General features: G+C 36.3%; 3 protein-coding genes across 6 annotated transcripts; 2 read left to right on the forward strand and 1 right to left on the reverse strand.

Annotated features, from left to right (window-relative positions):
- Positions 1-14,812: 14,812 nt before the first annotated feature.
- GABRB2 (gamma-aminobutyric acid type A receptor subunit beta2) lies at positions 14,813-259,416 on the reverse strand. Of its 4 annotated transcripts, XM_058545415.1 has the most exons (11): positions 259,178-259,416; positions 257,888-258,116; positions 257,637-257,728; positions 256,568-256,635; positions 168,991-169,211; positions 133,855-133,937; positions 62,154-62,291; positions 60,246-60,398; positions 56,176-56,420; positions 51,307-51,420; positions 14,813-20,849 (listed from the first exon to the last, which is right to left on the reverse strand). In XM_058545415.1, exons 2-11 carry the CDS (start codon positions 257,962-257,964, stop codon positions 20,502-20,504), a joined length of 1,539 nt encoding a protein of 512 aa, XP_058401398.1. In that variant the 5' UTR covers positions 257,965-258,116; positions 259,178-259,416; the 3' UTR covers positions 14,813-20,501. The 4 variants fall into 4 exon arrangements, with proteins under 4 accessions (XP_058401398.1, XP_058401381.1, XP_058401390.1 ...); XM_058545398.1 differs by lacking the exon at positions 51,307-51,420 and having other exon boundaries at positions 259,178-259,411; XM_058545407.1 differs by lacking the exons at positions 51,307-51,420; positions 259,178-259,416 and adding an exon at positions 258,795-258,906.
- Positions 259,417-364,656: 105,240 nt separating this feature from the next.
- GABRA6 (gamma-aminobutyric acid type A receptor subunit alpha6) lies at positions 364,657-379,744 on the forward strand. The gene is made up of 9 exons (XM_058545354.1): positions 364,657-364,997; positions 365,197-365,315; positions 365,891-365,958; positions 367,880-368,100; positions 368,184-368,266; positions 368,566-368,709; positions 369,119-369,271; positions 370,777-371,036; positions 379,261-379,744. Exons 1-9 carry the CDS (start codon positions 364,960-364,962, stop codon positions 379,534-379,536), a joined length of 1,362 nt encoding a protein of 453 aa, XP_058401337.1. The 5' UTR covers positions 364,657-364,959; the 3' UTR covers positions 379,537-379,744.
- A 127,987-nt stretch (positions 379,745-507,731) lies between these two features.
- On the forward strand, positions 507,732-563,561 carry GABRA1 (gamma-aminobutyric acid type A receptor subunit alpha1). The gene is made up of 10 exons (XM_058545477.1): positions 507,732-507,980; positions 510,270-510,358; positions 513,711-513,823; positions 527,177-527,244; positions 534,507-534,727; positions 537,025-537,107; positions 543,402-543,545; positions 552,892-553,044; positions 557,672-557,874; positions 562,813-563,561. Exons 2-10 carry the CDS (start codon positions 510,285-510,287, stop codon positions 563,122-563,124), a joined length of 1,371 nt encoding a protein of 456 aa, XP_058401460.1. The 5' UTR covers positions 507,732-507,980; positions 510,270-510,284; the 3' UTR covers positions 563,125-563,561.
- Positions 563,562-576,716: the final 13,155 nt, after the last annotated feature.

Below are 576,716 nucleotides of genomic sequence, written 5' to 3' on the forward strand. Positions count from 1 at the left end.
TCCACAAAGTTTTTGAATAATATTAATTAGCTTTAATAATATTTTAAGATATGTCTTTTTTCACTCGAGGATCTTCCAGCTACTATGTTCTAAGATCTCACGTACCTTAAATCTTCTTCAGTCTTGCAAGGACGGCATTTTACTATCCATATAATAGATGAGGAAACTGAGGCCAACATAGAGGAAATGACTTGGCCCAAACAAGAAGCTATTTAAGGTGTTTACTCATTGAGTGTTATTTCAAGAAAGTGGAGACTTCTTTTTGGTTCATCTGTGTATCTCTAATATCTAATACAGTGCCTGATATATAATAGATACTCCACAAATAATGAAGGAAGGAAAAAAGAGAGGGAAGAAAGAAAATCGAGATTGAAACCCAGGTTTGTCTCTAATTTCAAAGTTACTCTCTCTATTGTTATTCTGTTTTGCAATTCAAATCTCCCTGAAGACTACTGGCTAAATCCCAGTGACCTAGGAGGTCACTTCTGATTGGAAGATGTTCAAGAGTGGAGGGGGTGAAGGCAGTAGGAAAGAAACAAACTGGAAGCCATACACTTGGCCTGGCAGCCAAGGAGGTTGCACAGCCTGTTCGATGGAGGAGGACCAACTACAGAGGGAATCATCATTTGAGTTTGGAATAAGATAAATTCCATTCAAACTGTATATGAGCTTTATAGCAAATCCCCGACTCCATTCCATTGGATGGATGGGTTGAAGCTTCTCTCTTGAGGATCTCATCCTAAAGGCAGTGGGGATACGTGTAAAGGCTATGTCTTCTGGACCCCCTTGATCCCAAACTGTTGCTTGTAAACCTATTTCTCCATATTCTTTTCTGGTAGATTTTCACTGCTGCTGAGGCCAGCTGCTCACACAATATGCTTGTAGCAGCGTTCCTGGCAGGCTCTTTCTCAGAAAGCCAGTCTTGTTTATGGCCTTTCCAGCTGACTGCATGCCCTAAAGTTCACTCAGGCTTCAGAATCAGCAGAATACATACGCCTGCAGGTATGCATCTTCCAGGGTCAGGTCAAAATTAGTGGGATAAAAAGCAGAGTTATGACATTCATAGTTTCATATCTACACAAGAACGACAATAATAGCAGCAACAATAACAACATTTTAAAACATTTATTTAAAATGCTTAAAAACAGCAAACGATTGCCAAAGACCACTGAGTTAGCTGGCAGAATTAAGGAGCGTGGGAGGACACAGTTGGTTCCAGTTTTTTTTTAGCCCAAACTCTCAGACCAATGAAGTTAGACTCTTAATGGATCAAGTCAAATCAACTCAATCACAAGAAAGGGATTTGTTGACTTGTATAACTGAGAAGTCCTGGGCTTTTGTAATAGTTATATATAGACACTAAAAAATCTTATTAGGAATCTTTCTCTCTTTTCTCTGCTTGAGAAAGAAAAGGTCTCTCTTCAAATTGCACATTAATCTCCCCAAAAGGACTCCACATGGCCTATGGGTGACATGCTAACCCCACGACAAATCATTGAATTTAGGAGGATTGGCCGATTGCTTCCCCATGCCCACTCTGGAAGTGGGGCATGTGGGGTACCCTGATTGGTAGTCCCACCTGGACCCATGGAATAGGGTTCCTGATGGGCCCTGTAAGTTGCTTATTCAAAGGCAGAAAGCCAAGGAGTTGAGTTGGTTTCACAGCTTCGTGTGACCAGGATGTGCACTGCAGGGCTTCCATCCAGAACCAGGGCTCAATCTTAGAGTATTTTCTTCTACTTCTGTTATGCAAAGCAAGGTATTTCTCTGTCCTTCTCCCTTGTGCTTTTTACATCAGAGGTACAAGCTTACTTCTTATTGGTTTATCTACTCCTAGGGCCCACTCATTAGGAATAGTGGCTTTATCTTTCCCAGTGAAAGGAAGTTTTAGTAACACAAAAAATCAAAACAATTTGAGGCTAAGAGCTTGCTTCTTCTGTTTCTTATCATGTTATCTGAGATGAGGAAAAAGAATTGAGATCTATTCTTGTTTTTTCACCTCTCAGGGCGTTAAAAGCGTAAGCAGACTGTTAAACTTATCCTATATTAAGTAAGTAAAAGCTACCAGTTCCAAGATCCCACAACTCCATGTTATGCCACATTTTTTGGCACTGGTCATAGTTAACATTTTTGATTAATCATTTCCTTTGGGCCTTATTGAGTGTCTGCTGAATGCTAGGAACTTTAAAGATATTTACAAATTTATAAAGAAGAAGAAGTATTAACCTCATTTTACAGATAGTGAAACTGAGGATTAGAACACTTAAATTGTTCAAGCAAGGCCACAGAGTTAATAAGGAGAGGAGCTGGGATTCATACCCAGACCTCTCTGGCTCCAAGTCCATCCACCCATCTCTGAGGACACCATGTTGTTTATGCACGAGACACCATGTTCTTTATCATTTGTTCAAAGATGTCTTTCAGTTGACTAGCGCTTATTGAAACAGCTAAGTGGAGGCCCTCTTAAATAAGGAATGCTCTGTTTTTTTTGGTGAGAGTGGGGAATACTGTTCATCCAAACCTTCTGGGTCATAAATACTTAATTTGTTTCTGTAACTTGAGTCTTTCACATCATTTTTTCTTTTCTTTTACTCTCTTCAGATTAATGAGTGAATTAAAGTGAGCACTGCATAAATACCATAACAAAATCTAAGAGAAGCTGAAATCAAATTTGAGTCCACCCTAATGACAATCCCCAAAAGAAAGAAAGGCAATAATTAATTATATTAGAAAACAGTATGCAACAGAATAACCTCTGGGTGCTTGTTAAAAAGTAGATCTTCTTTAGTTTCCAATTCCAGAGACCATAGTTTGGTAGATTTGCAGTGGGACCAGCCCAGGTGATTTAAATACAAGTGATTCGCCAGCAGGCAACATTTTGGAAAACCTTGGTCTAGCAATTCAAGAATTAACTCAGCTCTTGCTAGATGTGGTCCTACCCCCATTCCTCATTGCTAGACTGAAGTTTGATAATTATAATCTATAATTGCTAGATTATATTAGAAACAACACAATGTAATGATAGCAGACTGGATTAAGTGCTGGGAGACCTGGGTTCTAATCCTCTCTTGGTCTTAGTTTTCTTCAACTGTGAAAATTCTGTGAGAACATTTTGAAAATTTAAAACACTATACAAATTCAGAGATTTTCTTGAGGGATCTGAGACCGTGGCTTCTAGAACTGTATAACTTACAAAGGGGCTCTGAACATAACTTTTATTCTGCATTGAGACAACATTTGTGAACCTTGCAATTTATATTCCTCAAGGATTGATAATGTGGCTAGCCTTATATGAATTTCTTCTGAAAGAATTTTGACAGTAACCTAAGTCTATTTCCCTAGCTTCTTCCATTATTCAGAAACCCAATGTGAGGATTTCAGTGTCTTCAAATATATACCTATAATATGTACATAATAATGATTGGGAAAAGAACAGTAATGGATGTTCACTGACAAAGATAGGCCTGTTGTATTCTTGGTTGTTCATTAGAAGGAGAAGAAAAGAAAGAATGATTAAGAAACCATGCTGTTAGAAGAACACATTAACTTGTCATAAAGGTTGTGCTAATGAAGAGAATAAAAGAGAAAAGGATTGTGATCTGAACTGTGATGTGAAAGTAAATAACAACAACACTAATAACAATAGCTAGCATTTATTTAGTGCCGACTTTGTGTGCTTAAATCATGTAATCCTCACAAGGAAAGTCATGAGGTGGGTAATGTTATTTATCCTTCCTTGTTTACAGATGTGGAAAAGACAGCAAGGAGTGATTAGGAAATTTGCCCAGAGAGCCGCATAACAGGCACTAGAGCTAGACTTCAATTCTAGGGACTGTGACTTGCTTTTAACCATGACACTTTATTTCTGTTGAAAATATTTTATATCCCTTGCTTGCCTTTGCCATTGAAGCTGTGGCAATTCCATAGGCTTACCCCATTCCATTTGAATAGCCAAGCTTTTTAAACCTTTTCAAATTTTTTTCCATTTATCTTCTAAAATGGACATCTTGGATATTTTCATGTATTCTCTGCCTTAAAAGCAAAAGCATTCTCATTCTTTCATTCACATCTTCCTCTGTTGAATGCTGACTGAGTTCCTGCCTTGTACAAGGCGCAGTGCTAGGCACCCAGGGCACAAAGAACCAAGACCTTTTTCATTGTTGCCATGGTTACTTTTGCCAAAGTTCTTACATTTTGGGAGAAACGCATTTCCATTAAAAACAAAAAATAATGAAGTTTATGGGAAACTATCTCATGAAGCTCATCTTGGCGTACAGCTTAAGGAAAAATTCTTCCCATCCTAGTGTCTAGAAGTGAGAGATAATGAACTATTTAAGTATCTACAATAGGATGTTGAATCACCAGGTAAGGAGAAAAAGTCGTCTGTTAGATAAAGCTGCTTCTTCTGGAAAGGTCAGAGAAAACTGAAAGTAGGTGACTGGGGTGGGAAAAGAAGCTAAAAATTAAGGGAAAATACTAGGCCAATGTAATAGTTTGGGGTTTTTTTTCTTTTTTTTTTTTTAATGCAATAAGACAATACAGCACACAACTCCCAAATCTCAGTGGCAACCCTTTGTTCGTGGCTCACGGGTCTTTGCTCATATGCTGAGCAAACTACCGCAGGCAGTGTGTTGATTTTAGACCCACTCCTTTTGTCGTTTTTTGGAGATCAGTGACTTCCAAGGGCATCTCCTTCTCATGATGGACGGCAGGGCCACGCTCTCTCTGAAGCTTTAAGGAGAAGGTCCTTCCTTTCTTCCTGTCTTCTAGTGGTTGCCAGCAATCCTTGGCATTCTGAAGCTTGTAGCTTTATAACTCCAATCTCTGCCTCCATCTTAATATGACCAATTTCTTCTTCTTGTAAGGACACCAGTCATTGGATTAGGGCTCATCCTAACCCAGTGTCACCTCATCTTAACTTGATTACATTTCCAAACATAATCGGTCTTCTTCCATCTCTCAGACTTCATAGTCACTCAGGATATTCCTCTTGCTTGAAATATACTTCCTTTTCTCTGCTAGTCATCTGCTTCTTCAAGGCCTAACTCATACATTTGCCTCCTCCATTACATTCTAAATCTATTGTGGACAGGTTTGAAGACTTGCTCACTTCTACATTTTTCTATACTACTTGGCATTTGGTGGGTAGTTTGTTGAATTTATTCTAATTGAGAAAAAAAAATTGTTCAGTGATTTCTCCAGGGTAGGATCAGCCATACCGAATTCCAGTCATAAGATTTTCACCCTTTGCCATAATGTGTGGGAAACCATGCCCTTCCCGAGGAAAACAGCATTGAAATAAAGAGCTCCTATTTAGAATTCTAATAAATGATTCTATTAGGTGTGATTTTCTGAAGATATCCCTAATTGGAGTCATGCCTTATTCAGAAGTGATTAAAGGTGTCATTTAGGCAAAAAATTGAAGTTCTCTTTTCAATTACATCTGTAATTATAATGCGTTAACAGAACGACTGTAAATACAGAAGCCTTATGTGCTTTTGACATCAAAATGTAGTTGTAAAAGCAATAAAAATGACTGAGATGCTCTGGCAGTCAAAGTCATGTTAATTACCATTAAAGGGTTTCCATATCATCAATCCACTGTCATATTGTGTTATACAAATAGTGTTTTATATGGTTAATTTATGTTTTGGCAGGTGATTCAAAGTCCTTCTACTTTCAAATCTGGACGAGTTTCCAAAATTTCCATCATATACCAAGGTATGTCTGAGCTATGCTTATAAACTTTTGGAATTAGGAGAGTTTGAATTATCCAGCAATCAACTCTTCTAACTTTCCCTCTCTCACTTTGTAGGTGGTAAACTGAGGCTCAGAAGCGAGTTGACACTAAAACCCAGGGTTCTTTCACTAATGGGGCCACACTACACACTACTTCTGACATGAACTAACCCTTCACTTGTGTGCCTCCCAGCGTAAATAAAACCCCTTTTAACAAACACTGTTGTCTTAGTGATCTTCAGGACGTAAGTAGCAAAAACCCAAATCAAGCTAGCATGGGACTTTCTGATTCTAGAAACTGCAGGCACAAGTGTTTTTGCCTGATCCAATGACACCATCTGGACATGGTCTCAGTCTTTCCATTTCTTGTCTGTTCTTTCATCTATGTTGGCCTAATATCTAGGCAGACTCTCTCCTTGTGCTGGCGAGGTGGCTGCCAGAACTGCCACACTTATGTCCTGCCCTATCCTCAACCCCAGCTGAAATAAAGAGCTATCCCATCCACCATGCACAAGAGTCCCAGGGTTGTATACCAATGATTGGAATGACTTGGTCATGTATTAATCTTCCAACAAATCACTGCGGCCAGGTGGGATAGAATAGAATAATTGGTCAGGCCGGAGTCATGTGTCCACTCTGGGATCTGCAGGGCAGAGACCCCTAGTAAACCACAGGGATTATGAGTGGAAGAGTATGGCTCCCAAGGTGGAGACAGGGCAATGGAAGGAGTCTGACCTAGTGGGGGTTATTATTTTATCTCTGACATTTTTAGCATTGTAGGCTTATGGAGATAATAAAAATAGACCACCTATCAGTCAATTTTATTATGGTTTTTAAATTCTTTTCAGACAATGCATCCCATTATTGCCTACACCCAGGGAGAACTGCTCTCATGTCTAATCCTCTCCATTTTTGTTAAGCTACCAACTCTAAGAAAATATAGACAGGAAAATATAATAAATGTCCATTATAAATGTAGATCCAGAAAATGAAGATGACTATTAATAATATTAACAGTATCTTAGTACCTATAGTACTTGACAATTTACAGAATGCTTTCATGTACATACCAAAAGATTATTCCTTCTGTTTTGTAGATGAGCTTCAGAGAGTTGAAAAGGAGTTTCTGAGGTTACATAGCAAGTTAAGGGCTCTATCCAGTTTTTCTAAGTTTTGGGCTTTTCTATTTATACCCTAGATCAAACATCACCATCTCATTTCATTGTCAGCCCCTTTCTTCTAATAGATGTCAGGGTCAGGAGAAGAGAAAATCATGGGTAAATATGATACATGGAAAGATGAGGCATGGGGTCAATAAATATCAGGATGAAAGTCCCCATAATGGAAGAATTTCCATTTTCAGAGAGAAATTAGGAGGATCTCTATTCTAGTAAGTGCACACATATTTTTCCCGTTGAACTCTCCACATTCTCAAGTATAACTTTTATTCTTATTGTTTAAGAGGAGAACGGGTCAAGAACTTTTTTTTCCTCCACACAGGACACTCTTTGAATCAGCTGATGATACATAGATAAAATAAAATTTTTAGCCACAGCCCTAATGTGTCAACTTAGAAAGTTTTAGGGACAATGACACTACTGTCAGGCCAAATCATGACCTGGAGAGTTTTTCAGCAGTGTTCAAAAACTTTGACAGTCTTGACAACACCTAGGTCACTTATGATAAATACAGGTCATTGGGTTCCACCCCCAGACTTACTAAATTGGAATCTTTGGCTGTGGTCAAGGCAATATTCTTTTAACAAGCTCTCCAATACTAGGCTCCATGCCTTCGAAAGGTATTTGGAAGTGAATGTTGTTCATTCATTCAGTTAATGAATATTTAAAAAACGCCTACAATGTATACTTTTCTACGTTGAGATATATCAATGAGAAAGAGACAGGACCCGTACCCTTAAGGATATACATTCCAGCAGGAGAGACAGGTGACAAACAAAGAGCATAATAAATAAGTCAACCATATAATATCATAGGTGGAGAAAACAAGCAGAGCAGGGGATGGGGTCAGGGGTACCTGAGTGGGTGTGGCTAGGGAGTAGAGGGCAGGTAACAATACTAAGGTGGTAAGGCTAGGACTCGTTGAAAGACTTGAAGGGTGTGAGGGAATTAATCAAGTATATTCTGGGGAGGATGGAGGCAGAGGGAGCAGAGTGAAAGCCCTGGGCAGGAGCACGTCTGGCTTATTTGAGGTAGGGCAAGGATGTCAGCGTGGCTGGAGCTCAGAGAGCCAGGGGGAGAGTAATAAGATTCAGCATCAGCTTGGCAAGTGCAGGGAGCCAGGCTGTGTGTGGACTTTCAGACCATTTTAAGAAAGTTGGCTTTTACTCTGATTGAAATGAGGAGCCATCACAGTGTTTTGAACAGAGCAGTTCCATGATCTGACTGCTTTTTAAAGGGGTCACTCTGGCTGTTGTGTTGAGAACAGACTGTAGGGTGGCAAGCGTAGCAGCAGGAAGACCAGCTAGGTCTGGAAATAATCCAGATCAAAGACTGCGGTGGCTCAGACAAGGGCAGTAACAAAGAAGAGGCAGAGAAGTGGTCACACTCTGGATATATTTTGAAGTTATAGCCACCACGATTTTCTGATGAATTAGATGTAAGGTGAGAGGAAAAGATAACTACAGGTGTTTTGGCCAGAGTAACTGAAGTTGCCATCAACTTTGGGAGAAAGGTCAGTTTTGAACATTTTGAGTTTGAGATGTTCATTAGACATCCAAAATACGATGTCAAGAAATTGCCTGGAGTTTAAGAGAGAAATGTGGAATGAAGATATAAATTTGAAGCACTCCAACATGAAGAGACTGGGGAGAAGATGAGAAACCAGCAAAGGACTCTGAGAAGGGGCAATCAGTGAAGTAAGAACAAAACCCAGGGAATGCTAAGAAGGTTGGTTCCTTGAGAAGTGTCCATTATCAAACAGTTTATGCTGTCACCTAATGCTCTGCTTACTCATACTCAAGGTTCCTCTTGGTGCTACAGAACATGCGGATTTTATTCAGTTATTTAACAAATAGTTCCTAAGCATATGCTGTGTGCTAGGCAGCATGCTGGATGCTAGGAGTTAATCATCAATGTTTGGAGTCAGGAAAGTCCCCCAGATGAAGTGATGTCTAAGTTTTCATCTGGAAAAAATGAATAGAAATTAATGAGAGAGAGTTTTGGGGACAAGGGAAAATGTTTCAGGAAGAAGAAACAGTAAGTTCAAAGGCCTAGAGGCAAGGGAGCAAACAGTGTCTCTGTGGAAGCGAAAGTAATTCAGCTTAGTGGAAGCTTGTGATTCAAGGATCAAGAAGGGAGAAGCAAGGTCTAGAAATGAGCAACAAACAGATCACAAAGGACCTTGAGTACCATGATAAATTTAGGCTTTTCCTAAGGATAGAGTACAACCTTTGGAAGTTTTTAAGAAGGGAAGTGACATGATTCGATTTTCATTTTGAAAACATTACCTTGATGCATTAGAGGGCATGGGTTGGTGTGGTGGTTAATTTTATGTGTCAACTTGGCTGGGTGACAATGCCCAGATACGTAGTCAAACATCATTCTAGGTGTTTCTGTGAGAGTGTTTTTGGATGAGATTAACATTTCAATTGGTAGATTTTGAGTAAAGCAGATTGCTCTCCAAATTGTGGATGGGCCTCATCTAATCAGTTGAAGGCCTGCATAGGAAAAAAGATTGACTTCCCTTGAGCAAGAAGAAATTCTGCCAGCAGAAGGCCTTTGGACTTGAGCCACATCAGATCTTTCCTGGTCTCCAGCCTGCTGACGCACTTTGCAAATTTTGGAAGTGCCAGCCTCCATAATTGCATGAGCAAATACCGTAAAATAAATTTCTCTCTATACGTCCACACATCCTATTGGCTCTGTTTCTCTGGAAAACCCTGATTATTATAGCTGGGAAGGGGAGACTGAAAGCAGGAGGGCCCACCAGGCTCTGCACATGCTGTGTGGGTTTGGGAAGCTCCCTGAGCATTTGGTTTTCTCTGCTCGCTCCAAACCAGGGACCCCAAAGTCCTGAGTGCTCCAGGGCTGCTCCCTGGAATAAGAACCAGAGCCAGGAGCCAGCGCCCTTATTAGCCGCTAGAGCTGGAACAAGAAAAGCTCCCTTCAAACTGGCAAGATCCCCCTTGTAATTGAATTTTAGATGAATTTTCTTAAACATTTAAAGGCTTTATTTATTAATCATCTTGTACTTTGTATGCATCAATAGTTTTGTCTTATACAGAGAGATTCTTTAAATGTTCAAATGAATTCCTGGCAAGTAGAATGAGAAATAGGAATGAATAAATAAAGATTTGGCAAACTACTTCTGAAAGACTGCCAACCTCAAATGGATCTTTGATCCCTCCAAGGGTGTTTTTAAGCATGTAAAGAAAATTAGGTAAAGAAAGAATCCTTCCGCTTTTTCAGTCAGGCTTGCTCCATTCAGAGAAGGAGAAATGTGAACTCTACCCTGTGCCGCTCCTATATTGCTGCTCCAAGAACCCCGATTTCCCTACTATGCATCTTATACAACTTCAGGAGCATTTATTAGCCTGTACATTCCAGAAACTCTCTTGATCTCTTGGGAAACTTCAGACTACTCATCAGGTTTCCTCGTGTCTAGAGGACCAGATGACAAGAGAGCCATGCTCTCTCTCTCCCTGTATTGTCTTAGCTCCAGGGAAAGGTTTAATCTTCATTTTGGGGACTTAAAAAAATAACAACAACAACAACAACATAATCTTCCACACTGAACAGTAATGCTTTCATAATTCAAAATTGTTTTCAATGAAGACGGAGAAAAGAACCATATTTAAAGAGAAAGGGAAAACAAAAAGTAGATTTCAAAAGCCTTTGGAAGATGTGTTTGAGTTACTCATTTGCTTTATTTAAACAACTCTCTGCTCTTGCTCAAATAAATTAAGGATAACATCAAAATGTCTGGAATTTGGCAATTCTCAGCTTTTAAGAACAACATAAAAAAATCTAAAACTAAAAACATGAAATGGAAGTTTAGGAGTAAACACTTCTCCCTTTTTTATCCACTAAAGATTTTGACCTTGTTTCAGACTTCACTCTCAAAGATGCTGTATCTCCAAAAGCTACACTGAAACTATGTAACATTTTGGGAAGCACTAAAGCGAAGGGGATAAGTGCATAGGATTTGAAGTTAGCCAGCTCTGGGATGTAATATCCATTGTTGCCATTGTATATTCTCTGCAGCATAGACAAGACAATAGTTCACACCGCACACTGTTGTTTCAAGAATTAAATTCACGCCGAATACTGGGGACAGGGGCAGGGGCAGGTGCTGAAAGTGTTTCTAAATTTCTTCTTTCCTTCCTCCCTTTATTTTTTTCCTGTCCTCTTCCCTGTCTTCCACCTTCCCTCCTTCCCCAGGGACACCAAGGGTGGGACCAGGTTCCTCAGCTCACTACTATGGACTAGAGATTGTCAAACTGTTTTGTTTATCAGCTGTATACATTTATTATTGTAATTAGAACAAATACCTCCTTTTCATTTACAGTTCCCCTCTCCTACCACTGCTGCTTCACCTCAGAAATTTCTGGATGATATTTTCTTAGTTCTTCACTTCAGGTTCATTCATTACTCCAGCCTCCAAAGGGTCTGTGGCGAGGTGGAAATTTGTGAGTGGCTTCTATTGCTCATTTAATTTGTGCCCCACTGCTTCATCTCCAGAGTTGTTGATGTAGGCAAGAGCCTTAGAGTCCCTGACACCGTTAAGTGCGGGAGTCCTCTAGAGCCTCCCTCTTCGCCCTCCCCTTTTCTCTGTCCTCACTCTCCCAACAGCTCCTTACCTCTTCATAACTCTTACGCTCCTCACCAAAATCTCTCCTCAAGTGGCTTTGCCTATTATTCTCCCTCAAGTCCACTTTGCTGGATGGGTGCCCGATGTGTTGGGGAGGGTAAGGGGCTTCTGATTCAGACGGTAGGGGAGAGAGACAAAGACCTTCAAAGGGAGCAATCTGAAAGTCAATCAGACTGTTCACATTGTGAAAGCGTCTGCTTGCAGTTTTCGGTACCTGTTTATACTAAAATAAAGTTTCTATATCTTTCTTAAAAGATTGCAAAAAGTCTCATTTTACTTTCTTACACTGATAAGATTTCAGCCTCGGGAAAGGGAAGAAACTGGTCTTGCCACAGTTATAATGTCATAGAAGCTTGTTCAGTCTACACACACTGTCGTGGAGCATGTAGTACGCTCCTTCCTCAGCCCCAGCTTGAGGATTACAGCTGGAGAGCATCACCGTGGGTTTTTTGCACAGGAAAGATGAAGGTTTCAGTGTCTCTCTGATCATACTGTGCTTGTCTGGAAAGAAAAAGATTCAGTGATTTGGGGAGTTTCTTGCATTCTCAGATTAGGCTGGCAACACTGGGCTTGCAATTCCTCAAGACAACAATTGGTTGGGGCTAATAGTGGCTGCCTCTTTAGATAGAACTTGTCCTCCCCAGTTACCCACAGTCTCCACCACTCCCTATTATATTACACCAGGCCTATATTACTTTTTTACAATTGCTATTAGCCCTGTGTATGCATTTGAGTTTCCAAGACATAGGATAATGAGATATATTAATTCTCTAACCAAATTTTGTATCTCTTGTTAGCCTTCTAACTTTCAGAACTGGATCCAATTACCCCCACCTCCTTTAGACGTCTATTCCTAGAAATAGCATATTACTGACCCAGTGTCAAATTCATCCTGTCATTTCTCATAGCACTTCCTGGGGTAGAGGGACCAAGGACCCAGCAGGTCTCAGATGGGAGCATAGTAATGAATTTCTTAAATGAAGCTATATAGGGAAAACCACATTTCTTTACTACTGAGATGTTACAGCCTGTTTGATTCTTTCGCTGTGGTCACAAGACTGTCACTTTGGAGGCATGCCCGAGGCAGTGCCAGGGACTGGCCTCCAAAGCTTCATTGTGCCACCTGCTCTGAGGTCTGCGATTTCCCCCAGTCACTACCACTAAATAATGTGCAAGTTTCTCTTCCCATAGAACCTGCCACCCTTCTTCTCCTTCCTAGTCTCAGAAAAATCATTCCCTCTCTCTCTCCTTGCCCTTAAAGACACTCATTTTCCTCAGTGCTTGTGGGACCCTAAGCATCGTCTCTGAGTATGTCCCAGAGGCTTCTTCTTTCTTTTCAATAAAAATCTCTGAAGTGAAAAACAAATATATAAATAAATACTAATGACCTAGCTACCCAGGTGAAACAAAAGACAAGAACATGCACAAATCAATACATAGATTAGAAGACCCAGCAAAGAAGCCTAATCATTCTGGGGCTTACCTGGAACTTGTCATCCCATGATTATTCCTTGGTGGGTAGGTTGGGAGAGGGCGGCACATTTCACTAATGCTCTGTTACAGAGATTTTAGAGGACAAGAATATGCTTACATTATTTTGCTGCAGTCTGCTTTAGCAAATCAAGGATTAGGGACTGATTGTGCCTATTGTCATCCCTGAGATGTTTTATTATTCTGGGAGGTGGATTTCATGGCTTAGAGAAATATCCTGCATAAAAAACGTCATATGATATTTCAGAATTAGAACATGTTTCAGAAGAAAGCAAGGATATCTAAAAGGTCCTCAGAAGAAATTATGGTAGTTGGAATATGAGTGAGGGAATTTTCTTGTTATGAATTGATCAGTACTTTTGAGGGGAAATATTTGGGGATTTTCCCTTCCCAGGGTAAGTCATAGACCACGAACCCCACCTATGCTAGCATTTTCTGTCGGCCCTCTCACCATCCCCCCACCTACATGGATTCACAGGTGCATGCACAAGCACACACGGACCGCTGATTATTTGAACATGTTCAGGTAGCTAAGCAAATGTGTTCTCTCTGCTGGAGAGAAATGCTGAAACTTAGCATGAGGGCTGTCAAATGCAAATGTAAGTATTCTGCATTCTGGATTACATAACTTGCAATTTACAATGTTAACTGAGAAACACTGGGTCTTCATTCATCCCATAGTTGGGTCTTTTCAGTACTGTTTACTCCTTGGTAGTATAGCTGCTTTTCATCGTGACTTTATTGGAGTTGTGTCCTGACAGGCTGCCTCCCTCACAGTCAGCGTCTATGAGGTGCTGTTGGGACTGTCTAAAGTCACTAAGGGTGAAAGACACTAGGCTTGTCACCAAATGATTCACTGGCCTCAGGAGAGTTCCCATGAGTTTGAGAGCTGCCATATAATCCAAGAGGGCAGGGGCCTTGTACGCTCAGCCTGTATTTTTCCAGTACTAGCACAAGGTCTGGCAGATGGCAGGCTCTCAGCAAATGCTTCTTGAGAAATGACCAAAATAAATGAGAACTGAACCAGCTTGGTCATCCATTTTTAATGATGAGGTGGAAAGAGCTTGCAAGGATTTAGGGGGAGTCCAGCCTAGGTAGGAATCCAAGTTCTACTCTCACGGGCAAGGTACAGATTCTTTCTGATCTTGAGTTTCTTCTACTTTTAAGACTATGGCAAGGATTAAATGAGTATTAAATTTGTAAAGTGCTTAGCATGACGTCTTCAGCAGATACATGTTGAATGTTAAATGAATGAGCACATTATGTTTATCATATGTTTTCATGATTGAAGTCAAGTTCTCAATTAATTATCCTTAATATAAAATATCTAACCTAAGAGAACATTTAATAATTAAAGTTTTAGATACAGTAATAGAATTTGTGATATATATGCTGAATATTCTAGTAATGATGATAATTAAAACAGCAACAATGCAACAGTATCTATTTTTTACACACCACTTACCAAGTATCTTGTACTGTGCTAAGGACTTCTCATAGGTTACTTCATTTCATCTTTATAACAGCCCTATGAGGGAGGTGCAATTATATCTTTGCTTTACAGATAAGAAAACTGAGAGTTAGATGGATTAAGCAGTTGCACAATCATACACCTAACATGTGACAAGTTAGAGCTCAAACTCAAGTCTGCCCAACAGCAGGTCTCATGTTTCCAAGCTTTTCATTGCTTTTCACAAAAGCCATAATTCTACAACCTAACCCATACTAATAGATAAAAAAATAATTCTGCACCCAAGGAATCCACGTATACACACACATCCTTTTAAGTTTTATTTATATTTCTTAGTTCAAGAATTACACACTAGCCAACATTATTATATATTTACATGCTGAAACTGACTGTAATAAGTTTAAATTCAAGAAAATAATTCTTATGTGCTACTCATTTACATTCCTCATTTGTTACTATCTCATGTATCCCAGAGATTTTAGTAGTCCTGTTTTTAGAAAGACATGAAAATAGATGCAATGATATCCACTTGTGTTTTGTATTTTCTAGCCATTGGAAAATGTGCATTATGTGCATATTAAGAAAGGCTACAAGGTCATTAGTAAGGCTGATTATCACTACATTGTGAAGAAACTAGAATATCACTTTTTATAAAAGGACGATTCAGAACTGTGCAGGGACAATATTCATAACAGAACTATTTAAACACCCATGCAAATAAAAATACAAAATGTTATGGAATTTAAATTATTTGCAACTTTGTGTGAATTAATTATGTTTAAAATGACCATTGTTGAGCTCAAATTATTGAACTGTAAAGGGAAAGATACAAGCTGATGGAACTGTCAACTTGCTTCCTATGGCACAAGGACACACATGTGGACATCAGATTAGTGGACACGGGACAGGAGAGAGACATTTGCTTTTGAAAGTTAAAAACACAAAGTTTTGTTTTTCATCATTTTGGAGCATATTTATCTTTATCACAAAAGAACTTCTCAAAGCAAATTAAAATCTGATGTCAGAATTTTGCATATATCTACAGAAATGTCTTCCTTTAATTTCCAAATAACTGATATTTAAGAGTGCTGCTTTTTTTTATTAAATAGTTTCTTTAGAGTAGTATCTTAATTAGCATTCTGTTGGCTCCTTACTATTTTTTACAATGTTCCTAGTGTATTTGGAAAATATTTTTTAAACCTTTGGTGTGAAGCAGTGTCTTTTTTTTTTTCCATTTTCCCTTTTTTCTTTTTTTTGTTTTTTAACAATTCTGGAGTCTTTGGTTGAAAGGAACAATACTATCTAAGGACAAAATGCTATTATTAAAAAAAAGTCTTCTAGCATGTATTGTGTGTAACAAATTTCTGGAGCAAGTATGAATAATAAGCACTTCTATTTTCTGTAGTGTCATCAATATAAACTTTTACTCTTTGAAAATTGAGATGTAAGTTACAACCTTTGGTTTCTTGAACTCTGACATATAAAAAACACTATCAAGTTATCAATGATTGTTTCTGCTTTTCCCAGTTGCCATTTCTAAGGCTGTCTCTTGGTTGTTACATTGACTGCGCTAACACTACAGCATTCCCCGCGGAGAGGGCGAGAGAGTGAGTGAGTGGGCAAGTGAAAGAGTACGTGTGTATGTGTGTGCGTGTGTATGTATATATGTGTGTGAGTGTGTGTGTGATAGCAAATTGAAATTGAAACCCTTCTGTCTGGGATCCCAAACCATTTATGCAAAAGGGTGTTTAAATTACTCTGCTGGGGCACTGCAGTAACTGTACGTAGTAAAAAATCAATAAAAATTAAGAAAAAGAAACTAAACAATTATTTGTATCTATTGACTATTCATTTACAGCATGTTTAATTATTTACATAATATTATAACACATTAACTTAAGCCATTAACAGAATTAGCACGTTGCCTTACCATAAAATACAAATTAGAAGTTAAAAATATTTAAGAAATCTGTTTTAATATTTACACATGGTCAGTGAAAGTTATGGTTGCTCACATTACATGTATTCTGTACACTTAGCAAAATGGCATGATTGCTACAGTTGAGAATATTTGCCCTAACCAACATGGTGGGGTTTAGTTTTTTTTTTCTTCCTCCTCCTAGGAGGAATATTTTTTTTTTTTTATCATTTTCTGTTTTCTTAAGACATTTTTGTTTGTAAATCACCAATGGAAAATGTTATTTGTTTTCTTGAAAAAGAAAGCAAGTAGACAAGCAATGTGAGAACTAGTTAATTTCTGATATTCTGAGGTACAGTACTATTGTAGTGTCAAACTGTGCAATGGTTCCTAAGAACTGTAGGCATTGATTTGCCAAGAGAGAAATGCTCAGTACCCTGTATTACTTGTTTCAATATGTTGATTTGTTGGTTGTAAAATTAAAAATACTCATACTCTGGTTTAATGAAGGAAATAAAACATATTAGCTTATTCCTTTTGTTTTCCAACATATGAATGCATATCTATGTATGTATGTTTATATGGATCTATATATACACATATATACATGTAGATATGTTGTAAGACCTGTTGTTTGTTGATTGTTTTGCTGTTTTTGTTGTTGAGTATGAAGTTAGTCATAAGACTGCAACACAGTTACCTATAGAAAATGGAAGTTGTCTTAGTTGCCAATTTAACGCAGGTCTTGCTTAAAATAAACTATTCATTTCCCCATTACGCATTCCACTGAACTTTCTCTATGTTTTGTGCTTTTGTAAGCTGACAAATTTTTTTGTGTTTCTAATGCTAGAATGTAAAGTCTTTTGGTTCATAAACCATTTTTGTTATTATTTTTTTACTTAGCACTGCTTTTGAAGAAATGAGAAGAGAAAACATCTAGATGGCATTGCTTGAGTCTTTTCTCCTGTTGTTAAATTGCAGTAGAAAGAATTGTAACATTCCTTATGCAAACACATGATTATGTTGCATGAGTTTTCGATTCTGAAAATGCATTTCATACCTACTAGAGTCATGTACAATACATATATACAGATTGAGATCAAAGATTTCATTTAGACTGTGCATTTTAGAGTCAGAATTTGCCTATGAATTTCACAAAGATGAAAAAACACCTTAATTGCTGGCTATCTGGCTGTTTTATAATCAAAAGAAAAACTATACATATGTATAAACTGATAATAATACCATATCAGAATTGCCAAAACACACTTTTCTGGTCCTTAAATTTAACCACTGGCTATCAAGCTGACTGATCTTTGTAGCCTTGTGAGATCTAGCACCCCTCCCCGACCCTCCCCAATTTGGTGACTACAATCCAATTCAACTACAGTAAAAATATAGTTTAAGAATAAATTCTATGTCTACTGTTATCTCTGGGGAGGATGAGTCAGTTGTTTCTACCTACGTGGTTACTGAATGCCAATATATGGATTTTGCCCTAGGGCATCTGTTCCAAGGTCCCATCTTTCTCCTTTTCTAGCTTCTTCTTATCACCAAGAGCAGAAATGAATCCCTGGTCATGTGCTTTAGAGGATCTTGATGTAAAGTTGCTCCTTTCCACTTTCATCTAGATTACTCTGTTGACTTCCCTGGACATCAAAATTTTGTTGTAACCATAAATGACAATATCAAGGATTTTTATGGCTTTTACAATAATTGCAAATAAGAGCCCACTTCTAGAGTTGGGCTCTGAGTTGTCTCTAGAAAAACCTTTCCAGAATGGCATTTTGGAGTTGTGCACCTGAGTTATCGATATGCTCCTTCTTAATATATGCTACTCAAACTTTAACCCCTGGCCACAAGGGGCAGGCACTTTTATTAGTGTGATGCCCCCATATGGTTGCCTGGGAGAAAGTGTGTCCCTGGAGAAACTTAAGGAATTGCTACTCTGAGCCCATGGGCAGGAACTTGGTTGGATTCTGCCCAAAGATCATACTCAGAGGTATTCAAGTGTACAATCAAAAAATAAGGGCCAGAGTTTCCTATGCTGGTGAAAAAAAATACCATCCCATCTTGGGGCAAATTCAGAAAGCTGAATGCTAAATCTTTTGTGTTGTTATTCTTGGATGGTTGGAAGAGAAGGGCAGCAGGACCCCAACATATTCCAAGCTGCTGAATCATCAAGGGAAGAAAACATACATTTATTCACAGGCAGATACTGGCCTTGGCTACTATGCACAATTAGGAATGTTACTCCAAAAAGAAGTGTTTTTTTTTGTTTTTTAAACAGAAATAGCAAAGTCATCCTCCAAGAAAAAGTTCAATCAAATCGAACCTTAAGGAAAATGTAGCAATTCACTATTTTCTCCAAGAAAAGCAAAATATGAACCTCACATTGATAGAAATAAAAAATATATTATCTTATTCTCTTTCCTGTCCAACATATGAATGCATATGTCCAATTAGTATAGAAAGAAGCACAATAACATAATTTAAAAATAGAATAAAAACAATACATCGTGCCTGCCTGATTACAGTTATATGTTTTTCCGCAATATCAATTGAGGCTCATAACATTCATCATGTTAATGTGGCTTTGTTCTTGTCCTATTTTCCACTAGTTTTCATATTTTCTTTGATAGGCAGATTGCAACATACGAAATGAAAGCATCCTTAAAAAAATCAAACCCAACAAACCCACAAACTAACTCTACCTGTGCACATAATCTTTGAAGTATTGTTTGCTATGAAAATACAAAGGTGAACTTCATTGCACAGAAGGAAATACAGTTCACACAATCTCTCCAAAGCCTTACTTTGTCTATCTCCTTAGGATATAATCAGAATTTCAGAAGCAGGAAAACCTGTAAAGAACCATTAATCCCTTAAAGAAATGAACAAATCCTTCTTTTGAAATATGCTATTAAATTCAGAAATAAACTTATAGGGAAATGTTGCAGGGACAGCTGACATTGCCTGAGAAAAGCAACCTGTTTGCTAGCTTTGTCTGTGCTCTCTGCTAGTATATTTGAATGACTCCCAATCGAATCCACATCTAAGATACTTCTAATTCTGCTAACTTTTCTATTTTGTGGTTAGCTTTTGATTAGATAAACTATAAAAACCTCTGTAGGTATGCTGTCAAAAGCTTGTGAGGTTGGAAAAAAAATCTCTCTTGCTCTACCTTTTGCCACTGAACACAGTATGTATAGACCAGATGCTGTGTGGGGCTGATAAGTGTCATGCCGCTCGCTTGCTTTAATTTTGCTACAACAGTTGTTTCAGAATTTTCCACTCTGCTCTGGGTTGTTAACTCTTATTTTAATCACCTAAGAAATAGCATTTCAGAAAAATTTCTTTAGCCACCATGCACGATAATATTCAGAAGTCTCCCGGTCTCTAAATTTCAAAACAGAAGACGTCATAGTTGATTCCCTGTGCTCATGCAGAGACTGGCCAAATTGGTCTCCTGAGTCTCTGTTTTGACTCCCCCTAGCCCATCTGAACTACATGAGAACCTTCTAGAATCCAGTGGGAATTATCTTCCCATGGCACCAGTATCACCTTATTAAGCCAGGCATAGACCATCTTCAGTAAGCATGTTTGCATGGCATTGCAGATAATGTTTCATAAGCACGGTGCCATCTCAACGGCATGCCAACCCTAGGAGTAAAGAGGGGGAAGTATCTGGATATGATCACTTCTCAACGAAATGACTGACAATGTTATTGAGCCTTCTAAGAATGTCTTCTAAATAATTCCCCTTTGTAGAGGCTGCGTACTAAGCAGATAAAGTGGAACATTCAGATTTAATCTTGCCAGCATGTGTACAAATCACTTTCATTTTAACTGGAAAACCACAAGGACCTTAGTGTATTCATTACTTAGCAGAAGCAACCCAAATGGTATGAAATGGACCACAGGATAGGCCAGCAACTAAGGTATTTTAGCATCACTTTTGTCCTGGATTGATGTGTTTTCCAAGTCCTACGTCAGGTTGTACAACTGGTTTGAGGAGGAATCTAGTCCTTGCTTCCCATGGAAGGCCATGTTTTAGTTCACGTAATAAAGCCAATAGACGATGTTGAAGAAGGAAAAAACCACTGGGAAGAAAATGCGGGACCACCGATCTATGGCATTCACATCAGTCAAGTCGGGGATGGTGATTTTCAGCTGGGAGGCGCGTCTCCGCAGGCGGCTCTTCTTTTGTGCCACGTGTCGTTCCAGGGCATTTCGGCCGAAACTATGCCTGGGCAACCCAGCTTTCCGATACTGGATGCTGGAGGCATCATATGCCAGCATTGTGCTCCTGGGGTCTCCAAGTCCCATCACAGCCTCAGATGTGGCCATTTCGTTTTTTATTTCAAGAGTGCTCAGTAAGATGTTCTCATGGGGGTCCATCTGCAAGGGAGAAGAATCGAATGAGACAATCAAAACAATAAGCCTTTATTTGTGCTTATTTTGCAAGGCTCTAGGATATGGAGTTTAGGTAGCATTTATCACAGTGGTTAAGAGAACAGGCTTTGTGGTGACACTATGTAAGTTGGAATTGTAGCTCTGCCACTACAAGCTATATGAGTTTCAGTGTCACCATCTATTAAATGCTATTGCTATAATGTTTGCTGTAATGATGGAATGATATAATAGACTGTTGCCGGTACCATTTTCATTATTTCTACTTAGGGCATGCCGAGAAATAGAAGGCATGACACCCTTTAAGGAATCTGCAGTCTTGATACAAAAACATAGAAAATAAAACTGTATTAGGTATGAAATAGTATTAGGGGATTACTTACTGAATTGTGCTCACAATAGTAGCCTAATTACAGATGAATTCGTGATAAAACTACAACTAAAAACAGTAGGTAACATTTATTAACCACTTGCTGTATATGCCAGAAGTATTTTTGTATAACTTCGTTTATTTGATGCTTCTTAACACCCACAGTTACAGGATGTCACCTTAAATATGCAACATCAGTATAAATAGGGTAAAGGAAGAGTTTTGAACAGTAGAAACGGAGGCAACATGTGGCTAGCCAAAATGCAAGGAATGACAAGGAACTCAAAAATAACAGCTGGACAGACTGTGGGTGGTGGAGGGGTGAGTGGGGTGGGGGACTGGCTTCAGAGGGAAGGGAAGGAGGCAGGGTTTAAGAAGAGAGTCAGCCCAGAGTTGTCTGTACTGAGTTGAATTCTGGGCCCAGGGAGTGGAATTAAGGTGGCTGTGCAGATAGGGTGACCCTTTTTCTCTTGGTTGATTTCTTCTAGGCAAAGCCAAAAGTACACCATGAATACTCACATCATGATTCCCAAATATTAAATGATTATGTAATGGTTTTTCTTTTGTTAAGAAGGGAAGATTTGTGTCTTATTTTTAAGAGGCCTCAATTGCTACTGATAATGAAACCTAGCCGCAATACATTATTATTAACACTAGTATATTTATTTTGGTAAAAACTCCAGATATACCAATTGCCAATAAAATTTTTGAAATTATAAAATAAGGGAAAAATGGCCAACTATAGGTGCTGATGATATATGGAAGCAAGAGATATAACCAAATATTTAATTGGAAGATACAATGCTCTAAGCTTCATCAATTATGCAGAAGGCAAAGAGAATTTTGCTAAGATTATATACTAACAATTAGCTTTCAAATGTGGTTTAATGACCCTGTATTATAAATTCAAATCTAAAATATTTTGAAAAAGAAAAGCTATAAAATATGCTAGGGCATAATAATTGACCAATTAATCTCTGTCCACTGGTCAGACATTCTGTATGTTTGGTTTATGGTAGTATTTTGCTTAGTGGAAATATTAAACAAACATATTCTTTAGATTAATTTTAAAAATTTATATATTTGGAAACTAAATCCAATTAATGTTGAAACACTTCTGTCAAGGAAAAGACAGGTAATGGCTTTAATGATGAGTTCACTGGCCCTAGATGGGGAAACAAATACTTAAATGTGAATGCAATGTGCCAGTACAGAAAGTGTCTCACTGAATGCTCACAATCTTCTTTTGAAAAGGAATTCTTTTCCTAGGTTACAGGTGAGGGCATTCACCAAATTTCCCAAAGTCACATAGTTAGCAAACGGTGGAGCTGGAGTTCAATTCTTGATCGTTAGAGCCGCAAGCTTGGGGGAACAGGGGTGTGGTTTTCCAACACTCAAGGAAAGCAAAGCTCATGGAAATGGGAAACCTAGCACCCTTTGTTGTTATTTCAGATAGGATGCTTATATTCTGTTCTTTTCTGGGCTATTAACTCTTATTTTAACTACCTAGGAAATAGCTTTTTAGCAAAATTTTTATGCATGATGATGTTCAGGAGTCTCCCCTCTCTAAGCACCAGGATATTTGCTTTTCTATTGAACAACTGTAGTAAGAACAATTATGAATATACACCAGACTTGACCGAGTTAAAAATATAAACCAATAAGAAGAACCATAATAAAAATAATGAAAGCAGTGGACTATTATTAAGGGAAACTTGTTTTAAGTTTAGAACAAATGATCCTTAGATAATTCATTTAATGTTAGTGGGTTTCTGTTTCGTTATCCAGAAAATTCAAGATGTGTTAGATTAGAAAATTCCTCAAGTCCTATTATTTATTTTTTCATTCACAAATTAAAAAAATATATTTCTTGAACACCATTGTGTGTCTGGCACTGTGCCAAGTATCATAGCTACAGTGGTGAGGAAGATAGTATTGGTACTTGTCCCCACAGCAGTAACAGTCTCTAGAAAGAATATTGGATTCAGAGTCAAAAGATTGGAGTTCTGGCTCTTCCATTTATTATTTTTAACTTTGGGAAAATTATTTAATCCCTCTGATTCTAGGTTTCTTCAACCGTACTGGGGCCTAAGAATGGGGTTTTGGGAGATGAGCTGAAATAGAATATGTGGGAAGAACTTGGGAAACTATAGTACAATGCAAAGTTGATTGTTATGACCTGCTATGAGTGCAATAGGACAAATGCAGGCTACACTAAGGTGGGGAAACACAATAAATAGCTACGCCTAAAAGAAAAGTAAGTATGTTGCCCTTGCAGTGTATGTGAATACACATGGGTCATGAGCTTTCTGTGGATGAACAGTGCTGGAGATCCTCACGGGCTGACGTGGGAGAGCGGCGGTGGTGGGTGAGGTGTATTGAACACCTGTATCAACTTATGAAGTGCTACTCCTTGGTGTCCGTCATATTACATTAGAATACGTTGACCTCAAAATAGGACTGCTTGTATAGTCAATAAATAAATTAACTTGAATAAATAAAAAAAATTCTTACCCATAATTATGGAGCTGTGAGGTGGAGAGGGCTAAAGTATAACCTTCTTCATTTCTAATTTATCTCCCAATTAACAGAAACATAGAGAAGGTCAAGCAGGCTGTAGTTTATTAGGCTGCACATCAGAGTTAAGTTCTGAGATCCTGCTCCAATAACCCCATCTCGTCCTTTCAAGAACTAGTTTTCTCCACCATTTTCTCATATCCTCAATAAAGCCTTCCACATATGCCAAATTTCTTCCTCGCCTCCTCAGAGATTAGCTGAATCCCTCCACTGACACCACACCACAGCACCCGTTGACTCCACTCTCTTGGCATCACCAGTTTTGAGGGTTTTTTTGAAGTCTGCAAGAGTAGCTTCATTAACACCTGGAACTGTATCTGTTTACTTTTAGAAGCGGGGATGGATAGAGTGCAGTGTTTCCAAGTCCTGATTCTGGGCTCAGACAATCCAGGCTTTGATGCTAGGTTGAGCCATTCCCTAGGTTTGAGACCTTGGGCAAATCATCCAACTTCGCTGAGTCTTCTTATATGTAAAGCGGGAGAAAATACTCATACCAGTCTCTTAGGGCTGGTTGAGAGGATTAAATAAGACAGCACAGGCAAAGCACTTAGCCCAGCTTTGCACACAGTAAGCACTCAAAAAATCATGATGGATCCTACTATAAAAAGCAATAAATATTCATTAAATGAATACATTTGATCTTCTACTGCCATTTTTTAAATGACATGGACTGCATAAGCAAACCAGAATTTTGAATTCAACGTATCATTTAATTTTGCTTTGATTAGTGGCTTCTTTAAAGTACTGAGAAAAATGCTTAGTACATAGTAAACACTCTATTTGTTATAATACATAAATAAATTTATTAAGTATAATAAATAAGTCTAGATTGAGTTACTTTTGAATGCTGAGGTGAGACGAATAGAAGCTGCTTTTCATCTCACGCCTGGAGAGGGAACACCAGGGTCGTGGGTTCACAGAACCCATCAGCATCCTCCTGATCACCACGGACAACAGCCCCAAGGCCAAGGTCAAAGAGGGAGACATCTCAGTGCCGGTGTGGCAGAGGGGGAAGGGCCTGACTGGTCTTTCCTCATGACACTTTGACATTCCACTATCATGCCCATCATTGTGATCTTTGTTTAATATTTGTCTGCCCTAGCAGACTATACTTCTTGGTAAGGGTAGAAACAAGGTCTGTCTCATTCACTGCTGTATCCCCAAGCACTTTGTGTGATGCCTGGCACATAGTAGGTGCTCAATAAATAACTGCTGATGGGATGGAATTAATTTTCTGACTCTTAGTAACTCAACCTCTTGGATTTAATTTGCAATGGCAGTCTAAAGACTGGAACTGCATCGGACTACCTCTTAAGTTCCTTTCCTGCTCTAAGGCTTCTGCCTGTACTTATACAGGGTTCTTGCTAGAGCAGTATGCTCAAGTGCCTGAGATCTGGAAACAGCATTTCCCATGGTGCCCTGGACCACTTACATGACAGATGCCCCATTCTTACCCCAGAGAAGGGTTAGAGGCATTTCAGTGAGTAGCAACTAGAAGCCAGGACTAAGCATTTTACTTACTGACCTCTTCCAGTTATCCCAGGAGCCCTTTGGGGCAGGTACTGATCTCATGCTCAGAAAATAAGGCGCAGGGAGGTTAAGAAACTTAATACAAGTTTACCCAGTGAATAGGTGGCAGAGGAGGAATTAGAATCAGGTGTCTTTCACTGTGCGATGCTGAGAAATAGCAGCAGCCCCAAACCCTGGCAGCTCAGAAAAGAAGACCTTTTCAGTGTACGGTAGAGGGAGTCATCTGGAGGCTTGCAAAATTTTCCTCAATGAGGGGTGGATAAAAGCGTCTGGATTTAAATATGTCACTAAAGATGAGAGCTAACGTAAAGTTCTGTTAACTGCAACACTTTTAAGTAAGTAGAGTAGACATGTGTGGTTTAACTGTTCATCAGCCACACTATGGACAATTTCTGTCTAGGGAACCGTCACTTTCCCACTCTCAGTTTCTGTGCTTCCAGTGTGGCTGTAAGCCAGTCAGAGTAATCCTGACACAGTGATTGGTGCAGCGATGGGCATGAGAGCTTTTCAGAGCCGACAGCATGTCACGAGCCTTCAGGTGGGCATAGCAGAGCGAAGGCTAAATCTTTTCCACTGCGTCTGTCCCTAGAAGTATGTGGCCCCGAATCCACTGAGGTGCTTCAACTTCAAGAGGAGAGCTTAACTTGGCGCCAAGTTAGGGAGAAAGAGAATGGGTGACCTGGTGACACTGTGTCTGTGTCTGGACATGCCTGACCTGCTGATGCTAAGCGAGAGGATACATCCCTTTCCACCCTCCCTTCGCCTCTCTCCTCTCTTTTTCTCTCTCTTTCTTTCTTTTGCTTAAGCCAGCGTGAGTTGGGTTTTCTGTTACTTGAGACCCAAAAAATTATGAGATATAACCTATCTCATTTAAAGGCCTCAATAATCTTGTAACATAGGTAGGGCAGGAAAGGAATTAGAGGCATTTCACCTGTAACAAAAATTTATCATAACTTAAATTAGAACTAAGGAAATCCGCTAGAGTAACACAATCTTCACTATGCAGACCAGTGTTGGGTTTCAGCCCTCTTGACTGGGACCTAAAGCATCCTGCAGCTGCTAGGTTTGAGTGGCTGACTGTTCAACTGGCTGCACTTTCCTTTTTTTCCCCTTGTCTTGTTTATTATTATTCTTTTCCCTTCAAAGGAGGTGAACCGTGTTGGGAGCAACAGAGGAGACTAATAGGTTCTTTTACATGTGTTTCAAATGGTAAAAGGGAAAAGCATTTTTAATTTGTTATGTTTAGCTTGTAATAGTAAACTTCCCTTAGAGTTTATTTATTTTTAATACCTTTTATTGTTTAAATAAAAGGAAAATGACTTTTTATTATAAACATGAAATTGAATAGCAATTATCCTTCCTTTTTTTCTCTTTGAAATATTTGTTTTTATAAGGTGATTTTTCATATCAGGTTTTTGAGGGGATGTAACTATTGCACCACAACAGAACAGGCTGGAAACTGAAGCTTAGAAAAATGAAGTTAGTTAATTAAAATCCTACTACTACTAAGTAATAGAACAGGATAAAAATTCTGGGCTGTTAATGATGATCTCAATGCAATAATCTTCCTTGTTGCCTCTAGCATGTCTTAAAATCAACCAAGGAAGTCTGACTCAGCTAGTGGTCTGGTGGGTGGTATAGTCTATTTCAGTGGTTCCCAGCCTTGAGTGTGCATCAGAATCCCCTGGAGGCCTTGTTAACACACAGATCTCTGGGCCCCACTCCCAGAGTTCCTGAATCAGTGAGTCTGGAATGAGGCTCAATAATCTGCATTTCTACCAGATCCCAGGCGATGCTGGTCTGGGGTTCACACCTGGAAAACTATGGGTCTATTGGGCAGTAGCAGAAGAGCATGACTTTAAATAAAGAAGCAGCAGAGGCCTCGAAAAACAACAAAAAAGCTGAAGGTTCTGACCACAATCCACACCACCAAGCTGAAAAGCAGCTTTCAGAGAGAGAAAAGATATGCAACTTCCATTTTTTATTTACTAGAGACAGGCATTGTACTAAGGGCTTCACACAACTGTAATATTTAATCTTGACAATGATTTAATGAGGGAGTTATTATTAAGAGTCTCACTTTTTAAATCAGGAGATTGAGAGTTGGGGATAGTTAGTGAATGACCAGAGTTGCACAGTGGTAAGTACTGCAGCTGGCACTTGGTCTGTTCCAAGGTTCCTACTTCTAATCACCAAACTATACAATTGCACATCTCAAGACTTTCTTCAACCTTGAGTTCTGTCGTGGAATGCCCTCTCTGTATCAGGCTGTGCTTAAGTGATGAAATTTCATAAAATGGAAGGAATGGCAATTGTCACACGAATTTAGCTGATCTTTGAAACTGAGTCTTCACACCAACCTTTCCCGACTTGCCAAGTGGATTTCCTAATCGTCTTTCTCTTCACTTGAGCAGTGGAGACACAGGAGAAACCACTAACTGTCCTTTTATTTTTTTTTCCTATTTTATTATATTTATTTATTTATTTTGTTTATTGCGGTAACATTGGTTTATAACATTGTATAAATTTCAGGTGTATGTCATTGTACTTCTATTACTGCATGGATTACATCATGTTCTCATGTTCACCACCCAAATGCTAACTACAATCCATCACCACACACATGTGCCTAGTTATCCCTTTTGCCCTCCTCCCTCCCCCCTTCCCCTCTGGTAACCACCAATCCAATCTCTGTTTCTAGGTGTTTGTTTGTTGTTGTTATTATCTACTACTTGATGAGTGAGATCATACAGTATTTCACCTTCTCCCTCTGACTTATTTCACCTTGCATAATACCCTCAACGTCCATCCATGTTGTCCTTTTTGATTAGGACATTAACAAGAGAATTTCCCTTTAACTAATCAGAGAGACCATGTAGCAATCTCTATTGCCCTAGAAAACATATCAAAATACTTTTCGAATTTTTCTGTCTTGATGTTTTCACCTATTCAAACAGCCATGAGAATTTTGTTGATAGTAGTTAAAACAAGAGAGAGAAGGAAGCAAAAGTAAATGAAGAGGAATAGAGGGAAACGATAGACTAGGGAGTAAACTGTCATTCTCTGTAGATAAACTGCCTTTACAAGGAGCTACGCAGCCGGGCTTGCTTTAGTCCAAGGGTCTACACTACTGGCTTTCTAGTCTCAAACTTTAATTCACAAGTGTCCATTCCTAACAGCAAAGGTTTTTGGAGAGGCCCTATGAAGCAGGCCAATACCAATAAAGAAAGTTGCCTGCTTCCCAGTCAACAATTCACTCTTGAAATTATGCTTTACTTGGACTTATTGTGCTCATCAATCAAGAATGAAACGCTGAAATTTCGGAAAACAGATTTACCCTTTACCAAGGATAAATTTTTTTATTTATTTGATAAATCTGTTTATCAAACAGACAGATTGATCCTTTACGAACGAGGGCAGTTTGCACAACAATCGCATCAGCCACTTTATTAGGTAGAGGGATGGACTTCTCCACTGACTTGTGTTATTTTCCAGACTGATCCATGCGCTGATATTTCTAATCTGGCAAATTCACGTTAAACATTTAGATCAAGAGGTTTTCTTTTCCTTCTTCCCATTCCCCATCCCAACATTTTTCCCAACGAGAAAAGAAACATGCTTGGTTAACAGAATTCCATTTTCCCTAAAAGCTAGTGCATTAAAAGAAGAGTGGATCTTATTTTTATATAATAATTCGTTAATTCCAGGTCTGGTTTCATGTTTGCTGCCTCTTTTCCTGCACCTTTCTCAGCGATAGGTGTATGCTGTGGAGGGATGTCCTTGTCCTATAGTCATATATGTGTATAGAAAAACAAATCACATCCCTCAGTGACCCAGCAGCATCACATCTTACCTTGGTAAGGGAGAAGAGGGCTATCTTAAATCCCAGTTCATCACTCATATCATCAAGAGTGAAAAATTGCAAAAGTCCAAGAAATCCTAACTCTGCAATTTCCAATTACTGTGACTAGTGTGTGGAGTAGGAGATCTTGTTTTATCTTTCATGAAATGCCATTGTGACCTGAGTAACTTGAAATGCTATGGCAATGAACTGTTAACCACTTAGGAATATCCAAAGAGCTCTTTTCAAGGGAAGAACACTCCGAAACTACCTAGCATGCACTCAGTATTCTAAGAGGTGAAAGAAAGTTCACCCAACTAGAATATGAAATGGAAATACTAGGAGAGCAAGAAAAGGCTCTTTGACTTTTTGAATCCCTCCACCAAAGTAAATGGAGAAATAGTAACCAAATATCGAAGTTTAGAACTGGAACATAAATATAGGAGAATGATGCTGAAATACCCAGGTAGCTGCAGGAGGGTGGTCATTTTTAATTAAAGCTAGTAGGAAAAAAAGGACTGACGTTATTTCTACTCTGTCTTTTTTGCTTCTATTATGCTATTGTAAAGTGCTTGCAATCTCACAACCATATTATGATGATGGAGTCAGTACTATCAGCATTTTGTAAACAACCCTTCCCATCAAAATCCAGAACTCCATTGGGAGCTGGAAGATAGTTAAGTGGTAAAACAATCATTTAAATTTATGTTTGCAGGTTCAAACCTTCAACTCTATCTACTAAATATTTTCCCTATGGGGTAAAATACTAATGAAGTGGACACAGGTGGCTCTAAGATATCGGCTACCCGGTTGTTTTGATTTTTGATTTTTAAATTCTCCTTGGTAGATCACATGAGGGCATATCTCAAGATTTCCTTAGTAGACGGATTCCTTGTTAAGGAACTACATTAATGAATTTGTTCTTTATGGATCCGTGACCTGTGTGACCCTGCTGTATAGTCATCAGAGGTGAAAAGATCCTGCTTCACACACACAAAATCATCCATTTGGCCAGGTGGGTGAATCAAGTGAGCTTGGTGAGGTTTTAAGTTATTGTTTCAAGTGATAGTGAAGTTTTTAGAGGAAGTAAGAGGTAGGACTCAGGAGCTGAAAGAGAAGAGTAATATTTTTCTCTCCAAAGAATCCCAGAAGATAAGCTTTTATAGAAGTTATGATTAATACAGGAGCAGTAGTGAGAAGACATTCAACAAGCATGAGCTGGCCAGTGAGCTGAGGCTCCTGCTCTTTTTGGTCCTTCTCATCTGGGCCCCTGCCCTTTTCAACACCCACAAGCAGAGTGGAAAGAACACTGACTTCAGAGATGACAGCTGGTTCTAATTCCGGCTTACTCTGGGCCTCAGTGTTCTTCATCCAGAAAATCTGGGTGGACTTGGGGAAGCTTTTGCTGACTCCCTCCACCAGGCTCAATCTTCTTGCTATGATGTCACTGAACTCTCATTTCCCTCACGATGGCTAACACATGGACGGGGACTGCATCCTGCTCCTTACGTATCCCTAATGCTGACCACTGCAGTCGGTATGAAGCAAGCTTTCAAAATGAAATTTGCTAAATTGAATTACTAGAGAGTTAAACTAGGTCCAGGATCCCACATTCACATCTGGCTAGGGAAATCGTATGGGAGTGTGAAGCAGGTGTAACGGAGAATAGGAAGAACTTGGCTCTGTAGTGACCTCGACTAAAAAACACAGGCCTGCCTGAGGATATTCAAATTCAAATTTTTAAATATCACTATGGTGGTCTAAATCACATCGAAGTATTCAGCCTACAAGCTGCTGCATCAAATTTCCTTTAGATTTAATTTATAAAAAGCTTGCTTTTCAGTTCCATTTCATCTACAATTACCAATCGCTTTTTTTTTTTTTTTACTGTATGGCATAACAAAGGAAGGATGGATAAGGAAAATTCACCTAGCCAAAATCCTGTAGTCTTGGATCTCTCTTGCAAACTGATCCTGATCCAGTAGCAGTATGTGTTTTCCCAATGATGTGGAACCTTGCTGTGAAAATTCTGCAGTGTCTCTTTGTGCTTGAACTTCATAAGCAGCCTTCCTAAATTTTTGTGGCTCCATCTCTTCCATTCCTTTTCCTCTCACAGAATCAAATTCATTTCTTTTGGAAAATGATCCTTTCTCTATATATGTTAACTTATGTGGAATTCATTAAGAATAATACATGAACTACAGATCACTGATATTTTAAAATAATATTTGGATGGATGTTGAAGGATAAATGCTAAATTTGGGGGACAGGAGAGTACATTCAAATTGATACATTTAGTAATAATAAAGTACAATAAAATATATAATGAATTGAGTAATTTCTTTTAGAAGGTTGGTAGAATTCTTTCTGGCTTCCTCTTATTTTAATAAAGTACAAGCTACTAGTTTCAATTAAAGTTGAGGATCAGGAGTCATTTTAAATATACGGAAAAAAACATGAGATTAGGATCACAATGAAATCTCCTGACGGAGGAAAAAGTGAAAGAAACTATATTTACAATCTATTAATTTTACGGACATTTCTTTCATTCAAAGGAGAGACTCTCCTTAAATTACTACAGATCCTCAGGATGCGTGGAATGGAGCTAGATTTTACAATGAGCTTACCTAAGCCTGAAGTTCTATTTTGACAAATTTCAGAGAGGTAGATGTGAGAATCTGCCTACCCAATCCTGATAACTCAAAGAAGTTTTAACACCCGGGAGCTTACATCCTGAGGGGTGAAGGTTTGTTCTAGTTCAATTTTCATCTGAATTATTGACTCAAGTCCCAAGCTGCAGAGAGATGTTTGATCTAATCTTTTCATTAGCTGGTTCATACAACTTAAAGCATTATGGGTGATGACTTGCTAAAGAATTTTATACACCATGTAACTTGTAATTCACAATTTCCCAATCCATTTTTAAATACTCCCACAGAGGACATTTGTTTTGATTTCTTTCATAAGGCTGGAAACATTCCAGTCAAATGTTTCCAAGGCGCAGGGATAGAGGGAGGGGAAGAAAGAATAACCTTTAGCAGAAGAGAAGCTCCATTTTCCCGCTGGGGCTTACACAGATTGTCAAGGGTGATGACAGTACACATTGCTGAGGGAAATGGGGGGCTTTTCCAGCCACACACCCCTCCTCTTCACAAACTTCCAAAGCCCGGAAAAGCGAATAAGTGTGGCAGCTGATCAGGTCAAATTTCAAGAATTACTGGCAGGTCACGATTGACTTAAAAGTTGTGATCCAAATCATCCCAGGTCATTGGGAGACTCACAGTTTCCTCTTGGGCCTGGGTTTTGAAACTGACTCCGACTTTGTTCCATAAGCTAATGAGGATGGGTTTGGACATATAGAACCACTCATTGCCTCAGTTCTGGTCAGAGAGAAATTACAATTTGCTTCTAGCTAAAAGCTAGAAGCCAAGAAGCCAAGGTTTCGTCTCTGTCCTCCTTAAGTAAGGTGCTAAAGTTTTAATTTATCTAAAAATATGACAATTCCTTCCCTCTGGAAGATATTGACTCAAAAAGAGAATTTCTCAGTCCACAGACTTCCCCATCTAGACCATAATCAGATCTACTCACGTGTATCAGAGATACTTACTCCTTCCACAGAACCTTCCTTACCCACTGTCTCCTATTGTTTTTCATTTAATTTGGCTAAGAAGCCAGCAAGCTGACCTAATGCAGACCATATGGGCAGGACTCCTGTGAACATGTAACAAAAGGGTAACAGAAAGAAGCAGCACATTCAACTCCATAGAGATGCAGGGAACATAGCCAATGACCTTTGCTTCTATGGATTCAGAGTTTAGTTTGGTTCTTGAATAGCAGTGGGCATGAGAGTGGTGCTGAAATGGATCTCTTGAAGAGAAGTGAGCTGGATGGGGAGGGTACATGGATTCACATTAATTACTGAGTCCTGTGAGTGGAAGTTTAGGCACATGTTTAGTGCTAACTAGCACTGCGTCTAGTAGTTGTGCTTAAAAAAACAGAATAAAAATGGAATAGCAGTAATTTAAAAATACGATATAGTCAAAATAACAAAGTGTATACTTGTAAGCATGTACCCACTGTATACAACAAAGGCAAAATAAGTGATGCTAAGGGCAATGTGATTATAACAAATATAAATGGCAAATAACTAATTACAACAATAAAAGGATGTATAAGCTCCAGACAACTTCTTAATAGAACATTACTGATACTGAATAATATGCCCCTGTTTGAATAGGACCAAGGAATTTCTAACATTTGCTTCATCAACTAATTGTAAGTAGGAGGATCTCTAGTCATCCTTCCTTACTCTTATCCATCTTGCATCTTTCAGATGTCCGTTCAAATATTCCTTCTATCAGGGAGTGTTCATGATCCTACCTCACTATATCAGGTTCCCTGATACACGATCTCATAGCAATGTAGACACTTCCCTCACTGCCCTTATTTTCACTTATAATTATATACTATTTCTATAGGTATTTGTTTAAGGCGTATCTTCCCTTCGGGATGCGGTCTCTGTGAGGGCAAGGAGCATGTTTAGTAGGGACTCAAAAAGTATCTGTTGAATTAGCAGATAATACCATGAGTCAATATTTAGTCAATATCAGTCAATATTTAGTGGGCATACATACTATATTCGAGGCACAGTTATAAGCACTCTGCATGGATTATTGCATCTATTCCTCACCACAATCCTGGGCAGTAAGTGCTCTGAGTAACTCGCACTTCATAGATGAGGAAGCAGAGGCTCTGAAAAATTAAGTCACATGCTGAAAGTAACACAATGAGTAAATAAGGGACCTGAGATTTGAACCCAGACAGTGTTATTTCAGAATCATCACACTGAAGATTGACTACACTAGGACCTATTATATATCCCCTTATAAGAGTGAAATTCCCTATTGTTTTGAGGGGAAGACATTTAGGAAATATGATTACATACCACGCAACTAAAGAAACAGTGATAAGGACAGAGGGCAGGAGCAGTGGGCAGGTCAAGATCATGGCCTGAGCACAGAGTGGGGGAGGATAAAGGTGGCCCTGGGCCTTCATGAGGGTAGAGTCAGAGGGAATGCACACCTATCAGGCCTGGGGAAAGGAAGAGGGAAAGTATACGGGAACCCCCTATGTCTACACAGCATTCTGCTCGGTAAGTGCCAAGGTAGACAACTTGAGAGATCTCATCTTTTCTCTCCGGACCTTTCCTGCTAACTTTGGTTTGACTGCATTTTAGAAAGCCACTTTGTGAAATGAGAGGTTAGATTTTAAAATAGCCTACCACAAATATCTAAACTCTACCTCTAGACTGTAGGAACTCTCAGGGTAAACCTGTAAGCATTCACCTTCTTTTGGGCTGAGGCAATAGTCGGCTCTGAAGTCAGGCTGCTCAGGTTAAAAGTAGACTGGGTTAAAGGCAAGGTGAAAAAGCTTTGTGATCTTGGGCAAGATATATAACCTTTCTGAGCCCCAGTTTCTCAACTGTAAAATAGGTATAACAGTATCTGCCTTATTGGGTTGTTGTGAGGATTAAATGAGATAATCCATATAAAGCACCTAAAATAGTACCCTATATGTTAAACTCAAGGAACAGTAACTTTTATTATTATAGAAATAAGCAGGTGAAGAAACTGAACTTGTGCTATATCATGATTATCATGATCAGGAGAGGTTTGGGATAATAAACCAGTCCCCAACTTAAACAGCTGTGGAAGTAGTGACAGAGGGTGACACAGCAGTTGCTCAAACACTCTTTGGGAAACAAATGCATCAATATAGCCATGCTTTTTTTTTTTTTGCTGAGGAAGATTCACCCTGAACTAACATTTGTTGCTAATCTTCCTCTTTTTGCTTGAGAAAGATTCGCTCTGAGCCAACATCTGTTCCCAGTCTTCCTCTATTTTGTATGTAGGTTGCCACCACAGCATGGCCACTGACGAGTGGTGTAGGTCAGTGCCTGGGATCAGAACCTGGGCTGCTGAAACAGAGTGTGATGAACTTAACCACTATGCCACCAGGGCTGGCCCCCAGACGTGCTTCTCTTTGCTACGGCCATTTCGCAGGGAGCTTCCTATAGGTTTTGGGCTGTGTGAATCTTCTAGTTTCAGTCTCCCAGGAAAATAGCTAAAGTTGAGACCTTATTATTCACAGGCCTAAGAAAAGAGACTGTGAATAATGTTTCTTCCTGAGGCTTAATTTAGGGACCTCATTTGGTTCTTTATCTTTATAGTAGGCAGAGGCAAGAGGTAACTCAAAGTGTTCCATTTTGTTATTTGTCAACAGGATCAGTAAAAGTTTGAGAAGGGAGAGTCTGCACCCATCAGCAAAACTAGGTTTTCAGATTTATTTCGAGCCTCACTTATTTATGAGAAATATGCCTGTCTTTCTCCAGATTAAATGCATCTATAAAGTCAGTTTCATTATGATGATAATGATTATATGAAATTACACTTTGTAGACCATCTTTGTATATCAGCATTTTAAATTCCAGTTAGATAAGAACATCTATATAGTCAATTAAGTCTTGAAGACATGAATTTTGGAATCAGCCTTGAATTCTAGCTTCTCTACTGATTAGCTCTGTGACCTTGAGCAAGTTCCTTAGCTTGGCTAAGCCTCAGTTTCCTCATCTTTAAAATGAAGTTGTATCACCTCATCTTTAAAATGAAGCTACATTATATGAAGGTTTGTTTTAAGATTGAGGTAAGTTATTTAAGGAGCCTACCGTCATGTTTGGCATACAATTAGGTATGTAATAAAAGGCAATCATTGCTATGATATTCACTGATTTATATAAGCAGGTAAGGCTAATTCGTGATATTTTCCAGTTAGTCCCTTGCAGTAGATGTTGTAATTGAATCTATCCCATCCATTGTAACAACAGTAGAGACTGACCCCCTATTCCAGGTGTGGACCAGATCGCTTTACGCTAGTCTTGGTATTTCCCCTCCACTTGCCAGGGATTGGTTCAGGGATGGGAAAGCCGAAGTCAACTGAGCCAATGAAAAGAAAAGAAAGGTTTGTTGGAGGCTTTTGGATTAAAAAAAAATCCCCATCTCTCCTCCGGGATATGAATGAGGAAGCATGGAGCCTTGTTTCTACCGGCAGCCATCTCTTCTCAGAACAAGATTTCATTGACAAGACTTTGGCTGGCTTGCTGGAGATCTCTCTCTCTCTCTCTCCCTCTCTCCTCACATGCCTCTATGCATGATTTGCACAGGCCAGATATATTATAGGTGGGTAGAAAATTAGAAGGACCACATTAACAAAATTAAAAATAGGAATTTTCAATCATTTCAGATAAAATTCAACAAAGGGCAATGGTAAGGTCATGTATAATTTATAATTATTATTATAAAAAATATTTTTCTTTTCCAAAATCAAAAATCTTATTAGAAAAGTTTAATGTTATCCTGCAGCAATTAAAAAAAAAAGTCCTCCATTTATTTGTCACTGAGGTTTGTCAAATGGCTTTCATATCTTTTATCCCATTGCTTTCCACAACATCAGAATGAATTTGAAAGGCTAGGCATGGATTTCCTCATCTCAGGAATAAGAAAACTAAGGTCCAGACACATTCTTTTCCCAAAGTTGCAGAACTTTTCAGAGGCTGACTTGGCCTGAGTGTCTGGCTTCTTGAATCCAAATTGGACTCTGTGGCTGGGTCTGCCAGTTATAGAACTGAGGAAAGATATTTTAAAAACAGCTTCACGTGCAATCTGTGATTAAAATGTGCAACTCAGAGAGAGAATTCTAGTTTTATCTTCCAGCTCTAGATAGTCCCAGCTCTATCACTAACTAGCTTATATGACCCTGAGCAAATCACTGATGTTTCTGGGTTTCAGTTTCTGCATATAAAAAGGAGACATCACAAGAAAAAAAAATTTATAACTATGTATGGTGACAGATGGTAACTGGACTTATTGTGGTGATCATTTTGCAATATATACAAGCATCAATCATTATGTTGTACACCTGAAACTAATGTAATGTTGTGTATCAATTATACTTCAAAAAAAAAAAACCCCAAAAGAAACACTAAGGAACTAAAAAATCTTGTAAAAATGCAACTATAAGTAAAAGGAACTGTTAATTAAAAACAAAACAAAAAAAAGAATCTTTTGAGGTGACGTTTCCTATTCTTAAGCCTCTGATAGGCACTGCTAATTGACCAGCTGGTCCCAGAGTCAACTACAGAACCCTCAGTATAGTTGTCAAGGCAACGACGACTAGTCTTTCAGGGTTGGTACTCAAGGTGTAACTCATTTGCATTCCCTGGGTGAGGACCTTGCTATTCAGTGTGGTCCACAGATCAGCAGCTTTGGCATCACTGGGAGGTTTGTTAGAAATGCAGAATCTCAAGCGTCACCCCAGACCTACAGAATAAGAATCTGCACTTTAACAAGATACCTAGGTAGCTTTTATGCACATTCAAGATTGAGAGGCACTGGGTTAGATGATCCCTTAGATCCTTTAAAGTTCTAAAAGTCAACGACCGTGGGATTTCCGCTCCCTCCAAATTAGAATTTTCCAAGAACATGGGGTAGCTCTCCAAGTGTGCTAAACAAGGTCTTCACCCTCTATACAGTGAAGAGGTGGAGGAGTTCATTGGTAAAGTTTTTTGTGCTCTCCTTTCAGAATGATGAATTAACCGCAACCAAGGTACCTGCTAAACCCTCAGGGGAGGCTGAGCCGGAGAGGGAACGATGAAATCCACCTTGGCCCGGGATCCCTTGCACAGCTGCGGTCTGATGGCTTCTGTGCAGTTAGCCAATTACACGGTGAACTACTCCAGTGAGAATCTGCCAAATGCACCATCCACTCTCACAACCTAACTCTCGTTAGGAGAACTGCTGTTGATCTGACACAGCCTCATCAAACATCTCTCCGCTCTGTTTTGACACCAAATGACCCTTGACTCTGAGATTTGCAGACGATGGCAGACAGTGAAAGTGACTAAACTTTACAAAACATAGGCTGCAGGCTGAGTTAGGAAATGAAGAAAATTATGAATTTAGGAGACAAGAAAGAAATCAAACCCAGCTGCAAAAACGATGCTTTGCTAAAGAATAAAATATCTGCTAGACTCTGTGTCAAATATTGAAAACTCTCAAATAAAAAAAGACCTGGGTTCAAATCCCAGCTTTGCCACTTACTAGCTGTGTGACCGAATATATTACTTCTCCCTGGGCCTCAGCTTTTGTCATCAGTAAAATTTCAGATGGTTATAAGAGTACCTAGTAAATCAGCAAGCTTCAAACTTTGATGAGCATCTGAATCTTTGGGGAATTTGCTAAAATTTAAATTCTTCGGCCATCAGAAATTCTGCTTCAGTAAATCGAGGGATGGGCTGGGGATCTGCATTTCTTAAAGTATTGGTGATTCTGATGTTGTGGTCTCAGGATGACCCCCTATAAATGCTGCTATGGGCCAGTGGATGGTAAGAGACAATCCAAGTAGAGCACTTGTAAACTCTTGGTAAATGTTAGCTTTTAAAAGATATTAGTGGTAGTTCAGATAGAGGGAGTGACTTGCTCAATGTTGCACAGTGGGTAGGAGCTGGAATGAAATCTTTTCCACCGCACCAGAATGGTTTCTTGTTTATTGCCATTTCTCAGAGTGCTTTGTTGGAACAATGCAAGGAACTGAGGAAGGATCTAGGTCAAATTATCATGTATTGCCAAGTCAAAGAATGAAAGGCAGTGCTGCACAACTGGCAGGTTATGCCTGATAACTGGGGTCTTTGCTATTTAATTGCTGTGTGTCCTTGACCTAGTCATTCCCCCTCTCTGGGTATCAGTGAGGATCCTTGAATGTTCTTTCACGGATTAAAATACTGTTGTTCTATCATAACCATATACATCCTATCTGAGTGAAACAGCTCTTCGCTCCCTTTTTTGAGATGGAATGTACCTTTTACTCTGTGAAGCTGTTCTTGAACATGTGTCTGAAGGTATCATCTCCCTCCTCTGAAATTCATAGCATGCATCAGCTGTACCATGTACTATTCATTCTGATTATCTCGTACTACTTAAAAGAATATGACAGGGGCAGTGGACTATTCCAACAGGCTGAGAGAGACAGTGCTTCTGAATTTAGAAACAAATCTTAAGAAATAGGAGAAGAATAGTCAGAGTTCTGCCCTTGTGATCCCTCGCATGATAGACATCAACCTCGTGATTACCACTTATCCAATGCTTACTACCTGCCAAGTACTTTCCATGTACTTTGTCCTGCAATCCTTAAAAGCACCGTTTCAGGGTGGAACTGTAAGCCCCATTTCACAATGAGGAAACTGAGACTCAGAGAGCTTTTCCATGCTCACATAGCTAAAAAGTGACAGTCATGGGGCTTGCACTCAGCGCTGTCTCAAATCCCAAGTCGAGTAGGAATGATTAAGCTAGGTCTGCCTATGCTCTGAACCACTGTGCTATTCTCCAGGAGAAAGAATTTGATATACTTGCTGAATGATCAACATATTTGTGATATTCCTTCCAAATCTGTGTCTCTTGTGAGAAAAGTTTAATATTATCCTGCAGCTGGCTGCGATGAGGGGGGCAAAGTGTGGCTGTAAGACTCTCATAGGAATGCAGCCCATGTCTTTGGCTGCAGGGGACCAACATTCTCAACTGCTGAACTAAACAACTCCTGATCCTGGGGGAGGAAATGTGAGATGCTCCACAAAGCAGTATTCAGGGGCGAGGCCTCGTCATGGTAGCGCACTCTCAGGTGGCACCTGGGGTTAGCAGCTTGCCCTCTGCAACTCAGAGATGCTCCCCCCCTGAGGGAGGCAGGGCAGGTGTCCTGTGACTCAGTGGAAGAAGCCGGCTCTGGTGTCCTTGAAGCTGGTCCAGCTTCCAGAAATTTTCTGCAGCAGACGCTAGCAGTAGAGTTGAAAGGCAAAGAGACAGCTTGTTTATTGCTGAGGGAGATTTCAAAATTATGTCAGGGTCCATTTTTGTTATGTTTCCCTAGGTGCCCTTTGCCAAAATTAAACAAGCATCAAGCAACCCCGCAAACCTCTTCTCAGTAGAGGCCATAAAAAATTCCTAATTTCTTTAGGAACACAAGGCTTGCTGGAGGTACTGTGCTTGTTTTTTTTACAAAATAATTCAGTATTAACAGAAAGATGGTTAATACAAATTTAATGTCAGTCCTTAATTCCCAAAGCTGCCCATGGAACACACAGTTTTCTTTCTTTCTTTATGTTTTTCAACAGTTCATAATCCTTCCAGAGTTTTCTCAGTAATAATTGTATTTATGATACTAGGACTGTTACTACATTTCCTAAAATCTGAGATTCTATCAACTGCAAAATACACCATCAATTTACTGACAGGTATTTATGAGGGAGAAAATGAAAGAAATTAAACGTTTATAGCATACGTAAGTATCATACTAAACTTCAGGAGCTTTAAAAGGGGAATCTTTGTCTTAAAATTGAAAACTAGTACATGTTTTTCCTGAAAGACTATGTTGATAATCCACTACAAAGTGGGTTTGACTGCCAGTACTGATTTAACAACATGGTAGCCTATGTTAGTGGTGCTGTATTCCAAATTCTGGAATGGAATTGAGCACCCAAAGAGACAAAGTATTATTATGTGCTTTGAAAAACCACCAAGTGTTACATATATACTTTTTCTGCTGTTTTAAGTTTTATTTAGTGGTGACCTGGGTATTCTGACAGAATAAATATGTTTTTAAAATTTAACTCCTTGGTTGTGATTTTCATTCTAGGAAAAAAACCTAATTGGAAAGAAATGAGTCCTAGAAAGTTTTTGCCTCTTTGCAGGACAGGAGATGACCAGATTCAGTGAATGAGAAGGGACTCAGAAAACTGGCCATGCAGTGGAAAAGCACATGGCAGGAAGATCAAGGGGCTCTGGTCCCAGGAATGTGTTTCACTGATGACTTCCTAGGTGTCTGTTCCATTTTCTCATCTGTAAAATGGGGATTATATCTACCCATCATGTATCTGGTGATTTTTGAGATAATAAATGACATATCACAGGAAACACATTGAAAAAGTATAAATACTACACCAGGGCACAAATTATTATAATCTAAAGGACCTGCATGCTTAGTTATTCACTACTTACTTTACAGCTTACTAACTATTTAATTTCTCTTCTGATTTATCCAATGTAAGAAGTATATCTTTTCAGATGAATCATTTTTAGAACAGGAGTTGAGTCCAAAGTACTTGTAGTCATTCTTAACCCAGAAAATTATTTTATAATATTTCTCTCTACAGACTCTTTTCACATTTTTCCAAAAGGAAATTTGTTAAAGAAAATGGTTTTTAACCACAGAGTATGGTATATATTCTGTGTCAGTGTTTCTAAATTTTAAATTAATGAGCAATTGCTTGTAGCAGAAATAAATGACAGTAGGTTGAATTGAAAGGAGGCTATGGGACTAATGAATCTCAGGCAGAAAGGCTCAGAACTGTATGATTCTAGAACTAGAACTATAGATTCTAGAACTACAAGATTTTTAAGGTGGATGAGATCTTGGAGATCACATCCTTATTTTACAAGACAGGTTGATTTCTCTGATGTTACAACTATGGCTTAAGTGTCCGAGTTGAAACTTAAATCCTGAGTTTCCCGAGTTTCAGTCTACTGCACTGAGTTACAAAATTAATTTTATTTTTGTAGAGAACTATATCTGCAGGGAGCCATGAACAGTGTTGCTACTGGTATGTCCAAGCTTGGAAAAAATACTAGAGATCTCTTGGTCTAACTGTGTCATCGGAATCTTGAATCTCTGGTGACAACATCAACAAGAAACTGGATGGCATGAGCATGGGCTTGACTGCTCCCAGGGTGGAGCAGGCACTGTTCAGTCCAGACCAATCTCTCTTTTTCTCTTTCTCTTCTTCTCTCCTTTCTTCCTATCCTCCCTTCCTTCCTTTTTTCTTTCTGACAGCAGTAATTATTGGAATATAATATAAGTAATAATTAGAAATGAGCATGTACTATTTGTATATGTACAAATACACGTACATTATCTTGGGTTATTCTGGTTAAGTGATATATGAAGCATAGGAAAAAGTAGGAGTTGTCTTTGTGTGTGGTTTTTATGTGCATGGGTGTGGTAGGTATGGTGAGAGTGTGTATGTGCAAGAAAGAGAATGTAATAAAAGGATCCTAGGATCCTACTGGAAAAGCAGGTGGGAATATGTATACATACACACACATATTTTCTTATATTTTGAAAGTAATACACACTCATTGTAAGAGTTCGAACACTACAGACAGATATAAAGTGAAAAACAGAAGTGTTCCTACCATCCTATCCCACTCTCCAAATGTAACCACTGGGAAAACAAATTTAAAAACATAATAATGCAGTAATGCCTGTGCTATTGGTTTAGCCCTGGAAAAATACACAGTTGACTATTTTCTTGCACTAACAATAATGCATTATCCAAGATGGATTAAATGTAAAACAGGAAAAAATAAATTAAGTATAAAAAGAACTTTCAGAAAAATTTAGAAGACTATATGCCTAACAAAGTTTCAAGAGAAATTTTAATCTATTCCTGGAAACCCAGAAACTACAAAAGTAGAAATGATTAGACAATATAAAAATTAAAAAGTTGTTATGGCATGAATGAGAGCTTGGGAAAAATATCTGCAATGCACGTAACTAATAAGCAGTTAATATATTTATGATACTTAGAACTCTTAAAACTGAAAACAAAGAAAAACGGAAAAGAATAACCATAGGCAATTCAAAGGGAAGCCAATTAAAACAGCACATAAATATATGAAAAGTTACTCAATCATTTAAGAAATGTGAAAAGTACAAGTTAAAGTAAGATTACGTCCATTATAAATTGCAAAGAGCAATCAATAATCAACATTTATGAAGGGAAAGTGAGAAAGAGGATCTATGCATATAGAAGCATAAAGAGATGTAATAGATGTATGAAAAAAATGATTACAAAATATTCTTTATGTTTTTTTCTCAGGAAAAAAAGCAGGATTCAGATAGTTTTTACTTTCTTCTACTTTTAACTATTACATAAATGAAAGTAACTCTGTGCTTTAAAAAATGTAATTAGAAAGAAGACAAAAAAAATTATGTTCACTGTGGAAAGAAAAGGTTTACCTGATAAGAATGGCAAGAGAGAAAAAAATACAGAAATTAAACATTTTTTACAAGGTCAAACATTATTCTTTTCTCGATTCTGTATTTTCTGACTTGTTTTACCTAATCCATGTTTATTAAAATATTTATAAAGATTTTCCGCTTTTATGTATTTTTTCCTCTTTTTTTAAAAAAAATTTAAATCTTTGATTTATCTAGAATTTAATCCGGAGGAAGAGGTAGGTTAGATACATGGTACTACATTTATATATTCCTAATGGTCATCCAGTTGCTCACTGCTGTTTATTAAATAATTCACATGTTCCCAATGATATGAAATAATACTTTCATTAAGAACTTAATTTTATTATGTTTCTAAGTCAATTTCTATTATCTTTATTTAGAGAGCAGTAATTCAGTGTCATACTGCATTAACCACTCTGGTTTTATAATTCATTTCAACTTCTGGTAGAGCTATTCTTTTCTTATTATTTTTCATTTTCCTGATTCTACATATATATTTTTTCTTTCAAATAAACTTTAGAATTACTGTGTCAAATTTCTTAAAAAAACCACTAAAGAAACAAACCCAAAATGAAGCCCATTAGTCGTCCTACGTGATTACACTAAATTCATAGAATAATTTAGAAAGAACTGATTCCTTTAAAATGTTGTCTTTAAAGAAAAATAAGGATTTTTTTAAAAAAGCAGTTTTCTTTCATTAAAAACTTATTATTGATAAAAGGGCTCCTTCCTTCCCTTTCTTTACAGTGTATTTTTTATTATTGTTTATATACTCTTTGCATAGAAAAGCTGTGGAAACTTTCCTAACTTGTCATACGGTTTCTAAAAGTTTCTCTCAGTTAATTCTCTCGGATTTTGCTTGAATAAAGTATTATTTTTTTTGCTAAGAGTAAAATTATTTTTCTTCTTTTCTAACATTCCTTATTTTATCTGATGTAATTTCACTGGCTGATTATTTTGAAAAAGTTAAATAACAGTGGTGATGATGAGCATCTATTTCTTGTTCCTGCCTTTATTGTTCCACCCTAAGACAAGAGGTAAGAGATAGAACTTTTGGTTAGATAGAAAAAGAAATAGAGAAACCCATAGCAAGGAAATACCCATCATCACTTCCCAATCTCCTAAAGGATGTTAAATTTGTAACCAAGAATGAATACTGAATTCAGTAGATATCTTTGAATACCTTTTGGCATCTATTGGAAGGATGAAAAACTTTTCACTTTTTCCACTTATTAAGATGGTAAATAATATTATATGTTTACTTTGAAATGACACCATGTGGTTATGTTGTAGTTTGCTGTTAGTGTTCTCTGGATTCAACTTGACAAACTTATTTAAGGATTTTTTCCACCCATTGGTATTCATTAGTGAAGTGGATCCATGTTTCCTTCCTGTACTTTTGTTGTTTTTTAGACATGGTTGTGGCACCTTATTTATATTATGCTACTTCCTAAATCATTTGGAAGCTTTTTCTTCTTTCTGTTATGATCTGCAAGAGTTTAAATACCACTGGAAGTAGCTGCTTTTTAACGTTTGACAGGATTTCTTGTTGAAACCTTCTAGGCCAGATGCCCTTTTGGAGTGGAAATTACATTTTTCTGTCAATTTTCTTAGTTTTATCTCTGGTAATTGGTCTGTTTTTGTTTTCTCTTTCTACTAAGGTCAGTTTTGCTAATTTATGTTTTCTAAGGATGTCATATATTTGATCCACATTTTCTAAGATCTTTGCATAATTTTCTTTTAATTTCACCTTTCTATATAATTATTACGCTTTAAAAAAATTTCTCCTTTGCTGTATCCATATTGGCTCCCTCTTTGCTTCTTTACTAAGCTTTTCCTTGATCAATTATTTCCCTGTTTTACTTAACTTTTTTGTTAAAGGACTGACTTATTTGTACATTATCTTGTTTTGATTTTCTAATTTGTTAACTTATAACTGATCTTGATTAATTAATTTCTTCTGCTTCTTTGAGGTATTTTGTTGCTTTCTCTTTTTTTCTTTTTTTTTTTGGTGAGGAAGATCAACCCTGAGCTAACATCCATTGCCAATCTTCCTCTTTTCGCTGCAGAAGATTAGCCCTGAGCTAACATCTGTGCCCATCTTCCTCTATTGTGTATATGGGACACCGCCACAGCATGGCTTGATGAGCGGTGCATAGGTCTGCGCCCAGGACCTGAACCTGCGAACCCGGGCCGCCGAAGCCGAGCACAAGAACTTAACCACTACGCCACCGGGCGGGCCCTGTTGCTCTTTTTTTAACTTGAATTGTACATTTAATTTACTTTTTAAAATGACTTGCTGGAAACGTGTTTGAAGCTATAACTTTCCCACTATTAACCATTTTAACCACATCATTTAGGATTAATTATGCAGTATTTTAAATTGCTATTATTTTCTAAATGTTCTTTAAATTAATTTCTATTGTATCTTTGACATGAGTTGTATAAAAATTCATTTACACAACTAATAAACTTTATTAAATATATTTCTTAGGTAATATTTCTTTCATTTTCTCTTTTTATTTCCTATCACTTTAATTTACTTGGATGCTATTTCAATTTGAATGTTATGAATTATATATGAATTTTTAATCAATGACTATATCTTTATTTTAGATGCAATTATTAAAAATATCTCTCAGTCAATATATTTTACCTTCAATTCATCCTTATACAGTAATAATATTCAATCCTCAATTTTCTTCAGATTTATATTTGCCTCATTTGCTTTTGCCTGTGACTTTACTTAGAATATTTTCCAATATCTTTACTTTAAAAGTATCCTTAATAAATAGCACTTTCTTGGGTTTAATTGCTTGATTTAATCTGTGAGTCTTATCCTTTTGATAGGTTAATTAATATATGCTCTAGTTATAACAGTTAAGATAAGCTTCATCTTAATTTTATCATCTTAATTTCTGCTCTAAATGTGCTTTTAAGTTGTCCTTATCCTGATTTCTGATTCTAGCTTTAGCTACATTATTTACATCTTTCTTTACTTTATTTCCTTCTTCTTATCAAAAGTTTTTATAAGATTAATTGTCAGTTTTTGATTCTTCTACCATAACGATCCTAGATTTTCATGGTTTATGTACACCTCAAAGATCTGAGAGAGAAAAATGTAGGCTCCTCAGTGTTCCCACTAAAGATTTTGACTTATAACGTCTCAGGTAGAGTTTACTTTTTAAGCAAGCATCCCAGATGACCCTAATGCAGGCAGTCTATGGTAGACCCTTTGAGAAACACTGTCATAGTAGTTATCTATGCTAATTTTAAACATATCCTTAATCTTCAACTTCTTGATTCATAAACTCTAAAAATTAGAGTAAATATTGAGTCCTTGCTATGAATTAGAAAACAAACACTGTCCCTCCACAACAATATGCATCCTGATTTATTCTTTTTATATACCTTTAGTATCCAGCTTTTAAAAATATTTCAATTATCTTTTTTTTGTGTGTGTGTGAAGAAGATCAGCCCTGAGCTAACATCCATGCCAATCCTCCTCTTTTTGCTGAGGAAGACTGGCCATGGGCTAACATCTGTGCCCATTTTCCTCTATTTTATATGCGATGCCACCACAGCATGGCCTGACAAGCGGTGCATCAGTATGCGCCAGGGATCCGAACTCGTGCCGCCAGCAGTGGAGCGCGTGCATTTAACCGCTACACCACCGGGCCGGCCCCCAAAAATATTTCAATTATCTTTTATTCTGTAACTTTAATTTCTGAAGTCATATAGTTTTAGTTCCACATGCTGTCTTAAGTTCTAAATGCTAGCATACTGGCTTTTCCTATTCAAAAGTTCCTCACTTTGATGACCTTTTGTTGGGGGCTAAATTTTTTTATAAAGCTATTATTTAAAAAAAAAAAATAAGGACTCATGCATGCTATGTTCCCTAAGACCTTGCATATTGAGAATAGATTGTCTTTCTTCTGTTTTTATATATCAATAATAATATTCTTGGGTTATATGTTCTTCCGCTCAGAACCCTGTACCATTTTTCCATTGTCTTATAAAGTTTTATATTACTATGGAGTAGTTTGAGACCTATCTTTTTCTTTTCTTTTTTTCTTCCTTGAAAATCCTTCACTTTTTCTGACTGGAAGTTTAATAATAAGGATATATTAAGGATATAATAAGATGGTAATGAGATTGTATAATTTTTAGCTTGGAACCTAGTATATCTCTTGGCCTACTGATTCATTTCATCACAGGTATGTATAAACATATACAGCATAGTAGTTAAGGGTGTGACCTCTAGTCCTATATTCTGTTCAACCATTTCTTAGTTGTCCAACTTAAGCAAGTTAATTATGCTCTCTGTGTCTCAGTTCATCATCTGTAAAATTGTAATTACTGCAACATAGGGTAATAATAAGGATTTACATGATGCCATAATATATGTAAAGTGTACGCACATAGAAGGCATTCAAGAGTATTTATTATTATCATTATTATAATTAGTTATTGACATCAGTCAAGTATTTTTTTCTTTTTCATTTGTTTCATTCTGTACCTCACTAACATCATGGTTCTGCATATTTACTCTACTGTACCTGTCCTGTGTACTTATTATGTTTTCTCTAAGTGGTTTTTATCTCGACATCTCCTTTCCTCTGCATTTGGCATGACTTTCTACAGCCTGAACTATGTGTTACTGCCTTGATTATTGCCACACTTATTCTCCTTCTTACTGTTTTAGGTTCAGTTATCAGTTTCTATAAAGATTGCTTCACCTTCATTTTTGCCTTTTTAATCATCTCTTGGCCTCTTGTTTATCATCTCTTCTTTGATCTTTTGTTTCATATCCTCTTTAATTTTCGGTGAGAAAAAGACTTTTGTTACGAAAAATTTTAATTTATCCTAAAGTATTCATTTTTTCCCCCCAATAAAAGAGTCATTATCTGTCTTCTGCATCCCGAGTTCCTCTCTCCACCAAATGAGAGAGAAAGAGACAGAGTCATATGGTAGTTTTCCTGCACAGTTGCTGTGCTGTTTCTTTGTTAAGATGCTTCATCTTGATGTAAACGTTTCTATAGGGTTTTCCCATTTGCTCATACACAGCTTGGGTAGATTTCTCTGGACCCCGCTTACACTAATATTGGCCCTGCTTATGCATCTCTGCCTCTCTGCAGAGCTTCAGTTTGAGTTGGGTGTTGATTGCTTTTGTTTTGTTTTTCTATTGCTGTTTTACTCTCTATGGCTTTGGATGGAGGGGAGGAAAATTGCCCATGGGTTTTTGGGATTCTTCTATCTCTACTTCTCTAACACTTTTCACAGTTGGACACAGTTAGGCATCAGTTTTCTATTTCTTTGTCATTTCAAGGACTGGGTGATATTTGTGTGTGTGTGTGTGTGTGTGTGTGTGTGTGTGTGTGTGTGTGTACTGCCATGCCTTCATACAGTGTAGTAGGTATGTAAACCATAGCAGAACTTTTGCAGGGAACAACTTGGCAATATCTATCATCATTTTAAAGGCACATACTTTCTGACCCAGAAATACCGTTTTAATATATATATCAAGAATCAATGGTGTGCAAACATGTCAGCAATGCAGTGCTTATTTTAGAATTGTTTATAATGGAAAACCACTTAGAAACAATGCAAATATCTAATAATAAGTGCTCGTTACATAAATTATGGTACCTACATTCAATAAAATATCTTGTAGCTATTAGAAATGATACATACTTAAAGATACAAAAACGTAAATGGAGAATAGTAGTATCAACAAGAGTAGAGTATAATTATTTATATAAAAGTATATCACTAAGTGTGAACAAAAGGCAATGTCAACAGTGACTGTATCTGGGTGTGGGGGTGCAGGTGGTTTTCATTCACCTTTTTTTTTAAAAGAATGATCATGTATCAGTTTTATAATCAGAAAAATAGTAACAGAGCTAAAGAAAGAAAAACTGAGAAAGATACACACTCCCTGCTACCATCTCCAGAATAATAGTAACTATTTATTGAGTGCTCTTTGTCTGGTACTGTATAAGGCCCTTAATAATTGTCTCATTTAATCCTCTCAGCAGTAATAGGAGGCAGAAATTAGTGTTTCAGCTTTCAGCTGAGGAACTTGAAGGATGAAAAGGTTAAACATATCCAGCGTCACACAGCTCATAAAAGACCATGCCTGAATGTGAACCCAGTTCAGTCTCATTCTAAAAGCCACCATCTTCCCAGAGCACCCCACTGCCCCTGAGAATTGTCACATCCATCTTGGTACTTTTACAGGTTACAGGTTTAACAGCTCATTTTTCGAACTTTTGAATACCAGTCCTTATTTCATACTCTACATATGAACTTAAGAGAGAAGTCAAAGGACAGAATAAAGACATACTCAACAAAGAAAAGTATAAAAGCAGAAGACATTAAGACTCATATTTCAATGTAAATCATTGAACATTCTCTTTAACATAAAGTGTTATGAAATAGAGAAAGAGTTTTGACAAATAAGGGTCTAAATTATGGCATCAAAGAATATCATTATCTCTATCAAGCCATCAACTAAAAAATTTAATGCACCAAAGAAGCAAATTTTCTTTAAAATATCCTCATAATCTGAGGATTCTCCTGAATTTTCATGTAACTTTACCCATTCATTAGACCAATCAGTATATTTTGATTTTAGTTTTGAAAAATACAACATTCTTCAACTGTTTTCATCATAAACCCAGACTCCAATTGTCAAACGTGTTTGCTTCTAAATGATTAGCATTCTACCCAGAATACTGCCCAATCAAATCATTCTATTCAATTTGAACAAGAGCAGCTAGAGTTGAAAACTCGAACAGCAGCAACACCACCAACGAAATAGTCTGAGAGAACAGACATAGTAGAGGCTGGATGTTTAGGGGATAAGGACTAAAATAGTGATTAATAAAGTTTCAAACATCTCTTCTCCTGAAATCTACCTAATACCATTTAACAGACTCTTACAATATATGACAGGACAAGTAATGAAGTTAAAAAGTAACTTAAAATACCAAAACAAAGTAGCAATTTAACATGTTAACCATACTTCTCCCTTACCCCAAAGGCAATAAAAATGAGGTACCAAGGAATTTGGGGTCAGAGCAATAAAATTAAGGAAGAGCATAATACTTAGAAGATATAATAATGACAGCTCATCTGGCATCAAGTCCTCACAGGAAAGATTCACAAGCACTCAATATCACCAAGAAATAGAAAACAAACAAACAAAGAAACAAAAAACAACTTGAGCTGGACAAGTAATGATGATAAGGTGGAATGATGACAATTCTCATCTCCTCCTCCCTGTCTTCCAATTTGGAGGGCAATGTGAATGACAATTTGCCAATTAAGAATTGAAAACACATGAGGATTCAGAAACTAAACCTTAAGTATCAGCCAAAAAAAGGCTTTCTTTGGAGTTCATTTAAATCAAGAGTTTTGATAAGGAACAATCTCAATTATTGCCTCTTATCTATCATTATAATAGTGCTGGGCCTACCGAGGTAATACTTATTTGTAAAATAAACAACAATAAAGCAACAAGGACTTGATGCAAACATGACATTCTTAGACACAAAATTAATAATCTAGAACAGAAAATATAGGTTCCTGAATTCTGAGCCAACCGGTAGAAGAAATGTATAATTCTCCACCTATTTCACTAACCAAAAGAAACACAACAACAAAACTAAGAAATGTCGTACTATGTAATGACACTCTATATTCTCAATACAAATGAAAAGGAATCTCAAAATATGGTCCACTCGGTTTCTTTTACCTAGCACAAAAATAATGAGTGAATGGAACACTGAAGCTTAGTTTCATCACAGCTATATTAAAAAAACACACTCGGGAGAACCTCATTAGAGTCTCACAAAAACATGCAACTTATCCCCACGTCTCTGAGGATACAAGTCCATAGGTTATCTGCAAAGACCCCATACATTATTTTAAAGGGAACAGCTAAACAAATTGGTTCCAACAGAAATACAAATAAATGGATTAAAAACTGGCTATCTAACCGTATACAGAGAGAAATCGTAATTGGTAGTCCGTCTAGTTGGGGAGAGGTTTCCAGTTGGGTCCCACAAGGATCGATATTGGGTCCCATTTTGTTTAATATCTTTATAAAAAATCTGGAAGACAAAGTAGAGAATGTGCTAATTAAGTCGACTGATGCCACTAGATGAGGATTGGTGGTTAAAGTAAATTGGATATAGATAAACGCTACTGGTCTTTAAAAAAGGCTGATGTTAACAGAGAATAGGACTTCTAATTAGTTGTATCTTTTGAAAAAATCTAATTCCAAGCACTAGAAATAAATAGATTTAAAAGATCTTAGTGGTTTTGCGTAACAAAAACGTAGGCACAATGGATCAAGACAACACAGAGACTCACAACACCCTTTTGAAAGCAGAATAAAGAATGTCCCCAAATGGAGATCTTTTTGGTGCAGCTTTATTTGGAAAACTGGTGGTTGTGGGTCTCTCAATACAAGAAGGATACTGGAAGAGTTTCAGATATGCAAGAAGCAAGGTGGTGAAAATGTAGGAGTAACTAAATTCACAAACATGTTATCACTTAGTTATTGGCAGAAAAATAAACAAGGAAGCAACATAAAGCTTAAAAGAAAAAAAGAAGAGCTGAAAAACTAAAGGCACGAGCAAGAAAAGTGGGGGAAATTAATCAAAAGCAAATTCTATAAGGAAACACACACACAAATAGAAGAATGCAAGGGATAACAGGAAGGGCTCTCCTAACACTAAGATAGAGATTATATTGTTTTGAACTACTCCAAAAGACACTTGGGAAAAAAAAATATTCAGTACACCTCTTGTCGGCTTGAGGTTTATTTTAAAAATGTTAGTATTTTACAAGTTAATTTGTCGCATTAAGACAACGTGAAAATGATACTGCTTGTCAGCCATGGACTCTCATGTGTAGACAGGTGGGTTTTTTTCAAGTGCAGTCAACTGAACTGAATATATGACTAATGTGGAATCAGCTTTTTAATTTTATATTATTTTTTCACTTGCCAGCACAGCAGAATGTACACTGGATAAGGGCTAGAAAACCTAGATCTTCTCAGAAATTTTGTTAACTTTGCTCTGCAACCTTGGATATTTCACTTTACTAAGAGCCTTAGTTTTTACATCAGTTAAAATGACAGGATAAGAACTGATTTAAAAGCTGCAGATACTCTTGTTAAAATAAAAACTTACAGGAAACTAACACAGAGAAGAGATTGGAAAGTTGTGGAAGTATGCCATTGAAGTTTAACAGTGGGCTCCCACCTGGCTAGGCTTCCCATTTTCCTCCCTCCCTGACCTCAGGACAGAGCACAAAAAATAAAGTGGAAAGAGTGCTTTAGATGATCTGACATGCTGGTTCTGTCTCTAAGAAATCATCAACAGAAGCTGAAAAAGTCAATCCCTCTCCTAGTGACTGATTTTTCCAGAGCAGCCAACAATACTTAGTTGATTATATGTGCCCCATCTTTGAAAAAAAAATAATTTTAGAATTACAGCTGAAAAGAAAGGACATTCTTGATAAGAAATAGAGTGGCATTATTCATGATGCTGACACAAAAGAAAGCACCGTGCAATCAGAGCCCAGTGTGGTTCTCCTCTAACCTTTCACTCTACGTTAAAAAGAAACCGTGGGCGTTGGGACTGTGAGATGATTACCTTTTCGTTTTAATCTAATCAAGATGACTCAAAGTGTTCTGGCCTAAGAAATAATTGATAAAGTTCGTAATTGGTTTGCTATAGATTTTATAGCTAATACCTGTCGAAAAATTATTTCCTTGCTTTGACTTTAAAATTTCTGACATGAAACATTCCACTGTAGATAACACTCTCTTTTAGGGATGGGATTGCATCTTGCATGCTAGAGCGTGTAAAACACACAAGCATGCATAGCCAATAGGTCTGGAGACTGTAAATTTTATTTTAAAAAGTAATAATGCCCATTAATATTTTATTAATATTCACCACTTACTGAGTGCTTAACATGTACGGGGGACTATGTTAGCCTCTCTACACATTATCACAAATAATCTTCACAATAACCTATGAGGGAAGAATTAACCCCATTTTATAGATGAGGAAACTGAAGGGTCAGAGAAGCTGATTTTTTTTTTTTTTTGCTATTGTCACACAACTATTAAATGGAGGGTGAAAACTGAACCTGACTGACTCCAAAATATTTGTTCAGAACCATTGTGCTAAATCATCACTCCTGATGTCTTGATGTTATGCACACTGATCAAAGTAAGTGGAGAAACCACTTGTGTCAAAGAGTTTTAAGAATAGGACAAGTATTTTTTTTTTTGTGAAGATCAGCCCTGAGCTAACATCTGCCAATCCTCTTTTTTTTTTTTTTTGCTGAGGAAGACTGGCCCTGGGCTAACATCCATGCCCATCTTCCTCCACTTTATATGGGACACCTGCCACAGCATGGCCCGACAAGCGGTGCATCGGTGCGCACGCAGGATCTGAACCAGCGAACCCCAGGCCGCCGCAGCGGAGCGCGCCCACTTAACGGCTTGCGCCACCTGGCCAGCCCCAATAGGACAAGCATTTTATATTTTTCTGGGCCTTAGTTTCTCATGTTTGAAGCCAGAGGATTGGACCAGAGTACGATTTTTAGCCTCAGCACTATCAACATTTTGAGCTAGATAATTCTTTGTTATGGGGAGGCTGTCTGATGCACTGTAGGGTGTTTAGCAGCATCCCTGGCCTCTACCCACTAGATCCCAGTAGTAATCCTCTCTTCCCAGTTTTGACAACCCAAAATATCTACAGACATTGCCAAAGATCCTCCTGGGGGCAAAATCACCTGTGTTTTGAGAGCCACTGTTCTAGAAGAACTCTGGTATCTTTTTTGTTCTCTTATATTCTATGCTCTGAATTGTGGGTCCAACTTCAGCCAAGAGGATGGGCTTCTCACCACTATGTGCTACCTGCCCAGTGAACCATTCTCTACCTCCATCTCAGTACATTGAATTTAAAACTATCTGAAGCACTCCAGGTTCAGTTTGCTATAAAACTGCCATTCTCTGGGTCTCAAATTTATCATTTAAATGCAAATTGGTATGAAAAAACAGGGTAGATGAAAGCAAAAAGAGATCGGATGTTATCTTATTAAGACAGCTTTGCATTAGGCAATTGATTTAGACTCATTTCAAACTGCAGTCCTGTGAGATAGTTTTATTTATTTATTCATTTTCTTTTCTTTATTAAGGCTACTATATCAGGAAAATCATAAAATGGGTTTGAAAAGCATTCTCTCACTTCACAGCCCAAGAGAACCATAATGCTAATTTGGAATCTATTGATAGATTCTAATAAGTGAAACCTCAAGCATTGGAAAGAAATTGACAATTTCCTAGACCCGTGGTTCATTGGCTTTCAAGGGCTATACTTAAAATTTGCATCATTACAAATATCATCTCCTGGGAAGAGTGCCTTCGATTAGAGAATAGTCCAAAATCAAATATCAGACCTATGGATATGTGGAAAACATTAGTGAGTCAGAAGCTTTCATTGAGTTTGCTTCAAATAAACCCAATGGTAGAGATTATTTATGGTGTGCTATCCTTGGAATTAAAGTTAGAAATATTAAAATGTCAATTAAATAATTATTGGTATGGTTAATAATTTCAGATGGTTTAAAAGTATTACTGTTTTCCTATTTCCATCACTATGAACTATTTATCAAATACAACGTTATGTACTACTTCATAAACACTACTTATGGGAGATACTAAAGTAAGACCTTGTTTTCTTTGTCTATTCTCAAGGGTTCAAATTGGACTATGGGAAAATACATACATAAAAATTCTGTTTAGTGCAGAAAGTTCTATAACAGGAAGCCAAGTGAGGTCACTTTTGGGAGTAAAGAGGGGTAGATCCATTGGAACTGCTGTCAAAAGCCTCAAAATGGAGATTCTAAATCTTGGCTGCAAAATAGAATAACATTTGGAGAATTTTTAAAAATTATGATGTGCAGGCATACCCTAGGACCATCAAATCAGAATTTCTGGGGAAAGAACCTAGGCTTCTGTATTTTTTAATGCTCTCCTAGTCATTCAATTGGGTACCCAAGGTTGAGAACTATTGCCTTGAAGAATAAACCGGGTTTACAACTGTGTGGGAATTGTTCTTTGACTATGTCTGACTTAGGCAAGATTTAGCCTCCAGCAGTCAAATGCTTCAGTGATTTTAAGTGGTACATGTGCAAGGCATTAAGTAATTCTCTGTCACTTAAGGAGAAAATTATTCTTTTTTTCCCCTCCACTTCTCTTTCTATTATTTGATGATTTCAAGGAGAAAGTCTCAGTTTGTTGCAGGTGGATCTTTAATACATCTCTGTCCTTACTTATCTCTCTTTCAAATCAAAGAGAATGCAGCACTCAGGCCCAGAACCTTCATCTAGTATAGTATAACCTAGAATTTAATGACAGTTTCATTTTTATTTATTTATTTGTTTTTATTTATTTATTAAGATTAGCTTTCGGCAAGTAATATTTATTTAAATATGAAATTTTCTTTTAAAATAAATTTAAATAAAGTGAGTAAATTTAAATTAATATAACATAAATAATAGTAGACATTATACTCATATATGGATAAAGTCACAAAGGTGGTTCTCAGATGTCTATGGTTTGGGCAAGCCTAGCATTTAGGTAAAGGGCATCCAAACGTCATGTCATGAGTTTTGGCTCTAAATATGCCTCCATCACTAATTATCTTTGTGATTTGGGGGAAATTACCCATTCTCTTCCCTGGGCCTTGGTTTCCTCATTTGTTAAACAAGGCCATTAACCTATGCTGCTGGCATTCTTCTATGAGTTTAGGAAGCAAGGAGGGCTTGCCCTCTGAATTTACCTTGTTGACATCCAGGCGCATCTTCTCATTGTTGGCACTAGCAGCCTTCTCAGCTGCTTTCTTTTGGCGCTGGGGTCCCCTCCCAAAGAAGATGTAGTTGACCAAAGCATATTCCAGAAGGGCCATGAAAACAAAGACAAAGCACCCCATCAGGTACATGTCAATGGCCTTCACATAGGGGATTTTAGGGAGAGTCTCCCGGAGGTGGGTATTGATCGTGGTCATTGTAAGGACAGTTGTAATTCCTGAAAAAAATGAGAGAGTTAGAGTAATAATGTTCCTATGTCCTTGCTGCTTTCGCCATAGCTAGAAAGGTTAATTGTACTCTTTTACTCATTCATATATGCCACAAAATATTTACTGAGCACTCACTATATACTAGCCCTGTGATAGGCCCTGGAGATATGCATAAATCATTAATTTACAGTAAACGTTAATCATTTTGGAACATTTCCTTTAATTATATTTTTATATTTATAGTTACATATCTAGCTGGGGGTCAGAGGGTGAATTAAATGCTATGGTAGACATGTGTGTAGGGTAAGAATGGAGAATATGGAGAAGACCCTAGTTCAGCCTTGTGATGTGGCAGGGAAGAGATCAGGAATTGGTGACTTCAGAGTTGAGTCCTGAAGAACGAGTAGGAGTTACCCAGGCAACCAAAGACTGGAGGTCAAAAGTGATGGTAGACCTGAGGGCGTTGGTGGTGGAGAGAGCGTTTATAAGGGAGTGATTTGAGGGGGTGAAAATACACAGCCCATCAAAAGAATTTCAAGAAAGTCAATGTGGGGGCCGGCCCGGTGGCGTAGTCGTTAAGTTCACGTGCTCTGCTTCAGTGGCCCAGGGTTTGCAGGTTCAGTTCCTGGGTGCAGACCTATGCACCGCTCATCAAGCCATGCTGTGCAGGCGTCCCACATATAAAAAAGGGCACAGATGTTAGCAGGGCCAATCTTCCTCAGCAAAAAGAGGAAGATTGACAACAGATGTTAGCTCAGGGCTAATCTTCCTCACCAAAAAATAAAAAAAAATAAGAAAGTCAATGTGGATACATTATACGATATGATGGGAAGAATGGTGAGGAAAGGGAAGATTAAGTAAGGGCAGCCTAATGGAGAGCCATATACGTAGAGCCTAATGGGGAGTTTGAACTTAAAATTGAAGGTGACGTGGGGCCACTGATCAGCTTTGAGCAGAGAAGCATAGGGACAAATTGTGTTTAGGATAATCACTCTGATAGCAGTGTGAAGGATGGGGGTGGGGGGTATACAAGACAGGAGTAGAGAATACCAGTTAAGAGTTTTCCAGAATAATCCAAGTAAGTGGTGAAGAGGAAATAAAATAATCACAAAAGTACTGAAATCAATGAACGCATTATACAGATGATATGGACAAATGATTATACAGATTTGAAAACTGGGGGGGAGGGTATCAGAGAAGCAGGTGTCTAGCAGTCAGGTTTCTGGATTGGGCAACTAGACATGCAATACACAGATAAATAATACAGAAGTATTACGAGATTCTTTATGGGAAATGCCACACTGGGTCAGGTTATAATTGCTTGCCTAGCTGAGTGGGCATCTCCAACAGGGAAAGTGGTTTCCCTCAAGGCTATAATTGGAGGAATAGACAGAGATATGCTGGTAAAAGCACTGGGAGTCCAGAGTCCTGAGTATGATCCGGTCCAGCTTTGTGGCAAAAAAGTGATGTGAAAATAGAGCTGAGAGTCAAGATCACACAGATGGGAAGTTGGAGAGTCAACATCTAAACGGGGATCTCAACATGGAAACCTGCATTCTTAAACTCTACCTAATAACACATCCCAAAAGTTAAGTTTCATTTCTATGAGTTTTGGGAAACATCAGTTTTCTGATTGAATTTTCTCTCTCTAAGATCATAATTTTTGTCTTGTTTTTCTACACACTCATAAAACAACTACAGAAAAAATAAATTTGAGCATCTGATTCTGAGCACGGCTAGCAAATCCCTGTTCTTGCTTTAGATCTAGGTGTCTTACCATTTTCATATCTTTTCTATAATATTAGTCATTTTGAAACATTTTCCAATTTCATTTTTCTTTTCATTATTTCAATGGCAGATTACCCTGTACAACATGTATATTATAAAACTGACAATGCTGATTTTACTATTTATCTAAATCTCATTTTAAAGTATTTCTGGTAGAGTAATAAATTGCTCACATAAAAAGATATTTTAAAAATTTCTTTAAAAAAGTAAAAAAGCTATTCATTATTCCTGTAATAGTGTAAAATTGGTAACAGATTTTCACTTTGGAATAATAATTACAAATTCCATTTATTACTTTATTCAGCAAATATTTACTGAACACCATATCACTACAGATATAATGAAAGCAAAATTAGATGTGGACCTTTTTCCAATATATCTTTTAATACCATGAGGCAAAAGGACATTACAAACCAAATAAATATAAATTATAACTGTGGTTGGTTTACAGTGGAGAGTTCTACAGTATTTTAAGAGAATATATCACAGGAGACTTGACTCAGTCCAGGAGGTCATTACTTCTGCCTTTCATCCTTGAACCAGCCGGATCTAAGCTCAATACAGCAGCAAAAGTGATCCCTTTAAATCTGAAATCAAATCATGTCACTTCTTTGCTCAATGACTCTCTAATTTCACTCAGAATAAAAGCAAAGCCTTTAGTATGGCCCCCGAACTGCTTCATAAGCTTTTAGTTTCCTCACTCCAACATTATTTTTACCCCTGGACTCTGCATTTGCCTCACTGGCCATCTCGCTGACACGCTTGGCATGTTCCTACCTCCAGGCCTTTGCAGCAAGCTGGAATATTCTCATCTAGATATCTACGTGGCTCTTCATCTTTTCAAGTCTTTGTTCCATTGACAATTTCTGAATGAAGTCTACCCTGATTATTCTAAACTGTACCCCCTGACATACCCAACCCCCCTTAATTTATTTCCCTCTATAGACTTACCACATTATATAATTTGCATGTTATGTGAAAAAGAAATTTATTGTCTATCTTTTACTGCTAGACCATAACTTAAAGATAAAGCACTGCTGGGCCGGCCCCGTGGCTTGGTGGTTAAGGGCGCGCGCTCCGATGCTGGTGGCCTGGGTTCGGATCCCGGGCGCGCACCGAGGCACCACTTCTCCGTCCATCCTGGGGCCGAGTCCCACATGCAGCAACTAGAAGGATGTGCAGCTATGACATGCAACTATCTACTGGGGCTTTGGGGGGAAAAAATAAATAAAATAAAATCTTTAAAAAAAAAAAAAGATAAAGCACTGCTTTATCTCCAGTGCTTTGTATGTTTAGCACATAGTAGGTGTTCAACAAATATTTGTTAAATGAATGACTTCTCTAAGGAAGTAATGGCTGCATTGAGATCTCATGGTGGAGGAGTTAACAATTCAACATTTCAAAGGGATTAGTCAGAACTCAAAACACTAAAATTGTGTAAAAGGTCATAATTTACTCAATCTGGAGTTAGTAACATAAAAATGTTCATGAAATATAATTTATTTTCTTCCTCTGGTTTTATAACAGAAAAAAATCAAGCATAAGATAAGCGATGCCATACTTACTCTGTTGTCTCCTGCCTTCTACCATGCCACTCCAAAATAGTAATACGGCTATAGAATTATTCCTGCTTAGCTATTAGTTACATACTACATTTCCTTGTTTCTTGCTCAGGAAAAAAAAAAAAAAAAGAGATGGAAGGGAGCTCTTCCCAGGTAAGGAATCCCACATACAAACTGAACAATTATCAAGCAATATCACATGAACTATACTTCAATAAAAATACCAAACTGGTGGGACTAATTTCATTACCAACAGCTATACAGTTAACTAATTTTGACATGAAAGAGCTTTAATTTGTGTTTAACGGATTTAATGCTGAATCAGATCACCCAAGTCTTACAGCCAAACTCTCGTAATGTGGGCAGTCCAGTCTCATCACGCATCACAAACTCCAGGGTAAGGAAAATGCATGCACGTGCACACACACACACACACACACACACACAGAATCAAAATCCACAAGTAGTTAGAAAATGGCCTACCTAATGCCACTCTTGCAGCTGAAGCGTCATAGTTAATCCAGAAGGAGACCCAGGAGAGGATAGTGATCAGGATGGAAGGCATGTATGTTTGCAGGATAAAGTACCCAATGTTTCTCTTAAGCTTAAAGCTGAGGGATAACCTGGGATAGGAACCTAGAAAGGCAATTTTAGAACATCAGCATTATCAGTCAATATCTATAAGATACTTTCCTTTAAATACTCATTGAACAGTTCGTATATCTTCCCTAAATTCAATTTTAGCTCCCGGTGGAGGGCACTATCTTCTGCAAAAGAAGTCTGAGAATACTGGGTTTTTAATTAGCAAGAGTTACTCAGTGTTGAATGCATCCCTTACTCATCAGTAATTCTAAGAATTCCAGCTCCTCCCTGCTCAGCCTCCTACACTGGATCAGACATACTCATTCTCTATAATTGTGATGACAAGACAATTTGGGACAGTCTTTCTCCCCCCTCAACTGTTTCTCAGCAAGTCCATCCTATAAGACTTTTTTGGATATAAAAATAAGGCTGCACATCCTGATCATATTTTAGACATCTCTTCACAAGCCCCAGGACGCATTTTAAGTCTGGAATCAATGGCGAGGCGTTGGGTAGTGCAGCAGCTCCCTGAAATTTTGTGAAGGTTTTCAAGTGTATGCATTATTTTTTTCTTCTAATTTCAAGGCTTCTAAATTTCCTCAAAGTTCTAAAGGGATCCCCGACCCACCAAAAGGTAGAGAATCACTGTTCCTGAGCAATATTTGTGGGAAATATAACTAAAGGATCAGATTCCTGATCCTGGATCCTTTCATTGTGATGACCTGGGGAATTACTCTTTAAACAAGGTATGTAACTGAGCACAGTCTTAGAACATAAATGAGACACAGTACTAAATAGTGTGTGTGGGCGGTGGGGGGAGATATTCTTTCTAATGGAAAGAAAGCCTTGTTTAGCCTTCTTGGGCTAGACCAAATGTCTTAATATTAAAGTAAGAATACTTTAAGTAGGAACACATTTCTATAGTCTCAGGGATTCAGAGGACCTCAAACTTAGGAAGTTTCTGTTCTTTTTTTAAAGCTAGAGGCGACTTTGTATTCTTACTAAGTGATACAATTCTTGCTTGAAGTAGTTTGCAAGGACAGGAAGTGCCTAAATTTTAGCAGGAGGCCAATTCAAAATCTACAGTTACAGTACTAGCTATTTCTGTGCCTGGGAATTCATTTCAATAACAAAAACATAAAGACATACTCCTGTCGGCTTATTATTTTTTCACTTACTGAGTATGTAGCAAATTATTACTTTCCTGGGTTTTTTTGTTAAAAATTTATGCTGATTAAACCAAGTTTGATAACCTAAAATCTCAGTGCTGGAAGAGTAAGGATGGAGAAGTCATCAGGATAATATCAACATCTGGAAGGGTTTTTAGCTCCAAAACGGGAGGTAAGGCTATGTAAAGACATTCCTACCCTTTGAGGGAAATGTGAAATTCTCCCACTCTACTGTCTTTAGAGAATTTCATGGTGGTCAGACTTGAGAGAACTGTTACTTGACTAGCCTCAATATGTTTCAAAAGTTTATAATCAATTCTGTGAGATGCACAAAGTTGGGGGAACAACTCTGAGTTAGGTCTTCATTTCTCTTTCTGTATTACATCTCTAACAATTAGTCCCTTCTCTGGCAAATGAGAGGCATAGAGCTAACCCTCTCAGTTTTGCTGGGGGTACCTTCTGGAAAATAACTGGTTGGGTTCCAAATGGGCAATGGGCTTGATGGGGAACAGGGTTTTCAGCAGATCTAAGTCTTCTAATGTCATCATCCTTCCCTGGGACCCAATCCTGATCTAAGAGAACCCTTTTGACAAAATATAACAAAGTCCCTTTTCCCTTAACCCTCTTCCCTGATACAAACCTGTGGAAAAAACAACCTTCTTGGTTATAAGTTTGTAATCTACAATAGAGAACTGTGGAAGTTCAATCTTTGTTACTCCTGTTACTGCGTTGTCATCCCCACGCCAGTAAAACTCAATGTCGTCAGTTGTATATCCATCTGTAAAAGGAAACATACACACACACATATACAGATACATACACAAAACAAACAAAACACACAAAACAAAAAGAAAGAATACCTGTTTAGAAGATGAACTATGTAAATAATAACAGCTACAGCTAAAGGTTATATGTGTTAGGTACCATGCTGAGCACCTGAAGTATATTACCACATTTAATCCTCACAATAAGCCCACGAGGGATGTATAATCAGGCCCATTTGAGGCAATAAAGGCTTACAGAAATTAACTGCCTGCATTAAGTCTTCCAGCTAGGAAATGGTATAGTTGGGACTTGAACCTAGGGTTACCTGATTATAAATCACATTCTCTCAAACATTATCACATTGTCACATAACCCTGGCTGGTACTCTAGAAGAAGACAAAAGAAGAGAAAAATCACTTAAGTTATCAGTGCAGCAGTGAATGCTATCAAACTCTCAACCCAATATAAAATCTTTGCATTACAATTTATTTGGGTTTCAAATCAGAGAGAAGTGATTATGAAGAAGTGAGTCATCAATTTTTTAATATTCATAGACACGATCTCCAGCTTTGATTTTGTAGCATATCTAAATTCCAAAAAACTCCTCCCAAAGCAAAACTCTAAACAACATTAATTCCAATAGTTTTAAGGAGTAAGTACAAATGTACAGTGTACACTATAAACACTGTGCATTTAGGAGGCCCGCTTCCATTCATTCAACAATTATTCATTAAGCACCTACCGTGCTCATCAGTGCACAGGTGCTGGGGATAGGACTCTGTATAAGAAAAACACGTCCTCTGTTATAATGATACTTTCAATCCAGGGGCAGAGAAGAATAAGCACATATGTCCTAATTAGTAAGTACTGCAATGAATAAGCACATAGTAGATTGTAAACAGCGCTGTACAGGGAAGCAGGCAACGAAATCCAGTAAATATTAATATTTTACAAACTCCCCCACCTCCAAGAAATACCCCCCAAAAGTATACATTATATTTGTATATTACATTTACCTCTTCAAAGAACTTTTGCATATGGATAATTGAAGTTTTACAAGTCTAGGAGGTAGGCAGGACATATATTGCTCCCCCAATTTCAAAAGCAACAAAACAAATTAAAGACTGTTTAAGTTCTTTGCCTTTTGACACGTGACTAATTAGTGTAACACTGAGGACAAGAATGCCAATCCTTTGACTCTTAGCTCTTACGATTTTCAATAAACCACATTTCCCTCAAAGGGAGAGAGTCAAATCTCCCAAAAAGCAGCAACAAATTATTTTTCAAAGAGCTATGATGCCCTTGATTTGAGAATGCACATCAACCATAGCACAGTTCAGGCAATATCTTAACTTTTCTAGAAATCTGCAGTCTTTATTCATAAGAGCAGCCATCTTTGTCTGATGCAGAAATACAGTTTTTTGGAGGAGTTATTGAGAACTTGAACTTCTGGTTCCACAACTATAGAATATTGGATAATAGCTAAGGATTTTTAAAAGGCTTCTTTTCTTGTAAACATCATAAATTAAATTGTAATCAAAATTGTGGAATTTTAATAAATTAAACACCACCAACATTTTTATTAGCATGATCTAATTTAGAGCCCTTTGTTTTGTTAGAGAATGTCTTTTTTCATATAAAACTTTGATTTAAAAGTAATTCCAGGCTTATGATTTTAAAGGAAAGTCCAGGTATTAAGTAAATGGCACAGTAAGCAAATTTTCAGAAAAGAGCTTCTTACTTACCATTAATATTCTCTATCTAATCCTAAGAACTGAGGTGTCTGTCTCAAAGGATAATTGCTTTTTCTATGACTTCAACTTTCTTATATGGCCATGGGAACCCTCACAGTCTAGGACTTAATCTCAAATATAATCCCGTTTCTCTCTGGTTATTTGCACAGATGTCTCAGTTATGAAATTGTTTAGAGTCAATGACAATTCCACCTTTGATAAAACAGTTTAAAATAACAAAAGGGCACTTTGTTCCTAGAATCAAGCTGGATAGTTAGAAATGCATTATGAAATTGAATTTGTAGTATAAAACATGAAAAAAATGTATTTACGAAACAAGAAGGCAATAGTTTTCTAGGAAAGCATTTGTCAAATGCAGCAATCTTCGAAAGAAGAGAATGAGAAAAAGTCCACTCTCACTATTTCCAATAGAGGACTAAGCCTAAACTAGTGAAGAGTATGTTTCTAGTCCTACAGCTTCTTTCCGCAGTATTTACCTTCTTCTGTCCATCACTACAAATCGTACAACAAATGCTCTCAGTAGGCAGAGGCATGGGGAGTTCTATGGCAATCGAATACAGTTGTATAGAAGATGCCAAATAGTTAATAGGTAGAAACATTATTACCAAATACAGATGTTTGTCAAAATGCCAGCTATTTGACACAGTACTTGCTAGGCAACACCTGGTAGAGAATAGGCACTTGAGATATATTGTTGAAATGATAAAATAATTATTTAATTCACACATGGATTTGGGTGATGGTTGTTTATCTGGATGCTTGCCATTGCAAAGGTATTTGTCATGATCATACCTCTGTCTCTTGCTCCTAGCACAGTACCCGGCACGTAGTTGGCATTAAATAAGTATCTTCGGAGTGAATAAAAAAAGTCACCCAATGATAACATAGCCCTTAAGAATAATCCAAAGATTCTTCATTATATATTTCTCCTTATGTAATAATTGGGAAGTCACCTAATCCTCTTTGCCCTCTATTTTCCCTTCTGTAAATCACCATAATAAAAAATAGCCACTTCACAGAGTTGTTATACAGGAAAAATGAGTTATTACTTGTAAAATGCTTAGAACAGCACCTGGCAGATAATGCTCAAAAAGCTTAGCTAATGGTTTCTTTTTAAATAAGAATATTTAAATAAATGAAAAACATATTTAGTTACATATTACTTTGCTGATATTTCATGAACACATATAAGCATTTGCACAATGAGAAACTTAGCTGTTAATGACACTTTGGAACTCTCCAAAGTGTTTGGAAATTGATGATAAAACATTTGAGAGTTATTTTGATGTCTAATATTTTGAAATCTGACACAACGGAGCAGTGTATTGCATATACTTCTTGGCTACTACGGGTCTTAAAAACCCAATCTTCTTGACTTCATTTTGGGTTAACCAAGTTTAGAACATTGCAAATGAAATGCAAATATATGCTCTTGCATCACTGACTTCTGAAGATGAAAGACCAACAATCCATGACAGTGCCAGGGTGGCCAAGTTCAAAAGCCAGCTCAATAAACTGTGCAGGATTAGCTAAGAGCAGACCTAGTTTTCTTCTTTTCTTTGAATCTTCTCTGAAGGAATATTTAGCAGTCTCTCAAAGTGATTAAAAAATAAAAGAAAACATATGCAAATATACATGACCTGACTTTTACAGCTTTCATAATAATAATGTGTGAAAAATAATTAGATATCTTTTAAAAGACATCAGAAGGAGGAGACGCACTGAAGCTCCTCATTAATGTCTTGCAAATTAAATTCATCTTTTCTATTTTATTCAAGGGATTCCAGAAACTAAGCCATTAAATTATATTGTATTATTATTATTAAAAACATAACCTACATAAATTCAAATGGCCTATGAATAAATCAAAATACAAATTTATTGGAATTTACCTGGAGGAATTAAAACTGGATAAAATCTTATAAGCCTCTGATCAGGAAGGCTAAACACATAAATTTACAAATCTATACAAGACATAAATGATAGATATGCTCTCCTTCAAATATTGGCAAAAAACATATTGGTACCATATGAGATCTAAGGAGTAAAAATCTCATTTTAAAAACATTTACATAATAACTGAACACGTTCTTACAAGTGTGACTATCATATTACATGACAGCATTTTAAAAAGTTTTCTTTCTCTCTGTACTGTCAGTCCACATGGCTATTTTGTTACCTACTAAGTAAATATTTCATTTCAGAAGGATTTTATCGTGCAAAAATATGAACTTGTACCAAGACATGAGACAATGAAGGCCAGTGAGAACATTTAGAAGAAAGGAATAAGCAAAGCCACACTTTTTTTTTTTAGTGGGAAATTAAAGTGACTTATTGCTATCTCGTTACGTGTTTAAACTTTGTTCCTCAATTGGACTGTTAACTGTTCTAGAGTAGTTATTTATTTTCTGTCTCCCATTGTACCAACATAGCAACAGAAACATCATAGTGACTTTAACTCGCAGGCATCACAAGCAATTGGTGATGACTGAGAATTATGGGCTAGTGTTACTGAACAATTCACACTAGTCATGGATGATTTCAATTTTTAACAACTATCTTACCTAAAATTTTCTGCCCTTTATATGTCTATCACAGCACTTTAAGAACTTTTTTGAACTGAACGCCTCACTGTAAAAAAATTTACCATATTACCATCCTATTAGTATTTAAAATTTTATGTGGTTACTATTATCAGTTTGTAAGTAACTATTAGTAGAAATTTGTGTTCTGAGGAACATTAATCCTGTGATGTGCTTCATGGAAAGGTGTTGTAAGTCAATATATTTGGGGGTCACCGCACATTTTGGTCCCCTCTTTTAGTCACATTTAACACTGTAAAGTTTAAGAAGTCCAGTGACAAAAAATCCATTTAATTTTACTTACTCCTGGAATTTCCCAAACCTATTTGACCAGATACATTTTTTTTTTAGGATATAAAAAATACCCACCCAGGTATAGTGATTCCATAAAATTCTGGAGTTATCCACACATTTTAGGGTGCTTTAGTTATGTTCCCTGAAAAGCCAGGTAAGCACTTGAGAAGGCTCGTAGTGCCTCAGAACTATGCTTGCTTCTTTAGTGGATTAAACAATTTTTTCCTCCAAAAAAGTTTCCAGGAGAGAAGAAAAACATTTGCAATAACAACAGGGATCAAACTGCCTTTTAATGGAGCAAGGCAGACAAACATTTCAGGGAAGCAACACAACTGAATGTGCAGCAAGCGAGCAAGCCTTCTTCTCATGACTAAGTCAGTGAGCACAATTAGAAGTCTATCTGTCCACAATCAGGATGGACTCCACCGCATGCAGCGGCCGGTATGCTGTGCAAAGGTGTAAGACTGAGTAGATTCAATGCCAATTAAAGTCACAGAGATTTTTCCAGAGGGAGAGAGAGACACTTGTCAGCCACAACTCTTTAAATTCAGCAACACAAGTGTTCCAAAGACACTCTGAGTGATTGCTCTGACTCCTTAATTGCATCTTATTCTTCACTCTGCTCTTTAGACGGACTGCTAGACACAAATTTTCTGCCGTCAAATCATTTCTGCACTTTGAGCAGCTCAAAATAATCAGCCTAGGGTAGGTCAGACTTGATTATCTAGAGGCAGCTTCATAAGGACACTCTCAAGTCAAGACCCAACATTCTTCCCACATCAAAGATAACCTATTTTTTGTATTATTACCATTTTCAAATTCAAATCCTATGATGTAAGAGAATAGGAAATTGATCATAATCAAGTAAAATGTCAGATTTTGTGCTTTAGAGATCATTTCTCTATTCGAATTTCAATGCAAAACTCAGTATTTGTTGTCTCTGTATGGGAGCAGGGTGATCTGGTGGCTCTTTCTGCAAGTTTAGCTCCATGATGTGTTTCTTAAGCTTTCTTATGTTTGGAGAGCTGAAGCAATTAAGCTAATGGTCCAGGTCAGAGAAACTAATTAAAAATAATAATAGGCACAACAACAATAATAATAGTGGCTACCATTACAGAGCCCTTACATGTCAGACACTGTCTTCAACTCTTTATATGGTTCTGTCTTGACAAGAGAACTATACTGGGCTATGCTTACCACAACCCTCCCCTCTACCCAACCCTGCTTTTTCCATATGCGTGAGCCCTAAGTCCTGAAGTAATATCGAAGAGACAGAGAACTTTTGGCTAAAAGGATAGGCCAGTGCTTCCCAAATTTAACGTGCATAGAAATCACCTGGACATCTTGTTAAAATGCAAACTCTGATTAAGTAGGTGGAGCCTGCGATTCTGCAGTTCTGATAAACTTCCAGGGGGCGTGAATGCTATTTGCCATGGAGTGTTCTTACGACAGCAAGGGAGTAGGAGATTTTTACAGACTGAAAGTCATTTACCTTGTCATGGGAGTCAGGCAAGGAATGTCTGGTATCTAGCCTGATCCAGAGAAGATCAATGTTTCTTCTGAACAAAGGTTATATAAGCTCTAAAATTAAAATATCTTCTCCCAGTTCTGCCTTTCTTTTAAGGGACAAAAGGACATGTTTCTGATGCTGTCTATATCCAGGGATCTGGTTTCCTTTAATAATACAAGTAGGCAATAATAGCAAAGAATAGAGAGATGGGGCTAGGTCTAAAGGTTTTCTGCAAATTTGTATTCATGCCAATTTTATGCAAATATTTAGTCTCGTTAGGACTAAGAATAGTCCACTCTAGCATTAGATCTCTGCATCTTTTATTTTTATTCCTCAATAGACTAGCCAACAACCTTTTAGGTTTTCCCTCCTCTTCTAATCTATGCTACACATGCTGCTGTTACTTTGTTTAAAAACAGGTTGATGATACCATTTCTATGCCTTAAAAAATAAAAAACAAAAATATGGAAAATTTCTTGGTGCCCTTCTCAGTACGCCCACAATTAAATGCAAATTCTTCAGTCAGGCACTCAAAACTCCATCAGGGGCTTCTATCTACCTTGCAGCTTCATCTCCTGTTACCCTTCTTCTGCTTCCAAAGCTCCCATCTTCTGCCCACGCTCTTCAGTAGTCCTTTGACCTCCAGGACTTGGTTCAAGTTATTTCAGTTACTTGAAATATTTCTCCCTCTCCAATCAAATTTCTGCACACTTTAAGGGCCCATCTCAACTTCCACCTTTCCCAAGACACTGTCTCATTTTCCCTCAATTGAGATCCTTCTCTCTGTCTTTCTCTGATGTTTCCATAGCACTCTGTTTGAATCTCTACTCCTATAGAGTAGAGTTCTCACAGCCAGTTTTACATTAGGGGATTTGTGGATGTGTTGGTCTCAGCTACTAGACTATCCTGAAGGATGAAGAAGGATGAAGAAGGATGAAGAGTCTGATACTTCTCTGTAGCCCTCCTCCTCCTTAATACAGGTCTTAACTAAGGGTGACAGTTGCACACGTCTGCTGAATTGAACTGTCAACATGCTAACCCTTTACTTGTGGCTCACCAGATCCCCCTCTTGAGAGTGTAATGATGAACAGACACTATTTGCTGAATTGCCAGGTGGTAGGATTGCAAACCTGAGCATCATCTGTGTCTTGGGATGTGGAATCCCCATATACCAGTCTCAGAGTCATTAAAGGAAAGACAGTGACTGTGGTACCAGCCCATAAAAAGGAGCTACCAAGTTGAAGCAAAAGTCCCTGCATCAAAAGAAACTTCCTGATGTTGCTGACTTTTAATATATACTGTCATTCTTACATGAAGCAAAAGTATTCTTGGAGTGGCCATGGCGCTCTGGCAATGACTTTCTCTGGGCTGATAGATTTTGGAAACCAATCTGCCACAATAGCCTCCAGAGGCAGCTGATAGCTACGGCTCAACTGGAATAATGCTCCCTGGTGACAAGGGGATGTGGTCACACGGAAGAGTTTGCTAACTCAAGAGTGATGATGGAAGATGGTTAAGTTAACAAGGCCAATTGAATGGCCTAGGAGATATGCACAGCTGTGTAATAAAATGCCATCAACTGTTACACCAACCCATCTGCTTTCTAATAAGGGGTGGCAGAGGAAGCGAAGGCCAGGCTTACTGATGTTGGAAGTGGTCTGGGTCGCTCCATCTTAACCCATTCTTTCATGCATCTTCACTGTGATGGGGGTCAGCTGAGGACTCGCATATTTAAGAACGTTAGGCAGGATGATCTTACAGAGAAACTTTGTGGTCAGAAAGAGTGGTTGGCCTGTGATATGAACTGTTGGCATGTGTCTTTAGTAAGAAAAATTTTTATACTCCCCATAAACTCCAGATATAAGCCCCCCTCCTCTGCACTTGCATAATATCCTCAATTAGCACTCAATAAACTTAAATTATCTGGTAAGGAATCTATCTACTATACCCAATTGTGAGTTCTTATTTAAATGGAGAGCATACATCCTTCAAATTTGTAACCATGGCTTGGAGTGGAAAGGCGGCAAATAGATATTTAATAGATTTGCTGAGATGGACTGGAATTGTGTTTGGTGAGAGGGTTTATGTGGACAGCAAAAGAGAGGCTGATGGCACAGCTGCTCATGTAGACATATACACATAGTTAAACATGGCATTGCTATTTTGTTTGGGGGAGTCAGGAAGAATCTACTAAGCTGATCTAATGCAAAGGATTTTTTAAATCACCACTAGTTAACGTTTTTAAAGCATTTCCTGTGTGAAGCCAAGTGCTTCACAAGCATTATCTCATTTAATCCTTTTGAGGGAAAACCATTTTACAGATGAAGAAACTACGATTTAAAAAGGTTAAGTGACTTGCCCAACTGTCAGAAATGGGAATTAACCCAAATCCTCTTTAACATTAAAGTGCAATTCCTCAGTCACTATATTTACCACCTCACACTATTATCCAAAGCCATATTTTTAATTATTCTGTAATGTTACAGAATATGTCTTTAATGATCCCCCTCACTGCATCCATGCCCCTCTGCACTGTGACTTTGCAGCTCCACCCAAGAAGAGGCAGAGTATTTCCCCACACCTCAAATCTGAGCTCCCCTTGCCACTTGTTTTAATCAAAGAAGTAACACTGAGCCAGTTCTGAGCTTGGGCTCCTGGAGGCTTGGCAGCTTCCTCTGACTCTTTTGGAATTCTGCTGCCGCCATGTGAACAGGCCTTGGACAGCCTGTGGAGGATGAGGGACATGTGAACCAGTCACTTCCATCACAGCAGTTGGCCAGCTGTCAGCCTACACACGTGAGGACCACACATGCATGCATGAGCCTGGCTCAGAGGAGAGAACCTCCCAGCTGACCTGGAGCCCCAAAGCAATAGTAAATGGTTTTTGTTTTAATCCACTAAGTTTTGGGGTAGATTGTCAAGTAGCAAAAGCTAATGGAGAACACTAAGTTCTGTAGAAAACAGAAAAACAAACATTTTTGTTCCTAGAATGATATATGCACCTTTATTTCCAGGACAACATTCATACTTACAGCTGGGCATTGCTATAAAGAATTTCCATTTGGTTTTATGAATATTATAGCCTGAGCCATAGGCAGGAGACCTACCTGGGTTGCTGTCCCAAGCCTGCTACATATGAGCTGTAGAATTTGGAGCAAATCATATACTCTATTTAGAGCTTAGTTTCTACATCTGAAAAATAAAGTTGTCTTAAAACAGCAAGCTTCAAGTTTTTGGTCTCAGAATCCATTTATACTCTAAAAAATTATTGAGGACTCCCTAAAGCTTTTGTTTATATGGATTATACTTAATGATATTTACCACGCTAGAAATTAAAACAGACATTTAAAAATATTCATTTAAAATAATAATAATGATCTTATGACATGTTAATATAAACATTTTTACGAATAAAAACTATATTTTCTGAAAAAAATTATTGAGAAGAATTGGCTTTGTTTTATATTTTTGTAAATCTCTTTAACGTCTGGCTTAACAGAAGATGGCTGGATTCTCACAATTGCTTCTGCATTCAACGGTTGTGATAACTCGTTTCATGTAGCCTCTTGAAAACAGGACTGTATATTGTGAAAGAATGAAAGCGAAAAAGGCACACAAAGTCTTAGTATTTTTATGAAAGGAGTTTGACCTCCAGGACACCCTGAAAGGGTATCAGGAAACCCCCAGAGGTCTGTAGACCACACTTTGAGAATCACTGTTCTAGAGGATCTCTAATGTGAAATTCTGCTATTTAAAGAAAACTCTAAACAATTCATTTTAATTTAAACTATTAAGAATTATCAAAAAATACCAATCTTGGGGCCGGCCCGGTGGCGCAAGCGGTTAGGTGCGCGCGCTCCGCTGCGGTGGCCCGGGGTTCACTGGTTCGGATCCCGGGCGCGCACCGACGCACTGCTTGGTAAGCCATGCTGTGGCGGCGTCCCATATAAAGTGGAGGAAGATGGGCACCGATGTTAGCCCAGGGCCGTCTTCCTCAGCAAAAAAAAGAGGAGGATTGGCGGATGTTAGCTCAGGGCTGATCTCCTCACAAAAAAAAAAAAAAAAAAAAATACCAATCTTGTTTCCTCTAGGGTAGAAATAAAAATAATTCATTTTTGAATAGCTAGGGATCTTTAAGGGTCATTTTTATTCCCTTGACTAAGTCAAAATATATACATATAGTTGAAATTCTTAATATTGAATGTAAATCACTTGGTTCTTTTGTGAAGTGGAACTTGTGTATTTAAAACTAAAGGAAAAAAATTAAAGGAAACTAACACATTGTATACATTGAAGCTATTGTCCATCCATATCAGACTATCAACCTGATGGAAGGCGTACATATGTGAATAAAGTGAACTGCCAGCTCTCTTGGTATGGCCCCCAAATACCTATGCAAATTAATCCATATAAACAAGACCCTGAAAGTGACTTCATTAGTGCAAGTCAAGGACTTAACATTTGGGGCTTCTAACATGGAATAAAACATTTCCATCTTAAAAAAAAAAAAGTATGTTGAAAACAGCTCAAGCAATGCCTAAAGTCTTGACCAATGTTTACGCAAATCTGCTTTTCTCTAAACTATTGGTTATATTCCTGGCCTGAGAAAAAATCACTCCTTAAATAGATTTTTTTTTAATGGTGACAACAAATATGAAATACAGGACATGTGGAAGATACTGAAAACTAAATACTTATCAAGATGAGATCCAAATTCAGCCAGGCTAAGTGCAGCATCCTAGGTCTGTATAGTTCTTTATTTCAAGTTGAATAGAGTATTAGCATATGGTGGTGATTTTAAAGATAGGTCCACAAATTCTCTGATATTCCTACCCACAAATGGTGGAGCTTAATTCCCCTCTCCTGGAGTGTGGGCTGGATTTAGTGATGTACTTTTAGCAAAGAGAATACAGGAGAAGTGTTGGGATGTCACTTCAAAGATTAGGTTATAAAAAGACTGAGGCTTCTGTCTTGGATGTACTCTCTCTCTCTAGCTCTCTCTTTCCTTCAGATTCCTTGCCCTGCCAGTTTGCGAGCTGCCCTAAAGAGAGACCCAAATGATGAGGAACTGAGGGAGGCCTCCAGCCAGCACTCAGAGGGACTGAGGCTCTCAGTCCAACAGGAACTCCATGAGGAACTGAGACCTGCCACAAGTCTGTGAGTGAGCTTGAAGGTGCATCCTTGCCCAGGTGAGCCTTCAGATGAGACCATAGCCCTGATCAGTAGCTTGACCACAACCTCATGAGGAACCCTGAGCCAGAATCACCTAGCTACACCACTCCTGATTTCTGACCCTCAGAAAATATGAAATAATAAATGTCTGCTGTTTTAAGCTGCTAAGCTTTAGCGTAATTTGTTACCCAGCAATAAATAACTAATAAACCCACATCTTGGAATTGCATATGGTCTAGTAGACCAAACACAGATGAGTTTTCATTTAAATACTGCCTACTTTCTATTATGTATCCAAAGCCCAACTGCTCTAAAAAAGCGAAAAGTGTCACCGATATTTTCCATGTTGTTTTAAGAACTAGAAAAACTGCTTGCAAATAAATTAGCACACTGGCTTAATGATTACTGGCCATCATTATTCTAATTACCGATATCTATAGTTAAAACAAAGTTTTTATTTTTATTTATTTATTTTTTTGTGTGAGGAAGATCGGCCCTGTGCTAACATCTGCCAGTCCTCCTCTTTTTTTGCTGAGGAAGACTGGCCCTGGGCTAACATCCGTGTGCATCTTCCTCCACTGTACATGGGACACCACCACAGCATGGCTTGCCAAGCAGTGCGTGGGTGCGCGCCCGGGATCCAAACCGGCGAACCCCGGGCCACTGCAGCGGAGCGCGCACACTTAACCGCTTGCGCCACCGGGCCAGCCCCTATTTTTATTTTTTAATTTTACATAGTTTAAAAATCAAGCTTCCAAACGCATGTGTTAGGATCAGTGCAAGTTAGAAAACAGTTGTTCATTTACTATGCAAAAGCTACTAAGTACTCACTTTGAGGAATGCAGAATTGGGTAAGTCATTTAATACCTATTTTCAGTAAATAATAAGCACATTTTTAGTACACGACAGAGTAATATTCCTTCTCTTGAAAGGTCTGAACAGAGCAGCAAAGGAAAGAAAATTAATTTAATGGTTATTTGTCTCATACTACCAGCACCTGGGTTAAAGCACTTGGTAGTCAAAAAGGGCTAAGATTCTCAGGCTTCAGGAGCCAAATTGTATAATGTATAAATCCTGAGGACAGCGGTGAATTGGAGAGCATGCCACCATCTGAAATAATTCAAATTCAAGTACTAACACCAGAAACAATGATATTGTGCTGGCCCCCCAAAATTGTATATTATGGGTAAATCCGTCCCTTGAATCCATGAGTTTCTATCCTAAAAATGACAGAAGCACATTTCCACACTTGTAGAGTGAGCTGATGGTCACCTCAGTCACTACTTGGCTTTCCAAATTGGGTAAAACCAATCTGGGCAGAAATGTGGAAGCCCCTTCCTTCCACTATTGGTTATTAACAGACACAGGAGCTTTGCTCTTATCCTGACCTAAAAGTAATTAGCCAGTGATTAGGTCAGAAATGAATAAATACCAAAAGCAAACTCATAATTTTCAAGATAGTGAGGTGACCAGGTGATTTGTGCAAGCTGTTGCTGGCCTCCTGAATGGCACCTCTAGCATTTGCACTTTGAATATTTGCAAGTCAGCTTGTCTAAGACAAATTGCCTGAAAGGCTAAAAATAACTAAGGCACTACCTTTGATTTGGCAGCAGATGAGTCCAATGTACGTGGTGTCTTGTGCTGACCCTACCATTCCAAATCAACTCTTAATGGTATTTCTCTACAGAACTTGGATATTCCTCAGTATCCAACGTTAAAGTAAACTATCCAGAAAGATTTAATAAAGCAAAACAAAAAAATCCAAACTTATTTCCTTAGTCCCTAAGGATTATGCAATTGCAGGTAATAGTGCAATTTTCTCACTGGAGCTAAAACGTAATTGATTTTCAAATTCAAGGGGCAGTTTTCTCCAAACCATATTATCTTTATAGAACCATGGTTTTAGAGTACAAATGGTTTTTACAATGAGGGGGAAAAATAAAGGGCTAATATTACCAACATAGCAAATTGGTATTTAAAATAATAGCTCTAAGACTTAAAGAGTGATTCACCTCAGCAGTGTCCTCAAATTTTAGTGAGCCAATAAATCCCCTTCAGGACGTGTTAAATATGCCTACTCCTGGGCCCTACCTACAGTGAGTCTAACTGTGTAGGTAGATTCATAAATGTACCAGCTGATTCTGATGCATGGACCACACTTCCATGCATTGAGAGAAACTCTGCTCTAGAATTTGGAAAGTTCCTTTAAAAATTCAAGAGTGTCCTAGGACATACATATATTTATATTTTCTCAGATATGGGATATCCTGGGAACTATGGAAGTCTATAATCTCAGGGTCTATATCTGAGATAATAGACCTCTCCTCTAGCTTAAGGCAAACATATCTGCAAATTTGTCACTTCTGTATGTCCAAAATAAAACTCGAGCATGTTCTGTGGGCTCTACCTTCATTTAATTCTCTCCATCTCCCACTACTAATATCATAGACAACGACTACATCATCTCATGCCTAAAAAACTGCTAAAGCTGCCTAATTGGTTTCCCAACTTCCCCTTTCGTTCCCCTAATATCTACAGTAGGCAGAGAGGTTTAAAAGAATAATTCTGACCATGCCACTCTGCTCAAAATCTTCTAGTGGCTTCTCATTTTACTTTATAAACAAAACAAACCTCCTTACATGGTCTGACTGTGGTCTTGCCTACTCTTTGAAGTCATATTCTACTACTTTCCCCTTGCTCTTTTAGACAAACTATACTGGCCTTCTCTTTGCTCTTTAAACACAAGAAGCTCATTCCTGTCTCCAGGTCTTAGCACTTACCCCACACTCCCTTTGTGCAGATCTTCACACGGATGTCTCTTATCCCTCATTCAGGTTTCAGCTTCAATGACCTCCTCATGAAGCCTGGCCACCCTATCTTATGCTTAGCTGTCACCCTGATCCCCCATAATAGTTGCTCTCTACAATTTTACCTTGTTTAGTTTTCTTTATAGTTGATCACACAGGAATGATCTTCTCTATTTGTTTATACCATTGTCTTTGTCCCTGCACTATAATGTACATTCCTATAGGGCAGGAATGTGGCTATTTTGTTCACTGTGGTATATAAAACATCTAGGATATTGCTTGGTACATAGCAGGTATTAAATAAAAGTTTTTGAATGAATAAGTAAACTTTGTTGATTAATATCTGTGAAATAGATCTCATCATCTGCACGTGTTCCAAAAAAGCAAAAACATCTTCAGTAGGTATGTAATTTAAAATCTATCAGATTAATAATTAACCTTAAAAGAAAACGTATTGCACTCAAACCACATCAAACATATATCAACACACAGATAGGAAGATATCCTGATGGTTCTTTATTTAGATGGGAGTGCTGCCATTTTGTAATATGTATGAGAGTGTTTGGAGGCTTATTTAGCATTCATACTACAAAGGAATAGGTCCTCTCAGTTCACGATTTATGCAACGATGATATTTTCATAAAGTGTCTTATTTATATCACAAAAATGTCTTACTCGAAAATAGACTTCTGTTACTAATTTGTTGACATAGTAGTTTAGTGCTCCTTCCTTATTCTGTTGTCAACCTCAAGTTTCTCCAACATACAAGGCACAGTGGTGGATAGACGGTTTTGACAAAAAAAAAAAAGGAGTAGGGATGAGTAAATGAAATTTAAAACCAGGGTTTAGAGCCAGCCACGTACACACAAATAGGATCAGGTGAAGGCAAAGGAAGACTGATGTTTTGCTACACCTTTTCAGATTTGCAGACCTATCTAAATTTAAGCACATAGATGCCTGAATAGGCTAACTGGACACCATATCTTAAGATAAGTTGTAATAAAGAACCACCAGAATAATTCAGTGTCTTTTTAAAGTAGTAACATGATCTATAAGACCCTATGTGATCTGAATCTGGCCCCTTTCTATCTTCACAATTTATACTAGAGGTACGGAATACTAAAGAGGATGACTAGAGTGGACAAATTTAGGGTTTTCTGCCCACCAAAAGCCAGCCTCAGTGGGAAACGGTCCTCTCTACAACCCTTGCTGAACCTGGACTGTACTCCCATCCTAGCCACGGCTGATTATACTTGGGTGGATATCTGCTCTAGGCTGGATTAATTATACTCCTTTCTAAGAATATGGAATTAAAATATTGAGAGACTGAGTCAGTGGATTTACCAGTGGAATATGAAAAGTTCACGATTTGGAAAGGGAGGGGAGAATAGAAACAAAAAGACCATAACTGGCTATAAGAAAGTGAATGAAGTCAATATGCAGAGATAGAACAATGAAGCACAGATACTCTGGGAAAAGAGACATGGCATACCTGAGAAAATCAGACAGGCAGAGAGAGAAATGGACAGAGAGGTACTCTGGTTTCTAAAGCCTAGTTTAGGTCTCACTTCTCAAAGATTCCTGGATATCTTTGGAATCCTGGATATTCCCAAATAATCTTGAACATCCCTTTCTAGATGTCTCTGAGATTGCTTGTTGTGTTCTCATTCAACGCATATTTACTGAATGTCTGCTATGTGCAGGAACAGTTCTCAGCACTTATGGCACATTGGTTAAAAAAACCAGTGAAACACACCTGCCCTCACTGAGAATACAGTCTGGCAGGGAGAGACAAACAATAGATAATAGGCATAACAAACAGAGGAATTATATGTTAGAAAGTGATATGATTGATATGTGCTATGGACAAATAAAAAACTGGAGCAAGATGAGAAGTATCTGGAGTCTTGGGAGGGCATGTAAGTTGCAATTTAAAATAAGATGGTCAGTGCAGACCTCACTGGAAAGCTGACATATGGGCAAAGACTTAAAACGAATGAAGGACTTAACCATGAGCCTATCTGTGGGAGAGCATTTCAAATAGAGAGAACACATGGTGCAAAGGCCCAAAGCTGGGATGATGTCTGTTGTATTGGAAGGATAATGAGAAACCCAGTGTGGCTGGAACAGAATGAACAAGGAGAATGAGTGGGAGATGAGGTCTGAGAGGCACTGGGGGAGGGGGTATATAATATGTAGGCTATTATTTGGAATTTGGTTTCTATTCCGAGTGACGGCTTTAAGCAAAGAAATGACAAGATCTGGCATGTGTATTAAGCGGATTATTCTAGCATCTACATTGAGAATGTTCTATATGGGGGCTGGTCAAGTTTGAAGAAGGGAAACCAATAAGAAGACTCTTGCAGTAATCCAAGTAAGAGATAATATTCCCTTAGAGCATGGTGGAAGCAAAAGAGGTGGTGAGCAGTGGTGGAATTTTAGAAATATTCTGAAGTCCCAGTTAATCGGATTTGATGTAGGACATGAAAGAAAGAGAGGGGACAATTATACACCAAGCTTTCTGTCCTGAGCAAATGGAAAAATGCAGTTGGCATTAAATGAAATGGGAAAGGCTGCAAGCATTACAGAGAGATATGGAGAGACGATAATGAGTTCAGTTTTGGACATACGATTGGATATATAATGTCTCGTGTTTGGGAGAGAAGACTGGATTGGAGGTAAATATTTGGGGGCAGTCAGCACATTGATGATATTTAAAGCCATGAAACTTTATGAGATACCCTAAAGAAATGAATGCAGATTAGGAAGAAATTCAAGAACTGAGTCCTGGTGTGCTCTTGTATTAAGAATTCAGGTTGAAGAGAAAGAAACTGCAAAGGAGACTGAGAAAAAATTAGAAGTAAGAGAAGAAGAAACCTACAGAGAGAGTACAGGCAGGAAAACAAAGCAGAAAAATGTATTAAAGAGAAAGAAGTAATCAATAGTGTTATATGATCCTTTTGTAACAGGTCACACAGATGAGAACTGAAGAGTACTCATTCGAGTCAGCAATAAGAAGTCGTTGGCAACAATGACAAACACAGTTTTGGTGCCATGGTAGAAGAGAAAGTCATACTGGAATTGGTTTTATGAAGAAGGGAGAGAATAGGTGACTAAAGAAATTTTGCTATAAAAGGGAAGAAAGAAGTGGCATGGTAGATAGTATGGTTCATTGGGTAGAAGAAAGGTTTTTCTTTTTGTTTGTTTGTTTTAAGTTGGAAGGAATAACCACAGCATGCTTATAATATTGACAGGAGTGATCAGCACAAAACTAAAAATTGATGACATAGAAAGAGAGGGTGAATTGCTGGAGTCATTCCCTTGAGTGGGCAAGATGAAGGGTTATATTTAGACGGAAGCATGATAACAGCAGGAGGAAGGCAGTGTGTGGGTGTGGATGCTGGTAGGTGGGTAGGTGTAGTGGTGGGAGTATTCCAAGTTCTCTATGATGATTCAGCTTTTTTAGCCAAGTGAGAAGCTGAGAGTGAGAACGGGGGACGAGGTGTTGAGAAAGTAAGGAGAGAGGAGAGATGATATGAAACAATTGATTAGGAGAGAGGGAGAATGAATGGACCAGGCAGGTATAGTATTATTTTCCAGCAACATTAAAAGCTTACTTGAAGTTATGGTCATGAATTTAAAGGTAGACCAGCCAATGTCCTTTATTTGAGCTAGTTTAAGTGGGTTTTTCTTCGTATCTAAAAAGCCTTGACCAGAATATAGAATTACATGGAAATGGTGTTGCCTCCTGGGAAATCTGTGGGTGGCAACTTTTTATTTTGATGTTTTGTTAATGAAAATCTAGGGCACCATTATGTGTTACTGTCCTTTTTTGCATTGGATAGGGAAAAAGCTCTTAACTCATTTTAGCACACGTAGGCATGCTTAGTCTAAACTGTTAAAGATTCATGGGTTAGCTGTACTAGAAAAAAAATATATGTATTCAAAATCATAAAAGATAACTTTTGAAATATTTGCTATTTTGTCTGGCCTATGTCATTTTCTAGTCACTCACTATTATGCAGAGCTGACAATATAATGCATAGTCTTAGGAAATCTGCATAACAACATTGATAAACTTCCATAAATCTCAAATTTGTTTTATTGTTTTAAATAGCATTGTAGATAAGTTTGAAATGAAATATGCTTCAAGAGTACAAGGTTGCATCCTGCTATAGGCTGAATGTTTGTGCTCCCCCCCAAATTCATATGTTGAAACTTAATCCCCAGTGTGATGGTGTCTGGAGGTAGGGCCTTTGGAAGGTGGTTAGGTCCTGAAGGTGGAGCCCTCGTGAATGGAATTAGTGCCCTTATAAGAGACCTCAAAGAGCTCCCTCGCTCCTTCCACCATGTGAGGACACAGCAAGAGGATGGCCATCTATAAAGCAGGAAGTGGCCCTCATCAGACACTGAATCTGCCAGTGTATTGATCTTGGATTTCCAGCCTCCGGAAGCTTGAGAAATAAATTCTGTTGTTTATAAGCCATCCAGTTTATGGTATTCCGGTATTCTGTTATAGCAGCCTGAAGGGACTAAGACACGTCCTACACACACACACACACACACACACACACACGCAGTTTCTAAGGACACATGATTTCTCTCAGGGTATAAGGGTGGCATGGGGATAGATACTTCTACTAGAGTATTGATGATGATGATGACAAATGATTACAAGAGTCTATTTATTGAAACTTTGCCAAATGCAAACACTATGAAATACTTTAAATTACCTCTTGATACTCACAATAATCCTATAAGTGGGTTATTTTTATCCCCATTTTGATTTATAAACTGTAAGAAATGTAGAGAATTGAGATTTTCATTATGGTAGAAGAGAGCTATAGAAGAAAGAATAATGGGGTAAGTAAGTCTGTCAGAAATCATGCTGAGCAACTATACAACAACAAACTGGACAATCTAAAAGAAATGAAAAAATTCTTAGAAACATACATACTACCAACATTGAATCAGGAAGAAATAGAAAATCTGAATTGAATAAATACTAGTAAGGAGATTGAATCAGTAACCAAATCCTCCCGATGAAGAAAAGCCCAGGACCAAATGGCTCCCTGGTGAATTTTACCAAACATTTAAAGAAGAATTAACACCAAATTTACTCAAACTCTTCCAAAAAATTGAAGAGGAGGGAACACTCCCAAACTTATTTTACAAGGCCGCCGTTATCCTGATACCAAAGCCAGATAAAGACACTACTAGAAAAGAAGACTATAGGCCAATATCCCTGATGAATGTAGATGCAAAAATTCTCAACAAAATACTAGCAAACCAAATTCAGCAGCACATTAAAAGAATCATTCACCGTGATCAAGTGAGATTCATCCCTAGGATGCAAGCCTGGTTCAACACATGCAAATCAATCAATGTGATAAATCACATTAATAGAATGAAAGAAAAGAATCATATGATCACCTCAATAGATGCAGAAAAAGCATCTGACAAAATTCAACATCCATTCATGATAAAAACACTTCACAAACTAGGGATAGAAGGGACATATCTCAACATAATAAAGGCCATATATGACAAGCCCACAGCTAACATCATAGTCAATGGTGAAAGATTGAAAGCTTTTTCTCTAAGATCAGGAACAAGACAAGTGTGCTCAATCTTACCACTCCTATTCAACATAGTACTGGAAGTCCTAGCTAGAGCAATCAGGCAAGAAAAAGAAATAAAAAACATCAGAATTAGAAAAGAAGAAGTAAAATAGTCTCTATTTGCCGATGACATGATTTTATATATAGAAAATCCTAAAGGCTTAACCAAAAAACTGTTAGAACTAATTAATGAATTAGGAAAGCTGCAGGATACAAAGTTAACATACAAAAATTAGTAATGTTTCTATATACTACAATAAATTTTAGGAAAAAAAAGAAATTGATCCCATTCACAATAGCATCAAAAACAATAAAATACTTAGGAATAAATTTAACCAAGGAGGTAAAAGATCTGTACTCTGAAAACTATAAGACATTGATAAAAGAAATCAAAGACACAAATAAATGGAAACGTATCCCATGTTCATTAATTAAAAGAATTATTATTGTTAAAATGTCAATATTACTACAATCCATCTATAGATTGAGTGCAATCCCCAAGATTCCAATGGCATTTTTTACAGAAATAGAAAAAACACCCCTAAAATTTATATGGAATCACATAGGATCCTGAATAGCAAAGAAATCCCAAGAAAGAAGAACAAAGCAGGAGGCATCACACTTCCTGATTTCAAGTTGTACTTTAAAGCTATAGTAATTAAAACAGTATGATACTGGCATAAAAACATAGACCAATAGAACAGAATCGAGAGCCCAGAAATAAACCCAAGTATATACAGTCAACTAGTATTTGACAAGGGAGCAAAAAATACTCAGTGGAGAAAAGACAGTCTCTTCAATAAATGATGCTGGGATAATTGGATATTCAGATGTTAAAGAATTAAACTTGATCCCTATCTTACACCGCTCACAAAAATTAACTCAAAATGGATTAAAGACTTAAATGTAAGACCTGAAACCATGAAACTCCTAGAAGAAAACATAGGAAAGAAGCTCATTGACATGGGTCTTGGTAATGATTTTTTGGAAATCACACTTAAAGCACAAGAAACAAAATAAAAAATAAAAAATGGGACTACATCAAACTGAAAAGCCTCTGCACAGCAAAAGAAACTATCAACAAAGTGAAAAGACAATTTACAGAATGGGAAAAAATATTTGCAAACCATATATCTGATAAGGGGTTAATATCCAAAATATATAAAGAATTCATGCAACTCAATAGCCAAACCCAAATAATCCAATTAAAAATGGGCAAAGGACCTGAACAGACATTTTTCCAAAGAAGAAATACGAAAAGCCAACAGGTACATGAAAAGGTACTCAACATCACTAGTCATTAGGGAAATGCACATTAAAACCATGAGATATCACCTCACACCTGTTAGAATGGCCATCTTCAAAAAGATGAGAGATAAATACTGGCATGGATGTGGAGAAAAGGAAACCCCTGTACACTGTTGGTGGGATTATAAATTGGTACAGCCACTATGGAAAACAGTATGGAGGTTCCTCAAAAAAATAAAGGTAGAAGTACCATATGATCCAGCAATTTTACTTCTGGGAATATATCCAAAGGAAATGAAAACACTAACTCCAAAAGATATCTGCACCCATGTTCATAGCAGCATTATTTACAACAGCCAAGACACGGACACGATGTAAACGTCCATCAACGGATAAATGGATACGGAAGTTTTGGTATATATATATATATATATATATAACGAAATATTTGGTATATATATATATATAAACGAATATAACGAAATATTTCGTTTATATATATATATATATATATATATAACGAAATATTAGCCATAAGAAAACGAGGAAATCCCACCATTTGTGACAACATGGATGGCCATACAACTGTATGGCTCTCATTTGGATCTAGATTTGAACAAACTGTTAAAAAAAAAAGATAATCAAATATATTTGAACACTGGATTATTGATGATAGTAAGAAATTATCATAAATTGTTGGGTATAATAATGGTTTTTATTTATGTTTTAAAAACAGTCATTATTCTTTGGTGTTACAATTGAAACATTTATGGATACAATTGTACCATGTCTGTGATTTGATCCAGGGTGGGTGTACAATAAGTATATAAATTAATCTGTTGAAGATGGGTAGTGGATACATGGGAATTCATTATACTACATTCTGCATTTCTGTGGATGATTGAAACTTTCCATTTAAAAATTAGAGGAAAAAAAGACAAACAGAATTTGACTTTCTTATCCATGGGCATTAGCACTAGGAGGGAACAGTCTTGGGATTTTAAGCCCAGGTCTATGGCTTGTTTGTTACTTGTTCATTTTTGTATATATACACAATTTGTAAATATATATATACATATATACTTTATCTCTCTGTATATATATAAATTTTTTAGCTACATCTTGCTGTTTCTGCAGCATATGAAGCATTTGAGTTACAAAGTAATTCTTCTTTCTTTATATAGAAAGCCACAAACTATATTTACAAATAAGACAGGATGGAATATTAGGAAAGGTTAAGTCCTTAGAAATGTGGACAGCTGCTGTGTTTTCTGAATAACCAGGGAGACTAGTACTGCTATAGTCATAATGTAATTTTAATCAAATAAGACTCTAAAACAGATGGAATTTAAATATTAGTGTTTTGTTTCTAATTTTAACAAGTTGAAGGTGAAAAAAAGTTATACTGTCTCAATAAAACTGATTTTTCTCTGCTTCACATTTTACTCAGGTTGCTCGTGATAAAAATCACGTTTAAAAATATATATATAATGCATTAAACATTCATTCTGTAAATGTGTAATCCTGGCATAATATTTATCCAGTTATACTATTTATTCTATAGTCCGCACTACTTCGGTTTTCATGTATGTATACTGAGTGGGAAATACACAAAAATACAATCCTTTTATGATTATGTGCAATATATAAATCTACATAGGAAAATATATGTGAATATAGTATTGTATTATTTGGTAATTATTTTATTCTTAATTCTCTGTAAAGTTTTCCTCAAGGCTTACGTGTTAAGTAAAATAATCTGGACATTATGATAACTAAATAGGGAGACTATATGACATAGTTTTTGGTTTATTTCCCTCTGTTTTGTTCACTGTATAATCCCAATCGCCTGGAACAATGGGTGGCACAGAACGAATGGTACTGAATTCTTTATGCTGAATTTCAAAATGGTGACATTCCAAAATACTCACATATAGAATAATCACTTAAATATAAAATTTTGGATATAAAGGGATCTTAAAATTTACCTACTCCATCTACTCGTTTCATATTTGGTTATACCTCTCTATGTACATATAGATACTTTCACAGAATACCTTAAGGTGAGAAATAGGAAAAATAATTTATGACAGAGCTCTGCCTCAAATATTTAAATTATATCCTGCAGGCTGCCTAATAATAAGGCATTTATCTTCTTATCCTAAAGTAAGAAAACTCTAACAACTTATTTTTTAAGAATTTCTTCCTTTAATACAATTCTCAAGTTTGATAGTAAATGTGTAGTAAATCTACAAGAAGTACCATTATAGTCACTATAACTATAACACACAATAAGCCAGATTTCTCACAAATTCATTTAAAATTATTAAGTAATTTTTACATTATTGAAAAGAATCTCTACTTACAGGATAAAGTGACTTGTGCAGAAGAACCATTCCATAAGTACTTTTTAAAAATGCTTTGATCAAGAAAGCCCTTCTGGGTTTTATTAGAAGATGCTTTCACAACCTAATGTTACTCCCATGAATCTCCTCAGGTCTTTGGTCATCATCACAAATGTATGCTTTCTCAGATGAAGAAGGATTTAGACATGTTAAAACAAATTACTGACAGCAAGAGAGGCTCAGAGCAATAGATGAAGGGAAACTGTTTGTTAAGGCGAGTTAGTAGGAAGTGCAAACCAATGATCTCAACCATAGATTTAGGATTAGATGGCCTAGGTTCACATCCTAGTTTCACCTGCTTCTAAAATGTATCCCACTTGTATGGAAAAAAAAAAAGTGTCAGAGTCAAGTGTCTTTTCTCATATATGTATTAAATTTTTGAGGCCCAGATTAAATGACTTCTTACAGGAAGATTTGATATCTGTAGCTCATACTAAATTCCCCCTTTCCTGAATAACTTTACAACAAAATTAAAAAAAAACTTGTCATTTTTATAAAGTAGTTGAACTTGTTTGATAAGTACTTCATGCCTATTTGCCTTATTTTCTGTAATGCTTTTTAATACAGTAGAGTGTTATGTCTGAATCACTCATAAGACACATAATATAACATCATCTAATAGATATACTTCACTAGTGCTGCTACCACCATCACCATGTTTTAATAACCAAGAGTGTGCCAGGCACTTTTTATGCACATTAAATAACCCTATTGGAAATATATTATTATTATCACAGTTTTATCTATGAAGAATTAGTTATATAGAGAGGTTAACATGTGTGCTTCAATCAACTAGTAAATAGCAGAGCCAGGATTCTCTCCTTTGCCTGTCTATCTCCAAAGTGTATTCTTATTCACTATGCTTCAGAGCTTCTCTTATCAACTTCCTTGTTCAAGTAAGATGCATATAAACCTCTTAGACAGCAGTGTAATGAAGATGTTGAGAATTCAGGATGTTATTTTATTTTTATTCTTGTTGCAAAGTGGGATTTGTGAATGACCCTGTTTCTGTCTCTGGAATCTGACCACCTTACACAACTTGGGACAATCCTTAGGCCTGGGGTTATGCTTAGGTGGGCCTTTTGCCTGCGTCTGGCACATATTAGGTACTTCAAGTGTCCAATGAGCTAGCATTAAAAATTCTCAATTCATCTAGAATGAGTTCTGTAAAGCCAGCTAAGTTGGCACTTTTATGTCTGGGAGCATTTTGTTCTCCCCAATTCCCCAGAGACTCAATGTTATAAAAAGTAACCTAGATTCTAAAGAATACAATAAACCATTTTGAAAGGAAATGACAGTCATAGAAAGGGAATCTCTTTCAAAACTGCTTCTAAAATGAAAAGTATGGCTGGCACAGCTAGCTCCAAGGCAGAATGCTGCTGATGAAGCAACGACCAAAGAATATCTATTATCTCTCCATCATCCAAGGGTTTCTATGTTTTCATTGCTCTTAGCTATGAAATGGGCAAGTGATTGTTCTCTACATTTGGATATTTGAATCTCATTCAAGTAAATGTGCACAAAGGACTATAAATTTAGAACCAATCATTTGACATTATCTGAACAAAATCAGCAGAGATCTAATATAACCAAGGGGAAATTTGTATCCAAATGCCAGTCTTCTGGGTACCTTGAGAGCAAGAATAACATTCACTATTGTCCTACTTAAGGGCACATGGGAAGTGCCCAATTATTCTTAAATGAAAGAATGTATGCATTCTTTCCATGCATACACGAATGAATGAATGGTACTCCAATTTTAATAGAAATATCAGGGCATGGTTACTAGGACAAATTGGTCATTATCCACTCTGTTGTTGATAAAGATCACCAAAATACTGTTTAAAGAGAAATGTACCCTTTTGGAAATTCAGATATGGCTCTAAGATATATTCCACTGATAAGGAAAAAGAATCTGTGAGTGACAATAAACACATTTTCTAATTTATTAATCTTTCAAGTTCCTTATTAGGAGTCTCTTGATATCAATAGTTTATCTTAAGTTCTCCATTCTTTGAATTTCTTTACTTCACAATTTAGCATTTTTATAAACTATTTCAAATTGTAAACATGAGAGAAATTTTCTGTATATGATTTTAAAAACACATTAAAATGCTATAACTAAATTCAAACACATGGGTTGTTGTGAAGATATAATGAGATAATCTATATGAAAATGCTCAGCACGAGGCCTGGCACATATTAAGAGCTCAATCAATGTTAGATATTATTTTTGTTGCTGTTGACAATTCAAATAAAATGTTACAAATAACCAGTCACATATTTTGAGTTTGCTAAACTATTATGAGTTGGCAATTTTTTTTCTCTCCAAAGGCAGTGACTGGGAATTATCAGCTTCTTTCAGTCTTCTCTAATTTGTATGTTGGAATTTCTGGTTTGTTTGTTGTATTTAATTCAATTTCCCCCCGACATTTCCTACTAACAGCACAATTCATATGCACATATGCATTTATTATAGGTTGTGTCTTCCTCAGTTGCATTAGTTAAAGACTAATTTTTTCTAATCTTCAAAACACCCCAAGAAATGTCACTTTGAGTGTCAGAAAATGTTACAACGTGTTTCAAAGTTCAGTGGGAATCACATATACATCCAAAGACCAAGTTTAGCTTCAAAACATTTACACCAGGAAATAGTCAACAGAATTTCACAGCATTAAATGTCTCCTCCAAAGATAAAGAGGCATTTTAATGAAAAATTTTCAAGATTCATCTGGACTGAAACTTCATAGTCTATCTGTAGTCAGGCAACTCAACAGAGATTCACTTCACTTGCACACAGCATACCCAATGCAGAAATCCCAAATCAATTGTCCATTATGCATGAGAAAGTTTAAGCTCCCCCCAAAATTGTGCTTTAACTTTGTGACCTCATTTCAAAAATATCCTGTTTAATTTATGATCCCATTCTTAAATGCACACTCCCCCCCACACACATTTCCATCTCTTAAAATATTTAAAAGACAAAATACAGAGGAAAAAAAATATTTGGAAAGGGAGAAAAATTAGAGTTCTCTCAACTAAAGACAAACATTTCCACAAAGTACTGATACTTTTCTGGAATAAACTGCTGAAAAGTCAATTCAAATGACAGTAAATAGCCAATTATAGGCCAGTAATTTGATAAGAGACCTCTGCGTCACTGTGTTAGGTATTAGAGGTCAGGAGATGGGATGACAAATGCAGCTAATGTCTATGGAGTTCATAGTATCTGCCCTCACAGAACTGGTGAAGTAAAACTTTTACGAGATTAGGATTTGGGAAACAAGTATATCAGTTCAGTTTCAGCTACTAATCAAACACGTGGCTTTAGACAAGCCACAATCTCTCTTAGATATCCCATCCTCATAAATAAAATGAGGATCATAATACTTGTCCTAACTCACAGACATGAGATGAGAAGATGCATGTGAAATGTCTTTGAAACAGAAAAGCATTAATACCACAATGCCTTGCACACAGTAAGTGAAATGAGTTGTCTTTTAAATGAATAAATTGCCAGACTGCAGAGAAAGCAGTCAGCCCCATAATTTCTCACACTCTTTTCCACTATGGAGACTTCTGCTAACTGAACTGTTTTTATTTCTCAAAGTTCACTGACACTCTTCTAACTATACTGATTTTCTACTCATCCTGAACTTTCCAATCTATTAGTTCAATTTTTTCTTGCCTAAACTAGGATATGCATTGACTGTACCTATAAAGTTAATCCTCAATCCTATATCATACCCAGTGTTTGAAAGCCATCCCACACAGGTAAGTAAACTACCTAAATGCAAAAATAACCAAGACACCCTTCTACTTGAAAGCCTTCAATGAGTTCTTGATCACTTGTTGGACAAATGCCAAATAATCTTTTAAATCAAAATTGGACACAGGTTTTGAGTACTGGAACAGCAACCCTGGTTTGATATTGTAAGTCATGGAAATTATCTTAAGTTCTTGAGCAGCAAGATAGGATAAAAGTTATGCTTTTAGAAAGATTTATGTAGTAATGTTGTAGAGATTATAATGGAAGATAGAAAAACCTAAAAGCAGGGAGCTGTAGGGTCAGAAGCTGCCAACCATGGTTGCCAACAATGGCCAACCATTGGCCTACAAACATTACTTATTGCTAACAGTTAAAAATTGGGATATTTATCATTTCTATTGGGAAAAAAAAAATCTAGATTTGATGGCAATAATCTCCTGGAATTGAGTACAGGCTGCCTGCTGTAGATGTTGCATATTCTTCCCACCTGGTCTGCTTGGTTTATTTATACAACCCACCTGGTTTGGGGGCCTTTCATTTTTCAGTGACTGTCTAAGAGGCTATAGTGATCCAAATAAGACATGGTAAAGGCTTAGACTAGAGAAGTATTTGTAGGGTTGGACAAGGGCAAAAGCTAAGAGATGTTTTCATGGAGGACTTATAGAACCTGTTTGAAATTAGGTAGAAAGAGTGAGGTATAAGTTTAGTTAATGCTATCTTCCAAGTTTCCAAATTGATAGACTGCCATTTACCCCATCTCTGCTAGAGGTAAAGTTTTCACATTTAGAAATGTGTTTGAAAGTATAATGGAGGGTCCCGTATAGTAACTTTAATTTTTATGTCAAATCACTGCCTTCAGATCTTATTTTTTAAAAGAGAAGTCAGAAATGGACCCAATTAAAATGTTGACAACTAAGTAATGCCTATGGGTCCCACTGGACCTGGAGGTTTACATTTGGCAACTTCTAACCCTGGGGATGCCTACATTCAGATTTCTTTAGGTTTTATTGTGAGAACAACTTGCCTTAGAAATTCCAACAAAGTTCCCAATTTCTCTTGTGTGGCTGTGAACAGATTAGCATGCTCAAATCTATGCTGTGAAATAGATTTCCTGCAGGGAAACTGGCAGCTCCTGCTGAGAGACCACTGAATTGTTCTCCATCAAGGAGTTTTAAAAACAATATTTTTTTTCTAAAAATAATATCTTACATAGCATTAAATATGTGCATATAGTACAGATTTCTCACACACTAGTGAATACCTCCTCTTCCTTTTATAAAGATAAAATTTATATGAGACAGAATTGAACTTTTCCTTTAAACTGGAAAGAAGAAATGATTTAGTCTGATCATTTAAATGACATGTAATAAAAACCTAATTTATGATGGGGGAAAATGAGACTTCTTTCTGCCTCTTTCTCTCTCTGAGAGAGAGAAAGAGTGAAGAAGGGAGGAGGAGAAAATTGAAATTGCAGTCCTTGACATGGGGCAATTAAATTCATCAAGATGCCATTAGAAATTATACAGCTAAAAAAACAAACAAGTGGAACTACATCAAACTAAAAAAGGAAGCCATCAATACAATGAAAAGGCAACATACAGAGTGGGAGAAAATATTTGCACGTCATATCATAATATCCAAAATATATTACAGAACTCATACAACTCAATAGCAAAAAATTAGACAATTCGATTAAAAATGGGCAGAGGAACTGAACAGACATTTTTCCAAAGAAGACATACAAATAGCCAACAGATACATGAGAAGGTGCTCAGCATCACTCATCATCAGGGAAATGCAAATCAAAAACACAATGAGATATCACCTCACACCTGTTAGAATGTCTGTCATGAAAAAGACAAGAGATAACAAGCTTGGTGGGGATGCAGAGAAAAGGAAACTCTTGGGTAATGTTAATGGGAACGTAAATTGGTGCAGCCACTATGGAAAACAATATGGAAGTTCTTAAAAAAATGAAAAATAGAACTACCATATGATCCAGCAATTCCACTTCTGGATGTATATCCAAAGGAAATGAAATCACTGTCTTGAAGAGGTATCTGCACCCCCATGTTCACTGCAGCATTATTTATAACAGCCAAGACATGGAAACAACTAAGTGTCCCTCAAGGGATGAATGGATAAAAAAGTTGTGGCATATATATAAAATGGAAAATTATTCAGCCATAAAAAAGAAGGGATCCTGTCATTTGCAGCAACATGGATGGACCTTAAGAACATTCTGCTAAGTGAAATAAGTCAGATAAAGGAGGACAGATATTGCATGATCTCACCTATATGCGGGATCTAAAAAATCTGAACTCATAGAAATGAGAACAGACTGGTGGTTACCACAGGTGAGTGGTGGGGTGTGGGGAAAATGGGTGAAGGGGGCCAAAAGGTACAAACTTTCAGTTATAAGATGAATAAGTTCTGGAGACATAACACACAGTATAGTGACTACAGGTAGCAATACTGTATTGTGTATTTGAAAGTTGCTAAGAGAGTAGATCTGAAAAGTTCTCATCACAAGAAGAAAAATTGTAACTATGTGAAGTTATATATATTAACTAAACTTATTATGGGAATCATTTTGCAATACATACATATATCAAATCATTCTGTTGTACAACTTAAGCTAATACAATGTTATATGTCAATTATATCGCAATAAAACTGGAAAAAGAAAAGAAATTAGAGAGTTGATATACTTGGGGGAAAAACGTTTCTTTTTGCCCTTGGGAATGAATTTTCCAAGCTACATAGAATTTTCATTACAAGTTTGCTCTGTTCTCCAATACCTAGAATTCAACCATGTTAATATTGATCTGAAACATTTGAAACAACATTCTTCAGTATGTTTGCTTGTCTTCTTATTTGTCTTTTTTCGGAGTTTAATATTAGTTGGTGACATTCTTGTAGTGCACCTCACCCGAGAAGGTAATTAGTGATGTCAAAGAAGTTTCTCTGACTGAGTCCTTCAGATCTTTTCTCTCGTAATAAATTGAGCTGTTTCTGCTCGTCAGTCTCCTCCTTCCAACCTGTTGAAGGCCAACTTATATTTAGAATCTTCCAGTAAGATTTTATCTGCATCTCAGTGTTAGCTAAAGCTCAGTATCATGAAGTCCTAAGCAGAGATAAAAATCTTTAAGTTTAATTATTAAGGAGAAAAAACAAAGGTGAGACTTAGTTCAGTAGTGCATGGCATTGGAATATATTTTTTCCATGAAAATATTTCCTTTTCAAAAATGAAGAGGAAAAAAATACCCGACTGCATACAGGATTGTATGCAATTTTATGGCTGTATATATGAATGATTTACTATAAAGGAGAAATATAGTGAGTATGGGCAAGTGTCATTTGGTCTCTTGTCCTTTTGTTAAGCAGTAGGTAGGCTTAGCTCAATCTATCAATCACAGTGCTGATAAATCTGAACTTAGCTCCAGTTTTGAGAGACCTGGCTTGTGTGGAAGCAGAGTTGAAAATAATTTTAGGAGAATATGTGACTTGGGATGGCCTATCTAGAAAGAAGAATGTGAACAGATCTACCATCTCCATTTGTCAAAATGTGCCAGGAACTTTGCAGGCAAACTCTATAAATCTGTCATTTTGCCTAGAGGAAACTGTGTTCTATAACTTCCCATCGGCTGTGGATCATCCAAAAAAATCCGCTTTCCTTTCTTCCCCTTTAGCATTCAATTTGGCGTTTTGGCAAGACCAGGTACTCAGCGTCTTCCAGCCAGGGAATTAAATCTTCTACTTGTAAATAAAGTTAACGATTTAGTAGTCCACACACTTGAAGAATCCTCCTGCCAGGGAGGTGGCAATGAAACTGGTCAGTAGGCAGCAGCCATCTTTACTACTCACTAGAAAATCTAACTTGGAAGAGGAGCCTGGAGGTCATGAAAGATGTCCCCTCGATGACCAGGTTGGTGGAAGAGCCATTGATGTGAGCAAGAAACACCATACCTCAGCTTTCGGGAAAGTCAGCATCTACTTTGCTATGGATTTCCTAGAGTGCAGGAAATCATGTTCCTAGCCTGTTTTCAGAAAAATCATGTTGCAGTATGCTGTTATTATTTAAGAGTTCTGAGGTCAGCATTCCTACACTTTTCCTCACCTCTTCCTCCTTTTACCTCTGACAGCTGGTCAGACTGGGCACCAACGGTGTGTTAAGCCATATGCTTGTCTTCACTTCTCCCTCTAACAAGAATCAGTTTCCAGAAAATGAAGGGTGGATAGCGATATGATTAAACAATTCTTTGTTTCCTAGCCATGAACTGGTCAAAAATTTCCTTGGCAGCAGCCTTTTAGAATGACCTCAAAATTAAAGGACAAGGTACAAATAATGACTGTTCATTTAAATATATGAATTGTCTTGTAATAACAACATCTATCTCTCTATATCTATCTATCTGTCTATCTATTTCAGGCCATTTCTAAATTTCTAAAATATGTATCTAAAGAGAACACAAGGCACAATCTAATCTCTTTTAATAGCCTTTAATGCATCCAGTGGACTAGAAATTTAAAACGCCCATTGGTTTGAATTTCTATGAAAAGAGAGCATTGATGGAATGAAGTGAAATACAACACAATCAGCCTACGCAGCAGAGCCTTATTCCAGAGCTGGTTGTCAGTGACAAGGCTAAAATCAGGTAACAGTTTTTTAATGCAGTGCTGAAGGATAGGAACTTTATGTATCAATGCTAAGAGTCTAAGGATGGGAAAGGGTCCCAAAAGTCCTGTGTTTGACCCAAAGGAGAGCCAAATACATGATTCAAAAAAATGTTTTATAATGAGATGGATTTAGTGATTAGCTAATTGATTAAATTCTTTCTTGTCTGTTGAATTTGTTATTGTCATTTTACCCAGAGGTGACAAACAGATTAAATCAGACCTGCAGATGTATTGGTTTGGACCACCTTCAGTGTTTAAAAAAAAATTTTTTTAATTACTTGCCAAATATGTCGTGTCTTAATTTCACATAACTGAATTTGCAAGTTCTCTTTGAAAAAGTAGAGAATGTGGCCCCACTGAGACTGCATTCCTGCATAGGATGGTCCTGCATGGCCACAACCACCTGCAGCGGATACTGCCTGCCCTCTTTTGGGAGCAGGGAGCGTACTCTTCTAATTTTCCATAGTCTCCATCACCCTCTTTTGCTGTATGCCTGGTCAGTTTTACTTATTTTTGTTTACCTCCCTAAACTCCAGAGGTATTTGAGAGATCGTGCCCCATATTTTGGATCATTTCTAAAATACGTCCTTAAGTCTGGGAAACATACTCATTTACCTGTGCCCTAAGAGTCAAAATAACTTAACATCCACTAAGGTATAATCATCTTCATAGCTGTCTCTTTTCATGTACTTATCTTAATTGTAAGGAAGGCATTTGTACACCTGCCTTCCCTCCATTAGCATCATTTAGATAATATTCATAATAATAAAAGCACTCAATATTTATTGAATGCTTACTCTCTTCCAGACACTGTCCTAAGCTTTTTGTATGATTCATTCATTCATTTAAAATACACATCAATTCTTGTTGGGTATTGTAATCTCCTTGTTACAGATGAGACCATTAAAGGACCAGTTATGAAAGCAGTGGTGGAGTTGAGATCTGTTCCTAGGCAGTGAAGCTTCAGAGCCTGAGCTCCACTCTGCTGTGCTGCAGGCACTAAGCCCTACCACATTAAAACCATCGGAACAGGCTTCCTCCACTCAGGGAATGAGCAGCTCCTGGCATGTTTAGGAAGAAAGCACTAACACAGAACACTTATTTATGGGGAAAGTTAAAACCATGAAGTGCCGGGGGCTTCAATATTCCAAACTAACACACTTAACTGTTCTTTACGTGGATGCCTATACTCTTTTTCCTTCTTGGAAATACCAATGCAAACTAGAATTCCATATGCAAATATGTGTTACATAAAGGCATCCCTTGGGCATCCAAGTGCAATAACTAAGGGTTAATTGTCATTAAAAAAAGACCCAAGTAACGATCCCTTCTCATCTCATATACAAGAGAGATATCAGTCACAGACACACAAGTTCTGCCTATCTGGGCTAAATGTCCCCACAGATTCCCACCGATTTTGTGACTTACAGAAGCATTTCAAATAGACAATGCATTTCAAGGTAATCAACCTCAGCACACTCATGAAATTAAGAAAAAAATAGAAGAACAAATAATACACCTGCCAGCACTGGTACCTCTATTAATTCTGGAACTGTGCTCTTTTGGGGCTCGCCTCCAAAGAGAATCTCATTTGAAAAACTCACCCCTCAACCATTGTTCCATTGATAGAACACATTTTATCAACTATCATGTACTAACCCTTTCTACTTTCACGCTGTGGCATTTCTCTGTCTCTCTCTCTCGATAATAGACCATCTTCGGAATCTATTCCTATGCATAAGAAATATTCAGGGCTGCCCTATGCAAAGAAGATGTGAGACTCAAATCTTATGATTCTTTCTCAGTAATTTATTCTCACCTTTAGTTAGAGCTTTGCTGCCTCAAACTGTGTTTATTCTACAGCTTCTCCTCCTCTATGGTCCATCTCTTCACCAAATGGTTTCCAGACCACAACAATGCCTTCACTCTGAACACTCGCAGTACTTTAGGTCTGTGCCACTCACTTGAGTTCCTTCTTTTATCCCCCTTTTCATGCTGCAATCTCTAGCTCAGTCTTCTCTTCTGAGTTCTAATCTCTTAAATACCAGTGCCTCCTTGACATTTCATCTAGACTTGAATGTCTAGAGGCACCTCAACCCTAACACCTTCAAAATGGAAATCTTGATTTCTACAACAAACCTGTTCCTTACATAGAGCTTCTCATCTCAGTAAATGAAACCTCCGTTCTTCCAATTGCTAAGTCATCCTTGACTCCTCATCTCTCTGAAGCTACTCATTGAACCCATCTTCCTTCTAAATACACCTAAGGTCCAATCATTTCTCACAAACTCCACCCTGTTCAAGCTATCAAATCTTTGTTCTGAGCTATCAGCAAGAGCCTTCTAACTGGCTTCCCCAAGGCCAGTTACTTACTGCACTTACTTTACTTTCTTCCTGGGGATGATCTTTGTTCAATATACACATGGCTCAATCTGTAACTTCTTTCACGTCTCTATTCAAATCTCACCTTATTGGAATGGCTTTCCATGATAACCATATATAAACTAGCAACCTTTTCCTCATTACTATTTCCCTACCTTGTGTTATGATCTTCGTGGCAGATATTACTACCTCCCATTATATATTTATTGGTTTATTGTGTTTCCTACAGTAGAATTTATCTCCAGTGCTGCAATAGTGCTTGGCACATAGTGAACACTTAAAGATTTCTTGAATAGATAAATGAATGAATACTCCTAGTAGACAAAAAGCCATATTTTATGTTTTACTACTCTTTATGGTATCTAGTTCAGTCTGAAACACAAAGAGAAGATTTAGAAACTGATTATTTGCTTCTCACATCCTTCATTATTCAGGAAGCTACTTGAGTGCAGGAGCTGAACTAGTTCTCAGACACCAGCATAAATCATAGCCCACAATAAGCATTCAATAACTATTTATCACACAAATGACTTCAAAACACCAACCAGGAAGAGATAAAGTTTAAATCTTTAGGAGAGAGGTTACAAATTGTTAGCCAGGGGTCTAAATATTATAATATAAATACATAAACATATAAATATAAATATATATACATGTATAATATGTATACATTATGGATATGTACATATTGGCAAGAGATTTTCACATATTGAGGTATATGGGGTAACTATTCGGGTTCAAAACGGATTCGTCTTGAACTAAAAAGCCTGACTTATGGCTATCAAACACACATTGTACATCTGCTTAATCAGTAAAGTAAAGAATGCACTCTCTTAAGATAAGAATGCATATTTCCCCTCCTACACCCTATTGGTAATGCCCTATTGGTAAGGCCCGGATTAGTCCCTTTCCTGACATCATGGTCATGTTGACCTGCTAATATGTAATTGAATACTTCTTTGAAATTTTGATAAAAATGTATCCTAGGTGTTTTTAATGTATGTTCTTTGTTCTAAAAAGATAAAAGACTGTACAGAAAACCATGCTTCTCCAGAACACTTTCTAACGTCTTCCCAGATTATAATCCCCACTCTGGCTCAAGTACACTCACCTTATTTCTCTTATCTATGGAATGGTTATTGGTTATCTTGCGTCGACAATATAACATGTATATATATATGGGTATATACATATATAATATATAAATATAAATACATCAATATAAAAATTAATAAATAATATAAATATAATATAAAGACAAGTGTTGCTTAAAAATAATTTCATATAAAAATTAAAGTATCTAGTTTCCCTTGAAAAATCAGAAGATCTAGCAACAGTGGCTTGGTGTCCCCTCCTGGAAGACGTCAGCTGGAGTTGAAGAGTGACTCCTTGCTTTAGAAAGGTTATGTCATACACTCCCTGCTTCACTCGTGGATGACCACCATAGCAATCTGCCTTTGTGCAAATAACAACCCCCATCATTCTGTAACTAAAAATGGCTTCTGGGAAAACAATATTATAGCAAGGATAAAAATGAGAGTTTTTGAGGCAAAATAGACTTGGTTTCCAGTATTAGCCCCATCGCTTCTAGCTGTGGGGCTAGGAAATTTTTACTTAAATTCTCTAAATCTCAGTTTTCTCACATGTAAAAGAGGGGTAACACAAGCACATTGTAAGGTTTAGTAAGATAATGTCTTTAAATCTCCTTGCATTTTAAAATACTCAATGAGTGTTAGTTATATATCAATAATAATGATTAGGATGATAACTCTTACCAGAAACCAGAAAAAAAAAAATCCTACTATTTTTGGTTTATCATTAGAAAATACAATTATCGTTTTAGGTTCTATCATTGACGATATCACTGGGTACCTTAATCTTCTGTTGCTGCTGCTACTTAATATATAGTCAAGATGAAATATCTCCTTGAATAAAAGTGTGCGTCTTGATTTTTTTTAAATTTTCTCCATCAAATTCACAGGATTAAGCCAGTTAGACAGGCTTGCATTCATCATTAAAAATTCAGTACATTTTAAAAATCTGAAATCATTTATTGGGTATTACAAAGACATAGCCTCAAACATCTTTACAGCAGAAATAGAAAACAAAAGTGAGGGAGAAGCCTCTTTGGTATACAAGTGATGAATTGATGGACAGAGCATTAATTAACCTTAGTTTATGCTAATAGCAGAGATGATGGTAATGGAGCCAACTTCCCACATATACAAATGATTGAACTAGAGTTAGACCTGGTGTCAAGAGAATTCTAGGATATAGATGAACTTAAACTTCATAAGTACCTGGCTAATAAGGCCCAACAGAGGTAAATGTGGGAATTTTCACATGTGAAAAGATGAGAAAGAATGCCTCTTTCCTAAGTTGAAAGTAGTTTAGAACCAGAATAAAAGAAGAAATTCAAGAGTTATTTGGGGGAAGAGGCTGCAGAAATTCTTAAACTTTTGGTCTCATTTGCTGTTTATGTAAAGATATTTATAGTACTGTCAGATTTTACAGGGAATTAACCAATGGGTTAACTGAATATAATTTTGTAACTAAATGTAAATTATCTTGGTAAAACATAATACTTCCTGCCCTAACATTAACCAATATCAAAGATAATATTACTATCTTGAATGTTGATAGAAAACAATATAACCTGTTATACACTCCACTTCCTGCAATGCAGGAAGTGCATTTAACTACCGCTGTAATCATGGTCTATTCCATTGCAGGTACAAGGCAAACAAGTCAGGCAATAGAAGTGGGGTGGGAGGAAACATTTTGGGAAATAAATATTTATTGCACATTTCAAAATGTTTGAAAAAGTAGCCTTGGTATATACAGTAAGAAGAGCAAATGAGGAAGGAGGTAAAGAAGAAAAAAACAGAGAAAGAGGAATAAAATTCGGGGCAAAACCTAGGGCAGCTAAGGAAGTTATTTAAAGATACTTGTCCCAGTAACAATATTTAAAGCTTTATCTAAATTAAGGGAAATTTTATTTAAACTATTTCTGCTCCATATCTGAAATAAAGCTGTTTTTCAATGTAAGTCACAATTGTCAAGCTTTGAAGTTTTGGTAAATAACCTTTAAAAAATGTATACGGGTATAAACATCACTTAGTGAGTTTTGTGTCCAAAGGGTCAGTGTGTATGTGGGTTGACACAAATGTAGAATAAGCCTTGGTAGCCCACTAGCATTACCTAAAATCCCAACAGAGGAACAGGGAATCTATATCTTGAATTTGCTTCTCTACGGGTAATAATCATGGCTCATTTTCAAGAATTAGTCATAAATCTCCAAACTAAGTTTTTCATTTTTATAGAGAATGTTTACTGAGGGAGAAATATGACATATGATACCATTACTGAGAGATTAAACGCACATCACTGAGGAAAGCATATTCTCAGCAATAAATGCAGTTGAAATCATTCTACCTGACAAGATTTTTAACGCTATTTAGCTATTTGAAGTCTTTATTAAAAAAATAAATACATAAAAAAATTAAAAAACAAAGTTGCCAATGCCTCCTAAAGACAAACGAATAAGAATTGTTCTAGACTGTTCTTTGATGGCAGGGGCCACTTTAAGCTGGAAAGCAATTTACACAATGTTCCAAGATAAATGCTCAATGTGTTATTAAATAACCTATTTTGGCTAAGTTATGCGTGGTCTAGGAGCCGAGAGAGTTCAACTCTTATTTTTATCATTTCAGAAAGCCCTTATTAAATGCATAAACCAGTTATTTAGTATGTAAAACTTACTTTCCTACATAAAATATAAAAGGTGGCTACGTTTGCAGACCAGCTCACAAAATCTTTTTTAACTCATAAACTGTCTAAAAATAGTATTAAACTTACTGCTAAGTATTTAACCACCATGAATAAGGGTATTTAGATTGGGAATCCAGTTAGAACGTCCCTCTGAGGATTTCAGTTTCAACTTTACTATTCTCTCTTTCCTTGAGATTGAGAACTTTGGGAACTGTGATGGTAAATATCTAAGAGAATGGGTCTATTAGCTTTCTACCTTTGAAAAATTTATTTAACCTTTTGGAAGCTGTGTTTCATCATCTGTAAATTGGAAGAATAATCAAAACTTATAAGAGGTTGTTGTGTGGCTTAAATAAGCTAAATTATGCAACTGGTTAGCAGATAGTAAATATTTAATAAAAGTTGTTAGTACTAATAATGAAAGTAAAAATATTCAGTCTTAAGTACTATCCTGAAATATGAACTTCCTGAGGGAAGAAGCCATTGTTTCCACTTCAATCTTAATTTCCTACAATACCTGTAACTAAATGTATTCCCAATGAACTCACTCTAAGTCTTTAAAACCAGCTAATGACAAGACATATTTGGATTAAGGTCACATGATTTTTTTTGCGGTTCTGGGGGCAAACACCTATGTTCAACAACTGGTACCATTTCTGGCTTTGAGCTAATAGCAATCATGGCGATGTCATTACTTGGATGCACAAGTGAAAAAGCTGTTATGAGAATTTCTGAGATTGAATAAAAGGCATTTCCCTAATTAGTCCTATTTTACTAAAAATAAAACTTGATATAAGTAGATTACCATCACTCTGGTTTGAAAGGTACCGCCATTAGAAGTAAAATGCCCCAAACCAGTTAAGTCTCAATAACACAATACGTAGTATGTTTGAAAAGCACATATTTAAATTTTGGAGCAAAATTGGGAGATATAAAATGGAATCAGTTATAGTTTAATTCAAGCCGGAGTGCCTGATGGAATTTTGAATATAAGGTGCAGAGAGGTCCACTCACACAGATCACAGTAGAGCTAGTCAAAATGGATGAGTGCTAGTCATCCATTTTAAAGATAAGGCAATCTAGAAAAGTGGCTTTCTAAAGTCACTCAACTAGGCTAGAAATTTGATCTCCTCATTCTCATAACTCTTCACTAAACCACCCTCTCTTTTTTCTAGCTCAAAGTACCTTAGAAATGATATTAGTTATCACTTTAAATGAAACACATAAAACACACTTTGGGTCTTTCACAGAACATGTACCTGACCTTCTCTGTTCACCCACCCTAAGTTAGGTTCTGGGCATACAAAGAATGACAAAACAGAAAGGCGAGGTCTCCACAGTCTGGTGCTAAGTGAAATAGGGAGTTATCTATATATAAACCCATTATAGTTGTCTAAACAATATAAGCCACGTGTTGAAACTAAACACCAACAAAAACAAAAGCAAAAACAAAATGGCTGACAACGCAGGCCTTGATACTCATTTCCATGCTGCGAAACTTATAATGAGCTTCAAACACACCTCCTCAAAATTCCGAGGATAATCACTACTTCGGAGTTTGTGTTTTTTAATTTCCTGAGTTTTAAGGATTTTGCCTTTTTTTCTGAGATGTGTACTTGTATTTGTAAACATTTCAAATATTTGAGCAAAAAAAACCTCACACAGCAATTACAGAGCAATAGGCCTACAAGATGATCTTTATTAAGGTATTTCAAATAATACATTCTCAAATTTCATTCCATTCTTATTACATCGGTTCTCCTCTTCCAGGTGCTAAAGTATTCTGGATGATGAGTCTGTGGCCATGGAGCAGATTTTCATGCATTATTTCTAGTATCCGTTAAAATAAGACTTCACTGCCCACCACTTCCAATTATCTCCTCTCCCTGACTCAACTTAAATTGCACCATTAACACTTCCTTTGGTTGAAATGAAGTTTAAGGTTTAACACATGTTAAACTGAAATGCTGCTCCTGGAAGGGATAACACTTGAAACCATTGTCAGTTGTTTGTGCCACAGTGTGAACGTGCTGAATGCATTCTTTCTAGAGAGCAAATGTGATAAAATACGGGAAAAAGCCTGAGGAGGAAAGGGCAAGGGGCAAAAACAGAGGCAAAAGTAACAACTATAGTAATAGATAAGAAATAATGATAAGAAATACTTGCCAACTTTATAGAGTTTATCTTATTTAATTACCTTTTAAATGACTTCTCTATCTGTCCTTAAATTTTTTTGTTTGGGGCCCTGCCTCTATAGAATCTGATTCATTAGGCTTGAGTCCAGGAGTCCACATTTTAAGCAAATATCCTAGGTCAGTTTGATGCAAATGGTTCGAGAACCACATATTATCAAACATGCCCTCAGAAACAGAGTCTGTTATTATTGGAATCAGGTCTACCTTACTCCATAATTGTATAATGAAAAAATTTCCTTCCACAAAATTTTACCTCTTTGGGAACTTAATTACCTCTGAGAGTATGAACTTGGGCAATGGAAAGCAATTATATTATTTTACCAAAAACCAGATCATCTTCACTGTAGCTTATCAAAATTCTGGACTTTACACATTCCTTTCTCTTTCTTTTTCTTACTGACGTGCTCAAGTGTTCTATATACCTCTATTTACAACCCAGTTGTACCAGTTTTGTATGCAATTGCATTTACAAGTAACAACTTCTGACTTGGAGAGTTAAGAATTGAGCTGCATTGTGACTGTTGGGGGGAATTAGCTTTCTGTGCAAAGTTTCAGGAGCAATGTTGAGTCATTAACCTTTCTGTTCACGACTTGCAATGCCCTTGTGAAAAACGAATCTGACTTTTGAAAATTAGAAAACAGAGTTTCTGGAGCTGAGTTCAATCAAGCTTTAAGTAATGCAGAAACTTTTGACAACACAATGCTGCAAATGCGAGGGTGAACATACACTTGTCACATGGGATCAGAATGAGAGACTGTATAATGAGGTGGAAATAAAATGGTTGTGTATTGGTACAACACATTGTGACAAGAGATCAATTGTTCCCAAGATTTTACAAGGGGAAAAAGAAATGGGCTTTACCATACATGAGGGTGAAGAGAGGGGGTCAAAAGAAATATACACAAATGTCAAGGGCTCTAAAATAGATCTTTACCTGACTTCACAGCCTCTACCACAAAGCTTCAAAACAAGAGAAGATACTGAATATCATGTTTGTACCCAGATGGAAGATTTAGGGGGACCCTCAACCTTCTCTGTACGTATGCTTATTTCTCTTTTAATCTTTTTCAGTAGAAGAAACATGAGCTTTGGAACCAGGCAATCTTGGGTTCAAACCCCAGTATTTGCATTTATCAAGTTGAGTTGCCTTGGGCAAATCACTTAAACTTTCAGAGCCTCAGTTTCTACAAGTCTAAAATGAACATCACAATATCTACTATTGGGACCACTGTCAATGCGTCAAGCATTGAGTATAGCTCCTTTGACATACGAAGTATTCAATAAATGGAAGCCATTACCACCAGAAGTACCACCAGAATAGCATTATGGGCATGAAGATTTAGGATGAAGAAAAGGATATGAAGTGACCTTGTCCCCTCCTCCACAGATAAGGCAAGAGAGGTACCCAGGGTAGAGGACTAGGGGTGAAAGGGAGAGTCTGCAGGTGACTTGGATGAATAATCCATTTATTATGTGCAGAGATGTATTCTGACATGGTTGACTGGTTGAGGTCTTAGGATGTGGCCACGTCCTTATGGGAGGGGATGGGCTTTATTCTGAATGGGGTGAGTGGATATTCAGTGTGTTCTTTACAGAAGGAAAAATGTCCTCTGCCACTTGGAGGCAGGTCAGGAGCCAGGTAGGGTGATAGTCCCTAGAAGTCTCCAAGCTGAAGATGAAATAAGAAAGCATACTGAAGTGGTTGACAGCGTGAGCTTTGGAGTAGTCAAACTCAGATTCAAGCCCAGTCTCTGCTATTTTTTAGCTTGGCAATTTAGGCCAAAAGATGAACCTCTCTAAGCTCAGTTTTTTCTTTTATTAAATGACCGTTATATCTATTTCATAAATCTGGTGTGTGGATCAACTAAGATCATATTTATAAACACACAGTACAGTATTAGATATACACTGTATTTTCAATACGTATTAATCCATCACTATCATTAATAAGATATATTATCTGGCTGCATCTTAGGCTTCCTGTTCATTTCCTTTTTGGTATTGTCACACCTTTAGGGAAGTGCTATTCAAATAGTCAATCTAATCTCAGTCTTGCTGTGCAGATTAAAAAAATTTCCTTTGTCTATACTTGATCCAAGACATTGAAGAGAAAGAAAGGGACAGAGAAGGGAGAAGGAAGAGGAAGACGGAAAAGAACCTGCAAGTGGCAGATGAAGACTAATGTCAGGGCTATGTGGCTCAGCTCCCCTTCCTTCCAGGAAGAGTTCTGCCCTCTAGAGCCAACCTGAAAAACCTGGGCAGTGTGTTGTTATGGCATAAGGAAGTATTTCATCACAGACTTTTCTAAAGTTATTTAGATATTCATCAGGTTGAGGGGATACAACACTGAAGTTCCCTATCTCCTAGAGCAGCACAAATCCATTTATCCTCCATTGCTTCTACTGATCATAGTTTGAACTTTCACAACCCTCTATTTGGGTCTTAGTCTTCAATTTCGTAAGTGAATGATTTTATATCAATAATGCTTCTGCTTATTCTAAGCCATTCTCTTTTCTCACTGGGTAAATGAACATTTACTATCACTCTATTTAATATCACTGTGTGTCCTCCTTCACCTTTAACTCAGGTCTTGCTCCTTCCCAGCCATGCTCATTGTCATTTGACTTGTCTCCCAAAGATGTAAATTCTACTCATTGGTTTAGAATCTTCTGGCTTATATGACAAGTTATGTTTTTGTCTCTTATATATAATAGGATTGGTAGCCCCATGGCTCAGTTCTAAATCACAGTTCCATACTCACCCTGCAATCTGGTCATATAGGTCTATTCTTCACTTTGATAAACTAAGCTTCCATTCTCCTCTCAAGCAACTCTGTGGATACCCAGAGCCTTCCAGTCCTGCCATGCACCCCCTTGCACCAGTCTCTTGGCAACCTCTTCTGAGGAAAGGCTGCCAAGAATTCAACAAACCTCTGCTCATTTTTCAAAATTAGCTCTGGATGGACATCAAAATGATGAGGTTTTAAAGACTTAATTTTTTCTTCTCCCTTTGTCTATTCAAGTGGGTTTTTTTCCCCATTTTTTCTTAGATTTTAGAGAATTTTATTATTTTTAAATTTTTTATTGTAGTAAAACCATTTGATATGAGGTCTACTGTTTTAACAAAGTTTTAAGTGTACCATATAGTATTGTTAACTATAAGCACAATGTCGTACAGCAGATCTCTAGAACTTATTCATCTTGTATAACTGAAACTTTTCACCTATTGAATAGCAACTCCCCATTTTCTCCAACCTCCAACCCCTGGCAACCACCATTCTACTTTCTCCTTCTATGAGTTTGACTATTTCAGAGTCCTCAAATAAGTGGAATCATACAGTATTTGTCCTGCTGTGACTGGCTTTTTATGGACTATTCCAAACATATAATAAAAACAAAACAATTTAAATAACAGTCATGTTCTCATCGCCCAGCTTTAAGTATCATCATTTCATGGCCAACTGTTTATATGTTCCTGTCCTGTCTAGTACAATAAGACTTGCCACTTGTCAATTAATTAAGGTTAAATAACATAAAAAAGTTCAAACCCTCAGGTGCACCAGCCACATTTCAAGGGCATAACAGCTATATGTGGCAGGTGACTACTGTATTGGACAGTGCAGCTCTACAAAAGAGTTGAACAGTTCCCTTATCACAGAACTTTTTATTGGACAGTGCTAACCCATATCCGACCCTCTTCCCCCACCACAGAATATTTTGAAGTGAATATCATGTTTTCTAAACTTAACATTAATAAATTAGCAATATGTTATAATATTATAATATATAATATATAGTAATAATATATAACAATAATAATAATATATGATGACGTCAAATATGCAGTCAGTGTTAAAATTTCTCCATTTTAATAAAGTTTCTTAACCTAGAGCACATGGGGAGCCTTCAAGGGCTCACCAAAGCTCTTAGGTTGTATGCAAAAATTTGTTAAAGGATATACATACATTTTTCAGGGGAGATAATTTATGGTATTTCTAAAATTCTGATAAAGGTCAGTTTCTCCAAATTCAAGAATCACTCCCTTAGAAAAGTGTGTGGTGAACTGTATAACCAAAGAGATAAAAGCAGTTTAATTACAAACACAACTGTAAAACTAACCTTATAAATGTAGAATAAAAAATTTATTCTTAGAGGTATCTTTTTTCTACACATCTTATTATCTTTAACTTTTTAAAATACAGATGGGTGTCTGGAGTTTTCAACTGTTATATGGTGGTGTATAACTCGTGGAGGGTATGGAGTGGAGTGGAACATGCTTCTCAGTTTGTCTTTGGTATAATTACGTTAAGACTTCTTAGAAAAGTGGAGAATTTGCCCTAGGCTTCTCTTATGGTAACCACACGTGTTCACCTTCATTCATTTATCCAGCCATTCATCCATTCATTCATCCAACACTATTTACTAATAGCACGCGCCATGTGCCAGGACTATAAGTTCCCTCGATATGGATAAGAGACGGTCTCAGCTCTTAATGAACCCTTACCTGGAATACAACTACGGCTCTTGGGACAGTTAGCATTACTGAGGATAACTGTGCCAAAGCCCAGGGACAAGGTGAGAGAAGAGAGTCTTAATTCAACAACAAAAATTTATCCAATAATTACTATAAGGCAGGCCCGGTACTAGGTGAGCCAGACAGATGCAGTCTTTTCTTCACGGAGATTGTATTCTCCATTTGCACCCCACCCACCATTCCCATTCTGAGAGTTGTGAGGAGGATTGTCTCTTGATGTATAGTGTTTGGGGTGGTAAGAAAGAGAAGGTGGGATTATATAGTTTTGCATTTGCTGTGACTCCTCTTCTTTCATCCTCTGAGTTGTGCTCCTGATTTTTTACTCTCAAGATGGTAATGAACCTGTTGCCCCTTTACATACTCTTCCCCAGGACCACAGGCTAGGCGCCCATGAAGTCAGTTATAGTATGAGAAATCCCCACCTGCAGCTGGAGTCTCCTTGTTGAGCATCCCTGACCTTTTCCAGAAAGTTCTAGGTCTCTGATTTCCTCTGGTCTTTCTTAGGCTAAGAGCACCCATCACAAAAGCTGGGATGAGTATTCTCTTCCACTCCAGCAGCAAATATCTGCCAAGTATATCCATATCTCTACACACTCTGCACATACTCCCAACTGAATTCTAACACATCAATCATTTTTGAAGTCTTTCCTGCAAAATCTTTCTGAAAGCACTTTTCTGGCTAACTTTTCTCTCTCTATTTCTTTCACGGTAGTGGTGACGTGCAGAGGCTCACTCATTTGGAAAGTTCTTTATGAAACAAACAAAAACAGTCTTAGTTACTGATACTTGAAGTAGTCACTTTACATTTCCTTAGTATTTTAAGGCTATTTTTCTTTTTAGATGGAGAGAAAATGTTATGGCTGGCAAAATGGGAGACAGGGAAATTGATCTTAGCTTGTTAGCATTCAGTAGTTTAAGAATTCCCTATACTCACAAACTCTGAAGGCAAAATCCTTTTATTAAGTCAACAAATCTTAACTGATTGTTTACTCTGTGCCACGCTCTGTGCTAACCACTAGATACTGAATACTTGGTGACATAAACATGGTCCCTGCTCTAGTGGAGAATATACTTTAATGGGGAAACAGACAATAACAAATGAATGCTAGAGTAAATATGTAATTACACATTGAAAGAAGAGCTAGGGAGTAGGAAAAAATATCTGGTACTAAAAGCCCTAATAATAAGGGGGCTTAGCTAATTCAATTGGTGAGGGAAAGCTTCTTCCAAAAAAGGTGACATTTAGGCTGCGTGGGTAGGAATTCGCCAGGTGAAGATAGAGAGTCAGCTATGGAAGTATACACCCCAGGAAGAGGAAAAAACATTCGTGAAAACAATAAGGAGGAAAGGAGTTGGCCAGTTTGGAGAGCAGCACAGACAGAATGGGAGACTATGTGGCAATTAGAGGACTCCTATTTTTCAATTTGAAATGTCCTTTCTACCAAATATGGGATAAGCCTGGAGCACACTGCCATTTTACGTACAATTTTTCCCAAAGAAAATGAATTTTGTCTCTTGTGTTACTTAGTCCTTCAATATTATCTTCCAATAAAACAGGGGTATTACTAAGATAGCAGATGAGTCTAAAGACACTGTGTGGAAAACTTATTTTAAATTATAAGTCCACTGCTGCATTGATACTTCTGTAGGTACGTTTTTAAAGTGTTGATACGTTTTAAACCTGCTATTCCACTGTGGTTTTTGCTGTTGTTACTGGGAGGGAGAGTGGAATTTTCACTCTAGAAAGATCCATATATCTGTGTTCTGTTCTGGGGTCTGGCACTAACTTTTTGTGAGGCCTTTGGTAACTTACTTAAAAATTCTGTGCCTCAGTTCCCCTATCTATAACACCAGGATGAAAAAGTTAGCCTTGGGGAATTTAGCAGGTGGCTGGGATAATTAAATGTGTTAAGATTGTGAAATTATCTTGAAAAATATGAAGCACTACACAAATGCTCCCTATGTCATTTTTTCAGAGCGGAGTTGTTAGAGGTACATGGCAGCATGTGCAGTGGCTATGCACTTGGGCTCTGGAATCAAAACGCCAGTGTCCAAATGGCCTCTCTTACTTCTACCTGTGCCAGTTTAGGTGAGCAATTTACCTTGTCTACACTTCCGTTTCCTTACCTAGAAAAAAGGAAAAATAACAATCTCTAGTTGATACACTTATTATGAGGATCAAGTGAGATAAGTCAAGTAAAGCATATAGAACAGTGCTTGTCACATAATTAGCTTATAATAACTGTTACCTATCGTGTGTGTGTGTGTGTGGTGGGATATGATATGTGGAAATATCTATTCTGAAGCTGAGTGGATCTCTGGATTCCACTGGATATTTCTTGAGCACTTCCAACTCAAACTAGTTTTTTTCCTTCTGTTCCCTCTTCATGTCCAAATTATTCTGCTAAAATGACCAATAGGCAACTTCCACAAGTCTGTGGTTTGATGCAATGGATATACCCAATCATCATTTTCAGCCATCCGAGGTTTGCACTTAACCTAACTGGCTCTCATAGATTTATTTAAGCTTGAGATCTCTACCAACATTTTAAATAGAAACATGATCTCCCCTGTAAAACTTCCCAGAATAAAGGACCTTATTGTGATTTAATGCCACAGGAACAGCTTAAATAATTTTTAATATTATTCAACTATCTCTACAGTAAAGACGGTCCAGAAACTGAAATATGAAATTAGTTTGGCACCCCAAAACACTACACTTTTGCTAAATTTGGACTGCCAGCTCCTTCCATTCCTTTGATTGAGAATATACAGACCTATGCCTCATCCACCCTGGGAGGCTGATTGGCATTTAGAATTCTGCCACAGAATTTAAGGAGCTCAACTTGCTATGGAAATATTGGGTTATACTAATATATTGGAAGAATACATAAATTATATAAGAAAATATTTTCATTATCTTGACATAGCAAAATACCATGAGAAAACACAACACCTAAAGGTAAGAAAGCAAAAGACCAGCTGATTAGACCATATAAAAATGCAACTTCTCTCTGATAAAGAATTCACCATAAACCAAATGAAAAGACAAATGATGAACTGAGAAAAAGTCTTTGTAAATATGGGACAATGGATTACCCTTCCCCAAATACAAAGTATAAAACATTTTAAAAAGAAGAAAAATTAGCATAATGTTGGCCAAAAATTGATAGAAGAAAAATATCAATGTCTTTATAAAATATTTGAAGAGATGCTCAAATTCACTAGTGGTCAGAGAAAACTGCAGGCTAATTAGAGAAAATAGTCTCTACTAATCAGATTAGCAAAAAATATTTAAATATTGGTGAAATACTCTGTTCGAGAGTTTGCAATTTACACAGTTCTCTAGAGAGCAATGTGGTGTATCTATAAATATTTTAAATGGAGATATATATTTCAACCAATAATTCCAGTTCTGTTAATCTAATATCCTACAGAATACAAGAGTGCAAAGACAAGTGGACAGTGTTTTTCATTGCCTCCACTGTATATGCCTTCCTTTTGATCCCAAATTGTGAAAAATATTTCAAAAAGATTTAGTAGAAAAGATTTCAAAGCATCATTAATCAAAGATGTAAATAGAAAAAGACTTTAAAAATAAATCTGTTAATATATTAAAAATTACCATTTAAAGATGCATTATTCCACAAAAATCTTGGAGAAGACCTACAGGTTCATCAACGGGATAATGATTAAACAATTCATTGCACATCCATATAATGCAATACTACGTAAGTGCTGAAAAAAGTGAGTGATATCTATTAGTATTGACAATGGATGATGCCCAGGATATATAAAGTACTGAGGGGGAATAGTATGCATAGAAAAAGTTCTAAAGGGTACATAACCTATTAACATTGGTTATCCCTGAAGAGTAGAAGGGAGGGATGATAAAAAAATTTTATACTTTGTATATTTATATTTATATAGCATGATCAAATACAAACGTGATATTGTGCGATTAAATAAATGAAATGTCCATTTTCTAATCCTGTGGCAGGCACTAACTGGGCCTGCCAAGCTCCCTCTGTCCTTAGCCTCGTGAATTACAGACTGCACGTTTGCAGACTCATCCTCCTAGGAATGTACGTTAATCACGGTGGAGTTGTTGGTATGACAGGTTTGTTCATCCCCACTTGGGGCTTCGTGTGTCCTGACAGTCTCTCACCAAGACAGGTGAAGTGCTAATACCACCAAATCTCCCTTGGGGAACCACCGAGAGGCTGTATTCTCTCAAGCATTCCCCAGCCTAGTTCATCCTGTTGAGAATGTGTCCTCTGAGCTTATCAGAGTAATCTGAAACTTTTCTAAGATTTATGTGTTGAAATATTAATTTTCTGTGAAACCCAGTCCTCTGAAATATATCATAGAATCAAAGAGCATGTGTATTAAAATCATTGGTACCAAGTGGCTGTATGGAAAGTATAGAATATTTATACTACACAGAATCCATCTACTACCGAATGCCAAGAACTGCTCATATTTTTCTGTTTTCATGCTGAAATAGGCAATAAACCCCATGCAATAGATGTGAGGAACCCCATCTTCCACGTCAACCATTTTTCTTTAGGAAAGAACTATATAGCTAAAACATAATACTTAGACCTAGGAAGTCAAATGTAAAACTGTATAAGAAAGTGTTAGTTTAAACAGTTAAACTACTAAAGACTAACACATCTAGAGATTTTTAAATGTTACGCTTTTTAAAAATGAACCAGACATAATTAAATCTGGAGCTATATTAATATACAAATCCTACCAGCTTTAAGGATTTAATTTCAATGAAACCTTATAAAACTGGCACAGAAAGCCAACAGCAGGTTTTGAAAGACAAAGGCCAAAATGTAGGTTGGTCAGAACACAGACAATAGAACCATGATTTGGGATCACGAACTAAGTACATACATCTTACAATTTAAAGTTGCTGTTAGTCCACTAAGGGCAAACTTGCTGGCCATAAATCTAAGAATTCATGAGAGGATTTGAAATACTGGGAAATCTGTTTCAATACATATTCCTCTAAAGTGATTTTATTAGGGGCTCAAAGTGTCTATAGATGTCATAGATAAGCTGCCTTCCCTTTGATCCCAAATTGTGAAAAATATTTCAAAAATATTTAGTAGAAAAGATTTCAAAGCATCATTAATCAAAGGTGTAAATAGAAGAAGACTTTAAAAATAAATCTTTTAATATATTAAAAATTACCATTTAAGGATGCATTAATCCACAAATTTATTATTTATAGCCTATCCACATTTTTCTAACTGAGAAGTATAATGTGCTTGTGATGCTGGATTTTTGTTATACAAACCACGCTTTTGTTGGCACAATGTTGTCTTACAGAAATAAGTAATATTTGTGATTAATTTTAACTCAGAAGATAAATAACATGAAATATATTGGCCATTATGCATTTAATCATTCTTATGCCATGCAACATCCTTTATAAAATCAGACTATACTTTAGATTTTTAAAAATATTTTTACTGCTGATTAAACAGAATAAAGTTAATGTATCGCCATATCTTTAGCCATCCTTAAATTCCAATTTGTCTTCAATGGCAACACTTTGATTAATTACTCTAATCAAAAATATATAATTTTGCTTTAATTTTGGTAAAAATGAAAATAAAATCACATATAATACCCACATGGTAGACCACAGGCCCTGGATAATTCCTCCCTTATAATCACATGTTCCAAATAAATATAATTAGCTCTATTTTCATCAATCTCTAACTCATTTTTTTTTCAGAATCACAGAATGTCAAGGAGAAAGGGACTTATAACCCAGATGTTCTAGCCCTGATTCTGTCATTAACCAGATTAATGACCTTGAAAATATTGATTACTTATCTATAAAATTGAATTGTTGAACTAGACAATATGTAACTCTCAATTCAGTGCACTTTGTTATAAAAACAGACAATGGGAACAATACCGGAATCTGATGCATCCAAATTAATGCTTAAACCATTATAAATTGTAGTTTGAATAGTCTGTAATCATCCAGATCATCCAATTAAGTACGATGCACCATGTCAAAACTGTAGATAATTAAACTTCTAAAATATATTCCTAAAATTCTTTCTTTCCACTGACTCAATGTTAAAAGTGTGAAAAAACCCTGAATTTTAATATCATTTTGCTACTGAAGCATAAGAAATTTTACCAGTTAATGAGATTTGTTTTGAAGGCATAATTCTTCACCAATTTCATATTCAGTATTACATTTGCAGATAGATAGATAGATAGATAGATAGATAGATAGATAGATAGGTAGGTAGATAGATAGATAGATAGATAGATAGATAGATAGATAGATAGGTAGATAGATAGATAGACTGATAGATAATAGATTATAGGTAGATGGATATATGCACACACATATATCTGTAATGTGTGTGCGTGTGTGTGTTGTGTGTAGAGAAAGAAAGGGAGATGGGAGAGAGAGACAGAGAAGACAGGAGAGATTAAGGAATTGTTTTAGAGTATGTTTTTACCAATAACAATGAAAGGAATCTTTTCATAGAAATTTTCATCAATTTAATATTAGTCTCTGGGATAACTCAATTAAACTTCTGGAATACATCCTTATGATAATATTTTACATAAGCTTCTCTCAGGGAAGGAGGAACAAACTACAGAAGACCTAAATTTTATTGCTTAATGAATAAATAGTATGGATTTTGGAGTCAGACATAAGTTTAAGGATGCATTCCATAGATATTACGAGTTGTGCTACCTTGAACTTCACTAAAACTTTTCCTGAACTTAAATTTCCTCAATTGCAAGATAAGGATAAAGATGATGATGATGATGATAAGAATAATAGTAATAATACTAGTAACACCTAAATCATAGGGTTGTTTTGACAATAAAATTAGGCAATGTACACAAAGCACGGTGCTTGGCACATTTTACTTGGTATTATTTTCCTTTGCTAAATAAATTTCCATATGATAAATTTACAACCAATGTTTAAACTAACAGATAATTAGTCTAGTTTATTTATATTGGCCTTTACAGGGTCAAATGCAAATATCTCAGTGGAGCCCTGCTCTCCCCCACCTTCAGGTCAGCTCTGCTGGATTTTGTGTACTTTTTTAAGGAAGTAAAGTAAATATTTGGGTGGACCAGTCTAATCATGAGCAGTAACAGACAAACTCAAGTTGAGGGACACTCTAAAAATACTTGACCAGTACTCTTCCAAAGTGCCAAGGTTAGCAAACAAAAAGGAAGATTGAGAAACTGTCACGTTAAAGGAGACTAACAAGGCATGATGACTAAATACCACGTCCTGGATTGGATTCTCAAATAGAAAAAGGTCATTAGTGGAAAAACTGGTGAAACCTTAATAAAGACTAGTTTAGTCAACAGGGTTTTACCAATGTTAATTTCTTAAGTTTGATAAATGCATCATAGTTATGTAAAACGTTAACATTAGGGGAAGCTGGGTGAAAACCCCGAGGGAACTCACTGTACTATCTTTGCAACTTTTCTGTAAACCTAAAGTTATTTAAAAATAAAAAAAGCTAAAAACTTTTGGGGTGGAATCTGAGGGTTAATACCTTTCATTGATGATCAGGCCTTTCTATTAGTCTCTATTTCCTTTCTCCCATCACAGAAGGCTCTCAGCGCTGTCCTGAAGTCATCTATGTTCTTGCATCCTCACCAGCACTCCAAGGAAAATGGTTAAGAATAGTACACCCACAACTAACCATGTGCATCTTCTCAGGTTTTAAATAAGTGTCAAAAATACAAAATTTATGGTTCAGGGGCCATCAGTGTTGTTGCACAGAATTCATTCCAGCTCAGTTCTAAGAGCACAACATCTTTTTATTACTCTAATAAATTAACCAGCAATGACAGTTTTGTGGCAATTAGGTTATATAAACTTCTCACCATAAAGACACATCATTAGGTTATATTTTTAAACTTCCATATGTCACCCAAAGTTAGTCAGAAAGAAACAAGCAATGCAATCTTTATGACAGATTTTCTTAAATTCGCCAGTTTTCCCACTTCTCCTGACATTCTGTTGAAATTTTAATACTTACACTTTGGCATTTGACAGGTTTGATTCAACTAACTTTGTCAAGCAGGACCATATGTTATAAAATGGCAAACCATGCCCTCTTTTTTTTTTTTTTTTTTTGTGAGAACAGTGGGTCAATTTAACAAGTTAGATTTTTAAAAATCTGTGATACCAAAGAAGCATTAGTAGGCTATACTCTTTGCAAAACAACTTTCATTTACTTTCTTTATTCACTGAGATAGTCTCCTGAGGTGGAGTGGTGGGAGTAAGAGTAAGTCAAATGTGAAATAGTTTCACAGGGTAGAATAAAGCCTTGTTCTTTTAAAATATAAATTCTGAATTCTCATATGGCCTGGAAAACTTCACATCATAGTCAACAAAGAATATATAGTATTAGTGTTGGGAATCATGCCCAGAGAGAAAACCTGGACAACATATTAAGAAATGACGCATTCTTTGTGTATGCAAGATCTAAGTAAATATGTTCCATTACTTCTCCAAGAAGAAAGACAACAGGTACCGACCCACAGAACTTGGCTGTGACATCAACAAGATGTAATGGAAAATTCTGCTCTTCCAGAGTCTAGAAGGCAAGAAACAATACAGAACAGACCATCAAACCAAGAGACTCAGCGTACACTCATGGTTCATTAGTTGTCTCTAAGAAGGGACTGAATCACAGATCATGTTCTGTATTAGGAAGCATCTCTTCGCCCTAATTCCCAGGCCAAGCCTTCTGCTATCAGTGCAGCAGCTCAACACTACTGCAGAGGGATTGAGAGCAGGACTGGTGATACAATTTGTGGGGTGCAAAGTTAAAATGAGAGGTCCCTTGTTCACAAATTATTAAGAATTACAGGACAGTAAGAGCAGAGTATTATGCCAAACCCGAGCCCCTCTAATCATGGGCCCTGTTTGCCTGTCCTGGTCTCATGCCCATGAAGCCGACTCTGACCGAGAGTTAAACTCTGGGTGCAGACAGAGCTCTGTTCAAACTCAAGTTCTGTCACGTACTCAGACACAAAAATACTCATCTAGGACCTTGACAAAAGTCCATGTGGTAGTATTTATGATTCTTCTGGCCTCCTCTTCATGTAGAAATGATCGGCATCTATGTAAATAAGAACAATCAGAATATTTTGAACTAAAAGGACACCTAGTGACTGTCTGGTCTAAGTCCTCCACTCTCTGAACAACTTAATTGATGTCTGGCACTACTCAATGGCTCTAACTTGGGTCTCCTGACCCCAAATACAATGCTTTTCAGTAACATCATGGTGCAAGAGTGGTTGTTAATGATGATCCTGATGGCTTTGGAACCAAACAGCCTGGTCCCAAATTCTGACTCCGCTACTCCGTGAAACCTTGGGCAAGTTGCTTAACTTCTCTGTGCCTCAGTTTACTTATCTGAAAATGGGCATACTAATAGTACTTCAAAGGATTAAATCAAATATTTCATTTAAATAATTCAAAACGTTGATTGTCAGAAAGTGTTTAATAAATATTAGGCACTAATATTTCATGCTTCATCTCTAAAAACACCTTTTTTGGAAACTCTATTGATAATCACATTGATTGAAAGCTAAATTAGAGAGTTAAGTGGATCTATAGCTACAGTTGAATAACTTTATAAAACAAATTTGTATTAATGAGTTGATGTGTATGTGGCAGGGCTACTCTTGCATATTATTCATACTTTTTACTAACAGTTTAGATAAAAATGTATGTGATATGATTATAAAATTTGTTAATGGAACAATTCTGGCAGGGAATTTTTTTTTTTTTTTGAGAATTAAGATGCAGACATGACTGACAAAAGGAAGGACTAAAGTAAACAAGACAAAATTTCACGGGAAACTTGAGTTTTTTTATGAAAAAGATGTGAAAGATATATGACTGTAAAGCTGACTGAAAGCTCTATGTGACATCACAAGATATTGTGATTTCCCAGAAAGTAAATACAATTTTAGGCTGTATTAACAGGGTAGTGAAGGACAGGGTGAAAAGAAGTCAAATTTTAGTGTCAATTAAAAGGGGCCGAAAGTAACAGGCCAGGTCTAAGGTTTCTCAATATACTCCTTTTCAAAACTCTTTAAAAATGTAAATACCATTTTTAGCAGTATGCCTTCACAAAAGGCCACAGGCTGGATTGGGCCTGTGGGTCATAGTTTGCCAATCTCTGGTCTAAACATTTTCATCCAATAAAAAAGCAGAGATTGTCAGAGCATAGAAAAAGTAAGACCCTACAATGTGAGACATACAAGAGACCTACTTTAAATATAAAGGTACAGATACACTGAAAATGAATGGACAGAAAAATATTAATCATGCAAAAAGCAAGCATGATAATGCCACATGGCTCCTTTAATATCAAATAAAACACACTTTGAGACAAAGAATATTACCAGAGATAAAAAGTGACAATTCATAATAATAAAAGGGCATATTCATCAGGAAGACATAACAGTGATCAATGTTTATGCCACAAATAATAGTCTTAAGTTGCATGAAGCAGGGGCTGGCCCAGTGGCGTAGTGGTTAGGCTCGTGTGCTCCACTTCGGGGGTCCAGGGTTCACAGGTTCCAATCCTGGACACGGACCTGGACCTAAGCACTGCTCATCAAGCCAAGCTGTGGTGGCATCCCACATACAAAATAGAGGAAGATGGGGACAGATGTTAGCTCAGAGCCAATCTTCCTCAGCCAAAAAATGAAAAGAAAAAGATGCATGAAGTAAACATTTACAGAATTAAAGAAACAAACAAAAATTACACAAATATAGTAGGAATTTTTTACACCCGTCTCCCAGGATTTGATAGAGCTAGAAAATAAATTAGTAAAGACATAGAACATACAAACAATACTATTAACCGTCTTGATCTAATTGTCATGTGCAGAACAGTATAGCCTTCAGATACAGAACACTCATTCTTTTTAAGTGCACACGGCTTATTTACCCAAGATAGACAAGACTCCACATGGTTTCCCAACCCCAGTAAGGTGTCAGTAGGTATGTGTTTAATTGAATACGAGTTATAGTTTGAAGTTTTGTTCTTAAATCTGTATTGTTTTTACTTACTAAACGAATGAGCACCACAGGTGTAGTTAAATTACCAGACTCTGTAATTAGACTTTTGGGATTAAATAAATGCCAATCTCACCACTTCCAAATGTGTGTTTCAAACTATTTAACCTTCAGTTACCCCATGTGTAAAATAGGAATGACGTTGTACCTACCCAAGGGGCTGTTGTGAAGATTAAATAAGATTATCAATGTAAAGGGCTTCGCTAAAATGCTCAGCACAAAACTGGCATTCCAGGTGGTAGCTACTGTTAGTATTACATTGAATATACGCCTTCAAATTTTAAAAGGATCTTTTTGTTATACTTTAAAGAACATTCTGCTAATGTATCTTCACAACCAGAAAACTGCAGCCAGTTAGCATGACCTTTACTGACTTAAAGCACTATGGGGAGAAGGTGGAATTGGAAAGATATATTCAAGTAACATTTTTGCACATACAAGTAATTTGTACTCTCTGTCTTCTGCTTATATATAAAGTGAGTCTGATACCATTATAATTCAGAACAGCCAAAATTATTCAACTCAAGGCCACCTCATCCTTAACGTATTTTTTCCATTTCTGTCTGCCAACCGTTACACTGGGCAGTAAATTTGATCAAGTTTAGACTCAAGGAACACTTTTATGTCAGAGGTTTAAGTACAAGCAAAATGCTTCAGAATATATATCCATAATAAATATTTATTTCTAAAGGTGGTAAAAAAGGGCATTTGAAATCAATTAATCTAACAATAAGAGTGGCTTTCTTTTGGTGAAAGATAATTTTTTTAAATTTCCTATTTATCAGAAAAAATGTTTAGAGAAACAATGAGTCACAATTAGTGACTAGCAATGGTTTAAAAGATTCTTGACACATTTATGGATATTATGATATTAAGATACACATAGCAATACAATATAAACACTTCCTTAATTACAGGGACTGAAAGAGACTAGAGCATCCTCCTACCTTTAAACAGCTTAAAAACTTAACGCCTAGTTCCATCATTAGTGTTCATTTGACTTCAGCATCATCTTTCTTGGTATACTTTTAAAGAAGATATAGCTGGGTGGTGTGCTTATTGAGAGCAAGGTCCCCGAGGGTGACTGTCTGGGATTCAATCCTGACTCCATGCCTCAGTGTGTACTTAATCTCTTATTCTCGTAGGGTTGACATAATAAAATGAGACAATGAATGTAAGGCACTTAGCACTTAGTAAGTGCTCAATAAATTTTTTCTATCTATCTATCTATCTATCTATCTATCTATCTATCTATCTATCTAATGTGGCCACAGGACAATTCAGATAAAGTCTCTAACACTTTTATTTAAGTAGCCTGAAATCACTTGCCAAATAGTTTGAGGGCAGGGAGGGTGATAAATCCCAACAGAGGGGCATACACTTAAGAGAATTCCTAATACCACTCTTTCGTTTTGGGAGGACCCGGATCTAGAGTGAACTTTTGCGAAATAAATGAATTAAATTGGTGAAGAATTTCCTGACTACCTGTCATTTGCAAAGCAATATAGGAGATAAAAGATAATATAAGACATAACCCTTCCTTCAAGAGGCACAACAGTCAAGGTTCTTAGGAGCAAACACATGAAGTGACTGAGGTTAAATTAAATAGAAGAAGCATTTACTAAACTGACATTGAACAGCTTATAGAAGGCCAGAGATCCAGATGTGGAACCTATGAACTCAGGAACAATGTCCACAATCACACAGCAGAACTGGTCTAGCGAAGTTATCGATGCCACCTCCACCGGGCAGAGGTACTGCCGTTCTCACTGTGGACACCATCGACACATGCCCCTGGACACTTCCACCCACCCACTGCCACAGCTCCTACCTCTCTTAGGCTGGACTTCTCCACAGGCACTGGTTCTTATGGCACAGATTTCCAGTTCAAAGTTACATGATTGGTAGTGCCTTGGTCTTGCACCCACCTTCTAGTTGCAAGGGAGGCTGAGAGAATGGGTGTCTGGCTTTTTTATCTTCTGTTATGGGAGATGGGCTCTGTGTCATAAAGTAGGGATTCTTCAACTGTAGTGTTCAGATATGAGGAAGGCAAAGAAAATAACAAATGTCCATGAAAGCATATAATTCAACAGGTAGGATTTAATAAGTATAGAATTATTAGAAATAAATTATTTATAATACAAAGAGGAATATATTGGTTTTTTGTTGGGATGTAAACAAGGGAACAGTATATATAATGGTTTGAGACACGGGCTCTAAAATCAGACTGATCTGGGTTCACATCTCAGCTTGGCCACTCGGCTCAATACTGGGCACTGACTTACTCCATTCCCCAGGCTTACTTTTGTCTATGGTTCTAAATGTGATCCAGGCTCTGCCAATCAGATGCACTTGTTGGAGACTTGAATTCAGACCTGAACTGAGTGGCAAGAGACGTACAGTACAAAACATCTATTTTATTAGTACAGACTACCTGAGAAGCAGTGTGGTTGGGGTCTAGCAGCTAGAGCAGTGGCCCCTTTATTCAGCAGGTGATCACAATATCTCAGCAGGAGCAGCGACTGCTTTGCCAATACAGAGCTAGGCTGTGATTTGGGGAATCATATCTAAAAGCTCAGACTAGAGTCTGTTTCTTCAGTCCTCCCAAGATTTCTGTAAGCCAAATAAGTCTCCTGCTTAAACTAGCTACCCTGGATTCTCTTTTCTTCAACTAGACATTCACTTGCTAATCTGTGTGGCCTTTTGTGAGTTACAGAACTGCTCTAAGGCACCATGTCCTCATTTGTAAAGAGGAAATAATATTAGTAGCTGCCATATGGGAGATTTAGGTGAGATCATGTCTATGTATGCACAGCACAATGTCTGGCACAAAGTAAGCATTTAATAAATGGTAATTACTACTGATGATAGTGATGATCATGATGACAATAAATATAATAATCATGGCACTGGCTGCAGTGGAGGTGGGAGCAGGGATAGATGGTTGACTTTGGATGATATCATGAAGAACGAGATATTTAATTTGCAAAAACAAATCAGCAGCATTGAAAGTCTACTGAAAGGAACATATCTTCAAGTGGTAACATAGGGAGCCAGGTTCAGGATCTGAGAAAAGTCAGTCTGAGTTGCAATTCATTGGGCTGCAACTATCAAACAAAAACAACAGGAGTCTTCTGGAAATGCTTCAGGGAAGGTTGGTGGGTGTATTTACGCCTCTGGCTTATGATGTTCACATCAGGTTTCACAAAGTGCTCTTGAGCCATCACTAAAAATGTTAACAAAGCCACAAATGTGGCATTTGCACTTAATTAGGATCAAGTATAAAATAAAGTCCAGCCAAGGAAAGACAGTTTTTGCAGGAGGACGGCATTGTTGGCACCTTCCCCGAGCCTAAAGGAAAACCAAGTAAACAAGTTTGTACCCCCCACAACTCTCCCGCCATGAGATTTGCCAGAGAAAAATTTATAATATACAGTGAGCACCTAAACTGCATTTTTAGCTCTAATGGCAGGAAAAGAATGAGCATTAGAAACATAAAAGAAGGTGGCCATCACCCTCAGAAAGGTAATATACACAATGTGGGTTTTTGAGCAGAGCCTCATCCAACGCTCAGTGTTCTGAGGGACTTGGGAACTCATTCAGTCTTTAAGAAAATGCTTAGCCTTTAAGAACCCATAATGGGAATCAGTTTCCTTGTAAGTGCTCCTTGCTGCTCTTTGAGTTGCATGCTAAGCCTGTGCCAACAGTCCTAAGCTTCACAGCTGTGCTTACCACATGGTCAGAGGGGTGAGCAGCTCTTGGGCTCTGGGCTCATTTAATTAGCAAGTCAGCTTAACACAGGTGAGGGATGGAAGCCAGTGTGTTCAATGTACCCAGGTTTTGCATAGCATTCATACCGATGTCCTTTCAATGTTACAGAGCAAAACTCTAATAAGGGATTGTGTGTACTGCTACAAGACTTCTCCCCAAGTTTTCTGTATCTAAGACTCTAAATTCCAAAGGTACCTGTTGATTCATGTGGAAGTCTGCCACTGCCAGGATAATATAGTCTACCCACACTCTATCCTTTGGGCCAGCAGTTACTACGGGCCACGTATACACTTCATAAACTGCTTTACTTTGCATACCTTGGCAGAAACAGCCTAATGGTGCATTCAGGAGAACAAACCAAGCAGGCAGATTTTCACCTGAGAGGTTAGGAGATACAAATTTGATAACACTATGAATTTTGCTTGTTTTTGGTTTGCCCACTTAAGAATAATACATTTATTTTTTTGCAATTAAGAAAATAACTATATTTCTTCAATTCTAATGCACTTTAGGTTCCTTTTACAATTTAGTATTTTTGAAATCACGTTATATTTACCAAGAGATGAGTACATTCAATGTAGGATTTTATTATTCTTATTAATGTAATGGTGAATCTTACAATCGATGGTATCTAAGAGAAGAAAAATAGTTATTTGCCAGATATTGACATCTTATAAAACAGATATCCTGCGTTGCTATCATATTGGCTCAAACGCTGACCTATAGTGTATATAATAATTCTCATGCTCCTTAAGTATTCTTTTTTTATTTTAATCCATTCATTTTACATTTGAAAAATGTTCTCCATGTAACCTATAAGTTGCACAGGATGTCACCATGAATGAAAACCAAGTGTGAAGAAAATTCTCATCCTGGAAGTTTAAATGGGCACATTTCCTATAAAACCATATCAAAAGACTTTAAATTTTATATTTTCTATATTGTAGCTATTCAACTTCTATGAATTTATCTTATATATTAGTGTTATTCAGGCTTTTCTGAGACGATAGAAATGTTCTGTATATTTGCATTCTCCAACATGGCAGAGACTAGTCACATGTGGCTACTGAGCACATGAAATACTCCTAGTGTGACTGATGAACTGAATTTTTAGTTTGATTTAATTTTAATTAATTTAAATTTAACTGTATATATTACATTGGACAGAAGAGCCATATATACATATACACACACACATATATAAAATCATGATTGCATTTAATGATATAGCTTTAATCACACACAAATTGTACCATTATTAAAAATAGCAACACAGTAGAATTAATTTATGTTATACAACAGGGACTGGTTAAGTAAATTATGATTCAGCCGCATGTGGAATACTAGACAGACACTACAAATTATATTATGAGAGTATTTCAAAAAGTAAGATATTTGTGATATGCTCTTAAATTTTAAAAATGAGATTGCACATTGTATATGCAGTTAAAAATTACATATGTGTATGAAAAAGGAGAGTTCCAGTTTAAGATGGCATATTTACCTTTCCTTCCTTACTTGAATCTCATAGAAATAACTGTAAAAAGAAGAAACAGTAAAAATCCATAATAGCACTATAAAATAGGAAAGTATGCCATCAATGGGCCAGTTAATTTTGAAAAATGTACAGAAGTTAGAATGTAGATAAGATAATGCAGATAAAGAAAACCAAATGAAGAAACAAGTTTTGCATGGGGAAGTGCAAGGGAGAGGGCCCATCTTCCCACTGAAGTCCTAGAGTAGTGTTGTCCTTGCACCTACAGCATTAACAGGACCAGGGAACTTGTGAGAAATGCAAATTCTCAGGCCTCACTCCAGACCCAGTAAGTTAGAAACCCCAGGGACGGGACCTAGCAATCTGTGTTTTAGCCGGGTCTCCAGCAGATTCTTGTGCCCACTCAAGCACGAGAACCATGCCCTGGAGTACTCTTTTCCAGCTTTGGCTGTTCATTTTCATCGCCTGCAGAGCTTTCAAAATTACAGATTCAATAGGTCTGTGGTGTGGCCCATTCATGTGGATTTTTAAAAACTGCCCAGGTGCTCTAACGTGCAGCAAGTTTGAGAACCTATGCACTAGAGAATTTGCACACTGAGTGAGGAAGTTCACAGAGTAGGAGCCACCATGGAACCACCACACCAGTCCTCTTGCTTTTCCTACATCTAGCTGTGGTAACTGCACCCAAGATAACGCTGGAAGAAAGCTCCTTAAACGAAGTGGGGCTGCCTGGGTTCCTAGTATAGATATTGGGCTGAAGAGAGTATCAGAACAGAGCCCCAGATAGCCTTGGGCACCTCTACAAATGGAGAAAATAAAAGATAAGTTGTAGTTCCCTCAGTTCTTTCTGGGAATGAAGGAGTGAAATAATTTAAGGTGCTTAAGCCTCAGATGAGTCTTGCTACCTATGAAAGGTCCTGGCCCACTCTCCTGAAGAGGGAGGCTGTCTGGTCTGCATGCCCAGTTCTCCTCCTGCCCCCGCCCTATTCAGGGAAGAGGCTGACTATGGAAACAATCATAGAAAAGTGCTGAGGAAACCTGCATCAGTTCAGAAAACCTAACTCAGTAACTTGTTCTGGTCAAAGTAGGCTTTTATTTACAAATATGAATTGACTACTAAGATCAGCAGACATAAGGAAAACCATCAGCATAAAAAAGAAAGACCACAATAAACAAATGTACGTCATCACAGGGGCCAGCCCTGTGGTGTAGCGGTTAAGCATGCGCACTCCGCTGCTGGCAGCCCGGGTTCGGATCCCGGGCGCACACAGACCACCACTTGTCAGGCCATGCTGTAGCGGCGTCCCACATAAAGTGGAAGAAGATCGGCATGGATGTTAGCTCAGGGCCAGTCTTCCTCAGCAAAAAGAGGAGGATTGGCATGGATGTTAGCTCAGGGCTGATCTTCCTCACACACACGAAAAAAAACAGTTTTGTGCCGGCCTGGTTACACAAGCGGTTAAGTGTGCACACTCCACTGTCACGGCCCAGGGTTGGCCGGTTCGGATCCCGGGCGCGCACCAATGCACCACTTGGCAAGCCATGCTGTGGTGGGTCACATATAAAGTGGAGGAAGATGGGCACAGATGTTAGCCCAGGGCCAGTCTTCCTCAGCAAAAAGGGGAGGATTGGCAGATGTTAGCTCAGGGATGATCTTTCTCACGAAAAAAAAAAAAAAAAAACCAACAACAAATGTACATCGTCACAAAAGGAAATAGATGAAGGGAGGACAAAAAAATCTGTAAAATACCTTAAATTGATATCCTTAAAATCAAAAGGACACCCCATAAGAGAACAAGTGACTATGGCAAATGAGTAATCAAAGAATAAGGAAGAGTTCTTAGAAACTGAAAACAGGATTGCCAAAATAGAATTCTTACTAATGATAATTTCTTTAGAATAAAATAAATATTAGTAATCTGAAAGATAAAAATCCACAAATTTTATTTCAGAGCCATGACAGGTGGTTGTGGGAGACCCAAGATCTATCTAGTGGGGATCCCAGAAAGAGAAAATAGAGACTACAGAAAGAGAAAATGAAAAATATGAATAAAAAAATAAAATTTCTCTTTATTTGGGGGATAAAAAGCTTTAGATGGAAAGAGTTCACTATTTTCATTTTTCATACTCAATATCAAGGTGCACTGTTTATATCCAAGTCACTACTTCACTTTTCCATGATGGAAGAATTGAAAGGATAGAAGTCGTAAAGTCCAGATATACATGAAGGTCACAGATAATATCCGCATGAGGTGCCAGAGGTTCTAAATACACATCCTGGCACTTGTCCAGGGTCACAAGGGACTAATAATTGTTAAACCAAGATCACATTCCAACAAAGTATCTCCACACAGCAAGGACCGAAGACAAATCCCCCATTTCCACCACACTAGATACAATTGAAGAATTTTCAAATAGGACAGTGATGCAAATTAAATTGGTATGCAGTGACACCATGGAGCATTTGCAATGCTCTTTGCTTTTCCCTAGATAAATAATTATGACTAAGCCCCACTGGACTGTCACAGGAATATTTTTCTAATTTGAAATAATTCCAGGATCACTGAAAATACTTAGTAGCTTCATTACCTAACAACCCCCACACAGAGACACATGCACACATACTTCTGTTGTAATGATTCTTTAAAGCCTTAAGGAGATCAAAAGCCTCGTGGGGGGTTCTAGATTATTTAGAAAGGCAAGAAGATGCGGGAGTCTTAGCCTCATTCCTCACACGCACAACTGTAAGATGTATTCCTGTGAGGAAAATCTGAGAAAAGAAAGATTGTTAGCTAAATAACAACAGACCGTTAGCAAAACACATAAGCCAATCTACTTAAAATTCCAGCAGGGATGTGATTTTTGTCTTTTCCTAAATAGCACTGCTCCCAGAGGTATATGCATATGGGATCTGCACCCTCCCATAAACCAGTGCTTGCCTAGCTGTCCTTTAGCTAAAGTCCTACATATTCTTGCTGCTGCCAAGTAATCATCAACCCAGAGCTCTTTAGAAATCATACAATCCCATCACTTGCCCAATGCAAGAATTCCCTCTTTCCCAGAAAATGGTTTTACAGCATACGGCAACCTACTGGATTTTCACCAGCTGTAATTGTTATGAATTTTTCTTTTTTAATACTTCTGTCCAAAACTGCTTTTTGGCATCTTTTACCATTAGTCTAGTTTTGCCCTTAAGGGAGACATAGTCTGCTCTCTTAAGAGGAAATTCTGCAGTTATTCGAAAATAGCTATCCCATTCAAATACTGCTACTCTCCCTCCTTAAGTTTCTCTTTCTCAAGGTCATTGCACCCCTCCTCCCACTCGTTTGTTCTACTGGTTCCTCATACTCCATGGTTTATGTAGCATTTACATTTTGATTATTCTGATTGCTAAATATCCTTCTTAAAATGTTGTGACTCTAATTGAGCACAATATTCCAGGTGTAATTTGGTAAAGATAATAATGATGCTATAATGCTAACAGTTGTTCCTTGTGGAAATATCAGTATCAAGCATTGCACAAAGATCTCTGTCTTGATTCTCTCATTACCTATAAGGTATCACAACATTGTAGAGACGAGAAACCATAGCTTGAAGAAGCTAAGTGACCTGTTTAGTTAGTCAGAGGAACCCATACCAGACAGCATCTGGTTTCAATGAATGTCCTCTCATCCACTATACCATACTAGCTCAGAACCCTATTGGTCACTACTTTCTCTGTGATAGGTATTTTGACTCTACTGACATATTCTCAGGTGCCATCAATTTTCACTTTAGGAGTGGAGGAACACAATGCACTTTTTTTTGTGCGTGTGTGAGGGAGATCAGCCCTGAACATCATCCATCCGTGCTAATCCTCCTCTTTTTTTGCTGAGGAAGACCGGCTCTGAGCTAACATCTATTGCCAATCCTCCTCCTTTTTTTCGCCAAAGCCCCCCAGTAGATAGTTGTACGTCATAGTTGCACATCCTTCTAGTTGCTGTATGTGGGATGCCGCCTCAGCATGGCCGGAGAAGCTGTGCGTCGGTGCACGCCCGGGATCCAAACCCGGGCCGCCAGGAGCGGAGCGCGTGCACTTAACCACTAAGCCACCGGGCCGCCCCACAATGCACTTTTTTCTCTAAGTTCTTAAAAATACCTTATGTATATCTACTGAAATATTGACCAATACATAGCATAACCTGGACCCAAAATATATTAGCCCTGTGCCATGGTAAATTTGGATTCAATACCTCAAGCTGCTTAAATGTATCAATGTATATTGACTTCTTTAATAAGGATTATTTAGAATGAAATTGTTAAAAAAAAAATAGAGCCTTTATTCCAACAATATCTTAACAGCAAGATGTTTTCATATGATAATCAAATTGGAATTCATTAAGACGACAACAAGCATATGTATAATTTCTGCTTTCCTAAAGCATGGTGAATATCTCTAGGGAGAAGAGATGCCTTGTCTGACACACTCTCACACGTGCACAGAGACCTTTTGCTACACTGACCATAGAGGCTTTAGATGGTCAGCAGGGGATGACTGTCTTCTTTGGCCAGTTTAAATGTTAACAAAACCGTGAATAGATTATATTTAAAAATGGATTGTCCTTGCACTTCATCCAAGTACAGATGTCAAAGAGCTTTTAAATATCCCTCTTTGGATTTTGAAGCTAGCTATTAATTCTTTTCTCTTTGGCTGAAGTAAAATAAATTAATTTACATTTTATACTGTAGGCACAGCTGGCTGAGACATTCTATGAGGAAGTAGATAGCCCTACAGATAATGAGACTTACTTGGGATGTAAAAGCAAGGGCCGGAATAAGATCTACAAAGGTTGAGACGGGCAGTACTGTGCTTTGGGTCTCTCCTTGGCTGGATTTACTAGATCTCATAATTAGGGCAAATCTGTGGCAGAATGGGACTTTTTAAATATAATAATCAAAATTATTGTTATTATAGTAATTATTATTATTAATTACTTAAGTTACTCTTTATCAGATGTTTACCATGTTCCAAGCAAAGTACTAGATTCTCTATCTATATTAGTTCATATTAGTCTATATTAGTTCATTTAAACCTCATAATAACTTCACGTGATAGATATTATTATCCCCATTTGAGGAAACTGAGGTTTAGCTTAGTAGGGTGACTTTCCCAACAGTGACTGTGACAGGCCACTAAGAACTGGTTTCTGATGCTGCCACAAAGACAGTGGTAGGATTTTTTTTTCTTTTAGATCCTAAAAGGATTTTTTTTTCGATCCTAAAAGGAGGTGCCTGACCAGCTGTCTCAGCATATACTTGGCACAGCCCTGTGAAGTTGCCTATGAAAGAGCTGCTGAGAAAGTTCTATACCCTCTAATTCATTGTAGATCCTACTGAGGCTGAGATTCACTGAAAAACCAACAATGTTGAGAATGAGAGCACTAATCTTGTTCTCTGAGACACTGAGTCTATCCAGTCTAACTCGCTCAGAGATAGACTGAGATAAAAGCACACAAATGAGAAAAAAAGGAACATTTGGGTTTTTAGTAATGTGAGCAGGCTGCCAATGGATCTAGCTGAGAGAATTCCATACTCCCTTTCACACAAGCAGTTCACATATCCCAAGAGGAGAACCTGGAACTCAGGTTGAGGGCTGTATAAGACAGCCTTAACCCTTGTGAGGAGGGGCACCCTTCTTACCCCTCATAATTAGCAGCTGATATTGGTATTGGGTAGCTGATCTGGATCAGAATATAATAGAGTAGCCCCTAACTATTCCCATTTCAAAGATATATAATACTCCCCCAACCTCTTTCACTATTTTTCATTTATGAATGGAACATACTAAGTGGCCTTGCAGTATAGTAGAACGTTCTGTCCTCATGACATGATTTGAACTTCATATATTTTTAAAAAGAGATAAATCTTTGACTTGTCCTAATATTCTCAAATTATATTTGGTAGCATCAGATTTTTCAAAGCATTGGCATACCCAGGACAATTCATTATTTCTTTCCTTTTTTTTTTTCGAGGAAGATCAGCCCTGAGCTAACATCCATGCTAATCCTCCTCTTTTTGGAGGAAGCCTGGCTCTGAGCTAACATCTATTGCCAATCCTCCTCCTTTTTTTTCCCCAAAGCCCCAGGAGATAGTTGTATGTCATAGTTGCACATCCTTCTAGTTGCTGTATGTGGGACGCGGCCTCAGCAAGGCCGGAGAAGCGGTGCGTTGGTGCGTGCCCGGGATCCGAACCCGGGCTGCCAGTAGCGGAGCGCGCGCACTTAACCGCTAAGCCACGGGGCCAGCTCTCATTATTTCTTTATTAGAATTTATCTTATTCCTAAATAGCAAGAACATTCAAAAGAACTTTGTTTATATAGGCTAGCACATGACTTTGTTGTCATTTGGTGCTTTTAGGGTGACATTCCCCTAGAAATATAGGTGCATGTTCCAGTATCCCTTTTCCAGTCTGACTGAAAGATTCAGAGAAAGATATAGGCAAGATATACACATGGATGTGTATACATACATGCTATGTAGACAAAGTATGATGAGTTGCCTCTGACCACACAGATAACAAGAGCACATAGGTAAAAAATGATGAGAACTGGCTTTAAGTGAAAGGATTGGAAACCCCTGGGGATGGATTTCTCCTTTTTATTTTGGCAAGGAATTTTCATTGCCTGCATAGTGATAAATATTATCAGGGCCCATTTAGTTCAGCAAATCCCATTAATTCCACAGAACTTCTCCATCCCTCTAAATTTAGGAAAAGTTATGAAGTAAGCACAGTCCATACTGACATTCAAGAACATTCAGCACATTATTTCAAGGTTTGTTCCAGTCTGTCTTTAGGACCTTACAGAACTAAATACTGTATCTTAGTAGCACTTTTCACTAATAGAATTTTACCTTCCTATACGTATTTATTTAAATAATACCTATCTCCCTCATCATAATAAAGGAAGGCAGAAAGATTATCTACTTTTGTTCACCATTATACCTCTAGAGCTTATTACAATGCCTTGTAAATAATTAGTGCTCAATAAATATTTAATGAATGAGCAAATTCTTGAATGAATGCATGAATGAATGAAAATAAGCTCAATCCTAACATTCCTCTCTCCAAGCTGCCCAGAATAAAGCTATATTTTCCTCTCTGAAATAGAACCAAAATACTAATCATTGATATGGAGACAAGGTGATAATGATTTAGCAATGTCACTATTAGACACTATTATGTCTTTTGCATTTGAGAGAGAGGGGGGAAGCAAACTAAGGAGAAAAGAGGAGGAGTGGAAGGGGAAGGGGAGAGAGTAGGGGAGATGGAGAGAAAGAGGGAGAACAATGAATGTCTAGAGTTTGTTTAACAGAAAGGAATTAATGAGTAAGGTGGAATGTCAGGCATCAACTTCAGAGCTAGTTGTTTAAGGGACAGGATTTTAAACGCATTTTAATAAGCTTAGTTAGTTAACTACCTAGTTATAATAACAGAGCCTGGATACAATATATATTATTAATATAACATCATATTTCATTCTCTTGAACAATGATTTGTTGTCTGGCTAAATATGAATAAGCCCCAATTTTTTGTAAGGATAGGCTTTTTTCCTGATTTTTAGAATAGACATCTTCCTGTTAATCTAGTCTTTCCAAAATCAGTAGCTTTACTAAGATAAATCAGCTATCAATTATCACATCAGCAAGAACCATTGTGCCACTCAGTGGCTGCATGATTGTGGGCAAATCACTTTACCTCTTTGAGTCTGCTTCCCTAGTTGTAAAGACAGGTAAATTAATATCTACCCTGTAGACTTTAAGCTAAAATTGCTCATAGGAGACAAATAAGATCATTATATAATGATAAAGGGGTCAAATCATCAAGAAGATACAACAAAGTAAATATTTATATACCCAACATTGGAGCACCTAAGTATATAAAGCAAATACTAACAGAACTAAAAGGAGAAATAAACAGGAATACAATAATAGTTGGGGTCTTTAATACTCCACTCTCAACAATGGATAGATCATCCAGACAGAGAATCAACAAAGAAATAGCAGATCTGAACAACACTATAGACCAAATGGACCTAACAGACACATATGGAACACTCCATCCAATAGCAAAAGAATACACCTTCTTCTCAAGGGCACACAGAACTCTTTCTAGGGTAGATCATGTGTTAGGCCACAAAACAAGTCTCAAAAAATTTAAGAAGATAGAACTTTTATCAAGTATCTTTTCTGACTACCATGGTATGAAACTAGAAACAAGTAACAGGAGGAAAGCTGGAAAATTCATGAATACATGGAATAAAACAACAGAATCCTGAACAGCCAGTGGATCAAAGAAACCAAAATAGAAATAAAAAAATATCTTGAGACAAATAGAAACACAACGCATCAAAACTTATGAGATGCAGTAAAAGCAGTTCTAAGAGGAAGGTTTATAGCTATAAACACACGTATCAAGAAAAAAGAAAGCTCTCAAATAAACAATCTAATATTATACCTCAAAGAACTAGGAAAAGAGGAACAAACTAAGCTCACAGTTAGCAGAAGGAAGGAAATTATAAATATTAGAGCAGAAAGGAATGAAATAGGGAACAGGAAAATAACGAAAAGAAAAAGATTATAAAAGAAAAGATTAACAAAATTAAGAGCTGGTTCTTTGAAAAGATAAGCAAAATTGACAAAACTTTAGCTAGACTAACCAACAAAAAAAGAGAGAGGACTCAAATAAATAAAATCATAAATGAAAGAGAAGACATTACAACTAACACCACAGAAACACAAAGGATCATAAAAGACTACTAGGAACAATTATTTGCCAATAATTGGACAACCTAGAAGAAATGGATAAATTCCTAGAAACATAAAATCTACTAAGAATGAATTATAAAGAAATAGAAAATCTGAACAGACCAATAATGAGTAAGGAGATTGAACTGGTACTCAAAAACTTCCCAACAAAGAAAAGCCCAGGGTAAATAGTTTCACTGGTGAATTTTATCAAACATTTAAAGAAGAATTAATGCCAATCCTCTCAAACTTTCCCAAAAAGTTTATGAAAAAGGAACTTTCTCAAACTCATTTTACAAGGTCAGCATTACCCTGACAACAAAGCCAGATAAGAACTACAGACTAATATCTCTGATACATTTAGATGCAAAAAATCTCAAAAAAATACTAGCAAACTGAGTTCAGCAGCACATTAAAAGGATTATACACCATGATCAAGTGGGATTCATCCCTTGGATACAAGGATGGTTCAACATACTCAAATCAATAAAATTAATAGAACAATAAATTAATTAATAGAATAATAATTAACAGAACAATAAAATTAATAGAACATTAATAGAACAAAAGATAAAACTCATATTATTATCTCAATATATGCAGAAAAAAACTGACAAAATTCTATATCCTTTCATGATAAAAATTCTCAATAAATTGAGTATAGAAGGAATGTACTTCAACAAAATAAAGGCCATTTATGACAAGCCCACAGCTAACATCATACTCAATGGTAAAAGGTTTAAAGGTTTTCCTATAAGATCAAAAACAAGACAAGGGGGGCTCACTCTCAACACTCCTATTCAATATAGTACTGGAAGTCCTAGCCAGAGCAATCGGGCAAGAGAAAGAAATAAAAGACATGCAAATTGCACAGGGAAAAGTAAAATTGTCTCTGTTTGCAGATGACATAATCTTATATATAGAAAACCCTAGAGATTCTGCCAAAAAAACTATTAGAACTAATAACTAAATTTAAAGTTATAGGATATAAAATCAACATACAAAAATCATTCGCATTTCTATACACTAACAACAAACTCTCTGATAAAGAAATAAAGAAAACTATGGCCTAGAAAAGCAACAACATTGCAAACAGGTCAGCATAGGAAAGAGAATAAACACACACGTATACACCAATCCTGCTCATCATACGGCCTCCAGCAAGAACAGAGAATAAATTTGAGACACTGAAAATAGTCCCACAAAACTAAAAACATCTCCCCAATCCACACTCTATGAATGTTTTATTTAATCCAGAAGGCCACATTTATTTTGCAATTGCAAAGAGATAATATTTGAGAGGCAAAGACAATTAGGACATCTTGTGTCACCCTGCTATCTCCACCAATTTTCCCAAACCTGTTGTAGCTGTTTGCACCAATTCCACACTTTAAATGCCTGGACCAGCCCTTGGTCTCCTTCCAGGCTCTTAGCATCTTCCTTTTATCATTAGATTACTTCTTCCCCAAACCTCTCTCACAGGAATTTAGGGATGAGACTAACAGGGTGACAGTATCATTGAGGGAAGATACTGTTGAGTGCCTCACTCCATCAAATTTAGTGGGCTAGCAGAAACCTTTGCAGGACCTGTGGTCTGGACATGAACCAGGGTAGGAGGCCTCCGCCTAAGGAGAACCTTAAAGCAGAGTTCAGTCTAGCTGGATTCTCAGAAAAACTTACAGCTTTCAATTTCCAAGGTGCAGTTCTGTTCATCCAGTGGGTACCGCCTTAGGTCCATCATGCAGGCAGCTGTGGTGGTGATTCTAGAAGAGAAATAGCAATGATATATGCTGTTAGCTGGTCCACGGTTGGAGTTGGAAAAATTAAATCCAAGTATCAAAGAGGACAGAACTGGGCTTTTAGGAGACTGATTTAGTTAAAGCTATAGTAAAAAAAAGTGTGCTGCAACTTTGGATAACCATTTTCCTTTATAAGCCTCAGGATGATTTGTAAGATAAAGAGATTGGACTGAATCAGTATTGTCCCAAAGTGTGGTCCATTACCTACTTATACCAAAACCATCCAGGAGTGTTTGTTAAATAGGCAGTTCTCATGTTCAAGAATGTTTGGGGGTGGAGTGGGGCAGTCCCAGGACTCTATTTCACAATTGATTGGGAATAGTGACATAGATATTCCTCTTCCACTCACATTTGTTTTCTCCTCCCTTTCTCAAGACCCTAAAATCTAATCTTCAATCAATCTTGGCTTTGATCCATCATTTATGTCCTTTCTATGCATAGTATAGTACTTTGTAAGTGTTTTAACACAACACACAATAGGCCTTTCGTCTATCACCTGATTTGCTCTGACCTGAGTATCTGATATTCTCATGACCCATTAGAGAGCTTCCCTCTACGAGGTGGCAGTTATTTACTCAGAATACTTGGTACCTTTATTATTTTATCAGAGAGAAATGAAAATGCCCCTTTAATGTCTTCACATTTCTCTGTCATCATTTTTCACTAATCTCTCTATTGAAGACCTACTAGAAGGAAACAAAAAACATACAACCCTAAATGATTTATCAATATGTGTTTTCTGACCAACAAGGCAGCATAATGTCATGAAAATAACACAAGTTTTAGAATACAACAGACATAGGTATGAATTCTAACTCTGCCTCACTAACTGATTCACTTCAAGATGGTTAATATCTCCTAACCAACCTTAGTTTCTTTGTCTATAAAAAGGGGATATTAACAACAATAATGATAATTTCCTAACAGCGTTTCTGTAAGAATTAATATAATAATTTATGTAAGGAATATAAAAGAGTACCTGACACATAGAGGCCCTTTACATCTGCTGAAGAAAAGTAAGAGTAGAATTGATGTTAAATTTGACCAACTGTTGCTTACTCTACTCTAAGGGGCACTACACTATGTGTTGGGAACAGAGAAATAAGAAGCAGCCCTAGCTGGGAGAAACAGTCTACAGCTAGAGCTTTTCCATCAAAAAGGTCTTGGGCAGAGCTTAGACAAGTAATCTAGGTGGACTGAGTCTATGGAATGCCTCAGTTAGGTGTGAGAGTCCCATTCCTTAGTAGGAGGATGGAAATAAGTGATTCAATTAACGTAAGTAGTTCATGCCTCTTCAGTTTGATTACTCCTTCATTAAGGTTTGTGCTCTGTTAATTTTTGCTTTCCTTTTTAGTTTTAAGTGAGGATCCTAGGGGCAATGTTCATCCTTGATTCCTTCCTTTCCTTCACCAAGACGTGTTGGTTACTCTGCTTCAACTCCTTTCCATCTCCACTGTTTCCCTCAGAGTCTATGGCCCCATTGCCTCTCTGCCATGTTACCACAGTAGCTTGGTCTCCCAGCCTCTGCATTTGCCTCCCTACTATCCATTATCCAAACAACAGTCAGAGATCTTTTAAAAACATAGGTCAGATTTTATCACTCCTCTGCTTAGAAATTTTAGTGACTCTCCCAGTAAAATCCAAAGTCTTGGCTTTGGCCTACTTTGCCCTGAATAATCTGATTCTTCCTTCTCAATATTATCTCATGTTATGTCACCACTCACCATCTTCCAGCCTTCACATTTGTTCTCTCTGCCTAGTCTGTGTGTCTCCTGATCTTCACAGAGCCCTCTCTTCTGATCCTTCAGCTTAAAAATCACCTCCTCTGAGAGGCCTTCTCAAGCAGCCCACCCAATGTGGCTGCTTAATTAATGCTCCATCTTATGTATTTCCTTCAAGTAATTATCACAATCTAAAATTATCTTGCTTATTTATTTTTTTAAGAACTATTTTCGCAATAAAATTAAAGCTGTTTAAGGGCTCAGACTTTGTTCTATTTACTGTAAGAAATCAATAAATATCTGTTGAATGAATAAATACATGAATTATAAAGAGGCAAGCAGTTGGTTTTGCTCATTGTAAATATTTTTATTTGGAGGATTATTTTATTGTATTATTTTTCTTCTGTTTTTAGCTTAAAATTATAATATTTTATTTTGATATATATTTTTTATTGAGGTATAATTGATATATAACATTATTTTAGTTTCAGATGTATCATATAGTGATTCAATATTTGTATATATTGCAAAATGATTACCACAATAAGTCTAGTTAACGTCTGTCACCATACATAGCTACAAAATGTTTTTTTCTTGTGATGAGAACTTTTAAGATCTATTCTCTTCTCTTTATATTTTTAAAAGTAAGTAAATTTTAATCCATTTAATTAACATTACATAAATAGTACCAAAGTTTATTTTATTATCAAACTGATTCTATTTTCAATGAAATTTATCAAATTTTTAAATTCTACAAAAATTAACATTCACATTTTATTCTTTACTCAGGTTTAAAACAATGACAATTTATTTTGGCTATGTGATACTTGCTGATTTTCTCACTGGTCCACCAACTGTTTTTGTTTTTTATTTTTTTTGGCATGTAGATACAACCTGAATTGCCACTAACACACAGGAACCTGTAAATGCAGAATAAAAAATTTCAAAGGAAATGAAATTAGGTACATTGTGGGCATACCGAACACCCATGCTATTTATGTAAAATAGCAGAAATAATCCTCATCTTGAGAAACTAGAGAAAATCAACTTCATCTGATAGAATGAACACAAAGGTCATGAAAGATACAAGGGCACGCATATGATAAAAAGAGAGAGAGTCATGAACAGATGCCTGACTGTGTAAGCGAGGTGAAGTCTGCAATCACTACTATAGGTTGTGGTCACACTTTCTGCTGACACATATTCATGGCAACTAGCCATTCGCTAACATCTGTGAACAAGTGCTATGAACACTAGTGCTGTGAACAAGAAAAATAAATCGACTAGTGCTACTGCAGACACAATGAGTTTTACTCATGTTTTAAAAATAAAGTAGAAGAATGTGTTTTTCTCACGTCAATAACATTCATATTTATACCAGTGTATTACTTTTTTAAATGCTATAATATATATCACAACTAAAAAAAATTATGTGTTTTCAAGTCGATGTTTACAAGGCATTTGTGTCTCCTATTGGATTAAAGCAGAAACTCTGTAGCCAAAATAATTCATTTGGAATCTTGATCATACAAACCGGGAAGAGTGACCTGGGACAAGTCACTTATATTCTCCAACACTTGGTTGCCCCTGAAAACTTGAATTAAAAACTTGCCATCCTAATTTAATGTGAGACGATAAAAGTAGGCAGAGATCTGTAACTCATAAAATGTTCTGCAACTTTTGTTATTAGTACTTGTTAATGAGTAGATAAGTGATACCTCATTTGACCGGTGGGTTTTGGTAGTAAGGATATGTATATGTTTGTATACATGAAGAAATGTAGAATACTCACACACACATATCATAAGCAAAGCAGAGCTATAAAACATGTAAATAGCTTCCCAACATATAAATATGCAAAAAAATAATTATGCCATATGTGTATATGGAACTCTATTTAATAGATTTTAAGACAAAGTACAGACATGTAACAAATCTGCATCTTTTCCAGGTGCTTTGTGAGATCAGGAACCACATCTGTTTTTGTCTTATTTGTATCTCAAGTACTTTGCCAGGTGCCTGGCACATGTCACAAACCCAAGATTAAAATAACAATAAAAATAATAACAATAATAATAATGATGATAAAACAAAGAAAAGAAACTCATGGTCATAAGCACTCTCAATCGAGAATTCTAAAGCAATTTTCTGTATTAAGTGCCTGATTTAATTCATGTAAAAAATTCTCAAACAAATTTGAAAGTTAAAATCATGCTTACAGAAGAAGCTACCCAGGAATGAATCTTAATCAGAAAAGCTCAGTGATAAGCATCAAAATCTATTCTTTGGGACTTTCTGATTTATAACAGGGCTAAGTTTCTCTAGGAATAAGTCAATACAACAAATATACTTAATGGGCTTTTCACGAACATGCCTTTCTGAATCCTGATAAATATCCCTAATGGGCCTTAAATTATTCAATACCGCTACTAGGAGTCTTTAAGTGACTCTAGTAACTCATTATGCAGGTATCCTGATTAAGTTTTAAGATCATTGTGAAATTGAAGACAGCTCTGCCTTCAATCAAAGGAAGCATCAATGATGCCTCCAGAATGTACCTCATTTACCTGTGGCAAATCCTCTATAGTTAAAAGTGGAAATGTGTTGTCTTTGGGGCTGAATACTATTGCATGATGAAAGGCACATTTGGAGAATGCCCATATTCTGACTGAGCTAAGGGATCTTTGGACAAACTTTTTATTCATTAGCCATTGGGTACTGTCATTCAAAAAATGACTTGTGTCATAAAATACTGACACAGAAAAAAAAACTAAATATGTAACATAGCCTAAAAGAATCACTAAAAGCATCTATAAAATCAAAAAGTACTACAGGTATGCCAGCATTTTGTACCAAAGCCATAACAGATATTTTATAGTGTCATTACCTGAGGTTTAATGATGCTACCATAGCATCCCAAATTTGAATATGACGAAAGACAGTTATTAAGTAATAGTAGATGCCTTTGCCCTTCAGCCAATAAGGAATAACTCAGAATCATAATCAATGTGACACGTTTCAGGCCTTTCACCAGATTCTTCAAGAAGGGCTTCAGGAGCTAGAATACATGGATGATTGTGTGCTTAACATGTGAGAAACCTGTTAGGATTTCAACCTAAGATTATAAGAAAGCAACTTTGGACTTCTACTTTGATTTCTTTATCTAGACAACCATCCGTATTCCACAAAAAAATTGTTTTTTCAACATCTTTGTATGTTTTTTAAGAAAATCAGATGCCTTACCCCCAACTATATTCGAAATATATTCTTCTAATTCACAGCATGCTTTTACTTTGTTCAAAATGTATATTTACTTAAAAGCACAACTTATTCTAATTGTGAAGGATAAAGGAATCCTATAGTATTAGTAGGCATCATTATTAGAGAACAATTAAGAGGTTAAAAAAGGTCAATTATCAAAAAAAATATTGATATATACTTTTGCTAGCTGTAAAACAAAGTAATTAAAAACTTCAGCTAGGGAGGAAAAAGGTCCAAATACTGAATTTAAGCATTCAAATATGAGCTAAAATTTTGAAAGTTCTAAAGAGCACATCTGAGTCACTTCCCCCAAAGGTACTTAAAAAAATTTTGCTTTTATATCTCCAAGAAGACTTGATGTTATTGTGTGTCTCACACCCATTTTAACTGGGAAACTAATTTGTCACGTATACCCCTCCTGTGATATGATCTTGCTTTTTGTAGAGTAGGGAAAACATTGCTGTAGGAGCTAGGTGACTTCAGCTCTGGCATTCTCACCAGTAATAAACATACTGCATATTAATTGATCACTTACTAAGTTCCAAACACTATCTAGTGTCACTGAAATGTATCATCTCATTTAATATGAGGAATATCTTATTACTATTCCCATTTTAAGTCCCATTATTATTTCCATTTTATAGATGAGAAAATTAAGGCACAGAAAGGTAGAGTGATTTTCTCTAAGAGTCAGAGTGAATGGTGGAGTTGGGATTAAAACCTCGAATGCTTGACTCCAGAGTCCACATACTTAACTAGTATGCTATAACTAACTAGCTAGTTGACCTTGATAAAGTCATTTAGCCTCTCTAGAGGACCGGCTGATTTCTTATAACCCAAATGTGCTTGGAAATTCTCTAATCTTATGGAAATACATTACATGTTCTGTGACCCTGTATACTTTGTAATTTTGTTTTACCCACACATTCAAATGCTGTATTTCACAGCTGTTCATTCTGTTTTAGTCAATTATGTAGATTAGCGCATCCCAGACAAGCAAATACAGGCCTCTCCCCAAGGAGTCCCACTTAATATTCTCCTCTGATTGAAGGTCTCCCTCAACATTTTTCTTGCAGCCTATGCTCTTGATTTACCTCAACAGAGCCCTTCTGCTGAAATTAAAATCTCCAACACTCATGCGTAATTGTTTTTAAAAGCTCTTTACAAGTCTTCATACGGAGTCACATGCTTTACTATGCTCAACTTTGTAATCACCAAAAAAAGTAAGATTGCTAGCAATCATGTTCCCATTTGATAAATCATGCGTTTCAGATTAGAGCTATTTGTGCTCTTCTGCAGCTGTTTGGCCTTCTGTGACTCTTTGCTTTTTCTGGAATCTTATCCTCAGGAAAGATACTGTGATCGTTAAAGGGCTACACAGGTTTCTGCTACAAATTCAGGTACGACTACGAAAGACATTTCCTTAAATAACATGCCTGTGGAGTCCAAACAGCAGTATCTAACAAAATCTCATATTGTGAACATATGAGTCCTGCTCAGTCAAAAATATGAATCCATACAGACATACCAATCTAAGCCTTTATTCTTCTTCTGTAGTCAGCCCCCTGTTTGCCAAGATTTCCCATATTACATTCCTGATGGTCTCATCTACAAACCCTGGGCTTACCTCAGAAATGAGAATGTCCTCTCTTCTCTGTAAGGTCTTAAAGGAAAGTCTGAGTTCTTGAGAAAAAGTAACCATTCCATTTTTTGACTCATAACCTAACAACCGAAATCTATTAGATTTCAACTTAGATCACTATAAGAGATTCAAATGAGCTGGAGCCATTTACCAACTAGAAAGACAGAGCTGGGACTCTCCGATTATTTCAACAGTGTTTCTTTTGTTTTCACAATTTAAAACAATGTTTAGATATGCCAAATACTCTTTGTGGCATTCATTAAAATATATTTAAAATATTTTATTTTGATTTGTGACACATCATAGTCATACTATTTCAGAATAAGTTCATCAGTTTTATTCCAGCCTTTTCATTTTTTGTTAAACAAAATAAAGTGGCTCACAGACACTTATTTATAGCTAGCCAGCGACAGACTGAGGTTACAACCTCAGCTGGGTCTGTTGTCACTTCTTCAAAATCCCATCCAGTATTATTTTAAAATATAAACTACACATGCTCGATGTCTTCCTTTGCCTCTCCAGCTCCACTCTCCACCCCTAACCACCACACTCTGCGGCCCAGTAACTAGACAGTTTGGACTTCAAAAACAGCCTCTCTGGTTCTCTGGCTTCAGGCTGGATTTGACCAATGGGGAGTAGACCAGGAGACTGGGGGAGGGCGGGGAGTGAGACCAGGGGAACTGTCCAGGCTCCATTCCTGCGGAACTGTGTCCAGGTTCCCCTGACCATTCCTCCTCTCCCCCTTCAAGTCCAGGATACTAGGGAGCTGATGGTAACCTACTGATCCTATCTCTGGGAGGGAGGGGCTGCTGTTTGTCCCTTTGTAAATTGCCCTCTTCTTACATTCTCCTCACATGATCCCATTTTCAGTATGCCATCTGTTTCCTGTTGGGCCCCTGACTGATAGAATATATTATAAAAATGTACTTAAAATCTGAGGTTTTTCTAGTTAGGCTGTCAGAAAATTAGAACCAATCCATTTCTGAGTCCTTTGATTGGGATTTTAGGAATGACAGGATGAAGGTTCTGTCTACCTTAAATGAACTGCCTCCTTCCTTTGATTCCAGTCTCTATTCATCAGAGCCCACCAAAGAAGCATTCTCCCTCCACCTTAGCTAAAGTAGCCCTACCTCCCCCACCACTGGTCACTGTCTCATCTCATTTATTTCATTTCCTTCATACTTGTCACTCTCTGAAATTATCCTGTGTTTGCATTTGCTTATTCATTATTTTCTGTCTCCCTAGTAGACTCAAGTCTATCTTAAGTTGAGTTTTCCAGAAGCAGACCCTGAAGGATGCTCATTAGGGATCATAACCCATGAAAGAAAGGGAGAAGCAGCAGGATGGACAAAGGAAGATGTCAATGCAGGTCCAATGACATGGAAGTTCTGATGGGAGTACTGCCATCACAGTAACCCATGTGGGACTGAAATGGTTTTTAAACCACCTCCCTCCTCCACCGTCACTACACACACACACACACCCCTTCCTTGAGCAGCCACATCTGATATATGAGGAAAAGACACACCCTATAAAAAGTTCAGCGAGAAACTTTTTCTTTGGTTGATCCAACCTCTAACATGACCTCACACAAATTTTCCCGGCAGTACGTGGTTCAACTATGATAACCTTAACCAGTAAAGTCAAATAGGTTTTACTGTTGTTGTCACTGCTGCTGTTATTTTTTAAACATGAAAAATAAATTACTCAAAGCTGCCTCTTGTCACATACTGGCAACTCAGCTTGTACTTCTGACTCCAGCAAAATCCACAGACGCTGCAATCTCAGGCCTTTCTGCCACTTGGATCTCTAATGGCAAAAGATTTCCATCTAAATGACATTTTTATGATTTAAGAGTTAAGTCTTTTACATAAAATAGGCACCAGATATGTGGGAAAATGCTTAACACCATTAGAAACCACAAATTTGTATAAGACATACAAATTAAGCCATGATGATTATTGCTTATCTAATCAGCAAAAATTTAAAGAAATTATAATATTCAGTACTACAGCTTCTGCAGGGAAACAGACCCTCTCGCACACGCTGCTGGTAGAATCGCAAATTGGCACAAACTTTCTGGGTGGTAATTTGACAACATTAATCAAAACCCACCAAATGTGCAAATCTTTGTTCCTGAAATTCCACTTTAACAAATGAATGTGAAAACAAAATAATACAAAACTATACAAAAGGATGCTAAGTACAACTTTAAAAAGGGCAAAACTGGAAACATTCTATATACCTAACATATAAAGATATTTAAACGTATTTGGATTTAGTTATATGATACAACAAAAAAAAAAACACTTTGAGAAGAGTGTGGACATAGGAAAGTGATCTTGATTGTTTTTTTCTGAAAAAAAGCATATTAGAAAGCAGTGCAGTAGAATTTCACATTTATTTAAAAAGGTATATTGAGTACACAGTTAAATGACAAAAAGTATACTAAAAAAAAAGCAGTGGAAATATAGTTTCTTTTCTTATATTTTCTGCAGTTTCACCGTTTCTATGATGAATGTGTATTGCCTGTCTCTCTGAAAAATGTTAAGATAATTTTCCTGCCTGCTTTAGTCTCCACCAAGACTGTTCATTGCTACTTGCTTATTCTATTTGCAGAAGCATTTGTTCTGTATCTGAGAACACATGATAATGCACAGGACACTTTACTTTCCATGGGCTGGAAATGTTGGTCAGCATGCTAACTGTGTCAAATGTAGGCACTTCAATAAGTTTCCTGTGCCATTGAAATGTTGGTGGAAATACCATCATTTGATTACAGATTCTCAAGGTAGAAAAGATGATTAAATTATATATACATATATATTTATAAATATAAAAAATATGTATATATACACACATACAAATATCTTTCTGAAGATGGAATTCCTTCCATAAGATCTCTACAATTATCCTTCTAACTTGAATTGCAAATTGTTTATCCAAGTACTTTGCAGCTTTTTGTCTAGGGAGTGTTTCTCGTTGACTTAGTGATTCACTAGACTTTGTGATGTTATTTGGTTGTCATCAAAGCCATCAATCATTTACATTTTTGTTTCTTAAATTGCTTTATGTCTAGACAATCCTTCTCCATCCCAAGATGAGATAAAGATTTCACTATATTCTGTTTCATGGTTTTAAATTTTATAGTAATTCTTAAATCCATCTGCAATTGATATTGACATACTGTGTACGATGAGGACATACCCAGCATTTTTCATGGAAACAATGGGCTACCAATTTTTGCCTAGCAAATTGTCAATTTTTTCCAAATGTAATCAGTGGTGAGAATAAAGATAAACTGGGATTCTCATTGCTGGTAAGAATATAAATTGGTTCAACCCTTACAAAAGGTAATTTGGATATCAGAACCTTTCACATATTGGCCAGTAGTTTTACTTTTAGGGGTTTATCTGGGGAAACAATCAGAGAAAAGACAAAGAAGCCTGTACAAGGATGTTCATCCCTGGATGACAGGTAATAGTGACGAGTGGCAAGCATGGTGTTTGGTCAACTAATTCAAGACTCTCGTATACACGGGCACAGAGATGAGGAACAGAAGCCTTGGAGACCAGTGGTCCCGGGCTGAGGTCTTGATTTTGTCTTTTGCTGTGTGACCTTGAGCCTATATATAAAGAAGAGCTGCTATAACACAAAAGGATTTTTTGAATTCTGGACAATTATTTATTCAGAATTCTATGGAAGCATGACCCCAAGAATCTCATCAAAAAGCAATAGACTACCTTTATTTTGACTTGTGGAAATCATTTCATTTTTTCAGAAGGTTTTAGCTACTTAGGATGGAGTTTTGAAGTTGGTGGGGGAGGCACTCATGCAGGTCAGAGAAACTAAAAACTGAAATTCAGAGAGCCTCTTACAACTGAAGGCTGGTTAAAACAAAACAAATTGAGGGCCAGCCGCGTGGTATAGCAGTTAAGTGCGCGCGCTCCGCTGCTGGCGGCCCGGGTTCAGATCCCAGGCGTGCACTGATGCACCGCTTGTCAGGCCGTGCTGTGGCGGCATCCCACACAAAGTGGAGGAAAAGGGGCACAGATGTTAGCCCAGGGCCAGTCCTCCTCAGCAAAAAAAAAAGAGGAGGATTGGCATGGATGTTAGCTCAGGCCTGATCTTCCTCACAAAAAAAAAAAAAAATTGAAGCTAAGTTGAAAAAAAATGTGTTGGAAAAGTTTCCCCCAAAACACATCTGTAATGTAGGGTTGTTTGAAAACACAGGAGGAAAAGAAAAAAAATATTGCCTTATACCCAAATGATGACAGCTTAGTTGACTAAATAAAGAATTAAGGCAGAATAAAGTGAATCACAAAAATAACACAACAACAATAAAAAACTAGGGTTCATTTTAAAGAAAGGTTTCAAAGAAACAGAAAAGGCTCAAAAAAAAAAAAAGCATAAACACACCAAAAATGACAGATAATTTACAATAAAGGTCACTAACATATTATTACAGCACATTGCAAAAGAGTAAGCATGAAAACAAGCAAGCCCAATTCCTGGATGAAAAATGAAAATTGATAAGAGAAGATGTCAGAAGGGAAAAGGTAACGCTGTTTTATACGGACAATTTGATTTCCTCCAAGCTGGGAGATGGGAACAGGGTTGGAAGAATGAGAACATGGACAACCAAGTTCAAGAATGGTTTGCATTGTGAATATCTTCCCCAGCTCACCATCCTGGTCTCTCTCTGGAAAAAAAAAAAAAAAAATATGGCAAAATGGCTTCATAATTCAGTAAAATGTTACTGAGTATTAAAGCCTGAAAATTAATTGTTTAACAAACGGCTGGATGAGCTCTGCTGTTCTAGCTGCAGAAGAGAGTACCTGATAGACATAATAACAGCCTCTATTTATATAGAGAGCTCAGGGGAGTGATGATCTGCTGCTCACATTTCCTGCTATGGACCAAACAGGAAGCTATGGTCATAAATTCTAACATGAAGGACATGGAGGATTTAGGTTAAATAGAAAGATGAATTGACTGATAGTGAAGGCTATAAAATAATGAAATGGTTCCCCAGGGTACATGGTAGACTTCCCTTTCTGGAGATGATGTGTAAATAATAGGCTCACCTGTCAGAGTGATGTCGGGAGGGCCTAATCATGGCACATGGATGGTCTCAGTGATGGCTGGTCTGTACTTTCTGGTTCATTAAAGCAGCCTCTACCTTTAATTCCCAGCAACTGAAGCAAATGCCTAAATCCTTTGCAGCCTCAGCACACCTTTGCTAATTTGGCTTGTAATGAATTTTAGCTTAATAAAACAGACAATAACTTGAGGAGTTGCTAAATGCAATTAAATAACTAAAGAGTTATAATACAGCCTACAAACATTAAAGTATTTCAGCGCATGCTTAATGACAACAGGGTTAGGTAAAGATATATTTCTGTCAGGTAATTACTAACAAAATAGTTTAGGACTATTCTCAGAGCACTTGGATGCAACATTAAACGTTGGTTATCGTTTTCATGCTCAGTGTTCACATTAGTTAAGGCATTTGTGGTGGTGTAATACTATAATGTTGCTAACAAGTAGTTATTTCTAGAGCAATTATTTTTTAAGTGATTAAGATGCATTGCATCACTGTGACACAACTGACTACATATTCGCTTTCTCAATAGCTTCCTTGTCTCCCCCCTCCTAAAAAAAAGCATATTAAGAGCATCTTTTCCTAACGGGAAAAGAATAGACTAATAATTACCAAATGCATGCCATCCCTGAGAGAAATACAATGCAACAAGCTAATGTCTGCTAATTCTTAAGCTACCATTAGGGAGTTAAAGAGATTATAAGGATTTTGAGTTGGATAATGCATAAATTAAAAAAACCTCTAAAATTTGCTAGTTTATCATCACTTGGTCAATGAGTTTGAGAAAGGTATTAAGCCCTTGAATTGTAATATACCTAAATGACAATAAAGGAGTTGACTAATATTAATCTATCCATAGAGAGACTACATTCCGCAAGGTACTTAGTAAGCCCTGTAGAAGACATTTAATAAAAATATTAAGATGTAGTCTTTGGCCTAAAAACCTGAAAATCAAAGCCTGGATACAAGATACACTGACCTAGGAAGTTATTATTTTTCTAACCTTGGATACGTTATTTAATCTCTTTGAGCCTCAATAATAATAATGGCATGACAACAACAAGAGCAATGCCTCTTAGTATGGATGTAAGGACTTAAACAATGCATAGAAATTGTTTAGCATGGAATAAGAATTCCTACAAACTTTAGCTATAAATATAAAAATAATTATATTTATTATTTATATTTATTATTATTAGGCATATGTGTTAAGCATGAATAAATTGTGTTATAAGATCTCCAATAAGGAAGATGATTGGAAGCTGAAGCAGTCACTGCAGAGACAATGAGCTATCAGCTAGGCGATGAAGGATGGACAAGATTTTGCTAGATAGAGTCTAGCTGGGAGGGTTTTCCAGTCAGCATGGAGCGGTATGAGCACATGCCCAGAGCCAGCACATATGGGTAGAATGATAGAGCACCTTGAGTGGTAAGCAAATTTGTTGAGATTTATACCTGGTGAAAGGCTGGCTGCATGAAGGCAAACAGCAGTTGACCTTAAGTTCCAGGCAAACTAGTTTATATCTTATCTATAGAAAATTGCAGAGCATGGTATGACATAATATGAAACAAAGTGCTAATACTAGAAGATACTTAAACCTGATTGACGAGTCACAAACTCAGACGCCTAGAGTGTCAAGCTTATGGCCTCTATAGTATGAAGAGTAGGCTCAACATATGACAACAGAGAATGGTGGTCTATGTTGGTCAAATAAAATACTTCTATGAATTGCATCTGTCCTGAGGGCTGCTGCTAGGCAGCCCCAGATATAATCTGTAACTTTATAAATGAGGAAAGCAAGTCTCGGAGACATTAAGTGATTCACCCTAACTGACACAGGGAGTCAGTTAGAGGCAGCGCTGGGATCTGAACCAATAGTAACTTTATCCAAAGTTAAATTAAAACTCACTAGACATTACGGCTCTATTCCAGTCAGTATAGAACAGTGTGAGCACATGCCCAGAGCCAGGACATCTGGGAGGTTTCAGTGCAACCTTCATTTTGCTAATACACGTCCTCAAATTTTAGATTATTTTTCATTACAGCCTCAAAGTAAACAATGTAGCAGATGAACACAGGTCAAAATAAAATTTAAAAAAGCAAGCGTGAGTGTTAGTTTTCTTTTCATGGTTTTACGTGCAGTAGAGAGGAAAGAACACGTCCTGGGGAGTCATTCAGACTTGGGTACAAACAACAGTGTTCACCAGTCTCTAGTCATGTCACTTGAGTAGGTCAGTTTGCTTGTCTTTCAAATGGAAATAATGATGCCTAACACACAGAGTTGCTGGAGGAGAACATGGAACTGGATAACTTAATGACATGCTATCACAACCACTTGAGTGATAATGGCAGGAAACTTGGTTTTAAAGCATTGATTTAAGAAAGACAGGAAAAGAAAGAATGATTTAATGATTAGAAATGGATGTTCTGATATGAGCATTCATGGTCAACTTCCCTGGGAAGTGTAACTTAAAATGCAGCAACAATAACAGCCAATTAAATTACTAATAAACTACTCTACCATTCACATAATACAGGTTGGTGAAAAAGACCATGTTAAAGGAGAAATAAATAAGGATAGTATTGTTATTAAGATTAATTGCTTTTATAATGCATTACAGGATAGAATTGTGAGTTAAAGTCAATTTTTACAGTTAGAGGAAATGAGCTGAGTTTCAAGAAAACTGTTGAGTTGGAGAAATAAGCAAGATTTGTAGTAGAACATGAGAATTCTCCTGGATTTACAATTGTGACTCCAAAAGACAAAAAATTAGCACTTTTTGAAAAGAGGTGGGATAATATTTGGAACCAATCTTGGATTTAAATCTGGACCTGGCATTTCCAGCCCTGTGACACTGGGCGTATTACTAATTCCTCTAACTCTCAGTTTCCTTTTCTGGAAATGTCTATTTTATAATAGTGCTGGTAAGAAATAAAACAAAACAATGTCTATGAGGCACCTAGAGCAATCACTTGCAAATCCTGAGTGAACTGCTCTTATCATCACTATAATAATCTATTTTAGACTCTGAAAGAGGTCAAGAGGAAAATGGTAGAATATTTTTTAAAGAGAAAAGAAAGAAGGGATCAATTAAAATTACTATTGCAAAAAATACTGCAATTAATGCTTTGGACACATGGATAATATGATGACTTTTTATATTAAAAATAATATGATTTATTTCAGGTCTAGAACAGCAAATTCATATTTATACTTTCCTTTTACATAATTGGCAGGAATGCTCCATCAAACAGTAGCCTCCATGACAACAGGGAACACATTAAGTATACCTTTTGTGTTTGTCATAACAATTAGTAAAGCATCCTACAAAATTGTGAAGGCAAACCACTTAACACTAAAAAGTAGTTTCTAGATTTCCTCTGCACAATCTTTATACTTCTTTCTCTAATAATGGGGTTTTTAAAGGAAGAGACACAAAGCAATGAAAAATATACCACTTTCATCCTCAGATTCATTTGAAAATAAATATCTAAGATTAATAATTTCCTAAGGTGAATGTGCAACCAATCTTCTCAATTCTGGAAAACACTATTTTATATTTAAAGCATAATCAGTGCAACATTTGATTGAAGTGGGTATTGAACTGGTACCATTTATGAGACTGGTACCATTTATAAGACTGGTGTTCATTAATTATGAAATGTTCAATAAAAATTTTGAGAGTGCTTTATCTGTCTGAAGAACTGGGCCATGTGCTCTGATAAAGGAACAAGTTATACATAGAATAATACTCTGTGGGGGCCAAACTATTGGACCACAGGCTGAATTTGACCAACTTATTTCAATTGGTCAGCACATGGCTTTAACAATGTGAGTTTGAATGCCTTTAAAGAGGACATGTGTTCTCCAGTTTCTCTAAGTGCCCATCCTTCCCTATGACACCTTTCCGGATTCTCTCACTCAGTAATCCACCCAGCGCCAGTGGATGTCAGAGTTTGTGACTCTGGCTCACAGATACTTGATCTGCCCCATAGCAGACAGCAGTAGTCCAAGAGCAGAATCCTAATAAGCTTTCAAATATATTGGTCTGATCATTGCTAAACATAAGAGTATGCTGGAATTAGATGAACACAATTTATACTGAAGAGCTTATTCGATCTTTAAGTGAAGTAACTCTTTTGCAGGTCAAATGGATAGATTTATGAGTTAGTGGTACAATGAACAATCAAATAAGGTAAAAAGCAGTGCTTTCAAGAGATCTCACAGAGATAGTGTACAGGCACTCTACTATTCGGAGTCAGACACATGCTCTCTAAAGGCCGATTTGGCCATATGTCAGCAAATCTATAAAAGAGTGCAACCTTTTTAATTCTTTATTGAAATATAACCTTTCAAAAATATTTTATTGAAACATATGTCCAGAAAAGTGCTCAATTTATAAGTGTAAAGCTTGATGAATTTTGAGGGGACCACATCTGAGTAACAGCACTCAGATGAAGACATAGACTATTTCCAGCACCTCAGAAGCCCTCCTGATGGCCCTTTACTACCCCTCCTCAAGGTAACCACTCTCCCTACTTATCTCAACTTAGATTTGTTTTGCCTGTTTCTGAACTTCATATAAAAGGAATATTATGGTGTGTTGCATTTTGTGTCTGGCTGTTTTTGTCTAACACTACTTTTGAGACTCATGCTTATATTTTATGGGGATAGGGAAGACAATCAGCTGACATTATGTGCCAAGGGCTCTAAAAAGATGTGCTCACAGGGACTCACTCTATGCTCTTCTATATACGGGGGGCAATTTGGAGGGAAGACGCACAGTGGAAGCTGGAAAATAAGAAAATACGTACGTATAAGCTATGACAGATTATGTATGAAGAAATTCTTCAGGGAAAAAAATATCAAATGTTTCTCCATCCGTGGATATATATATTAAGAAAAGAGAGTTATAACACCCAAGGTGTTAAAGTAAAAATCACTTTTACTAATGTCTATGGAGTTTCCAGTAATTCTTTGACAGATGTCACCTTTGCCCACAAAGAAACAGTCAGAATTATGCTCATTATTATTTTTTCCTAATTGCCCTCTTCCCTTCAATTCCTGATTAGACTCATGCGCTGCCTAACAATGTTTCAGTCAAGGATGGGTGACCGCATATACAACAGTGGTCCCATAAGATTATTACCAAATAGCCTAGGTATGTAGTAGGCTATACCATCTGGATTTGTGTTAAGTATACTCTATGATATTTGCACAACAACAAAATCACCTAACGACACATTTCTAAGAACGTATCTCTGTCGTTAATTGATGCATGGCTGTATTTATCAATTAAACATTTCTTGACTTTATTCAATTGTTCCTAAAAATACTTTATTGGTATATTTATAGATTATTTCCTATCATAGGAACCTTGCAGGATGTTTCTCTGCCAATATTCAAATACTGAAAAAAGTATTTATAAGCAATAATTTATCTATCTTCTTATATGCTTAAATAAAAGTATCATTCATCTATTTGTCAGTCCTTCATGAAAAAAGGAATACATTTCCTAGAAAGGTTACAGATTTCCTTAAAACATATGCAGGTCTCTGTCCAAACGCTTGATATTAATTTATTATGAGGACAATATTACTGAACTGTCTCAACCATCTTTTTCTGTATATTTAAATTATGATATAATATTTTACAATAAAGACCCCCAGTGTAAGAATTTACTAAATATTAGGAAAATGTATTGTGGAGTTAGGCAGGAAATGCACCCAGATTTTCCTTTGAACTGGGAAAAATTTAATATTATACTGTATAGTGCTTAAATATTTTATCAACTGATACTTTGTAGCCAACATTTCAGAAGATTTCAGCGCAATAATAAACGCTATTTGTAGTCAAGTCCTAAGAACTCAAAGATTTTAAATTGTTTTCTGAGTCATAAAAAGGATGAGTAAATGCAAATTCGATCATGCACTCCCGTTTATAATTCTCAATGGCTTCCCTTGCCCTAAAGATAAAGTCCAAATTCTCAAATATTACTAAGAAAAGACCCTTCTTCCCTCTCCAACTTATCTCACATCTCATAGCTCCCTACCTCACAGTCCCTGCTCCAGCCATTCTGAAATTCTTTTACTTACCTTTCTTCCTTTACTTAATTCCTCACACATGCTGTTCCCTCTACCTGGAATCCCCTTCCCTCTGTTCTTCCCCTCACTCTGTTTCATCTTTAAATCTTCCCTCAGATCTTAGTTTACATGTTACTGTCCCCCCCACCAACACGCACACTCACTAAGCTGATTACTTGGAAAACTTTTTTTTACACTTCTTCATCTGATGGGAACCAAGTGTCCTAGGTAGCTATGCATCCTGCAGGCAGATAAAATATTACAACCACTTTACAAAGGAGGCAACAGTGGTCCACTAAAATCATATGACTTTGCAGAAGGGAACTAGAAGTGAAGTCATCAGTCACTAAATTCGGAGCAGTGCGGAGTTCTCTCCATATTGCCTCTCTGGTTTGATCAATAAGCATCTCCCATTCCCTAAGTGGATTAGAGGTCAGTTTACTATTACTACCACAGTGCACAGTTATAGAGATGCTGTGCATCCGAGAGCCTTAAAATGTTCATACACTTTAACCCAGTAATACAAAATCTAGTTATTATTATAGAGTATTTCTGTCATCTTAAAAATGGTACAGTAGTTGCTTATGAAAATTACACAAAATTATTTTGAAAAATCTAGGAAATACAGAAAACGATGGTTAAAAAATGGAAAATCATCACAAAAGATGTTAACAAAGCATTAAAATAGTAAAAAGTTGAAACCCACCTAAATATTCCAAAGTAGAGGATTGGCAAAATACATCATTACCCACAAATATGATAGATTATGTAGCCTTAAAAATCGTCCTGCAGAAAAATGAAGGAATATTCATCACATAATACTATGTGAATAAAGGAAATTATAAAATGGACATACAACAATAAATTTTACATGAAAAAGAAATCAAAGAATACAGAAGGAAACTCTACCTAACCTGCTAATGATGGGTATCTCTGAAAGTATTTTTTCTTCTAATACTTGATATTTTTTAAATACTTTACTTTCCAAATTTTCTATGACTAACATGTATTATGTAGGTACCCAGAAAACAAACTCTTATTCCTATTAAAAGAAAGGAAGAAGACGAGGGAAGAGAGAAAGAGAAGTGACATCTCTTGAATAAACCTGTATAAGATGTTGGGCAGAGGATCCAACAATTTTTCAAACCTTCAGTGCTTCATTATTTTACAGACACATGACTTTACAAGGCCAACAATTATGCTCAAACTCTATCAGCCTATAGAGCCTATAGACATGGCAGATACGAAACAGAGATGTTCTAACTGAATAGTCTATGAGCAAAACCCCTTATCTACAAAATATATGGCTGGAATTTAAATTTATGGGATTATTTTTCTATAACATAGGAGCTATAGCTAGAAAGCAAATGAGTCACATGCTATATATCTTCAAATATGAAGACTAATTTTTTTGTCAATTATAATAAATCATGTATTAGAAACGTAAATGGGGCAATACAGAGTAAGAGTAACTGTTATAATTTCAGGAATCAAGTAGACGTGGATCCAACATTCAGCTCTGCCATTACCAGCTGTGTGACTTTAGAAACATTATTTAAACTTTCTGAGGTTCACTTTCCTCTTGTGTAAAAATGCTTACTTCTTGGAGTTAAAGCATGTAAAGCATTTAGTATAGGATGCCTGGCACAAAACAACTACTCGATAAATGTGAATTAAAATGAATGACTGAGTGGCAGATGCATGAATGGAAAAAATAAAGAATTATGTAAATAAATAAAATATCATGAGCAAAAGCGTACGCTTGGTGTCAACCTGGGGGATGTATTTACAATGATACATCCAGTCTTACGTAGAATCTTCTACCACCAGAACACTGAGGCAGCCATTTTGCTGGCCAGCAGCTACGTGGAAAGTTTAAAGGAAACTAAACGTTGCTTTTGCCACGGGGAATTTTAACTAACAGTACCAGAGATCTCCTCCTGTCAGCACAGACAGAGAAATGGAGGGGTATGCCCATGCCCAGGGCTGAGCAATCTGCCTGTGGCACATGCAGGACGTCACTGTTCTGGGGACCTTTGGATTCCACAGGTGGTAGCCACTCAGTGACCACTACCTGGGCAGATCACAAAGAATTCCCAGCACTGACACTCATCTGCTCTACCCTGCCATCGCATCCCCTTTTCATTCTGTCTTCTCTTTTTGATCTCGCAGTCCCCCTCAGCCCTGTGACATGTTTCCCCATCTGTTCATGCAGATGGTGCTATCCAGAGAAGTCAAAAAGTCTGGTGTCCCCAAATCCCTCTTGATCAAGTCAAGATCAAGTCAATTGTCCCCAAATCCCTCTTTACCACTGCACAGTGGGGAAAATAAGTGAGGAATTGGAAGCCACAGTTTAAAGCACAGAAAGGTCATAGGGCCCATAAGGAATACATTCATGTTCAGCGGCTGGTTAGGAGTGAATGCCGTATACACAGGTAAGCCCTTACCCTGACAAAACTGTGTCTTCTGAACAAAACTTTGTCTCCAGTAGTTGATAGTACCTGGAATATAGAATTAAACCCTGCCCTGCCCTCTCTCCCAGCCCCACCAGATCTTAGCAGTCAGTAACAATCTATTGTAAATTGGCTCCATGTATATTTTATACTATTTTCTATCTGTGCCGAAGGAAACTAAAAACTTGTAAGGTCAAAATACCTTTTTGAAATGATAGAAAGTTGTCACTGAATGACAGTAACTTGATTTTACACAATTTTAAAATACTACAAAAGATGAGATTGAGTCAAGAATCTTACTTAGGATGGAAAAAACAGAAGCCTGAGCATCAATCAAAAGAAGCAAAAACACAAAGAAAGGAAAAGTAACCCAGGAATATAGCCTCTTCCTTGTATAAGATGGGGGCCGGCCCCGTGGCTTAGCGGTTAAGTGCGCACGCTCCACTGCTGGTGACCCGGGTTCGGATCCCAGGCACGCACAGACACACCACTTGTCCGGCCATGCTGAGGCGGCATCCCACATACAGCAACTAGCAGGATGTGCAACTATGACATACAACTATCTACTGGGGCTTTGGGGAGAAAAAGGGGAAAAAAGGGAGGAGGATTGGCAATAGATGTTAGCTCAGGGTCGGTCTTCCTCAGCAAAAAGAGGAGGATTGGCATGGATGTTAGCTCAGGGCTGATCTTCCTCACACACACAAAAAAGGCCTGGGCCTTGTATAAGATGTTTGAGATCTTCATAATAAAATAAAATAAACACTAAAACTAAAACCTATCCAGTAACCAGACTACATTCAGCCTCTTAGGTGATTTCAGAATCTTAATTTTCCCCAAATTGGAATGTCTGATAATCCATATTATTTGGAGCATAGCCCTTCAGAGAAAAACACTGTTTTTCTTATGCCTAGAATTTAGGAAAAGTGCTTTTTCACTTCTGTGCAGATTTTCAACCCCGTTCTTTCAATGTATATCCCCACCCAGCCCCTGGTCACCCACACAGTGGACACAGATTTGTCCGCATGGAGAGTAACTCCACCTACCATCAAATAAGGACCAGACTTGTGGTTTGCCTCAGCTCCTTATCAGGGGATGATGAGTGACACGAAGAGACTGAGTAACTTAACCAGGCTCCGCAAATTAACCCTGAGTGAATAATATTAGGGTAGCAGTGAAATATGCAATTTGTTCACATACTAAATTAGCTAAGAGAGAGCCAGTTGGGGTGGGGGTAGTCCTTCTCATTATCACACTATGAGCCTCTTTTACATAGGCATAAGACTGACCATTGTGTTCGTTATATCTAACTTCCCCAAAGAAAAATCAACCCAAGATTCCAGCCAAATGGGCTAAAATACTTATGATTTGGGAATAATACTGTTTTTAGCAAATGTAATTGCTTCTTTTCCTCACACAATGTAGTCTCCCTTCACTTCTTCCACTGCCTGTCTTGCCTGCTATCGCACAGAAAACACATGTGGGTACCCACGTACATGTGCTTGTGCGTGCACGCGCACACACACACACACACACACACTCATTCTGAAGTACAGACAAGATAGTCCAAATAACAGAGACTTTCTCTAAGCTAAGCAAAGAATATGATATCTCTGCTCTGAAATCATTGAGAAGCTATACAAATTTTTAGTCATAAAATATTTGATTATCATGAATAAAAGAGAATATTCGCCTTGAACTCAACTGTAATGAATTTGCTGAGGCATGTGTCTGAAAAGCGCTGGCTGTCATTAGAAAGTGTTTTCTCGTTGACTCATTCTGTGGTAGAAGGCTAATATGGGTCACCTAAATTCCACCTTGATACAATTCTCTCCACCTTCACATCTCTGTTACCTTTTAAAATACTGCACTGATTGCAAATGGTAAGGTAACATTAGAAAATACCATGCTGATGGAAATTTCTACCCAGTCAACTCATATTTGCGTTTGTCACAATTTGGGAAGCTGAATTCACGACAATTGCTGATCCTTTCTTTATTTTAAAAAATGTCTTCTTATCGTGTCTTGAAATTGATGTCACCTCAAGCACGGTCTCATTGCTAATATAGCTCTCCCCACTAATAAAGAAAAATGCACACGGTATCTACTAGGTAGGATAATCAGATTTTTTCACTTCATTAAAATATAATAATCTTTGATAATTGGTTCTAAATGATATCTATTTGATTTTATGCTTCTCTTTCTACTCCTCTTAATTTACTTCAGTATGCAAATCCACTGTTTAAAACATGAGATGTGATTTTGCATGAGTTTCCTGCATTGAGACAGAATGATAAATCAATTTGAGATAAACCCTGCAGAGGTCACAGATCCCATTCAACTGATACACAGAGTCAGGTAATTGGATTGACAAAATAGGAAGTGCTGTGGAGAAATTGCAATTACTCATTCATTCATACGTACATTCATTCAACAAATATTTTTTCATTGACTCTTCTGGTCAAGATGCTGGGATATGGCGGGGAATAAAACAGAGGTTCCTGCTCTCATGGAGCTTATATTCTAGTGGCGAGAGGCCAATAAGAATAGTAAACAAATGGACAATGCATTTAGTTATAAAGAACATAAAATGCAGCAATGTGAAAGAGAGGAAATAGAAAGTTCTCGGTAAAGAAGTGTTACTTAACTTTCCTCCTGTGAGCACATGAGTTTGTCTGCCCTTAAGATCACTGCGCTTCTATTCTTTCTAACTGGAACACTCATTCCTCAGATCTCTGCTCTCGGTCTTCATAAATAACATCTCGGTTTAGATGTCACCTCCTAAAGTAAGACTCCACCTCTCTCTTCTAGTCACTCTTTATCAAATCATTCTGCTTAATTTTCTTCATAGAATTCATCAAAATTTGCAGGCCTCATACTTATCACTAAATATCCTTTTTGCTAGTGGTTTATATGTTTCCTTCACTAATTACAAGCTTCTGGAGGGAGAGACTATGTCTGGTTTATTCTCTTCTGTACCCCCATCTCCCACCTAGAGCAAGAAGAGGTGCTTACTCAGTAGTTGATTGGAGGGACTGATGCATAAATGAATTAAAGGTTCAGCAGTTCACTTGACTACAATGTGCCTGTTTCATTAAACATAAATTAGAGCTACTAGTATTTTTTCAAGCTTCATTTTGGAACACTACAAAGATATTCCTAATATTAGGTAGTCAAAATGAATAACTGCATTCAGCTGTTAGTCTTATGAAAATTCTAAGAACGTCTGCGTCTGCCCTGCCATCTCCCAGTCCATACACTGGGTCATTTCTCTGCATTAAACCTGTTAAAACATGAAGCACATGGACTTTGGAATCAAACTGACTTGGGTTCTATTCCCAGCTTTGACATTTATAGTTGTGGTGCTTTGAAAAAGGTACTGATTTTGTCTAAGCCTCAGTTTCCTTTTCTTTAAAACGAAATGATATTAGCATCTTCCAGATGGCATTATTTGGAGATTAGAAGATACAATGTTTGCACAGTAGATGATACACAGCAGTACTCAATGGATTTGGCTATTATGATCATCTTCGTAACTACACTAAAAACTATAACCACAACAATATTTATTATGTACCTACTGTGTGCCAGCTACTCTACATAGGTTATATTATTTAATTTTGACCACATTCCTATAAGTTAAATTATATTATTATTTTCAATTTAGAGTTGTTAGGTCACTTTTTCAAAAGCCAAAAAAATCTATAAAAAATAAACTGCAGAACTTAGCTCTTTCCCACTATCCTATTCTACCTCTCTCATCTCACTATTACATATATTTTTCCCCACCTAACCTTCCAGTTTTGAGTCTCCATTTTTGGATGTCTCATTTGTCTTTGTGTATCCCCAGCACCTGGTACAGTGTTGGTCCATAATAAGGATTTACCACCACCATTCCCTCTTGCCAAACATCATCCCATGCTAATTAAGGTGGGAAACAGCAAAACAGGTCAAATTTAGACACAGGTAGCAATCTTAATAACAGTAATTAATCTTTACAAACAATATGTGCCCAGCACTTTACTAAACAGTTTACAAGTATTCATTCACTTAATTTCCCCAGTAATTCTACAAGGTAGGTACTGTAAAGCCTTATATTACTGATGAGGGAGCTGAAGCTCAGAAGGATGAAGAGCTGGTTAGTGATAGAGGAAGACCTTGAAACAAGACAGTCAGATCCCAAATCCACGCTCCTAACACTCTGCACTACTGTTACTCTGATGGTTTTGTATTCTGTGGCCTCACTATGCGATGATGGAAAATGCACGGAAGCCTCCTGGTATTTTGATGCCAGAAGCAGCTTTGGTTTTATCCTGCTCTTTTCAGTAATTTCCCTTAGTTGTCAGCCTGTTACAGCTGCTAAAATACAAAGTCCTAATTATTTTCTCTATTATGGCTAGTGGGAACAATCCAACACGGAATTAGTATCTTACTCCAAAGATTTATGGCCATTTAGCATTTTGTTGCCTTTTATTCTGTTCAGAAGAGTACAGATAATGAGCTACTTCTGAGAAGTAAAACAGCCTGAGCATTTCATAATATGGTGACTGTGATTTGAGTCATTAACCTATTACACTGGTTTGGTTTTCAAAGGGAAGGCTTTCTTTATTTGTGACCTCCAGGAAAAAGAGGTAGGGATAGGCTAGAAATCCTCCTTTACCACTCATTTAGCAAATAAAGTAATTAAAACTTTTACCAAAAGTCTTTCAACAAAAAATTTGGGGAGTGATTTCCAGAGGTTGGGTAATTTTTTATCTCCTTTTTTTTTTTTCTCCCCATGGAGAATAACACTGAAATAAATCACAGGGAAATAAATCTTTCTTACTACTTCCAGAAAACGAATATAGATTTTCTTCAGTGTCCTCTGGGATCTTCCCCAATAATCTGGTAGGCAAAGGTACTTTTCCAGTTGTCTGAAAGTTAGAGGTATGGCTAATGGCTCAGGACTCTCTCTGCTTTCCTTTCCAGGATGAGAGCACTGATGCTAGAGTTATGGTCCAGAATCTCAATGACAGAATGATGTCTGTAAATCCTTGACATGAAAGTATGCAGGTTACTTGGGTAATTACTTCCTGGATTATGAAGCAAGAATTGAGCTTCTCCAATCCAGCAGCAAAGCCTGTGGACAGAGTAACTCTCAGGGGGTCTTCAGAGTCTCTGGGAGCCACAGAAGCCATGTGGCCTCTTCACTTTCACCAACGTTTTGTATCTTTGTCTAGTTCAATTTAGACAATCTTTTCTTACAGTGGTGGCTCTTCCCTAGTCTGCAACCCTCTTGAAACTCCAGAATATGGCTGAATAATTCTTAAACAGAAGAGAATTTCAAAATCCCTATCCCCCAAAATACAAACTATAGCATATTGCTTTTCCTTGAACTTGGGTGTTGAGAAAAGTGAAACAAAAATGACTTTCTGAGTCTAAACAGTTGCATAGGAGAAAATCCTTCAAGAATAAAAGGTGAAAGGAGTAGTGATAATATAAAGTTACACCTGAGGAATATTCTATATGTGTTATAGGTATGGGAATAGCTATGGGCTGGCCAAAAACAGTGTATAGGTCCCTATTGTAGAGTCCTGTTTAAGACTGAGAGAGTCATATTCATCTACTTATGAATGATGCCAATGACAATCTCTCTAGAGGGGAGATGAATGACTATTAGAAGTTCCTTTCAGGAGCCTTGGAAATTTAGGCTCTCCATTCTTATCCTTCCATCAACATTTTCAGTACCTGCTTTCTCAAAGAGTCTTTTGCATCCATCTCTCTGGACAGAGACTGCATTCTCTCAGACTCCGTGCAGGAGACTGAGGTCTTGGGCTTTGAGGTCAGTTCCAAGAGCAGAAAATCACTAACAAGTTACTTACTTTCCCAAAGCCTCAGTTTCCTCAAGTATAAAATGGGAATAATAGTAGCCTGCTTCACAGGATTATTTACTATAAATAATTCAGGGCTTGACAAATAGAAAGTACTCAATAAATGTTACTGCTACACCTATCTCAATTATACAAGTGTCCATTTGTATTTGCTTTGAACAGGTCTTTGTGTAATTAAAACTCTACCATGAGTGAACTCATTACAAAGACTACCTAGTTTAACTCTGTATTTTGCCTATTTGCCAAGCAAGTGCCAACAAAAGCTGTTAACAAAATTCACTGATTTCATGAAATCAGGCTGGTGCAAAAGTTATACCAAATGTGATTACAGAAAACTTTAAACTAACGCTGAGGACAACTGGCATTGTTTCAAGGTTGATTTTCAAAAGTCCCTTCTGTTTTCTTCAGTTTTAACATAAGACAAACAGAAGGAAAAAATATTGCTGATTATATATATATATATATATATACACACATATATACACATATATATATGAGATCTCTCTCTATATATAAATATATGTATATTATACATACATACATCATTCATATACACATGCAAATACATAACTATAATGGATATGTATGTGTATTTATACCTATAAATGGAGATATATACAAACACACACATAAGCATAACTACAACAGCAACAATTTTAATCATCCACTAGGAAATACTTTGCTTAAAATAAAATAAGATAAAACAAAATAAAATGAAGATCTGGCTTCTTTCCATGCTGACAGTATTCTTGTGACCCAGAGGGTTCACTCCTAATGAAACTGAGAATAGGCATGTACCACACCTCTGAAGGTGCTATGTGCAGCAATGCTGTATATAGATACATTCATGAGCCTACGAATAATGTGACCTCAATGGTTTTCAGTGCTTCTCCCCTTTGAGGACAAGGCCCACTTCAATGGCAATGCTGTACTCATTCTTTGGGCGTGCAATACAAGATCCATATCTTTGTTGGGAGTACAGTTGGCTTCTTCCTTGCTTTTAAACTCCTGCAGTCTCTGATCATTCATCCTTTCCACAGCAGTCCTTTCACATCTTGGGTTTCAGTGCTGCCATATCCAGCTATCATTTGATCGAAATCAACGGACATGACAGCAACTAGAAACCTATCTAGCTGGCAGTAAAGGAGACCCACTGATTATTGGAACATCATGAGTCAGCAATATTTAAGAAAAAAATTAGGCAGACTGTCTTTTCCTCTTTAAATGTTTTTATCTAATAATCCAGCAAAATGTTGCAACAAAAAAAGCCCTGGATTATTTCCTAGGGCCACTATATACATACAGCCTCCATTTCTAAGGTCTAAAGGATGGTGTAACTCTGATTCTTCTGTTTTCAATTTGGATTGAATTTATTTGCCGATGCCAGTCAATGATGACTCTAAGTAACCAAATGATTCCAGCAGCAGCATCAGTAGCAACCACAACAAACCCTGGATTAGGAGTTGGGAGTTTGGGATTCTACTCTGCGCTTTCTCATTAATTTTCTGTGTGATGTGAGGCACAATCACGTCCCTCTCTGAGCCTCCCTCTTCTCTTTCATAAAAAGAAGGAGGTGAATTTAAAGATGTCAGAAATTACTTTTAAATACATTTATTTTTAATCCAAATAATTTTATCTTATGGGGAAAAATGATGGACAAAAAGTTTCTTTTAAAAATTACTTACAGCTCTTTAGAAGGGATGTAGTCTACAAAACTATATTGTATGCATCTTTTACCACAGAGGTGGAGGTAGATGAAGGTGATTTTTCCTGCTTTGAAGATTGGGAAAATCTAGAGAATAGGGTCTAACACTCTGGCCAGGAGGACTGACAGTCTTAATAAAATCTGTATTGTTCTGCTTGACAAAATATATTCATTCACTATCTCCATGAAAATGAATTTAACTAATTAGAAAATCCAAATTAAAAATTGATATATTAATGTTTGATAGATTACATTTCAGTGTGGGATGGCTACTCAGTTATTCACTTGCCTAATATCCTGTGGTAAAACTTTAAGAGTAGAGGAAGAAGATAAAATTAATAAAACCCTGCCTGTCTAAATTCCTTATAGGCTAACATTATCATTTGCCATTTTCCCAAAGACAGAACATACATAGCAGGAGGTGGTTGAATTGCCTTCTGCTTCCTGCTGAAGCTTTCTTTAAGAATGTGAACCTTTAATAGAAGTGACATGTTTCTGATCTAATGTTACATATGGGAGGTGTATAGACATGTGAAGTCAAGGCCTTCCCCCTCACACCAAAGACAAACAGCTATTTTTAGATGGGTCAGCTACTACTGAAAGAGTGAAAAGACATTCCTTCCATAAGAACTGTCCTAATAAATCAGCATCGGTACATCTCCTGAACCATCATTTACTCCACGAGACTACAAGTTACAAAAGCACAACTATAACATTATAAACTGTGCCACAAATAGCTTTGCCTGTTTGTCACTAAAACATTAAGTAAATTTTAAATAGTAGTCCTGCATTTTATAGCAACAACCACATATTTCACTTTATATCAAAATCATAAACCACATGCTATACCAGACAAAGAAACATATCTCAAATAGGTCCTATAATGGTTAAACAATGATGGTGAGAAGGGTTTTATTGACATTGCAAACATGTTTATAATACATTTATTGTTAAAGAAAAAAGTAAGATCACAAGATACCATGTATAACGTGAATCTGTTTTTACAAAAAACTACCTAAATGCCTTTTTACTAGAAAAATATCTGGAAGAGTATAAAGCAAGGCACAGGTAGTGGTTAATTCTGAGTGGTAGGATTAAGGGTGATTTTATTTTCATAATTTAACTGTATTTTCTAAATTTTTAATATTAAATACGTATCACCTCCTAATAGAAAAAGTGTTGTGTTTTAATTACGTTTGTTGAAGAGTTTTTAATAATGTGATAAAATGTTTATGATATAATGTTAATGACTTAGCATAAATGATATGCAGTCCAATTTGGATTCAAAGTTTTAATAAAAATATACACTGTTATGTTCACAAAAGATGCTGTCAGTTGATAATTCAGGCTTTCTTGTATACCTGAATGTAATGATTTTGGTTTTGCATTCTTAATTAACCAGATTCTCTTCAAGGAGATAAACGCAATTGCTAAAGCACCAAAATATTATGTTAAGTATTGCTGTATGCATAATGAGGTGGAAGTCATAAAAATATATACTGTATGCCATACATTAGCAAAATCACAGGAATATGGGATTTGGGGAGCTTGAATAAAATTTAGAGCTCATTTAAATGAGTAACTATAAGAACCACTCATTGTGACTAGAATGCAAGTCTTCTGATTCTCTGTCCAGTGTATTCATTAGCATTTTGAAATCTAATAAATATCTCCTTCTTTAAGTCAATAATGGTCTGAATGACATCTACGTAATATTCTTTAGGATGTTATGTCAATACCAGATTAAATCTGATTTTTATCTACTAGTACTTTAGCTGGGTTCATTGAAAAATATCCTACATTATCTATAACATTTTTCCTTGAAGTGTTCTGAAAATGATTCAATTGGGCCAATTTTATTTTGGAATAAAATACAGTTAATGTTTGAAATATTTGCTTTATAATTTGCTAGGAATTCTTCTGCCTTGTCAACTGAAAAGTCCTTTGTCACCAATTCTATTCTACAGCTGAGTTACTCCCAAGAAAATATTCTTCCCCACCTCCAGCTATATTTCCTGACAGAACTCTCTAAATAGCATTGTAAAAGACAGGAAGTATTTGATTTTATGATCATATTGGTATAATTGAGCTATCAACCAGCCAAGAGTGGAGGTGAGAATCTATATTAAGGATTTCATTCTTTTTTAGACACAAACTATAAATTTAAGCTTGAAAAAAAGCATTATTCATAATTTTCCTTAATTGTTTCTGTATCCTGTAGATCTTTAAATAAGTTGAGAAAATAGGCTAGTGAGAAGACATGACGAGAATAAAAGGAAAGATTTGGTTTAAGAGATTAAATGAAAATTACTGCGTGTATGCTACAGGTGAGGTGCTGGGCTTGGGGCTACAGGGCAGCTTTTCTAAGCTGCCATGGCCACTGGGGTCTCAAGCCAGGCATCTGATTTCCTTACTCCTGACCTCATGCTGCCAAATGCAATGGCTGGAGATCATTGGCTCCACTATAAGTTTGTGTCCTTAACTCTGACAATCCTTTAAGTTTTCTTTAGTAGTCCCCTTTTTCACTCTAGACATGCCTGGTCTAGACCTTTCCCATTCTCTTCAATCCACTTGATTACTCCTACTCTTCTCATTCTAGACAACAAATCTAGGGTCTTAGTTCAGAATCATGAAAAGATAACTGCGGTAAAACTCTATAATATAAAACTACTGCTTTGATATTTAAAGCTTCTCTGTCCTAGCCTTCTATTTATTTATCAAATATCCCCAGCAACTATTTATTATTAAATAGTAAGTAACATGGAATACTTACTATCCACCAATTACTATATTACTCCAAATATATAATTTCATTTTCTAGTCTGATGTTAGATTATAAATTCTTTTACGTTCATTGATCATTGATTCACGGGGTAACTGGGTTGTAAAAAAAAATGATATTACATAATTCATCCCCTCTTTTTTTCTATATGAGGAAAATAAAACGTGGAGAAGATTTTCAATGTTCAACAAGAAGTCAGTGACAAAGTCCAAGTAAGACGCAAGTTTCATTATCATACTTTGTTAGGGAAGTTGGTCGCATTGCCCGGTTGTGTCCATTTGTCTCTCAGCACAGCATTAGAACTCTGTTCCTTGTGCCTCTAAAATGATTATCAACCTGAAGAGCAGTGGAATAACTGAGAGGAAGCTGCTAACCTGTGTTTTTTTTGGTGATGGAGAAATAAAAATCCAATCAGAATGAAAACTTAAAACCTAGCTTATAACAATAATGTCATAAGCTAAAATATTTTCCATATTTCTAAATCTCAGTCTCCATTTTCTGTACTCCCAAGGTGCTATCCTTAAAACTGTTGCTATCCAAACAATATATCAGCATGAGTAGACTCAGAGCTCCTGCTGCATACAGTCAGAGGCAATGGGCACACCGTTGCAGGAGGATGATTTCACAGAGGGATTAGGAAGGTTGTAACTGAAGAGCAGTGACCAGCCCTCCCTGGGTTATGGCTTAGCCTGGCTGTCTGTGGTCATGGACCCCACCCACTGAGCCACACATCCTCTGAGACAGATGACCTCGTTTTCAGACATGGCTATTGAAAGCAGATGTCACGTACAGGTGATTCTCTACCTCCAAGAGATCAGAAATATCATTCCTTGGCTGCAGACTTTTAAATCTTGAGTGATATTACCTAGATAATAGAATGAGAGATTCCTAGGCCTCTGAAACATAACATTTTTTCCTTTTCCAAATTTTCTCATGAAAATTTTCAAACATACAGACAAATTGAAAGAATAACACAATGAACACTTATATACCCATGAAATTCAACAAGCTTACTGCTTTCTCTATCTTTATGATGTTTTAATACCTGAAAATTTCACTGAAGAAAATACTACAAAAGAAGCTTACTTATATCCTCTGAAGGACCGCCCATCCCACCCCCTCATCCCTGCCAATGTTTGTGGATCTCTAGAGGGCAGTTTAAGCCCTTTGCTTTTGCCTTGAGCTAGCATGACCTTGAGCTCAGGGACCTTGTTCTTTCCAATTTCTTGGTCACTGCCTTGATATTTAAAGCTTTCCCTGTCCTAGCCTTCTATGTCTAGTCTTCACAGTTGCCCTTCAATTTGCCTTATTCAGACGGATGAGCTTTGCCATTATCAAGTTCTTTGCAATGATTTTGCTTGTGCCCCAGGATTCGACACAGCAAAAATCACCCCTTAGTAAGATGGAACTGGTGTGAACCTCAGACCTAAAGATGCACCATGCATAGAAGACCCAGGCCTATTGCTCTTTAGGGCCTTATCTTATCAATCAAGAACAAAGTCTGTATCTAACGAAAGCCGTTTCCACCTATGCTCTCAAGTAATTCCTACTATTCTTTATGCCCATCTTCTCAGTGCCTCAGGAGCAGGACAGAATGGAAATGAAGAGCAACATCTTTGCTTTCAAACTACCAAGCTTTCCTGAGCAGTAGCTGTGTAAATTTGTACACAAGTTCCTTAGTTTCTTCATGTAAGCTGGAAACAACAATAGTGCCTACTTTGTAGGGCTACAGTCTTTATTAAATGAGATAATACAAGCAAAATTCTGGCACAGTGACAAGTAAATGCTAAGTCCTTTAATGAGTTCTAGCTACTGACATTAATACTATCACTATATTGAGTGCTGTCTCACTGCAGCCACTATTGAACAGACACAGGTAGATTTCTTACTAGACTGTCAGCAATACAGAAAGATGGGGTGGCGGATGGGTAAGTAGGAGGAGGGGCTAAGTAGAGCTGAATCAACCCTAGCAATGGTAATTTTAATTGAATTCCTTTTACTTATTTATTGCAAATGAACCTCCTGGAGTTGAGAACGGAATATGTGATCTGCATTAAATTTCCAGCGATGAAAATAATGTTTTACTATTTATCAGTAAAAGCTGGAATGGGACATTTATAAATTTCCTGAAAAACCTCATTATCAATTTCAAATGCAGAATTAACAAGACAAATGATAGAACAATCACAATTCATGAACCTTTTCTGTCCAGAAGTGTTAACTTTATGCATGTCAGATGTGTTCAGGAACCTGCATATTTTGTCAACTGCCCTTGTTGGAAGTGGAGATGGGAGAGTGATGATTTCCTACTACCATGAGTTTGAGTCAGAGCAATGGTGTCCAGTTGGTCTTAATGATAAGAATGAATAGTTACTAGCTTTTGTGTCTGATTATTGGCTTTATGATATAAAGAAGGCATATTTATCATCTATATTGGTCTTCTCTTTTCCCTCTCAATTCCAAAGACATTCTGATTGTTTATTTTTCCATCCATTCAATTTTGTATATGTGCATTCAGAATTCATTGACAATCTTTACTGAGTTTATTTACAGCGTAGGTGTTTTGTCAGTGCTGGGTATACAAAAGAGAATACAATTTGATCTCTGCTCTAAAGGTGGATGTCCCAAGGAAAGAGGAAGAGCTCAGGGTAATCGCTGCACAATTGCTGTGAAGATTAAATGATTTGCTGGGCAAAATGCATCCAGCACGGGGTCTGGTGCTTAGCCAGAACTTGCCACCTGCGAGTCCTCTCCCCCATCATTCGCTGCTGAGTGGGTGACATTATTTCTATGCCTCTTTCTGCCTTATTCAGGATTCTGATCTCACCCTGTGCTTAACTCTTAAAGTGAACTACAGCCTCTTTTCATCCCTCATCTCCCCCACTGCCCATGTGTCACCCTCTCATCAAGGTCTTTGTGATACCATATGCTTTGTAGTTGATTCCAAATAATAAGTTTAGCACAACATATCTGCTAACACAATTCTTTCCATTAGTGCTTTCAAAGTTCACCACTTTGGTGGAATCTTTGCAGACATTGCCAGTCAACTTATTTTATCTATCTGCTGTTTCTCTACTTCCTAAGGCATGTATGTGAGCAGTGCCTGTATCCAATTCATCTCTTTATTTCCAGTGGCTGACAAAGAATACAAACGCGCTGTCTCTCTGCCTCCCCCTGCACCTCTCTCCCTTGATAAACAAATGCCATTTTCTCTACAAATATGATTAACAAACAAAGAAGCTGTCTAAGACAATGTACCAGTCAGACACACTGAATATCATGAAAAGGAGATATAACAGATAAGAAAAATGTGGGAGTGAGAAGCATCCCAGTGTAGCGGTTAAGAGCTGTGGCTCTGAACTTGGATCTGAGTTCAGATCCCATCTTCACAGCTTACATTCTTTGTGATCTTAGCCAGGTTGCATCAGTCTCAGTTTCTTCATTTGAAACTAATGATCATAACAGTTTTTAACTTACGAAGTTTTGCAAGGATTACAACTATAATAATGCATGGCAAGCACTTAGCTCAGTGTCTGACCCCTAACAAGTGTTCAATAAATAAATAATACTATTGTTATCATTATGATTACTATGATAAGGTAACGACATATTTATATAAAACAGAATAGATCCGACACAATTGCACATTTCAGAATTTAGAGTTTCTCCCCAATAAATGCAGAGGAGTCTGCATTTATTGTATATTGTAATGTTATATTGTAATGTTTTCACAGTAAGATAGATAACTTTTTTTATTCATTTTTTTTCCAGGAAAGCATCTATTGCTTTTAATACAAAATAAACTTTAAAAGAAGAAATTGTCTTACTTTACAATTCATCCTCACCCAAAGAGCAGAGCATCACAATTCTTTTCTTACATAAAAGTACATTTAATAGTGTAAATTCATTATCAATAAACATGAGATAATGACTTTATTTATTCGCAAATCTGATTGCTCCTTGGAGGGTGAGAGGGCACCAAAAGCCTTCCTGTCATCAGAGGACCAGACCTAGTTCACACACCTTAGGAGCAATTTATGAAACAGAGCATCTGCCACATTCAAACAAGTATTCGGCATTCGTAATTTTTTTTTCCATTTTAAGGAAATCTTATATATTAGCTATTTTGATATTGTTTATCCCTACTCCTTAAAGAAAGCAGCTTTAGGATCAGCAGCTGATATTAGAAGATAATTCAGAAAAACTTAGTCTTAGCTGGGGTAAGTCTCTTTGTAAACACACTCCCCTCAGCTCTCAGATGTCTATGGATAGGAGGTTTAACTGCTTATCACAGAATTGAAGGAGGAGTAAGGAAAACAGCACAATGTTCCCCTCCAATAAAAAGCAATAACTGTTTTGTTCAGGAAAAGTTCGATTTTGAAAAGGGCGCTACAGACCTGAGGCCATAAAGGACCGTCCCATCTGGATGCAGGCGGATCATGCGGTTCTTCACGGTCACTCCGTGCACAAATGACTTCTTATCGTTCAGGAAGTAGGTATCGGGCACCCAGAGCTGGTCTGCCACTCTATTGTCCAGAGTCAAGTTTAAAGGTATTACGTTATAGGACAGCCTCTTATCTCTCCAGGCTTGCTGAAAGTACATTGTCAAGGTATAATCCTGTGAATGTAGAAGAAAATGGTTATTTTGTACCCAAACAGACTTGGGAGATAGGCAAACACTTAAGTATTCATAAAAAGAAAAAAATATATACAGTCACACACTGTAAACATACACTATTCACACATAGGCAAATATTAATTCACTAAACCCGTTCTTACCGAGTACCTACTATGCGTCAGGCACAATGGTAGGCACTGTTAATACAGAAGTGAAGAGAGCAAATCCTCGTGAAATTTAATATATATTACCCAGGAAGAAAGATGGTAAGGAATAATTACTTAATGATTAATTCGTCTTTCCCAAAGTGGGGCACACAGGATTGTTTTTAGGTAGGACATAAATCAATTGTAAAAAGTGGTTAAATTATTGGGGTAGTAATTGTAAGAATTTGTCAATGAGAATCCTAACTGGTCTAATCAAGGTGAGTTTCCCAGGAGAGGTGACACTTACACTGAGATTTATGTAGCTTCCCAGCTATCTAAACAGTATTAGCTCAATCAGTACTTCAAAACAATTTTAATCCCAGGATTACAAATGGGCAGGCTAGGCTCTTAGCTTTTGAGAAAGACTGGGTTGTTATAAAGTGAGCACCGGCCTTGGAGCCCCAGCCCCAGCATTTTCAACTGTCTCTAGGATTAAATTTATACAACTTCCTTTTGCTTCAGTTCCATTAACTGTAAACGGGGCTTTTAATACATGCCTGACCTAACCAGAAGATTATTATGACAATTAAATGTATAACTCAAATGCAATTTATAAACTACAAAAAGCTATATATTATAAATAAAGCATTTACATATATATTGTAACATGTTTTATCCGTTGGAGGCCTACGGGTACAATGTAATTGCTCTCACACCCTCATTTGCATGACTAAATGAAGGACCAAATATTCATTTGAAAAGTATAAGTACCATTCTGTTTTAAAATCAGTTCACAATGCCCTACTTGAGGGTTTTTAAAAAAACTGGAATCATGTATTAATCATCTCTGCAACCTGAGAGCTAGCACAGTCCTAGGGCACAAATAGTGAATGAATGAATAAATAAATTTCCAATAAGGTATTCCTATTGGATTTCTGCACGTATCTGCATACTTTTGTGGTTAAGATACACACTTCAACCTTTGCGAAGTCCTTGAGTTTTTCTGACCCTTGTTGAGATTTATACATCATAATTTTGTTATGTAATTTAAAAATACAACTTGTAAGATATTATCTGCTAAAAACATTGAACCATTTTCAAAGTAAAAGTATAGTCCCTCCGCAAAAAATTTAAATATTTTCCCTGGTTTCACAAACATACAAATTTTGATCTCATTCAGAAGTCAGCCTACACTGAAGTATAGAATCAAATTTTTAACAAAAAATGTATTAACATCCTCCAGGTATATCAAATAATTGTAGGTGAAATTTACTTTAGTGGATCACTTTAGTCAATGCTCTGGACTGTTCTGCAACACTGTTTCAGTAAAGAATTAGTCTGAGGATCTCTAGAACAGCATCTTGATTTATAATAAAAGCAACCTTGAAGACTTCTGAATTATGTAACTAGAAAACAGAAAAAGGATCAGATACATTTTTTGAATGTGTCTATGTTACAAATAGCCTGAAAAGTAGGACATACATAAAATAGGCAATTTATATTGTGCTTGAGAGAACCCATTTTGTGATTTCCAGTTCTTGGAGATGAATGGAAAATTCGATTATTATCTCTATCAGAAGATAAAGCTCCTTAATCTTCTTGGATAAGAAGCCCTCTTAAGATTTAGGGGATATAATACTGTTTGGAAAGTGCTGGAGTTTATCAGTCAGCTGAGAAGTGTTTGGACATAGGAAACTGTATTCTCTTTTGAGTTAAATAAATGGTAATATTATGAGATCCTGTGTCATATGCTGACTCCTTTTATTTGTCAGCAAGGCAATGTCTGCTAAGAAATGCTCCTAAATAGACCCTGGTGATTCTGCTAAATGTCACATCAATTTTCATTTCATTTCTTTTTAAATGACACATCGTGACACTGTCAAGAATGGAAGAAACTCTTGAATCTAAGTAAATGTTATTGGACTTAAAAGAAAGAGTGGTTCTGTGTTCCACTCTCTCTCCGAGGCCTCCATCCACCCAAGATAAATTCTTTGAACTTTCATACAGAAAGCACATTCTTCACATTAAACAATCCCACCTTCAAGAAGCTGTCTCGCAGCTGGTTTATTCAAACTGAAAAAAAAACACACTTCTGGGTGCTCCACAATCCATGGCATCACCACGCCAGAAGGACTTAGATAATCACAGCTAAAACCAATTGGCTTTCAGTGCTGCATAAAACGTAGTAAGCCCACTATGGGCTCTCTGTCCCACTGATTACAGCTAAACATCTTGGAAAGAATTAAAAAAACACAACTACCTAAAGACTGTGCAAAGTAAAAAATAGGCAGATTGGGAAGAGAATCAAAATATGAAGAAAGACCATTCCATTGGTAAGTTTGTTGTACCTTTTTTCTCCTTATTTTATCTCCTTAACACACACGCGCGCACACACACACACACACAAGCATACACACAGCCAAAGGCATAAATAAATAGAGAGCTAGACCATGTTCCTGGCTTTGAAAAGTGAGGATTATTAAGATGTCAATCCTCCCCAAATTGATCTACAGATAAAATTCAATCCCAATCAATATCCAAGCAGGAATTTTTATAGATGTGCACAAGCTGATTCTAAAATTTATATGAAAAGCAAAGAAACGAGAATAGACAACATAATCTTGAAAGAGAAGAGCAAACTTGGAGGATTCACACTACCTGATTTCAAGACTTACTATTAAGCTAAACTAAGTGTGGTAGTATGATATTGATGGAAACATAGATCAATAGAATAGAAGAATCTAAAAAGAAATCCACACAAATATGCACAAAGATTTCTGACAATAGTACAAAGGCAATAGATTGGAGAGAGCATAATCTTTTAAACAAATCATCTGGATCACCTGGAACATCTATATGTAAATAAATAAATAAAATAAATACCTCATCTAGACTTAAATGTAAAACTATAAAACTTTGAGAAGAAAACTTAGGAGAAATTCTCTGTGACCTTGGGTTAGGCAAAGACTTCTTAGATACAAACACGAAAGCACAAGCAATAAAACACAATATTGATAAATTGGACCTCAACAAAATTTAAAACTTTTGCTCCATGAAAGACACTATTAGCATAGCGAAAAGCCAAATCATAGACTGGGAGAAAATACTTGTAAATCATCTATCTGACAAAGGACAGGTATAGAGAATATATAAATGAATAAAGAATTCTCCAAAGTCAACAAACAACCCCATAAAAAATAGGCAAAAGATGTGAACAGACACTTAACACATGACGATATTCAAATGGCAAATAAGCACATAAAATGATGCACAACATCATTAGTCATTATGGAAAATCAAATTAAAAACTAAAATGACACCCTACTATACACTCATTAGAAAAGCTAAAATAAAAATGTTAAAAAAACAACTGACAATTCCAAGTGCTGATGAGGATACAGAACAACTGAAACTCTTATACATTGCAGGCGTGAATACAAATTATCAGCCACCTGGAAAACAGTTTGACTGTTTCTTATGAAGTTAACATACATTTGACACATGACCTAGGAATCCTATTCCTGTGTGCAAATGTTTACAGCAGCTGTACACTAATTGCCAAAACTAGAAGCCATCTGGATGAATGCTCTTCAGCAGATGAAGAGATAAACAAACTGTGGTACATCCATGAAACAGAATGCTGCTCAGAGTATTGGTACACGAAACATCATCAATGGTTTTCAAATACAGAAAGTTAAGTAAAAGAAGCCAGATTCAAAAGGACATATTTCACATGATTCCATTTAAATGACATTCTGTAAAAGGTAAAACTATAGGGACAAAGAATAGATTAATGTTTCCCTGGGATCTGAGAGAGGGGAGAGGTTGACTACAAACAATCAGCATGAGGGAATGATTTTGGGTAACAGAATTACCCTGCATCTTAATTGCAGTGGGGTTACACGACTTGAGGCATCTGTGAAACTCATAGAACTCTATACCAAAATAAGTGCACCTTTCTTTATGTAAATTAAAAAAATAAAATTTAAAACTCCTTTTTAAAAAAAACATGGTATCTAGGGTCAGATACACCCAGGTTCATATCCTAGTACTTCCTTGTCCCTCTGTTGTGATCTTGGGTGAATTCTCTCAAATCTCTGCTTCTGTTTCCAATTCAAAGAACAACTAAAGCTAATTAACTTAGGAATTGTGGTAAACAAGAACTGCTTTGACATCTGGGGAAAAAAAGTAGATCTCTTCTATGCATACAGGGGGAGATATGGCCCCATCAGGATGGGCTGACAAGACTATCACTAAATGGTTACAGGCTCGCAATTCCCTATTTGTACAATGAGGCAATTGGACTAGATAGTTTCCAAGGCCACTTCCAGGAATAAAATAATTCTATTCTAAGAAATGCTTTGCTGACTTTATGTTCAAATGCATCTTGTCATTTTAAAATCATCTAAATGTCTAAAATACTTTTTTATATTTGTGTTTTCCTGTGTTTGTAATTTGTTTTTATACCAAGATTCAAACTTTTCCTGTTTCTTTGGCTTAGCGTTCTAGAATATAGTGTGAAATAATTTATATGTGTGTTTCTGACCTTTTTTATCTTTATTATTTTAGGAATTGCCTATTCATGCTCTTTGAACATTTTTCTACTTAGGTGTGTACCTCCTGCTATTGGAAATTTGGATATATACATAGAGAGAGATAGATACACCTCTCTCTCTATTCGCATAGAGAGACATATATCTATCTATATATATATAAAACATTTTATTTTTGGGCCATTTTCTTTTAAATTTCCTTTTATATTTATTTTAACTCTATAGTTTGAAACAAAAAAATAGTACAGGGAGTTTTCATATACTTTTCACACAGCTTCCTCTAAGATTAACATTTTGCATAACCGTAGAACAGTATCAAACCAAGATATCAACATTAATATAATACTGTTAACTAAACTACAGACTTTATTAGAATATCACCCATTTATTCACTAATGCCCTTTTACTGTTCCAGAATTCAATCCAAGATCCCCATCTCATAGTCCTTAGCCTCCTTCAATCTGTGATAGTTCCTCAATTTTTCCTTGTTTTTGATGGTGTTAATGCTTTCAAAGAGTACTGGTTGGTTATTTTGTTGACTGTCTCTCAGTTTGAGTTGGTCTAATGTGAGCTCACGATTAGATAGAGCTTATACAGTTTTGGCCAGAATATCACCAAAGAAACATTGTATAAGGGGTACATGATGTCAATATGTTTTATTACTGGTGATATTAATTTTGAACAGTTGGCGAACGTTATATCTGCCTGGCTTCTCCACTGTGAAATTATTATTTTCCTTTGTAATCAATAAATAACTTGGGGTAGATACTTTAGGACAATGGAAAGCAATAACGTTATTAGGCTGATTTCTATAATTACTATGCTTTTGTTTTTTGCATACTTTCAAAGTTTCTAGTTCTCTCCATTCACCTCAATTTGAATCAATGTATTTAGTCAGTTGACAATGCTTAACAATGAATAAGACAAACCAAAAGAAGTAAATACCAATATATGCCATTTAAGGTGTTCTGTCATTAAATAATGAGAAATATCTTCTTGAGGATGATGCTGTCTACCTACTCCTTTCACAGACTAGTGGCATTGTTCTGGCCACAGGTGGTTCCTGTTTCCAGCTATAGACTTTCACTCTGGATGTACGATGCAACATCTTACTCTGGTCTCGAGCCTGCAGGTTGAGCTGGAGTGGCCTATATTCGTACCCAGACTTGAATCACTACTCAGCTACAAAGCTTCAGCACTCTCCCTACCTTCATTTATCTCTATGGTTTTCCATATGCTTTTTTCTTCTCTGGAGATCTCACTATTTCTAATCTATAGAGCTTTCCCTTTCATCTTTTAAAGTATGGCTATGTATGTGGAAAAAATTACAAAAGTAATTATGTCATTTTCCCTATCTTTATGTCTTTTTCCCTATTTCTCTGTTTGGGGAGAGGACGACGGGGTAGGGGGTTGGTTTCACATGTGTTTGGTCTGTCATCGAGGACATAAAGACACCTAACAGTTTCTTTTTTAATGATCAGGGTTTAAGGTTTATTTTCACTGGTGATAGTGTGTGATTTGTTTAACTTGCTTTACCTATTGGAACTATGTTCTCTAAGCTTTGAAAATTACTGCTACGGTGCTGGAGTCTTGAGCTTTGGTGATTAATCTTGTTTCTTGAGGTATTCTAGATAACAGTTTTGTCTCCAAAATTAGATATTTTCAGAGAACTATCTCTCTCTGTTCAGGCTTTTATAATTTGGAAAAAAAATAAAATTTTTAGCTTCACCTTAATTACCCCTTGTTGAAATAACAACTGTGTCTAATATACTATCATTTATTATTTTCCTTTAAGTTATGCTAGATCCAAATTGAGGTTCTGAGCTGAGAATCTGAGCTTCTGGCTTTTGTAAGACAGGGCTAACGTTTTTAAGGCAGTAAAATCTGTGATTTAGGAACTGTGAGTGTAAGTTCAACTTAATTTAAATATAACACAAGTTTCATGTGAATAAAATTCCATGATCGTTTGTTCAATATAGCATATTTATAGCTTTTACTATCATTCTGGGCATAGTCTTTCAATGTGGGGCATGTTTAGAAAAGCCCTGCATTGTTTCTGTTTACCATTTCCACTTTTAAAAAAATGTGACACAGGAGACATGAATTCCAAAGATTAGGATGCCAAGTTATTTCTCATTAAAAATTTCTATTTTTACCTCCTCAGGGGAGAAAAGACATAACATCTGATGTATAAATTACCACCTAAATAAATACCATAGTAACACATAGTAAGTACATACTAGGTACATTCTCAACATCACAAGCTGTCACCTCCTTTAGAGCAAAGATTTTTCCTTATTCCTGTATGTGTAGCCGATATTGTACATACTTTCTGGTAAATGGTGGAAACTACTATTGCCTGTTGAATGGTACAAATTTCCTGGTGAACATTTGGGAATATGCACAGAGGTCTCTAAACTGTGCATACCCTTCGCTCTGATATTTACAATCCTAGGGATATTTGTAGAAAATAATTAAGCAGTATGTTTTGAAAGCTTTATCTCCAGATATCACCACAAGCCTCTTACTTCTCTGTCTCCAATACTGACAATCTAGTTTAAGACATCAATATCTGTGAGTGATTGTAATGCCACTGTTACTATCTCTTTGCTTCTAACCCTTGTCCTCACATGGCAGTAGAAATGTAAAGCAGATCACGTCTCCCTTGGTTAATATCATCCAAAGGCTTTTCATTGCACTTAGAATAAAACACAAACATTACTTGGACCTTTAAGATCCTACATGATCTGGACTCTGCACACTCTTTGATCTCAGCACCTATTACCTCTTGTCTTCCCTCACCTCAACTCACTAAGCCCATCCACACTAGCCTTTATTCTGTTTGACAAATACTCCTAGTTCCTTCAGCCTTATAAACTTTGTCTTAACGATTAACTAACTGGAAAAGCTATGTCTCCAAGTGTGGTTGGCTCTTCCCTGAGGCTCAGAGCTCAACTCAAAGGGCAAACCCTTCTCTGACCATCTTACTCCCAACCCCAGGGGGCCCTATCACATCTCCCATTCTATTATGTTTATAGTCCTGATCTTTTTTCTTAGACTAGTCATATTTATTTACTAGTTTACTTTTTTATTTTTCATCTCTCCCAACTATAAGGTAAGTTCCATGAAAATATAAAGCTTTCTCGAACTTGTTCATCACCGTATCCTCAATCCTAAAAGAAAGTGTAGCACATAGTAGCAAGAAAAACTAGCGAAAGATGTGAAAGAATGAATGAAAGACAATGCACAGACATTTATCTCTCCAAAATATTATTGCCGTATTAGCAATAAAATAAAAAATTAGTAAAGACCAACAGCGTGAATTTGAGTAAATAAAGCACAGTACAAATATTTAATGGAATATATGCAAGAATTAATATAACATTGTAAAAAATATTTATTGACATGAATAGATATTCTCAATATGCTATTAATATATTATATTATTATATATTATCTTTTTTTAAAGTATACCAAAAAATAATATGTACAACAGGATCTCATTTTGGACATATATAGATATATATTTGGAAAATGTGTCTAAAAGAAAATATAAATATTAACAGTGATATCTCTTTGTGGCAAGATGACAAGTGATTTTCAAATCTTTGTTAATTTATATATTTTATGTTTTATGAATTATTTCTGCAACAAAAACTATATAAATAAATAATTCCTTGCTGAATTAAATTATAAAAATAGAATCTAACATTACAAATATGACTTTACTCTGCTTATTTTAGAGCTCAGCATGAAGGAAAAGGAAATATACTCAGAGTCACAAAAAAAGGAAAAATCCTCAGCTTTTCAGCTTGTTATTAACAAAGCACATATCTCTCTTGCATTATTTTTTTTTTATTTCTCTCTTTTATTGATCAAGGGGTTTTATCTAGAATCACACAAGAAGTAACAGCTTTAAGTGGTCAACCATTTTTTCTTTTCCAGGGAAGTTCACATTTAAGCCGTCACTGAGAAGTGAAAATCATCCCTATTTTTCTTCCTAAACACCAAAAAAGGAGATCCCAGAATCTTCCTCTGGCACTAACTTCAGTCTTCTTCACCTTCACTGGTAGGAAATTTCATTTTATTTCCAACATAAAGCCTTAATGTCTTTTTCTTGTTTAATACTCAGAGGAGATGAACACACACACACACACCTGTTCACTCTAGTTTTAGCTCTAACAGCACCCTCTATATTGCAATGGAAGTTCAAGTCAAGGGATTCTTCTACAAAAGCTTTCAAAGAGACTCCATTGTTTGTGAAGTCCAAACTCCTTACAAGGATCTTCAGTCTGTTCTAGTCACTTCACGTCCCTGCATCTGTTTCCTCATCCAAAGTGAATGAACTGAGATAAAGTGGATGATCTCTATGTAAGAGTCTTAGATGTTCTAGGATTCTATGTGACTCCATTTATCTTCAACTAATCACCTTCCTGAACTTTTTGTTTGAACTAAACTTTTCCACCTCTCCAACACATTTTTACTTTCCATTTTACTTATTCTTTTTTCCATGCCCCTCCTTCTCTCCCTATCCAAATCCTGCCCATCCTCCAAGCATTCATAAAGACCTCTCCCACTTCTCTCTCTGCCACAGTCCATGCTCATCCTCTGAGTCCTTTGATGCAGTGGTCTGTAGCATCCTGAGCATGGCTGAATTGAACTGTTTCCACTTGTAATGTTATTTAGAGGAAGTGGGTAATCTCCACAACTAAACTATACTGTGCTCTCTGAAGTCAGAAACCATGCCATCATTTCTTTACAAAGTGATCCACACATCTTGTCTTTAACATCCTTTTTGAATATTTATTCATGGACACACTAAAGCTTGTTCTCACTTCTTCACTTTTCTTGCACGGGTTTCAAATTTTGATTATTTAAACCCCTTTACTAATCATTATTCCCGAGTACTCGTGTGGAATTTGTTCTCTCACCCACTGGCATTTGAGAGTGAATCTTCATTCTATCCCTTTCCCACGTGTTTCAAACACCCTCAGAGCTACTGGTATTCTTTCAGTTATTCATAGCTTCTCTAATTCTACCAGCAAAGTCTCCAGGGCTGGAATGAGGATTTCTGAAGGACACAATTTGTCTATTCAAAGCAAAAAGAACTGAGAGAGAAGTGCAAATATTCCCACAAAGCTCTTTCCACATTCCTAGCTCTTTAAAATGCTCTCTGTCTTCCACATCTGAGCCCACAAACTGCTAATCCAATTATAGGTCATGGTAATATTTCCACATTCTCACCCTCCTAAACTGGAATGTAATGGAGTAAAACTCAGCTCCCCCTTACAGAAGCCATCACAACAGATGTTAAATTGCAGTATCTGGGAAGAAGCACATGGTAGCAGCCCTGACTAATTGCTAGAGACACATTTGGGACATGAGAGCTGCACCTAAGATCATCCATAAGGGAAATCCAAATTCAGAAGTGACTGATGATTTTCTTGTATACGAAACTAAAATGCACATGGTCCAGGCAATGAACTTTTCCACTGTTTTGCTTAGTTTATTTTGCATTTTATTACACACTTACCTTCTCAGTGATAATAAGACTAATTCTAAGGATAGTTAAAAAAATCAAGCCAGTATAACTGGTTATCTCTGTCTCTTAACACATAATATCCTCAGCAGGGGACTCAGTTCACCCTGAGATAATCAACATTAAAAATACACTTTGTATGTATGATTTGTTCCCTACCATTCTGTGCTTTTTTATTACTCTATAAGTTTACCTCAAATTGCTTTAGAGTACGTTTTCATCTAATTAGGCTGTCCCTTATTTTAATGCCTAACATTGGCCCTAGGCTAACACTTTTTACATGCATTACCTCATTAATCCTCACAACAGCCCTAGAAGTTATGTACTGGATTTGCCATTTTCTATCTGCTGTGAGATCTTGGGCCTGCTACCTAACTTCCCTGAGATGTCATGCTCTGTAAAACAGAGGAAATAACAGTTATTTGGTAAATAAGTTCACTCAAGGAAAGTGATTAGTAGAATGCCTGGCTCACTCAGATTAAGTGTTCTACAAACGTTTGCTGTTACTATTATCATTATTCTCATTATTTCCATTTTCCAGGTAACATACCTGAAACACAGAGAGGTGAGTGACTTTTCTGATGTCACTCAGTCAATAATTTTCTAAGTCCTGATTTGGCCAGGGGGCTCTCTGACCATGGAGCCCATGTTCTTAGCATTATATTGAGCTGCCTCTGGAATACTCACATCACTGCCAGTTCTGATTTTGACTTATCATTTCCCAATATTGCTTCTATTCTCCTCCACCCTCCTCCAAAAAGCAAAAAGTGAGGGGGAAAATATATCTATAATATCTATCTATCTATCTATCTATCTATCTATCTATCTATCTATCTACACAGCAATATACAGCAACAAAAAACTAAAAGAATTTTGGGCATACATAAAATAAATTATTTCTTGGGGGGAAAAAGTAAATGTTGATCCCTGAGAATTCTCTGGGATTTGAATACTGAAGTTGTGCATACACGCACATATTCCTGAATACACACACACACAGAGATCCAATTTTACACAAAAGGTGATTGCATCAACTCACTTTGATCCTGCAGAATGATTAAAATATCTCTGGTTTTGGCAGAGTGTAGACTTTACCACTGAGAAGCCCAAAGTAACCAGGGGGACTGCAGAGTACTATCTGTGTAATGCACTTATTCAGAAGTAATTCAATTGGAAAAATATTTCCAGCAAGCTAAAACATGCTCAGCTTAGATTCATACCATTTCAGGAAGTTTTTTCAGTAGAATGGTGGCAATAATTACCTAACTCTTAGATCTAACCACAAAAAATTGACATTTTTTTGTGAGTTAAAAAATGTTCAAATTTTGGCAGTTTTATATGGTTCAACCTAGATATATGGTAGCTAATATAATAGTAAGGTTATTAAGCTTATCTGACTGTAATTAATAATCTTAGGTTCAAATAATTAGTTAACATATACCCACAAACAGTAATTTTGAAAAATAAAAAGCTTATTATTTTTATAATTGCATTTTTTAAATGGCTCTAAAATTTGTGTTCAGAGTAAGAGGGAAAATCAGGTTATGTTCTAATATTTAGGGATTTGCAAAATTCTCTGTTAAACTTTTTGCCTTGATAAAGCCACAACATCAAAGCTATGTAGATCGTGTTCCCTTTCGATGCAACCATCCTAAAGAGAAACTCAGTAGATTTTTCTAAATAGTATTATGATGGCCATTTATATAAGCAATTTATTACAACATATCAGAAGTTAGACACTATGCCATAATTCAAGCTGAGGAAAAGTATAGATAAAGGGAGACAAGTTTCATGAATATAAAAAATATTAAAAATAATAAACAGAACAAACTTCTGTCCTCCCAAGAGCCCAGGAACAAAAGTTAAAGATTTCATTTGTTTCATGTGTAAAACATCAAGTTGTGAATAATTCTGATTGAAGGGAACAGGCACATTTGAATAGGAGCTTGATCTCACTTAAAATCAAACTTAATTTAGCTGCTTAATTTGTTCAATTCTTAGCAAAAATAGCATCATCTGCCTCTCTCCTGCTGTCCTTACCCATAGAGTATTAATACATTTTTTTCATTCATAGAAAAATAATATTTGAATATCATCAGTCACTGTTAGACCCTATAGGTACTCCAGCCATGTTGGAATTGCCAAGTGACACCTATATTTGTTGACTTCATGAGACATAGAGCCAAGTGAAATTTACTGTGTGTCAATTACGGGCTGGGATATGTGCTAAGGCTGGGTAGATCATGGTCCAGGATTGAGTCCCTGCTTTCACCAACATCAGTCTGGTAGGAAAGAAAGACTATAAACAAGTAAACAAATGTCACTTTCTGAGGTGTGCCAATACACGAAAAAATCGAAGAATGTTGTGAAAAAGACCAAGGAATGGAGAAAGGCAGTCACTGTGTTAGGAAGGGTAGAGAAGGAAGGCATCTCTGAGGAGGTGATATTTGAGCAGAGAGCTGAATAAGTAGAAAAAAACCCAGCCATGCAAAGGTATGAAGAAAGAGAGTCCCAACCCCAGGAAACAGCCAGTGCCATGGCCCTGGGCAGGAATGGCTTAGAGAAGAGATTAGTTTCAAGCAGGTTAATGCATTTGTGGAGCACCTGTTCCACCTTCTCAGAGCTTGGAGAAGATCTAAAGACTTGCATATAGCTTTTGTGAGGCAGTCCTTCCAAGGGTCATTAGGAGTTTTTTCAATCTCCCCTCTTATTTGGAGATAAAGCCAATTTAGCCAGGACTCTCATTTGGTGAGGACACTTTGCTCAGCTTCCTTCAGGATTTTACTAATTAAGAAACCCTAGGGGCCGGCCCAGTGGCGCAAGTGGTTAAGTGCCCGCGCTCCGCTGCGGCGGCCTGGGGTTCCCGGTTCGGATCCCGGGTGCGCACCCACGCACTGCTTGGCAAGCCATGCTGTGGCAGCGTCCCATATAAAGTGGAGGAAGATGGGCACCGATGTTAGCCCAGGGCCAGTCTTCCTCAGCAGAAAAAGAGGAGGATTGGCAGATGTTAGCACAGGGGTGATCACCTCACACACAAAAAAAAAGAAACCCTAGGGGCGGGCCTGGTGGCGCAAGCGGTTAAGTGCGCGCGCTCCGCTGCGGCGGCCCCAGGTTTGCTGGTTCAGATCCCAGGTGCGCACCGACACACCACTTGTCAAGCCATGCTGTGGTGGCGTCCCATATAAAGTAGAGGAAGATGGCCATGGATGTTAGCCCAGGGCCAGTCTTCCTCAGCAAAAAGGAGGAGGATTGGCAGATGTTAGCTCAGAGCCAATCTTCCTCACACACAAAAAAAGAAACCCTAAATGAGTTTTCTTCCTTGCCCACATTTCCCATTCTTTCTGTGTTCCTGGTTTTACAGTGCAGGACTATTATTATGAACGAGAGAATCTTATTTTGCTACTTTGTAATATAAGAAAATATCATATTTTAGCTTTTGAAATGCTTCAGAATCGTTATTTTTAGAACAACACAACTGTCTGCGTGCAAGAGGCGGCACTGAAACATTCATTTTTTTTTATCAGTCTGAAAGAAACATATTCTCAGAAGAATAGGTGTCTGCATGTTCTGCTATTCCTCTTTTGCTTTTTTTGCCCTATCTTAGAAGCATTTAGTGATTCCAGGACAAGTTTCATTTTCAGGAAAACTTATTACCAAAAGAAAATTATGTTACTGTACAGCAGACACTACACTAGAGTCCTTAATACATTTTTTGTCTATTTCCCTACCTATACTCCAAATTAACTGTTTTCAAATCTGTTAATAACTACATCATATCATCAATTATACATCCAAAAATCTTTTGTTATAGGAGTTAATTTTATATCCCTAGGCCCACTATTATAAAAGCAATCTCCTTGGGATGCTTCTAATTTTAATATCTCTGAGATCTGGGGGCTGCTGACTAAAAGTTGGGTAGTGAAACTCTTGTTGATTTCTGTTATGCATTCAGAGAAGGCAAAGTGTCACAGTGCCAGCTGGAGAGGGCCAGAGGGTGCAATGTAAAGAACACTGAACTGGAAAGCAGGAGACGTGACTAAGGGCTGCCTCCATTGCTTACTACCTCATAGTCTCAGAGAAGTAGCTTAACCTCTCTAAGTTTCAGTTTTTGCTTCTGTGAAATGGGATCAGCAATACGTGAGAAGTGTGTACCTTGTAACTCTGCCCCAAGATACACATCAAACATGACATGTGAAAGCCCTCTTTAATGACTATACATGAGAAGGCAGTGTAGCCTAGTGTTTATGCACGTGCTCTCCGGATTCCAAGAGCTGGCTTGAAATTCCAGCTCCACCACTTACTACTTGTGTAATCTGGGCACATTATTTAATATCCGAAAGCTTGGGTTTCCTCAGTTGTAGAATAATAATAACTACATCACCGGCTGCTGGCACGAATAAATGGAATTATATAAATTCAAACTCTGGTAATCATAGCATTCAATAAGTAAGCTGTGTATACCATTAAAGCATTAATTTAAGAGTGTTGATTTTTGTTAATTGTCCATGAAAACGTTAAAGAAAAATCCAAGAGTAAAAATGATCACCTTTGCTAATTTTACTTACAAAGACAAAAATTTAATGTCATTCCCCAGTTCACAACTGAATGAAAACTGTCATATATAAACAGAATGATACACAATTATATTGGAGATCTCCCAGCAAGCAAAATCCCAGGACCCAGTGGCTTCACTGGTGAATTCTACCAAACACTTAAAGAAGAATTAACACCAGTCCTCCTCAAACTCTTCCAAAAAATTAGAGAGTAAGGAACTCATTCCATGAGGCTAGCATTACCCTAATATCAAAGTCACACAAAGACATTACTTGAAAAGAAATCTATAGACCGATATCCCTGATGAACACTGATGCAAAATCTTCAACAAAATACTGGCAAACAGAATTCAACAACATATTAAAAGAATTATACACCATGACCAAGTAAGCTTTATTCTTGAAGTGCAAGAATGATTCAACATATAAAAATCAATGTAATACAACACATCAACAAAATAAGGGGAAAAAAAAACCCATTTGATTATTTCAATTGATGCAGAAAAAACATTCTATAAAATTCGGCACTCTTTCATGATAAACACACTCAACAAACTGGGAATAGAAGGAAACTACCTCAACATAATAAAAGCCGTATATGAAAAGCCCACAGCTAACATTATATTCAATGGTGAAAGACTGAAAGCTTTTCCTGTAAGATCAGAGACAAGACAAGAATGTCCACTCTAATCATTCTTATTTAACATAGTCCTAGAAGTCCTAGCCAGAACATTTAGGCAAGGAAAAGAAATAAAAGGCATTCAAATTAGAAAGGAACAAGTAAAATTATCTCTGTTCACAGACAACATAATGTTATATGTAGACAATCCTAAAGATTCCACACACAAGAAAACTTAGAATAAATGAATTCAGCAAAGTTGACGGACACAAAATCAACATTCAAAAATTATTTGCATTTCTATACACTAACAATGGACAACCCAAAAATGAAATTAAGAAAACAACTCCATTTATAATAGCATCAAAAAGAATAAAATACTTAGGAGTAAACACAACCAAGGAGACGAGAGACCTGTATTCTGAAAATTACTGCTGAAAGAAATTAAAGAAGCCACAAATAATTGGGAAGACATCTTACGTTCATGGTTGGGAAGGCTTAATATTATTAAGTGACGTAGAGTGTTAATGCAATCCCTATCAAAACCCCAACAGTGCTTTTTGCAGAAATAGAAAAGGCCATCCTAAAATTTATAAGGAATCTTAACAGATACTGAATAGCCAAAACAATCTTGAAAAAGTAGTACAAAGTAGATGGTTTCTCATCTCCTAATTTCAAAATTTATTACAAAGCTACAATAATGCAAACAGTGTGGTATTGTCATATAGACAGACATACTGACCAATGGAATAGAATGGAAAGTCCAGAAATAAACCCTTATGTATATGGAAAATTTTCTTCAACACGAGTGCCAAGATGTCTCAATGGAAAAGAGATAGCAGTCTCTTCAACAGATGATGCTGGAAAAAGTGGATACCCACATGCAAAAGAATGAAATTGGACCCTTACCTTACATCATGTATAAAAATTAACTCAAAATGGATTAAAGATCTAATGGTAGGATTTAAAACTGTAAAACCACTAGAAAAAAATATTGTGGAAAAGCTTCACAACATGGATTTGCAAATGATTTCTTAGATATGATACCAAAAGTACTGGCAACAAAAGAAAAGATATACAAATGGGACTACAACAAATTTAAAATCTTCTATGCATCAAAGCACACAATCAATAGGGTGAAAAGGCAACCTAAGGAATGGGAGAAAATATTTGCAAATCATATCTGACAAGGGGTTAATATCCAGAATATATAAAGAACGCATACAACCCAACAATAAAAAAAAAAAAATCCTGACTAAAAAATGGGCAAAGGACTTGAACAGACATTTCTCCAAAGATGACATATGAACGGCCAATAAGCATATAAAAAGATGCTAAACATCACTAATCATTAGAAAATGATCAAAACCACAACGAGATATCACCTCACATCCATTAGGATGGCTACTATAAAAAAAAAAGAAAAGAACAAGTGTTGATGAGGATGTAGAGAAATTAGACTCCTGTGCACTGTTAGACTCAAAACTCTTGTGCACTGTTGGTGGGAATGTAAAATGATGCAGCTCCTATGGAAAACAGTATGGTAGTTCTTCAAAACATTAAAAATAGAATTACTATGTGATCCAACAATCCCACTTCTGGGTGTATGTCCAAAAGAATTGAAAGCAGGATCTGGAAGAGACAATTGCACACCCATGTTCATAGCAGCACTATTCACAATAGCCAAGAGGTGAAAGCGATCCAAATGTCCATTAACAGATGAATTGTTAAACAATTGGTTAAACATCAGATGAACGGCCTATATAATGGATTATATTTCAGGCTTAAAGAGGAAGGAAATTCTGGCACATGGTACAACATGGATGATCCTTGAGGACATTATGCTAAATGAAATAAGCCAGTCATAAAGAGACCTGTACTGTATGATTCTTCTCATGTGAGATATCTAAAGTAGTCAAATTCATAGAGACAGAAAGTACAATGACATTTTCTAGGGACTAGGAGGAGAAGGAAGGGGAAGTTGTTTAATAGGTATAGAGTTTCAGTTTTGGAAGATGAAAAGGGTTCTAGAGATTGGTAGCACAATAATATGAATATACTTAATACTACTGAATTGTACACTTAAAAAAAGTATATTAGGCACACTTATTAGCTAAGGTACCGTGTGTGAAAAATGATGAATCATTTTGCAAAGCAACTTTCACTTGCTCTATAATTTTGGATTTCTACATAGTTATTTAGTAAACCTTCCCATTTTTTTACATGAGATGTAAAAATAAAAGAAAAGCTGGAACTATTCTTTCTCTCTCCTTTTGCACAAATGTACTGAGTAAAAAACCTTAATATCACGAAGTCTCTGTTGCTAGAGGGTACAGAGAGATTGGTTTGATCAAGTTGATCAGGAAAAAATTAACTTGGGATACATGTATATATATATATATATATATATACAATAGCCAAGGAAAATTGCATTTACGGCTCACTCTCATGACACCATTATTTTTAAAAAGTCACCTTGAATAACAGAAGTTACATACACATCACCATTCTCTTTTCAAACCAAACAATTGATTGAGTGATCATTGACGTAAATTGCTACTTTCACCAGATGTGGTACATCTGATGGTGGTCTCGAAAGTGATCCTTGAAACTTGTGCCATTAAGCTTTAAGAATTCATTTTCTCCCAGCGCACTGGCCAGCAGTGCACATTATTAAGTACATCAAAATGAAATTATTTATAAGATGCTTCTTGTGTGTTTTGATCCCCCGTGGAGTTTCCTACAATGGTTCGTTAATCTGCTGCCTACAAAAGAATAACTTTGCAAGAGATATTGGGGAGAAAGGAATAGACAAACAAATACCCCATGTAGATTTCCATGAGCATTTGTCATGGTTGACTACAATGCACACTACGTCATATCATGTGGCCTTCTTTCAAATAAATTTGTCTTACCTTATTTATACATACTTGCAATAGGTAGAACCTATCCTATCCTATCTATTTTATTTTTTCCTTCAATTCTAGGCAGTGATTTTATAGGAAAAGTGAAAAGAAGGAGGAAACTGACAGAGAAAGACACGAAGTGCTATGTAGACCCTTTTCAATACTTTAGATGCTTATTTTTGTTCTGCTCAGCATGAGATAGGCTCATTCTCTCTGAAGCAGCAGCTCTGAAGAGATCTGACAGTATTAAAAGAAAGGACATTTTAAAATAAGTACATATCACTGCTTTCATACTTTTGACAAGCTTGTAGAAGCTGAGAGCAACCCAGGCAGGAGCAAAGAGAATATGCTTAGTCAATGCTTCCAAGAGAATACCTGATGTGCTAAGATGAAATAGAATGCATATGATCACTTTTGGAGGCAACGCCAATTTTTTAAAAAAATTTGAGAGGAAAGTGGCATTGGGCACAGAGCTTTACCACTGCCTCTAGCAGATATTCTTAATAACCATTGAATGCACCAATAGGCCAGGATTTCTGGAATTGAAGTGGCATCCTCTTCCTTTGTGAGTATGACCAGCCACCACATAGCTGCCGTCTGCAAGTGGAGAGTCAGCACTTGACACTCCTTAAACCGTGAGCCCTAACACCCTACTTTAATCCTAGCCCTGCATGATGTATAGGCGTGCCTCTCAGTAGCCTTTAAAAATTGTGGTTATTGGTTTTTATTATCATAAAACTGGTTATAGAAAATGTGTACACTATGTAAAGATATGATAAAGAAAATTTAAATAGCTCAAAATACCACTATCCAGTGAACACACTGGACCTTTCTTTCCTTCAGGTAATTTTGTTAATGGAGTGTTCTCAATATTACAAATTTAGGACCTTATCCTATGTGAGCACACACATGCATACACACACGCACACACGTGTACACACACACACAACTTCATAATCCTTGCATTTTATAAAGGCAAGGCTGGGACTGCTTTTCCCAATTCTCCCCACACCCTTTCTCCTCATTATCTTTTTGAAGTCATCAAATGCAAGCTAGTACCATGTGTCTCTTTCAGACCACAGTGGCCCTCTCTCTTCCCTTCCATGACCCTGGGGAATGACAGAGCCCCAAAATGGAAAGAATCCGAGTCCCTGAGTCACAGCATAAAGGAAAGCTGCCTGCTAAAAAAGGAACAACTTCATCTGTTCACTGAGTGAGGAACATACTTCTATTGCGTTAAGTCACTGAAATTTTGGGGCTGATTATGGAAGCTCGTGTTAGCCTAATGCTGCAAAGAGTAATAAATTCACCAGATGTTCATCTATTAAATTCATGGATCATGATAGAACTGGAGTTTCAATGACTAGGTTACTAACTTCCTGTGCAGCATCCAACTAGAGGAGTCCTGCAGTCTCCTTTGCAAATTGGAGAGAATGATGCCCATCTTGCAAGATTCTTGTAAGAATTAAAGAGCATATATAAGTGTTTTTGTGTCTGGTACCAAGTAAGTGTTCAGTATTGGTGGTTATTATTTAAGCAAGCAAATAAAACAAGTAATAAGTATTATTAATAAGAAAGCTATTGTTTTTCTTGTACTAAAGGAAAAAATACATTTTCATATCTTTATTACTTTGTATATTGTATGGCACCTGCTTCTCAAGAGGATTTGAGTTGACTGATTTAAAAAAACATGTTTACTAGGAACCAGTGTTGAAGAAAATTAGATACACAAGAAGTGTAAACTTAGTCAACTTAGGGCCATTAGTACACTTCATAAAATTTAAAAAGTGCTACTTTTCTCTATTAAGAAATGCATAAAAGTTGACAGTTTGATGGCAAATGTAATAATGCCTCTCATTTTAGCATACTTAAAATGATGAGAAAACATTCTCACTGTCAACTAAGCTAAAAAGCTATCAATTTGGGTTTAAATCAATAGTAAATTTATACTTCCATTCTTGCCTAACAGGAGATATATGACAGAGGAAAAACAAATATGAAACAGTATATACATATTTAATAACATAAATACACATCTATTTAAACAACAAATGTGTTTAACAAAATACTTTGTTACCTATCATGTATTAAGTGATATGCCAAGTGTCATATACAGGCCCAGTTTTCAAGTACAGTGTTTTATGTACTAAATCTAGTTTTCCCTGAAAACAGAGATTAAAGGCAACTAGGTGAATGGAATCACATATTAAATATGGCCAAACAAGTGAAGAAGCCTACTGGCAGAGTCATGTGAGGATTAGAGTTAATATATATAAAGGCTTTGGCACAGAATAGGAACTCAATGTTTGATCCTTACTGTCATTTTTAGCACCTTCTCTTCAATAGGTCCCCTTCTAATAACCACACATTTATTTTTGAAGAGAAAAGAAATTCCCATAGATGGACCAGGGCCCTATGGTAAACTGAATTTTTCTACATCAAAATAAATTTCTGACTTTCCCAAAGTAAAAATACAAATGGCAATTTAAAAATATGTTATGCACTTCTATACATGGCACAAATATCACTTAGAATAGGCCTGTTTTCTGATTCCTTTTTCTGCAAAGAGGAATTACTATTCCTTACTCCATCAAAAACAGAAGCATGCTAATAATGTACAATTCATTCCATCCCAAAACCTCATATTAACCATGGTTAGCTTTAATCCATGCTTCTAATACAATAATAAAAATATAATAAGAATCTTATAAAAAGTTCATGTATATTCTGACTCCATGTGTTTTGAGGGCACAGTTGTCAATGTACTTTCAATACTCAATACTGAACTGAAAATTCATAATCTGAAACTAGAATGACTCAGCCATTCATCTTTCTGAGGCTCCAGGGCAAAAGATCCAGAAGGCAACCAATGGTCCTGAATCCCTGAATCATCACAGAGAGTCCAATTCTTAGAGCCACTTACAAGCTGGGTGGAGAGAGATCCCAGGGTCTTGGACCATGCTACCTTCTACTCTCTCTCCATTTTCAGCTTCATCATGAATAGTAAGCTTTGCCACTTTCAAACTTTCTCATTCAACATTAAAATACCTTCCGGGAATGTGGGTGTGAAGGTGGCAAGGGAAACATGTACTTCACAATGTATGCATTTGTGCCTTGGTTTCAGAGATTTAGAAAATGAAACTATACACTTTCTACAAAAGCAGACCTGTGAAAACTATTCTGCTAAGTCTGTCCAGCTAGTGTTCCCATCTTCTTGTGTTTCCATGTAGTAGGGTTGGTTCCCAGCTGAAAGACAGAATTTAGATGACTTTGTAGTAAGATAGTTACTGTGATAGATTTCAAAGTCCAACATCATTACTTCTCATTTTATTTCTTCTTACTCAAGAGTGTCTCACAGGCTGTCTCATGGCAGAAAGGAGAATCTTTAATATATGTTAATACTGAAGCTGGCTTCTCTATTCAAGTTAATTTCATCTTTGAATTACTCTCAAATCTATCTAGAGCACAGTAATTTCTCCTATGTAGCGTTAAACCCACAATCCTGGTCTTAAAAAGGTGGTGCCCCAGAGGTATGGGCACGATCATATCACTTCTTTTAAAACACATACATATAGATCTGCATCTGATAAATATTCAAAGATACCACCTCTGACACACAAGTCCATTGAGGAAATCTGTCCTACTTAACACAGAAGTTTGAAAAAATTATTTTGAGTTGGATATTTTGTTCCATGTTTAATTGCCACTTATGAAGGCTTTTGAAAAGTAGACAGAAACTGTTCTGTTTGACTTCAGTCTCTAGGCTTTCATAGAATGCTTCCTACTTGACTGGGCCAAAAATTTCCACATATATCATCACCCTAGCCAAAATGTGTTCCACGCAACAATAATTCCGCTGTTTCTCAAGCAAAGTGTGCCGTGGTCAAATGTGTTAGAAAAACACTACCCACATTCTATGTTTTTTCTTAGAGATTTACTAATGCACCTTAGTTTATTAATAGCTCTGAGAAGTTCTAAAGTAAGGAAACTTACTAACCTTGTTTAATCCAGAATTTCTCAAACTGACTGACCATGTAATAAATAGGAACTAGTAGAATTAGAGTTCTGCACACTCATTGAGAAATGATCACACATTATAGCAAACACCATTCCAAATCTTTCCCCCATTTACATGTGATGATTTTGTGTTATTCAGGAAGGAACTCTTGATTTTTATTTCTTTCTTGCCTGCAAGCTATACCAAGAGAAGGCTCCTCTATGTCATGCCTACTGCCGTATTCCCAAAGCTGAATGGAGGACCTAACACATGATTATGTCTCAAAAATAATTCTAACTGAATGGATGGAGGGATTGCATTATTAAAAAATTAAGATTCCAGCAAGAAAACAAAATAGTAGGTTAAATATTCTATAACACTATTGTCCTCATCTCTTTATTGAATCAGTATTATTTTAAAAATGGATTGAAGTGGATTAAAATAGATTTAAGATGAAAAACTCTCAGAAGCATATTGTAATCCTGGATTCAGAATTCTGCTTCAGAAAAGCCTACTGTTAAGGAAAACTTGGGAAAAATTTTAATATGGCATGTTATAGGAGCAAACATATTGAAATAGAAAAGTAGAAATTGTTGCTAGTTTAAAATGTAGCATAAAACAGCATCAAATACATATATTTATAATTTAGAGTAAAAAAAATCTGGATGAAAATACAGTAAGGTGTTAAAAGTGGTGGAATTATTATGATTTTATTTTCTTATTCCAACCTTCCTCTTTAATGAAAGGATTCTTTCTCCCAAATCCCTGACAGATGGTAACCCAAATTCTGCTTGGATACATCCAGTAACAAAAATCTCTACCTGGCAAGGCTGGTATTGCACTGTTGGATGATGACAATTATAAGAAATATGCTTCCCTCTGACTTTCACCCATAGGTATACTAAAACCGATTCTATCTTAAAAATGCAATTGATATACGGCTTGAGAAATTTTTCATAAACTACAGCTCGAAGACAAAGGGAATGATTTAAAAAAAAAAAGCATAGCTTTATTTCATTTAAGCATGCTCCATACCCACTTGGTTATCAGTATGCTCATCTTATTTGATTCAACCCTCAATTTTTTGCATGGCTGGTTTCTTTACAACTATTCCTGGATTTAAAACATCAGTCCAAAATATGTCTAGAGAGATGTATTTATTTCCTGAAGACATCCATGTGTATTTATTCTCAAGTTAAAAAGAAGTCATCAACTTGTGTTCATTTCCTCTCTTTCAGGAACTCTCTTACGAAATCTCTTTTCTCTGGCATGCCCTAGATCTCCCACCACATGGCTAACTGTAACTGGACACTTCTCCACTGAGAAATGGCCCACCTTTCAAAGTCCAACACAGAAGCAGAGATGAGTCAGTCACAGAGGAGAAAAGAGTCTGTCTGGAGAGAAGGGCCTCAAAAGGAATCAGCTCCTAGGCCATGAATTCCTTCTCCCACCCCATTTCTACCCAAGGAAACCAAAAATGATGTTCATTGTTTTCATTGTTTATTTTATAGAAATACTAAGCTATGTATAAAACTAAATATCTAAAAGAACATCCAAATTGCATAGCAAGGAGTTTACTTTATGGAAACGCAGCGTACACAACATATTCACTTATCTCCATCCCACAACTCCCAACTGTCTTTAGGCCAGCATTGTGTCTCACCAGGATTATTAAAACTAGTCTTTCCGCATCCAATCTTTTGTTTTTGTTTTTGTTTTTATTTTGTGAGGAAGACCAGCCCTGAGCTAACATCCGATGCCAATCCTCTTCTTTTTTGCTGAGGAAGACTGGCCCTGGGCTAACATCCGTGCCCATCTTCCTCTACTTTATATGGGACGCTGCCACAGCACGGCTTGACAAGCAGTGCATTGGTGCACACCTGGGATCCGAACCGGCGAACCCCGGGCCGCTGCAGTGGAGCACACGCACTTAACAGCTTGCACCACTGGGCCAGCCCCTTTCGGCATCCAATCTTGTTCCCTCTGAGTTATGCTCCACATTTTGCCAGAGACAGCTTCTCAAAATGCAATTCTGATCATGCCATTACCCTGTTTATAATCCTTTCAATAATGATCTACAGTCCTCAATAGAGAATTCAAACTTCTTAGTGTGGCACAGAAGGACCTGCATATTTTTCCAGACTCATCTCCAGAAACGCTCAAGCTCAGAGTTTATCCTTCAGAACATTGAACTTATTTAATCTCCTTGATCTGCTAGCCTACCCTGTAATCATAGTTGGAGTGAGGAATAACTACTACTACAACTACCACCACCACCACCACCACCACCTGGTATTAAGGGCCTAAATATGTGCAAAACACACAGTTTTATATAAAATACTTATAATCTTCACAATAACTTCAAAGTGTAATGCTATCCTCACTTGTTCAATATTAGGAAATTGATAATTTAGTTACTTATTCAAGGAACACAGTTAAATGATAGAGCAGGATTCAAACTCAGGATTGTTTCCAAGGCCACCATAACTACATGCTAAGGTCCAGAGGAGCTGGAAAAAGAAGCTATTTTCCTTTGTGCCCTGGGACTTTGGAGGTCACCATTTGGAAAGCACTTGCCTGGGAATAAAGGCAATAAAAAGGAAAGCACAGCCGAGAGATGGAGAAAGGCCAATTCCTGATGATATTGATTGAGCACCTAGATCCAGCCACGCCTAAAACCAGACCAAGCCCTGGCCATTGTAATTACTAAGATAACACCCTCTCTCTTTGCTTAAGAGAGGGTCTGTTGAAGGTTTGTGTTTTGTCTCTGTCATTGGCCATTTAAGTGAACCATGCTTAATATATGGGACACCTACTGATGGTTAGGGTAATCACAAACAAATGGGTCCACACTGAACTTTGAAAAATAGGTAGGATTTGTAAAGAAAAGAGAAGGTGAAAGGTCTTCCTCTTTGGCTACACAAATATTTATTAAATGCCCACCCTGTACCAGATCACTTACTTGGAAATAGGCATCATAAAATTAATAAGCCACCATCCTCACCCTCAGGGTTCTCAGAGTTTGGTCTATACATTTCATCCACCACAACTGATAGTCTCCAGAACTAAATTTATTGCCCATTGAATCAAAATTCCTGGAAAATGTACACATGAAGGCACTTTGTCATTGAAGGAACAATGATGCATTACATTTTAATCTCCTACACATATCACTGAAAGAGATTTTGATCCATCTATGATATGCTCCAGCCTGGCTCATGCAGGCACACCACAATATCTCAGCCTGAGCACACAACAGGTTAGGCTGGAAGGACGGTTTTAAGTGCATTCGTTTGTGACATGTTAAGTCAGCTGTGTAATGCATAAATTTATGTATTAACTCAGTGGCTTTCTTTATGGCACCCTGAAAAAAGCTGATATGCTTTTTCCTCCCATGCAGTCCTATCTTTCTAAGTCTCCTCCTCTGCAGCTAGAGACAATAAATATTCATTTCAGAGAGGCATCCACTCAATCTACTGTCTACAGGCATCAACACTGGTAATCTACCGTCTTCCAAATGCTAGAGAGGTCACTGTGACGAACTACCTCATACCAATAATTCTGGACATCATTGAACACAGCGTATGTGTCACTAGGTTTTCTATATGCTTTAGATTCCAGTGGAGAAGGAATCTTTACCAAATTTACCAAGAAGAAAGAAGAAATTAGGTCTTCAATTCAGCAATAAGTTTGGATAGTCCCTAAGCAAAATTCAAGAAGATTACAAGTACCTCATTCTCTAGCTTGTCCTCCTGCTGTCTAAAAGCCAGAGAATTGATATTTTTTTCTAGGTCAGCCTTCCTCAGTAGCACCACAGATTCTGAAAACATTCCTCCCCCAATTTTCCTGGTGAAAACTATTCATCCTTTACCCCATGCTCTTCTTCTGAGTAACAAGCTAATCTGAAAAATTAATTTAAGGTTTGGTGTTCTTAACTCATTAGAAAAAAAAATGTTGCTTTCCTAGATAAATTATCACAGAGATCTCCAACATTTTTTTCCTCAAAGTGGTAGAATATGATAAAAATTAGACTTAGGCAGGTAATAAGGGAGATGTGGGAGGAGAATCACAGTAAAAAAATATGATGCATGTTAAATTGTAAATACCTTACTATTTGGGTTGAAAACTGTTGAACTTGAATTATTGAAAGGGAAAATTCAAATAAATTTTTGGCTTATGGAGTCAAAGAGAAAGGTTTTAAAAAAGATCTTAAGTGTAAGGAAAATGCTTGCTATCCATTGACTATAGACCACTGTTCTAAGCTCCATAGCAAGAGGTACAGCACATTCATGAGTTCGGAACTCAGGCCTGGCTCTGCTCCTTTTCAGTTATGTGACTTTGGCTGGTCATTTATCCTTCCTGTCAGTTTCCGTATCTGTAAATCAGTAACATTAACGTCCAATTTACAGAGCAGCCATGAAAATTAAACAAAATAACATGTAAAAAACACTTATCCTAGTGCCTGACATCTAGTGAACACTGGATAAATGGCAGCTAGAGTGATAGTGATTACAAATGGGTACAAGAGAATTCCCCCACTGCTATACTCCTAAATTCCTATGATCTGATATTTTTACTACCCAAGATTTGAAAGGAGAGTTTGATCAGGCCTAAGACAGTAAAACTATTGGCTGAAACCAGATGATCCAGTAGCATAGGATTAAAAATCCTTAAGGTTTAGAAGACGACAGAGTATACTCACCCCATTAAAACGCATATGAACATTTTCCATATACCTTCATGCACAAGAATAACTGACCAGATGAGTAACATAAACAAATTAATCTTTATTCCCCCTCCATGGCTTTTTCTATTAATATAAATAATATTTCAAGGTCAAAACAGTTTGGATGAAAAGTGGAGAGCCCTAGAGAGAGTGGAACAGAAGAACCTGGCTTGGCACAAGTCGTTTGGATTTTTCTCTCAGTTTTGGTTTCTCACTTTCTTCTAAGAAACTTAAGACCTTAAGACTTCAATAGATTCAAGAAACCCTTCCAGTCACATGCTGATGTGGACATTGAGGTTCAGTCCTAGGACAAGATTCCAGGCCCAAGGGAACCCTGTTCTTGAGCCTCTCTTGAGGAGGATGTACTATTTCTCTCATTGTGGTCTTTATTCTTCTTCACCTATGGCTCATTATCTCACTTTAACTATGCAGTTTTGGTGAGAAATGACTGTATAAAATATGGTTTTATGGCTGGAGAGATACTTATGAAACCCTTAGGGTGGGAAAAAAGTTATTGCCTCTTACTATTTTATGATTATTGGCTTTTGATTACAGAATGTTTTAAGGAAATCTCTCAGTTGTTAAAATGGCTTATTTTTTTCACATTACAGTTATCTTTCTATTATCCCCAAGTGACGAAATTAATTTCTCTTCTAAATTCTTGTCTAATCCATTCACTATGCATAGTACCAAAGAAGCTCTTTTCCAGCCTAAAGCAAAACATGTTTATCTGTTGCTTTGTTACTAATTTTGTGTGGTATCTTTTAGAACAAAATATTTACAAAAAGTATAGATGGATGTGATGGCTGTACAGTAAGCAATAGATACTATTCCCAGCTAGGAAAAAGCAATTAGCAAATTCACGAATCAGAAATTTGTTCATGGTTGTGTTACAAAGGATAACTATTTTTTACATTATGTTAAGTGCCTATGCTTTGATTACGTGTCAAGAGGTTAACACATTACTAGAGACCAGAAACGCCTTCTAAAGAAATGAAAGCCATATGGAAATTCAAGCTGATCATCATTTGATGGTTGGAACTGGGGACTAATGAAACAGCTACCATTCTTCAAATGAACAGATGATTAGTGTTGAACATGGACGGCTGCTGAGTAACTAAGCTATAAGTAATAGGCTTTCTAATCAGTTTCTTCCCTGCAGAGATGATCAGCCTAGTTTTGTAGTAAAGTATATATCTAGTAATAATATTAATACAATAGAAGATAGAATGATCCTCAAAATTATGCATAAAGATTTTTTTAGAGACTCATGAAAAAGATAACATAAATGAGGCAGATAATAATAGGTAACGTTTATGGAGCACATATTCCAGGCCAGGCAATTTCCATAGTTATCTCAGTTAATTAAATCTTCATAACAACCCTATAAGGTAAATATTATCACTATACTTCTTTCTTACCTATGAGGAAACCAAAGGACAGACAGGGCAAATAAATGTGTCAAGGTCACACTGGTAGGAAATGAGGGAACTTGCACTCAAATCCAGGCAGCCTGATTAAGAGCTGAAGTTTTCACTGGGACAGCATCTAAGTGAAATTACTGACACAGGCTACACTGAGAAAAATGTAGCAGGCTATATGCTTGGGTAATATTGAAGTTACCATACAAGTTTTTTTTCTCCATACCAAGTTAAACAAACTACATTGAAGGATTTATGTAGTCAAGGAGCTGTCTTTTGAGAAGCAAAAAAAAAAAATGCTACCCCAAAATGTTTAACCTTAGGCATATCATAAGCTCTCCATTTGATAACTATAAGAATACAACTTCTTTCCTCTTTATGAGATTGAACTGTTTTATAGACTTAAGTTCTAAGTTCAATCAAACGTTTCCCTAAAGCATACCGTGAGTCTCAAATTATGGATTTTATGGGGCAGCGGATAGGAAAATACTTTTTGTAGTAAATCAGAAAATCCAATGTTTGTGCTTTAAGCATGGAAGGTGATTGCTAGACTTCAGAAAAAAAGAAATTTGCCCCACAAATGAATGCTTTCAGTGGTTTGGGGGGAAAATAGGATTATCTTAGCTGCAAATGTCTTCAGTTGCATAACCATTTCAGTCACTTAGTTATACCTACTCTCTCTGGCTAAGAGTCTTTATCAATTTCACAAATAAATTATCTGAGATTGTCTTAGATTCTACATGCCATGTCTAAACGCAATTTTTAAACATATAAACTGTATGTATGTCCAGCACCAGGCTAAGCACTTTGGGAGATATAATAAACACAGATCTTCAAAACAAAAAGTCTGATGAAATCATCTATGGAAACATTACAGAGTTTATTATTGGTTATTGATTGAGAGTTCAGGTTTAGAGCCAGACAAAAATGGTTCACAAAGTTTTACAGTTTATCAACAATGTGAACTTGGGTAAGTTACATAGGCACCTCCTACACTCCTTCGATGGATTATAAAATGGGAACGATCAATTCTACCTGGCAGAACCATTGTGAGGCTTAATTGACATACTATTCACTAAGCGTTCAAGATAGTACCTAGTGCAGTCTGAGTGCTCAATAAGCATCCAGAACTATTACTGTCTGTTCAACCCCTAAACTTTAGACTGTTAAAAATTACCTCAATTTTACAGAAGAGTCAACATGAATCTAAAATTAATGAGTAGCCTGATGGAGATCCCATGACCTTATACTGAGTTTGTCACATAGTAAGTTCACAATAAATTTTGATGAAGAGCTAATAGAACCTAAAACACACATCTGCCTCATGGTGAATTACTTTTTCTTTAAAAATTCTAAGACCATACCTCTAGAGGCAAGAAATATCATCCTTTCTCACATGCTTATTTTTCCTAAATTATTTCTTCTGGGTCTATCTCCAAATAGCAGTCAGAATAACACCTATTTAGAACTTTCTTTCCTCAAGCTAGAATTTCATTGCAGTCCTGAGAGAGCTCTTAATGGTTTCACAAGACGTCAGTCCCTCCCCCATTTGTAAATCTTTCTTCATAAAAGGAAAATGCTTTTTTGGGGTAGATAAAGCCAGCATTGCAAAATGAAAATAATCCTTACCAAATTTATCCATGACAACTAAACCAATTTTAAAAAAGATATGTTGGCCTTGTAATTCACAGGAAAATAACAATGATAATAATAAAGAGAAGAGGGAGGAGGAAGAGGAGGGGGAGGAGGAAGGGGAGGAAGAGAGGAAGAGGGAGGGGAAGGGGATGAGGAGGAGAAAGAGGAGAAAAAAAGTTTCCTAAGTATGATATGAGTGTTCCAGCAAATTATTTATAAGTAGAAAATGGTTACTATATGCATAATAAAAATGAAAATAAAAATGAAAACTGAATGAACAGTTGGAAGACTAAAGTTCTTTCTTATGAGATTTAAGTCAATGACTCATGACTTGTCATTAGTTAGTGTTCCTTAAGAAAGAAACACTTTACTTTACAATTCATGTTCTCAATGCAAAACTTCTTAGGTGCAAATGCAATTCACAGGAACTATGTGAACGAAACTATTAACGTAATTAAATAAAAGCAATTACATAGTCCCATCATCTTCTAATAAGAACAGTGCTGGTTCCAGACCAGAAGAAAGGCTTCTGAAGTTGTCATTGGGAATTTTTCTAAGGGGCCCACAATACTGCAGTGATCCTATTCGGGGAAGATACTTGCCTGAGGATGTAGTGGGCAGCATCCTTTTCAGAACCTTCAAAACCAAGAAAGGTGATTAGTCTTCCAAGAGTTCTTCATTGTAAAGGTAAGAGAGGTTTGCCTAGAAAATTCTCAACTTGAGAAATCTATTCCATATATTACTGGAGATTGTGTCTTAGAGAAAATTAAGTAAGATGACATTCTGATTGCATACACACTGAATTCTGTCTATAAAACAGGATCTGTTTTACCTTGTAGCATGCAATCAGCATCATTAACAGAATCAGAATGAGTATCAAGAGGCAGTGACATATCAAAGTCTTGATCAGGTAATAGTATCGTGTTAGTGGTCAATAAAGAAAGTGGTGTGCTAGGAAGGGTCTCCCTATAACTCAGATGCAAAAATAGATTAATAACTAAGTTAATGATCTCAATAGGGAAAAAGTGTAGTATGTTTATGAATTCTATTTGATTACATGCCCATATTTCAATCTTGTGTATTAAGTAACAAACTATGCATTCACTACAAGATCTCAGAAGATGAGTCACCAGTATTTTAGAACTTCAAAAAAAATAAACTTATTTACTCTTAATTTTAACACTAGGTACCTAGACTCATCAAATACCTTTCATGATACCTACAATCTAGGCAGAAGGTCTTAATTTATTAATAAAAACATTAGCCCCAAGGTGTTACCATTAGATGTTATTGTTAGCACTTCTCTGTCTCTTTCTCTCTATATCCAATCATGTTGATCCTACCTTCTAAATATCTACAGAACCTAGTCCCTTCTCATTCTAGTCCGTAGTCAAATGATCATCCACCCCTTATGGTTAATGCAGAGAGCTCCTAAAAGGTCTTCCTGATACTCATCCCACTTCCCTGCAATCCACGCATGTTCCACATGCCTACCAGGGTCTACAACTTTGCATTTCTTTCTTTTCCTTTTTTTTTTTTTTTCCTTTTTTGGAGTTTGTTCATGTGTTTTGTTTTAAAAAGTAGCCAATACTTGTCATAAATTCAAATAAAGTGCATAATGGAAAAAGAAAATATTCTTTCTTCATCAATTTTACACAGAAATCCCAAAGGTAGCCACTGTAAACGCTTGATGTGGGTCTAATGGGCTCATCCTAGACACATTGATCTTCAACAGGCATTTTCACTTCATGATTAGAGACATCTTTCAAATGAATCCATGTAAATTTACTTTATTCTTTTTATTTCTACCTATTTTTTATTGTATTGGTTCACAAAAATTTATACATTCATTCTCTCATTGAGGTACTTTTATATTGCTTTCAATGTCTTTTCTATTCCAAATAATGCTGAAACAAATACTATTGCAAACATCTATTTTTGCACTAATGCTAGTATTTCTGAATTATAAACTCCTAAATGGAAGATAGCTACATCAAGTAGTATATATGTATCCAGTAAAAGATAGCTGCATCAAGATGCATTTTTAATTTTGATAGTTACTGTCAAATAGCCACAACAGTGTTTTGAATTATTTAGAATACTAATGATATTGTAATGTCTTCCAAAAATAAGGTGGTATCTCTTTATTACTTTAATTTATTATTCCTTTAATTACTATCAAGCCTGAGGAACATTTCACATATTAATTTGCAATTAATGTCTCTTCTTCTCATTTTTCTATTTTTTACTTATTGATACAAATGAGATGCTTATATATTACAAATAATAACACTTTGTTCTAAGTGGTTTTCCCTCTCTTAATTCTAGAAAAGCAGTAGAAGAAAAAATCTTCTATTTTATTAATTTCATATTTTATCATATAGCTATTAATAATTTTAGGTATTTCATCCTTTACCCATTGATTTGAAATGTCACCTTTTCATATACTAAGTTTCATTAATCTACTTAATGCAAAAATTTACTCTTTGAGATGAAAGATTCACTCTCTCTTTAAAAAAAAGATCCCATTTAAATTTTGATGAAAATTCTATTGTATTTACAGATTGACTTGGGAGAACTGAGGTCTTTATAACATTAGTTCCAACAGTGCAAGAATATGTGTGTTTATAAATTTACTCAGATTCGATTTTGTTCTTCTTTTCATAAATAACTATGCATATTTCAAGGTATATTTCCATCACATTTTAATGGATGATTGCTGACACAGAGGAAAACTACCAACTTTTGTATATTTATGTGGTATCTGACCATCTTAATGGACTATCATTTCAGCATCTATGGAGATGATAATATATTTTTTTGCTTTTAATCTATTAGTACAGTGAATTGCACTAATGTATTTGCTAATGTTGAAGGATTCTTGGCTTATAAAACCTTACTTGATATGATACATACTTCTCTAAACACCTTGCTAAATACATATCTATAGTCACAACAAGCAGTGATCTCTAATAAGATTTTAAACTCAAATGCCTATAGGAGCCAAGCAGGTGATATAAACTAATAAAGAGTTAGACTTGGGGAGTAGTAAAGGCTGTTATGAACTAAAAAATAGATGTTTGGTGCTTAAAAACACATGTTCATTATATGTCTTTCAAATAAAAGAAACCAAGAATAAATGAATAAATAAAGTGATAGCAATATCTCTTGGTATGTGTTCTTTTGTGCAAAAGACGTCTGTTCTCTGTTTTTCATTTATCCAGTGATCACATACTGAGCACTGGTTTTTCAGGTCTATAAAACATCATTTTAGGTACTGTGGTGGTGACAGAATTGAATAAAACACTATTTCTTTTGTCAAGGAACTTGTAATCTAATCAAAAATACATAACAAAAAATTATATCAATTACCAGATTGTTACATGCTATTCTAAGACTGTCTACAGTTGATGACAGAAAAAAAAAAAAAAGAAGAATTAGGGAATTGCATACTGGATTATGTAATAGATGAGGAGAGATTGTCAGAGTTGACTTAATTTCTCCTCTATTGCCCTAGTTCTAATATGGAAGTTAAATCATGGATGTTGTGCCATATATTACCTAAATGAGTTGACCCATGGTTAGATATACAAATTCACCTCAACAATTCAAAAGCAGTGGGAATATATTTACCGCTATGTATGTTCGTGTGTGTGTTGTATATGCGTTTACAGGATGATTAAGGATTGACTCATTTTCCAGTATCTCCTGAAGCGTAAAGAGCAAATTTACTTTTCTATGTGGAGAAGCCTTAAATGTGAAGCCAAATTTTGCACCATATAATCTACTTGATATTTCTCCAAGCAGTATATAATGTTTAGAGTTACTGAAATACTGTACATTTTCAAACCTGAAATGCCACTTGGTATCTTCATTTCTTCTAAAATACTATTTAAAGAAACATTCAAATCAGTAAACAAACATCCCATAACCATTTGTCATAAGGCCTCCTCAAAGAGAGAGAGTATATTCCATTACTAAGCAACTGTATATGGATACGAGTAGTAAAAACTTAGAAAGCTATTCTATACAAAGTTTTTTTTCTTTGGTTCTAGCTTCCTAATTCTATCTTTCTCAGTAGTTTGACTTTTTAAATTTTAATTGACTTGCAAAATATTCCATGTTTAAAGTGGTTGCTGTTGTTGTTATTGCTGTTGTTTTTTAGTTAAGCCAAAAATCATATGATGTAAAGTCACATATTAATATCCAGCCTCACCTAAAGTTATAATCTGCATTTTTTGAATATTTTAAAATTTAATTCACAAGTATTACTCTGTTTTTGTGTGATTAAATGTTAGATGAATTGAACATTGTTATTACAGGGAAACTTTTCCTGAATAAGTTCTACCTTATATGCTCATGAGAATTATCTGTTATTTATGGAATTCATAGCTGTTTGAATCCTACAAGTTTGATTGAGAATAAAAAGAATAGGACGAAGTCAAGATGGCGGCGTAGGCAGACTCTGAACTCACCTCCTCCCGCGGACACAGCCAATTTACAACTACTCATGGAAAAATTACCCCTGAGACAGAACTGAAAACTGGATAAGAGGAACTCCTGCAACAAAGGACAATCCTAATTGAGGTGGAAAAGGCAGAAACTCCCTTCTGGAAAGGAAAAACGCCGCCTTCACAAGCCGCAGCGCCTCACGGCCGCCCGGGAGCAGCCCACAGGTCCGCAGCCTCCCTGGAGGAGCGGGGCCCTGAGCCGGGAGCGCCCTCACTGTGGGTATTTTGTGGACCCAGCACAATCGAGACGAGTGGCATAATATCTGACTTTGCCTGCTACTAAAACATTGGGGAGCACCCCCAGAAAACCCGGTTCACAAAGAAATTAAAACCGGCTCTTAAAGGGCCCTAAGCACAAACTCACCCGTTTCACAAAGCATCTTAAAATCACCAGAAAGAAAGGTGCACAGTGCTTTGGTGAAAAGAGACTCACCTAATAGGCCCTGTGTGCATCTCGGTGAGGGGTGAGACTTCTCCAGGGACTGGGACATTGGTGGCGGCCATTGTTGTGGCCCGGTGTGGGAGACTGACACAGATGCCATTGGAGTTATCCCTAACTCCCATCTAGCAGTTAGATGCCTGCTAACCCAGGGTCTGCCCCACCCACTAGAGCACTGATTTAATCCCGGTCAGCCAGGGCAGGCAGCCCACTGTAGGGACTGGCCCCAGCCAACAACAAGCCCTCAGGCAACTTGAGGGCCTGCGTAGATTGGTGACTGGATACTCTTCAGCCTGGCAACTGAGCCCACTTCAGTGGGGCAGGGCGTGCACAAGGAGCGAGTGAAGTGTGTGGGGAAGTGGTGGACTATGTGGGTCTCCCGCTGTGGAGAGATTGGGTCCACGTCAGGAGGTCGAGGCCCACACACGGGGCAGGACTGTGTTGACTGTGTGTGTGGACCTGTGGGCAGCAGGGCTTGTCAGCTGCAGAAGACTTGTGCTTCTCAAAGACCCACATAGGGGGTTTGCCCCACCTTCCAAAGCCTAAACAATTGGGTACCCCTGTGCCTGAGGCCAGCCCCACCCAGCTGCAATCCTCAGAGAGCTGACAAGGGACCTGAAGGCTTGAGGCTTATAGCAATTGTAAGGCCCTGAGCCTAACAACCTGCCACGCTGGGGGCCTACTCACTTAAAAGAAATACTGCAACACAAATGTGGTATTAGAACTTGCAGCCAACTGTGCTGGGGCTCCCCACACCTGATAAAGAGACTGAAGGGCCCACAACAACTACAAGCAGCTGAGCATTACAACAGCTGGCCAGGAGCATAACTTGGCCTCCCTGGACACCTACAGGGAGAGCAAACAGGCCACGACAGAAGGACACACGTAGCCCACATAGGGGTCACCCTTGGAACATTGAGAACTGAGGGAAGCATACTACAGGCCTCCTAAGCCATCACTTACATAAGGTCACCTATCCAAGAGCAGGAGACGTAGCTGACCTACCTAATACGGAGACACAAGTACAGGGAAAGAGGCAAAATGAGGAGGCAAAGGAATACATTCCAAGTAAGGGAATAGGACAAAACCCCAGAAAAGGAACTAAGTGAAACAGAAATGAGCAACCTACCCGACAGAGAGTTCAAACAAAGAGTGTTAAAGATGCTCACTGATCTGGGGAGAAGAATAGATGAACTCAGTGAGAATGTCAACAAAGAAATGGAAGATATAAAAAAAAATCAATCAGAAATGAAGAATACAATACTGGAAATGAAAAATTCACTAGAGGGACTCAAAAGCAGAGTAGAGGATACAGAAGAACGGATCTGCGAGCTGGACAAAAGACTAGAAGAAATTACCCAAGCTGAACAGGTAAAAGAGAAAAGAATTAAAAAGAGTGAGGACAGTCTAAGGGACCTCTGGGACATCAAGTGCACTAATATCTGTGTCATAGGTGTCCCGGAAGGAGAAGAGCAAGACAAAGGGGCAGAGAATCTATATCAAGAAATAATAGATGAAAATTTCCCTAACCTAAGGAAGAAGACAGACATCCAGGTACAGGAAGCACAGAGAGCCCCAAACAAGATAAACTCAAAGAGGCCCACACCAAGACACATCATAATCAAAATGTCCAGAATTAAAGATAAAGAGAGAATCCTAAAAGCCACAAGAGAAAGACAAGTTACATGCAAAGGAAACCCCGTAAGGCTATCAGCTGACTTCTCAGCAGAAACCTTACAGGCTAGAAGAGAGTGGCATGATATATTTAAAGTGTTAAAAGGCAAAAAATTACAGCCAAGAATACTCTACCCAGCAAGGTTATCATTCAAAATGGAAGGAGAGATCAAAAATTTCTCAGACAAGCAAAAATTAAAGGAGTTTGTCACCAAGAAACCAGTGCTACAAGAAATGTTAAAGAGACTGATTTAAGGGGAAAAAAGAAGGACAAAAATAGGAAAAAATTTTCTATTTCCATGATAAGAAGGTAATGGATACAAATGCACAAAAAAGAGGTTAGATATGATATCAAAAACATAAAATGAGGGAGGAGGGGAGATAAAGAGTAGAGCTTTCAGATAGACGTCAAACTAAAGAGACCATCAATCCTGTATAGAAGGAGAAAGGAACAGAGAAGGACTACTAAAACACTGAGGAAAAAAAAGTTAAAAAATGGAAGTAAGTACATACTTATCAATAGCTACTTTAAACGTCAATGGACTAAATGCTGCAATTAAAAGGCATGGGGTGGCTGATTGGATAAAAAAACAAGACCCATATATATGCTGCATACAAGAGACACACTTCAGACCTAAAGACACTCACAAACTGAAAGTGAAGGGATAGAAAAAGATACTCCACGCAAATGGCAATGAAAAGAAAGCTGGGGCAGCAAGACTCATATCAGACAAAATAGACTTTAAAACAAAAACTGTAAAAAGAGACAAAGAAGGGCATTACATAATGATCAAGGACACAATCCAACAAGAGGATATAACACTTGTAAATATCTAAGCAGCCAATGTAGGTACACCTAAATATATAAAGCAATTATTAACAGACATAAAAAGAGAAATAGACAGTAACACAATAATAGCAGAGGACTTTAACACTCCACTTACACCAATGGATAGATCATCCAAACAGAAGATCAATAAGGAAACATTGGCCTTAAATGATACACTAGAACAGATGGACCTAGTAGATATATACAGAGCATTCCATCCAAAAACCGAGGAATACACATTCTTTACAAATACACACGGAACATTCTCCAGGATTGATCACATATTAGGCCACAAAACGAGTCTCCATAAATTTAAAAGACTGAAATAATACCAAGCATCTTTTCTGACCACAACAGTATGAAACTAGAAATCAAGTATGGGAAGAAAATCAGAAAAGCCACAAATACATGGAGATTAAACAAAATGCTATGGAACAACGATTGGGTCAACATAGAAATCAAAGGAGAAATCAAAAAATACCTGGAGACAAATGAAAATGAAAATACGACATGCCAGAATTTATGGGATACAGCAAAAGCGGTTCTAAGAGGGAAGTTTATAGCAAAACAGGCCTATCTCAACAAACAAGAAAAATCTCAAATAAACAATCTAACAATGCACCTAAAGGAACTGGAAAAAGAAGAACAAACAAAGCCCAAAATCAGGAGAAGAAGGGAAATAATAAAAATCAGAGCAGAAATAAATGAAATAGAGACTAAAAAAAAAAGAAAAAATTAATAAAACCAAGAGCTGGTTTTTTGAAAAGATCAACAAAATTGTCAAACCTTTAGCTAGACTCACCAAGAAAAAAAGAGAGAAGGCACAAATAAGTAAAATCAGAAACGAAAGAGGAGAGGTTACAACAGACACCTCAGAAATACAAAAGATTATAAGAGAATACTATGAAAAGCTATATGCCAACCAATTCGACAATCTGGAAGAAAGGGATAAATTCTTAGAATCATACAACCTTCCAAAACTGGATCAAGAAGAAATAGAGAATTTGAATAGCCCAATCACCAGTAAGGAGATTGAAACAATAATCAAAAACCTCCCCAAAAATAAAAGTCCAGGACCAGACGGCTTCCCTGGTGAATTCTACCAAACATTCAAAGAAGACTTAATACTTACCCTTCTCAAACTCTTCCAAAAAATTGAGGAGGAGGAGAAGCTCCCTAACTCATTCTACGAAGCCGACATTACCCTGATGCCAAAACCAGATAAGGACAACACAAAAAAAGAAAATTACAGGCCAATATCACTGATGAACATCGATGCAAAAATCCTCAACAAAATACTAGCAAATCGCATACAACAATACGTTAAAAAGATTATACCCCATGATCAAGTGGAATTTATTCCAGGTATGCAGGGATGGTTCAACATTCGCAAATCAATCAACGTAATACACCAGATTAATAAAATGAAGAATAAAAATCACATTATCATCTCAATAGATGCAGAGAAAGCATTTGACAAGGTACAGCATCCATTTATGATAAAAACTCTGAATAAAATGAGTACAGAAGGAAAGTACCTCAACATAATAAAGGCCATATATGAGAAACCCACAGCTAATATCATCCTCAATGGTGAAAAACTGAAAGCTATCCCTCTAAGAACAGGAACCAGACAACGATGCCCACTCTCACCACTCCTATTTAACATAGTACTGGAAGTCCTAGCAAGAGCAATCAGGCAAGAAAAAGAAATAAAAGGGATCCAAATTGGAAAGGAAGAAGTGAAACTGTCACTATTTGCAGATGACATGATTTTATATATAGAAAACCCTAAAGAATCCACCAGAAAACTTTTAGAAGTAATACACGAATATGGTAAAGTTGCAGGATACAAAATCAACATACAAAAATCAGTTGCATTTCTATATACTAACAACGAAGTAGCTGAAAGAGAAATTAAGAATACCATCCCATTTCCAATTGCAACAAAAAGAATAAAATACCTGGGAATAAACTTAACCAAAGAGGTCAAAGATCTGTACACCGAAAAATATAAAACATTGCTGAAAGAAATTGAAGAAGACACAAAGAAATGGAAAGATATTCCGTGCTCTTGGATTGGAAGAATTAACATAGTTAAGATGTCCATACTTACTAAAGCAATCTATAGATTCAACGCAATCCCTATCAAAGTTCCAACAACATTTTTCACAGAAATAGAACAAAGAATCCTAAAATTTATATGGAACAACAAAAGCCCCCAAATAGCTAAAGGAATCCTGAGAAAAAAGAACAAAGCTGGAGGTATCACACTCCCTGATTTCAAAATATACTACAAAGCTATAGTAACCAAAACAGCACGGTACTGGCACAAAAACAGACACACAGATCAATGGAATGGAATAGAAAGGTCAGAAATAAACCCACACATCTATGGACAGCTAATCTTAACAAAGGAGCCAGGAACATACAATGGAGAAAAGAAAGTCTCTTCAACAAATGGTGTTAGGAAAACTGGATAGCCACATGCAAAAAAATGAAAGTAGACCCTTACCTTACACCATACACAAAAATTAACTCAAAATGGATTAAAGACTTGAATGTAAGACCTGAAACTATGAAACTTCCAGAAGAAAACATAGGCAGTACGCTCTTCGACATCGGTGTTAGCAACATATTTTCAAGCACCATGTCTGACCTGGCAAGAGAAGCAATAGAAAAAAATAAACAAATGGGACTACATCAAACTAAAAAGCTTCTGCACAGCAAAGGAAACCATCAACAAAACGAAAAGACAAACTAACAATTGGGAGAAGATATTTGCAAACCATACATCTGATAAGGGGTTAATCTCAAAAATATATAAAGAACTCATGCATCTCAACAACAAAAAAACTGCCAACCCAATTAAAAAATGGGCAAATGACCTGAACAGACATTTCTCCAAAGAAGATATACAGATGGCCAACAGACACATGAAAAGATGTTCAAAATCATTAACTATCAGGGAAATGCAAATCAAAACTACAACGAGATATCACCTCACGCCCGTCAGAATGGCTATAATTAACAAGACAGGAAACAACATGTGTTGGAGAGGATGTGGAGAGAAGGGAACTCTCATACACTGCTGGTGGGAGTGCAAACTGGTGCAGCCACTATGGAAAACAGTATGGAGATTCCTCAACAAATCAAGGATAGAACTACCATATGATCCAGCTATTCCACTGCTGGGTATTTATCCAAAGAACTTGAAAACACCAATTTGCAACGGTACATGCACCCCTGTGTTCATTGCAGCGTTATTCACAATAGCCAAGACTTGGAAGCAACCTAAGTGCCCATCAAGGGATGAATGGATAAAGAAGATGTGGTATATATACACAATGGGATACTACTCAGCCATAAGAAACAATGTAATCCAGCCATTTGTTGACAACATGGATGGACATTGAGGGTATTATGCAAAGTGAAATAAGTCAGAGGGAGAAGGCCAAATACCATATGATTCCCTCATTAAGTAGTAGATAATAATAACAACAAACAAACACATAGAGACAGAGATTGGATTGGTGGTTACCAGATGGGAAAGGGGGAGGGAGGAGGGCGAAAGGGATAATTCGGCACATGTGTGTGGTGATGGGCTGTAATTAGTATTTGGGTGGTGAACATGATGTAATCTATGCAGAAATGAATTATAATGATGTACACCTGAAATTTATACAATGTTATAAACCAATGTTACTGCAATAAAAAAAAAAAGAGAAAAATAAAAAGAATATTGAAATAAATATATATTATTATTCTGTAATAAAAAATACTATAGAAGAAATGACAGATTTAAATAGTAGAATAATTTGAAAACAAATGAATAGTTTAATGCTATTAGACCTTTTTTTAAAAAAAAAGTTTCTGTTTCACTCATTTTAAAGGATTTTTCACAGTTTATTCTCGTGTAGAAAAATTTGAAGATGGTTTTCCTGAATCACCCTGAATTTCTGCTATATCAAGGCACCCTTGAGAAATTAAATGTCAACATCTCAAAACAGTGGACTCCATACTCCAGAGGCTGAATGCTATTCAAGGCTTAATCATTAAAATGTGGCCAAAAATGGAAGATTTCTCTGCTAGTATTAGTGGGTTTTCAACCATGCTATTAGCTGAATCAGAAATAAAGTCAGGGACACACTCCACAAGGAACTATGCCATTCTAAAACAGAGGACCAAACTGAGACTTCCTCATGAGTTGGCAGCACACAAGAAAGGGATTTCATAGTTCTATGCCCTTATGTCTTCTATAACGTGTTGGAAAAATTAAAATAAATTGAAGCAGATAAGTTGCATATCTTTCCTTTGATCCACTGTAAACCTTCACATTACACTCTCCATAATCAAGTAGGACTTCGTATTTCCATCCCTAATTGGACATTGTTAATGACGCTACAACCCACACTGGAAAGCAGAGGTGATGTGGAGGGCTATTAGCTGCAGTCACAAGCACCTAACATTCTCCCCTTTCCAAGGCAGATAGGCCACTAACAAAAGGCCACCAAACTGTCTTCAAGGAGGCAATGTGGGTACTGCAGAAAGATTCAGAGAAACCTGATAATGATCCCTGATTGTATTCCTTACTAGCGATGTGATTTGACTTTGGACAAATTACGTAAGCTCTCTGATTCTTTTTTCCTACCAGTAAAATAGTGACCCTTATACCTCCCTTAGAGAATTTATGGTAGGATTGAATAAATTAATCATTCAAAATTCCCAAGCAAGTATAAGGTACATAGTAGCTGCTCATTACATATTAATTTTTCAATTGATTTTGTATCCAGATAAGATTATTATTCTCAAAATGGAAAGAGGTTTGTTTTTCTTATAAAAAATAATCCATACTAATTGTAGAAAAACTAGAAAATACAATAAATAAAGGAGAAAGTACATCTTCTACATCATCATTTTTAACGTCTATAGAGAATTGTGCTCAATTTTAGATAACATCAATACTCTCTTATTGATTAATGTTTTTTTCTGTACAGTTTTTTTTTCCTACTAATATTGATAACTTTGCAAGGAGCATTCTTAAATATTACATTTTTATACACTTGGCAAAATATTTCCTTAGGGAATAGTTTATATCTATTATTATTATTTGAATTAACTATTATATAACAATAGCTGTATTCTCCACAAAACTCACGCCCCCTCAACTGCACTTTTTTAGGCACTTTTTCCATTTAAAAAGTGAATAATCCAATGATATCCAGCTTTTGAAGGAAGACACCTTCTAAGATGGAAGTTTTGCATCTTATATATAAAATGCTTAGAAACTTGAGTTCAAAGTTATTGAACCTCCCAAGATGAGTTCTAAGTGAGCCCCTATATTATGCTTTACATTAAAAAAAAATTGCTTCAAGCTCAAAAATGATTTTCAATATGATTATATATCCTTTCTTTAAATATATAAGGCAGCAGGGAATCTTAGCAATAGTTCACTTAGCATCTGGCAAACCTCTCCCAAGCCCTGATCTCTGAGGCTTGCTAGAGGACTAAACCTGAAGGACATAGCCCCAGGTGAGGTGATGGTCATTAGCACTGCCCAGGTAGAAAGCACCACCACTGAGTCCCAGGGCATTAAGATTGCTGAAGTGTTCTATCTAATAGGCAGACTCTAATCTGAACTCTGCAGAGCATAATCATGGGATCCCATAGGAACACAAGTTTAAATGTACTGCTTTTTCTTTTTTAAACAATGACTAGAATTTTCCAGTGAGCCTGGGCAGAAGGCAGCCAGTCTGTGATGCTGGTGAAGACCTTTGAAGCCTGGAATATGAGATAGCATAATCAAGACAATAATACCAACACAGCATTCTCTTCACAAAATCCCTTTGTCCCCAACAGCTCAACTCCTAACATCACACAAGCTGTTTTGTTACAGCCTTTCGAGCTAATTGATAGAGGGGACAGAGGGCTCATGGAGGTCACTTATTTCATTCCCTCTCCAACTGGGCTGCTCGCCTGTCTTCAAATTAGTCCTGATTCAGGAAGCCTCCAGTGATTCTGCCTCTGTTCCTGGAGTGCAGCTATCCCTTGACTATATCACTTTGGGTGAAAATTTCCTTTACTTGGATCTCTTGGTCAAATTCAAGATTATTTAAGGATTTCTTGACTGTCTTCAATATGAGATATTGAGATGTTTCTTAGAGAAACATTTGGAAATAATAATAAACTTTTGAAAATAAAGAGGTAAACAATACTTCACCCCTAATTTTCTTTGAAAAGCTACTACCAAGTAGTACCATCGTGAAAATACTATTTTATTGCATATGGGAAATATTAATTTGCCCAGGAAATTTAGAAGGCTCTGCATGGATCTTTGAGCATGTTTTTGTCATGTATCAGACACAAAGGATACGAATATAGAAAGAGAAGGGTGACTGAAATGGATGCCTTAAAATACATCATAATTGATCCACTTAAGTATTCAAATAGCAAAGAGTGTGTGTCTTATAAATGTATTAAGTTAACTCTCCTTGGTATTTTTGAGGAATCATTGCTCTTCCTTTAATAAAGAGTTAAGACAGATTAAAATTATTTAGTTTTATTTCATTTCTTCTAGTCATACTTAAAATAGCACCAATGTCATTGCATTTTTTTAAAATAAATTAAAAACCAAAAACATATTTCTGTTTCTCTTTTGGCTCTGATTTTCTGGAGCTGCAATAACCTTAAATTTTGATTGAAAAATTATTAAATTCTTCTCACCAAATCAAGGACAGTCCATTAGATTATTCTTGCAGGCACCCCCTTTCAAAGCCTATGCATTAATCCCTTTCTCCAATACTAGCTTATCAATCACTATATTTAAAAAATTAATTCAAAATAGCAAATCATTCTCATTGGGGCTCATTTCTTCATTTGTAAAATAAGAGGAATAAACTAGACAACTTAATCTTCTATGGGCCCTTGTAAATTGAGAACCCTTGAAAGTTCATGGCCTTCCTCCTTAATATTCAAGAGTTCAAGATTTCAATGGGTAGTTGAAATTTGTCAAATATATGGAATGTAACTATCTCTAAATAATGGAATTATCAGTCCCTCTCCAGATATTCCCAATACCATACCTTTTAATGACTGTGTAGTATTTTGAAAACAATTAACTAAACAAATATTAATATATAACAAAAATAATTTTTCTACTAATATGAGAACCATCTGGGGAATATTTTGAAGCCATTTATCACAATGACCACTGGATAGATTGGATAAAAGATACCATGAGAAGGCCAAGTATTTTGTCTTCATTCTGGGGTAGGGGAAAGGGAAGACAAACCACAGTGAACATGAAAGCTCACTAATTGCTTTGCTTATCTCTATTAATATTTTTTTTTTAAGAAAGTACTACATCCTATAGCTCTTTACACTCTATGATGAGGAAAACAGATTTCACGATTCAAATCCTAAACCTACAGGTGAAAAAAGTCATTCAAAAACAATAAAACAAGGCAAGTGGTGCAGTCTTCAGGGTGGAAGGCTTGTGGATCTTGTGGGTGCAACATTGCAGATTTTTAGAATTTAAATATGTAGATTCTCTCGGAGTTCATTTTCTAAGATAAGTTTTATCACTCTGAGGGTAACATTGCTGATTCTGCTACAGAGGAAAGCACTGGGGACGTTTGGGACTGAATATCCAGCCTACTACTTACTTGCCGTGTGTCCTTAATTAAGTAAACTAAGTACCTCTATCTTTCTGGGACTCAGTTTCTGTTTTTTGTGTGTGTTTGGTGGGTTGTCCTTGGTTTTTTTTCTCATATATAAAACAAAGGAGCTGGAATGAATGACCTTGTCAATGTGGAATAATGGAAAGAACATGGGCTTAGGGATCTGGTAAACGGGGCTCCATTTGTAAAATGGATCTCATAGAATTGTTGTGGAATTAATTGGTGAATGTACATAAAGTGACTATTATTTAGGGTAATCCTTAATGGGAGTTGGTGAATGGACTTCTTGGTTTGCTTGGTTTTTGTTGCTGTTGCTGTTCTTGTTGATTTGTTTTCATTTCCCTTCTCTTTATAACTCCTTTCCAAAAGATATCAAACTACTAGCATGGGTCTCCCTTAAACCTTCAATAATTATAGACCCATATGTACAATATTCTTTTTATTGTGAAAGTAAAAATCCACTTAATTCAAGGGAGATTATTCATCACTGATTTCTACTTCAGTTTTACGTCATTAGAAGATATTTGCAAACATATCAAGCAAAGTTATATAATTTCCTAAAGTCTTTTAATCTTAAATTATTGTTTTTACTTGAGTTTCTCCTGATATATTTATTTTAAAGTGGGCATGTATCATCTAATACATGGAATGTTTCAAATAACAAATAAATTTTCAGTGCTTAGTGAAACCCCTTAAAAGTTCTTGAATAAGTGGTCCTATAAAGAAAATATACACTAAAAACTCATGGGCTAAATCATCAAAGTATCTTAGTCAAGAGCAAAACACAAAAACATATGTTCATGTATGAGATTTATCTTTCAAAACAAGTTCAGACTTCTTTTTAAAAATCCTCTTTGTGCCAAATCTTTGTGGCAAAAAAAAAAGAAGTGCTGTGGGTGTTATTCAAAGGATGAGCAAATAATTTGCCTTTAGCAAAGTGGAATTAATTACCTTTCAACCACAGATCTTTAAACAGACAGTTGCGCTTTTCCATTATCCATTTTAAATTGCAACAGCCTTTTGAGTGCTTTATTTTCGAAAATGTTATATGCTACTTTCCCTGTTGACAATTTAAAAGATAGACCTAATTTTGCTTTTATTTTTCAATGTTAGTGGAACAATTTTAGAGACCTACCAGCTTAAGTGTTTAGTCTTAAGTTACTGCTACACTTATTCAATATTATACAGATATCTACTGTATTTTCCAAGAATAATCTAGTAAAACTTATTTGACCTTGAACCTGATTTTCTTTTAGGTGTTTTGTGCATGTATTTTTATTTAAATCTAGACATTTGTCTGTTTTTTCTTTTCCACAACTGAAAGAAAGCTGTAGTGATATGTTAAATAATTAAAAAATATAAATTATCTTAATAAAATATCATTTCATTGTTAAATCACTTTATATACACATATAAAGTACATATATACTATACAACAAATTATTTTATATATTTAAATAATTATAATTATTTTATAAATTTATTTTATATTTATATTTTATATTATTTTATTCCTTATATATTAATTAAAGATAGTTTATATAATCTATAAAAATTATTTATGTTTCCATTATGTTACAGAAACTTAAGTGTAACTTCATTATATTGTTGAAGAAAACATGATCTAAATGAGAAGATAAAATGAGATAAAAAAATAAAGTTGTCTTTTTGGTACAATGAACTTCACTACACTATTGACTTACGTATATTTCAGTGCAAATAATGATAAACATATAGCATATAGATTGTTTAAAATATCAGTACTTTCATTATTAACATAGTCACCATAATAGCGGCAGGTTTTCTATTAGAACAGATATGAAACCCATACACGTGTGTGCAAATGAATGAACTGAATGATCTACAAATCAAAAGTTATCTTGGATAAGCAACATGAGATTAAAACATTTCTAACTTCCAGTTCTGGCTATAATGGGTATAGATCTGCATTGCTATACCTCAAGTCCCTCCTCTCTTTACTGCCTGTTATAAACAACTATAAACCTGGATGAAACATATGAAGCAACTCTATTCAACTTCTGGACACCAGACAGCCCAGGGCTCTGATCCTTGGAATCAAGGAAACACAGGAAGTGAGGTTCACAAGCACCACAACCTCCTGCAGGGAAGCACTGTCCACAGCACAGCAAAGGGAAGCATATCTTAAATAGTGGGCAATAGTCTGGTAAGTAGGAAAAATGGAGAGCAAGATTTGGGGCAGGTGAGGCAGCTAGAATTCGTGGGGCGAGGTACTGGGTAGAGTACTGGAGAGGAGAGAATTGCTCAGAAAACAAACTCCTGCAATCTCCATAGGAGTTTTCCATTGAAACTTGGCCAAATGCTAAGCAGTGCAAGAATAGGGCAAAACTCTGTAAGGCCTTGAAGAAAACAATTTCTGGGGATCTGTGAGCTGAATGGGCATTCCACAGGTGATACAATGATTGCAGACATTGGACTTCCAACAAGCCGGAGAACGAAGACTTCAGAGGAACACTCTGGTCATCCAGTTGAGACTCAAAGAGGCCATTCCTTAGGAGTCAGGCTACTCTAGCCTCAAAAAAAAAAAAAAAAAAAAAAAAAGACTAAAATTAAGCCCCAAGAAGATCAAACTAATCCACTAGTAAAGTAACTACCTATCAGAACACTCAATAAATTCTAAACGAAGAAAACAAGATCCAAATGACTGACAATGTAGCATAAAAAAACAGTTCAGCAAACATTAAAAAATTACCAGATTAGAAGAAACAGAAAAATGTGACTGATAAACAAGAGAGAAAATAATCGATGTAAGAAGACCGAGAGTTCCTTTTTTTGGGGGAGGACAGGGGTGGTGGTCAGTATTTTGGTATTCTTAGATAATGAGTTTAAAATAGCTTTTATAAATATTTTCATGGAAAAGATGTGTATAATAAGAAAATAGATGGGAAATCTCAGCAGAGATAGAAACTTGAAAAAAAAATCAAATGGAAATCTTAGAATTGAAAAAGAGAAGGAAAAAATGTAACTAAAAAAAATCTTCAATAAATTTAATATGTGGCAGGAAATAATGAAAAAAGGAACAAAAAAGGAAATGGAACAAAAATAGCAATATGGTTGATTTAAGCTCCCAAATATTTCAATAATTATATTAAATGTAGACGTAAAATACAAAATATAGATGTAAATGGTCTAGACACCCCATTTATAAGACAGAGATTGTCAAACTGGATAAGAAAGGAAGACTCAACTATATGCTGTCCACAAGAGACAAAGTTTGAATATAACGATACAGAGAAGTGTAAAAGAATGATAAATGTGTGTGTGTGTATAAAATACTAAAACTAATCATAAGAAAACTAGAGTGGAAACATTAAAAACTGACAAATTAGACTTCTAGTCAAGGAACTTGACTAAACGTAAAGAGGGGATGTCACCATGATAAAAGCATCAATTCATCAAAAATTCAGAACATGAAATGTGTATGCATCTAATTCCAGAGCTTTGAGAAATATGAAGCAAAAACTGACAGATCTAAAGGGAAAAACAGACTTAATCCACAACTGTAGTTGATGGAGAACTTAGACCAAAAAATCAAGGACATTGAAGATGTGAATGACCCTATAAGCCAAATAACCTAATTAATATTTATAGAACACTACACTCAGACAGAAGAACGCACATACTTTTCTAGTGCACATGGAGTATTCACTAAGATAAACCATATGCCAAGACATTCAATGAGTCTCAAAAATTTATAAAGACTGATGTTATATGTATGTTCTCTGACAACAGCAGAATCAGTTTAGATTTCAACAACAAAGAAAATTTTGGAAAAACATAATATTTAGAAATTAAATGAAATATTTTTAAATAAATCATGGATTACATAAGCAATCACAAGGGGTATTAAAATACTTTGAATTGAATAACAAAAACAGAACATTTCAAAATTTGTGGTATGTAGCCAAAACAGTGTTTATAGAGAAATTTATAGCTTTTTATATGCCTATATATGAAAGAAAAATGATTTAAATTTAATAATCTGAAGTTTACCTTATGGAATTATAAAAAACAAATGCAAAACAAACACAAAGTGGAAAGAAGGAATAAAAATATGAGAAAAAAAACAAAAAATGGAAAACAATTAAAAAATTAATTAGACCAAAAGCAGATTCTTTGAAAATATCAATGAAATTGATAAACTCTTAGCCACAATGATGAGGAGAGGGAGAGAGATAAAGAGAGAGACAGAGAGAATACAATCTACCAATATTTGGATTGCAAAAGGAAATATCATTGCAAAGCCTCAAGGCATTAAAAGGAAAATATGGAAATATTATGAACAACTTTATGTGCATACATTTTCCAAATTAGATGAAGGGGGACAAATTCATTTACAGAGACAACTCACAAAAATGACACAGAAAGAAAGAGTAAATATAAATTGTCCAATAACTATAAAATAAAAACAATTCATAATGAAAACATTTGCACATAAAGAAGCCCTTTAACTCGAATGGCTTCACTAATGAGTTCTATAAAATTTAAAGAAAAAATGTTATTAGTTTTTTATAAACAACTTCAAAGAATGGATAAAGAGTCAACACTCCCAAGCCTTGTCTTGAAGCCAACATAACTCCGACACCAAAACCAGAAAAGGATCTTACAAGAAGAGAAAATTATACACCTATTTTCCACATGAACAAAGACAAAAAAATCCTTAACAAAATATTAGCAAATAAAATCTAGTAATACGTTAAAAAGGTAATACAGCATGCTCAAATGGAGTTTATCCTAGGCATGTCACCATGCTTTAATATTTTAAAATCAATTCATGTATTTCTCCCATTCATTAACAGAATAGAAAAGGAAAATAATATCATATCAATAGGTTCAGAAAAAGCATGTGGCAAAATTTAATACCCATTCAAGATTTTTATCAAACCCACAGCAATTAGAAGTAGAAGAGAAAACAGGGCCAGCCCAGTGGCATAGTGGTTAAATTCTCATGCTCTGCTTCGGCAGCCTGGGGTTCGCAGGTTCAGATCCCGGGCACAGACCCACACACCACTCATCAAGCCATGCTGTGGTGGTGTCCCATATATAAAATAGAGGAAGATTTTATGTTTATTATATGGATGTCAGCTCAGCGACAATCTTCCTCAAGCAAAAAGAGGAACATTGGCAACAGATACTAGCTCAGGCCCAATCTTCCTCACCAAAAAAAAAAAAAAAGAAGAAGAAGAAATAGAGGAGAACTTTATTATCCCAATAAAAGACATCTCTGAAAAGCTTGCAGATAATATCATACACAACATTCAGAAACTTAACTTATTTCCTCCTAAGATCAGAAATAAAACTAGAGTTCCTGCTATCATCACTAGTACTTCTATTCAATATTGTATTAGAAATAGAAGCCACTGTAATAAATAAGTAAAAAAAACCATAAAGATTATAAAGTAAGAAGTAAAATTGTCTTTACTCACAGATAACATGATTATGTACCTAGAAATTCCTAAAGAACCTACAAACAAAATACTAGGATTAATAAAGGAATTTAGGAAGCTCACAGAATGCCAAGTTAACAATGGTACAACTGGAAAATAAATTGTCACACCATTTATAAAAACAAAAAATACTTAGAGAACATTTTAACAAATCATATGCAATACCTCTATACAAACATTCATAAGATAAATTAGAGAAGACCTAAATAAATGAAGAAGTATATCATGTTCACGGATTGGATGACAAAATATTGTTAAGGTGTCGATTTTCCCCAAATTGACTGATAAATTCAATGCAGTCAAAATAAATCTTTCAGTAGGCATTCTTTTTCAGGAATTGATAAGCTTATCCTACAATTTATGTGAACCTGCAAGGGACCTAGAATAACCAAAACAATTAAGAAAAAGAAGAACCAAGTTGGAGGACTTACATTACCTGATTTCAAGTCTTACTCCATAGCAGGGATCAGCAAACTATTGCCTACAGATTGGCTGCTTGTTTTAGTAAATAAAGTTTTAGTGGAACATAGCCACAGCCATTCACTTACATATTGTCTAAGGCTGCTGTCATTCTACAACGGAGCTGAGTAATTTTAAGAGAGACCTTATGGCCTGTAAGCCTAAAATACTTAGCATTTGCCCCTTTAAGAAAACGTATCAATCCCCCATCTAAAGCTACGGTAATCAAGATAGTGATATCGGCATAAGAGACAAATAGAGCAATGGAAGAGACTAGAATCCAGCAACAGACCCACACTCACATATTTTAATTTTTGACAAAGGTAACAAAGCAATACAATGGTAAAGAGTCAATTTTTTAAACAAATAATGTTGGGAAACTAGTTATCCAAAGAAAAAAAATTGATTTCCTACCTCAATCCATAGAGAAAAATTAACTCAAGTTGGGTTATAGACCTAAACATAAAAGCAACAACTACGAAGCTCCTTGAAAAAAACACAGGAGGATATCTCTGTAACCTTTGGATAGATAGAAGATTTTTTTGAACTGGACACAAAAAGCATGAATTGAGGGAGAAAATATTGATAAATTGAACTCCATCAAAAATTTAAAACTTCTGCTCATCAAAAAGTTGTTAAGCCCAAACTGGGACATATTCTAAAAAATAAATGATCCGACTATTTAAAATTTTCGAGGTCATAAAAGACAAGGAAAGCCCAGGAAACTGATTGTAGGAGTCTGAGAAGACATGAAAAGAACACGTCATGTGGTTTCTTAGATTGGATTCCGGACCAGAAAAAGGACATTAGTGGAAAAACTGGGGAGATCTGAATAAAGTCTGTAGCTTATTCAATAGTCTTGTACCAATGTCAATTCCTGTTTTGAAAAATGTTACATAAGATGATAACATTAGAGGAAGCTAGGTGAAGGGTATTTGGGAACTCTCTGAACTATCTTTGTAACTCCTCTGTAAATCTAAAATTATTTTGAAATAAAACTACTGAGGGAAAAAAAAGGTTGTTATGAAAATGAATAGCAAGCCACAGACCAGGTGAAAAACAATATAGATAATTACATATACATATATATGTATATATATCTTATAAGGGACTGTACCCAGAATGTGCACGTAACTGCTACAACTCAATAATAAATGGCAAACAACCCAGTTAAAAATGAATAAAAGACTAAAACAGACACTTTACAAAAGAAGACATGCAAACTGGTCCATAAGCATATGAAAATTGCTCAACAGCATTAGTCATCAGAGAAAATGCAAATTAAAACCACAATGAGATCCCACTACACCCCCACTAGAATGGCTAAATTTATAAAGAACACCACCAACGGTTGGCAAGAATGTAGAGCAAACCAAGTTTTCATACACTGCTGGTGGGAGTGTAAAATGGAATGACCACTTTGGAGAATAGTTTGGCAGTTTCTTATAAAGTTAAACACATATCTATACCAAGACCCACTAATCCCACTTAGTACTGGGTATTTATCCAAGAGAAATGGAAAAACAAGTACACAAATAGGCTTAAACAATATTCAAATACTGTTTTAAGATAAAAACTATTTTAATACTAGCTATTAAATCAAACGCCATTCCTGGTGGTCTACTGGTTAAGATTCAGTGCTCTCACTGCTATGGCCTAAGTTCATTTCCCGGTCAGGGAACCAAACCACCTGTCTATCGATTGTCCTACTGTGGAGGCCGTGTGTTGCTGTGATGCTATAAGCTATGCCACAGGTATTTCAAATACCAGCAGGATCACCCATGGAGGACAGGTTTCAGTGGAGCTTCCAGACTAGAAGAAGGAGCTGGCCACCCACTTCTGAAAAAATTAGCCATGAAAACCCTATGAAGAACAGCAGAGCATTTTCCGATACAGCGCCTGAAGGTGAGAGGATGGTGCAAAAAGACCAGGCAGGGTTCTGCTCTGCACACAGGGTCACTAGGAGTCAGAATGGACCAGATAGCACTAACAACAAAAATTAAATAAAAACAAATTTTTTTTCTATTACAAAATGCCTATCCTGTTACAGGCACTATGCTAAGAGCTTTATAGATAAAAACTTATTTACCCTCACAAAAACCCTATGTAGCTACTATGTTGCCTATTAACTCATTTATTCCACAAATATTTAAGAACCTATAGCATGTCAGGCAATGCTCTAGGCACCGGAGACATAACAAACTACATGACAAGTTCCATGTTCTTATAAAGCTTCCACTCTAGATGGGGAGACAGGTGATAAATAAACAAAGACAACATCAACATGGGTAACAATGTTATCTCCATTTTATAGACGAGGCTTGAGAGATGCAGGCTGAGATTTGAATCCAATTTCTCTGACTCAAAATGCTGAACCCACGACCACTGAACTATTGTGCCGAAAAGAATACCATACTCCTTGTCTCTCAAGACGACATCCCTCCTTTCAAGTTGTTGTCACTTTAGCAAGTAGACAGACATTAAAACAAAGTTAAACAAGTAATTTTAATTATATTTAGAATAAGGAAAATAAACTGTCCAGGTTTCTAAGGAGAAAATAAGACTGGGTCCGTGGTTTCCATGGGGAAGCAGCAATTAGGCAGAGACTTGAAGGAGGCAGTTAGTAGATAAAAGGATAAGTACCTAGCCCTGACACCAATTCGGAAGAGTCTAGGCCAAATTATTCTCCCTCTCTATTCTTAATTGGTTTCACACATCATATCGATAGTCATCTTTGTACATGACCCCAGAATCATCAAGTTTTCTGCTACTATTGTAAAAATAAGGCATGCAAATCTATAAACCACCATTGTGTAAGTAAGGTAGAATTAATTTGCCAGAACAACCTAATTTCCTCCAAGCTATTCTCTCTTTGGAGAGGCTTTGTGGCTCCTTTTCATTTTGTTTATTTTTATTTTATTTTATTTATTTTTGTGTGTGTGAGGAAGATTAGCCCTGAGCTAATATCTGTCACCAATCCTCCTCTTTTTGCTGAGGAAGACTGGCCCTGGGCTCATATCCGTGCCCATCTTCTTCCACTTTATATGGGACGCCGCCACAGCATGGCTTGACAAACCGTGTGTCGGTGCACACGTGGGATCGAACCCCAGGCCGCTGCAGCAGGCCACGAGCACTTAACTGCTACACCACTGGGCCGGCCTTTTTAAACCGGCAATACTTCACTCCATTACAGATAGCTATATAAAGAAATGAGGCAACACTACATAAATGGAGTACTAGATCTCTCTTATTGCATTCCCTCTGCATTAGTCTCAAAATAATAGACATAAAACATGGTATGGACAATTCACTCTTTGATTCAAGTACCTCAACAACCAATATAATATCAGATACAAAGCATATATTAAATATGATTAGCTGAGTGAACTTCAACGATTTTCATCTACTCCAGTCTTACAAGATAAAATAGCTTTCCAGTAATATCTCTACCAAGCCTTCTCATTTTGTACATTACAGTCTAGCAATATCAATTGATGTGTACATCCCTTAATATCAAACTCAGTTTTATTACTTTGCAAGTTGGGCATATGCTGTTTCTTTTGCCTGAAAAGCCTTTATCATTTTTTGCATGAGAAAAACCAGCTCAGACATCGCATTCTCTGAAAAGTCTCCTCTGACATCCTCAGAGAGTTAATCACTCTTTCCTTAGAATCAGCTCTATCTTACACATACCTATGTCGATTACTGCACTCAGCGCACTGTATTGCATCATTTGTTTACACATCTGTCCTTTGACTTTGCCTCCTAAATATTTCTCAATGTTTTCTTCACATCACCTCCTTCCATGAGTCATACTCAAGATATTATACCCAGCACAGTAAGCAAACTGACCAATCAGAACCAACACTGGCCTTACACAACCAATACAGCTCTCCTGGATGAATATGAACCCTTCCTCCATACCCTACTGCCACTGTCCTAACGAAGCCACCATCATCTCTGCTTAGCCTCTTGCATCACTTCCTAAAGGCCTCCCTGCCTCTAGTTTCACCCCTTTAATCCCGTCTTCCTATTGTGACCAGCATGATCTTTCCATAAAAGTAATTAGTGAATTCTTGTCTAAGATTCGGCTTGACTTTCACTCTCTCAGAAAATATTTTTTTTTAAACATAAATCAAATGAATAAAGTTCTTCCACTAAACTCTTTAAAAACTTTTGTTTTATTACATAGTGTTTATGAATTTTAATTATTTAAGCTTGGCTTTCCACTACAGCCTCTGGGACAATTTGTTGAGTTTTTTTATTTGCATATCTATCAGCGTATCCAAATAACCTAACATTATGTCTGGCACTTAGACTTCATTAAAACAACAACAACAAAAAAATCATTATGGAAAGAAGGCAAGGAGGAAGAAAAATGCATTTTTTATGATGATTTGAATATCCCCAAGTTTTTGCATCTTCCAATGTACTTTGGTCTTTTAAGAGTATGTCTATAATTGTTAGAGGCTCAGAACCACAACCTTTCTACACCACAATAGTCAAGAAAATGACAGTCAGGTTATGGTAACAATAATGATGGATCAGCATTTGACTGTGTGTACTCACACAGATATTTCCCCACACTATAGTTAGTTTCATAGTAAAACAAAAGGGCTTATCTACAATGATTGAGAAAGTAGCAACTTCACATATGTACTAAATACATCTTTAAAGGGGTATTCCTCATGCATAGATTTAGTCTGATTGCAGAGGTCATTGTACTATTCTACATCAAAACTGAAGAGATAGGGAGGTTTAAAAGACCAATCAACACACCTAGAAAATCATGCTCTTTTCTTATATAAGTTGTATGAGAATAGTTTATTTTATATTCAAAAGCACATCCTTTTCAGACTGTAGAATACACAGTCTTTGGAAAAAACTTTAAAAATATGGAGAAGTATACAAAGTTTAAACATTCATAATTCCCACCATCCAGTTATATGTTACATAAGCTATTCTTACTAAGCTACTCATTAAAACAAAACAAAACAAAACTTGCTCATTACTTAAATTGAAAAGAAAAGCAATAAGTAGATTCAAAGAGAGGCAACAAATGCAAAATAATAAAACTCTAGAATGAGAAATATACCCAAACACTATTTTTAGCATAAGTTTATTACATATTTCTTATTTTGAAAAACTGATGATTAATATCACCAAACAAATTAAATTTCAAACAGGATTTTACAGCAACTTGCTAGGGTTTAGGTGAATCTCTACTACTCTCATCTGTAACACATACCCATAGATCTCGACTAAAACTGACAATAGAAAAAAATCGCAACAAAAAAATCACACACACTGGAAATGCTAACTACAAGGAAGCTGAAGATGACCCATCACATTACTAAAATTTCGTTTCCTCATCACTTGATTGCTTTTTCAAAGACAGATTCATTTCAAAGTCAGGCATTTTGGGCTACATTTCATTTGAAGCAAGAAAGCAAATGTTTTTCAAATAGTTATACTCTTTCAATGCCAAAAATATCAGCCAAACGTGATTTCATTCCAGAACTTCATGAGCGCGGCTCAAGAGAGCACAGTGATGTGCTCATCACCTGACACTTTTGCTTAAACAGTTGCGAAATGTGTTTGCTGATTATCTGACTAGAGTTTTGGATACTCTTCCCTCAACTCTTCCCAACGGTGGCCTCCTCTCATCCTTCATCACGAGCTTAAATGCAATCTCTTTGAAAGGCCGACTCCTTGTTCTAAAACAGTCCTGCCACCCTCAAGTTATTCTTTCATCATCCACTTGTTTATTCCCTGCACAAAATAATGTATAACATTCTTATTTGCATGTTGACTTGATTATTGTCTCCTGTACGAGAAGAAGCATCATAAAATAAAAGATATGGTCTTGTTCATCTTTTTTGTTCATCTTTTTATCTCCCAAATATAAAATACATAGAAGAGTATCTGCCCTAGAGCAAATGCTTAATGAGTATTTGTTGAATAGACAAATAAAAACAAGAATGAGAAAGTAAATTCTCTTGCCTTCTCGCTCTCATTAAAGTCTATGGTTTTTTGTTTGTTTGTTTTTTGTGGTGAGGAAGATTAGCCCTGAGCAAACATCTGTTGCCAATCCTCCTCTTTTTGCTGAGGAAGATTGGCCGTGGGCTAGCATCTGTGCCCATCTTCCTCCACTTTATATGTGGGACGCCTGCCACAGCACAGCTTGATAAGCAGTGCCTAAGTCCGCGCCTGGGATCCAAACTTGTGAACACTGGGCCGCCGAAGCGGAGCATGTGAACTTAACCACTACGCCACCGGACCAGCCCCAAAGTCTATGTATTTTTGCTGGAGTCATTCTTACAAGTTGGACTGCCCGAAAATGGTCCCCAGTGTGCATACAAAATGATGTGCACTAATTATGAACCTTACATACAATGGATCCACAGTCACAGTAGAATTATGGCTTATTAGACAACTCTATAGTGCTCTGAGGTCTCTCAGATTCCTCAGCCAGGATAAACATCCATACAGCACTCTGCACTTCAGTCATCTCAAACCTTAGCTTGAATTTTGAGTCAAATTGGTCTCTTTCATTTATGAGGTGTGTGAGTTTAGGAGATTGCTTGTTCTTTCTAATCTCTAGCCTCTTCACATTAAATATACCTTACTCTCAGAATTGTTAATGACTTTTAAATAAGAAAATGTATGTTAACCCAAGGCCCTATCAGAGCAAATGCTACTTAAGGAGTAGCTTTAATACTTGTATTAATTAGGGTCAAGTTGACACATAAAATTAACCATCACAATATCATTGATCCATATTTGTTGATGCTGTCATATGCAATAATACTCTACTCATTTAGATCAGTTAATTTCAACTGCCACTGAGTTCACTTGAAATATGGCTTAGATAGATAAGAAAAAGGACCAAGTTAGGCAAAATAAACTCAGTCTCTAAAGTCAACCTCTTCGAGTGACATCATTTTTTTAATTAAAATTATCCTTCTAATCATTTCCACATTAAAATCTTCAAGATTTCTCTGAAACAGTATTTAACATTTTGACTAAATGTGATTGGAAAGGAAATTAAAATGCAAAAGAAAAATCAAAGGTGAGAGAAACTTTTATTTTCAGCAATATGAGTCTATTATTGGAAAATATGTTCCTTTCTACCCAGGAGACAATTTACAAAACAGATCTTTTTAATTTGGCAAATGAATGAGTATATTATTGCACACAAGTGTAGCTGTGAGGAACTCAATTTTACTAGAGATTTTCCTGTTTTTATTTTTCCTAAGCAATTTAATTAGCTAAACAAAATATTTAAGTTCTGGTATGCTTCACATATCCCACTAATTCCATACTGGATTTAAATTCTTTTAAACGTCACTGATTTTTAATTACCATGCAAATGTATTAACTAAGCTTCTTAGAGCTAAAGGTTAGAAGCACATGCAGAAGAGCTGATAAAGGAATTTGCCTTTTTCCTATTAACAACAAAAATAATTTATGAATTCCTACTCTGTGTCTGGAACTCTTTAAGATTATTTCCAACATACTAAAAATGCAATTCTCAAATAGCTTCACAAGAAGCCCATTAACATATTTGTTTTATAGGTAAGAAAATATGCTCAGTTTCAGTTTATGAAATAACCAACAGGTATAAAAACAAGGCACTGTAATTTAGGTAGAACAAAAGAACAAGTAGTGCACCACACTAGAAAGCTGTGTGAGAAAGTTAGTGGCATGACTAGCTTGGCATACAAAGGTTGGCTGGATTCCTTGGGGGCTTCTGTGCCTGCTACTTCATGGAAGTTTGTCAAGAGTAGCTGCTTTAGAAAACGAGCATGGACTTGGGAGTATCACTTGCAAGACTTTGAGTCTTCAACCTAGCAGTTACCAGTGGAGTGGTCATGCTTATTGTACATTCTCTCTCTCACTTTCCTCTAAGGCAAAATAGAACTTACTAGCATAACCTGCATACATATAATAGGACTTAAATAAGTTAAAGATTTTTTATTGTTGTTGACGAATCTTAACTGCTTTGCAATATATATTGCTCAATACTTAAGCTAATATTTATTGAGCGTAAAGTACTAAGGGCTTTATATAGATTCTTTCATTTAATCTTGACAACAACCGCATGAGGTAGACATTATTATTATCCCTGCTTTGCAGATGAGGAAACCATGTGAATCAGCCTTGGTTTCACAGTTGGTCAGTGACTGTCTCACTTCCAAACGCCTCTTCTTAACCACTATGGATACCGTGGTTTCTGCAAAAGACACATATGATTTCATCACAGCAGCCAGGGGTAATCACTTCTGTGTCCAAATTATGGAAGAGGAAAGTGAAGATAAGAAAGGCAATGAAACCTCTCCAAACATATGTGATTAATAAGGGACCAAACTTGAACTCAGCTATTTTATGACTTCAAGAGCAATGCTGTTTCTTGTACACCACACTCTTCTGATATATGTGCTTCAGGGTTTTCAAAGAAGCAGAAGAGCTGATTCTTGTCTTTGAGGAAGATTTCAACACAACAGATTTTATGCCATTGTCCAGCACATTTCACCAAATATTCTTATTGAGAAATTGCAAATTTACTTTGTCCAAAAATTGTTTTGCTTGATCCGTGTGTTCCAAAAAAAAAAAAAAAAAAGGCACAATGGACTGCTATCAATAGCCCAGGTGACAGAGACAAAGACAGAAATGAAACTCTGACCCAAGGAACGAAAAAAACACTGTCACTCACATCTACTAGTTCCCAGTCCTTGAGATGTCTCTACTTTTGTTTCTAGCAACAATTTATACTTCAGAGAACATCTCACATAGTAAACATCTCACTTTTTTCATGTCTATAAAGCAGAATCACTTTTTAAGGTACTTTGGTAGGCCCTATTCTGCTCTGTGACTGAATTTTGATGGGTCAGGCAGTTCCTATGGTTTGAACACATGAATTAACAGGACAGAAATTGGCATGATGAGGGATATTATATGAAACATTAATTAGATGTTCGTGCCCAAACTTTTCACAAAGACAGCTGTGATGGAGACAGAATTGGGACAAGATGCATAATATCAGAATATGTGGTTATTATCATGAATATTACCAGATATATATGGTCCTTGAGAGGAACAAAAACTTCCCTCTTACATCTCTCCAGGGGTTAGATTAGTGACCCTGATAAAAGATCTCACATCATACTGGTAGAAGTAATATGGTCCTATCTGCTAAAGGCAACATGAAAGACTCTAGATCTGATAGGATATATAACACCGGATCCTTAGGGCTGGGATTAACTCAGAGTTGAGTTTCTCTCTGACAATAACTTTGTGCAGCAGACAAAGGGTGAGGTCATGACAAAAAAAAAAAAAAAAATGTGAGTTAGATTTAAAAGGACTAACTTCCGTCTTGACTTATAAGTATGGTGGATAACTACCGTCTTTCTCAGTGACTTTGGTTGAAGTCAGTCGGGGTAATATATGGTTGCACATACACATTTTTATGTCTGTGCTATTTATCTTCATTGTGGCCTGAAAGAAAATGCGGAGGGGGAATTGATGTAAACTCCCTCTCCAGATACTCAGTGCAATTTGGTTGGGCCTTGTAGCAATTGTAGTGACCCGCTGACTGCATCACTCTCCATACTCAAGCTGCACAAAATAGATCATAGTGAGTCACAAAATTGGGCCTTAACGCCACAAGGTCTGTTTGAAGGGCCGAGTCAAATGAACACATCCTATCTAAATTTTGGTGAGAAGGAAGGAAGTGTGACTGAAATAACTCATAGATGACAAAATAAAAATGAAAATTTCTGATTTGTTTGTGAGACAACATTGAGGTATATTTGAAGAAAAGAACTTTAGCCAATCTTCCTGCACCACATGGGAAAAGCTTATTCTTTTCTAAATATATATAAAATAAAAATATGAACAAAAAGAATCCCTTTGAAAATAGGAGTTCCTGATCTAGAAAAATTCCAATGATATAAACAATGAATTATAAGGAAAACAAAGACCAAATTTTAATCCATGTCTAAAAAGCGGGCCTCATTCAGACATCTGTAGTCATGGACATTACCGTACCCTGTTGCCATAACTTAACTGAAAAAGAGATAGTCAGGATTGAGTTTGAATGTTTTTAATGATCAAAGTCCTCTGGGTTTTCCTCACTTTCATAGTACTTTTTGGTAAAAAGTACATTTGGTTGTGAAAACTGGAAACATATCTACTACTATCTACGACCCCAACATAAAGCTGTCTGTTATAGGTGATGCTACTTGACTGTAAAATTATTCTTGATTATTGAGAGCACAACATTCATAAACATTGTATCCTGCAGAAGCTAAAGATTTCTAAAACTTGCTCTAAATATACCCACATAACAGAGAGATGTTCTGATTCATGGAGGGTAATAAAAAAGAGACACTCATAAAGTCACTGGGTATTTTGAGAAGACACATGCAAGCATGCACACTATTTTCAAATGTAAAAAAAGACATATTACAAACTACAATTTATAAACTAAATCAGAATTCTTTGTGTTATACCTATAACAAAAGCTATTGACCTAAACTTCAATATCAAATTTACTTCAAAGTGGAATTTATTAACTCTTGAAACAAATCGCTGTGGAAAGCGGTAGTAGCAGTTTCTTAGGCACCAACCTAACAACAACTACCTTTGAGCTTTATAAGGTTAACAAAGAACAGTATGTAGCTTCAGGGCAGAATTTATGAAGTGGTAATGAACATGTTTGGAGGGCCATGTCAGAGTGTATAAAGAAAGGTTAGGTTGGGATGTCACTATTTTGAAAATGGCTATGCCCTTTAGCACATACTAGAAAAGAGATGAATAGGCAGGTCAGAGGTTTCCTTCTGGAGACCATGAGCCACAGATGAACTGACAACACTTTAAAAAGAGACTAGAAATTGATCCATGCACACATATAGACTCACAGAGTACACTTACCATACATTCATGTCAATTATCTTGCAATTCAAAGCAGTTTTGTTCGGAAGTACAGTGATTATATTTGGCCAACACTAACTCATCACCCAGGAACATATCTTCCAGAAACACAGCTACGAATTTATGCAGGAAGCTTTTCAATCTCTCTTCTACGCATCTACCCTTCTGAGAATCATTCTACCACTGAAGGGGGCCACCAATATCTACTGATCAAGGGAAAATCAATAAAGCCTCACATTGAAACCTTTATGATTCAACAAAGGTAGTTATAATAAAAATGTTTTCATATTAGAGAAGTTCACTATTTTTAAAGAATCTTGTTACATGTCTTATCGAAGATTGAGGTGTTAATTAAGTAAAGCATAAAGACTATCGGTAAATGGTTCATAATTACTAAAGGAAATGCAGTTTAAAGGCTTGGACTAAATTCAGAAAAATCCCAGTGATCTGTATGGGAAACTAAAATAAAAAATAATATCTCAATTTAAAATAACAAAAAAATGATTTAAACTGAACAAAGGTGAGGAAAGATGAAATTCTGCAAGTCATTCCACATTTTGTTTGTTTTTTAAATCTACAAATCTTGTGATATAGAGTTAAGTCTAAGAAATCTTTCCAACAAGCAAAGCAAGGTCAAAGTGGAATAGAAAATATGTTTGATTTTTTCAAATGGCATCTAACACCATGATCATATTTTCTTTTTATAGTTCTCTTTTCCAATGTTGGTTTTCCCTCTTTAGCCAGAGTTGATATTAGATTTTTCACCAAAATGAAGCATAAAATGGGCCTTAGTGACTTGCTCTTAGGATAATTTACCACCACGTGAAATATAAGGACATTAAAGGTAAGGGGAAGAGTTCCTAGCAACTTAAAAAAAAAATAGCCAAGCCTCCCACCTGGCCAGGAGACTATGTGAGTTGTATAATTAGGAAGTATTTTGCAGCTGCCTCTAATAGTATGTAAGGAGGGGTGGCTTGTAAAAGTTGGATATCAGAGTGCTTGTCTTATGTCATCTATAACCTTGAACACTTACCTAACTGATACTCAGCTCTTTCAACATAAAATATAGAGATTCGGACTTGGTGAACTATAAGATGCCCTTTGCTTTACTAATTTTTATTTGTATGCTTTAATTTATCAAAGATAAATTAAATCTTCATGAAACTATGTGGTTACACAATGAAAGAATTCTTTTACTTATTTCAGTCTGTTCAAATTCTTAATATTCAGTTACCAGCTGCTCACTATTTCATCGCTTTTTTCCATAGCTTCTTTGGGAATAGTATCTCTGACAATGTGATAGCCAACATTTATATGTATTAACGCTGATTTTTAATGAATGCTTTCTTTGCACAGGAAGTATCCTAAAAAATTGAAGAAATTATCATTTTTAATCTTCAATAACTGCAGGAAGAGATTTACTTCATTGTACAGATGAGGAAATTGAGGCTCAGGTATCAGTAAGCTGCCTAAGTTCACAGGTGCTTGAGATGTTAATGCAGTCTGTTCATGTCCAGACCGTGTACTATGAAACTGGTTTGCAAGAATGCGTACATCCTATGACAGTTGGTACCCTGGCTAATCCCAGGGGAGCAGCTCTGTTGTTTTGGTCTGGGCTCTAGAACCATGGATAAAGCATATTTGCCTTTGTGAAATAAACAAAAAAGGAACATGGCTAAACTCCTCATCGCATCTTGTCACCTTAGACCTCAATGATCAATAAAGCTTGCCGAACAATCAATGTCTGCTGCAATACACTGCCTCAGAAAACAGCTATAACAAATCAGATTTACTGATTTTGGGGGGTTGTCTGCAGGAGGTCTACTTTTTGGCTGTGAGTAAGAACAGCCATGATTTACGATGCTTAAGTGTACCAATCCTTCAAACCCAGACGAATCTTGTGGGGACAGAAAAGCTGGAGGACCATTGGTTTTAGAAGTTTCCTGAGATTACCCAAGGTATTAAAATGAAATGATGCTTAGCGAATCCAAGTTTCTCCTTTGGATTAACTATTAGGCTTATCAGCTCTTTAAAGGAATGTATTTTGTGCATGTTCCAAGTACCTTATCTATGATCACCAAAACCTCCATCACTCTTAATGTCTTAAAAAATCTTTTCCGGGGCTGGCCCGGTGGCGCAAGCGGTTAAGTGCGGGCGCTCCGCTGCGGCGGCCCGGGGTTCGCTGGTTCGGATCCCGGGCACGCACCGACGCACTGCTTGGTAAGCCATGCTGTGGTGGCGTCCCATATAAAGTGGAGGAAGATAGGCACCGATGTTAGCCCAGGGCCCTCTTCCTCAGCAAAAAAAGAGGATTGGCGGATGTTAGCTCAGGGCTGATCTCCTCACAAAAAAAAAAAAAAAAAAAAAATCTTTTCCTTCATTATACTTCCACTAAAGTGCTTCTTGAAGTAGCAAGTAAAGCACTGGATTTGAGTCTGTAAAATCAGGACTCTAGTTCAAATTCTACTGTTTAACCACAGGACTAAGTCACTTAATGTCTCTGGATTTTATTTTTGAAAAAGGCATAGAAAGAAAGAGAGGGAGGAAGGGAGGGAAGAAGGGAAGAAACACAAACACTAGTTACATTCACTTCCCAGAAATGATGGGAGATCAAATGAAGTAGATTATATTTTTATAAAAGTTATAAAGCCACGTTGTAGGGTATATGCATGCCTTGAGGTGAAATCTCATGCTATTTCCAATAACAAGGGTGTCATTTTCTGTATATGAACATTGGATCTTTGTCTTTTGAACATAAAGTCTTGTCAGACTCACATACATTTAATAGCTCCCTAGGTGTTACCACATGTTTAAGATCAGACACATTTTATGCAGAAAGAAAACTACCTCTGGAAAGAGCTGAGAGTAGAGTTGGTGCCTTGTCCTGCATTTTAGCTTTTCAATAAAATTCTTCTCAGAAATATGAACAGATATTAGCATGCAGAAATATTAGCATCTAACAATTTCATAGCCTTCTCCTGCAGACAGAACACCTTGGGAGGATTATACCCCTAAAGCTCTACAGAATTAGGAAAGCGCTTATTCTGCAAAACAATTGCAAAATATTCAGTTGGAAAGAAGCACATTTTCTGATAAACAACACAACTACTATTTGTCACCTCTTTTTCTGGCTTAATAAGCAATGCTGTCTTTTTTTTTCTTAGTTCTTTCCAACTTTGATTGCAAATTTAACAATTTAGAAATAAAAATATCTACTTAAAAAATTTTTTTAGACTCAAAGATTTTCAGGATTTCAGACTAGAAGAGTATATTAACCCAATCCATCCCCCCCTCCCAACAGAAATGTAACTATGGCTCAGAGAGGAAAAAAATTACTTAATTGAGATCACACACTAGTGGGGAGGTAGAATATAGGTCTCCTGAATCCTATCCTAGTGCCCTAGGATTCCTTTCTACCATACAGCACTAAGCAATCATGTGCTCTTCAGGATACCATTACCTTGGCTTTAGTGTCTACTGTGTATAAACTAAAGTCATGAATGTGTCAGGGGTCTTGTGGCATCATATCAAATTAAATTTATGGGTATGTTGTGTGTGTACTAATATTATTCATAGATATTATTTATTGAGATTTATTATGTGCAAAGAACTTTACCAAATCTTCTATGTATATTAAATCATTTAATTCTTAGAATAATCTTTTGAGGCTGATACTATTATTATTCTCATTCTATAGATGAGAAAAGTGATAATTTAAAGAATTAAATAATTTGGACCATGTTACACAGCTAGTAAGCGGAAGAGTCAAGATTCCATGGCCTAGATCTTCAACTACCATAAAATGCTACCTGTGTTTATGAAAATACAAAAAAAAAAATACACCCTACACATTTCCACAAGTAAATCTGCCTTAGTTAGGTTTAAGAAAGAAAACTACAACTCCACCAGTTGGAGAAGTAACAACCAAATGCATTTAGCTGTAATCAAGCAATAAGAAACAGATTGTGTTTCATTCTGTTCTTTAAATACATTTCAACCAATTTCAAAGACATTCGATATTAATAAAGACGTTCAAGGATTGAAGTTAAAACTTGGCTTTCTTTATCTGATAGGCTAAATTAATTCATTGCCAATTTCCCTGCTCTTCTTACTTCTGAAACATTATGGCATATTTATTAAGTCACAATTGTTGTGACTTTATGTACAGTCTGGTAGTCCTGCTTAACTCTGTTCTCTGGTTTAGTTTTTAATCCTAGCCATAATTCCAGAGTACAGACTTCAGAAGTGAATGCTATCTGTCTGAAGATATCAAGTTGGGAAGCGTTCTTTGAAGAGTTCTGCATATCCTACTGTCATCTCTATTGATAGGCAGAACCTTACATAACTGTATGACTACTGTGATAATGTTGTACCACGACTTCCAGAGCAAATTCTGAAAACTAACCAAAACACTCTTGAATAAAAACTGCAGGCTGAACGTAAGCAAAGGATAAAAACTTCTGAACAAAACTGTAATTTTGTTGTGCCACACTTCTTAAGAGCCAAAAGCATTAATAAAAAGGATTATAGGTTATTTTAGCATTAGTTTAATTCATTTCTTAATGTAACTTCCAAGAGTCACACCCTTTCTGAGCTGGACCTGGCTGCTGTGGAGGAGTCAAGAAAACAGACACTTTCCTGACCTCATGAAAGCAGTCTGTTGGGCTATGGGATTATTTCTCAGTAGAGTAAAACTTTCAAGGACCAAGAGAAGAAAAGATTTTCTTGATTCTAATTCATATATTAACAATATATTAATCTTCTCAAAAGCATCCATACATTATTAGGTTATACAACTTCATAATTTACTACAAATCTGAACATAAGTTACTGTCACTCTCTTTTTTTTTGGTGAGGAAGATCAGCCCTGAGTTAACATCTGTTGCGAATCCTCCTCTTTTTGCTAAGGAAGATTGGCCCTGGGCTAACATCCATGCCCATCTTCCTCTACTTTATATGTGGGACGCCTGCCACAGCATGGCTTGATGAGCGGTGCGTAGGTTCACACCTGGAATCTGAACCCGTGAACCCCCAGCTGCTGAAGCGGAGCACGCGAACTTGACCACTATGCCACCAGGCCAGTCCCTGTCACTCTCTTTTTTAAAACTAGCTATGATAGATGAACAGCAAATCTAAGAATAATTAATATGAGACAAAGAGTCTTACATTATTTTCTATAATTATTCCAATTTTAATACTAAAGATGTTTTCCTTTTTATGCTTTTCATAAGCTTAATTAACTGATAAAAATGTATTTCTCCATGAAATCACTCCTTCAACAAATTCTTATTTAATTTGAACCATCTCTCATTCAAGTAAAGTCCGAACAGATAGATAAGCAAGAAAACCAAGTAATGATATGCAATTTCATATGCTACATCTTCCATCAGTTTATATCCAGAGTACTTTATATTTCATGATATATTTATTGTTCTAAAACAAAAGTTAGAAAACTTTTTTTCGGTAATGATCCCACAGTAAATATTTTGGACTTTGAAGGTCATATGGTCTCTGTTACCATTCAACTCTGCCTTTATAGTGAAAAAGCAGATATGGATAATATGTAACCAAATGGGCATGGGTATGTTCCAATAAATGTTTATCTATTTAAACAAGCACCCAGCCATATTTGGTTTACTCCTGCTCTAGAATATCAATAATCTTTTTTTTTCTTTTTTTTTGGTGAGGAAGATCAGCCCTGAGCTAACATCTGCCAATCCTCCTCTTTTTGCTGAGGAAGACTGGCACTGGGCTAACATCCATGCCCATCGTCCTCCAGTTTATCTGGGATGCCGCCACAGCATGGCTTGACAAGCTGTGCGTAGGTGCGTGCCCAGGATCCAAACTGGCGAACCCCGGGCCACCACAGTGGAGTGCGCACACTTAACCGCTTGCACCACCGGGCCGGGCCCCTAGAATATCGATAATCTTTTGGCCAACACTAGCTGAAAAGAGATGAGCACAATCATCAAAAGCATGTCTCATTAAAATCTACTTTAAAAAATAAAATAGGGGCCGGCCTGGTGGCACAAGCGGTTAAGTGTGCACGCTCCGCTGCGGCTGCCCGGTGTTCGCCGGTTTGGACGGATACTGGGCGCGCACCAACACACCGCTTGTCAAGCCATGCTGTGGCGGCGTCCCATATAAACTAGAGGAAGATGGGCATGGATGTTAGCTCAGGGCCAGTCTTCCTCAGCAAAAAAAAAAAGAGGAGGATTGGCAGATGTTAGCTCAGGGCCGATCTTCCTCACTAAATAAATAAATAAATAAATAAATAAATAAATAAATAAAATATTCTAAAATATATCTTTGAAGATAAAATTTCATAATTATCTTTTAAAAGGGGAAGTAAATCTATAGTCCATTAAGAATCAAATTCCCTTTCAATTGTGCTATAGTAAGTATTCTATCTATGATAGTATTATATCTATTTTTTATAAAAATATACAGAACCAAGACACAGTTGTCAAAAGACCAAGCCTCTCTTGATACATCAATCAGAAGTCTGAATTCATTGAATTGTAGCATATCAATACTTAAATACAAAAACATTCATCTAGTATAGACATTTCATTTTACATGCAAAATGTATATTCAGTAAACTCATACAAAATAGCATAGAATTCCACTTTGTTTTAGTTTGCTTATATTGAGTTCCAGGCAGCACATTTTCCTGTCCAAGAATGTACAGTCTTTTTAAACTGATGTATGTGGCATTGTTATTTCACATCATATCCCAGTCTATTAATGCATCTAACTTAAGTTTACCAGTATTAAATAATTCAACCTGAGGGTGATAAGGTCTTACTTAAACAGGAAAAATATAACCATTTCATACTCAGTTTTATATTACATACGTACGTGTGTACGTGTGTGTGTGTGTCCATGTGTGTGTGACAGCCAAATATTGTATGCTATTGACAATGTTGGGCTAGTTTATAGAAATCCTTTTCTCCTATAACTTCTGAGCTTTTGCTTTTTCTCAACGTCACATCTGACTTAACCAACACAAAAGTTACTATTCCACTAAGGAGTCACTAAATCCTCTAAAATGTATATGGTATATTTTCTCTGAACTTTTGTAACATTTATTGAGAAATTTTCTAGAAATCTCAGACTTCATGCACAACTAAACCATTCTTAGCTGAAGTGTTCTACACGATACTTAAAACTGTTCAGTAAAGCAGACTGACAAGTCAATGTATTTAAAATGGTCAAACCAATTATGAATTTAGACTACCATAATGGGACAGCTTTTATGGTTCTGAGTCTCTGGTGATTAAGTCTGTAGATAAAAGTCATGATCAGATTTAGTAATAAATTCAGCCAAATCTTCACTCTGAAACAGGTATTTGTGGCAATATTCACACACATTGTGTCAGTTACACTGTTTTATTTCTCTGGTTGTAATTGTTCTCAACGTGAAATAGCTGCTCTTCAATTATTTGTAATTAAATCACCCCTACTTAAAGTAATGGACACCAGAGTTTAGACGTTGCACATGATGATGATTTGGCTTACTATATCCAAAATGTTTTCTTATTTTCATAAGGTTTATAATGTGCAAGATAAAAATGGGATATGTTAAGCAGAGACTATTGCTTTAAATCTAAACTTTAATCAATCAGGTTAAAGGAATAGAAGGAATCTTTAAAACTGTGCCCTCAGTGGTAATTCATGTTGGTTCTATGAGGCCAAGTAAATGAATCTTATGTAGGAGAAGATTGAAATTGCAAGAAATCAATCATTTTTTAAATGTTTGCATTGATTAGGAATATGACAAACTGCAAAAAAGTGCACAATGTTTCTACATATACATTTCAAATATGTTACTGACACCCAAGACACCTCATGCATGAACTGAAATGGAATGAGTTGTAAAATTAAAAGATACCCCTTCTCGGATGGTTATATGGTATTGGTTCTTTTGGACAAGAATCAAAATAATCATTGGATATAAAAATCCCTTTCACAATAACCATAAAAACTGTAAAGTACTGAAGAATAAATTTCACAAGAATTATGTAAGGCCTATGGTAATAAATTTAACAAGAAATCTGCAAGACTTACATGGAGAAAGCAGTAAAACTTCACAGAAGGACATAAAAGAATATGTAAAAATGGCAAGACACAGTATGTTCTTCAATAGGAAGAACAAATACTGTTAAGAAGTAAATTTCCTTCCAAATTCCTCAATAAATTTCAGCGCAATTACAATCAAAATACTAGTAGCATTTTTAAATTACCAAAATTTTAAGATTGTGTTAAAGCATAACTATTTTATAATTGTTGAGTATAATTAAGTATATACATAATGAGGGGAGATTCCTCTCTTTTTTTGAGTTACAATTGACATATAACGTTATATTAGTATCAGGTGTACAACATGATGATTTGATATCTGTATATATTGTGAAATGATCACCACAATAAGTCTAGTTAACACCCATAACAACACATAGAAAATTTGTTTTTCTTGTAGTGAGAACTTCTAAGATTTACTCTCTTAGCAACTTCCAAATATGCAATACAGTATTATTAACTATAGTCATCATGCTGTACTTTACATATATAGATGTACTTTATATATATATGCACATTTTCTGTATCCTTTCATCCACTGATGGACACTGAGGTTGTTTCCATATCTTGGCTATTGTAAATATGCTGAAATGAACATGTGAGTGCGTTTTTTTTTGAGTTAATGTTTTACTTTCTTTGTGTAAATACCTGAAAGTGGAATTGCTGGATCATATGGTAGTTCTATTTTTAATTTTTTGAGGAACCCTCATACTGTTTTCTATTGTGGCGGCACCAATTTAAATTCCTACCAACAGTGTACAGGGTTTCCTTTTTTCCACGTCGTTGCCACTTGTTATCACTTGTCTTTTTGATAATAGTCATTCTAACAGGTAAGAGGCGATATCTCAGTAGGAATGATTTGTCTCGATATTTAAAGCTAGAATAATTAAAACCACATGTTGCTGGCATAAAAATATAGAAAAACATTAATGATGCAAATTACAGAGTAAAAGCAAAGATCTAAGTACATATGAGATTTCCTATATGATAAAGATAACATTTCAAATCATTAGGAAAGGACAGATTATTTCATTTAATATTATTGTGGCATCTATCTATCTATCGATCTATATATCTGTCTATCCTATCTATTTATATTTGTGCTTCAGAACTTACTCTAAAACACATTTCAAATGGATTCAATATTTATGTGAAAAATTACCTAAAATACTGAAAGATCACTTGAACATTTTGTTTTTAATCTCAGGTGGACAAGACTTTTCAGTCTGAAAACGAAGATCAAAAACCATAACATATTTTAGTACATACAAATATAAATATTATGGAGACCAAAAGATATTATTCACAAGGTTATTACACAAGGAACTATGTTTGCAATATATGACAAAGGGTTAATAGCCTTAATATACAAGAAGCTCCAAGAAATCAGTAAGAAAAAAATGAATCCTCCAATAGAAAAAAAAAAACAATAAATGTCATGAAAAGGCAATTCAGAAAGAAAAATACAAATGGCCTATAAACACAAAAAGGTATTTGAGATAGTTACCTGGAAATAAAAATTTTGATTAATCAAGGAAATTACCAATTTCACCTAATAGATTAGCAAAAGTGGAATGAACATACTACAGGAGATATCCAGGACTGATCTGTGTGTGCAAATGGAACTCTCACACACTGGTGGTGTGAATATAAATTAGCACTTCTTTAAAAAGAAGCATAGCTTTGTAATATGTATCAATATCTAAAATATACATGCTCTGGGTTCCAATAATCTCACTTCTAAGAATTTACCAGAGGAAATAATTTTACAATTGCATCAAATATGAATACACCGAACTGTTTAACATAGTTTAATTCATAATAGTAAAAATCTCCAAAATTATCATAATGTCCATCAACAGAGGATTGATTTCATAAATATAGTGCAGCCATACAATGAAATTCTATGCAACCACTGGATATTATGTTGTAGAAGAATTTTACATGGCATCAAAAGATGTGCACAAAATTTTAAGTGCAGAAATCATATTATAAAATATAATTTATAATATTATCTGATTCTATTTCATGTGCCTGCATGTGAATTCCCAAAAAGTCTTGAGGTTTAACAATCGTTAACTAACAATATTTACTTCTGGGTGATGGCATTAATAGAGACCTTCACTTTTCATTATAGTTTACTATATTACTGATTTTTCTACAATGGACAGAAATAAGTAATAAAAACAATTCAGATTAAAAAATTGCAAACTCATAAGAAAATTATAAGACAGATAAATTTACCTGCTTTACAAAGCAAACATAACAAACAGCTGCAAGTTACCTTAAATCTTTCATTTATTTTCCTTCATTTTCAAATATAGAAGCTCTGGACCAGAATTTCAGAAATTTGTACAAGGTTTTTTTTGTGTTTGTGTGTGAGGAAGATCAGCCCTGAGCTAACACCCATGCCAATCTTCCTCTTTTTGCTGAGGAAGACCGGCACTGGGCTAACATCTGTGCCCATCTTCCTCCACTTTATATGGGACACCGCCACAGCAAGGCCTGACAAGCCATGCATCAGTGCGCACCCGGGGATCCGAACCCGGGCCGCCAGCAGCGGAGTGGGTGCACTTGACCACTACACCACAGGGCTGGCCCCTGTACAAGGTTTTATCATCACTGACAAATCCAGAACTTCCCAGCCCCTGCTTTTGATATAAATACCGACATTTTCACAATAACTATAGAAATAATCTCTAAAAAAATGCAATAGCATATTTTAGTCCAAGGATTGCTTGCTTTCAAAGACATACAGAACTTAGTAATCATTTTAAAATTATATATAATCATATATTCATATTCATATACATTGTTTTTAGATACATATGACATACTTGACCTAATTTTATTCTTAATTTTTATCAACTCAGTGGTATATTTGATAAAGTAGAAAAAAAAGAAAAGAGATTAGAAACATTTTGTTTAAGCCACATATTTTTCCCAACATTGAGGAAAGCAAATTTATTCACTGAAGTCTTTTGGATTGACCTTGAAATACATCACAGTTATTATTTCACACAAATGTTAATCATCATTTTACTGAGTAGTCTGAGATATGTAGCACCTCATTAAAATAACAAGTAAGATATGAAGGGCTGATATGTTCCTGGTTCTAAAAGTCTCTCATCAAATTGAATCAAAATCTAATTTTGTTCTTAATTCTCAGGATTATATACTTTTTTTCAGGGCAGACTTTTGTTTTGAGATCCAGCTATTCCACTGCTGGGTATTTATCCAAAGAACATGAAAACACCAACGTATAAAGATGCATGCACCCCTGTGTTCACTGCAGCGTTATTCACAATAGTGAAGAATTGGAAGCAACCTAAGTGCCCACCAAGGGACGAATGGATAAAGAAGATTTGGTATATATACACAATGGAATACTACTCAGCCATAAGAAACGATGAAATCCAGCCATTTGTGACACCATGGATGGACCTTGAGGGTATTATGCTAAGCAAAATAAGTCAGAGGGAGAAGGTCAAATACGGTATGATCTCACTCATAAGTAGAAGATAAAAACAACAACAAATAAATGCACAGAGACAAAGATTGGATTGGTGGTTACCAGAGGATAAGGGGGGAGGGAGCAGGGCGAAAGGGATGATTAGGCACATGTGTGTGGCGATGGACTGTAATTAGTATTTGGGTGGTGAACATAATGTAATTGATGCAGAAATAGAAGTATAATGATGTACACCTGAAATTAAAAAAAAAATAAAACAAAGTAAAGTGCATTATATATGCTTTCAAAAAAAAAAAATAAGAATTGAACTCATTCCCCAGTGATGAAAGATGATTTATAACAACCAAGAAAAAAGTAAATCATAATCTTCAATTTATCCACAAACTCTAATCGTGCCAAAACAGTGATAATTACTATTTTAATGAATCTCTAAACGGCTTAGACTATTTTTGTATATTACAGATTTTATTCTTTATGTTCTATTTGTTTGCTTTTTGTAAATTTCCCAAAAGTCACTGGGAGGCTGGAATGTGGACTATTAACAATCATTCTGGGAGATAATGAGGGAGGTGGGGCCATTCAATCTTTTCAACTCCCCCTTCCTTTGAGAAAAACACAAAATAAATTGAATAGAGGACAATACAGGCTCAAATTCCAGTTGCAGCACTTTCTAGCTGTGAAATAAAGGAGGGCTGTATTGTCTTGGTCCTAATAGGTTCTAACTCATAGAAATCTTCTCTCAGTTAATCCATCTGTAAAATGTGATAATACTTCTTATTTCATAGAGTTTTTGAGAATTTAATGTGAAATCATCAAAAAATTACAATTCATTTCATAGAAGTTTCTCAATAAATGGTAGTAATTTTAGTAGTGTTATTAGTCAGAATAAAATAGACCCCCGTTATATGTCAAAGGCATAACGCAATTTTTCAAATCCTGTTTTTCAATGACCCTTTTTAATTAAAATATTTGTTTATAAACTATCAAATGCTGAAAAGAACAAAGAGAATCCACATGTACTTTGATATTTTTGATTCCATACCATGTAAATTCAAAAGGACAGTCCCCGATTATATACACATTCTTACGTAGCAAATCCTTGTTGCATATTTTATATAATATTCATTTATACTAAACAAAACCCAGCTACTATGTAAAAAAGGCCTTCTGCTATTTCTCAACTGTTGAAGACACATTACAAACTCCTCAAGGACAGGATGACATATGTCTATCCCTCTCATCTCCCTCTCTGGCTCTATCTTTGTCTCTCTCTCTCTCTCTTTAAAGCCCAACAGCATAAGTAGCATTTGATTTAATCAGGTTTCGTTCTGGCCATGATTGCACTATGCATTAAAACAACAACAACAAAATGAGAAATACAGAGTTCCAGGATTGTGGCTATCTTTTTAAATAAGAGTGTAAACAATTAAGAGGTATTTTGTCCAAATCTGGGAAATTTTATAACCAGGCACATTTACAACATTTGCCACGTTGACTAAAGCATTCCAAATAAAGAAAGTTCCATTACAACAAATTTCCACTTAAGTGGTCTACCTGGTGATGATGATCACAGTCAGTTTGGTAAAATAAAAAGATAAAGCCATTTTATAAGGTGGTTCTCAAAGCTGGCTCATTAAATAGATAGGAAAAGTTCTATGGTCTCTTAGAAAATGTGCAATTAAGATATTAAAATAATAGTTAATCTTCCCGAATAACCAGAGAATAATATATTCACCAGAAAATATTACTTTGTGATGTTAAAAAAGCAACTGGCAAATGATTTTATTCAGATTTCTTATAGAACAGAACTTGGCCTCCAAAACCCAAAGTCTAAAGTAAAGCATCCAAAAAATCTGAAGGAAATAAGGAAACTCTTTGCTTTTCACGTGGTCTATAATTTTCTACAGATGTTTCATCCGTAAAGTTGGCAAGTACTTAAGATATTATGATTTTTAAAATAACAAAGATATCATTCTCTAACGAATTCTGTTTAAAAAATGGTTAGCCACACAGGCATATTAATGTTATTGAAGTGAACTCTTATGAACATTCTTCCAACACATAAGCCAGAGGCAAATTTACACAGCCTAGCAGATCAGCCCCACCAGTGTTGAAAGAGAGTGCTGGCTTAACAGTGCTTGAAAGAGGAGTGATTTACAGAACTGATTGATCAGAGACCACTTTAAGAGGTCTTGTCTACTAACTCAAATGCTCATTTGGCAAAAGAAACAGAAATATGTATTCACAAAATAAGTCTGGAAGTTTCTTTGTAGGTCAAGAAAAATAAAGAGAAAGTCTTAAATTTCATTTTTTGGAGCATTGTGGCTTAAGTACATACAATGTTGCTTATATTTTACAACCTAATAATTGGCATATACTCACTTATATTTAAAACTCTTTCACATCTCTGCTTCTTATTTTAGGATATTCTTTAGAATGGCTTATAAATCATTTCATTTAAGGTTAATGTTAAAAACTGTTTCTTGAAAAATCTACAGTCGATGAAACATCAACACTCTCACAAAAACTGACAATTTTTAAAGATGATCTTTGTATATTTGTTTAAAAGCCAGCTGTCTGATTAGAAAGTCCTGTGTCAATCCAGTTAACTTGTAGTCCTAAGAAGTAGGAAGATTCAATAACTATTTCAAAACAAACGCTCCCTCCTGGAAGGGAGGAACAGCACCCTCTCTAAAACATTACTTTTTCTATGTTGATGCTTTAGAAGTTGCAAGGTAGGAGTAAACGGGACTGTTTCCAGAGAAAACAGCAGTCACCTTGAATTATCTATATTATAAGCCCTACCATCCAATATTTCCTATTAGCAGAATAACACGCAGAATAAAACAGACTAATTTTCCATTATTATTTCTGCATTCTTATTTTCACAGGAAATGCAAAACTCTAAACTAGTGTCAAGGTGAGTATGAGATAAAAATATTATAACTTGTTTATGTACATTTTTATCAAATCCTCGTTTAATTTCTATTTTGGATATGTTTGATAATGTACATTACAGGTTAGTGCATAGATAAATATGCATTATTGAGCAAGTCAAGTAGACTGAAATTCAATTTTCATGATGCAACTGTCATTTCCATCTAAAATAAAATAGCAGAGTAAAAAGTGACTTTTAGAGACCACCTATTTAATTAAAAGAGTCATGTAAAAGTCAGGAAGTAAACATTTTTTAAAATTTTGATTCAATCATCTTGCACTAATTAGGCACTAAATTACTGATCTTTAGTGGAGCAATCTCAAGATCCTTAATCACTGAGACCTTAAGTTTAAGCACATACTTCAAGAATTATAATTAGGCAGCCATAAATAATTTGTAAGAAGGTATTTCAGTGGCGTTTTCCTTCCATGTAAATGTGTAACACTACCACTAACCACCAACCAAATAGCTATCTTTCTAAACAAGGAAGGAACACCCTAATCATACTATCCTAAAATATATATTAAAGTATGAGGCCGGCCCGGTGGCATAGTGGTTAAGTTCACGGGCTCCACATGAGCAGCCCAGGGTTCACAGGTTAGGATCCTAAGCGCAGACCTACGCACCGCTTATCAAGCCATGCTGTGGCAGGTGTCCCACATATAAAGTAGAGGAAGATGGGCATGGATGTTAGCCCAGGGCCAATCTTCTTCAGCAAAAAGAGGAGGACTGGCAACAGATGTTAGCTCAGGGCTAATTTTCCTCACCCAAAAAAAGAGTATTTTCAGATATCTTAAAACTACATAACTGATGCAACTATTATTTATTTATTCATAATATCAAACACTGTGTTAAGTGCTCATCCATCTCCCAAGTTCACAAACTTTGTCCAACCTTTCTAAATATAGAATTATGATTATTTTCATCATTTGTGTCAATCAAATTAGTGTGGAGTTTCCAAAGGGTATTTTATAAAAATAAAAATCAGAGCTGGAAAATGGTTTTCAACTTGCTCATACTTACCCTTAGTAAGGGTCCCCAGCTTTCCACTTTATTCTTTGTGAAGATGCTTAAGACTCTCTTATCATGTCATAGCATCTACCCAAGAAATTTCAATGTCTCCTCTGCACAGCTGCCAAGGTCCTATACAATTAAGCTTCACCCTACATATTCATACCCTACATATGCACCCTACCATTCCTATCCATTTATATTGGCTGTGCAACCTTAGAAATTACATAATCCCTTTAGTCCTTAGTTTCTACCTTTGTAAAAGAGGATGATAACACTTTATTACCTAGCTCATAGGATTTTTGTGAGCATTAAGTGAGATCGTCATATGCACTCTAAATTTTTATTTTTGCAATATTATTATTGCTAACATGCAATGGCTTTCTTCATCCTGTCTACCCCATCACACTCTCTCACAAGACTGTTCTTCTTATTTTCAGTGTATTCACATTGCAGTGATCCTTTTTGCTCAGTTCAACTCTCCCTCTTCCATGAAGTCTTATTCTATAAATCCCACCCACTCTGAACACTTAGATCTTTATCATCACAAAAACCCATATTATAACTAGAGACCAGTGAGTTGTCAAATTCCTTTATTAGTGATTGCATTAGCTTACAACTTCACTATAAAATTAGTGTTCCTCAAACAGTGCCCCTCAGAGAGTACCTGCATCAATCATGTAGAGTTTTCAAACATGGAGATTCCTGAATCCCATCCCAGACCTACTGAATCAGACTCTGGATACGAGCTCTAAGAATACTAATATTAACACTAGACTCAGATGATTCTATTGCACAGCAAAGTCTGAGAATCACTGTCAAAACTTGGTTCTCAACCTTTTATTTTGGTTCCTCGACCTGGGGGATACACCACTCTCCTCTCCCACCATCTGAAACACTCTTTTCTCCACCAACCCTCACCTCAGTCTTCAGGTAATAAGAATGAGCCTTCTCAACTCTAGAGAGAGCCTTGGCACCCCTGTGTAAGAACCATTTCACATCCTTCCACAATCCAGCCTAACTGGCGTAGTGCTGGTTAAGTTAGCACTTGATAAATAAATACTTCCTGGTCACCCGATATACTGCAGTCCTTCAACCACCTCTTCAGCAAGTCCGTTCAATCCATATTTGTTGAGCATCTACTAACCGTCAGCCATTGTGCTAGGCACCGAGGATAGACACAGACACTGTCCGTGCATTTGCACACCACGAAATCTCTGATCTTCCTTTATAGCTTACTTATCTATCACTTTTCTAAGATGCGTGTAGATTCACCTTAAAAGCTTCATTAATGTAATTGTTGCTATTGTGTTAGGACAGAAGTTATTTTATCCTCAATTGCCCAGACAATTACTTCTAAGTTAAGACCTCTTGGCAGGTAAGAGGGCAGTAGGTGCCAAATTATAGAACAAGGAAAATAAGACTTGGCAATAAAATGCCAATAGAATGTTAACAAAATGAGCACCAGGAAGAGCCAGTGACCTAAGACATCCCCATGTTTTTCCATCTAAACAGGGACAGAATAATACAAACCTACTTCTCTCCTTGTTTAATAAAATGCATATTTTGCAAATAAAATCCACAACTAGAAGCAACTTACAAATCTTGTGCTTGTATCTTTTAAAAACTCATAATCATCTTCTTATTCCTCTTTTAACCATTTGTTTTCAAGTATTTTTATGTCACCCAAAATGTAAATTGATTTTGGAAAAACTGAGTAATATCAGGATAGAAACAGAGTGAAGAGTAACTGTGTAAACATGAGGCAAGTTGATATATAAAACTTTAAAAAATTTTTCCACTTATATGCTATTTAAATCCAGTTCTCTGTTTTGTATATGATTTTTATATTATTGTTAATAGTGCATAAGTAAAAGTAAATAATATGTTTATTTTCAAATAATCTACAGCTAGCATTGTGACTAATAATCTATAAAATGTATTTTAAAATCCTTTTTTCAAAAAAACACAGAATGAATAAAAAAGAAAATGTCAATATACCCATACGTTTGTAAGATCACAGGAAAGGGATGGAAAAATACACACCAGTTTAGAAGTGTGTATTTTTTTAATGAAAGCATAAAACCATAAAAATATTCATGGTCTCTCAAGTAAAAATGTAGACTATAAAATTCTCTCTGCAAAATAACCAAGTGCAATGTGTAAAATATGAATAATCAAATAGACAAGAACTAGAAGGTAATATAGGCAAATTAAAACACAGTCTTAATGAAGTGATGGGGATGTGGATAATTTTTGCCTTTGATGTTTGTTGGTATTTTAAAATTTGTTTTGTCACAATGTACCACAAACATAAACGAAAATGGCAATTAAGCACGAAATCCATTACTCAATCAGAAAATCTCCTTTTCTCTAGTTGCTTGGAGACAAAAGCACAACACCATTCGTTACACCAGTGGTTCTCACCTGGGGACAATTTCACCCTCGAGGACACATTTGGCAATTTTCAGAGACATTTTTGGTTTTCAGAACTGCATGGGTACCTCTGGCAGCCAGTAGGTAGAGGCCAGGGATGCTCTTAAACATCTTAAAATACACATGACAGCCTCCTCACAACACAGAACTATCTGCCCCAAGATGCCAATAGTGCTGAGGTTAGGAAACATTGCTACAGAGTGCTTACAAAACATTGTCAGTGCCCTCTCCTAAGATTAAACCCCTACCCCTAAAGTGAAGAAAAGCAGTTACTCTGATTTACATTCTTATAGGAATTCCATGACCATTTTTTCGGGGGTGGTGGAGGGCACTGAAGCACACGTGACGCACTTCTAAAATACGAAACTTGAGATACTTCCCTCGGCCGCCCTCTCTTGCAGAGTAAGCCCATAGTCAGATCTTTGTTTCATACCACAGTCAAGCAAGTGCACTGTTCAGGGTACCCACAAAGCAATAGCAAAGGATTTGCCCTAAGAGTCAATCAAGAGAAATACATCTATAAACTGTCAATATCAAGTGGCATAGGTGTTTTAAAATAGATGAGTAAGTCTTCTAGAGACATAATCTTTATAATAAGTCTCATTTATATTATGTAGGATGGAGGAAGGAAAGATAGGGAAAGAGAAGAAATAAACTCAACCACCTTTAAGAGAATTATTTGCAGGAGCAATTTATCAGAAATCACAAAAATGTGTTCTTGATGGAAAGAAGTTCAGTGGAAACTGAGGTCTTGGTAATAAAAGAAAAAAAGCGAAAGGGGGTGGTCTTTTCGCACAGTGCCTGTGCACAGCCTAAAACCACTGAGACAGTCTGCAGTTCTTGAACATAAACCAGACAAGATTTCCTGACAATGATTGGCCTTAATGGTTCTCTGACAGATTCTGCTGGAGCAATAGGAAAATTATTAGACAAGCTAAACAGCACCCATTCATAATGAAATAAATTATGACACAAGCAATAACCTCAACTCTTCAAGAGCTTATCTAAATCTTCCTTCATTGCTTGGTTTAAATTGTGCTCAATAAATGTAATATGAATAAATGTAATATATGTACAATAAATGTAATATAAATTTCTCAAGGATGGGGACCACATCTTACATTTAATATGCACTGAATAAAGTATCTACTTGAAAAAATCATTTTAATGAAATTAAGATTTTTTTTCACTGTGGAGAGGGTGAGGAGTAACAGTAACATCTTATGAAGGATTAGTTTATCTGATCCACCCACTGTTTCCAAAAAAACAAGAATAAAAACAAACAACAACTACACCAAAACAGGGTCCTCAAGGAATGGAAATGAATTTTTTAAATGAGCCCTTCTACATTTAAAATGCAGTATAACTGATGGCTAAGATTGAAGGATGTGAACTTAGTCATTGCTAGCTATGTGACGTTGATCAAGTCACTTAACCTCCCTGGCCTCAGGTTCTACTTTTCTAAATAGGTTGATAGTGGTCATCTCACTGTTTTTATAGAAGGATTGGATGAGATGCACATCAACACAACACCCACACAAGTTAAGGACTCAATAAGCAGTAGCTATAATTATTTCATAATATTAGTGTTATGATGAAGATGGAAAATGTTGAGCACTATACAAGAGGAGGAGGACAGAGAAAACAGAAGGAAAAGAAGGAAAGAACATAACAGCTTGCTAAAATCGAGAAGGAGAGCTTCTAAGGATAATTTGTTTAGAATTAAGCCTGCCTGTGGTCACACTCCCTTCACCATGCTTCATGCTTCCTGGATATCCTTTTATGTGTCCTGAGTAACCTCACTTACCCATTCTCCACAGCAGCCAATTTAACCTCCTCTAATCTCAACAGAAATTGTCTCCCACATCACAGAGAATGTAAAGGCCTTTAATTAAGCAGGTCTGTAGTTTCCTGTCCTGCCACCCTACCTCCCACTACGTATCTGCAACCTAACTCCCTTCTAAAGGATACTTCTCCAAATTATATATGGCTCCTTTTAGCAATTGCCCTCTCCCCACTTCACTTCAGATCCAAATTTTTCAAAAGTATAGTCTTCAACCATTAAAACTCCTCTTGCTACATTTTACCAATGAGCTACTGTTACTCTACTGGGAGACAAGTCTCAGACTTATTGCAATTGACCCTGGTGGCAGCTGACCCTTTCCTTCTTTTTTAAACTCTCTTGTGCCTCAGCTTTGAGAACATTATTATCTGCAGGTTCTCCTACTATCTCTCTGCTGCTTAGCTACTTATTCATCTTTGTGGACTCCTTTCCAGTGTTCCACCACTTAAATTATGTGCTCACCAGATTGCCATTTTTAGCTGTCTTCTCACTTTCCCTTTTTAATCTTATCCATTCATACAGTTATAAGTACCACTGATATGCTGACGATGTCCAAGTTCATCTCTCCAGTCATGACTTCTTACTCAGCTCTAGACCTATATTTTCTACTCGCCTACTGCTTATCTCCATTTGGAGATGCCATGTGTATAGAAAAGTCAACATGTCCCAAATGGAACTCATTGTCTGCCCACATGCCTCATCCCACCCCCTGACCTCAACAGCAACAAAGGACAATAAATGACACCATCAGAAACTTAGGATTCTCCAAGTACTGTCACTTCTACCTTGTAAATGTCCTGATTTTATATCTTCTCCTTTACATTCCTGTCTTAATTCATCAGTCCTCCCTGGATTTTTGCAGTGGGTTTTCATCTCATCTCCCAACCTTAGGTCTCACTCCACCCTCCACACTTCAGAAGCATCTTCCTGAAGTGTGAATCTATTCATGTGATTCTCCTATTGACATCCCTTCATGGGTCCCTGCAGCCTTCAGAACAAAATTTAAACTCTTCAGCAAGCCACAAAAATGCTCTTCCTAACTGACCACCACCTACGACCTCAATACCAACTCTTATCACCACCTCGCTCCCAATCCTATTCCCACTCCCAGCTATTTTAAGCTATTTGCAAATCTCTAACCCCACTTATTTTTCCTGTGCCTTATTCTCCTATACGCCATTCTTTCTGCTTGGAACACCTATCCACATACCTCTGACTACTATCTTCACCTATTAATTTCCATGTAATACCTCAGTATTCCGTACTCTCAATGCGCCCTGTGTATTTCCTCTTCCAAAGCACTTAGGATCCTACATAGTGATTCTTTCTGCACTGGCTGATTTAAACAGTGAATGCCTTGAATTTGAGGCCTATGATTCTATGCTCTACTTCTCCACATATATGGTACAGTATCTAGCGAGTAATAACAGATTACTGCTATGAAAACAAACAGTTCACTCAAAATTTGTGGCATTCGCCAGGAGTCAAATACCTAACTACCATCATATATAGAGAAAAACCACATGGGGAAAGATATCATAACCTTGTCTATATGATTTTATAAACATGAATTAGGAAGACAGAATAAATATGTAACACATAAGGCAATTTGAAATACCAAATAACAAACGAGTGGTGAAATCAACAAGTGACAAAGGAAGCCATGGGAGATACAGACCACTGGGTACTCAACTGGCTGCTCAGAAAAAGTTTTAGGGAAAAGATAAGACTTATGCTAAGCATAAGTACAGCAGGAGTCTGCAGTATAATGAAGAACAGTGAATACCTAGATACTAAATTACATGAGGTCAGGGGACAAGGCGGTCTTGTTCAGTACTCTGTCCCCAAGGCCTAACACATGGCCGAATCATAGTAGCCGCTAAATACGCATTTGTGTTGAATTGAATTTTCAAGTGTGCAGCTGGTGATGCAAGAAAACATCTGTTTAAAAAAAAAAGGCAGCACTTTTCTCCATTCGCCATTCCATAAAAAGGTAATTTGTGTTATGTGTTTACTAGAACTCTTTCCTCAAAAGTGAAATATTGCTTCACTCTTTGGTTGGCAAATGTTTTGTTTCAAGAGGGAGGAGAATCTGCTTTAAATGAAGAGAAAGCTATTTCGGTTCATAATCCTCACAGCCAATTTTGGATCTTAAAATGTACTTTTCATCAAAGAATCTTAACAAAAAGATTCTTGCCAATTTAACCAAGACATCTAAAAATATTTCATTCTAAAGCCAAGCTTTCTGCTCAGGAGCATTCTAATTGAGATCACGTTCTTCCAAAGATCTTCCATTGGGTCAACAGCCACCTGAACCACATAGCCCAGATACCATCATCACCTTCCTAAGAACTCACAACAGCACGCTATTTAGGAGTTCTGCATTTTCCTTACGGGTATACTGGATTTCCAAGTTTTCCTGGAATTTCTTTGTACCCAATGGAGCTATTACAACAAACCAAACAAGACACACATGTAACTTTGAGTTGGAAATCAACTTAACATGTCCTCTTGCATTTCAAACATAAGGAAACTGAGACCTAGTGATGTAAATTACTGATCCAAGTACACTTAGGGCAGCAGCTGGAGTGGACACTGGGTCTCTTGAGTGCTAGCCTGATACTCAGTCTTCTACACTAAGATATGTTCATAAAACATCAATACTTTCACATATATCATTTTATTAATTCTGGTAGTCACGTGACATCGGTAAAATGGGACTATTCTCCTCCTTTAACCAGTGAGGAAATTGAGCCCAGTTTGGCTGTGAATTCCCTCAGGATGACCAAGCAGCAGAAGCAGAACTAGCATTCAAGACTCCTGACTCAGTTCAGAGTCTTTCTCTCATTGTCATTTACCAGGAACACCACATTGACATAGGCCTTCTTCCTTTCAGTACTAAGGAGTCAGTGACAGTTTAAATGGTCTGATGCCTATCATTCTTCAAAAGATTTGCTACAACAAAAAGAAAGTTACAACTACCAGAAGTTGCACGTCACAAAGGATAATGAAACAGAAACACATGTATTAATCAATTTTGAGATTTCACTTAAATAATCAACCATTCTTTCAGAACTGAATCTGATCAAAAAATTCTAACTCTTTTAGACCTGTATAAGGAGCAGTATGCCACAAACATTTTCTTATTTTATTTAGACACCAATGATGGAATTTCTCATCTGTTGCTTCAAATCAAATAACCATATTTAAAACAAAATAACAATATACATCACAAAATTTTTTTGAAAGATTAAAGTCACTGTGATTGCTAGCTGAAATAAGTGTTAATTTTTCAACAAGTAAAAATGTGTCTGGACAAGTCCACATGTGTTAGCAGTAGGCTAAGAAAGGAAACCGGCATGGAATTTTTAGGTTCTAATCATTAATGCTGCAATACTGTCCTATTTACAACCTGACATTTGTTTTTGCACTTTCAACATCCCATGACTTTTCAGCAACAGTAAATAGCCTTAAGAGATGACACCTCGCCTTAGCTGGGTCTGTATTTTGACTAGCCGGTCTTGGCACTGTGTCCAGCTCAGCTACCTCTCCAAAATGCAGCACGCAGGTAAAAAATGAACAAAATTTAAGGAGGCAAAAAAAAAAAAAAAAAAAAAACTCTACTACTCGAAACAATTTTAGGATATAGTACATCCAAGTTCTTAACTAACCTATTGCAGCAACTTATCATCGCATCATCTCTTTGGATTCTAAATATTTCTTAATTTTTCCTCAAAGAAAAAAGTTTGTGATCCTCTACAGAGGGAAATGGTAAAATAAAACTTGGGAGGAAAAAAGAGCATAAATAAATCAAAATGCAAAAGAGAGGAGTTTAATTCAACCCCATGTAGGACACACAGAACCACACTTGACTTCTCTATTCCTTTGTTTTTAGCAACGCAATTTAGATTCAAGTACTTGGGACATAGGAGGTACCCACATTAGGACATTTTTTATTTTTATGGTAAAACTCAAAATATAAACTGATGAAAGACCTCTAAAATCCCATAAAAGTGAATATTTGCATATCTGAGAAATTCAATATTTTCCCAAAAAATAAATATTCTCTACCCACACATGGAACTTTCATAATGTATGGGAAATCTGTGCTTCTAAATCATTCAGTATTGTCTTTTGTCTGTTTATATCCTATATGATAAAAACTTTCCCAATAATTAGAATATAAGAAAATACATGTCATTAAAAGATACTGAAAGAGTTCAATATTCCCTGGAGTAGTCATAAGATGTTTCATAATCTTGCTATATCTCAGGATTATCACCTACCTTTGGACAGTGTATAGGGACTAGGCTGCTTATTTGAGCTTCCTTTTTACCTAAATTTGTGTCCTGATGGCTGGCTTAGAAGAGTTTTGCATAAAACCTTACACACTACACCCTCTTCTTTAATAGTGGGTTACATTTCTAGGCAGAACCACGCCATAACACAATCTTGAAATGTGCTGTGTGCTATCTGGATTGAAAGTAACACTGGCATCTTACATTCAGATGTGCCTTTCTAGAGGGCCTTTTCCAAAGGGAAAAACTTCAAAAACACAGGGTTAGAAAAGTCACTGGAGAAATGGCCCAAGTAAGTGGGGGTATCTGAGACACTTGTCATTGTCTTGTGTCTGTAGTGCCCCAGCATGGGCAGCAGGGGGCGCTCCTGCATGAAGCAAACCCCCCACAAGTGTTTCCCCAGTCGGAAAACAGAGGCTTTTTCTCTTAGCACTTGCCCCCAGTCCAAAGAGGTAGCCACTAAGGAGTGCTGCTGCCCATAAGCTGTACATGCTTGGGACACATGGCGAATAACGTTGCAGAAGTGACTGGAGACACACGGGTCTGAGTCTGCCTTTTGAAAACAGGGTGGCTAATTTTTATTTTATTTATTTTAGTGGGCAGGAGGGGTTAAAAGAGGCTGCGAACAATTGGCGGGATGGGGGATGGGGGATGGGGGTTCTTGCCATCAGCTGTAAAGAGGCCATCTCTGGAAGCAACAAGTGGATGTCAGTATCCCAGGGACATTTATTCAGTCTCTTGGCTACAGTTTAGTTTGCAGGTTATATTCTCTGTGAAATGTCAAATCAAAACCACCCCTTTTCCTCTGACCCCACCCCAAACCCAGAAAATCACTTGATGAACCCAGTTTCCCATTGAACCTTAGGAAATGTGGCTTCTGCAAGGGGTCTCATGCTTGTGGCTGCGTTTTGCATGTGAATATGTGACACGTTTTACAAGATCTATGCCAAGTCCCAAGTATCAGAACCAGGTTGGAAAAATCTTTGCAGACCAGATAAGAGCCAGCTCTGAAACCTCAAAACACAGTGGGTTCCAAAGCAAAATCCCCTGCCCTCATCTCCACTTCATACACTACTCACACACACTCCACCTCCACCGCCTGGCTCCTTCCTCCTCCCTGTGCCCCAGTGAAGGTCTGTGGAGACACAACCACAAACCTCAATACTCACCATATTGACTTCGGAAACCATATCAATGCTGGCAATGTCAATATTCATTCCCACGGCCACTGGGGGACCTGCAAACCAAGATGGTCAGCCACGTGATTTCTCAGAACTTCATTCATTCTTAGCAAGAGTTGTCCCCGGTAATGGGACACTGCCCCAAATCCCTCCCCACTGCTCACCCTCAAATTCTCCAATTCCCTGCTCCTTTTTATAAAGGTGGCAGGCCCTCCTCTGGGAAATGCTCTATTGAATATGCACACACGTGTCCGGATGAGTGAGGGATTCCAGCTCTGTCTACATATGCAGATGTCTCAGCAGGAGAATACATACAACTCACAAAAGCACAGGAATCCTTCTACCCCAAGGGAATTTTGTATACTGCACTGAAACCCCCTCCTCCTCATTCTTTCCCACCACCCCCTTCTGTGTGCAGATTTTAACTCTTTGAGCTTTCTTAGAGTCTGAGGCAAAATTAAATGGATGTATCAGCATATCTAAGGCTGCATCGAGAAGTCCCTGGCTCTTCTCCCCCCTAACCTCCCTATCCTGCAAGCCCCCCAGGCTCCCTCCCTTCACTGGCCCGTGCAGGGAGGCTTCCACGACTGGATAATATCCTGATACCAGCCACTTTAAACCATGGCCGGAACTCTTCCAAAGTAGGCGGGCACAAAGGGTTAATGCCACTTTTCAAACAATTGTCTACACAGCTTGTCCTCAAAAATGTTCATGATGGCCTTCAGTAAGCCAGGTTCTCTGGACACACCATTAACTAAACTTAAGAGGTTTGTATCTCAAGGAATCAAAGACAGTGAAGCAAAGGATTTAAACAGCGAAGCTGAAGGACAGCGGTCACCAATACACGCTAAGAGGGTCTCACTGAAAAATGATCAAGTGCTGGATAGTAACAAAGCAGCTTAAGTTTGGATCAGTTTCTCGGTCGGGTAACACAGAGACACACTCAGTACACCACAAGCACCCACAATGAGGAAAAGGGAAGACAGCGCGCACAAAGCTCAAAAGACAGCTTAGGCTATAGCTGGACTGTTTCTTATTTCCAAGGCAACTCCATTACCTCCAAAATCTGGTCTCAAACGAATGTCATAGCCTTTCAGGAGTCTATCCACCGTCTCTTTAACCAGCGACATATTACTAGGGTCATTGACACTAAAGAAAAAAAAAGACAATAAACAGGCATCAGTAAGGCAGCAGGCACAGCGTCTTCAGGCTCTATCTGATCCTCACTACAGATCCCTGCTCACAGAGGTATGCAGACAGAGCCCTTCAAAGTGAGAAACGGAAAAGAGAAACGCTGGGCACACTTACCTCTGCGCACAGACAGCGGCGATTATTAAGGGGAACGACCAAATCCCAAAGTAGCCCTTTTTCCGAACTCTCCACATCCCTTTAGTTTTTGATGGGATTGAGGGTTTCACTGAAGAGAGGAGATCCAACTTAGTCTGCCCAGTGCAGTAATTCTAATGTGAGGCGCATGCGCACGGCGTACCAAAACATCAAAGGGGCAGCGGCGGCTGCTTGGGACCGAGCAGATTTTCTTGTTCAGGGAAAAAAAAAAAAAAAATTAAAGGGGAAAAAGGAAGGACATATATATGTATAACATATACATATTTGAATAATATAGAAAAGTCACCCTACAGGAGCACCCAGGGTAAAATTTTTGTTGTCCTTTCGTTAAGCTAGAGCGTCTGGTAAGTTTCGGCAGTTGCAGGAGGCAGTTTTGCACCTCGCAGGTTGTAGGTTGTGTGTGTGTGTGTGTGTGTGTGTGTGTGTGCGTGCTCTTAAATATGCAAAACCAGATTAGGAATTTAGGGGACAGCAAGTGTGGAGTGCGAGTGGAAGATGGGTGTCTGGGAGCCCACTTCTGGTCTCAGCAAGCAGACGGGGGAGAGTAGTTTGAACTTTATTTCCTTGGCAAATAGCATCCCCTGTCTGGGGCGAGATAGGTGCTGGAGGTGGGGGTTGAGCGGTGGAGGAGGGGAGCGGATGGTGGGAGTAGGAGTCCAAGGGGGAGGGAGGGAAGAAACCAATGGGAGGAGTGCTGAGCAATCCGTTGGATTTGGGGCGGGGTGGGGGGGTGGAGAATAAGAAAGACACCCAAAAATAAAAAAGGAAGAAAGAAAAAGAAAAGAATAAAATAATGCCTGGTCTTTTCTAGGAGTCGAGGAGCAAGCTTTTCTTCACTACTCACGAGCGATTTCTTTCTTCTCCTCACCATTTGCCCCCTACTCCCAGAGAAGAAAACCTCGGGGTCCCGGTTTCTCGCGGTGTGACGTGCCCGACCCGCTAGTCCGGATTATTTATAGCAGGGGCGGGGGGCGGGCGAGGGAGCAGAAAGGCAATGCTATCTCCGGGTTTCGGTCTGATTCTGCATTGGGAAATTATTAGTAGGGAGGGTGGGGTTTGGACGAGGGAGTGATGGGACATGGGGGCGTAGGGGATGCGGGGGTGAGAAAGCTTGGGCGGCGACAAGGTGCAGGAAGGGCAGGTGGCCGGTGGGACGCGCCTGGCGGGCCCCCCACGCCCCCTCAGAGCACGCGCACACGAGCGCACACGTGCAGGCTCACTCCCCCCGCCCCCCCTCCCGGCCCTCCTTACCTCGCCGGCCTGCGCTCTCCTGCCACTCGGGCCGCGCGGAACGGGCACCCCCGGGCCCTCTGCCCTAGCCGGGGAGGGCGGGTGGTGGGTAGGGACACCTGGCTATTCAGGGGCTGTGATTCGGGATGCGAAAAGCCAAAGCGGTCCCGAAAAGGCAGGCAAAATGAGGAAGGGAGCCAGCGGCCGCCCGGGGACACTGCGTTCTCTCTCTCTTCGCGCCACCTCGTCCCCTCTATGTTTCCCGCGGCCGGGAAGGACTCGCACACCCCGAGGCTGCCTCCTTCCCTCCTGCCCGAGGCTCGGCCGGGCTTGCCACGGCCGCGGGGACAGGAGGAGGTAGCGAGCTCTTTGGGGGGTTGGAGAGGGAGGGAGATACTCAATTCACGGAAGAAATCTTCCCTCAGCTCGAGGGGAAGAGACGTGCCGCGGGCGCAGGGAGGTGCTGAGGGGCTGGGGGCTCGCGGCCGTCTGAAGCAGCCCGAGACCGGGGCGGATGACTCGGGGTACTCCCCAGCTTATCTTGAAACCCGGAGGAGGGAGGTAGCGTGGGTGCCCCGCTCCCCTTCCCCCATTCCTCTGTGAATAACTGGAGAAGTCAGAGCTCAAACCGACATTCTGGACCCGAGAGCTTAACTTCTAATTCCTCCTCCTCCTAATCATTGTTAGCATTAACTGAGCGCCTACTACGTGCCAGGAGTCCTGCACTAATTAATTCTCACAGCAATCCTAGGTTTAGCTATGACCTCAGTTTTCCCGTATGATGGATTTAGAAACTGGCGCACTGAAGCTGAGGAGCTTGCTCAAGGTCACCCAGGTGGCTAGAGGTGGAAGCAGGATTGGACTCCAAAGCCAGCATCTCTAACCACTAGACTAGACAGCCTGGACTCCCACATCCCCGACCTTGCCGGCTGCAGGCTCCTGGCGGCGGCGGAGCTCCCTGCGCCCGCGGGCCCAGGCTGCTGCGGAAGGAGCGGGCGCGCGCGCAGTGTCGGGCTCGCCTGGGCGCGGGTCTGAGGAGAGGAGGGGCGCGCGCCGCCACGGTAGGCGGCAGTGGGCTCGCGGTCCGAGCTGCACTCTTGAGCCATTTACTTCTGACAACTTCCCTCGTCCCCTGACTAGGTCCGAGCGTCTGTCTGGGGCAGTTTGGGGGAATGACTCCAAGGGAAGTGAGGAGGTGGGAGGGCCGCGAAGCAGGAATCCAACAGCTCCCCTGGGATGGAAGCGAGCAGGAAGGGAGAGCTGCGTGCCTTCACCGAGTAGGTTTCTGGATTAGACAGGGGAAACAGCCCCGTCAACAGTGCTCGTCTACGGCGGGGCGTCTGCAGGCTCCCAGGCTCATAGGAGTCTGTCCAAAGATAAACACACACACACACACACACAACACACACACACACACACACACACACACACACACACACGAAGAGAGAGAGACAGAATGGAAATCTCTAACTCTCCCATCCATAATTACTTGGGTTGAGAGTTACAGGAATCTAAATATAGACCTATGGCCTAGGAAAATTGCTGATTTTCCTCTCGTTCTCTTTACTGTCACGCACAATGGGAATCTTTTACACAAGCTAACTATATTGAAGGGGAAATGATTTTAGATCATTGACATTATACCAGAGGATTCCCAAAGAAGTTTGAACTTCAGCTAACCAATTTGGTGAAGCCCTAGAAAGCTTCCCTTCTTCCTCTTGAAAACACCTCAAAACAGGGTTTTTTCTTCCGACCATTAGCTATTCACTTTCTGGGCTGCCAGCCCCTCCTGCTTAGGCTCACTTCAATTTGGGTTGAAAGAACAAAATTGAATAAGCAGAACAAAAGCACAAATACTGTCATCCACCAATAATAATAGTAATGGTCCAGTGAATGATTAAACAAGTATTTATTGAAGTCCTACTATATAGAGAAAATTACAGGAGAGGAGGGCAAAGAGCTAAAATAAAAGTACCTTGCATCTCAGCAAGTAAAACAATAGCACAGCACAAACTGCGAGTTTCAAAGGAACTGGAGGGAGAGCTTTGGGTTCAAATCCCAATTCAAACACTTAGTATTTTTGTGACTTGAGCAAGTCACTTAACCTCTCTAAGCCTCAGTTTCCTTTTCTGTAAAAATGAGAATAATAATAATAATACTTTCTCCTTTGATTGTTGTAGGCTGATGTAAATATATGTGTAGCATTTGCCATGTAATTAATAATTATTAGCGCTTTTTAATGAATAAGGCACAATGAATGAACAGGAAAGAAATCAAGGTTTAATAGCATTAATCTATAAAGACTGAGTGGACACAAATTTGGTGCAATTATCATAGATTGGCCTGAGAAGAGAGGAGCAGACATTTCAAGGGAATTAAGATAAGGTTAAGAAGGAAATGTATTAAAGACCCAAGTAGCAATCAAAAGGAGAAAAAACAAAAGAGTATTTCTTCTCCTTAGGTGGTAACATTTCAGGGATATATTTTACTAATAGCTGTAACTAATATAATTAAAGAGATATTCCTACTAGTTGCAAAATCTGAGATCAACTTACGCCTAAAGTGAGTCTGTATTGTACAGCAGAATCAACACTAAGACATCTCTCTGGAAGACTTTGCTGCCTAGGAATGTGAAAATTGGAAGAATAATGTGCAAGGGAGAGCACTGTTGGAATTTGGAGATGTGTCAGTTACTGGAGAGCATCCTCCATGATCCCAGATGTACAGTGAGAAAACAAAATGTAAGTACTCTTAAGAATCATGGTTCAAACACATCTCTCAGTATGAAGCATATAAATGGCAAGTAAAAACATTCACTATCATCTGCTATTAGTCTTTACCATAATATTCATTCATTTATTCAGTAAATAAGTATTGGGCACCTACTCTATGTCAAACATTATTTTACGAGCAATGAGGATGATGTGTTGCAAAGGCCGACATGGTACTTATCCTCCTAGAGCTTACACTCCAGTGTGGGGAAGAGCCAGTAATAACAGTCGTAGCAGTTATTGTGAAGTGGGAAAGATTGATTATTGTGGAATCCATAATGGGTGCAAATAACTCAATTTGAGGCTTTAGGTAAAACTTGCCCGATAAAGTGATGTTTCAATTGAGATTTGAAAGATAGGTTAGCCTAATGAAGAGTTGGAAGAATATTCCAAGGAAGAAGAAATAGTATGTGCAAATATCCTGGGCCAAGTGAGGATGGCATAAAGGAAGAACAGTAAGACTAGACAATGGGGATAAGAGAGGCTCCAGAGTTACGTGGTTGGATTGCTGGGCAGGAGCAATTTGGGACCATTGATTGGTTGAGGAATGACAAGATGAGTTTTAATCACACTGGAAGAAAGCAGTAATGGCTGTAGGGGATCTGTTACTGCAGGAATCCAGGTGAGATGTGGTGTTGGTCTGCATTAGGATAGTGACAGTGAAGATGGAAATAAGTAGCTAGAGTTATATGGGAGAACTGGCTAAACTTTGCAACAGATAGGGTATGGGGAATGGAGGAGAAGAAGGATTCAAGGATGACTCACACATTTCTGGTTTGAGTGGTAGAATGGAAGAAATTTGATGGGGATGATTGATTCGGTTTGGGTCATAATAAGTTTAAGGAACCTGCTATCCATTGAAGGTACACTGGACATGTTGATATATGCACCTGAAGCTCAGAACTGAGGGTGAGCAGGGGCCAATACACAATTTCCACGTTTCATCTTGACACTTTATGTCCCTTTTCTGCTTTATTTTTTCTCTTTAGAACATATTAATATCTAACATTTTATCTTAACCATTGTAATTCCATCTTCCTCCATGAAATGAAAGTTCAAAAACACATAGATTTTTGTCTGCTTTGCTAACTGCTGTATTGCAGTAGCTATTGTCCATAGTAGAAACCTAATGCATATGTTTGCATGAACGAATGTATATTTGATGATCCTGAGGATGTAAATAACTTCAATCATGAGAGTATATGAGACATATCCAGGGAGGATGAACAGAATAAGAAGACTAGATGATGTAGGAGAGAATCTTCTGGTAAAGGACAATTACAGCCATCAGAAGAGTCAAATTAAGACTGGCCCAAAAGATGGGAGGAAAACTACTATGATGTGACCAAAGCTAAGGAAAGAGAATATTCTGATAAGGAAAGACTAGGCAACTGTATGAAATCCTTAAAAAGTTTTTATATTTTTGAATAGATATTACATGCTCATGGTATAAAATTCAAAAGGTAAGTCACTTTGTTCCACTGCCACCCTCATTCCCTCCTAGAAACTAACACAATTCAGTTGGGGGGGGGTCATTCACGTGGTGTTCTATATCATAGCCTTTAGCCTGTTGAAGACCAAGTATGGCATAAACCCACAGGTGCCAGGTCATCTTCCCTGTCCTCCTGCTACTGAGGAAGCATCAGGGATGATTTTGGAGGAGGTTCCCTTGGAACGTGAGTTACCTGTTTTGCTGAATCATTCAAACGTTTTGTATTTATTATTTTTTTAAATGAATAATGGCTCCTTTAGCTTTGAATATTGATTGGGGTCTTTTTAAATAGTGTGCAGAAATTTCAGTAATATTGAAGAGTAGGGAGGAAGTCAGAAATAATATGTAGAAAGAAAATATGTTTATTACTCTCAGTACATACAATAGCACAAACTTACCAATTACTAATAAAGTGTTGTCAGCTCTATGGCTTCCTGGACCTGCTGCAATATACAAATAAGAACCATTTTTAAATAACTTCTCCATATATCTTATATAGGGATGCAGCTTTATTTATTTTTATATGTGAAAGGATATTCCTAGAGCAGTTTAATCTTATCAAATATTTTTTCCCTTTTACTAGTCAAAAATACGCTTTATTTATTTGTCTGGCAAACTTGCTTTCACAGATACTGGAAAGTGAAATTTCTCCTAAATTATCATAAATTCTAAATCATGGGCTTACGGCTTAATGAGATTTTACTCTGCAGAATTAGAAACGTGAATTCTCTACCCACTGAGTCCTGGCTGTTTCTCCTTCAGCAGGTAGAATATTAAATTGAGTTTCCATAAAATTCTTGACCACAGTAAGCCTGATGACATCAATAAATTTAAATTATTTAACTAAAAATATAACATGTAGTAATAATAATAAAATAATAATATCAGTGTGTCAGATGCTTTTCCAAATGCTTCATATATAGTGATGTATTTAATCCTCACAATATGTCTGTGAAATGTTAATTATTATTATCCCCATTTTATATATGAGATAACAGAAGCAGAAATTAAGTAGCTATAAGGTTACACATTTTATAAGAAAATATTGAAGAACTCAGGCCCTTTCTGATAACTATGTGAATTTATAAATAAAACTCCTATAGATTTGTCTACTCTACAGTTCTCAGCTTGTCTCACCCACTGAGTTAATATAACACAAATAAAATCTTAGCCCAGACAAAGGATCTCTGCACCTAACAGAGATTTGATTTTAACAATCAAATGACCAATAGGAAATTTTAGGAGCGGTAGTTACCGGACACCTTTTGAAGGAGTATGCCTTTTAGCATCACCTCAAATTAATCGATCTTCAAGAGTACAGAAAAGTGTGCCTCAAAGTACAAAATGAAATTACCGGTGCTCCAAATGGAGGTAAAATTGTTACATGAGGAAATTACCTAAGCTCTGACACCATGGGGATACTAATTATATTCATGCACAGTCTCAGCAGTAATGAGACACCACATCCCTTATGCCAGAAAAGTATGGAATGGGAGAGAAGTCCTTTTTACCAACTACTTGAGAACTGAAGGGCAAGAGAGGTGTGCCTTATCAATATAAGTAAATGAGCAAAACTGATATATAAGCAGTGACATTGAAGGCCCTAAGGAATAATTTCTCAAAATCTCTCTCAGGTTGATTTCTGAGGGATGGCCGTTGAGAGATGGCCAAAGATAGGTAATCCAATGTGTAAAAAAAATCCAATGTGCAGTTTTCCAGAATGTGGGTCACAGTACTCTGAGGCCTTTCCTGATGCTCCTCTACCAAGACTATTTATCCGCTAGATGCCTGAGTTAGAAAACCTAGGGGTTCCAAGCCTTTTGAGGACCTATAAAAAGTGTTATAATTCTGAAAAATGTACATATTGGCTCCAAATTTAAAAAGCAAATTGCAATGTTGAAATTAATCAACGTTTAAATGTCTATAAAATATACTATGTCTTTAATAATACAAATTTAAATTTAATATGGGAAAGTTACATTTTAATATGCTTTATATTATGTGTCAAGGGGCCTCCAAAAGTTAGAGGACTTGGCATATGAAGGTCTTAAAAAATTCCAGCTGTCTCCAGCCTCAGGCAGAATTAGTCTCTCCCTACTTCTATGTATCTAAAGCCAATTGTAGTGTCTTGGTTTTTTATTTTTGTTTTCTTCAAATCCCTTTTGGAAGCGTCTTCATTTGCTAATTCTACAAGGGACTTTTACTCTCGTATTTATTATTCCCCAAGCTCAGTGCCTTTGCCTAACTTGTATGAGGCACTCAGTAATTGATAAATTATAATTGCAATTATTATTCATAGCTAATCTTTATTGAGTGCTTGCTTATTAGCTTGCTCCCTCCGTGATGAACACCAACAATTGCTCATTTAATTCTTTGGAGTGTATTATTCAGTGCTCTTGGGGTTGAAAGTGACAGAAACCAAACTCAAACTAGCTAAAGTAAGTGAATATTAGGTCAGGTAACTGACAAAGTCAAGAGTGTCCGGCTTTGAGTACAGGTGGATTCAGAGGCTTAAACTGTGTCATCTCCCAATTCTGTTTTATGCAAGTTGGCTTCATTCTCAAGCTCTCTTCCAAAGATGACCATCAGCTGCTTCAGTTTAGTAACCCTGGGAGGATTAGCACTTCAGCAACCCCACCAAAACTACATGATAGGACACTCTGTGGGGGCTTCAATCATAGTTTTATCTTCAACCTAGCACTTGCTCTGATTGGTGGGCTTATGCTCACCCCTGGTCCTGAAGCTAGGGTAAACCATATCCAAACCATGTGAATGGTTGAAGAATGATTACGCAAAAAAAGATTATTAACGTGCTGTTACCAGAAAGGAGGAATGGATGCTGAACAGATAACAGCCTCAGATGTCTCCTATAGGTAGAATGGGTGTTGTTACTAACTGTATCTTTTTGATAAAGAATTTGTGACATAGAGACTTGGATATGACTAGAAGAGGGCCCCAAAGTCACCATATCTGTCTTACATGAGTGTCCTTGGAACTGACCAATAAGGATGGACGAATGAATACAACAGTCTAGGACATCTAGTCAGATTCATGTCAAGTGTGGATGATTGCTACTAACATTTTAACAACACACATAGTCGTGTGTGAAACAATCACTGTAAAAACTGTTTAAAAATAGTCATGGTATAACTGAATAAACATAAGTAACTACATGCAAGAATCGATAGAAAAATTTAATAAAATTATAAACAAGAATGACTAGGAATAGATGATCCTTAATGATTAAATATTTGGGTAGCTGAGACCTACAGTAAAAATATTGCAATGTTAATGTCAAATACTTGCATTAGCTCCACTTATATATAGTAAGACCTTATCAATATTTGTTGAATGAATGAATTCCACAACAACCTTTTTTGCTAAGCATTTAAATAAAATACTTCCTATATTAATAATCATAGGATACTTTCTTAATTAGTGTTAACATATGATTTTCCTTAATAATAAAACTATACATTTGTTTGGTATTTAGCTATGATGCATAAGTCATTGTTGACACTAAATGACCTTTCCTGATACTTATATTCTAATCTCTCCGCACCTTATTAATTTTCACAAAATGCTACGAGGTAAGTTCTAATATTAACCCCATTTCACAATATTCTGAAAATGTTAAAGGTTTTGTGATTAAGAAAAGCTTCTCTTCAAAAAAGGAGGAATGGAGAATTAGTCAAATTCTGTCAAAGATTTTCTTTAATTGGAAACATAAAGAGCATATATTAATGAACACCATTTCCTTCCATTTCTTCTAACGTAATTCTCCCATAATAGAAACTACATGAAGACGTGTTTTGTTCCTCGTTCCTGAGAAGATGAATTTGGTTTTAGAGCTGTGAGTAGAAGTGTTCCTAGTGGGGGATATGGTGGCGTGGAGCACAGACATTGCTCTATAAGATGAAGACAGTCCTTTTCAGTCCAGAAAGCTCCAAAACCAATACCTACCAATGTTTATTGTTTTAAATGTAATTTATCTTTTTAAAATTTTTTTCCAGTTTTATTGAGATATAATTGACATATAGCACCGTATAAGTTTGAGGTGTACAGCGTAATGATTTTACTTACATAACTTGTGAAATGATTACCACAATAAGTTTAGTTAACATCCATCATCTCATATAGATACAAAAAGAAAAAGAAAAAAATGTTATTTTCCTTGTGCTGAGAACACCTAGGATTTGCTCTCTTAACAAATATACCATACGACATTGTTAACTATAGTCTTCCTGTTGTATGTTACATCCCTGGTATTTATTTATCTTATAACTGGAAGTTTGTACCTTTTGACCACCTTCCTCCAATTCCCCCTCCCTCACTCCCACCACCTCTGGCAACCACAAATCTGATCTCTTTATCTACGAGTTTGTTGTTGTTTAGATTCCACGTATAAGTGAGATCATACAGTATTTGTCTTTCTCTATCTGACTTATTTTACTTAGAATAATGCCCTCAAAGTCCATCCATGTTGTCACAAACGGCAGGATTTCCTTCATTTTTATGGCTGAATTATATATATGTATACATATATATTGTGTATATGTATACATATATATTGTATATACAATTATATGTATGTATGTATCTATATAGTATACATATATATACCACAACTTTATCCATTCATTGTCAATGGACACTTAGGTTGTTTCCATATCTTGGCTATTGTACATAATGCTGCTATGAACATGAGGATGCAGATATCTCTTTCACATATTGTTTTCATTTTCTTTGGATATATTCCCAGATGTGGAATTGCTGGATCATATCTAGGTAGTTCTATTTTTAATTTTTTGAGGAAACTCCATACTGTTTTCCATAGTGTCTATACCAGTTTAAAACCCTACCAACAGTTCACAAGTGTTCCTTTTTCTCTATGTCCTCAACAGCATTTGTTACCTCTTGTCTTTTTGTTGATAGCCATTCTAACAGGTGTGAGGTGATGAGGTGATATCTCATTGTGGTTTTGATATGTATTTCCCTGGTAATTATTCATGTTGAGCACCTTTTCATATACCTGTTAGCCATTCATATATCTTCTTTGGAAAAATGTCTGTCCAGGACCTTTGCCAATTTTTAATTGGATTATTTGTTTTTTTGCTAAATATAATTTATTTTAATGGGAGTTTAGAATTAAGTGATTTAGCTGGTGGAGCCAATGGTGTATCAACAAGAAGCAACAAGTACTTTGGGAATTTAGTATGCTCCAAACACGCACTTTATCCAGAAGTTGGCATGTAGACCCTTGATGGTTCAAGAGATGATTTTTTTTTTTTTATAATTTTATTTATTTACTTTTTCCCCCAAAGCCCCAGTATATAGTTGTATCTCATAGCTGCACATCCTTCTAGTTGCTGTATGTGGGATGCGGCCTCAGCGTGGCCGGAGAAGCGGTGCGTCGGTGCATGCCCAGGATCCGAACCCTGGCCGCCAGCAGCGGAGTGCGTGCACTTAACCGCTAAGCCACGGGGCCAGCCCCCAAGAGATGATTTTGGATATTACACGGACAGAGGTTTAATTGGGTAGTATCACAACTTGTCTCAACTTTTATTCCATCCTGATTAAGTCACCAAGAAAGTCTCAGTTTGATTCCAAGATGCCATCAGCATTCCTTTACATGTTCCTTGACCATTTTAACTGAGAGGTATAAGTCTTCAGATGCAAATCATTGGTCTTTATTATGATGGATATATTCCATTTATGGTCAATAATAGTAGAATTCCACAAAAGGTAGTGATATCACTTTTCTTTTAAATATATTTAAGTTAAAAGTGTGTAAATTTAAGGAAATATTGATAAAATAGCACAGCAGGTGATATGTGGATTTGACAAAAACAATGTAGGCAGTATGCAAACATTTGGGAATCTTTAATTAAACAATTTGGGCGGGAACAATCTGCCAAAGTTCTACAAGAGAACTTCTTGTAGTTTAGACTGAAGTGAGGGCCTTCTAACTCTTAAGTATAATTATCAGAAGTCGCTGCTGTGAGTGATCAGCAGCCAGTAGATGTGAGGTGAGCCTGAACATCATGAGACAACAGTGTCATCTTTATGACAGAGTGTCAAAATCTAATTCAGCAATTCAATGACTATACTGAGCATCTATGTATGTGGAAATGTGCTTGGTTCTTTGGGGAACAAAAAGATGAACTAGACAATGTTTCTCCCTTCAAGAAGCTAAATTGTAGCAGGGTGAGGAAGAGAGTGTAAATGATTACTTTAAGCAGCAGAATATTAATGTGATGAGAAAGGCATCAATTAAGAAGAGCATAATCCAAGGAGATTGCAGGGAAAAGAGATCACAACTGGTTGGAATTAAATGGGAAAGCCTTTACTGAAAGATGCTATTTGAAATGGACCTTGAAGGATGGGTAAAATATTATTGCAGTTACTAGTAGGTGTTGGGAAAGTTTGAGGTAAGTTTCTTCACATGCAAATCAGCGTCTGGCTAAAGTGGAGAGAGAAATCGCTGGCGAAGTCAGCCAAGATGTGGAAAAAGTTGATATCAGGATGAGGATTTCAAATTATGTAGATAGATGTAAGGTAGCCTGGAATCCAGTCACCCTTTCCTCATTTATCGGCTATGTTATAGATGCCACATCATTTTGATCAAAGATCAGCAAACTTTTTTTGACAGCAATTATTTTAGGTTTTGCAGACTACTCAACTCTGTAGTAGTAGCATGAAAGCAGCCATAGACAAACCTAAATGATAAAAGTGAGTCATGGATTAAGGAGCAGTAGAGAAGGGATGGAAAAAAACATTACTGGGAAAATATAATAAGATCTTTACCACGGAAGAAAACAAACAAGCAAACAAACACACTTCTTACATCATGTAAATGGCACTAGTGATTTGAGAGTGTCTTTTATGTCATCTCGATATTCAAAGGGTTTGGAAAGAATGGCATAGCCTCATAGATCATTTTAATCTGAGTATAAGGTTAAACTGACTTGGGGAAGACACCTTATATCTCATATTCTTTTAAAAAAATTAGACTGGAAAAGCACTTAAGAATTTACTGTAAGAAACTTGAATAATAAAATGGATGCTTATCTCATTGTTTTGTTTTTTCTCTTGGGAGCTGGGGGTATGTGATATACAGGGAGCTAGCTGCCCCCTTTCATCCTTCTATATGGAGAGGGAAATGTAAATAGGAGGTGAGAAATGAAAACCATTAAGATGTTATTTCGACTAAAAACTGACATTCTACCAGGAAAGAAAGAAAAGTGGGAGAGTGGGGCAGCTTTAGGCCACTGGGAAATACCTGAAGAGTTTGCAGCCTCCCCGGGTACCCATTAACCAATGATTATCTTGTAGAGAATAGAATAGTTCTTAAGCAACTTACACTCCAGGGTTCCCTTGTGGAATCAGGCTCAAACTTATCCTCTGAAAGGGTTTTGCTTGAAATCTCACCCTCGTTAGGTTTATCCCCCCTCCCCTGTCTTATTTCCCCTACTTGCTTATCATTTTCCCATGAATCCTTCTCTGTTGGTCTGCTTCTGGGAAATAAACTTAAGACCAGCGGAAAGTTTGAGATGCATAATAGGGGAAACCTTTACTTCTGAAAAATAAGACATCATTATTGGAATTCTGAAGATGAGAATGATATCATGAGTTATGTAAGAGCAATAACTAGTTTTGGGTTTTTTTTTTTTTTTTTAACACTACCTGTGTGATTTCTTGGTAGGGGCAGTGGACAAGTTATAGCTTCTTCCTGTCTCTTAGTTGTCACGTATTAAAATGAGGGTGTCAAACTAGGTGGTCTCTAAAGTGCCTTCTGGATCTAAAATTCTATGACCTAAATTGGGGGTTGGAAAACTATGGATCACTGGCCAAATATAGCCTCACCCCCTTTTTTATAAATAAATTTTTATTGGAACACAGCCATACTGATTAGTTTAGATACTGTCTATGCTCGCTTTCATGCAACAACTGCAGAACTGAGTAGCCTATGAAGTAGGTCTATTATCATCCTCAATATTTTTTAAGTCAGATGAGGAAATTGAGACAAAGTAAGGTTAAGTAACTTGCCCAAGTTTACAGGGCGAGTAATGGCAGAGCTGAGATTCCCATGCAGCCAATCAGCCTTCAGAGTTGGCACTTTTAACCACAGTGTTGAACTGCCCTAATTTGGCAAGGCCGTAATGAAAATGAACGTTAAATCCTTCTGAGTCATAGTAACTACATTGTGTCTATTTTGTGTTTAGTAGCACAGTTAGCATTAACAGGAACACATGTGGAAATATGAATGGAGGAGATGGAGGCAGGACGTCTGAAGGTTCAACAAAGTTTTTAGGAAATAACACCAAGAATAAAATATAGCCTGCTTATTTTTTCACCATCACATGAGTCCTAAAATGTGGTTTCATATTCGCTTCATTTTTCCTCATGGTGCAAATCACAGACACATTCACGAACAAATTCACAACTACGATGCTTGACTTGGTCCTCAGCACACCAGCATCCTGCGTCGGTGGAACGGAACTAATCATTTTATGTTACTTCTCACTTCTCATCCCCTTCCCACTTCCTCTGAGATTGCAGTTCTGCTTAGGCAACGTGATGAATGACAATGCCAATGTAGACAATTTTACTTTTGACAATCCACAGTGTTATAGTGCATCAGCACAGGCTGTTTTGTTTTTTCTGGTGTTTTTCTTTGGTTTTAGAGCCCATTGACATAAATTCCCTCAAAATAGATTTGTGTATCCTTTTCCACTGAGGTGAAGACTGATTTGAAAGGAACAAGTTTATATACTGATGTGTAAGTTAAGGAAGAAGGAAACATCCTGAAGAGGAGAGGATGGAGAGGCATTTTTCAATTTATCTTCCTTAAATGATAGGTAGGATTTAGATCATGGAGGAGCAGGGGTAGCTAATATAAATTCCTGGGTTTGGAGGGGTTTTTTCTATTTTTTTTCTTTTTTGGTGAATATTTTGTCACTCACAATGTTTTGACAATCACATCATGTGAACTCAGCTCAAATAACCTGGCTTTGCCCATTGTAACTGCAATTTAATTCCTTTCCTCATGTAGATATAGTGAGTGATACATTCCTTACTCTGCCCAGGTCAGAATTTCCTAACATTTCTAGCAGTGTTTGGATCTGCAATAAGATTAAATCAGTTTCTCTCTCTGTCTGTCTCTCTGTCTCTTTCTGTGTGTGTGTTTTACATTGCCATTATTAACTGATTGCCTGAGTATGTAATTATGCTAGCCACTGTGCTAAGTGCTTAATATGCTTTACGTCCTCTAATCTTCACGTTAATCTCTGAGGTTGGGTTTGCCATCTACAATTTTCAAATGAGGAAACTAAGATTGTAAAAAGCTAAGGTACTTGCTCAAAGTCACACAACCAGTTAATAACATACTCAAGATTCCAACTCAGGTCCGTCTGGCTCTAGGTGGTAATCTTAAAGACTGTACCAGAACCCAAACAGTTGAGGAATGGAAATTCTCAACTATTAATGTGAGTCAAGAAAGATATAGATTACCAAGTGGGGACCAGAGAGTAGTGATGAATCTAGATTGGCAGGGTGAAGGTAAAGAAATTTTATTACCAAGGTCAAGAACAGATTGGAATATCAGTCAGCAAAGTAATTAAAGAAATGAACATTTATCCTGGTCAGAAACTTGATAGAGATCAGGAATTTTGGGGACAAGTGACCAATGTCCAAAACAGCACATGGGCTAAGAAACAGGGTAGAAGAACCCATTAATTCCAGCATCTTTCATTAGCATATAAGATGTAAGGGAACCTGACTCTGAAGCAGAAATTTTCTGAACTAAGGAAGGAGAATCAACATATATTGAGCACCTATTCTGTGTTGAGCATTGTGCATTGTGCACAGACTAGTACATGTTATCTTCACAAACACACAGGAAACAGACCACAGAAGTCAATTATCTTGTCTACAACTACACAGGTAGCAAGGCAGAATATGGATGTCAGTAGCATTGGGAAGTATGTTGGCACTTCACTATGAACTAAAAAAAAATGTGCATTAAAGGGTGGTGCTACTATAAGCTTATAAAAGAAAAAGGTGTGATAATTTAGGGAAATTCCAAAGTTTTGTTTCTTCTTGCAAATTGATTTAAAGAAAGCAAGGGTATAGAGTATTATGATTTTGAAAACATCCATTTATTATTTAAATAATATTTACTTGCTTTGAAAGAAGTATATATCATTCTTCACCCACGTTTTAATGCTATGCGTGTGGGATCCAGATACAAAAACCACTGAGTCTGCCTCTGAGACTGGAAAAGTATAGGGAAAATAAGTAAGAGAAAAAACTATAAGGTCTCTTGAGGAGTAATATAAAAAGTTCAAAGCAAACAGGCTGTTTAAAAATATAAATTCTGCCTCCCTAATTAGTACTTTATTTTTAGTAGGGTTCTCCATGAAGAATATAATGCATTTACAATTTAAGAACTTGATTTGTCAAAAGATTCTCACTAAGATTTGACCAATAAGGAAGCTGAATTCAAAGTGAAGTGACAAGCCCTGGAACACAGTAGAATTGGTGATGAACTTCTGTTGACAGTGCACAGGTACCTCTTAAGAAAAACTAGTAACTATGGCATTAAATTTCCCTTGCTTAAATCTAAACTGCTATTTTAAAGAACTTACACAAATGATGACTTTGTATTTCAGCCAGGCTCATTTTCCCTTGCCTTATTGCTTAGGCCCCAGTTTGTTTCTTCTGTGGTAGCTTACTTGCACTGTTTTTCTGCACAACTTCAAGAACTATAGCAAGTCCATCTAATCAAAGCCTTTTGCCCCATGGCCTTCCAAGCACTCTGTGTTAGAGCCCCAAATTACTTCTGGAACCTCACCACAATCACTCCCCCCTCCTTCACTACACTCCAATCATATTGGCCATCCACAGCCAGCAGGCTCCTGCCTCTGAGCTCTGCCTGGAATACTATTCCTCTCAATCTTCCCATGGCTACCTGCATGTCCAGGTCTCATCTCGCATATGACCTGCTCCAAGCGGGAGTCCCTGTGCTTTTCCAACTCCAGTCAAGTCTCTGTCTTATTACAGGCTTTCACAGTATTTTCTTCTGAAGTGTATTATTTAACTTGCTTATTATCTGTCTTCTTCCATTAAAATGTAGACTTTAAGAAATCGTGTCTGTCATCTTCAACACAGTATCCAAAAGATCTGATACATCATAGGTCAAAAGTAAAATTTATTTTGAGTGAATGAGCAAATTTCAAATCTCTCCTTCTCCATGAATCTTTCTTCCTTGACTTAATATTGCTGTTTTCTTCCACTAAACAACTATAAGAGTTGCACATTTTTGAAAATTATTATGTGAGACACTTTGCATATATTATATATTTTAATCCTTATAACAGCTCAGCAAGGTAACTACTAATATGCCCAGGGAAACTGACAAAGCTAGTAAATATCAGAACCAGAATTCACACAAAGGTCAGATGATTTCAAAGCTGATAATCTTGTCATTAAGCTATGTAACTATTTGCTACCTGATGTGGATGCCTTTTATTTCTTTTTCTTGCCTGATTGTTCTGGCTAGGACTTCCAGTACTATGCTGCATAGCAGTGGTGACAGTGGGCATTCTTGTTTTGTTCCTGATCTTAGAGGAAAAGCTTTCAGCCTTTAACTGTTGAATATGGTATTAGCTGTGGGCTTATCATATATGGCAATTTTAAAGTGAGGTCCTTGGTTGTGCTCAGTATCTCACTTTATTACATGTTGTCTTTTGTGCTTTCCCATTCCAACCTACCCCCTACCCCAAATCATGGGTTTTATCTTATAACCTTGATAGGGTTAGGAGTTCTTTGAATGCCTTGTTATAGGTCTCTTTTGCATTCCAACAGCAAGGAGCATGTTGTAGACATGTTACCAATGCTTGATGAAGTGAATTGACTAAATGGATAGACAGATGATAAAAATAAGGAAAATCTGGAAAGTTCTTGGGAATACACACTGGTTCTGCACTGAATGGGATCTACTGTCCAAACAAACATGGAGTTGGAGTCATCGCTGTTTATCCCTTAAGGTGAAATACTGGAAGAGAGTAGTATACTTATATGTGAAAATTAACGATTCTTTTCAACATTTATTGAGAAATTCCAGAAACTTGACTTGAGGCAAAATATTTTCCCCCTAGATTAACAGGTCATATTACAAAACTCCTGTCTCAAAATAGGCTCATCCTCTGGTTACTTTCTGCCTCTGGAGATTTTTCTTGAATTTACATTGATTCTCAGTGACTTCCCTTCAGTAAACGGCTTTCCAAAAAAACTGGTAGCTACTGAATGGAAACATTACGTGTAGAGTTGGTTATTTATTTTTAAGTATCTGTTGAGAACACTAAAGTGAAAAAAACCAACATATAGTTTAGATCACTTAGTAAGACTGGAAATTTAAAAAAAATGCTATTTTTAGGAATTAAACCAGTTTATGCTTAAAAACACTTAACATTCAATGCTTTTACTGAGCACCTACTGTATGCCAGGTACTTTCTAGGTGCTAGAAATACAGTGGTAAACAAGACATTACTCCTTTACTTAAGGAAGGCACATTTCAGTGGAGAATTAGTTATTGAATAAATAAAACTACAAGTAGATGCATAACAACAAATTGTGATAAAGTGTTTTAAGTAAAGAAGGGGGAATAGTGAGGGGAAATTATGGGAGGAGGGAGTGTTGAGAAGTCAGTATGTGCTATATGAAGAAATTACAATTAAATTGGAATCAGAAGTAATTACCCAGGCACTTAGTGGTAGTGATGGTGTTGGGATGGAAAGAGGGGAGGGAGATAGGAGGAGATGAGTCTAGCGGAGAAAAGAACAAGGGTGAAGTCTCTTCCATTCTGAGATAGGAAGAAGACTGACTAGATTGAGGGACTCCCCTGTGGCTGGAGTAAAGTGAGCCTGTGAGACCCCAAATACAGAGAATAGTCCATATTTGGTAGGTAAACCAAATAAGGGGGAGCTACTGATGATGGCTGTTAAAAACACATTGTAGTGTAGTTTTCGGTGATAGGATTGATTTAATCATATGCCTCTGTATTCTTTTACAAGGTCCCCATGAATTCACTTATTTCATCATTTGAAAAGCCGTTATTGAATGCCTGCAATATGCAAGGCACCACATTGTGCACTGATGGCATTTAGAAATGATCCACCATGCTAAAACAAATTTGAGCTTTTACAAACTGAATCACAGAATACATTATTTTCATAATACTAAAAAAATACTTTGTATTCAATAGCCTTGGGTTAGGGACGAATGATGAATGAATTTACAAATATTTCTTAGAATTTGTGATTTGGACCAAGGATCAGGATCTAAGTCTTACTCCCTTAGGTTGAATCCTGGCTTGACTGCTTCCTGAGTGTAGGAAGTACATTCTTTTCTTTGAGCCTCAGTTTACTGTTTTGTAAACCTGGGATTGTGGTAAAAATCTTACTTGACACACAAGTTATCTAGGGGGAGCCTAAACAGATAATACATGTGAAACACAGATCTCAGTGTATGTCACATATTATGGACTTAGTAAATGGTAACCCTTATGTTTTACTCCAGATACTGAACCAGAATATTTTCTCTCCCATTGTAATTTTCAGTTTGAGGGCATTTGCTTGACTCTAGCCATACCTGGCTGATTGTTAGAACTACCAGAAATAATCATTAGATTAGTCCGGGGATATGGCTGGGCAGCGGTGGTGTTTAAAGCTCCCCAAGTGATTCTAATGTGCAGTGATGGTTGCAAACCACTGACCTAGAGGCTGTTTCAGGAGAACGACAACATCTAGCTCCACCCTGCATGCTGACCTACCTCAGGTAAGAATTCAAATAAGTGGTCAAATTGCCAAAGGGCAGGTGAAAGAAGGTACACAGTGCAGTGTTGAGGAACCTGAAAGATTCACATACTGTGTTCCCAGGGCCCTGTTTGCCCTACATTTTCTGTCTGTTTGGTGTTAGTTTCTAACTGGCTGTGAACATTCAGTCTCTCCTCCCTGGGATCCTGGCTCCCACTGCCTCTCTACAGAACCCAGCGACACCAAGAGCTAAAATTACTCTTTCAAGTCATTAATAGGAACATCTTTGCATCATAAAATGTTAGTACATTTAATAGCCTCCCAGCAGCTTGAAAAAGCCTATGTGTTTCTGAAAGTGTCTGATGGACTTGAAGGAGTATCTTACAGAGAAGATTTGAGACTACAGATCACCACGTTCTTTCACAAATGGTCCCCTTTCTTCCAGTGTTGCTAGAAAAATCTTCCGAAGCCATCCCTTTGATTACCCAGTGAAAAAACTTCCAATGGCTCCCCATGACTACAGGAAAACTTCTAATTCCTTGAATGACTTTCAAGTCTCTTAACTGTCTGGACCAGCCATCATTTCTAGACATGTCAAAATTCTTCTCTTGCACAAGCCCTGTGTTTTAGCCAAATGATCTATTTACCATAGGCTGAACATACTTTGTGCTTTTTGCCCTCTATACCAGTGGTTCTCAAACTTTAATATGCATGCAAGTCACCTGGAAATCTTATCACAGTACATATTTATTAGTATTTATTGGTGAATACATTTGTTAGTGTTCATTAGCCACCGGTGGGAGCACAGTAAAGGTCTACATTTCTGACAAACTCCCATGTAATAGTTGTTGCTGGTGCTAGCACCATGCTTGAGTAGCAGGGCTCTACTTATAGGCTCATAAAATCTCAGGTGGACTAGAATCTGGTCCTTTTTGTCTCATTCCTACTTGTCTTCAGTGTTCATGTGACAGAGTGATTCACTGAGATATTAATTTGCTTTCTTTCCCTCATGGTCCTTCCCCATTCTCCATCCAGTTCACAAAGATAGCATGACCTCATGTGCCTCTTGTCTCAGGAGAGATTTCTGTTTCTGGGCCATAAGAAAGGTGGCTTGCAAGCCACATCCTAGTCTGGTTTTTGTTTTCCTGAATCCTAAGCCATTGAGACGACTTGTGCTGGGTTTCTTGGGGAGGAGGAGATAGTCTGGCTCTTTGAGAAGCAGCAGCAGTGAGGAGAATCTTCTGTCTGGGAAGGAGATAGAGGTCTGAGAAGGCCATGTGCCTGAGGGGATTGTTGTGTGCTGTATCTAGGGCACTGGAACCCTAGCAACAGAGCTCCCAAATTTGCCAGCAATGCAAGAACCCCAAGTGTGGCACACAAACTAGAGAATCTTGGGCACTGAAGGAGGGAAGCTGCTTCTTTCTCATTTTCAGACAAACTCAGAACCTCTGTACAAATGGTCGGAGGTAGAATAAAAATAACTGATGTGATGTTCCACATGCTGGGGACCTGAAAAAGGTTTTAGGTTGATTTACGGAAAATAAATGGATACTTCCTTTAGGGCTGAATATTTGAATCAAGTTTCATACATGCTAAACTTATTTCCAATCTTGTCCCCTCCCAGAAGCCTGATTTGGTTGGCTTAAGGGTATCATGGCTGAGACAAGAAGTCCTGACTTTGGAATTCTGATTGAATTCCTAATTTGGGATGTTTGTGAGCCTCACAGTTCTCATTTGTAAAAGTGTTACTCATAGTGCTTACTTCATAGGATTGTTAAGAGGGCTAGAAATAATAAACGTAAAGCGTGTGGCATGTAGTGTCTGATTAGTAAGTGTTTGCTATTCTTATACCTACTAACTCTACTACTACTATTATGACTACCATAAACACTTTTACTATAATCGAGGTAGCATTTTATTCTCACAGTTTGACATCCTCAAAATTCCTAAACCAATGTTGTGCACATCATCTGTTTGAGTATTATTCAGAATCCTCCTGCACAGCAACCAGGCACTAGGTAATAAACTTTTGATCATGACCATGCCTGTGAATTTATTACCTGCTCTCGATAGTTATTTTTTCGTATATCTCAGTGCCATACCTATCATACCTGTAGCATAAACTCTGAAGACAGAAAGTATGCTTTGTACTTCTTTGTAATCCATTAGTGATTAGGGTCTTGAAAATAGTAGATTCTCGGCAAATATTTGGCAACTAGTTCTTGCAAAACAATGACTTTTGATAATTTGGGGGAGAGTAGGAGACAGAAATTTTACATATAATTTTGGCAATCTGGGCTTAGAGAAAGTACTGCATTTTACTCTATATTACCTCCATATTGCTTCAAGCTTTATTGTATCCGAAACAGCTTATGTTTTGTTGCTTACCAAGTAGCCTAAATGTTAGGGTACACACAACTTGGAAACCAAAGCAGGGACAAGCAGACCAGTCAAGAGAATCACCTTTTCTTCATCTGTTATGTAAATATTTTTGTGAAACATTTGAATCTAGGGTATCAAGAAATAATTATGCTATTAATCCAATTAAATAGCTCATATTCTTAAAAGTACTGTGTGTGTCAGCAAAATATACAGTGAAATCCTTAGAATTCAGTTAGTTAGGGGTTAAGTTCTACCCTAGCAACAGAAACTTTACAGCTGCTGTCAGAAATACAGTAATTACTTTGGTCAACATTCTCCAAGAAACTCCAGCTGTCTTATCAAGCTTGCTTTGTCAGAAGACTGCTTTCCTGTTAGGGGGCATCAGTTGTAGAATAACCACAATGGTGCCAGTGAAAGAGTTGGAAAAAACATATTTCAGAAGCCATATTGTGGCTTTTTCTTTTTTTTTTTTTTGCTTGCGTGTGAGATTCTGGTAGTGTCTGTGTTTTTAGACAAGCTTCCCCTGAATTTTAGGGACTTCAAAAAGTGAGAATCTGTAGGGGTTTTTTTTGAAATTAAGTCCATATGAAATCAATAGTAACAATGGCCATCAATGCAAATCTCCACCCACTCAACATAAACAAAAGTGAAGATAGCAGTAACATGTATGCTGTATGCTCTAAGAGTTTATCACCTCAGTGTAAGGGTCCTCTGAATAGAAGCCTAGCCCTAGACCTAGTCAGAGGTCAAGAATGGTTCATTTTATCAGTGTAAGTATTCAGGGAAATTCTCATCATTCATGGAGTTAGGGTCATTTAGAGATTACTTTTAACTGATATAATTACTTATCATGTCATTTCCCCTTTTCTCCTGTGGGGGAAGATTTAGCCAGTAGGAACAAGGGACCGATTAACTTATAGTCAGGTGACAAGGAAGGGATATGTGAGGAAAGATGAGGGAAGGGCTGATGTCAATGGAACTGATTGGAGTCCAATCCCTGTATTATAGCATTTAGCAGTGGAACGTTCCAGGAGAAGACTAGCACTGATTGTCATTATCCCCATTTTACCTAGAATAAAATCCAACTTCTCTACCCTGACTTACCCTCCATCATCAGGTGCCTGAATACTTTTTCAACCTCATCTCATACCACTCTCTACTTTGCAAATCATGCATTAGACACTTAGACCTTTTTGATTCTCAGACTTGCCAAGCTTGTTCTTAACTTAGAGATTTTGCACTCGCTGTTCCCTCTGCCTGTGTTGCTACCCCGTGATCTTTGCATTGCTGACTCCTGCTTGTCATTACAATTTCAGCTTAAATGCCTCATCCTCCCAGAGGAATCCTTTGATCATCATACATAAGATAGTCACTCAGTAGCTTTCTATCTATTTTAATTATCTGTGTGATGCTTAACATTTCCTCCTCTTTTTCTTATGCATTTTATTATCGTCTTCCTCTACTTGAAGATAAACTCCACAGAAGCAAGATTCTGGTTGGTTTTATTCACTCCAATATTCTCAGGAATTACAATGATGACAGGTATACTGTAGACACTCAATAAATATTTGTGAAGGAGTGAATGAATTTAAGAACAAAAAGTTACCTTTGAGATTTTTAGTCAAGGGATTGTTAAATTGAAATCCATAGATTATATAAATATTTTTGCATGAATAATGCTTTTTTTTTTTTTTTTCTGAGGAGAAGCCATAGTTTTTAGCAAACTCTCAAGGGGGTCTCTGACACACTGTCTCAAAACTCAAGTTACGTTTCCTGGAAGTGGCTCTGAGATGAGGTTTCATGTGAAAGTGATCTATTAGGAAATATTTCTAAGAGCAACATGTTGTCAAATGACAAAGGGAGACTGGGAATGGCAGGAAGCCAAGCAAGGGTGAGATATCAAACCAAGTCCTGCTGAGGGGACCCTTGAGTCTGATTTGCAGGGGAGCTCTGGAGACTGAGTAAGCCTCATGCAAATTTGTGGGTATCAGCCTAAGAAGCTGGGACATTTATAGGCTATATCCTTAGTCACTGGCTCATGGCTTCCCAGGGGTGGGGGTGGGGATGAGGGGTTTTAATTCTGACTCTCTGCAGGTAAAGCTTTCTCAGGAAGCCTGAGGACAATCTTCCAATGAAGGGAGACAGGTTCTAGCTGTTGGAAATAAAAGCACACTGGGATCTGATGTTCATGAAGTGGTAAAGAGATCCCAGGGGATATGGGTGTAGCACTGACAGTGTCTGCTACACCTCCTTCAAAAGAAAAAAAAAAGTGTAAGAATTTTAAGAATTACCAATGTAATCTAATTCCTTCATTTTAAAATAAGGCCTACTGAGGTGAGGTAGTTTTCAAATAGTTACAAGATTAATGGGTGAAATTTGTTTGGATCAGATCCAATGTTTTCCAATTACTATCCCATCCACTATCTATCTACTCATTTTTTAAAAATTCAAATATAAGATACTTTCTTAGAAGATATGGAGAATACAAAAGATGAATAAATTACGGCCCCTGTTCTCAGTGATTTTGTAGCACAGTAGGAGACAAAAGATTCGTGTAAACAAGGAGGATTATAAATAATTGCATAAGAAGGAATATATTTATAGGGAGACTTAGAGCAAAGAGTAATCACCTTCCAGTTTAGGGACTCAAGGAAGATTTTGTTGAAGTTGAGGCATTTCACCTTGGTATATCTCTTGGTATATCTTTCTTGTTAAAAGAAAAGATATTCATTCATTCAGAGATATTTAAATGAGCATCTACTATATTTTAGACATGGTAAGCACTGAGAATAAAATAGTGAATGAAAAAGGCAAAGTCCCTACTCTCATCTAATTTACATTCTATTTGGGAGAAGACCAATAATAACTAGGAAAAATAACAAACAAGATCATGTCAAATAGTGACAAGTACTATGAAGGCTATGAAGGATAAATGAAGAGAAGTGAAGAAAGGAAAATTGAGGCTATTTTAGATGTAGTGATTAGGGAAGGCCACTCTGACATTAGAAATTTGAATCGAGACCTGAAGGATGAAAGGCGCCAGAACCAAAGAGGGAAACACTTAGGAGAAGAGAAATCCAGACAAAAAGAAGGGCAAGTGCAAAAACTCTGAGGCATGAAAAAGCTTGGAATAAGTCAAGAAATAAAAAAGACAGTGAGTTTGATTTTTAGGAATCAAAGGGTAACCTGCTTTGAGATAGCATAGAGAGATTGACAGGGTCTTGTAGGCCAGGGTAAGGAATTTGCATTTTAAGTGCTATGGTTAAACATGATATCGGTTATTTCAAAATTTACTATGTGTACCAGCTATAAAAAATTAGAATTTGAAATTTAAAAAAATAATACTATTTACATTAGTCCCCTAAAAGTAAGTAGTTAGGTATAAATCTAAGAAAATATGCAGAAGATCTGTAGGAGAAAAACTAAAAAAACACTGATAAAAGAAGATCTAAATAAGTGGAAATATATTGTGTGATCATAGATTGGAAGATTCAATGTCGTGAAGATGTCAGTTCTTTCCAACTTGATCTATAGATTCAACCTTATCCCAATCAAAATTTTACCAAGCTTTTTTATAGATATCAACAAACCAATTCTAAAATTTATATGCAGATGCAAAGGACATAGAATAGCCAACATAATCCTGAAGAAACGAAATATAATTGGGTGACTAAACTACTCTACTTCAAGACTTACTATAAAGCTATAGTAATTACAACACCTCGTTTTTGGTGAAAGAATAGACACACAGATCAATGTGACAATATAAAGAGCCCAGAAACAGACACGAATTTAGTCAACTTATTTTTAACAAAGGCACAGGCAATTCAATGGAGAAGGGATAGCTTTTCAACCAGCGGTGCTGGGAAGGATAGTCTTTTCAACTAATGGTGCTGGAAAAAAACAATTGGAAGTCCATATAAAAATATGAACCTAGGGGCCGGCCCAGTGGCGCAAGTGGTTAAGTGCGCGCTCCGATGCGGCGGCCTGGGGTTCGCCGGTTTGGATCCCCAGCACGCACTGACCCACTGCTTGGAAAGCCATGCTGTGGTGGCGTCCCATATAAAGTGGAGGAAGATGGGCAAGGACGTTAGCCCATGCCCAGTCTTCCCCAGCAAAAAAAAGAGGAGGATTGGCAGATGTTAGCACAGGGCTGATCTTCCTCATAAAAAAAAAAAAAAAAGTGAACCTAATCACAGATATTGTATCTTACACAAAAATTAATTTAAAATGGATTATATACCCAAAAGTAAAATGAAAAACTATAAAAATTCTAGAAGAAAACATAGGAGAAAAATCTATGTGACCTTGGGTTTGGTGATGACCCTTTAGAAACAACACGAGAAACACAATCAATGAAAGAAAAAAAAGATGGTAAATTGGACTTTATTAACATTAAAATCTTTCATTCTGTGAAGACACCGATGAGCTTATAGAAGCTCTTGGTTTCTAATACTATTCTCCAAATAAAAGGAGCCAAGGCTTTTGAAGAAAAGCCTGATTCTAGGGTTGGGGCCGGTATATACTAGATGAGCTTGAAGCACATTGTAGTGCCAGAAAGGAAGGAAGAACTGAAAACACAACAAGACAGAACAGAACAAAACAAAATGCCTAACACAACTATGGGATTATGCCAAAGGGCACAGAAGCCAACTGAAAGAGCTCCAAAGGCCAAAGCTGAAACAAGTTGAGGGGCAAAATAAATAACATAGTGTTGTACTAAAATATAAAGCATAAAATAAATATCCATGAGCCCATAGTTATATAAATAAGTCATTTAATAAATAAATAAATAGAGAATAGTCAAGTTTCCTCTGCAGGAGAATTCTAAATTTATGTAGATACTCCCCCCTCAAGGTGGGAGGAGTGTGCATAACTTGCTATCCCTTAAGTGTGAGCGGTACATAGTGACTTCCTTCCAAAGAGTACGTTATGGAAAGGAGGAAAAAGAGAAAGCTTACAGTGGAGAAACCTGACAAACAGACAGGTGACAAATAGACACCTGTCTCAGACAGGTGATCACGGTTTACATCCACAGTGACGTCGTGTTGGTATCATGAACTCTTGCTATGACGTGTTGAGAATGAAAGACCACCTTATGTATGTGGCCTTTTTCCCAAAAACCCGTGATTCGAGTTTAATAGTAAGAAAAAAGAAACTCCAATTCAAAGATATTTTACAAAATGCTTCTCCACTGCTCCTCGAAACTCTCAAAGTCATCAAAAACAGGGAAAGTCTGAGAAACTGTCAGTCTCGAGAAGCCCAAGGAAACATGTCAACTGAATGTAATATGATATCCTGGGTGGAATTCTGAGAAACAACATTAGGTAAAATCTAAGGAAATCTGAATACAGTATGAACCTTAGGTCATAATAATGTGTCAACATTGGTTTATTAGTTGTGACAAATATACAACACTAATATCAGATATTAGTAATAAGGTAAACTGGATGTGGGGTATATGGGAACTCTTTATACTGTCTTCACAACTTTTCTGTAAATCTGAAACTATTCTAAAATAAGACTTTTACTAAAAAAATTACTATGGCATAATAATCAAAAATAGGAAATAACCCAAGTCCATCAACAGTAAAACAGATAAAAAAATTTAGGTCTATGCTTATGATGGAATACGACACTGCACTAAAAATAACAAACTTCTTACACATGCAACAACATGGATGCATTTCAAAAATATTTTGTTGAGGAAAGAAGCCAGAGTCAAAAGAGTACATACTGTATGATTTCATTTACATAAGTATCCATGTGAAATAAATCAAAATAGTGGTTGCCTCTGAGGTATGGAGATTGGAAGAGGGCATGAAAGAAATTTCTGGAGTTCTGAAAATGTTCTATATCCCAATTTTGGTAAAAGTATATATTTATCAGAACTCATTAAATTGCATTTTTACAAACTCGTGCCTTTTGTGGCATGTAAATTTTACTTCAAAAACACCTACATTAAAATTTTAAAAATAGTTGGCTACTGTGGGGAGAATGAATTTTAGGAAGTAAGAGTAGTTTCATGGAAACTATTTAGAAGGCTACTGTGGAAGACTGGAGGAAAAATAAGTGATATAACAGAGAATGAGAGAAATGGATTTGGGATCTATTTTGAATCTGAAGGCAACCAGGACATGCTTTTTTGTTAGATGTGGACAATTAGAAATTCTTATGGAGACAACTTAATCAGCAGACCCAGAGAACTTAGTCAGCAGACCCAGAAATCTGCTACTTTTCAATTGTGTGAATACACACAAATAGCTTCATCATTTTGGGTCTTTAATATCTCATCTTTTAAGTGTACTAATTAGGCTTGTCTTACCTAGCTCACAGGTTCCGGAAAGAATTGAATGAGGTAATGTATGTAGAAACAGTTTATAAGTTGTAGTGTATAACAGATATTAAAATTATTGTTAAATACATGATGTAAGGAGTATGACAGTGCTGGAAAATATATTGTAGATACTTTTAGTCTACCATACTTTTAGTCTGTTTACCATAAGCAGGTAAAACATCCTAGCTTAATAAACAGCTCTACTTCTCTGGAGGGATATTATAATTAAGAATCTCAAATTTGGACCTTAAATTAAGAATTCTAGACTACAGGTTAGAAAACAAATTTTGAATACCTGTTAAGAGATAAAGGTTGCAGTACTGAGAAAATAGTGCTATATAGTGTCTGCCACAAGGGTCTTCAAAATTCCATGCACAGATCATCCTGAAACATGATGACATGATGACACCTCAAACTCAGTATAGTTTGCATCTGCTTGCAAATAAGCACAGAGAGGCATTGTTATATCTTCGGAACAACTTATCTGGGGCTATGCCACTCTAACTCTATGCTCAGAACTCTCATGGATAGGTCCAAGATGATAGCCAATCAAATGTTACTCTACTAAGGTTTCCTAGGCAACTGACACACAGCTAAAGAAACGAATTGCACACAGTTGAGAAGAAAAATACCGCAGCAATTTCACCCGACTGACATTTTTCCTTCCTAAGAAGAAATATACATAATTAAAATATACATATTTCTTCTTAGGAAGGAAAGAACCAGCATAGTAATGAGAGGACCAGAACACCCTTGTTGTTCAAATCTGTGAATACCATTGTCTTCTGAAATGTATTTGCAGGTGATAATAAGGAAAACAGTGATGTGATTTGAAAAATGTGTTTAGCTTCCTAGAAAAGATCTTTGGGATAGCATTCTTGTTCTAACCTCATTCTAAGCTGAGATTTGTTTTTTGGATTATTTTTGTATAAAGATCTGATTGAGTGAGTCTTGAAAAAACATATATTTGCTTCTTAATTTGCAGAATGTAGAACATACCCAAGACATAGTAGGCTCTCAATAAAAATGATTGCATCAATAAAGAAATAGCATTGAACTTTCTGATTCTGTAATGTCCCTGTTCTATCCTCAACTCAAGGCATACTCATGACTAGTTCAGTGGATGATAACCGAGCACGAGATTTAGAAGGCAAAGGAACAGAAGTCTTTGGCCATTTTCCCTTTTCTAGTTTGCCTCCAATCTCTGCATATCTAGGATGCAATCAGCATGTTCTGGCTAAAGTTTAGGTAAATGCAATGGACCCCTGCCTCTCATCTCTATATTCCAGTGTGTGGGTTTAGCACTTGGAGAAAAGATGAACCTGAATAATTAATTCATTTAACAAACATATATCCAGTCTCTACAACGTTCCAGGTGCTGGCAATGCTGACCGATATCCTAACTGATTTTGAACAAATACTTAACATCCAAAAATTCATTATATACTAGACCTACCCAAAAATGGCAGACTTTTAGAGCTGCAAAGAACTGTGTTCATATGTGAGTATGTGTGGTATGTGGTAGAGATTCAAGATCTCTAAATCCTTGAATGCTGTCTCATCAGCAACCACCACGATAGATTAGAAACTCGGTTACACAGAAAACAAGACAAACAAATGCATTTTTTTTATCACTAGCTAGGCTTCAACTCTAAATCGTACCTTTTTGATCTCTTGCCCTGGTATTTCACATATAAGCCTCCAGAATTCTAAAATCTGGCTCAGTTACATTCAAATTCAGACTAGAGGAAGATTTAAGTATCCAGAAAATAAAATTTGTTGGATGGGGAGTCATATCTGCTTGTTTACCTCTATATCCTGAGTGCCTGGCGCAGAAGCTGAGCTTAGTATAGTTCTGTTGGGTGAAAGAATGAAGGTGGGCTCATCTGTGCCTCTTTGCCCTGGGACTCATCTTAGTAGACCAGGGGGATAGGTATCTAAAAGGAAGCCTTGACCTCCCTGGAGAGATTAGATGAAGTCGCTAAGACTCAGAAGTCATTTATTCTAGTTTCCTCATTGAATGGATACAAATAATGAACTCTAGGGACGGGTAATGTTTGCCGAAGGTCATATGTCTAGTTAGTGGGAGAATTTCTGAGCTTGCTCCATGTTCCTACTGCACCACAGTGTGATTAGAAGGAATTAATGGACTGACTGTTGGATAATGAAACTCAGTGCAGTCCCTTTCAAAGGCAATATACTTGATTCGTTAGAGGGCAGAATCTGGACAACTAAGAGTAAATATTTGCATAGTAATGATAATTTAAAAAGATAATACTATTAAAAGAACACATTCATTCTCATGATTTTTAAATCATACTATATTTCTAAATGATCTGTAGATCCCATTTTTGAAATTTTTCTATATATGTATATGTAGAGGTAAATATCTAGATTAATCTGCAATGAAATGCTATCAGAAATCTCTGGGTGGTAGAATTTTATGTCATCTCAAAGTTGTTGAACAAAATTGATGCTATAACCATTTTAGCCAACACATTCATCATTAGTTTTAAGATAAATATATGAATGTACAGCATCATACATAAAGACATCTGAGTTTGTGTATAATTATAATATAGTGCTTGGCATATGGTAGGTGTTCAATACATTTTTTAATGCTTTATGTCTAACTTATGCGTATATACAAACATACCTACAATAGAACCCTTTAGACTATTTAATAAATTATTGCAGACCTTAGATAATTTAAAATGACTAAGTTTGGATTTTGTCTATATGGTGAAACATTAATCATAAAATTTTCCTTCCTGATTGAGCTACATATTTTATAATGAAATGGATAATGCTATCTAGAATTCACCTTGCTGCCTCCAGAGTTTGGGTTTTATGAAAATCTCAAATCTTTTATATGGCTTTATGCATACATCTAAAGATATCCCAAGCTGGATTATTCGAAAAAGAAAACAAGGCTGCAGAGAAAGACAGGCCTGCTTTCTCTTCAAGAGATATGGCTCACCGAAGCAAAAATCACTGAAGTCATTAGTACAGCCTTGATTATTGTTTTAAAACTATCAAAAGATTCCTTTCCAAATACTTTCTATTTTCTCCTGTTTGTGATAGCCAAAGATAGAGGAAAAAAGAAAGAAATACTGCCCAATACAGCTATTCTTAGATGATTCTCTCAGGTGGTTAATCACCGGGATTAATTAGCAAGCAGCTACTGTGAGAACTTGATCTTTTTCCTTGATTCTTAGTCCTTCATCACCAGGTATTTTCTAAAAGCAGGCTGAGCACGTCCATAAATTAAGCACTGAAGCTTGTCCCTGAGGGAAGAATACTCGCAGGTATCCATCCCGGCAGTAGGAGTCGTGCTCTGAGTGCAGAGTGAGGCAGTGACTCGAAAAATACATTTGTTCCCACCCACACCTTCTCCCACTGACAAATGCTGCATCTCTCCGGGCCAGAATTCTACTCCAGCAAATAGATTTACAAAAATAAAAAGAAAAGAAAAGAAAGAAAGAAAGGGGGAGAAAAGAGAAAAGAAAAGTCTATCAGAGATATAACACATGCATAAAATTGAATATCTAATTGTGCCCACGCCCCCAAAATAGTACTTTCCAAAGCAACTGAGAGTTGCTTTCTCAAAACCAGTGCACGTGTCTAAAAGGGCCCATAGTTAAGCACATCTGGTCGTGAGGCTGGTAGGCTAGGAAATATGAAGACACTTGCTGAACTGAATATAACAACCGTTCTTTTATAACTCCAAATTCTGAGCTGGTTAAGAATACTACTTACTTCCTGCCACCCCAACCTGGAGCACCACATTCAAGAAGCTTGTCTAGAATGTCATACATAACAACCCAGATATCTGAGTTGACATTAAACATCATCCACTTTTTAATGAACATTTTTGAGCCTGTGCTGGAGCTGTGGGGATGAAGGGTGGGAGCCACCACTACCAGATAAGTATGACCCATTTCTTCTGTTATGGACCTTATGGTTCCATAAATTCATTATTTTTACATAATATTACTAATTTATATATTCCTGATTTTGTACAGGATACCTTTACATTGGACATAAAAATACAGAGCTTAGATATTTATTCTTACATAGTTGAAAAAAGCCTGAATAATTGGCATCATGTTTTAGAAATATGGCCAACTGTAGGACTAAATGAGAGGATATGCAAGCCATCTAACTAAGAAGAAATTGTCAGTGAGTGTACCGTGTACCGAGGAACCATGCTAGTGACTCTGTGAGCGCCTTTGTTTTTCCATTTTTTCTCCCTCTCACTTGCTTATCTGTAATTGTCATCTGGAGTAGAGGCTAGGATATTTTTGGGATCACAGAGAGTCAACCTAAATCACAGTCTCTATGCAGAATGGAAGAACAGTCAGAGGGCTTCCAGGGAAAGAAGCGCACTCATTTAAAAAGCAATATCATTTGCAAGTTTTATCTCTTCTTTGAAGCATCAGGAATTATAGCTCTGGGGTATCTCTCAATAAAAAAATAGATTCAATGTGTGTCACACAGGTACTTCTTAGAAGCTCGAACTGCTTTGCAATGTCACATAATATTTTCATATAGTCATAATATTTCTCTTTACCATTATTTTTTAAGGGAGAAAAAAGTATTTTTAAAAAAGTAGAAAGTATTTTAAGGGAGAAAAAAAGTATTTTAAGGGAGAGAAATTATTATCCCTTATTACGGAATAAACTAAACACTCAAGTTTCTGTTAGATTCTCCAGGTTTCTGCTTCATCAGTCAAGGCATTGTAAGTTAAGGTTATGGAAATTTCAAAATTATTTCTGTGTGTAAACACAAGTTAACTGAGGTAATAAGTACACCTTAATAAAACATTATTGAAACCTTCATATATGTGCCAGGCACTGTGATAAGCATTTCATGTTTATGTAATTTCACAACAATTTGTTTGTGACAATAATTAGGGCTATCGCTCAAATATTTCCAATTTTCCTCCAAAGCCTATAATAGGATTATACTTTTCTGGCCCCTTGAAGTTTTGTGAGGCCCTATGACTTTCTTTGGCTGGTGACATACAATCAGTTAAAGCCATGTCAGTACACAATTACCTGCTCTCACTTTTCCTCTGCCCTAGTGATCAACAAAATTTTATGTGGTAGCTACTCTATCAGGAAAGTTTCCAGAGTGAGAGGAAAAGGAGTAGAGCCCTCAACTGACCCATAAAGGACATATAGCATGAGTGAAAGGGAAAACAAAAAAACCTTTGTTGTATATGCAGCTAAAATTTTGGAATTGTTTGTTATCACAGCATAACCTGTCCTAGCCTGTCCTAATTAATAGGTTATCAAGTAGATATTATCTGTGTTTTATCAGTAAGTTGATAAATTCTCTAATTTGTTCCAAGTCAAAGAGTCAATAATAGACAGAACTGTGACTTGAACAATTCTTTCTGACTGTAGAGCCCCAATCTTTACCACCACACTTATTTCATAGACTTGAATTAGTGCTTGCAGTACATTACTTTTATGTGAACTTCCTTAGACTTAGTGGTCCTAGAAAAGACATGTTTGTGATACTGTTTCTTTGGAATATCTTCTTAAAGCTAAATCAAGAAAATAAAAATACATTCTATAGCACTTTATAATTTACAAAGCATTTTCACAAATAGTAACTCCTTATATTTTCACAATAAACCTGTGACTTAGGCAAGATAAGTATTATCCCGTTATTACAGGTGAAGAAAATCAAGGTACGGAAAAATTAATAGTTAGTTGACGTGCTCAAGGTCAAATAGGCAATGACAAATTCTGGGACAAGAATCCCAGAGTCAAGAATTATTCTCCAATGACAGCAGCAGGAGGGAGGTCTGTAGAGGTAGTGATCATTCCTAGCACAGGAGAGAAAGCCTGTTATTAAACTCAGCTCTCCAAACAATTTGCAATTTTATTTTGCAATCAAGATCATTGATAACATTTTCAAATTGCTCTTTATTACAATCAGTTCCAAAAATAGAACTGATTAATGTTGCCATAAAAATAGTAGAACGGTTTTGGCTTAGACTGAAAGATGATCACAATGAAGAAAGTTACTCAAACCAAGTCCTCGACCCAAAAGAAAATATAAGTAGAATTTCTTTTTGATCCTTACGTATCACTTTGAAATTTCCGAAAGAGAGAGATTATCAAAAAGAAACAAATAAAAATTGTCAAGAAAAATTGTTGGACCTATCTATAAAAGCAAGCACATTGTATATTTGAGAAATTGTATTTTTGACAGTATACAGTTGCTACCTTGTGAGCAAGTTTAGATTTCTTTCAACTTCAAAACAGCAATTTGCTCCTCATTGTTGATCATAATTTTAAAGTTCTATTTTAAGGAAGAGTTATTGATCACTAATTGAGAATATGCTTGATTTAATATTTCTTTTTATTATTACACATTATTTAAAAGAATTTATGTGATTAAAAGTATTTTTTTAGCCTTCAGTTATTAAATGTGGTACAATAAAAACAAATTCCCAAACTGCCACGTCGTTATAAGTATATTTCATCATGATAGTGCCTATTCTTTTTGTAGACTGTTCACAAATTCATTTTAGAAATGTTATCTAGAAAAGAAATGAGACATTCGTCCCACCCCCAATTTTAACCAGGAGGGAATGAGCAAGAGATATTGCCTCACTTCGGTACATTTGCACAGCAGGTAGCTGAGCCAGGGCTAGAACTCAGAACTCCAAAATATCACTTTCCCTGTCATTGGGTCTCACTGTCTTAAAATGGTCAACAATCTCTTATATTAGTATACCATGCCTTACCAGACCATCAAGACCATTGTCAAGGTCTGACATATCAGAGGAAGAAGGCTTGAATAACCCATTCCTTTTGCAACACCAGTGGAATTTCGAACATCATCTGAAGTCACAATCGGATTAGCTCAAGAGATAGCAAAAACTCAGCTCTGAGGCGCACATTTTGTAATTCTCTTGAATAAGGAAGTTTGTATCCAAATTTCAAGTGTCAGACATGATGCTAATTCTGATTTTAGCACATCTCTGACGGAGGGAGTATAATTATTCTGGTAAGTGCTTTGAACTCATATGTTTCATGATTTTCCTAATCATCTTTAGCTTTGCAAAAGTCTTAGTATTCAGGGCTTTTGACCTTGTTTTTGACCTATTTTTAAATGACATTTTGATTCTTTGTTTTTTCTTAAATGTATATGCATGTGTATCCATATCCATATATGTATAGATATACCTAATCTATATCCAAATCTGCATCTATATCTATAGATCTGTGTATACATCATATATGTATATATATATACATCCATATGTATACTATCTATATCTATAGATCTATATGAATACATACTTGTACATACATATATGTATATTTATAGATATACAGATATCTATATATAGATATAGACACCTATAGATATAACTATAGATAATATAGATATAAATATATACACGTATATACATATATACTTATAGAGATAAATAAGGACATAATATGTCAATGTGAAATACTGGAAGCAAATATTTTGAATTAAATAACTTCTATCCCTCAAGGCCTACCTCAAATACTAAATCCCTCCAAAAAGTCTCTCCTCCAAATGAAAACTTTTGCTGCCTCCTTTGAATTCCTCAACAGTACACTCTTCCCATGAAACTTTTCTCAATCAACCTTGGAATAATAATAAGGAGAGCCCTTGCAGGTTGATGTGCCAAACACTACCTAATTAACTGAAGCTTGAGAAGTAGCTATTATTCTCTTCATTTTAAGGAGGAGAAAACCTAGGACAGAGACATTAAGTGACTTTTCCAAGATCAAATAATAAAAAAAAAAGTGCAGAGGAGGAATTTGGACTAGGGTCTGCCTGACTCCAATGCGTCATGTGTGGTTTATGTCATTTATTTATTAATTTCAGAATATTTATTGAGCTTTACTACGTGCTGTACTGGCTTCCAGGCATTATGGAAGGCTGATGCTTTGGGGATGTATGAGATAGCCTTACGGCAGGCATTCTAACTGGAAGCCAACAGCAGGGCCATCCGATCTCGTCTGTAGCACGAGCTAAAACTTGGACAAAAACTCACACAGTTGTTGATTAAAGAATTATTAAATCTGATTTGGGGTGACTTTAGCTGTCAAAAAGTGAAATGAAAAACCTCAGAAGGAAGAGTTACAGAGGGTGTGTCCTCAAATCTGCATGTAAACTCCAACTGTCTGGCTAACTATGAAGTATGCATGTGCAGGACAGACTCCAAGCTTACTATCTAGGCTAAAATAACTGAATAGAGATTTCCTAGACAGAGGACAGTGTGTGGAGTTTGAGTTCAGCAAATTAACCACCTGCTAAAACAAAACAAATTAAAAACTCTTGAGAAGAGCAAAGTAGAATTCGGAGTCTCTACAATAAATCATTGACAATATTTGGGACATAATCCAACATGCAATATATAAAGAAACTGAATAACACGTCCCACACTCAAGAGAAAAGACAATCAATGGAGACCAACCCAATACGAATTTGGAAGTAGCAAACGTTTTAAAGTAGCTATTATAACTATAGATGTAAAGGAAAATAAGATCATAAAGAATAAAAAGATAGAAAAATCTCAGCAGAAAGATAGAAACTATAAAAAGAATCTAATGGAAATTTGAGAACTGGAAAATACAATGTCTGAAGTAAAAAATTCACTGGATACGTTTAATAGCAGATTTAGGCTGACAGAAGAAAGAACCAGTGAAGATAGATCAATAGACATCATTCAAGTTGAAAAACAGAAGGGGAAAAAAATATTAAAAACTGACGGCCAGGGATTCAGAGATTTGTGGAGCAATAGCAAAAGGTCAACATATGTGTAATTGGAGCCTGAGAGAGACAGAGAGAGAGAAGGAAAGAGAGAATGGAGCAGAAAAAATATTTCCCAAATTTGAAGAATGGCACAAATTAAGTGCTTCAAAAAACTCAGCAAACTCCAAGAAGGATAAATACAAAGAAAACTATATTTGATACATCATTGTCAAATTACTGAAAGACAAAAATGAAGAGAAAATCTTTAAAATACAAAGAAAAATAACACATTATATACAAGAGAACAATGATAAAAATTATTGCTGAAGTCTCATCAGAAACAATGGTGTTAAAAAGACAGAAGAACAGTGTATTTAAAGTGCTGAGAGAAGGGAAAACTTGTCACCCAGAAATAGACAACCAAGAAAAATATCACTCCAGAATGAAGATGAAATAACAGCATTTGAGAAATAAAAAATATATTTGTTAGCTGCAGACCTGCATGAGGAGAAATGCTAAAGGAAATTGTGGCTGAAGAAAAATAATTTTAGATGAAACTTGAATGTTAGGAAAAGAATGAACCTTCTAAATGGTAAATATGTTAAGTATAAAATACTATATTTTATATTTCTAATAGCTCAAAATTCAGATAAATTTTATTTAAATTGAAAGTATAATATTGTATCATGTGGTGTATAGCATATGTAGACATAATCTGTAGAAGAACAATATCATAAAAATGGAGAAAAATTAGTTATATGCATGGATCTTTCATTTTACATAAGTTAGTACAATATTAACTCTAACTAGATTGTGAAATGTTAAAGATGTATATTGTAATCTCTAGAGGAAACACTAAAATATAATAATGAAAAAAAGAATGGCTAAAAAGCCAATAGAGGGCCAGGCCTGGTGGCCTAGCGGTTAAGTTCAATGCGCTCAGCTTTGGCGGCCCGGGTTTGGTTCCTGGGCACAGACCTACACCACTTATCTGTCAGTGGCCATACTGTGGTGGTGGCTCACATACTAAAAGGGGAAGATTGACAACAGACATTAACTCAGGGTGAATCTTGTTCAGCAAAAAAAAAAAAAAAAAAAGCCAATAGAGAAGTTGAGATAGAATTTTAGAAAGTATTCAAACCACAAGAAGGAAAGAAAGGAGGGATGGAAGGGAAAAATTAAGGATGGGACAAGCAGAAAACAAATAGCAAAATACTTGCCCTAAATCCAACCATATCAATAATTACATTAAATGTAGCTAAACGTGCCCATTAATGACATAGATCATCAGGCTGAATAACAAAGCAAGACAGTACTTTATGCTTTCTACAGGAATCACATATTAAATGTGAAGACACAAGTCAGCTGAAAGTAAAAGAATGAAAAAAGATATATCCTGCAAACACTAATCATAAGAAGGGTAGACTAGCTGTATTAATATCAAATAAAGTAGACTTCATTATAGTGTATTATCATTGATGAAGCAAGACATTTTTAAATGATAAAAGGATCAACTCATTGGCAAGACATAACAATCCTAATATGTATGCACGTAATAACAGAGCATCAAAATATGTGAAGCAAAATTTGACAGAATTAAAGAGAGAAATAGACAAATACATTCGGAGATTTAACACTCCCTCTCAGTAACTGAAAAATAAAATGAGTCAAAAAAATCAGTAAAGGCAAGAAGATTAGAACAACACTGTGGAACACCTTGACTTAACATGTATAGAACACTACACCCAAGAAATTCAGAGTACACATTCTTTTCAAGTGCACGTGGCACATTCACTGAAATCCTAATGACTGTATTATCAAACAACCCATGGAATTAAATTAGAAATCAGTAACAATAAGATATCTAGGAAATCCCCAAATATTTGAAAATTCAGCAACACCAGATGTTGTTAAGAAGATACAAAAGCAAGCCACTGACTGGAAGAAAATAATGGCAAAACGTGTAGATAACAAAACAATTATATCTGGAATATAGAAAGAATCCCTAAAACTCAGCAATAAAAAAATAACTGAATTAAAAGTAGGCAAACGGTATGAACATAGGATTTACCAATAAGCGCAAAAGACATGCTCAACATTATTAGTTATCAGGGAAAATTAACCACTGAGCTACTACTACACACCCACCAAAGTGGGTAAAGATAAAAATGATGGACAACTCCAAATGTTGGTGAGAATTTGGAGCAACTAGAACTCGCATACATTATTAGTGTGAGAGTAAAATGTTACCACCACTTTGGAAAAATGTGTGTAGTTTCGTATAAAACTAAACAAACACGTACTACATTCATTAATTCTGCTTTTAGATATTTACCCGAGATAAATGCTAATGTATTTCACAAAAAGACTTGTACAGGAATATTCATGGCATCTTTATTCACAACAGCCAAAAACTAAAAACAATCTAGGTAGCCATTAACAGGAGAATGAGTTAAACACACACACACTTGTATAAAATTGGCACATGTATATAATAGTATACTCTTCAGCCTTAAAGAGAAAGAAACTGATACATGCAAAAACATGGATGAATCTCAAAAACAAAATGCTGAGTAAAAGAAGCCTTGCTCAAGAGTACATACTGCTTGATAACATTTATCTGAAATTCTAAAGCAGGAAAAATTAATCATGGTGAAAACTGATCAGAACAAAGGGTGCCTCTGAGAGCAGCAGGGATGGGATTGACTAGTAAGGAGCATGAGGAACTTTTCTGAAGTGATGGAACTGCTGTATATTTTGTTAGGATTTAGACTCCATGTGTTTATTCATTTGCTGAAACTTGTTGAATGGTCCACTTAAGATAGTATGTTTCAGGAGGGTGCCTCCTCCATTGTTAACAGAATTGAAGGGGAGAATCAGGCTGTTTCCCTTTCATGCTATAATGTTCTGGGGTTGGGTTTCATTCACCTTTGATTCTTCATCATTGCCGGTGGAGTGCTCTCAGATATTTTCTGCTTAGTAAATGTTAGTTAAAGTAATATGTTTCTGTGATCCTTTCTTCCTGTTTTATTCTTTGTTAAACATTTTTATGAACTATAGTTAACAATGAATTTATTGACACCATTGTCAAGAATTTTAATAGGCACGTGTTAGTTTTAATTCTCAGGATATTTATGTGGTTCATGTGGCACAGAGCCACAGATACATAGCTTAAAGAAGGTAAGGCCAATTTCTGACACTCTCGACCTGTTCAAGTTAAGAATTGTGATGCTAAATCACGTGGTCCGAGTAAGTGTCTGAGAGCTTCGTTGATTTGAGTTCTACCTGTTAATGAAAACCATTTCAGTGTGGTCTTCTGCAAATCACCACTTTTGGTAGCTATAAAAGCCCAAGTAGTTTTGTGAAGAAATTTGAACCTGTTTATTTCTTGAAGCAATTTTCTTAGTCAGTGAATTGGAGGTAGAAATATCTATTAGAAATCCTAATCTTTTTAACAGAAGCTTACAGAAGAAGGAAAATTCAGCTGACCTAGCTCTTTGCTTTAAGTTCCTGCGACTGATGTTTTCTTCCTTGGGAAGTTGTCCAAGAAAGATGATAAGTCATTCCAGGTCCTCGTCAAGAAAGGTCTCTTTGGGTTGCATAACAATTTTTCTTGCATTAATCAAACTCCCTTTTAAAAAATAAAACTAAATGTATAAAAAACAAGAAGCCACAGACCTTCACTCCAAATATTAACTTGTTCTTACATTCAAAATGACAATAACTTCAGCTCTAGAATCTAATTTGTTGCTATACTATAACTCATATATCTTCTTCCCATGTTCTTCATCTATTTTGTGTAAAACCTTTTTTGTGTGTGTGTCTGACCTTTCTGGCTGGGACCACCTACATTTTACACATTTAGCTTTGTTTCCATTGTTCTCGGAAATCATTTCTGACTCATTTAAGTTTCAATTTTACTTAGAAATAGGGAGATAAGGCATTCTTCATACCTCAGACTTAGCACTTTCAAATTGCAAATTAAAATCAAATCTGGGCTAGAATATTTCTACAGGTGAAACCAATTCAGACAGTGTTAGCTGAGCCAGTAAGTTCTAATTTTAAGGTTTCTAAAACTGTGTGTATGTGTGTGTGTGTGTTTTGTTGTAATCAGGATGACTCAGCTGTAACCTTCATAATAATTCACTTGTCATTGAATCCATTTAACTTTTTTCTTTTTTAAAATTTTGTCAAAACTATGTTAACAGACCTAGATTCCTAAACTAGTTTTAATAAATCTCTTATTCTTTAGCATTATTCCATTAAATATAATGGTCCTCAAATTTATGTCTTGAAGATGAGGGCATTGTTGATGCCAGGGTCTTATAGGTTGAATTCTTTCCACCCCCACAAATTGATATGTTTAAGTCCTAACTTCCAGTACCTCAGAATGTGACCAGATTTGGAAATAGGGTTGTTGCAGATATAATTAGTTAAGAAGAAGTCATTCTGGAGTAGGGTGGGCCCCTAATCCGCTATGAATGATGTATTTATAAAAGGGGCAGTTTGGACGCAGACACATATACACAGGGACAAAACCATGTGAATGTGAAGGCAGATATCAGCCAGGGAAGGTCATGTATTGCCAGAAAACCACCAGAAGCTAGGAGGGAGGCAAGGAACAGATTTTACCTCGTAGTCCTCACATGGAATCAACCCTGCCAACCCTTGATTTTGGACTTCTAGCCTCCTTAAGTGTGAGACAATACATTTCTATTGTTTTAAGCCACCCAATTTGTGGTACCTTGTGATGCCAACTCTAGGAAACTGATACGCAGAGCAATAATGGGCTCACTTACAAAGTGACCAGGAAGTGGGAGAAGAGAAGAAATTATACCTAATAAGAGGAGTGAGTTATTTTTGCTGAATCTGTCCTGAATCTTGCTAACAAGTCACTTCCCCAATGAGAAATGCCACATGGATGTTTCTGTGTGTGTGGTCTCTACTTTTGAGACTCCTAGGTCTCTCTGTCAGCTGGGACTCTATATGTCACCACCAATCTTAATTGTTAAACATAAAAAATGGTGGCTATAAAGGGCCCCAAGGCTATGAAGGGATTGGAGAGCAATGAAACCCTGCGTAATGTTAGATTACGGTTGTTAGTGACTTAAGACCCTGAAGAAAGGAATTTAGGGCTTTTTTCACCTGATGAAAGCTATTCTATTTTATTCCTCTCTCTCCCTTACTCCTTTCTTAGTGTTGAACTTTGATTTTTTTTTTTTTGCTTGGAAAAAAATTAGCTCTTAATATAAGAATTAATTAAGATTTATGACTTCTGTTTCTCTTGTCTTTTTTCTTGACCTGCATGACACTGAGATATTCTGAGTAAATTAATTGTGTTATTTGGAATTTGGGTGTTTTTTCTTTTTTGCTTTTAAAAGTGGTAGAAAATCCAACTTGAACTTAAAGTAAAATGAATTTTATGGTTGAAGGTGATCAAAAGGTAAAAACTTCCAGTTATAAGATAAATAAGTTCTGGGAAGTAATGTACAGCTTGGTGACTATAGTTAACAATACTATATTGTATATTTGAAAGTTGCTAAGAGAGTAGATCTTAAAAGTTCTCATCACAAGAAAAAAATTGTAACTCTGAGAGATGATCAATGTTAACTAAACTTATTGTGGTAATCATTTTGTAATACATACATATACCAAATCATTGTGTTGTACACCTTGCACTAGTAGAATGTTGCATGTTAATTATATCTCAGTAAAACTGGAAAAAATAAATTAAATGAACCTTTATTTGAAAATTAAGAAAGTCCAGGATTATTGTGATGGATTCAGAAATTACTGAATTCAAGAACTTAAGTGACATTAAGAGAACTGTTTCTTCTATTTCTCAATTCTGCTTTCTTCTTCCTTGATTAGGAGACATAAAGCTATTGACAGCCATATTGGAAAACCCCTCCTCCTCCTGGTAGCTCCTTAGAAAGTCCTGGCATTTGCTCTGATTGGAATGAATTGGGTCATGTGCCCACCTATGAGTCAATCACTGTGCAAATTCTTCAGATTGGCTTGGACCTGGGTTATATACACATGTCTCAAGTTTTGGTGCAGCAGGGGTTAAAGTCAGGGACAGATGTTGTACCAAAGAAATTCAGGGGTTGTAACTAGAATAATGGGGAAATGATCCTGTTCTATTTAATACAAAGTCATTCTACTTAATAACTCATTCAAAAAAGTTTAATCCAAAAAAGTACTTCGTCCAAAAAAGTACTTCTGTGGGAAGTACTATGCTAGGGACTACTAAGTATTCAGAGTTAAATAAGACCTGTTCCTACTTCTGAGAGGTTTATAGTCTACTGGAGAGACTAGTGTATAAGACAATAAATATTCTAGAGGGTTATGTGTTGTATAAGGGAAGCACGAGTGAAGTGCTATATGAAAAGAGAGGAGGTAAAATTATTATTTTTTTTTCTGTCTGGGACATGGCAGGTCTAGGGATAGGTAGAGATATTTGGGAAGGCTCCAAAAAGGAAGTTGTTTGAACATGTCTTGAAAGATAAATAGAGGTGAAAGAGACAGACAAAGGGAGAGGCATTCAGGCAGAGGAACAAAATATTTCTACCAGTTATAGACAAGAGATACAGGTTTTGTGAGGCAAGCATGCCAACCACTAAACTACAAAAACGATCAGACTTTAAACTTTATTCTCTGGCTATTTATGTGCCTGTCCAATCCTTAGGTTTATGGTTCTGTTTTCTCTCTTTTTTTAATTGTAGATAAGTAGTCAACAGTGGAGTCTGACAGACCTAATGTGTTTAAGTGATAGGGAATTATCTCATTTAATCTTTACAACAAAGCTGTCTCATGAACATGTAAACAATAATTAATGTTACCCCAGTGCTGTTTTGTAGTTCCATATTATTTCTGCATCTTTTCTGTGGGAACATCTCTTTGTAAATACTCACATTCACTGAAACCTTGAAATTTTAAATGCACATGCCTAATAGTGTTTTTGTAATGGGGTAGTTAAGGGGAATGCCTTTAAAACAGATGAGCTTGTGTTTGAATTCTGGATCCCTGACACCAGCTGTGTGATCCTGGGAAACTGAATTCTCTGGGCCTCAGTTCTATCATAATAGTATAACCCCTTAGGATTTTTATGATGATTAAAGGAGACAATCTATGCAAAGTGTTTAGTAGAATCTTTGGCACAAAATAAATGTTTAATAACTGTGACTGTTAGAATGACAGTAAAAGTGATTTGATGTTTTATAATAGCCAAATTCCCATTGAGAAAGATTAGGATAGACCCATTTTGTCCAGAAAATTGATCTCCAATATTTAACTTAAAGATGGTTAAATCATATAACCCCATCTTTTAAAACCAATTTTTATTGATAGAGCATTGGTCTCAGGATTGGTTGAAATGGGATCCTAATCTTAGTTCTGCCACAGTTAGCTTGAGGTTGGGCAGGTATCTCAAGCTTACTCTCAAGACTTCAGTTTCCTTATCCATAAAATGACATTAATGACCTCTATTGCCTTCCAACTAAAAAATTCTATAATTTGGATAACATAGGGAGCCCTCTACAATAACCCTTCTTGCTCACCAGTCTAAGGTTACATCAAAAAGTGTTTTGTTATAAACAGTATATTCAGGAATTAAATCAGAATATGAAAATGATGATTCAGCAGATGTGTTATAGTTCCATTTTATGGTGGTGCATTTTATGGAGATATGTGCATTAAACATCAAGTACCGCATGAACATGAACATGCCCATTTAGGTGTAAATATATGTATATGTGACATTTATAATCCTATAAATAAGCCTGTGGGTGTACAAAGAAAACAATATATGTTTAAATATTTATTTTCTAAGACCAGCTATAAAAGATTTCACTTGTAAACTCTGTGAGCCTACCAGAAAAATGGTGGCCTAAACAAAAAACTTGGAAAGGTGTCTTAGGAGACAGTAGACTCCTCTTTAGGAGGAATCAATGTCAGTGGGTCAATGTCAGTGTAGTTGTCCTTTCAGACTTCTTGAACTCAAAGTGAGGTCCATTTCCAGGTGATTCTGATGGCATTACCTAAGCTGAAAAGAGATACACTTCCTGTAATACAAGATCAATCCAAATGCTTTTGATAATCTTCAGAAAAGAAGAGCCAAGCTCAGCAAACTGAGTGAAGAGCTGGGGATTCAGAAAGGTCTTCTAGCTTAAATTCATTAAAAGATTATTTGAGGGCAATTTTAATGCTCAGTGGTCTTTTGGATGCTCCAACTGAAGCAAGTACTCTACTATCCAGATGTGTTTATTTGGTTTTGATGCTGACATGTATCATCTGTTATGCACCAGTGGGCAAAAGGATTGGACATCTCTAATGTATGCTATGATCAAAAAATAAATACAATAAAACAAAAATAAGAAACAAAAGAAAAACCTATTTTCCTAGAAGGTTATCTGAATATAGTATATTTTAGAGGGGAGAATGCAGAAGCTTAATTCCCTGGAAGAACTATCTACTGTACAGCATGGTGGGTGGAGCTGTGTCTGCCTTATTTGGTAAAGGACTGTGAAGATAGCCATGGGTGTGTACAAGGAAAATTCTTATTACTCAAGGTACCCAGAGGAATAGGAGTAGAATGTAAGCCAGTGGGGCATTTAGAAAAGAGCACTTAATAATGAACCAGTAGACCCAAGCTGAAGCCCTGAATCCTCTACTAATTAAGTCAAAGACATTGGCCAAATTACTTAACCTCTCTCAGCTTTATCTGTAAAATGGAATCTGCTGCATTGCCTAGCTTACCCACATTATTGTTACACTCAAAGGATATAATATGTTAAAGTGCTCTGTAATTTATTGGTTAATTCAAAATTTAAATCTTGCACAGCCATGAGTACCTAAAACGCTACAAGGAATACCTAGATAGAAGACAGATATCTTTCTTCAAATTCTTCCAGTGTAGTTTGGAGACAAGTCACATACATGCATCAAGTAGAGAATGAGAGACAATGAATGATGGTGTCTTTTAAACTGTATAGACACAGAAGCTAAAGACATTGAGTATGTCTGTTGAATTTTACTTCCTCCTCTTCCAACCATTTCCTCCCTGGACTTTTGTTTGGCTCTGCTTCCAACAGCTTCTTATATAAATGTTCTCCAAAGCTGTCTCCCAACCCTCTTTGTTGTATCTTCTCTCACTGGATGGATTCAATTATTCTCCATCCACGCAGGGTGGATCTTCCAGTGGTCTTAACTGACACTGGCTACTTACAGCCAACAGCTGTCCTGATTGCCCAATACTAATGCCTCATTGCTCGTGGTCTATGCCATACTAGTTATTAACTGTTACCTTTGCCTTGGATAAAACTCTGGTCCCACATTTCCAGCTTTTCAAAAATTGCACCTGGGAGTCTCACCAAACCTGTCAAACATCATCACTAAACCTGAACTCATTTTCTGCTCAGCAAAATTGGCTTTCTTCCCTCTAGTGCATCATATGGCATGATGATTTTCTTTTCACTCAGGCTTGAAAACTAGAGTTTACCTTCTTAGTTTCTCTCTCCCTCCACTACTCCATCTTGTCATTTCCACTTTGTAATACCTCTTGTACAAGTCTTTTGTTCAGCTCTTTCTTCCAGTACCTAAGTTGAGGGCTGTTTGCCTGAATCATTGCACTTATTTCTCTGCTTCCGGTTCATCTTCCCTCCATTTCCCCTTCACAGTGTTGCCAGATCAACCTTGATTATGTCATTTTTGATTAAAAAAAAAATTCAATACTATTTAACTATTTAATAAGGTCACCAATCAAAGGGCTTCATGTTCTGGGGTGAGTATTCCTTCTCTTCCATATTTCCATCCACGCACTCTATGCTCTGCTCAAATGCACAGGGGTTATATTCAGTTATGGAGAATCAGAAGAGACATCATGAAGGAGTAGTATTTGTTAAGAGTCAGTTTCGGGCCGGCCCCGTGGCTTGGTGGTTAAGTGCGCGCGCTGCGATGCTGGCGGCCCGGGTTCGTAGCCCGGGCGCGCACCGAGGCACCACTTCTCCGTCCATCCTGAGGCCGAGTCCCACATACAGCAACTGGAAGGATGTGCAGCTATGACATACAACTATCTACTGGGGCTTTGGGGGGAAAAAATAAATAAATAAAATCTTAAAAAAAAAAAAAAAAAGAATCAGTTTCCCTGCAATATCCTTATGTAAAACCCTGCATTGATCCCTCATAATACAGATTTTAACCCTAGATTAAGAGCCCAAATCCACTCACCTCTGTGATACCTTCCCTGATTTTCACACAGTGGAATGTGATTTCTCCCTATATGGAAATGTCATAGCGCTTTGTCTTGTTTAAAATTGGCTTACCACTTTCTGCCTGTCGTTATAGTGATTTTTTTGTACTTGTCATTCTCCCTTTTTAGATTTCAGGATCCTTGAGAGTAGGGATTTTATTTTTGATTCTCTGCAATATATTTGTTCAATATTCATTGAATTGGAAAATTCCAACAGGTAAACTAATGCTTGTTTTGATTCTCATTTCCAAGGCTATAACTGAAATAAAATATTATATATATATAAAATGATATATATTATAAATATGTTCTAAACACCATCAATTCAGTGATGTAAATAAATTTTTCCTCATAAATAAATTTAGAAGAAACAATTGCTACTAATTGTGCTTTCTTGTCTAACATATTTGAATATAATACTTTATTCCATTGGAAAATAAAATCAGTGCTTCCAGGTAAATTAAAATTGGCTAACCTATTTCGTTTTTTTGGTTCACTCTCTAGCTGGAAGAGATTAAAAGGGCTGTCAGTTCACAAACTTCTCTTTCTGAAAATAACATGGCAGTTTTCCCAGGTGATGGTGTTTCTATAGCTGTTTAAACTTCGTTAAAATTTCACATACAATAATGGAGTCTATTAATCTTTTTAAAAAACAATTACTTTAAACAACATGGCAGTTAAATGAGATTAAGAGTGATGGTACCCCACCAGGATATAGAGTGAAGTTAGAAGTCTTTGGAATATATCTCTTATCTACTGAGGTCACCATCACGAAGATAAACTACCTTCTCTTCCCACAAGATGGCCCTTGGTGACATTATCTAAACCAGGATATGATAATGGATAGACCTTTAGATATAAATTATTATGAATGTACATACAATTTTAATGTCCATTTTTTCTTTCAATAAAATTTTGTAAGTGGTCACAGCATTCTGAGGATTGTGTGAGCTAAAATTCTAGAGAAGAATTTTTCTAAATTTATTCTATCAGATATTCATTGTAATAGATGGCCTTTGGAAAAATTTAAAAAAATAAGATCCTTTGGTCAAATAATGTTGAGAAATGTCTCTATCCCCTTTTTAGAAATATACATGCATATTAGCATATTAAAGCTTTAAATAAGTCAAACACTAAAGAAACATGCTTGCCTTTGTTTAATCCAGCTTCTCCCACATTTTCTTGATTGGGAAAAACTTTATGTCCTCTCTTATCCAGTTGTACCAGTTACCAATAGATAACCCTCTGGAAAATAGACCTGTCAGACTTAGCGTTGTCTCAGTATAGCTTACAAAATCTTGTCACATACTGACATACACACATAGAAAGAGATACTATGTCTTAGAGGAGAATAGTGCCCTGTTTGGGGGACAATCAAGATTTCAATTTTCATCCTTACTCACAATTTGTTTAACTTGGAGAAAGTCACTTCACCTCTCTGTATCAAATTATTTTCATTGCACAAAAGTGAAATAATAGTGGATTTGTATTCTAATGGTGAGGAGTAGACTTTATGATTTCTTGATATTATCATTGTTTACTTTGAGAATGAAGATGTATGCTTTTGATACTATTAGGATGAAATATAAACCATAGTGCACCTAGGAAGTTATGAACATAGGACAAGGAAAGAGCATGTTGGGTATGGTTAACATCCAGTTGGTGCAATGAGTTGAAGGAGCTATGGCCCTTCCAAAGAGACGTGTGGAGAATTTTAGTGATTATTCCCCAATTTTCTTCAATATAGCGCTAATAGTTTATTACTGTTCAGTCATATGTTATTGAATTTGGTTATGCATGTTTCTGAAATAACTGGCAAAAATATATATATAATTGACATGGGCAATTGAAATAATATGAAATTTCATAATAAAGAAAAGCAATTATAGATTTTTAAGGATCCAGTGTACCAAGGGAAAATTGAATGATATGATGATATTTAATATAGATTCGACCCAAGAAAGCTATTTTGTGGAATCCCAATGAATTAATCAACACTATTTCAGAGGTTAAATGGACACAAGAGCAAGGGATTTCTACCACTTTAAGAAGAAGTACGCTTTGTTATACTTACTCTCTCTCTTTTCAATGTAAGAATGATTTTTTTTATTATTAGAAAGAGAGGTATATTTGTTACTTGGGTCCTATGTCTGCAACTAAAGAGCTGTGTGACATTAGATGAAGCTACTTTACTTCTGTGGCCCTCATGTTTTTTTACATATGCAATAAAAGCCTTAAACCATACATATTTTGGGTCTAAAAGTCTCTTCTTCTATGAAACAATGTAGAGTTGTCAGAACTATGATCCACATGCAGGTAAGTCAATCCAAAACACCATATTTTCTACTTGGCAGCAGTTGAGAATGTGCCTTTAGTATGAAGTTATTTGAGAATACCAATTCATGGGCAAACTCAGTTAATAGCCATTTTGGGTCAATATGCTTTGGGGAAATGCACAATTCAAATGACTTTAAATGTATATTTGAGAGATTTTAACTGTCTGATAAGTCATTGGATATAAGCAAGTCACAAAAGAGACATCATGGTTTAAGTGGTACAAAATTGAGTTGCATGGCACTTTATCAGAGCCAGAGGAAATATCTCATGGAAAATCTTATAGAAAAAGTGTATGTTTGAGCTGTGGAAATAATAATCTGGATAAATCTTTAATCACTTTCTAGTATTCAGTTGAAGGGACTAGTTTAAAGATGTAGTGTATAATAGTCATTAAAATCAAAGCCAGATTGCCTAGCTTTAAAATCCAGTGCTGCCTCATACTAATTGCGTGCTTTGTGGAAGTTACCCTCATTCTCTATGTTATGGTTTTCTCATCTGAAAAATTGGAATGATAATGGTAATTACCTTACGAGGTCTTTCTGATAATTAAATTTAAAAATGCATGAAAAATATAGTACCTGGCTTTTATAAAAAGTGCTCAACTAATGTTAGCAATTTTTAAAATTAATACTCAAAAGTTCTGGTTTCAATAAAGTTAGAGTAGCTTGATTCATGCTAATCATCCTGCTAGTGACGATTATAAACTTTGGACAAACATAAAAACAAATGTTATAAAACAATTGTTTTAAAATTCTGGAAAGGAACCAAAAGCAGGTAGAAACTAAAAGAGAAATAATCATTAAAAGAAGGGAAGCAAACTCTGTGAGTTTTGCAATTAAATAGCTTTTCCCCAAGGGGACTCCCTAGTGTTCAGTAGCAAAGAAGGAAAAGAATTTGAAGCAGAAATGATCAGTTCTACTGGGGTGAAGAGACAGAGGTTGGAGTTTGGAGCTGCAAGAATGGCTGGAAATTGAGAGGAAACATTCCTCAAGGAGGATGCCACAGAGGGGAATCACCAAAATTGCGTACAAATTCTCTTCAAATATTGGCTGATGCCTAACCTGTGCATATGCAAGGTCATACAAAAGGAACCCCGAAAAACAGCTGCAGCTGGGAGAATAAAACTGGAGCAAGAAATTTCAGCTACCTACTGTTAGAAAGACATTTGGAGTTCAAGTCCCAACAAGTTAGAAGGGCTCCGTAAACATCTTGGGATTTCCGTTGAAATCCCAGAAGTACCATGCCTGAAGAGGAAAGATCCAAGGCGACATCCCAGTTCCAAGAGGAAACCAAGGTTCTTAAGGGGCCCAGTTAAAACAAAGCTTAAATCTGATCCAGTCAGTCTGCCAGTTTTCTGATTCCCTACTGAAACAAAATACAACACTCTTTCAAAGAAGATAGCATAATCCAGATATTCTACAACATAATGTCCAATATGCTGTTCAAATTTACAAGATATGAGAAGAGAAAAATTGGATCCAAAAATAAAAGTAAAATCAACAGCTATAGACCCACAGATGACTCAGATATTGGAATTAGCAATAAAATTCTTTAAACCAGGTTTAATAAGCATATTAAAACATGTATTATAGATATATTGGAGGACTCAGGAAAATATGGTGAAAATAGGTGAACAGATGGAAAATCACAGCAGAGAAATGGAAAAACCATAAAAAGAACCAAATGGAATTATGAGAGAAAAATACATCTAAAATATAAAAAATCTTTGGATGAGCTACACACAGCAGAAAAAATAATTAATAAATACAAAGCCAGATCAATAGAAATTATTCAAACTGAAACCAAGAATAAAAATATAAACCAGAACAGAGCATTTGAGACCTATTACATAACACCAAATGGTAATATGTAATTATGGTCCCCTAAGCAGAGGAGAGAGAGAATAGGGAAGAAAACAAATTGTTAAAGAGATAATAGTCAAAATATTTCTAAAATTGATGGAAGACATCACAACACAGAATCAACAATCTCAGGAAACCCCAAGAAAGAAAAATACAAAGAAAAACACATCTGTTGTCACTATAGTCAAACTGTTGTTGAAAACCAAAGATAAAGAAAAACAAGACAAAAGCAGCTAAAAGAAAAAGATACGTTGTATTGTGTTGAACAACAATACAAATGAAGACACACACACAAAAAATCAAAACCAGAAGATAATAGAAAGATATCTCCTCAGTGCTGGTGGGGGTGAGGGTGGTAAGAAAAATGTGAATCTAGAATTCTATATCCCATCCTCAAATATCTTTCATAAGTGGAGGAGAAATTGACTTTTTTTTTGCAGAGGGGGGAGATAAAAACTGAAATAATTTGTCCTTATAAAGCTAATGAGGGGCTGGCCCAGTGGTGCAGTGGTTAAGTGCGCGCACTCGCTTGGGCGGCTGAGGGTTCGCAGATTCCGATCCCACGCACGCCCCGACGCACCGCTTGTGAAGCCATGCTGTGGCATCCCATATAAAGTGGAGGAAGATGAGCACGGATGTTAGCCCAAGGCCAATCTTTCTCGGCAAAAAGAGGAGAATTGGCATCAGGTGTTAGCTCAGGGCTGATCTTCCTCACAAAAAAAAAAAAAAAAAAGCTAATGAAATTTTTTCAGGCTGAAGAAAAATAATCCACCGGGGAAACCCAGATGCAAGAAAAGATGAAGACATGTGGAAATGGTAAACATAAGGGTATATAAGAAGGATTGTAATTTTCTTAATTTCTTTAAACGTCTATTGACTGTTTAAAGCAATAAATGATATTCATAGAATTAAAATATATGATAATGGTAGCAGAGTGAGTAAATTAAATTATACATGTTAAAGTATAATATTAATTTAAATTGGACAATGAAAAGTTAGTGATTCAAAGCAACTGCTGAGAAATTAAACAGAAATGAAGCTAGTAGCTTAAAAGGGGAGATAAAACGAAATAATATAAAGTTCTCAGTGCAAAAGGAGCAATAAAGGAACAAAATACCAGACAGGACCATGAAACCAAAGAGCCAGAAGATAGACTTAAATCCAATATATGAACAATGACATTCTTTGTATATGGACTAAACATTCTAATTAAAAGAGATTGTCAGACTGGTTTTAGTGATGAGTCACACTAAAATTATATATAAACTCATAGGCAGGTTCAAAATGAGAGGATGGGAAAAAATAGACAAAGCAAACACTAATCACAAGAAAGCCATATTAATAGCAGACAAAGCAAGCTTCAAGAAAATGAGTATTACTAGAGATACAAAGGGGTAACATTTTATAATGACAGATTATTTTCCTCAAAAATTAATAGAGCATAGAGACAAAATCATGTAAGGTTATAGAAAAAATGGGCGACACTAGTAACCAGTGCTACCAAATTGTCATTGCTGAATACGACCTGAAACAACTCCAGAATACATACTCTTTTCAGATGCATAGAAAACATTTACCAAAATAGACCATATGCTGGACTATAAATCAAGCATCTATTGATTCAAGATTGAAAATAAGCAGCATATAGTCTCATATCATGATGAAATGAAATTGGAAATAAATAACAAGAAAACTAGAAAATGTCCAAATGTTTGAAAGTAAGTGACACATTTCTAAATAGTCCATGTACCAGAGAAGAAATCATAAGGGAAATTAGAAAACATTTTGACTCAATGGCAATAAATAAAAAAATTTAAAAATATGTTGAAAGGGAAATTTATAGCTTTAAATTCATATATTAGAAAAGATTAAAGGTTTGAAATAAGCTAATAACTCAAGGACATTTTTTAAAAAGGCTGAGCAATTAAACTCAAACAGAAGAAAGTAAAGCAAATAAAAATAAGAACAGAAGTGATTTAAATAGAGAACAAAAATAGAGAAAATTAACACAGCCCAAAGTTGGTTTCTTTGGAAAAAAAATAAAATTAATAATATTGATACAATCAACAGCAAAACTTATGAAGAAAAAAGAAGAACCACAAATTAACAGTATCAGAAAGCAAATAGGGAGCATCACTCCATAGCTTACAGGCATTAAAAGTATAATAAGGGGATATTATGAAAAACTTTAGCTTAATAAATTCAACAACTTAGATGAAGTGGATAGTCTCCTTGAAAACCACAATTCACTAAAACTAACAAACACAAAATAAATAAAAAATTTAGTACCTTATAACTATTAAAGCAGTGAACTAATTCCTAAAAAGCTTCCCACAAAGAAAACTCCAGGGCCAGATGGTTTCACTGGTGAATCCTACCAAACATTTAAGGATCAAATAATATCAATTTATAATAATTCTTTCAAAAATAGGAGAGGAGGGAATATGTACAAACTTGTTCTATGAAGCCATCATAATAACTCTGATACTAAAACTGATAATAAACAGTACAAGAGAATAAAATTTTCGACAGTGTCCCTTATTAACATAGATGCAAACGCTTCAATGAAATATTAACAAAATCCGACAATCCATAAAAAGTGATAATACACTAGGACTAAATTTTTGAGTTTATCCGAGAAGCACAAATTTGATATCTTTTAAAAGCAATCAATGTAATTCATAAGAAAAATAAAGAAGAAAAATCATATGATTATCTTAGTAAACGCAAAAAAAAACACCTTTGATAAAATTCAATAACCGTTTATAATGAAAACTTGCCCCAAATTAGAAATTAAAGAGATATTATTCCATCTAAAATTAGTCATCTATACTTACATCTACATAGCATACCTACAGTTAACATCGTACTTATGGCAAAATATTTAACGCTTTTCTTCTACGATCAGGAACAAGGTAAGGATGTCACCTTCATCACTTCTCTTCATCATTGTTTTGGGTTGTAGTGATGGCAATAAGGCAAGAAAAAAACGTAAAAATGAGAGAACAGAAAGTAAAATGGTCATTTTTTTTTGCAAATTCCATAATTATATAAGCATAAAATGAAAAATAATCTACAAATAGATAAATGGAATTAATAATTGGATTTTGCAAGGTAACAGGATACAAAGTCAATATAAAACAATCAATTGAAATGTACCACAAGAAAAAAGAACAGACTATTGATGCACACAACGCGGATCATTCTCAAAAATATTATACTACATGATTCCATTTATATGAAGTTCAAAAGAGGCAAAGGTGATCAATAGTGCTGGAAAGCACATCAGCCATTGTCTCCGAAATTTATTGACTGGAAAAGTTCACCAGGGATCATTTAGGGTTGGTGGGAATATTCTATATTTATATTTGTGTGATGGTTACATTGGTGCACACATTTGTCAAAACTTGTAGAATTGTACACTTAAGATTCATTCTTTTTATTGTATATAAAATGTATCTCAATTAAAAATAAAAAGAGAGAGATGATAGCTTGTTGCACCTCAATGAGTTAATTAATGCCAACACATGAATTAGGATGTACCTCTCCTCATTTCTTTGCCAGAACATTTAGGATTCCAAGAATTTTAATGTAAGCTAAAAAATTCCTAATAATAATGATATCAATCATTTTTGACTGGTGTGAGACACTGAACTTGGCTTAATATATTCTCATCTATCCCAGGAGAGTCTTTTTGATGTTGTGAAATTTACAGCACATTGTTAAAAGAGTAATGGAACTGGTTATCATTGGGAAGGACTTAAGATGTGTTATTTTACCTATCGAAGAAGCTAAGAAAAATACAATCGGAGAGGGTGAAGTTATCAAGTTTTATAGGTCAAGCAAGACTGAGGAGATAAAAGTTTCAAAGAATTTCTACTAAAAAACAATCCATGTTATAGAAATTCTTCTGTAAGAGGAGAGACTAAAAGATTGCTGTCTTTTATTCTATCAAGGCAATAGTTAGCAAGGGTGTGACTAAAAAGCTTTAATGAATGGGAGATATAACAATTCACTTAGAAAAAATCTTTGGTAAACTCTTCTAATCACTAATTTATTGAGAAGTTGGTTATATCTCAGGAGTGGCAACAATATTTCAGCTAAAAGGCTAATCTATTAGCTGTGGCTCCCTGAAATCCTATGTGGAGACATATTCTGAGGTCTGTCTGGGCTCAGAGCACCGTAACTGATTAGTGCTGTGTGCTCTGGTCATAGCATGAAGAATAGAGGGCACATTTTCCAGGAGTGTTCTCCAGTAGTCTTGACAAAGGATCAAGAAGCATACCACTGAATAGCTATAGTTTCAAGGCAGCTAGTGCCAATATTGGACACCTCCATTGTGAGCCAAATTGCCTTCTCTTTGGTTCTGCTGTCTGTTGAGTTAGATAAAGAGTGAATCTTTCTTCAACATGTTATCATTTCAGATATTTGGGAAAATCTATCATATTCTTATTATTTTCTTAAGTCAAATATCTGTTTCATTCAGTTGTTCCTTATAATCCCAGTTGCTGGTCCTGTTTAAAAATGCCAAGGGGCCCCTTACTGCTAGAGGGTCAGAACAATATCCCATTTATCTTTGTATCTCCAGCACCTAGAATATGCTAGATATAGTAATGAAAACTTGTTGCATGAATGAGACACCTTACTTTGTGCAATTGTGTACTTAAATTTTGTTGCCAAAGATTCTTGATTTCTTTTTAAATACTCTCTCCACGCTGTAGAAATATCTGGTATATACCTAGTAATGAATTTACAAAATATTCAAAATAATATTTTAGATGTCAGAAAAAAATATTTAGCTACGTCCAAAATGAAATCAAAGCAGAGCATACTTGCTGTGTATGGTCCTGACATCGAATGTCTGTGAGTTTGAGTTACAAAAGTAGATGTTTGTGTCATAGCACAGTTGCAACCATTATTTTATTTTCCCTTTGTCTACACTATGCTAAGCCCAGTTAGGTAATTTCACGTCTTTGATCTCATTTAGTTTAAGAAGGAATTTATAGAATATTATAGTTTTGGCTATTGCCCATCAGTTATTTTTCTTGCCTTGTATCTTTCCATTAACATGCTATATAAGCATGAATAAACTTTTTTCCCTTTCTAATTATTAGTTTCCCCATTTCTAAATTATGGGCAGGGACAGTGTCTCTTTCACCATTACCTCTCTACTATATATCATGCAATATCTGGCACATGGTAGGTGATAGATTAAACTTTACTGATTAAACTGATGATAGAATGAATTCAAACACCCGCCTCTACCTTGAAGTCTTTGCTACTAGTTCAACACTGGTCACTTCTTGTTCTAATCACCAATGGAAAATTTGTAGGTTTTGAACAGCTTCTTTGTTCCAAGAATTCCACTAGACAATTTACATATATTATTATTCATCATCTCAACCTTATAGGGTCAAAATTTCTTTCATTATATGCATGACTCTCTATCCTCTACTCCTTCCAAAAATGTAGACATTCGAAAATAATCTTTTTAAAACATCTTGAAATGTGTGGTTCATAAGATAGATGCTGTGTTGCTTATAAATGACAATTTTGCTCAGCCAGTTAAACAAAAGAACTTCACAAATAGAAAATGCTATATTAATGCAGATAATATCTATGTTTCTGGTAACATTTCTGAAAAATTACAAATTGATTTTATTCTACTGCCAGTTGTGATTTTTTAGCACCATTAAATTCAATGTAGTTTCCATTATAATACAAATGTAATTATTTAGGGAGAATAGAGCTAAAATAAATTATTAATGCTGATTTATATTACAATTTATTCCCAGGACAAATAATTTCATCCACAAGTCTGTGTCAAAAGTACAATGCTTTCAGTATTCATTATACAAATCATTTTTCACCTCTTTTCGTAATTTAATTATCTTTACTCACCTAAGTGACTGTAAAATACATGGGAAATAATTAGAGAAAATTGATTTTTCATTTTAATAGTTCATAAATATATTTTTGAAGTTGCTATGTGCTGCATATATTATATTATTCCATAATAAAATAAGCTTATGTAACATCAAAATTATTTTTTATTGAGGTAATTTTCCCGAGATAGATGGAATTCTTTAATAATAGTGCAATTATCAAATTCTTTCAAGATTACTAGCAGATCTAGACTAAGAACATATCTTTTAATTCATGAACCAAGATTATTGTTTATTTTTTTATTTTTAATTGGCTCCTAGGTTGTCTCTTCTATAGAAGTTATTGTTCTTTCCTCTAATAAACTTCCTCTTCAATAGAAAAAGTCGATTTCCTGCACATCGCCTCCAACAGGATTTTAAGCAATTTTGATCCCATAAGCAATAATTATTGTGCCATTTATAAACAGAGAGTCATGAAATAATAGAGTATATGGTGGTACAATACCATCCCACTTCCCACTATAGTTTCTTAGAATAAAGATGTTTAAGATAAGTTAATTTCTTCTAATTAATCAGAGTTTATGGTCCTCCCAAGAACTGAGTATGAGTCACTTTTTACATTATCACCGATCTTAGAAGGGAAGGAACTGCACATGATAATATGTAACAGAGACTTCTAAAAGGTGAGATATTGTGATTCATATATAATAGAAGATGCACCAGAGGCCTAGAAGAATTAAGGTACATGCTAGAATTAGCAAAACATAGTCAAGAAATGGTATTCCAAGTTGCTGGTTGCTGGTCAATGTTTTCTTATTGTTCTACGTAAATTTGTTAGGAGATATGCTCATTCCCTTCCATTTGTGTTTCTAGAGGGAGGTGGAGACCTCCAATTCTTAGGGAAGGATATTTGAGTGGACGTTTCTTCCCTTCAGGTCCTCATTTCCTCCTTTCCATGCAGAAATCAGTCAATCTAAGGAGGTAACTTTAGCAATAGGTTTCTCAAATACGTCATAGAATTCCCTATGTTTCTCTCTGCCACATTCGCCAATTCTGCTTTACAGTTTTGTTGAGAACTCTGCTTCATTTGGCTAATTAAGTCTATTTATTAATTTGTTAGAAATCTTAGGAGAGGAGGGGTGGATGATCAAGTGGAACCACATCTTTAAAAGTTGGAACCATTTCACCTACAAATTTATCGCCCCCACCCAAATTCAGATTCTAGAGTGCTTCCCAGTCTTCTTCACATCATGGCACATATATACAGTTGTATTCTTTGGCACACTAGGCTAAACAGAGGGGGCTGCATGGCAATAGCCAGAAGAGGGATCAGGCTGCCCTAGACTCAGACTACTCCCTCTCGGGTGCAAAGACAATCTCTTATGGAGTCCTTATTAAACATGATGCAAAGTGGCTTTTTTTTTCTTCTCTTCTTTATTTCTTTAACACAGCTGCTAAAGAGTGGGAATCTTAAGGGAAATGTATTCCCATTGCATGAACCCCAAAGACAGTCATGGGGATTTAGAATCCAGCCAATTGTAACAGTAATACCAGTAGAGGCCAGTCTTACTTAATAGGTATTTTGGTATGCCAATGAAAGCTGTTCTTATCTATTCCTTAAGACAGACTTCTACTAGGCAACTTGAGAGGGTAGAATGTTGCGATTATTTTTCTACTTCCAATAAATAGCACATATTTTAAAACATCCGTTCCTCTGAGTCCTAATTAGGTTAAAATCATAACAGAAAACAGGGCTATGTTCTGGTTATTTGTTCATTTGAGAAGCCTTTTGTCAGTTACTCAGAGGGAACTGTTTCATTTACTCAGAAGGAACTGTTTGCTTTTGTTTTGATTCCATCCTCCTCCTCCAATTAGATTATCAAGTACCAATTGATTTGGCTGGAAATGTATTAGCATTGTCGTCTGTTGTATAACTTGGTCCAGAAGAATGTGAAAAGTGAAGTTTTGGAATTACAGAAACTTAAGGCAGAAAGTCCTAAGTGAGCATTAAACTAAAGATTGGCAACTTTTTCTGTAAAGTATGAGATAGTAAATATTTTTGGCTTTGTGGGCTGGAGAAGTCACCAAAAGGACTGCTCAACTCTGCTGCTGTAGGGCAGCAAAGGCAGCTGTAGACAAAATCTAAATGAATGGATGTGGCCAGATTTGGCCCAGGGGCTATAGTTTGCTGCCCTCTGATCTAAATTTATCTCCATTTGTAGATGAGAGAGTGGTATCCAGACAGGGTATCACTTGTCTCTGGTTTCAGATCAATGGCGAGAATTCAGGTCTCCTACTTCCCAATTGTTCACTCTTTGCATGCTCTTACATTACTTCTATTTGTGGCAAAAAAAATAGGGAAACAAATGGCACAAAAATGACCAAGGGTGTTTTATTTCTGATATGTAAACATAAAAATATTAAACAAATACTACTAGCTAATATTTATTTATTCAGGAGTATGTATTACACGATACAAAGTTTTTACATACATTTTATTTAATCCTCACCCACCCCTGTGAGGTAGGTACTTTTGTTATCTCTCATTTACATATAAGAAACTGAGGCTCAGAGAGATTAGGTAAATTGCCCAGGACACAAAGTCTGTAATTGATGCAGCTAAGATTCCAACCCAGTTACCAAAGCTGATATGTCTACTTATCCATCACACCATATTGTCTCCATTTATAAATATGGTGAAGTGTGGTGGACATTTATTGTTTAGGGTCATCCAGCTCCAAATTCATATTGTTTGGTAACTGTAATATAATAATAGCTACCCAAAGATATCAAGTCCTAGTCCCTAGAACTTGTGAGTTCTATTATATTTGGAAAAAGGATCTTTGCAGATGTAGTTAATGATTTTGAGATAAGGAGATTACCCTAGATTATCTAGACGGGACCTAAATAAACTTGCTAGTATCCTTATAAGAAAAGGGCAAGGGGAGTTTAGAAAGAAACAGAGAAGAGGAAGAAAAGTGACCACAGAGGCAGACATTGGAGTGATGTAGCCATAAGCCAAGGAAAGCTTGGAGCTACCAGGAGCTGGGTGAAGGCTGGAACAGAGTCTTCCCTAGATGCCCAGCAGGGAGAGAGGCCCTACCTGATTTTGAGCTTCTTGACTTTAGACAGTGAAAGGATAATTTTTTTGTTTTTGTTTTAAGCCACCAAGTTTATGGCAATTAGTTACAACAGTCTCAGGAAAATAATACAGTAGCCATACCCTGATTTTCCTCTGGATCGCTACCCCTTCCATATTCTTTACTCATATGTTTCTGACTGAAAATGACTACACCCTTGTCTCTAAGAGTGGTGCATTGGACCAGTCCTAAGTCAAGCACAACATTACATTCCTCTGGCCCTCATGATTGGCTCAGAAATGGATACATAACCTAGACATCTAATTAAAGCGAGCATATGAAGTTCATAGCTATTGGAAATACTTTATCTTTCCTGCTGGATTGGGGAAAAAGAGCATGCAGTTTCAGGATTACCTGGCAGATATCCTGCAACCATGAGGGAAGAGGTTGCTTAATAATGGAATCAACCCAGAAGAAGCCAAACTAGAAATAGGTAAAACTGTGTTCTAGTGGTGTATTAGTCAGGATTCTCCAGAGAAACAGAACCAATGGGATATACATATAGATATATAGAAAGAGATTTATTATTAAGGAGCAGTTCGCAAGATTATGGAGTCTGAGAAGTCTCAGAATCTGCCACCTGCAGGCAGGAAACAGAGGAACGTGAGTCGTGTAGTTGCAGTCCAACTGCAAAGGCCTAATAGGAACCAGGGGAGCCAATGGTGTAAGTCCCAGTCTGAGCAAAGGCCTGAGAACCAGGAGCACAGATGTCCTGACCTAGGGCAGGAGAAATTGGATGTCTCAGCTTAAGCAGACAGCAAATTGCCCTTCCTTCACCTTTTTTGTTCGGTTCGGGCCCTCAATGGATTGCATGATGCCCATCCACATTGGTGAGGACCATTTTCTTTGCTCAGTTAACTGATTCAATGCTAATTTCTTCCAGAAACACTCTCACAGTCACACCCAGATATAATGTTTTACCAGCTCCCTGGGCGTCTCTTTGCCCAGTCAAGTTAACACATAAAATTAACCATCACAAGTGGTTTCTTTTGAGCCCATGCATAAAGCATCAAGTAGGGTCAGCCCTATATTTAGACTTCCTGATTACATAAGCCCAAAATTCCCTTTTACAACTGAAGCCAACTAGAAGTGAGTTTTCTGTCATGCCATCATAAATACTCCCAATGTAAAATGGGTGAAACATTTTAAAAGTTTCTATAAAGGAAAAAAATCAATACTTATTTCATGACTTTTTTATCTCGTTGAAAATGCAGAATCCGTAAGAAAAATACTTGGCACATAAAAATGTTTTGTGCAGGGGCCGGCCCCGTGGCTTAGCGGTTGAGTGCACGCACTCCGCTGCTGGCAGCCCGGGTTCGGATCCTGGGCATGCAGCGATGCACCGCTTCTCCGGCCATGCTGAGGCTGTGTCCCACATACAGCGACTGGAAGGATGTGCAACTGTGACGTGCGACTGTCTGCTGGGGCTTTGGGGAGAAAAAAAAAAAGGGAGGAGGATTGGCAGTGGGTGTTGGCTCGGGGCCGGTCTTCCTCAGAAAAAAGAGGAGGATTGGCATGGATGTTGACTCAGGGCTGATCTCCCTCACAAAAAAAATAAATAAATAAAATATTTTGTACAAAATCTAGTTTATAGTGTATCATAGTGCTTTTCTGGGGGAAAAATGCAACCTATAGATCCTTTTCTTTCTCCCTTCTTTAGCTAACTGCTAAAATGGTGGATCTTACCACTTTAAAATCATTTTACCACTTCCTTTCTATTTACTCTCTAAGCCCACTTCTTTGCTTTCAGCATTTATAAAATTCTTATGATTTTGTCACTTTTTCTCCATTTCTTTGTTAATCTTTTCCACATTTTTTCATTCATAAGTCATAGATTTAAGCATTAATTTTATTTCCTTTGGAAACAGTAACGAGAGGGAGAGAATTTTCTAGTTTCTTTTGGAAAGATGCCTTTGTATTTTACCTCAAAACAAAAGATTTCACCATAGTACATAATCTGCCTCCAAAATGATAATGTCTCTTCATAGTTGGTATATAACCAAAAACTCAAAACTAACTGAAAATCCAAATATTCACTCTGGAAGTTTGAATTTTTTTAGACAAAATCAGCATCTGTTATATGGGATAACATATTCAAGAGGGCTGTTTCTGATTTAATAAATATCAATGATAGGATATAACTAAAACATCATGACTTAATTACCCAAAATTTAAATGTTCCCAAGTTTGTTTCAAAATGATCTTCTTTTGTCAACTCCTAAATAGAAAAGGTGGCTGAACATGAGACAATTTTAAAAAACATGAAATTCTGTGTCAATTATTTCTCAATAAAACTGGAAAAAAAATAAAATGAAACAATGCATCCATTGAATATGCAAATACGACAATCATTACAGCATAATGCCTTCTTTAGTTTGATGGGTGTTTGAGTTGTTTCCTAAGAAAATTACTGAATATCAGAAATTTCTGAAAAAGCAGAAAAATAATGAATAAGTCAAAAATTCTTTGCAATAATTGGCATATCCATATTGTCATGTAAAATAAAATTGCTTTTATAATATAGCTTGCATGCTCTCCCTTACATCTAAGAAATGTTGTCATCACAGCTATTGCTAATGCACAGAAGAAATTGAAAACATAGGCTACTCTGACCGTATGAAATATAAGAAGTTGAAAACTTTGGACAGATTGACCATATGAAATATGGCTCCCTGATGAACTTAGCTAGGTTGTGCATGTGGTGACTGAGCTAATTGTTTGGGTAACAGTTCTCTTTATACATAGCTGACTGAATTGATTCTGTGATTAATCTGGCTTGGTTGTTTCTATGACTCAAATCACTGTAGCCAGAATTGTTCTGAATGTTAGATTTTGTTTTACCTTATAAACATGTTCAAATATAACTGGGAATAGAGTCTGCATATCATAGACACGATGTTCTTTTATGCACATGTGGGCAATGCTCTGGACACGCAACAGGGAAGACTTCTTTCTGTTTGGCCTGTTACTTTGGGAATAGACGTCAGTGGAATTAATCTCTCTGCATGTGTCATCCTTCCTATCACTGGTACTATGATCCTCTTTCCAGAAGATGTGTCCTTTTTTCTTCATTCTCTTATGTTGACTATGCAAGTATGACAATCATTAGAGCATAATGCCTTGTCTAATTTGATTTGTGTTTGAGTTGTATGCTAAGAAAATTACGGGATATAGAAAGTTTCTGATAGAGACAGCAGAAAAATAATAAATAATTGAAAAACTCTTTGCAATATTTGTCAAATACTGAAATTCCCCAAATCCTCCTATCACATAAGAGAAATGTGAAGACAAAAATATTCTAAATCAAAAGGCTTTAGATTAGTCTCTGGTGGTTATATTCAAGAAATGCAGAAATATAGGGTGATAGAGAGACGACTAAAACATAAGCTTGGAGCAGATTATCCAGAACAGTTGTGATACCAGTTTAATCAGAAAGTCCTAAGATAGTCCTTCTTTCCTACGGAAGTCATTCTCAGCACCTACTAGTCGGAATAAGACAGATATGTCAAAGGGAAAAGAGCCACTATTCATTTAGTGCCTACTTTGTTACAGAGACTTGGCTGAGCACTTTTCATGCTATACTGCATGTGATACTCCTGACCTTATCACAATTAAGTAGATTAAGTTCTTAATAGAAAATAAAAGAAGACTTACAAGTCAACAGGGGAAAAGATGGATTATTCACTATATTATTTTGGTAATAAGAAAACCAATTTAGGAAAAACTAAATTATGCACCTAAATAGACTTCAAATGAAATAACAAGTTAGATGTAATAAATAAAACATGAAAAAAATGCAACTTAATAGGACAATCCTAATTAAATGAACCAATAGTTTTTATTGAGTACGTACTGTGTACAGGATATTGTGCTAGGCTTTATAGTTAATATAAAAGTTATATGCTTTTTGATATTTCTGAATATCATGGAGTTACTTGGAAATAATTTGTTCTCAAACTAGTTTCCCTAGAGAATGTGAAAGTAGAGTGTAATGAACACGTTCTGCACACCACTTCAAAGTCTTTTGGACTCACCTGTCATTCCAGTACTGCTGCTGTGACTAATTCAGAACAGGTTTTGATTGACCCGTTTCACCAAACAGAACCTCCTAGTGCTTGCTTCCAACTCCAGGACTTTTTAATAGGTACTCCAAAATATGAAACCCAAAAATATGCTTGCATTAATGGCCTTGGGGTCACTCCTGGTCAGTGGGGGAAAGGAGACTGTGGATAAATAATTCCCACATTCATCTCCATTTGGGCAGTTTTAAGGACATATTTTATAAGGCTTCTTAGACTATCCCTCAGGATGGAGAATCAGTAGCACAAACTGGATAACACGTTTACATTGACATCCTCTCCTTTCTTGTTTCACTCCTCCTGTCCTGCAGTCTGACTTTCTGGGATTGGGCTCAGGAATTAGCAAGACTGAGGTCTGAATCCAGGCTTCATGCATTCAAGCAGAGTGATCTCAGGCTAGCTAACTAACATGTCTAAGCCTCAGTTTCCTTATCTCCAAAAAAAAAATCATCATAGAATTTTTGTGAATTTAATGAGATAATGTTTGGCAAACAGTAAGTGTAAAATAAAAAGACAATTTTTTAATGAAGAAGGCAGTCAAGAATTGGAAGGTAAGGGAAGAATTTTTATGCCGTGTACATTTACATATTCAGTAGGATATATTAAGATCATACACAAAATCCTGTTATTAGGGGCTTCACAGACAGAAAGAAGCTGTTAAAGACTATACATGTGCATTATCATTCTTGACTGTTGGATTTGTTTGCCATAGAGATAAAATTGATCTGATTCAGGTGCAGACAAAATTACCAGTGATTCATTTCCATTTCTTATCGGCTGTGTGTTATAACATCTTATCAGAGAGTAAAGTAAAATCAGTGGACAGAAATGTTGTGTTTTTTCTACATTAGGAATTTTTTGGCAAATTTGTTTTCTAAAATTCCTTTCCCTGTCAACATCCCTAACATCCCTAAGGGGAAGTTCAATACTTAAGGATGGAAAGACTGGCAATGTTTTGGCAGGTGGTAGAAAAATAAATATATGATTGAAACCCACTGAAATATTTGTTCTGTACTCTTTCAATTTTACTTTTTTAGAAAAGCCATAGCATAATACTTTCCAAAAACTGATGTTTGTTTACTTGTTGAGTGACCTTTGTATAAAAATTAAATCAAAGTTCCATTTTTTACGTAGGAAGTATTTTTTAACGACAGCTGAAATAAAATAGTGCTTCCAGCTCTTTGTTGTATTTGACATACATCTATTCCTATTTGCAATAACATTTGTTTCCCCTGTTCCCAAGGCATGATATGATGACAGACAGTGCTAAAGCACATAAAACTCAGAAAATACGTAAAAGCAGATCTGTAGATTTGGTTTCTCAAGTTATCCCACTACATCCGTTTGCTTGTCTTAGCGGTTTCAGTTGAAAAAATGTTCAATTTCTAACTAGTCTCTATATGTAAATTGGATTTTTTGTTGATGTGTATTAAGTTCCACATTCATCATTTTCTGCTATGTTTTAATTTTTTGATTATATAGATATGTTAAAAATGACTATAGCACTCTTTGGGTGGAGCAGACTAATAAAAGGATTGTTGAATTTACTTTATTTCATAGTTCACCTGTGTGGAAACTGTAACTATAATAACTTGAGGTCTGAGATCAAGTACAGAACAATAATTTTGTGCTAGCCTTATGCCAGTCTGTTGAATTCTCTCTGCATTTTTGCTTTGACACCTAAACATTTTCATTACCATGGTGGTAAAGAGTAGGATTTATAATGTTTCACTTTCATTGTTGTTCATAAAGTTTTTGATCAGTTATCTAGATAAACTGAACAATGCAGACTTACAATCCAAGCCTTGAAGTAAAGTTTGTGTACATATTATTGAAAAAATTGATTAAACTTTCTCTTACCTTTTTTGATAAATACACCAACACATATTTGGATGCTGTAATTTTCAAGCCATTATTCGAAATATTTCCAATATAAAGAAAAAGTAACATGCATTTTAACTAAATTTATCAGTTTCATATAGGTTTTTATATTGGCTCAATGAGGTCATCAATGTATCGTAAACAGTATCTTGGCTGAGCACTATTATCATGATTCCCATGTAGAATCAATATTTCAACACACCAACAGTTCATTTTGTTTTTCCAGCTTATCTGCAGCAACAATTTTACTTGAGAAATCCCACACTTGTGAAGTTTACTTTTCTCTTTATTTCAGTGATAATCAACTGAGACTAAAGGCCATTATGGTCAAAGACACAAAGGAAAAATAAAGTCATTGACTCCTGAACATTTCAGCTCCTATCTTCAAAGGCACAAAAAGCGCAATGGAAGTCAGTATAAAGCAATTAATTCAGTGTGATGTTTTACAAGAGATTATGTAGAAATTAATAATATGAACACAATAGGTGTAGAATTGGGCTGTGAATGCTACATCTTAAGAAATTGCTTAGCCATAAATTCCTCCTTTGTCTTGCCTTCCAAAGGACTTATATAAAAGCAATATTCTTTTTTGGAATCACAATTTGCCATTTCGCTGTCAAACAATAGTCATTGACAAGCTAGAGTTGGGATCTGAGGTGTGAAGATGGAATGGTAGCTGTGAAGAAAAGTACTCCTAAAACTTTATGTAGGTGTTAACTCCCTAGTGTTACTAGCCTCCCTTTACACTTTGGTGATGCATCCTTAGAACATATGTCCAGCATCAAAGATTATTCCCTGAAACATCCTTGGATCAAACTGAAGTTGGCTGACACGTTTCAAGCTGAACACATCTGTTAAGATGACGTTTTCAGGAACAGGGAGAGCACTGAGATTTGAGGATCTGAGATGTGACTCTCTGTTCTCATGTTCTCGATACTGAAAGGACACAGAAGGTGCTGAAATATCAAGTGTCATCACTTTCTGGTGAGTCTGGCAAGTATTTGAGCGACTTCAGAGACACTACTAAGACACTTCTCTTGATGGAATTATATTGGTGAAATTAACCAAGGATCTAGTTTTTCTCATGTGAAAAATCTTATTTGTCTTTTTAAAATCCGTGTCTCTTCTGAAGTGCAAAAGAAGGAGCTTTTCTAGCCAAAACACATTCAAAAGTGGATTGAAGATAAATCAAGTAAAAGATTGCAGAGATGCCTGCTTTCCATCCTTTTACACTCTCTCCCTTTCACACAACTTTCCTTTCCGAGAGCTCTCTTCTGAGGCAAGCAGCCTTGAGATATTGGCAAGGATCTTCCCCAAAAGTACTGTGAACTTGAAAGGAAAAAAGAATTTGTAGATATTTCAAAAGCAGCACTCACCTCTCTGCCAGACCAAAAGTGTCTCTTTTCTTCCAATTTGATTTTCATCCAAATAGAATGAAAAACAATATACCAGAATACTTCAGGCTGATATACCTGAGTTACTTCATTGTAACCAATCCCTAAAAGCCTTTCCAATGTTACAGGTACAAACTGTTTAATTGCTACCAAGAAAGGATGCTGTACTTGGTGTTATGATCAATAAGAGTACTGAATAATCCTGAAAAAATATTACGGGAGTTTGAGAAATAGATGTGTTTGAATGCAATTTACAGTACATGGGTGCTAGCAATATTTATCACAAAACTTTGAAAGAACACCATGTTATAATACATTTTGCCAATAAAACAGAGAAAAAAATTTATTCCACCTGCAGGAAGGAAATGACTCGGCATTGAGTTCTCACAACTGAAGCACTGAATTTGTAAGGGAGTACATACCTCTAGTAGGTACAGAAATAGGAGATAATCTTCTTTTTTCCTCTGTTTTCTAGAACATATAACATGTAGCCTACAGGCAAGTGGAAGAACTATTCACAGGCTGCCTTTTCTACCTTTTCTCCCCCATCCAAATATCAGTGATGCAGCTGGAATTAAGTTCTAGAAAGTTTGAATCTCTGCTTTCAGAATTTGAAATCATCAACTTAAAACACTCAGATTTAATTTATTTTTCTTGTTAGCTTTGGCCTGGGAATTCATTAATCATTATTTTATCACACAGAGAGCTAATGCTTGTTTACCTTATGGAGTATAATTTAATCGAGCAAAATCCTATGATAATTAAACAAGCAGTATAGAGTACAAAATAATGAATTTAGGAATCACCAGTAGTTTTTATCAGGCTTTCAAAGACTAAAGAGCCATAGGTTGTAAAAATGTAGTAGCGAAAAAAGAAGAAAAAGAAAAAAAATGATCACTCTGCAACTGACAATCTGTTGTGCTGGATAATCTCTCGGAACACTACTGTCAACACCAACATGTCAGGGCACTGGAAACATAATTGGGAGAAAAGGAGGTTGAGGGGAAGGTGATCCAAGGAGGTGTAGGAGACTCCTCTAGTAAAAAAAGAGAGCAAAAAGATTTCTAGTATAGTGAAAGAAGATATGTTAATTTAAAAAAATAACCATCTGAATAGATAAAGACTCAGCTACAGTTGGGTATGGAACCAGATCTATAATTCAGAGATCAGGTAAACTGCTCCCTTTCTAAATGTGCAACAGTAATTTTCATCTGGCCTAGATTAAATTATCTTTCCAACACCACGTGGAACACAAATTCACACCCAAAACAGAAATGTATGTCTGTCCTATTTTACTGCTGAACTATAGATGTTAGAAACAATAAAGTTTAAACTTTCGTTGTGCAAAATATTTACATTAAAGAACTGAATCTTACTTCTAGCAGCCTGAGCACTTTCCAAGGAATATAGGACAGCTAAATGGTTTGAGGAAGTTGCTGAATTTTTTTTTCACATCTACATGTCATATCTGCAAAATGATTATCTGATGATAAGCTGGAAGAATTCACATTTAATTTTTCTAATTAAAAGAGATTCTGACAATAAATTTTTCAAAAGCATTTTTATCACAATTTCCCCTTTGTCATCCTTTCTCTACTCTCTTGAATAGAGAGCAAAATAAACTTATAGAAAAAGATGAAATTAATAGCTAAAATCCAATCACTTAATCATCAAACAGTGAACAGTTTTGTTGTTTTAAACAATTTTGTAAGTAGTTTTAATTATATTCAAATGTATGTATATCATGTAGCAAAACTTTATAATTATTTTTTCATTTGTTTTTCTTTCATCAATTTTTATGCTAATAATATTTTAATTACTTTTCATTAACTTATATAAACATAATTAATATTTACTCATCTTTATTTTACATCAATGCAAAAGAACAATCTTGGTTTAGAAGCTTGATTAAAAATGTAACCATTGTTTAACATTTTCCTTTGTTGAGGTTCTCTTAAAAGCTTATTTTAATAGGTCAGATAAGTTTACTTATTTAATGTTTCACTCTCAAAACTGTTACTATAAATGAACATATCTTTTTGTTGCTATGGAAAAAATTTAATTATGAGTGTAATCTCCCTTGCTAAAATGAATCCTTAATTTTACAAATAGAGCTAAGATTAATTCGTATTTTGTTAACATTATTTTCTATTTTCATAAAGTTGCAATCTTGCAAAATTAGAATGTTACCCACTAAAATCTCTCATTTTGAAGACATAATAAAAAGCCAAATGATAAAAATTTCTCTCAAGAATGATTGCATATAATACAAGAAAGAAAGAGTTTGGTTATTTGCCCAGGTAATTTTTATTCACTTAAACCATGACACTCCTATCTGTTGTATTACAGTGCATTGCAATAATTACGTTGCATTGCAACTGGTGTTAAATTATTTCAATGGAAGAAAGCATTTATGGACTATAAAGTATTAAACGCACAAAAACAAATTTATTTTTCCAGTGCTTTCAATAATAAAGCTACTTTTACCCTAGTGTGTATTGTTATGGTAAGAAAAAATAACCAATTGGTTGATTGGAACTGACTAAAAGAAAAGTTTCATTATTTGCACTTCAAGCCACACAGTTCTGAGTTTCTTGGTCTCCTCACCCTATGGTTTTGCTTGCATGGTTCCTAACCCTGAACAGTATATTTAAAATAAACAATAGGAATAAGCTATGCAATGTTAAAAATATAGCCCTATACTCAATAAAACTTTCCTATATTTTAAGGTGTCAGATGATAACCTGAGCACTGTTGCCAATTAACTATAGGAACTTAGGCAAGTCTATTTTTTAATTTTGAGTCTCAGTTGACTCATCTGCAAAGAAAGGAATGGAGTCCATATCATTCAGGGAAGGACAAACAATATTGCACAGTTGTAAGAGTAAGAGCTCAAACTTTCAGGCAGGCAAATTTGAGAGTGAAACCTAACTTTTTGGGAAAATTACTTCACCCCTATAAACTGTAGCTATATTTGTAAAATGGAGATAATTGTACTTGCCATACACGGTAAAGAGCTAATGCAATATCATATAACATCTAGTACCTACTATGTGTACAAAGTAATTACTATTAAAATAATCTTCTAAGATGCCTCCTGGTTCTCTAATTCTAAAATTCCCTTTACTATGAGCCTTTCATGTGAGTGAGGAAATATATGAATGAGGAAATAACAATACAAAATACATCAGTAGATGTAATATATCTGTGACAACATTAAGAATTATTAATCAAAACATGAATCTATTATATTTGGAGATGAAAATGTATTTATTTAGTAGAAAGAACGTGTTGAGTTCATGAATTCAAGATAAGAAAAGATAATGTCAGGGGAGACTTTGGGAAGAAATGTAAAGATAAGAAAAAGGAGGCTGCATAATGTTTACATTCTTGCAGACATCAGATTGCAAACATTCTACATTCTTGCAGACATCATGATTGTTCTTTGGACAAAGAGTAAGTTTCACGGGGATGCCATTTGTGGTCTTGGGAGGGAGCAGGTGAGTTGAGAACTTCTGCAGGTCTGTTGCCTGCACTCTCAATGACCTGATTTTAGTCAGTATGTAGGAACATGTGTTCCTGCTTCTGTTGGCTCATCTGATCAACAAGGTGGCCATTTCTGATGAAAGAAACCTGTAGCATTTGGCTTTTGTAGATGTATGCTTCCTAAGTAGTAGTTCTTTAAATGGGCTTTGGTTATTAGCAATTTCGGCAGCTTGCTTTTTCGTTTACCCCATCTGCCTCTTCCTGCCAACATTTTAATCTGTTTTACATTGACTCTTTACTCTTTGGGCTCTCTCTCTCCAACAAATTCTCCATGCAAAATCCCAACCCCGGTTAAACTGATCTCTCTATATATTGAACTCCTGCTTCTGAAGAGGTAAACATGGCAGGAGACTGTCTACAATTGGTAGACAAACTACCAATTGTGCTGATGTCTCACTTTAAATTTATGACCACAAATCACAAGGGGGCACTCAGCATTGCCTGACAATTCCATTGAAATTCCTAGTAAACTTGTCCCCTTAATGCAATGACTATTTCACATTCCTACCCAGTCATTCAATTTCCCCTTCCTCTGTCTCACTCCCAGCTGCTTGGCTCATTTTGTACTTTCTTCACTGAGAAAGAAGAAACAGTCAGACAAGTTCTGCTTTGTCTTCCCACCACCTAATTTATGAGCCCACTGTAGCAGTAACAAAATATGCTGCTTCCATTCTTGTAGTTGTGATCAAACTACTCCTGCTTCTTCTAAGGCCCAGCTCAACATACGGACACAAAATCCAACACCATTTCACCTGCTCAAGGATTTCGCTTCTGCAATCATCTCCTCATCTTCCACTGCATTATCAATTCTACTCTGTCTACTGAATCACTTTATCAACATAAAATCCCACAATTTGAATATATAACCCTTTCCCCAAATCTGTATTCAGCTCTCTTTCCGTATCATTGCACCTTTTTTGGGAAAACTCTTTACAGTTGCTTTTTCTACTTCTACACATTTTATTTTTCTACCAATCAGATTTTTGTTTCTACTACCACAAGAAACTACGTTTGTCAGGATCAGCAGTGGCTCTCAATCTTACTAAATTTAATTTCTGAACCTGTCTTATTTCCTCAGTATTTAACCCAGTCGAATTATTCTTTCCTAGAGAATAGGCATCTCAAATGAATGTAGTCAACACTGACCTCTTAATTTCTTACCAAGCACCCTTCCCCCCAGCTGTGCCTCCTCAGATTTCCTCTCTCAGTTAATTATGTATAATTCCCTCAATTATCCAGGTCAAAGACCTAAGAGTTATGGTCCCTCTTTTTTCTCCTCCTTGATACTCAATTAATCAGCAAGTTCCCTTAACTTTTCCTTCAAAATATATCCTGAATCTAACCGCATCTCACCAACTCTTCTACTTCTGCTTTGGTCTAAGTTAGCATCTCCCTCATGTATAACTCAATAATCCTCTAAGCAGGCATCTTGCTTTGTTTCTTGCTGCACACCTTCCCTGGTATATTCCTAACATAATAGATTTATTATTTAAAGCTGTAAAAATAAAATCATGTGACTTACCTGAATAAAACTGCAATGGCTTCACATTGCACTGAGAATCAAATCTAAACTTCTTTCTGTGACCTGCGAAACCATGTCTAAAAGATATGGCCTCTCTCTTCCTTCCTCTCTGATCTTATAGCCTACTACTTCCCTCTCCCATCACTCTCCAGACATGCAGAGTTTCTGTCTGGTCATAGAATATTCTGGTCTTTTCCCTGTTCTGTAGACTTTGGGACTCTACATCCGATCTTCCTCTGTTGAGAGTATGACAGTCTGGAAGATGTTAATAGCTGTAGTAGAAATTATTTATTATATTATTCAGGCTCCATCCCTTTCTTATTTTATGCAGTTTTGGTATAGCTGTAAATCAAGATAATGTTTTTTATTCTGGCCAAATTACTATTCATTAGCTTTTACAATTCCTGGAGATAACTTTATTTGCATTCTTTCTGAGACTTGTTCAGTTAACATATTTGTTAGGGCTGCCATAACAAAGTACCATAGATTGGGAGGCTTAAACAATAGAAATTTGTTTTCCCATAGTTCTGGAGGATAGAAGTCCAAGATCAAGGTGTCAGCAGAGTTGGTTTCTTCAGAGGCTTCTCTCATTGGCTTGTAGATGGCCCTCTTTTCCCTCTGTCTTCACATGATCTTTCCTTTGTGCAATCTGTGTCCTAATCTCCTCTTCTTTTTTTTTTATAATTTTTTTTTTAATTTATTTTTCCCCAAAGCCCCAGTAGGTAGTTGTACATCATAGTTGCACATCCTTCTAGTTGCCGTATGTGGGACGCGGCCTCAGCATGGCCAGAGAAGCGGTGCATCGGTGCGTGCCCGGGATCCGAACCCGGGCCGCCAGCAGCGGAGTGCGCGCACTTTAACCGCTAAGCCACGGGGCCGGCCCTCTCCTCTTCTTTTAAAGACATCGATCATATTGGATTAGGGCCCACCCATAAGACCTCACTTTACTTTAATTACCTCTTTAAACGTATCTCCAAATACAGTTCAAATTCTGAGCTTCTGGGGGGGTTGGGACTTTAATATATGTATTTTGGAGGGACACAGTTCACTTCAGAACAAATAATCTTTTTAATTTTGAGACTTACCTGTAATCTTCCAATACACATACATATTTTGTTTTCCTGAGTCTGAACCAGTCTCCGTTGCTTTCAGTCAAAGAACTCAAATGACTATAATGGACCACAGTTTCTTTCAGTATATATATATTTCAGGCATGGGACTCATTGAACCATTATTCCATTTTATGTCCTGTTTACACAGACTATAAAAATACACAGCCATTCAGTTGTGTGAAAGGAAATTTATAAGGCATGACTGAGTATGGACACTTTTGCTACCTTTATTTAGGGCCAAACAATTTCTTTGAACTTTCGTATTCATAGCTTTTTTTTTTTTTCTGGCAACTGAGGGAGTTTTTCACTTGTTCAAGGGAAAGAGAAAGTCATTTGAGGAAGAGAGGAGAAATAGCAGCCACCTTTTATTAAGCTTATACCAACCTAAAATCAGATTCTTAAGTTTGTACATGTTTTACATATCAGACCTCATTTTGTTACTGAAAATCTTAGTTTCTTAATGAAATGAAGAGCGATTTTAGTCATTATTTCAATCGTTATTAAGGCCTAATTATTTATTTATTTAGTTAAGCTCAAAGAATAACAAAATACCATAGCACACTTGCCCTTTGAAGCAGTGACTTATACGCTGAGACATCTGGTCTACTCTACACAAGGATTCTGGTAGCAGATTTTTAAAAAACATTATACTTATATAAAACTTAAAATAGTATATAACATCAAAATATATCATATAAACACAAAGTTCTTCATTTCTTAACCTTTGTCCAATAGTCTCTCAACATGTATTTCTTTTTAGGCAACCCTAATTTATTATCCCGATGCCACGTGAAAGTCAAATTGTTCAGAACTGGATATGTTATCCTATTCTTGCCATAAACTTACTCTTGTTTCTGTTTTTACGTTTATCTCTTTTCACTGTTTTTACTTATACGCATTATCCAAGCTAAGGAACTTGAAATCACACTTGATTTTTTAAAAAATGTGGGCCTTATTCAGTCAATCACCGAGGTCCATTTCCCTTGAGTTACCACTTCACTGTCAGTCCATGAGGATCGGGAGGAGAGGACTGTATCATTCAGTTCTGGGGCCTCCCACTGTACTTTATAGAAGTGGTAAATGATGACCCCAGCTGGTCTAATAAGACTCAATCTTGGAATTTGTGTGTGTGTGTGTCATTAGAAAGGGGTAGCCATATTTTTTAGAGATGCTGCTGAGCTGGAAGAACGTAACCTGAAGCTGCCGTTAGCCACCTTCCATCATGAGGTGGAAGTCTGTCTGAGGATATAGCCACCCAGAGTAAATCACTGACTGACTGGAGAGATACAGATATTCAATGACATTTTTGAACTCCTAGTTCTATCTATTTCTGAAGTTAGCAGATATCTCTGAGCTTTTTAGTTCCCTGAGCAAATAAATTCTCCTTTGCTGTTTCAGTTTGAGTTGGGTTCTGTCAATTACAGGAAAAAGAATCTAGAATATTACAACAATGAATAAATGAAGAGATATTATTTTAATAATTTGGAAGCCATTTTCCAAATATACTGACACTTATGGGATTCCCTGATTTCATCATCTCCACTTAATTCTCTTATGGCATATTTAGATTAATGTTACAACTTATATTCTTTTAACCCTAGGGCCCAGTTTACAGAAAAATACCCACATTTAGACATTGGCTATTCTTTCATGGTGTAAAATAAGGAACATCTGTGTGTGTGTGTGTGTGTGTGTGTGTGTGTGTGTAAGGAGTAGGGGTTATGCTCCATTTCCTTGAAGGTGGAGTATCCACATAAATTTTATTTGGAATTCTTCTGCATGGGAAATTTGTCCCTTCTTCCACATTTATTTATTTAATCATGTGTGTGTTTATACTAGCATGGATTCGTCAATATTTATTTTATTCTTAGGCTTATATTCCAATATTAGATTATTTATTTTGTTGCTCAAATTGTTCCAGCTTTGGCCATTGGACACTCTTTCAGTTGGTTCCAGTGTCCCTTTGAGATACTCCCATTGTTGTGTTTGTTTGTTGCTTTGAGTACTTCCTTACTTTCTGAAATTACAAGATGCTCCAGGCTCATCCTGTGTATTTCCTGCCTGTCCTAGAATCAGCCATTCTCCAAGGAGTCCTGGTCCTTTTAGTGGAGAATGATAGTAGCAAACAAGATGTGGGCACTAAATGTGCTCATTGGCACTAGAGTGTCATTGCTTCTAGGACCTCGCAGCTGACAGAGCAGAAAAACGTGTTTATACTACACTGTGTATACACATATATCTATAAATACTTTATATTTATCTATCTGTATCTATATTAAGCTAAACATGAGATAATATTGATGTCTCCGACTCTAAACCATTATCACATGGATCATCTTAGTCTTCTTTCCGGGCTGGTCTGAAACCTCCCATTCCAGCAGTGAGAAACCTGACTTCCACAATTCACCCTCTATTGACTTAATTGTTCAATTCCAGTATACATGTATAGTGGTTTCCAAATTGTTAATCACACCCTTGTGGGGGGAAAAGCATTTACAAACTAGAGTACAGTGCTTATGTTTACTTCCTTTTCCTTTAGTCTTACAGACTCCACTCATTTCCAAGGTTCGCAGGTCAGCAACATTTTTGCCAGCCCCTTCAGTGAGGTTGTTTCATATACTTATAATAGAGTCCAATTTTTTTTATAGTCTTGATTCCATTCTGAGAGCCACCAAATTCTTAAATAATTTAATTTAATTTATATATATATATATATATATGTATATCAAGGTTCATTCTTTTTTGAGCTAAATTTCTATGGGTTTGACAAATGTGTAATGTCATGTATCCATCACTACAGTATCATACAGAATAGTTTCACCATCATAAAAAAAATCTCTTTTGCTTCACCTATCAATCCATAGCCTGTTTTCATGCAAGGATTGCTTTTTCTTAAAAAAATAAACTTTTAAATTTAGAATAGATTTGGATTTACAGAAAACTTGTGCAAGTGGTAAAGAGAGTTCTCATATACCCCAAACCAAGTTTCTCCTTTGTGGAAATTCTGTTTTTTTATGACCTTGATAGTTTTGAGGAGTAGTGATCAGGTATTCTGTAGAATACCCGTCAATTAGAATTTATCTGTTGTTTTTCTCATGATTAGACTGTGACTATGTGTTTTGGGGAGGAAAATCGCAGAGTTAAAGTGTCATTTTTGTCTCATTGTATTAAGGTTTCCAAGAAACCCTGACAACCACTGATTTGTTTACCATTTCCATAGTTTTGCCTTTTTCAGAATATTAAAAGAATGAGATCATATAGTCTGTAGCCTTTTATGACTTCCTTCTTTCACTTGGCATTATGCATTTAAGATTCATTCATCAACATCTTTGAGTGGCTTAATAGTTTATTCCTTTTAATCACTAAATAGTATTCTCTTATATGCCAGTTCCCATGCTATATGCTAATACTGTACATATTATATGCCAATTCTATTGTATGCTAAACAGTATTAATTGCTAAATAGTATTCTACCACAGCTTGTTTATATTTTCACTTATTCTAGCACATCTCGGTTGTTTCCATTTTGGGGCAATTGTGAAACATTATTTGGCTGCTTTAGACACTTACATGCAGGCTTTTGTGTGAATATAACTTTCAGATCAGTTGGATTGTATGTTTTGGTTTATAAGAAACTATCAACTGTCTTGCATTTTTACTAGCAATGAATGAGAATTCCTATTGCTCCACATCCTCACCAGAAATTGATATTGTCAGTGTTTTGGACTTTGGACATTCTAATATGTGTGTAGTAGTGTCTCATTGTTATTTTAATTTTCACTTCTCTAAATGACAAATTATGCTAAACATTTTCTTCATATGATTATTTGTCATTCATATATATTCTTTGGTGTTCAGATCTTTTGTTGATTTTTAAATTAGGTTGTTTTCTTATAGTTTGGTTTTAAGATATCTTTGTATATTTTGGATATACGTCCTTTATCAAATATGTTTTGCAAATATTTTTTCCAGTCTGTATATTGTTTTTTCATTCTTTTAATGGTGTCTTTCTCAGAGCAGAGATTTTCAATTTTAATAAAGACAAACATCAATCTTTTCTTTCATGGATCATGATTTTGGTGTTGTATCTGAAAATTCACCACCAAAACCAAAGTCATGTAGGTTTGTTCCTATGTTTTCTTCTAAAAATTTTATAGTTTTTAAATTTTACCATTAGCTATAGGATTCTTTGTGTGTTATTGTTTGAGAAAGGTGAAAGATCCGTTACTAGGTTCATTTTTTTAAAAAATATTTGGATGTCCAATTGCACAAGTTCCATTTGTTGAGAAGATTATCGTTTCTCCATTCGATTGTCTTTGCAACTTTGTCGAAGATTAGTTGACTATATATTTGTGTAGATCTATTTCTGGGCTCTTAAATTGTGGGTTCCTGGATCCAATTCCAATGTGTATGTGTGGGTGGTTCCCCACACTAACAAGCAATTCTCAGGACACTAGCTGGGTGTCCTATAATTCAACTCAATTCTGACACTATCTGCCTGGGCATAGTATCAGATCCCACAGGTTAAGGGTTCGGTCTACAAGAGGGCTGCACCCTACCCCAACACTTGAGATGCCAGTTGCCGCCCAGGTTGTACCTGTGCTTCTGACCAACTGGCTATAAATCAGATGTTCCCACAACCCCCTGACTCCCTCCCTAGGTTCCATTAATTGGCTAGAGTGGCTCACAGAACTCAGGAAATCCATTTAGTCACTAGACTACCAATTTATTATAAAAAGGAGCAGCCAGATGAAGGAGATGCATAGGGCAAAGTGTGTAGGAAGGGGCATGGAGCTTCCATGCCCTCTCCAGGTGGACCATTCTCCCTATATCTCCACATAACCCAGAAACTCTCTGAACCCTGTCCTTTTGGGTTTTTATGGGGGCTCCATTACATAGGCATGATTGATTAAATCATTGCCATTGGCAATTAATTTCATCTCCAGCCCCTCTCCCCTCCCTGGAGATCAGAGACTGAAAGTTTATAATCACAGGATTGGCTCCATTGGCAACCAGCCCCCATTCTTAGTGCTTTCCAAATCACTTCATTAACATGACAACAGACAGCTTTATTACCCTCAACAGTAAGAAATTTCAAAGGTTTTGGGAGCTGTGAGCCAGAAACTGTGGTCAAAGATCAAATATATGTGAGAAATATATTTTGGCCATCTGAATGACCAAATATACATTTTTTATAAATCACAATATCATAGCTCTCTATTCTGTTCCACTGATCTGTCCTTCACCAATTCACCAATACCATGCTATCTTGATTATTGTAGGTTTATGGCCAGTATTGAAATTGATTGGCATGGGTCCTTCCACTTTTTCTTGTTTTTAGTATTGTGCTGCTTATTATAGGCTTGGCGTTTTCATATAAACTTTAGAAACAGTTTGTTGATATCTACAAAATTGTTTGCTGGGATATTATTGGAGTTCATTGTATTTGTAGATCAAGTTTGGAAGAATTGACGCTTTAATAATATTGAGTCTTCAAATCCATGTACACAAACTATCTCTCCATTTATTTAGATCCGCTTTGATTTCCTTCATCAGCATTGTGTAGTTTTCTACCTACAGATCCTGTACATATTTTCTTGGATTTATACCCAAATATTTCATTTATTTTGGTGTTATTGTAAATTTATTGTCTTTTAAATTTCAATGTCTAATATTTATCACTGATATATAGGAAAGCAATTAACTTTTGTTTATTGACCTTGTATCCTGTGACCTTGCAATACAGTCGTGTGTTGCATAAGGAAGGGGATACCTTCTGAGAAATGCATTGTTAGGTGATTTTGTTGTTGTGTGAACATCATAGAGTATACTTACACAAAGCTAGATGGTAGAGTCTACTACATACCTAGGCTATATGGTACTAATCTTATGGGACCACTGTCGTAGACCAAAATGTTGTTATGTGGCACCTCCCTGTACTTACTATTAGTTCCAGGAGATAGTTTTTGATTATTTTGGGCTTTCTACATAGACAATCATGTTATCTATGAATAAAGACACTTATTCTTTTCCAATCTGTATATCTGATATTTTTTTCTTATCTTATTGCACAAGGTAGAGCTTCTAGCGCTATGTTGAACAGGAGTGGTGAAAGGGGAAATCCATGTCTTTTATGTGATCTTATAGGGAAGTCTTTAGTCTCTCATCACTAAATTTGATGTTACTTGAATTTTTTTTGGTAGCTATTCTCTATCAAGTTGAAGAAATTCCCCTCTGTTCCTAGTTTGCTAAGAGTTGTTATCATGAATTACTATTGGTTTTTGTCAAATGCTTTTTCAGTGTCGATTAATATGATCATATGATTTTGCTTCTTTATCTTGTCCATGTGGTAGATTACACCAATCGATTTGCAAATTTTTAAACAGTCTTGCACACTTGGATAACTGACACTTCATGGTGGCATATAATTCTTCTTATACATTTTTGGATTTAAGTTTTTAATATTTGGTTGAGAATTTTTACATCTATGTTGATGAGAGATATTGGTCTGCAATTTACTTTTCTTATAATGTGTTTGGTTTTGGTAGTAGGGTAATGCTGGACTCATAGAATGAGAAAGTATTAGGCATTGCTTTCAAAAGAACATGTAGTTGGTATGACATGATGACAAATTCACTTTTTTCATTTACATAGAAACTTTGTTTTTTAGAGCAGTTTGACAGCAAAATTCAGCAGAAAGTACAGAGAGTTCCCATATGCCCCTTGCCCCCACATATGCACAGCCTCCCCAACTATCAACATCCTGCATCAGAGTGGTACATTTGTTGCAGTTCAAATTCATTTTAATAACTATTTTATTTATCCATTTTCTACCATGAAACATATAGAGATATATAGGAGGCAGTACCACTTTATTTGTGATCCATGTTTTATTTCAAGGAGGTAGAGTAGTGATTACAATAAAATTTATTGAAATTACAGAGTAGAATCTCTTTATGACCTTCCTTCAATAATTTTATAAAATCCTTGTGAGCAGGAACCATGATCATATTTCTTTATATCTCTCTGTTTCTTATACAACATTGCAGAGTGCTAAGCACAATGTAGATAATAAATATTAATTGTCTGGAAGTGAGTTTATATTTTTTAACTATAGTATTAAGATATGAAGCAGCAAAAAAAGCACTTAGTTTAAAATTATATATTTTTCCCAATTAAACTGTAAGCCAATTAAAGACAAAAACCCGTATTTTTTACTTCTACTTTCTCATAACCTTAACCTAGCATTCACTCATAGGATGAACCTAATAATTAACATGTGGTAACTTGAGGTGAAATGAGTTCTGTCAGTATATTTTTGAGCTAGTAGGCATTGTCTCTGACTCTTAGAAGCTTACAAGCCAAAACACCAAGAACTATTAATTCAATATTGTGAGAAAAATATACTTCCACTCTACTTAAAATATTTACTCATTACATTCCAGTCTATAATTTGGCTGGACTGAGGAAGTACAAGAACTCTCCAGGAATAATTTACAGGGTAGTAATTTATTTACAGGTCATGGATGGTTGGAATGATGATCAGTGTCTGATCTCATTTGCTTGCTGCTCCTGCAATCTAACTTGCCTTCATCAGGAAATAGGCTCAGTTAGCTTATGTTATCTTTAAGAAACTTTATTGATTTACCTTTTCATTTAGATATGTAATCCATCTGGAATTGATTGAGGTGCATACCAAGGTTCTCTTTTAAAAAATGAATTTTCAATTTATTTAGCAACAATTGTCGGGTTTATTCCTGGGTATTTGATTTTGATCCTTTCATAAATACATCGCTTTGAAAAATTTTGCTATTTTCAGTTCACTGAAGTGTTAAGATATAGACATAGTTCATTTGTATATTTAACTTGTATTCAGCAACATCCTTTAAATAATTAATTATTATAATTTATTGGCAGATCCTTTTAAATTTTTCAATATACACATTCATGTTGTATGTGAATAATGAAATTTTATTTCTTACTTTCCAGTCCTTACATCTTTACTTTTTGGAGGTGGAGTGGGGCTTATCTACTAGCTTTGATTTTTCAATACACCATTGAATAGAGTTGGTGCTAGTGAACACCATTGTCTTATTTTTGATCTCAGGAGAAAATTTTCAATATTTACAACTAAATAAAATATCATATTTGCAAAAATTTTATAGATTAAGAAAGTTTCCTTTCATTCCTAGTTACCTGAGAGTTTTCTTTTTAAATTATAAATGGGTAATGATCATTATCAGATGCTTTTCTATATATAACAAATGATAATTGTGATTTTCCTACTTTATTTTGTTAATGTGGTAATTGACATCAATTTATTTTTTTATGTTTGGACCACCTTGCGTTACTAGAATAAATTCCAACTTGTTATGATGTATTACCCTTTTTACCAATTGCTGTAATTTATTTGCTAATATTTTGTTTAGGATTTTTGCACTTAGATTCATGAGAATTTTGTCTTATGATCTTACTAACTTATAATATCTTTGTCAGATTATGATATCAAAGCTTGTCTCATAAGTCAAGTTGAGAATTTCAGAAAAATGGTGATGATGGCTTTCCAAATCCACAAATAAAACCAGATATAACAACTAGATAGCAAAATCAAAAACTCGTAGTTAATATTTACAACAAAACTAGGTGTCAAACTCTTTCTGTGTACCCTAAAATATAAGTGGGTACAGACAAACCATCAAAAGTCCAAAGACCTGAATGGTATTGGCATCAGTGCTGGAGAAATAAGAAGAAAGGCATAGAGGCGTCATCTGAGGACCTAAGAAAAGGGCAATCCTCTAATAGCCGATTGATATTCACTGTAAAGTAAGGGGATTGGTTTGAAGACAGCAGCTGAAATGGATGGGGTTTGTTCCTCTTACTACTGAGTGAGTACGAGGGGCTTCAGTAAGGACTAAAAGAGCTGCTCTTGAAGGAGTCTTGCTTTCATGATTTCTTAAAATGACCACCAATTTTCCCTTCCAGAATAGGGCCCAGGACGAGAAACTTAAGGGTGGAATCAAAATTGAGCAGGATAGACACAAGAAAGAGAAAAGAAAGAGAATGTACAGACCAAAGTTTGTAAGAGAGTAGCCAGAAAATTCCAGAAAGCAAGCTTCCTTGTTTGTGAACTTGACACAAAAATAACAGAAAGCTCTGTGAAGTTAAAAACACTTTCCTAAACCCCACTTCATTCTAAAAGTTTTGTAATGCTAATTTCACATAAAGAAGAGTGATAGAAAGGTATCAATAAGATCTAGTACAAAGCTATTATAAGGACAAAAATCATAAGGAACAGAATAACCTCCTCGCAGGGGCTATGTGCATGAAACCAGATCACAGCTGTAGCCCCCTATTTTTAACTGAGCTAAGGGATACTTGGAAATGAAAGACGTGAAGGAATAATACAAATCACAATTAGAAAAACTCAGAAATGTGATGAGAGAACTCAGGGAAGTTTTGATGATTTTTCTCTTATCTTTGGCTTTTAGCAATTTTACCATTATGTGCCAGAATATATTTTGTTTTATTTTATTTCTGTATTTAATCTGTTTGAGGTTCATAAGTTTTCATGAATCTGTAGACTGATGTGTTCCTTCTATTTTGGAAGAATCATAGCTGTTATTTCTTCCAATATTGCTTCTGTTCTGTTCTCCTTCTCCTCTTTCTAGGCCTCCAAATATACATATGTTAGAATTTTTCACTGTATACACACGCATATACATACACACATATACATCATATATACACACACACAGCCCTATGTATTTTATGTTCTTTTCCGCATTTTAAAAATTCTTTATTTTTATATATGGGTATTTTTCTACTAATATCTTTTCCAATGCACTTATTCTTTCTTCTGCCGTGTCAAATCCTCTGTTAAATCTGTATGTTCAATTCTGAATTTCACTTGTTGCGATTTTCAGTTCTTGGCAATGACTCCTTTTTTAAAAAGCTCTGTGCTGAAAATTTCCAACATTGTCTATATTTTATTGAAAATATTAATCATAGTTATTTTTCTTTCTGATAACTACAATATCTGAACAACTATGGGTCTATTTCTATTATTTATTTTTTTTTTGGATTTCATTTGCTCCTTTTTTTGGCATATCTGGTAATTTATGAATGAATGCTATTTATTAAATATGAAAAAAGTGAACTGGCTCTGGCTGATGTTATCTTCTTTCAAAGTTAATTTAATATTTTTCTGGCAAGCAGCTAGTGTTCAGCCATGATTGAGTTTTAAGGTTTTGTTAGGAATGTTGTTTCTCTGATTTGCTCTTACTCATAGGGGATATCCCATGCATCTATAATGTAGCAAATTAGACCTCAACTGAAAGCCTAAGGATTTTGCCAGATCTTCTCTACCTTTGCACAACCTGAATTCCAACTTCAGTCTCCCCAGCAGTGCGACTGAATATATCTTTATTCAACGTTTAGATTTCTATCTTACTTTACTTAGATTATAGGTAAGGGTGATCTGATCCAGACATCCTGAAAGAGATGGTGCTTATGTTGAGTCTTTTTAACTTAATTAATATAATTTGGTAAGGAATTAAAAAGTACAAAACAGTTATAAGAAGCTAGGTCTTGCTCCTCTGAAGCAGAAGCCACTGGAGAAGACTGAGGATCTGAGGGGTGAGTTTTCTTCAAAGGTAGGGAGGACATGGACTGAGATGTGAAAACTAACAGCGCAGTATCTGAAATTCTTGCTGAGACCAAGCAATGAATGAATTCCTCACCAAAAATGTCAATTTAACAGATCAGTGTTTCCTTTGTAATGAATTCCAGCTACCTTCTCCCAGCTGCACCTGTCCCAGGGTAGATGAATTTGAGACATTTGTGTATGTTTGTGAAAAGGATCCACAAATTTACATCACCCACAAACATTCCTGGGAACCTTTCACACAGGTTCTATATTTGTGTATGCCTGGTATCTATATAAGGGATTTGTTCATGGTTGTTCTTGTCACCTGCAAAATTTGTGTCTGCCTTTACTCTGTGTTATCTTTTTATTGCCAATTCAAGATTACCAGTTTCACTTAGCGTCATACTCTCTCCTGGAACGAGATCCATCAGCCTGGCTAAGAAAATCTCATCTATAACCCACTACCTTGATCAATGGTTTTCTTCCCAACCTTCTAATCATTCTCTTCATGGCCTTCATTTTTTCCTCCAGTTGGCACTTTTTTATTCAACTAATTTCTTCTACATTAAGTAGGACTCAGAGACCATGTCTAGTAAGACATCCACTGCTAATCACAGAAAATGGCTTTCTTCCTCCAACTACTAGTTCCACCCATGAAGGCACAAAGTTAGATATTAATTGGAAGGCAAGAAGTAATACTATGTCTATTCAAAGATGCCACGAATTTGTATATAGAGAATCCCGTGCCATGAAAAGGCTTTTGAAACTAATAAACAAGTTCAGTAAGGTATTAAGATACAAAATAAATACACAAAAATCTATTGTATTTCTATACACTAGCAATAAAATGAATATATATAATTGTAGTTGAGAAAATAATTTCATGTACATTAGCATCAAAAGAATAATATACTTTGAAATAAATTTAACAAAAGATTGAAAAACATGTATACTGAAAACTACAAAATATTATTTTAAGGAACAAAAGAAAACTGAAATAAATAGAAAGACATTTCATGTTCATGGATAGGAAGACTTAGTGTTGTAAAGATGTTAATAGTCTCTAAATTTACCTTCAGATCCTATGAAATCTCTGTCAAAATTCCTGCTTGCTATTTTGCATAAATTGACAAGATAATCATAAAATTTATGTGGAAATGTAAGGGGAATAGAATACCTAAAACAATGTTCAAGAAGAAAATTGTAAGGCTCACCCTTCCCAATTTCATGTCTTACTACAAAGGTATGGTAATCAAGACAGTGTGGTACTAGTATAAGGCGAGGCGTATAGATTGATGGAATAGAATTCAAAATCCAGAAATAAGACCTTACATTTAAGGTCAATTGATTTTGAAAAGGGTTCCAAGACCATTTACATTTAATGGGGAAAGAATTGTCTTCTCAACAAATGGTCCTGGGACCATTTGCAAAGGGATAAAGTTCATACAATTTACAAAAATTGACTCAGAATGGATCATACAACTGATTATGAGAATGAAATCTATGAAAGTCTTAGGAGAAACCATCAGAATAAATGTTCATGTCCTTTGATTAGGCAATTTTTTAAAAATATGACACCAAAAGCATAAGTGACATAAAAAAATAGTTAAATTGGATTTCATCAAAATTAAAAATTTTTCTGCTTCAAAAGACACCATCAAGAAAGTGAAACGGCAATCCACAGAATGGGAGAACTGTTTCAAAATCATGTTCTGATAGTGGACTCTTATCCAGAAGACATAAGGAACTCTTACCCTCAATAATAAAAAGACAAACAACCCAAGCAAAAATTCGTGAGAATATTTGAATAAACATTTTCCAAAGAAGATATATAAATGGCCAATAAGCATATGACAAGATGCTCAAAATCATTAATCATTACAGAAATGAGGATCAAAACCAACGTGAATTGAGACTCCATACCCACTAGGATGTCTAAAATAAAAAAGATGACAAATAACAAGTGTTGACAAGGATGTGGAGAAACTGGAATCCACATATTCCTGGGGGCAGGGGTTGTAAAGTGGTACAGCCACTTAGGAAAAGACTTTGGCACTTCATGAATATGTTAAACATTGATTTGCCATATGACCCAGCAATTCCACTCCTAGCATGTACCCAAGGGAATTGAAAACTTGCATCCACACGAACGCCTCTATACAAATATTCATAGCATATTACTCAAAATAGCCAAAACCCCAGAAATAATCCAAATCTACATTTACTGATGAAAGTGTAAACAAAATGTAGTATATCCATACAATGGGATATTATTCACAAATAAAATGAATGAAGTTCTGGTATAAACAAATGTTTGAATAAATAAATAAATGGAGAAAAAAACGCAATTCTCCCATGCAGAAGAATTACATATAATTTATATAGATACTCTGCCTTCAAGCACATGGATCATAACTCCTCATACCTTAAGTAAGGCCCACACATAGTGACCATCTTCCAAAGAGTACAGCGTGGAAAGGCAGAAAAAACAGTAATTCACAGGGAAGGAATCTGACAAGTACTATTTCAGCCAGATTTTCAAAGTCAACATCAACAATAGTGAATCCTGTTGATAGTGAGTACCTTTGATGTGAGACGAAAATGGCACTTTATCATTTCCTCCCCCAAACCCATAACCCTAATCTAATCAAGAGGAAAACATCAGACATATCTCAGTGGAGGGCCATTCTGTAAAATATTTGAAAAGTACTCCTCAAAATGGCCAAAATTGAAAACAAGGCAATTCTGAGAAAAAGTCAGAGCCAAGAGGAGCCTAAAAAGTCATGATGACTAAATGTAATGTGATGTCCTGGTTGGCACTCTGAAGCAGAAAAATTTTATTGGTAAAAACTAGGAAAAAATAAATAAAGTATAGACTTTAGTTCATAATAGTATATCAATATTGGTTCATTAATTGTAACAAAAGTACGATGTTAATGTAAGTTGCTAATAATAGGGGAAACTGGGTATAGAGTATATGGGAACACTCTCTACTATTTTTCTTCACAATTTTTCTGTAAATCTAAAACTATTCTAAATATAAGGGAGAAAGAACGAAATACTTATACATGCTACAACATGGGTAAACCTTGAAAACGGTATGTTAAGTGAAAGATGCCAATCTCAAATAGGCCACATATTGTATGGTTCCATTTCTATTAAATGTTCAGAAGAGACAAATTCATAGAAATAGAGCATAGATTAGTATTTACCAAGGGCTGGGGAGAGGGGAACATGAGGATTGAATGACAATGAGTACAGAATTTCTTCTTAGTGTAAAAAAAGTCTTCTGGGGGGCCGGCCCGGTGGCGCAAGCGGTTAAGTGCGCGCGCTCCGCTGCGGCGGCCCGGGGTTCGCTGGTTCGGATCCCGGGCGCGCACAGACGCACTGCTTGGTAAGCCATGCTGTGGCGGCGTCCCATATAAAGTGGAGGAAGATGGGCACAGATGTTAGCCCAGGGCCGTCTTCCTCAGCAAAAAAAGAGGAGGATTGGCGGATGTTAGCTCAGGGCTGATCTCCTCACAAAAAAAAAAAAAAACAAAAAAAAAAAAAAAAAAAAAAAAAGTCTTCTGGAATTAAATAGTAGTGATGGTTACCCAACCTTGTGAATATTCTAAAAACTATTGAATTGCATAACTTTAAGGATGAATTTTATGGCTTGTGAATTGAATTATATATCAATAAGCCTGTTATTGGAAAAAAAACATACGGAGATATAACATTGAAATAAAATTGAAAATGAACTGATCAGAAAAATTTAAATCTATTACCATTGACCAATCTTTAATGAATCTCTTTGATATGGATGGCTTTCAATGGATGAACATCTAAACAATCACTTTCTTTTATTCCTTTGCAGCCAATTGGGTTAGAATATCTCTATTAAACAAACAAATTTCATTTCTTGGATACTTTTACAGTCTTCTGTGAACATGGGTTAAGGTGGGAAAGATCTAGAAAGTCTATATTGCCAAATTTCTCCATCTGATATAATAACCATAAAAATTTGGGTTTTTGTTTTTTTTCCCCCCAAAGCCCCAGTAGATAGTTGTGTGTCATAGCTGCACATCCTTCTAGTTGCGGTATGTGGGACGCGGCCTCAGCATGGCCGGAGAAGCGGTGCGTCGGTGCGCGCCCGGGATCCGAACCCGGGCCACCAGCAGCGGAGCGCGCGCACTTAACCGCTAAGCCACCGGGCCGGCCCTAAATTTGGATTTTTGAGGTGTAGCATGAGGTGCTAAGGAATCTATTCATGAGTTATTTAAAACACTAAAGAATGGGAAAAGATTTCTCAGTGCAAAGAATTAAAGATGCAACGTTTCTCAATATTTTTCTTTACACTCTCCTTCCCTTTTGCATGTGGGTGTTTCTGGTGTAAAGTTCTGTATTGCCCAACAGGTAAACTAAACATCTGTTAGATTCCAGCAAAACAGGAGCACCAAAGTAGTAAAAATAACTGAAATAATTTCATATATGACATTTTTTAAAAATCATAAGAGCTGTCATGAATAAAAAAATAATAAGATGTTTACTGGACTTCTTTACTCTTAGTTTATTTGGGGGTTATGAAATTTGAAATACATATGCAGAAACGTGATCTTAGTCCAATAACACTTTAAGGATGTCCATTAGAATGCTTTATTAGAAGGGAAGTACAAGAATTGGCAAATGACTTTAATATGGAAATTTCTACAATCTCTTGAACATCTGTTTTTTCAGTCCTGGAGGCTATCATGTGTTCAATAAAATCTCCTGAATCTTTACTGATCAAATACTTCCTGTAGAATCATACGAATACAGAAAGAATATGGTCCTTCTTAGCTGGCTCATAGATAAAGGCTTAGAATAGGCATTAGAGAACATGGGGGCTCAAGCTGACCAAGAATAACTCAAATGAGTGATGAATGCACAAAGAATCATGGTAATTTTGGACACTGGATTTAGAGTGTTTATAATCATGAAGGTTTAAAATTTTTCTCCAACAGTAAGCAGCAATTTGAGAAGATGTTTGATGTTCAGAGCAGAGTTCTTTTCCTGGCAAATACATTAGTAAGATAAATGTGCTAGCAAATGGGGGCTACTAGTGAGAAAATAGTTTCCACAATCAGGCTCGTGGTTCCATTAGGGTGGGGAAGAGATACCAAGAAGAGGCGTATAGACGGAGAGAATCAAACAGATCAAAAGATTGGAAATCTCTATGAGATCAAAGTTAAGTAGCAATGAGAATGAGATGATGAGAACCTTGGACTGATAGGGCTGGTGCTCAGAGAGCAAATATTGTTATATATTTCTGACGTAGGGCTTTTCTAGGTCCTGAAAGTTCCAGGATGTGTCCCTGGAAATAAGTGGTTGAAGTGGACTCAATGAGAACATTGTTGAAGGAAAATAGATCCAGCATAAGCCAGTTACGTGAACAGTAAAATTCATATCTCATAGTTATGAAGTTTTGATGGAGGTGAAAGCTATGCATCACGTTTCTAAGTGAATAAGGCCAATTGACTCAAGCTGACTGTAGATTTCCTGTCATTTCTCCATGCAGCTGATAGTTGACCTTCTCCACACAATCCCCTCTCTGTGGCAGTCATTCATGCTATTTGTCTAATATTTCTGACTCTCTTCCCTGCAGGCAGAAAATAGGATTGTATATCCTGGCCCTCTTGAAAACCAAGATAACAGATTTTAGATGCACCCAAACTTTTATTATTTCTATTAATTTTAATAATAGTAATAGAACATACTATTTGTTGCGTGCTTGTTCGTAAGACCTGCATTGTGCCAAGCAATTTAAATGTATTATTTTGTTTAACCCTTACAACAATGCTAGCTGTTATTATCTCTGACACAGAGGAGAAAGTGCAAGCACAGATTGTTTATAACTTGAAAGTAGTGGAGCAATTTTTGAACCCGGGCATTCTGACGACAAAGGATATTAGGAATAAAAAGGAGTGTGACAGTTTATTTTATGTGTCAACTTGACTGGGCCACGGGGTGCTCAGTTACTTGGTTCAACATTATTTCTGTGTGTGTCTATGAAGGTGTTTCTGTATGAGATTAGCGTTTGTCTCAGTAGACTGGGCAAAACAGATTGCCCTCTCCAATGTGAGTGGGCATCATTTGATCCATTAAGAGCCCGAATAGAACAAAAAGGCGGAGTAAGGCAGAATTCACTCTCTCTGCCCGACTGTCTGTGAGCTGGGACATTATTTTTCTCTCGCACTTGAACTGAAACTTACTCCATTGGCTCTCTTGGTTTTCAGTTCCCCTGGGTCTCCATCTTGCAGGCTGCAGATTGTGGGACTTCTCAGCCTCCATAGTCATGTTAGCCAACTCCTTATAATAAATCTCTTTATATCCTATTGGTTCTATTTCTATAGAGAACTCTGACTAACACAAGGGGGTAACAAAATTTGGGTAGAACTCTTTCCCCAATATATATCTCTATCATTTCCTATTCTCCTACCCCTTTCTTTTCTACCTTCATGCAAATTCTAAAAACATCATCATTTCTTCTGCTGAGTTTCTGATATATCTATCAGTGGATACTCAGTGGACCCTAACCAAGTAAGACTGTAATTTAATAGGAATGCTTGAGATTTGATTCTTTTCCAGATTTAATGTAACTTTGCCTGGAGGCTTCTGGGAAGTTTCTCAGAGTACACAGGGGGCTCATATGACTGATTCATCTACATACTTACCTAAAACCAAGAATCCACACTAAATAAAATAAGCACACTTCTGGCAATGCAATATTGTAACACCCGTTGAAATGTCCTTATAAATAACCCCAAGTGAAGAACACTAGAAATAGGTATGCATTTACATCCACCTTTCTATTATTAAAAAAAAAAAATGAAATACTGATAAAATATCTAGTTTCCTTAATAATATCCATAAATACTTATCTTCTAACACTTGAACATTGGCACTAACATTATTTGCAACCAAGTAAACATTTTTATATCCTATTAAATATATATATATATATTTTTTTTTTTTTGGTGAGGAAGATTGGCCCTGAGCTAACATCTGTGCCAGTCTTCCTCTATTTTGTATGTGGGACGCAGCCACAGCGTGGCTTGATAAGCGGTGTGTTGGTCCGTGCCTGGGATCCAGGCCCGCAAACCTGGACTGCCAAACCGGAGTGCAGGAACCTAACCACTACGCCACCAACCACTACCCTATTAAATATATTTTTAACTAAATACTCAAATTAAGCACTATTGTTATTCTATTTCACTGATGTAAGCAATAAATAAAAGTAAAATTTAAGCAAAAAATAAAGCGTAAAAACAAGATGAGTGCCTTTTAAAAGTTGTTTCCTAGTCTTGTGCATCAGAAATAGAAATAAAACAGAAATGACAAAAGTTGGCTGAATGTTCATTTTACATTTACTAGGATAACATACTTGGTATGCGTTTATGAAATTTCTGATCCAGGTCACATTATATGGAAATGAACTGCCTATTACTGGGTTTAACCTCTAAAATTATACATATATATATATATATATATAATTTTATAATATATAGTATATATTTACAGCTAAAATGAAGGCACTGCTCTTGAGCAATAGGTTACCATGGGCTAAAGTGAGATCATCTTTCATCTTTCACAAATCTTAAGGGATTTGTGTTTCCAAGACCTTCATATGTAACTGATTGATGTGATGTGACAAATTACAAGTAGTTTTTAATGAGTTGGTTTGGACACTTTGGGAATTGCATTTTTCTTTTGCCATATTCATTTTCCTTCTTGACAATGCTTTCTGACATTGAGTTTCTGCTACCCAGCACACTATGGATGTTGGAGGCACATAGTTAAATTTTTCTCAATGATTTTATTTTGCATAAAAAGCTAATATGGAGCCCCATAGATCTCCCTCAGATGTGCAAATACATGAAGAGCACTCCAGGAGAGAAGTACAACTGAACAGCAACCTTGAATTGCTCATCACACCATGCTTCTTATCTGGTCACATAGATCTCCCTGAATATGCATTGTTGGAATATTATGCAAGCTTGATCCAACAGCAGAGGCCTAGGAAAGAAATGCAAAAAATCCTTCATTCGACTTGCAGTTTTTCATTCTACTTTACTCTCATATGAAATGTTACTACCTGAGTTTTTTTTCTATCAATGGTAAAATGACAGCTATTAAAATGTCATCTTTTCATGCAATGTATATCTGTATATACAGATGCACACAAACGTGTGTGTATATATATATATGTGGGAAAAATGGAAACAATAAACTGAAGTTTATTCACATGCTCACTCAAGTACTATTTATTAAATACTTATCATGTGTCGTATATGTACTAGGTGCTATGGAGGTAATTCTTTAAACATCAGCTTACATTCTAAGTGTGAGAAGGGAGAGTCTTAAAGAATTATATAAAAAACATTGAACTACTATTATAATAAGTGCATAATAGAAGTACTATGTGCTGTGAGAATATATAATTAAAGAATCAAGACTAGCTATTTGGGGGACAAAATTGGGAATAGGTAGATTAAGCTGTGAAATTGACGTTTAAGTTGCCATTTGGAGTATGAGTTGCAAGGTAAAGAGGATTAACAAGTGATATCCATGCAATACATCCATTCCTTGGATTATAAATTCAAAAATCTCTGAGGGATATGCCTTGGTGGAAAAGACTGGATAATGAATTAGCAATACCTCCTTCCACCATTAAAAATGAAATATCATTTTGCAGCTACAGACTGAGGCCAAAAAATATTTTTGAGAAGAAAACTAGTTTATTACTTCTATTTCTCTGTTCCAGCTACTATTTTCTCCATAAATCCTTTTCTCATTTTGACCCCCAACAGAGTCCTGAAAAACGATTATGAAATAGTGAAAGGAGCAATATTCAAACAAAAGGCAAATATAAACAGGAGACCGGAATATTATACATTTGTTGCAGACATAAATCTCTGTTGACAAATTCTGGCATGCAAAAAAAACCCAAAACTCCTTCCTTCCTGATGCTATAGAAATAGGGTCTTATTTAGCGCCGAGACATGGATTGAGAACAGGGCATCTGTTCTCAAGCATCAGTTCACAGAGTTGACAGTGAAACTGCCTGCATGGCCCTGTGAGATCTAGTGGTTCTCCATGGCTTCTGAGCTATTCCTGGGGGGACAGACATCTGCTTGTAGTTCCCTTTGCCTGATCTTCCATCATTTCCATCCTGGTGCCTTGCCTCCCAGGTGGTGTAGCTGGGAAGCAGGGCACAGGTCCCTTGTTCTTTCTAGACATACGTATATTTCCATGTTTCTCTACTCCCCTAGCCTGGGGGATCTACTTGTAGTCTGAGTGAAATAAAAGGGAAAGAAATAAAACATAAATTAAGATGTCAAAATATTTTCCAAGCAAATATGGAATAAGAGTGGTCTAGAATAGATGATTAAAAATGAAACAAAAACAGATAATCCATTGATAACTGGAATAAAATTGAGCCTTAAAATTGAGTCTCCATACTCTAAATTCCCACTGTCTTCTGCACTTCTGCATCTCCCTGTTAATAGCCTGTTTGCGAGATGGTCACTGCATAGTTATCATGTTCTCCCTTGGGACAGATGCAGTGTCTGGATTTTCCTGTTGTTTCCCTCTTAAAAATCACTTCAGTGTTTGGCATATAACTCCCCACGGATTATTTGCTAAACAACTTACTGAATATGAAAAAGGAATATTTAAACCACAACATTTTAAATGCATGAAGATCAAAGAAATATTGGCATAGTGGTTAAAAGAAAAGCTAAAAGGCAGGTAATGAGCTTCATGATGACAGTACCAAGCCGTTTTCTTTGAATCGCTGGAATCACATGAAAGGTCTAGTACATACTAGATCTAAATGCTTGTTGAAATTTTGAAAAAATGCATAGTATATATGTTTTCATAATAGAGTCTTTTTAAACACTCTTTAGTGATGTATTTGAAATTATATGTGTCCTAATTTCCTATTGTGCCATACCTACAAATCTTGACAAGAACAGGTAGGTTACCACTTAGAAATATAAGATATAAAAATCCATATGTATTAAAAGTTTATGCAAGAGTCCACAGACTAGCAGGTTGCCAATGAAATCTGCATTGAGTCATAGACTGCACTCTGTGGACCGCAGATTCTGAAGGAGGTTAGCATGTAGGCAGTTTATTAGAGAGTGCTCTCGGGATTACCACCTGTGGAAAAGGATGGGTTGGAATAGAGAATTTTCAATCTCCACAACATCCCCAGGCAACCCTATGGGAGCTCTGAAGCTGAAATGGGCCTATACATTTGTCTCAAGTTCTAGGGAGGGGGCTAGGTAATTATATGCGTGTTATTGAATGTCGCCTGCCCCAGTAAAGAGTCATGCTTAGTAACAAGACTCTTCAGCAGAGGGAATTTGGAAAAGCGCTCACAGCACTCCCAGCAGATAGGGAAATAAATCCTTCACCCTTAAAAGGAGATTTGTGGCAAGAGAAACACCAAAACGTCCATTACACATAGTATTTAAGGAAAAAAATGAAAAACAATGCTGTGCATATTATAAGCAAATAAGTCAATGCAACAGAATTGAGAGCCCAAACATATCTCCCAGCAAAAACGGAAAATTGTTATATTATAGAAGAGGTATTACAAATCAATGAGGAAAATATAGACTATTCCATACTTGGTATTAGAATAATTACATTATAATCAGGTCAAGAAAATAGATCCTTAATACTCCTCATTCACAAAAATATATTCCAGATAATTAAGGATTTCAATGGAAAAAATACTTCAAAACTACCAGAAGAAAATATATTAGATATTTTTATTCGGACTTCATTCACATAAATTAGGAGGAAATGATTTCTTCGATAAAACCCTAGATCATATGTTATTAAGGAAAAAAAATAAAGTTGACAACATTGAAATAAAAAAATGTGTATGACGAAATATACTGTAAAGTAACAGAATGGGAGAAGGCACTGGTTGAACATGTAAGAGCAAATTATTATATATATAATATCGAAAAGTTCATGTTTGTAGTTTTCATGGTAGGTAACAGAACGCATGTTACCAGAACTGTTCTCTATATATTTCTGTGTTTGAAAAAGTTCTTCAAAATAAAATAACTATTGTCGAGATGTCAGTTATTTTTAACTTGACCTATAGATTCAGCGCAATCCCAATAAAAATCCCACCAAGTTATTTTATGGATATTGACAAACTGATTCTAACATTTATATGGAGAGGCAAAAGATCCAGAATAGCAAATAAAATATTGAAGGAGAAGAACAAAGTTGGAGAACTGATGTTACCCAACTTCAAGACTTACTGTAAAGCTACAGTAATCAAGACAGTGTGGTATTTGTGAACAAATAGACAAATAGAGCAATGGAACCGAATAGAAGGCCCAGAATAGACCCTCATAAATATAATCAACTGATATTTGACAAAGGAACAAAGGCAATACAATGGAGCAAAGATAGCCTCTTCAATAAGTGGTACTGGAACAATTATACATCCACGTGAAAAAAAATTAATCTAGACACAGAACTTACACGATTCACAAAAATTAACTCAAAATGGATTGTAGACCTAAATGTAAAACACAAGACTATAAAACTCCTAGAAGATAACAAGAGAAAACCCGGACCTTGGGTATGGTGATACCTTTTTAGACACAGCACTATAGGCATAATCCATGAAAGAAAAACATAATTGATAAACTAGACTTCATTAAAGTTAAAAACTGCTCTGTAAAAGACCATGTCAAGAGAATGAGAAGACAAGCCACAGACTGGAAGAAAATACTTGCAAGAGACACATCTGATAAAAGACTGTTTAAATATAGAAAGACCTTTGTATCCAAAATATACAAAGACCTTTTAAAACTCAAAAATAAGAAAGCAAACAACCCAATTAAAAAGTGGGCCAAAAACGTTAACAGACACCTCACCAAAGAAGACATACCGATGGAAAATAAGCATAAGAAAAGGTGCTCCATATCATATGTCGTCAGGGAAATCAAATTAAAACAACGTGATACCACTACACAGCTGTTAGAATGGCCAAAATCCAGAACACGTCTACACCAAATGCTGTTGGGGATGTGGAGCAACAGAAACCCACATTCATTGCCGATGGGAATTCAAAATGGTACAGCCACTTTGGAAAACAGTTTGGTGGTTTCTTACAAAACAATACCTACTCTTACCATATTATCCAGCAATTGTGCTCCTTGATATTTACCCAAAGGAGTTGAAAACTTACGTTGACACAAAAACCTGCACATGGGTGTTTATAGCAGCTGTATTCATAATTGCCAAAACGTGAAAGCAACCAAGATGTCCTTCAGTAGTGGACACATAAATACACTGTTGTACATCCAAACAATGGAGTATTATTTAATGTTAAAAAGAAACGATCTATCAAGCCATGAAAACACGTGGAGGAAACTTAACATGCATATTGCTAAGTGAAGGAAGCCAATCTGAAAGGCTATATACTACATAATTCCAACTATAGGACATTCTGGATAATGCAAAACTATGTAGACAGTAAAAAGATCAGTGGTTTTTAGGGGTTGAACCAGGGGAGGGTTGAACAGGTGGAGCACAGAGGATTTTTAGGGCAGTAAAAATTTTCCATATGATACTATAATGCTGGATACGTGTCATTCTACATTTGTCCAAACCCATAGAATGTACAACACCGAGAGTGAACTCTCGGTCTACACTATGGACTTTGGGTGATAATGATGTGTCAGTGTAGGTTCATTCATTGTAACCAATATACCACTCTGGTGGGGGATGTTGATAATGGGGGAGACTATGCATGTGTGGCAATAGGGGATATGTGAGAAAGCTGTATACTTTCCTCTTAATTTTGCTGTGAATCTAAAACTTCTCTTAAAAAAAGTAAAGAAAAAAATGGGTAATTTTTTACCACACAAAAAAGATATTTCCTTCTTACCTTAAAAATGAGGAGATACATGACATTTTGCTAATGTAGTTTCAAAGTATAAATTGGCTGGAGCTTCACAGTAACTGCCTCTTTACTGTAAAACTTATTATCTCCAGTTCAGTGTCTGATTTTGCTAGAATCTTCTGGTTCCAATTCTCCTCTCGTGATTAATGTCTTCTCCATTTGTATTCTTCCATTTTATCCTGGGTTTTAGTTCAAACACTACTCCAGGTAAAGTAATCAATAGATAATATAAATATAATTGATCCAAATGACTGAGTTGTCCTAGAAAATCACCAATAACTGTTTCATTTACTGATATTTACTTATATTCTATCTTTCTCTTCAAAAGTTTTGAGCCTCCCAGAAAAAGACAAACGAAAAGTGTAGATTAGAAATAGAAAAACAGATATAGGAATAAGAGAAGACTAACACAAACAAAAATCAGCTGTAATTCAGTTTTGACTTTGAGCTTCCAGGCAGCAAGGTCAAAAAGAGAAACATGTTCGGTTACATAGTTTGTGGAAAGAAGAATATGTCAATTTCCCATCAAGACAAAGATTTTTCTATCACTTAATTTTACAAGAAATTTCCCAGATGTGACTTAATATAATGGATACTAATTGATGTAATCAATATAATTTATTTTGATTCTCTCCTATAGGAAACTTAAAAAAAAAATCTCAGTTTTTAACTTAGAAATGCAACCCAGGAAGGGTAATTCTGGAAGGAGCTAAACTAACGTGGTTCAGGGATTTAGGATTTTGGTGGCCTGAGTGCTTTATTGAATGTTAGGTCTCTCTATCAACCCTTTGATAGCAGTTGATTACCCATATTAGATGACAATGGAATTAAGGAGAATATCTTAAAAATATTGAGAAAGGATTTCTCAAAATTCTCATAAGTCTGTCACCAGGCCTCTGCATTTATATGTGCAGATTGTGCCTGGCCCAAGAGCTGACTGTGCCAATGGCAACAGAAATGTAGCCTGCACGCTACTCAGTAAGCCTTCAGCCCAGAGTAAAGAGTATCTTGTAATTAATCTACCTGGAGAGAGTTCTCTGCCTTTGATAGACCTCTTAGATGGCCATCTTAGCATTCATTCCTAAACCTCATCTTCCTTGGCCACGTACATTGTAAAGAATGACAAAACTAAAAAAGAATATCCCTTGCTAGTGAAATCAGTTCAATTTCCATGATTTCTATAGTAAGTATCAAAAGATTTTTGTGGGATTCATCTGAACATTTATCTGTATAGATATATTCATTTCCTAACTCAGAAAGCAAGGGATATCTTACAACCTTACAAACTCAGCTTCCTCTGTAGCTAGAGATGGTCATGTGACACAGTTCTTTACTTCTTCTGTTGAATACAGGCGTGATGAATGAAACTGAGGCAGCCGTATTGCAACCATGAAGGAAGGCAACATGAAATGTGGCCATGTCAGCTCTGGCATTACTCAGTTGCCAAAGCTAGGAGCTGGTTACCTCCATCCTTTTTTCTACTGTGAGAAAAATAAGCCATTTGGTTTACGCCACTGCAAGTTGGGTTATCTGTTTTTACATCTAACCCATTCCTTACTGATGTAGTGCCATAATAACAAAGCAGACAGCAACAACAAGCGCATAGTAAGTCCACAGAGCTATATAGCTCTTTTAGTTCTGACATATCAGATACTCTACTCCTAGCACACTCTCTCCAAAGCCTGTTAAAAATCTATTTAAAAATAATTCATTTATTTCTTTGATGGTCAGGATTTGTTAGAGAGCTTTTACCAGGTTTGCATGTGTGTGTGTGTGTGCGCGCGCGTGTGTGTGCGCGCGCGTGTGCGCGCGGGTGTGTGTGAGAGCAACATCATCAGTCACTGATGAGTCATTAGCTCCAAAATGTGCTTTAAATACCTCTTAGCCTCTTTTCTGAGGAGCCCCCTGACCTCACCATTAATTTTTTCCTGTCAGATTAAATCACTCATATATAAATGGCAATCCTTTATATTTTATCCCAAGAGGAAACATTGTCATTTAATCTAACAACATGAAGGACATAATTATTCCCATGAAGGCCTCTGACCTTTCCATGGCGTTTTCAAATTATTGTTTATTTTTACCACTTGCTTTGAGAATATCCCTTTACGTGGCAGTAGGTTTGGAATTTACGTCTTATCCGAGTCCAGCAGAATCCATGTTAATAGACTTCGGTTCTGCTTGCTTTTCAATAACATTTCCCCAGAGCTCATCACTGGGCTTGAACTCAGAATTCTGTCCTCTCTTTCCTATACTTCAAGCACCTGATAAATAGGCAAACAGATCCCGGGGTGTGGGTAGCACTGCCAGAAGACGATGCTCAGTAGTCCCCTAGTGGCCTGAAGGAGTTCATGCAGTTTACAAAATGCTTATTCTACTCCATGGAGGTGTGAGAGATGCATTAAGCAGCAAGATCATTAAGTAGTTGCCAATTAGCATGTTACTCTCCAGAAGGCCCAGGAAGTACACTCAGGATTCCACTTTGTCTAGGTTTGCTCTCCAGTGGGTCGTGCTGTCCATCCAAGTGTCATACTGTATCATCACAATCTGAAATTTTGCTTTCAATTTGAGGATACAGTCTTCTGAGTTAAAAGGCTCCTTTTAGGAGCTAGTGACAGTAACCCACTTACCTGGACCAAAAAAGAAACATTTATAATAAGGATACGGTGCTTTCAGGAGGAACTCAAGGGCAGAAATGACACCTAGATTATGAAGGAATGAAATCAGGGAGGACATCAGAAATCTAGGCAGCCACTCTCAGATTTTTGGGGTACAGTGACTTGTCTCTGCTTCTTTCTGTAGGACTGTTACATTTCTGAGTTTTTTTAATCTCTGTCCACAGATATTTCTCTGAAATTGCATGAACTTGGCCAAACATGCCATCTCCCAGCACTGGCAGCCTTAGTAAGTGACACAGACCAAACTCTAATTTTTTGACCCCATTTCTAAATGCCAGAGAGAAAAGATTTGATTTGGCCAAAAATGATGACAACAAGGATGATGATGGTCATGATGGTGTTAGTGGTGTTGATGGATGCTTTTATTTCTTGTTTACTACGGGCAATTCTCTGTGATAAACACCTTCATGTATTTTTCATTTAATCTTCACCAAGACCCTATAATCCCATGTTATAGGTGATGAAGGTGATGCCTAGAGATGATAAGTAATTTGTCTAAGTAACTTGCCTGCTAATGAACCCAAGTTACCCAATTCCAAAGCGTTCTAATCAAAAGAGGGTTGATACAGGATCAAGTGGTATAAGTAAGACAAATAAGGGCCTACTCCATGAAATAGCAGGGCAATTCTCAGAGAAGTGCTTATGAATTGTTTAGACAACCCCATTGTGGTCTGCTATAGATGCCCATGCCTTTTCTCAAATCCTCCATGAGGAGCATGCAAATCTCCCTATATTAGACTCAGTTTTCTCTTCCAGTCTTTTTATCCGTTTCATTCCTCTTTGTTTCCTATATTCCAGTTTCTCAGGTGTTTGTTGTTCATAAACACAACATGAATTGCCAACACCTTGAGCTTGTCATGCAGCCTGGAATGGCCTTCTCAAATCTGCTAAAAGTTTATCCAACTTCTTTTTTTTTTTTTTATAATTTTATTTATTTATTTTTTTTCCCCCAAAGCCCCAGTAGATAGTTGTATATCATGGTTGCCCATCCTTCTAGTTGCTGTATGTGGGACGAGGCCTCAGCATGGCCGGAGAAGCGGTGTGTCGGTGCATGCCCGGGATCGGAACTCAGGCCGCCAGCAGCGGAGCGCGCACACTTAACCGCTAAGCCACAGGGCCGGCCCTAAAAGTTTATCCAACTTCTAAAGCTCAGTCCAAATGCCATCTCTTTCATGAAATAATCACTGATCCCTCCCTTCCTACACAGATGCCTCCTCATTCTATGCTTCCATAGCACATGGTTAATAAACTATATTTTTTAGCACTCAGCGTCTTATCAGTTCTATTACGTTGACTATGAATATCTAGAATGTGAGCTTCCTGAGAGTGAGCATTATTTTTTAAAAAGTCCTATATTCTCAGCACATGACAAGCACTTAATAAATAAAGGTTAAAGTGAACTGATATAAATCTGAACAGGTATAAATCATGAATTCACATATCTGTGTTCTTTTAGACATGACTTTTTGGTCCCTCTGTATTCGTTTTGAGGTTTGAAATTGATATTGCCTGCCTGTACTTTTTGGGGGCACCAAAGTGCCCTATAATATGTTCAACATTCTATTCTTAACCAAGCCAGAACAATTTAAAGCCATTGTCCAGAGGACTGTCGCTTTATAGTCCTTGGTTTTCCAGAGCAATTTTTTGTTTTTTGTTTTTTTGTGAGGAAGATCAGCGCTGAGCTAACATCTGCCAATCCTCCTCTTTTTGCTGAGGAAGACTGGCCCTGGGCTAACATCTGTGCCCATCTTCCTCCACTTTATATGGGACGCCGCCACAGCATGGCCTGACAAGCGGTGCGTCGACACAGGCCGGGATCCGAACCTGGCCGCTAGCAGCGGAGCACACACACTTAATCCCTATGCCACGGGGCCAGCCCCTTCCAGAGCAATTTTATCCTTGTTGCACTGGGTTCCCAAAAAGAATCACATGGGTATTCCCTACAGTGTCCACTCAGAAGTCGTGTGTCCCTTGACAACAATATAAAAAAAATATTGTTGGTCCAGAGAGTTTAACAACTCTAACTTTAGAAAACGGAGTCTGATCTGTCATATGTAAAGCAAAGTGTATAAAAGTGTATACTTTAGAATCAGAGATACTAGCTAGCTCTGGGACATTAGGGTAGTTACATACCTGTGTAAGCCTCAGTTTAGTCTTTTGTAAAATGAAGATTAAAATGGCTACCTTGCAAGGCAGTTGCACAGATTAGAGAAAAATATCAATGTATGTGATTGACATACAGTAAATGTTCAACAAATATTAACTATTAATATATAATCAACCACTTCTGCTTCCTCCTTTAGTATAACATAGTAGGACCTCTCCATTTTTCTCCTCCAATGTACGTCCAAGGTAACATGTTACCACCAGGAACCTCTTTATTTTATTTATTTATTTATTTATTTTTTGTGAGGAAGATCAGCCCTGAGCTAACATCCACTGCCAATCCTCCTCCTTTTTTTCCCTTTTTCTCCCCAAAGCCCCAGTAGATAGTTGTATGTCATAGTTGCACATCCTGCTAGTTGCTGCATGTGGGACGCTGCCTCAGCATGGCCGGAGAAGCCGTGCGTTGGTGCACGCCCTGATCCAAACCCAGGCCGCCAGTAGCGGAGCATGTGCACTTAACCGCTAAGCCATGGGGTCAGCCCCCAGGAATCTCTTTAAATCCTCCTTCTCACCTCACTCCAGAGAAACTCCACAGCAGAGTCTTTGAATCCAAATATTCACTTGAGGTCTCTATCAAGCAGCTCTTACTTAAGATGTCCCCAAATAGCCTCAATCTCCTGCCGAATGTTTTTAGAGATCATGTAATTTCCTCCTGAAACATACATCTATGAAAACCATCCATGGTGTTCCATGCTATACTTGAATACTTTTAACAGGAAACTAATTTTCTTCTATGGTAGCGCATTCTATCTTTGGATAAATATGACGGAAATTATTTCTTTAATAGAACTGAAACTTATTTTTCACTGGATTCTACCCATTGGTCTTAGCTTGTGCCTAGTTGCTTTTGAGTTAGAACAACCTGGTTTTGAATTTTGATTCTGCCACTTATTAGTTGTGTGAGATTAGGCCAGTTACATACTTGTGGATCTACAAATTGGGTTCAATTATAGACAACTCATAGATTTTGTGTTAGCAGTGAATGAGTTGGAGTATGTGAAGTTCTTAACATAATTCTTGGCACATGGTAAATGTTAAAGAATTACGGTAACTATTATTAATTTTATGGTAATTTCACTGACACAGTCTTAAATTGCATTTATTATTTTTAGACTGACGTGCTCTGTAACAGCTTCTAATGCAGACAGGGAAAAAGTTTCAAGTCCTCTAGTACTAGGTGGGAAGTACTTACATGAATACCAGAATCCTTTCCTTCAAACATCTCATGCACATGAGAAAACTAATGCTCAAAGGGTAAAGTTACTTGGCTGAAGTTATTACGTCACAAAGCAAGAGCTTCTGGTTTTTTGAGGCTTAGTTCCAACGTTGTTTTTTGAAAAGTCCAATGGAGATTTGCAGTGAGAAGATGCAACTAAGTGTTGTCCAAGAGGCAAATTCATACCTACCTTGAAGAATTTGTTGTTTGTTAAGTACATAATGTTGACCTTAAAAAAATAGATGGCCAGTTATTTCTGCAACAAAAATGGGTTTATTTGGGATCAGCAAAGAATTGCAATTCGAAGTCTGCAACCATGGCGAGCCACATGCAAGTTCCCAGCAGAAAGAGAGGACAGACTGTTTTATAGAGGGGAAGAGGAAGTTGGGAGGGCTATTGTAAACAAAGAGTTCTGGATGTAGTGGCTTTTCATTGGCTGAGTTGTGACCATCTCTCATTGGATGAACTTCTTGCTAGTCAAGAAGAAGTCTTCCTCCCCCCTTCCAGACCCCTGATGGGCTCTGCTATCAACATAGGGCATGAGAACTCCCCCTTTTTGCCTCCCAACTCCAATTTAATAAGGTTTTGTTTAATTTTCACAATATGCATGTATGCCTATATGTATGTATTGGTTCTTTTGTATCATGGAAAGTATTTTTTAGTGTCTGGTGCCAAGTTTGCTTTTTCTGTGCAATAATTTCCTCTAGTCATCCCTGAGTTATTGATAAGTCATTTCATACACACAAACTTGTGTTGGTGGTGGTGGTACAAGTAGTTAAAGTTTAGGAAAAAGAAGGGAGATAGATTTTTTTCACACTGTCCTTCTGCTAAGTCCAGCATATTAACAGCAGTATTGTTGGGGAGGATGGTAGTTCTAGGCTTTCCAGTGGAGATAAACAGTAAAGCAAGCAAGCGGTTGTCCAAGGTGATTCCAAAAAAGTATTTTGTGAAAACAACTGTGAAGCAGACAGGTGTGAGATAAATGTTCTCAAATTTACTGGAAGAAAGTAATTCTCTAAATAGGGAGAGCTCCTGATGCTCAGATTGCATAGGCAGAATGCTACACAAATGACCACACGTTTCTCCAAGTCACAGCCATTGTCATGTTTTTCAACTTGCTCTTTTCTGGCCAGTTCCATAGGAAAATAATTATAATCAAATTAACAATGCTGCTAATAGAGCTTCTCTGCTCCAATTCTGACAGGGATGTGTGAACAAGGAACTTCATCACGTATAGACACTAACATATAATTCAAATCCACAGAATGACAGAGCTTGGGTACCTTAGGTCCAGCACATTCATTTAAGGGTGAGGTCCACAGAGGTGAAATGACTAAGATTACACACCTTGTTACCCTTCCAGATCTAGGACTTTTTTTTCCTATTGAGAGTAGAAAAGATCTTCCTTCTCCTACATTAATTGATTACTAAATAAAACCCATCAGAAAATAGAGTCAAGTATGTTAAGCTTCTCTTTAGAGACAAATATAACTTAACTATTATTTGTTTCTTTTTGAAAAAAGAATTTTAATGAGAAAAACATGCCTATTCTATATGACTATGCATATAAATGTACAATCTCACCCATGATCTTTTTTTTTTTACCATATGAAAAAAACCCAGTCTTAAAAACCTCACTAAATCACTAAGCTTTCTCTCTGATGATACAAATCAGAGATGGATGGTAAATATATTGGTAAAAAAGAATGATACAAGGTTACAAGGATAAGTATAGATTCCTGTGCTTGAATAAAAAAGTCGTAGTAAAAATGAATAGAGAATTATTTAATGGAATCATATATACCAGATACTTAGAGTTTTTAAGTAACAGTGCAATCAAGCGGAGTTGAAAATATGTTGTTGTTATCAGTTGGAGTAGGTTTAAAGGAGAGTGAAAAGAATAAGAAGAGATATGGAAACCAGGTCCTGCAACAAACCAGAAAAGCTTTTAGGAGTGTTTAGCTTAAATTAGAGAAAACATGATAGATATCTTTGTTTAAATGGCTGCCATGTGGTCTTTCCCTGAGAAATTATTGTTTATGGCTTCAAAGATGAGAGCTAGGACCAGGGTGCAGGTCTCATCTCAGCATAAGTAAAATAATGTGAGAAAACAGATGCTAAATACCACTTGCCAGGAATGCTGGAGGGAATTCAGGCTTTTGATAAGTAACCAGAAAATTCCATGTTACCATGAGAGTCAGTAATCTCAAAAAAACTATTTCCTAGGAAATCTTGCACTTTTCCTGTTTCCATTGTTTCTTCTTGGTTATAGCTAATTTCTTGAAATGCTTCTCAAATGATTTACATCACGTCTTCAGAAATGTCTCTTGAGACTCCTGTATGTTTGCAATAATTACCACCACCTTTGTAGAATTTAGGTTCCGAAGATACAGACTGTGAACTGGGTGGATAGTGAGTGGATTTCGTAGGAGGATGGTGAAGCAAGATGTTTGCTTCTTGCTCTTGTGTTCTTGAATTAAAAAATATATATACATATTCACAGTGTATTTCTTTATTATTTTTAATTTTTTATTTGAAGATGAAAATTTTAAGGCTTAAAGAGGCTTCTTTTACTCTAACTTCCTCCTACCAGATTGGGTAGAGAATGCTATTTCTTGGATTCAAACATTTTGCTTTTGACCTGTGGCAAGCCTAGTAAAATAGTGCCAGCAACATCATCATTAACCATGTCCGTGAATGCTTTATTCTTACAGCATTTCTACATGGGGAACCTTAATTAGCTATTTCCAGACATTGTCTCTTACAGGCAGTATTCATGAAATTGGCCAGGTTTCTAAAGGTAGTTGTAGGACCCATTTATGTGTTAGCTTGAGATGACACATCTTTGACAGGAAGAATCAGCAAAGTACTTTGTAAAAACACTAGCGCAATAGAAAGATGTCCAGGAGTTGTTCTGGTGTGTTCTAAGTGTTTTTCAATAATAATGAGGGACGATTTTTAAATACAAAGGAAGGGTGTGTCTGATGCAATAAAGCTGATGAAATCAGAAAGAGAATCCAAGAGGATCCCAGTATCGTTAGGCTTTTTAGGCGGTAAGAGCTGTGTAGGAATCCTTCTGTGAACCATAGAAATAATAAATGCTGAGCCCATTGGAACATAATCTCAACCAGCAAGAAGCCACTGCTTTCCAGATTTCCTCACAGGGCCCTGCTAATTCCATGCCAAAACTAGCGGTGGATTTCTTCCTTCTAATCTCCCCTAGTGCCTTATTTGATTATTGTCACTGCTCTCCGACCATGCACTGTCCCTTCAGACTCTCATTTTCCAACTGAGTCAGTCAGAGGAAGCTGAGTGTCCATCAGGACATCGTCTAAGACCACAAACCACCTTGGTCCACAAGAAGAGACAGAAAAGAAAACAAAGAGAGCAAGGGGAACCCTCAAAGTTTTGCTGGCAACCTCCTCGTTTGCTGGATTACTGGCTGGACGCAACAAGGAAAAGGAATATGAGGGGTCTGGAAGGTTGCTCTAGTTGATTGGCAAAGGGGAGCTGGTGAGGGAGGAGGAGAAACCAAGAGGAGGTTGAACTGGGCATTTCAGTGCACTGCAGGATGGCGTCGCCTCTGCCCTGGCTGTACATTATTCTATGGTGAGTAAGATTTTTTTCTGATTTTTCCTTTTAGCTCAGAGGAAAGAGAAAGTGCACACCCACTGAGTGACTTCTATACCAAATCAAGGAAGAAGGCTGGGTGGTGTGGCATGTATTTGTGGTGGGGTGGTTGAGGGTGACTTGAATGGTGTATTTTCTCCAAGGCCGGGGGTGAGGATCATTGACTGTCTCCTCGCAGGGTAGAAAATGCCCTAGGGAAACTTGAAGATGAAGGGAACTTCTACTCAGAAAACATTAGTCGGATCCTAGACAACTTGCTTGAAGGCTATGACAATCGACTACGGCCAGGATTTGGAGGTGAGAGCAGCATCTTTACTAGACCAAACATCTGTTCTCTCCTTCCCCCTTACTGCCCTTCCAAGGCCCAGAGGCCTCAGAAGGATAGCAGAGTGGTAAGGTGTAGGGGTCTCGGAGAGAAGCCGTGTGTATGTTCCAAACAGTCTCTGCCCCTTCCTCAATTAGTGACCTTCTATGCAAGTTATTTGAACTCTCTAAGCCTCAGTTTCCTCAACTATAGTATGGGTGTATGCCTCATAGAGTGTGTGGGTCTAGAATGAGAGATTCTCTATGTAAAAGACTTTCCTTAGCATTTGTCCCATTAAAGTTATTCATATATGTTAGTTATTATAATAATTTTTATTAGAATAAGCCTGCTTCTCTTCCATTCCTTAAATTCCCTAAATCAATCAGAGTAAATTCAAAATAAGGCAACTAGTATGAGTTTTCAGAGTTGAAAGACCCAAGGACACCCACTACTTTAGGATGGGGTGCAGATTCTGGTCATGAGAAGGGGCTTTGTGGTAGAGTCATTAAATTCAGTCCTCTTAACATCTTTGGTGATAATTGCCCCCATCCCTCTGGGCTAATTTCAGGTGCTGTCACTGAAGTCAAAACAGACATTTATGTGACCAGTTTTGGGCCTGTGTCGGATGTGGAGATGGTGAGTGAGGTCTGACGGAGGAGGGTAATTTTACTTACGAGGAGAGAGGGCCCAGTCCCAGAACTAACGATAATGGGCATTGTTACTTAGCTTGGCTCCAGTTCCTTAATGCAATATGTATGCTCATGCTGGGAGGGCATGGCCATTAGAGCAGATTACTGGCTTCGTCTCCCGCACATGTCACTAAAGGCTCTGCTTGAGCACTTTAATCTCAGGGACTGTCTAAGATTATATCCTCTCTTCTGTCCACATATCATGCACTGATTCTTCCCTACAAAGAGAAGTTGTTCTTCATCTTTATGAAGCCCTAGTAAATTTTTGAAGTAGAAAAAAGAAAAACCAACAAAGATGCTATGCCATGTATGAGTATATTGAGAATATGTATGAAACTTGAAACATAGTTGGTTTTTGTAATACATCATTCTCAGGATATTTTATTGAAACAGTAAAGGGAATCACTTGGAAAGACTAACGCATTCCACCTTTTATGTTGCAAATGGACCAGTGGGTGTTCGGGGGACTCTGTTCCAGGTACAGATGGCTGTAGGATTTGTAAGAGTATTTATAGTAAGTGGCAATGCAAACCTGAACTAGTCTTCTAGAACAAAGTGTATCGTGATATTCTCTCATAGCTCTCAGGTAGCATTTCCCCCGAAAGGAAAATACTAAAACTGAAATAAACATAACTCTTTAAAGAGGTGCATCATTAAATTTTATTAGGAAAATGTAATTCTGGATAGACAGTCATTGGAGACTTTTTCGTCTTCTGCTTTTTGAGTTGACAAGAAAAGAAAGAAGGAAGAAGGAAAGAAAGGAAAAAAGGAAGGAGTGAAAGAAGGAGGGAGGAGAAGGAAGAAGGAGAGAGAGAGGAGGACTTGATTAAAGAGATTAATGTCTTAAAACTTGAGAGAAAGGAGAATCAGCATTATCCAGAATTCTCAGTTATTTTACTATCATATTTTTCATTTGAGAACTGACTCACCCGAAGTATAAACAACCACAACCATATTCTATTGTATTATTGAAGTCCGGGATACATGAAACTTTATTTTATGCATGTGTCTCCTTTTAAAGTATATTTATACAATAGAGCCTTGTTATAATCTGGATCATTATTATATGGATATATTGTGTGTCAAATTATATTTTTAAAGTGTAATCACCACTTCCAGTAATAGGTCTCATAAAGGAACATAAAGTAGGCAAAGCAATTATTGGCAAGATTTTGATATAATTACAAGTTGTTATTTATCATTGACTTTTCAAATGGCCCTTGTCATAATTCTTAACATTTTTAATGTTATTTCATAAAAGTCACAAATTAAAGCGTAATTTTGATTGTGCATACTTAAATGATCCTCTGTTTGAGTAATGATGGTAACAATTGCTTTTTTGTTATCTGAGAGCAATATGAAATAATTATGATGTGCAGCCAGAGTGTGCTTATGAAATAAAGGTTTTCCATCCTTGGAACTTTACTAAATGGTAGCATGATGCTTGGAGACACCTTTGAAGGTGAACGAGATGCTAAGGGGAATGGTTAGACTAACTTATGGTAGAGAGGCTGGCACAAAACCTAGACTGTAAATCTTTTCATATTTTTCTTCTAAATTAAGGAGGGGGAAATCAATAGGTCGATAGATGGAGAGATGGATGACTGATAGAAAAAGAGGAAGAAGGTTGAGGAGGGTCAGGATGGAGGAGGGAAGTTTATGCAACACAGCACTATCTTTTATAATAATATTGTAAACTTTGTGTTTGAAAAAAAATGATTCACTGAAATCATAGCTTTCCTGATAAGCTATTGTCATAAAAAGTTGCTTTATTTCTTAAGTTTTAGAATTGGGTATATAATCTAATGAATAAACCATTCTTAACAAATCATCTCTCCATCCTGCGTGAATATCTTATTTTCTCTTAGGAGTATACAATGGATGTTTTCTTCCGCCAGACCTGGACTGATGAGAGGTTGAAGTTTGGGGGGCCAACTGAAATTTTGAGTTTGAATAACTTGATGGTCAGTAAAATCTGGACACCTGACACTTTTTTCAGGAATGGCAAAAAATCAATTGCTCACAATATGACAACTCCTAATAAACTCTTCAGAATAATGCAGAATGGAACCATTCTATACACCATGAGGTGAGGTTGCTCCAATTCTACTTCCTCTGCCCAAATGACTTGTCCATCATACTGACTCAGAACCGTTGTGTCAATGTCCCTAGGCTTACCATTAATGCTGACTGTCCTATGAGACTGGTGAACTTTCCTATGGATGGGCACGCTTGTCCACTCAAGTTTGGGAGTTGTAAGTTACAAAAAACTTCTGCAAGTCGAGTAATGAATTCAAAACATGCAATTATTTAGTTTAGTTAGAGACAGGAAAGCAAAAGAGAAATATTACTTCTCAGTGTGATTCCAGGAATAAACTTACTTCGTCATGTCTGTCAATCTGACAAATAAAAATTTTAGTCACCAGGTTAAAGAAAAACATTAAAAAAAGTGTATGTTTGTATTTCCTTTTTATATGGACAAGATTTGTTTTGAAAGAAAAGAAACACAACTAATCAGATTCACTGCTCTGTTTAATTTGTTTAAATAATTCAGATGCTTACCCTAAAAGTGAAATCATATATACATGGAAAAAAGGACCACTTTACTCAGTTGAAGTCCCAGAAGAATCTTCAAGCCTCCTCCAGTATGATCTGATTGGACAAACAGTATCTAGTGAGACAATTAAATCTAACACAGGTAAGAATTTGACCAATGCATGGCTGTAATCCAGCAGGATGACTCCAGTGCACAATTTCCAAATGTCTATTTCTTTTTTCTCTGCAGTAGCCATCCTCAGCTAAGCTTGCTGTTTTGAAGTGATGAGTAGCTTTCTTTAAAATTGATTTTGCAACCGTGTGTGTATAAGGATTTGTGTAACCTTGGAATGGGTAGTTTTGTATGTGTATGACGCAAAGAACCCCACCGAAAACAGTGAGCTGATATATCTGTCATCTGCTGATCAAGTAGTTTTGTCATACCTTGAAATATGCCTTGGCTTGTTTTCTTCTGGCCCATGTTAACTTAAAGATCTGCAAGATTTACTTCCAGCTACATTCTTTTTGCACACTGTCAACAGCAATAATGTGATATATGCGTCTTCCAACAGGTGAATACGTAATAATGACAGTTTATTTCCACTTGCAAAGGAAGATGGGCTACTTCATGATACAAATATATACTCCTTGCATTATGACGGTCATTCTTTCCCAGGTGTCTTTCTGGATTAATAAGGAGTCTGTCCCAGCCAGAACTGTCTTTGGTATGCTTCATTCTTTGAACTCTACTTCCATTCATCCTCCAGCTCTCATTGCTTGTGTATTGTAGGGGAATATTCACACTGCTGCACTTTTCCAATCCACAAGAGAAATAGTCTCCTATCTCATTCAGACACATGGATCACGAAAAATGACCCTCATCTTATTGCAAGTTGTGTGGTGAATCAACAAAAAATTGGTCTCAGCAAGAATTCTGGCTGGTTTCCTGTGACTTTCACGTGCCCTTTTTAGGAGAGTTTGTTTTTTTTTTAATCTCAGTTTGCTTTTTCATAACTAAGGAAAAGCAGAAAAGTAAAAACTGACATGTAAATCCAGGAAAACAAAGGCTAAGATATTTTTTTTTTAATAATTTTATTTATTTCTCCCAAAGCCCCAGTAGATAGTTGTATGTCATAGCTGCACATTCTTCTAGTTGCTGTATGTGGGACTCGGCCTCAGCATGGCCAGAGAAGCAGTACGTCGGTGCGCACCCGGGATCCGAACCCGGGCTGCCAGCAGCAGAGCCCGAGCACTTAACCACTAAGCCACGGGGCCAGCCCTAAAGGCTAAGATATTGAACACCTAATATATAAATTATATCTCACTTTTATTAGGTTGAACCATAGAAAAATTACCATTTTTCTATGTCTAAATATAGTTAAATATCACCAGTTTCCCACAGTTGAACCTAAATATTTAGTTCCATTTATAATATATAGAATCACTACTAGCTTTGATGGAACAAAATGAAACAAGAAAAAGAGCTGTAACAGAAAATATCATCAGTAACAAGATCCAATTTTTTCTGAGTTTTCATGATTGTGAATTTAATAGCTCATAGGAAAGACCTGAGTTGAATTGAAATCTCACATAAATTTTGACTTTTTAATTTACTATATTAAAATAGATCTCTTTCTGCAAATTGTAAAAGAATATATGTATAATAATGTTAACCATCTTCAAATTATATAAATTCCCCAAGTCATAATTCAAGACAGAAAACTGCTGGCAGATAAGTGATGAAATTATTTTCTCATGAGTAAATATTTTACCTTAAAACCAAGGTAGAAATAAAAAAAAAATTGAGGAGCCTTATTTTATGATTATTATTCATATAATATAGACTTCTTAAATATGATGAAAGATATTATCAGCTATTAAAATTGATCAGGAATTCAAGGTTTTATTACTTAAGTTATAATAATTTGCTATAAGTTTTCTCAAGAAGTCAACAACTAGAATTATTCATGACAAATTTTACAATAGTTAAACTAAATCAACACAAAAAAATTGTTTTTGAGCAACTACAAGGTACATATCACCACATTCGGTATTGAAGGATACAGATATCAAAACACCTGTGATAATAATTGTGAACAATTATGAAACAATAAAATAATAAAAATTACATTTGTAGAGTGTTTAATCCTCTCCACCAACACGTTCTCATTTGATCTTGTTATTGGATTCCAAATCCTAACACTGCATTTCTCATTCTTTTTCTTTTTAGGGATCACCACTGTTTTAACCATGACCACTTTAAGCATCAGTGCCCGCCACTCGTTGCCAAAAGTGTCGTATGCGACCGCCATGGATTGGTTCATAGCTGTTTGCTTTGCTTTCGTCTTCTCTGCTCTTATTGAGTTCGCAGCTGTCAACTACTTTACCAATCTTCAGACACAGAAGGCCAAAAGGAAGGCACAGATTGCAGCCTCACCCCCAGTGACAATATCGAAAGCGACTGAACCCTTGGAAGCTGAGATTGTTTTGGTAATTGTTTACTTTTCTAATGTTACCCACCATATAGGAAAAGACAGCCCAAACCATGATCACAAACAACTAAATAGTCCAAAAGTAATATTAGTTGAGCACGAGTTACATACCTCTGGTTCCAAGGCCAACTTCTTTTCCAACTTCACAGAAAAAAGTTAAGCAACGATCCTTCATTTATCTTTGCTCTAAACTTTTGGCATTCTCCTTTCATCATTCTCACTAGTACTGGCAGATTCCAACCTCTCAGCGGAGATGAGAAAATTCTTCATAGCCTTCAGATGTTTCCTTTGAACAGGTTCACTTATACCAGATAGGGAGAATAAAGTAAAAAAAGAAAAGTTTGTAATTAGGCTTCAGAGTCTGAAGGAAAGAAACAGGACTCCTATAGAATGGGCAATTTTTGTTAGAAATCTGCTTGCTACTTTATTTCATGAGGTCAAGATGTGAATATTAGGTTCTACGAATGTTGAGTCATAACCTAAGTTTTTGATGCATGTGAAAACATTCTCATATTCACATTTATATATTAAATACATGCATATTCATGTGTTTTTATTCATAGACTTATAATCAGTGAAAAATACCTATAAAATTAATTTTAGATTTGCTGTGGCTAAGCTTTGGTCCCCAAAGGTTTTTTGAATAAAAAAGAAATAGTAGCATTAAAAATTCACAGGTCATAAATGTGCCTCCAAAATTTCAATTTCACATATGAGAAAATTCTTATAACAATTAGGCTGCACACACTTTTTTAAAAAACGGATTAGAGAACTAATTGACAAGTAGAAATGTTTATTGCAATATAAGCCCAAACAGTAGCTCTTAGAAAAGAGGAAAATTTTGCTCTGAAGAATCAAGTAATACACTTTGAATTGAAAATTTCTTTATAATTGATCAATTCTTGTAAACATTTCCAAATCGCAGAACCACATACAGCCCAAGTAATCCATGGTTAAATTTTATGATAAAAATTATAAAGCTATATGTATTTTACTTCTCAAAACCTCAGGCATTTATTGGCTAAAATTATGATAATTTTTTATTGAAATTTTTCTCTTTGATAAACTAAGAAACTTGTTTGAGAATTTTCATTTTCTCCAAGCACTAAGATAAGGCCATTACCATGATAAGTGGAAATATATAATCTAAAGATTTTTTTCTTGAATTAGCCCTCATTAAAAAACAAAGTTTGCCACCCAATGATCCTAATTACCTCCTTTTACAAAAGGGAAAACAGAATCTCAGAGAGGGAAAATATTAGTTACTAGTTGGTGGAAAAACTAGGAATTGATTCTAGAACTCCTAATATTCACACCTTTACAGAGGATGAGGCTTTCCCTTCCCAACAATCCTCAAAGACTGAAATATATAAAAGAGTACATACCACTGGATAAACATTTCAGAATGTACGTGAGGTCATTCTCAAAATTCTTCCCAGGACTTAGTGATGTTTTCTTTATACATATGTGTTTTGAAAGGTCACAAAAATATAAATTTTAGAACAAAAATTTGCCAGTCTGAAGACTCAGCCCAAAACACTTAAAATCATTTTTTTCAGAAAAGATAAATTCCAAATACTTTTGTGAATTATTTTGTTTGTAAAGGTAAGTGATTATGTTATAAGCTACCTGTATTCATATAGGCATATAATCGACATATTGTCCAAAGATCATATATTATCTTAACATATATCTAGAATAAAAATTAGTATTTATCAGAATTCAGTTTAACAGTTTCTTATTTGAGAAATACAGTAAAAATGAAAAGAGAAATTCGTGAGAAACAGGGTAAAAAAATAACTCCAATGATTTTGAATGTGCTCGTTGATCTGATATTGAGATAAAAAGAAAGACCAACTTCCTTAGTTCAACTCTTTTGAAATATGTATTGCTGACAGGAATATGATTTGAAGTCCTTGGAGAAAGCATAGAGTTATCATTCCCTTAGTCTGTTATTTTAAAGGTATAATTTATTAATAAAATGGAATTTAATATCTCAGATCTTCATATAAACTACCTTCTACAATTCTAAAATAGTAACATATAATGAGCAGATCCTTTGGGAAGCTGGATAAAAAATTGCATTTAAATCATCTCAAAGTACATATTTTCTTGCAAGTTGACTTTTTTCTTATGAAAAATTGTATTTCTAAACCTGGCTCTACTTAAATATTTTAAGGCAATGAAAAGGAGAATTTTGTTTCTGAAAGGCTAGGTCAAAAGTGTAAAAATAAAAACAAAAATAACCAAACCTAACAATACCTACCTTGTAGGTATCAAAAATAAATATAGATGATTACACAGAACATTTACATTTTATTTATTCATGTCAAAACTTGGCAATTTGCCTTATATAATGTAGAGGAACAAACATAAATTACATATTTGCAATTTATACAACACAACTGTATATTATGATTGCAAGGTCATTTTTTCTTTCAAATACTATGACATTTAAAAATGCCTATTCAGTTGTAATCAAAATAACATTATTTCGGCAAGTTGGACATTGAAATAGCAAACCAATGTGGTGAAGTTGAAGTGAAATTAAGTGGTTGGATATTTCATGAGATTCTAAGTTGTATATTTTAACGTGCTCATTGCTTTTCACAGGAAACTACTTAGAATGAATATGGGAAGAAGTTTATCACTTTGATTTGACCTTGAAATTTAATATAACAATGATAAAGAAATTCAGATATTTTAAATCTAGTACTCAAACCCAAAGAGACACCTAAAATTAAATCCTTAGACATGCTCTGTAGACTAATTATCTTTCTGTTTTTAAGGCATTTGGAACTGGAGACTATTTTTTTTAGGTTTTGAGGAGAATTTGTCCACAGCTTCTTTCCTGCTTATATGGCATCTTTCCTTATTGTTTTTGTCTAGTATGCTATCTTGGCATTAGAGAGTTATTTCTGTCTTCATGCTTCAGAATTTATTATGTGTCTGGGATATGCTTATTCCGCATGTGAGACCAAGTTTGAACCTTGATCTCTTTGGATGTTTTTCTAGTTTCCTTGCTATTTTAAAGGTCTAAGCCCTCATCACTAGGTTCTTAAGAATGAATCCCCTCCACCCAGCAACACGTCCAACATGGCTTCTCTTTTTCACAGGAGGTGTGATGTTCTTGGTAAATTTTCTACAAACGTAATTGACCAAAATTTCATTAGTCTGGACAATAACTATATTTATACTGATTATACTGTTTATTCATTTATTTTATATTCTTTTCACCTGGCACCCATTTACTGAGTACCTATGCATTCACTGAATGATTCGTAAGTATTTGTTAAGTGCTTTTCCAGACCCTTTGTAGAATGCCGAGGATACATTAGTGAGTGACATCAATAGGGCCTCTTCCCTCGTGGAGCTTCTTGTCGAGCAGGAAGAGAGACAAATCAATGTGCCATGATGACACATTGTGATAAAGGCTGTGGTTAGAGATGTATAGTAGGCTGAAGAGGAGCCATGCCAGAATGCCTAACTCAATCTGGAGGCAGTCATGCCTAAGCTGAGAACAGAAAGGTGAGCCTGTCCTTGCTCTAGAAGCGCTAAATCAGTTGCTAGAAACTTGGGCATAGAGAAGGAAATAAGACATGTGTCCTTTCCATATTCCTTTTCAAGGTTAGGATGTCTGCTGGGCCATTACCATGTTGCCCTTCACCTATGTAGCAAGATACGAAGCACAGAATACTGAAAGATTTACCTCCTCTGTTCCACATATCGCCAAGATTTCTTTGAGTACTATCATTACTCCGTAGAATTAAGGGTTGGATTAAGACCATCAGAGACCCTGAGCACCAGAAAGATCATGGTGCTCTTTCCCCAAGGTTGTGCCATAGGATGACTTATAGAGAGGTTGGGGTGGATCAGATGAGGGGAGTAGGTGTTTAGCTCTTCCCCCTTACCTTCTATCAAATCCCCATCCAATATTTATCCCCCCCCCAAACATTCCAGTGTGATTTCCAAACATGTTCCTAGCAAGCACCACTGACCCACCAGATTGCTGCCAATAAGCTGCTTCTCTGCAGCAATTCTAGAATCATCTCTGCTCCCAATGTAATGTAAATACAGGAAAATTTGATGGAGTTCTTATTTTCTCCATAATGATTAATATGATAGTTTAAAAAAATGTCAAATACTAAATATTTGCAAAACTATTTTGTCTTATTTTTGATGCCCCTGTTTGCTGGTTCTAAAAGCAGAGGCTTTGTTTGTCCCTTGAGTAATGCAGCCCTGGTTAGAATATCTCTCTTGAGAGGTAACCCATTGCCCCCTACTCTTTAATATATTAGATTCACTGAATGTTGTATCAAAATTACTCTAAGTACTTCCCAACTGCCTTATCCCTACATCAAACTATTGATTGTCATCAAGTCCAGTTTGACTCAAATTACCTTTGCAATATGGCATTACTTAAAACAAGGCAGTGCTCTAAAAATACCCAAAGCAGGATGGCACTCAGCAGCAGGGGAGCCCTGGAAAAATTCAAAACCACAGGTGTTCCACTCAAAACAGTGACAGCCCCAAGCTGAGCCCTCATCTGGACTCTGACAAAAGCCTATTTTACCATCAGCTGAAGCTGCTGGGCTTACAATAGAGCAGGCGGGGTCTGATGCAAACCTGTAGCTTGAATGGCTTGCAAAATTGGTTTTCTTTTCTTTTCAGAAATTCAATGTGATTCTTCTAAACTGGTGTCCGGTCTCCTGTACTGCCAATTCCCAACTGTCCAGCGGCTGATTACCCAGTGTGTGGGTTAGCCCGGACTCCTTCATTTCCTTGAGCATAGATTTCCTGCTAGAAATCGCCTCGGTCACTGCTGGGCAGTGGGACAGTTGTAACTCTAAATCAGTGATTCTCAATGGTGGCTGAATTTCCCCCCCAGAGGACATTTGGCAAGGTCTGGAGATATTTTGGGTTGTCACAACTCCAGGGAGGGCGGTGCTACAGGCATCTTGTGGGTAGAGGCCAGTGATGCTGCTCAACATCCCGTGATGTACAGGATAGTCCCCCACGACAAAGAATTATCCTACCCAAAATGTCAATAGTTATGTCGTTGAGAAACTGCAACCTAAAGGCTAAAGCTGGGAAGAAAACAGAGTAATTGTTAAGAGTGTGATTTTTGGCATCCGCGAGGAATTGAATTCAAGTGCTGCCACTTATTACTTGTGTGAACGTCCTGCTTAAGCCTTCATTTGCTCATCTCTAACATGAAAATAGTATTATTACACTCTGGATTCTTTCTAGGAATAAGCAAAATAATGCATGCAAAGTGCCTTGTAGTGCTCATCAATAGAAAGCATTTAGAAATGGTACCTATAATATAATGTAATATAAAACAATATACTAAAATATAATATAACGTAATCCTAAAACTTTTTTTCTCTTCTCTTTGCCTGACTACTCAAAGAAACCTTGGAAAATGTTTAGATTTTCATTCATTTGTTGATTAAGCATACATTGATTAAGTGTATACTATCTTCTATGCACTGGCTAGGGACTGTGGAGCGCTTCTATGTGAGAATAACATGCCCTCTACCTATAAGGAGATTTCATATCAGGAAAGGAGATAAGACACAACAGAAATAATATTTACAAGGAAGAATGTGATAACAGTTAAAACAGTTCTAACAGCTAAGTAGGCAGAAAAGTGTACGAAAGTGTACACAATCTTACATTTTCTTTCTCAAATTCTTAAAGGAAAAAAACTTATAGAGGAAGTAATAATTGTCCCTAACTTTAAAGATGGGAACTTGAAGCTTAGGGAGAGTCTATGACATCTATGGCATATCTAAGTCATATAGCAGGTAAGCAGTTTATATGGAATTGCAATCTAGGGCTTTCTGATGCTCCTGTCCTCTTAACTGTCAAGCGACCTTCCATTGAGATTGTTTGGGAAGTAGATGAGGAAAAGGGGAATCCTACTGCAGGGGACCTTTAACTCCAGGCCAATGCCATTGTGCTTAGATTTTTCATGATGTTTGGTCTTGAACGATGTTGGTTAACTCTGGACAAGGGTTATTTGACGCTCCTCATTAAGTCATTTGTGACACTGTGACAATGCCAAGAGATTGACAAATAACTTTTTTCCCCACATCTCTAAAAAAAGAAGGGGATATAAAGCAATGCCTTACATTTTTATGGTAGATTATGTCTTACAATCACTTTTTCGTCTCAACGAACTTTTTCATTTCTGCCCTCTTTCTCTCTAAACAAAAGAAACACAGGTTTCAGACAGGCAATGCATGCTGTTAAAAGTTAAGATGAGTTTAGAATGTAAATCTGCTCTAACGGCTTGCCCTCTTTCTACGCCATCATGATCTTTAGACATTTTACTAGAGTAAAATATTTTAACGTTTCATGTATCTGGGAGGAGGATGACTATTTTTGGAGAATGAAACAGTGACATACTTTGCTCTTCCAGGTGGAGAATATTTTAGTAACATATCTAATGGATGAAAATTCAAATTAGAGGCTGAGAAACATGATAGAAAGCTCTTAGAAGACAGTGCTATGTTTATTCCAGAAAGTGTTACTTATTTCCTGTCCAAGATTAGCAGACTGGGCCCTCTACTATTTTCAGTTCTCTTCTACCTCTAAGACCTATGATTTATTTAATTCTGTCCAGAGTGCTTAGCACACTACTGGGCCAGTAGGTAACAAATAAAGATATTTTTTGCTTGAAATTTGCCATGTGTGATGTCAAATCAGACTTAGCTACACAGATGCATTTTTGCTTTTGCTGAAGAAACAGATTTTCCTATGGCCCCTAAAAGCAGCCTGGGCTTGAACTCTGAGTGATGACTATTATTATTTAGATACTCAGTAACTTCCATGACAAATCAAATAGCAAAATTCAGGAAGGGAATGTAGAAAGAAGTTGTTCTTGGGTTGTTGTTTCCCGCAGTCAAAATGTCACGACATCGGCGGGTCACTCTAGTCCTGTGGCTCAACCAGCACAGGGGAGGCGGCTGCCTCATCCTGTTGCCGCAGGGTTGCTGGTTAAAGCCATGGGAATCTGCCCACGTGAGTAGCACACCCTGCCAGGCAGCAAAGTGGTGATTTTGCTGCCAAGGAGGAAACGAGGTGGTTTTACAAGAGCAGGGGTAATGTACAGCAAGTGTTTGAAGGCAGAGTCCCAGCAAAGACAACCTGGCCACGAGGGCAGTGACTATCGTAGGATGTAGAAAAGAAAAGATAAGAATCAGAGGATGGCTCCCTCGTCTCCAACAGTATGAAAGTGGTCGAAAGCAAACAGAACTAGAGTCTCTGAACTATGCCCAATACTTTAGAGTAAAGATGGGAAAACTTTGGGATGAAACAGGCACGGAAATTGACCAGTGTGCTTATTACAAGCTGTGCCACTATGGGCAAAGCACTTCCCCTCTCTGGACCTTAGCCTTCTCACCTAACAATTAGCATGCTAAATACCCCTTTCAAGACTAAAATTGGTTGTTTCATGATTTCAGTGGGATAGAAAATCTAATGAAAGAAAAGAACATACAGCAACTCTGAGGTTAGTAAATGAATCATTTTTGGGTGACTTAAGATGGAGGGAGACCAATGGAGAAGTTCTGAATGGGAAGCAGAAAGTTCTCAATATAGAACTTCTGGGCTAAGAGGCAGTTATATTTCAAGAGATGAACAGTCCTCCCACTCAATTTAAGGGTATTTATCCTTTGTCACTGGCTTTTGACACACATGAGCACCTTCATATTTTTTTTTGTTATCTCAGCTGGTTCAAATTTATGAATGTGTGAAGATGGGGATGCAGGCTGAGAATGTGTCTAAAAGAATGATATCAATTAACCAAGTTGTTATTTTCTTATAATAACTAATTGTTCACATAGTCCAAATTGAAATCCCCTCTCATTGCCCACACTCATAGGCTTAGGCATAACCAGCCGGCAGATAAGCCTTTGCGACCTCGCTCATGTCTTCTAATGGTACAATGTTCAACACAGTTTCCGGGACATGGAACATAGTTGACATCAATTGCTGATGTATTAAATTATGCTGGATAGAAGCAAATCAATTTTTTAAAATTTGTTTTACCATTTTCTTGGAAAAGTAGCACCCTTAAATACTATTAAGAATTTGACAATATTTTATCTTACATAGTAAGTAGTCAATAAACATTTGTCAAGGATGAAAAAATGAATGACTAAGTGATCTCTATTCTTTTACCTAGCTAAATATTTATGTCTTTTCCCCCACAGCATCCAGATTCCAGGTATCATCTGAAGAAAAGAATCACCTCTCTGACTTTGCCAATAGTTCCACCCCCTGAGGCCAGCAAAGTCCTCACTAGAGCTCCCATCTTGCAATCAACACCTGACACCCCCCCACCGCTCTCTCCAGCCTTTGGAGGCACCAGTAAAATAGACCAGTATTCTCGGATTCTCTTCCCAGTTGCATTTGCAGGATTCAACCTTGTATACTGGGTGGTATACCTTTCCAAAGACACGATGGAAGTGAGCAACAGTGTGGAATAGATTGCATCCAGAATACAATCTGTATTCTATAAGTTCTCATTTTCTGAATTTTTTTAAAAAGTAGCATTGAAACTTGTGTAGATGCTTTTCTGAACATGAAATCAAAATTGAAAATCTGTAACACGTAGCTTTAAGTAAGCATGTATGGGCCAAAAAGCAATAATGATATTCCTCGAAATTGGAAGTTGAAGATTGCTGAAAATATGACTTTTCTGTACATTAGAGAAAAACGTTATAAGAGAATAAGATGGATTCAAGATGAATTAGCCAATATTTTTCTTTTATTGTTCAGTATTTTAATTGTCACTGTGAATAGCATTTACCATAAAGCAGATAAAATAAGAAATGCTGACACTTCCAAAGGTTGCCTTAAAACATGTTTATTTTGGCTTAGTTTTCAAGAGAGCAAAATATAAATAGTCTAAATATTTATCAGTAGGTTAATACTAGCATGTTGGAGGCCTTTATGCTAGTAAAATGGCTTTCAGCAGCATTGTAAAGCCTGCATTGAGCTTAGCAATTTGTTTTTAACCTTGCTGTGCCATTTTACCTCAATAAAGTATGGTGTTTATATACATATGAATTATACATAGATCATAAATTATGTATGCATATGTACATAGCTTTAGTTGGACTGTAATACAGTGTTGTTTTATCTTGTTAAGTTCTCCTTTTAAAATAATACACTCATCATAATTCTGTGACGTTGTAGATAAAAATAATGATTATGAGGAGTTCTCATATATTATGACTGTGGTTATATCTTGTATTTTCCACCTTGCTAAGTATACTACTAAATAAAACAACAAGAAACCTGGTTCTCTGGATCAGTTTAATAAAGCTAAAGAGAAGAATTTCCTCATATGCAGGAATGAAGTGGTTACTTCTACCCCAATGTTAGTGTCCCTGGTGATTCTGAGAGGTAGGAAATATAGGACAGCCAGGCTCAGTCACCTCACTCTAAAAAAATATTTGAGTTCATATTCAAGTAGTCAATTCTTTATCTCCTTCCTGCTCACTCAAAACACTTTCAGTTATGAGATGAATAAGTTCTGAGGATCTAATGCTTAACGTGGGTGACTATAGTTAATAACACTGGGGCTGGCCCCGTGGCTTAGCGGTTAAGTGCGCATGCTCCGCTACTGGCGGCCCGGGTTTGGATCCTGGGTGGGCACCGACGCACCGCTTCCCCGGCCATGCTGAGGCCGTGTCCCACATACAGCAACTAGAAGGATGTGCACCTATGACATACAACTATCTCCTGGGGCTTTGGGGGGAAATAAAAGGAGGAGGACTGGCAATAGATGTTAGCTCAGAGCCAGTCTTCCTCAGCATAAAGAGGAGGATTAGCATGGATGTTAGCTCAGGGCTGATCTTCCTCACAAAAAAAAAAAAACAACACTGTACTGTATGATTGAAATTGGATAAGGGTGTAGCACTTGAATGTTTTCACACATGCAGGAAAAGGTAAATATGTGAGGTGATGGATGTGTTCACTAACTCAATAGAGTTAGTTATGTCTCATAATGTGTATGTTTATCAAATCATTAAGTTGTACACTTTAAATATCTTACAATTTTATTTGTCAATTTTACCTCAATAAAGCTGAAAAAAAGGTGAATGAAACTGTTCTTCTCTCTTTCTGCTATTCCAGCTCTTCCAGATGCTAACTCTAACCGTGTTTCTCCCACAGGGAATTGTCTTAGGGAAACAGGAACTAGGAGTAGGAGAAGGGGCTGGGGAAGATTTCCAAGGAGCTGAGGCCCAGACTTTTAAGAAGAGGCTAACGCCTGGGGTCTGAAGAGGCTAGTCCTGGAAATGCAGTAAGAAGCTAGAGGCAGAACCAAGTGCTGCTGCCAGCGTCAAGGGTCATTATCAGGACAGTCCTTATACAAGAATAGCCTTAGGATGGAAGGAGGAAGTCCCTTCTCCCCTTCTCCTTCTGCCTTCCCATCTCCCTGTAGTGCTTCCTAGCCTCAGAACTGAGTAGGAAGCATTTTAAAAAGAGAAATGAAAACTGTGCAGTTTAACACCAGTAGTATGAAGTATAGAAGGGTGGATTTGCAACTAAGAGACAGTAGCTTAAATATGAACACAGACCAGGAACTAAACTCCTCTGGTGTAATTTAAGCTTTTTAAAATGCTTCCTTAATGGTTGAATTTCCGGAGCCATAAAGATCTGGTGGGGGAGACATATGGGAGCAGGGAGATTTGTCAGAAAGCACTTGCTGGTAAAAACCCATTTCCATATGTGACCGTCAAATGAGTTTATATAAGTAAATTGCTTAGAACAGTGTCAGGCATATGTATAAGGCATCACAATAAGTGATTGTTTATAGTAATAGTGGTGGTATCATCATTTCATCTTACTATATGCTAGTACTAAGCATTGACATAACAATTGATAAAATTAAGATTAACAACATTCCATGTCAGGTCTATGAAATATACAACCGTAAACTTGTTTATAATAAATATTAGCTGGTATAAAAATAAAAAGTGGAGGCCAGCCTGGTGGCGTAGTGGCTCCGCTTTGGTGGCCCGGGCTTTGCAGGTTCGGATTCCGTGTCCAGACTGATGCACTGCTCATCAAGCCATGCTGTGGTGATGGCCCATATACAAAATAGAGGAAGATGGGCACAAATGTTAGCTCAGGGCTAATCTTCCTCACCAAAAAAAAAGGAGGATTGGCAATAGCAGAGCCAGTCTTCCTCACAAAAAAAAAAAAACAAATAAAAAATAAAATGTGTGCTATCAGACCAAAATCAAAAGAAAACCACAAATCACTGTTGAAAAGTTTGAGTGATGTGCAGTGCTAATAACCAAAAGAGTACATTTTCAAAGAGCTTCCCAAAAAGTTTGGCTATTTGATTATGTGTGATCGTTTAATAATATCCTTAACCCACGATTTTGGCAGTCTAATGCTGTCTGTCCCAGAAAAATCAATGGCAATTATTGTCTTAAATTCTCCAGAACCTGAGTTACACTTATCTTTCTGACTGCATGTGCTAGTGAGCATGTGGGTGAATACTAGGGGGAAACCTGGAGATTCGCACTATGATAATATAATGTCTATTTGAATGGGAATTCTTCCAGACTAGATGCCTTATGTACAGAGTCAGAAAGATAATATGCAAATAGACCTTTCCTACAGTTCTAAAACTAGTTTGTTTGTTTCTCAACGACTACTAAATGAATTGACAGACTACCTCCTTTATTTAACTTCTCCATCTTATTTATAACTGAACACATTAAAATCTCATAATTTTGTTACTATTCTTGGATTATTTTTTGTTGGTGGTGGTAGGAGTTTATTAATTCATTTTCATTGTCTAATTTTTTTTTTCTTTTTTTGCTGAGGAACATTCTCCCTGAGCTAAGATCTGTTGCCAATCTTCCTCTTTTTGCTTGAGGAAGATTAGCCCTGAGCTAACATCTGTGCCTATCTTCCTCTATTTTATATGTGGGTCACCACAGCATGGCCGCCAATGAGTGGTATAGGTCCACGCCCGGGAACCAAACTGCCCAAGTGAAGCGCACTGAACTTAACCATTAGGCCATGGGGCTGGCCCCCAATGTCTAATTTTTATATCTATCCAAATGTTAATGTACCAATGCCTCACTTTTACCTGTAGTTCACTTTCCTAGGGATTTTAATTTTTTGGAAAACTGTTGACCTGATGCTTAGCCGAGAATTCCCCTCAACTCTCAGCCATTCAGAACTCGGGAATAGCTGAAATACACATATTAAAAGGCAAGTATTTTACTCATGGTAGGGTCATTCCACACTCACTCAAAGCTACTCACTTATATTTTAAACTTAGTTCACACTGGTAGTTAATTTGTTTCTTAGCCCATTGGATGAGAGGAGTAAAATGTGGAGAAATAGGGGGCTTCAGAATCAGATAGACTGAGGTAGAAACGACAGCAGATAGAAAGCAGGGAGACAGAGGAATATAAAAATCAACTTCAAAATTGTGGGCTCGTTGTACTTGGGGGCACACAGCCCTCCACTGTAGAAGTGAAGCAGGGCAGCCTTAATGCCCTCATGCCGCCCGTGCGTTGGAATAGATTCCCGCACTAGGTCAGGGGGCCCATCGGCAAGCCACTTACCTCCTGGATCTCCACTTCTACATCTTTACAAATTGGGAGTTTGATTAGATGATTCCAAAATCCTTTAACAACCCAAACTTGTGTTAATTTACAATAATGTTATAGTGGACTTGCAATGACCTCCATTTAAAATGTCTGAAGAGCGTGTGACACCTTTTAAAATATTTCTACCAAAAGCGGTTAAAGAAAGTAAAATTTTTTTGGCCTTAGTATTAGTAAATACTTGTTATTTAGCACGAGTCAGGCAATTTTATGAGTATTTACATACTTTATTTGATTTAATCTTTACAACAATTAAGTGACGTAGAGTCTATGCACATTGTACGAATGAGGAAACTGAGGCTCACATGGGTGATGTCAATTGCACAATAATATCTCATGGTGAGACAAGATCCAGAATCCGTTTTTGTCTTCTGCAAAACTTTATCCTACCTCCCACAGAGAAGCTCCATCTGCTTTCATAGGTGCCTCTGCTTTATTGCTGGGTCACAGGCAACCAGCAACTTTCTGGTTTGCAAGGTTGGACACGTAACTGGTGCTATTTCAACTACAGCTCATTGATTAGGAGCACGGCCCTTGCCCCTGGCTATATGCAGCCACAGCTTCTGCTGTCGTACCAGGGGGCCCAAGTTTATGCAAGAATATTCAAGCGATTAAATATGATTCCCACTGCTGTGCCACCGTATGACTTGGATACCAACTTATCACTAAGGGATTGCTGCTACATGGAGATTTTCTCTTCTTTTTGAATATGGTTAATTATCTATTTATTTATTTTTAAAAATCTGTCATTTCTGTGTATTTGAAGCAAAGAAGTATGCAGAGATATCTCCCTATGACATCTTGATTAGAAGTTATTATCCCCGTTCTCTAAGCAGTTATGTAAGAATGGAAAATCTCACAGCAGAGCAGGTGGACTGGGTGGTACAGGTACAGAATGAGGTGGGACAGAACAAGGCTGTCTGGGACAGCTAACCAATTTTTAAATATGCCATCTTAGGCAAGTTACTTAAACTCTCACAACCTTGGTTTTCTCATCTAAAAACTGGTAATAATAACAATTCTTAGCTTCTAAGGTTGTTGTGAAGATTAAATGAGTAAATCCATATAAGTATGTAACACAGCATCTGACATATGGTAAGTGTTGAAAAAAATGTGTTGCTATTAGCTGTCTCGGAAGTACCACTTACGAGCCCACTAATAATTGGAGATACCTGAAGGCTGTGTTTGGGATCTCTTTCTCCTTATTTCCCTAGTGCCTAGTGCACTACCTGATATAGATACTCCAGAAATTTTTGAATGAATGTCATTTACTTCTTCAAGATCATATTTCTTTTTCATCTCTAGTGGACCTAAAACACCAGCTTTGCCTACCTGAAAAGGTTATTACAGGTCATATAATATATTACATAGTTTATTTTTATAAAATCTCTTAAGGAAGGTATTGTTAAGATCTTTTCTTCACATTTTACAGACATGGAAAGAGCTGATGTAACTTGCTCACAGTCAGCAAAGAAAAGCAGAGCCAGAATTTGAATCCAGGTCTGTCTTGTGTCCGAATCTGGATGCTTTGTTGCTTGTCTCTGCTAGCCTACATATTATGAGCCACTTTTCATTTCTTTAATTTATGAGAAAGGGCTTAGAATACCGAGAAGCATTATGCCAATATAAGGCATTTGTATACATCAGCAAGTTTCTAGCGGTGGCCTCTTAACAACTAGTTCTCCCCAGTGAATCGCGCACTCTCTTTCCCTGTGTGAGTCTATCCTAGATATTGAAAAGTGATATTTAGGATAGAATAGATGAGTCTGGAGTGCTTTTGCCATTGCCATACAGATAATTCAAGTGAGTCAATTCTCCGGTATGTGCAATATTTACAACCTTTCATCTTTCTAGTAATTGTCCAATTGCTGGCTCTTTTCTCACTGTTATTAGCAAAAACATATCAAAATCAGGCCATTATGAAATTCATTAGCAGGTCATCTGAAAGTCACTTACAGAAAGAGAGAAACACCAATACATGTGTACAATTATCTACGAATTTAGTATCATCATTTTCACTTCCATGATCCACCGTACTCATTCGTAAAATAAGGATACCAGAATTCCTTCACTATAATTGTGAGGACTCAAGCTTAAATATAGAGATCCCTCTACAGTGCCTGGTACATATTTAGAGATCAATAAAACATAGCATATTGTGAATAGTAATTTGGATGAAGGTTGCAGTTTTTTAAACCAAAATGTCCATAGAATAATCAATTTCAAAGAAAGTGTGGCTCATTCTTCATATATTATGCAAATATATAATTCTTATCAAGTACGGCCATCAGTTTTAAAGGAAGGCCCACGTAGGCAGAAGCACACAGAACACACACAAATTTAGCAAGTATGGTGACCATAAATTTTATATGTCAAAGTCTCTATTCTACGTAGATTGATTTTTAATTCAATACATATCATATATATGATTTTCTGTTTGCTCTTTTTCTGAATTTATTTTCCATTATTAATCTGAAATATAACCTCATTCATTCATACTGAGTACCTTTCATGTGCCAGAGCTGTGCTGAAATTTTTTTAAAAAGTACAATATATCTTATGCCCTCAAGGAACTCAGTCTAGTGAAGAGAGAGACACATCAATAGATAATTAGAATCTAGGGAGACAAGTGCTAATAGAGATATTTATAACACAATATGGCGGTAATGAAGAAGACATGGGTAAGTGAGTGCCGTGCTCTGCTAGGGGCATTAAGTAACACAGGAAGAGAAGAGTGATCTTTGCCAAATTGGCTCACTCCCCAAACTTGTTCATTTTGTTTCTCAGTGGCAACTGCTGCAACAGAAGCTAAGAGATATGGAGGCAAAATAGAAATGTCCATAGGTCGATGCCTATGCATTCTTTATCCACGGGCTAGTCTAGGCGAGGAGGAAGAGGAGAGCATTAGAAAAGTGAATTGAAGAGAATTCTTTCTAATAGACCAAAAGGAAGAAGTCACCCAGTAACTCTTTGGACAAAGAAGCATGTCATTTCATCTCTTTTTCACCATCTGTTCCTTCTTCTTTCATTCTCAGCATATCAAGTGCTTTGGATACATTGACTTACTTAACGTGAACAGTTCAATGAATCAGAAATTAGTACTCCAGGTATAAAACTGCAAAAAAATAAGGTCTAGGTTTTGGCCAAGTCTACACAGCTGTTTAGTGGTAGTCAGCAGTCAAATTCAGGTGTTTGCTGCCAAACACTTTCCCTGTTTTTTTTTTTTTTTTTTTTTTTTTTCTGGGAAAGATTCACCCTGAGCTAACATCTGTTACCAATCTTCCCCTCCTTTTTTTCCTCCCCAAAGCCCCAGTACAGAATTGTATATTCCAGTTGTAAGTCCTTCTAGTTCTTCTATGTGAGCTGCTGCACAGCATGGCTACTGACAAATGAGTGGTGTGGTTCTGTGCCCAGGAACCAGGCCCATGCCGCTGAAGCAGAGCACATGGAACTTTAACCACTAGACCATCAGGGCTGACTCTCCAAACACTTTCTCTTAAATCACTCTCCTATATAGCTTCAGTACATTGAAAAATGAGAGAACAGGAGTGCACTATCGCTAGGATCATGTCCAATTCTATAATTCTATAAATACCAAATACTTCTAAAGAAAGGTCCTAGTTTTATTTCTACATTATTTATAATTCACTTGTTCAACGAAAAACAAGATAAGGAAGTGAGACCTAGTTAGATGTATGCTTTGTACATACATTGTGCATACATACAAACCTAACTTTGTATATACATTTGTACATACTTGAGAAAGTTTTAGAACATCGGGGTTTGAAACAGCTAGCTCATTGTTTCCAATGGCATTTTACACTTCAAAGGATAAAGATTAATAGGACATGTAATAACAATAATATTATTTTGATTTGTACAATGCATCTAAGAAATTTAAATATTGACAGAGCAATTAAATTATCTGCCTTTTATAGGGAGGAACAAAAAAGTTAAAGAACTTAAGCAAGAAGACAGTAAGTTAATGGAAGAGCTGATAAGTTCATGAAGGCTGGTGAATTCAACTTAGTTATTAAATTCTTCCTTGGAAAATAAGGAAGAACTTGGAATTTACTAACCTCAGGTACATAATTACTTTTCTTGAAATGTCATCAAATTCATGAGCTGAACCTGTAAGATATATTAATCTATATTTGAGCACATGAAAAGAACATATGTGGTATTATTGGAATACTTCATCATACTCTAGGTAGAGATAATTAGTGTTAAAAATAAAGCTAGGGAAGGTACTTCTTAAAGTAAAAACGGGCATCTTTATTCATCTAGTAATACTAGCTACTTAACTCTCTTAAGGGGATATTATGATGATTAATTGGATCATGAATAGAGAGTAGTTTGTGAAAAAAGAAAAAATACCTAAGTACTCAAAATTATTAGCATGATTTCACCACAATTATTTCCAATTTTTACCCTTTCTTGACTTCAATTTCAAGTTTATTGGTTCTTTGAGGAAAACAGAAAAATCACTCAATGCTAGAGGCACACTGTCTTTTAAGAGGTCATGGAAAGAATAAAAAGAGGCAAACTTGAGTGAATACATCGTGCTATTTTACTCCTCAGGACAACCCTGCGAGGAATCGAATTTCCACTGTTTGGCAGCTGCGCCTCAAAGGATTCTCTGTTAATTTTAGATGCATGTTATGGAATGATAGAGCAGGAAGAAATCAGAGAACAATTAGCCCAACATCTCTTTTTTATATGAAAAAATGAAAGCCAGAATAGCGAAGTGACTTGCCCCATGTGACACTATTGGTTCGTACACATTAGACTCGAGTTCTTTTACTTTCTAGTTTATTGTTCAATGTTTCTCTCTTCAGTCCATGTGCATTTTGAGTCTGGGCACTCATAGAAGCATCAGGACATACCTTCCTTTCAATATATAAGAGGAACGCCTCCTGGAACAGACAACGTTTCTGACATCGAAAACAAGGACCATTTGGATTAATAGTGAGATATGTGCAGCAGCTCACCGAGTTGAGTGCTTATCTGCAGCATGAAGGTTGCTTAACTGATACCTCCTGACCAGAATTCCATAATTAGACTTACAAGAGGTTGCCGATCGTGAATGTACCCACAGTAATGTAAAAACCACTCTGGGCTCTGGTAGGAAAGCAGAGATATGTTTACTTAGTAAAAGTCATCATGTTGTTACCAATGTAGTTAACTAGCTGCTTTGAGCTCAACAAAACAGTGATATCAGTTATGTCTCCATTAAATGATGTAAAAAACCAAAGCCCACATTTCATATTTACCATGATGCCATCTCTAGAATATAAATGTTTAAACTGCTTTTGGGAGTATCAACCAATGGATTGAAAATGTTTCTCTATTTAAGTGGAAAAATTATTTCCTTTTTTTAGCATAAATTCTAGACTCCTGTGAAACACTGTAATTGTGCCTGCCTGATTTCCTTTTTAAATCAATCAAGTACTTATCTATGAGGTCAATTACTCAGAAGATAAGCCCAGAAAGTTAAAATAATTTAAAAGGAATTAGTTTTAAAGACTAACACTTTTAACTAATGAATAGAGCAAATATACCTAAATAATGCTGTACAGAACATTTCTTTCAAGTAATCATGTCTATACACTCATATTTACCTATTTCAACTTATTTGCTTCCATAGGAAAAGGAATAAATTACAAAACAATTTTTCCTACAAATTTTGTTAAAACATTCTTTTTAATTTACTTTACTCTTCTTACTTTTTTAAATCATTGCAATTCTCAGATTATTTGGAAGGAGTTTTAGAATGTCACATCAATAATTTTTAACAGTGGATTATTTATTTATTTATTAAAATAGATCCGTAGTATATTCTAGAGTTTATTTGTGTGTGTGTGTGTGTCTGTGTCTGTGTGCGTACTCTGATTTTATTTAAAAAAATTTTCCAGCTTTACTGTAGTATAATTATACACAAAAAACTGCACATATTTAATATCTACAATTTGATGAGTTTTAACATACGCATACATCCATGGTACCATCATCACAATCAAAGTAACAAACACATCCATCACCTCCAGTCCCTTTTCTTTTCCTTCTTTCTTTCTTTTTTTCATTGTGGTAAGAACACTTAACATGAGACCTACTCTTTTAACAATTTTTATGTGCACAATAGTACTGTACTGTTAATTATCAGCGTTATGTTGTACAGCAGATCTCTAGAATTTATTCACCTTTCATAACTCTAACTTTATACCTATTGAACAACTCCCTATTTCCCCCTCCTCTCAGTCCCTGGCAACCACTATTTAATTTTCTGCTTCTATAAGTCTGACTATTTCGAATATCTCATAAGTGGAATCGGGCAATTATTTGTCCTTCTGTGACTGACTTATCTCACTTAGCACCATGTCTTTCAAGTCCATCCAAGTTGTTGCAAATGGTAGGATTTCCTTCTTTTTTTTTTAAGGCTGAGTAATATTACATTGTATGTATATACCACATTTTCTTTACCCATTTGTCTGTCAATGGACATTTAGGTTGCAAAGTTGCAGGATACAAAATCAACATACATCAGTTGCATTTCTATATACTGAATGAAATACCTGAAAAGGAAATTGAGAAAATAATCTCATGTACCATAGCGTCAAAAAGAATAAAATGCTTAGGAATAAACTTAACCAAGGAGATGAAAGACTTATACACTGAAAACTACAATGCACTGATGAAAGAAATTTGAAAAGACACAAATAAATGGAAAGACATCCATGTTCACGGATTGAACGACTTAATATTGTTAAAATGTCCATATTTGAAACAAATTTAAAGGTCTTCTTTTGAAATAAATCTTTATGTGCACGCACTATTTGTTAACTAAATTGTAAGAGAAAATGATAAATTTTCCTAAGTTTAATCATAAAAGCAAAATAACACAGATCTCTATTTGTGGGTTTCCTCATTCTATAAAATTCGCTTATCTTCATCATTTTTTGGATATATTTTATTGCAGTTCTCATATTTTATGCATTTCAAAGAAATCTGTTTTCTGAGTTGATCCTCTTGGAATCTCGGTGAAATCCACGTGAGCAAGTACCATTATTCTCATTTTGTGGATAAGAAAATAGAGAGCTCAGGTGGTCAAGTTATTTTCTGAAATTTCCATAGCGAGTCACTTGCTGTGCTTTGTGTGGAACTGAACTCTGTGGGTCTCAGAGTTTAGTTAATTTTATAGCATTCTACCTTATTACATTATAATTGATACCAAACCTGGACAAAACTCACATAAAAAGCAAATACATAAGATAGGATAATATGGTTCAGACAAACTATAACAGCTTAAAGCAGTATTTCACAGCTCTTTCTTTGACACACATGGTGAAGGGGTATTGTTTTTTAAGGTCAAATTGAAGATCTAGTCTGGAAGTTCATTTTGTCGGTAGAGAAAGAAATTCTTTACTCTTATATCTCTGTTTCACTGACAACAACATGAAGCATACCAGAAAGGCAAAGTCTTCAGAAATTTCCCTTTATGCAAGTATTTTTCTTAGCTTCCAAAATTGTTCAAAGTCTCTTTGAAGAAGGAAAAGGGAACCCATATTATTTCCCCATTTCTTTGACTTTTTAAAACTCTTTTAGAGTGCTTCTTCAAAGCTAAATTTATAATCTAGATAGTTTCTCTATGTTTTTTGTAAACCTTAAGAGAGGCAGTAATTTCATATCGAACTCCATTTATGGCACTATGATGCAGATTTAAAGCTCTTGTTCAAAGCTTTTCTTAATGTATTTCTTGAGCCACAGTAGAAAATTGGGGCAGAAAAAAAACTCTAAAATAGTTTATACTGCTTTTGATTTATTTATTTATTTTTGAGATTATATGCTGTGAGGTTGGAGAAAATCTTAAAATCGCAGAAAATACTGAAAGAAACGCTGAAACACTTTAAAGGATAGTTGAAAACAAGGGAATTTGAGGAAAAGAAAACTGTGAGGTTGTTTACAGATATGATGTTTCAGTCTTCCACTCCCACTTGTCTTGCAGACATATTTGCAAATTCTTATTTTCTTTCCCTGGGAGGCATTACGTGTATATGCCTTGCATGTACAAAGGCTTGATAGAACTCTTCTCACCATATAGCATTGCTAATACTGCTTATTCAATTGCTACCTGCTATTTCAAAATAATGACTTAAATTAACCCAGTCTTTGTCTTATAGACAATGCAATTTCCGGGGTGAATTTTTCACAGTGGTCTAGCCTTTTTTCTAAAAGCTGAAGGAAAATAAACCTTTTCATCATTTCATATTTGAATTGACCTTAATAATTGAGTGAAGATTTTATTGACCAACATCTACAAATGAATGCAAAAGAGTAGTAAAAAAAGAACACTCAGAATTTCTATCATTTCATGTCTCTTAAAGGCAGCTTAATCGTGAATATTCAGGTGATGGCATTGATAAGTATAATATATGAGCATGCTTTTCTTGACAGCTTGGAAAACAAATCAAAATGAAAGCTTTATAATCACCGAGATGTTAGGAGATAGCTGGATTTCATTTCTATCTGAAATGGTGATTTTACCTTCATCACCTTTCTAGCAGTCTCCTTTTTCTTCTTTTTATTATTATTACCAAAGTAAAGCATGCTGTATATAATATATATTTATATATAAATATATAAGGTATATATATACATATTCTTAGAATAAATATATATATATTTATATATATGTTAGATATATTAAGCACTCTGATGGTTCAAATAATTTTGGTTTTGAATCCATCTTGACTGAAATAATTTTATTGTAACTTGGATTCTGGGCATTTCCTGAGTGAATGTGATCAATACAGGAACATTTGTCCTCCAGACAAATTACAGTATCTTTTCCTACCACAAAATATCTCCACATGGAGACAATGTAAACATTTAATTTCCCTCTTTAGAGGTATAATAAAATTGCAATTCAGGGCACAAGTTGTTTTTTTCTTGCTGATAACCTGATTTTTCTTTAATTTGAATAAATATGACTATATCCATAATTATCAAAAACCACCTTTCTCAACCAGAGATTAATTTGTATGTAAAAGGAAAAAAAATGTGAGATTAGAGTGATCAGTCTCAATACTTCAGACATGTTCAAAAATACTATTTGGCAATACTTGCAGATGTTTGCTCTACGCACCCCCCCATATATAACGACTGAACTTAAAAAGATCTGAAACTCAGTTAACGCCCTCTATCTTAATAATGTAATTAAATATAGAAAGATTGGGCTTTCCAATTTCACTTGTGTATATATCTCACTATTGCAACCCCAGCAACCATTGCTTGTCATTTTGCTATAATTCTAGTAAGACACCGTACTTCTCCAAAGACTCTTTTCAACCAAAGGAGGGACAAATGTCTTTGAAAAGACTTCTTAGGAGGCATCATTATATAGGCAGAAGTCAATTATAGAGAGCTATTACTTTTAATGATCGACAATTATTTTGCCCTAAAAGAGACTATAGATATCTTAGCTAATATTCTTTTGAGGAGTAGCAATTCTTAAAGACAATACCTGTGTCACTGTAGAGCTACTTCAATTTTTTTTTAATTTTCCTATGATACAAAATGCTATACATTTAACTTTTCTGAAATTAGGATATATGCAGTAGAGAAACATAGTATATGGGATTCGCTTTCATATGTAAGAATCATATGTAATAAAAAATAGGCTTTAATTCTTTAAAATGCCCATGGAAAATAAAATATACAGTATATCCAGTTATTTTCGGTACATACTAAAAGGGTTATATGGTGAAAATTATGTACAGATCTTCCTCAACTTATGATGGAGTTACATCCTGATAAACGCATCATAAGTTGAAAATATCATAAATCGAAAATGCATTTAATACATCTAACCCATTGAACACCAAATGTTAGCTTGGCCTACCTTAAATGTGCTCAGAAAAATTACATTAGCCCACAGTTGGGCAAAATCATCTATCACAAAGTCTATTTTATAATAAAGTGTTGAATAGCTCATGTAATTTATTGAATACTGTACTGAAAGTGAAAACCAGAATGATTGTATGGGTACAGAATGGGTGTAAGTATATTGGTCATTCACCCTTTTGATCACATGGCTGACCAGGAGCTGTGGCTCACTGCTATTGCCCAGGTACTGCACATCACTAGCCCAGAAAAAGATCAAAATTCAAAATTTGAACTACGTTTGAACTACTACTGAATGAGTATTGCTTTCACACCACTGTCAAGTCGAAAAATCATAACTCAAACCATCATAAGTCAGGGACTGTATTTGTAAATACTAGAATCCCGTGTCACAAGATATACATACTCTAAGTATTTAGGAATGAATGAGAAAATTGGAAATTCACTTCTGTTATTTCAAGATCACTCCAGCCTATATGGCCAACGGAATCATCTACTCTTTTTAAATTGTTCTCTATTTCTCTCTCTCTCTCCCTCCCCCTCTCTCTGTCTCTCTCTCACTCTTTCCCACCTTCTCTTCCCTCTCTCTCCCCCTCTTTTCTCTCTTCTCTCCCTCTCTCCTTCCCTCCTTCTCTTTTCCTAGTTCAGCTGAGAAAAACAGAGTTGGAGTCACATGGCTAAAGCATGATCTTTGGAAAATCCTAAAGGTAGAGTGATAAGGAATTAAGACAGTAAAACATTTTCAGTACAGCCATCTGCATTAAATCTCTAGCTTATGATCATCAATAGGAATGCTTTGAGCTATGAGTTGCTAAGTATTTATTAAGTTTCTACCACACACATAACAACATTCTGGAAACTGAACACTAGAAGAGGAATAAAACTCAGGAGTGTATTATTTAGGTTAATTCCTTAGCTTTGGTCAATTAGTAGATGAAATGAAGAAATCACAGAATTTGTTGAAACACATAATTGAGGCAGCAAATCTAATGGAATTATCGGATGGGTGGTGGAACACATTGTAATTATTGTGTTGAGGATCCTGAGATCCTTAGTACCCAATTCTCAAACATTTTGTGCTTGAGGATAGCATACTTTTAAATGGCAGATTTTAGAGGCACACACTTGAAGGAATTGCTATGGACTGAATTGTGTCTCCCCAAATTCATACATTGAAACCCAATGTGACTGTATTTGGAGATAGGGCCTTTAGGAGGTAATTAAGGTTAAATAAGGTCATAAGGGTGGGGCCCTGATCCATTAGCATTAGTGGTTTTATAAGAAGAGGAAGAGATCTCTCACTCTGTGCACTTGCTCACACCTAGGAAAGGCCATGTGAGGACACAGCCAGAAGGCAGCCATCTACAAGCCAGAAAGAGAGCTCTCATTAGAAAGCAACACTGCTCAACATTGATCTGGAACTTCTAGCCTCTGGAACCATAAGAAAATAAATTTCTGTTGTTTAGACCACCCAGACTGTGGTATTTTGTTATGGCAGTCCAAGCTATCTGACTATTATGGGGATATTAGTCAGGGTTCTCCTGAAAAGCAGAATAAATAGGATATATAGAGGTATATACATAAAAGGAAATTTATTATAGGAATTGGTTCACATGATTATAGAGGCCAAGAAGTCCCACAATCTGCCATATGCAAAGCTGGTGGTATAATCAGTCCGAGTCCAAAGGCCTGAGAACCAGGGGAGCTAATGGGATAAGTCCCAGACTGAGAATTGGGGGGGATAGTATATGTCCTGGTCTCAGCCAGAAGGCCCAAGTGATGTCCAAGGGCAGGAGGATATAGATGTCCCAGTTCAAACAAAGAGAGCAAATTCACCCTTCCTCCATCTTTTTGTTCTATTCAAGCACCCACTGGATTGGATGATGCCCATCTGCATTGGTGAGGGAGATCTTTTTTACTCAGTCTACCAACTCAAATGCTAATCTCTTCTGGAAACACCCTCACAAACACACCCAGAAATAATGTTTAACCAGCTATCTGGGCATTGCTTAGCCTAGTCATGTTGACGTATGACATTAACTATGACAGCATCGATTAATAGAATCAAAACAACATTAACATGTCATCAAGATTCATTACACAGCCATCATTGTTGTACAACATGTCATAGACAGGATAAATAAATTATCCACTAGTATTGGTCATTTCTCAGGTCTTTATCAATGGACAGAATTGTTTTCTTCCATGAGGCCATTTTCCTATACACTCAGGAGGCAAATTCTTGAACATCCCATTTCATATACAATCTTATCTTGAGCAACAACTTCAGATAACAACTCCAACTTTTGACTTGTACCAAGATTTAGACCCTTTTTATCCTGATCTATACTCAAGTTTAGCACTTGAACCAAAAATTTGTTTTACGCATTGATCAAAATATAGTGGTAACCTATGATAGATTCACAGACTTAGGTTGAGAAGAGCTGAAGGACAATTTCTGCAAATAAAATTCTTATTTATTCTAATTTCTAGACATTTAAAATGTAATAAGCATGGTCACCATTGAGACTGAGAACTTATCCCGAGGATTTTGACAGAGGGACTGGGTTGATAGGAGAGAAATGTAATAATTCTGCACTAGTACTGAGGATTGCTTTGGCTCCTGCCCTTAGAAAGATGCCAAGAAAAATGTGGTGAGGGCCAGCCCAGTGGCATAATGGTTAAGTTCGCGTGCTCCGCTTCGGCGGCTTGAGGTTTGCAGGTTCGAATCCCGGGTGTGGACCTACTCACTGCTCGTCAGGCCATGTTGTGGCGGCATCCCATCTACAAAATGCAGGAAGATGGGCACAGATGTTAGCTAGGGCTAATCTTCCCCAGCAAAAAGAGGAGGATTGGCAATGGATGTTAGCTCAGAGCCAGTCTTCCTCACACACACACACACACACATAAATGCGGTAGTAAGATGGAGATAAGAAATCTGAATACTTAAAATAAAGGAGACAAAGTTGTATATTCTGAAAGATTTATTATAGTAACACTAGCAATAATTATTATTAACAAATATATTCATTTGAGTATGTGTGAGGCACTTCACACAGAATATCTCATTTACTCTTCCAACCAATTTTTTGCAGAATATATTATCACTATCCTTACTTTACAGAAAAAAAATGTAATGTTCAGAGAGATTCAATAATCTGTCCAAAGGTTCACAGCTAGTATGCAGGGTGGCAGAACTGAAGTCAAGCCTGAAAGGGCCTAAGTCTAAAGCCTATGCATATCACCACCTTGTAGCTTGTAAGAAACTTGAAGAGCTGATGCCTGAATCTCATCTATTTATCCTTGTTCAGTGATTCTTTTGTCCTTTTGTGAAGATGGACAGCTCTGCAATGTAGAACTCTCTATCAATTCTTTTTTTGATACCTTGTCTAATAGGTTGTATTTATTGAATTGAAATTTGTCTCCCTATTGGCTCTAGGCATTGATCCCAGATTTTGCTTTGTTCATATATACAGAAGATTTTTACACGAGAGATTTCGTACATCTCTTCTTTCTATTCATTCATTCAAAAATGTGATTGCCAGAATGAGGAAAATAGCAGTGAACAAAATAGAAAAAAAATTCCTGCCCTTTTAGGTTAATGAGATAGTGGAGAGAGGTAGACAATAGAATACATGAATGCAATTCCTAGCAGAGAAGGAGTATAGGTAATGGAGACAGGGGTGGTGATGGGAATTTTAAGCAGAGAGTTCAGGAAGTGCTCACTGAGAGCAAAGCCCTGAGGAGAGGAGGATATGGCCCCTGCTGCTGTCTGAAGGAAGTGGTTTCTAAGGAGGGGGACTAGTACAATCCTTTTGAGGAGGAAACATACAAGGAAGAGCAAAGGCGCCAATATGGTTGGGGCTCAGCAAATACATGGACAATTGGAGGAGATGGGAAAGCAGTAACTGGAGCCTGGTAACGAAGGGCCTTGAGGTCTTTTTAGAGCAGAGTTTCTCAACCTCAGCACCTACATTTTGGGCTGGATGACTCTTTCTTGTTGGGGGCTATCCTGTACTCTGTAGGATGTTTAGCACCATCCCTGACTTCTACCCACCAGACTCCAACAGCACACTCATCCCCTCATTATAGCAACCAAAAATGTCTCCTTACATTGCTAAATATCCGTAGAGAGGTAAAAGTACTCCTCGCCCATCAATGACAACCACTGTTTTAGAGGCTTCGACTTTCTCTGAATAAGATGAAAGCCATTGGATGATTTTAAGCAGAAAAATAAAATGACCTTACATTTTAAAAGCACTACTCTTTTTTAAGCTTTCTTTTCTTAAGCTAAACACCTGCTTCCTTTCCTTGCCCTTGAGTAAAGTGCCTTTGATCTCTCTCACTATGTCACGATCTCCTCTGTTTTGCACTCTTCATCTAAAAGTGAGGGCTCAGATTCTGGTTCAAGATGGCAACATAAAAGGATGTTGAACTCACCTCCCCCCATGAACACATCGAATCTACAGTTACATATGGAACAACTTCCTCTGAAAAAAAAACTAAAACTGGCTGAACCACTCTTAAGCATCAAGCAAACAAGAGAAAGCCCACACGGAAGCAGGTAAGAGAGGCTGGGACACAATCTCGCTATAAACCCCACCCCTGGCAGTGCCTCACAGTCAGAGGGAACTCAAAATCAAGAGCTTCTTCCTGAGGAGGGAAGGGTTTGAACACCGTATTGGGCTCCTCAAGTTTTAAGACCTGCAAGTGAAAGACCAACATCTAGATTTGAAAATCAATAGGGCTCGTGTCCACAAGACCCACAAGGCTATAGGGATCTGAGAAAAGAGCTTGGGTGCTCAAGTCACCTGCCTCAGGGCCCAGTGCTGAAGCAGCTGATGGAGAGGTGCCCAGGCTTTGTGTAGGAGAGACTCATTTGATTGTCTTAGAGCATGGGCCTGAGGGGCAGGCATCTTATTGACATACGTTGGGGAGCCTGCTGCAGTGCTCTCTGGGGACTGGCATCTTTGCACTCTCCTCTCTCTCGCTCCAGTTGGCAAGCACCAACATTTTTTTTGAATTGTGGACTCAGAACTGAAAATAATTAGTCAAACAATTTTAATCCAATATAAAGGTGCACTAGCTCATCTCTTATTCTATTAATTAAGCCTAAGATGACGTGTTGGCCATAGAACACAGTTGACTTATATTTTTCTTATTGTCAGCCAACCCCTCAAACATTTTTACAAACTGTGTATATACTTTTGTTGTCACATTACCCATTTCCTCCAACTCGATGAAGTACTTGGCTGCAGTGGGCAGGTGTGATGAGAAGGAAAAAGTATTATCCCTTTACATACAAAATTCCCATCCAAGGGAAAGGGTTTTATTGAATTTTATATGTATAGTTCCCCAATAATAGAACATTAAGTAGTAGCCAGTGGATAATCCATAATAAAGAGATGCCTTTTTAATAGCTTGTCTATGTAACAACTGATGCATCCATCAATCAACAAGCACAAATCAAGCATCCACTATATACAAAGTACTACACAAGGTACAATGATCGATATTTGTTGCTTTGCTCTTAAACATAGAGCAGGGCTCTATTATTTAAAGTTGTTTTCTGTTTTTATTATTAGCAGCGTTTCTTTTGTAATTTGAATTATGAACTCAGCAGAATCCGTGTCACTGCTATGGTCACCAGTATCCATAATCACTAAAATGTTATTTTCTTCATTATATTCACCTGTCTAATGAGTATGTGTAAGTGTGATTGTCTGTGAATGATACTTACAGCAAATGCTGGAGATAAAACACAGTCCAGCCATACAGCTATATTTTACTGTTGTAAAAGACAAATGATGGTTCTATTCCTGAACTTAAGTTACATAATATCACTTGTTATGCTGCATTATGTATTTTGGATTTATCTGTGAAATCTTTAACATAGGAAATTCTGTGCAGACAGGATAAAACGCATAAATTTAACAAATCTACTTAGTTTGTCAGGAGGTCAAACTTTATCAGAAGTATAGTTATAAACTACTGCACTGGTAACACAACCTCAATGCCAACAAAGCTTCAATGCTATAAAGGATCTTATTTGCTCATCTCAGTGAGATAAATAGGACCATGTTTTGACTCCCACTAGGTTGTTTTATACATAGATTAGAAAAGAAAACTTCACAGTGTATCATAAGTATCTTAAAGAATTAAGAATAAAGGGGCAAGGGTTATCAACTGTTTACCACAATTTGATTTCCTTTTCTTTAAAATATTTAACACCGACTATCAATAAAACATTCAAATAGTCATGGAACAATACACGAATTATTGTAAATTGCCACAGAGATTTCTGTAAGGAGAGTATAAAGATCAGTCCTTTATGGGTTAATCCATTCTGTTCCATGAACTTCAGATTAAACTTCTAACCTGTGATGACTGTCTTATGATTTTTTTATTCATCTTCATAAAGAAGAACTTGGTTGGAAGAATGTGGGAAAATTATTCCTAGTACTACAAAGAAATCAATGACAATTCATGTTCTGAGTTCAATACTGTTATGAGTAATTCTTGTACAAATAACATCTTTGTAGGAAAAAAATCAATTTTTTACCTACAAACAAGGATAGTTCCTTCCCAATCCCTTAAAAATGCACTAACATACATGAAGTAAGAGAAAGTATGATCTTTATTCTGAAAATATTATAGAGGACTATGTATATCTCAAGACTGAAATTTGGTATAAAGTAAAGATTTTCTTAGACTCAACTCAAGGAATAAGGATAACTAATGATTTTCAAGAATTCCATTGTAAGGATTTAAGATCTCTATGTCATGAATCTTTATGGAACAAAAAGCTATAGGAACAAAATTCAGAGTATAAAATCAACGGGAAAAGCAAGGAAACATTTATAGAAATAAAACAATGGTACGATTAACATTATTTTCAGCCCATGCTATTTTAAATTGACAAAAAAAAAATGAGAAAAGAATAATAAGCCAATTCAAGTGAACATAATAGATAGGTGTAAAAATAGAGAATATGCTTTATTTTCAAAGGAACATGGACCATTTACGAAAGTTGACCACATATTAGACCTCAAACTTCCGTAGATACTAGAAAGTAGACATTTCATAGAAATCATTCAATATTCAAAGTGCAATCTAGTCAGTAATTAATTAAAAAACAAAAAAAGTATATCTGAGTAGAGAAAGAAAATTCCTCCCTACTTAATTACTCTTAGTCCAAAAAGCAAATTTAAAACATAACTTTAGATTATCTATAAAATATATATAGTAAAAACACTATCTAAATCAGTATACCACTGTCAAAACACCAGAGGCATTCTCATCAAAGACAGAAAGAAAATAAAGGACCCGCTGTCAACTTTATTGCACAGTATTGCCTTGGAATCAACAGCCAATACAAGCAGGTAAAAGGAAGATATTAAGTATAAACAAGAGAGCACAAAAATAGATAATGTGATCGTATGAACATAAAACTCAAAAGAACTATCTTAGAAGCTATTAGACTATACAACTACTAGAAGCTAACACAGAAGAAAATCTTAGATGATCTAGGGTTTGGTGATGGTTCATTAGATGTAGCACCAAAGACACTATCATGAAAGCAAAATCGATAGGCTGGAGTTCATTAAAATTAAAAATTTCTGCTCTGTAAAGACATTGTCAAGGGAATAAAGAGACAAACCATAGACTGGAGAAAATATTTACAAAAAACATATCTGATAAAAGACTGTTATCCAAAATATACAAAGACCTCTTAAACTCAAAAATAAGAAAACAATCTGATTAAAAGATGAGCCAAAGACTTGGACAGACACCTCATCAAAGAAGATATAGAGGTGGCAAATAAGCATATGAAAAGATGCTCAGGAAAATGCAAATTAAAACAAAAATGAGATACCACTACACACCTATTAGAATGACCAAAATCCAGAACACTGACAACACCAAATGCTGGCAAGGATGCGGAGCAACAGGAACTCTCATTCATTGCTGATGGGAATGCAAAATGGTACAAACACTGTGGAAGACAGTTTGGCAGTTTTTTACAAAACTAAACATATCCTTTTTTTTTTTTTTTGTGAGGACGTTCGGCCGTGTGCTAACATCTGCCAATCCTCCTCTTTTTTTGCCGAGGAAGACTGGTCCTGGGCTAACATCTGTGCGCATCTTCCTCCACTTAAATGGGATGCCACCACAGCATGGTTTGCCAAGCGGTGTCGATGTGCGCCCAGGATCCGAACCGGCGAACCACAGGCCACCGCAACGGAATGCACACACTTAACAGCTTGCGCCACTGGGCCGGCCCCTAAACATATTCTTACTACATGATCCAGCAATAGCACTCCTTGGTATTCACCCAAAGTAGTTGAAAACTTATGTCCACACAAAAATCTTCACTCAGATGTTTGTAGTAGCTTTATTCATAATTGTCAAAACATGGAAGCAACCAAGATGTCCTTCAGCAGTGAATAGATAAATAAACTAGGGTACATCCAGACATTGGAATATTATTCAGTGCTTACAGGAAATGAGCTATAAAGCCACAAAATGCATAGAGGAAACTTAAATGCACATTACTAAATGAAAGAAGCCAACCTGAAAAGGCAACATACTGTATGATTCCAACTACTTGACATTCTGTAAAAGGCAAAGCTGTGGAAACAGTAGAAAGGTTAGTGGTTGCTAGGGGTTAGAGTGGAGGGAGGGATGAATAGGTAAAGTACAGAGGATTTTTAGGACAAACTGCTGACTTCTCTTTAAATCCTCAAATGGTGGAAAGAAAGCTAGCTAGCTCTCTGACCTCTTCTTATAAGGGCACTAATCCCAGTCATGAGGGCTCCACCCTCAAAATCTAATTACTTCCCAAAAGCCACACTTCCAAATACCATCACACTGGGATTAGGGTTTCAACATATGAATTTATGGGGACACAAACATGCAGTCCATCACAAACTCAGCTGAGTAAATACCAGCGAGTGTGATCACTGCATTTTATGGTAAAGGTATGTTCATTTTTGTAAGAAACTGCCAAGGAATGCAAGTTCCCGTTGCTCCACATTCTCACCAGCATTTGGGGATGTCGTACATGTTCTGGATTTTGGCCATTCTAATTGGTGTGTTAGTGATATCTCATTTTTGTTTTAATTTGCATTTCCCTAATGACATATGATGTGAAATATATTTTCATATGTTTAAATTAATTGAGCATCTGTATATCTTCTTTGGTGAGGTGTCTGTTCAGGTCTTTCGGCCAATTTTTTTATTGGATTGTGTGTTTTCTTATTGTTGAGTTTAATTATTTTTTTTCAAAGATGAGAATAATAACAGCTTTTTATATACTGATGGAGAAGATCCACTACAGTGTGAAAGGTATGTAGGAGAGAGAGGAGAATTACTAAAGAATTGCTAGTGCTCAAGTCTCAAATCACTGAATTTTCATTATATGAAAACTAAATGGTGTTTTTTAAATATATATACCTATATATATGTTTAGGTATATATATCAGTATTAGAAATTAAGTCTTCAGATTTCTCATATTTGTATTTCAGTATATACACATTACTTTCAGTATGAAATTTCAGTATATGAAACTTAATCGTGAGGTAAATCACAAGTTTATTAGAGAAACATTGTACTAGAATACTTTATTTCCTTGAAACTTGCATATTTTAAAGTAGTATCATGTTTTAAAAACTACAATCACAAATAGTGTTTTCATTTTTTAAATATAATGTTAGTAAAAGATTATCTTCCCTCTATATTCCCTTTCATTACTTTCTTTCTGACCTAACATATAGGCTTGTATTTCTTATATGTTAGGTCAGAGGGAAGATAGTGAAAGAGAATTTAGTTTATTATTTATCATTTGTAATTATTTATATATTGGACTAAATTATTGAATTAAATTATTTGTAATTTAGTCCACTATTGTTGTAAATGGACTAAATGAACTTATTTGGATATAGGTTTCTTTCATCCTTGTCTTCTCATTCTGTCCTCTTAATTTTCCTACTTTTTCACATTCTTCTTTTTTCATGTCTTTTAGATGGTTTTTCATGTCTTTTACGACACTAGGCTTTAGTTATAAAAGAATAGAGTTGAGCATTCCTAGATATTTTGGCTTAGTGAAATCATCCAAAGTTACTACCGCCTTTGAAAAATGTATTAAAACTTCCTGTAAAAGTGTTTAATCATGAAAAACATTTTCTCCTTGCCAAATTTGTAATTTAAATAATGCATTTTCTTATATGAGAGTAATTATTCTGACATTTCTATTCTGATACAGAAATAAGAAGCAAAAGATCCTTGGCTTTCAAGTAATTTCTGAAGAAATCAGAGAACTCTTTCAAAATACCCATTTCGTGAACATCTACTGACATGACTCCTGCTTTTAAGTTGCTCGGTCTTGTAGAAAGCCAATAAACAAGTATCTTAATGAGGTAATAAATATCTTAAAATATAAGAAGAAGTGAGATCCAAACTATAAAGGGATAATAACAATTTCTATCTGTTGTGAGAGAACAGTCTCTCACTTAGTGCTGTTCTTAGGATCACATGAGATGATACGTGAAAATTGCTTAATATAGTACCTGTTGCAAGGTCAGTGTTCATTAAATGATAGTGCTAGGAATTATTGTTTCCTTGGGTCTTTGGTTTGGGTTCTCCAGAAGCAGATACTAAGAAAAGGATCTGAGTGTAAATAGTTTATTCAGTAGGTGATCCCAGAGCACTTACATTATGGAGCTGGTTATTGCTGTAAGCTTAGTCCTGCCAGGGAGCTCAGGGAGATGGTACACATTACAAGAGTGTACCTCAGAGTTATCCCCGAACTCCACAACATGGGATGAGGAAACTAAGGGTATTTATCCAACTCACAGGCTGCCATTGGTAGAAGACAGATTCCCAGAGCATTAATTTTCTTACACTTCTGGCTTGTACTAAGCATGTGTTCGTTGCACCTGTGTCCTCCCCTAAAAATTCTTCAGGTGGAGAATTACTCATAGTCACAGTAAGAAGCCTTTTGTGGTTGAGGCAAATGCCAAGAACCCACAGTGTCTGCTCCACTCTACGATGGTAATTGTTATTACTGAAATCATTGAGGAGAAAAAACAAGAGTCAACCAATTTAATCTATGAGAGTAAAGACTTTCCAAAAAAGAGTAATCAATGTATATTATTTGGAAGATGAACCTCTGGAAGTGAGGAGTTTGCCAGATAAAGTGAGAACATCACATTGAAAGGTCTAAAGGCTCTGGAGAGGGTGGTCCCTCTGAAAACTGAAAATAGCTTAATCTGCCTACAGTTCAAGTCAGGGATAGGCCCTCCAGGGAACAGAGAGGTCAGCAACGGCCAGATCACAAATAATGTCACATGCAATGTTATAGTATTTGGATCTTATTCTGAGGACTCTTGTGGCCCATGGAAGTATTTTAAGCCAGAAAGTCACATGACTCAATTTGACTTTTAGACAGATTACTTTTGCTGCTATACGGGGAATAAAAAAGAAGGTACCTAGCCAAGAATGGGTAGAAAAGTTTAGCCTAAATTCCAAAGAAATTATCAACACTTTTGACCATCAAGATAAAAATGTACCACAGGTGCCTTCTAGGCATAGGATCCAGCAGGCTGACCCAGCCTACTGGGATGAGAGGGCTTCTAAGGCCAGGGAATAAGCATCCTTCCCATGGGGAGCCATTTTGATATCTACTTATGAAGACCCAAATGGTCAGATGAGTATTTGCTTTCCTAGAGAAAACAAGAATTGGATAGTAAAAATGAGATCTCATATTGAAAAAAAAAATCATCAAAATACCTTGAGAATGAATCATATTAATCCACAGTTGTTCACAATAAATAAATCTTGTTCCTCTAGGTGGTAAAAATTTGAAAATAAAAAATATTTAGAACTCTTAAGAAACATTTAGCACTGGACATAGTAATAAAAAATAAAAATTCTCAAAATATTAATAGTGGCTATCTCTAGATATGGGATTGGAATGATTGTTATTCTTTTATTCTTTTACTTGCCTGATTTTTTTTAATGTACATCTATACTTCATGTAAAAGTAACATTAATAACTAAAACCAATACAGCACTCTATAGAATTATCCAATTTGAGGATTGTTAGTGGCATAAGAGGCCTAAGAGATCTGGCTGAAGGATAGTAGATATATTTTTTCTTCTGTTCTAGCCCTAATTGATTCACGGTTGTCTAGAGCACTGAGGAATGATTCTGAAGCCACACTTGACTTCAGTAGGGAAGAGTGCTGGGATTGATTAGTGATGGCTGCTATGGGTGCAGAATTCGGAAATTATGGTAGCTTTCAGGTGTTTACTATTTGTGATCTAAATCAGCTCCCTCATTTTAAAAATTGCAAAGCAGATGCCTTTTGAAAGGAAGGGATTTATTGCCCAAGATCATATAGAGTTCTAATTTCAGGTCAATTATATGCACTTCTAATTCAGTGTAGAAAAAGATATATGTCTTGAAAAGTCTCACTCATATACAAACACTCCTTGTGATGAATTTGCAAATAATATGAGGATCCTTTAAAATGTAAAATTAAAGAATGAACAAAAATAGTCCTCCTAAGCTGTCCTAATCACTGAATCATTTTCCCTATTCAGAATTCCAAAGCCTGAGCTAACGAAGTCCACCTGACTCTGAGATCGCACACTTATTTTTAAATCCACAAACTAGCATGCCCAGACACGAGGTATCATTTTCTCTAAATTGAATAACAATCACGACTCTGTCACTTTCCTAATGAAGACTCGTGCATAGCACCGAGCCTCCTGAAGTATACTCAGGTGAAGATGTGTGATTTTAACATCCAGACTTGCTAAGGGACTCATTTAAAGAAAAGGTGTCCTAAAAGGAGCACTTGAAATTCAACATCTGATTAAACAGGGAAGAGCTGGCGGAACTCTGCATTTTTCTCAAAGGAGAGCAAAAGTACAAGGTTATCCCTTTTAGGAAGATATCTGCTACCGACTCATTTAACAATGAATATGGCAAATGCCAGTGAAGGTGGAAAGTAGTGATGTTTAGGAACAATTTGACTGTTTTGGTACTTTGTGGACCACCTTTTGGTACTTTGCAGACCACATGGTTGAGATTGCTTTTCCTCCCAGGATTCAGAGCTGATCTTATACATACGTCTCTAAGTACCAATCTCTGCCTGCATCACTTAAGTGTGGAGGGGCCTCTTATTTGTCCGTTAGCTCTCAACTCAGTTGTCACTTCACGCAGGAAGTATTTCCTATTCTGTAAACTGGGTCTCGTGTGTTTCCTATACATTCACTTAGTGTTTATTTCATGGGTCACAGCACATATTGGTGTATCACCTTGTCTATTTGCTCGCATCTCTCCCATTCTACACTATAAGCTCTGTGAGGGAGCCTTTCATCTCCATTTCTATTAAGAATTCTTCTGTGCCTACACCGGTGTCTACTGTATAGTAAGTCTTACTTATAATAAGATTAGTAAATACATATGAATGAAAGAACAAGTAAGTGAATTAAAGACTTATCCATTATATTTGCAGTGAGATATTAGGAATGTAAATGTCTTCATCTCACCATTGGTTCTAAGTCTGCCATTCAATTCATATGGGGCTGATGGGGAAATGGGCATGGAGAGGGCATTACTCTTGAGAAATCACTAAAGATGTTCTGAGAGGGGTAAACTGCTTCCATCTGACTTGTCTTCAAGATCCAAACTACCACCTATGTGAAAAAAATGAGACAATAAAATCTAACCTATTCCTCTGGTGGTCATCAGATCAAAGTGATAATGTACTGTTTTGGGATGCTAGCATTCACAACAGTCAAAGCAAGTAAAATAATAAAAGTCGTCAGAGTATAAATCTCATTAACTTGCACATTTTGAAGTTGATAAAAACAAGTAAAATTGGCTTTGCTTCATTTAGGAGTAATTACTGTACTCAAAACTTAGAAAGTTAATAAATGCGTTTCAATGTATATGATACAATAATCACGCATTACGGTCCATTTTCAAACAAATCATAATTACTGTCTGAATATGACTCAAATCACCAAGGAACTTTCAGAAATGCTAAATTACTTGCAATTTGAACATGCTAAAAATGCCATGCCATTTACCACACAGAACAGATGAGTGATGGGCCAAACTTAGAAAATGCAATTCATTCTAAGTGATGTGACTGAAACGCTTAACAGATGGTATGGTCACTGAGGTTACACAAGGCTTGTTTATTAAAAAAAAAACCTGATTTTAGATATTTTCAGGGATTTCTAATTAAGATTCTTTTAAATAGTCTAAGCCTTCTCTGTTCTGGGAATATTAAATCAATCCAGTCCAAAAATTCCATTTTTTCTGCACGAGATGCAGAAATCTCTCCTCTGGCCATCAAGCAATTTGAGCTCTTAATGTCTCTCTTTTGCCTCTGGTATTTTTTTTTATTTGGTTAATATATTCTAATTGAAAATCCTTTAAATGCCAGCCCCTGTGCTAGGGACTGATTTAAAAAGAGTTCAAAGACACTATCTTTACTCCACAAGATTCACAGTTTAACACAAGATGACTATCAGTAACTAAAGGGTGATAACATGTCTTTTATCTCAATGACTGTAGGAGAAGCTTCTTTAGCTGTGGCTTGAAGAGTGCATAGGGTTCAGTCAGGATGGAGTGGATGAGAGAAAACACAGAATGGCTAGTGAATCTCTGGATGACTGACGATAGACAATGCAAGAGAAATAGGCAGAGAGATGCCTGATCATAGTGGACCTTGAGTGTCATGCTTGAGTCTGGATTTTATCCTAATAGTAAAGAGAATCCATTGAGAGATTTTAACCAGGGCAGTGACCCTTCAGATTTATACGTTAGAAGAACCCCTCTGGTCGAAGTGTGAAGGACTAATTAAAGAGAAGGAAGACCAGGCAGATTCCAGAATAGAAGCTAATGCAATAACTCAGGTGTGAAATAAAAGCACTCGAATAAAGATCTTTAGGAATATGGGAAGGAGGTCATTCCTCACTGGGAATACTCCTCTCTAAAGCCTTATCTTGTGGGCTGGGTGCAGTAATGTAAATCTATCCCATCACTAAATTTAAACTGGCCCAATATAAGTATTTCATAAACCACATAAACAAAGATGCATCACAAACATTTTTAAACATATTTCATAAATTACAGTTTTATTCATCCCATCTAACTTTATCATTTATGTAGCTATGTAAACATTTTTGTTGAGCATTCATAATGTGTGTGGCACAGTGGGAGGCATAGAGGGAATTATACAGGCATAAACCCGATCCTGAAATATCTAGAATTCTTGTTAACAAGATACAAATTACAAACAGATATTTATTTAAAAATAATTGAAAGGCCACCCCTGGTGGCCTAGTGGTTAAGTTTGGCGCACTCCACTTCAGTGGCCTCATTCAGTTCCTGGGCGTGGACCTGCACCATTCATCTGATAGTGGCCATGCTGTGGCGGCGGCCTATGTACACAAAAAAGAGGAAGATTGGCAACAGATGTTAGCTCAGGTGAATCTTCCTCAGCAAATAAATAAATAAATAGTTGTAGGCAAAATTTAATAAAATACCAAGATATTTAAGAGAATATATGTTTTTGAGAGTAAGGAAACCTGCGTAATTTATCTAGACTAGGATAGCATAGGAAGATTTTCTTGTATAGATGGTACACAAATTGAGCTTTAAAGAAATGGATAGAAAAAGACTTAGAGGCTAACCTACTCTGGATTATACAACAGAAATAAAGATCCAACAAGGACAATGAGTTCTAGGAGTATGAGATGGTGGGGTGGGAGGCAGCAATATGGTATAATGGATGTCAAAGTGTGTTTGGGAGATTAGCAGTTCTGCCCCTCTCTCCACTTACCTGCATTTATAAGGAAAGTTCAGCCATTGGGCCTGAGAAGCCAAAAGAGTTAGTTGGAAAAGAATAACAGAGAAATGTGGAGATGATTAATGGTAAGAGTATCCTGTCAGCTCCTCAGTATCATTTTCTAGGTTCTTTCTGGGGCTATTATAATCTTGCCTTTGGCTTCTCTGATACACCCTTTTAGTATCATAATTAATTCTCCTTTTCTAAATGAGTAACTTGAATTTGGTTTTATTATAATTTTAAAAAACTCACACAGGTAATCTACTTTACTGAGGACAAAAATTTTAAATTCTTAACATGGATTTCATGATTGGGCCTCCACTCACATTTCTGGCATTTTTGTGCCAACTTCCCTATTACTACATGGCCTTTTTTCAGTTCACTGGGCACAACAAGGCTGTTTTGTTTTAAGAGTCCTTCTAGATAACTGTTGCTTTTCCTTGGATTGTACTTCATCTCCCTCTATCCCTGTCTATCTCACTTCAAAGCTGAAGTGTCACTTTCTTAGATAGGGCTCTTGTGACAGCCGCCATCTAAGTTCGTTCCCCCTGTTAAATTTATCAACATGTATGATAGTTTAATGTTTGTCTTCATATAAATTTATGGATAGTATATTTTTGGTTCATTTCCCTATACATAGTGCGTAACACGTTCTGGAAACCCTCATACATATTTTTTAATCAAGGGATAAATGGATAGAGAGATGGATAAATGAATGAGGAGAATAAAGGCATATTCTGTTAGATTTATGTCTAAGTATTGCTTTTTTGGTGCTATTGCAAATGTAATTTTTTTTTAAACATTCATTCTAATAATGTACCACTGGTATATAGTAAAGCAATTGATTCATATATTGACCTTTTATCCTAAGACCTTGCCATACTTGTGTGTTAGTTCTACAAGTTTTTTTGGAGTTGCAGGTGGTGGTTTGGGATCTTCTACATGGATGATACTGTCCTCTGCATATAAAAACGTTATTTCTTTTCAACTTGTGTACCTTACATTTCTTTTTCTTGTTTTATTGTACTGTCTAGCATCTCTAGTACAATATAGAATAGGATTGGTGAGAGAAATCTTATTTTTTTCTAGTTGAAGCCCCTCATAAAGTGGCTACCTTTCAGTTTACAATATACATTTTCACCTTGTCTAAGTTGATAATACTATACTGCTTCATATCCAGTGCAGGTACCATATAAAAGAGAATTCCCAATTCCTCCCTCCCATTTCCTGTGGCAATGCTGTCACTTATTTCACTTATCAATATGCTGTAATGACCCAATCAATTTTTACTGTAAATACTTTAAATGACCAGTTGTCTTTAAGATGAATTAAAATAATATAAATAAAAGATTTTACCTTCATTTATTCCTTCTCAGATACTTTTTTCTTTATGTAGATCCTAGTTTCTGACCTATATCAATTTCCTTTTCACTAAATAACTCCTTTGACTGTTTCTTTCAGGGCAGGTCTGGTAGCTATGAATTCCCTCTGTTTTTGTTTGCATGAGAAAGTGTTCATATCTCATCCAGTTTTAAAGAGTAATTTCACTGGGTATAGAATTCCAGGTTGCTTTATTGCACTGGATAGAACTTTCAGCATTATGTTAAGTGAGTGATTAAGTAAAGAGTGTCAAGTAAAAATGAAAATCTTTGCCTTTTTTTTTTAATCCTAAGTGGAAAACATTTAGTCATTCATCATGAAGTATGATGTTAACGATGGGGTTTTTTGTAGATGCTCTTTGTCACATTGAGGAAATTACTTTCTTGCCTAGTGTACTAAGGAATTTTTCAATCATGAATGGGTATTGAATTTTGTGAAATGATTTTTCCTTTGACAATTGATGTGATGATATGACTTTTCTTCTTTAGTCTGCTGATGTTGTGGATTAAAATGATTGATTTTTGAATATTGCACCAGGCTTGCATATCTAAAATAAATCCCACTTTGACATGGTATATAATTTATTTTATGCTTTGTTGGATTTAATTCTCATGTATTATTTTATTGAGAATATTGCTCCTAAATTCATGACAGATATTGTCCTGTAGAAGTTTTCTCTCTCTCTCTCCTTTTTTACTGTTTATCTGATTTCTGTATCTATGTAATGCTGGCCTTGTACAACAAGCTAGAGAGTCTTTCCTCCTGTTCTATTTTCTGGAAGAAATTGTGTGAAAATGGTTAATTTTTCTTTTAATGTTAGGTAAAATTCTCCAGGGAAGCCGTCTGGTCACAGAAATTTCTTTTTCAGGAGTTTTTAAAGTACAAATTCACTTTTCTACTTCATCTTGGTTGACTTTTAATAGCTTGTAGTTTTCAAGGAATTGGCTCATTTCTTTTTAAGTTGTTGAAATTTTGAGCTTAAACTTGCTCGTAGCATTCCATGCAGAAACTGTAGTGATAGCCCCACTTCATTCTTGATGTTAATAATTTGTGTCTTCTCTCTTTTGATTATTGTAAGTGTTGCCAGGGGCTTATCAACCCTATTGATATTTTCAAAGCACTAGCTTTTGGTCTCATTGAATTTCTCTATTGCTTTCCTGTTTCCAATTTCATTGGTTTCTGCTCTTATTTTTATTATTTCTTCCATTTTGCTCACTTTGTGTGTATTTTGTTGTTCTCCTCTGGTTTTTTGAGATGAGAATTTAAATTACTGACTTGAAATTTTTTCTGTTTTTTAATGTAAGCATTCTTGTGCTGTAAATCTCCCTCTGAGCCCTGCGGTAACAGTATCCCACAAATTTTGATATATTTTCATTTTTTAAATAAGTTCCACACATATTTTTATTTCTTTTGAGACTTCCTCCTTCCTTCTTGACCCATGGATTATTTAGAAATGTGTTGTTTCGTTACCAAGTGTTTGGAGATATCCTCTTATCTTTCTCTTATTCATTTCTAGTTTGATTACATTGTGATTGGAAAACACTGTATGATTTCAATTATCCATAGTTTTTTTGATGTCTGTTTTAAGACACAGGATTCGATCTAACAGTGAGTGTTCCTTGGGCAATGGAAAATAATGTGTATTCTGATATTGTTGTGTGGAATGCTCTATAATGGCCAATTACATCCTGTTGGTTGATGGTGTTATTCATCACTTTTTAACTTTGCAAATTTTCTCTCTAGGACTTTTACCAGTTGTTGAGAGAGGGGTGTTGACCTCTCTAATTATAATTGTAGATTTGTCTAATTTTTTTCATTCAACTCTGTTTTTCTTAATGCACTTTAAAACTCTGCTGTTTGTAGCATGCATATTTAGTCTTATCGATAGATTGTTCCATGTCATTTATGTCATGTCCCTTTTTGCCCCTGGTGATTTTCTTTTCTCTGAAATCTACTTTAGCCGCTAATAACATAGCCACTCATAGTTTTTTATTTTTAATTAACATTATCATGATATGTCTTTTTCCATAGTTTTGCTTTCAATCTATGTCATGGTTATTGGGTTATTGAAGTGATTTTCTTGTAGATAGCATATAGCTGGGTCGTGACGTTTTTTGTGTGTGTGTGTGAGGAAGATCAGCCCTGAGCTTACATCCAATGCCAATCCTCCTCTTTTTGCTGAGGAAGATCAGCCCTGGGCTAACATCCATGCCCATCTTCCTCTACTTTATATGGGACGCTGCCACAGCATGGCTTGACAAGCAGTGCGTCGGTGCGCACCACGGGTTCCGAACCTGCAAACCCCAGGCAGTGGAAGTGGAGTGGGAGCACTTAACCACTAAGCCAGTGGGCTGGCCCTGTTTTTGTTTGTTTGTTTGTTTTAATCTCCTCTACCAATCCCTGTCTTTTAATTGGTGTATTTAGAGCATTTGCATCTAATATAATTATTGATATGTTAGGGTTTCAGTCTGCCATTTTATTATTTATTTTCTGTCCATATCTTCTATTTTTCATTTGTATGTTTTTCTTTTCTTGCCTTACTTTGAACAATTTGAATATCTTTAGGATTCCATCTTATTTTATTTATACTACTTTTGAGTAAACTATATTGGTTTTTAATGGTTGCCCTAGGCAATATAATATCCCTGAGTAATTTATCACAGACTACTGGTATTGACCTTACTTTCATTTAGGTTCCTATACTCTCACACTTTTTAAGTACCATTGTTTCAAGTATTTCTTCTACAGGTACTGAGCTAATAACGGATTGTGTTATAATTTTTGCCTCAAACTTCAAACATGATTTCAGCAAATGCTGAAGGGAAGGATAGTCGATTTGGTTTACCCCTATTTTTTACTCATTCCATTGTTTCTTTACTTTCTGCAGTTCCGAGTCTTCTATTATCATGTCCTTTCTCTTTAGAAAGCTTCTTTTTGTCATTCTTTAAGGATAGTTCAAACTATTCTCTTAGGGTTTTTTTTTTTTCATCTAAGAATGTCTTGATTTATTCTTCATTCATGAAGGATAGTGTCATGAATATAAAAGTTGTTATTGACAGTTGTTTGTTTTCAGCACATGCAAAATGCATGTCTCTTCCTTCTGTCCTCCATGGTTTCGAATGAGAAATTGACTCATATTCAAACAGATTTTCCCCTATAGGTAATGTGTCATTTCTATCTGGTTGCTTTTAAGGTTTTTTCTTTGTTTTTAGATTCCAAAAGTTTAATTATGGTGTGTCTTGGCATGGATTTCTTTGAGGTTATCTTATTTAGGGTTCCCTAAGCTTCTTGCATTGTAGACTTATGTCTTTCCCTAAATCTGCCAAGATTCAGCCATTGTTTCCTGGAATAATGTTTTAACCCCATATCCTGTCTCCTCTTCTTCTGGGACTCCAATGATACATATGTTAGCTCTTTTGCTGTTGTTAGAGTCCCTGAGTCTATTCATTTTTTATCCAGTCTAATTTCTCTCTGTTGTTTAGATGAAATAAATTCTATTGATCTATCCCCAAGTTCACCAATTCTATCATCTTTCATTTCTACTTTACTATTGAGCCCATCCAGTTTTCCATTTTGGTTATTGTATTTCAGTTAAGTTTGTATTTAGCAAGTTTTTATTTTTATTTTAGTGTTTTATTTTTTTATTTCTACTATTTCCATTTGAGTTTTTAAAATAACATTTATTTCTTTGCTAGTTTTTTGGGGGCTTTTTTGTTGATTTTCATTTGTTTCAAGGAAATTCACAATTACTGTTGAAGAAATTTTGTGATGGATTTTAAAAAATCATTTCTAGGTAGTTTCAATATCTGATTCATCCCTTTATTGGCACCAATTGTCATTTATTATTCAAGTTGTTGCTTTTCTGGTTGTTGGCATGATAAGTGGTTTTCACTTGAATCCTGGACATTTTGGATATTATTTTAAGAGACTTTATTCTATTTAAATCTTCTAACAAGAATCCACCCTCTTTAGATTTAATGTGTGAGTTCTAGTTAACTTTTGTGGGCTGTAGTTCCAATGGTGGTTGTTTTCTAAGCCCTTGCAATGCTATTCTGGTCTGCTTCGTTCTGTGTGGGAGAACATGAGTTAGCTAGTCTTGGTTCTACTGTCACCATTCCTGTGGGCAGATCAGGTGAACTGTTGTCATCAGATGTGGAGCAGGATATGTGATGGTCTCTGAGCTCTGCTGATAACAGTACTACAGAAAGATCAGGACGCCTGCTGCTGGCAGATGTTGGTCATGGGGTGGAACAGCTCATCTGGGTTCCACTAGTGATATTGCTGCAGGCAGATCAGGCCCGCCACTGCCACTGGGTATAGATCTCCTCGTTAAGCCCTATCTGGCCTTCTCCTTTACTGATCCTTTGGACAGAGAGAGTAGGACTTGTTTGTTTGTTTGTTTTATATGCCTTCTGGCAGTTCTGGGTTGCAGAACTCTCTGGTGCCTAGTCTAGGATATATGGAAAACATAAAGAAGACACAGGGAACTCCCTGTGGTGTCATTCTTCAAGCCCTGTAGTCCGTGGCCAGTCCATCTTCTTCATTCCACTTTCGAGAGTTCTTCTATGATTGTGTGCTGAATTCTTTCCAGAGCATTGAGTTGTATTTAGAAGGGAGGATCAGGGAAAAGTGAATCTGTGCCATCTTGTTTCAGAACTTGTTTTTTGATGTTATTTTTATTGTATATCAAGTTCTCATGTATTTGTAGGTCTATTTGTCTGCCCTCTATTTTGTCTTCTGGTGTACTTAAACTGTTTCTATTCTAGGACCATAGTTATGTATGACAATGGTTCTGAGGTTATATCTCAATATATGGTAGGCTAATATTCATGTCCACTTAGACTTTGCACTTATTGTAAATAACAGAAATTTACATTAAGTGGATTATTTTTCCTAGGTAATAGGAGGTCTGGAAAAAGTCAGACTCTGGCATTGGTTTAGTAGTTCAAGAATGGTAGGGTCAAGATCCCTGTGCTTTGGGGGGGACGTTCCCTCTTGGGATCAAGATGGCTGTTCAATCTCCAGCTCTTGCCAACAATTTGGGTATGAGAAAGATAAAGGACAAAGAGTTTCCTTGAGTGAATTTCTGAAAGATTCCAGAAATGGAATTAGAATTGCTAGATCAGAGGTTTTATATGAAATATGTTACCAGATTCCTTTAAAAATATTGCTTTAAACCTTCACTGCATGGGAGTTTTCTTCTCTGTATTCATGACAACAGCAGATATTATGGATATTTTTTATTTTTTACCAGTTCTTCAGTGATAAAATATTTTTTCAGTTTAATTTGCCTGTTTTCTGACTATTAGTGATTTGGAGCATCAGTTCCTGTATTTTTTTGGTCATTGGAATTTCACTTTCAGAAATTGTCACTTATATAATTGGATTATTTTCCATCTGTGATGTCTTTTTCTTATTTTAAGTGTTCTTTGTATATGAGAGATATTACACTTTATCTCTCATTTGTGTTACATTTTTTCCCAAAATCTATTCTGTGGTTATTTATATCTTCTAGCATACAACTTTTTAAATTTTGGTATAGCTAAATACATATTTAACTTTTAAAAATATACATTATGAGTTTCCAATCTTGTAAGAATATTTTTCTGACTCATACATTGTGAAGTAGCTACTTACAGTTTTTATCATCTCATTTACGTCTTTAATGGACCCAGAACTAACTTTTCAAATGGAGTAGTATGGAATTCATTTTAATTTTATTTCTGTTAGATAAATAGTTGAATCTTCCCATTACATAACCTATTGTATTCCCACTGAATTGAACAATTTCTGTCATATATTAATATCTCATATATAGGGGTCTAATTTTAGATTTTCTCTTTAGTTCCATGAATGTATTTTCCTGTTTCTATGCCAATACTGTACTGTGTTATGTTATATTCTGATAAAGATGTTTACTCCTTTCTTCAGTGCTCTTCTTTTTGCTGATTATCTTGACTATACTAGTTACTTAATCTTCCGTATGAACCATATGTTGATATTGTATAATACAACCCTCACAGATAGACACATTGAAGATCACTGTTGAAATTCTATTTTAAATTACACATTGATATTTGATTTTTAAGAAATTATCTTTCCCCTCTCAAAAATGTGGTAAAAATTACCCTGTTTAGTAATTTTTACATCTTTTTATACAACTTTATAATTTTATATGAGTTCTACATTTCTCATTAAATATACTCCTAATTATTTTTTACTATTTTTCCATTTGTATGGTTATATTTTGTGCATATGATTGTATATGTATATTTATGTTTTATCCAGCTAAAGTAACCGATTCTTTCATTAGTTCTAATAACATTTAAATTTCATTCTCTGGATTTTCAAGATGTGAAATAATATCCTCAGCAAATATAAGATAGATATTTTCTTTTTCTCCTGTGTTTGTAATAATTATATTATTTTCTTCTTTGTATTAATTATTTTATTTTCTTCTTATGCATTTTTTATAACTTCTAAGTCAATTGTCAACATTTATTATGGCCATCCTTGACTCAAATAAAATTTTACTATATATAATAACAATTAACACCATGACCACTTGTGGCTCATTCCATGAGTACAAGGTTGGTTCAATATTCAAAAATCAATCAATGTAATCTACCATACCAACTGACTAAAGAGAAAAAAAATGATCATATCAACTGATGCAGAAAAATCATTTGACAAAATTCAACTGCTATTTATGATAAAAACTCTTTGAATGTAGGAATAGATGGGAAATTTCTCAACCTGATAGAGAGAATCTACAAAATACCTTCATCTAAAATTATACTTAATGGATTAAGACTGAATGTTTCTGCCTAAGATTGGAGACAAAGAAAGAATAGTCACTCTCACCACTCTTGTTTAAAATAGTACTTGAGGTTCTATCCAGTGCAACAAGGCAAGTAAAGAAAATAAAAGACATACAGATGAGAAAGAAAGATGTAAAGTCATTTCCATTTCTTTTGTTTACGTAGAAAATCCCAAGGAATCTACCAAAAAAAAAACTGAGAATAAGTGAGTTCAGCAGGGTTGCAGGATAGAAGACTAATACATAAATAACATTTTTTAATATAATGGCAATGAACATATGAACACTGATATTAAAAATACAGTATCCTTGGGGCTGGCCCCGTGGCTTAGCGGTTAACTGCGTGCGCTCCGCTGCTGGCGGCCCGGGTTCGGATCCCGGGCGCACACCAAAGCACTGCTTCTCCGGCCATGCTGAGGCCGCGTCCCACATACAGCAACTAGAAGGATGTGCAACTATGACATACATCTATCTACTGGGGCTTTGGGGGAAATAAATAAATAAATAAAATTAAAAAAAAAATACAGTACCCTTTTTAATTACTCAAAATCTGGTGCTTAGTGTTAAATCTAGCTAAATATGTACAGGACTTCCATGCCGAAAAGTATACAACTCTGATGAAAGAAATCAAAGATCTAAATAAATATAGAAACATATGGTGTTCATGAACTGGAAGACTCAACATAGTAAAGAAATCTGTTTTCTCCAAGTTGACACACAGATTTAAAACAAATCATACCAAAATTTTAGTAATATTTTTATAGACATAGATGACTTTATTCTAAAATTTATATAGAAAGTAAAATAAGTAAAGCAAACTTGAAAAAGAAAAGGTAAAGTAGGAGAAGCAGTCTACCTGATTTCAAGACTAAATACATAGCTGCAGTGCTCAAGACTGTCTGGATGGTGGAGATATAGACACATAGGTTAATGGAACAAAACAGAAAACCCAGAAGTAGACCCACACAAACATGCCCAACTGATTTTTGACAAAGGTACCAAGGCAATTCAATGGAGAAAAGATAGCCTGTTCAATAAATGATGCTGCAGCAGTTAGACATCCATAGGCAAGACCTTAATCTAAGTCACATCTTATACACATCTTTAACCTTAACCTAAATCACATCTTATACAAAAATTAATTAAAAGCAGATCAAAGACTGAAGTGTAAAATATAAAACTTTGAGAAAAAACATAGGGGAAAATCTTTAGAACTTGAGGCTAGGCAAAGAGTTCTTAAACTTGACAGCAAAAGCAAAAACAATTAAAATGAAAAATTTATAAATTAGAAGGTGTCAAATTAAAAACTTTTGCTATGCAAATGACCCTGTCAAGAGAATGGAGAGAAAAGCTACAACCTGTCATGAAACATTTGCAAACTACATATCTGACAAAGGAATAATATCTAAACTATATCAAGAACTCTCAAAAATCAACAAGAGAAAAATTCAAGCAAACCAATTAGAAAATGGACAAAAGATGTGTACAGATGGAACAAAGAGGATACATAGATGGGAAACACATGAAAAGATGTTCAACATCTTTAGCCATTAAGGAAATACAAATTAAAACCACAGTTAGATATTACTACACACCTATCGGAGTGGTTTAAAAAATAGTGACAAAAACAAATACTGGCGATGATGCAGAGCGTCTGAATGGTCATACATTATTGGTAGGAATGTAAAATGGTACAGACACTCTGGAAAACAGTTTGATGGCTCCATTGAAAATAGAAGTAACTAGCACACAAACCAGTAATTGTATTCGTGGGGCATTGATCCCAGAGAAATGAAAACTTTTTTTCACACAAAAACCCACACACAAATGTTTGTAGCGGATTTATTTGTAAAAGCCACAAGCTTGAAGCAACCCAGATGTCCTTCAACTAGTAAATTGTTATACAACCTGTGATACATGCATATCCTGTGGATTACTACTTGACAATAAAAAGGAAAGAACTACTGATAAACTTAACGACCTGGATAATCTCCAGAGAATTAAGCTGAGTGAAAAAAGGCCAATCCCAAAAGGTTACATACTCTGTGGTTCAATTTATGTGACATTCAATAAATGACAAAATTATAGAAAGGAAGAACAGAATATTAGTTGCTAGGTGTTAAAGAGGGAAGTATAGGGAAAATGGGTGTGGCCACAAAAGGGCAACATTAGTGATCCCTGTGATGATGGAAATGTTCTGATCTTGATTGTATCAATGTCACTATTCTGGTTGTCATATTGTACCATAGAGTTGCAAAATGTTCCCATTGGAGGAAAATTGGTAAAGAGCACTCTGGATCTCTCTGCATTATTTCCTATAACTGAATGAGAATCTACAACTATTTCAAAATGAAAAATTTAATTAAGAAAACACTTAAAGAGATGCAATATAAGAACTGTTTGAATCCTGATACAAAAAATGACTCTCAAAATGTTTTCACAATCAAGTAGTTTGAATATGGGCTGGTTATTTGAAGATACCTAAAGAACTATTATTATTTTGTTAGGTGTGATAATGGTCCTGTGATTACATAACAAAAGAAAGTGTTTATCTATTTGAGATTCATGCTGCAGTACTAGGTCACAAGAAGGGTGATTTTCTTTGAAATACTCTAGCAAAAACTATAAAAGTGTGCGTGGAGGTTTTATGAAAGAAGATCGATAATATTTGAGAAACAAAGTGGTGCATAAACTATATTCTCTAGTTTTATGTATATTTCAAATTTCCATAATTAAAAAATTAAAAGAAAATTCTCACTCTCAGTTGATCTTTTAATCCCCTATGTCCCACCTGAACTTCTTTTACCATAGCAGAGTGCAACTTCCTACCCTCTCTCTCAAGAGTTTTCAGAGTCTTTTCTTAAGCTCTTTAGATCCATTGTTCAATGTTTTTTGGTTTTTGTGTGCATTGTTTTTTAACTGCTGTAGTCTCTCTTGAGTTGTACTAGGGAAAGCGGTCAGTAACCCTTATCCTCCTCTTTATTCCAGACCTCTTCTTCTGGAACACTGGATAGATGTTGAAACTTTTGGACTTCATCACTATTAATTTTCTCTTAGTTTTCAGTTTCTTTTTTATATGGTGATTTTATTTTTTTCCTGACAGATTCCTAGACTCAGTCTTCAATGTCACTGATTAATTCCCTCTATAACCAATGGGTTCTAGTCCATCTATTGAGTTTTTATTTCTATTAACATATTTTCATATTAGTATATCTAACTGCATTTTAAAAAACAAATTATGAACAAACAAGCAATACATAAAAGAAGTGATAAAATGACATTCCATTTTCATTTTACTGCTGCATTATCCTCTATTTCTCTGAGGCTGCATGTCTTTTCAAATTTCCTGTGGTTGTTTTGTTCTAGTAACACTTCCCTCAAATCTTGGTTCTTCTTTTGTTAATCAAGTGCCTCTTGTTATTATTTTTATTTTGCTCCCCGAAAATTTATTTTTATTTCTGCAGGTGTGATCACCTTTGTAGCTGAGATGCTATTTTTCCTGTGTCTGGTTTCATTGCCTGTTTCCAAAGCCCATCTCTGGTGACTAGGAAGAAGAGGGTGTGTTATTGGGAGGTGTGCTCTGATGGTTTTCATCTTGGGTGTTGGGGTTCAGCATTCCTCCTGGGGGTCAAAAGCCAAGGAGCACTGTCACGCCTTTGCAGACACAGCATTCAGCCCACTACTTCAGCCTGCGGGGAAATACAAATGCTCCTTTATGTTGATCCTGGTAGGGAAATTTCTTGATAAACCTGACTGTTCTGAAGGCAATTACTCAAATGCTCACTGAGATGGATGCACAAGGGTCTCCTCTTGTCATAGCGTTCGGTTTGGGGTTTGAATCTCTTCTCCCGCATATTTTGAGCGGTGATTTCTCCACTTTCTGTTTCTATGTACACATGATCTTATCTCTTTTCTAATTTTCAAGAATTTCTCAAAGAAAGAGATAATGTCAACAACATGGAGGGCTAGGAGTTCCCAACACTCATCTCCCCACAAAAACAATCAATAAACAACTACAAACTGACAAAAATAGCTCATAGAAAGCTCTGGACTACAAGGAAAAAGCAATAAAAGTCCTGCAGAGCACACAAACCAAGGATGGCCGCATAGAAAAGTACAGGAGACTTTTTACCCGTGTCACTCCACCACCCAGTCCAGAGCAGCTCAGCATAGGAGGCATCCCCTGAGGGGAATGTCACCCCGGGGGAAAAGGAGAGCAGGAGAACCCCAGCAAGCTCACCGCTGAGGACATTTGCAGCCTTTACTGCCGCAGTCTTCCACGGTCTACACCAATGCTGATGCCAGGTGACGGAGCTGCCCGGAATCCCCGCTGCATCTATTCCCCAGGACTAGAGCTGTCGCTGAGGTGAGACATGCCTCTACAGTCCCATCATAGCTTTGCACCGCTCTCCAAGATTAGGACACCACAGCACTTCACCATAGACAGGACTGGAGATGCTGTTGTCCTGGGCCCCACTCCCCAGGGTCATGGTGTGACCTCTGATGGTCAGTGCCCAGACACACACATTGCTCTGAGCACTGCTCTCTGGGTCCTGACACGTGGCTTAAATGGACCACAACTGAGGACTAACTGCAGTTGTCCAGTGACTGCTCCCAGGGGCTAGTGTTGAGACTTTGACCCAACATCCCCAGGCTGTGCTGTTACTGCCTGCAGCCCCCTGGGCCCAAACCACCACTGCACCTCATCATCCTAGGGCCCATACTGCTGCTGCTTCCCACCCCCCTGGCTGGAGTCACTGTGACAAGTTCCAGAGACCCAGACCCCAGTTCCATGGGAGATCTGCACACACTCACACCTTAGACACCAATGCCACTGCTGTAGCAAGGGCATCTGTGCCCCAGAACCCAGGTGCTGTGGTAGTTTTGCACGTATCTGATCCCAGGACCCCAGCTCTGCTGCTTCTCTTAGTGCCAGTAGACTAGACCAGGTGCCAAGAGTGACCCCCTCAGTTAGAAGTTGCTTCCACAGGTAAAAAAAAAGAGGAGAACAGGAAGAGCCCAGCAGTCTTAGCCTCTGAGGATCCTAATAGCCCTTGCCACCACTGCCACTCACAAGTCCTCCACAGTATTGGCCACAGAAGACCCTCACAGCTTGTGCCCATGTTGACCTCAGCTGATGGAGCTGCATGAAGATTATGCCACTGTGCCCTTCCAGGAACCAAAGACACTGCATCCCATCCAGCTGGCATCCTCACAGCCACCTTCAGGTGAATGCCTTTCCCCACTGAAGCCAGGCCAAAAAGGTAGGAGGAGATGACTGTGTCCTCAAATGAGCAAACATTAACACAAATCTGGGGAGAGATATGGCCAGCTACATGAAGCTCAAAGATCTCCAAACAGATGTGAATCAAAAAGATCTTCAACAAGACATATTATAATCAAGCTCTCAAAAATCAAAGACAAAGGGGGGGCCAGCCTTGTGGTCACAACAGAAGGGCACAGGTAGCCCACATAGGGGGCACCCCTGGAACATTGAGAACTGAGGGAAGCACACTGAAGGCCTCCTAAGGCATCACTTATATAAGGTCACCTATCCAAGAGCAGGAGACGTAGCTGACCTACCAAATATGTAGACACAAGCACAGGGAAAGAGGCAAAATGAAGAGGGAAAGGAATACATTCCAAGTAAGGGAACAGGACAAAACCCCAGAAAAGGAACTAAGTGAAACAGAAATGAGAAACCTACCCAAAAGAGAGTTCAAACTAAGAATGTTAAGGATGTTCACTGATCTGGGGAGAAGAATAGATGAGCTCAGTGAGAATGTCAATAAAGAAATGGAAGATATAAAAAAGAACCAATCAGAAATGAAGAATACAATACTGGAAATGAAAAATTCACTAGAGGGACTGAAAAGCAGAGTAGAGGATACAGAAGAACAGATCTGCGAGCTGGACGAAAGACTAGAAGAAATTACCCAAGCTGAACAGGTAAAAGAGAAAAGAATTAAAAAGAGTGAGGACAGTCTAAGAGACCTCTGGGACAACATCAAGTGCACTAACATCCGTGTTATAGGTGTCCCAGAAGGAGAAGAGCGAGACAAAGGGGCAGAGAATCTATTTCAAGAAATAATAGATGAAAACTTCCCTAACCTAAGGAAGGAAACAGACATCCAGGTACAGGAATCACAGAGAGCCCCAAACAAGATAAACCCAAAGAGGCCCACACCAAGACACATCATAATCAAAATGTCCAGAATTAAAGATAAAGAGAGAATCCTAAAAGCCACAAGAGAAAGACAAGTTACATACAAAGGAAACCCCATAAGGCTATCAGCTGACTTCTCAGCAGAAACCTATAGGCTAGAAGAGAGTGGCACGATATATTTAAAGTGCTAAAAGGAAAAAACTTACAGCCAGGAATACTCTACCCAGCAAGGTTATCATTCAAAATGAAAGGAGAGATCAAAAATTTCCCAGACAAGCAAAAATTAAAGGAGTTTGTCACCAAGAAACCAGTGCTACAAGAAATGTTAAAGGGACTGATTTAAGGGGAAAAGAGAAGACCACAAATAGGAAAAATTATCTATTTCCATGATAAGTGGGTAATGGATAGAAATGCACAAAAAAGAGGTTAGATATGATATCAAAAACATAAAATGAGGGAGGAGAGGAGTTAAAGAGTACAGCTTTCAGACAGAGGCCAAACTAAAGTGGCCATCAATTCTGTATAGAAGAAGAAAGGAACAGAGAAGGACTACTAAAACACTGAGAAAAAAAAAAGTTAAAAAATGGCAGTAAGTACATGCTTATCAATAGCTACTTTAAATGTCAAGGGACTAAATACTCCAATTAAAAGGCATAGGGTGGCTGATTGGATAAAACAACAAGACTCATATATATGCTGCATACAAGAAACACACTTCAGACCTAAAAACACTCACAAACTGAAAGTGAAGGGATAGAAAAAGATACTCCACGCAAATGGCAATGAAAAGAAAGCTGGGGTAGCAGTACTCATATCAGACAAAATAGACTTTAAAACAAAAACTGTAAGAAGAGACAAAGAAGGGCATTACATAATAATCAAGGGAACAATCCAACAAGAGGATATAACACTTGTAAATATCTACACACCCAATGTATGTGCACCTAAATATATAAAGCAATTATTAACAGATATAAAAAGAGAAATAGACTGTAACACACTAATAGTAGGGGACTTTAACACTCCACATACACCAATGGATAGATCATCCAAACAGAAGATCAATAAGGAAACATTGGCCTTAAACGACACACTAGAACAGATGGACCTAGTAGATATATACAGAACATTCCATCCAAAAACCGAAGAATACACGTTCTTTTCAAATGCACATGGAACATTCTCCAGGATTGATCATGTATTAGGCCACAAAAAAAGTCTCCATAAATTTAAGAAGATTGAAATAATACCAAGCATCTTTTCTGACCACAATAGTATGAAACTAGAAATCAACTATAGGAAGAAAATCAGAAAAGGCACAAATACATGGAGATTAAACAAAATGCTACTGAACAACTACTGGGTCAACGAAGAAATCAAAGAAAAAATCAAAAAATACCTGGAGACAAATGAAAATGAAAATATGACATGCCAGAATTTATGGGATACAGAAACAGAGGTTCTAAGAGGGAAGTTTATAGCAGTACAGGCCTATCTCAACAAACAAGAAAAATCTCAAATAAACAATCTAACAATGCACCTAAAGGAACTGGAAAAAGAAGAACAAACAAAGCCCAAAATCAGTAGAAGAAGGGAAATCATAAAAATCAGAGCAGAAATAAATGAAATAGAGGCAAAAAAAAAATAGAAAAAATTGACAAAACCAAGAGCTGGTTCTTTGAAAAGATCAACAAAATTGACAAACCTTTAGCTAGACTCACCAAGAAAAAAAGAGAGAAGGCACAAATAAGTAAAATCAGAAATGAAAGAGGAGAAATTACAACAGACACCTTAGAAATACAAAAGATTATAAGAGAATACTATGAAAAGCTATATGCCAACCAATTTGACAATCTGGAAGAAACGGATAAATTCTTAGAATCATACAACCTTCCAAAACTGGATCAAGAAGAAGTAGAGAATTTGAATAGACCATTCACCAGTAAGGAGATCAAAACAGTAATCAAAAACCTCCCCAAAAATAAAAGTCCAGGACCAGACGGCTTCCCTGGTGAATTCTACCAAACATTCAAAGAAGACTTAATACGTATCCTTCTCAAACTCTTCCAAAAATTTGAGGAGGGGTGAAAGCTCCCTAACTCATTCTACGAAGCCGACATTACCCTGATACCAAAACCAGACAAGGACAACACACAAAAAGAAAATTACAGGCCAATATCACTGATGAACATCGATGCAAAAATCCTCAACAAAATACTAGCAAATCGCATACAACAACACGTTAAAAAGATTATACACCATGATCGAGTGGGATTTATTCCAGGTATGCAGGGATGGTTCAACATTAACAAATCAATCAACGTAATACAACACATTAATAAAATGAAGAATAAAAATCACATGATCATCTCAATAGATGCAGATAAAGCATTTGACAAGATACAGCATCCATTTATGATAAAAACTCTGAATAAAATGGGGATAGAAGGAAAGTACCTCAACATAATAGAGACCATATATGACAAACCCACAGCTAATATCATCCTCAATGGTGGAAAACTGAAAGCTATCCCTCTAAGAACAGGAACCAGACAAGGATGCCCACTGTCACCACTCCTATTTAACACAGTACTGGAAGTCCTAGCCAGAGCAATCGGCAAGAAAAAGAAATAAAAGGGATCCAAATTGGAAAAGAAGAAGTGAAACTGTCACTATTTGCAGTTGACATGATTTTATATATAGAAAACCCTAAAGAATCCACCAGAAAACCTTTAGAAGTAATAAACGAATATGGTAAAGTTGCAGGATACAAAATCAACATACGGAAATCAGTTGCATTTCTATACACTAACAACGAAGTAGCAGAAAGAGAAATTAAGAATACAACCCCATTTACAATTGCAACAGAAAGAATAAAATACCTAGGAATAAACTTAACCAAAGAGGTGAAAGAGCTGTACATGCAAAACTATAAAACATTGCTGAATGAAATGGAAGAAGACACAAAGAAATGGAAAGATAGTCCGTGCTCTTGGATTGGAAGAATTAACATAGTTAAGATGTCCATACTTCCTAAAGCAATCTACAGATTCAATGCAATCCCTATCAAAGTTCCAACAACACTTTTCACAGAAATAGAACAAAGAATCCTAAAATTTATATGGAACCACCAAAGACCCCAAATAGCTAAAGGAATCCTGAGAAAAAAGAACAAAGCTGGAGGTATCACACTCCCTGATTTCAAAATATACTACAAAACTATAGTAACCAAAACAGCATGGTACTGGCACAAAAACAGACACACAGATCAATGGAATAGAATCGAAAGCCCAGAAATAAACCCACACATCTATGGACAGCTAATCTGTGACAAAGGAGCCAAGAACATACAATGGAGAAAAGAAAGTCTCTTCAACAAATGGTGTTAGGAAAACTGGATAGCCACATGCAAAAAAATGAAAGTAGACCCTTACCTTACACCATACACAAAAATTGACTCCAAATGGATTAAAGACTTGAATGTAAGACCTGAAACTATGAAACTTCTAGAAGAAAACATAGGCAGTACGCTCTTTGACATCGGTCTTAGCAACATATTTTCAAGCACCATGTCTGACCGGGCAAGAGAAACAATAGAAAAAATAAACAAACGGGACTACATCAAACTAAAAAGCTTCTGCACAGTAAAGGAAACCATCAACAAAACGAAAAGACAACCTAACAATTGGCAGAAGATATTTGCAAACCATACATCTGATAAGGGTTTAATCTCCAAAATATATAAAGAACCCATGCATCTCAACAACAAAAAAACTAACAACCCAATTGAAAAATGGGCAAAAGACCTGAACAGACATTTCTCCAAAGAAGATATACAGATGGCCAACAGACACATGAAAAGATGTTCAAAATCATTAACTATCAGGGAAATGCAAATCAAAACTACAATGAGATATCACCTCACGCCCATCAGAATGGCTATAATTAACAAGACAGGAAACAACAAGTGTTGGAGAGGATGTGGAGAGAAGGGAACTCTCATACACTGCTGGTGGGAGTGCAAACTGGTGCAGCCACTATGGAAAACAGTATGGAGATTCCTCAAAAAATTAAGGATAGAACTACCATATGATCCAGCTATTCCACTGCTGGGTATTTATCCAAAGAACTTGAAAACACCAATGCGTAAAGATACATGCACCCCTGTGTTCATTGCAGCGTTATTCACAATAGCCAAGACTTGGAAGCAACCTAAGTGCCCACCAAGGGACGAATGGATAAAGAAGCTGTGGTATATGTACACAATGGAATACTACTCAGCCATAAGACACGATGAAATCCAGCCATTTGTGAGAACATGGGTGGACATTGAGGGTATTATGCAAAGTGAAATAAGTCAGAGGGAGAAGGTCAAATACTGTATGATTTCCTTCATTAAGTAGTAGATAACAACAATAAACAAACACATAGAGACAGAGATCGGATTGGTGGTTACCAGAGGGGAAGGGGGGAGGGAGGAGGGCGAAAAGGATAATTCTGCACATGTGTGTGGTGATGGGTTGTAATCAGTATTTGGGTGGTGAACATGATGTAATCTATGCAGAAATAGAAGTATAGTGATGTACACCTGAAATTTATGCAATGTTATAAACCAATGTTACTGCAATAAACAAAAAATTAAAAAAAAAAAAAAGAAGAAGAGGATTGGCATTGGATGTTAGCTCAGGGCTAATCTTCCTCACAAAAAAAAAAAATCAAGGACAAAGAGACAATTTTGAAAGCAGCAAGAGAAAAAAAGGCTTATCACATTCAAGGGAATTCCAGTAAGGCCAAACTGATTTCTCAGCAGAAGCTTTGCATGCCAGGAGAGAGTGTGATGATACATTCAAAGTGCTCAAAGAAAAAAAACTTTCAACCAAGAATACTTTACTTAGCAAAATTGTTCTTGTTCTGATATATAAAGAAAATCCTAAAGACTCCCTTAAAATACCACTACATATATTAATTAGTGAATAATTAATAAGTGAATAAACTAATAACTAATAAATGAATTCAGTAAAGTTGCAGAATACAAAATCAACATACAGAAATCAGTTGCATTTCTATACATTAACAAAAATACTACCTGAAAGAGATATTAAGAAAGCAATCTCACTTACAATAGCATCAAAAACAAAAAAATACATAGGAATAGGTTTAACCAAAGAAGGGAAAGACCTGTACACTGAAAACTATAAGACATTGATGAGAGATTAAAGGAGACACAAATAAATGGAAAGATATCCCATACTCCTAGATGGAAGAATTAATATTGTGAAAATGTCCATACTACTCAAAGTGATCTATAGATTCAATGCAATCCCTATGAAAATTGCAATGTCATTTTTCATAGAATTGAAAAACTATCCTAAAATTTGTCTGGAACCACAAAAGACCCTGAATAGTTAAAGCAATTCTAAGAAAGAAGAACAAAACTGAAAGCATCATACTTCCTAATTTCAAGCTATATTACAAAACTATAGTAACCAAAACCATATGGTACTGGCATAAAAACAGGCATATAGACCGGTGGAACAGAATACAGAGCTCAGACATAAACACAAGCATATATGGTCAACTAATTTTTGACAGTGATGTAAAGAACACACAATGGGGAAATGATAGTCTCTTCAATAAATGGTGTTGGGAAAATTGAATATCCACAGGCAGAAAAATGAAACTGGACCCTTATCTTATACCACTCACAAAAATCAAATTGAAATGGATCAACGACTTAAATATAAGACCTGAAACCATAAAACTCCTAGAAGAAAACGGGGAAAAAATCCTTGACATTGGTCTTGGCAATGATTTCTTGGGTAAGCCACCCAAAACACAGATAACCAAAGCTAGAATAAAGTGGGACTACATAAAACTAAAGAGCTTCTGCAGAGCAAAGGAAACAATAAATTGAAAAGGCAAAGTACATAATAGGAGAAAATATTCACAGGCCGTATTTCTGATAAGGTATTAATATTGAAGATATATAAAGAACTCATGCATTTCCATAGAAGAAAAGCAAATAGTCCAGTTACTGTGCAGAGGAACTGAGGAGACATTATTCCAATTGGTACAAATGACGAATAGGTGTATAAAAAGCCTCAACATCACTAATCATCAGGGAAATGCAAATCAAAACCACAATGAAATATCACTTTGTACCTTATACTTGTTAAAATGGCTATGAACAAAATGACAGGAGATAACAAATGCTGATGAGGATGTGGAGAAAAGAGCACTCTTATACACTGTCGGTGAGACTGTAAACTGGTATAGCTGTTATGGAAAACAGTATAGTGGTTCCTCAAAATATTGAAAATTGAACTACCATATGATCCAGCAATCCTAGGATGCACATATGTTAGTGCCAGGTAGGTTCCTGCAGATGTTTAACCCGTGACGTAGAGAAACTTCAGGGCAGAAAATGAGAAATATTCACTGAAGATGAGAAGAGTTGTTGTCAACTTACATCTTCAGAAATCTAAGCATCACAGCAACTGACAAAATTAAAGTAGGCTGAAAGATTGTGGAACAAGAAGTATCTGGTACACGCTTTATCAGATTAAAAATGTCCTCAATGCCTAGTTTTACAAGAATTCTCATGATGACTGGTTTGAATTTTATTAAAGGATTTTTTCTGCATCTATTTAATCATATGGCTCTCTAATTTTTTTTTATTTTAGGAATTTTGTGTCTATATTTACAAGTAAGATTGGACTATAATTTTGTTCTTCGTACCATTCTCATCTTGCTTGGCATCAATTTTATAGTTGCCTCATAAGACGATTTGCCTCATAAGATAAGGTAAGACAACAACAAACAAACACATAGATACAGAGAACAGATTGGTGGTTACCAGAGGGGAAGGGGATGGGGGGAGCGAAAGGAAAAAAGGGGAAAAATAAATAAATAAATAAACAAATAAATAAATAAAAACAAGTAAAGCTAATAATAGGTACCAAAAAAATGATGATTTGGGAATAGTTCCCATTTTTCTATTCTCCCTAGTATTTTGTTTGAGATACAAATTGTCTTTTCCTTTGAAGTTTGGAAGAATTTTCTGTAAATCTATCTAGATCTGTTATTGTTCATATCATGGCTTGATTTTCAGCTATGGATTCACACTGTTTAATGATTAGAAGTTTATTCAGATTTTTTTTTTCCTTCTTTAGTCAGTTTTGATATTTGTTGTCTATGTAATTTAAATTTTCAATTGATTTACTTGTAAAATTGTATATCATTTTGTATATATATCTTTTCTTACCATTTTTTTACCACTCTAAAGAAATTATGCATTTTTCCTCTTTCTGATGCTTTTACGATTTTGGTACTTGTTTTTATTGTTCTAAAGTTTCACTACATTGTGTCTTTGTGTGGATCTATTTTTTAGTAAAATTTTAGTAGAATTAGTATTCTCTTTTCTTGTTTTTCGTCATTTTTAGATAATTATAGCTATTACTCCTTGAATATTGACGTTAGCTTATTATCTCTGTTCTCTCTTTTTGGAAATTTTATTAGACATATGTTGTGATATCTCATTTGTGTTTGAAAAAGTGTTTGTTGTATTTTTGCCCACGACTTTCTTTACTTTCGCTCTTTTATTCACTAATATCCTCAACATTTAATATCATTGATTCTGGATAAATCTTATTTCATTGAGGGCATTCATTTATTTATCCATTTATACATATATTATATATATGTTGACTGTCAACTGAGTGTTTATTAGGTACCATGTAAGGCATTGGAGATAAAATGGTAAATAAAACATAAATGTTCTGCTTTCATGGAAATTGCAGATGCTGTAGTTCTTATTGCTAGATCTTTGCTCACACTCATGATAATTTCCTTAAGTTACATTCTAGACATAGATTTCCTGGTTGAAAAAAGTATGAAACATGCTGACATGTTAATACCATTGACAAATTTTCATGCTGAGAGTTTGTACTAATTTATATACAACAGGCAATTTAAAGGACAGGAATCCTCTCCCACAAAAATATGTGTATCATGTGTGTGCGTGCGCGGACGCGCACGCAAGCATATACATGCATGTAGTCAGTGAAAGTTTCTTTTATTTTTTTTTTTCCTTTTAGATATTCTCATTCATTTTCTATACTTTTTGTAGAGTCAGGAAAAGAAAATCAATACTAAATAAATCCTTCTGGCTACTTCTTAACAGTTCTTATGAATTTATTGGCTAAAATGTTGGTTTTCCTGGGGATTCCATTAATCCATGCTATTTCTTTGATTTTTCACAGCACAGGTAATTAGGAACTGATTAGAATCCACAATTTCTTTGTAAATCCTAAGCGTTATTTCATTGATTTACTGGGTTGAGATGAATCAAAGCCAGAATTCTGGGTAATTCATTTTAGAAATAGTGCTTGGCCATTATTTCAATTTAAAAATATTTAATATTAAAAAAAGTTTGATATTTTCCAGTAAGTAAAACTCAGCCTCACTTAAAAATGTTGTCAAGTGACCAGTCCTTAAAAATCTGCCTGAACAGCTAGATAAAAATGTTATGTAATGAGAATATGAGTTGTTTGTTTAAAAAGGGCTGAGAAAATGTTCTTATTTATCAGACTACATTTCTCTTGCAACACATTTCTAATATTTGGATTCAAAAATCCTTTTTTCATGGTTTGATAAAAGGAAAACATCAGGCTAACTACTCTACAAAGCCCATAAATTCCATATTAGTGGACTCCTGTTGGGTGAACTGCAGTGAGTCAAGATCCCCCAAATGTTTGCAAGCTTCATAAAGTGACATTGAAAAGGAATTGGCATTAGCTTGTTTTAGTCTACCTAAATTGTACTCTTGACATCCCATAGGTAATTTTATTTAAGCTTGATTAAATAAGAAGTACTAATTAGAAGTACCATTAGAAGTACTAATGTCAGAAAATTACGTGAATGACCGAATAAGAATGAGTTTTTCTTAAAAGGAATGAAATTTTTCATTGTCAAATATCTTAAGAAGAAGTTAGTCTTGTGGCAGAAAAATGAATATCCAGGAGGTAAGCCTCAGATAAGAGTGAGAGAAAATTTCCTCCTGTCTCTGGGTGAGATGTAGGGTATAATACAGAGCATGGAGAATCTTAGAGTCTTGCCAAAGGAGGGAGTGAGGGTTGAGCTTCTTCTGGGTAGGTGGAGACAGCCCAGAGCAGCACAAAGTGGCTCAGGCAGAGCTCCTCAGGAGAAGCTGTGACTTAGTCTATGTGTGGTACTTCCTCACATTGTCTCAAGCCCTCAGTGAATTCTCATAAGAAAGGAGAGTCTGGGCTTTTCAGCAATATGGTGAACTGAGAGGATGATCTTTCTCCATGCTTGAGATGGAGTAGAAAAGTGGAAAAAAAGGTCTTCCACTGAGCTCATGGAGGGGAATAGTAGGGTGGTCACCAAATGCTGCAGATCCATGCATTTTTGAGGGTCATCACAGCCACAGCAGCAGCGTGGGGATAGAACCAGGTCGATAGAGAATGACGTGTTCCTGAAGACAAGTGAGCATAACCTGTCTGAAATAGTTAAAAAGCACTTAGAGGGGGACTAGTTTTAGCCTACAAATCACTGGGAGCTCATGATATGAAAATGTGTGTTTCATGAGATTTTTCTGCACTGGACTTTTCCCAATATTGACGTATTTTTGTCTAAAGGGAGCCAGGTCTGGGCTAGAGTTTATCAGCCTCATTATTTCTGAGTTTCCTGTAAACACCACCTTCTCTACAGAATCTTCACACTGCACTCTCCCAGTCTACACTTGCTATTTCTTTCCTTTCTGCAGCTCATAACAGCTCTCCAAGTGTGAGAGGCATCTTAACACACTGGTAAGTGATAGAAAGAAATTCCAAGGTTGGGCATGAGGGTGGGAGGGAGAGAGGAGATAATCACACAGATTAGCCTCTCTTACTAAAAATAAGATGTGTGATACTCTGAAAAGCAGAGATTTTAACTGCTGAATCTAAATTTCTAAATGGAGCATGTCTCTCCAGGACATCAGATTTTGCAAGAGAAATAACTAACAAACAGCAAGGACCCCAGAGTACATGTGTCCATTTTATGTTAAATACACACTACAAAGGGAAATTAATCATCTGTTCTAATATGAATAGACAAGCACTGTTATCTAATTTCATTTGGAAAGCCAGTCCTTAGGCTTTTAGGAGGAAAAGGTCATGGTTTTTGCCTTTTGTTCCTCACTTGCCACTTTCTGAAGAAACTCTCCTTTAGTGTTGGGTGTTATGTTAAACTGCTACATGCTGAAATGTTATGAGACATGAGTTATATTGGCCTGTAGAGTAAGAACAGAGCATGTCATTTGATGTGGGGGGATGACATTTCCTCATCAAATCATTACATGACAAAGCATTTTGCAATAAATTTACACACAGATTCCACATAAAAGTCAATGCAGGAAAAGGGGAAATTCAAAGTGCAGAAGAGTAATCTATGACCGTTATTAGGAATTTTTGTTTCCAAATGAGCTCAATATTCCCATTCTTAAGTGAAATTTTTATGTTCATAAGCCCCTCCTTTTTAAAGTAGTGGTCTCTGGCAGATCCCAGCGTGAGCTTGAAGAGACAAAGGCAGTTTGTTGGGTTTTGGACAAATGTGTTATTCTCATGAAGTCAGTTCTGTACAGAAGTGAACGACATGGTGTCTTATACTTGTCTCAAAGAAATACATTTGAACCAGGTTTATAAGAATCTCCAGAAACTGCTTGGCATCAGAAAATAGCAGGGAGGGAGGATTGTGGAGTCTATATTTTGCTGAGTCACTATATGTTAGAATATCCAAGACAGAGAACATCCCCAGATGTTTGCTGATCATCTCAGCATCTTGCTCTTCTATTTCCAAAGTTGTCTAACTTTGAAACTACAGAGGATAGTCTAGGTCCCTATCAGAACTATAAAAAAACTTAGAAGCAAGAGAGGCAAACAAAATTAGTAGCGTATCCCAAAGAAATTGGCTAATCAGTGGCTTTCAAACATTTTTCGTTGTGATGCACCTTATATCACAACCCAGTACGCACTTACATATACATATATTTACCTTAACTGTGTTTGCTGCACTCACGTATTTCCTTTCATATTTATTTTATTTCATTTAAAAATTGCTTTTGATCCATTAAGTTGCTAAAGACCACTTATGTGTCTCCATCTACTGTTTGGAAAACACTGTGTTTTACTAATGAAAAAAATATCCACCACACATACAAAAAAAAAATAGATTATTTTAGACATACTCTATCTGGATATCTACGAAATATGAAAGGGGCATGTAGAAAGGGAACACATTCAAAAGTTTTCTGACTTGCTTGCACAATGTAAACTGCTTTAATATTAAGCTTTTGTAGGTACCTGAGAATAATACAGGATACTTCGCCTAGTTTTCCCTGATAGCAAGGCATGGGTTAGGTCACAAAGAAATGCCAAGGAGAAGAGTTTATTTTTCAGAAGGACTGATTGAAGAGTGATTGGAAAAGATATTAAAAATACATGGCCCTGTGGAAATAATGAAGAGTTCCCTCAGGAAATGGAGGGAGGAAAGTTACCTTGCAGACACTCACCAGGCTCAAGAGGATCAGGGAATCCTAGATATTTAGGAGAAAGATATGTGTCATAAAAAGCTATTGAACCAGGCTGCCAGCTTCAAGGGTAAGAGAAAGAAAATGAGAGAGAAAAGGGAGAAAAGAGCCTCTTCCAGGGGGGTTTGTTGGAGAAGAGATGTGAATGAAATGAATAATAAATGTTATAATCAAGGAAGAGTTCAGAGGAGTGGACAGGATGCATTTTTAGATGAGGCTTTGCAGAGAATAGTTAAAAAAAAAAGGGGAGGGATTTTACTCTTAGTGAAGTGAGAAGTGATTGGAAATGTATTTTGACTAGCTTAAGACAAATTTCCTGAGTGAAATTATTTTTTAAAAAATGGTTTCCCTTTTTTCCAACTGACAGACTACCATATAGTTCCTGAGAAAGTGATATACAGGATATTTGGGATTCATAATTAAAAGGATAGTAACAAATTCAAATGTGTCCAGATTAGAATATCCAAAATGGTGAAAACTCCAGATTGAATGTTCTGTTAAGAACCCCAAAGGATCTGGACGTATTCATCTTAGAGAAACAAATGCTAAAGGGAGACAAAATCTGTATCTACAAATATGATGTCCTTTGTGTAGAAAAGAATAATACATTTTTGTGGTTTGAGTGAGTCATACATGAATCAAAGAAGGATGTGATCCTTCATGGAGAGGAGGATTGAAGATTTCTAATACCATCTCCAACTCTAGGACTCTGTGATTCTAGGTTTTGATGGACAAAACTTGGGAGATGTAAGACCAATATAAATTTTAGCTTTCCCATAAAGTTGCCTCCTAAAGGTTGGCATTGTTAAAGGAGACAAAAACATGTAGGATGTTTCAAAACTAGCATTCTTCTAAGCAAAGTTTGTCAAAGAAGGTTCAGCTTTCGTGCCAACCAAGATGGACTGGTACTGGCCTCCTGTAATATATTGACATGGATTCTAAAACCATGCTTGGAATGAGCAGGAAGAGTTGGCAATGTCTGTCACGAGCACAGCAAAACAGAAAATAGTTCTTTAAGATTGATTTTGCTTGTCCTTTATCTAGCACCCAATTTTGAGACATTAAAAGCAATACATTTTATCTTCTAGAACAAAAATGACACAGAAATAAAATACATTTTTAGAATTACTTGAGATTATTTTATAATATGTCATGGCTATTCAAATAAAGTATGTCAACAATTTTGAGAATCTAAATTTGAACTCATGTGCCATAGTTCAAAATTAGTACAGCATTAAGTCAGGAGACCTGAGTCTTAGATGACTACAAACCAGTCAACTGATGCTGGGTTCATTGTTTAACACCCTGGTTTAATATAATCACTATAAAGTTAATCATATGTTTATGTTATTGATCAGATAAAATTATGTTTTTTAGTAACTAAAAATAAAAGAAAGGGGAAATAAACCTTCAAGAAGTGTTTTTGGATTTACTTCCTATGGTTTTATATGCCAGAGCATCTTCCTCTTGATGCCTAAAATACAACACTGTGATAAGTTTGGTTCCTCTGAAAACCAAATGAACTCTTCCCGATTATAAATTTAGCCATAATTTGACAGAGTAACTTAGTATTTTAAATAGCAGCCTGTATGTAATCCATTTGTTTGCCAAATAGTTCATGCTAAGATCTGAAAAACACAAAACATAAATTTTGTTGAGTATTCTAGTGAACGTAGTGGAGTATTTTGGGGATAGCTTTGCAGACAAAAACCTGCCCTCTGCCTGGATATCAATTGTAATTAACTAGTAGAAAGGAAACGTGATTTTTTTTTATTTAGAAATGATAGAGTATTAAGCATATGATACCTAAACTAGTAAATAATTTTTATTTTCTTTTTAAGAATAATAATACAAGTAAAGATCATTATTAACGGACTTTTAAATCAGATACCTGTGATTTAGGTTAATTTTGAGAGAGGCTCATTTGCATGTTAACTCTTTTGGGCAGGGGAAATATGTGTAATTTTGGGCTGTAGTACTTGGTAATACTAAGTACTACTAAGAGAATACCAGTACATACTTCTTAAAGCCATTTTTGGTGAATAGGTGAACTCTAAGACACTGAGTCAGTAAATTTCTGATTAATCACAGCCGAATTTATAGGAACCTTAAACTACTTCATTTTTTCTCAACATTCATATTTTAGGAAACTAAGACACAACACAAGGAAATACTATTGTAATGTATTCATAGTTTGTTTATCTTCATATCCAGAAGATAAACTCCATGCAGGTGGGAATCCGTATATAATGTTCATCATTGAATCTTTTGGGTCTAGGAAAGAACATAATAGATCCTAAATAATTGCATGTTGAATGAATGGATGAAAACCCTTGATCGGATTTAACTCAAAGGCAAATAACAGCAACCCAAAACAAACAACTTCTATGTCAGAGATACCTAGCTATCTTCTGGAGGCTAGGCACTAATCTTTAAATTTAAGTTTGTTGAGAATGAGACACCAGCAAATCCTTAAATTTTCAAGAAAGTGTCATACAGGGTCATTATGCTATAACTGTTTATGGCAGGAACATGAACTTAAATTAATAGAGATGTTTCCATGGGCCAAAGGTACAGTGTAGCATTATGCATTAGATCCTTAATTTTGTATCAGTCTTATCTGCCTTCAAATATCCATTTGGTCACTATCTCTATAACCTTGGGCAAATTATATACCCTCGGTAAGCCTCAGTTCTCTTTAAAATGGAAATAAGAGTATATACCTCATAGCATGGTTGAGAAGATGAAATGAAATTATATCCATATATAATATATATATAAGTGCAGTAATTAGCACATGGTAAACAATAGACAGTAGCTGTGATTAATGTGATAAGAAATTTCAATTTATTAATAGGTTTATTGGGAATTTTATTGAAAATTTAAAAAGTAAAGTTGTTTTTGTGTTCTGGTAAACAGGGTTTTAAAATCCTCAGTTAATTAAAAAAATCGGTGAATTTTCTGGTGAATTATCTGGGTTCCTTCAATAAAGATTTTCCTAATTCAGTCACAAAGCATTAATTAATTTATGTAAAGGGACAAGTATAGACAGGAAACTAGGTTTGAAACACTAGACACTATAAGAAATGGAAGATTATTTAGAAACAAAAATTTATAATCTCTGAAATCATGTCAATGAGGAAATAGAAATTCATTTATAAATCATAATATACACATTTTTCCGAAAGTGAATATTTTAGGGTAAAAGGCCCTCAGGTTTTTGAGTAGTAGAGACTTAGTTTTTACGCTTCTAAATGAAGATGACATCTGCCTTTTCCCTCTGTTTTTCTCAGTTGAATATATATATAGACATAAAAATATATATAAATAGAAATTGACACAGCAATTAGTACAACGCTTGGCATATCATCGACAACAATAGTAATGAGTTTGCTAATAAGGCACTTCACAAACATGTTTAGCCAATTAAGGCTAAAAAAGTTAGCAGAATGTCCAGATAAGAGCATTATAAACACCACAGGGAAACAACTGCTACATTCAGAAAATATCATTGATTATATTAATTTATCTTCAGGGACTTATTTTAATTTCAAGCTGAGGATATCTGTTTCTCTGCAAGAATGGGAGTTAGATCTTAACATTTCCTCAACTGTGTCAACATAAATGGATTTTGTGGAGTGCTGATGCAGGATTGATTTTCTCCTGCTTTCTTTCCTGTTCTGTTTGTCTGAGAATCTTCTTCATGAGAAACTAATAATTATGTAAACTTACATCATTATGACTTCTTTTCTTTCCAAACATGTACAGGGCAGTATAGAGGCATACTTACATAATGCACAATTGTCATTATTTACATGATGTGAGTGTCCACGCCATTATACTTTGATGTGAATTAAGGAAAGATATTTTGCCATTATGATTATGATAACATTATTGTTGCTTTGGTTCTTGCTTAAGGTAGAAACTGACAAAAAACAAAGTATGATAAATTGCATGTGCTTTGTTTTTATTTTGCTCCCTGGATGTAAAGGAGCCCTGTGATAGTTAATTTTATGTATCAACTTGACTGGATCATAGGATGCCAGGACATTGAGTTAAATATTATTTTGGGGTTTGTCTGTGAAGGTATTTCTAAAATTGATTAGCATTTGAATTGGTAGACTGAGTAAAGTAGATTGTCCTCCCCAATTTTTGGGGGGCATCATCCAATTTGTTGAGGGCCTGAACACAACAAAATAGTGAAGGAAGGTTGAATTCGCTTTCTGCCTGAGTGCTTGAGCTCAGACATCGATCTTCTCTTTCCTTCGGCACTCCTGGTTCTGAGGGCTTCAGACATGGACCGGACTCTACACTATTCTCAGACCTTCAAACTGCACCACCATCTTTCCTGTATATCCAGCTTTGAGACATCAAATCATGGGACTTAGCCTCCAGAGTCACATGAGCTGGTTCCTTATACTAAATCCCATTTTATATATATATGGAAATATATATATATTTTATGCATATATATCTCATACTGGGGTGTGTTTCTCTAGAGAACCCTTACTAGTACAAACATATAAGATATGGAAGATGTGGAGCTATAACAAGTCTCCTGACAATAGGAGCCTGAAGTACAAAAGCTGAAGGAGCACTTTACCTTTTTCCATGCTGAGAAATACTTTAGATAATGTGGATCATTTTTGAAGAAATAAAGTCTCGTTCTGGCATTGCTGGAAATTTGCTAAAATCTGGGTTTGGCCCAACAGAAAAGCTTTAACTTGAATTATACTGAACTGCTTATTACTTTGTCAAAGTAGGACCTGTGACAGGTGGAACCTTAGTAGACTAAAGTGTATGAATTAATCTAGTTTGTGGCTTAGAGCAGAGGAAAAAAATTGAAGCACACTTCTAATAAATGATGACATCCATTATGTGTCTGCTTAGATAGTCTTTCTAAGACTTTGACACAGGACGTAGTACAATTGTAATGACACCATTTTCCTTCATCATTCACCAAAGAAACTATTGATTTCTCTCAGTGCCACCAACTTCTGATTTTCCTTTATTGTGTGCATGCTAACAATATCAAAATTTCTCTATTTTTGTAAACTCGTTTTAGAAAGTGCAAAGGCAATTGAGAGCTCTGAAATGATAAAGTTTCTGTGCCAAGCAAAGTTTTGACTGTAAGAAAAGTATGGGCCATCTGGGTTCTTGGCAGAAAATCTGGTTTGCTACTCTTGGAACACGAAATTCTTCTGTCATTGTAACCCATGGGCATCTACTGATATAAAAGATGCTGCCAGCAATCCTCAAATAATTCTTATCCACTAGCTTGAAAGTCAGCAAGTAAAGTTTTGTCAAGAGAATTTTCTGCTCTATGGACAATCTATGACTTAATAGCAAAGAATCTTAGAGATACTTGAATGAAATTTAGGCATAAGTTTCACTTTTTTGAGAAGGAAGAAAAATGTTCAACTTGAAGAATAGTTTGACAATAAAGAGTTTATTAATTGCTTAGATTAATTAGTAAATTAGTTTATTAATTGCTTGGATTAATTAGTAAATTACTTGAGCCATATGAATAAAATAAATTTTATTATTCAATGTCATCCATTCAGCCACCTCAAAGTGCTACCTAAGGTGGCTAATAAACCAATCTGCCATTGTACAATGAAGTATTGATGGCAACAAATAAATGGACTTTCCTGTGCTGGAGGAAATGTTTCTTAGTGGCAAACTCTGTTGAGTTCTCTGTGGGTAAATACTGGCGCACAAGAGCAGTGCCAAACTTTTCTGAAGGTTAATTATTCTTAAATGACTTTAAAGTTAATTTGTGGATTTCTCTTCCTTTACTACATCTCCAATTATGGATGACCTGAAACTTGCCAAAAACAATCTCGTGAGCAAAGGAAATGCTTCAGGTCCAATTCTGTCAATGAGTCCTGTAGGATCCTGTTGATCCTATTGATCACTAATGCATGAGTATCAATGTCCAGCAATGAAAGTTTTTCCAGTTTTTATTTGCTACCTTTGTGAACTAGCATTTTTATCACTGTTGTCATCAAAAAGATCAATAGAAATCCAATGGATATAAAACATGAAATGCATATTGCCAGAAGAAACAGCACCCAAAAAATTTAACTGCATCTTTAAAGCAAACAACATTGACTTTTCCAAAAAAAAAAAGTACTTTTGAGCTAAATTGAGATTTAGTTTTCATTTTTCTTTCCCTATTTAGATTTGTTTAAGCTCTATAAAAATGTAAAGATAGCTTTCAATCCATGTGAAAGATGTCAATTTCCAACTCAATAAAATAAACTGCACATGTATGTTCCCTGCACTTGGAAAGCTTTTCGTCTACTCTATGCGTAATTCATTATTTTATGTAGATTTCTGGGAAAAGTGTTTCCTGACTTCTCTTATTCAGACAAATTTGCCTGTTCTATATTCTCACATGACCAAATACCAGCCCTTCATAGCACTTATCATAGATGCAATTTTATGTATTTGTGTGAATTTTTTAAACAAATATGCTATTCCACCAGCCTGCCTCTTCCATGTGAGCAGGGACTCTGCCTGTTTTTCTTTGCCATTGTTTTCCCACACCTAGAAGAATGACTGTACATGGTAGGAAGTTGCTAAGTCTTTGCTAAAGAATAATGAAACCTTACCAAATTGAAAACTTCTTGAATCCAAGTAAAAAAATCTATGGTTCTGTGGTGGAGAAGGCTAACACTTAACACCCTGGGAGGCAAAAACTTTGACCTTCAAGCTGCTAGGCCGTTATTTCACTCAGGTTCTAGAGATTTTGAGAGAGAGACAGAGAGAGACACAGACAGACAGACAGACAGATTCAAGACAATTGTAGAACATTTTAGAATAATTTTGTTGAGCCCTTAAAATGAGATCCATTGTAATAGTCTATATATATATTTTACTATTATGAATACACACAAATACACATATACTTATATTACATACATATATACAAAATATACGTTTATTACATAAATATATATATACATATTTCACTGTTCCATGTAAATGTAAAGACACATTAGCTTCAGTGCATCATTATTTTTACATGTACATTCTAAGCACCCTATGAAATAAAGTGTTATACAATTATCCCGAACTGATCATACTTGTGACCTGCTCGTCTCATGTTTCCATTTCAATGACTCCTAGGAGACATGAGCATTTTCCAACTATTTACCAGGAGGCACCAAAAATGGAAAACAATACTTTTAGTCAATAGAAAAAATTTTTTCCCTAAAATATAAAGAATAAAAACTTGTTATCCAAACGGGTTAACATGAACAGATATTTCTAAGACATATACAGTTTTATGACAATTTTTTATTTTTCTTTCAACTAAATACATGAAACCAGTAATAAATGAAGTAGCAAAATTGGAAACATTACTAACAACTAATTACTTTGATAATTTGGCTGGTAAATGCATAATTTTTACCGTATTACAAACAGTAGGTAATTTTGTCAGCAGGGTTTTTTTACAGTATGTTCAAGATGTTCACTTGTTGGGGGAACTGCAGTGAATCAGATAGGACTTGGAAACATACCATGATGTGCAATGACACCCTTCAACTTGCATAAGAGACCATGTTTTGCAATCTGTTTGATCTACAGGTTAGGGGAATTGTCACCTTCTTAAACACCCACCACAATCTGATTTGACTTAAACACAGCTGTTATTAAAAGCAACCTCAGATCATTACTAACTCTTGTGGCTGCTTAATCATCAAAGTGCAGTGCTGAGATGGAGAATTCAAGTGATATTCTAAAGTCTACTTAATTGCTAATAATAGAAAATACACTTCAAGGAGAAACTCTGGAGTTATAAGAAGAAATAATTATTCCTCTCTGTTCACAGACCATCAGAGTTGATTCATAGCTACTTTCAATAGTTTCTTCATCAGCACAGAATTCTCAACTTTGCTTTCTGGATGACTGTTCTGGCCATGTTGAGTACACAATATTAAGTCTGAGAGGTCATTCAGACTGCAGTGTTTAATGGCAGAGTATATCTTTGATAAGCACAGCAAAGGATAGGATGGTTTTGATGAACCTATCAGTGTCAACCCTAAAAGCTCCTATTTCAAATAAATTTCCATTTATTTAATAAACTTTATATTCAAAAGCAATTTAAAATGTTACAAGATAACAAAAGATCTTAAAACACATACATTTGTTGCACATATATGGATATATAACTTAGTGAATTTTTGTGCATTTACTCCATAAAATATTATGTTAGCATGTTAAAGTTTCTTTAAAACACCTATTATTATTTTACTAAAAATGGTAAGATATATAGTAGGATTAGTAAGAATAGTAGTAACAACAAGAAAATTTATCATTAACAGGTACTTACCTAGGGTATCTATTTAAATGTCTTCTAATTTTATTTAATTACATTGGTATGAAATAATAATGTACCGTATAGGTGTTATTATTATTCACTCATTCTGTCAAGGTAGGCTACTGCTGAAACACACAACCTTAAGAGTTCAGAGACTTACATAGTAAATGTTTACATGCACTCATCCAATGTGGATGTTCTTCATAGTCAGCCTTCCATTTCGTCAACCCATCTTGCAAGTCCTTAGAACACTCTGCACTCATCCAGCAAACAGGGACAGGCCACGGGTAGAGACCATGGGGCAGTAATTTATGGAATGAGCCCAAAAGTGGTTATCATCACTTCTATTCATAGTCTATTGAACAGAAGATAGTCACATGGCCACTTCTGACTGTAAGTAGAGCAGGAGGAAAGTGAAATGTTTTCTTGTGAACACATAATAGTATCTACCAGATTCCCATTTATCAGTGAATAAAATAAGATTTAGAGAATTATATCATCTTCCCAAACCAAGCAAGTAATTGAAACTCTAGACATTATTAAAGTTAAGTGTGGCATTACCAGCCATGATGAAGTAACTGGAGCCAAACTTGATGTCCCATACTGGGAAATGAAAAAGAGGGTAAATGTATGAACCAACTGCTTACAGACACTGGTCAACATGCCGGGTAGGACTATGAGCCCTTAGAAGAGAGAAAAACAGTGAGGTGAGCCCTACAATTATGTTGGCTTTCTAGGGACACTTTCTGGACCACAGTATAGGAAAAGGAAACCAAGCAGAACACAGAAAATTACTCAATTGAGTAGACAGAGATTAGAGTTTGAGGAGCCTGAGGCAGCTGATATTTGTGATCAGAGCACCAGAGAGGAGAGAGCTATGCAAAGAAAAACCATCATAAATCTACGAAAAGGTCCCCATGTGCCTGTCGTTGAATACTAAACCTTACATACCTTGAATGAAACTCTGCAAGGTTGGGCAGAAAATAACCCAAGAGCTGTAAACTAAAACATTCTCATAGTTCACTCAGGGCTAGGAGAATTTAAGTTCCAAGGAGCCAGATGAGGAAGACTTTGTTGAACACTCAGGCCATTAAGCAAACAGCACAGAAGATCATGACTTTGTACTAGAGCCAACCTAGCCATAGAGTAAAGGCTACAATAGATCTCCTCTAACAAAGCATAAAAACAAGTTTTAAAAGGATTCAGGTGTTCTGCAAGTAACTTACTGCCAGCCAGAAAAAAAGTGCATTAATCTATAAAGAAAATAACAAAATACAGCTCTCAACAATGTCATATTCAAAATTTCCAGCATCTACTATAAAATGATTATGTGAAGAAGTGGGGAAAATATGTTCTATAGACAGGACAAAAATCAGTGAATAGAAAAGACCCAGAAGTGACTGAAATGGTGGAATTAGTTAACAAGGAATTTATAATACCCGAAGATATAAAAGAAAAGATTAACAGAACGGTAAGATGAGTGGAAGTCATAAAGCAGAACTTAATGGTACTTCTGAAACTGAAACATCCAATATTGGAAGTGTAAAATTCACCGGGTGAGATTAAAAGCAGTTTGGACATTTCAGAAAAAAGAACAGAGAACTTGAAGAGTCTATATTGAATCTATACAAACTGAGGCTCAAAAAGAAAATGGAGAATTATGATGCATTTTGTTAGCATCAAGACAACTGTGAACTTGATAAATTCTTATGTGCAAAAATATATGAATTTCATGACAAGATAAAATGTGATTTTATTCCATTATGTAAAACCTACGGATGGCATTGCAATATATTTTTAAAGTATTTTAAATATCCTTTTGCGTATAATTTATATGACATAAGTGATATTTATGTTATAATATAAAGGGTGATAATATAAGGAGGTGTTATGCAATAGGCCATATTCACAATTCATAAATTGTTCAAGATGATAGAGGAGGCATTACCAATTTTTCTCTTCTTCTAATTACCTAACACTGAATGACACCTCTATCTGTATCTACCTAGTCAGTTGCCCAAGCATAGGAGTCATTCTTGACTTACTGCTTTCGTTTCCTGCACCATGTAAGACACACTCCCTTCACAAAGTTTGTTAACTATCCTCCTTAAAATATCTCCATTCCCCCTCTTAAACTATACTGTCTAGAATTGTTCCAAATATGTCCAAGTTGGTCTACTTGACTCAGTCTTGCTCATCTATGATCCATTGCCCACCCTGCGGCTAGACTAATCTTTGTAAAACACAAGTTTGATGCAAATATGAAGTGTAGTTTTTGCCATGGTTTGTAATGTCCTGTGTGCTCTGACTCCTAATTATCTCTCCAGCATTATCTCTTGCATATTTTCTCCTTTCATTTGAAAAGAAAAAGACAAGGCTACACTGGAAGTGAGTCTTTAGCAAAGAGTTTATTGTGATAATACTTTAGGACAGAGTCAATCAAATTTTGAGATTAGACTCTCTGCCTTCAGTTTGTAAAAGTAACCGTTTATACAGTCAGACAAAGAGCTTAAAATTTTAAAATATCATATATGACATGGGGATTTTTTCACGTTATTTCTATAGTAAAACAACAATAAAATGCATGTTGTCTCGTAGAATTATTAGGTCTTTTCTTATATCTTTACTTGATGTATTTTGCTGCATTTTACAATATAGGTCTTTTATTTATTCTGGTTACAGTTGTAAAGAGGAACCCTGAAAAATTTCTGTGGTAGCTAGAGAAACTGTAATCTGTTGTGTTTTCAAGTTTGGGATACTCGTATGTATCTTTTGAATTGAAGTTTTAGAGAAGTCTTCTTGTTTAAGGAAATGCCTTGAGCTTAAAATGGGATTTTTTTTTCCCTTAAAAAAAAAAGTATAATTACTGCTATGCATTTCAGAAGGAATTGATTTTTTTGTTTGTGTGAAGAGAATTCAGTCATAAGTTCAAATCTTTTCTTCCAATATCAGATCATAGAGTGATTGTGAATCACAATATCAGAGATAGGTACAGCTAAAGTACTGATTACTGTACAAAAATATCTGTAATAATAATTATTCTGCTTATGTTAGTTTTTATTATAAAGGTTTTTATTTTGTTTTAATGTTCATTGACACTATTTTATATTTGTAAAATAATTTTTGAAAAAATTTAATAGTTTTTGTATCCATTAATATAATAAAACAATTTTGAAGGTCAATAAATAAATCTTTCAAAATACTATATAACTTAATTAGGTTTAGTGTCTCCCTTCACTTTCAAAATTAGTTCATTCTATACAAAATATTGAAAGAAAAGTTTCATTATAATTTTCACTTACTTTTGGTCTTCCTACATAAACATACAAGAAAATGCTTAGACATAAACGTTTTGAGGCTAGAGTTCTTATCTGTCATTATATTTTTAAGGCCTGGTATATATGAAGTGCTAATAAACGCTTGTTGAATTAATAAATAAGAGCAAGTTCATCTGTATTTTATGCTTATTTGTTACTTGTGAGTATCTAGTACATGAAATGTTCTATCCTAGAGATTGGGACAGATACAAAGGTTTAAGGCTAGATTAAGCAAATTCACTACTTTCCAATTTAATTAGATTGATGGCAAGCATGCAAAATGTCATATATAAGAGTCCATATCTCCTAATGCATTCTTTCATTTATCATTTAACTATGTATACATATTTTAATTTAGAATTATTTTCTCAAATCTCTTTAATTCTGAGAAAATGCTTTATCTGTACCTTTTTTGTAGTGCTTGTCATTTTTGATTCTGCATTAGAACTATTCACAAGACTTATTTTCCTACTAGGTTGTAAATAAGTTGAGGTCTGGTCCATGTTTCATTCACTATTGGTTTTTTCAGAGTTCTTAACAAATGGAAGGAGCTCAAAATATTAATTGAAATGATGAATGATATAACCACTCTACCAGGTAGTGTATAATGAACACATATGAGTGGTGCTATGTGATGAGAGAAGGAATAAACCATTTCCAATTAGAAGCATTTCTTTATTCAATAAGCATTTACTTATTGCCACTATGTGTCAGGCATTGAACTGGGCACCATTATACAGAAGTGAATAAGATAAATATGGTTTCTGCCTTTGTGAAAATAAATATTAATTATTTTATCAATAAATAATTTTAATATGAATAAATGTTATGAAGGAAGTGCAGGGTTTTATGAAAACAGGCAATAAAGAGGTCTGACCTGGTTAAGGAAGTGAAGAAGGTAAAGGGTCTGTCAGGATATGCCTTCATAGAGGAGGAAAGATCAAGAGGGCCCAGGAATATGGGCGTCTGTGGAGAGGTAGAGATTAAAGAGTCAGGATACAGGGAGCAAAGGGGTGAAATCAGAAAAGTTCGGGGAGTGTTTGGCAGTCCTTGACTAGACCGGGAGTAGGAGGAAATGCTCAGGAGATCAAGGTCAACTCTGGAGGAGACTTAAATATTTTAAATCTCAGCTTCATCCTGCAGTAGGATGCGGGGAGGGAGAGCATGGAAAATTTAGGAGGAATACTGGTGACATAATCGAAGAAGCTTATGCATTACATACAGAATGGATTTGGGATGGAGAAAATGGGGAATAAGGTAAGATATGAAAGACAAAAGTCAAGAATTAAAGATATTTGTTAAAATAATACTGCAATTGTCTAGTAATGACCCTGAACTAAGATGAAGAGGACTTTGGAATGACTTTCTTTAAAAGGTAAGAAATCTATAGCTCTTCTTTGAAAGGTGAAGTTCTCCGAAGGTCCCAACTTGAAAAACTCTTCTAAGAGTATCCATTTATATTGAAAAAACACCTTCTCAATTTCTAATAAAGCTTGCATCGTTTTAATACCAAACGTCTTCTGAAACTCATAGAAATTAAAAAGATGAAGGTAATTAAAGATCAAAGGCAGTTGAAGAAGCAAACTGTTATTCAAACACAGGAAGTATAAGGTTCTAGACCTCTTAGTAGACCTGATTTTAGTGCCACAAAAGAACATGCACACAAGTTCATCCAGAGCTACAGATATTTCTATCATTTACTACACTTATTATACATACAACTGAGCATACTTTTGGAAAAAAATGTATTTGGCAATTTTCATCTTATTAACATTGACAAAATGTAACCCAATTTTGACATAAGCAATAAGGCAGACTTATTTCTACAGTTCTCTAAAAAAGATTTTTTAAAAACATGCAGAAAAAGTCTATTTTTAATCTGAGCAGAGAAAGCTATGTTTCTTTGTAAATGAAAACACCACTTGTCAGAAAAACCTTGAGTAGTAAGAGTCAATTTTTATTAATATTAATTCCATGATCAGTGCTCCTTTAGCAACTATCTCCCCTGGGGGCTCCATGAGACTCTGAAAGTGTTATTCAAAGTTTCCCTCAGAGTCTAATGAAGATAATTTACTAATGGATATTTTGTTTGATTTTTATCCAAAGGCAAAGAAGGACATAATTGATTAGCATCTGAGTGTGAGAAACACTAGAGAGGTTCCTTTAAAAAATGATGCTCTCACAGTACAAACAAAAGCCATGATTAATGTTTTTGTCAAATCCACAAAAGAAAATGGAGAGGACACTGCCTTCCCCCATCAAAGATGTACAAGGATGAGAACTAAGCCTTGGCAGATCGTTTGTGCATTCCCTTCAGATATGGCACTAGCTCGCTTTCTTTAGTCTTGAGTTGTAAACAACTGAATAGGCTATTAACATCTGATCAATATTTAGTCCTGCCCTTGCAAATTCCACATTTGTTTCAGTTATGTTTTTAGGCTCGTGTCACTTGAAATAAACAGATATTATCATGGTGCTTGGTTTGAGATTATATTACTTCCTTATATATTTTTGGAAAAATATTTTTAGATTAAAATAATAAAATTTCTAAAAGCAGACAGAGGTATAACGTAGAATTTTCCCTTGTGCTTTTTACCACCTCCTGTTTCACTCCCCAGACTTAACTATTAATAGTTTCTCATTAACCAAAATATGAAGAAATACAAGAAATTAATTATAAGATGACATAAAAATAATACCTTGCATGTGCAAAGTATTTTAAGAATTTACTAATAACTCTCATATAATTTTGGATCTTTATGCAACCTTGTACAGAATATGAAACTGAGGTTTAGAAAGGAAAGTGACAAATTGGGTCACATAGCTAATGACTATGGGGCAGTGCTTTAATATAGATCTTCTGTTAAGACTACTATCCAACACAGACAGGCTTACACAATCTGCAGAGGACATCACAATGCAGTGGAAGAAGAAGACAAAAATGATATAGATTCCTAAAAGCCAGTGGTTAAATGAGATGAATTTTAGAAAAGCAATAACATAGTATTATAATACATAAACCTCATTAACACAATGGGAAGAAACAGGCATATAGAAAAGAGAAAAGTTGAAGGATCTGCCGTATACAGTTAAACTAAGTACTAAACAAATAAACAACCAAAATCTAGTTAATATTGGACTTTTGTCCAAAAAATAAGAAACAGTCCTCTGCAATTGATAATCCACTTCCAAACATCTTACATGAATTATGTAAGATGTGCCTGAAATTTCTAGCTCAGGGTTTGCAAAAGTGCCTCTATGGCACACAAATCTTGTAAGATGCTCTAAAAAAAAATCTGTGCTTACACAATTTTCGGTAAAGTGGTGTACTAAATCTCTGTCCCATCCCTTTGGACGTTCACAATGGATACAAGAATATTAAAGGGTCTGTGAATTCCTACAAGAAAGAAACCTGTTTAATGTTTTTTATGCTAGTTTTTCTCAAATTTATTTGACCCTCGGTCCTATTATCAAAGTCAGACTATTAGCTTCACTGGGCACCATTTTAGGAAATGGCATCTACTTATATGCAGAAAGGTTTGGATTGGAATTGTAGCATGTCAGTTAAAGAAATAAAGCACACCTTTCATCCTATGTCATTACGTACCTTATTCTTGTTCTTGACTTTTCAGACAAAGGCAAAGAAATCTGTGGACACTTTGTTGAGAATTCTCACAATTGCTTCCCAGACACTAATATATTCAAGAAAAGCTGATTAGGAGAAGACATTTTTAACTTTTCATTATTCATGCCGCTTGACTTCCTTCATAACTAAATGGATATAGTCAATCAATTAAATAATCAATCAGCACACATTTTCCTTGTTTACAACGCATTCTGTAGGACAGACATGGAATCTGCCTCAAGAAGCTTGCAATTTAATTGAGGTGCCTGGGCATGGATACACTGATAAATTATATAACTGTTATGTTAAATATACATCATCAGAAATGTCACAAGGCAGGCATGATTAATTACTGAGTGAATGTCACGGGTAGTTCACAAGCTGTGAGTTCAGAAGGAGTGAGGTCACAGTGGGGAATGGTGGTCTAAGGTGGTGGAGTGTTTCCTGAGCTGAAGCATATATTTATGGCTTAGTCCAGGCACAGTTTAAAAAATGGCAGAATGCTTAAAAGCAAGAAAGCATAATAATGCACTTGCATTTTTGAATTAGAAAAGACACTAGCTGACAAGAAGGAAAGAAAAGGAAGTTAGGAAGTTGGCCACTCTGCAGAGCTTCAAGAAGAAGAAATTGGAGGAAAACGGTAAAACAAATTAAATGAGTACTAAAACATATATGTTAATTAATTGAACACATCACTCAATCATTGTTCATTATTTTTGCTCACTTCTAAAGGAAGAGACATACAAACAGGTTTCCTTGTAAATGGGGCTGAAGGTTGGGATAAGGAGTAGAAATTGCCCAATGGGGAAATTCTAAATTTTGGCTCAGGGATTGCAAGTGAAATTAGACATGAATTTACTACAGAGATATTTCTCTGATTCTATAAATCAGAAATTAATTTATTTAACAAAACAGCTTGGAGAGAAGTAAACTGTATAGCTAGATAGAATAAATCTAACTTCTAAGATCTATGAGTGTAATAAACAGTGCAGGATTTGCTATACTGTTTATATCTGGAAATTGATATAAATCTATAATCTTGAATATGTAGATATTGTTTGGCATACTTTAATGTAGATGTGTAATTTTCACAAATATGAGTATAGGCTGCACAGATTTTTTTCAGAGTTTTAAAGCTTAAAGGAAGCCTACATCTCACTGAGTTAAACGTCTTTGTCTTCATGTAACATATGAAGGAATTAGGCAGCCATAACTCCATATATACAAAGAGGTCTCCCAGTTCTGCCTCCTACATTATTTTCACAATATCACACTCCAAAAGAGATAGACATGAAGCCCTAGAATGGTGTATTTGAATCCATATCCTTATATAAGACACAGGAGAGCCATATATGTATCCTTATAGATAGATACATATAAGTTGGCTCTAAGAAGCATGCTGAAATGTAGATTATTACTGGGGAACTTAATCCAAATTAACTAAAAGCTGAACTAAACCATCCTCAAAACTGAATCCCAAACTACATCGCAGTTCAAAACATGTTTATAGGACCATTTAAAATGCTAATCCAGTATTAATTTGGCAAACCTAAACATTGTCTAAACAGGTTTCAAAATCTATTGTGAGCCAAAACCATCCACCTCGAGTCAGTAGCGCTAATTCTCTTGCTCAGTTCAGATTACTCCGAACTGTTATTCCCAATTATCAGAATAAGCCAGACTCATCATGGGACCAGTACAGCACTGGAATAAAAGAATTTAAATTAGGCCAGTAGATGATCTGCTTTTTGTTTCCCCTGAGAAGTTTAGTGAGATATTGAATGTATTCGTTTGTTCATTTGAAAAAATATTTGTTGAACACCTACTCTAAGCTCAACACGGAACAGAGCACTAGGAGATACAGGGGAAGACTTAACAATGGTTTTCCCCTTGTGGAATTTACTAGAGTAGAAGAAGAAAATAGGCATTAAGCAAATATTTCCCCCCAAATTTGTGCAATAGATTGCAATATGTGTGCAGAAGAAGTAAAAACATTCCCAAGAGTAGTTGATACAGGGCTCTCTAAGCAAATGTTGCAGTCGGAAATTGGAGGCTGAATCAAAATGCTCTCGTCTGTTAAACTAAATTTGGCTGGTGAGTGAAAATTTTCTGGATGTCTAAGTGATGCAAATTTATGCAAATACTTTATATCCTGACTCTTCACACCCCTTTTCATACAACTTCCTTATTGGGTTCATTGCAGTTAAAATAATGTTTATAATGTAGGGAAAGTCTTAAGACTGCATGAACTTTGAAATGATGAGAAAGTTTAGAGCCAGTTTTGTGTCTTTACAACATTATAAACCTGTCATTTTTCAGATTGTTTAAAAAAGGTGGATATATTTATTTAAGCAAATCTATTATTTTAGTCTGATAAAATCTCTGGGTTATATTTAAGTTGTCTGATTTAAATAATTTCTCAGTATTTAGTTCATGCCAAATTTATTTCATTTCTTAGTTCGACTGGTGGAGATGGAAGCGTGTATTACAAAAGACACAGAAATATTATCGTCTGAAGAAAAAAATACAAAGGGAAACAATAAGAAAAACATATACCAGAGCGTCATTCTACCTTGGAAAAACATAGTAAATTTAAAATCATCTGCCCCTCCAAGTTGCTAATCCGAATATTTAAAATTATGTATAATTTAATATCTTAAAAATGTGTGGTTATAGGGACCGGCCTGGTGGCATTAGCAGTCAAGTTCTAGCATTCTGCTTGGGCGGCCCAGGGTTTGCTGGTTCGGATCCTGGGCACAGACCTACTCACCGCTCATCAAGCCATGCTGAGGCGGGGTCCCACATAGAGAAACTAGAAGGACCTACGACTAGGATATACAACTATGCACTGGGGCTTTGAGGAGAAAAAATAAAAAGAGGAAAATTGGCAACAGATGTTAGCTCAGTGCCAATCTTCCTCAAAAAAAAATGTGTGGTTATGACAGTACATTTGCTGATTTATTCTGCATTTACTTATGTTTTCATTCCTTCAAAGCACTTTTTTCTTTGTATTAGTTTCTTGAATTGCAGGCACTTTTCATTACACCTTGCTTTGTAAGGTTTACAGAAAAACTCCCACACAACACAAATATAAGGAGGAATGTAATTTGTGAGGTTATAAATGGCATCTTTTTACTGTAATAAAATAAGCAAAGAATAAATAAAACTGAATGAAACTGAAGCCCATTAGCGAGATATGAAACAACCCAAAAAGGGACTCAAAGGAATTAATAGCAAATCTTCAAAGAGTGTTCCTTTGTGTAATAAATGTTTGACTAAGGTGGGAAGTCTCCTAATTGTCCCTTTAAAATGCCAGATTTTCCATTGTCTTTGCAGCTGAGATGAAGAGAATCATGTTTTCCGTATATATAATAGTGGCTCTCTTGTATCTATATGAATTTAGAAAAGAGCAAAAATTGGGAAGCATTGAAGTAAAGTCTAATTCTAAAATAATTTGTTTTTAATCCTGTGAGGGACTTCCATTACGTAGACACTGGTTTCTCTTTGTTCTTGTCTCCAACTCTCAACACCTGGGTTCAGCTGTCATTTCAGAGAGGGGGAAGGCAGAAAAATGAGGGAAGGAAGAAGGATAGTAAGAACGTGGAAGCTGGAGTCAGGTAGTCAGGACTCAAATGTCTCCATCATTTACGTGCTGCATCACTTTAGGCAAGTTACTTAACTTTCCAAACCTCAGTTTTCACATCTGTGATTGGGTATAAAAATAGTCCCTACTGCATATGTTGTTGTGAAGATTTATTGAAATATAGCATGTAACATGCTCCCTACAGTGCTTCATACAATAAGCTCTCTATTATGAGGAAAACTAAAACAGAAGAAAGCATATGCTAAACATCGTATAAGTACTAGAAGCAGATACAAGAATTAAGACAAGTCTAGAGAAGAGAAGGATGTAAACATAGTAACATTTGATGTATCCTGGTAGTTTCCACATGTAAATGAAGGCGACATAATTAAGAGTTTTATGAAATCATAGTCAGATTTTGGTTTCAGAAGCTGTGTAATCCAGAATCTCCCTCCCCCACCTCCCTGAATTTTATATTATGGTCACAATTCAAGAATTTGCTTTGTAGTCAAAGAGCTTCTTATTGGTTAAAAAACTCACATGGGTGTCACTAGTCACTACCAGGTGCTGGAAATACCAAGCGAGGCTTGACAGCATCCAATTTGGGATTGAGACTGCAAGAGTCTCTTAGTAACTGTTGTCAGGCATCATATGTTCCAATGGAACTTAATATTTTAATTGATACTAGAGGAAGACATAGAAACTCTGGTGCTTAAATTTCTCTGTTCATGTAATTCTTATGTTAAATATTTTTATGTTAAATATTTCAGCTCCAAACATTTTAATGCAACTGAAAAATTCTCACGACCCAACTCAGTGCTTTTAGTGAGTTGGGCAAACTGGTAGTGATCAATTGGATAGAAGGTACAAATAAATTGTTCTGTTCATCCCGAATATAAATGCAGCTGACTCTCCTTAGTGACAGAGTATAAATAGATTATGTTATATAAGGCATATTGAGGTTTTTTTTAACCTTTCAAAAGAATTAGCATTACACATAGCATTACTATTTAAGAATTTCCTCCACACAGAACATAATGTTTAAAGTCTACTCCCACTGACACACATCAAAACCAAGAAAGCAAACAAAGATTGAGAATCTATATTTTTGAGGAGTCTTGATGGATGAACGTAGATTGGTGTAGGCATAGACACAAATGCCTTGAACACTGAGAATGGGCATCTGGTTAAATGAAATTTCTGTTTAACAGATAGTCTAGCACAAACCTTAATTATCTTTCACAAAAGTCAGATGGCTATTTTTACTGGCTTAGAAAATAGAGTAGCACACAGAATGGTCCTTAAATTTCATAACTACTTTATAAGTCTTGACTGTGTTCCTCATTTTCTTCTAGCAGCAGTGATGGCCAAAAGATATCAATCTGGTTAATTTGCATTGGAAAGACTTCAAGTAGACTAAGTCTCATCTTGCTGAGGGTGAAATGCTTTAGAAATTCAGGATTCACAGTGATACTGGTGGTTCTCTGTTATTGGACTGAATGAGCATTCACGTAATTATCTCAAAATTGATTGGGAATATCCTTCACCCCATGGCAGTCAACTTGATAATGACAAGACCAAGCTTCTTGACAGGATCTTTACACTAATCTTGTGGTATCATTGGCAACTGGGCACCAGACTTGATACTTGAGGACGTGGGCAATTTGCCCTTCACACAAGGGTGCAGCCCTCCCCTGACCCGTGAGTGCTCTGTATGAGCCAGGTTGTAGTGTCACCGACATGAAAGGACATGAGATCTTTTCCTTATGTCTATGTCCTTATGCCATCTTTCCATCAGTCACTCTCACCAGTGCATGAGACAACTCTGCATTATCTGGGGCCTCTGTTGGAGTCCAGATATTATATTGTACTCCTATCATCTCATTGCTCTGGAAGCACCACTACTATGAGAGACAAGTGTGAATTGTGAATACAGGAATACTGTAAACTGAAATACTTATATTTTCTCACCTGAAGCACATTTTAATAATACTTGCAACTATGTGGACATATTTTAACTTTATAATTTTTCTGCCAGAAAATAAATTGAATGATGTTTTAGAAAACATAAGACCAAAAAGGTGAGAAAAAAGAACCACAGTATGGAGTGAGTCTTATTTTGTTAAAAAAATCTGGGCTGACAGGCCGAGTAATTAGCTAACTAATTAGGAAAAATAATTAGCATCTTAAAACTTTCACTTCATCAGCTGTACATTGGAGACTGTATTTCCCTAGAACTATTTCTCAAGAATTTTTGATTCCTAAGAAAAAGTATATTAAACTACATTTGAGGATTATAAAATATCATCTTGTAAGAAATCGTTAGCACTAATTATTTGTTTAAAAAGCAAGACTAAATAGCCAACAAAGAAGTTAATTACAGTACAGTCAGAAATTATTTGGGTAACTAATCAAATATAAATGCATTTATTTGTATGAGAAAAAATGACAGAGAAGGAGAAAATACAGTTGGAATATGTTAATATTTTTAACATAATTTTTTCTTTTATATTAATCTTGTCCTGAGCAAGAGCATGATAAGAAAGTAACTGAAGAACTTGGTTGATTGCCAAAGAGTTAATTTTGTCACTCCCAAGACCTACTCTCTCTTTTATTCAAGAAACTGGAATAAAAGAGGAAAAAAAGACATATAAAAAGTAAAAAAGAAAAATGGGTTAATGTTTAAGAATAAAGTGAATTCATTTTTGACCTGATGAAAGAAAACATCATTATAGAGATGAAATTACAAAACTACAAGACAATAGAAAAATGAAGTAATAGATAAGACATTCCAGTTCATTTTGCAGTCTTTATTTTAATGACCACTACAAAACATTAACCTGAGAATAAATGAATTAATGAAATAAATGATGTTTCTATGTGCTTTTCCTGATCATCCCTCAGCTGCCATAAAATATAACAATTCTGGAATCACTGGAAATAAACATTGCCAATTCACCTGGTCCCTTTCCTTGCCTTTAGCTAGTATCTAATCTAAACTGTTTTATTTGTGGATATAAGTTAAAATGAAAAAAAGAAATCAGAAAGGGTAGAAAATCTTTAGAACAGATGTCTGGGTTCATTCTTCTCACTCTACAGATGATGGAAAGCAGGTCCAGATATCCTAAGTGCTAAAAGGAAGAGCTCAAGTTCTATGTGACAAGCGAAATTAATAGCAATGGAGGAAGTCATTAGAAATGAGGAATCATGAAATCTTTTAACAAGCAGGTAGTCCTATATCCTGCCTATATGAACTGGCAAAGCCTCATTTTATTTAAGATTATTTTGGTTATAAAGAACAGTGACACAAATAATCTCAAGGAAGGATGGAGAGGAAATTTATTATAACGAGACATATATTTCATGGGGATTGAAGTGCAGAGATTACTATACAGCTGGGAATCATAGAAACAGGAAAACTATCAGAAACAGACCCAGCTCTCTCTCTGTCCCTCTCAGGAGTTGAATGGTGGGCGGGCCAGTCTTACTAGTGTTGCCCAGTCTTGTTTTCTCTCATTGCCAAATCATTGCCGCTGCTTCTTTGTGCTATTAATATATCACAGCTGTAGTTTCCTTCTACTTCCTTGGGTTCCGTTGCCTCTTTCTTTATTATAACACTTGTGCTTTGGTTCCAAACACTGACTGATTAACCTCTTCGATCTCCTATTTTCAAAATGCCAAATGAAGTATCTCATTTGCCAAGCTTCTGTTTTATGTTCAGACAATAAGGAATTAGCCACCCAATATGCAGACTCAAATCTAGGGCAATTTGTGGCTCAAGGTCATGTAGCATGCTGACCTTTCAGCAGGGGTATAAACAGTTACTGATTTCTGAGAAGAAATCAGGAGAAAGTGGGCAGGCACAAAATAGATCTATTGCAAATGTTTATTTATAGGCTATTCTTTCAGATTATAAAATCAATACATGATTAAAGATAATGCACGATTACCTTTATAACACTGAATCATTACATGTGTTCTGGTATGTTTTCCTCTAGTCTATTTTCATGCATATAATTCCAATACTATGTCATATATACTTTTTTTAAAAAGTTGTGGGATCTCACTCTGTGTATTTTTATAGATCCCACATTTCTGGTTGCTTATTTATATTACTTACTCTCCTTAAAAACATTAATTTAAATGATTATGTAATATTCTGCCTTAGAAATTCATCATCTTTATTTACTTACCCTCCCCCAATTCCCTGCCATCAGACTTGCAGACACAATAACATTGTGGCAAATATCCTTTTACCTAAATATCTCTTTGCACTCTGATTAAGTCCTTAAGATAGAGTTCCCGAAATAAAATTACTGGATAAATTGGCATGAACTTTTTAAAAGCTATTGAAATATATTGCCAAATTACTTTTACAAAAGTTTGTGTTTACTTTTTCCTCTCAGTAATTGTGTAAGAAGCTATCATTTAATTCTCATCAATTATCCCTAGCATGAGGCTAATGACCTTATTTAGTAGACTATTTCTATAAAGTTCAAAGATAGGATTTCTAAATAATGGAGGAGTGGGTTGTTAATGCTTGAAGTACTAAAATCTAGAATCAATTGAGAATATATTCCTTATTTTGGAGTTTCTTTCAGATTTGTAACAGCCTAGGCAAACTACATAATCAAAATCCTTTTAAAATTTTAATAGCATAGAATGTTAGACCACAGACCATTATTACGACTCCCTATGTTTTTAAATTAATTCATTTATTTTTTTATCTATATTTTCAGTCTCAATAAATATTAGACATCTACTGTAAGCCTAGGCAGTGCTAGGTAGTAGGGACACAAATATGGATAAAATGTTTCCCACACCCCCAAACCCCAAGTGGTTGACAGACATGGAAACAACCTATTACAATGGAATGTTCTAAGTGATATAAAAGATGAATACACTCTTCCAAGAGGAAGAGATGGCTAACTCTGCCACAAGAGACAAGCAAGGGAGGCTTCATAGGGAAAATGACACTACTGTGATAATACTGAAATTCTTATCACAAAGCAGATACAAACTGGTTACCCTTGTAGCTGGATAAGAGAAAAAAGAGATAGATTTGGTCAGATAGTGAAGTGTCTCTGCTATTTCAAATAGTTTGGAATCTATCTTGAAAGCAAGAACAAGCCTCTGAAGGCTAGAGCAAATTAGAGGTTGCTGGAATGACCCAGGGAAAGATGGAGAGATGCTGATAATGCCAAGGCCCTGGAGAGCAGTGAAGAGACTTGGTGACATTTAGGAGATAAAATCAATGATGTTTATCAACCAATTAGATGTGGATTTTGGAGAAATGGGAGCTGAGTGTTTTTAGTGGGTTTATTAGTAGATGGTGGATCTGTGGACACAATGCAGAGCCTATCAGTCAGTTTGGGCTTTATTAAGTTTGAAGTGATCAAAGGATATGAATTCGTGTGTATAAGTTTGGAACTTTGCAGAGAAGAGAAAACCAATGATAAAAATTTGAGAGTCAAAAGCACGTAGATAGATCATAAATCATATTTGAAAATAGCAGCTGGGAAGAGTATAAAGGGTAAGAAGAACATAGGGTATAAAATGGACCCATAAGAACAATGACTGTTTTAAGAATTTTACAAGAGAAAGGAGCTACTAAAAGAGACCGAGAATCAGTGTTTCTAAAGACTCAGTGCTACCAAACAAGAGAATAAATGTTTCCAAAGCTCAAAAAAGAGGGGATGGACAACTTTATCAAGCACAGCAGAGTGATCAGGGCTAAAATTGGGCTAAAATTGCCCTGTACACTTTGTAATTGGGAGTTACTGTTGACCTGAGCCATTTATAGTGGCTTTTGTGGTGGTATAAATCAGATTGTGGTAGACAAACTAGAGAATGGTAGGTGATAATTAGACAGTGCAAAGATAAACTACTCTTTCAAGAATTTGATGGTGAGATGAAAACTACAATACATAGTCACACGCAAGTTCACAGTGGAATGGAGTTATAGATTAGCAAAGTCTCTGATGATGGAGCGTTTGAAGAAAAAGGAAGAAATCTGATAATTAGTGATGAGAAATAGACTAGAGCGAGTCTGGAGACCCAATGCTTTAACCTAAAATGACAAAAGTAAGAGTACATTTTGATTCCATATGGCAGGTCTATGTTTTTAAAATGCCATATAATTGAAATTAAGTACTCATATACTATATTTGGTTTATAAAATGAGTATTCCCAATTCAAGCATACAAACCCTTAGATTTCAATTTGGCATGGTAGTCAATATGTACAAGCATTTGATGGATCCCATCCATGTGTACTTTGTCAATTTCAAATGCCATGGCTGTGGCCTAGAATAAAATGTAGAAACGCACTTCAATAAAAAATAAAAAACAATCAAACAAGCTAATATAGAAAGGCGTAATATTCAGTTGGATAAAATTGTCTGAGTAGCCTGGAGATCCACTAAACTATAAACTCCATGAGTGGAAAACTCTATCTTCTTCATTATTTTTAACTCCAGTACCTAGCACAGTTTCTGGTACAAGCTAGACATAATAAAGTGCTTTGACTAAGTGAATTTTGTGAGCACTGGGGCTGAGGAGATTCTTAGAGTCATGGAAAACTGATTTATTCTGTCCTCCATTTGTGTAATTTAGCAGAGAAGAAGAAAAGAGGTTTAAAGGTTATGACCACATGGTTGGATTCTAAAAGCGAATTGATACCGGCGAAAAGACAACAATCCTTTTATATTTCTAATCGTTCACCTGTTTCCTATGTTTGTAATCGTTCACCTGCTTTTCTGTATGTGCTTCCTACATTTTCTATAATCCTAACTCTATTACCTCCTTGTTTCCTCTCCATCTTTTAGCATTTATTTTTGGCTACTTTTACCTGAAGAAAAGTAATAGCTTCCCAGCTGGTATCCTTCTATTGTATTACACAGAGAACAACCAGTGTCATCTTTCCAAATGGTAACTGATGTCCTGCTCCAAAATTTTAACGGCTCCACACTGCTCTCAGGAGCAAGTCCAAAATGCTTTACAGTTTTTAAATCCATGTTTAATCTGGCATTACCTAACTCCCCGTTATTATCTCATGTCTCTTTCCCTCTCCCTCACCGTGTGGTTCTATTGTTGCTACACCTCTTCCCAGCTAGAGTCTTTGTATCAGCAGCGCCTGAAATGCTTTTCCCAACCCACTTTCCCTCTTACAACCAGCTGACTCGGGCTACACAGACCATAGCTGTTTTCCTAGTTCTACACATTCATGGCTGTGTTATTTGTAACAAACATCATATAGTTGTTAATTAATGGGGATTTTTTTCTTGTGTAATATTTTTCCGCATCTGTAGAATGTAATCTGGGATCATAGCGCAGAGAAGAAAATCCAATTCTTTCTCAATCTCCTACACATGTAGGTCTGATGGTCAACATTGCGGTAAGAAAGTTAGGAAAGTGCAATTTTTATTAACTGAATCCTAACTACCTAAAGTTCTCAATGTTCTCAAGTTAATGATCTTTTAATGTTCAGTGTTAATTAAAGAAGCAATTTTAACTTAAAAAATAGTGGCATCCATCTCTACTAAATGTAACACAATTTCAAGTTTTGTCCATGTAGCAGTATATAATCTAGTATAAATTTCCAGAATTAAATAGTTTACAACTTTACCATTTTAATACTGGATAATGATTACTTCTTTTTTGATGACTAAAAGTTTTAATCAGCCTCTGGATCTTCAATTTGGATGCCAGAAATTACAAACCATGTTATGCTAAATAAGGCAGGAAAATGAACTAATTGAATATTACTTTCAACAATAAGAGCAAGACCACCCAAATGATATTTTTTAGTAAATTTCAATGAACCAGAAGTTGACTGTTTCTGAAGTCATATTCTGAAAAATAGTCCCCCAATATTTTTGTTGTGGTGGTGGTGGTAAAATATACATAACATAAAATTTACCATTTTAGCCCTGAATTTTAAGATTAAATAAAGATGTAATGTACATGGTAGAGACATCTTAGCTGTTCTCCAAATCTATTTCTTCTGTTTCCTGTATTTATAGATATACATTATTTCCCAGCTGTTCCATTAGTTCAGTGTAGCTATACGGCTGGGTTGTAGCTCTTGGATTGTGGAGTGTGACCAGAAGCCGACATGCTTCCTTTCCACACCTGCTCCATAAAATACTTCCATCGAGAGTTCCTCCATACTTTTTCCTCATCTAGTGGTTGAATGAGAGGACTTAAATTCCCTAAGCGATAATAGACTACCAGAGGGAAGGATGCTGGTTTCTTGAATGATCACTTGGAAGGTGACCTGACACAGTGGAGCACTTAGGATCACTTAATGTGGAGTAGAATTTGGAATTTGGATGCTTCATAGTTATAGAACATGGCATTACCCTAACAAATACAGTGCGCTCTCCACAGCAGATACAAATATTGACTGATAGCTTTTCCCATTTATTAAACTAGTGAAACATATGGTCAGTGCTTTTTCTTTTGTTTGTGTGTTTTCCTCTTAATTGACCAGCATCTGGAAGCTGATAGTAGCAGTTGGAGAGACAAGTAAAACGGCCCTATATTACCAGTAGCAAGAAGACAGGCTAGGATGAGCCACACATGCTTTGAGGGAAGGCACAATTCTCCATGGAATGGCCAAGACACATCTGAGTTCACATCAGAATTTTATGATGGTTGCCATGACAACGGGGTGGTGGCATTTATTTCTGCTGAAAACATCTAAAGCACATACTGCACCTTTTCCAAACTGAATGCTCTACTTAGAAGTAATTTGCACAGATTCCCTATCCTAAACTGCTACAATTCCCTGCTGAGCTCCACTCCTTACTACAAAGGGCAAAGGGCTCCGCGCAGACTTGCTGTATCACTGTTGGCTCCCTTTTCAGCTCATCAGGAGGACAAGAGAGGAATACAGAGGGATTCTCGTGACTGGGGAGAACTTGAACTATAAAGGTTAGGGTATAAACTGCTCCCTGTGAGAGAAAGGGAGGAGGAAGTTACCGACTCGGTTCTGAATCACTGTATTTGGATGGATCTGATAATGAGCTCTGCAAGGGTTAACGTAATAGAAAATATAGTTCCACTTTCTCTTCTTTAAACAGTTAAAACACTATTAGGAAGATCTGGAGGATGGGGAGATCTGTAGGCTAGCAAAGTTCACCTAGAATGGTTCCCTCGTAAAGCAACCAAAATTACCAGGTAAATCATTCCCTTGTTTAAAATACTCTAGTGGCTTCCCATTAGGATAAATGTCCAAATCCTTAAGGAGACCTATAAGGGCCTGCATGATCTTGCTCTTGCTCACTTCTACATACTCATCTCAGGACCATCTCCACATCTCTGTCTTTACTTCAACCTTATTGCTTTCATTTCTCCAAAAGGCTGTGCTTACTTGCATCTCATGATACTTGTACCTGCTGTTTCTACTGCATGGAATGTTCTCTGTGAACCACAGTTTTTAGTTAATCACATCTCATGCGTTAGAACACTAAGACAGTGTGACCTCAGGCTTTGCATGACTCCCCAGCTAGGTTAAGGACCTCTTTCGTACATCTATTGTGGGCTTTATTATTTGTTAAAAATATCCCCTGCCTTCTGGACTCACCGTGGTAGGACCCTTTCCTGGTGTCTGTTCTTATAGGAGGGGTATATTTTCTTCTCCATTGATGCCCAATTTTATGATGAGGCTTGCTTTCTACAACGAAATGCTAGTGGAAGTGATGATGTCGTGTCCATAAAGAGGCTTCAAGGCTGTTAAGATAGGAGATGTTTTTTCCTCCTGGATTTCAGAAAGAAAAGGACATACAGCACAGTTGGAGCTGATCCATAAGGGACATTAACATGAGCAATAAATAAATAAACTTTTGTTATAAGCCACAGAGATTTGGGGTGTGTTTGTTACTCCAACATAATGTAGTGAAAGCCAACTAATGCATTGTCATAGTACAGTTTTTTTTTTAACTTGAGAGGAAGTATAGCATGGTAGTATTAGACAGCCTCTAAAGTCAAGCTCCTATATTCAGTGTGCATTCTCCCATTTAGTATTTTGTGTTCTAAAATATCACATTATTTAGTGTCTCTGGCCTCAGTTACTTTACGTACTTGTAAAATAGAGACAATACTAGGATACACCTCAATGGGTGGTGTTGAGGATTAAATGAGTAATACTGTTAAGGTATTTACACCAAAGTCTGGCACAGAACAAGCCCTCAACAAACATTCATTATTAGTATTCATAGGACTTAGCAAATTTTTCAGCCATAACTTTACTATGATTATTTGATTAAGATCTGTTTCCCCTATTAGACTGTTAGGATTGTGAAAGAAGAAACTTGACCTACTTGATTCATTTTTATATCATCAGTGACTAGCACGAACTGACACATAATAAGAAACTAACAAATATTTGTTTGTACAGTGAATTCAAAAAAATAAATTATTGAATGAATGAAGACAAAATCCCAAAGTTAACATCAGTAATTGTACTGAGAGGAATGAAAAATAACTAAATGCTATTAACATTTAAAATTACTTGTAAGAGGAATAATATTTCAAATAATGCTAGCTTTATGTACTCAATATATAAAATCTAGAGGGATGGAAAAGCTAGACTTTTGGTTGAAATCTTCAGGGTACAAATTCCTACAGTGGGCTGCACTGCCAGTCTGGTGTCAGCACGATGGCTATTCCATAAGGCACAATCATGTGAAATATGAAAATGACCATTTGTTAAGATGTTTTATTCTCAAAAAATACCTCAATAATTGCACATCTAATTCTTGAATTTTGTGATGGATAAAAACAGTACTAATATCTATACAATACCTGTTCTGAAACTCTCCCATGACTATGCTCTGGTACAAATGTTGGCCATCATTTTTTAAATTGTCTGCCATGACTGCAAGTTAATGCCTATCCCTCCTCTGATAGCAGGTCTCTATTTTTCTAGCTACTCTGCTTCCCATTTCAAAGTCGTGTACCAGGCAATGTCCTCTCACACAGGCTTGAAATTCAAAAATTAGATTTTATGGCATAAGATACATGGCTGAACTGGTAAATTAAATTGAGCTCAGGCCTAGATGAGTAACTTGGGAGAAAGATGGGTACAAATTTAAGGCTTAGTGAAGTTAGAATTATTGAAGGTGGGATGAGCCCTACATGAGGACAGAGCTGGCAGCAAGGCCATCTTGGTGTTGAGGGACAGGTGTGAGCCAGTGGACTAACTTGCACCAGGTACAGCACTAATACTAGAACCTGGATAAGAACAATTCTTGAAAGCAGAACTCAAGAAAGTGGTTTCGACTATGTTTTTATCCCAAGGTTTATTGAGATATAACTGAATATAAGATTGTGTAAGTTTAAGGTGTACAATGTGGTGATTTGATACACGTATCATATTGTGAAATGATTACCAAAATAGAGTCAGTTAACACCTCCATCACCTCACACAATTACCTTTTTTATTTTATAGTGAGAACACTTAAGATCTACTCTTAGCAATATTCAAGTATATAATACAATATTGTTAACTATAGTCACCATGCTGTACATTGGATCCCCAGAACTTATTGGGGAGGGTATAACTTCTAACTGGAAGTTTGTGCCCTTTGACCAACATCTCCCCTTTTTTCTCACTCTGTAGCCCCTGGTAACTATCATTCTATTCTCTGTTTCTGTGAGTTTGATTTTTTTAGATTCCTCATATAAGTGAGATCATACAGTATTTGTCTTTATCTGTCTGACTTATCTCACTTAATATGATGCCCTCAAGGCCCATCCAAGTTGTCACAAGTGGCAGGGTTTCCTTCTTTCTCATGGCTGAATATAATGGAATATATATATATATATCACATCTTCATTATCCACTCATCTGTAGATGGTCACTTAGGTTGTTTCCATATCTGGGCTGCTGTGAATAATGCTGTAATGAACATGGGACAGCAGATATCTCTTTGAGATCCTGATTTCACTTCCTCTGGATATATAACCAGAAGTAAGATTGCTGGATCATATGGAGGTTCTATTTCTGATTTTTTGAGGAACCTCGATACTGTTTTCCATAGTGGCTGCATCAGGTTACATTCCTACCAAAAGTGCCCTTTCTCCACACCCTTGCCAACACGTGTTGTTTTTTAACTTTTTGATAATAGTCATTCTAACAGATGTGAGGTGATATCTCATTATGGCTTTGATTTCCATTCCCCTGATGATTAGTGATGTTGAGCACCTTCACATATACCTATTGCCATTTGTATGTCTTCTTTGGAAAAATGTCTATTCAAGTCTTCTGCCTATTTTTAATTGGATTGTTTTTTTGCTACTGAGCTGTATGAGTTCCTCATATATTTTGGGTATTAACCCATTATCAGATAGACAGTTTGCAAATATTTTCTCCCATTCTGTAGGTTGACTTTTCATTGTGTTATTTCTTTTTCTATGCATAAGCTTTTTAGTTTGATGTAGTCCCACTTATTGATTTTTGCTTTTGTTGCCTGTGTTTTTTGTGTCAGATCCAAGAAATCACTGCAAGACCAATGTCAAGGAGCTTTTTCTTGTTTTCTTCTAGGAGTTTTACAGTTTCAGGTCTTATATTTAAGTCTTTAATGCATTTTGAGTTAATATTTGCTAGTGGTGCAAAATAGGGGTCCAATTTCATTCTTTTGCATGTGGTTATCCAGTTTTCCCAGCACCATTTATTGAAAAGACTATCCTTTTCCCATTAAGTATTCCTGACTGCCTTGTCAAATATTAGTTGATTGTATATGTGAGGGTTTTTTTCTGGGCTCTCTATTCTGTTCCATTGGTCTGTGTGTATTTTTATGCCTGTACCACATTGTTTCTATTACTGTAGTTTTGTAATAAAGTTTGAAATCAGTAAGTGTGATGCCTCCAGCTTTGTTCCTCTTTCTCAGGATTGCTTTGGCTATGAGGGACCTTCTGTGATTGCATATGAATTTTAGTATTGTTTTTCCTATTTCTGTGAAAAATGCTACTGGAATTTTGAAAGGGATTGTACTGAATCTATAGATGGCTTTAGGTATTATGGACACTTTTACAATGTTAATTTTTCTGATCTCTGAGCATAGGATATTTTTCCATTTATTTGTGTCTTCTTCAGTTTCTTTTATCAAAGTCTTATAGATTTCAGACTACAAATCTTTCATCTCCTTGGTTAAATTTATTTCTAAGTATTTTATTGTTTTCAATGCTATTGTAAATAGGATTGTTTTCTTTATTTCTTTTTCAGATATTTCATTGTTGGTGTTCAACTGTGTTTTAAGTTAAATCCTCCCTATGTCCAGATTATTTACTTCTAAGAGGCTCTATTTGAAAACCTGGGCCCTAGTTTAGAGATTGGGAAGCCTTTGAGATGGGGAAGCTTGGAAGAGTCTCAATGGTGGTCAGATAAAAATATGTACACGTTCCATTATTGGAGAAACAAGCATAACAAACACCTAATGAGTCATGTTTGTTGTTGCTCTTATTTTTGTTTACTTCCTTTGCCAATGAGTGCTTTGGAACTCTCCAAGGACAACAATTGGAGATATCTACAAAGGGATGAGAAATAGACCTGTTGATTTTCAATTGATGACCTTTTGGGGTGAGGCTTCTGTAGATTATTCTTTCCTTGATTTTGCAAAAAATCACAATGTGAAGGTGAGAGGATGGGAAGAGACAAGTGAGACGAAAAAGCACAGGGAACAGAAAAATGCTAATAATTTATCAATCAATTAATCAACAATGCACAATAACTAATTGATCACCAACTGTGCATTTTTAGAGTTACCTAGAAGTAGATATTAGTTTCTGTTCTCAAATGCTTATAATTTATATTTTGTAGTCAAGAATATCCAAGAGAAGTTTAAGTAATTGGATAAAAATCATTCAAATTAATAAAGCTACATTCATAAAATAATAGATGAGATTCGTGTGACAGCAAAAATTCTTCCTCCCCTAAACTCCCAGTATTTGAAAGAGATTTGATTTTTCATATATCAGCCTTCACTTTATAATCTCTCCTTTATTCTCTTTTGTCACTGAGGTAGATAATCCTAAACACGGTCAAACTGCTTAAATCAAGAGGTATTTGTTTTTATAATTAAACAATTTTTTTCAAAGATTTATGGAAAGGGTATATGAAGCATTTTATTAAAACATTAGCAGCCAAACGCAATCCTGATGTAAAATATAGTGGTGGAGATAGCTTGGGTAAAGAGCAGAGACAGTTTATAGCAATAAATTACAATACTTGATTTAAACAAAGGAAGATTAGAGGTGTGATAAGCTTTAGAGTCTAAATTCTATGGTGTGTTAACACTGTTAATACAGATCCAACCTCCTTAGAAAACCTGAGGTGCTTTTTTCTCCCAGGTATTTTCTGCATCATATTTTTATCTCCTCAAAAACAACTTTGATATCTCTGATACATTACGCAAGCCTCTGGGGCTTCCGTGTTTCGTAAGATGCCATCTCCTATGTGGTTGGGTTGCATTAGTCTCGTGTTGATCGTGGGCATACTTAATCTGGGCAGGATACCAAAGGAAGAAAAAAGCACATTCCTGAGCCTTCAACACAAGGCACTCCATTCGCACAGTCCTGGCACTAGAGGATGAAATATCAATTATTACAAACATGTTCCGGGCACTTAGAGGCATTACTCATTCTTTGATGTGGAATGGGAATTTGTGTTTCCAGGAGAAGAGAGGGAGTTGGCAGGTGCAATGAGAAGCGTTGCGGTAAAAATTTTCTCTACAAAGAGAGATGTTGTGTGTAGATAGTGTGTGCAAAATCTCCTGCATTGCTTAATCCATTTCTCTTGGGGTGGAGAAGCCAGTTTACATTTTCCAGTGAACCATATCCATTGACAATTGCATTGATTTCATTGTACAGGAGGCTTAACAAACAGCCAACGGATTTATGTTTTAGTGGAAAACTCGGCATAACCTTCAGCAGAAAACCTACTTCAGAAAGAAACTATGTGCTTAGACTGCCAAATGCATTTAAATGTTGCAACAGTCTAAGAAAACAGGACATGTGTGTGCCATGTTCATCAGGCTGAGTGTCCTCTGAATTACCCCCTTGGGGACAGGTCTACACACAATAGCAGGAACATGCTTCTTGACCTTAGCAACTTGTACATCTCTCTAGTTTGGTGCCATAGAGGCTGGAGAGAAACTATTTAAGATTTTTTTCCTTTTGAGGGATTTATGTCTTTAAGAGATGTTCTTATATAATGCATACATTTTGTTCTCTGCTGAGGGCAAAAGCAAATCAATAATATGGATAACACAACATATCATTTTAAAAGATCATTTTCCTTAATTGTGAATTTAAATTGTAAACAATACATTTTTAACTGCTTTATTGAGCTCACAAAAAGTTGTAAATATTTAATTTATACAACTTGATGTGTTTGGAGATAAGTACATACCTGTGAAACCATCGTTGCTATCAATGCCATAAACTTATTCATCACTTCCAAAAGTTTCCTCTTGCCCCCTTTGTTTTGTTTTTTCCCCCATTTTATGGTAAGAGGACTTAAGATAAGATCTACCCTCTTAGGAAAATTTTGGTAGACAAGAGTATTGTTATTCATAAGCACTGTGTTGTACAGTAGATCTCCAGAATTTATTTATTTTTCATAACTGAAACTTTGTGTCCTTTGACCCCTTTTCTTTCTTCCCCCAGTCCCTGGAAACCACCATTCTATTCTCTGCTTCTCTGTGTTTGACTATTTTAGATTCCATATATAAGTGAGATCATGCAGCATACGTTTCTTTGTCTGGCTTTTTTCACTTAGCATAATGTCCTCCAGCTCCTCCCATGTTGTCACAAATGGCAGGATTTCCTTGTTTTTTAAGGCTGAATAATATTTCATTGTCTGTATATACCACATTTTCCTTATTCATTCATCCACTTACGGCCATTTAGATTGTTTCTATATCTTGTGATTGTGAATAATCCTGCAATGAACACGGGGGTACAGATATCTCTTCAAGATTCTGATTTCAACTTCTTTGGATATGTACTCAGAAGTGGAATTGTGGGATCAAAAGGTAATTCTATTTTTAATTTTTTGAGGAACCTCCATATCCTTTTCCATAATGGCTATACCAATTTACATTCCTACCAAGAGTTGTATGACGGTTCTCTTTTCCCCACATCCTCACCAACACTTGCTGCCCTTTGTTTTTTTGATAATAGTCATTCTAATAGGTGTGAGGCGATGTCTCATTGTGGTTTTGATATACAGTTCCCTGATGATTAGTGATGTTGAGCACCTTTTAATAGACCTATTGACCATTTGTGTGTCTTCTTTGGATAAATGTCTATTCAGGACTTTTACCCATTTTTTAATTGAGTTATTTATTTTTCTGCTGTGGAGTTTAGGAGTCCCTTATATATTTTGTATATTGATCCCTTATCACATAAATGATCTGCAAATATTTTCTCCCATTCTGTAAGTTGCCTTTTCATTTTGTTAATTATTTCCTTTGCTGCACAGGAGCTTTTTAGTTTGATGTAATCCCACTTGTCTATTTTTGCTTTTGTTGCCTGTGCTTTCGGTGTCGTATCCAAGAAATCATGGCCCAGTCCAATGTTAAGAAGTTTTTTCCCAAGTTTTCATCTAAGAGTTTTGTTATTTCAGGTTTTACATTTAAGTCCTTAACTCGTTTTGAGTTGATTTTTGTTCATGGTGTGAGATAAAGATCCAGTTTCAGTCCTTTGCATGTGAATATCCTGTTTTTCCAACACCATATTGAAAAGGCTATCTTTTCCCCATTGTATGTTCTTGGCATCCTTGTGGAAGATCAGCTGACTGTAAATGAGTAGGTTTATTTCTGCTGTAATTAGTAGATCTGTTCCGTTGATCTATATGTTTGTTTTTATGTCAGTACCACACTTTTTTAATTACTGTAGCTTTGTTATAGGTTTTGAAACCAGACGGTGTGATGGCTCTAGCTTAGTTCTTTTTGCTCAAAATTGCTTTGTCTATTTGGGGTCTTTTGTGGTTCTATATGAAATTTAGGACTTTTTTTCTACTTTTGTAAAAAATATCATAGGGATTTTGATAGGAATTGCTTTGAATCTACAGATCACTTTGGGAAATATGGACATTTAAAAAATATTAATTCTTCCAATCCAGAAAATGTCCTTCTAGTTATTTGTGTCTTTTAAAATTTCTTTCATCCATGTGTTGTCTTTTCAATGCACAAGTTTTTCATTTTCTTGACTAAGTTTATTCCTAAGTATTTATTCTTTTTGATGCTAAGGTAAATGGAGTTGTTTCCTTAATTTCCTTTTCAGATAGGTTGTTGTCAGTGTACAGAAATGCAACTGATTTTTATATGTTGATTTTGTATCCTGCAACTTTACTGATTCGCTTATTAGTTCAGTTTTTTGTGGGGTTTTTTGTGGACTCTTTAAGAAAAGGAAGAAGTAAAACTGTTCTCTTTGCAGATGAACTATATAAATTTGGAAAATATAGAAGAATGTAAAGAATAACCAAAAAATTTACTTATAATTCTAGTACTAAAGATAACATTTTGCTTTATTTCCTTTATGCACGTATGTTTGCACCTGTGTTTGTACATTCCCGTATATGTGTTTCTATGCAGATACATGAGAGTACATGTTTATAAAGACATACCACATTATATCACGCTTTCTTCACTTACCCTTGCATCTTGGAAATCTTCTCTTGTTAACATAAGTTCTCCCTAAGTTTAATTTTAAATGTTTTTATGCTATTGCATCATACGGTAAACCCAAATATCTATTTATAGATAAATATTTTATTTACCTATGTCTTTCCTAGGAGATGCTCACATCCTCTGTTTCCTTGTTTAGGTGTCTGTGATAGAAGACATAAGAAAGAGCATGGGATTGGGTTAATAATTTTTGTTGCTTTTATCCAGGGACCTGGCTTGTTTAAGAGAATGCCCAGGTGACAGAAATTAACAGACAGGTGGGGAAGTCAGCCTGCTTCACAGCTGACCAGAAAATAGCCTCTACCTAGCAAACTTCTTCCCAAACTGTTCCCTAGTAACCAAAGAATTTTGGATCCTACATTGAGCTTTTCACTTCTTGTTAAAATGTGAATCCTTAGGAGAGATACTATTTGAAGCTCTTTATCATTTCACGCTGAATGAATTTTTCAGGGAATAGGTTTAGATGCCTGCCTGAGAGATCAGAGCTGGAAGAGACTAAGGAAACCGTGAGAGGGGTGTGCAGTCCAGAGTAACAAGAAAGGGGGTTCCACTGAGGAGTCACAAGGAGGCTCAAACTTTAGTCTTAACAGAACTGGGTGATCTGGTAATCTCTTTAGGTATGTTTGATAACTTGGATTACACATAAACGGTTGGTTGTTTGTAGGATTATAAAGAGAAGAGGCAGAAGGAAGAAACGAAGACCTAGCTTTGTTCAGTTTTATAGTGAGCAGAGAAAACTGCAGAGGCAATGACGGGGCTAAGTTATCTTGGCAACTCAGACTAAGGAGTTTTTTGCTTGCTCATATTACATGGATAGAATCACAATGGTCTGCTTTATTTTTCAAGCCTTGATACTACCTTTGGAGCGGTGTCAAGAAAAAATGTGGGATAAAATACGATTTCTGTGGCTGGTTTCTATGTAGGTTAATACAGAGACATTATTCTATGCAGTATAGATGAAGGCAGAGAAAAGTTGAAGCAAAAAATTTGTTGGTCCTTGATCTCATTTACAAGTCTTTGTCTTGAACATATAGATTCTGTGGGCTTAATCCCAGCTCTGCTTCTTAGTTAGTGGTTATAGACACAAAGTAACAGTTCTCTGTTCCTGTGGTATTCCAATATCAAGTTTGGGGATAGACACATGCGTTATTAATTTTATATTTGTGCAATGTGTGAGAATTTTAAGGGAAAGATTTTTTCCTTATTTGTAAATAATCTTTAAGATTATTTTTAAAGTTACTCATTCCTCACAAACCAGCCTGGCGTCTTTAACACATGAGACACTGTGTTAGAATTTTGTCCCTGCTGTTCCTCTGTCTGGAACACTTCCTCAAACCACCACAAGACTTTCTCCCTTACCTACTTCAAGACGTCTCTCAGATATCATTTGCTCAATGAGATCTTCTATGGTCACTCTATTTAAAATGTCACCTCCATATCTACACTTCCTGTCCCCCTTCCTTGCTTTATTTTTCTATCTAGCACTTACCAACTTATAACATTGTATATAATTTTTCTATTGTTTATGCAATCTCCTTCCTCTAGGATGGAAGCTCCATGAGGGCAGAGATTTTCAGCTGCTTTTTCTCTGATACTAACCATCACCTAGAACAGTCTTACCCATAACAGGAACACATACAAATACATTAAGCAAATGCTATTAATACAAGAAATTTTTATCAATAGGTAAAGACAACTGCACACAGCTTAGATTTATTTTAGTAAACTACACTTAATCAGGGGCTCTAATAGAAGCAATAACCAAGAATACTTGTCGAAATACTTATAATATTATAATTTCATATTTAGACAATTATTTAAATATTAAGCAGACTACATTAATTTTAAACTGAATAATTTATCACTGATTTGGGCAGGAGTTCCTGAAATCTTTCAAAATTTCAGTTTTGCAGGGTATATTTTAGCTTAGAGAATACTATTGCTTTCAAAATATTTTCCTAATAACAAAAGAGAAATTGTTTTTCTTACGTTTTAAAGGAACTCAAAAGAAATTATAATAGAGTTTTACCTAATTTCAGTCATTAACTGAAAACATCTAAAACAGGAAAGAGAAAGACAAAAAATCAAAAACAAAAAACTACATCTTGAGAAAAATGACAACATTGCAGCCTCAGATTTCAAGGCTTTTGTTTTTTTAGCACCCTCTCTCCCACCTGTGTTTATCTGCCTGCATTTACTGGCAGAGGATCCAGCTTTATAAGATCTGTTTTCAAAGAGACATTAGCAATCAAACCTGATGTATGAGTTTGTTTTCCGTGTTAAAGCTGACTAGGAATTAATTGCCAAAGAAAGGATTACACGTTAATCCATCATTCGTTTACTCATTCAGTATATATGCATCTGTGCATGTATTTAGTGAAAGCCCACTATGTACAAAAGATTGAGATAGGCCTTGTGTTATCTACAAGAAGAATAAAACACAGTCTCTGTCCTCAAGTAACTTACAGTCTAAGGGAGATAACAACTTGAAAATTCAGGCTGTGTGTGGCTATACCCTGACAACTCGCCTGGGGGCCTTCCTAGTGTTGTTCTCTCCATCATGACCTCTAGAACTGTGAAATGCACAAGTGGTCGTAAGTATCCATAAGTATCAGCCGTGATGGAAACAATTTTTCAAGCAGGGTAGGAGATCATAAGCGCCATTCCAGAGGTGTAATCAATGTGCTGTGGGAGTAATTAAATCTGACTCAAGGGCTGGAGGATTTAAATCCTTTAAGTCTACTGTGACAAAAAGAATTAGAATTGGAAAACTTTTCCTCAGGAGAGCATAAATTAGAAAGCATAGGGCCTCAATTTGGGTTCCATTTCTGATTTCACCCCCACTTTCCTCTCTGCATAGTGGCTCTATTGGGAAAAACCATTTCATTTAAATACTATTTACTTAAAACTGGAAAAATACTCATAACATTAAACATCATTTAAATCATATTTTCAATTCAAAAAAAAAGTCCATGTTCTGAAGCCTTCAGATAAATAGCCATTGTGTCTTGAATTTACATTTACCTGTGTTTGTAGGAGTTGACAATGCTCATATTCTACAAGTGCAGGAATTTTAGGGTAAAATTTCACCAGTTTAATACAAATAAAATCCATGTTACTGCCAAAATTCTTCTTTCTAGTCATCAAGTGAATTACAAATCTGACTCATTAACTCATTCAACAAATATTTTTGAACACTTACACCAAAGAGTAGGCACAGAGTGTGCAATGGTGTACATACACGGGGTTCTTTAGGTATATGCACCTTGCATCCTTCCTTCATTTTCATCCAGTTGTCTCTAAATCTAGCTTTAGCTGGCTCTTTAACAGTAACCAATCTCCATATTGCAAAATTATTTTTGCTGTCCCTCATTTTTTCCACACAGAGATAGAGTGTGGAGTACAGAGCCACAGGTTTGGAAATCATATGAATAATGGTTTTTCTTTAGAGATTATTACTGACTTCAGGCAAGAAAATTCCCATTTCTGATCTCAGAAACACATAAAATGTACTGCTGCAAATGAAGGGAGAAGGTTTGTGTTTTGCTTATTTATTTTTCACCAAATCTAAGCAATTTCGTATTATTTCACTGCTTCAGCTATATATATCTCTTGCTTCACCCACAATATTGTAGGCATACCAAAAAAAGGACAGTGTTCTATACTGAATAATTTGTATCTTCCTTGGCAAGTAGTTAGAACTTACCTATTAAACTACATTGAAAATGCCATTTGAAAAATATTAACTAGGAAGGTTCAGTAATCAAATAAATTTACATACTTGAAAAAGTGGTGAATCTGGAATATGAATGATAGTAAGTAAATTTTTGAAAGCTCTAGTTCTGGTAAAGTGTGCTTAAAATCCAGATGCATATGAAAATATTAATTAAATAAAATCTCTTAAATTGCTACCAGCCTCAAATGTAAATCTATCGAGTTTATGGGATATTGGATTAACTTTAGTGCCAGATTAACGCTCTGTTTAGTAACTTGAATCTGGATTTCCAAAAGTGTGTATTATTTTACAGCATTTATGAAAAAGGTAATAGATTAATTTCTGTTGTAGGGTATTTATTTTTCTATTGACAACAAAAATTAAAGAGAATGAGATTATCACGTTTTTTCTGTTTTAAATTTCTGAACTCTTCACTATGTTAGGTGTAGTTTGTGTTATATTGATCATTTGGAAAAACAACCATGATTCAAAAACAGGCAAAACAACAACAAAACTTAAAACAAGAGATTTCTCATAAGATTCCTTGGTAGATTTTTTTACCTATATGTAATTTAGAGCCAGTTAGAAAGGGTCTGAGGATACCTTGTAAAAGAAAAATACCATAAAATAATCAAAAATCCATAATTTAATGAAACATCATTAAATTATTTGTTAAAGATGACCAACTTAGTGGCTTAATTGTACAGTGTAAGAATGCCAACTATCCACCATGCATTTAAGTTTATGAGATACTTTGAGTTTCAGGAAGTACCACATGATCTTATTCTAGGGTTCGATGTCTCCACATTTTAATCTGGGCAAGATAGGAAACGTAAGTAATAATTCAGCAGATGGCACTCCTGTCCTTAGGTCTAGACTAAAATCCAAATTTAAAGATGTTTGTTTCACACTTCAGTATAGAAATAGCACTTAGAAGCCTGTTAAAACTGTTTATCACAATACTAGCATGGATCAATGCAATCCCAATCAAAATCTCAGCAAGTTATTTTCTAGATATCGACAAACTGATTCTAAAGTTTATGTGAAGAAGCAAAAGACCCAGAACAGCCAAGACAATATTGAAGGAGAAGAACAAAGTTGGAGAACTGACAATATCCAATCTCAAGACTTTCTATAAACCTATAGTAATCAAGACAGTGTGGTACTGGCAAAAGAATAGATCAATGGAACAGAATAGAGAGCCCAGAAACAATCCACATACATCCAGTCCAGAGGCCTTTGACAAAAGAGCAGGCAATACAGTGGAGCAAAGATAATCTTTGCAAAAAATGGTGCTGAAACAACTTGGACACCTACATGTAAAAAAAATGAATGTAAACACAGACCTTACACTCTTCATGTAAATTAACTCAAAATGGATCACAGACCTAAACATAAAGCATGAAACAATAAAATTCCTAGAAGATAATATAGGAGAAAAGTTCGATGACCTTGGGTATTGTGATAACTTTTTAGATATAACACTGAAGGCACGATCTGTGAAAGAAATAATTGATAAACTGGACTTTATTAAAATTAAAAATTTCAGCTCTGCATAAGACACTGTCAAGAGTGAAAATGCATACTGGTACAGCCACTTTGGAATACAGTTTGGCGGTTTCTTACAAAACTAAATGTACTTTTACTGTATGATCCAGCAATCACACTCCTCGGTACTTACCTAAAAGAGTTGAAAACTTATATCCACACAAAAGCCTGCACACGAATGTTTATAGCAGCTTTATTCATAATTACCAAATCTTGGAAGCAACCAAGATGTCCTACAGCAGGTGAAAGGATAAATAAACTATGATACACCCAGACAATGGAATATTATTCAGTGCTAAAAAGAAATAAGCTCTCAAGCCATGAAAAGACATGGAAGAAACTTAAATACAAATGCGTACTACTGAGTGAAAGAAGCCAATCTGAAAAGGCTACATATGAACTGCTGTTGATATTGACGTGTCAGTGTAGGTTCATCAGTTGTAACATATGTATCACTCTGGTGGAAGATGTGGATAATGAGAGAGGCTGTCCCAGGGTGGGGACAGGGGATATAGGGGAAATCTCTGTACCTTCCTCTCAATTTTGCTGTGAACCTAAAACTGATCTAAAAAAAACAAAGTTTTTTTTGACTATTTATCATAATGCTAGTATGGGCACCAAGTATATTTAGGAAGAGTGGGGTGGAATGGAGTGAACAAGATCAAATGATCCTTAATAAAGAAATGGTATGGTTGAAACTATAAATAGCCCTGAGTGTAAGAATGTTCCTTAGCACTTTCAAGAATGGCTGTCCACTGCCCTTTCTGCAAAGACAGCAATTATCATCATTGGAGAAACTACAGTCCACTGTGGTTCAAAACTTTTTTTTAAAGATGATGACACTTTCAGAGTGACACTTAATCTTCTCTCTCCTGAGATATTCAGCAAATCCCCAATAAAGAAGAGCCATGTGAAGTGATGTTGGAAGGTGCAATGTGGAGGACAAACATTTTCCTCTGTTTAAATGTTTTTGTATAGATAGTGAGAATGACATGAGATGGAATATCAACAATGCTTCTTTTCAAGCCATCAACCCTATGATTCTAACTCAGTGTCTTATCAAGTAGATGGAAGCTATAGGAAGACTCTGGGGGAGAAAATCAGAATTCAGACTATTTCTAAAATACATGTTTTGTCTTGCTAAGATACCGTGATATATATCTCTTTGCTTTGGCTTTCGTAAAGAACAGAATTTTACATTATTTGGTCAGGGTCACGTAAAATGTGAAGTTTTCCGCATTCATGTTGTACCAGAGTAAAACTGCTAATACACACAATTTGCCCATGGATTATGTTCTAAAAATACTCCAATAACTTTGAACTTTCAAAGTTAGAAAGTACATTTACTTTCTGTACCTTAATGCCACCCAAATTTACTAAATGCTAGTGAGATCATTTCAGGAACAAGAGTTGAGAGCTGTGTTTATATTATGACAAAACATTAAGTAGCATCATTCCAAATTGTAGTCATCCAAATGTTTTGAATATTCAACAACTAATAAACTGGACAGATGGGAAGACATAGTAAAGACCCTGGTTGAAGAATAAGAGAAATACTGTATAACATCCTCCTTACTCAAGAAAGAATTAATAGAGAGTCTCACATGTACCTACATAGCTCACGGTAGTCCTCCAGGGACTTACTTTGTCTGAGATCTTCTCTACTGAAGAAACCACATTTCCAACATTCGGGAATTAGCCACATGAATTCTGCAAAGACTTAGTCCAAGATTTAAGGAGCATGTTATCAAATATATGGAAAGCATCAGAGCATGGTGGTCAGGAGCACATACTCAAGTTCCCTAGTTTAAAAGCCTGGTTCTGGGGCCGGCCCTGTAGCTTAGCGGTTAAGTGCGCATGCTCCGCTGCTGGCGGCCGGGTTTCGGATCCCGGGCGCGCACCAACGCACTGCTTCTCCAGCCATGCTGAGGCCGTGTCCCACATACAGCAACTAGTAGGATGTGCAGCTATAACATACAACTATCTACTGGGGCTTCGGGGGGAAAAAATAAATAAATAAAATCTTTAAAAAAAAAAAAAAGCCTGGTTCTGCCACATAATAGCTATGTGACCTTGGACAAGTTGATTATCCTCTCTGTGCCTCAGTTCCCTTTGCTGTTAAGTGGAAACATTACTTCATAGTACCATAGTCCATAAATACTATAGTGAGTGATATTATTTCATTGTGCTGACAGGAAAATTAAACAATAGTTATAAAGTTCTTACAACATTGTCTATACACAGTAATTGTTACATTAAATATGTTAAATAGAATACATTTAAGAAATGCTTATACAATAGCTTCCTCTTTAATGTCATAATGCATAAGTATATTAAAAGCTCCAATGAACAATCACAAAATTTCAATAGTTTATAACAAACTAATTTTTCTCTTATACGTGTAGGCTAGTTTCAGATATCGGTTTTTACACTCACTAATGATGTGAGTGTAAAAATGGGCAAACGACTTGAATGTTCATCCAATTCCTTATCTGTACAATGCGAATAATAATAATAATACAAATGTACCAGGAGGTGGTTGTGAAGAATATGTTAGCACGTGTAACATGCTTAACACAGTGATTGTCACACTGTAGGCACAATAAATGTTAACTTTATGATTAAAATTCTATTAGATGAGACAATTAAGTCTCAAAAAGATGAGGTGATTTAAACAGAGGGTCACACAACTAGCAAATGATGGATCACAGGCACACTAAAATTGGTTTGAATTAAATCCCCCTGCCTTTTTTATATTACATTATAGGGAAATTCTAATTGTTAGAAATACCTACCAAGATGCTATTAGAAATGTGGTCAAGAATTTGGAAAGAAATAACTTTTTTCTCTAGTGTATTATGTTTCAGTGAGACTTGTAACTTGCCACATTTAGATGCACAGAGAGAGTGAGAGTATAAGTTTGCGAGAAATAACAGTGCTGGCCAACATTTATGAGATTTCATCTTCTTGCCAGTCCTCCTTAATCTCAGGGAGTACGATAAGAGATGGGAATGGTAGGGAAGGAAACTAACATTTATTGAATACTGATTAGATTTCATCCACTATGCTGCATACCTAATACTTCACTTAATTTCCAAAACAGCAACCCTATAAAATGATCTCAGTATCTATAAATTTTAATCCTGGAGTATTCCAGTATTATGTCTGGATTGGCATTAGCTGACATTCTGTCTGTCACTAATGTCACTTTACACCATAGTGCAAAGTGAAAAATGGCATTTCCTAAGCAAGATTTTTCTTGATCAAACTGTTGAAAAGAGGCTCCACCTGAGTCATATCACTCATCACTCCCTCAAATTGTAATAGATATCTATTATCTGTATCCCCCAATATCAATGGAAGCTGCACAAACACAGAGGTATTGTCTGTCTTGGTCACTGCTTAATTTCCATTGTCTAAAACAGTCCCTGAATGAATGAACGAATCTGTAAAGGCAAAACAGAATGAATACGGCTAAGAGATATTTAAGGAATTAATCCAAACACTCACAGCTTGTAAGTTATACAACTGGAGTTTTAACTACAGATTTGAGTCCAAATCCTGTGGGCATCCCATTGTGCCAACTGTTTCCATCTTGCTTCCAACAGTTAATGTCACTGTGGCCATGGAGAGCAGCATAATGTAATATTAGTTTGAAACATATGGAATTGCCTTTCTGAGTTGAGCGGCAACTAATGTATAACATGAGGTATATAAAAGAACCACTATGCTAATGGGGAGGACATCTTGTGCAGAAGAATCAGTCAGTTCAAAAGCCCATATGTCAGGGAAGATCATGGATTATTCTGGAAACTGACAAAAGGCCAACCTGGTTGGAAATTAGCGAGTGACTGACAAGGAGAGTGTTTGAAACGAGATTAGAGAAGTAGGCAAGGTCTAGATACTACATGGTCCTATAGGTTATGTAAAGGAATTCAGATTTTATTCTAAGTGCAGTAGGAAGCTATAGAAGGTTTTGAGTTAGAAGAGTGACACGATCTGATTTGAGTTTTTGAATGGTCACTCTGGCTATCGTGTGGAGAATGAACTAGGACTAGGCAAAATATACGTATATGCACATACATCTTCACAGCTCACATGCTGCCTTTGGAGGGATGTATAGGATGGAGGAAGAGAGTATTTTGCACGGCACTAGGCACATAGTGACAGCGAAGTCTGTGATAGCATCCCAAGTCTCTGAACGCCAGATGATACGTCTCCCTCCTTCTCTGCCCAGCTGCCTGCTCTCTGTGCAACATGTGCAACCTCACACAGAATGGGACCCTACCATACAGATGGCAACTCTAATATGAATGGAACATTAAACTAGATATAATTTCATATGCAAAATATTTAGTGTGTAACAACTTATATATTTTCTATTGTTAAGGTGAATTTTATTCCTGTACTATCCAATTGCTAACTACAGTTCTCTTTAATTTTTTTTTCTATAACCATGAGATTCTTTCATCGAATGTTCTTTACCAGCACCCTATTTTCTTTTATTTTGTAGAATAAAATTCAAGCATTTAAAGTTCCTCATGATCTGGTCCCCATATCCCTCTCCATTCTCACTGTGATAAGCAATCTTCACTCATCCATCAACACACATGCAAACATGCGCGCTCATGTACATATACCCTCTGTGCTGAGGCAGTAATGGATATATTCATCACATTCTATGATTTTTATCATGTTTTTATATCTTTTGGGACTTTTATTTTTTGTCGGACAAACTTCAATTCAATCTCAGTTGTTTTCATCTTCCTCAGAAAGCATCACTGGTACTTCCTTAATGGGAGACAATCATGCTTTTCTGCAAACTTTCTCTACCCTTTATTTATGGATACACTAATGAATTTGTTTATTGAATTATTATTCATTTATTGCCAAAATGAATTTCCTGTTGAGGGATTAGTTTTCATTTGTTTTATGTTTCTTGTGTATAGTAGCCTTGGGTTTGAGACAGTTTAGCCATTCAACAAATATATTCTAGGTTAAACTCTACTTTTCATAGATATGGATATTCTGAATAACCACTGTGCATGTGGAAATGAAGTGAATTCAGCTTGTGCAGTAAGAGCAAAACCAGGATAATTATTATTAGTCATTTGCCAAATGCCAGGTGCAAAAAGTATTGCAACTTGACAAAATAAAAGGAAACAAAACATAGATCCTTAGTGAGATTGCAAACATTCTTAGGAATTTTCATATTTTTTCCTTTGTGGTTTTGGAAGTCTACATTTATGACAGATATAATACAGAATAAAAGATAAGTTATAGTGAATAAAAAGCTTTATTGTTTAAAAAATTGAACTTGGAAGAAATATATCAATATACTGTGGATACCACCTTCTTTATTGTTTTGATGTAAGCACTTTAAAAATAGTGTTTCCACTGAAGAATTCCACCATAATTTATAAGGGTTTTTGGTCTTTATTCTTTTATTCAGAATGCTGCTGACCTTTGAAATTCAGGGAACTTGGACCTGGAAGGAAAGGAACACAGTATTTATTATTTGAGGAGGCAGCACACTCCCAGACTGCTTTTAGGATCATACCTGTGAAGGTACTTGGAAAAGTTAAAAAAAAAAAAAAACTCTATTCATAATCCTGGTAATAATAATGGAATATGACATACCTTCTAAACTCAAGATCCCAGAAATTAGGAAATGGAGTACATCTGCTGTAAAGAAGAGGCTTCAGTGGATATATTTATCATTCTGTTGAATGTTATCATTTCCTCCGCAGATTTCCTCACTTCCTTTGACAAGGCCATTGGAATATCTAAAAATGACATATTTAAAAATAAGTTCTAACGAATTAATTACTTCAGAAAAAGAACCACAGACCTCAGTGGTTATGTGAATTTCACTAGAGTCTAGATATTTGTGGGCAGGATCTTTGTTTTTCTTGTTTCCTCCTATAGATCTTGCACCTAAAACAGTGGGACAAACATGGTGGAATCTCAATATTTATTGGACTAATGAATAATATATTGAATACCCAACTTAAATTGAAATGAAAATAATTGTATTCTTTCCAATGATCATGCCGATTTCAATGTTGATATATATATTATATATAATACATTACATATTATATTAATATAACATATTATTAAAATTATAAATATAGAATTTTAAAAGATTTTTTATTGAAAAGACCTCTAATATTCCTCTTACCCAGATCCTCCAATTGTTAAATTTTGCCACATTTGTTCTATCGCCCAATCTATCTCTGTATATGAATACATAGCCATTATCTTTCATCTCTTCCTAAACTTCTCAAGAGTGAAATGTAGACATAATGACCCCTCAGTCCAAACAATACAGTAGTTATGTTCCTGAAACAAGCGTACTTTCTTGAAGAATGGTCATATAACCCTCCAAATCAGGAACTCGAAATTGATACAATATTACCATTCAAGCCCAAGTTACCATTCAAATTTTGTCAGCTGCCCCAACAATGACACCTGTCCCATTCTGGTTCTGGTTCCTATTTAAGACTCCATCTTGCATTTAAGTGTCAGGTGTCTTCTGATTCCTCCATCCTAAATCAGTTCCTCAGTGTTTTCATGTCTTTTGTGTCTTTGACATATTTAGAGGGAACAGGCCTTCTACTCCATAACATGACCCTCAACCTGGGTCCATCTGATGATTCTTCATGTCCTGACTCAGGTCATGCACTTTTGGGAGTCGTTCCACAGAAATGATGTTGCACACTTATTGGTGCCTTACCTCAGGAGACACTTGCTATGGAACAATCCTTCCTCTGGTGATTTTAACCTTAATCACCTGGTAATAATGGGCTCTGCCAAGTTTTTCCACTTTACAGTCACCATTTTCCCAGTTTAATTGATTAGTATATGGTAGGGAAGTATTTCAAAATGACTTCATAAACCCATTCCTCATCAAACCACCACCAAATGACTTTAGTATACATTGACAGCATCTACTTAATTAACCATGATCTCTGATGGTTGCCAAGTGGCAAGTCTCTATTTCCATTATCCCTTTAAAATTTGTTGGCATTCTATTGTGAAGAAGAATTTTAGCTCTACATACATCTATTTACATAGCTATAAAAGAATATGTATATAGTCTATCTATAATAGAACCCATAATTCTATTTATTCATTCATTTATTCATTCATTTATTATTAGTATAATATTGTGGGTTCCTATCTTATTCAATGGGGTTGTAAGCCATTGTTATTGTTATATATTTTAATGCCAAAATCATTCCATTCAAACTGGATTGTATATGCTTTAGTTATGTCCCAAACATTGACTGAACATTACCTTAATGTCAGGCACAATATGATATTCAAGGCTCATCTCTAACTTTCCCCGCTCTAGTCCTAGAAATGGCTGGTTCTCCAAGAAGCCCAGACTCCTTTTAGTGAGGACAGCATTTAGAAACTAAGGTCTTGGCACTCACTGTACTCATTGGTACAAGACTGTCATTGGCCTATCAATGGGCACAGCTTGGATTCACATGTATATAAAAGTGTATACAACTACAACTATTTATACATAGCTTTGTGTATATATTACAAAATCATGAGTCCATACTGAAATCTCCAATTTTAGTCCAACACTCCATGTTTCCTTCCATCCTTTACCTTTCTTTGTTAATATTGTCTCTTGTTCCAGAGGCTTCATATTATTCTCCATACATTTACTTATTTGCTCAATGTAACCAAACTCAAACCATGCAGGCCATCTCTTCTGTCACCTCCAATCTCCTCCCATCACTGCCATTATTGGTCATCAAGTCTTCTAGTCTGCTCAGCAGTGTTACCTCTCACCCTTCCCCAATGCCCTGCATCCCCGGCCACCATCAATCTTGCCATCCCACCTCCATGCAGGTCTCCAACTCCCTCTTCCCTCACCACATCACATTCTAGGCACCATATGTTCTCCTCTACAGAGGGAAGACAAAGGAAAGAAAAACTGGTAATTGAATTTTTAACAGCATTTTTGTCCACTGATGAGTACTTCACAAAAGATTCATTAAAAATAGTCCATGCTGTACATTCTTAGAATACCAACAGAAAAAGAAAGGAAAAGAAGAAGGAAAAAATCATAGCTCTTTCTGTTTGCATTCTGGGTTACATATTTAAATTTGAGTCATTTAAAGAAATAATTCTACACTTGTGCCTAAGACTTTATCTCTTTGCAGTCCTATCCCCAGAAAAAAGAAATTAAATTAAAAGCTGTTTATTGTAGAATTCAAGATATCTGCCATTTGCAAACCCTGGTATTAGAATTAAAAAGGTTGTTGTACAATACTAATTATATATAAACTGTTGTAAGTTTCTTTCTAGAGAATATTCATGTAAAATTTTATGATTTTTTAATTCAGTAAAAGTGACTATGTATTATATGCAAAGCACAGCCCTTACATAACAGCATGTGTAAGTAGGGCATATTTGCTGTCACCCTTCAACATAAGAGAACACTTAGCCCAAGGGATCAAACAGTTTCCTAAGGTCTCCTAAGTATCCAGTTCTTCCAATGTCACTATATCTTGCTGCTGACTTGAAGATAACGTGAAACATACACCTAGACAGTATTTTACTCTTTTCTTCCAAAAATATACAGTACTGTGGTAATATATTGAAGGATGACTTAAGCCACAAACAATAGAATATCTCATTAAAAAAGGGCTCATCACTGGGGACATATATTACCTCACACAACAGGAAGCTCGGTGTCAATAACTGTGAAGCGTCTGAGATTTTACTCTACCCACAAGCTAAAATATTCGCCTGTAACAGTTTCATGAGTGCACGTGAACACTAGACTCTGGGTCAGAAACAAAAGGCTTATTAGTCACAGCAATAACAGTGGCCAGAGATCAGCTTTTGCACGGGTTCCGTGAGTCCTCTTTCCACAGGGAAACTCAAAGGGCCTGGTGATGCTTGTCCATAAAGTTGGTTGCATTACAGGAGAGGAACTCTAAGCTTAGGAAACCAGAATCTTTTAATAGGATGTAAGCTTTCCTAAACTTTGCCTTGGAGGTAAACGTTATCTTTATCATACTAAAAAGTAAACAAACCAGCCCTTTGTTGCAGAAAGAGCTTCTGTCTTGCAAGCCTGCTCATTATACAAACATCCTTGAAAAGATAGTCAGAAACACAGGCAGTCAGTATCACTGCTTGCAAGATGTTCAGAAATGTACAAGACCCACAGGAAGTGTCTCTCAACGCCCAGCTGCAGGTTGATTCTAGAGTTGGTTTTGCAAGTCAGCAATGTCATCATGGACCCAGGTGCTCAGTACGTTAGTCCTCTGTTATCCTTACCGAATTGGAGATGCTTTTACTCATGGTTGTAAGGTGTTTGCTGCAGTTTCTTGGTATCATTTTGACACACGGCCATATCAGGTAAAAAAGAGAAATGTTTCTACTTTTGCATCTCTTTTATTGGTGAAGTCACATTGCTAGATTTACCTGCCTGATCCTTTGTTCAGGATTAGGCGCATTCATGCCTAATCAATGACGACGCAGGGATATGAGACCTCTCGTAATTCTCCCCCTCTCTTTTCTGAGTGATGTGAGGGTGAACATCCAAACAAATGACGCTTCTGCAACAAAGTAGTAGGCAGATGGGGCAACCAAATGAGACTGCCAGGCTCTTGGCTTCCAGGGACATTTCTCCTTGGCTGTATCAATTTTAACATTTCTTTTGCAGCACAGAGGTGGAAAATGGTCTTTCTCTTCCACAGAGAATTATGGAATATGAGCAATTGCAAAGCCTATACACCTGGGGAAAACCATAATTGTGGAGCTGAGTGAGACACAGCTTCATCCTATGGTCTGAGAGTTTGTGATTCTCACTCAAATTTATAAGGTTGCAATTCGGAGGTTTCGCTCCTTTTCACCCTGAGGATTAGATGATGAACATCAACATTGCTGTCCCTTTAAGGAACCCTTCCCAAGCTTCCATTCTAAAATGTTTCTTCTTATTTATAACTTGAAAAAAAAAATGTGTAGGACTGCTCTTAAAAATCAAATTTCCTTATATTCCCTTGAGAGTTTATCATTATCTTCTTCATCAAGAAGTCATCTCTTGAATTACCAGAGAGCCAATTAGCATGATTCCGAGAGCAATTTATATTTGAATGGTCTCTAAATATGTATTCTATGGAAGGAAAGTGAAAAATATCTATTTGATTAATTTAATTACTAAAGGTGAAACGCCAAAAAAGAGAATACTTTCGCTCCACTAGACTGGCTCTCCTTTTTCCCTAGGCTAAACTTTTATATCCAAGAGCTCTCAAACATGCATCCTGCTGTGATATAATGGGATCTTAGGAAACTGGGTTACTAAGTATTTCTAGAAGCCTAAGGAAGATTCTTTTTTCTTTTAACTGGTGGAGGCTCAACTGAATATAATAAAGGCCTTTTTTATTGTTTGAAATAATGTGTTCTCATGTCTCCCTTCCTTAGGAGAAGTAATTACATAAAATGTTCTACCTAGTTTTCAAAATCTGATTTGAATTATGTCACATTTAGTTTCTAAACAGAGTATCTTTCAACTTTTGATCTCTGACACTGATTCAAATGTTGTTTCTTTAGCTGGTTTTTGTAGATTTCTTTTTTTCAAGGTTGTACCTTCTATCAAAAATTCAGAAAATAAATGTATCCTACTTCACACATACATGCCTATCTACTTTGTTGAAGGGGCAAAACTAGAGTCCTAGTCTGGGGCTTTCCCCCTAGAATTAGTTGCCTGGGAGCATATCACATAGTAATAATTTTGAGGTAGGGTTGAGAAAGCCCAGTTAGCCTCTATTGCTGTGTGACATTGGAAAAGTTGCTTAACTGCTCTGGGATTTTTGTTTCCTTGTTGTGAAGTTCAAGCATTGAATTCAGTGCTCTCTAAGAATCATCATTCCACAAACTAATTCATCTCAGGGTCTGTGAGATTTCATGATTCTTACTAATTTTATAGGGCTGTAGTCAGGATGTTTTCTAGACATGAGAAAATGCCTATAATTCTTGAAAAGTTTTGTTTTCTAAATATTTTAAAGGTTCAATTCCATGATTTTTATCTCAGTGTTTTCTTCTCCAATGGTGAAAAACAAAGACTGAGCTTCATGGTTCTTTGTCTTCCTAATTCCCAAGCTATCTATTATTGCCTTTTTGCCTCATGGAATATATTGCTCTTATGGAAATAGAAAGTTGAATATAATTTGAATAAAAAAGAAAGTTCCACCATGTGCAATACTGTCCTTTTCTTTTGAATTTGTGCTCTAGGACATCAGTAAAGTTTATAATAGAATAATGATAATAAAGCAGAGGTAGTGTTCACTGCTAGCCACTCCAAATTCTTTTTGGGAACTAGGAGGAATCCAAATAAAAATAAACAAAATACACTTTTCCATAAGTAGGCTGTTTTCATATAATATTTTTCTAAGCTATCCAGTCATTACTGTCTAATTAAAATGTTTAGTTATTAAGCCCACTGGGTATGCAACACCATCACACCATTTTCCCCTCAATCTGTTTATTCAGCCTCTGCCATAATTTGATGGAGGTAGTGATGCTTTCTGCCAAAAATCCTCATGCGTAGTGGTACTTGGATGCATTCTCTTGCATGAGATAATGTATTTCATGTGCTTGAAAGGAAAAAGGTTCCTAAAGGAATAAAGTCAGTGGTAGGAGTCTTTGTAAAGGAACATAGATGATGGGCTAAAACAGCATGGATGAACCTGAGTTCTAATTTGTCTAATTCTACACTGACTGATTTCTCCCAGAAATCTAATTGGCAGGGTGGAGGTGATGAGAGTTGTGGATGAGATGTAAATGATAGCAAAGACCACCATTACAATAATGAACATAATTTACCTCCAACCACCTCAAGAGGAAGACCCTGATGAAAATGTTAACTCCTCAGCTAGGAATCTCATTCAAAATTATTTTAAAGTTCTTCCAAAAAGTTTGCAAAGTAAACACTCTATACTTCAAAGGTGGAATTGTTCAAAGCTCAAAATCTCCTCAAAATTTGGTGTGGTAGGAGGTTGATACAAGAACTCATGAGGCTGGATATGCACTGTTGTTGTTTTAATTTCAGAGATGCTAAGGGATCCTAAAAGTGTTCTTGTCTCCCAAGGAAATAATGATTTCCTCTGAAATTGGGACTATGCAGGTTTTCATTGATGGTGTGGTCCTTGGTTCCTTAGCGTAAATGGGACTACTTCAGTGAAAATGACCCTGGCCTCAGTCACAATGCTCCAGGTGAGCATAGTGCTAAACACCACAGTGCACTGTTTCCCAGCATCCTCTCAGCGCTGGGAATGGTGGGCCCTGGGAAAGTGGAAGCTCCTTGACTACAGATATGAAGAGATGAGTAGACTCTGCGCTCTTATCCTGGGATAGTGAGAGGTCTGCAAAGTGGCAGAGAAATCAAAACCACCTTTGGCATGGAGCGAGCTGAGTGTCAGTGAGAGAATCAGATTAGATCAAATAAGCGTCTGCATTTTTATACTCTTAAGAAAAAGTGGTTCTTTAAAAAACTAGAGAATGGGAAGTTTTTTAAAATTTTAATTCATGTAATCATTTTCCTCAAACATGGGCTTTCTATTGGTGCAAGAGTCAGCATTCCTTTATCTCCTATGACTGTTCATGGAATAGACATTGTTCCATAAATATATACTGGTGGCCTTTAATAGATAGTCACAGAAGTTACTACTGCAGAGGTTTACGTCCTCTTGATATCTGCTCTTGACCATTCCAGTAGACTCCAGTTTGGCTTTCTTGTATCTGGTTTCATGCCCCACCTTACCCACTTCCCACATGCAGTCTCTCATAGAGATTCAGCACATTGATGCCAGAGAGACCCTTCCAGAACAAAAGCTTCATCTTGTTTCTCCTTGCCTAAAATTGCTTAGTAGTGCCCCATTGCCTAGAGTATAATGCCTAAATTCCTTAGATTGGCATAAAAAGCCTTTCACTTGTATTCTCCAGCTATATCAAAGATGCTGAAGTTCTTGGGAAACATCCTACTGCTATCTCTTTTCATTTATTACATTTTCTACCTGTCTGGTATTTCCATTTCTTCTCTATTTAAAAAAACTCCTATTCATCCCTCAGAATTTGAGCTTTTTTTGGAAAGACTTTCATGACATACTCAGAGTCAATCACTTTCTCTTTTATTTTCCGCATCTTCAGCATTTTGCACAGTGTCTGGCATGTGATAATTTCTTAGTAGTTATTTTATTTATGTATATTTTATTTATGACAGTAATTTTCGGGATCTTTAATGAGTAAATATGCCTGCAAACCTTTAAGAGTAATGTGGGAGGTGCAGAGTGTATCAGGAATTGCATCTAGTTGCTGGTAAGTAACAGAGACCTGGCTACAATGGCTTCAACACCTAAGTGTTTTATATTCTCACCAAAATCGAGTTAAGATTTAAGTACACCAGGGCTGATGTGGTATGCCACAAAGTAAATTGGAGTTTCTTCTACAGGTTTTTGTAGTGTAAGCCTTGAAAATTGTTTTTTGTTTTTTTTTTTTTTGGTGAGGAAGACTGGCCCTGGGCTAACATCGGTGCCCATCTTCCTCTAGTTTATGTGGGATGCCGCCACAGCACAGCTTGACAAGCGGTGCGTCTGTTCTCGCCTGGGATTCGAACCTGTGAACCCCGAACCACCCAAGAGGAGCCTGTGAACCTTACCTCTACGGGCGGCCCTTGGCTTTTCTTTTTGTAATGCAAGTGCCTAACTTAAGCTTTGACTGTGGAGACATCCACTTCAAAGATGGCTATCTCAGTGAACACAATGCCAGTCCCCGCTCAGGCTCTTTTGTTTTAGAGATCTTGATTGATTTTGATGACTGACCACTTGGGCTACTTCTCTTCTCATGCTTTAAATTCCCACTCTTATGTTTTAAACTCACCAATAAAGAGTGAGCCTGCATAAACCGTAGGCCTCCATTCTCGGCCCCAATAAAAGCAGAACTGCAGGCCTGACCTCTCTCTCTCTCTACCTGCAGCCTTGCTGTATGGCCCCAGGCGTGCCATGTAATTTCCAGGACTTGTAAGAAACTTTTTCTTTCGAAGTTTCCTGATGGTTATTGCTGAGTGTATTGATAGGCTGAGACTGGCACAAAATGGTTTTATTATACTAACTTTGTGGATTTTATCCTAAAAACAACCGAATGTCGCAAGATTGTGGACTGGAACTCCAGACATCACACAAAACTATCAAGCAGAAAAAGTAAAACAAAGAAGTGGCAAAATGGGTCCCCTTCAGACTTAGAGCCCTCTCCAAAGAATTTTCTTCATAGCACAATCCAAAATTAGACTTATATTTCATTGGCTTCCTCAATGAAATATAGGCTGGAAAAAATATATATATACATATTAACCTGGTTATAATATATATATTAACCTGGTTATAGTCCTTCCCCAAATTAAACTAAACAGGGTTCTGTTACTAAGAAAGAAGAGATATGGATAAATAAATTCTGCTAGAGGTTTTTCACACTACGAAATCTGAATTTCATAAAACATTAGCATTTCTAGAAACATGCATTCTTTGCAACACAGTTTTGGAAACACTGGTCTAAACAATCTTTTAGACATTTTGTCCCAGTGTAAGAGCATGTCATCAGTTACTAATTACCCAAGGAGTGAATTTCAGATCCCTTCAGAATTGATATTCTATTAGACCAAAACCTACCTTTTTAGTTCAGATAATTTTTTGTGTTCCCTTGCCTTTGACTTGGTGTATTTATGAACCATTTTCTCTAGGATGATAATAATACTTTCTCTTTAAAGATATTTTCCAGAAACTCATCATTTTTCTTCCAAAGGACCAAAGTCTAGAAGCACCTGGAATAAAGCTGGGTCAGCTATATTCTTATGCTGGATGACCAATTTAGGCACTTCTGCCCATCTTATTGTGTAGACATTGTACATCTGTTGTCTGCTATGGCATCCACTAGAAGAAAAAGTGTTATGTGCTGTGTTTCAGCCACTGTATAGAGCCAGGCTTTTCAAACAATGCAGATAAAAACCACCAATCATTTTGTCCCATGACTGAACCTAACAATCTCTGGGATACTACAATTCTCTATCAACTGATGACAAAGCTGCCTTCTTTATAAGGGAAGAACATCTGCAGCCTAAAGATGCTGAGTTAGAATACAGGCTGTGTATTCTGCAAAGATCCTGGCTCTGATGCCTGATAGTTCCAAGGTTCAAATCTTGGCTTAGGCACAGGCTAGCTGGAAAATCTCAGGCAAAGAACTTTACCTCTCTACGCCTCTATTTCCATTCCTGAAAGGAGCATCGAAGCGTTTTGCAGAGTAATTGTGAAGTTTAGAAGAAGTATGTCAAGCATTGAGCCTAGTTCTTGGCACATGAGTCCCTCCATAATTTGTTGTTTTCCTTCTTGTCTTCCTCATTCTCCTCCCCCTCCTTGTCCTTCTCCTCATCTTTATATTGTTATTTTTAGGAGTGGCAGAAGTATTAGTGTTTTAGAAGTAATAGTAATAGTGGTAGTTAGTTGCAAATATACTTAGTTCTGTTCTCCAAACGTTTCTAGATAAAAGCATTTTTTTCTCATTTTTTCTAGAAATCCATACACCTGTATTCCACAGTGCAAATGTATTCCTTATTTTCAGAATGCTCATGGCATCAATAAACTGTATGTCTTTTTAAAAATAATGAGGAAAGTGAGCCAATTTAACTTCATAAAGGAAAAGAGACAGCATCTAGCCCATCTGATTGCCTACTGTAGTCTATAATTTCCAATATGATCTGGCTCCTGCACAAACTGCTCAATTCACCCAGTATCACTCTTCCTCTCATTATGTTCTAGCCACACTAATTTTATTTCTCTTGTTGAAGCCTCTGTGTCTCTACTCATGCTGCTTCTCTCTCTCTCTCCTATTTCCCTTCTTCTCACCCTCTCCTTTTCCCTGTCCTTCTGGAATGTTCTTTCCCCAAAATTCTACATGGCAGACCTTATACCTAATGCTGTCACTTCAGAAAAGCCCTCCCTGATCACCCTAATTAAAGAAGCTGTCCTAATTACATTATCCTTTTCATTTAGCTTTATAACATTTATAACCATCTGAAATTTAAAAATTTATTTATTCATGTATTAATATTTGTCTCTGCTCATTAGTAGGCATGCAGCAAGAGAGGGGGGAAATTGTCAGTCACAGTTAGTACTGTATTCCTGGTACCTAGAATAATACCTGCCGCATGGAAGGTGCTAAATATATGAATAAATGAATTAATGCTAAGTTAACCTTTATTAAACATGAAGGAAGGGAATCACAGGCTATTGTTTACTCGTTTACCCTTCTAGAGTTCTTTTATATGCTGTATCTCTTTATTTCTCTATGTTCTGTCAAGAACTATGAAATATCTAATACTTTATCCTACTTGCAAGCTAACACTTTTTTTCTGCTGCAGTTTCATGGATGCTGGCAGAGACATAAGACTCCTGCATCAAAGACAGAAGATTTTATTATTCAAGGCATAGCAAGTAGCATGAGCATCCTCTTTGCCTCAGTGCCGCATACCCCAATTTCCACAGGGCAACATGAAGGAAGCTAGATGACATCTAGATATGGAGTGGGGTGCATTATAGGAGAGGAACCCTCAACTAAGGGAACCTACATTTCTCATTAGGAGAAGTCAGCATGCCTGCCCTTTGTTCTAGATGGAAGCAGTATCTCTACCTTCCAAGGCTGTAAGAAAACCTGCTCTTTGCTCTGAAGAGAGACACTCTATCTTCTAAGGCTGTTTACTACAGAAACATCCTTAAAAAAATAATCTGGAATGAAGCAATCATTGTCTCTATTCCTAAGATGTGCAGAAATGCTAGAAAACAACAAAGAATTGTCTCCAAATAAATCCCACTAACTCTAACTCACACTTTACCCCAATGTCTATTTTGCTCTTCTCAATTCTACCTTAGACGTGCCCTGTTCAATTCATTTGTTTACTCTGAATGCTTCTGGCTCTCAGGGAGCTTACTGTCTAATGTTAGTGAGTAAAGAAACCCAGATTTTCCAGCCCCAAAACCCATTTTCCCTACCTCGCCCTACTCCCATGAACACAGCCTCCTAAACAGTTGAATAGCTGCCACTGTTTCTCAGGGCTATCTCCCTAAGTATACCAGATGGGAGGTAGTCAAGTAATGCTTTCCAATGAGAATGGAGGGCTGTGTATTAGAATATTAAACCCAGCAGGAGAAGTTAAAGCATGATGCACTGAGACAAATTCCCTCATGTGAATCACTATTATTGGTATTTGTAATAAGCAGAACATGGCTTATGAATAATCAGCATGGCTCCAACGCTTGAATTGACAATGTGCCTGTCATAGTTTAGAATGAAATCAGTTTACATTTATAGGGTCATGATTAGGGGAGGGAAGTTTTTAGTCCAGTAGAAGCCTAGGCACCAATACCTGAACTGTCAGGTTTTTGACAATGTTCAAGAAGGTCTTTCGCCTTATGAATTAAGGGATACAATGGCCTGATACATAGGGAAGAAATTTTCTTGCTTAATTACAGCAATATGAGACATAACATTTAGTGTTCAAAAAGAAATAGAGAAGAGGATGGGCCATACACAATTTGCAACCTGCAGCATTAACATATTTTTACTTATGCGTAGATTCATGGAGCCAAGCGGAAGAAGTAATTGTGCATTCTGACTGATCTAACATTAGTGTTCCTATGACCTGGATCTTTCTAAACCTTTATGACTGTAGAGTGTAGTCTTTGAGATAGGATTATCTAAAGCCTATAATGACTGTTCATGCTAATATACATTGGCATCACTTCTTCTAGGAATTTTGAATTCATCCATTAAATCCTAAATTATGCAGTACATTTAGAGAGACATGTGTTCTTTGACGTGTGGTATTTACATGGCTATTTTGTAAATTCTCAAGTGATGGTGACATAGTGGTATTCCCTAAATAAAAACATTATGATGTCAGTGTCTCCACTAAAGGTACCTACGGTGAAATGTCCCTTGGATTGTTGATTTCTAACCTTAGTGCAAGGAAAAAATATATTATTCTCAATCTATAGATTTAGAAACTGAGTCTCAGAAAGCTTTTATTAGAATAGTGATAATAATCATAAGAATAAAAATAATGTCAGTAATATTCTTAAAAATGTTAATTGAAAATTTATTGTGCGCCAGGCACTGTGCTAAGCACTTTATTTAGGTAACTAACTTAGGCTTCATAAGAAAAAAATGGAAGTGGGTCTTATTCCTTAATTTTCAGGTGAATAATCAGAGACACAGATAGATGAAGTAACTTGTCTCAGCTCTGTAATCAGTTGAGCTAGGACATGACCCATGTTTCCCTGAAACTGCTCTGCCATACCTCTACTTGGACTTTATTTCATTGAGTTTTTTTATTTTTTATTTATTTTTGGGTGAAGAAGACTGGCCCTTCCTCTTTTTGCTGAGGAAGATTGGCCCTAAACTAACATCTGTGCCCATCTTCCTCCACTTTGTGTGTGAGACACCGCCACAGTATGGCTTGATGAGTGGTGCATCGGTCCACACCTGGGATTCAAACCTGAGCCCCAGACTGCCGAAGCGGAGCATACGAACTTAATGGCTACGCCACCAGGCCGGCCCCCTCATGGAGTTTGTTTTGGACAGAACCTCTCTGCCATCTTTATGCCCGTCTTTATGCTCCTACCTCCAACCTCTATTCTCACTTGATCTCAAGAGCAGAAGGGAAATCCTCCTGTTTATAACTAGCCTGAAGACAGATGCCTGCCACACTTTACTGTATCATACTACATGACCATCAAGTTAACCTTCATTGAACTACTCTTCTGAAATGCAAACCTGTTTAAGCTAAATGCCAGCTTCAGCTACCACAACTCAATAGTAAAATGTAATGATCAGAAGTGTTTCAATACAATCCTGTGGATGTATTTATCAGTGATTGAGCCTGATCTTTTCATCTTTTAGACAGAAAGCTGTGCTTTCGACCCATAGAAAATAGATGCCCAAAATGCAATTCGTATATGGAAGAATTGTTGTCTTTCTTTGTACAAAGATGCAAAGCAGAGCTATACTTTTCTCTTGATCATGAAGTTAACTATTTTTTTAATGCCTCCATAAACACTGAATTTATAATGGTACATGTTTTAGGGATGACAACAAAGAAACTTGAGACATTAAATTTATTCTCTATTTTAAAACTTACTTTCCTTGCTGAGGCTATGTGGGAAAAAAACCCCAGAGCCAAAACCTTTCCAAAAGAGAGAAAAGAGCATGCTTGATAGGGATTTGGAGCTGTTTCCTTACATAACTGTTGTGTAAAAACAGAGCCCAACTCATACATCCTTCAACATAAGGGATGAGGGGATTTATTTAACAATAGGACCATGAGAATTACGTAACTAGTAAAGAGTTCCCAAGTCTACAGACAGAGAACGAGGCAAAGAACTTTGGTTCCCATCAATGTGATGCTAACATACTTAAACATATGGTCCCTCGGGTATTTAGCAGGCACAAAATGAATTCTGCCTGAAACCAAAAAAAAAAGAAGTGGCTGTAAGTCTCCACCCTAGTAATACTATAAAAATGATCTGGTATTTATAGCACACACCAGAGAGTTTTTTCCTACCCAACCATGTCTGTTCAGTTGATTGACAGCCTATGTTTTTCAATCATTTCTTATTGAATTTACAGTAAGCCTAAAAGCACATTATTTGGAGCAGTGCCTGAGATTCTGAACTAAGCATCTTATTTCTGAAGGGAAGTGTTACTCCTGGATGACTATATAATTAGGAAGAGGGAGAAAGTGAGTATGAGCTTCTAGCACTATGCTGCCACTTCCTCCCCAACTTCTAAGAGAAGTGAATGAAATCTCAGCAATTTTGAGAATCCAACTCTTCCTAGGTGATAATTATAATAACAAACCTGTCTCTGTAAACCTAGACTCAGGCTTCTGTGGTTTTAAGTGCACTCCAGTGTCATTGATTCATTTCTTCTGTACCCAAGAATAGAAATCATATTCTTTTCTTTTTTCCTTTTGTTATTGTTTTATAAAAAATTTTACAAAAGATGTACATACTCACTAAAAGAAATTGCACTATATGGAAAGGATACAATAAAAAGTTATGATCTCTGTTGACAGTTGTATGTATTTGAAATGTGTACCATTTCAGACCTGTATTTTACCTTGATGTTATATATATTTTGCAAAACAGAAATCATACTATTTGGGTGTTTGCTTTTTGATTCCACACTACATTGCAAGTGTCTTTTTGTGTCAATGGGTAAAGATTTGCTTCATTTTTTTTAAAACACTACCTGTGATTTCATGATGTGAATATACCAAAATTTATTCAACTATTTCCCTATTGTTGAACTTTCAAGATGACTCTAATTTTAAAAGTATTTGCAGATGATCCTACATTAAACCTCCATTACATAAGCCCTTCCCCACTTGCACTAAGATATCTATAGAATGGATTCCTAGAAATAGGGTTACTGATTTAAATTTTGTATATATTTATCGTTTGACATGTACTAACAGATTGTTGCCAATTTTATTACCAACGACTCAGATGAACATTAAATAAGAACATTAAATTCTTTAAAAAGTTTTTATTAATCTGCTAACCATGACATTATATTCTTTTGGTTTGCATTTCCTTGATCACAATTGCAGTTGAATGTCTGCTTTCAGTGTTTCTATCAGCAGAATCACATTACTGATGTACTATTTTATCCTCTGAACCCATTTTTTTGTGCGTTGTTTGTCTTTTGTTACTGATTTAATTGATTTATCTGATTTTTGTAAATTCCTACCTTCCCCAGGAATCCATTTTTATTTACTCTTGGAGATACAAATCTAATTTTAAGGAGTTTTCCTGTCTGTTGTTTCATTTTAATGTATGATTCATAGTCTTGTGCCATGTATTAAATAAGGCACTACTTCACACCAATTGGAAATATTACCTTATCATGTAAACTTTCTTATATATGGATGGATCTGTTTCTGGGCACTGCCTTGTTTTTATGGCTGTACATGTCTTTCTGAGCCAGAACTATTGAGTTTATTTGCTATAGTTTCTAGGCATATGGATTGTCTTACCGGATAGAACAGTGTGGTAGAACAATCCCTATGCTTAGATATTTTTTCCCCAAAAAGTTCTTGATGATTTTGTTCACATTTACTCCTTCAGGGGAACTTTTGAATTGACTTAACCAGTTCTAAAAATAATCTGATTAGATTATTCAGTACATGTGTAAAGATTTTGTGTGAAATAAATTCTGGAAACTGCAAGGCAGTAATATATATAGATATGAATTCTGCAAATGAGCATGAGAAAGTGAAATCAGTAGGCCTGAGCAGGTGCATCCTTTAATAGAGGATGCTGTCAAATGAGGAAATCTCACATTTAGATTTGGATTTGGACACTGATTGATAGATATAACGATCTGGACAAAGGATGGCTGCTGAGGTCTCTTCAAGTAAAAATGGTGCAAACAAATAACTAGTTAATATTGTCCAGAAATCATTTTTTAAAGATTTTATATAAAATTTTATTTTTCCGTGATATTTGATGTCCTGAGCTCTGAAGACTATACTTCTCTTTACATCTTAATCAATATGTTTCAAAAGAGAAGGGATTTTAGCAACTTGAGGGTAAGAATGACATGTCAAAGGGAAGAATGGTAAGAAAATTGGGGACTACAATTTCAAATCTTACACTTTCTCTACCTCTACCCATGCATCATAGTGGAGGAGCTACTTTAAGATTTAAACAATTTTAGTCCTAAAATGTTTTTTATTTTTCTCTTATAATTTCTTGGTGCCTCACAAGCTCTTAACAAGGAAGGCATTAGCCCATCTTTTATTTTTATTATTTATTTTCTTTGTTTGTATATGTTGCTCAGAGCCAGATTACACATTGATTTTACAAAATGTGAGGAGAGGAGACCACATTTCATAAAGGATTGTTTTTCGTAATTTATGAGGCCTTTCATGAGCATATATATGGGAGAGAGATGCTGCGCTGTCTGAGAACAGGGCTTGTATTTGCATCCTCCTTAAGCCTTTGACAAAGGCTTTCTGAACCTTGACTGACCTTCCCCAACCATGTTCTTCCAAAGCCACAGGGCAGTTCTGAATCGCTGACTTACTCTGGTGCCTGACGAATATTTCTCCAGGCACTGAAATCATGACTTAAACATATGACTGTCAGACTAACTTAGGACAATTCAATCCCTGAAATAGCTAGTTTTCCTAGAGGTATGAGTCTCTCAAGGTCACCCAAAGAGTAACTATAGTATTTTAACATGCTTCACAGAGCTAATAATGAAGGATAAGAGCAGAACATCAGTCTAGTTAAGCTGCTTTTCAGACAATGTTTCTAAGTTTTAACTTTATTTCTCTTTAATAGTTTAGAAGAAATATAAGCACACTTCTAACTCAGATTGGTCTACTAAAGAATTATAAAACAAACAAAATGTTTTATATGATTTCTAATTCAATAATAGTTGATATTTGTGTTTCAGAACATTGATATGACTCACTTGGTTCATCATGGAATGAACTTCTCTGCTAAAATACTCCTCCAAAAATAAAGAATAGAAAAAGCATGGTATAAAAATGGATCTCCACAAGAGTTTTCCCTGATCCTTTCTTTGTCTAGTAAAAGTTGCTTTTCAATTTCAAAATTTGCTGAATCCATAATAAACGGCTTGTCTTTCAACGTTCCATCTAGAGTTTCTGAACTGCTTCCTACTTCAGCAATATCTACTCCAATTGTCAGAAAAAAGACACAGCAAGAGTCGGTAACATTCCTTAACCTCTTACTTATTCATTAATTTTATCCCATTTATTTTGTATTCCATTTTATCTGATTTCAATATTAAGCCATCCTATATTTTCACTAAACATACATTGTCTTATTGGCAAAATACTTGAGCAGAAGTTGGATGGAGACAGAATTTTTCACCTCCTGTTGTAGGCTTATGGTTGAGTCTTACAGTTGCTTCAGCCTTAAACATTTTATGTCTTATGTCCTACCACTTGCTGAGTCGAATTTCTTTGAAATAATAAATTCACTTTCCTTACAAAGGCCAATGCTTTCTTGCTTCAGGCTATAACTATATGATGTAAAAACCAAATGGTCAATCTGGTATTTGATAAATTTTGGATGAGTGAGTTGGTTCAAATGCAAAGCCTCAACTTAGTTGGTTGCCACGTACAAAAACATAATTTTAATACTTGAAAAGCTAAGAAACGTTCTACGAAAAGTTACATGTTTATCATAGAAGGTTACACTGTAAAGACTGTGTTAATAATGACCGTAGCTACCAATCATTGAAAATATTTTAATGTATTAACTACTTTGCAAGTATTATATCATGAATATCCTATGTAAAATGAAATTATTAATCTTCCATTACAAATAAAGAAACTGAAGTTCAGAGACGTTAAGTGGACAAATAGTAATTGACAGAGAAAGATAATGTCTGACTCTGAATTGTACTGTCTTAAATATGTTATTCTGCCTACCTATACTAAACATTTAAAAATTTTTAATTTATAAGCACTACAATTAGTTGTTGCAAATATTTGTGATCAGAAATATTTTCATCAGACTCTCACGACAGTTCTACTCCCAGGCTACGTGTTAGGGATTTACCTTCATTGCCCCATAATCACAAATTTTTGGAAGCCACAAAATCTATCCCTGGTTTCAAATACAGATTCTGATTTATAAGCCATGTGTCTCTGGGAAAGCTGCTTATTCTTTTTGAACCTAGGTTCTCTATCTGTAAACAGCATTATTGTAAGAATGCAGTTGCAAAAATTATCTGGAAAAAAACAGTACAGTGTCTGGTGTATTATAGCTACTAAATAAGAGAATCTCTTTTGTGGGTGGAGGAAGTGGTATTTTGGAGTTCATTGTCTCATGTCCTTAAATGAAATTTAAGAATGGTCTACTTTATGTTGAAATTCTAACACTGAATGTGAGTAGTGACAAACAGTAAGCCCACTCAATTGCTGTCAAAATCACACTTCACATCTTTCAAAGGCAATTATGTGCTGTCATCTTTATAAATAGTTGAAGTGTAGGACAAGTAAATATATCTTCATTTGTCATCTTGATTCTTTATGTTAAGTTGGTATTGGACTATATGGTTTCTGATATTGGACTATATGGTTTCTGATATTGTATCTTTTTACTCATCCAGAGCAATGCTTTCTGGGACAAATCTCAAGTTCTCATGGGGGAAAGTCTACATTTCCGAGATTTGTATGGGCTTATCATTGTTTCATAAATAAAATTACCAAAAAGTGATAATCACTCATGTTTAAAACTCTTTAGTTCCTCCCTACCCTTGCCCAATATATGTATAATTAAAATGGAGGTTGTGAAATTTTCTCTAAGAAAAATCTTGGTGAATGTTATTATAAGCAAAATTGGAAAAGGGGTAGGTTGAGACAGATTCTTTTGTGTAGTTGTAAATTATAGTAAAAAAATCTAATTAGTTATGTTTTCTACATTTAACACAAGAATATTTGTTACATTTGGATATATTTATAAATTTCCATAATAAAAATGCATCCATATTTCACAAACTCGTTTTCATTTCATTCCACAGAACACAATTATTGGAAACATCAAGAATTGGGAGCTCTTGAACAGATGGGGCATTAGTGTCTTAATTCTTGATCTTTGTTCTAGTAAATCCTTCAGTTTCATATCCTTTCCACAAATCCTATGGCCATGCAGGGCACGATGAATGATTTTTAAAATGCTGCTTTAATGTTTGTGTCACTTTTTGTGTTTTACGATTTCAAACAAATATGTAAACACAGCTGCCCAAAGGGATAATGAGGCCATAGTAAAATCCTCAAATATTCTAAAATAAGCATATCCTAATCATGCCAGAAGATTCTGCATTAACTAAATGCAGTTTCTTGGTACCAACATGTCTATTGTTTTTTATTATTTCTGACAAGTAATCTCTCTAAATTGATTCCCCAACTCAGATCTTTATTTTTCCTTTCTGCATGCTAGACAATTACTAGATGATACTGATTGAATATCTATGCATTATGTTCACCTTAACAGAGAAAAGCAGGGGTAAATAATCATTCTTATGGTTTAAAGGAGTTTACACAGAGACTACGTGTATACACACACACACACACTTAAAGTTTGCCAAAGAAAATACATATACATCGTGAATGCCTTAATTTTGCTATAAAAATAGAGAATGCATGTTTCCTCAATCAAGTCATATAGGACATAGCATTTTAAGATATCTAATCTAGAGTTGTGACAACACGTTAAAAAACTGTGCTCATTTTCTTATCTCCCCCTGACTTACATTACAATCTCCATGTTGCCTGTAGAATCTACAGAGTCCAAAAGCCTTCTTCAAAGTTTTGAACATTATTGATATTTGAAAATAAATAATTTCTTTCAACTATTAGCTTATTATCACTCCTCTTAGCTCTAAATAAATCTGCATTTTCCTGCTTGAGTTGATGGGTTTGACATCTGTGAAAAGAAAAGATTTTGAAAGAAGATGCGTGAATCTAGGTCACACGTGAGTTGCTGATAAACTGAAAACTGCCACAGAAGAAAATTGGATAGTGTCCTACTTACACAATTATTAAATAGAGTCTGGGTCTCACATATATATCTCATTCCTGATGGGTATTGGTTGGATCCTTCTAAATCTTATGAAAAAATAATGTTGTCAATTGTACCTCTGAGGGAATCTATGGCTGACTTTAGTAGCTGTGGTTGGAACATGTGCTGTGGTTGGCTCTATCTTAGAACATATGCTCTTTAAATATTCCTGGTTTAGAGTGTATATAAAATACTCTATGCCGAAGGCAGGTATAGTGAGAAGCATTCATTTTCTCAGAGCTCCTTAGAAATAAGAATATAGATTTAGGATTAAGGTGGAATGGGAGCTAGTTTGTCACAGTATTTTGTCTGATAATTGAGAATTTTATATTTCAATTAAATCTTAGGCAAAATATGGATAATATAAACAATATTATGAGTTATATGAACACGCTGCAGAGAATGCACTAAAATTCTCAAAAAGTAATGAATTTGTCGAGATAAAAGAGAGAGAGGAAATTGGCTTCATTAGATACCTATTAGGTGTCATGCAAGAGATTCACATGCAAGTGATTCACATTTGTTTTCCCATATTATTCCACAAGCAGGGTAATGATGTAACATTATCTCATTTTAAAACTTTAGAAAATGAGGTTCAGGAAAGTTCAGTAATGTACCAATGGTCACACAGCTATTAGGTGTCTTCAGATATACATCCATGTATGAGCATTCGCAGTGCCATGCTAACCTGGGTTCAACTTCTGCAACGACGACAGGAACAATTACATGATCTTTGTGACTGTCAAGGTGGTTGGGACAAACAATCTCTGAGTCTCTTTAGAGTGCCAAACATTTATGACTCGAATATGAGAAAATTTGGTTTTGATTTTACTATACTTACCATGTCTCTTACTATGCTGAGATGTCAAACTAGCCTTCCAGTCTGCCAAAAAGAATTTGTTCTGAGTAACCCATATGAACAGGAGTCTAGGTTAAGGCACAAAAATTATCCTATTACTTAAATCACAGTTCTTTTCTTTCTCATGACTGAACTGTTATTTCAATGCCAATTGTAAAAGAAAAAATCGCCCTCTGGATGTGCTAGTATAGTTCATTGACAAGATGGTCTGTATTAAATACAGAGAAATTAGAAAAGGGGAGCTAGTTTAGCAAGTGTAAATATTCTATACAAATATCCAAGTATATGTACATAAATGGAGGAGAAATCATATTCAACTGCAACATGCAGTTTCATTGTTGCAGATTAATAACCATGTTTCACAGGATGTTAACATGAAAATATACTTTCAGTGTATGTGCCCGAGCCATGTAAATGTATTTAAAAAGACCACTTTATTCCAGATTTCAGCTGAAGCTTATTTGATATTTTATCATTTTTACTTGTCTTTTCTTCTCCCTCACCCCAAATTATTTTGTAAATGATAAAAAGCTGCACTGAATTAATGGGAACACCCTTGCTATTTTTTTCTCATTTGGTTCACATTTAGTTGGGGGAAGTAAAAACATTTTTGTCGAAAAGAATCAGTACCACTTCTTCAATTAGGTCAGGGCTTCTTGCCATTTAAAATTGACAGAAAAAGCAAAATGTACCAGACTGTAACACTGGAAATAGAGCTATCGGGCCTCCCCAGGATCCCTGGTCCTAGGTTTGACCTCAAGTCCCTTCTGCCCAGAGCTAGTGACTGTTTGGATGGCCTTCACGACTGGCCTCCTGAGACGGAAGGAAAATAGCAGAAACCTCTGAAATACTACAGCAAGCCTGACACTATGTTGCAGTTGGATGCACTAGATCATCAAAAGAAAGAATCTCATCTTGAATGAATATTTTTTGAAAATATTCAAAGGTAGGTTTTATGTAACTGATATGAAGCTAGCCAAATGTAGATATGAGATGAATAAAACAGATTTGAACATAAGCTCACAACCACATGGCAAGGAAATAGAGTAATGTAGAAGTGTGTAAGAGAATAAGCTTTGAAGTCAGAGATCCGGGTTTGCATTCTAGCACACACACTCATTAGCTGTGTGACCTTGGGTAGGCTCTCACTCTCTCTAATCTATAATTTATTGAATGATTTGTAAAACAGGGATATTAAGACTATCTCTCACATATATGTTTTGAGAATTAAATTGAATGATTTATGCAAATTGGTTACACATTACTTGGCACCCAGTAAACACTTTAAGAATATTAAACATCATGGTTATTATTATTTCAAGAACTCACTTCAATCAGATGCACATGCTTTGAAAGGATTTATTCTTCTGGGTGAAAAAAAAAAAAACAAGAATGTCAACAATTATCTAAAAGAGTCAATGTAACAAGACAATATAAAGTAAATTATTTCCTTGCCATTAACTTCATTTTTTGTTTTTTGCCATTAATTCATTATATTTTATTCCATGGTGTTATGTGCATATGTTAGTGATACCGTAGATGGGAAATAATTAACACACTCCTAATTTAGAGTTGCAATTGCTATTTTTGGAGAAAATTATTAGTATTTTAAACATCCACAGTTTATTTACTAAATTTACTTGTTAAATTTACACATCATATAGTAAAAACTACCTTGTGAGTATTTTAAATAGAGAATCATAGTATGGACATTTCCATTTCCATATGCATGGTATAGTTTTAAGATAAACCCAATAATTATTTATAAATATTTGTTTTAAAATATATGGAAATGCTGAGCAATTGTATCCTGTTGCATAGTCACATAACACTTTTAATTTGAAGCATGAGGTGATTGGCATTGTTCTCAGAGATTATTGTTCAAATGATAAAGTTTCAGTGACTGTGCTTGAAAAAACATAACCAGTAGAGTGATTTGGTTGTGTATCATTAGATAGATATGAAGTTGTTCTCAATTTGTAGAGGAGAGTAAAAGGAGCTATGACAATTTCACGAGGAGAGAAAAAAAGACTAAAAGATCACATTTTTAGGACAATCAGTCTTTGTTGAATCAAAACAAAACTATAGAATTGCATTATATATTGTCAGGTAAGAAAATAATGTTTTCTACTTGTTAACCCAGGGTTTCAAAACCTTCCTAAAGTGAGTTTTATTCTGAGGACTGCTCAACAAATAAGTGAATTAATGAATAAGCAATAAATAAATAAGAATTGGGTAATGTCACATAGGGAAACTATGATGTTCCTTCAACGGATATCTTTTAGAATACATTGACATTTGTTGTTTCTAAACAGAATAGGCAAATACTGCCCAGAAACAGGGGTATCATAAGATAATCTTCAAATCTCCCTTCCTTGAAGATTTATTTCTAAAATCATTTCCCAATAACACTTCCCTTTCAAAACTCAGAAGATAACCAAGCCCAAATCTGAATGTGGCCTTCAATTTTATATTCCTTATCATTTCAATCACCTGTCTCAAGTTTTAATCATGTAAGCTGATTGCATTGCAGCACAAGGTCAAAGAACACTTGTATAATCAAAACCCCATGAGTGGTATGGACGGGCCATTTAGGATTTTTCTTCACTTGGCCAAACTCCGCCCCTATCCCAATCGTCTCCTCTGCTAGAAGTTCTCTTGGGGAAAACGGCTAGGGAGCTCACCAAAGTTCGGACCTTATTCACCAGAAGCATTGCATGGAGGTACTCCGTCTTTTCAGCACCTCCTACCTATTTCGGGCGAAAGTGCTGAAGAGACAGCTCCCAGTGCTTTCGGTCATTTCGGTAAGCGCTCCCCGGAAGACGGCACCCATCTCCTCTCTGCTACAAACACCCATTCACAAAATCCAGAGAGAGAACTACAGTCGTCCCTGATTCCTCGGAAATGTAGTTAGACTGATGTTGAAACACACCCTCCTTCTCTAAGTGTATAATTATCCGTGGGTGGAGAGCCACCAGGGAGGGTAATAAAAGAGGGCAAAGAAAAAAAGTAGAAGAGGCTTTTGTCCTGACTTCTAAAAACCTTTTTGTTAATCTTCTCTCCTCGCCCTCTCCAATTTTCCTAATCCCGAGAATGATGGAGTTCGAGGCAAGCGAATGATTCCGGAAATGGAGACATGGCTCTCAAAACCTAGAAATGATCTGGGGGATTTAAAGTTAAATATTCCCCATCCTAGGAACTCAGCACAATTCGTATTTAAAGGAGCCTGTGTTTTCTCCATCATAACATAAACAAACAGTTACCTTCAAAGATTAAAAACCCTGTTCCGGAGCGCGTTTTTGCTGTCCTCTAAGCTACGGACTAAGGTGGGGTGTAAAGCGCTCACAACCTGTGAAAGTGCGAAAGACTCTCTCAACCCGGTGGCCAATTCCTAATGGCCAGAACTCTTCCCTACCATCCCTCATCATCCGTGAGTCTGCAAGACACAGGGACCAGACATGTGTGTGGGAGTGCGTGTGAGGGAGAGAGGCGAGAAGAGAGTGCGCTCTCCACATGTGTAACCCTGCATCTCCCTTTTCGCAGCTTGCATTCATTCATATGCACGCAGTGGTTAAATATTTGATCAAAGGTGGAATAGTTATACTGATCAGTTGTATTTTTAATGAGCATACCTTAAAATACACTGAAAGTGGGAAAAGATTCTAAGTGTAGTCCGATATGTCTCTAACCCTTTCTACCCTTCCCTCCTCCATTCCTACTCCTCCCCAAAAAGGAAAGCTCCCAGCAGATTGTGGAAGGATTTGAGTCTGCAGCTAGAGAGAAGGGGATTAGGGCCAGAGCGGTGCAAGTTAAATTGTGCTGCATATAAAAAATGGGCGGATTGGTCTCCAGATCCAGAGGCTGGTACCACCTTCCTTTCTAAAATAAAATCTCTCTGGCATGAAGTCACCGCCTATTTCACATCCGGTTTGCCCTGGGACGTATTACTACTGTCTTGGTAAAGAGAAATCTTTTGTTGTATAGCCGCAGATTGGATATTGGGAAGCAAATTTGGGTGTGAAATCTTCGGCAAAGGAGCACGCAGAGTCCATGATGGCTCAGACCGAGTGAGTGCGAGGCAGAGCGAGGACGCCCCTCCGCTCCCGGCGCGCCCGGACTCGCGGACTCGCGCTGGCTCCAGGATCTCCACGATTTCTCTCGCAGACTTTTCCCGGGTCTTGAGCGATCCTGTGCCCAGAGGGGGCCCGAGGTAAGTGCGACTTCGGACCGGAATACACAGAGCTTTGAACGTGCCTTTCCTCGCTGGAGAGACAGGAATGCTATAGAAAAAAGAGAAAGAGGGAACAGGACAAGAGCCTGATCCCATAGCAGGTAGATACAACGAATGTTTTTCTTTCAGGGCGAAAACCGCAGCGATAGGAGCATTATTTTTTTCTCTCGCTCTTTTTCTTTCCCTCTTTCTTAGGCAGATTTGAATTCATTCCGTGGGGTGGGTGGTGACATGTTGTTTTGGTCTTTTTTTGCGAGAGGGAGCTGGGGTGAGGTGGGGAGGGGCGTTGGGGGCCATCGTCTAAAGTTACGACGCTGGGACAGAAAACCTGTCTCAACGTTCCATCCTAGGGAAGGCACTCTCTCGTTCTGGCTGCAAAAAATGCCTTTCTCCTTTTCAGTGGACGCTGCTGATATGCCCTCTGGTGTAGGGGTCTCTCCGATTCTGAACATGAAAAACTCAACTTATCATTTGATACGGGTGGCATGGGGTATGGGCGTCGGACTGCGTGTGTTTGATGGGGGGAGGTTGAAGGTGGAAAGGGGTAAGGAAGCAGCTTAACATTTCTTTTAAACTATTATGTTTGCATTTGCAAGAAACTTTCTTACTCAACAACTCAAGTGCCATGATAGGTTTGTTTTTCTCTTTTTAAAATGTCAGAGGAGGACAAAAAGCTTTGGTACCTTGCCTTGGGCTTTTGTTTTGTTTCATTTACCCTTTCAAGAATTACCCTTTCTTATAAAGACCAAAAAATATTAATAGGGTCAGAGAAGTTGTTTTTACTTCATAACAGATGTTGAAGATTAATAAAAGGGAGAATTATAATTGTGTAATTTAGATGCAATGTTTTAACATAATGATATTTATCCAACATTTCTTGTCGTATTCAACTCATCTGTGTCAAAACCAGTCACTAAATTAAATAAAAACTATGAAGCTCACAGTTCTTACCTCTAGATCTAGACAATTTCACTCTAAATACATCAATTATGTTTCATTGCTTACATGCCTGTTTGTAATGGCTTTTACTGATATAAATGATCCCCATGAGTGTGGAAAGCATTTGTGTAGATGTGTTTAAGGGCATACAACATTAAACTATAGAGTGCTTAATGAAAAATAGGCATTAAAAGACTTGCAATCCATTAATCACTGACTGTAGTAAGGAGTATAGATTCAGGGAAGTGCTAACAAATACCTTGAACATTTCTCAAATTATGATTGGAATTAAGTATAGCATGTTAAAGCGTTACCATGTCTGCTTCTTAACCAGGTAGTTCACTGATTTTTAAAAATTGACTCCACAAATTGATTATAATTTTAAAAAATTCTCTAAGCTTTCCATACTCCTCCATTCCTCCAGCATCCCACTACCAAGTCTAAATTCAACAATCAGATAGTGATTGATTGCACTTTACCTAAGAGAGAAAAAAAGATTCCCTTATTCATGCAAAGCAAAGCACTCCACTTCCATCTGTTTGAGATGAAATATTTTCCAGCAGCAACCTGGCAGAATTTGAGAGAGCTTAAAAGATATGTGTGGCCATGTTTGTGTACATTTATGTGAGTGTGGTTTGTGTGAGAGAGAGAGATCAGCACATGGCTTGACTATAAAGTGTGTCCCTTAGCCTCACAGAAGCATTAGTGAGCATATTTAACAAGGCAATCACAGGCAGAGACTATAAGCGTAACTTCGGCATTCAACAGTGTGTTTCCCATGGGTTTTTTAAGAAAGATAAATACGGTTGCTTCTGAAATCAAGGTACATCCAGAATTCAAAGATGAATTCAGTCATCAAAGCATATTAACCTACCCCATCCCAGCCCCCAAGCATGCTTTCTCTGTTATAGACACCGGCTTAAAAATTTTAGTGTACAGTTCAGTTGTGGAAACTCAAATCAGAAAGGTCAAAATTTTCAGATGAAAAATGACAAGAAGAGAGTAATTCAAACTATATTGGAAATATAAAACCTAGAGGAAAAAACTACTCAGTTTTTATGTTGAGCAATATTGTCACCTGAAAGCATTTCAACTTGTATTCTTTTACAGGAGAAATTAAGACCCTGATATATTTCTGAATGGAGAAGTGGAAGGGAAAAGTGGAGAATGGATGGTCCAGGTTTCCATTGCTTCCAAAGAGGTGTCATATCCCAGTGAGGTCATTTCCTGACTTCAAAGCAGTCGTCTGAACTGCCTCAGTCAGCCCTAGTGGTTATAACCTGATGTTTCTTGCAAGAGACATTGATCTCTACTTGTTCTACTTTTCAGCTGCACAAGCCCGCAATGAAGAAAAGTCCGGATCTCTCTGACTATCTTTGGGCCTGGACCCTCCTTCTGAGCACATTGACTGGAAGAAGGTGGGGACACTTTATTTTAAATCTGCATGAGAATTTCTGCAACTTTTCATTTATTCTTTCAGGAGGAAGAAAATTGTCCTTGGATGAATTCATGACTAAGGGAATTCAAAAAACTTAACTGCAATAAAATTCCAACTAAGAACAAAGAAGAGCAGTATGAAAAAAGTAATCATCTTATTTGCATGTTAGTTAGAATACGTTTAACACACTTTTGTTAAGGAATGTATCAATTCAACATTTAGGTCTTAAATGGAACTTTTCAACTGCTCAGTTGTAACTGAACAAAACATGCGGTTTCCTAATTCATAGAAAAAGTTAGCCCGGTTAATGTCTGCGTACTAGATGAGTTGATTTTCCAACAAGAAAATTTCTAGCTAGCTGTAAAGATCATAGAGTGACTTGTGACTATAAGGAAGTGGAGAGTTTAAAACAATAGTTGTAATTTGAAAGTCATACGTTTCTGCAAATAAATGTGCATATTATCTTTTGAAAGCATTATTTATATAACCAATAGAGGTAGAATATGCCACACAAACATTTAAGAATATTAGGTAAAATTGAACTCTTCTATTTAAGTGTACTTCTATGGAGACAAGATATGGGAAAAATTTAATAATATGCTTAACCATATTCAAAATACTTACTAATGATTCAATCAAGGATATAAGCATATTATAGTAGCAAGGATATAAATGACCAAATATTTCAGATTCTTCTTTATCTACTTTTATATTTCTTGTTTAGTCTACTCCTGTGTCCCAAAAGAAAGTCTCAGACATATGATAAAAACTTAAGATTCTTCAAAATGTAACAGAAAGTGAACTCTTATGAGTTAAGGCAGAGAGATGGAATAGTCTGGAAAGATAAAATTTAGGAGGATTTTTTAAATTGAGAAGTTGTCTGTTTTTATTTTTTGCTATCCTTATCTGATAAATAATGACTGCCAGATGAACGGGAAATGCATTGTTGCCAGATACTCTTAATCTGAGGAGTTAAATGTTCTTCACTGCTTTTGAGAAATTATCTGAAGTGTTACTATTGTAATGACCTGTAGATGGAGTTAGTGCACAGTGTTTTATTATATAGTGGTTCATATGGAATCAAAATCAGGTACTGTAACTGACATTTCTCTTCAAATATACATTCAATTTAGGAAACATTACATTGGCACGAGTATTGAATAGCAAATAAATAATCTTGATCTTTATCCTAGGGTCATTCTCTGACAATTACAATTGAACGTAGTAAATTAGAGGTAAAGACAAGGAATAACCTGATATGAAAATCATATAAAAAAAAGATAACCATTCCAACTGGGATAGCAGAGCTGGTTTTCTGAGAGGGAAGGAAAAGTCTCTTTTGGCATTTGTATTCCAAAGCAAGCAAATGAGGAGAACACCATTTATAAGATAAAACCAGGGGGAAAAAGCTTTCCTGAGTTTGACATAAGCTGTAAAAACAAAGGGAATGCAAGTAAAGGTAATAGACAACTCCATATTCTAGGAATCGTATTAACAGTCTAATTGTGCTCTGTCGTGTCACCCCATCTCATCTTTTCCCTCCTTCCATTGCTTTCTTCCTTAGACTACTTGACTAGGCCCTCCTCACAACTTAAGATGTGCTAGTATTTCTCTTCCATCTTTATCAAGATGACCTTCCGATATCCTTGAAAGATGCATGCATGGCAGTTTGCTTTGTGACAAAGAGTTTTTATAAATAATTGCATTCAGAAAACTATTTTTGCTTTACTGCTGTCATCTGCTGAGACATCCTGAAAGACACAGAGCTCGTCGAAAATTTGATTTCAAAAACTAGTAAGGTGTTTAATTTTGCCAAAGGAGAGTAAACATTGAATCTGCATGCTATTTGTGTTGAATTTAGGAGAATGCGAAATTATTTCACTGAGGTGCGTTTCATATCTTTAATATCATAATTAGCTTTTAGTTATAATAGCTTTATTAAATTAAAATTTTATCAGAAAAATGGCCGTTGCTTTTTGCCTATATAAAATTAATTGCCTAAACAATAGTGTTTGTTTTTGAAATAATACTTTGATTGTATTTGTTGCTCCTCTCAAATGAATCTTGGTTTAAAATGTTACTATTTTTCTTAGATTGATCAGTAATATAAACACCTAAGAGTGAAGTCAAAAGCATATTAAATAGAAAGTACGAAAGTGATATTTTTGTAGCAGTTTGTTAGTTTACACTTTATGTTCATTTTTTTTCCCTCAAGGTCAGATCTATCATTGAAATATATCAGTGAGTGTAATCCATTCTAAGATGGGAAACTCCTCTCTCAAAGGATTTAGGAGGTGTCATCCTAATCATTACATAAAATATGGTTCAAGGAGCATAGATAATAACGTGATTGATGTAAGAAATACACAATATTTGAACTGTAGTCACTAAGTTGAAACTCAAAGACTAGTAATGGTAAGGGATAAAAACTATATCTTCAACTAGAAACATCTAAATAGAGACAATTACTCCAATATAGAAGAATGGAAATGAAGTTTTAGACAAAAAGTTGAAGAAAACTGGGTTCTAGTTCAAGCTCAGCTCACAAATAGCTGTATTTTCTTAAACAAAACACTTATCCTGCACTACAGTTTAGTAAATCGTATATTAAGGATATTGCACCATATCTTTTTCAAGGTATCTTTTATTTCTAAGACCAGAAATGACAAAAATTCAATTAATTAGAGGTTTGACTAGACAAATTATAAAAATTTGTTCATAAACCTTAAAGGGAGTGGAAATTGCACACTGATGTAAAATATAATTATCCTGAGAAACCAGTTTTATCTGTTTTTCTCATCTAAATATCTTGAAAGAGTGTCAAAACAAACAAAACACAGATGTATATGAAGTGGATGAAGGAAAGGATGTTGGTAGGTAAAATCTTAGGCTTATGCTACATGTTACATTAAATGAAAACAAAACTAATAATTATTTTTGTAGCTCATAAATACATATATTTTTTTATTTGGGAAGAAATTTCTCAGATTTGTTTTTTTCCTAGCATGCATTAACAGTCTTGCTTGCCCGGAGAAAACATGCACTATAGCATTGTCTACATGCTGAGAATTATAAACGTAAAGAGACAGAACTCATTTCCTGTAATTTTCTTTCCTTAGTTAGAAATATTAGAATAAAAAGCTTACCGTCTATAAGAACAAATATGAGAAAACAGAATTAAAATGTGACTTTTTTTTACTTTAGCAGAAGGAATTTTCAAATTAAGTTTCAGTAGGAAGGAAGGTAGGAAAATGTGGGGAAAGCTTTATTTGGAAGAAGGTTTTAGTAGAAATGTATAATTTGGATACATTCTCTCTTTATGCTTTTTTCAGCTTTGGGCAACCCTCATTACAAGATGAACTTAAAGACAATACCACTGTCTTCACCAGGATTTTGGACCGACTCCTAGATGGTTATGACAATCGCTTGAGACCGGGATTGGGAGGTGGGTGGCATTATTTTTGTTTGTTTTAGAGAACAGTATTAAACCTTTACTATTAGAGTCTTGCTTTCTCTCTAAATGGTAAAGTGATAAGAATGGCAGTATGTAGTTTAATGACTAATCCTATTTTAAATAGATTGCTCAGTGTTAATTTAATTTACCATGGTAGTTTCATGCACATACCCATATGTAGTAAAAGGCAGATACAAACTTCTCGTAATGATATGAAATAAATGTTACATTTACTTGACAATCATAATGTCTTGCTTGTAATGATTTCCTTATGCAAGGAAAACATAGGGGTAATGTTCTCCCTTCCAGCCCAAAGACTGCGTCTACTTCATTCTGCATTGCTGTGTCTGCATTGCATTCAAGTAGAATATCTCTGAATCTATTGCTCTAAACATTTCTTTTGGAATATTACATATTGATTACTATTTGGTGTTAGATTACAACCACCTCTGGGATAAAAGGTGAATGAGATAGATGGTAGTGTTTTTTTAACCATGCATTTGAACTTAAACCTTAATTTTCTGTAGTAAAATTGTATTTTTCTTTGTATACCAATTAATTGGTTATACTAATGAATTTCTACTTAGGAAGAAGATAGCACTTAATAATACAATATTTATATTAATAAGAGTAAATAATGCTAAACATGATACACTTATTTGAATAACCCTTGAATAAGATAATCAACCTATCTTATTTAGTTAAACAAAGACTAATGAAGCCAAAACAAAATATTGATCTCAGAGTAAAAGAAGTGAAGCAAGGAAATAAATTATCTTTCAAAGTCACACAGGAAACCAACGTTAGACTTTCTGATTCCCAACTATAACTTATGCTGCACCTTCTCTGAAGCATGTGTAGAAACTATTTAATAGCAATATTGAAGTTACAATTAAATGGCAATATTAAGAAAATCATCCCTTCATTTAGACAGTGAAGATGTGCAACCAATAAGAAGCTTAAGAATTGAAATTTTGATTTTAGAACTGAATGGTAGCATAGATTTAGAGTCTTTTTTTTTTTTTTAATACTTTGGGTAGTGTAATCACATGGATGTGGATCATGGGTCTGTTTTGAGACTGCCAAATGCCATTAGCGTCTCAGAGTTTAAGGGGAACTGCTTTGTCAAAGACACAAGTCAAACACAAGTCAAAGGTCTTCCCAGGCGTCCTTTCTTATCAATCTCAAACATTCATTCTAGGACACGCAATACAAATTCCTTCAAGTTTGTATTCCACCTAGTTTCCCTTTACTAAGTTCTTAGAAAAAAATTTAAGGAGCAAAAGGTATTGGTCACAAAATGGAGTGCATAATTGTGTATGTGATGTATTGATACAGTGTCTGTTACACCTAAACATCTGGAGTGGCTTCAGGAAAGTTGTTCTTCATTCGGAAAATTTGAAATAAATTACAAAGACTGCAGGTAGAGGAGAACGTATAAAAGAAGAAACAGGATAGTGATATAACTTGTAAAAAGCAAGACTTTCTAAAGGACTGATGGGCATGCATCTAATTTCTTTACTTATTTTCCTTCCTGTTTCATGATGTCAATCTTTACAAAATAAGCAGAATTTTATAACACATCTAGAAAACCTTGTCTTCATTCTAGTTTGGGATATCCCATTTAATACTTTAACACGTGAATGAGTATTCTCTGGAAGCTCTATGTATAGTTTTCAGTTTGTTAAAGAATTTTAACCATACACACACACACACACACACACACACACACACGCATGCACGTGCACCCATACCTTCCTTAATGATCAGCTGTGTGGTTGTGTTGTTGTCTGAAGTACAAATAACAAGCCCATGACTGCTCATTTACATTTAATTATGTATAATAACTCTTTAATAAATGTGTATATTAACTCTTTAATCAAATACAGCATAAACAGGAAGTATTTTACCTGTTCCTCGTATGCACACCTAGGTCTTGGAGAGCCACAGAACTTGAAAATGTGTAATGTTGACCAAGAATGAATTGAAAAGCTCATTTTCACACCTTGAGATAACGGTAGATTTGTTAACAGAAACGGCTACGTTAATACATACGGCAACATTACCATTTTGGTAGAATCTACTTTTATTATCTATTTACTCTCCTCCAAATAACAAAGACATGTATTTAAAGAACAAAATTAGTAGTTGGCCAAATATAGACAAGGTATAATCTTTTTAATTGGAATGGATATAAAACGCTGTAGTAATAGAGAATTCAAGGACTTGGGAAAATTAAAAAGAATGAATGTGCTTTAATCTTTGCTACAGATGATTTTTCTGATATTTATGATTCCTGGAAATGGTGAGTTTGAGGATATGATGGACATTAAAACAAATTTAAAAGTAGCTCAAATATTTTCCTCTATTTCTATTTTATGTATCATCCTGGAACATACTGCAATTAAATTTGATGGATTTGAGATTTAGGAAAAAGCTTTAATACTAACTTAATTTTTGTTATTGTTTTTAGAGTACATTTTTTAGCCTTAAGGGATTAATGCCATGTGCTTATTACATATATCTCCAGAGTCATTAACATTTTTAAGTACATTTTGAGAATGTCTGTCTTTAAAAAACTATACTTTAACATATTAAATATAGTTTTTAGATATTTTTAAAGACATAATCTGCTGCAGAATTAGAGAAAAATGTTAACATTGTGATTTCTGGATGTTATAAATTGAAACTATCTAATATACATTTTTCTGCAGAATTCTTTAATTTTATTTATTTACCATAGATTTCTGGTAAGTTAAGTATGATATGCATTCCAGTAGATCTCCATTGCAAAAATGGACCATTTTTATTACGTGATCCATTTGATTTCAGATAAAAAGACTATGTAGAAGAAATACTTGAAAGATTCTCATTAGCTTATAAGGGGGTAAAAGTTTCCTCTTAGTAGGTTCGTGATCACAGCTGGGATAATCTTTTGCTAGAGAAAGGGGCCCACTCTCTTCCTATTATGACAAAAGTCTGGTTTTATAAAAATAACAACATTGTGCAGAAGGCAGGGATATTTTGTTCTGAATGTCCTCAGAAAATATAGAAATGTGATAAGCTGAGACTTGAGACTAATGGAAATTGTTTGTGCAAATTCATCATGACCTGTTTTCAGAAACATACACTGCATCAGAAGGTGTAGCATTATTCGCTGGAGATATATGCCCTAGGTCCAATAACTAAGAAACAACATGTATAACTTGATTCATCCAGATGATGGAAATCAATTTGCAGACATTGTAATACAATTTAGCATGGCTACCTTTTCAGGGCCAAGAGCAATCATGAGAAAGTGAAGATAAAAGCATAATAGAAAGAGAGATAGCCTGAAAGAAAGAGACTTTCTTTTTTTTTTTTTTTTTTTGAGATAGAAGAGCTAAAAAGGATTAGAATGTGTGCAATTCTATTAATTTAATAAACTCTGCTTAGGACCATAAAGAGAAAAATAAGTTGGCCATGTTCATATTTTAAGTACAAAGTTAATGAAGAAACCTTTAAATAGATTTAAATTGAAATAGTCAGTAGCCAGAAAATACAAATCAAATTGTCAGTAATTGTTGAAATCATTTTCATTTAAAATCTCTTTCTTTGAGGGCAAGGTGTGGAGGGCTGCATCTTCGTTGTAACCACGGGCTGAAGAATGTTTCTGAGATGCTCTTGTCTAAAGCTTGGTCCATATAGAAGAATAATATATTTGGGAGTGCAGGCTGTAAAAGCCAGAAAGAATGGGAAGATAAGAAGGAAAAGTTTGGAGAAGAAAGGAGAGCAAAAGAGGGTATTGAAATTAAGAAAAGAAAACAGATAGAAGTGAGAAGCATGGAGAAGGTGAAGGAGAACAACACAGAGGAAATGGTAAAGGAGAGGCATCTGTTTTCTGAAGCTGGGTAGGCTCGGGTGTCCTTGATTAATCAAGATTCCTTGTTTCATTTTAATCAGGACCAAACCAAACACTTTCTGAGGAAATTTATTTTCCCAAGGCTTCTCCTTATTGACTGTGATTGTAATAAACTAAAGAAGCTTGAATTTCCTTCAACTTCCTAAAAAATTAAACGATGTTCACCCTGAACTGAACCCATCTGGGTAAAATTTCAGCCAGCATCGTAGAAACTCCCCCTGCACTCTGGGTGAGGGGCAAAAACATCCCATCAATATAGATCCAAAACTTAATTCTGAAGGAAGTTTTCAGGTTTTTAAGGACAAGTAATGCCCTTCCAGTGACATCTTTCCCTTCCCTTTTGCCCCACTATATATACAGGCCACCCTTTATCGATGATATAACAAAATCCCAGGTGAGCCATGCTGAGGTTGTACAGTTTATTGTCTGGAACATACCACCAGGCTGAGGGTTTACCCTTCCTCCTGTTCACAGGTTCATTCTGACGCATCTAGCTTACAAAAGACATTTTCTTCTATAAACAATTTCATTTCACTCCTTGGAAAATAGATTACAGAAAAACCATTTCTAAATGGAACTCAAATAGGTTAGTGCCAAAGGAAGGAGATCTTGGTTGAGCCACATTTTAAAGGAATTATAGAACTTTTCCCCCTCTCCCTCCCTGTTAATAGTAGTTCCTGGAAATATTGTTATAGTTCCTAAATTCTGCCTTAAGTTTAATCTCAATGAACAATGTATGAGATGTCAGATGCCTCTCAAAGATTTTATCATCAAACCATATAGAGAAAGAAGGTAAAGGAAAGAGAGATGAATGTGTACTCATCATGTGACAAACCCAGATGGATGGGAGGAGAAGTAGATGAGTAAATAAGTAGGTAGGAATATAGATAGAGAATGGACTTTATTTTTCCCTACTGTACCCTTAACAAGGATTTAGTTAAGATTTTCTTCCTTTTCATATAAGTGTTATAGAACTGGGGGTTGGGGGGAGGTTTAAATTTTACTTAATTGAAGGTATCAGTTAGATGAATATTTGTAACTGGAGTGTAACTGGGGTTTTCTCTCAAGATATTTTAGCACTGACTTTGTTTAATGAGCAATCTATGCCTCAAAGTAGACTTTGTCCTTATCTTATTAATTTTGGATTTTCTTATGCCTGTGTAAGACTTTTTAGACTTCCTTTAGCCCAATTATTACAAGAGATCTCAGCTTTAAGATACAGAAGCATCTCCACATAAGCAAGGTGAAGCTTGCAGCTGGCAAAGTGGCGTTGGCTCCATTGGGAATTAGTTTGGGATCTTGGGTTATGTTTCTTCATGTCAAAATCAATACAGGTAGAAAACTAAGAGTGCTCTGAAAAAAAAGGCAGATTAACTTTTGTGAAATTTTGTGAAACTTTGTAAATTTAGGTAACCAGAGGACAGGGAAGGCAGCATAGTTTAATATTTTTTAAAATTCAACTTTGTTCTATCTCAAGATTTTAAGATATCTGATATTCATGTGATCTTTTATTATTTTTTTGTGTCCTGGGTGACATTGAGATCAGAGGCAACCGTTTTATTCGTGTTTAACTAAAGTTAAAACAGGTGTTTTTTATTTATATTAAAAATCCAGAATTTCAAACATTTAGAGGACAAGATATTTATGTCACAATGTGATAGCTTTTGATAAAACAAAAAGATTCTAAATCACTGACAATACATATTAAAAAAATTAAAAGGTTAGATTTATCCAATATTTGTTGTTTTTATATTTACTTGACTAGATAATGGCTTCCAGTATTTTCTTTTGAAATTCTACCCTGGAACCTTTTTGAATTTGCTGTCGTTTTATCCAGTGCTTTTAGTGCAAGGCGTGGAACAGGTACTCAGACTTTGGCACAATGCAATCTATTTCCACCGAAATACTATGTCTAGACCTTCCATAATTCAGTTGAATTTTAGAGAAAAGGCAGTTACTAAAAACCCAAGAGGAACTGTTAAAATAACCCGAGAGCACCTTTTAACCTTTACTGGCTGAGCTGTCCAGTAAGCTCATGAAGCCAACTTGTCTGATGAATCCCACCTGGATACCCACAGGAATGTTGTAGCATGTTTAGAAACGTTCTGCTCTCATCTTTTCCTGTTGTATATAAATCATCTACTGATCAGTGCCAGGAATTTCCTCAGTGAAATGCAGCCATTGAGACTGTGCTCCAGTCATCAAGGCCAAGTTATTAGTAAACGGCTGTAGTTTATTTTTGGTGGTTCCTTTTGACTTTTTATGTAGTTTCTATTTCCCATCTTGATTCTAGAACCAATGTGAAATATTAAAAATATATTTTTTCTGGGGCCAGCCCGGTGGCGCAAGCGGTTAAGTGCGCGCGCTCCGCTGCGGCGGCCCGGGGTTCGCTGGTTCGGATCCCGGGCGCGCACCGACGCACTGCTTGGTAAGCCATGCTGTGGCGGCGTCCCATATAAAGTGGAGGAAGATAGGCACCGATGTTAGCCCAGGGCCGTCTTCCTCAGCAAAAAAAAAAGGAGGATTGGCGGATGTTAGCTCAGGGCTGATCGCCTCACAAAAAAAAAAAAAAAAATATATATATATTTTTTCTATAAATGGTTGCTTTTTCCAGGTAGAATCTGAATTCTTTATTTAAAAAATAATGTTGTAGTGTTTCTGAGATGAGAATCTCATTGTTAATAGCCACGGACTCTGCATTTTGGAAAACTTAAGAGAAAACAAAATCCTAAGTGGATGCCATATCCTTCTAAGATTGTTGTATTATTATTCTCATAGAACTAAAATGCTATAATGGGAACAGGAAGTATGATGCCTCAAAGCTCTTGCAGGTTATACAATTTTGATCAAGACTTATACAGATCAAAAGAAACCCATTCCTCCAACACACCAATCATCCTCTTCTCTAAAAGTTTGCCGTCTCCCAATAGAAACTGCCTATAATATAAGGAGGGAAGGAGGGAAATTCTTAGTGGAAATAAGGTAAATTTCTGCCACAATAAAATTTACCTTTTTTCCCAGGAGATGTTTATATCATCTGAGTTCTTAGAGTCAGGAAACCCAAGGGATCAGGGACCGATTAGATACCTTGAAATATGATTTCTATCCTATATCTAGATTTAGTAGCTGAACACAGCCAACATTATGTAGCTCTAACTATCAGATAGGGAAAGTTGCCAACTACTCTAAAGAATTAAGGGAATGGAAATAAAGGACAGGGAGCAAAAATGTTGCTCCAGGCAGGTAGGCAGGGAGCGGAAGCACCGTCCAGTCCAGGAGTATGCATTGATGGTTCTTTAGGGAGCCCAGGATAGTTTCAATTTCCAAACAGGACCATTTCAAAGTGGGGTTTTAAGATATACTTTGTTATGATGACTAATGTTAGTCCATTTAGTCTCCATATAGTGACTGCCTCTGTGAATTAATAGACACAATGTAGCCTAAAGGAGGCAATAAACCTTCTTCATAAGTTATTAGTCCACGGAGCAGGGCCTAGTGAATATTACTCTGAGTTCCTCAGTAGACAGCATTTTCAGTGAAAATACGGCTAATGCCATATTAAATAAATTGTTGTCATAGGCATTCCTGACAAAACACCACCTATAATTCTTCACTGTTGATTCCCTCTTCCATTTTTTTATTACATTCCTACAATACATTATTTACACAGCATCAGCTTTCTTTTTAAACTGCAACATCCTTTCACTTTCTTACCCAAAGGCTTCTTATTGCATCAGTTGCAAAGTCAACTGCTTAGTGAAATGCAGAAAGCTCTTTAAGTGTGGCCCCACTTGCCTCTAGAGTGTCATCTTGTACCAGGATCATCAGCATCACCAGGCTCCAGATACATTGGACTTTCTATTTCTTACACACAACACATTCATTCTCACCTCAGATCTTGTTCTTTTCCTCGCCTTGAAATGTCTTTCCCTGGATCCGCCCATCCCGAATTTTTCTCAATTTGAAGGTCTCAATTCAAAATCATCTCTTCAAAAGATGTCCTTTCAGAGCATTTATAATGATCTGAAGTTAATTAGTATAATTTGTATGTGTTTGTGCATAACTATATACGTAATTATATCTATCTGTCTGTCATCTCTCTGTTATCTATCAATCTATCTAATCTAATCTATCTATCTAAAATATGTTTTCCCTGAGACTGAGATACGCTACAGAAGAAAAGGAACATTTGCACTTTTGTTCACCGATGTATCACTATTACTTACAATAGTGCCTGTCTGACACATAGAAAATGCTCAATAAACATTGGTTGACTAAATTAATGTACCCAAGAGATACATCTCAAAGTTTTTCATGTCACAATTTTTTTTGACCTTCATTCACTCCAACGCAAGGTAGTTGACTGTGCAGGTATTATTTCTTCATTGAAAAAGTGAGAAAACATGCTCAGAGAGATTAAAGGATTGTACCTAAAATCACAGTTTGTTCTCCAGAAAAAGCAGTTAAAATCCAAGTGTTTTGCCTCTTAATCCAATGTGCTTACTACTTACTGTACTACACTGCTTTTCTTATTTCTGCCTCAGGCACTAATCATCTTTTTGAATTATCACTTCAAAACGTCTGTTATTTCAGTACTTATCAGCAGGCTATCGACATTGTAATAAATTCTCAGTAAGAACAGATCTACTGCTGTCTAGCAGTTATAGAGTATATACTATAGTGCATGTATATATGTGCATACATATATGTGTGTATCTATCTATAAGTATATTTTTATATATATAAAACATGTCTTTGAAGGGTGTGCTTGTTTAAAGACTCATTTTAATTGGTTTATTTATCATCAAGTGCTTCATTTACATTGATGTACTATTTTAAGATATCCCGAATCACTATAATAATAACAATCATCATCATCATACTCTCATTTTACACAACTCTATTCCATGTTTATCCCTTGAAAACTTAAACATGTGTATACATTTATACCAATTTTAAACAATCTGTTGATTTTTTTACATTGGACAGGGAAGGATTATTGTGAAGAAAATATTTTATTGAAGAAAACTATTTGCTGATTAATCTGCTCTTTGAACATTTCTCCCAACTGAGTTATTTTAATTGATTTCCATTTTCAGATGATTTCCTAGTTACATAGGGGGTTCACTCATGTTTAACTAACACTAAGTGTATAATTCTAGTTGAACTTCACTAGAAGTTCCTGACTTGTATTGTATGCTCTTAAGTAGGCTATTTCGAAGCATAAAAATATCTTGACTTTTCCTCATGTGATCCATAGAAAGGCCTTGAGTACTTTCCAGATGTTTCTAATAAGACTTCAGAGTCTAATGCTAAGTCAATACAGTCTGGTACTAGAGCATATAATTTAGATTCTAATGTGCAACGTTCCTTAAATAATGTATAATTTACATATATGTGTCCCTTAAACAATAAATAATCTACATATATCATATATATATATATATTCCACCAGCATGGGGATGTCAAGTTGGAAGGGAGGGGGAAAAGATGACCAAATTTTCCCAGAATTGGGAAAAAGAAGGTTCCTCAACAATGCCCCTAGATCTCAGCCAAAGCACATACATATGAGCATATCTTCTATTTAAGCCTGGTCCCGGACCTAAAGAGGTCTTGATTTGAAATCACCTTTTCTTTGCAAAAAAGCAAGTTAACCACATCACTATTTACGATTTGGATGAAGTTCATTCACAACAATCCTCTGACTCTCTGGAACTTTTGCTCTCTAGATTATAAACCTTCTGTCTTAAAGAAGAATGACTTCACGTACCACTCAGGGAATTCCTAGTGAGCTGTAGCGTGAGACGTACTTTTGGTCAAAGGAGCCTCTTCCTTGTCATTGAAATTGTACTCAACTGAGTGAGAATGTGGTTTGAGGATAATCATTAAGTATATATTTGAATAGAAAAAAATATAAGGGAATATGTCAAGATATTAACAGTGGATTTACGTAGATGGTGGTATTCCAGGGAATGTTTAATTTTTTCATATTTTTCTGAAATTTCCAAACTTATACTATGAAGATGCATTATTTTATTTTATTTTTTTTATAAACAATATAATGTTATGTTGTCCTCATGCATACCCTAAAGCTTTTGTAATGCTTTAGGGTAGCATTCCCGAATAAATTTGGGAAACCAGGGGTAAACAAGGTTGACCACATTTATTTAAAACATGATTTCTTAGAGACATTAGCATGCTAATGCTCATGACAAATCTTCCAGAGGCATACATAATAAACAGAGTTTTCCAGCAATGGAAACTTTTCATTCCACTGGACACTAGCAGCTGATGACAAATCAAAGAAAACTGTTTGAGTATGTGGCAAGGGAAATACATTAGAAGGGAAAGTACAGAAAGTGGTTGTTCTCCTCTTCTAATTATCGTATCCCAAGTTCCAGATGGTATACCAGGTTGTATTGCACTATGCTCCTTCCTCTCTGATGCCATCACTCACCTCTTCCATTTAGTGGTTGAGTGGTCCTGCAATCCCCCACAAACAATCTTCAGTTTGGAAACTTGAAAATTTTGCTAACTTAAGTTTAGGGTTTGTGAATATGTTTGGAGGAGAAAGAGGATAAACAAAGAGCAAAACTCAGAAACTCTTTAAGGATATCTGTGTGATGAGAGTGCATGGTGAAAAGGTCATTTGAGAGACACATGAGGTGAGGGCTCTTGGTCAGGGTACATGCCTTAGAATACTACAAGGTTGAGTTTGGGGAAATATCAGAGGGAGGTGGCTACTAGAAAATAAGATGAAGCACTTGAAGACAATGAAGTAGTATGGTAAATACACTTAGGGGCAAGGATAGATAAAAGATTAAAGATATGGACTTTTAAAATGTGGTTGTAACCATTCATGTGAACTGCTTTCCATTGATGCCTAATGTCTATCTGGCACAGTAACAACTATGCATGGCAATTAATGTCTGTAAACTTAACCATGTTTTATGTTCTGTTTGATTGGTACAGTCATCTTTATAAATAGGCTTTTTGGCCTTTATAATTTGTTGCTTATATAGTGTAGTCGTCTCCTAACAATCTAAAAACAGCAGAAGGAAATAGCCCATATATTCAGCAAGTGGATATCTCACTTCTTTACAGCACTTTATCATGCTAAATAAAACAGATTAGTTGCTCCTAAAATGTCTGGTAAGCCAATTTTTGTAAAGCTAGCTACCTTGGAGAGTTACCTTAAAGTGCAGAAAATATGCCCTCTCCGTACTCAAGAACTAGATAATAGTGACAAGGGAGTCCGGGAGAACTGTCCCATGCTGCCAAGCACTTGCAAGTTGCAGACAGGAATTAGTATATATTTCCCAAATGGGCACGCATTTCATGGTAGATCCCTGCCACAAAAATAAAATGAAAGAACGGACATCATTTTAATTCTATAAATGTCACTCAGGTCCATAAGATATTTACCATAAGTCTTAGCATTTATAATCTGGAGAGAACTGAAACTCAACCTTGGAAACAAAATGAGGTGGAGTCAACCAATTGCAAAATAAATAAATAACAGGAGGATCTATTTCAAGACTTATGTAGAAAGAAAACGTAGATACTGGTTCTCCTTGATCACATAATTTACGGTGCTTTTAATTACAAGAAATTAATCTGTAAATAATAAGAAATAAAATCATTTCCACTAAGGGGCATACCTGGTACAGAGGAATTTAGGATGAAAATATACCCAACTTTCTATTATCTGTTATCTTTCTTTTTGTACTTTTTTCACGACAATAAGTGCATATTTTATTATATCAAAGAAAATTCAAGTGATGGCTCCTTTGCTTGATCTGGAAAGGAAAATGCTGGAAAAGAGAGGACAAAAATGAGCTCAATTAATCAGATAAATTCTAGCTTTTGTGAATAGATAGTATATATTTTCTTCTTAGTATTATTTTTAATTGAAAGTCAGTTCTGACATTCTAATAAAGTATGACCTCTTGATAGAGTCTTAAGAAATAACATATGTTTAAACTAAGAAAAAGAGTCTATCTCGTAAAAAATTTATATGGAAAGAGAGTGTGCAATAGAGAGAGACATGTATATATTGGGGAAATGACTGCTAGAAGGGGTGAGAATGGGGACCAGTCTAAGAGGCGAATGGTTAATACACCTGAGACTTATTGCTGATGGCTGTTCCTCTCAAGTTACACAGTTGCTGCAGAATGTTAAAGCTGAGGTTGGAAGTGAGTTCTAAAAATACAATTCTATTTTTCTTTATCTCAAACTGTGTCCTCCATTTTGAAGTTTTTAAAGGGTAAACCTCCGATAATTTTTATGTCAAGGGGCTCATTTAAGCACTTTGGAGCCAATAAACTTGATTACCAAAAAAAGCCAAAAAACATTGGATTGGTTATTGAAGGGACTATCTCCACCTCCCAATTATTTTATCATTTAAGGTAGACATTATGTGTAGTGTATCATATGGCCTCCTTGAGAGAAATTTATATTGAAAGTATTAACTGTTTACAAGTGAATTGCTGAAGGATAAAATTCTTGATTTTCAAAAGAATTCATTATTGCGTATATTGGATCACCTTTTTAATGTCTTATGCCAGAGATACAAATGTCCTGATAAATGAAATGAATTGCTTAAGATACTGACCATTATTTCTCAAAGCTAAAGTTGAGCATTACGAAGTCATGTTTTCTGTTCTCACCTCTCAACAAATTGTTTCCTTTTATGCAAGCAACATTTTCTTTGGTGAGTGACTGTATTTCGTAGAAAATGTCTGTGTTCAGTTGTCACCAAACTACAATAAATATGTTTTATTGGTTAATATATATGTCTCAGAGACCAATAAAATAAAATCACGTTGAACTTGAAATGGAATCTAGTAAATGAACTTTTTCTGTGTGTAATATGTTCTTCTCATCCTCAAAATTGAAGATACTTATATAGATTGTCAGATTTTTCCAGGGAGTAATTTGGATAATTCAGTTATAATTTAGTGCCAGAAAGCGATCAATTATAAATTATACCCTTGAGTCCTTAAAGAGTTAATAGAGCTCGCTACAGTACTCTGTATGCTTCCCAAGAGTAGCCTACACACCTGGAGGATCTGGTAAGCTGTGTGAGAATATTTAAGCTCAACCCATACCCATATGCTAACATATTTTTATTACAATGTGAAATGGCTTGGTATCATTTAGGAAAGTGTGTCCATTCTTGAAGAATTTATTGAGCTGCAGCTGACTTCTCCATAAAGTCTCTGCCTCCCAAAGTGGCATATTTAAGCTCCGTTCTCCACTGAAAAATATTAACTGTGAAATTTCATGTGTAAGCAGTAAATTATCAGGACTACACAGTGGACCAATTTTAGAAATAGCTAATCAAAGCCAATGAATTTCCCCTTTGGGTGTGAGGATGTGGTGGTGAGATCTAATAAGGACTGTTGATAGACATTCACTGTCTCAATTTCCTGCTTCATCAGAGCGTGTAACTGAAGTGAAGACTGACATCTTCGTCACCAGCTTCGGACCCGTTTCAGACCATGATATGGTAAGTGACACTGCGTTTTTGGTTTTCTTGGGGTATTTTCTAAATTTAACTTTTGAAAGAAAAATATAGACTAAGTATTTAGTGAGCAACTTGGAATAGCTTAGCCATATCTTTGTGTCTATATGTGTGTGTAATATGTAATATATAATATGTATATAATATTTATATAATAGAAAATACCCATTTACTTCCCAGACCAGGCCTATTCATGGTTATCAACTGAAGTCTTCTTTTTCTCCATCCTGGAAATGATTGCTTTCCCTTGGTTTATGTTCTGTAAGCCAGATAGTACAAGTTAATCTACATTTTAGTTAGGCGGACATGTTGACGCTAGATTTCTGGGTAGCCAGCACTGTTGTAGGATAGCCATAAACATCATGATTTCTTAATTATTTTTGGCTGAAAAGGAGAAATGGTTCAAAAAGCTGAGTGAATACTTGACCAGAATTAGATAAAGAAATAGTTAAGGCATTCATTAAATTATTACCAAGAGTGAGAATAAAATGAGTGCATACCTATTCTTTGTTTTCCCAACCCAAATAAATTAACATGAATTTCTCTTCTATCTGATGAGAATTGGTAAATCAGTACAGCTCTGTAGATGTTATATAATGTTTCTGAACTCATAACAGCCAAGCTCCTATATAAGCAAAAAATCATAAAGAGGCCGTGAAGACACATCATTGTGAATATTCCAAAGATATAATAATCGAATATTATTTTTGAAACGCCTTTTTGTTGACACCATCCTAACATAAAAGTCCTCTGATTTCATAGTAGCTCAGATTATTCAGAATAAAAGTTACAGAAAATATCAACTTAGACCAGCATTTCTCAAAGTGTAGAAATTCAAGTGCATCCACTTTGGCGGGGTAAAAGCTCTGACAAGTCCTGAAGTAAGAAAACCTGTTTAACTACATTTAATCTAGTGTTTTCCAGTCATATTTGTCATGCGATGCTTGTTAACATTCTGTAGCTCTAGTACGCTGTGGGTCAAACATTGGGAAATGCTGGCTCAGGATAATTAGATATTTTACATCTTAAGACAGGTAATGAAATGTACCCACCATGCAAATTAGAATCAGCAGAGCATATGAGAGACAGCAGAGTGGTAGTTAAGAATACAGATTTCTGAACCAGAATGACTGGGTTTATAATCCCACCTCCTCCAATTACAAAGGTGTATCCTTGGGGAAGTTACTTAATATCTCTCTGCCTCAGTTTCTTCATGTGTAAGATGGGAGGAATAATAATACTTCATGGAGTTATCACAAATATTAAATGAATTAATACATGAAAAGCACTTAAAAAATTCTTGGCATATAATAAGCACTCAAAAATGTCAGCCATTATTACTATGCAAGACATAGAGATATAAAAGCTATCATAATTGTGGATTTAGTTCTCTGGCAACTCATTTTGTCATTGTGGTTAGTCCGTAGACCACTTTATTGAAATCCTGTATGATACAATATGTTTTGCTAAATTGATCGCTCTCTGAGGACCTACTGAGATTCTCCCATGTTGGAACTTAGTCTTCCCACAGCGCTATTCTCTCATGCTACTTTTCTAAGTAGGAACGTTTAGTAGATCCCAGTCAGGTTTAAGGTCAAATTTAAACTCCTTTGTGTGATACAACCCATAAATTATTTTACCACTTGTCCTTACCCGTTGCCAGTATTGACTACAGACTTTAGTCATTTGCGTAAGTGCTACTTTCTGTGAGGTAATACCACTCGGGGGTTAGCAGGACTGGCTCTAGGATTCAGGCTGGTGGAATTCAAACCCCACCACTACCAGCTGCATGACTTGGGCTAATCATTTAAGCTTGCAAGGCTCAAAGTCTCTGAAGTGGGTATATTATTAAAATTACCTATCCTTGTAACATTGTTAGAAATTTTAAATGAGATATGTAATTAAAATGTCTATCGATAGTGCTCAATGAATAAAATTATTATTATTTTTACCTCTGAACTCTTCATCATGCCATGTACTCTTCATGGAAATTTCCTCTATTCTTCACCCATCTAAATCCTATATTTCCATAAAGGCCCAAACCAAGACTCAAATACTTGATGAAAACATTTTTTTATTAATCCAATAGCAAATTAACTTTTTCTTTCTGCATTCTAATCACATTTATTGACTGTAAAATACAATTTAGCTTTTGGTCCCATACATAGTACTGTTTTCTAAAGTTATTTCTCTTACATAAATGTCTTATTTTCCTAAAGTGATGCCAAAAAATGGCAAAAAAACACACACTTATTTCACATTCCTCACGCTATCAGTGCATTGCTGGTTTACAGTAAGTGTTGAACTACTACTTATTTGGTGATAGGTTTAGGAGTCTATATCATCTTTAAAAAATTAAAGTCTTACGGGACTCAAAAAATAACACCCTCTTCCCTACCTGAGTTCTGAACCTTTTGAGAAATAAAACAATAGAGTAAGGGCTATGGAAAATGAGAATATCATCTTTATTACTAGTAATGATGATATCGCAGAAGGTAGCTTATATCTGCAGACAAGTGGATTTCCAGAGAGTAAATATCAGGATCAGCCAGATTAACCGACCCAGTCAACAGGCAGTGTTGGCCTACCTCTGCCAGGGTGTAGATTGTCCATGTAAAAGTTCTAGCATGAAGGAACACAGCAGGATTTGTGAGTCTTATGGACAGCCAGCATCCAAAATGGAAAAGACAAGAGGAAGAGACTGAGACAGGCAAGACGGATTTCTCCTTCCAGATTCACCCATCAAATTAAATTACTCCTCCCTCCTCCCTTCCCCAAATAGAAGAGTGTGAGGGAATGGAGAGCATTCAGAAGCTGTACACTGGTGAGGATCTTTTCTCATCGATGGAAACATCAAGAGAAGTGATGAAGCATTACAAACATCACACATCAATAATGATATTACTCCTCCTAATAATAATAATAATAATTAAAAAGGGCTCTTCTCTCTATCTCCAGCACCTAGCATGATGCCTCACAAAGAGTAGATGCTCAATAAGAGTTACTAAGGGAGAGTGCCCAAATAAAGCTATATGCCATCAAAAACTCTTCTCTTGAGGGGCCGGCAGGGTGGCATAGCAGTTAAGTTCACATGCTCCATTTTGGCAGCCTGGGGTTCACAGGTTCGGATCACAGGAGAGCACCGACGCACCGCTTGTCGAGCCATGTGTGGCAGCGTCCCATATAAAGTAGAGGAAGATGGGCACGGATGTTATCCCAGGGCCAATCTTCCTCCGCAAAAAAAGAGGACGATTGGCAACGGATGTTGGCTCCGGGCTAGGCTAATCTTCCTCAAAAAAAAACTTTTCTCTTGAAAAATACTTGGTGTGCCTTTGAGTTATGGGTTCAGATTAACTGTGTTTAAGAAATCAATGATGTCTTTTTTTTTTAGACTAAAGGTGCACAATAGGATTTGGACACACCATTAACCCTATGATTGTCACGAATTCCTTTTCACACTTGGCCTTTGGTCAAATATCGTATAGGAAGAAGGAAGAATGTCTAAGCCAGTGATATGCCCTATTGCCTAAAACGCCCAAACCGGGCAGTATTTGAATTGTTCTCTCAAAGGATCAGATTGTCCACAGGTCTGCAACTGATTTGCTAAGTGGTTAGTGGAAATTGTACCTGACCATTTTGTTTGAGAAGATTAATCATTTAAACCAAATTATGGGAGAATTATGCATAAGAAAGAGCAGTATGATTTAGAGGCTATCAAAATTAGAAGGCAGAATAACAAAGCTGTTTTTCAAGACAAGAAAAGCTTTGTAGTTTTTAAAGTGAGAACTAATAAAATCCCTAATTAATAATAATAATCATAACAACATTCAACATTATTGAATGCTTGCAATACGTTAGGCACATGCTAAGAATTTTATAGATCATATTTCATCTAATTCTCATGGCAAACATTTTAGTTAACTATTATCAGTATCCACATTTTCCAAAGGAGGAAAATGACCCGGCTAGGTAGCAACTTGAACTCAGGCTGTCTGTCTCCAGGGACTCCACAGCTCCCAAAGCCTCTGACTTCATCTGGAATAGAAAATAAAATTAGGACAACTCCTTACCTTTATTTTAAAAACCATTAATTGGCAATCAAATAGTACATTCCCAGGGCACCAGGTTCTGACAGAAATAACCAGGCAGTACAATCCTAGAGCCCTGCTTTCCATAGTGCTTAAAATGTATTACATCGAAGCACACACAGATGGTAACAAATGGTGCAAACGGGAACACCTCAATACAATATTTATTTAGGAACATAATGGATGTTTTGTCCCAGTATTCAGAGTAAGGCTTACATTCTCCAGGGATGTATTCTATCGAACAGGGTAACTTGGAGAGACTTTTCACTTGAGTGGTGGGGGCTGGAACACTGAATCTTGAACAGAGTCATCACTAAATCTTCCTATTTGTTCAGACACTCCTCTGTGGAGTCTTTCCTTTTGCCTTCTGTTTTTGCTTTGCTTGGTTATGACCACCTTCTCACTTTCCTCAGGTTTCCTGTTCTATACCACCCTTCCAAAGAAATAGCACTTTTTCCTTCCCAGCTCCGTAGAAATCTAATATAAATTTGTGTTGATAAAAAAAGGAGATAAATAATGACTTCTAACATTTACTGAGAACTTCCTATATTCCAGACATTCTTGCAAGCTATTCACTTGTATTAACTCACTTCTTACCATAGGCAAGTGAAGTAATACTACCGTGATCCCCTCTTTATAGATGGAAACTGGGGCTTAGAGAAGGTAAGAAAATGACCTGAGGCCATTCATCTGGCAGACGGACAATTCAATTCTAGTTAGCAGGTTTAGAACCTACATTTGTAACCATCATGCTAAAGGCTCTGCCCTCTCCTCCTTCTGCCAACTTCCTGAAGAAGGGGTTCTGGCCCATCTTGGTCTAATGAACTGTGATCACGAGGGCAAGGTCATGCTGAGAGCCGCCTGCTGTTACCATGGCAATCTTGCAGGCGCAGTTCTTAGGAAATGGGAGACCAAATATTTACACACTTGATTAGGCAGGATCTGGTCATGGTCACTATCAACTCCTTTTATTTCACTTTTCGTTTCTAGTTCTAACAGAGGGGAACATGGAAGTAAAAGCTTATGTAGTTAATTTTGCTCCGTGTGTGTGTGCTTACACGTTTGTGTGACCAATATAATAACTGAAGGGAGAATATCTTAAATGAATTTGGGGATTTCATTGTCTGCCATTAGCACAGGTGAGTAAAGCTGGCTGTAAACACGATAAACATGTAAACATCAGGGCTTTGGCAAATTTTGTTGTAATTTTTTGGAATCATTGCCTTTGGGATATATCTTGTCAAAGATTTGATAATAAATTCATTTTATTTTATATTTAACAGTTTATTTTCAAAAATCTCCTTGGAGCAAGCAAACAAATGAACAAAATTTTTAGATCCACAGGAACATGGCCAGTTTAGACATTCTTGGAACCTTGATTTCCAAGTGGCCATTCCCTCTACTGTTGACCCAGTGAAAGTAGTTCAGTTGGACAGAGAACAGAGCTTATGTGGCTGATTCCTGAGTAATAGAAATACCATCATTATCGCACCCCTATCTCATAAGCTTGTCTGTTGTCCAGAGAAGAGCACATGCACAACCCAGAGTGAATCCATCCACTCTGCTTCCCTGGCAAGCACTGCCACTCTGTATCACGTCCTGACGTAAGCCACGGGCTCCCTCCCCATTTCTTTCCCCGTGGAAAATACCATTCTATGCCCATGCTACTCCTCCATGAGTTTTTCATATGGCATCCAAGTCTAAACAGTTTCTCTCTCCACTGAATTTAACAGATGCTTAAGAAATGTCTCTTGATGAGTAAATTCCTGTGTCATGTTCTAGTGCCTTTCATTTGATACTTTCAGACACAGAAAAATCTAACCAACAACTTTTGCCTAACAAGATAGATTGGCATCATGTTATACTTCCTTGTTTCTATCTCAGTCAGCATTTAGCACTGTGCCTGGTGCATTATAAACTATCCAATAATAATTGTTAGTTACTTGATGAGTGAGGTCTCAGCCATACCAAACGTGTACCAGAGGGATAAACCTTCATTCCGTCTTTACCCAATCTTGCTTAAACCCTGGGAAAGAGACAGGTAAATTCATGCACAAAACACCTACACACAGACATTATTTATTTTGCCTGTTCTAAAAATGATATATACAAGATTTAAAAAAAGCACAGCTTTCTGATGCATCAGGGTATGGGGGATTAAGAAAATATAGCATGACGATTTCAAGTTAGTCTTCCTTCTAGTTTGGAGCACCCTAAGATTAATGGAGAATGTGGTCATCTTTATTTCAAACCATTGAGTTCCAAATTTAGTGGCAGTGTACCAAGTACTGCAAGAAAGATGGATATTACCCTTTTCAATTTTAGGAGCTGGTAAGTCACATTTGCTTGTTTTCGGATTAGCAGATGTTCGTCTCTGGGTATTGCCATAAGGAGTCCTGTGTTTATTCAAATAAGTAGATTCCCTGGCTGTGAACGATGATGAGCTTCACACATTGCTCGTGTGTCTTATACACACATACACTCACAAACACACACTGACACACCCGCATATTCTGCATTCTTTTTTTTTTTCTTGGAAAAGATCCAAATTACCAGTGAAACAAATTCCTTATTTTCATAATCTTCTTCTTTGTGTGGGAGAATTGAAATTCTATATACATTGTCTGTGAAAAAAAAAATGTTTACTTAGCCAAAAAAAGATAGGATTGTCACGCCCACGTTATAGATGATTTCAGATTGGGTGTGAGCTTTTCTGAGACCAGGGGAGGGCCCCCCAGAACACTATGCTTTATCTGTATAACTGGAATTGTCTAATTTAAACATTTTCCTATATGTAATAACCTCTACCATGAGTTTTGTTTTTATTTGCAATAAATTCTATCTTTTCTAGTGCTGGTGTGGTGGAGGTGGGGTGGGAGTAGGGTGTTATTTTCCTCTCACATGTCTGAGGAGATAATCAGCAGAATTTTCCTGACCAAGAAATATTTCAGGCATTTAAGATATTTTAAAAAGTGATTATACCAACCAATAATTCACCTGACATCAATATGTACAGACCACCACAAGTTTACTTCTAGAAACATCACCTAGCTCACATTTTGCTTTTACAGTTGCAAAAATTATGCATTGTCTGTGTAAGCTATTTGCATTGCAAAATACAGCACAGTGACCTCTTTGCCATTTTCCAAAATTGCCTAGGAATATACAATAGATGTATTTTTCCGTCAAAGCTGGAAGGATGAAAGGTTAAAATTTAAAGGACCCATGACAGTTCTCCGGTTGAATAACCTAATGGCAAGTAAGATCTGGACTCCGGATACGTTTTTCCACAATGGAAAGAAGTCAGTGGCGCACAACATGACCATGCCTAACAAACTCCTGAGGATCACGGAGGACGGCACCCTGTTGTACACCATGAGGTAAGGAGGACTGCGCTTCCGCTCTGGAATCTTTCTGTCCTTCTTTCTCTTTCACGTGTAGGTGATCGTCAAGCTCATGGGCCATGGTAGGGCATCTGGTTTCCCGTTTTCCCGGTTTTTCGACTTTAATAATTACTTTACTATGAAAAATAAATTGGCTAAAATATTGTTCAAGTATTAAAGTGTTAAGTAAAATGATTAGATAAAATGAAAAAACATGTTTATGATGTATATTAAGTAATGCAATATATCTCTCCAACATGCTCTAATTCAATATGAGGGACTTCCTCTCCCTACTATTAACCTCTTATAATCCTCCATTCCAGTAAGGTCTAGATTAAACTGCCAGAAGGTATCTCAAGGCATATGTCTGAAAATATTTCTACTTAAAAGGAAGGGAAAAAAATGAAAACAGGGAAAGTTCAAAAGTCTTAAAAATCATAGATTCATGTGGGAGTATACATTTTGAAGAAGAGTATGAATTCACAATGATATTGCTAGACTGAGTATAGATATTCTTAATTTTGCTTAAATTGAAGACTACGTATATATTTCTGCTTTATAAACATTTCCTCCATTTTGAGATTACTGGAAAGCCCTGCACCTAGATACCAATCATTCGTTTATAGTTGAATGAAGGACACATGAATCAAAGTTTCAAAAAGTTTTCTTAAAGAAAAATAAGAGATGATTAAAAGTATTCCTTGTATGAGAAATTAAGAATTGTCCAGGACTCATTCTTAAGGGAACCAGTTATTTTCTACCCAGATGACTTGTTAGAATGTTGTTTTTATAGATCTGGCCAGCATTTCGCAATTCAGGTTGTTCAGTTATTCCTTTGGTATGAAAAGGTAATGAAGGCAAAATCCTAGACTTAGTAGATTCTGTTTAGCATGGGAATAGAGTGATATTTTGCTTTTGGAGAAAGCTGCTAGAATTCCTAGCTTTTTATACACAAACATCCAAATGAAAAAGAAAGAAAAAAATGCTGTAAGAGCCATTTTAGATGTTGGACACAACGAGTAAGAGTGTAATAGAACTTAAAGAATGAGAAATCCCAAAAGAGACAAAGAAAATAGGGGATCAGTGGACAGACGTGTTGAGACTTTTCCAGATCATCCAAGTAGGATCTATTTATATTTAAAATTTAAAATTTGAAATAGTCTCCCCTTGTAAAATACCTAAATCCAGTATTCATTCCGCCCAGCTGGCAATTTTCTGGGGAGGGATTTGCATATACTGAATAGTTTACCAATTAATCGTTTCTGATATATGCGATGTTCTTCATCAATAACTAGCTTATATCTTCATTTGATAAATTTCACACCACCTTTGCTAATGTGTTATTACTTTCCTTAATAATTTGACTTAACAATGCAAATTTAATCATTAATTTACTCATTTCATATTTGCTTTATTCAATATTATAATCATTTAATGATTTTACTGGCTATAAAGCTATCCTACCACATTTCTTGAGCTACTTAATAAAATGGATAAATATATTTTCTAAAAATCCTGTGAGGAATTTGGGTATAAAATCCCTCGTAATTCCACCAAATGAGATAAAATATATTTTAGTGAATTCCTTTCTTAACTACCCTTTCTCAAATGTAAATAGAATCCACATTCCGGGAAGCTAGGGACTAAAGAGAAGCAGAGCAAAGTGCTGGCTTCAATTAGGCAGTGGATTTGTAAATCAAACTAAATGGTTGGAAAATAGTGAGATCACATATAAACTCTCAAGGAGATTTTGCATTAATGTCAATTTCACAAAGCTGAGGACAGTTTCTCCTTCACCTGTTCCTTTGTTGTTTTATGCATTTTGTGCTATTTTAGAGAAGGAGGTAGGAAGAGCTGCACTTAGGAAAGGAGAAATTCTCTTCTCTTCCTTGCCATCCATGTCTTCATCTCAGCCAAGGATGAATTAGTATTTTGGCAAGCATTTATTTGCTTACATCCAGTTTTATTGTCAAAAAGATTTGCTGTAGCTAGGTGGGTTAGTTGATGACGCTTGTTTTGGAAAACATTAGCAATTCTTGCCCATCGTATAAAATCAGATGTCACTTATTTCCTGAAAACAAACAAAAAAATGAATAGAATCCAGTCATTGTTGTAAATAATTCCTTTTGGATCATTTGATTATCAACAGCTCAGTATAGCGCTGTGGTTTGTGCATGTCTCTCCTGCTTTGTTAATATATTTGCTATAGTTAGTAAGATCCCAATTGTATTTATCAAGAAATATGTAACCTATAGGGCTCTTGTCTGTATCCTATTTTTCCCTTTATCGACAAGGCTAACGGTGAGAGCTGAATGTCCAATGCATTTGGAAGACTTCCCTATGGATGCCCATGCCTGCCCACTAAAATTTGGAAGCTGTGAGTAAATTTAATTTAATTTTTTTTATGCTTATAAAGCCTAAAGTCTTTAAGCAAGAAACCTCCAATTGGTTATATCTGTTAGAGAGACAGATGAAGATCATCAATAAAGTTTAAATAGTTATTTGCTGTAAGTACTTTCTATAAGTAATAATCTTTGACTGTACTTTTTAATGTTGTTCAGGAAGGGGTTATTCCCTACCTTCTGGACTAGAAAGAATGAATGTAACTATTTAGTGGAAAAATTCTATCTTTGTGGAAGTGGTATTCATAGAAAAACAAGTGGAGTATGGATGCTTATACCTCATAGATAGCAGCTTCTTTCCAATAAATGGAGAACCTTGTGTTTATTTTATATCATTACTGACACTTATTTGACCTTGGGAATAATTCAACTTGTTTATCAGATTGGAAATATTGGTAGGTGGCAATAATTAGGTGTTTCTTAATAAAGAAGCCTACATTTAAAAGATGTAGCCAGAAAAGAATTTATCCTAATCATCATCTTAAAAAAGTTCTAGATTTGTTCGGATATCCCATAAAATTCAAGGCTATATTAATGCTTTGGAAGGTATCTTAGATAAATCCCCTATACAATAACTTTCTAGGTTTCTGCTAGTTGAAAATATGCAGGCACACGTCAGAGGAGCCAAGAGAACAGTGGCCAGCAGCGTCAGGTTCTCTGGTCTTCCTCCAGCCTTCTGCTTTTGACTAGTGTGCATGCACAAAGTGAGTGGGAATAATGTATTCCTGGTTTCCTGCAGGGAAGTTACGTACAAGGACTGAGTCAACTCCTGGACTACCTAACCAGCTTTCTGTTCTCACTAGACAGGCAGTCTGAGCAACTATTTTGGTGAAGATATGATTCATAAAAGAAAAATAGTGGTAGTGTAGGAAGACAGCAAGTAAAGAAAATAGCAAAGGGCTTCAGGCTCCTAGCAGCCCTAGTCATGGAGAGATAACTTTCTCTATTTATAAATCTCATTCTATATTGAAACCCAAGGATAAGCTACTTCAACAACTGTCAGCTAAATAGGCCTTTGGTGATAACTCCTTTCTCCCCGTTCTTTTCCCAATTTAATGTATGTTCTATGCCACGGACTATTATGTTTTCTCCTGATTACCAGTTCCATTTTTAATAATAATATTGTGTATTATGTGTTACTTGTATGCCAGGCAGTATATTACACATTTGTATATGCATCGGCTCATCTAATCCATAAAATAACTTTATAGTTAGGGAGATCATGCATCATAGTTTGCCTGGAACATTACTGATTTATGCCTAATATCCTGGTATAACTACTCATAGTGCCCTCTTTTGCTTTCAAAATATCTTGTTTTGGACAATCAATTATATGTTTAGTATATTAGTCAGCAATGCTTTCAAGCAGTGAGTATAGCTGAAAAAAAGAGGGGTTTATGTTTTCACATAAGGTATATGAAGGTAAGTGATTGCTGGTTGATTGCTGGTTAGTTCTGCATCTTAACAAGGATGGTATCTTAAGATGTCCTTAAATGTTCTTCCTGATTACAAAATGGCTGCTGCAACTCCAGCCATTGCATTTGCTTTCAAGATAAAAAGGATTAGTGGGCAAAGAAGAAAGGAGTAGTGCCTGTATGAAAAAGATAAACGCTTTCCTTAAATCCTAACAGATGTCTTCTCATATGTCATTAATCAAAGCTGTGTCATATTGCCAATGCTAACTAACTGCAAAGGAGGCTGAGAAGAGATATTTTTAGCTATTCACATTGTCATTCTGAAGAAAATTGGAGGTATTTTAGGAAGAAGGGAATAGACAGTGAGTAGAAAACGAATAGTATCTCATTAAGAAAACTGAAGTCAAAGAAAAATAAGTAAGTTATTTTCCACCTCAGAGCCTTTGCCCTTGCTCTTTTCTCTGCCTGGGTTGCTCTTCCCTTGGTACTGAGCATGGCTGGCTTTTTGTAAACTCTCCACATCTCAGCATAAATATCATCTCCTAGGGTCTTCCCTGATGACCTTATCAAAATTTGCACACAGGCCCATCCGTCTTCTTGGTCACACGGTATTTAGTTTAAACTCTTTGTCAAAGAAATAATTATTTGTTTTATTGATTGGTTAGCATTTTTATTGTCTAGAGACTGTAAACTCCATGAGAGCAGGATCTATTTTGCTCAGCATTTCCTAGCATAGAGCCTAATACAATGTAGGCACTCAATAAATATTTATTGAAAGAATAAAGATGACAATAATCAGGTTTTCAATGTCCCTTCAGTGTTTAAGTCTCAGAAAACATGACCTCGGAAAAGAGGGTTTAAGACCTGTGGGGAGTTAAACAGAGAAGACTTAGCATTGAAAAGTAGGCTCAGAGGGCACATGCTCAGCAGGAGAGAGCACCATGGCTAATGACCGCTGCCTGCCACTGGCGTGAGAAGAGCAGTGGCGGTCCATTCATTGTGTAGCCGTTTCTCTGACCTGGCCTAACTAGCACATTTCAGAGAGGAAGAAACTGAGGCACAAGTGGGCTGAAAATGCTTTGACCCAGTTTTTGAAGCAAACACCTTGCCAAAATATCAGAGAAGAGAGTAAACAGGAGATAAGTGAGAGGATTTTGCAATAATTTAGTAGAACACCATGTCATAAATGTTTATGAAGCGTCTGAAGCAGCTTCATCCATGTGTTGGTAAGAACCACACTGGGAAAGGCAGAGGTTTTCCTTACCACTCTCCTCTGGCTTCCGACTGTCAGAGCTAAATTACACTGTCTGCCCATTAGGGATAAAGCCCTCTTCCTAAGGCCAGAGAACCTGAAGACAATGTGCATGATGCAGCTCACCTCTTTCAACTGCTTTTTGAGGAAAATACAAATTAAGGCTTTGATTCTAAAAGAAGAGATTCAGATTACTTTCTGACAGTAATATCCAGGCAAGTACTACATCTAGTAAGGACTTGATAAATGATGGTTTGTTGACTGACGATCAAGCACAGTGCCTTGTACATGAGGAGAAAGGGATAAGTAGAAATTTAAATGAATTCTGAACAATAAATAACTTTAGAAATTATTTAGCATGCCTGCCTCGTACAAATGGAAAAGCAAAGGCCCATAAAAGTGAAGTGATAGTATCAATTAGTAGATGCTGTTCTGGTACTAAGTCCATGCTCCCAGTTGGCATCACCACAAAGTTTCTTTCATAACCCCAACCAAAACCTTTTTGTCTTTAATTTTTAATTTTTTTTATGTAATCTGCTGATTTATTTGAAATCTGAGCTTAACATTTTTGACTAAGTAGTTGAAGACTCCTTTTAGTCTTCTTTTCTTTATGTGGAATAGTCTTAAATCAGGGACGTTTTCACAGGACCTATTTTCTAGATACTGAAATGAAGAAAGAATGAGATATACCACCTATTGTGAGGCCTTAGGTATATCTGTCTTCTATGTCTTAAAACACCAATTTTCATCATGTGAATTTACTCTACATTTTAGATTTCCATTGAGAGACATGAACAATGAGTAATCTCCATTTTCACAACTATGTCATGTTTATGTTAAATTTCATGCACAATGGACTTTCTAAGAAATTGCAAGAAATGAATTCTATGAAATGAGAAGTTGATGACAACACATTTTTTCCCTCTTCAACTATATTGGCAGCCCATTGGCAACACATGACAAGGTATAAAGAGATAGGGTCCAGGCACTGTTGCTAATGACAGTGTGATACAGAAGCAAGAGCTTTAATTTGTTATGAAATGACGCAGTTGGCTTCATCACTAATTATGGGACCACCAAGTATCCTTGCTTGGCTTTTTTGCCTAGAAAATCCTTACTAACAACAGTGGAGTAGAATGAATGCCATTCTATGTTCTAATCTCAGTTTTCCCACTAAGTAGCTATGCACCCTTAAAAAAATCATTTAATGTTTCTGTGCCTCAGTTTGCCATCTGTAAAATGAGATAAACCATATGACCTTTAAAGTCCTACCACATTAACGGTCAATGATTCTATGTTACCATAAACTTGCTATGTCTTCCTAGGTAAGACCCTTCCACTTAAAAAATAAGAATTTATCATGATCAGAAGAACATTTTACAGAATATAGGTATTTACAATGTAAGCAATATGGTACTTCTCAAACTACTGTGCTCTGCCTTCTTCAAAGGGATTGTTTTTTAAATAAATAAAGTTTTAGATCCTCCTAACAAATGCAATCCTCCTACTGCATATGATGATGAAATGCTTCAAAATTTTTTTGAGTCAATGAGATGTGTTAACTCAATGGGAGGAATCCTTTCACAATGTATATGTATATCAAATCCTCACATTGTACACTTTAAATATATTACAATTTTATTTGTCAATTGCATCTCAATAAAGCCTAAAATAAATAAATAAATAATAAATTAATAAATAAAAGACTAGTTCAGTGAAGAAAAAAGTCAATGAGGACAACCAAAATTAAGAAAGAAAAGGCAATGAAGACAAATTCCAAAATTATCCATTTGTAACTCACGTTTCATGAAAGAAACAATAACCGCTAAATTAATTGCCAGTATATTCTCTCAAACTTCTGCAAAAATTTATTTAAAAAGATATCTGATTGTAAGTTGGTCCAGAAATGATACTGAAGCAGACAGAACACCCACACAAAATCTAGGGAACACTGACCACATATTTCTGTATCATTCACCCCACACAGAAGTGGTCACTTTAAGAAGCTTTGGTTGAGAGAATGAGGGGCACGGGCTCACATCTTATTTTGGGCATTTTCATATTCCGGTAAGAAGACAAACGTCATTTTACATCTCATAATATTTTAGCTTGGACAAATACAGATTTGGCAAAACACCCAAGCATCGTTACCTTGGTTTGGGGATTGGGTCAAGTAGGGACACATTATGACTTATATGGGCCTAAACACTTTTGCCTTTGTGGGCCATTCCTCCAAAAATATATATTCAAAATTTATTTTAATTTTATTTTATAACTATGTTGATATAAAGGTGAATATAATTCAAGTTAGATTATATTCATTTTTTTCTTCTGATTTTAAAAGAAATTAAAACATTACTGTACCTGCTAAAAGTATTGTAGGCCCTGGGCACTGTGCCTACTGTCTCTAATGGAGGAGCTGGCCAAGGGGTAAAGCTTTCACAGTAAGACCAGCTTTTGTTATTGTATCTTCCTCTCAAAATGCCTGGAAATAGTTTGCTTTTGCTAATGAGGTATGCCTTAAATGTTTGATAGCACTCGACGTCTAAACAGAGGAGTATGTACCATTGTTTCAACCTATGTAAAGTGAGTGTTCTGTGACTAGAAATTAGAAAAGCTATGGAATTCCTTCTCCTTCTCTCTTGCTCTGTATACCTCCTCCCCCAACCTTCCTGAATTAAACATCAGGATTACTACCTAACCTCTCCTATAGGAGGATGGCTAGGTTAAAAAGTGACATGGCAAATGAAAATGATTGAGAAGTGTAAAGAGCTGTATGGTCTAACTCATCATCACCATCATCATCATCATCATCATCATACATATCTATAAACAGGATAATTAATTAAAAAGGAAGTAAAATCAGACTTTCTTTAAAAATGGATGCTCAGTAAGATTTCCAGTGTTACTTTTCACATTTATCATGACCTTCCCCTGGCCTGACATAATCTGGACCCAGGCTACTGCCTCTAACCTCATTTCACCTCTCATGCACTTCACTCTAGACACATTGGTCTTCCTGTTCTTTCTCAAACATGTCAAGCTTTTACCTGCCCACAAGGAAGGAGCTTGTTAGTTTGCCCATACCGAGTACTATTCCCCAAGACAAGTGGCTCACTCTCTGGTTTCTGTCATGCATTTGTATCAACAACATTTCCTCAGTGACCCTCTCTGAGTCCCTTACTAAAATAGACCCCATCCCCTTCATTCTCTATCCCCTCACCTGTTGTGTGTGGCTTTATTGCATTCAACACTACTTGGAATTATATATTCATTAGCTTAGCCATCTTTGTCCCCACTACTGCAATGCATGTTCCACAAGACCAGGGGACTTTGTTTGTTATGTTCACAACTATGTCCGCCGCAAGGTACTTTGTCCTTTGCAGATGCTTAATAACCATTTGTCGTGAGAGTGAACAGATAATCAAATGAATTGGGAAAATACATTTTAGTTTTCCTAAACTAAGGGATACAGGTTCTCCTTTCCAAGCCTGAGCTCTGGAACCATGCAATAGAAAATATGAAGCTAACAGAACACACCAACTAATTAGGAGAAGCAAAGTGACAAAACACATGGACCATTTTTTATTCTTTCCTTTCAGATGCTTATACGAGAGCAGAAGTTGTTTATGAGTGGACCCGAGAGCCAGCACGCTCAGTGGTTGTAGCAGAAGATGGGTCACGCCTAAACCAGTATGATCTTCTTGGACAAACAGTAGATTCTGGAATTGTTCAGTCCAGTACAGGTAAGTGTACTCCAGATATGGAGGAAGGAGCCGAAAAAGTTTACTTTGTAGGAATATGAAAATTCAGTAAGTCCTTCAATAACACAACTAGAGAGAAAAAAATTGCATTGAACGGGGGAACAATTGAGCTGAGAACTAGTGTAAACTCTATAGACCTGAGACCTTGGACTTGTCATTTAATGTCTTTTAGCCTCTGTTTCTTTGTTTGCAAAATAAAGAACTGGTTCTGTGTGATCAGTGTAGCACAGTATTGGGGTATGTGACCTCTTGAGGAGGAATGTCTGGCTTAAATCCCTACGCCTCCACCTTGCCAGCTGATTGTGTTTCCCTCACAGGGCTGTTAGAAGGAATACATTAAATCCATGAAGAGTGCTTATCGCAGTTCCTGGCACACAAAAAGCTCTTAATAAATGTTAGCTATTAATATTATCTAGGCCCCATTTATTGCCATGATTCAATGAATCTTGGTGAATTTGTAGCAGTGATCATTACTCACGGGATACCAAAAAGCCAATTTCTTCTACAAATTCATCTGTATCTCTAGCTAAGGATCTTCCACAGCTAAAACATACAGAAACATAATTGCATTACTGATCACTCCATTTTGGAGTCAAAAGTAAGTGAGATGCTATCCCGCTTAGTGTTATAACTGTTTTGCTAATGAAATACTCAGAACTACGTCGGATACTGCTAAAGGGCTGGATACAAAATTTTAGACTTTTGAAGTTATTTCAAGAAATAAGATGAGTTTAGTTATGCAAGTGTCCGTTTTGTGACTAACTGAAATGTGATCATAGGGCCAGGTAATTATATAAAATTTGGATTCTAACAATTAGGAAAACTTACTCCCCCCAGTCCCAATATTTTTAATTATGTTCAATTACTGAAAGCTTAGAAAGGGTCAACAGTTACTTTTATGGCTGCCTTAAAAATGTTAAATCAGTTTACTCACTTTTATTTGTAACTTCTAAAGACAGACAATTTAGTAATATATAAGGACAGGAGTGCTATTTTTCTCAGAAAAATTTCTTTCTTAGATTTTGAATTTTATATTGGGACTCTGATCGTTCTAACATGTTCAAGTAATGGGTCAATATATCTTACTGGTATTAATGGATAGTCCCTGCCTAACAGGGTCTGCCTTTTGCTTGCTTTCAAGCCATCTACGGCTGCCCTAGAAGCTCAAATATTTATGTTTCTTGTTTTGAAAAATGGAGAAGATTGTTTCTCAGCTTTGCCCACATTGGAAATGTACATTGCATAGTGGAAAGGTTTTTGGCTTTGCAGTGAGAAATATGTGGACTCAAGTCCTGGTCCTGCCACTTAGAAGCTTTGTGACTTTGGGAAAGTCATTTATCCAATTAGAAACCCCGGTCTCGTCTAAGAATGGGGACTACAGTTTTGCAGTAAAGATGCAAGTGCAACACTAAACAGGGTGTTATATAGTAGATGCTCAAAAGGATATGTAGTAGCTGTTGCTGTAGTCCTGAAAATACCCCAGAACATGGAAAACACTGAACATTTTTCTTCCTCACAAGTTATGTTGGAAAAGATACTAAAATGAACAGTGTTTACTTTTTTAAAATTGAATGTTATTATAAGCTGGATATTGTGACAAGCACTAGGGTCAATGATAGACAAGACAGAGATCTTGCTCTCATGGAATCTGAGGTCTAAGGGAAGACAAACACATAAACTATAATTATCAAAATGGGTGGTAAGTGCTGTGATTAACATTTTTGTGAGGGCAGGGACCATGTCTGTCTTCTGCATCCCTGTTATTTACTATAGTAGCTGATACAGAGGAGGCACTAAATAAATGTTTTGAATTAGTGAGTAAAAAATAAATGAATTCAGCCCAGGATACTCGAAGAAGGATTACTGCAGGGGTTGACTTGTATTTTGTTAATCTGTATTTGTTGGGAACCAAATAATCACTGTTCTAGGCCCAGGGCATTCAGAATAGTAGACATAGAACTTTTCCTCAAGAAATTCTCCATCTAGTATGATTAGGATGGAGGTTGGATGATGTCAAGGAAACAGTAATTCAAGTGCAGAAGCACGTGTGCAATAGTAGAAGTATATACAAGTCATGAAGGTTGCTGAGAGGAGGGAGGGCCTCCCTTCTAGTTCTGACACTAGTGACCTTTACATATCATTGTATCCCTCTTTATGCCCCAGTTCCCATGTGTGCAAAATGAGTGGCTTGTTCTGATGATCTTGGAGACCTGTCTCACCTCTGGTTTCCTAGGGATTCAACCTACTTACATTCTAGTTATTTCAAAAAGAAAGACAGTCACAAACAGGGGCAATGGGATGAGAGACAGTGGCCCAACCCACCACCACCAAGCTGGCTGGACCTCTTAAGTTGGGTCCATTAAAAGTCATCATTCTGTGCTAGAGTAGCAAGTTTATTTGTACAAAATAAGAGCTTTTTCTTATCATTCCCATAATGGATACAGGGGTGGGGGGTGGGCAGTGAGGAGAATAATGAGCAAATTCTCTAATGTGGGAGCTCAGTCTAATGTACATTTTCAACTCCACATACTATACTGAAACGCTTCCTCTGGGTCTACTTTAGCTCATCAAAACCCCAACATGATAGATTTCTGTGGGAAGAAACAAAGATCTTTTGTAAGGTCTTCAATCCCATATTTCACATCTCCTTGTGGAGCCCTGAAAACATTAAGATAAATGACATTGAATACTATTACCTCCCTGTTTCTGCCAAAAGACTAAGAATGATGGCAGGAAAGAACACACACATTGAGGATGATTAGATAAAAAGCATCTTTTTCTAACTTAAAATTCTCTGTGGGGAGAGAATCAATTCAGATCACCTCTTAGAAGATTAGAAGGTGTTGCCTGCAATCCCCACGTGCCTGCAACCAACAGACATGTGAACACACACTACCAGTGACCTCTTTCAGGTCAAAATACCTCTAGATTGCCTGAATAACATAGGAGGAAAAAAATATGAGGCTCAATCCAATACTTGGATTTTTTAATTCGGCGCAAACACATTAGAGGTACAATCCCTTCCCTGGATTCTGCCATCAGATTTGGGGAAAGAAAATGAGTTAGAGACTTAGTTTGAAATGCACTTATTCACCTGACAGAGTATACCTTTACACACATACATAAGGATGAGTCCAGTTAGCTTTCAAATCCAATACAATTCTCTGTTGTTCATTAATTTATTCACTTATTCCTTCAACCATTTGCTCATTTACTGTGTTTGACACTGTGAATGGGCCTGGAGAAGAGAGATGAACGACACATCGTTCCTGCCCTCAAGAAGCTCATGGTTGAGTGATATAAGTAGCTAACATGTACTGACCCTGTTCTAATCCTCACATCTAATCCCCACAACAATCCTAGGATGTAGGCATTATCATTATCCCCATTTTACAGATGGGATGTAACTGAGGCCCCGAAAAGCTTAACAGTTTTTCCAAGGTCACACAGCTAGGCAGTGGCAGAGCTGGGATTTGAACCTAGGTAGTCTAGCTACAGAGTATGTGCTCTCAACCACACGATGCACTAGTAACAGGCAAGACAGCACAGAGTTTAAGAGGGTGGACTCTGGAGTGAGGGTTTGAACGCTGATTTTACCACTTATTAACTGTGTGACCTTTGGCACGACATTTCTCTGTTCATCTTTTCTCTTGTACTATTTGGAGATAATAAGTGGATCTACTTCATGAGCCACGGCGAGATTGAAATGAGAATAATGCAAGTAAACTGCTTAGAGTATCTGACATGTAAACATTATGTAATAGATATTACTATTAATAATAATTATGGAGTTAGTACAAGAGAGCTACAGGATGACATAAAGAAGAAGAGATCATTTCTGCTTGAAGTATCAGGAAAGGCAGTTTGAAACTAGAGCCCAGGCATGGCCCCTTTCTCATTCTGCTATACCACAGTATGCTTCCTCAGTAATTCTTTAAGGAGAGCCTGTGCAGAAAATTATAATAGTAGTTAAAGGACGTGAAAACATGATTTATACAGAGAAGTAAAATAATTAAATTATTAGGCATAAGAATACTATCACGGCCAGAAAACAATAAGAATGTAATAATGTGTAATGCTTTTTTATAAAACACACAGTGATGACTGGAAAGTCCTTATCTTTATCTAAGTCAATAGATAAATTTGATCAAAGAAAATGTAGGTTAGTTTTGCTGAATAAGAATGTCTCTTTTTTATGAATGGCTATTGTTTATCCTTAGAACAGATGACCAAGAGAAATTGTGGGATGCTCTTTTCTAGAGACAGTCTTCTCTGCTTGAATTGATTTCAGGATGACCCTGCAGGGTCAAAATGAATGAGGAGCTCAGCTGTCTTCCCTGACAAGGGAGCAACAAGGGTGATGAACACTCATCAAAGAAGCCTCGGGCCTCCCATTCATACAGCCTAGTACATGATCGCCAGAGAAATATTTATAACCATAGAATGTGAAAACTGGGGGCCTAAGGGGGAGGGGGGGGGGACGATATCTACAGTCATCTGGTCAACCTATTTGTATTTAAGATGAACAGACAGGTCCAGAAAGGCTAAGTGGCCTAAGACTATAATCATTGTTTCCTTATTTCTATTTCAGTACTCTTTGAAGCAGATATTAAAATACCAACCCCGCCCTCAATAATATTTTTGATATCTCGTTCCTCTTAAAAAGGTAGCATTTCTAGAAAACATTAAGTTTAGAATACTTGAAAGGTAAATGACAGCTTTACATGGAATCAATGTTCACTGCAATTTGGTTGAAGTGAATGGTTGATTTCTTGAGCTGGAGACAATACATTTTTAATCTTTCTATCTTTACACTGCAAATCTGCATGTGACTCAGAATTTTTAAAAAGTACTTTCACGTCTATTATTTCATTTTAGCTTTGTAGCATCCCAGGAACAGTTAAGTAAAATATTATCATTTTAATTGAACAAATGAGAAAACTGAAGTCAAATAAGGTTAAGCAAGGTATTTATTCTTTAATTAACTAACATTGGAGAAAGCACAGAATGGAAGCCAGGTCTAAACAAACCCTTGATGCTGCTTTACAAAATTATCTCCCTGCTTCTCTTCTTCCCCTGTCCTTAATTTTGTATTGTAATGAATTGGAAATATTGCCACATCTAATTTACAAACTTCCCTCAGGGTTACATGACGTGCAAGGATGTTTGAATTATCATCCTTCTGGGCTGTTGAATTAGAGAAAAGGATTTTAACATGCTTAGTGCATAAGCACTTGATGTCTAGACATACTTTTTCAGTCCAATTTAGGAGACTGATTTTTTTGCTGTGTTTTTCTTTCATTTTTAAACTATTACAACATGATTCTAATTTTGCTGCCTTTTCCTTTCCTTATTTAAACATTTTGTGCCAAAACTTCTTAGATTTTATTTAATTTAGGAAAATGATTTTAAAAGATTTGAAATTCTACTATTCTCTCTTTAATTTGTTAGCAAGGAAATGGTTTATAAAACAACTATAATGTCAAAAAATAGCTCTTCAGATCTCCAAAATCATATTCTTTGCAGAATCTTCCCAAAATGTCACATTGCAAACAACAAAGGATGGTAGTGGAATATATGTAGACTCTCATTTTTCCGACATTATGTGAAAGATGGAATTTGTTTTTTGAGCTGATGACATTTTGCAGGCCACAACTAAACAAATGGTTAGGAATAATAATGCACACTCCCGGGAGGGTAACGTGTAACATAGCTATGTCCACACAAGGCTACATTTTTGCAGAGTCCTGGGAAAATTGGTTTTCTGCATTTTTCTCAAATTTGAATCACTTACTTCTTTCAGATGATCTTGAAAACATCACCAAAAGTATCTACAGAAAATCAAAAGAAACTAATTAGTTAACATTTTATTTACCTTTCAAAAGAGAGATCCTCAGGGATGTTCATTTGAATGAACGCCCTTAGGCCTCAGTGCAGCCCTTTTCACCAAAGGCAGGTGTTGAATACTTAGCATATGTAAGGCCATCCTATGTCCAAAGACCTATCGCTTTCTTCAATTAGCTTTCGGTTTGGTGGGAAGGATATAAGTATATAAAGATCTAAAATAAAAAGTATGAGATATTATTATAAATATAAACAGGAGCTGTAAATAAAACTGAAGTTACTCAGTATTGATCAGTAAATGGCAGGTTTTATCATTAATAACTATCATGCTTAGTAATGAAAGCATATGTGAATGCATGAATGATTTTTTAATAGAGAGAGTAAATGCATTTTTTCTACCAATACTTCTACCCATTCTGATTGAGGAGAAAAGAGAAGAAAATGGAGAAAAGAACTAAAATTTACTTTAAAACTCTTACGTAGCATAATCTTAGTTAGAGCCCTTATTCTTTATTCTCCCTACAATATGCTTCTCACTATTTTATAGATGAGGAAACAGGATCAGAGAGTTTAAGTGAGTTGCCCAAGGCTACACAGCAAGAAAATAGCATATCTGGGCTTTGAACCCAAATTCATTTGCTTCCAAGGCAAATGCTTTCCTCTACAGTACATTTCTTCCTATTCCACTATGGGCTTGGTACTTGGGCTGAGCCTAGCCCATAGATGAACAAAACATTCAGCAACAGGGGCCGACCCAGTGGCATAGTGGTTAAGTTTGCACACTCCGCTTTCGCGGCCCAGGGTTCGCAGGTTCGGATCTCGAGTGCAGACCTACGCACCGCCTATCAAGCCATGCTGTGGCAGGCGTCCCACATATAAAGTAAAGGAAGATGGGCGTGGATCTTAGTCCAAGGCCAATCTTCCTCAGCAAAAAGAGGAGGATTGGCAACAGATGTTAGCTCAGGGCTAACTTCCTCACCAAAAAGAAAAAAAAAAATTCAGTAACAGAAGATGTCAAGTAGAGAATTTTGTAGGTCAAGATTATGAGATGTGAAAATGTGTGGTGAGACGTGAGACTGAAATGCATATTTGATCTATGATGTGGAAAGTCTTGAATACAGTTTAGAGAGTTTGCTTGTTAATATGTAAAACTGGAGACATTGTTGCTTGTCACATTGGGGGAGTGGAGAGTGTTTGCTAAGGGCGTCTAGTGAGTAGAGGCCAGAGATGTGGCTAAATATCCTACACTGCACAAGACAACCTCCCACAACAAACAATTATCTGGTCCAAATTGTCAATAGTGCTGAGGTTGAGAAATCCTGATGTAGATAATGGGACTCCATTAAGGTATTTTAAGGCTTTTACATATGCTTTAAAAAGATCACTGTGACATCAAAACTTAGGGAAAATTGGATTTAGGACATGATTGGAGGCAAACAAGACAGGTAATAGATTACTGTAAGAAATCTACAAAGGAGATAAGAGCAGTGGCTATGAGATAAGAGATAGACTGAGAGATACTGCACAGGTGAAATTAAAATTGTGATGATCAACTGATTCCTTTCTCTCTCTTTCGGAAGCCCTACTTAACATCTAAGGATTACTTCCAGGTTTTTAGCCTGAGTGACTAGACGAATGACTGCCATTAATTTAGAGATGAAGGCTAAGTGGAAAAGCAGCACTGCTGTATGCTGGTCATTATTGTTATTATTATTATTACTTTGTATTTTTTGCTGAGGAGGAGTCATCCTGAGCTAACATCTGTGCCAGTCTTCCTCTATTTTGTACGTGGGTTGCTGCCACAGCATGGCTGCCAACAAGTGGTGTCGGTCCGCACCCGGGACACGGAAGCGGAGTGCACCAAACTTGGCCAAGGGGCCGGCCCCTGTTGGTATTATTTTTTATGGGAAAGGTTAACTAATGTCAGTTTTGAACATATTTAGTTGGTGATGTCAGTGAAAAATCAATATATCTATGAACCATCTAGTAGATATTTGGAAATACAGATTGTGATTTTTGAGAGCAATGTCATTTAGAGATATAGATTTGGCAGCCATCTGGATAGAAGTGACACTAGAAGCACGGGGGTAGGAAGGAAAATTCCCTGTTAGAGTCAAGAAAAAAATGGAGAAGAAAGCTGAAGGTAGAGCTACACCAGGAACCTCTACATTTTCTCTGCAGAAAGATCAAGATTAGTGCCTGACAGATAGAAAGAATTCAGTAAATACTCACTGATTGAAATAATCAGTGAGTTAGCAGACGAAACTCAAAATGAGAGATAAAGGGAGAATATGAACTAAGAGTGGGCTATCAGGATGGTAGGGGCAGTCAGCAATGCTTAATTCCTAATGCTGCAGAGAAGGTGAGCAGCCAGCTTGAAGATGGAGATCTTTTTTAAGACTGAGGTTTTGAGCAGTTTCAGCCGCATTATAGGGGCTGAAGCTGGATGGCCATGGACTGAGACGTGAATCACAAGTTGAGTAGGGAAAAGTGTGAAGGGAAGGAGAAAGACAGAGAAATGTGAATACCAAAGAGAGTGGTTTTCTTAGCGATAATATACCTGTTTCTCTCCAGCCTACCCACAGATAGCTAAGCATATATTCAGAGTGAATAAAGCTAAAACTTCTAAGATTTGTAATTGAAAAAATATAATAGTAATAAAAACTTCCTGCAGTTTGGGTTGTGTGTCTGTTGCTCTGGACCTCTAAATGAAATCAGGCTTCAGAGTTTATAAAGACCATGGAGAGTGCCTAGCGAGTCCACTGTTTCTCAGACCAGGCTAGGAATTAGGACAAGCTCAAAAGCTGGTTATAAATACAGATTTTCCTGGCCCCACCTCAAAGAATGTTTTGTGTCTCTAGGTGGGACCTGAAGAATGACATGTTTTAGAACTTTCCCCGGTAATTTCTGATGAAGGTGTTCCTCAAAATAAATTTTGAGAAACACTGGATTCTATCCCACTCTCTTCTTCATCGTGAAGATCAGGCTAAGCTAAATGACTTACCCAAAGTCAGAGAGCTCCTGAAAGGACGTGCTGGAGCTAAAATTGAGCTCTCCTGACTCGGACACCAAAGCCCTCTCATTAGACAGCCTGGATCTGTCCTGCAGTGGACACTCTGGTGATCTGGTCCATTCTCATCCGTTGGCGTACGTCATTAGGATCTAGGCACATTGCCTTCATGGTCATTAAAGACACTGTGTAAATAGTGCTCAGTTATGTCTTAAATGTATAATGTACCAGGATTAGGATGTAAGAATATCCGTGAGATCTTTGGCACCTCAATCTCATCCTCAGAGCTATTTTGGAGTGTTTTAAAAATGTATCTTTTCTTTCCTGGATGAAAGCTTTTCTCTTCAGGAACCAAATGTCAGATGGAGAAAGGATGTGTCAAACCTCCAGGTCTTTACTGCTAATAGAAAAACTCAAAGATAACTTCTTTTCAAAGTCAAATTGCTCAACCTTACTGTCTGTTTCACCCTCTAGGAGAATATGTTGTTATGACCACTCATTTCCACCTGAAGAGAAAAATTGGCTATTTTGTTATTCAAACATATCTGCCATGCATAATGACGGTTATTCTCTCCCAAGTCTCATTCTGGCTCAACAGAGAGTCTGTACCAGCGAGGACAGTCTTTGGTAAGTGCCGATCAAGACATGCATGCAGTGGTCTGCAGGGCAAGTTATGCTGGTGACACGACAAATAGAGTGAATGGTACGTTAAAATCTGAAGTTAGTACAAAGAAAGGTTCAAAGAATTACCGTTCTCATTATAGTATGATTTTTTAAAAATTCTTTTTTTAAATAGTAAGCTGTTATTAGTGCATGTAAGTAGATGGGATTAATGAACATTTGATTTGACATTTTGGGAGAGAAATGGAATAAAGCAGGCATAAAATGCATCATGATAGATTAAAACATGCACACATAGAAACATTAATATTTAAATCATACATTTAGAATACATAATCATGTATATTTTGAGAATCTGAGAAAATATCAGCAGAACTACTTCCTTACATATATGAAAGCAGGGGTTCCTTATGGAGGGACAGCTCATTAACGACCATCATATCAGTGCAGGAATACCTCATTTTACCTAATGTGTGCACTTCTGAAGAGGTACGTATGTACTTTTTTTCTCTTAAAATGTTTTAAATACTCTAGATGAGTCAAGTTAAGGCAATCTAATGGAAAATTGTTTAAAAGGCAATAACCTTTTACTAATAGGAAAACTCACCCCCTAATTTCTTATTTTAAACGTTTATATTTCATATAGCGGTATTTTCTGTCTATATCAGAGTACACTATCTTAATTGTACTTTTCAGACTGACATAAACAAAAGATTCCATTATAATAAACCTATTGATTCATTCATTCATTCAGGGAATTTTATTTGGAGTCTGCTATGAGCTACTACTGTGTTCTAGGCACAGAATGCAGCAATGATCTTAACATAAGCCACTCCCCTCACAAATGTTATAATCTGGAGCTTAAAATTTGAATAATGATAAAGTCATACATACTATTTATTGAGTGCTTTTATATCAGACTTTGTTCTATGAAATAAACCCATCTTATCTTATTTAACACTAAAAGAATCCTCTGTACTATTATTATCCCTGTGTTATAGATGAGAAAGCTAAGGATCAAGAGATTAAGTAACCTGCCCACGGTCAGAAGCTATTAGATGAAGGAGTCTGGAGTAAGACCTAAACTCCTAGCTTTAGAGTGTGTGCCCTAGATGACCACGCTGCACCACTACCAACGTGACCTCCAGCTGCAAGGACAAGAATGAGACGGGGTTGTTGTAGGCAGCATCATTCATTTGGAAATAACAACCACCTATTTATTGGTGAAAGGTGCAGTTATCAAGGTCCATTCCAAAAATATCAGCTAGGCACACGCTCTCTTTAAGACCCTTTACTACAGAATAAAAGCCTTAAGAAGCTTACAATCTAAACTGAGGATTATTCATGTGCCGAGATCTCTCTGATATCATCCTTCAATAATGTGCACGGTGTGAAAAACCAGTTACCTCAGAAAAAAGCTAGACTCTGCTACAAGTGCCCCCAAAAGAGTCTTTTCTTCTGAAATTAGCAAGGTGCTTCTATGTTGGAAACCACCAAACCTTTGCTCTGACAATAACCTAAGTGCACAGGTAAATCAAGATCCAGAATGATTGCAGCTATAGAGCAAAAGAAGAGTTCATTTCAAACTCTTTTTTTGCGTTATTGTCATTTGTCAATATTAACTAGCATTGAAGCCATTTATTAGAATTGAAGATTGAACTCTTGTCAAGATTCTCACTTCTATATGTATATGTAGTTTGAGCCCTATATTCACTAGAAACTAAAAAAAAAAAAACAAATTAGAACACGGAAGATACTTACTTTATGTGTATTTTGTAGAATGAGCCCAGCACTATAGTGAAAAAGATTCCCCCCTGCCACCCCCACCCCAAGTCCGACCCTTCCTTTTTGGAAATTCTCTAAAGCATTTTGGAATGTTTTATAAATCAAAAACCTTTCTCTTAACATTTTCAACAATCTGGTATCTCAGCCGACTTGTGCCCTTTTGGTGAACATAACTACATACCTGTACACTCAGCCGTGGCAAGTGTTTCTGTTTATCAAGTTATATATCTAATGTTTTAAGTTCAATAAAATCACAAATACAATTTTCCTAGACCTTTAGCCTTTTAACATTTATTTAGTACACGTTTTTATTCTTTTAAGTCTGAACTCAGCACGTTCCTTGAGCTGTGTGAGATGCCTGAGAGGGTCACAAGTGTTTAAAGAAATACAAAAAGGAGAAAACATAAAAGTGGTACTTTGTAACAGTTTATTAAAATGCATCCAGAATGCAACAAAGGTGAAGGCTGTTTTATGTCTTAAACATCATATTCTTGAACTTGCATGCTCTCTCTTGTTTGGAGGCAATGTGATCATGTAATTTTGCTGCCAGATAGATCCAAGCTTTAGATTCAATGTTCATTTTTCAAAGCTTTAGTTGTCTATAAAATGAGAGTTACAATTAAAATAAAAGAGTGCTGTTTAAGAGATTAAGTGAGAAAAATAAAATAAAATATGTAAATTGTCAGGTTCAGTACTTGGAACTGAACAGATGCTTAACGCACTTTCATTCCCTTCCTTTTCCCTATAGCAAGAATTGTAAGACAACACACACGCACACACGCACACGCACACGCACACACACCCCTCTCTTTATGCTATTCTTAATTGCTTTAAATTTATGGATGCATTTGTTTTAGGAACACCCATTCCCAAATGACTTCTGACAGCTGCCTACGTAAACCAAAATTTGAAAAAATAGAAATTCATCATAGCAGGGATTTATCAAAAAGGACTGAAGTTGTCAATAATAATAGTCATTAACTTTGCCCTCAGTAAGTATCAGGCCAAGTGCTAAACACTTTATTACATTATTTTATTTAATGCTTACAGCAGCCCTCTGAGTTAGACTTATTAAAATTAATTTACAAGGAAATAATTTAAAAAAAACATAAAAAACAAAAGCTCAGAATCGTTAGGCAATTTTCCCAAGGTCACTCAGCAATTATAGAGCTGGGATTTGAAACTGGGTTGCTCTGTTCTCCAAATACTGAGATTTAATTACCTTGCTCTTTGCTCAAGTTAATATTGATATGTAAATCTGTGGGCTGTTTTCCAGCCAATATTCCTTAAACAATTTGTTGGTTATGTAATACGGATAATGCCTGAGAACTTTCTGTAACACCTCCATAGTTCAAAGTCTATTCCCTACAATTTTGACCATGTATCAAAAATATGATTTAGTAAAGCCTCAGTGTTTCTTCTTAATCCTATGACTTCCTAATATAGTTACAAAGATTATCTGCATTGAAATTCATGGAAAACTAGGGAATATTTCAGAGTGTAAAGCAGCTCAGACAAATTAGCCAGCTACCAGCTGTGTGACCCTGTGGATTCTCTAAAAATTAATCCAAAGAGGAATCATAGATATGAATTTTAGACACACGGGCTGGCAATATTTTCCATGACAATAATCATCTTTAAAATGCTTTCACATATTAACATTTAATTCTCAAATAATCTAGTGAATGTGCAGAAATTTCCCTCCCTTAGAATTTCGACAATGATATAGACAGTCAAGAGAATGAAGTTTAAATTACCTCTTTTACAGATATGGAGACTGAGGTCCCTAAGAAGTTAATTTGCTTATTTGGGGCCATAGAGCCAGTAAGTGGCGAGGTTGGTACTATTCACTGGAGGAGGTTAGAATTTTTTCCACACCTTGCAGCCTGAGCCACCCCCTTTGAGTTACTGTGAATTGTCTTTTTACACATTTTCAAATGGCTTAAAAGGAATCTTAAATATTCTAACTAGTACAGGGCATTACATATAGTAGGTTGATAATATTAATTTGTTAAATGAACAATAATGGATATCATCATTCACATACCAACTCATAATTATCTAAATAAACTAAAAACTTTTTAGTTTTTTGAAAACTTTTTTGAATATAGGTAATTTGAATCACTACGCATGGATTGACACAATAGGGAAGATGAAGCAGCATTAACAGAAAGGGAAAATTTGTATACATTTGAATCAGACAGACTTGTGTTCAAATTTTGGTTTTGCAACTTTTGAGCTATGTGACCTCAAACAAGTTACATGCAACTTATTTCAGCAATTTCTTCAAAAGAATGTCTATTTCAGAATCAGGAAAAAATAATGTAAAAGCAGAACAGTTAATAATGTAACAATATATTATCCTAAGATAATTCAATTATCTATCAATTATCAAGAAGCTATTGGCTTCTTGGTTTATACATTTGGGGTACACAGATAGACTATTAAACAGAGCTGAGGATCCAGAGATTTCTTGTGGATTAGAGACGGTGAAGATCTATGTTTTCTATTTCAAAGAGTTGGGGACAATGAGGGAATATTATTTCCTTTCCTATCCAGGACACCGTGTTCAAGATGCCCATTTAAAGGAGTTCACTATTTTATTAACAGCTTTTCAATAGCAGAGCAGTTTATCCCTCCAGGAGATACCCCTCAGTACTGCCATACCATGAATTGAAAACTACACTAAGATTAAATTAAAACTCATCCATCTCAAACCAAAATGGGATGAACTAGAAAACACACTGTCTGCGGTACTGCTGGTTTCCCTTTCCTTAGGTATGCTGAACTTCAGAGATGAAATTCTGTAGTATGAACTTACAAATTCACTGAATTTCTTTCTTTAAAGGAGTAACAACTGTGCTCACCATGACAACTTTGAGTATCAGCGCCAGAAATTCCCTCCCTAAGGTGGCTTATGCAACTGCTATGGATTGGTTTATTGCAGTGTGCTATGCCTTCGTGTTCTCAGCTCTGATTGAGTTTGCCACAGTAAACTATTTCACCAAGAGAGGTTACGCATGGGATGGCAAAAGTGTGGTTCCAGAAAAGGTAAGTGTTTTAATATCCCCTGTGATATATCACGATTATGTCTTTTTAATCCTATGAGATAGAATGTTTGGACTTGGGGGATGGATGAGGAATGCAGAGAGAGGGTAATGAGCATTCTGTTTTTCTTATGTCATAAATGATAAAGTGCTGTGATAATTTTGTTATTGCTAAGGAGAGAGGTTGTTTGAGTGGATAAACGTGCAGAGTAGAGTGAAAGAGATAAGGAAAGACACAAAGGTAAATATTTCTACTCAGGTATGCTTTCCTATGGTTTCTATTGATTTAACAACAGTTTTAACAAACCTGACATTAGGAGCAAATAACTTACATCATTATAATTTTTATAACTTGGAAATCATAGTTTTTTGGTTGTTTTCTGAGCCTAATCACTTTGGTCATATATTATTACTATAATGCCTCAATTTAATTGAGTTTGCAAAATGCATTATCTCCAATTTTCAGTGAAGTACAGAGCAGGAAACATATTTTCTCCTTCCAAAATTGGTGTTTGCTTTAAGGCTCATAACACACAGAAATCTCAGAAAAATTCTTCATTGTAGAAAACTATCAAGTCAAGAATATGACTGTTCTCCTCAGAACCTATTTTAGAGGGGTTTTAAAGCACAGTTGGGGAGGATATTTTTACTTCTGAGGTTTGAAGGAAAAATATATCAGAATACAGGTGAGCCTTGGGATGGTGGAAAGAAGGGCAAAGTCAGAGACACAGAGATTGTAAGACATCTAGAAGGAATCTAGGAGGAGTCACTACAGCAACTTTCCCAAAATTCTGTTCCACTGAATACTAGTCTCTTGAGATAGTCCCTGAAAATACAGTTCTGTGGTCAGATATACTTGAATAATGCTGCCTACTGTATCACAGAGTCCCAGTTTATTAAAGAGTCTGAGAGGGTCTATAGCAAAGAAGTCAGTTTAGCGATATTTTTCCCACAGCTCCACAAATGTACTAGAAAGAAGAATCTTTTGTGGTGGAAACATCTACCGTATTTAATAGACTTAAAGTGTTACTTATTATAAGATTTACCATTAATATATGTATAAGAAAGAAAGAAAATATGCTGCCAAGTAAAAGCTCTTTTAGATTTACCCGTCAGCCATGGATGAATCAGTTGAACATCCCAGTGATCTCCTAGACAAGTAAAAGCAAAGAAGGTTCTGTATAGGATATACTGTTGCAGCCAGCATGTACCAGAACGAGGCCCTCCAAATTCACCCTGCCTTGACACATGTTTGGTCAATATAAAAAAAATCTCTGAATCAGGTTCAGGAGAGAAAAAGATACGAAAAAGAGACTGCATTTACCAGTAGGAGAGAAGGGTGAGAGAGTGGAGACAGAACTATCCTCAAATACCTACCTTAGCCGTTGATGGCCTCCATTTGTATTAGAACAGACAGGCAGCCCAAAGGAGAGAGAGACAAACCTGGAGATGGGTGATCCTCAGACACTACGGATTGGATTGTAAGGCATGGTCCAGAGTAAAAGATGTGAAAATTTTAAAAATGCACAACTTTGAATCACTGAAACTCGACTAAAGATTTTCAGAATTAATGACATGCAAACATTGGTGATTTGCAACTGAAAAGTGAGGTGCAAATATTGGGAAAAGTTGCTTTTCTATCTTAACATTTTCTTTGCGTGCTGCAAAAGGCCAGTGTCTTGCTGATTCCGGCTCATCAGCATCAGTTGTTAGTGCCTAGTGGTTGGATGAATTGAATTTGGTCTGAAAGCATAGAATTTGAGTTGAGGCATTGGTGAGCTCATAGTTCAGTTTATATTTATCTCTCTGTGATCCTATATTGTCTTTCAAGTGCTGTTTCAAAATATTTTAATCTCTATCAATCTACAGTCATTGTTATTCATTGTACATATATAGATTTGGTATAAGCATATCTATCTATACCTCTATATACATATATATTTATAAATAATGCATCTATATCTATATTGATCACCCTAATGAGAAAGACAATATTTTTCTATAAATTACTTATGCCTCTGTAAAAATCTTCCCCGGGGCTTTGCCAGTTTGATTTGCTTATTACAGGGAGTGTGGTCACAGTGTGATCTACGTCTCATTTTGACATTCAGAGAGGATGAATAAAATATTTTTTCTGTGACCAAGTGAGTGTTTTCAGGAAAGTTAAATTTCCAGTCTCTAACATGGTATAACTTGAAAATAAGAAGAAAATTCCTGTAGGTCATCATATTATCGAGGGAGCATACAGTAGCCTGCCTAAGATCCATCCTCATGTGGTTAATTGCTGAAAGAAATACCAGCTTCTCAAAGAATATGAGGGAGCTCAACATTTTCAGAAGTGAAAAAAAAGTATTAATTATTAAAAGCACTTAACTTGAGAAATTTTAGTATTGGCATATTATGATAAATTGGCACTGAGAGAGATGAACTCTATCAATATCAACTCCTCAAGAATTTTTCCTGTTGCGGATTGTTCATTTCAGTTTATCTAACAGGGTGTCTGTCACTCAACGAGTTTTGGTTAGATTGGAACCCGTTGCCTCTCTTCAACATCAGAGTACATATACATTTTATCTGAAGGACACACTTGCTTTTTAATGTATCTTTTGATATTAGAACTCTTGTTTTTTAACTAAACAGGTTCTGTCTGGCTGTTTAACTGTGTTGAAATAATCAAATCTATTTTTGACCTGTAGTCATTTGGACCACATTCAGAGAGAATCACTTTTACTCACTTTATTTTTGTACAAATAGTTATGGAAATTTCTGTCACTCCTCATAAAGCTTAATCAAATCTGCCTTCACTACAAAATGTGTGTCTGTATACTTGGAGTAAGTGGCCTTGCTTTTAGTGATGTAATACTAGAAAAAAACCTTTCTTTTTTAGGACTTTTTTTGTCCTAATGTATGCTTAAGGATTTGGAGAGGAGAAATAGTAGCAGATAGTTCACGGAGCTGCATAATAAAGAAATTAACCTGTTAGAATTCCTGACTATTATGCCTTGTACAAAGCATCAGGTCTTCTGGAAAGAATATTTTATTGTGATTTGATAATAAAAATATGAATTATCCAGAGAATGAGCCTGGTTGGTCAAGTTTAGCTGCTCATCAATATTCTCTGTGTAGCTTTTTTGCAATGTCAATAACGAGGATCCACTCCCTAGGAATTCTGATTCAAAATATGAGATTGTGCCCAAGACATTTGCACTTTAAAAAATTTCATCTGGGGGCTGGCCTGGTGGCGTGATGGTTGAGTTCATGCACTCTGCTTCAGTGGTGGCCCAGGGTTCACTGGTTCAGATCCCAGGCACGGACCTATGCACCGCTTGTCAAGCCACGCTGTGGCAGGCGTCCCACCTATAAAGTGGAGTAAGATGGGCAGGGATGTTAGCCCAGGGCCAATCTTCCTCAGCAAAAAGAGGAGGATTGGCAAAATATATTAGCTCAGGGCTAATCTTCCTCACCAAAAAAAAAAAAAGAAAAAAATTATCTGGTGATTTAGTGTTCAAAAGAATGAGAACCACTCTTCTAGACTAGTGCTGTTCAACAGAAATAAAAATGAGCCACAAATGTGAGCCATATATGTAATTTAAAATTTTCTTGCAGCCTTATTTAAAAAGTATAAACCAGTGAAATTAAGTTTAATGATATACTTTAGCCAATATATAAAAAATACTATCTTTACAACATGTAAACAATACAAAACATTATTAAGGAGATATATTGCATTCTTTTTTTTCATACTAAGTCTTAGAAATTCTATGTGTATTTTATACTTACAGCACATCTCAAATCAGACTAGCCACATTTCAAGTGCTCAGTAGTCACAAGTGACTAGTGGCAACTGTATCAGACCACGTAGCTCTAAACAATGATCCACTTCATATTTAAGAAATGTCTATAGGACAGAAACCCTAAGAAATGCTGCAGCTGTCAATCATTGCACAGATACCGTTGATGAGCAGCTGGCATTGAACAAGCTTTGAATTCGGGATACCCTGAATAACCCTGCTTTATCATTTTCCCACTTGTAACATGGGGAAAAGAAGCAAATAATAATTGTCTCAGTAATTTATTGCTGCAAAACAAACCACCCCAAAACTTAGTGACCTAAAGCAACAACCAAGCATTTTAGGCTGAGAATGACCTGGATGACTTCTATTAGTCTGACCTTGGCTTACTTACATGGTTGCAGTAAACTGGAGGCTCTATCAGGGCGACAAGATCCATGATGGCCTCTCTTGCATGTCTGGGGCCTGGTGCTGGCTGAGCCTCTCACTGCACATGGTCTCCGGTCACTCAGTAGTCCAGTCTGGGCTTCTTCGCATGGCAGTGGCATGTTTCCTGAGGGTAAAGGCTGAGACTGCAAAGCTTCTCGAGGATAGGCTCCTAAGCTGGCACAGCATCACTCTACCAAAGTCACAAGTCTAGTGACTTGAATGAGTGGGAAAATAGACTCCACCTCTTGATGGGAAAGCCTGGAAAATATTGTGTCTGCATTGTTTATCCAACTTCATTGAGATATAACTGACACATAACATTGTGTAAGTTTAAGGTGTACAATGTGGTTGATTTGATACATTTATATATTGTGAATTGATTACCACCAAAGCATTAGCTGCCATCTCCACCTGGTCACATAGTTACTATTTCTTTTTTGTGATGAGAACACTAAAGATCCAGTCTAAGCAGCATTCAAGTATATGATACAGTATTATTAGCTATAGTTGCCATGCTATACGTTAGATCCTCAAACTTGTTAATCTTATGATGGATGTTTGTGTCTGCATTTTTAATTTATCCTAATAATAGTCATAAATTACATTTCTTAGATTTTAAATAAAGCACAGATTTGAGTTTCAAAGTGAAGGCCACTTTGCTCAGCAACTTATAAACTTGCTTTCCACACTAAACAAAATGCTTTTACTCTTTCCTTCTACAGCCAAAGAAAGTGAAGGATCCTCTCATTAAGAAAAACAACACTTATGCTCCAACAGCAACCAGCTACACCCCTAATTTGGCCAGGGGTGACCCTGGCTTAGCCACCATTGCTAAAAGTGCAACCATAGAACCAAAAGAAGTCAAGCCGGAAACAAAACCACCAGAACCCAAGAAGACCTTTAACAGTGTCAGCAAAATTGACCGACTGTCAAGAATAGCCTTCCCCCTGCTATTTGGAATCTTTAACTTGGTCTATTGGGCTACATATTTAAACAGAGAGCCTCAGCTAAAAGCCCCCACCCCACATCAGTAGGTCCTTTATTCACATTCTGTTGTTCAGTCCTCTGCACTGGGAATTGCTTTCTGTTCTCAACACGGTAATTCCCATCTGCTTTATTGCCTCTGTCTTAAAGAATTTGAAGGTTTCCTTATTTCCCTGATTCATACAAGAACAACAGACCCCTGTTCGGCTGTCCAGAGCAGAGCAGAGTATACAGCTGAGAGACAGGAAGGATTCTGAGAGAGGGAGCAAGAGGGCAAAATCACGACAGAAGGAGACAGGATGAAAGAGAGAGGAAATGAAGGGGAAGTAGGTCCAAAGATATGAGGAAAAGTAGAAGAAAAATAAAACTGAACTATCACTCCAGGTCATTTGTAGATATGTATTTCCAAATACTCTTAAAAAAAGATACTGTATATGTCAAAAATATTTTTATGTGAAGGTGTTTAAAAAAATAAATTATAAATGTTTAATGCAGAAAAAAGTTTAAAAATCTGTCTTTATTGCACAGACTACAGTGTGCTTACATTTTTGTTTTGTTTTTAAACCAATGTATAGCTTTAACATTTTTTCCAAAGCTAAAGATCCTCATTCTTTCTCCTTTTAAAAATGCCTAATGCATTGTTTTGTTGTTAAATGCTATTTTAAAATTCATGGAAATTGCATAGGCAAAGGTGCAGATCCTCACCGTAGAGCACATTTAATCCTATGGAGAGAAATGCTTTAAATAGGCTACTTAACTATCATCTGAGCTTTTACCACTAGACTCAATGAGGAATCATTTTTTTTTTTTTTTTTTTTTTTTTTTTTTTTTTTTTTTTTTTGTGAGGAGATCAGCCCTGAGCTAACATCCGCCAATCCTCCTCTTTTTTTTTTTGCTGAGGAAGACGGCCCTGGGCTAACATCTGTGCCTATCTTCCTCCACTTTATATGGGACGCCGCCACAGCATGGCTTACCAAGCAGTGCGTCGGTGAGCGCCCGGGATCCGAACCAGCGAACCCCGGGCCGCCGCAGCGGAGCGCGCGCACCCAACCACTTGCGCCACCGGGCCGGCCCCAATGAGGAATCATTTTAACAGAGACATACACTCAATAAAAACCAAAAAGAAATTTTTAAATAAAATAAAACAATTAAAAAAGATTCCCTTTTCCATCCTGTCTATAACTAGATAGCACATGGGTCCAATAATCACTTGATTCTCCTTATGAAGATGTTTTTAGAGGGGCAAAAATATTTTGCAAGCTCTAGAATTGTTGAATGTATTATTTTATATAACAGTACATTAAAAGCTTTAGATTGATATTTATGACTAGTAAACAAAAATAGAATATATAAATTATATATGTAAATATACAGCATGAGATTGTACATTTTTTACTTTTTTTAAAGTTGTGTTCTTAAAATGTTGTGTAAGACTCACCGCTCTTAGCTGTTAGAATGTTGTTAAGTGCTGTGGAAACACCTTTAGAGACTGCATTTAAGATCAGAACAGCCTGTAGTAATCAGATGGAACTTAAAATATATGTATATGAAGCCCACTTATGTAGAGAAAGCTTATAATTTCAAACTGTTGTCTGGTGTACAGTAGTAAGTCAGTTGTTATCTGCTCAAATCATGCCACGTTTCCCTATTTTGGCTCCCGTAATATAGAAAGAAAATGGAAAAGCATTAGTGGGAGCTAGAAAATCAACTGTATGTTATTGCCATCTTTGCTGACACCAACTATTTCAATAAGTGTTGTACCATATGTAGCATTAAATATAAAAATACATGAAAGAATGTACAGGAAATAGCTTTTATTGCGTAATATTATTACATTTCATTTATACTGTAGCAATATATTTGTATGTATACTGTGTAAGGGCTTTAACTACGAGAGGTCCATTAATACTCCCTATGAAAATTCTAGTCTGTTTCATTACTTCCCGTATGTTTTAGAGAAATATTTATGCAGAAGGTATTTTTGAAGTCTCCTTTTGTCTGATAGAGCTTCAGAGATATTTAAAATTAGTGTTCAGAATCCATAGGTCATGATCTAAACACACTTAGAATACTACTACATAAACTTGTCAGCATAATTGCCAACTAAGACAGTTGGGATCCATACCCAAGTTTTGAGCAATGTTTTTCTCAAAAAGCTGCGATCCAATGATATAGGAAAATACACTGTTTGTGTTTCCCTAAACAAACTCTAGTTTTCTTTTTAAATATGTTTTCTTGTTTGATTCGGTCCTGCCTAAATTCGATGAGCTCGACCAATGAAGGCTGAACCAAGGACGTTTCATCCTCTGGTATCGTGTGTAGATATCATGTATAGATAATAAAATAAAATATAGCTCTAACTTCTGTGTTGTTGTTTATCTTGTTATTTTTCGACGTTAACCTAATGTGTTTATTATGAGCATTTTACCTTCCAGACTCCTCATGGCTAACATTTGGTCTGTATTTTGCTCATTAGATGTGAATATTTCTTATTAGTCTGCTTTCTGCTATGCAACGACTGCCTTTCTATCATTTCTTAGTTTGTTAGTATATGTGGATAGTATTCTATTGTATAAATTGACTGCACAATTTATCAAAGACAAATTATTCTATGTAGCTTTTCTACAGTGCTTTGCTAAACCATGTAATACTAGTTAAGTCTTCCTTGAAAATAAAGATACACTCTTATAGAGGACAGTTCCTGTTCACTCCCAGGAAAATTTTTTAGAAGATGACACTGAATGTTTATTGCACCTTAGTGCAGTGAAGTGGCAATAAAACCTAACATGAACTGAGGTTGTTTATGGCGGATGCATGTATTGCTTTACAGAGTTTAGCAAAAGCTCTTAATTTTATGTCATACTGTATTCTATTATTATAATAAAGCTAACATTATTCAATAACAAAATGGAATGCTTGACTGTCTTTTCATATTATTGATGGGACCTACCAGTGCCCTGTTTGAAAACATTTTCAGGTAGGAACACCTAAAAATACCAAGTGCTAACAGGAATCTAGGCTACTTAGAAGATTTTTGAAGATATATCAATAGTATGATCCTAAACTCTGGTTTTAAAAGAATCGCTTTTAAAAGTGATAAGAAAGAGGAATTATTAAACACCTGGTATCTGGTGTTACAAGTAGTATTTCAACTCACAATTTATGAAAGCTAAATAGGGCAGACTCAAAAGGCTAAAATGCTAGTCGAGTTTGTTCATATCTGTTGTTAACATAGTCAATTTGTTGTCTGATCTACTCCACATAGGCTCTGATTTAATTGTTTTGGGGGAGGAATCTGAGCACTGCAGTTTTAAAAGCTCCCGTGGAACATCCTTAATGTTTCTTAGTGTTTCTTTTTTTTTTTTTTGTGAGGAAGATCAGCCCTGAGCTAACATCCATGCTAATCCTCCTCTTTTTGCTGAGCAAGACCGGCTCTGAGCTAACATCTATTGCCAATCTTCCTCCTTTTTTTTTTCCCCAAAGCCCCAGTAGATAGTTGTATGTCACAGTTGCACATCCTTCTAGTTGCTGTATGTGGGACGCGGCCTCAGCATGGTGGGAGAAGCGGTGCGTCGGTGCGCGCCCAGGATCCGAACCCGGGCCGCCAGTAGCAGAGTACACACACTTAACCACTAGGCCACGGGGCTGGCCCTCTCAGTGTTTCTTTAACCACAAAGTCAGATTAAAGTACAAAATATTTATAATTACTTGAAGGACAATAGAAAAATCATTTCAATATCATTTGTGCCTATCAGGCATAAAACTGTACCTGGTTTCTACAGACAAGACCATGTGAGGTAAAATCTTCTGTGTCAGATGGTGGCCAGGCCAAAACAAATTGTATTTCAACAAATAAAACATGCATCTCCCTAAAAAATGATTCAGGACTTAGAAAAATTAATAATTTTTAAAACTTCCAATCAAAAGACTTATTCAATTCAAATAAAACTGCCCATATAAACTACCTGAGCCGTTACATTCACTTATGTCTTAACTCTCATAAAAATGAATGTAGTGAATGATGATTATTTTGGCTATCAAACTACCTTCATGTGAAGACTCACCATAATAATTATCAAAGAAATCAAAATAAGAATGGACTTTGCATTATTACCGACCATCTATTTGAACTGCATTAAACCTGTTCATTAAGACCTTCTGTTAAAGTTTTCTAAAATCTATCCAGCTTGTGACCAAGAAAAATCATGTGACTTGATTATATTATAGCCATAATTCAGTCAAATAAATTAACTCCAAATGTTAATTTCATTAAATTAAACTAAGTTTTACTAACATTTGCTGAGTCTCTACCCTGTGTTAAGTACTGTGCTAGATGAAAGGGATTTGGGGTGAATATTTCATGGCCTTTTTTCTTAAGGAAATTGCAGTTCTGATAGGGGAGGAAGACAGAGAAAAAGGCAAAGGTAATAATATAAATACTGTGAGAAAAGTAGAGGATGCTAAGAGACACATAACAGGAGTACCTTGCCAATCTTCATTAGGTTAGATCACTGAATCTGTAGGAACTAATAATGTCCAAGGTGAAACTTGAAATATAAGAGGAATTAGTGGTCTTGGACCACAAGTCAGTGGACTTGGGACATAATGCCAGCCCTGTGAGTTGTTAGTCGTTTAACTGCTGACTAAATACTTGAGACCTCTTAGAATCCTCCAGCTACTGTGGTAGGTATTGAGATGAGAGATGAAGATGACAGTACACTCTTGGAAATTCATAACTTTATAGAGATCCAAGTGAACCTAAAGTTACAATACTTTAAATAAGAAGTACAGCTACCAATGAGCACTGGCGACTGTGGAAAACAGTACATGCCCAGTCTCTTTAGCCTCAGTTCCATCTACTTAGTGCCATATGGGAAAAGGGGCTGTGTATTGCTATATATTCTGATGTTACAAAAAAACATTTGATTTTAAATTCTTTTTAACTGCAATCTTGAAACTATTCTGTTTGTGAAACATAATATAGGGGCCAGTCAAATTTGATTTATGAGCAACTAATTAGTGATCTCTTTTTTTTTCAGAATGTCTACACAGATTCATGCATTCATTTGATGCTCACTAATTGAGCAGCTATGCTAAGTCTGGTGTTAGGATTGTTTCACAGAGAAAGGGAAGATTGTCCTTCTCATTATTAGTTAGCAAACTGCAAAACTCTATTTGAAAGAATGCTGATTACCTACATTTTCAAAGTCACATTATTTTTCAACAAAACATTTATGGTCTAAAGAGAGATCCAAGTTTCCTTGGGGTTGTAAACTATTAAGGTTCTTTTTGTTTCTGGTTGATAATTTACCTCTCTTTCTTTAACTATAACATGGAGCACATGTTATTGTGGAAAAGATGATTTCCTCATTACTAGCCTATCAACGTAGAATTATGCATATTACCTTCTTTGACTCTGCCATAGACAATATAGTTACAAAAGAAGAAATTCATACAGGTCTATTGATTTGCCTAAAACACTGAGTAAGTAAGTGATGTTGCCAGATTAAAAAAAAAAAAAAACTGTACTTCATTTTAAAGCTGATACCTACAACACTCATCTTTAAAAAAAAATTACACTGGATCTCCTCAACTAATGGTCTATGTTTTGTTTGAAAAATTAATAATTTTATAAAATACTACAAACAACATGAAAAGAACAGTCGTTTCATGTCAAAAGGAAAAGTCATCCTAAATAAGCTAGAGGTGATGAGGGTGGCCCATCATGGGCACTTTGGCTATCCATTGCAGCAGAAAGAACATGGTCACTGGAGTCAGACATCTCACTTTAAATATTGTCTTGGCCCATTGGGCAGTTCCTTCTGAGCCTCATTTATGCAGGAAACAGGGATAACAATAATTAATGTGGATATTTATAGAATAGCAGAGTAAGGACCTGAGCAAATCCACTCCCCAAAAGCAATGATGAAACTTGACAGGTTTTGTAAAACAATAATTTCAGGATTCTGGAAATTAATCAAAGCCTGCCACCGAGTTAGGAGTGCTTATCCAAAAAATCTTTTGTAAGAATGTTTGTATGTAATGTTTTAACCTGGAATTGCACTCATGACCTCTTCAGCTCCATTTTTGCATTAACGCTCAATGAAGGAAAAGCTGTGTAAACAAACGCCTTCACCACTGGGGCATTCTTGCTTAATTTGGGGCAAAACATGCAGAAGTTTCATACCTGTGGATACTGTTGGAAACAGCAGCAATCTTGTAAGCAAATGAATAGGAAGGCAAATACTGAAGGTAACTAGAAGTTACAATCCTGATTAGAGCAAAGGAAAGACTGGCAAAAGAGCCAGAAATGAAATTTAACAGGAAAATAAGGCATCCACAGTGATCTGACTTCAAAGCAGTATAATAAGTGTGTTCAAACAATGAAAAAACTATGTTTACATAATAAAAGTACTATGACAATGATATATTAAAAAGAGAATCTCAATAAAGAGAGAGAAATTTTAAAAAAGTAAATCTAAAGGGAAAATCTGGACTTGGAAATAAGAACAATTGAAGTGATAAAATTACTAGGGAAGTTCAAAAGCAGATTTGAGATGTTATTTTATCATTTGCGTGTGGTATCAACATTACCCACAGGCTATGTTTATCAATTCATTGGTTTTATTTCAGAAACTAAAGTGATAATACATGGGGCTGAGAGAGGAGGGAAGACTGAGGACGTAAACAATAAAGCATGGCTTTACTGGGGAAAGTATATACACTTGACTTTCATTGAGAAGGAATTCAAAGTTTTATGGAAAAAAATATTAGGGATTTTGTCTCATTCAGTGTAAAACCAGTAACTATAATAAATTCCACCCACAAATGGAAAAGTGAGTATAAGTAAAATGAGGAAATAAAATTCAATGAACCTGTTAAAACAGAGGTATTTTCTTACATAATAAAACTCAAATATTCTTGAAAATTAAATTGCTTTTTCCTTTAAAGAGGAAATTCAATTTCAGACATCATAAACGAGACTATACCCTCCTCTTTACATTATAACACAGCTATTTGTAGGTCAAGAAGTAATATTTGCTTCTACTGGTTGTAACTATCCCTACTTCACCTGTTAGTTCTAGTTTTCAACTGAGGTAAGAGCAGGGAAATGTCTGTGGATATTATAATTATTATAAATTTATATAATCTTGAAAAATGAAATAATATATGCTCAGAATGATCTAGTTTCAGAGAGCGGCAAATGTGCATACCATGATGAATCACTGCCTAGATGTTCACAACATTGAAAGTTGTGAAACCACACTGTTGAATATAATCTGGATTTCTGGCATCACAATTGTCTCAGGGCGAGAGGTGCAACAAGGGTCTCTTCAAAATAGTCAGGCACTTCTGTCTAATGCAGTTATTCAAGTACAAAAAGGTAAACATTTTAAACTTTTTACTAATATTGGTGATTCTGTGTTCCTCGGCAGTCGCATTTCTGTGCAGACTACCACCGGGAGTTGGTGAATTGACACGTGGGAACTGAATCCACATATTTGGAGGTCAGTTGTCCACGAAAGTTCAGTTTCTTCCCTTCCTGGCCACTGCAAAAATAGAAGGAAAGAAACAGAATTAATATACCGAAGCTGTTTTTAAATTCAAGCCTTAGGTAGTACTCATTAAAGAAGTATTCTCAGGAACGTTTTTGATTCAACAACTATTTTCTTGAGTAAGAGATCATTCAAAGGTAAGATTAAAGTGATGTGTGGCATAAAGAAAAGGGAGATTGTTTCCTCAACAAATTTTGCCCAGTGCCTCAGGAAAAAGTTAAATCTTGATGTTCAATCACATCTGTGCATTCCATGGATCTTAAATATAACGTTCCATAGGAAAATAAACCATTGTATGACTTAACAGTGAAAACAATCACTAGTTAATAGATTCCGATAATGTATTGCTTTCTTAGTGTCAGGGATTACACTCTATCACTTTCATATATTATCTCATTAATTCTCATATCCCTGTGAAGTAGTGATGGCAATCCTCATTTTACAGATGAGAAAACTGAGGCTTAAAAAGATTATAGAACTCACCTATATTGTTGTGTAGCTATAAAACGCCAAACCAATATTAGAAACAGGATTGGAACTACGTCACTTTTTGTGAGTTTAAACGGACTTAAAAGATTATCTAAATTAATTCTTTTATAAATAAAGAATAATGCAAGTCATAATGGATAAGCTTCAAGATTGTAGTACACATTTCTTGAATTCCAATGAGAAATAAAAATACGAACTTGGTTCTTTTATCTCTGTCTTAATGCTATTACACTTTATAGAGAAGAAGAGAGCTATTTAACCCAAATGATAGCAAAAGAACATTTAGTCCAATGAAGATGTTGAAGGCTATGGGTATTATAAGAAATTCATTCATTGAGCAGATATGTGTTTTGTGTTGCCATATGACAGAAAATGTGCTAGACACTGGGAATACAAAGATAATTATAATGTGGCCTCTCCTTCTAGAAACACGTCTCCTTTTAAGAACACCTAAGTAGCATACAGAGTAATAGAACAAAGAGGGTTTTACAGGAACACATGTGAGGGGAAATGTGATGGGTTGAATGATGACCTACAAAAACACACGTCCACAGCCTAACCCCTGGAACCTGTGAATATAACCTTATTTGAAAAAGGATCTTTGCAGACATAATTAAGTTAGGGACCTCGAGATGAGATCATTCTGGATTATCTGGCCCTAGATTCAATGGCAAGTCCTTACAAGTCATTACAAGAAAACCATAGGGAGATTTGACACAGACAGAAGAGGACATGACACACACAGAAGAGAAGGCCATGGGAAGACAGAGGGAGAGACTGAAGAGATGCAACCACTGGGAACTCCTGAAGCCACCAGGAGCATGAAGAGACAAGAAAGAATTCTCTCTCTACAGACTTTGGAGGGAGTGTGGCCCTGCTGACACCACCTTGATTTCTTACTTTTGGCCTCCAAAACTTTGATGAAATAAATTTCTATTGTTTTAAGCCACCAAATTTGTTACAAAGCCCCATATATGAATTTTCCTAGACTTAGAGGAAGAGGTGTTTTCTCTGAGCAACAATTTTCAAAATAGATCTGTCATTAAGGTCCTCATGTCTCAGTGATCTAAATAGTCAATAGATATAGACCTTTCTTATATCAAGCAAATAAGAGTTAAAACTTCAAATTTAAGAAATTTGCCAATTATCTATTAAACAAGGGAATCTGAGTCTTGAAGTACTGATGACCGTGACTATAAAACATGGTATATTTCTGAAGTTTTATCACAGTAATACATAATGTTAATATTCTATTTAATGGTATATATTGGCTCTTCCATATGGCACCATTTGAAACCAAATCATTAATTCTCATAAATCCAAGAGCACAGAAGCAAGTATTACTTACAATAAGTTTAAGTATCTAACAAGGATGCAGCAGAAATAAAAGCATTATTTTCAATATAAACCTGTGTCTCACTGGGAGGAAAATAGTATCTTTTGACCAAACTAGCATCCTCATCATCCTCCTCGCTTTCACCATTAGTCATCATCCAAAAAGCCTTCATTTACTAAAATCCTATGTGAAAGATGGTGCTGAATAAAAATACCAACATAGAGAAGCAATGTTAACTTGTAAGAAAAACAAATTACAAAAAAAGATTATAAGTAAACCCAAATGGGTCACTTTTACACATTTAAATACCAAGAATCAGAATCACTTATATTAAGAATGAAACTTCAGGACATGGAACTTGAAAGCGTGAGGCAATAGCCTCATTTCGTAGATAAGGTCACTAAATCACAAAAACATGAATTACTCAATTAACACAGTTTATGGCAGAGGTGGTATCTGAATCGTGATATCAACTTCCCAGTCAATGCTATTTCCAAGATGCCTTATTCACATGTATCTATCTAAACAATGCATCACTATCAATGTTACTAAGACAACTGAAGGTTTATTGCAGGCATGGGATTAGGGAGAGGAAGCTAGATTTGGTCCTTTTATTGTATGTTGAATGTCAACAAATTTCACATGGTTATACTTCCTATGCAAATAGTCGCCCAAATTATATTTAGCGATCATGAATATCTGAAAGCTATTTTATTGGCTTAAAAAATAATGTGATGTCTCAGTAAGCAACATTTTCCAATAAATGGAATTAGGATATTACTAAATGTCCACCTCTATCCTTTGAAAACCCATAGAAGGGTTTCCAGTTAAAACCCAGATCTTATCTCCCAATGCCTAGACAGGCTATTATGGGATCATTTATTTGACCTATGCAACCTTGTCAAGTCTTATAGAGGTTTATGATTTTTTTATACACTCTGTCAAAAGTAAAAATTACAATGCTAACAATATCTTTAACATGAAAAAAATTACTTAAACTACACTTGATAGAATACAAATATTATACTCATCAGTGCAAACTACTGGGCTGTTTTCCTCCTGAAAGGTTCAATCTACTGGGTAGAGGGCAGGATAGACAGAACAAATTTAAAAGAATAAATTCCTTTGTTATTTTCTTTTGGAAAAGGGGGTGGTTTTTGGTAAGCATTTGAAACAGGCCTTGCAGATAGTAAAGTCTCACGTAAATAATACCTACCTTCCTTTCTCCTCCTTTTAAAAAAACCGAACTGGATCTTCACATGCAAAAGAATGAAATTGAATCACTATCTGGAGAAAAGGAAACCCTTGTGTATTGTTGGTGGGAATGTCAATTGGTACAGCCATCAAGAAAAATAGTATGGAGGTTCTCAAAAAGTTAAAAATAGAGCTACCATATGATCCAGCAATCCCACTTCTGGTTATATATCCAAAGAAATTGAAATCAGGATCTCGAAGGAATATCTGCATTCCCATGTTCACTGTAGCATTATTTATAATAGCCAAGACATAAAAGCAACCTAAATGTCCATGGACGGCTAAACAGATAAAGAAACTGTAGTATTTACATGCAAAGAGTATTATTCAGCCTAAAAAACAAGGAAATCCTGCCATATGTGACAAGCTGGAACCGGGAAGACATAAAGATAAGTGAAATAAGCCATACACAGAAAAACAAACACTACATGATCCCAATTGTATGAAAAATCTAAAATAGTCAAACTTATAGAAGCAGAGAATAGAGTGTTGGTTGCCACAGCCTGAGGGGAGGGGGAAACTGGGAGGTGTTGGTCAAAGGGTATAAATTTTCAGTTATGCGAGATGAATAAGTCCTAAAGATCTACTCTGTAGCATAGTGCCTATAGTTAACAACGCTGTACGGTAAACTTAACATTTTGCTAAAAGTGTAGATCTTATGTCAAGCGTTCTTATCACAAAATAAATCAACAGATTGATAGACTGGTAGATAAATAAATAAATAAGTAAATAGGATCAGTAGGAAACTTTTGGAGCTGATGGATATGTTCATGGCATTGACTGTGGTGATGATTTCACAGGTATATACTTATCTCCAAACTTAGCAAGTTGCATACATTACATATGTACAGAATTTTGTGTGTCAATCATACTTCAATGAGGAAGTTTTTTAAAAAATTAAATAAAAAAGACAAGTACAGGGGGCCGGCCCGGTGGCGCAACCAGTTAAGTGTGCGTGCTCTGCTGTGGCGGCCTGGGGTTCGCCGGTTCGGACCCTGGGCGCGCACCAACACACCACTTATTAAGCCATGCAGTGGTGGCGTCCCACATAAAGTAGAGGAAGATGGGCATGGATGTTAGCCCAGGGCCAGTCTTCCTCAGCAAAAAACAGGAGGATTGTCATTGGATGTTAGCTTAGGGCTGGTCTTCCTCACACACACAAAAAAATAATAAAGACAAGTACAGTGAAGAACATAAACCAGTATAGATAACACCCATGGTGGTCGAGGATGATCTCTGTGGGAAGTCAACATATGTCCTGAGACGTGAATGACAAGAAGAACCCAGCAACTGATAATCTACCCAAGCCAGATAGAAGGCCCTCTGACTGAGATGAGCTGGTTGAAAGTCTAGAAGATGAATAAAGTACACAGGCTGAAGTGTTGCAGATGAGGTGTGCAGTTGTAAGAGGTGCTGGGCAGGTATGCAGGGACCATATCCTGGAGAGAGTTGTAGACCATAAATAAGAGGGTGGATCTAATTGGAAGTTTAATAAGAAGCTGTTGTAGTTATCATGTGCTAGTGACCCGGCTGCTTTACCTGAATTAAAAATTCATGTCCTTTAAACTCTACCAATTCCATATACCACACTTGTTTTCATAAGAGAGCTAGAAAAAAATAAATAGAGAGTTTATTTGAAAATAGATAAGAATTACTTTAGGAAAAAAATATCATTAGCACACACCATGTTTGTGGGTTTTTTGTTTTTGTGAGGAAGATCGGCCCTGAGAACATCTGCCAATCCTCCTCTTTTTGCTGAGGAAGACTGGCCCTGGGCTAACATCCGTGCCCATCTTCCTCCACTTTATATGGGACGCCGCCACAGCATGGCTCACCAAGCAGTGTGTCGGTGTGCGCCCAGGATCCGAACCAGTGAACCCCCGGGCCGCTGCAGCGGAACGCGCACACTTAACCGCTTGCGCCACTGGGCCGGCCCACACACCAGGTTTTGTTTTTTAGGAAAAAAATGAAAATAAAGCCTCTTTCTCCAAATGGGAAGAAGAGTTGGAAAACACAACAATGAGATTATGGGTCTGCCAGTGAAATCTCATTTTCCAAGAAGCCCAAGTTAAACAATATGTCTCCTGCCTGGGTATGTATTAATGTGTGAGTTTTATTCATTTCTTACTGACTGGCTAATGCCTGCGGGGAGATGGAAATATGGAAAATTGTAAGTACAGATTGGAATTTGTTGTAAACTTGGATACGTAAAGAAAGATTGCCAACAGTAAATTGGAAAGGGCCAGATGAATAGTGAGTAATAGATGAAGCCACCTTCTAGTGTGCTGTCCCCATCACCCAGCACCCAGGTCTGGCGTCATTCACTGATATTATCTTTCTCAACTTTGTAGGCATTTGGAGGCCCCTAGTCTATAACACTGTGCACATCTCAATGGAAACTGGGTTTTTAGACTTTTTGATGCAATGCCTTCTTCATATATCTGGGTATTTAACTCTCTTTTATATCTGGGGAAATAATAACTAGGTATATATGTATGTATGTGTATGTGTGTAACGTGTCTGTTTGTATCTTTATCTCTCTCTTTTTCAATACGTAGATAAATGGACAGACAGAGAGAGAGTGGGATACAATCAGACACACACACAGACATACATAGCTAGCTATTATCTCCTCCAAATATTTCCTCTTATTTGCAGAACCTGGTGAAGAGAGGGCAAAAAGCATAGCAAAGATAGTGAGCACATGTTTTTTGGTCTAGAATTATAACAAGCCCATAGGTGATCTTGATTCTAAATGATTCTTCTCAAGAGCTAATGACTTCTTGTGGTGGCAATGACACCTACATTTTTTAAAATAAAGAAAGGGCAAATTCTCTATATCGGCATCCCTGGCTTTCAGGTACCTGTTTGCTTTTGCTGTTGCCAAAGGTTATTGGGACAAAGCAGAAATGACAGATTGTCTGGAGACCATGAGGCTGCTAGCAGCCCGCGGCAGTCCAGGCAGCACCAGGGAGCAACCTTCCAGACTGCCAGGCCCTGTGCTCCT

This window comes from Diceros bicornis, chromosome 1 (genome assembly GCF_020826845.1).
Source record: "Diceros bicornis minor isolate mBicDic1 chromosome 1, mDicBic1.mat.cur, whole genome shotgun sequence".
Classification (NCBI taxonomy): Eukaryota; Metazoa; Chordata; class Mammalia; order Perissodactyla; family Rhinocerotidae; genus Diceros; species Diceros bicornis.

What these genes read in the sequence shown, in the direction of transcription:
- GABRB2 (XM_058545415.1), bottom strand. Translation starts at nt 257,964, where the DNA reads ATGTGGAGAGTTCGGAAAAAGGGCTACTTTGGGATTTGGTCGTTCCCC. An exon ending in GCCGCTGTCTGTGCGCAGAG is followed by an intron (nt 257,729 to 257,887) that starts GTAAGTGTGCCC and finishes TTTTTTCTTTAG; the next exon opens with TGTCAATGACCCTAGTAATA. An exon ending in GAAGGTTGTTTTTTCCACAG is followed by an intron (nt 60,399 to 62,153) that starts GTTTGTATCAGG and finishes TTGCCTTTCTAG; the next exon opens with GTTCCTATCCCAGGTTATCC.
- GABRA6 (XM_058545354.1), top strand. Translation starts at nt 364,960, where the DNA reads ATGGCGTCGCCTCTGCCCTGGCTGTACATTATTCTATG. An exon ending in ACCATTCTATACACCATGAG is followed by an intron (nt 368,101 to 368,183) that starts GTGAGGTTGCTC and finishes CAATGTCCCTAG; the next exon opens with GCTTACCATTAATGCTGACT. An exon ending in GACAATTAAATCTAACACAG is followed by an intron (nt 368,710 to 369,118) that starts GTAAGAATTTGA and finishes GTCTTCCAACAG; the next exon opens with GTGAATACGTAATAATGACA.
- GABRA1 (XM_058545477.1), top strand. Translation starts at nt 510,285, where the DNA reads ATGAAGAAAAGTCCGGATCTCTCTGACTATCTTTGGGCCTGGACCCTC. An exon ending in CTTGAGACCGGGATTGGGAG is followed by an intron (nt 513,824 to 527,176) that starts GTGGGTGGCATT and finishes CTGCTTCATCAG; the next exon opens with AGCGTGTAACTGAAGTGAAG. An exon ending in ACCCTGTTGTACACCATGAG is followed by an intron (nt 534,728 to 537,024) that starts GTAAGGAGGACT and finishes TTTATCGACAAG; the next exon opens with GCTAACGGTGAGAGCTGAAT.